General features: G+C 44.3%; 4 protein-coding genes and 1 long non-coding RNA gene across 8 annotated transcripts; 2 read left to right on the forward strand and 3 right to left on the reverse strand.

Annotated features, from left to right (window-relative positions):
- Positions 1–25676: 25676 nt before the first annotated feature.
- Positions 25677–287012, reverse strand: MGAT4D (MGAT4 family member D). The gene is made up of 15 exons (XM_077279227.1): positions 286662–287012; positions 206990–207151; positions 206416–206559; positions 179821–179954; positions 170226–170272; positions 167921–168034; positions 138664–138739; positions 119934–120048; positions 86432–86562; positions 62645–62752; positions 61706–61899; positions 50167–50245; positions 44812–44866; positions 35703–35815; positions 25677–28416 (listed from the first exon to the last, which is right to left on the reverse strand). The coding sequence occupies exons 1-15, from the start codon at positions 286750–286752 to the stop codon at positions 28393–28395; spliced, it is 1587 nt and encodes a 528-aa protein (XP_077135342.1). The 5' UTR covers positions 286753–287012; the 3' UTR covers positions 25677–28392.
- Positions 123088–134062, forward strand: LOC143779315 (uncharacterized). The gene is made up of 3 exons (XR_013216498.1): positions 123088–123122; positions 124153–124366; positions 133927–134062. It is a non-coding gene; the product is annotated as an uncharacterized LOC143779315 (long non-coding RNA).
- A 51784-nt stretch (positions 287013–338796) lies between the features above and the next one.
- On the reverse strand, positions 338797–343730 carry LOC143791353 (uncharacterized). 3 transcript variants are annotated; one of them, XM_077279228.1, is made up of 5 exons: positions 343487–343730; positions 343324–343398; positions 343130–343216; positions 342562–343028; positions 338797–342450 (listed from the first exon to the last, which is right to left on the reverse strand). In XM_077279228.1, the coding sequence occupies exons 4-5, from the start codon at positions 342654–342656 to the stop codon at positions 341454–341456; spliced, it is 1092 nt and encodes a 363-aa protein (XP_077135343.1). In that variant the 5' UTR covers positions 342657–343028; positions 343130–343216; positions 343324–343398; positions 343487–343730; the 3' UTR covers positions 338797–341453. The 3 variants fall into 3 exon arrangements, with proteins under 3 accessions (XP_077135343.1, XP_077135344.1, XP_077135345.1); XM_077279230.1 differs by having other exon boundaries at positions 338983–343028; positions 343487–343667; XM_077279229.1 differs by lacking the exons at positions 343324–343398; positions 343487–343730 and having other exon boundaries at positions 343130–343234.
- Positions 343731–413433: 69703 nt separating this feature from the next.
- On the forward strand, positions 413434–460331 carry ELMOD2 (ELMO domain containing 2). Of its 2 annotated transcripts, none has more exons than XM_077279232.1 (9): positions 413434–413546; positions 423382–423527; positions 425654–425682; positions 428103–428200; positions 428308–428437; positions 430918–431051; positions 448418–448486; positions 449938–450071; positions 458810–460331. In XM_077279232.1, the coding sequence occupies exons 2-9, from the start codon at positions 423383–423385 to the stop codon at positions 458947–458949; spliced, it is 879 nt and encodes a 292-aa protein (XP_077135347.1). In that variant the 5' UTR covers positions 413434–413546; position 423382; the 3' UTR covers positions 458950–460331. The 2 variants fall into 2 exon arrangements, with proteins under 2 accessions (XP_077135347.1, XP_077135346.1); XM_077279231.1 differs by lacking the exon at positions 413434–413546 and adding an exon at positions 413576–413760.
- A 7319-nt stretch (positions 460332–467650) lies between these two features.
- Positions 467651–471912, reverse strand: UCP1 (uncoupling protein 1). The gene is made up of 7 exons (XM_077279233.1): positions 471815–471912; positions 471402–471548; positions 470724–470931; positions 470423–470620; positions 470171–470272; positions 468761–468941; positions 467651–468587 (listed from the first exon to the last, which is right to left on the reverse strand). The coding sequence occupies exons 2-7, from the start codon at positions 471525–471527 to the stop codon at positions 468473–468475; spliced, it is 930 nt and encodes a 309-aa protein (XP_077135348.1). The 5' UTR covers positions 471528–471548; positions 471815–471912; the 3' UTR covers positions 467651–468472.
- Positions 471913–489631: the final 17719 nt, after the last annotated feature.

Consider the following 489631-nt stretch of genomic DNA (forward strand, 5'->3'; position numbering starts at 1 on the left):
AACTGCCAACAATTCCTTGTTGCCGACATCATAATTTTTCTCGGCCGAAGAGAATTTTTTTGAGAAAAAAGGCACAGGGTTTAAGGTTAGAAAGGGTGGATGGACCCTGGGACAACAGGGCTCCCACCCCCACCTCCGAAGCGTCGACCTGCACGATAAAAGGTCTTGACGGATCGGGTTGTACCAACATGGGTGCTGAAGTAAAACATTTCTTCAGTGTCTGGAAGGAATTTTTTGCGGCCACTGACCAATTTTTTACATCCGCCCCTTTGAGAGTGAGATCCGTCAAGAGTTTTACCACCTGCAAAAACCCTTTAATGAACTTCCTATAGTAATTAGCAAAGCCCAGGAATCGTTTCAACCCCTTCAAATCATGAGATTGCACCCAATCTTGAATGACCTGAACCTTCCCCAGATTCCATGCAGAATCCCTCCCCTGATATAATTAAACCCAGAAAAGACAGTTCTTGCATAAAGAACAAACACTTCTCCTGCTTATCGTATAAATTGTTCTCCCCGAGTCTCACAAGAACCGAACGTAGATGGTGTAAGTGTGATTGACTGTCCTCTGAGTATATCAAGATGTCATCCAGGTAACTGACCACATAGCGCCCAATCAAGTCAGAAAAACAACATTAATGAAACTCTGGAAAACAGCAGGGGCGTTAGTGAGACCGAAGGGCATAACCAAATTTTCAAACAACCCCTCAGTCGTCACAAATGCTGTTTTCTATTCATCTCCCTCTTGGATCCTTATAAGGTTATAAACCCCTCGTAAGTCAAGTTTAGAAAACCATTTGGCCCCCGTAAGTTGATTACATAAATCGTGAATCAGAGGAAGAGGGTATGTGTTCTTCACAGTAATCTTATCCAGTCCCCGAAGGTCGAGGCACGGTCGCAAACCACCATCTTTTTTCTTCACAAAGAAAAACCCTGCTGCCACGGGTGAGACAAAGGGCCGAATATGCCCTTTGCGGAGGCACTCTGTGATGTACTCTTTCATGGCCTGGTACAAGGTACAGCTGATTTTCAATAGAAAATTGAACCTTTATGTACACACTGAGTAATTCAAATCGACCCATATAGTATATAGTTAATTGTCACGGGTGCCCCATTTATTATAAGTTGCATTCTGATTCAGCAAGGTAAAGCAAGTATATATGAATGGATGAACAATCAGCCTAACAGCATAAGTGTGTATACAATAGATCAATGGCCAAACTTATCTGTGCTAAAAAACAAGGAAATGTGAAATATGTGAAATATGAATAGCATACTGGCTTATGAACTTTATGAACAAACACATGAGATTTTTAGCACAAGATTTGCAAACGTTGTGAGCCCATTCACCAAAACGTCAAGGTAATCTCAGATCGAATGGGTAACTACACTGACTGTCTGGTGTGAACACTTACCTATGGTATCTGAGCTGAATGCCTAATGTGAACACTTGCTTATGGCTAATGACAGGATAAAGCCTACTTATATAGGAGGCTCAGAACCAATTGTGTTGAGATGTAATTAAAACATGGAGAAGGGCAGGGCGTTCAAGTCAGAAAATAATATATAGTAAATAGATCAACTGACCGAACAATATATATATATATATATATATATATATATATATATATATATATAAATAGTTTGTAGCCAAAAAAAAGTCAAATATACAATAGATCTTAGGCTTTATCCTGTCATTAGCCATAAGCAAGTGTTCACATTAGGCATTCAGCTCAGATACCATAGGTAAGTGTTCACACCAGACAGTCAGTGTAGTTACCCATTCGATCTGAGATTACCTTGACGTTTTGGTGAATGGGCTCACAACGTTTGCAAATCTTGTGCTAAAAATCTCATGTGTTTGTTCATAAAGTTCATAAGCCAGTATGCTATTCATATTTCACATTTCCTTGTTTTTTTAGCACAGATAAGTTTGGCCATTGATCTATTGTATATTTGACTTTTTTTGGCTACAAACTATTTTTATATATATATATATATATATATATATATATATATATATATATATATATATTGTTCGGTCAGTTGATCTATTTACTATATATTATTTTCTGACTTGAACGCCCTGCCCTTCTCCATGTTTTAATTACATCTCAACACAATTGGTTCTGAGCCTCCTATATAAGTAGGCTTTACCCTGTCATTAGCCATAAGCAAGTGTTCACATTAGGCAGTCAGCTCAGATACCATAGGTAAGTGTTCACACCAGACAGTCAGTGTAGTTACCCATTCGATCTGAGATTACCTTGACGTTTTGGTGAATGGGCTCACAACGTTTGCAAATCTTGTGCTAAAAATCTCATGTGTTTGTTCATAAAGTTCATAAGCCAGTATGCTATTCATATTTCACATATTTCACATTTCCTTGTTTTTTAGCACAGATAAGTTTGGCCATTGATCTATTGTATATTTGACTTTTTTTGGCTACAAACTATTTTTATATATATATATATATATATATATATATATATATATATATATATATATATATATATATATATATATATATATATATATATATATATATATATATATTGTTCGGTCAGTTGATCTATTTACTAGCATAAGTGTGTAGCCATAATGATAATTAATCATAATGGAAATAACTTATTTTAGGGAGTTAGTCCCATCCCGACGCATTTCCCCCCAATAGGCAATCCAGATGGGTTTATCAGGGGAATGCCGGTAATAGGCAATAGGTCTTGTAATAATGGGTCAATTTTTATATAGTTCTAGCAGCGAGCACCCAATAATATCGCACGTGTAGGAAGGTCGCCCGATCGTTTCAGGGATTGATGCGTTGTGCCAAAATGTAAGCATCTAGTTGGACCACATTTTTCGTCCATTTGTAACAGCATTGCCCTCGTATATAAGGGATACTACCGATTTATTGAATAAACTTAAGGATATACACATCGAACCTGGGACTATCATTGCATCAATTGATGTGGAGTCCCTGTACAGTAGCATTCCACATTCTAAGGTTGTTCAGGCAGTGGAATATTTCCTTAGGACAAGGGGAACTTCCTTCATATATATCCCATTCATATATACTTGCTTTACCTTGATGAATCAGTATGCAACTTATAATATGTGGGGCACCTGTGACAATTAACTATATACTACACTGTGTTCCAAATTATTATGCAAATTGGATTTAAGTGTGATAAAGATTTAATTGTTTTGTTTTTCAAATAAATTTGTGAATGGTATTGTGTCTCAGGGCTCAATGGATCACTGAAATCAATCTTAACCCCTTCACCCCCGGAGCTTTTTCCGTTTTTCCGTTTTCGTTTTTCGCTCCCCTCCTTCCCAGAGCCATAACTTTTTTATTTTTCTGTCAATTTGGCTATGTGAGGGCTTATTTTTTTGCGGGACGAGTTGTACTTTTGAACGACATCATTGGTTTTAGCATGTCGTGTACTAGAAAACGGGAAAAAAATTCCAAGTGCAGTGAAATTGCAAAAAAAGTGCAATCCCACACTTTTTTTTTGCTTGCCTATTTTGCTAGGTTCACTAAATGCTAAAAATGACCTGCCATTATGATTCTCCAGGTCACTACGAGTTCATAGACACCTAACATGACTAGGTTATTTTTCACCTAAGTGGTGAAAAAAAATTCCAAACTTTGCAAAAAACAAAACAAAACAAAATTGCGCCATTTTCCGATACTCGTAGCGTCTCCATTTTTCGTGATCTGGGGTCAGGTGAGGGCTTATTTTTTGCGTGCCGAGCTGGCGTTTTTAATGATAGCATTTTGGTGCAGATACGTTCTTTTGATCGCCCGTTATTGCATTTTAATGCAATGTCGTGGCGACCAAAAAAACGTAAATCTGGCGTTTCAAATTTTTTTCTCATTACGCCATTTAGCGATCAGGTTAATGCTTTTTTTTTATTGATAGATCGGACGATTCTGAACGCGGCGATACCAAATATGTGTAGGTTGGGGGTTTTTTTTAATTGATTTATTTTGATTGGGGCGAAAGGGGGGTGATTTAAACTTTTATATATTTTTTATTTTTTTCACATTTTTAAAAACTTTTTTTTTTTTTACTTTTGCCATGCTTCTATAGCCTCCATGGGAGGCTAGAAGCAGGCACAGCCCGATCGGCTCTGCTATGCAGCAGTGATCATAAGATCGCTGCTACACAGCAGATTTGCAGGTGTGCTGTGAGCGCCGACCACAGGGGGGGCGCTCACAGCCACCGGCAATCAGTAACCATAGAGGTCTCAAGGACCTCTATGGTTACAATGGAAGGCATCGCCGACCCCCGATCATGTGACGGGGGTCGGCGATGCGCTCATATCCGGCCGCACGGCCGGATGCGGTAGTTAAATGCCGCTGTCTGCGTTTGACAGCGGCATTTAACTAGTTAATAGGCGCGCGCAGATCGCGATTCTGCTCGCGCCTATTGCGGGCACATGTCAGCTGTTCAAAACAGCTGACATGTCCCGGCTTTGATGTGCGATCACCGCCGGAGCGCACATCAAAGCAGGGGTCCCGACATGTGACGTACTATACCGTCACATGTCGGGAAGGGGTTAAACACGTGGGATAATTAGTTTTCCAGGTGATTCTAATTAAAGGAAAACTACTTAAAAATGATGTTCCACATTATTAAGCAGGTCACAGTTTTCAAGTAACATGGGAAAGAAAAAGGATCTCTCTGCTGCTGAAAAGCATCAAATAGTGCAATGCCTTGGTGAAGGGATGAATACATTAGAAATTTCCCAAAAACTTAAGCGTGATCATTGTACTGTTAAGAGATTTGTGGCTGTATCTGAGCACAGATGTGTTTGTGCTGATAAAGGCAGAATGAGGAAGGTTTCTGCCAGGCAAGGTCATCGGATTAAGAGAGCAGCTGCTAAAAAGCCATTACAAAGCAGCAAACAGATATTTGAAGCTGCTGGTGCCTCTGGAGTCCCTCGAACCTCAAGGTGTAGGCTCCTTCAAAGGCTTGCTGTGGTGCATAAACCTACTATTCGGCCACCCCTAAACAGTGTTCACAAGCAGAAATGGTTGCATTGGGCCCACACATACATGAAGACTAATTTCCAAACATTCTTGTTTACTGATAAGTGTTGAGCAACCCTGGATGGTCCAGATGGATGGAGTAGTGGATGGTTGGTGTATGGCCACCATGTCCCAACAAGGCTGCAACAACAGCAAGGAGGTGGAGGAGTCATGTTTTGGGCCGGAATCATGGAGAAACAGCTGGTAGGGCCCTTTAAGGTTCCTGAAGGTGTGAAAATGACCTCTGCAAAGTATATAGAGTTTCTGACTGACAACTTTCCTCCATGGTATAAAAAGCAGAAATGTGCCTTCAGGAGCAAAATCATCTTCATGCATGACAATGCCCCATCTCATGCTGCAAAGAATACCTCTGAGTTATTGGCTGCTATGGGCAGATAAACTCATGGTGTGGCCACCATCTTCCCTGACCTCAACCCTATACTGTAGAGAACCTTTGGAGAATCATCAAGCAAAAGATCTATGAGGGTGGGAGGCAGTTCACATCCAAACAGCAGCTCTGGGAGGCTATTCTGACTTCATGCAAAGAAATACAAGCAGAACCTCTCCAAAAACTCACAAGTTCAATGGATGCAAGAATTGTGAAGGTGATATCAAAGAAAGGTTCCTATGGTAACATGTAACTTGGCCTGTTAGGATGTTTTGGAGTTAAATAGCTTTTTTGTTCAGTGAATGTGACCTCCTAATGCTGCAAATTCCACAAATGAGCATTTTCAGTTCTTTAAAACATAAAATGTCTAGAAATTCTACTGTGCCTAATAATTTGGAAAAGTGCATTTTGAGGTTTTATTCATTTTTGAGATTATACAGTTATCATTAGGAGGTTTCTTCAATAAAATTCGATGTATACTCTAACGGGTGATGACTTTTATTAGACTGACTGTCATTTGCACCGACCATTTAGGAAAATCCAAGAAAAAAGTCATTTGCATAATAATTTGGAACATAGTGTATGTGGGTCTATTTGAAGGACTCCGTGTGCATAAGGGTTCAATTTTCTATTGACCATCAGCTGTACCTTGAACCTTGTAAATGACACCTCTACTTGAATCTATTTCAGCACAGTATACCATTTTGTGCCTAGAAAAGAAGCAGTATTGAATGTGTTATGAACTGGAATATATCCTGGTGATTTATCGGCATGATAGAACAGAATATCTATATTCATAATCACTATATACTTTATGTAATACTGTTCGGCAGTTGATCTGTATTATTTGTTACTCTTTTCCACTCTACACCATTATAAGAGATCTTGTTGGATAATAGCTATGTCTCGGTTATTTCCAAATATGATGGAGTCTCTATCATAGTGGCTCAATAGGAATTCTAAGAGCACATACAGATCAACATTAGCACTAACAGCACTTTATTAAATTTGTGTGTTTGGTGGTGGTTTTGACAGGGATTCCTTTGGAGTGTCTCTTAGGGTCAGTCTACGTTGAGCGGGGGCGACATATCGTTTCCCAGGGTGCCAACCTCCGCTGCAAGGAAGGGACATTGATGGGGGAAGGCACTGTCTATCCTCCCTAGCCCATTTTCCTTATATTGTGCAATATATTATGTCTGACCATTATTTTGCGTAAACAGGCATTTGTCCAAACAAAACTATATGTAAAGTACATACATCTTAGCTGCTCACCCCTGCTCCTCCAAAACCAGCTTCTCCACCATGACAGAAGATCAGCTCTCCACCCTCCTGTCGAGATCACACCTCACCACCTGCACGCTCGACCCGCTCCCATCTCACCTCATCCCTAACTTTTCCACGGTCTTCATCCCAACCCTAACGCACCTCTTCAACCTCTCACTCACAGCAGGTGTCTTCCCCTCATCCTTCAAACATGCCAAGATCACACCCATCCTCAAAAAGCCCTCCCTCGACCCATCCTCTGTGTCTAGCTATCGCCCGATATCTCTTCTTCCTTATGCTTCCAAATTGCTGGAGCAACACATCCATCTTGAACTGTCCTCTCACCTCTCCTCCTGCTCCCTCTTTGATCGATTACAATCTGGCTTCCGTTCCCATCACTCAACTGAAACTGCCCTAACTAAAGTCACCAATGACCTACTAACTGCCAGGAACAAGCGACACTACTCTGTCCTCCTTCTCCTGGACCTGTCTTCTGCCTTTGACACTGTGGACCACTCCCTTCTGCTACAAATCCTCTCATCTCTTGGCATCACAGACTTGGCCCTTTCCTGGATCTCATCATATCTGGCAGATCGGACATTCAGTGTCTCCCTCCGCCACACCACCTCCTCACCTCGCCCCTTGTCAGTCGGTGTTCCTCAAGGCTCTGTTCTAGGACCCCTACTCTTCTCCATCTACACCTTTGGTCTGGGACAGCTCATAGAATCCCACGGTATGCAGTACCACCTCTATGCTGATGACACGCAGATCTACCTATCCGGACCTGACCTCACCTCCTTACTTACCAAAATCCCGCACTGTCTGTCTGCTATTTCAGCCTTCTTTTCTGCTCGCTTTCTACAACTGAACATGGACAAAACAGAATTCATCATCTTTCCCCCATCTCACTCTACCCCTCCACCAGACCTATCCATCAATGTCAATGGCTGCTCACTTTCCCCAGTCCCACACGCCCGATGCCTCGGGGTGATCCTCCACTCTGCCCTCTCTTTCAAGCCACATATCCAAGCCCTTGCCTCCTCCTGCCGCCTCAAACTCAAAAACATTTCCCGGATCCGCGCATTCCTTGACCGTGACACCACAAAAACACTAGTGCATGCCCTTATCATCTCCCGCCTCGACTACAGCAACCTCCTACTCTCTGGACTCCCCTCTAGCACTCTGGCACCACTCCAATCCATCCTACACTCTGCTGCTCGACTAATCTACCTGTCTCCCCGCTATTCCCCAGCCTCTCCCCTATGCCAAGCCCTTCACTGGCTTCCTATTGCCCAGAGACTCCAGTTCAAAACCCACACAATGACCTACAAAGCCATCCACAACCTATCTCCTCCATACATCTGTGACATGATCAACCGGTACCTACCAACACGCAACCTCCGATCCTCTCAAGACCTCCTTCTCTACTCCCCTCTCATCTCTTCTTCCCACAACCGCATCCAAGACTTCTCCCGTGCTTCCCCCATACTCTGGAACTCTCTACCCCAGCACATCAGACTCTCGCCTACCATAGAAACTTTCAAAAAGAACCTGAAGACTCACCTCTTCCAACAAGCCTACAGCCTGCAGTGATCCTGAACCTACTGAACCGCCGCACAACCAGCTCTGCCCTCTCCTAGTGTATCATCACCCATCCCCTGCAGATTGTGAGCCCTCGCGGGCAGGGTCCTCCCTCCTTATGTACCCGTGTGCCTTGTTTTTTGCTCATGTTTAATGTATTTGTCTATATTTGCCCCGTATTTCACATGTAAAGCGTCATGGAATAAATGGCGCTATAAAAATGAATAATAATAATAATAATAATAAAGTTTCTAATGCTTAGCATTTCATTGGACCCTTCAATTTTTCCCTGTAAATTTTGTTTCCTTTGGTTTTTTTGTTGTTGTACTTTTTAAAAAATACGTCAATAAATACCGGTAATATTTTTTCGGGCCAGTTACAGATGATGACTTACCGCTGACATTCTTTCTGATGGAATCGTTCACTTTTCCCGTCTTTTCCATCTGGCCCAGATCGACATGACAACTTCTCCAGCCAGAACACGTCTGCAGACATTACAACAAAGACACATTTCACTTCTCATATTCCAGCCCCATCACCATCTATTCCCAACCTGCACAAACTCCTCATCCTGCTGATACCCCAATACTGAGCCACTGCTGCCATATGTGTCCTTATTAATGCACCTGCTGTGTGGTTCTCTGTGCCCTCTAAATTCTAAAGCACCCCTCTAGAATATAATAATGCCGTGTGCAAGTGCCCTAGAAAATAGTGCCAACATTTTGTCCCCTAAAAAGTAATAATTCCCTGTGTGCCCCTTTGACAGTCACAGTAACATAGCTCCCCTATAACAATAAGTGCCCACTTTACATTTAATAATGTCCCGAGTCTCCCCCCATACACAATATAATGCCCCCTCACTGTATATGTACTGACCCCTTAATATCCCCCAAACTATATAATGGATCCAAAACTGTATGATGGCCCCATCACTATAATCCCCACACTGTATGATGCCCCCCTAGATAGCCCCCATATAGCATAATACACCAGATAGTCCTCTATATAGTATAATGCACTCCTCATAGGCAGAGTCTATAGTATAATGCATTCCCCATAGGCCTCCATATAGTATAATGCACTCCCTATAGGCCTCCATATAGTATAATGCACTCTCCATAGGCCTATATATAGTATAATGCACTCCCCATAGGCCTCTATATAGTATAATGCACTCCCCATAGGCCTATATATAGTATAATGCACTCTCCATAGTCCTCCATATAGTATAATGCACTCCCCATAGACAGAGTCTATAGTATAATGCACTCATCATAGGCAGCCTCTATATTATAATGCACTCCCCACAGGCAGATTCTATATTATAATGCACCCCTATAGGCAGCCTCTGTATTACAATGCACTCCCATAGGCAGCCTCTGTATTTTAATGCACTCCCATAGGCAGCCTATATATTATAATGCACCCCCATAGGCAGCCTCTATAATATAATGCATCCCCAGAGGCAGCCTATATATTATAATGCACCCCCATAGGCACTGTAATGTAATGCAGCCCCCCTCTCATAGGCGGCCTCTGTAATATAATGGCCCCCCTCTCACAGGCAGCCTGTGTAATATAATGCAGCTCCCCTCTCATAGGCAGCCTGTCTAATATAATGCAGCCCCCCTCTCATAGGCAGCCTTTGTAATATAATGCAGCTCCCCTCTCATAGTAAATATAGGAAAACTGACTGAATAGCAATCTAGTCTGAACTGGTGCATAACCAAAAAAAAGTCATATAGCAAATAGATCAATGGCTGCACTCAAAATTTTCTGTGCTAAAGCAAGGAAATGTGCGATACATGAAATGTGAATAGCATAATGGCTTGTGAAATTTATGAAAAAACACATGAGATTCTTAGCACAACATTAGGCCAAAAGTTGTGAGCCCATCCACCAAACGTCAAGGTAATCTCAGAACGGATGGATACCTGAGCTGACTGCCTAGTGTGAACACTTACCTATGGCTAATAACATGGTAAAGCCTGCTTTTATAGGAAGCTCAGAACCAACTGTGTTTGGATGTAAATAAAATCACAGCATGGTGAAGGGCGAGCGTTCAAGTCAGAAAAAATAGTACATAGTAAATATAGGAAAACTGTCTGAACAGCAATCTAGTCTGAACTGGTGCATAACCAAAAAAAGTCATATAGCAAATAGATCAATGGCTGCACTCAAAATTTACTGTGCTAAAGCAAGGAAATGTGCGATACATGAAATGTGAATAGCATAATGGCTTGTGATTGCTGTGCTGTGATTTTAATTACATCCAAACACAGTTGGTTCTGAGCTTCCTATAAAAGCAGACTTTACCATCTTAGCTTTACCATCTTATTAGCCATAGGTAAGTGTTCACACTAGGCAGTCAGCTCAGGTACCCATCCGTTCTGAGATTACCTTGACGTTTGGTGGATGGGCTCACAACTTTTGGCCAAATCTTGTGCTAAGAATCTCATGTGTTTTTTCTTAAATTTCACAAGCCATTATGCTATTGACATTTCATGTATCGCACATTTCCTTGCTTTAGCACAGTAAATTTTGAGTGCAGCCATTGATCTATTTGCTCCCCTCTCATAGGCAGCCTGTGTAATATAATGCAGCTCCCCTCTCATAGGCAGCCTGTATAATATAATGCAGCCCCCCTCTCATAGGCAGCCTGTGTAATATAATACAGCCCCCCTCTCATAGGCAGCCTGTGTAATATAATACAGCCCCCCTCTCATAGGCAGCCTGTGTAATATAATGCAGCCCCCCTCTCATAGGCAGCTTGTACAGTATAATACACCCCCATTAAAAAATAATAAATACTCATCTCTTCCTCCTGGTTCCTGCGCTGCTCCGAGCTCCCGCTCATCTCCTGACAGCGGATGCCGGGTAGTCACATCAACGCACCCGCTGTCAGTGTCGCCGTGGAGAGGGGCTGATGGGAGAGGGAGCATAACGCTCCCTCTCTCATCAATGCAGTCAGCTCTATCGGCATGTAGCCTATAGCTGACCCTGCGATGATGGGCGGGGGGCCCCCCACTGCCTGCTCAGGGGCCCTGTGCACGCCCATACAGTTACAGTAGCGTAGCTCCCGGTGGGCACCCTGAGAATGTGGGGTCCTGGGCGACCGCCCCCTCTGCCCCCCAGTAGCTATGCTACAGTGCATCTTACAGTTCCAGCAAAGTGGATGGGCATTATAGACATTTCACGCTCACTGTGCTTCTTTTTAATGCTGCCTAAACTGACCTGCATTGTGTTTCTCAAATGTGCAACGTGTCAATTTTTCATGCAGGTACACTGAGTCTTCTGTGCGGATTTTCCCCATAGAATTACATTAGATGCGGAAAATCTGCAGCAAAAAGACGCACGTGTTTTTAGTGTGTTTCTGAGGTGGAAATGCATCAAAAACGCATGTAATCCACACCTAAGTACATCGATAAAGTTTTGTCAAAGCAAAAAACCAGGAAGTATAAAAAGCAATCAGCAGTATTTAAAGCATGACATGCCAAATAGAGCCAAAAAAGCTACGTCAAAAACTCAAGTTACTTAACCCCTTAACGACCGGAGCTTTTTTCGGTTTTGCGTTTTCATTTTTCACTCCCCTCCTTCCCAGAGCCATAACTTTTTTATTTTTCCGTCAATATGGCCATGTGGGGGCTTATTTTTTGTGGGACGAGTTGTACTTTTGAACGACACCATTGGTTTTACCATGTCATGTACTAGAAAATGGGAAAAAAATTCCAAGTGTGGTGAAATTGCAAAAAAAGTGCAATCACAAACTTGTTTTTTTGTTTGGCTTTCTTGCTAGGTTCACTAAATGCTAAAACTGACCTGCCATTATGATTCTCCAGGTCATTATGAGTTCAAAGACAGGTTTTTTTTTTATCTAAGTGGGGAAAAAAATTCTAAATTTTGTTAAAAAAAACCCCCAAAAAACTAAAATTGCACAATTTTCCGTTACCCATAGCGTCTGTTTTTCGTGATCTCTGGTTGGGTGGGGGCTTATTTTTTGAGTGCCGAGCTGACGTTTTTAATGATACAATTTTGATGCAGCTATGTTCTTTTGATCGCTCGTTATTGCATTTTAATGCAATGTCATGGCGACCAAAAAAAGTAATTCTGACGTTTTTACTTTTTTTTTCACTACGCCGTTTAGCGATCAGGTTAATCCTTTTTTTTTTATTGATAGATCGGGCGATTCTGAGCACGGCAATACCAAATATGTGTAGGTTTGATTTTTTTTTTTTATTGTTTTATTTTGAATGGGGCAAAAGGGGGGTGATTTAAACTTTTATATTTTTTTTTATTTTTTTCATATTTTTAAAAACATTTGTGTTTTAAATTTTGGCATGCTTCAATAGTTTCCATGGGAGGCTAGAAGCTGCCATAACTCGATCAGCTCTGCTACATAGAGGCGATGCTCAGATGCTTCAGATGTGAATGAAAGCTCAACTGAACAAACACAGTCTCATCCTATGCAAAGAGCACTGACATTTGTTACTGGCCGGGCTACTCCACTCCCTTTCTTTGGCGGCGGCACAGCGGTACACCATGTAGATGAAGCTCAGAAAGAGCATGTGCATGTGGCCTCTCATCCTCTTCCTCCACCTTAACATCACACACAGTACAATCCTCCGATGTGGCACCCCAATCACCTTTGTTTTCCCCTGCATCAAAAATTTCCAAACAACCAACTGACTGTGGGGAACCTCAGATGGGCCATTCTGCAGAGCTACTCACATATTCTATTTCATATGCATCAGAGGTCTGATCCGAAGAATCACAGAATCCAAAGGAGGAAAGCATCTGTACCAAAGCCAAAAATGTTTTGATGTTGGATCTGGGGCTGGACGAAGTAAGGTTAAAGCAGCATCCAGACCCTTGTCACCAGACATTAACCACCAAGGGTGGAGGTGATCCTGGTGAGACTCAGATACCAGAGGTGCACGCGGTCTGTTCTGTGGTGTCATGGCAGGAAAAGGAGGAGGGTGACTGAGGGTGAGGAGTGTGAGAACAGATAGGATGAAGATGAAGTTGTAGATCCCACTTGGTGTGAACTCAGAGGTATGCAGCTGAGCAGCTCAGCAGAGGAAGTGGAGGGAAGGAAGATGAGGTTACCTGTTATGACCCCAATGGCAGAGGGTCTCAAAAGTACATACCAAGTCTGCAAACACAAAAAAACAGCTCATAGGGCAGTGGTAACTGGGCTGACCATATATCTAATCCTAGCACCACAAATAGCAGCAGCCGGGGAACGTGCCTACGTTGGTTCTAGACGTCTCGCGCCAGCCGGAGAACTAACTAACCCTAGAAGGGAAATGATAGACCTTTCTTGCCTCCAGAGAAAAGACCCCAAAAGTTGGATACAAGCCCCCAACAAATAATAACGGTGAGGTAAGGAGAAAAGACAAACGTAAGAATGAACTAGATATTTAGCAAAGAGAGGCCCACTGACTAATAGCAGAATATAGTAAGATGACTTATACGGTCAGCAAAAACCCTATCAAAATTTCCACGCTGGATATTCAAGAACCCCCGAACCGTCTAACGGCCCGGGGGGAGAACGCCAGCCCCCTAGAGCTTCCAGCAAAATCAGGAATCACATTTAGTACAAGCTGGACAAAAAATAATAGCAATGCAAATAACCAAAAAACAAGGAAGCAGGACTTAGCTTAATTTTGCAAGATCCAGGACCAGCAGACAGGAGCAAACAGAAAGGACTGATTACAACGATGCCGGGCACAGGACTGAGAATCCAGGAAGTTTATATAGCAACACCCCTGGACTAACGACCCAGGTGGGTGCCAAACTGAGAAAAGACAATCCCAGAGTCATATCACTAGTGACCACAAGAGGGAGCCAAAAAAGTCTAATTCACAACAGTACCCCCCCTTTAAGGAGGGGTCACCGAACCCTCACCAAGACCACCAGGGCGATCAGGATGAGCAGCGTGAAAGGCACGAACTAAATCGGCCGCATGCACATCAGAGGCAACCACCCAGGAATTATCCTCCTGACCATAGCCCTTCCACTTGACCAGATACTGAAGCCTCCGCCTGGAGAGACGAGAATCCAAGATCTTCTCCACCACGTACTCCAACTCGCCCTGAACCAACACCGGAGCAGGAGGCTCAACAGAAGGAACCACAGGTACAACGTACCGCCGCAACAAAGACCTATGGAACACGTTGTGAATGGCAAACGACACCGGAAGATCCAAGCGAAAGGACACAGGATTAAGGATTTCCAATATCTTGTAAGGACCGATGAAGCGAGGCTTAAATTTAGGAGAGGAGACCTTCATAGGAACAAATCGAGAAGACAGCCATACCAAATCCCCAACACGAAGTCGGGGACCCACACCGCGGCGGCGGTTGGCAAAACGCTGAGCCTTCTCCTGTGACAACTTTAAGTTGTCCACCACATGATTCCAGATCTGCTGCAACCTATCCACCATGGAATCTACCCCAGGACAGTCAGAAGACTCCACATGTCCCGAGGAAAAACGAGGATGGAAACCAGAGTTGCAAAAAAATGGCGAAACCAAGGTAGCGGAACTAGCCCGATTATTAAGGGCAAACTCAGCCAACGGCAAGAAGGTCACCCAATCATCCTGATCTGCAGAAACAAAACACCTCAAATAAGCCTCCAGAGTCTGATTAGTTCGCTCCGTTTGTCCATTAGTTTGAGGATGAAAGGCAGACGAAAACGACAAATCAATGCCCATCTTAGCACAAAAGGATCGCCAGAACCTGGAAACAAACTGGGATCCTCTGTCAGACACGATATTCTCAGGAAACGAACCACATTCTGAAAGAACAAGGGAACCAGATCGGAAGAGGAAGGCAGTTTAGGCAAAGATACCAAATGGACCATCTTGGAAAAGCGATCACATACCACCCAGATGACAGACATTCCTTGAGACACCGGAAGATCTGAAATGAAATCCATGGAAATGTGTGTCCAAGGCCTCTTCGGGACAGGCAAGGGCAAGAGCAAGCCGCTGGCACGAGAACAGCAAGGCTTAGCCTGAGCACAAGTCCCACAGGACTGCACAAATGACCGCACATCCCGTGACAAGGAAGGCCACCAAAAGGACCTAGCCACCAGATCTCTGGTGCCAAAAATTCCCGGATGCCCTGCCAACACCGAGGAATGAACCTTGGAAATGACTCTGCTGGTCCACTTATCAGGAACAAACAGTCTGTCAGGTGGACAAGAGTCAGGTCTACCAGCCTGAAATCTCTGCAACACACGTTGCAAATCCGGAGAAATGGCTGACAAGTTTACTCCCTCTTTAAGAATACCAACTGGTTCTGCGACTCCAGGAGACTCAGGCACAAAGCTCCTTGAAAGAGCATCAGCCTTCACATTCTTTGAACCTGGTAAATACGAGACCACAAAGTCAAAACGGGAGAAAAACAATGACCAACGGGCCTGTCTAGGATTCAGGCGTTTAGCAGACTCGAGATACATCAGATTCTTTCTTGGTCATATCCGTCAAAGGTTTAACAACGCTAGAAAAATTAGCGATAAAACGACGGTAGAAGTTAGCAAAACCCAAGAACTTCTGAAGACTCTTAACTGACGTGGGTTGAGTCCAATCATGAATAGCTCGGACCTTGACTGGGTCCATCTCCACTGCAGAAGGGGAAAAAATAAAACGCAAAAAGGGAACCTTTTGAACTCCAAAGAGACACTTTGAGCCCTTAACAAACAAAGCATTCTCACGCAAAACCTGAAACACCATCCTGACCTGCTCTACATGTGAGTCCCAATCATCAGAGAAAACCAGAATATCATCCAGATAAACAATCATAAATTTATCCAGATACTTCCGGAAAATATCATGCATAAAGGACTGAAACACTGAGGGAGCATTAGAGAGCCCAAAAGGCATCACCAAGTACTCAAAATGACCTTCGGGCGTATTAAATGCAGTCTTCCATTCATCTCCTTGCTTAATGCGCACAAGGTTGTACGCACCACGAAGATCTATCTTGGTGAACCACTTGGCACCTTTAATCCGGGCAAACAAGTCCGACAACAGAGGCAAAGGATACTGAAATTTAACAGTGATTTTATTCAGAAGCCGATAGTCAATACAAGGTCGCAAAGATCCGTCCTTCTTGGCCACAAAAAAGAATCCCGCACCAAGAGGGGAAGAGGATGGACGGATATGCCCCTTCTCCAGAGACTCCTTGATATACGAACGCATTGCGGTATGCTCAGGTACAGACAGATTAAATAGTCTTCCCTTAGGAAATTTACTACCTGGAATCAAATCTATGGCGCAGTCACAGTCCCTATGAGGAGGCAAAGCACTGGAGCTGGACTCGCTGAATACATCCTGGTAATCAGACAAATACTCAGGAACTTCCGAAGGAGTAGAGGAAGCAATAGACACTGGCGGGGAATCACCATGAATTCCCTGACAGCCCCAACTTGACACAGACATTGCCTTCCAATCCAAGACTGGATTATGGGTCTGTAACCATGGCAGACCCAAAACGACCAAATCATGCATTTTATGCAGAACAAGAAAACGAATCACCTCCCGATGTTCAGGAGTCATGCACATGGTTACCTGTGTCCAAAACTGCGGTTTATTTTCCGCCAATGGCGTAGCATCAATACCTCTAAGAGGGATAGGATTTACCAACGGCTCAAGAACAAAACCACAGCGCTTGGCAAACGACAGATCCATAAGGCTCAGGGCAGCACCTGAATCCACAAACGCCATAACAGGGTAGGAGGACAATGAGCAAATTAAAGTCACAGACAAAATAAATTTAGGTTGCAAATTACCAATGGCGACAGGACTAACAACCCTAGTTAGGCGTTTAGAGCATGCTGATATAACATGTGTAGAATCACCACAGTAAAAACACAACCCATTCTGACGTCTATGATTTTTCCGTTCATTTCTAGTCTGAATTCTACCACATTGCATTAAATCAGGTGTTTGTTCAGACAACACCACCAGAGGATTCGCGGCTTTGCGCTCCCGCAAACGCCGGTCAATTTGAATAGCCAGCGCCATGGAATCATTCAGACCTGTAGGAATGGAGAAACCCACCATCACATTCTTAATGACTTCAGAAAGGCCATTTCTGAAATTTGCGGCCAGAGCACATTCATTCCACTGAGTAAGCACGGACCATTTCCGAAATTTTGGGCAATACACTTCAGCTTCATCCTGCCCCTGAGAAATAGCCAACAAGGCTTTTTCTGCCTGAATTTCAAGATTGGGTTCCTCGTAAAGCAATCCGAGTGCCAGAAAAAACGCATCAATATTTGCCAATGCCGGATCTCCTGGCGCTAGCGAGAAGGCCCAATCCTGAGGGTCGCCCAGTAAGAAAGAGATAACAATTTTTACTTGCTGAGCTGAGTCTCCAGATGAACGGGGTCTCAGAGATAGAAACAATTTACAATTATTCCTGAAATTCCTAAACTTAAATCAGTCCCCAGAGAACAGCTCAGGAATAGGTATTTTAGGTTCAGACATAGGACTACTGGTAACAAAATCTTGTATGCCCTGCACACAAGCAGCAAGCTGGTCCACACTTGTAATTAAGGTCTGGACATTCATGTCTGCAGCAAGCACAAGCCACTCAGAGGTAAAGGGGAGGAACAAAGAGGAAAAAAAAAAAAAAAAACCTCAGAATTTCCTTTCTTATAATCCCACTTCTGCAATGCATTAAACATTCAATGTGGGCCCGGCATACTGTTATGACCCCAATGGCAGAGGGTCTCAAAAGTACATACCAAGTCTGCAAACACAAAAAACCAGCTCATAGGGCAGTGGTAACTGGGCTGACCATATATCTAATCCTAGCATCACAAATAGCAGCAGCCGGGGAACGTGCCTACGTTGGTTCTAGACGTCTCGCGCCAGCCGGAGAACTAACTAACCCTAGAAGGGAAATGATAGACCTTTCTTGCCTCCAGAGAAAAGACCCCAAAAGTTGGATACAAGCCCCCAACAAATAATAACGGTGAGGTAAGGAGAAAAGACAAACGTAAGAATGAACTAGATATTTAGCAAAGAGAGGCCCACTGACTAATAGCAGAATATAGTAAGATGACTTATACGGTCAGCAAAAACCCTATCAAAATTTCCATGCTGGATATTCAAGAACCCCCGAACCGTCTAACGGCCTGGGGGGAGAACGCCAGCCCCCTAGAGCTTCCAGCAAAATCAGGAATCACATTTAGTACAAGCTGGACAAAAAATAATAGCAATGCAAATAACCAAAAAACAAGGAAGCAGGACTTAGCTTAATTTTGCAAGATCCAGGACCAGCAGACAGGAGCAAACAGAAAGGACTGATTACAACGATGCCGGGCACAGGACTGAGAATCCAGGAAGTTTATATAGCAACACCCCTGGACTAACGAACCAGGTGGGTGCCAAACTGAGAAAAGACAATCCCAGAGTCATATCACTAGTGACAAGAGGGAGCCAAAAAAGTCTAATTCACAACAGTTACCTTACAGCTTCCCACACAGACACGAAGTGATGAAATCACGACAAGCGTTGCATCCTCAGTCCCAACTCTGGCCAGCACCAGTAGGCAGTGTGCAGTTTGCAGGGGCATCAAGGGTTGTCTAGCCTGGACCTTTTTTGACACCGCAAAGGATGACGCAACACACTTCTGTCAAATTTGCAATAAAAACTCAGTTGAGGCAAAAATTGAAATAATTTGACAACTACATGCATGAAGCGTCACATGTGCGATCAACATGCCTTAGTGTGGGAATCTCACTGTGCTAAAATGCATACTAGCGGGTGTCACAAACCACAGGCCGTCCCATCAACCCCATCTGCTGCTTCTTCCTCCTCCGTCACCATTCCACATCTTGTCACACAGATCTCTGGCCGCAAAAAATGACTGCTGCTTTTGTGTCACCTAGCACAACACATCTTTCTCAAACCATAATATCTCTGCCTGCACCTCACTCACAGTCCAGCAGTTTGTCCTGTTCTCTGTACTTGGTCCTCTCTCAGCACAGCAGCCAGCACTTGGTGCCGCAGTTGTGGTCAAGTAAAAGAATGTTTCCTCCTACACAAGACAAAGCTTAGAGCTTGAACTCCATCATCTCCATTCGGTTGGCCACGGAAATGCTGTCTTTTCGACCTGGAAGATAAACGGTTTCAGAAAGTTGATAGCCCTCACAGTACCCCAGTACCAGTTGCCCAGTCACCATTACGTCTCTAAGAAAGCTGTGACCAGCGCTATACCAGTATGTTGCCGACAACATCACCCGTTCCCAGAAAAAATCTGCCTGCCAGGGTGCATTTCACCACTGACACCTGGACGAGCAAACATGGGCAGGGCCACTACATCTCGCTGACTGGGGACTGGTTGACTATGGTTGCTGTGGGGACAAGCGGTTAAGTGGCTACTCCACAAGTCTTGGAATCCCCAAGGCTTGTGGGACAAACCTCTGAATCTAACAGTTCCTCCTCTGCTTCTGTCCCCTCCACCTATTCTAGGGCCTCCACCTGTACCCTAAAACTCTCCCTTAATCAGACACGCGTTTCAACAGTGCAGATAGAATCTCCCCCACCTCGGTAATACGCAGTAGCGATGAGCCCTGGTGCAGAATGTCCTTTTGCAAAGCCTGGGCCAATGCAGTCTGGACATGGTGCACATCACGCTTGCGGAGTGGGAACAGGTGAAGGTCCTCTGCACCATTTTGCACAGTTTTAAAATAGCTACTAAGATAGCAATGACAATGCCGTCATCAGCATCACTATTTCAGTCATCTATATGCTGGAGCACACTGTGAATAGTCTGCATGAGGAGGTAATAGTCATAGTGGAAGAGGTGGAAGTAGAGAAGGTTGCAGAAGGGATAACAATATCTCAAATTTCCAGACTGTTGTTACACAGGCGGGTGCCATGGGAGGGTGGCTTACAGCAATCAAGGGGGCTCATGGTACCAGACAAACTGTTAGCTAAGATCCAGGAGCCAAAGAACAAATGTAGGAGGATGAGGTGATGGACGTGCAACAATCAGGCAATGAAGAGGATAATGATCCACTCTCTATTGTTCGTGGTTGGCAGGAGGAGATGGAAGAAGCAACCTTGAGTGTTATCCCGCCACCAACACACCATGGACTTGGACCTCATGGAAGCGCCTGAAACATGAGTACCTTTTTGCTTCACTATCTTCAACACTATGCCCGTATTCTTAGGGTTTGAAGTAGTGCTAGCTACTGGATTGCCACTCTGTACAAGTGTAAATTTAGCCAGATGCTTCCCCTCCTGGAAAGGGATGCGTGCATGATGGAGTATCGAAACACGCTTGTAGACAATCTTAAAAGTGTTTTCCCCAAGACAGCAGTGAGTCACATAGTGTGCATCACAGTTCTAGACCTCCAACCTCGGTAACGTCAAGGCATCATTGCAAAATCATTAGCAGCAGCAGTGTATGTGGCATAAGCAATTTCTGTGAGTCAATTCTTGCATTTTTTAGACCAGCCCGCGCACCAGCAGAACAGAGTACAAGTCTGACATGTTATGAATGACTGGAGAGGATGGTGCAGGAGTATCTTGAGTGGATTATCAATGTCATCAGGGGGAATGTGGACCCTTTTGCATTTTGGTCTTTAAAAATGGAAGAGTGGCCTGAGTTCGCCTGTCACGCCTTGGAGGTTTTGTCATGCCTGACAGCCAGTGTTCTCTCAGAACGTGTCTTCAGCGCTGCTGGTGGTGTCCTGACACATGAACAATTATATAATGCAAGATACGAAAATAAAAAAATATATATATGGCATGCTGTTCATCCAGTGGGCTATTTTTTTAGTCTTATTGATGAAGATATGTCTTTTCACCACATGAACATTATCCTGTGGGCAAAAGGATTCTCTGTTCCCCTGTATGAATGGAGCGCCATATTTTTTAGTTTTATTTTTGTATCTTACATTATATAATTGTTCATCTGTATTTATTCATGTTGATGCAAGCTTCACCTTTTCACATTGTTTTCCTTCCCCTTCCATTCTTTTTTCCTCTACATTTACTATGATCACCATTTCACAAGCATTTATAAGTAACATAGACATACTTATAGCTGTAGTCCATTTAGTGTTATCCACAATGCAGTCTTTGATTAAGACTGCATTGTGGATTATATACAACATATTACTTTTGACTTGTCTTATAATCAGTGACCCTGCAAATTATTTAATATTTACAAATATGTGATTTGTATACCTCTGACCAGACGTGGACGGCCTCGCTCAATTAATTTTCAAATAGCGAAGCCTCGCATGTCTATTCGTCATGTGACCGCATGTATGCAAATCGCAGTGCGCACTGTGAGAATTCACAAACATGTTGCCTTCGGTGGGCATGGCAAAACGATGCACGGAGACGCATCCGCATACAATGCATGTCCCTGTGTACACAATGTTAAATATAAGTACGCAAGACGTATGTGGATGTATGCACAGGCCTACGCTTCACACAGAAACGCTAATGTGAAACCGGCCTAATAATGGGATGGTGCTGGACATAACAGAGGACAATATATAATAAGGGTTGGTGACATAACTAGAGAGGATGCTACATAATAAGGGACATTGCTACATATAACAAAAGACTATGTAATTGAGAATGACATAATATATTACAAGACAGTACACTACATACTAAGGGTCTGTGCTATACATACTAAGTCTACACTCCTCTATATGTGTGAAGTATTGGTGTGCTGCCCAATTTTTTTCCTCAGTTAACACTATACCCAGGGCCATCGTTACCACCCGACGCACAAGCAAGTGCCGGGGCCCAGGCGGGGAGGGGCCCACTTGCCATAAGGGATACTGGCACACTATGGGGCCAGTGAGTCGGGGGAGCCTGGTGTCAGCGCCCACGGGTGTGCCCCCAGCTTGCTCAGGGCATCGGCTCTTGCAATACTTACCTCTCCCTGTTTTTCTGCAGATCAGGTGTCTTCCATGCTTTCTGACTCTGTGACGTCTCAGGACTGTGCACCCTCTGCTCCGTGCAGTCACAGTGCAGAGAGCTGGAAGACGACAGCACTGAGAAGTCCGGGCCTGTGGCCAGCGAGGAGAGAGGAGTGTGACTTTTTCTTATGTATGGAGCATTATATGGGGCCCACACTGTATGGATCAATATATAAGGTCCATTCTGTATGGTGCTTCATATGAGGCCCGTTATTTTGTATGGAGCATTATATGGGGCCCATTCTGTTTAGAGCCTTATATGGGGCCCATACCATATGGAGCAATTATGAGGCCTAGTATTCTGTATGGAGTAAAATATGGGGCCCAATCTGTATGGAGCATTATATGGGGCCTGTTATTGTGTATGAAGCATTATATGGGGCCCATTTTGTTTAGAGCCTTACATGGGGGGCCCATTCTCTGTATGGAGCGTTATATGGGGTCCATTCTATATGGAGAATTATTTTGGACCTATTCTATATGGAGCATTAGATGGGGCCCATTATCCTCTATGGACCATTATATGAGGCCCATTATACTGTGTGGAGCATTATATAGGGTCCATTATTTTGTATGGCGCATTATATGAGGTCCATTATTCTGTATGGAGCATTATATGGGGCTCATTCTGCATGGAGCATTATATGGGGTCCATTATTCTGTGTAGAGTAATATATGGGACTCATTATACAGTATGGAAGACTATACTGCCCAATCTAAAATGAAAACTTTTGAATACCCCCAAGGGCTCACACTGCACTGCGAGAATTTGCCAGTTTCTGAGCTAATGTAGAATTTGTAAATGGATATATGAATAATGAAAGTCTGTGTGCCATGCGATAAAAAAACAAAAATCTGGCAGCACATGGACATTTCACATGAATGTGAAAATATAGGGAAGTTGTTTTGCAAATAACAGTATTACTGCAAGTCATACAGTATAAGTAGAGAATAATACATCGATCCAATGACGTCTCATCTGATTAGCCGTTTTCTGCTGCTGCTTCTCCATCTGGTCAGACCTTCATGTCGAAATCTTCCAGCCACGACTCATCTTCTATATAAACATTTGTCTCCTGAGTGAAAAAAAAAATAAGTTGCCGGCACTGCATCCCTGAACACAAATCTGTACCCCACCATTAATACACTATTAGCCATGCACTATTCCAAATATAAACTGATAAGCAGCACTGTGCCCCCCCCATTAACGATAATCTCAGTTGCCCACTAAATATAAATTCCCCATCCTATTCTTTGGAAGGCAATGTGGACACGTTGCATTTTTTCTGCATGTCTCTCTACCGGGCCTCCTTCTTGGTATATCATCTCCCATTCTGGACCCCTTCCTGGCATAATGTGCCCCACCTTGGTCTCGTTCGTGGTATAATGTTCCCATCTTAGTCCCCTTAATTGTATAATGTGCCCCATCCTGGTGTAAGGTTCCCTGTTCTTTTCTTCTCCAATACATTAAAAAGAAACAATTCTTCTTACCTTCCCCTGCTCCCACGCTGCAAGGCATCCTCTTATATAGCCTGCGTGGGAGCCAGCAGTTGACTTAGGTGTGCCCGCCAAGGTACATGATATCACTGCCATGCACAACCAGTCATCGGACGCAGCAATCATCTGCCAGCCTCTGAATGGCAGGAGGTGTATATTGCAGCACAAGGATCTGGTGGGGTCCCCTGCACCACAATACATTTCAGCTGAATGTGCGTTCTTCGGACGAACATCCAGCTGAAATAGTTACTGCTGGCAGCGGGCCCCGATACTGCTGCACTGGTGATATGTCCGCCACTGAACTAGTGATATCCCTTCGAATGAAGTATACAAAAACCTTTAAATATCACAAAGTCCTCTAAACAGAAAAACTATGGTAAAAAACATTTAAATAAATGACTAAGCCTGAACTTTCAAACAGCAGGAATACAAGAGCAGACACAACAGCACCCTGGCAAAGACCGAATCCAAGTACACTAATCCAAAGCAGATCAGAGCACAACATTTAAGCACGTTTGTGTGCAGAAGTCGGTCTCAGAAGGCCCAGTTATTTTTCTTGATCTCTCAAGCTCTTCTTGAATGGAGGTTTCCTTGCTCTATTTTGCGGCCATCTCTCTTTGATGGAGGCCAGGTGGGAGACATGGTGAAGGCCAACCTGGTAGGGCTACCATCGGTAATTAGAATGTGCCCAGGAAACCAGGTAGAACCCACAAGGACCAGAATGTGGCAGATTTTCTAATTAAGGTGGCATAAAGTTGGAATTGGGAAGCCACAGCAACATAAGGCACCCTTTTTTTGTAAGAGGGGGTCTATCACAGTGATCAAACGGATCCAATAGGAAAAATTTCCTATTGTTGCCGAGTGCTGGCTGGCAGATCTCGGTGGGCGCACTGCGCATGTGCCTGCCATTTTCTTCCAGGAAAAAGACGCCGGGGTACAGAGCCAGAGGCACCGGGGTTGCTGGAGGTACCAGGGGCTCGGGGGACCTCATTTCTCTCGCCTCTGGTATGCTAGACAATATCAGAGGAGAGAGAAATAAATGGCAAAGTGGACTTTGTTTACAGTCGCTGTTATTCGATGAATAAGGGCAATCACAACACTGCGGACGGTAAAAAAGGACCCGGGGTCTCCGCTACACCCGGTAGCCGAGAATCTAGAGATTTTCCGAAGCTGGGGGGCGCTATACCCTTATTTCTCAGCGCCGTTCAAAAGCAGCACTGAGGAATAAGGCCCCTTAACTGCCGACGTGATACGGTGTATCAGCAGTCATTAAGTGGGTTAACACTGCTAATCTGACAGTGTAGGTTACTTAGCAAAATCCTGCTGACAAATCTGGTTTAAGCAGTTTCTAATTTGAAAATCGTTCCAACGTGTCCATAGACATCTTGAGTATATGCTGTGCAAAACAAATTCATAAAAGGAATGTACATTGTGGCTGTTTTATGTGACTGATGTCAAGGGAAATATCATAAGGGTGCAGATGTTATCTAAAGGTCAAGCTTAGCCTCATGCATTACATATACTGCTTTCATTGAATACACAACATCACATAAAACCTTTACCAGTCCTTCTCCCATGGGGGGGTCTAGGTTCGGGACCTGTATCAAGTAACCACGATGTTACAGATGGTCATCTTTACATAGAATTACAAAGCAGTTTGGTTTTGCAGCAAGTTTGTACAGTAATTGCGCAGATCGCATGCAAAACCCCAATACGGTACAATGTCCATGGGGTGGCGTATTTATTTTGCATTGTTACCTCCTTGGCACATGAAAGGTTCAGTTCTAACCATTCCCATAGTTCGTCCTAGATATGGAAAAATAATCATGTGTCCCAACACCCCATTTTTCAGCACAGGCTGTTGTAATAGCAGCACAGAATCTCACTGTTATTTTCTAACTATGAGAATGAACTCTGGTAGGAGACAAATTTAATATGGTGACCACATACTCAAAACATACTTTATTTAAGGCTTACAGGGCTCATCCTGAGCAAAAGAGTCATTCAATATTGTAGTAATCATATTATAAAGTGCAACAAATCAGAATGGGAAAATCAAGAAGAAACAATCAATCAAATAATTAAATGTAACAAGTTATAACGTTTAACCCTTGTGTGCTACCACAGTAGTGTGTCATATAGAGACAGTAATCCCAAGAGTGGAAAGGTACAAGTTCTCATCATCCACTGAAAGCAACATTGCAATCTACACTTGAAGGACATTTGCAAAGAATTTCCAAACTGGGAGACAGCTTGGTGTCCACAGGTTACACAGCTTTATGCACCTCCTTTATTCCACGTAATGCCTGAATATTTTCCACATTTATCTCAGTAGTACACAATAGATGAGTTATGAAGGAATCCAGTGTTTATGGAAAAATATTTAAAATCAAGATCAAAGATTATCCTACACAACGAAGGCACAAAAAACTGCTAAAAAGTAAAATGGCAAAGACAGGATACAACCTTACACTGTGTATGCCTGTCATCACACAGTGTAACACATGAAAAGCCCCAATATGACGATACAACCCATGCAAACTATTGTGTAAACATTTTCTGTGATACAAGGCACAATTTTCCCAGTTCACGCAGTATAGTTCTGACATTTTGTGCAGCCAAAACTAGGATTGGATTAATAAAAAAGGTATTCACTTTTATATATGTTTAGGTTCCTTGGCTGATTTTAGCTAAATTAAAAACCCTTTCATAAAAACTGTGCTGTGTGAATAACGCCTAAAACACAGAAAAGATAAATAAAATTATCTAGAAATAAAAACAACATTCTCATAAGCAGCACTGGCACTAGGGGACTAGCATTAAGGACTTACATAGATTTCTGATTTATAGAACTGCTTTCCATTCACTAAAGAGGTAGTTGTGCAATCCAGTCCTCATGGTATAGCACAAAATGACAGGGATCAGGCTCTACGTGGGCAGCTTAGCCCTAATAATCATACCTTTAATGTCCAGTTCCATTGCTGAATATATCAGAAATAAGTCCTGACTCCAATATGCCAATGAGGCGCCTGGTGCACCACTGGAGTACAGCGCACCTTCCCATCCACTCATTTTCCACGTTCTCTGCCTTTATCCCTTATTAACTGTCAATCAACGAAAAGGAGCCAGAGGATTGGTGGAAAACAAGTAGGTGAGAAGGTGCACCGAAATGAACGGCCAATGGTGCCCCCCAAACACTTTATTAGCATACCTGAATGAGAAACTATTTCAGATAAACACAGCTATAGATTCTACACGGAAAAGGCTCCATTTATCGGCGTTGTTCACACTGGTCTTGACGAGGAGGTGTGTGCTCCCGATTCAGGATACGCCTCTTTATGAATCAGGAGCTTCAGACAAGTAGCCTACACCTCTGTGTGCTCCTCACCACAAATCCTACTCCAGTCCCTGCTGGAGCAAGATTTGTTGGGCATAGCTACACTTCCGCCTACTTTGTTGAAGCTGGGTAAAAATGGCGTGAGTTGCACCAAAATTATGCGACTTTTCAAAGCTTTTTACGAAGCTTTGATGAATCGGGCCCTAAATGTATGATTTTCATTATGGCTATACTTGGTTTTTAACAGTCATTTTGGGTATTTTATCCTGCCTGTGGTTTTGGCAGCACTAATCATCAGTTTTTACATAAATAGCCATTTTGCTCTGCAGTTTACAATTAGGAATGACATTTACATATAAAAATGTTGTTTTACAGTTTTTTACTATTTGTGTACGGTTATGACTATGGTACCGATAAGTTCTAACCCATTGGTCACAACATATGTAAATACAAATTCTATTATCTCTAGATTGTTAGCTACAAATGTTAGAACCAGAAGCGACATGTCCTAATTCTCATCCACACACCGATATCTAGGGAAGAAGGATTGGGCATGTTCAATTTCAATATGTCCGATCTGTTGCGACTATAAAGGATAAGCTGCCACCAAAAGTGCACGATTTCAGCTTATTCCTTTCCTTTCTCCTTATAGAGACCAAATATTTTTTTCATGAATTCTCCTTTCCTGAGAAGTTTTACAATAGGGAAAAAAATATCAAAATTTTTTTGGTTGGGATAGTAGGACAGTAAAGGAAAAAGTCAATTTTAATCTATCTAACACCTTGGCATTTGAGTCTCCTGGAAGCTTAGTCTGAGATAAAAATCTCCAGAATGGCCAGTTCGAATTTCTACAGAACGTACCTCTGTCATCCTCCTTTTTATTCTAGAGACATTCAGCATTACTAAACATTTCGCAGTGATACAGAACATCAGCTCCAGGAATGTTCTTGAGTGTCCAGTACCTTTGGATTTTTTTTCCGCAATTCTAGAATTATAAACTAAGAAAAAAGAATGTAGACAGCTTCAACATTATTAAAGTCCTTTGCTTGCATCCTTTGGTTTGTGCATAAGGCTTGTTGGTATTGATACCAGCATTGAACTAAAAAGTCATTCAAACTTGAAACTACGGTATTTAAAACTTGTCCTTAACAACAACAAAAAAAAAGAACAATATTAAATATAAATTATCTTCAGCATAAAAAATAGAAGGACATCTGTCTCATTTTCTTCATCGGTCCCGTGATGCAATAATCTCCGTAGACTCACTCTCCACCAGCAGAGGGCAGGCTTTCCAAGACTTTAAGGCATCCGACACAATTAAAATGACTATTTTTTCAGCTTGATGAAAATCTAAAATGAAAAAAGGCAAGTATGAAAAAAATACTGCTAGTTACTTTTTTTAATTTACAAAATATAATATTTTCGAAAATATGAGCCAGCATTGCATTTTTTTGTAAGGGTATATGCACATGTTTAGTATTTGCAAGTGATTTTTCTGCTGCAAAAACCTGAGTAATGGCAGGAAAAAATAGTAACAAAAAAGCGTTCATGGAGCTTTTTTTTTTTTTTTTGCATTCATTAGAAGGGTGAAAAACGCTGAAAAAAATGGACATTGTGCAGATTTGATAAAATGCTTTGAAGGTTCAATATTGCACGGAAAAATTAAGTAGCAAATCTCATTCACTTTGCTGGTACTGGAAAATGCTGCATTGTTTTCTGCAAAAAAAAAAACTTGGCAAAAACATGTGGAAACATGAAGTCCATTGTATCAATTCCAGCTCCAAAGAAAAATAAAATTATATTTTTTTTTTCTATCTACAAAGACCCGATTAGTTGATATCCAGAATTCCACACACATTTATTAGTGCAAGTAGCTTCTTTAACCCCTTCACCCCCGGAGCTTTTTCCGTTTTTTGCTCCCCTCCTTCCCAGAGCCATAACTTTTTTATTTTTCCGTCAATATGGCCATGTGAGGGCTTACTTTTTGCAGGACGAGATGTACTTTTGAACGATACCATTGGTTTTACCATACCGTGTAACAGAAAACGGGAAAAAAATTCCAAATGTGATGAAATTGCAAAAAAAGTGCAATCTCACACTTGTTTTTTGTTTGGCTTTTTTGCTAGGTTCATCAAATGCTAAAACTGACCTGCTATTATGATTCACCAGGTCATTACGAGTTCATAGACACCTAACATGACTATGTTATTTTTTATCTAAGTGGTGAAAAAAAAATCCAAAATTTGCTAAAAAAAAAAAGAAAATTGCGCGATTTTCCGATACCAGTAGCGTCTCCAATTTTCATGATCTGGGGTCAGGTGAGGGCTTATTTTTTGCGTGCCGAGCTGGCGTTTTTAATGATACCATATTGGTGTAGATACGTTCTTTTGATCGCCCGTTATTGCATTTTAATGCAATGTCGCGGCGACCAAAAAAATGTAATTTTAGCGTTTTGATTTTTTTTCTCGCTACGCCATTTAGCGGTCAGGTTAATCTTTTGTTTTTATTGATAGATCGGGTGATTCTGAACGCGGCGATACCAAATATGTGTATGTTTGATTTTTTTTTTATTGTTTTATTTCGATTGGGGCGAAAGGGGGGTGATTTGAACTTTTATATATTTTTTATATTTTTAAACAACAAATTTGGTGAAAATTTTGAAAATTGGGCATTTTTTCAACTTTGAATTTTCATGCCCTTAAATCACAGAGATAAGTTACACAAAATACTTAAGTAACATTTCCCACATGTCTACTTTACATCAGCACAATTTTGGAACCAACATTTTTTTTTTTGTTAGGCAGTTATAAGGGTTAAAAGTTGGCCAGCGATTTCTTTTACAACACTATTTTGTTTTAGAGACCACATCACATGTGAAGTCACCTTGAGTGGTCTATATGATAGAAAAAAGTAAATAGGGACACCATTCTAAAAACTGCACCCCTCAAGGTGCTCAAAACCACATTTAAGAAGTTTATTAACCCTTCAGGTGCTTCACGGGAATTTTTGGAATGTTTTAAAAACAAATGAACATTTAACTTTTTTCACAAAAAAAATTACTTCAGATCCAATTTGTTTTATTTTACCAAGGGTAACAGAAGAAATTGGACCCAAAAAGTTGTACAATTTGTCCTGAGTACGCTGATAACCCATATGTGGGGGTAAACCACTGTTTGTGCGCATGGCAGAGTTCGGAAGGGAAGGAGCGCCATTTGACTTTTTCACGCAGAATTGGCTGGAATTGAGATCAGACGCCATGTTGCATTTGCAGAGCCCCTGATGTACCTAAACAGTGGAAACCCCCACACAAGTGACCCCAGTTTGGAAACTAGACCACCCAAGGAACTTATCTAGATGTGTGGTGAGCACTTTGAACCCCCAATTGTTTCACTAAAGTTTATAATATAGAGCCGTGAAAATTAAAAAATCATTTTTTTCCCACAAAAATTATCTTGTCACTCCTAATTTTTTATTTTCCCAAGGGTATCTGGAGAAATTGGACCCCAAAAGTTGTTGTGCCATTTGTCCTGAGTACACTGATACCCCATATGTGGGGGGACTACCGTTTGGGTGCATGGCAGAGCTCGGAAGGGAAAGAGCGCTGTTTTGGAATGCAGACTTTGATGGAATGGTCTGCGGGCATTACGTTGCGTTTGCAGAGCCCCTGATGTACATAAACAGCAGAAACCCTCCACAAGTGACCCCGTATTGGAAACTAGACCCCCAAAGGAACTTATCTAGATGTGTTGTGAGAACTTTGAGCTACCAAGTGTTTCACTAAAGTTTATGACGCAGAGCTGTGAAAATAAAAAATCATTTTTTCCCACAAAAATGATGTTTTAGCCCCCAAATTTTTATTTTCCCAAGGGTAAAAGGAAAATTGGACAGCAAAAGTTGTTGTCCAATTTGTCCTGAGTACGCAGATACCCCATATGTGGGAGTAAACCACTGTTTGCGCACACGTCGTGGCTCGGAAAGGAAGTAGTGACGTTTTGGAATGCAGACTTTGATGGAATGGTCTGCGGGCGTCATGTTGCATTTGCAGAGCCCCTGATGTGCCTAAACAGTGGAAACCCCCATTTCTAACTCCAACCCTAACCCCAACACACCCCTAACCCCAACCATAACCCTAACCACACCTCTAACCCTAATCCCAACCCCACCACACACCTAACACCAAAACACCCCTAACCCTAATCACAACCCTAACCATAACCCTAACCACACCCCTAACCCAACCGTAAATGTAATCCAAACCCTAACCCCAACTCTAGCCCCAACCCTAAAGGGAAAATGGAAATAAATACATTTTTGTATTTTATTATTTTTCTCTAACTAACGGGGGGGGGGGATTAAGGGGGGTTTGATTTACTATTTATAGCGGGTTTTTATGTTTGGCAGCTGTCACACACTAAAAGACGATTTTTATTGCAAAAAATAGTTTTTGCGTCACCACATTTTGAGAGCTATAATTTTTCTATATTTTGGTCCACAGAGTCATATGAGGTCTAGCTTTTCGTGGGACGAGTTGACGTTTTTATTGGGACCATTTTCGGGCACATGATATTTTTTGATCGCTTTTTATTCCGATTTTTGTTAGGCACAATGAACAAAAACCAGCAATGCATGAATTTCTTTTGGGGGAGCGGTTATACCGTTCCGCATTTGGTAAAATTGATAAAGCCGTTTTATTCTTCGGGTTAGTATGTTTACAGCGATACCTCATTTATATAATTTTTTTATGTTTTGGCGCTTTTAAACAATAAAAGCTATTTTATATAAAAAATAATTATTTTTGCATTACTTTATTCTTAGGGCTATAACTTTTTTTTTTTGCTCATTATGCTGTATGGCGGCTTGTTTTTTGCAGGACAAGATGACGTTTTCAGCGGTACCATATTTATTTATATCCGTCTTTTTGATTGCATGTTATTCCACTTTTTGTTCGGCGGTATGATGATAAAGCATTGTTTTTTGCCTCGCTTTTTTTTTTTTTTACGGTGTTCACTGAAGGGGTTAACTAGTGGGACTGTTTTATAGGTCAGGTCTTTACAGATGCGGCGATACTAAATATGTGTACTTTTATTGTTTTTTTATTTACATAAAGAAATGTATTTATTGGAACAATATTTTTTTTTCTTTATTTAGGAATTTTATATTTTTTACACAGTGTAATTTTATTTTATTTAAAATTTTTTTACTTTGTTCCAGGGTGGGACATCACTATGTAGTGTCAGATCGCTGATCTGACACTTTGCATAGCACTGTGTCAGAGGCTTGCCGGAGCCTGCTCTCAGCAGGCGCTCGCAAGCCACCTCCCTGCTGGACCCGGAAGGACCCCCACGGCCATCTTGGATCCGGGGCCTGCAGAGACAACGGAGGAGACCCTCGGAACAACGCAATCACATCATGTTCGGAGGGTCTCAGGGAAGCACGCAGGGAGCCCCCTCACTGTGCGATGCTTCCCTATGCCACCGGAACGCTGCGATCATGTTTGATCGCAGTGTTCCGGGGGTTAATGTGCCGGGAGCGGTCCGTGACTGCTCCTGGCATATAGTGCCAGATGTCAGTTGTGATAATCAGCCGACACACGGCCGCGCGGCTGATCGCATATGACGTACTATCCCGTCGGTGGTCATACGGGCCCAGGCCACCTCGACAGGATAGTACGTCAGATGTCAGAAAGGGGTTAATGTCGTGGCGGAGGGAAGGAGGTTGTCACTCAGGATTTTACGGTACATGGCTCCATCCATTCTCCCACTGATGCGGTGAAGTAGTCCTGTGCCCCTAGAAGAGAAACACCCCGAAAACATAATGTTTCCACCTCCATGCTTGACAGTGGGGATGGTGTTCTTTGGGTCATAGGCAGCATTTCCCTTCTTCCAAACACGGCGAGTTGAGTTATTGCCAAGGAGCTCAATTTTTGTCTTATCTGACCACAGCACCTTCTCCTAATCACTCACAGAATCATCCAGGTGTTCATTGGCAAACTTCAGATGGGTCTGCACATGTGTGTTCTTGAGCAGGGGGACCTTACGGGCACTGCGTGATTTTAAACCTTTACGGCGTAATGTGTTACCAATGGTTTTCTTGGTGACTGTGGTCCCAGCTGCCTTGATATAATTAACAAGTTTTCCAGTGTAGTGCACTATTACTACTAGGAGCTTATCCTTTACCACGCGCTGCTCACAGTTGATTCTTGTCACCTGTCAGCAATCAGTCTGAGGAAGGTCTAAGTTACTGACCGAAACGTTATGAATTTGGGATTGCATTGAAATAAATCTAAATTGCAGATATTTTTGAGTACCGGATCTTTTTTGATTTATACGTGGAAAGGGAGTGGTATCTCTCTCCGAGCACCCCCCGGTTACAGAGTGACGTGCATTATATTTTTATAAGATTTTGCATGGTGCCCCAGATCAATGTCAATTCACGGTCATTTTGTATTCTTTTCTTACTATTGCACCAACAGTTGTCTACTCCTCACCCAGCGTCTTACTTATGGTTTTATAACCCATTCCAGCTTTGTGCAGGTCTATGATCTTATCCCCAACATCCTTAGAAAGCTCTTTGCTCTTGCCCATGTTGTAGAGGTTAGAGTCTGACTGAATAATTGAGTCTGCGGACAGGAGTCTTTTATAAAGGTGACTATGTAACACAGCTGTCTTTAACGCAGGTAACGAGTTGACTAGGAGCGTCTAACTGATCTGTAAGAGCCAGAATTCTTAATGGTTTGTAGGGGGTCAAATACATCTGCAAAATGCAAATTAATTTATATAATTTATACAATGTGATTTTCTGCATTTTATTTTTGATATTCTAGCTCTCAATGTTAGGGTATGTATCCACGGTCAGGAATCTCTGCGCTTTGGACGCAGCGGATACCCCGCTCCGCCCAAAGCACCACCCCTGTTGTACATGGGGTGATTCCACATGTGCTCATTGAACACATCCGGAATCACCGCATCGTATTCATAGACTCTGTTATTTATCTTGTGGAGACAGAGCATCTCCGCAAGATAAACAGACATGCTGCAGCTGGAAAGACGCGACGCATGTCCAGTTACACAGGGCCGCCGGATGCATCCCTGCATGCAGAGTGGAGACGGGATTTCATAAAATCCCCTCCACTATGCTGTAATATCTGGACGCTAAGGATGTACGCAGCGTCCAATCCGCAACGAATACTTAAGGTTTCCTGACCGCGGAAACATACCCTTAAAATTATAGACTGTTCATGTCTTTATCAGTGGGCAAACTTACAAAATCAGCATGGAATCAAATACTTATTTTCCCCACTGTATGTGTCTGTGACCTTCACAATAACCTCTATGGTACATTCCCTCCTTTCCAGCTAGTTGCTCTCATCAGTCAGGAGAGGTTGTATAACCCCATCTAAGGCCACCACCAGCTTTGCCTTCCTCACAAACACGTGGATGAGACTTCTACTGTCTACCGTATAGCTGCAAACACCTAGAAAACCCCTAGAAACATTGGCAGAATGTATTTCCTTGCGTCAGAGGCTGGCTCTGCAGGGCACTCACTTAAACATTGTTGGCAAGGAAAAGGTTTTATTTCCTAAGAACCTGCATAAAAGAGTCTGTATGTTGCTACAGGAAACTGGCAACATATTCGGGGTGTGGAAGGGCACAGTTAATTCATTTTTACTGTAAACAAAGACTAGTTACATTACTTGTGAAAACAGACACCAAAATTCCACACTTTACAGATCACTTACATTTTAACTCTTGTATGTACCAAGAAGCTGATTCACAGTAAGGCTGGGAACACACACAAAGTTTTTGGTGCAGAAGTGGAAAAAAAATGTGAAATGTAAAACAGAATGCACAATGAAGCCGGGTGTACACCTCTGGCTTCATCAGGGGCTCTGCATGCAAACAGCAGTAAATTTATTTTAATGCACATTTAGTTATCATTGGTGGTATGTATGGGGTGCAGTAAGACCGGCCTTACATCTTCAGCTGATCTATGTGGAGCACTTCCATATCGGTCAGAGTCCAGCATCGCTGCGGCCTCTCTGGGGTTGTGCAGCGCACCGATGAAGCCAGAGATGTGCACCTGCCTCCATTGTGCATTCTCAGTGGGGGAAAATGTGGGACGCACATTCAAGATTTGCCAAGAGCCGGCAGTGACATTACTCTTGCACATCATGTCGCTCACCACCCACAGGGGCAGAGGGGGGATTAGTCTGGGGAACTCCACACCCCCAACCACCCCCTTGACTAGTCAACCACTAGTTGCGTAGCACAAGGGTAGCTTTTACATTGATTATATATTAACTGAGCAATCGATACATAAACGGTCTTGTTATAATGCAGGAGCAGGCTGTTTCACATACATGAAGGTGGGTTATGGGGGCTACAATTTCTATTTAACGATGAGCATAAATGTTTTGAAGCATATTATAAAGCTTGACATAAACAATATGATACTACAAGTTGTAGCAGGCACAGAAATGTTCCGGTACGCCTCTGAATCCCTCCTAGGCAATGTGTATTTCTGTGGCTGTTTTCTAAGCTCAGCCGTCTAATTTTCCATCAAAGGAGCCACAGTCAATAATTCTACTCCACGTTACAAAACTGCAGCAAGCAGAGCAGGCGGCAGTGAGAACCCACCTCACTTAGCAGTGCCCAGACAGGGGACTCGGTGAGGATCTTTAGACGGAGGGCTTTGATTTTTCCTAGAGCGTTGTTGATTTGTCCTTCAGCAACGCCATTCTGAAATTTGCCTGTGTAAAACAAAACACAAACATAGGAATGCAGCAAACACAGGGTAAGCTTCGGAAATATCACACGGCCTCTATTCTGCATGAAATAGAAATTATGAGAAAGTTGTAAAATCATTCCCCAAACATTTGACATAGCATATTCTACTAAATACAAGCTGTCACAATGATTGTGAATGCCCTAACATTGTAAGAGGAGTTTCATCTCTATTACATCTCGTCTTACGTAACTGCTGTACTCACATGTGCATCATTTTACAAAGAGGTATTAAGTGAGAACTCGACTTTCAACCAACTCTGCATAAATCAATAGTGCAACAAAATTTGTAACATATCTTGCAAGAGAACTCTGCATCTTACTTCACTTATGAGCCACTTTTTTCTCATCTTCTTGCCTCCTTAATATATCATCACTCTGATAACAGTTCAATTCCTCACACTGAGGAGCCAGGTTACACCTCCTACTGTTTTCTATGGAGAAGGGGGATGAGTGAGGAGCAAAACAGGCTGAGGGAGAAAGATTGTGCTGAATTTTCTAACAAATCTTTTACCTCACCCCAGAGCTGAACTCACATCCACCCTGCTCAGTACAGCTGCGTATTGTCCTCCATGCTGCTACTAAGGAATGAAGAGCAGGAAATACCACTTTGTGGGCTATGCTGTTTGTGGGAGACATCATAGCAGCTAGTCAACTCATGGCTGATTGCAAACTAAGAGAAAGCCCGCAGAGGGGAAAACTAGTGTAAAATGCAGAATACAAAACATATATTGGTCAGAAATAGTGTTATTCTTCATGTATACACACAGGACGGCTTAGTCTAAAAAGTTACAGTAAAGTACAGATACCCTTGTCAGTAGAAACTATCTGACAAGGATGACCATCCTGGGATTGTTGGCCACATCTGTCGGACAGTAATCTCCTCACTATGACATGTGGTGTGGTGGTATCATGTTCTGGTCTATATAAAAGTATGCAGGCGTTATACACCATGCTATATTTAGGCATTACACAGTTCCCATGCATGGAAAAATAACAATATTCAGCACAATTAGTTGGAAAGGAGTCCATAATTAGTTGGAAAACCCCATCATAAATCTCCTAACACAAATCTTTATCAAAATGTCCGTGGTTATCAGATTTATGAAAGTACAAAAAGATGTGACTGTCCCTGAAGCTATTCTAACAGGAAGGCTACTGGCTGTGCATGAGACTATCAAATATAAGCTTTATTTAGTAGCCAAAGAGGACCTTTCACCAGTTTGAGCATGCTAAACAGGCCATGTCATGGAACAGTCGTTGCAGAGCTGAGTACCGTAGTTTCTCTTTTATAATTTCTTATCTCCACTGCAGATATATCAGCTTACGATACGTCCATGAGGGCATTACCAGATATTCCTTTCTGGGATGTGGACTTCTTCCCCTACATGAACAATCATAAGCAGGAGGCGTCACACCCTCCCAGACGAACATGCCTCCTCCAGTGAGCTGTGATGGTTGACAGCCCTGCTCTCCACATCTGCTATGTAGTATAGAGCAGAGCAGGTTTTTTACATGTTACCATTTATTTACTTACTGCAGTGTGCCTATGCATTATATTTTTATTCTAGTTTATAGTCTCCTAATCTGTCAGCAGAGTAATGTAGGGACAGAGACCGTGATGCCAGTGATGTGTCACTTATTTAACTGCTTACTGTAGTATTTATAAAATCATTGTTATATCAGCAGGGGATTATCATTAGAGGACTAGTAACCCTGTTGTCCTTTAGGCCTTCATATTTATGAGCACTGTATAATCCCACCCTCACCACTGATTGGCAGCTTTCTACCTATGCACAGTGTACACAGAAAGCAGCCATTCAGTGGTGGCGGTGGAGTTATACAGAGCTCAGCATTCGGAGATCTAGAAGATCTGCAGCTGATAAAACAGGGATTGCAAAAAATGCAACCCTGCAAAAGGATATATAATTGGAATCAGAGTCTCTGCCCCTACATTATGCTGCTCCAAGATATGGTAACAAACACTTGGTGACAGTATATTTTCATTTCAGTGGGTAATAATTGTAACCTGATCCATCATTGAAGGTTATAACCTGCACTCATCTGTCTCTCATATTTTAATAGTGAATTAATGATAAGTTAGCAATGCAGGAGGAAGGCGAAGAAAAGTCTGATATGTTACGAAGCTATTTTGTAAACGTACATTACGTCTATTTCACAAAGTTTCTTCATTTGTACTATTGATTTATGGTACAAAATTGTAATGATAATTTCTATTTCATCCAATTTCAACCATGTGTGCCATGGTTTTTATGCAATGACTGGAGAAGGGAAATTCTGTACAGATTCACCACATAAAGAACCACGGGCGGTATAACAGGGTGGTGGAGTCAGAGTCGGAGTTCATTTTGGTGCAGTCAATATAAAATAGACAGACTGACTCCTAATATATCTAATATATAAAGCTGAATGTGTGTGTGTATGTATGTGTATGTGTGTATGTCCGGGATTGGCATCTGAACCGTCGCAGCTACAGGCACAAAATTTTGCACAGTCACACGTCTGGACCCCAAGAGCGTCAAAGCTATGTTGTGAGGTGAAATTTTAACCCCGCGCTTTCCAATTCACCAAACAATTTTGCCCCTATCTACATAATGGGGAAAAAATGAAAGGAAAAGTGTTGGAGGCAAATTAACAGCTGCCAGATGTGAACAAGGGTGACTTAAAGAATGACAGCGATGGCGCCAAAGAGTATATACTGTACAGTTGCTAAGGAGGGGCCCCGACATGGGATAATCACCACACCACCACGGGGATATGAACACACACACACAAAATGCGCCACACACTACCACGTGCTCGAACACATATACCACCCTCAGCGCACATTTCACCACACATACACCAACCTCGCCACATAAAAGTCGAAACACAAAAGTCGCCGCTCAAAACTCGCCACGCGCAAAACTCTCCACATGCAAAACTCACCTCATGGAAAACTCGCCACACGCAAAACTTGCACACGCGGAAAAATTGCCACATGCACAAAAGTTGCAACACATGCAAAAGTTGCCTCACACAAAACTTGCACATACTCAAAAGGCACCACACATAAAACTCGCCACGCGCAAAACTCGCCATGCGCAAAACTGGCTGCACACAACTTGCTACACTAACCTGTCACATGCAACTCGACACACAAAAAGTAGCTACACGCATGTCGCCACACAAAACTCATCTCACAAAAGTCGCTACATGCATGTCGCCACACGCAACTCAACACACACAACTTGACACACGAAACTCGCCCTAAAACACACACAAGTCTGGTATTATCCTTCAAAAATAAAAATCTGATTAATAAGCAGACAAACTACAAGAGCAACAAATGTACCATATAGGAAATACGGCAGCTGTCAGTCACATGACCTGTCTATTATGTGTATGTGTGAGCTAATATATACTGCCAGGGGGAGGGCTTCCTGTTGGCTGGGGATTTATCAGGCTGCCAATTTAGCTTACAAATACTGAGGTAAAAATACTGACCAAATAACATGTGAACGAGGTCTAATACAGGAGGAGATGACATACAGGTACATCCTATATACAGGGGAGATGACACACAGGTATATACTATATACAGGAAAAGATGACACACAGATATATACTATATACAGGAGAGATGACACACAGGTATATACTATATAGAGGAGGAGATGACATACAGGTATATACTACATACAGGAGGAGATGACATACAGGTATATACTATATACAGGAGGAGATGACACACAGGTATATACTATATACAGGAGCAGATTACCTACAGGCAGGGGTGGGATTCAGCCGGTACGACCCGGTACGGGGCAGCCGTTTACTAAAATTTCTAGCTGCCAGCGTTCCGGTAATCAGGGCCGTATTTCCCACGTGCCTAGGGGCGGCGCCTGAGCAAGGTGTGGTTTTTTGTTTTTTTTTATAATGCGGGGTAGCGCCCACCCAAACCCACCCGCCCTCCCTATCTCCCTCTTCCCCATCTCCCTCTTCTGGCTCCTGTACTGCGCTATCACGTATGCTGCAGTGGACGGAGGCCGGGAGCTGGAAGGGGAACACGTCACACTGCAGGCCCCGCCCCCTCCTCGCTGTGGCGCCAAGTTCAGTTTCTGTCTGACCAGCTGCGGGGGAGGATGGTGTGAGGATTGTTGTGTCCAGGTCAGTTGTGCGGTGCTTGGGGTGTAACTGCTGGTCCCAGCATATCCGACAGCTTCAGCGCTAGCAGGAGAGGCCGGCCCGCTCAGCTACAGACTGCACAACATTATGCTGACAGCAGGGGCCCTGTTCTTGTTGATGCTGCCCTCTGCGGTGAGGGAAGGAGCATCACACTGAGCCTCACGCTGTGATTCCCTCTGCTGCTGCCTGTGCCCTGCTGCTGACATGAGGCTGTGAACAGAGGGGGAGGTGCTGAGAGGAACATCACAGTGATCAGGACATGGTTAATGTCCTGCTTCAATTAGGGGGCCTCTGCAGTATGTGGCCGCCCTGCCCCATGTACACCTTCCAGCAAGGCTTGTTTTTATTATTCTGGAGCTGCTGTAGAACCATAAATTCCAGCATTCCCAGCCTTTGTGTAAGGGGGACTTGTACCTTCACGCCCTGACTTTTTTATTCTGTAGCTGCAGAATAACTACAGGTTTAGGTTACATGTCCTGTCGTTCTAATTATGGAGATGTAGGACTGCAAATCCCAGCATGCCCTGTGGTTGGTACTGTAGGGACTGCAAATCCCAGCATGCCCTGTGGTTGGTACTGTAGAAACTGCAAATCCCCAGCATGCCCTGTGGTTGGTACTGTAGGGACTGCAAATCCCAGCATGCCCTGTGGTTGATTCACTAGGGACAGGTAGTGATGGCTACTAGCCAACATGTGCGGCACTTGCGGTGAGACAAAAAAACACTGCTAGCAGTGTTTTTTTTTCCGTTGCTGCAAGTGCCGCACATGTCCGCAAGTCCCATAGGGAATGAATGAGGCCGTGTGATCTTACTGTACACCGGACATGAATTACCGGCTTTTCAAAGGACGCCAGTGCATAAAAATCGGACAGCACTCGCATGGTGCGAGTGCTGTAGGATTTTTTTTCTTTGCACCCATTGACTTGCATTGGCGATTCTCAGCTGATATACGAGTGAATTGTCCTGTGCAGTACATTTGCTTTAGTCGTTTGTTTCTTTGAATGACTTTAATACCGTATGTCACAACGTATTCTTGTCATTAAGGGAGACAAACTGCTTCAAAAAATATGAATCGTGCCACTGGGCGTGGCTTATTAGTATGGGCGGGGTTATTGAAAATGGGCGTGGCCAAAATTCCGGCTGCCGCGACTTAGAGGACCTGTTGTTAAAAATTTGAATCCCACCCCTGCCTACAGGTATATAGTATATACAGGAGGAGATGACATACAGGTATATGCTATGTATAGGAGGAGATGACATACAGGTATATACTATATACAGGAGGAGATGACACACAGATATATACTATATATAGGTGACATGACACACAAGTATATACTATATACAGGAGGAGATTACATACAGGTATATACTATATATAGGAGGAGATGACATACAGGTATATACTATATACAGGAGATGACATACAGGTGTATACTATATATAAGGGAGATGACAAACATGTATATACTGAGGTGAAAATGAGAGGTGTGAGTGCAAAATGAGAGGAGTGAGGGAAAATAGTGGAGTGATCGGAAAATGACAGATGTGAGGTCGAAATGACAAGTGTTAGGGGGGAATGAGAGGAGTGAGGGGGAAAATAAGAGGAGTGAGGGGGAAAATGAGAGGTGTGAGGGAGAAAATGAGAGATGTGAGGGGGAAAATGAAAGATGTGATGGGGAAAATGAGAGGCGTGATGGGAAAATAAGAGAAGTGAGGTGCTATAACTAACCACAGATATTTACTAAGCCCAGGCAACGCCGGGCTCTTCAGCTAGTATATAATAAAATGGGTACAATAGTACAATACAGGATGTGCTGTAAATGTTTTCATAAGTATTTCGGAAAGTTATGAAATCTATATATATATAATCGTCTAAGGTCCACTTCCGTCTGTTTGTCTGTCTGTTTCTCTGTCACGGAAATCCTTCGTCGCTGATTGGTCGCGGCCGGCTGGGCGCGACCAAACAGCGACAGGCACAGTCCAGCCGCGAATTGGCCCCCCTACTCCCCTCTAGTCAGTGGCCCCTCCATACTCCCCTACAGTTAGCGCCCCCTCCATACTCCCCTACAGTCAGCGCCCCCTCCATACTCCCCTACAGTCAGCGCCCCCTCCATACTCCCCTCCAGTCTGTGCCCCCTCCCTACTCCCCTCCAGCCAGTGCCCCCTCCCTAATCACCTACAGTCAGCGCCCCCTCCATACTCCCCTCCAGTCTGTGCCCCCTCCCTACTCCCCTCCAGTCTGTGTCCCCTCCCTACTCCCCTCCAGCCAGTGCCCCCTCCCTACTCCCCTCCAGCCAGTGCCCCCTCCCTAATCACCTACAGTCAGCGCCCCCTCCATACTCCCCTCCAGTCTGTGCCCCCTCCCTACTCCCCTCCAGTCTGTGTCCCCTCCCTACTCCCCTCCAGTCTGTGCCCCCTCCCTACTCCCCTCCAGCCAGTGCCCCCTCCCTAATCACCTACAGTCAGCGCCCCTTCCATACTCCCCTCCAGTCTGTGCCCCCTCCCTACTCCCCTCCAGTCTGTGTCCCCTCCCTACTCCCCTCCAGCCAGTGCCCCCTCCCTACTCACCTCCAGTCAGTGCCCCCTCCATAATCCCCTCCAGTCAGTGCCCCCTCCATACTCCCCTACAGTCAGTGCCCCCTCCATACTCCCCTACAGTCAGTGCCCCCTCCATACTCCCCTACAGTCGGTGCACCCACCATACTCCCCTACAGTCAGTGCCCCCTCCATACTCCCCTACAGTCAGTGCACCCACCATACTCCCCTACAGTGCCCCCTCCATACTCTCCTCCAGTCAGTGCCCCCTCCCCACTCCCCTCCAGTCAGTGCCCCTCCCTACTCCCCTCCAGTCAGTGCCCCCTCCCTACTCCCCTCCAGTCAGTGCCCCCTCCATAATCCCCTCCAGTCAGTGCCCCCTCCCTACTCCCCTCCAGTCAGTGCCTCCTCCATACTCCCCTCGTCAGTGCCCCCTCCATACTCCCCTCCAGTCAGTGCCCCCTCCATACTCTCCTCCAGTCAGTGCCCCCCCTACTTCCCTCCAGTCAGTGCCCCCTCCATAATCTCCTCCAGTCAGTGCCCCCTCCCTACTCCCCTCCAGTCAGTGCCCCCTCCCTACTCCCCTCCAGTCAGTGCCTCCTCCATACTCCCCTCCAGTCAGTGCCCCCTCCATACTCCCCTCCAGTCAGTGTCCCCTCCATACTCCCCTACAGTCAGTGCCCTCTCCATACTCCCCTACAGTCAGTGCCCCCACCATACTCCCCTCCAGTCAGTGCCCCCTCAATACTCCCCTCCAGTCAGCGCCCACATAGCGTTTTAGCAGTCCATTAAACAGACTGCGTTGCACTGCGGCATAACGTGGTGTAACGCAGTCCGTTAACGCTGCCATTAACCCTGTAAGTGTGACCAACTAATATAACGCTAATATAATGTTAAAAATAATTTAAAAAAAATAAAAATCATTATATTCTCACCTTCCGGCGTCCGTGGCAGCCTTTCCCGCTCCTCGCGATGCTCCGGACCCAAGAATGCATTGCGGCAATGAGCCCAGATGACGTAGCGGTCTCGCGAGACTGCTACATCAGCACGAGTTATTGCCGCAAGGCATTACTGGGAACGGAGCGTCGCGAGGAGCATCGCTAAATGCCTGGGCTGGATCCGGGAGCCGCCGCAAAGTGAGTATATAACTATTTTTTATTTTAATTATTTTTTTTTAACAGGGATATAGTGCCCACATTGCTATATACTATGTGGGCTGTGTTATATACAGCGTAGGCGGTGTTATATACTGCATGGGCTGTGTTATATATTACGTCGCTGTGCTATATACTATGTGGCTGTGCAATACACTATGTGGCTGTGCTATATACTACGTGGGCTGTGCTATATACTATATGGCTGTGCTATATACTACGTGGCTGTGCGATATACTACGTGGCTGTGCGATTTACTACGTGGCTGTGCGATTTACTACGTGGCTGTGCAATATACTACGTAGCTGTGCAATACACTACGTGGCTGTGGTATATACTACGTGGCTGTGCTATATACTATGTGGGCTGTGTTATATGCTACGTGGGCTGTGAGACTCTTTCGCCCGGGGCCCTCAAAACCCTGGAGCTCGCCCTGGCTTCACTGATTGTTCACGGCCGGCCGGGCGCGACCAATCAGCGACAGACGCAGTCCAGCCGAGAATTGGCGTGGGATTTGAACCACGCTTCGCTAATTATTCGCGCCTGGTCGGCCGAATCCTGTGTATTCATTGCATTATTCTGAAATCTTCATAAATTGAGGAGTCGGAGGTTTGTCTTACAGACTCCAAAAGCCCCAATAATAATGTATGTAAATGGGAACAATTAGAAAATAAGATTTAGAAAACAAAACTAATCCACAATATATACTGCACAGTAATCATTAAGAAATACTTTAAACCAGCCTCCATCAACTATGTGCTTCAAACCCATCCAAAAGAATGCCCGAATTTGACCTACACACATAGACACCTGTTACATGCAAACATATAATTTACCAGAAACACCGGATTATGGTACTATTCACCTTCAGAATTAGAATTTGTACAAAAGAGACTTTATGCAAAAAATATACAAGAAATATTGACGTTATAAATGAGTTAATATTATCCTATAGGGAAACGATGGTGATCAGATGTGGATAGACACAAGCTAACGGTGAAGCAAAAATCAGATCAAAGGAAAATGCAAAGAGCGGAGACAGTTCTGTGTTCAGGCATTTGTCAGACAAAACAATAGAGTTTACCTATTTGTATGAATCCGTCTTCATCTATCTGGTCCTGTGGCACACTGTAAACTTTCTAAGACAAAAAACAACAAAAAACAATGTAATATAAATAACTGCAGCTGCATTTGTAATCTATTATTGTGAGATGTAACGAGTACTATTTGTGCTCTCATGCTATAATGCAGCTAATGGACCAGTCATCTACACGGAGGGCATGCTGGATCATATGGTTCTACCACACCTGGAGAACCACAAGCTACATAAGAATTGCTCCACAATATAGAAATGGGAACAGCTCGAAAATAAGGTTAAGAAAACAAAGCTAGGGCACATTATGTGCTACACAGCGGTTAATCAGGCAGGCTGCATCAGTAAATGAATTGCTACAATGTCACAGGCAGCATGAAAGGTCATTGGATAAATGTGAAAATTAACAATGTGGCTTATTTAGGGAACCTGCCATGTCTCCAAACAATATTAACCTGCAGATTAATAACGTCACAAAGCTGTCCAGCCGCCAAACTGAAAGTGCCGCTACCTGAAGAATAGGATCCTTAATCCGTCAGCTTTCTGTCAGAGTCGTGCCTGGAGCATGTACGGTCACCATTTAGCTGGCATTGTGCACCACCCCATCAGGCCGGGGTCACACTTGTGAGTGCAATGCGAGAAAGTTGCGCGAGTCTGTGGCATCAATACCTGGCACTGCCGCCGGCGGTTCGGACCGGTGCGTTCAGATGCATAGAAATACATACAGCCGCACACTCCGGCCCTGAGTGCCGGCGGCAGAGCCGGGTATTGATGCGTGAGTTTCTCGCATTGCACCCCACCCTTAAGCTCCTTATCGGGCCTAAAAAAAAAAAAGTGCATCCATTTTGCCTGAAATCTTCTTTATAGGGAATCTGACGTCAGACTTTGCCCCCATAATAAGAGTGCTGTCTCAGCCTCCTAAAATGCTGGTAATCAGGTCTTCATTATAGATAGATGATGATGTAGTTATCGGCATGCTGTTACCGGACTATTCCAGGAGCACTGTTCCTCATTCCAGCACATTGCTGATTTCATGCCCACATGGGTGTGATCAAAAGCCATCATGTGCAGGGAGGAGGAGAACAGAGATGACATGCTGGGACATCAGTCACACCTCAGTGGTCATGATAACAGCGAAGTGCTGGGATTAGTGATGGGCACCCAGACTAATCCGGGTGCACACGCGCAGAGATTAAACTTTATATAAACATTTATATATAATAACGGTATGATCACAAACATTAAAGGGAGTTTTCCAGGTTTGGCACAAAAGTCTGCAGTGATGCTATGTGACTGCAGACTTGTGATTCCTCACAGCGTGTGATGTCAGGATTCTCCAGTGCCAGTGGTGAGACATGGCGGTTATGTGATATGCCTACTTCCAGCCATGTTCCTACAAGACGTGCGCAAACTCACTCAATTCACTTGAATTTGGAATGTGATCAAGAGTATGCATATCATACACTTCCAGTCACATGGCCGCCCACTCCCTGCACCGGAGCAAAATATTCTATTGCACCAATGTGTGAGTAGGATTTCATTTTTCAGATTCTTAAAAGGTGTTTTCCTATCAGAACAGGGCGAATGGGGCATACGGACATCACAGAAGGAGGATGCTTGGCAACTCTTTCCTAATGGTATCTGCACATGGTGGTGGTATAGAGGAAGACGCCGGCGGTGCTTTTCCTGAAACATCTTTTTAGACATCCTTTGCGGCGTCTGATGCTGGAGGGGTTTATTTCTGAGTGTTAAGAGTCAGTGTCTTCCAAGACTAAGACACCACAAGAAAAGTGCTGACATTTTTTAACCTTTTCACTCCTTTGAAATCTGGAAATCGTTAAAAGAAATGTAAAACGATTGAAAATATGCACAGCAAGTCCTTTATACTTTGCTGTGCATTTGCAAATTTCGTTTTCCAATTTTTAACGCTTTTCAGGCGTGTTCCAGGCATAATACACCCGTAAAAGATATTGTGTGCATATACCCTGAGAGGCAAATCTGAGAATTGCTGACAAGCAGCAGCCTTCTTTCTGGCAGATTTAAAGGGGTTGTGCCACAAAGTATATTTTAATCAATAGATCTTGGAAAACTAATACGCTCCACAATTTGATGTGTTAAATAAATGTTCCTAATCTATGATAATCTGACAAATGAGCCCGTTATGTACTGCTATGTATATTTGCTGGGTACAACCATGCAGAGCTTCTCTAGCTCATGTTCGGCACATAGCACACTTCCTGGCCAGGGGAGGAAGCATGAGAGTACACAGATGAGACAGCAGCGGCTCTTAGCTGCTTCCTTCTGTAAGGTAACACCTTTCTCTGCCTGTTTCATCACCGTAGCGACTCCTGAGCTCATATGCCACTGACTTAATTTATGATTACCTTAGAAACACTGGCTCTTGTGATAAAACAGACAGACAGGTTATCTGTGGGCAGAGTTATTGATCTCTGCATTCCTGTCTTGTTTCTTTCAGTGATGGATGCAGTTTCCTATGTGATAATTCAGCAGCCACACTGTCTCCCATGTGATTTATGCGGCAGTCGCAATGTCTCCTATATGATGTATGCAGCAGTCACATTGTCTCCTATGTGATTTATGCAGCAGTCGCAATGTCTCCTATATGATGTATGCAGCAGTCACATTGTCTCCCATGTGATTTATGCGGCAGTCACATTGTCTCCTATATGATGTATGCAGCAGTCACATTGTCTCCTATGTGATTTATGCAGCAGTCACATTGTCTCCTATGTGATGTATGCAGCAGTCACATTGTCTCCTATATGATGTATGCAGCAGTCACATTGTCTCCCATGTGATTTATGCAGCAGTCGCAATGTCTCCTATATGATGTATGCGGCAGTCGCAATGTCTCCTATATGATGTATGCAGCAGTCACATTGTCTCCTATGTGATTTATGCAGCAGTCACATTGTCTCCCATGTCATTTATGCAGCAGTCATATTATCTCCTATGTGATTTATGCAGCAGTCGCAATGTCTCCTATATGATGTATGCAGCAGTCACAATGTCTCCTATATGATGTATGCAGCAGTCACATTGTCTCCCATGTGATTTATGCGGCAGTCACAATGTCTCCTATATGATGTATGCAGCAGTCACATTGTCTCCTATGTGATTTATGCAGCAGTCGCAATGTCTCCTATATGATGTATGCAGCAGTCACAATGTCTCCTATATGATGTATGCAGCAGTCACATTGTCTCCCATGTGATTTATGCGGCAGTCACAATGTCTCCTATATGATGTATGCAGCAGTCACATTGTCTCCTATGTGATTTTTGCAGCAGTCTGATTGTCTCCTATGTGATTTATGCAGCAGTCGCAATGTCTCCTATATGATGTATGCAGCAGTCACAATGTCTCCTATATGATGTATGCAGCAGTCACATTGTCTCCCATGTGATTTATGCAGCAGTCGCAATGTCTCCTATATGATGTATGCGGCAGTCGCAATGTCTCCTATATGATGTATGCAGCAGTCACATTGTCTCCCATGTCATTTATGCAGCAGTCATATTGTCTCCTATGTGATTTATGCAGCAGTCGCAATGTCTCCTATATGATGTATGCAGCAGTCACATTGTCTCCTATGTGATTTATGCAGCAGTCGCAATGTCTCCTATATGATGTATGCAGCAGTCACATTGTCTCCCATGTGATTTATGCGGCAGTCACAATGTCTCCTATATGATGTATGCAGCAGTCACATTGTCTCCTATGTGATTTATGCAGCAGTCGCAATGTCTCCTATATGATGTATGCAGCAGTCACATTGTCTCCCATGTGATTTATGCGGCAGTCACAATGTCTCCTATATGATGTATGCAGCAGTCACATTGTCTCCCATGTGATTTATGCGGCAGTCACAATGTCTCCTATATGATGTATGCAGCAGTCACATTGTCTCCTATGTGATTTATGCAGCAGTCACATTGTCTACTATATGATGTATGCAGCAGTCACATTGTCTCCTATGTGATTTATGCAGCAGTCACATTGTCTCCTATGTGATGTATGCAGCAGTCACATTGTCTCTTATATGATGTATGCAGCAGTCACATTGTCTCCTATGTGATTTATGCAGCAGTCACATTGTCTCCTATATGATGTATGCAGCAGTCACATTGTCTCCTATGTGATTTATGCAGCAGTCACATTGTCTCCTATGTGATGTATGCATCAGTCACATTGTCTCCTATATGATGTATGCAGCAGTCACATTGTCTCCTATGTGATTTATGCAGCAGTCGAAATGTCTCCTATATGATTTATGCAGCAGTCACATTGTCTCCTATGTGATTTATGCAGCAGTCAGTTGCAATGTCTCCTATATGATTTATGCAGCAGTCACATAGTCTCTCATGTGATTTATGCATCAGTCACATTGTCTCCTATATGATGTATGTAGCAGTCACACTGTCTCCCATGTGATTTATGCAGCATTCGCAATGTCTCCCATGTGATTTATGCAGCAGTCGCAAAGTCTCCTATATGATGTATGCAGCAGTCACATTGTCTCTCATGTGATTTATGCATCAGTCACATTGTCTCCTATATGATATATGCAGCAGTCACATTGTCTCCCATGTGATTTATGCAGCAGTCGCATGGTCTCCTTTGAGATGTATAAAGCTTTTGCAGTGCATCCTTTGTGAGGAGTGCAGCAGCAGCAGTGTCTTCTATGTGAGGTAAACAGCAGTCCTAGTATATTGTGTAATGTATACTGCAATTTCAATGCATCCTGTGATGTATACAGCAGTCTAGGTGCATCCTATGTGATACACTGTATATACTGCAGTGTGTTTCCTATGTGATGTATACAGCAGTCTGAGTATATTCTATGTGATGACTACAGCAGTCTCAATGTAGCCTTTGTGATGTATACAGCAGACTCAGAGTATGTTATGCGATATATATACAGCAGAGTAACAGGGCATCCTATGTGATGTACACAGCAGAGTCTCAGTATATCCTATGCGACTATTGCAATACTGCTGAGAGAAAGCAGCCTCATATAGCAGCATTGGAAGGTGGCAGCCTTCAAGCCAGCAGCGCAAAGATGCTGCTTGGTTTTAACGGCCAAACAGGAGCGTTCACTCTTCAGCAAGCTGGAGGCTGGAGATAGGCGAGCCTCTACTTTAGGCCATGGGACAAACCCTTTAATATATAGAATTCCATAACAGATAACATTCATACTAAATATTATGGTTCTCTTTGCCTTTGTTCAAGTATAAGGAAGGTTGACCTTTATGGAAATGTATCTTTTTTCAATTCTATGTGTATCCTGTCTAGTAATCTGTGTATGTAATAAGTTCTACTAACCTCTGCTGGTAATACCTGTACAGTAGTGTTAAAGAGCTTGTCCCCCGGGTGCTCAATATTTCCACTCCTGAAAAGGTAACTGACAAGACACATTACATGTTAAAACTTTTTTTACAGGCATAAATTTATCCTAGCATTTACAATGATGAAGCAATGACTATACACAACATGTATGTAGATAAGTAGCAGGAAATCGGTGAAACAGTGTGACATGTTCTGATTTACTATGCAATAAAACAATATTACACTCCACTGCAAATGAAAAGATAGTTACAAAAGGTCAATACAGAAATATACATTTATAGCAGGAGCTCATTAGTTAAACAAGGGGTGTCAAATTCATTTTCACATAGGGCAACGTTCACATTTTGGTTGCCTTCAAAGGGTGGCTTGCCATTGTAAGGGCTCATGCAGACGCACATGCTACATGGTACAAGCACGGACTGCAATGCACAGACTGGTCAGGGTCGATAAAACAACTGTTCCTGGGTAGCAGGGCTATAAGACAGTTGTCCCCAGGTAGCAGGGCTATAAGACAGCTGTCCCTAGGCAGCAGGGCTATGACAGCTGCCCCTGGGTTATAGGGCTAAGAAAGCTGCCACTGGTTATTAGGGCTAAGAAAGCAGCCCCTGGGTAATAGGGTTAAGAAAGCGGCCCCAGGGTAATAGGGCTAAGAGAGTTGTCCCTGGGTAATAGGGCTAAGAGAGCTGCTCCTGGGTAATAGGGCTAAGAGAGCTGTCCCTGGGTAACAGGGCTAAGAGAGCTGTCCCTGGGTAATAGAGCTAAGAACGCTGTCCCTGAGTAATAGGCCTAAGAAAGCTGTCCCTGGGTAATAGGGCTAGGAGAGCAGTCCCTGGGTAGTAGGGCTAAGGGCGCTGTGCCTGGGTAATAGAGCTAAGAACGCTGTCCCTGAGTAATAGGCCTAAGAAAGCTGTCCCTGGGTAATAGGGCTAAGAGCGCTGTCCCTGGGTAATAGGGCTAAGAATGCTGTCCCTGGGTAATAGGGCTAAGAGCGCTATCCCTGGGTAATAGGGCTAAGAGCGCTGTCCCTGGGTAATAGAGCTAAGAGTGCTGTCCCTGGGTAATAGGGCTAAGAGCGTTGTCCCTGAGTAATAGAGCTAAGAGCGCTGTCCCTGGGTAATAGGGCTAAGAGTGCTGTCCCTGGGTAATAGAGCTAAGAGAGATGTGCCTGGGTAATAGGGCTAAGAGAGATGTGCCTGGGTAATAAGGCTAAGAGTGTTGTCCCTGGGTAATAGGGCTAAGAGCGCTGTCCCTGGGTAATAGGGCTAAGAGCGCTGTCCCTGGGTAATAGAGCTAAGAACGCTGTCCCTGAGTAATAGGCCTAAGAAAGCTGTCCCTGGGTAATAGGGCTAAGAGCGCTGTCCCTGGGTAATAGGGCTAAGAGCGCTATCCCTGGGTAATAGGGCTAAGAGCGCTGTCCCTGGGTAATAGGGCTAAGAGAGCTGTCCCTGGGTAATAGGGCTAAGAGAGATGTGCCTGGATAATAGGGCTAAGAGCGCTGTCCCTGGGTAATAGGGCTAAGAGCGCTGTCCCTGGGTAATAGAGCTAAGAGTGCTGTCCCTGGGTAATAGGGCTAAGAGCGTTGTCCCTGGGTAATAGAGCTAAGAGCGCTGTCCCTGGGTAATAGGGCTAAGAGTGCTGTCCCTGGGTAATAGAGCTAAGAGAGATGTGCCTGGGTAATAGGGCTAAGAGAGATGTGCCTGGGTAATAAGGCTAAGAGTGTTGTCCCTGGGTAATAGGGCTAAGAGCGCTGTCCCTGGGTAATAGGGCTAAGAGCGCTGTCCCTGGGTAATAGGGCTAAGAGCGCTGTCCCTGGGTAATAGGGCTAAGAACGCTGTCCCTGGGTAATAAGGCTTAGGCCGGTTTCACATTAGCTTTTTTTGCGCAGCGTAGGCCTGCGTACTGTCTGCATGCATCTTGAGTACCTATCTTTAACATTGTGTACGCAAGTACATGCGTTGGCATCAGTTTGCATGCAGATGTATGTGGATGCGTGTTGTGAATTCTGCTCTTGGGCTCCCTCCGGTGGTTATAAGTGGTAGCGCTGCTGTCTCTGCAGCATTCATCAGGTGTGTCCACTTTTTGCAAATTCTGACTGGGCTATTTAGTCTTGCTTGACCCTTTAGTCAGTGCCAGTTGTCCATTGTTCCTGGAGGATTCACATCCCTGCCTGGTCTCTCCTGCTTTGCTGTTCATTTCAACAAAGATAAGTTCTGGCCTTGATTTTTGCCGTCCACATGCTGTGGGCCTTATTGTTCAGTTCTTTTCCATGTTTTTGTCTTGTCCAGCTTGGTCAGTATAAGGATTTGTTTAGCCAAGCTGGTATCTCTGGAGATGCAGATATACCCTCCATATCTTTAGTTAGATGTGGAGATTTTGTATTTTCTGTGGTGGATATTTTCTAGTGTTTTAATACTGACCGCATAGTACTCTGTCCTATCCTTTCTATTTAGCTAGAAGTGGCTTCCTTTGCTAAATTCTGATTTCAGTCTGTGTATGTTTTTTCCCTCTCCTCTCACAGTCAATATTTGTGGGGGGCTGTGTATCCTTTGGGGATTTTCTCTGAGGCAAGATAGTTTTCCCTTTTCTATCTCTTGGGGTAATTAGTCCTCCGGCTGTGTCGAGATGTCTAGGGAGTGATAGGTACATTCCACGGCTACTTCTAGTTGCGGTGTTAAGTTCAAGGTCTGCGGTCAGTACAGGTAGCACCTTCTCCAGAGTACGTCCCATGCTGCTCCTAGGCCACCAGATCATAACAGATGCGTCCCTGTGCGTCGTTTTGCGGTGTCTGGCGAACGCAACATGTTGCATTTTTTGAAGCGTCAAACATGCGCAGGCATACACATGCGGATGAGTGTGTATAAAACAATTCATTACTGTCTCTGGGAACGCACAGGTATGCATGGATATGCACATGGATGAGTTCGATGCGCATGCGTACTTCAGACTGAACATGTCCAGGAACAGGTTTCAACCACTCAAAAAACGAAGCTGTATAAAAAGGGGGTGTGGACACAAATTACAGTACTCTCAAGACTCTTGAAGTCATCACAACAATCTGGATGTGCTACCAAGACTCTGGATTTCATCTGAAGACTCTGGATGTGAGTTTAGAAGCTATAAAAATGTATGTCTGTCTCTTTCACTGCAGTCTGTACTCTGTCTCTTTGTGTTTGTAATGTTATGCAGTGTATACTCTGTCTCTCTTGCAGCCTTCTATTCCAAAATGTCCTCGAGTAAAGACCTGAACACTTCCCAGAGTGGACAAGAGACAGATGAAGTGAGTACATTTGCTATACTGATTGGTATGTGTTGACTGTCAATGTGACACATAAATCATATATCAAAATCATGTATTTTCTTTATAGGACACTTCCGGTGCTCAACAGCCAGAGCAGTTGAGTGATGATTTTTCCCAGGGTCGTCGGGCCCGAGTTCCTGAGGTGGAAAGACGGCATGTAAGTAGTCTTGATTGTTTTTGGTTTAAGTGTTTCATCTTTGAAACTATGACTTAATTTTTTTTGTGTTTCTTTGATGTCTAGGTTTTTATCTCCCTGGATAAAGACAGGTATTTTGGATAAGTTTCAAAATGCTTTATTTTGGGAATACTTGAACCAAAAACTAAAAGAGCCACCTTGTTAGAATGCAGCATTACTGCTGCAAAAGGTGGCTCTTTTAGTTAAAAACGCCTGGGGGGGGGGGGGTGACAGTGGCCCTTTAAGTATTGCAATGTGGTCTGACGCGGCAGTGGACCTGTAAATGTAGGTGCATTGTTTCACAATTTATTTTTTTCCCCCTTCACAGTGAAGAGAGTAAAAGTCCGTTGGCGTTTGATGAAGCATTGCTTCAATAAAGATATGAGAGAGGAGATTCAGGATTGAAGTGGTGCTGCTCCAAAAATATTGAAATACAAATACCATCGCATGCTGGATTTCCTGAGGCCTGAGGTTGCTCATCGAACGTGAGTATCTTTGTGTTGTATTCAATTATCTAACATCTGAATTGTTCAGTTTTACAGGATATGTTGATGCTTCCTAAAATGTTTTTTTTAGTAATATTTTTCATTTATTTTCCACACAGAACCTGGCGCAGCACCACTCACAGTCATCTGCCAGCGATGCAACAACTGGCAGGCTTCACAGGCTGGGGAACAGGCAGCCGGTCCATCAGGTTTTCCCCTCTCCCAGTCCTCTGCCACTGCCTTTGTTGAGTCTTCTCGCCAGCGACAGAGGGCCTGGGAGAGGTCAGTCATGCCCGAGTTTATTCACTTAAGCTCGATCTTCCAGGATGGGAAGAAGGTGATTGGAGATTGACTGGACAGTGGGTTCATTCAGGTTAACACACTTTTCCAGGATGTCCACAGACGCCTTGACCACCTGGAAGCCGACCTTCAGAGAATGGCACATTTTTTTTCTGCAATAGAGCGGGGCATGTTGGAAAACCTTACGCCTAAACTCCAGTTGAACGTCATGCAGGCCTGTCAGGCTGCTTACAGCCAGGCATTTTTTGAAAACCTGAAACTAATGAAAAATAATTAAAAGACCAAACAATTGAACAGCAAGTTGTTTTTCGATAAAATGGAAGGGTCTTTTAAACATTTTAGGAGTGATTTTCAAGGAGTTTATTTTGTTTGATTTTATTCAGAAGAACAACAAACTATCTTTTAATTGTGCACTCTGGAATCCAGGGTCTGTATGCAATAAGATTCCTTTCCTGCACAACTACTTTCTCAACAACTCACAATCTGTTGGCCCTCACTGAAACCTGGATTCAGGATTCTGACAATGTCTCCCCTGCTGACATTTCCCATGGTGGCTTACAATTCTCTCATTCCCCGAGACCCGCAAAAAGACTTGGTGGTGGAGTAGGCATAGACCTGTCCACACAATACACTTTCCAGTTCGTCCCCCCAGTTCCATCAATCTCTTTCCCTTCTTCTGAGGTCCACACTATCAGGCTCTTCCATAGCCTCTCCCTCAGAGTAGCAGTCATATACCGTTCCCAAGGTTCACTTACCCACTTCCTTGACCATTTCTCTGCCTGGCAGCCACACTTTATGTCCTCAGAACTACCAACCCTTATCTTGGGAGACTTCAACATCCCCATCTACAGCCCCACTTCTCCATCTGCATCCCAGCTTCTATCACTAACCACTTCTCTAGGCCACTCACAGCTCTCAACCTCTGAGACACACAAAGATGGTAACACCCTTGACCTGGGTCTTTGTCTCGCTCTGTTAAATCTCCTACCTAGATAACTCACCACTTCCCCTCTCTGACTACAATATTCTCTCCTTCATGCTCACAAATCCTCGCCCACCCCAGCACACTTCTACCTACCGCACTTGCAGAAATTTACAAGCTGTTAACACTCATTCACTTACAGGCTCCCTACACTCATCACCATCCCCAATCTCCTCTTTTTCATGTACTGATTTGGCTGTACTGGTGTACAATGACACTTTCAGAAGTACCTTGGACAAAGTAGCACCCCTCACCCTCGGAACCTCCAAACACAGCAAAAAAACAGCCCTGACTCACATCACAAACTCGATTTCTCCAGCGAAGCTCTAGAAGCGCTGAACGCCTATGGTTGAAAACTTGCACATCAGAAGACTTCATCCACTACAAATTTATGTTAAGGACCTATAACTCTGCCCTTCACCTCGCCAAACAGACCTACTACCTCACTCTGATCTCCTCACTATCTAATAACCCAAAAAAAGTTTTTGACACCTTTCACCCTCTCCTCAGTCTGAAAGTGCAGGCCCCTATCAAAATCATTTGTGCTGATGACTTGACCTCCCACTTTACAGAGAAAATAGATTATATCCATCAGGAAATCCACTCCCAGCCACCAAGTGCTGTGACTCCAATTCCTTCCAAAATCTCCTTTGGCTCACTCTCGTGATCCCATCACAAGACGAAGTCTCCAGGCTCCTCTCCTTTTCTCCTCCTATTACATGCGCTACAGACCCCAATCCCTCACATCTACTCTCCAGTCTCTTTCTCCTGTCGTCACAACTCACCTAACTACAATCTTTAATCTCTCCATCTCCTCTGGCATTTTCCACTCCTCTTTCAAACACTCCATCATTAAAAAAAATCTCTCTCGATCCATCCTGCACAAATAACTACAGACCAGTCTCCAATCTCCACTTCATCTTTAAACTCTTGGAGCGACTGGTCTACTCCCGCCTTACCTGTTACCTCATCACTTACCCCCTCCTAGATCCTTCACAGTCCGGCTTCCGCCCACCTCATTTGACAGAAACTACACTCATCTAGGTGACCAATGACCTTCTGACAGCAAATTGTAACGGTGACCACTCTCTGCAGCTCTTGACACGGTTGACCACCATCTCCTACTCTCTATGCTCCAGTCAATAGGCATAAAGGACACTGCCCTTTCCTGGTTCTCTTTCTACGTTTCTGACCGCTCCTTCAGTGTAACGTTTGCTGGCTCCACTTCATCTCCTCTTCCTCTCACTGTTGGGGTCCCTCAGGGCTTAGTCCTTGGCCCTCTTCTCTCTCTACACGGCCCAATTGGACAGACCAGCAGCAGATTTTGCCATCTTTATGCTGATGACTCACAACTATACACGTTATCCCCTGACCTTACCCCCGCTGTATTACAGAATGCCAGTGACTGTCTGTTCGCAGTCACCAACATCATGTCCGCTCTATCTGAAACGCAACCTTTCAAAAACTGAACTTCTTCTGCTCCCGCCGTCTACAGACCTCCCTAAATCGGACATCTCTCTCTCCATGGGTTGCACCATAATAACGCCCCGGCAGCAGGCGTGCTGTCTGAGTGTTATGTTTGACATCAATCTTTCCTTCACCTCCCATATACAATCTCTTGCCCGCTCTTGCCACTTACACTTATAGTTGTATGGTAAAGACACAGCCTCACTGACTGGCGGTAACGACAATGAAGTCACCGCTAGTCACTGATACTGTGCTCGCAGCAGCTCATTCATTAGTGGTTCTCAGTCTGGATGGTCGCATCTAGGCACCGTCCAGGTTGAAAACTATTTATCCCCAGACATGGATTACGGCATGGCACAGAACGACGGAGAGGTGAGGGATATTGTTGTTTTTTATTTAAGTTTAATTACAGGAGACAAGGTCTTCGGTAGAATAGGCATTAGGTGAGAATAACTGTGTTGGTTATTTTTAAATAAAAATGGAAAACTGTGTTGTTTTATTTATAATAAAGGACTTTATTCTGGCTGTGTCTTTCTTTACAATACAGCTATAGGATTAGTAATGGATAGGTTATAGACACCTCTCAATTACTAAGCCCTGGGCTTGATGCCACTAGACAATACAAAGGGGACATCAACCCCACAAATATAAACCCCACTTGCCAAGTGCAAGTAGGAAGAGGCAGGCAAAGAGCCAGAATTGGCGAATATAATAGATGCGCCTTTTCTGGGTAGCTGCGGGCTGCTATTTTTAGGCTGGAGGGGGGGTCAATATCCATGGCCCCTTACCAGCCTGAGAATACCAGTCCCCAGCTGTCAGATTTAGCAAGGCTGGTTGTCAAAAATGGGGGTAACCCCACACCGTTTTTTCAAATTATTTATTTAAACAATTAAAAAAACAGCATGGGGACCCGTCTATTCTTGATAACCACATTTGTGGAAGCTGATAGCTGAGGGTAGTTTTACCTGGCTGCTTAAAGAAAATAGAAGTTAACCCACGCCGGGTTTTTTTCACTTATTTATTTATATTGCAGGCAGCCGGTGATGAATACTCCCATCAGCTGCTCCTGCTGTCACTGTTATTAGCGGCAGCGGGTGTAGGCTGATGGGAGTAAAAGTCCCATCAGCCGCCGCCTGCTGTCATTGTTATCACTGTTCCAAAAATGAACACCCCCCGATGAAAGTCTTAGTGCCCACGTTGCGGATATCTGTGCGGATTTTTCCGCTCAGTTTTTGAAAAATCCACAGGTAAAATGCACTGCGTTTTACCTGCGGATTACCAGCGAATTTCCAGCATTTTTTGTGTGGATTTAACCTGCATTTTAACACCTGCAGATTCCTATTGAGGAGCAGGTGTAAAACGCTGCGGAATCCGAACAAAATTGCCATGCTGCAGAAAATAAACTGCAGCGTTTCCGTCCGAGCTGTATTTTCCGCAGCATGTGCACTGCGGATTTTGTTTTCCATAGGTTTACATGGTACTGTAAACCGGATGGAAAACTGCTGCGCATCCGCAGTGTCTAATCCGCTGCGGATCCGCAGGCAAATCCGTAATGTGTGCACATACCCTTAGGATCTAAGGTTTACACTACAAAACTCTAATTGACAAGAATTCAACCACAGATTCATTTATTCATTAAACAGATGTCCAGCAGACAGTTGACTAAAAAAGGCATTACTTAAAGAAAACCCCTCAGCATTTCATGCTGGCAGCAATGGAACCACACAGGGGAGAGAAATGTCACAAGACCAGATACAAAAATAATTTCTTTACACAACAAAGGTGTGGATTACAAAAAGATCAGCAAACCTTTACTTACCGTATTTTCCGGCGTATAAGACGACTTTTTAACCCCTGAAAATCTTCTTAAAAGTCGGGGGTCGTCTTATACGCCGGGTATCGCCTTGCCGGGTGTATATGGTGGGTGGGGGGGGGAGTGGGCCTGATGACGACGAGGGGGCGTCTCACAGGAAAGTGAGTATCCCCCATTACCTCATTGTATCACTGCAGCGTGGGGTCTCTGCTGGGAGCGGCGGCGGCTGTGCTGTGGGGCGGCGGCTCCTCTTCTTCAGTGTGGGGCCTCTGTGCTGCTGGGCGGCGGCTTATCTTCAGGCAGTCGGGGCTCCTCCGGTATCTCCTTAAAGCCCGGAGGCCCTGCCGGCAACTCCATCGGTGCAATGCAGTGGCCTCCGGGAACATGGCCGCTGCTCAGATTCAGAGATCTGAATCTGAGCATGCGCCGCCCCCAGCGGCCATTTTCCCGGAGGCCACCGCATAGCAGCAATGGAGCTGTCTCCGGGAAAATGGCCGCTGCTCAGATTCAGATCTCGTCTCCCGAGATCTCGGGACGAGATCTGAATCTGAGCAGCGGCCATGTTCCCGGAGGCCACTGCATTGCACCGATGGAGTTGCCGGCAGGGCCTCCGGGCTTTAAGGAGATACCGGAGGAGCCCCGACTGCCTGAAGATAAGCCGCCGCCCAGCAGCACAGAGGCCCCACACTGAAGAAGAGGAGCCGCCGCCCCACAGCACCCACGCGGCACAATGAGGATCAGCAGCCGCCGCTCCCAGCAGAGACCCCACGCTGCAGCGATACAATGAGGTAATGGGGGATACTCACTTTCCTGTGAGACGCCCCCTCGTCGTCATCAGGCCCACTCCTCCCCCCCAAAAGGCACAAAAGTCACCGGCCCTATAAGACGACATACGGTTTATAAGAAGACCCCCGACTTTTAAGAAGATTTTACATTTTAACTGGAAAAGTTGGGGGGTCGTCTTATACGCCCAGTCGTCTTATACGCCGGAAAATACGGTAAGTCAGATTACTGAATGCAAAAATTTAACAAAGATGGAATTGCCACCATCTCACAGATATGTTCTGTCTGACCATGGAAGTTAACACCTAAACAGGAGCGTCTTCTAATGACATGACATGCAAGTTCACTGCAATTAGCTAAAGAAGAGGAAAACCCAACCAGGGGAGTGTTTCCCCAGACACAATACAGTGTACACTGCAGAGGAATAGCATGCATGGGTGTTGTCCACGAAGGAAGCCTCTTCTAAAGTCTATTCACCTACAATTTACAAGGGTCGATGGTTAAAAATATGAAGACTATTGGGACTCTATACTCTGGAATGATGAGACCAATATAAATGTTTTTGAAACTAATGGCTTCAATACTGTATGGTGTCACAAAGGTGAGGAGTGCAAAGAAAAATGCATGATTCGTACAGTGTAACATGGTGGTGGCAGTGTCCTTATGTGGCGAAACTTCTGTCATTCTCCTTCCTTCCCCTGAGTACGAATAAAGTCCTTTATTTGAAATAAAACTCCTCACCCTCTTTTACCCATTCATTTTAAAAAATGAAAAATAAAAAAGCTGGCCGAAGAGAAGATAATCCACCTGTGTCCCATATAAAAGATAAAATATAATAAAACACCATATTCCTCACCTGTACAAGGAGAAAATCATAAATATCTTTCCCACAACGATACGTATGGTTTGGAGAACAGTTACATCAGGGATGCGACTGCTCTCCATGATAGCTGGAACACACTGAGCAGTGTGTGAGAGAAAGCTCTGACAAGAAAGACCACTGCACCCAATAGTCACTCACAAGCCATTGTTCACATGAAACTACAGCTTAGTGCGACTGGAGTCTCCTTCGCCCTATCATTGACCACTATACAAATTTTGGCTGCCGTTTTCCCTGTACAGTCTTTTCACTTGCCACAGTGCCACTGAGAGAATTACAACGAAAATGCCAAAATCTTCTGGAAGACTTTCATACAACCTTATGGCTATCCAGAAAAGATCCTAACTGATAGATGTGCTGCATTTGAATCTGAAATGTTACAAGAACTGTGCACCCTCTGTAAGAAAGTGAGAACGACTGCATATCATCCTCAGCGTAATGGTCTGTGTGATCAAATGAACCAGACTCTTATTGACATGCTACACTCAATACCTGCTCAGCAAAGAACTGATTGGTCAAATCTACAGCCAAAATTGGTCTCTCTCTACAATAACAATGTCCATTGTTCCACTGGGTATATGCCTTATTACCTGATGCTTGGTAGACAAGGAAGACTACCAGCAGATGTTGACTTCAAAGTGCGAGTTCCAGAAACAGTCAACCCTCTACTACACAGTGATTGTAGTCATCGCAGATCCTCTGTGACCCAATAAGCTAATGCCATTGTGGAAGAGAGAATGAAAGTCGTTTGTCAGAGGCAAGAAGAGAATCACAACTTGATCTGTGACTGTAAGGCGTTTTGCTTTGTCATTCGAGTTTGGCTTAAGAAGAGTCATCGCTGTCAATTTTTGAAAGGTGATTTTTTTTTCCTTTATAAATGTGTATTACATAGGTTTTAGATTTTACTCTTTTACTCAGATATGCATTACACAGTTAAATGGACTATTCTTTTTGTAGTAAGTATCCAAATGTGAAAACCAACAGGTATTCTGATATTTTGCAGACAACTCAACACACCAGATCATTTTTCTGATATGTTTCTGTGTGCCATTTGTCCTAGGCTTCATTTAGACAATATTATAGTGGAGTCTTTGCAATAAACAGAACTCACCTATTCTCTCCATAGCATTACCTGTATGGCCTATATACAGGTCAACAAAGCCTCCTTTTCCACAGGGCATGGGTAATGCACTTTTTGCATAGAGAACACATGACTCCTTATTACCTATGGTAATTATTTTAGCTATGTATACAAGAGAAAATGTAAAAAATATTCACAAAAATGATTGTAGGTAAGTGAATTCCAGATATGAATGGTAACAGCCAACTTACCCCTCTAGTTGCAAAGGATCTTCAAACTCTAAAAGGATGTAATCCCCAGCCACAGGAGAGAAGGACCAGAAATATTCATCCCCCCTGTAGGCTTTCTCCAGGCTGTAATGCTGGTACGCTTTCAGGCTAGTGCTGAGTTTAGCATTAGGATTCAGATGAGGCTTGTGTAACACTTTCTTGTCAAAGTCTTTATCCTACCGGTAAAGACATACGTTATACTACAAACTAGCAAATTATTGCAAGTAGCTAAATATTACAATACACGGCACATTTAAATAATACTCATCCACTACTGGCATTTTTTTTAAATGGAAATAACATAAGTAAAGAAAACATTTCTTGCATTTCTAATTTGTAACTATGCAAATTGTCTCTTCCGAGAGGAAGAGGACTCGAACTCTTGTGCCATCTATAGGAAGTAGCCATCCTAGTAGTCATTATCGACCCTTTAATGAGCTTTGTCACATGACTTAGGATAAACGCCAAACCAGAATCTCAATTTGCAGACATTGTTTCGGGGTACTACCTCTCGTCAATGCAAACTGTGAGATCTGGTTTGGCTGTGTGAGAGGCGTCTGACCGGGATCCACGGGGTAAGGTTTTTCCTTGTGGAGAGTGACATGTCAAGTATGCTCATCTCGGCATGCTTGTGATGTCACTCTCTGCAAGGAGAAATGATACCCTTGAGATCCTAATCTGTAACTAGTATAACAAATATTATACTGGGAAAATATAGCACTATTATGACATTTGATTCAGTCATAAACTTATAATACTACTGCACTTAAGGTCATGCAAAAGTTGGGTCAAGTAAAGTATATCAGAGTGGCCACAGTACTGTATGACTGGTTACATATTTACAGGGGCAGTCCAGTTTTATAAATGAGCACATGTTCTGTGTAAGGGGAATAGTGAAACTGAAACACAAAATAAACATACCTTTAAATTCTGTATTTTTCCAACCAATGAGGAATGTGTCCCAACATGCTGGAACAATGATGGGCGATACCGAATGCGCAAGTTGGACTTTTGACGGTCACAGTGTTTCTAAAAAGAACAACAAATCTGATTGTACTTAATACTATAGGATCTGAGCATTTAATAATGTCATAAGAATATTAGCCTAAGGCAGTTTTCACTCAGGGTAAATATAAAAGTTAATTGTCCTATGCCTATATGACATTATCCAGACCAATGCAGAGTGGCTTGTAGGTGCCCATCTTGTACCCAACACTGGGGAAAATGCACCACTGTCCCTTCCTCAAATGTGTAACACACCGCTATCCCCTCCTTAACTGCGTCTGCACACAAAACAAAGTTTATCTGGAGGTGGTATAACATTAATTGCAGTAGGCTAATAAAGCTGCAGAGAAAGCAAAAGGCTACTACAAGAGGGTAGCATACAAAAGGTATCAAGAATGATCTTGTTTCCTTGCAAATTGTTTTTAATGGAAAAAAGTCACCACTTTAGTACCATCAAGTGTGTCCACATACATTAAACTTACACACATACAGTTTTGGACTGGGGTGCCAAAGGTCCATCAATAACATTGACTCTGAGGTTACACTGTTCAGCTACACCCAAATATTATATTACCCTCATTCACAAGTGTATGTTTTTTCTATATAATAATCCACTGGTTACTTTGTTAAATATGTGATTAGATGCTGCGGTGTCTCTATATAGTGTATTGTGCCAGCCACTGCTCATATATAAGGGTATGTGCACATGTTGAAGATTTGCCTGTGGAATTTTCTGTGCAGATTCGGCATCTCTTGGTAGAAAAAGCAGGTAAAAATCCGTGCGGATTTTATATGTTTTTGATCCGGATTTTCATGCTTTTTTTTTCCATGCATATTTGTATGCGTTTTTGTAAGCTAAAGAAAGATCTATTATTTAACAAAAAAAAAGAATTGTGATGTAATTTCTTGTCCAACCTCTTCATTTACATACTCCATCGAGGAATAAATGTTTACACACACAGATTATTATACTGTATATAGATAGATGATAGATAGATAGATATGAGCTAGATAGATGGTAGATAGATAGATAGATAGATATGGGATAGATAGATCGATCTATGTATCCATCTATTGATATATCTATCGAAATATCTAACTATCGATATATCCAACTATCTATATATCCAACTATCTATCTATAGATATATCTATCTATCTATAGATAGATATATCTACAGATAGATGGATAGATAATACCAAGCGCGATGTTTAGTAATAAACATAATAAAATGGTACATAGAGAGTTAAATAAAGACACACTCACACAAAACCTGTTTTAGGCCAGGTCACACTTGCGAGTAACTCGCACGAGACTTGCACCGCAATACCCAGCATTGCAAATCCGCGCGTTTTTTTAAGCAGCATGTACACAACAATTCTCAATTTCCCATTCACTAACATTGTTTGTGCACTACACTGCGGATTTGATACAATTTCGAGCGTCCAAACGCATCAAAATCCGCAACGTCTGAATATGGCCAAAAGGATTGGGGCCCACTCCTGCACAGAGGCCAACTGGGGGATTCACCCATTCCACTGTGTGCCTGTCCAAGTCTGCTCATATGTCACCATTTCATCAATACTTGGTGGCCAAAACCAAGAGGGTCTCCAAAACAAAGAACATGATTTTTTTATTTGTTGGGGGAATCGGTTGAGGGAGAAGAAGAAAAAAAACAACAACAAAAAATTCCACTAATAGTTTTTTGAATTTTAAAATGACTTCTTTCAACTTGTGGCACACAGTAATTAATGCAGCGCCCCAGGGTCCTGGTCGTTGCAGTAATGTCATTTTCCTCTAGGGGGGAGTGATGTTACATTTAGAAGCATTAAAGGAGATCTCTTTACCAGGTACCACAAACATACAACACATTTCATACTCCAATCCACCAGGGGGGAGCTATGCTCCTATTTATTAGGACACTCCTCACACTTAGGTAAAACTGGTGGCCTGGAGAGGAAGTTAGGCAGTTGCTGGCTGAGCTTTGCTCAGGTAGTTGGTCCCTGACAGGGGTGGGAGCCTGTCAGAGGCCTAGACAGAGGGTCACGGAGCTGCGCCTGCCCTAAGTGCGGCAGTTCCTAAAAAAGGACAGGAAAAGAGAATTGTATTGTAGAGAGTGAGAAGAAGTCATAGCAAAGGAGTGGATACCAGAAGGACTTCTGCCCTGCACAGGCTGCCTCCTTCTGAGGCGCAGAATCCCGGTAGCCAGAACACCGAGGGAGGAACAGTCCTTTATGCCTTGCTCCAGAGACCGGCAGGACAGCTAACAGCAAGTTACTGATCTACCCCTATACCCAGGAGGCAAGGTGGCACCCACGAGAGGCCGGGGCATGATAGAGTCCTTGTAAAAAGCCTCAAGCCACCAGTCATATGGGTTTGTCCTATCCATCTGGGGGACAGAGAGAGAGATAACATCGATAACATCTACAACATCTGTGAGGACCTTATGAGACGCTTCGCAGTAAGGTACTACAACACCAAGAAGCTAGAGGAAGGCTACCGATTTTGGAAGTGCATTTGAACAGCAAGGTGGCTTGTTGTTGAAGGGAAATAGAGAAGAAAAAAAAAATCTATAAATCTTCAGCATAGCGAGTGTGAGCGAGCTGAGTGTGACCTGAGCGCAAGTGTGGATGGTGGTAAGTGTGACTTGTGATTCAGTGAGGAGGTAATTGGAAGGCCTTTAACAAATACCTGTGTGAATTTGTGTGAGTTGCTGAATTGGGAGTAGCTATATTCACAAGGGGTTAACTTAGGGTGGGGGCTCATAATCAAGGGTTTATAAGGGGCAGCTGTTTTGGGCTCAAGTCCTTTTTGGAAGTGCATTTGAACAGCAAGGTGGCTTGTTGTTGAAGGGAAATAGAGGAAAAAAAAAATCTATAAATCTTCAGCATAGCGAGTGTGAGCGAGCTGAGTGTGACCGGAGTGTAAGTGTGGACGGCGGTAAGTGTGACTTGTGATTCAGTGACTTAGGAATCAGGGAGTTTCCAAGGGAGGAATTGCTGTCTGTTTTTAATTAATACTTGTATTTATTTTTTATTTAACGTTTCTGTGTGGTGCAATCCCCATTAGGAAATGTGCTCCACTATTGTTAATGCCATCCAGTGCACATCTTGCCACATGTATGCAGTCCTTGATCATCCGGTCGAGGGTGCATACTGCTGTGCGAGATGTGAGCACGTTGTGCATTTGGAATCCTAGATTCTGGATCTAAATGTGCAGCTGGCAACACTGAGATCCATAGACAATATGGAGAGGAGTCTTCTGCTCACAGAGCAGACGCTCAATGGGATAGATGAGGAGGGGGATGGTAGGATGGAGCTGCAGGACAGTGAAGTAGGTAGCTGGATGACATTCAGAAAGCGGGGTAGAGGGAAGAGTGCCAGGGAGGCTAGTCCTGATCTGGCTCACCCCAATAAGTTTGCTAAGTTGGCAGATGAGGGGGGTGCCAGTACAGGGGTAGCACTGCTGCCGCCAGGCATGTCCTCTGAAAGCCGGAGGAGTGACTGCTCCAGTAAGGGGGGAAATAGGAGAGCAGGGCAGGCCAGACAGGTGCTGGTAGAGGGGGACTCATCTGGAAGGTCCTTAAAGATGATTTCAGGGAATTAGGCTGCAAGCTGAAAGCAAGGACCTCCAACGTGGTATTTTCCGAAATACTGCCTGTACCACGTGCCACGTCAGAGAGGCAACGGGAGATTAGGGAGGTTAATAAGTGGCTCAAGAATTGGTGTAGGAAGGAGGGGTTTGGGTTCCTGCAGAACTGGGCTGACTTCTCAGTTGGCTACAGGCTCTACGCTAGGGACGGGCTGCACCTCAATGGGGAAGGTGCAGCTGTGCTGGGGGAGAAAATGGCTAGAAGGTTGGAGGAGTGTTTAAACTAGGGATGGGGGGAGGGTATTCATTTTATAGGAGGGGAAGATAGTGCAGATAGACACCTGGGCACAAATAAGGAAGTTGGGGGTGGCGGTGGCATGGGGGGTGGGGTTAGAACAGTTAGTAATTTAAGAAAGAATAGAGGTACAGAGAGGAACATCAAGTGCATGTATACTAATGCCAGAAGCCTCGCCAACAAAATGGATGAATTAGAACTAATGTTGTTGGAACATAATTATGATATGGTGGGGATATCTGAAACATGGCTGGATGAGAGCCAAGACTGGGCTGTTAACTTGCAGGGCTATAGCCTTTTCAGAAATGACCGTACAGATAAGCGAGGGGGTGGGGTGTGTCTGTATGTAAAATCGACCTTAAAACCCATCCTGCGTGATAATATAGGTGAATCTAATGAAAATGTAGAGTCCCTGTGGGTGGAGATAAGGGGAGGGGGAAAAATAATAAATTACTAATAGGGGTTTGTTATAAATCTCCAAAAATAATAGAAGCAATGGAGAATATCCTCGTAAAGCAAATAGATGAAGCTGCGACTCAAGGAGAAGTCATTATTATGGGGGACTTCAACTACCCTGAAATAGATTGGGGAACAGAAACCTGCAGTTCCAGTAAAGGTAATCGGTTTTTGACAACTATGAGAGACAATTACCTTTCACAACTGGTTCAGGACCCAACAAGAAGGGGGGCACTGCTAGACCTAATATTAACCAACAGGCCAGACCGCATATCAAATATAAGGGTTGGGGGTCACTTGGGGAATAGTGATCACAAAATAATAAGTTTTCATGTCTCCTTTAATAAGATGTGTAGTAGAGGGGTGACAAGGACACTAAACTTCAGGAGGGCAAATTTCCAACGGATGAGAGAGGATCTTGGTGCAATTGACTGGGACGATATCCTGAGACATAAAAGTACACAAAGAAAATGGGAGACGTTTATTAGCATCCTGGATAGGACCTGTGCACAGTATATACCGTATGGGAATAAACATACTAGAAATAGGAGGAAACCAATATGGCTAAATAAAGCTGTAAGGGGTGTAATAAGTGACAAAAAGAAAGCATTTAGAGAATTAAAGGAAGTAGGTAGTGAGGAGGCATTAAATAAATACAAAAAATTAAATAAATTCTGTAAAAAGCAAATCAAGACAGCAAAGATTGAGACAGAGAGACTCATTGCTAGAGAGAGCAAAAATAACCCCAAAATATTCTTTAACTACATAAATAGTAAGAAACTAACAAATGATAGTGTTGGCCCCCTTAAAAATAGTCTGGGTGAAATGGTGGATGAGGATGAGGAAAAACCCAATATGCTAAATGACTTTTTTCATCAGTATTTACAAAAGAAAATCCCATGGCAGCCAATATGACTAGTGATAAAAATTCCCAATTAAATGTTACCTGCTTAACCCAGCAGGAAGTACGGCGGCGTCTAAAAATCACAAAAATTGACAATTCTCCGGGCCCGGATGGGATACACCCCCGAGTACTGCAGGAACTAAGTACAGTCATTGATAGACCATTATTTTTCATCTTTAAAGAGTCCATAATAACAGGGTCTGTACCACAGGACTGGCGTATAGCAAATGTGGTGCCAATATTCAAAAAAGGGGACAAAAACTGAACTCGGAAATTATAGGCCAGTAAGCTTAACCTCTACTGTGGGTAAAATCCTGGAGGGCATTCTAAGGGATGCTATACTGGAGTATCTGAAGAGGAATATCGTCATGACCCAGTATCAGCACGGGTTGACTAGGGACCGATCATGTCAGACTAATTTGATCAGCTTCTATGAAGAGGTAAGTTCCGGACTGGACCAAGGGAACCCAGTAGATGTAGTGTATATGGACTTTTCAAAAGCTTTTGATACGGTGCCACACAAAAGGTTGATACATAAAATGAGAATAATGGGGATAGGGGAAAATATGTGCAAGTGGGTTGAGAGCTGGCTCAGGGATAGGAAACAAAGGGTGGTTATTAATGGAGCACACTCGGACTGGGTCGCGGTTAGTAGTGGGGTACCACAGGGGTCAGTATTGGGCCCTCTTCTTTTTAACATATTTATTAATGACCTTGTAGGGGGCATTCAGAGTAGAATTTCAATCTTTGCAGATGACACTAAACTCTGCAGGGTAATCAATACAGAGGAGGACAATTTTATATTACAGGATGATTTATGTAAACTAGAAGCTTGGGCTGATAAATGGCAAATGAGCTTTAATGGGGATAAATGTAAGGTCATGCACTTGGGTAGAAGTAATAAGATGTATAACTATGTGCTTAATTCTAAAACTCTGGGCAAAACCGTCAATGAAAAAGACCTGGGTGTATGGGTGGATGACAAACTCCTTCAGTGGCCAGTGTTAGGCAGCTGCTACAAAGGCAAATAAAATAATGGGATGCATTAAAAGAGGCATAGATGCTCAAGAGGAGAACATAATTTTACCTCTATACAAGTCACTAGTTCGACCACACTTAGAATACTGTGCACAGTTCTGGTCTCCGATGTATAAGAAAGACATAGCTGAACTGGAGCGGGTGCAGAGAAGAGCGACCAAGGTTATTAGAGGACTGGGGGGTCTGCAATACCAAGATAGGTTATTACACTTGGGGCTATTTAGTTTGGAAAAAGGCTAAGGGGTGATCTTATGTTAATGTATAAATATATGAGGGGACAGTACAAAGACCTTTCTGATGATCTTTTTAATCATAGACCGGTGACAGGGACAAGAGGGCATCCTCTACGTCTGGAGGAAAAAAGGTTTAAGCATAATAACAGACGCAGATTCTTTACTGTAAGAGCAGTGAGACTATGGAACTCTCTGCCGTATGATGTTGTAATGAGTGATTCATTACTTAAATTTAAGAGGGGACTGGATACCTTTCTGGAAAAGTATAATGTTACAGGGTATATATATTAGATTCCTTGATAAGGTGTTGATCCAGGGAACTAGTCTGATTGCCGTATGTGGGGTCGGGAAGGAATTTTTTTCCCCATGGTGGAGCTTACTCTTACCACATGGGGGTTTTTTTTGCCTTCCCCTGGATCAACATGTTAGGGCATGTTAGGCTATGGGTTGAACTAGATGGACTTAAAGTCTTCCTTCAACCTTAATAACTATGTAACTATGATTTCCACCTGGATAAGGGGATTCTGGATTTGCCTCCAGACCGACCGGACTCTGCCTGCCCTGTGATCTGGTGCTCTGGACTGTGGATGCTAAAGCCTTCAGTAAAAGGTAAAGAGACTGCAATCCTGTGTCCTCGTTCTTCACTGCGCCTCACACCATCCACCATCTACACACTGGGAAGCCCTGGGGACACACTTCACCTGTGGGAAGGTATACCATCTAGCTGCCATAACATCACCCCAGCGGACCTCTAAGCAGCGTCGGTCACCCTGACCGAATACCACAGGTGGCGTCACGAACATATCCCTTTAAAGACCTTTCCCTTTTACACAGAACGGGTCAGCCACCGTGACATCCCCCTTGAGAACCCGAAGGACCCGGTTCCGAGTACCCCTAGCCCTTGGGGGTGCTCCATTAATGTGATGCCTTTATTTTAAGTGTTGGTACAATTATGGCAATTTCAAATATGTATAGTTGTTTATGTGGTGCCCCTCTTTTCACAGGGACCTTATAGGAAAGATTTTAGTTATTTGCACTTTTTAACCATCCAGGAGGTTAGACCAGGAGATGAAGGCTTTCTGCTAGACATTTTATCAAGGGAATGTGCTATGTCAATTTCTATAATGCGTTAGCAAACCAATTTATTAGCCCATGTCTTTGGCATGTCCAGATTAGCCTGTGATAGGTCCTCATCTGCAACAGCAATTCATCAGAACCGTCAATTGCGTCTGAGCGAATTGATGGGTTGACAGGGGTACACATACCCTTAAGCCTACAGGTATCTCTCACAAAATTAGAATATCATCAAAAAGTTAATTTATTTCAATTCTTCAATACAAAAAGTGAATTTCATATATTATAGTGAGTCATTAGAAACAGAGTGATCTATTTCAAGTGTTTATTTCTGTTAATGTTGATTATGGCTTACAGCCAATGAAAACCCAAAAGTCATTATCTCGGTAAATTAGAATAATTAACAAAACACACCTGCAAAGGCTTCCTAAGCATTTAAAAAGGTCCCTTAGTCTGTTTCAGTAGGAAACATAATCATGGGGAAGACTGCTGACTTGACAGATGTCCAGAAGGCAGTCATTGACACACTCCACAAGGAGGGTAAGCCACAAAAGGTCATTGCTAAAGAAGCTGGCTGTTCACAGAGTGCTGTATCCAAGCATATTAATGGAAAGTTGAGTGGAAGGAAAATGTGCGGTACAAAAAGGTGCACAAGCAACCGGAATAACCGCAGCCTTGAAAGAATTGTTAAGAAAAGGCCATTCAAAAAATTGGGGGAGATTCACAAGGAGTGGACTGCTGCTGGAGTCATTGCTTCAAGAGCCACCACACACTGATGTATCCAGGACATGGGCTACGAGTGTCGCATTCCTTGTGCCAAGCCACTCATGACCAATAGACAATGCCAGAAGCATCTTACCTGGGCCAAGGAGAAAAAGAACTGGACTGTTGCTTAGTTGTCCAAGGTGTTGTTTTCAGATGAAAGTAAATTTTGCATTTCTTTGGTAATCAAGGTCCCAGAGTCTGGAGGAATATTGGAGAGGCACACAATCCAAGCTGCTTGAGGTCTAGTGTGAATTTTCAACAATAAATCAGTGATGGTTTGGGGAGCCATGTCATCTCCTGGTGTAGGTCCACTGTGTTTTATCAAGACCAAAGTCAGCTCAGTCGTCTACCAAGACATTTTTAGAGCACTTCATGCTTGCTACTGCCAACAAGCATTTTGGAGATGGAAATTTCATTCTCCAGCAGGACTTGGCACCTGTCCACACTGCCAATACCTGGTTTAAAAACAACAGTATCACTGTGCTTGATTTACCAGAAGACTCGCCTAACCTTAACCCCATAGAAACCTCATAGAAACCCCATAGAGAATCTATGGAGTATTGTCAAGAGGTAGATGAGAGACACCAAACCCAACAATGCAGACGAGCTGAAGGCTGCTATCAAAGGAACCTGGGCTTCCATAACACCTCAGCAGTGTCACAGGCTGATCGCCTCCATGCCACACTGCACTGATGCAGTAATTGATGCAAAAGGAGCCCCCCGACAAAGTATTGAGTGCAATTACTGAACATACATTTCAGTATTCCAACATTTCGGATTTTAAAATCATTTTTCAAGCCGGTGTTATAAACTATTCTAATTTACTGAGATAATGACTTTTGGATTTATAAGCCATAATCATCAACATTAACAGAAATAAACATGAAATAGATCACTCTGTAATGACTCTATATAATATGAGTTTCACTTTTTGTATTGGAAAACTGAAATAAATTAACTTTTTGTTGATAGTCTAATTTTTTGAGAAGCACCTGTATGTACAGTGGGGGAAATAAGTATTTGAATCTTTGCTGATTTTGTAAGTTTGCCCACTAACAAAGACATGAACAGTCTATAACTTTAAGGCTGGGTTCACAGTGCGTTGCTGGCGAACGTTAGACGGACTACGTTACACAGCGGCATAACGAGGTGTAACGTAGTCTGTTTAACGCCGCCATTGACTCCAATGTCGGACGCATCACTAGCGCCCGCCCACCCACAATGGGCGTGCGCTAGGGATGTGCCGTCATTGAGTGACGGACCCTGAGACGCGGGCTGCAGCAATTCCGGGTCCATCACTGCTAGCGCAGATAGAGCTAGCAGATGCTCTATCTGCTCTAAGGTGCTGCCATACCGGAACTTACGTTTACAGCAGCCCGTTACCGTATGTGTCGAACGGGCTGCTGTAAATGTAATGTGAACCCAGCCTAAGGGTAGGTTAATTTTAAAATTAACCCCTTCATGACCGTGGGATTTTCCGTTTTTCCGTATTCGTTTTTCACTCCCCTCCTTCCCAGAGCCATAACTTTTTTATTTTTCCGTCAATTTGGCCATGTGAGGGCTTATTTTTTGCGGGACGAGTTGTACTTTTGAACGACATCCTTGGTTTTACCATGTCGTGTACTAGAAAACGGGAAAAAAATTCCAAGTGCGGTGAAATTGCAAAAAAAGTGCAATCCCACACTTGTTTTTTGCTTGGCTTTTTTGCTAGGTTCACTAAATGCTAAAATTGACCTGCCATTATGATTCTCCAGGTCATTACGAGTTCATAGACACCTAACATGACTAGGTTATTTTTTACCTAAGTGGTGAAAAAAAATTCCAAACTTTGCTAAAAAACAAAAAAAAATTGCGCCATTTTCCGATACTCGTAGCGTCTCCATTTTCCATGATCTGGGGTCGGTTGAGGGCTTATTTTTTGCGTACCGAGCTGGCGTTTTTAATGATACCATTTTGGTGCAGATACGTTCTTTTGATCGCCCGTTATTGCATTTTAATGCAATGTCACGGCAACCAAAAAAACGTAATTCTGGCGTTTCGGATTTTTTTCTCATTACGCCGTTTAGCGATCAGGTTAATGCTTTTTTTTATTGATAGATCAGGCGATTCTGAACACGGCGATACCAAATATGTGTAGGTTTGATTTTTTTTTATTGATTTATTTTGATTGGGGCGAAAGGGGGGTGATTTAAACTTTTATGCTTTTTTTTATTTTTTTCACATTTTTTTTAACTTTTTTTTTTACTTTTGCCATGCTTCAATAGCCTTCATGGGAGGCTAGAAGCAGGCACAACGCGATCGCCTCTGCTACATAACAGCGATCATCAGATCGCTGCTATGCAGCAGAAAATCAGGTGTGCTGTGAGCGCCGACCACAGGGTGGCGCTCACAGCTATCCGGGATCAGTAACCATAGAGGTCTCAAGGACCTCTATGGTTACAATACTGAAGCATCGCCGACCCCCGATCATGTGACGGGGGTCGGCGATGACGTCATTTCCGGCCGCCCGGCCGGATGCGGTAGTTAAATGCCGCTGTCTGCGTTTGACAGCGGCATTTAACTAGTTAATAGCGGCGGGTGAATCGCGATTTCACCCGCCGCTATTGCGGCCACATGTCAGCTGTTCAAAACAGCTGACATGTCCCGGCTTTGATGCGGGCTCACCGCAGAGCCCTGCAGCAAAGCAGGGGACCTGACGTCGGACGTACTATCCCGTCCGACGTCAGGAAGGGGTTAAGAGATAAATATCAAAAATAAAATACAGAAAATCACACCGCATAAATTACATAAATTTATTAGCATTTTGCAGTGAGTAATAAGTATTTGATCTCTCTTTCAAACAAGACTTAATACTTGGTGGCAAAACCCTTGTTGGCAAGCACAGCAGTCAGACGGTTATTGTAGTTGATGATGAGGTTTGCGCACATGTCAGGAGGAATTTTGTCCACTCCTCTTTGCAGATCATCTCTAAATCATTAAGATTTTGAGGCTGCCACTTGGCAACTCGGAGTTTCAACTCCCTGCATAAGTTTTCTATGGGATTAAGGTCTGGAGACTGGCTAGGCCACTCCATGACCTTAAGGTGCTTTATTTTGAGCCACTCCTTTGTTGCCTTGGCTGTATGTTTTGGGTCATTGTCTTGCTGGAAGACCCAGCTACGATTCATTTTTAATGTCCTGGCGGAGGGAAAGAGGTTGTCACTCAGGATTTTACGGTACATGGCTCCATCCATTCTCCCATTGATGCGGTGTAGTCCTGTGCCCTTAGCAGAAAAACACCCCCAAAGCAATGTTTCCACCTCCATGCTTGACAGCGGGGACGGTGTTCTTTGGGTCATAGGCAGCATTTCTATTCCTCCAAACAAAGCGAGTTGAGTTAATACCAAAGAGCTCAATTTTTGTCTCATCTGACCACAGCACCTTCTCCCAATCACTCACAGAATCACCCAGGTGTTCATTGTCAAACTGCAGACGGGCCTGCACATGTGCCTTCTTGAGCAGGGGGACCTTGCAGGCACTGCAGGATTTTAAACCTTTACGGCATAATGTGATACCAATAGTTTTCTTGGTGACACTGGTCCCTGCTGCCTTGAGATCATTAACAAGTTCCCCCCGTGCAGTTTTAGGCTTATTTCTCACCTTCCTCATGATCAAGGATACCCCACGAGGTGAGATTTTGCAGGGTGCCTAAGATTTATGTCGATTGACAGTCATTTTGTATTTCTTCCATTTTCTTACTATTGCACCAACAGTTGTCTTCATCTCACCCAGCATCTTATGTATGGTCTTGTAGCCCATTCTAGCTTTGTGCAGGTCTATGATCTTGTCCCCGACATCCTTATAAAGCTCTTTGATCTTGCCCATATTGTAAAGGTTAGTGTCTAACTTATTATTTGAGTCTGTGGACAGGAGTCTTTTATAAAGGTGACTATGTAAGACAGCTGTCTTAAATGCAGGCAATGAGTTGATTAGGAGCGTCTAGCTGGTCTGTAGGAGCCAGAACCCTTAATGGTTGGTAGGGGATCAAATACTTATTTCTCACTGCAAAATGCAAATAAATTTAATATAATTTATACAATGTGATTTTCTGGATTTTATTTTTGATATTCTATCTCTCAATGTTAAAATTAACCTACCCCTAAAATTATAGACAGTTCATGTCTTTTTCAGTGGGCAAACGTACAAAATCAGCAAGGGATCAAATACTTCTTTTCCCCTTGTATGTGCCAGTAATTTGGAGACATTTTAGTAGCAACAAAAAACAGCTGACAGTTGTAAAGCTTGCCAAATTAATCACAGAATTTTGTGCATGAAAAGACATGGTAATAAGTGGTTGTTAACTTAAAAAGCGCTGTCCACTAGTATAAATGAAAACCATAATGAGCCCAGGACATCATGTAAATTTTATGTACTAATATTATATATACCTATATATTTCATATTATATACAGTGCCTTGTGAAAGTATTCTGCTCCCTGGTACTTTTCAACCTTTTCCCACATATCATTCTTCAAACATACAGATACCAAAATGTAAATTTTTGGTAAAGAATAAACAAGTGGAACACAATTGTGAAGTTGAACGAAATTTATTGGTTATTTTAAATTTTTATGGAAATTCAAAAACTGAAAAGTGGGGCGTGCAATATTATTCGGCCCCTTTACTTTCAGTGCAGCAAACTCACTCCAGAAGTTCATTGTGGATCTCTGAATGATCCAATGTTGTCCTAAATGCCTAATGATGATAAATATAATCCACCTGTGTGTAATCAAGTCTCTGTATAAATGCACCTGCTCTGTGATAGTCTCAGGGTTCTGTTTGAAGCACAGAGAGCATCATGAAGACCAAGGAACACAACAGGCAGGTCCGTGATACTGTTGTGGAGAAGTTTAAAGCCGGATTTGGATACAAAATGATTTCCAAAACTTTAAACATCCCAAGGAGCACTGTGCAAGAGATCATATTGAAAAGGAAGGATTATCATACCACTGCATATCTACCAAGACCCGGCCGTCCCTCTAAACTTTCATCTCAAACAAGGAGAAGACTGGTCAGAGACACAGCCAAGAGGCCCATGATCACTCTGGATGAACTGCAGATATATACAGCTGAGGTGGGACAGTCTGTCCATAGGACAACAATCAGTCGTACACTGCACAAATCTGGCCTTTATGGAAGAGTGGCAAGAAGAAAGTCATTTCTCAAAGATATCCATAAAAAGTGTAGTTTAAAGTTTGCAACAAGCCACCTGGGAGACTCACCACACATGTGGAAGAAGGTGCTCTGGTCAGATGAAACCAAAATCAAACTTTTTGGCAATAATGCTAAACGATATGTTTGGCGTCAAGGCAACACAGCTCATCACCCTGAACACACCACCCCCACTGTCAAACATGGTGGTGGCAGCATCATTGTTTGGGCCTGCTTTTTTTTCAGCAGGGAAAGGGAAGATGGTTAAAATTGATGGGAAGATGGATGGAGCCAAACACAGGACCATTCTTGAAGAAAACCTGTTGGGAGTCTGCAAAAAACCTGAGACTGGGACGGAGATTTGTCTTCCAACAAGACGATGATCCCAAACATAAAGCAAAATCTACAATGGAATGGTTCACAAATAAACGTATCCAGGTGTTAGAATGGCCAAGTCAAAGTCCAGACCTCAATCCAATTGAGAATCTGTGCAAAGAGCTGAAAACTGCTGTTCACAAATGATCCCCATCAAGCCTCACTGAGCTCAAGCTGTTTGCCAAGGAAGAATGGGCAAGAATTTCAGTCTCTCGATGTAAAAAACTGATAGAGACATACCCCAAGCGACTTGCAGCTGTAATTGCAGCAAAAGGTGGCGCAACAAAGTATTAAGTTAAAGGGGCAGAATAATATTGCACGCCCCACTTTTCAGTTTTTGAATTTCCCCAAAAATGTAAAATAACCAATAAATTTCATTCAACTTCACAATTGTGTTCCATACTTCACCAAAAATTTACATCTTTATGCCTGAAGCATGATATGTGGGAAAAGGTTGAAAAGTTCCAGGGAGCCGAACACTTTCGGAAGGCACTGTATATACATATATATACATATACATACATATACAGTACAGACATTTTAAAGATTTTTTTGTATTTTCACGAGTAAGAAAATTGTACATTCACACTGAAGGCATCAAAACTATGAATTAACACATGTGGAATTATATACTTAACAAAAAAGTGTGAAACAACTGAAAATATGTCTTATATTCTAGGTTCTTCAAAGTAGCCACCTTTTGCTTTGATGACTGCTTTGCACACTCTTGGCATTCTCTTGATGAGCTTCAAGAGGTAGTCACTGGTAATTGCAGGTTCACACTGAGCACATGTGACAGACGTGACAGAGTCTGGAGACGCCGTGGAGAGCGATCTGCTGCCTGCAACATCCTTCAGCATGACCAGTTTGGCAGTGGGTCAGTAATGGTGTGGGGAGGCCTTTCTTTGGAGAGCCGCACAGCCCTCCATGTGCTAGCCTGAGGTACCCTGACTGCCATTAGGTACCGAGATGAGATCCTCAGACCCCTTATGAGACCATATGCTGGTGCGGTTGGCCCTGGGTTCCTCCTAATCCAGGCCTCATGTGGCTGGAGTGTGTCAGCAGTTCCTGCAAGATGAAGGCATTGAAGCTATGGACTGGCCCGCTCGTTCCCCAGACCTGAATCCGACTGAACACATCTGGGACATCATGTCTCGCACCATCCACCAACGTCATGTTGCACCACAGACTGTCCAGGACTTGGCGGATGCTTTAATCCAGGTCTGGGAGGAGATCCCTCAGGAGACCATCAGCTGCCTCATCAGGAGCATGCCCAGGCATTGTAGGGAGGTCATACAGGCACATGGAGGCAACACACCCACAACTGAACATAATTTCCTTGTCTTGAGGCATTTCCACAAAAGTTGGCTCAGCCTGTAATTTGATTTTCCACTTTGATTTTGAGTATCATTCCAAATCCAGACCTCCATGGGATATTCATTTTCATTTACAGTACATTGATCATTTTTATGTTTTATTGCGCTCAAAACATTCCACTATGTAATGAATAAAGATTTGCAACTGAAATATTTCATTCAGTGATATCTAGGATGTGGTTTTTTAGTGTTCCCTTTATTTTTTGGAGCAGTGTATATACACACACATATACATAGAGAGAGAGAGAGACAGAGACACATATCTCGACTAGTCATTGAACCGAGATCAAAATCTGAGCATGCGCCGCCTTCGTCGGCCTTCTTCTTGAAGCCCACCACCGGGAGAGCAAAGTGTAGAGAAGAGTTTAGGCTCCTGCCCACACCGCCAACATTTTCTTGAAGCATTTCTCTCTGAAAATTATTGCACATTTTATATATCTTTATTTCCTTTGTGTATATTGGAACAATAGTATAAAAATAAGAAAAAAGGCAACTCAAAAGGAATTTTGGACCACTCTTTTGCAAAGGGTGCCATCTCCCAAAAGCAATTTTAAGATCTCTCCACAGGTGTTCAATGCTGGCCACTTCAGAACTCTCCAGTGCTTTGTTTCCATTCATTTCTCGGTGCTTCTTGAACTATGTTTGGTGTCACTGTCAAGCTCTTAGACCCATTAACTAGGATGCAAACCCAACTTTCTGACACTGGGCACTACATTGAAGCCCAAAATCCTTTGGTAATTTTCACATTACATAATAGCTTGCACATAGTCAAGGCAACCAGTGCCAGAGGCAGCAAAACAACCCCAAAACATCTTTGAACCTCCACCATATTTTCTGTAGGTGCTATAATCTTTTCTTTGTAGGCCTCATTACGTTTTTGGTAAACAGTAGAATGATGTGCTTTACAAACAAAGCTCATTCTTGGTCTCATCTCAAGACTGTTTCCCAGAAGGATTTTGGCTCTCTCGTATGTTTTGGCACACTGCAGTATAGCTTTTTATGTCTTTGTCTCAGCAGTGGGGTACTCCTGGATCTCCTGCCATAGCTTTTCATTTAATTTAAATAAATATCGACAGATAGTTTGCACTCACAATGAAGCACTCTCAGCCTGCAGAGCAGCTTAAATTTCTTTGTAATTTGATTGGGGATTCTCATCCACCACCTGGACTATCCTGTGTTGCAACCTTTTATCAATTTTTCTCTGCTGTCCACGTCCAGGGATATTAGCTACAGTGCCATGGGTTGTAAACTTCTTGATTATATTGAGCACAGTGGACAAATGAACATCAAGATCTCTGCAGACGGATTTGTAACTTGAGATTGTTGATATTGTTCAACAATTTTGGTTCTCAAGTCCGCAGACAGTTCTCTTCTCCCCTTTCTGTTCTCCATGATTAGTGTGGCTCACACAGACACACAGTGCAAAGATTGAGTTAACTCCTCCCTTTTTTTTCTCTGGTTTCAGGCGTGATATTCATATTGCCCAGACCAGTTACTTGACACAGGTGAGTTTGAACAAGTTTTACATGCTTGTTGGAAAGGTGCCAAGAATTTTGTCCAGCCCATTTTTGGGGTTGTGTGTGAAATTACCATATGTAGAATTTGCATTTTTTTTCTCTTTGTGTTGTTCCAATACACACAAGAGAAATAAACATGTATAACAAAACATGTGTAATTGCAATCATTTTCTGGGAGTAATACTTAATTTTCTGGAACTATTTCAAGGGAGCCAACACTTATATATATATATTATTGGCAGAAACGCATCAAAAACACTTGTAATATGCACATAAGTAGATTAATAAAGTTGTCAAAGAAAAATCATTTAACCCCTTCCCGACATGCGCCGTACTAGTACTGCGCTGCCGGCACTGCGTTACTGACAGCCGCAGTACTAGTACGGCGCCCCGATCACCGCGGTCTCACGCTGAGCGCCGCGGTGATCGGGTGCGGGTGTCAGCTGTATATGACAGCTGACACCCCGCAGCAATGCCCACGATCGGCGCTATCGCCGATCGCGGGCATTTAACCCCTCTGATGCCGCTGTCAATAGTGACAGCGGCATAGAGGGGGATCGCGCAGGGACGGGGGCTCCCTGCGCTCTCCCACCGGAGCAGCGCGATGAGATCGCGCTGCTCCGGTGACCTGGAAGGAGTCCCCGGATCCAAGATGGCCGGGGGACTCCTTCCGGGTCATAAGATGACCCTGTTTGCCGGCGTCTGCTGAGAATCCTCATAGCAGGCGCCGGCAAGCCCCTGCAATGTGCCTGGCACATCGGTGATCAGACCGAGTGCTATGCACACGGTCTGATCACCGATCTGTGATGTCCCCTCCTGGGACAAAGTAAAAAAGTAAAAAAAAAATTTTTCCACATGTGTAAAAAAAAAAAAAAAAAAAATTCCTAAATAAAGAAAAAAAAAATAAATATATTCCCATAAATACATTTCTTTATCTAAATAAAAAAAACACCACACAATAAAAGTACACATATTTAGTATCGCCGCGTCCGTAACAACCCCACCTATAAAACTATATCACTAGTTAACCCCTTCAGTGAACACCGTAAAAAAAAAAAAAAAAAAACGAGGCAAAAAACAACGCTTTATTCTCATACCGCCAAACAAAAAGTGGAATAACACGCGATCAAAAAGACGGATATAAATAACCATGGTACCGCTGAAAACGTCATCTTGTCCCGCAAAAAAAAAGCCGCCATACAGCATCATCAGCAGAAAAATAAAAAAGTTATAGCTCTCAGAATAAAGCGATGCAAAAACAATTATTTTTTATATAAAATAGTTTTTATTGTGTAAAAGCGCCAAAACATAAAAAAATTACATAAATGAGGTATCGCTGTAATCGTACTGACCCGAAGAATAAAACTGCTTTATCCTTTTTACCAAACGCGGAACGGTATAAACGCACCCCCTAAAAGAATTTCAGGAATTGCTGGTTTTTGTTCATTCCGCCTCCCAAAAATCAGAATAAAAAGCGATCAAAAAATGTCATGTACCCAAAAATGGTACCAGCAAAAACGTCAACTCGTCCTGCAAAAAACAAGATCTCACATGACTCTGTGGACCAAAATATGGAAAAATTATAGCTCTCAAAATGTGGTGATGCAAAAACTATTGTTTGCAATAAAAAGCGTCTTTTAGTGTGTGATGGCTGCCAACCATAAAAATCCGCCCAAAAACGCTATAAAAGTAAATCAAATCCCCCTTCATCACCCCCTTAGTTAGGAAAAATAATAAAATTTTAAAAAATATATTTATTTCCATTTTCCCGTTAGGCTACTTTCACACTAGCGTCGGTACGGGGCCGTCGCGCTGCGTCGGCCCGACATACCGACGCATACTGTGCAAGCGCCGCACAACGGGGGCAGCGGATGCTGTTTTTCCACGCATCCGCTGCCCCATTGTGAGGTGCGGGGAGGTGGGGGCGGAGTTCCAGCCGCGCATGCGCGGTCGGAAATGGTGGACCGTCAGCACAAAAAAAGTTACATGTAACGTTTTTTGCTGCCGGCGGTCCGCCACAACACGACGCAACCGTCGCACGACGCTTGCGACGTGTGTCAATACGTCGCTAATGTTAGTCTATGGGGAAAAAACGCATCCTGCAGATGACTTTGCAGGATGCGTTTTTTCGCCAAAACGACGCATTGCGACGTATGCAAAAAAACGCTAGTGTGAAAGTAGCGCTAGGGTTAGGACTAGGGTTAGGGTTGGGGTTAGGGTTTCAGTTAGAATTGGGGAGTTTTCACTGTTTAGGCACATCAGGGGCACTCCAAACGCGACATGGCGTCCGATCTCAACGCGTTTGTTTGCGTTAAAAACGCATGCGTTTTTATAGAAAAAAAACAGAACACACACTGAAAAGTCACCCACCACCATCAAGGTGATAAAGGGATCCAAACCCTAACCCTAACCCTACCCCTAAACTCATCCCTAACCGTTTAATGAACATTTTCTGACAGTCATAGTGCCACGTATTTCAGTGCCACGTATTTCAGTGCCACGTATTTCAGTGCCACGTATTTCAGTGCCACGTATTTCAGTGCCACGATATTTCAGTGCCACGTATTTAAGTGCCACGGTATTTCAGTGAAATACGTGGCACTGAAATATCGTGGCATTTACGTGAAATACGTGGCACTTAAATACGTGGCACTTAAATACGTGGCACTTATATACGTGGCCACTGAAATATCGTGGCACTTATATACGTATATACACGTATTTCAGTGCCACGTATTTCAGTGCCACGTATTTCAGGTTAGGGGTAGGGGTAGGGTTAGGGGTAGGGTTAGGGTTTTTTGGTTTTTTCTTGTTTTCTTGTGTTTTTCTATAAAAACGCATGCGTCTAAAAAAACGCATGCGTTTTACCGCGATTACATGCGTTTTTTCACACATGCGTTTTTAAAAAAAACGCAAGTGTGAAACCAGCCTTACCCTTGGGAAAATAAAAACATGGGGGCTAAAATATAATTTTCGTGGAAAAAAATATATTTTTTATTTTCGCGGCTCTGCGTTATAAACTGTAGTGAAGCACTTGGGGGTTCAAAGTTCTCACAACACATCTAGATAAGTTCCGTGGGGGGTCTAGTTTCCAATATGGGGTCACTTGTGGGGGGTTTCTACTGTTTAGGTACATCAGGGGCTCTGCAAATGCAACATGACACTGCAGACCAATCCATCTAAGTCTGCATTTCAAACGGCGCTCCTTCCCTTCCGAGCTCTGCCGTGCGCCCAAACAGTGGTTTATCCCCATATATGAAGTATCAGCGTACTCAGGACAAATTGGACAACAACTTTTGTTGTCCAATTTCTCCTGTTACCCTTGGGAAAATAAAAATGTGGGGGCTAAAATATAATTTTCGTGGAAAAAAAAATATTTTTTATTTTCATGGCTCTGCGTGATAAACTGTAGTGAAACACTTGTTGGTTCAAAGTTCTCACAACACATCTAGACAAGTTCCGTGGGGGGTCTAGTTTCCAATATGGGGTCACTTGTGGGGGGTTTCTACTGTTTAGGTACATCAGGGGCTCTGCAAATGCAACATGACACCTGCAGACCAATCCATCTAAGTCTGCATTTCAAACGGCGCTCCTTCCCTTCCGAGCTCTGCCGTGCGCCCAAACAGTGGTTTATCCCCATATATGAAGTATCAGCGTACTCAGGACAAATTGGACAACAACTTTTGTTGTCCAATTTCTCCTGTTACCCTTGGGAAAATAAAAATGTGGGGGCTAAAATATAATTTTCGTGGAAAAAAAAATATTTTTTATTTTCATGGCTCTGCGTGATAAACTGTAGTGAAACACTTGTTGGTTCAAAGTTCTCACAACACATCTAGACAAGTTCCGTGGGGGGTCTAGTTTCCAATATGGGGTCACTTGTGGGGGGTTTCTACTGTTTAGGTACATCAGGGGCTCTGCAAATGCAACATGACACCTGCAGACCAATCCATCTAAGTCTGCATTTCAAACGGCGCTCCTTCCCTTCCGAGCTCTGCCGTGCGCCCAAACAGTGGTTCCCCCCAATGTATGGGGTATCAGCGTACTCAGGACAAATTGGACAATAACTTTTGTGGTCCAATTTCTCCTGTTACCCTTGGGGGAAAAAAAATTGCGGGCTAAAACATCATTTTGTGGAAAGAAAAAATTATTTTTTGATTTTCACAGCGCTACATTCTAAACTTTAGTGAAACAACTGGGGGTTAAAAGTGCTCACCACACATCTAAATAAGTTCCTTAGGGGGTCTTCTTTCCAAAATGGTGTCACTTGTGGGGGTTTCCACTGTTTAGGCACGTCAGGGGCTCTCCAAACACGACATGGGTTCCGATCTCAATTCCAGCCAATTTTGCATTGAAAAGTCAAATGGCGCTCCTTCCCTTCCGAGCTCTGCCATGCGCCCAAACAGTGGTTTATCCCCATATATGAAGTATCAGCTTACTCAGGACAAATTGCACAACAACTTTTGGGGTCCAATTTATCCTGCTACCCTTGGGAAAATAAAAAATTTGGGGCAAAAATATCATTTTTTGTGAAAATTAATATTAATTTTTTTTACGGCTCCACATTATAAACTTCTGTGAAGCACTTGGAGGTTCAAAGTGCTCACCACACATCTAGATTAGTTCCTTAGAGGGTCTACTTTCCAAAATGGTGTCACTTGTGGGGGTTTCCACTGTTTAGGCACGTCAGGGGCTCTCCAAACACGACATGGGTTCCGATCTCAATTCCAGCCAATTTTGCATTGAAAAGTCAAATGGCGCTCCTTCCCTTCCGAGCTCTGCCATGCGCCCAAACAGTGGTTTATCCCCATATATGAAGTATCAGCTTACTCAGGACAAATTGCACAACAACTTTTGGGGTCCAATTTATCCTGCTACCCTTGGGAAAATAAAAAATTTGGGGCAAAAATATAATTTTTTGTGAAAATTAATATTAATTTTTTTTACGGCTCCACATTATAAACTTCTGTGAAGCACTTGGAGGTTCAAAGTGCTCACCACACATCTAGATTAGTTCCTTAGAGGGTCTACTTTCCAAAATGGTGTCACTTGTGGGGGTTTCCACTGTTTAGGCACGTCAGGGGCTCTCCAAACACGACATGGGTTCCGATCTCAATTCCAGCCAATTTTGCATTGAAAAGTCAAATGGCGCTCCTTCCCTTCCGAGCTCTGCCATGCGCCCAAACAGTGGTTTATCCCCATATATGAAGTATCAGCGTACTCAGGACAAATTGCACAACAACTTTTGGGGTCCAATTTATCCTGCTACCCTTGGGAAAATAAAAAATTTGGGGCAAAAAGATCATTTTTTGTGAAAATTAATATTAATTTTTTTTACGGCTCCACATTATAAACTTCTGTGAAGCACTTGGAGGTTCAAAGTGCTCACCACACATCTAGATTAGTTCCTTAGAGGGTCTACTTTCCAAAATGGTGTCACTTGTGGGGGTTTCCACTGCTTAGGCACGTCAGGGGCTCTCCAAACACGACATGGGTTCCGATCTCAATTCCAGCCAATTTTGCATTGAAAAGTCAAATGGCGCTCCTTCCCTTCCGAGCTCTGCCATGTGCCCAATCAATGGTTTACCCCAACATGTGGGGTATCGGCGTACTCAGGACAAATTGTACAACAACTTTTTTGGTCCAATTTCTCCTGTTACCCTTGGTAAAATAAAACAAATTGGATCTGAAGTAAAAATTTTGTGAAAAAAAAGTTAAATGTTCAATTTTTTTTAAACATTCCAAAAATTCCTGTGAAGCACCTGAAGGGTTAATAAACTTTTTGAATGTGGTTTAGAGTACCTTGAGGGGTGCAGTTTTTAGAATGGTGTCACTTTTGGACATTTTCTGTCATATAGACCCCTCAAAGTCACTTCAAGTGTGAGGTGGTCCGTAAAAAAAATGGTTTTGCAAATTTTGTTGCAAAAATGAGAAATCGCTGGTCAACTTTTAACCCTTATAACTCCCTAACAAAAAAAAATTATGTTTCCAAAATTGTGCTGATGTAAAGCAGACATGTGGGAAATGTTGTTTATTAACTATATTATGTGATATAACTCTCTAATTTAAGGGCATAAAAACGAAAAATTTGAAAATTGCTAAATTTTCATAATTTTCGACAAATTTCTGTTTTTTTCACAAATAAATGCAAGTCATATCGAAGAAGTTTTACCACTATCATAAAGTACAATATGTCACGAGAAAACAATCTCAGAATCACCAGGATCCGTTGAAGCGTTTCAGAGTTATGACCTCATAAAGTGACAGTGGTCAGAATTGTAAAAATTGGCCGTGTCAGTTAGGTGAAAACAGGCTTCGGGGTGAAGGGGTTAAACAAAACCGCTTTATTTACAGTTTGATACACCAAACAAAAACAAAAAAAAATCCAGAGTCAAAATGCAATAAAAACGCATGTTAAAAATGCAATAAAAACGCATGTTAAAAAAAGCAAACAAAAACACTATGAAACAATGCAAGTAACCTAATTTAAATAATAGGTGCAGAAATTATGCAACATCAAAAACACAGCAAAAGCTCATCATGGGAACTTAGCCTTAGTGAAAATTCCTCATGTGACTAATCAAAACACTGCAGAATTGGGATTTAACCACGTCTTTCCCAACAATGCTACAATATCTGGTGGGGGGCAATGAGCGGTCGCTGATTAGTTGGAGGCTTCACATTCCATATAGTTTCTGCCCAAACGGAGGGAAGGTAAAGGCTTTGGGCCCACCAAGATGAGTTTATATACTAATGGAGAACCGTATTAAGTAATACACTGCAATGCAGCAGTTAGTTCATACAATTTGCATTAAAGCTACAGCTTTCAATTATTTGAACTAAAGCACTTGTCAGCTATAAGCAGAATATAATAAAAATCAACACTCACTGCGTCTTTTTCAGGGTTGCACACTTTTACCCAGAGATAATGATCAAGGAGCCAGTCTATGGGTTTATCTTTGTAGAACATCAAAAAAAATTCTGCTACATACGGTAGATCTTTACACTTGAACAGCTTTCCTAAAAAATACACAAATATATTAAATGACAACTGTAATGGATAAAAAGCAGTATTACAGGTTTTCCATGAACAGGATACAAATGCCTGAAGTTGTCTGGACTGAAAAATTAATTCTTTGGCGTGTTAAGGGCATACATTCATCCAGGTTGTTCATAGGATTAAATCAGTTCCATGCAAAATCAACAGCAGCAGTTTGTGGAAATGTTACCTTTATATGTTGCACCACTCTCAATGGAGTTAAATAACAGATAAAATGAAGCAGTTCTCAATTCACAGAAAATAAACCTTTGTACGGTCAACCCTCCATTTCATAATCTGGGTGTATGGGCATGGGAGTTTGGCTGCTGGTAAAATGCAAAGTTCCGGCTGTGCTTATCTCTTCATTTAGATAATCAAGAAAACAACACAAAGAACACAACATGACCCTCAATGTAGACAGAAGGATAGATAAAATTATAAGGTGCCTTAGGGTACCGTCACACAGTGCAATTTTGATCGCTACGACGGTACGATTCGTGACGTTCTAGCGATATCGTTACGATATCGCAGTGTCTGACACGCAGCAGCGATCAGGGATCCTGCTGAGAATCGTACGTCGTAGCAGATCGTTTGGAACTTTCTTTCGTCGCTTGATCACCCGCTGACATCGCTGGATCGTTGTGTGTGACAGCGATCCAGCGATGCGTTCGCTGGTAACCAGGGTAAACATCGGGTAACTAAGCGCAGGGCCGCGCTTAGTAACCCGATGTTTACCGTGGTTACCAGCGTAAAAGTAAAAAAAAAAAAACCGTACATGCTCACCATCTGATGTCCGTCCGGTCCCTTGCCGTCCGCTTCCCGCTCTGACTGTCTGCCGGCCGGAAAGTGAGAGCAGATCACAGCGGTGACGTCACCGCTGCACTCTGCTCTCACCGTACGGCCGGATCTGTCAGAGCAGGAAGCGGACGGCAAGGGACCGGACGGACATCAGATGGTGAGCATGTACGGTTTTTTTTTTTTTACTTTTACGCTGGTAACCACGGTAAACATCGGGTTACTAAGCGCGGCCCTGCGCTTAGTTACCCGATGTTTACCCTGGTTACCCGGGGACTTCGGCATCGCTCCAGCGCCGTGATTGCAACGTGTGACCGCAGTCTACGACGCTGGAGCGATAATCATACGATCGCTGCGACGTCACGGATCGTGGCGTCGTAGCGATCAAAATTGCACTGTGTGACGGTACCCTTACAGTTTTCTCAGTCATATCTCCTTAGCCAACTGGTCTAGAAAGGATTTTGCAAAGTCAGTCAATTTACAGGCCATTACTATTGTAAGTGTGTAATATTCATAAGCTGCACAGTATGTTGTTTGGTATTTAAATTCTGGTCAAAATATAGCTTTTCACAAAAGAAATACATGGAGCCATCAGGGTCAGTGGGTGCTCTAGTCCACTGGACCGGCTGTCATAACAAAGACGGCATGGACCAGGGCTTATGCCACTGAACGTTCGCACTCCTTTCCCGGGGGCAGAATACCACTCAGACAACACAGGGTGAGAGTAAAACAGTGTGCAATAATTTATTGAATCACCCATAGACAACATATAGAACAGTCCCAGCAAATACCCAATATGATGCAAATTACAGAGTCTCACCCTTCCAATGACTCCCCGAGATTAGAGCATCTGCGACTTCAGGGCTTTCAGGGCCAAGTACCCCAACAGTGGTACCCCGCTTTTGCAGGGCATCCACAAAGAGGAGGTAACGACAAGATTAGGAAGCCGACTGAGTACAGTGAGATACGTGGCCAAGTGACCCGACTGTCCCAACCTGGCTTCTCTGAATGTCTCCATGGGACCAGGAAAATGGAGAGTCCCATCCTGGCTTCTCCAAACATCTCCATGGGGCCAGGTGACCGAAGGGTTCCAACCTGGTTTCTCTGAACGTCTCCAAGGGTTTAGAGATGGTCAATGGAGCAGATCTGTATTCCTGCAGCAAGGGTCATGGTCCCTTAGGCTGGCATCATGTAGAATGTCAAATGTGTGTTAGGCTGCTGTCACACTAGCAGTATTTTGTCAGTATTTTACATCAGTATTTGAAAGCCAAAACCAGGAGTGGAACAACTAGAGGAAAAGTATAATAGAAACATATGCACCACTTCTGCATTTATCACCCACTCCTGGTTTTGGCTTGCAAATACTGATGTAAAATACTGACCAAATACTGCTAGTGTGACGGCAGCCTTACTCTTGATGGAGCCATGGTGTCTTGGCTTTTGTTCTGCATTGTCTCTACTGCAACAGAGGGACATCCCCCTTTTTCAGTTCACAGCTGTCCTTAAAGCCACCATCCACAGGTCTGGGGGAAGGTGGGAGGAGATCAGCTCTAATTGTTTGAGTAGCCAAGCAATCGGCATAGTTTGTCCTTCAGTGTTTGCAGGTCAACAAGCTACATGGACTTATACAATGGGTAATCAACACCAATTGTGCAACCATCCTGTGTCCTGTCCGACAAAGGGTACCGTCTCACAGTGGCACTTTGGTCGCTACGACGGCACGATCCGTGATAATTTCATGACGTATTTGCGATGTAGAAGCCGTTGGTTACTGTGCGCACATCGTATACAACCTTTGTTACACGATGCGATCATGCCGCCACAGCGGGATACTTGACGACGAAAGAAAGTTTCAAACGATCTGCTACGACGTACGATTCTCAGCGAGGTCCCTGATCGCAGTAGCGTGTGACACACTGCGATATCGTATGGATATCGCTGGAACGTCAAGGATCGTGCCGTCGTAGCGACCAAAGTGCCACTGTGAGACAGTACCCAAAGAGTGTAACAAACTGTAAGAGCTGATATAATAGGCAAACAGCAGCCATTCAACAATTCACAAACATCAAATCAATATAATTCAAGAGTCAACCTTCAGACTCAAACGAACAACAGTCCATGTCTCCAGGCCCATTGACCCATTGAAAAAATGAGTCTGGCGTAACTAAGCATCAGATTTGAGTAAATGAACATACCCAAGTCATTTATCAGCCAGTGCTCATTTCCTAGAGATGTTAGGATAGTATTGTAAGCTCCAATTAACAGAAGCTGCCACACAATTCATGGTTGGGACGTCAGTGCTCTGCAACTGACCCGTAGAAGCGCTACACTCAGCGTGAAACGGCCGTCGTCGATCCCTGCACACCCTCGTAACTGTGCATACCCCCGAGCAGTGAAGATTTTGTCTTTCATGCTTGAATAAAGGATTACAATCACTCCAAGATCGGTGAGTGCTGCCAAATTTTTCTGTGACACGTGTGCCAAAAATATCTTATGGCCTAACATCCCTACAAATGACCATGAAGGGTGCAATCACTAACCAATAAAGACTGGAGTATGATTAGTGACCCCACTGAGGTTGTAAAAAGTTGTAACCTGCAAAGAGTTTCTTGGTTGGCTTTATAAAAAAAAAAACAGGAAAAATTGAGAGGATAATGGCACACCACTGATGAAAAAATGAAAAAAAACTTAATTCAGGCATAGCGAGCCATATTAAAAACATGAAAAGCCTATGTTTTTAATATGGCTTGCTATGCCTGAATAAAGTTTTTTTTTTTTTCATTTTTTCATCAGTGGTGTGTCGCTATCCACTCAATTTTTCCTGTTTGGCTGTGCTCACTAGCCTTGTGAGCACCCACCTGTGTTCTGATTTGGCTCTACCCATTTGGTGTTGCATGTGGATCCCGTTAAAGCTCCCAGACCTCCTTCTCCTATAAAAAAACAAAACCTCAATCTTCATGACCTATTAGTGAATACAGACCAGTTACCCACACGGCGGGCTCGGGTGTATTACATTGTTCCACATTTATTTGAAAGACTGGCAATCTTCGTGCAAAAGCTGATGCAGGGAAAATACATGGTTTAGCTTCAGAAGCAATACTTCTGTCTTATATTGTCTTATATAAAGCATGAAAATAATTTAATTCCTCCATATATAATGTTTTTAAAGTAAAGATGATTGTTATTACTATTATTATTACAACATATATACAAATTGGGAGGCCCACCTATATTGATAATAAATTATTATGACACTGTGTACACACGATTCAAATCTGGCACCCTTCCACATAAATATTTTTAAATAAAGCGGGGGTGGGCTGGCTTTCTAAATGTCAAACTTTTTTTTATTATTATTCTTAAGAAACAGTCAACAATAGACAGTTTTTAATAGGAAAAAGTTGAAATGGCACTTACAAATGCAATAAAAATGTGTATATTCTTTCTTTTTAGTACAAATCCACAAAAAAACATTTGTGAATACACATGGGTTCACATAGTAAAACAGACTAATACTTGTAATAAAGGATAATTTACACATTTGTACTGCATTTGGAAGTGCGGTTTCAACTTTTTCCATTTAACCCATTCACCGACCATCCAGACATTATTTTGAATGAGGATAGCCCTGTTTTGTTATCTTTGCCATTTGGATTACACCGTAGCTATTGTCTTATCTTAATGGCATGTGCATACAAAAATAAATAAATACAATATACAATGGGGAAGAAGAGTATTTGATACATTGCTGATTTTGCAAATTTTCCCACGTACAAAGAATGGAAAGGTCTGTAATTTATATTGTAGGTACACTTCAGCTGTGAGAAACAGAATTTAAAAATAAAAACCAGAAAATCACATTGTATGATGATTTAAATAATGACACTGCATTTTATTGCATGAAATAAGTATTTGATCACCTATCAACGGTCAAGAATTCCGGCTCTCACAGACATGTTAAAGAAAAACTAAGACTACCTCGTACACTGCACTCATTACCTGTATAAAAGACACCTGTCCACACAATAAATCAATCACACTACAACCTCTCCACCATGGCCAAGACTAAAGAGCTATGGACACCAGGGACAAAATTGTAAACCTACACAAAGATGGGATGGGCTACAGGACAATAGGCGAGCAGCTTGATGAGAAGGTAACAACTTATGGCACAATTGTTAGAAAATGAAAGAAACACAAGATGACTTTCAATCTTTCTTGGCCTGGGGCTCCATGTAAGATCTCACTTCGTGGAGTAATGATGGTTCTGAGAAAGGTCAGGAATCAGCCCAGAACTACACTGGAGGACCTGACCAATGTCCTGAATGAAGAGAGCTGGGACCACAGTCTCAAACATTATCATTAGGAACACACTATGCCATCATGGATAATCCTGCAGGGCACACTGTCACGCCAGCACATGTCCAGACCCGTTTAAAGTTTGCCAATGACCATCTGGATGATCCAGAGGAGGAATGGGACAAGGTCATGTGGTCAGAGGAGATCAAAACAGAACCTTTTGTAATCAACTCCACTTGTGTTGGAAGAATAAGGAGGAGTACAATCCCAAGAACATCATGCCAACCGTGAAGCATGGTTGAGGAAACATCATACTTTGGGGGTGCTTTTCTGAAAATGGGACAGGACGACTGCACCATATTGAAGAGAGGGTGGATGGAGTCATGTATTGTGAGATTTTGGGCAACAACCTCATTCCTTCAGTAAGAGCATTAAATATGGGTCGTGGCTGAGTCTTCCCGCATGACAATGACCAAAAACACGCAGCCAGAGGAAATAAGGATTGGCTCCATAAGAAGCATTTCAAGGTCCTGGAGTGGTATAGCCAGTCTCCAGACCTGAGCCCAATAGAAAATCTTTGGAGGGAGCTTAAACTCAATGTCACCCAGCAACAACCCTGAAATCCGAAAAATCTGGAGAAGATCTGTATGGAGGAGTGGGCAAACTTTGTCAAGAACTACAGGAAGCATCTGACCTATGTAATTGCAATCAAAGGTTTCTGTACCAAACATTAAGTTCTGTTTTTATGTTGTATCAAATACTGTATTTCATGCAATAAAATGCTATTTGTTCAAAAATCATACAATGTGATTTTCTGGCTTTTCTTTTTAGATTCTGTCTCTAAGACCTCTCCATTCTTTGCAGGTGGAAAAACTTGCAAAATTGGCAGTCAAATGGTTTCTCACGCGTGCGAAGTATGCTTTGCCCAACTGTGGGCAAAGCTGAAAAGCATAAGTGCGCATGCACGAGAAACCTTTTGACTACGCAGGCGTGATATCTCACAGTAATCTGAGTCATTCACGTCAAGTACTGCGTGCAGCAGCTGTGGAGATGGGTGGAGTGAGTGAACCGCAGCCACGCCTATCGGACCAGGCGAACCCTATTAGAATACATCGCAAGAGAATTATAAAAGGTTTTTATGGGTGATACATGGGGAGCGGGGTTGTATAAGTATTTAGGAAATGCATAGCTGACACTGAAAAGTAGTGACAGGTTCTCTTTAATGTCAGGACTTTGACTAGGCCGCTCCAAAGTTTTAATTTTGTTTTTCTTAAGCCATTCAAAAATGAACTTGCTGGTGTGTTTTTGGATGATTGTCCTGCTGCATAACCCAAGATAGCTTGAGATCACGAACAGGTGGCCAGACATTCTTCTTCAAGATTTTTTGGTAGACAGCAGAATTCATGGTTCCATTACCACAGGTCCAGGTCCAGAAGCAGCAAAACAGCCCCAGACCATCGCACTACAACCACCATATTTTACTGTTGGTCTGATGTTCAGTTTTTGAAATGCTGAGTTACTTCTACAGCAGATGTAATGGGACATGCACATTCCAAAAATTTCAACTTTTGTCTTGACAGTCCACAAAGTATTCTCCCAAAAGTCTTGGGGATCATCAAGATGTTTTCTGGCACAAACTAAGATGAGCCTTTATGTTCTTATTGCTCAGCAGTGGCTTTCATCTCGGAACTCTGCCATCCTGGCCATTTTTTGCCCAGTCTCTTTCTTATGGTGGAGTCATGAACCTTAACTTGGGCAAGTGAGGCCTGCAGTTCTTTTGATGTTGTTGTGGGGTCATTTGTGACCTCTTGGATGATTCATCACTGTGCTCTTGGGATAATTTTGGTTGGCCAGCCATTTCTGGCATGGTTCACCACTGTTCCACATTTTCGCCATATGTGGATAATGGCTCTCACTGTGGTTTGCTGGCGTTCCAAAGCTTGACAAATGGCTTTATAACCTTTTCCAGACTGATAAATCTCAATTATTTAGTTTAATAATTTCTTTGAATTGCGACATGATGTCTAGGTTTTGAAAAGCATTTGGTCTATGCAAATTTGTCAGGCAGGTCCTATTTAAGTGATTTCTTGATTGAAAACAGGTGTGACAGTAATCAGGCCTGGGTGTGGCTAGGGAATTTGAACTCAGATTCCCAAAGATGTGATAAACCACAATTAATTTATGTTTTAATGGGGGTGGCAATCACTTTTTTACACAGGACCCGGTAGATTTGGATTTCTTTTCCCCTTAATAAAGACATTAATTTACAAACTGCATTTTATTTACGTTATCTTTGTTCAATATTTAAAATTTGTTTGGTAATTTGAAACATTTAAGTGTGACAAACATGCAAAAGAATGGGAAATCAGAAAGGGGGCAAACACTTTCACACCATAGTATGCGCCGAATACAAATAACAAAACATTCTTTCTAGATCTGGAAAACGGGTACTTGGGAATGAGGAAAAGATTATTATAAGAGAGGGATTTAAATACCGTATTATATGTATCGAAAGATAAATCTCGGTCAAAAGGAAAACTAGAAACAGAGAGAACCCATGATAAAATACTAGCTCCTTTTATTGTAAATACCAATATGGTAGATATGTGGTGTAGTATGTTTCCGATGGGTAGTAAGTATAAACCAATTTTCCCATGTTCACAATACTTGGTCTAGGGTAGATTATATTTTAATATCATAATCTGCTTAACAGAGTCAATAGCGTAGAGATACAACACAAACATAGATCATGCGCCGGTATTACAATCTTTTTATGACTGAAAGGCACAGATATAATTATGGAGATTCCTTGTATATCCAACACAAGATGAAAATTTTCAGAAGATACTTAAAACTTGGTTGTTTGAGTTTGGCTTAGATAATAAGGAGCGTGAGGAGGATTATCATTTATACTGGGATTTATACTTAGAGGAAGAACAACAAGAAATGTAAAATCTTTAAAAAATTAAGCATTAACGGCTTACAAGAAAGCAAGCAAAATAACAACATGTATGCAACCCCACCACAACTAACTAAGATAAGTGGAGCAGATAAAGGGCCAACAGAAATCAGCAGAATTTTTTTAATATCAGTAATAAAGGCTAGGACACTTCTAGCACAATTGACAAATGGAAAAAATCCTATGGCATTCATAAATAATTTAAGACTTGATAAAATTAAAAAATACAAAATGATCCAAAATAATAAATTACCATATTTTTCGGACTATAAGATGCACTTTTTCACAAAAAAATATGGGCGGAAAATGGGAGGTGCGTCTTATAGTGCGAATGCAGGCTCACTGGGGGGGTTGCGGATTACCTATACACCACAGCAATGTAGGGAGCAGTACACCACAGCAGTGTAGGGAGCAGTACACCACAACAGTGTAGGGAGCAGTACACCACAACAGTGTAGGGAGCAGTACACCACAACAGTGTAGGGAGCAGTACACCACAACAGTGTAGGGAGCAGTACACCACAACAGTGTAGGGAACAGGACACCACAACAGTGTAGGGAGCAGTACACCACAACAGTGTAGGGAACAGGACACCACAACAGTGTAGGGAGCAGTAAACCACAACAGTGTAGGGAGCAGTACACCACAACAGTGTAGGGAACAGGACACCACAACAGTGTAGGGAGCAGTACACCACAACAGTGTAGGGAACAGGACACCACAACAGTGTAGGGAGCAGTACACCACAACAGTGTAGGGAACAGTACACCACAACAGTGTAGGGAACAGTACACCACAACAGTGTAGGGAACAGGACACCACAACAGTGTAGGGAACAGGACACCACAACAGTGTAGGGAACAGGACACCATAACAGTGTAGGGAACAGTACACCAGAACAGTGTAGGGAACAGTACACCACAACAGTGTAGAGAGCAGTACATCACTGCTGCATCAGTTTACTGGCCGCTGCCAGGTACAGCAGGTCAGCTCCTATCCATTGGGGTGGACATATTTAGGGTAAGTTCACACTATGCACTTTTACAGCATTTTTTTTTCTGCAGCAAAAGCTGATCTCTTGGCAAGAAAGAAGCAGCAGGAAAAAAGGCAGGTTTTCCTTGTTTTTTTCTTGCACTTTTTGCAGCGGTTTTGGCATGCTAGATTTGTCTCTTGTGCATGCTGATAAAGTTAAGTATTGCAAAAAAAAAGGCCTATTCTGTAGAATCAGGTTTTGAAACAAAAAAAGCAGCAAAACCTAAGACCTGCATTTTTGGTGTGTTTTTTCACCACTCCATTCATGTCAATAGGTGAAAAACGCTGAAAGAAGTGACATGCTCTATTGTGCAAAATAACATGCAAAGCACAAAATCCTGACGACAAAAAAAAAAAAACAAGCTGTGTGCATGAGATATCTGAAAGCTAAGACTTTGCTCATAATGTAAAATGAAGCTGAGAATTTGCACAAAAACACGCAACCAAAAAAATACGCTGCAAAAAACGCCTAGTGTGAAATCAGCCTTAACACAGAAAACAATATTTTCTTTCTCACGCTCGTGGTGATGTCAGTCAGGTCATACGAGTTCACCGTGAGACACTGAGCAGTGCTAGCAGATGTGTTAACCAATAAAGAAAAAAGCACCAGAAAAACCTGATTGTATAAAAGTAACAATTTTTATTTGACATACAAAGTACATAAACAATAAATGAGAGATAACAGGGAGACGACAAAGACCTCAACAATTAGAGTGGCAGAGCAGTACCCACCAGGCAAATACTATTTAACATAAGTTAATAGTTATAGAAAAGGTGCCAGTGCTTTGTGCAAAAATTTCATAAGGAAATGTAAACAAAACCCATTTGTAAGGGATACACAAAACGTTAGCCCATCATGGCATCAGATTACAGTAACAAAAGCTCATCCACAGTGAAAGAGCATAGCCTGAAGTGGGAAAGGATAAATAATAGCTGCATTTACCTGGGGGACCACGATGCCACTCACCCCAACGCGCGTTTCGGCGCCGTGCCTTCTTCCGGGGGTATATGCAGCAGATGCTGCTCAGTGTCTCTGATAAGTGTCTCATAAGAATGAGCGCTTTAAAGTCCTTAGATGACGTCGCGGCCTGTGATTGGTCGCGGAGCGGTCACGTGACCGCCACGCGACCAATCACAAGCCGTGACGTCATCTAAGGTCTTTCAAGCGCTCATTCTTAGGAACGAAGGCTGGCGGTTACAACCAGGGCGCGTCAGAGGGTGAGTATATCAATATTTTTTATTTTTATTCTTTATTTTACACATTAATATGGATCCCAGGGCCTGAAGGGGAGTTTCCTCTCCTTCAGACCCTGGGAACCATCAGGATACCTTCCGATACTTGGTGTCCCATTGACTTGTATTGGTATCGGGTATCGGCGATATCCAATACGTTTCGGGTATCGGCCGATACTATCCGATACCGATACTTTCAAGTATCGGACGGTATCGCTCAACACTATTCCTGAGTGCTCACAATGCACCCCTTACGCATCCAGTTCTGAAGATGTTTACAATTCTTAAAGCATATTTATTTATATATATATATATATATATATATATATATATATATATATATATATACACATACATACACACACATACATACACACACACACACACAGTACAGACAAAAAGTTTGGACACATCTCATTTAATAATTTTTCTGTATTTTCATGACTATGAAAATTGTACATTCACACTGAAGGCATCGAAACTATGAATTAACACATGAGGAATTATGTACTAAACAAAAAAGTGTGAAACATCTGAAATTATGTCTTATATTCTAAGTTCTTCAAAGTAGCCACCTTTTGCTTTGATAACTGCTTTGCACACTCTTGGCATTCTCTTGATGAGCTTCAAGAGGTAGTCACCGGGAATGGTTTTCACTTCACAAGTGTGCGCTGTCAGGTTTAATAAGTGGGATTTCTTGCCTTATAAATGGGGTTGGAAACATCAGTTGTGTTGTGCAGAAGTCTGGTGGATACACAGCCGATAGTCCTACTGAACAGACTGTTAGAATTTGTATTATGACAAAAAAAAGCAGCTAAGTAAAGAAAAACGAGTGGTCATCATTGCTTTAAGAAATGAAAGTCAGTCAGTCTCAAACATTGGGAAAACTTTGTAAGTGTCCCCAAGTGCAGTGGCAAAAACCATCAAGCACTACAAAGAAACTGGCTCACATGAGGACCGCCCCAGGAAAGGAAAACCAAGAGTCTCCTCTGCTTCTGAGGATAAGTTTATCCGAGTCAGAAATCGCAGGTTAAAAGCAGCTCAGATTAGAGACCAGGTCAATGCCACACAGAGTTCTAGCAGCAGACACACACATCTCTACAACAACTATTAAGAGGAGACTTTGTGCAGCAGGCCTTCATGGTAAAATAGCTGCTAGGAAACCACTGCTAAGGGCAGGCAACAAGCAGAAGAGACTGGGCTAAAGAACACAAGGAATGTACATTAGACCAGTGGAAATCTGTGCTTTGGTCTGATGAGTCCAAATTTGAGATCTTTGGTTCCAACCACCGTGTCTTTGTGCGACACAGAAAAGGTGAACGGATGGACTCCACATGCCTGGTTACCACAGTGAAGCATGGAGGAGGAGGTGTGATGGTGGGGGTGCTTTGCTGGTGACACTAGGAGATTTATTCAAAATTGAAGGCATACTGAACCAGCATTGATACCACAGCATCTTGCAGCGGTATGCTATTCCATCCGGTTTGCTTTTAGTTGGACCATCATTTATTTTTCAACAGGACAATGACCCCAATGTGTACAAACTTTTGGTCTGTACTATATATAGATATATATACTGCTCAAAAAACTAAAGGGAACACTTAAACAACAGAATGTAACTCCAAGTAAATCAAACTTCTGTGAAATCAATCTGTCCACTTAGGAAGCAACACTCTTTGACAATCAATTTCACATGCTGTTGTGCAAATGGATGAACTATTGGCAATTATCAAGACACACTCAATAAAGGAGTGGTTCTGCAGGTGGGGACCACAGATCACATCTCAGTACCAATGCTTTCAGGCTGATGTTTTGGTCACTTTTGAATGTTGGTTGTGCTTTCACACTCGTGGTAGCATGAGACAGACTCTACAACCCACACAAGTGGCTCAGGTAGTGCAGCTCATCCAGGATGGCACATCAGTGCGAGCTGTGGCAAGAAAGTTTGCCGTGTGTCACCGTAGTGTCCAGCGGCTGGAGGCGCTACCAGGATACAAGCCAGTACACCAGGAGAATTGGAGGGGGCCGTAGGAGGGCAACAACCCAGCAGCAGGACCGCTATCTCAGCCCTTGTGCAAGGAGGAACAGGAGGAGTACTGCCAGAGCCCTGCAAAATGACCTCCAGCAGGCCACAAATGTGCATGTGTCTGCAGAAACGTTAGAAGCCGACTCCATGAGGATGGTCTGAGTGCACGACGTCCACATATGGGGGTTGTGCTCAGAGCCCAACACTGTGCAGGACTCTTGGCATTTGCCACAGAACACCAGGATTGGCAAATTTGCCACTGGCACCCTGTGCTCTTCACAGATGAAAGCAGGTTCACACTGAGTGAATACTCAGGAAGAGTTCAAAAATCAATATATTGTGGAATAACCATGATTTTTCATCACAGTTTTCATGCGTCTTGGCATGCTTGCCACCAGTCTTTCACACTGCTTCTGGCGCAAAAATGGAAGCAGTTCTTCTTTGTTTGATGGCTTGTGACTATCCATCATCCTCTTGATTACATTCCAGAGGTTTTCAATGAGGTTCAGGTGTGGAGATTGGGCTGCCCATGACAGGGTTTTGATGTGGTGGTCTGTTAATTTTTGCCAGAGCTGTGTATATTTATAGGGGCACTTCCGTCTGTCTGTCTGCCACGGAAATCGCGCGTCGCTGATTGGTCGCGGCTGGCAGGTCACGACCATTCAGCGACGGGCACAGTCCGGCCGCGAATTCGCCCCTTCCTACTCTGTCAGTGCCCCCTCCAGTCAGCGCTCACACAGGGTTAATGGCTGCGTTACACCGCGTTATGCCGCAGTGTAACGCAGTAAGTTAACGCTGCTATTAACCCTGTGTGACCAACTTTTTACTATTGATGCTGCCTATGCAGCATCAATAGTAAAAAGATCTAATGTTAAAAATAATACACAAAATAAAATCATTATATTCTCACCTTCCGACGCCTTTCCCGCTGCTCCTCGCGACGCTCCGGGCCATGCATTGCGGTCTCGCGAGATGGTGATGTAGCGGTCTCGCGAGACCGCTACGTCATCATCTCGCGAGACCGAAATGCATTCTTGGGACCGGAGCATCACGAGGAGCATCGGTAAATGCCTGGGCTGGATCCGGGGGCCGCCGGAAGGTAAGCATATAACTGTTTTTTATTTTAATTCATTTTTTTAACAGGGATATGGTGCCCACATTGCTATATACAACGTGGGCTGTGTTAGATACTACGTGGGCTGTGTTATATGCTGCATGGGCTGTGTGGGTGTCCCTTATTTTTTATGGGATATGTTATTACTTTAGTTTTGTGTATTCTTTATATTTATATAGCGATGAGTATATTTTACTGATTTCTTTTTTTCTCATTTTAGGCAGCAAATTGATCGCTCTTCTCCCTTCCATTACTTCACCTAATCTGCACGTTCCAGCGCTGAATAATTCTCACTATACCGCTTCGGTACGGACACCGCACTTCCGCGTTCCACTGCTGTGTTCCATTGAGGCCTATTCACCTTGGACACGATGGGGTGACGTACTTCCGGTCGCGCCGATTCTTTGTGCGTTTCACAGCGATCCAGGCGCCTTTTTCCAGTAGTCACTTCCGGGCGGGTAGCTTATAATGGGAGCGCGGTCCGGCAGCAAGCATGTAGGAGATTTCTCAGTGCTCCACATGCGGTTAGCTGTTTTAGTTACCACCGGATTCTTTAACGGTAAGCCCACACTATGGATAGTGGTTGTTTTTTCCTTATGGATATGTAACACATTCTGGTCTAATTTTCGATCTTTTGTCTTAAGGTACCTTCACACGAAACGACTTTACAACGAGAACGACAACGATCCGTGACGTTGCAGCGTCCTGGATAGCGATATCGTTGTGTTTGACACACAGCAGCGATCTGGATCCTGCTGTGATATCGCTGGTCGTTGATTAAAGTTCAGAACTTTATTTGGTCGTCAGATCGGCGTGTATCGTCGTGTTTGACAGCAAAAGCAACGATGCCAGCAATGTTAAACATGGAGCTAACGACCTGTGAGAACGATAAGTGCGTCACCGCTACGTCACAGGATCGCTCCTGCGTCGTTCTGGAGCTGCTGTGTTTGACATCTCTACAGCGATGTAAACTGCGACGCTGCAGCGATCGGATCATTGTCGTTCTCGTTGTAAAGTCGTTTCGTGTGAAGGTACCTTTAGTACTCCTATTTGGAGTCAGTCTCTATATAGGTGGGTTTGTCACAGCTGGGCCATTCAATAACGCATATCGTAGCGGTAAGCTTTAGTTTATTATGGAAGGGAGTCACTTCAGTAGTTCCTTTGGGCTGCCTATATTATACTATTTTCACTTTGGCTCTTTATTTCAGTATCTTTATGGAGTTCTGCACCTGAGTAAGGGGCTTACTCCAACTATATTCACAACGTTATTCTCAATTCCCATAATCATTTGGTAAGCAAGTTTTTTCCTATCTGCTACAATAATTATGAAAGTATATTCATAATTGAATATTTTATACAATATTTCTATATAACATGGGACTCTGTCCTTGGTATATCTGGTATTGGGAGTATTTATACATTAATCGGAAACTCCAATTATCATTTTATTTTTTTCTGGGTTTTTTCTTTTTATTATTTTTCTTATATTACTTTCAGATTTTTGCTGAGTTTTTCTGTTTTTTTTTCTATTAAAACTAATATATATGAAAAAGCTCTCATGCGACATGGGGTCCATAAGGAAATGAATAAAGATAAAGATAATTCTTGTTGATAAGGTGGATTTCTTTTGATCAGAAGGTATACATGTATCAGTGATTATATTGAGACAAAGACTGTGTATATATGCTTGTTAATATGTACTGGATTATATGTCAGTATTTAGTTTTCTTTTTCCTTTTCTGTTTGTACCCTAGTCTGATGAAGGTCAAAATGACCGAAACGTTACATTGAAATGTACTGGGATATGAAATAAATATATACATTAAGAAATTCTTCTTTGAGTGCCGGATTTTTTTCATATTTTTCATATTGGGCTGTGTTATATACTGCGTGGGCTGTGTTATATACTACGTCTCTGTGCTATATACTACGTGGCTGTGGTATATATTACGTGTCTGGGCAATATATTACGTGGCTGGGCAATATATTACGTGGCTGGGCAATATATTACGTGGCTGGGCAATATATTACGTGTCTGTGCTACATACTACGGGGGCTGTGCTTTATACTACGTGGCTGGGCAATATATTACGTGACTTTATGCAATATATTATGTGGCTGTGCAATATATTACGTGGCTGGGCAATATACTACGTGTCTGTGCTATATACTACGGGGGCTGTGCTATATACTACGTGGCTGGGCAATATACTACGTGGCTGGGCAATATACTACGTGGGCTGTGCTATATACTACGGGGGCTGTGCTATATACTACGTGGCTGGGCAATATACTACGTGGCTGGGCAATATACTACGTGGGCTGTGCTATATACTACGTGGGCTGTGTTATATACTACGTGGGCTGTGTTATATACTACGTGGGCTGTGTTATATACTACGTGGGCTGTATGCGACTTGGCTGTGTTATATTTCTCTGCTGTATCTGTGCATCATGAATCGTGGTATGTGTTAAAGAGGGGGTTCCACAGAGACTCTTTCGCCCGGGGCTCTCAAAAACCTGGAGCAGGCCCTGGCTTCACTGATTGTTCGCGGCCGGGCATGACCAATCAGCGACAGGCGCAGTCTGGCCGCGAATTGGCGCGGAATTTGAACCACGCTTTGCTAATTGGTCGCGCCCGGCCGGCCGAATCCTGTGTATAAATTGCATTATTCTGAAAACTTAATAAATAAACTACATACATATTCTAAAATACCGTTATATATATTACTAGATGGTGGCCCGATTCTAACGCATCGGGTATTCTAGAATATGCATGTCCATGTAGTATATTGCACAGCCCACGTAGTATATTGCCCAGCCACGTAGCATATTGCCCAACCACGTAGTATATTACCCAGCCACGTAGTATATTGCCCAGTTACGTAGTATATTGCCCAGTGACGTAGTATATTGCCCAGCCACGTAGTATATTGCCCAGTTACGTAGTATATTGCCCAGTGACATAGTATACAGCACAGAGCCACATAGTATATTGCACAGCGACGTAGTATACAGCACAGAGCCAAGTAGTATATTGCACAGCGATGTAGTATACAGCACAGAGCCACGTAGTATATTGCACAGCGACGTAGTATATTGGCCAGTCAAGTAGTATATTGCCCAGCCACGTAGTATATTGCCCAGTTATGTAGTATATTGTCCAGTGACATAGTATACAGCACAGAGCCACGTAGTATATTGCACAGCGACGTAGTATACAGCACAGAGCCACGTAGTATATTGCACAGCGACTTAGTATACCTCACAGAGCCACGTAGTATATTGCCCAGCCACGTAGTATATTGGCCAGTCAAGTAGTATATTGCCCAGCTACGTAGTATATTGCCCAGCCACGTATGTCACAGGTTAAAAAATAAAAAATAAACATATACTCACCTTCCGAGGGTACCCTTGTAGTTCTGTCGCCTGTGTTCGGTGCAGGCGGCAGCTTCCGGTCCCAGGGTGTGATGACGTCGCGGTCACATGACCGTGACGTCACGGCAGGTCCTTCTCGTGCAGGACATGTGATGACGTCGCGGTCACATGACCGTGACGTCATGGAAGGTCCTTCTCGCATACCATCCTTGCCACCGGAACGTGCCGCTTGCATGGAGGGGTCACCGGAGCGTCGCGAAGAGCGGGAAAGGCGGCGGAAGGGGAGTATATAATGATTTTTTTTATTATTATTATTATTTTTAACCTTAGATGTTTTTACTATTGACGCTGCATAGGCAGCATCAATAGTAAAAACTTGGTGACATAGGGTTAATAGCGGCGGTAACAGAGTGAGTTACCCGCGGCATAACGCGGTCCGTTACCGCAGGCATTAACCCTGTGTGAGCGGTAACTGCGGGGAGTATGGAGCGGGCGCCGGGCACTGACTGCAGGGGAGTAGGGAGGGACTAATCGGACTGTGGCCGTCGCTGATTGGTCGCGGCAGCCATGACAGGCAGCTGGCGAGACCAAGCAGCGACTTGGATTCCATGACAGACAGAGGCCGCGACCAATGAATATCCGTGACAGACAAAAGGACAGACAGATAGACGGAACTATCCCTTAGACAATTATATAGTAGATAAATAGTGATGAGCGAATATACTCGTTACTTGGAGATTTTGTTTTTCTTGCCGCAGCTGAATGATTTACATCTGTTAGCCAGCGTAAGTACATGTGGGGATTCCCTAGCAACCAGGCAACCCCCACATGTACTTATGCTGGCTAACAGATGTATGTGCACACGCTGCGGAGTGGTGTGCGGATTTTTCCGCATGGATTTTGATAAATCCGCAGGGCAAAAACACTGCGTTTTTCCTGTGGATTTATCGCGGATTTACTGCGGATTTACCACGGTTTTTGTGCGGATTCTACTGCGGTTTTAAACCTGCAGTTTTCTAATATGGAGCAGGTGTAAAACCGTTGCGGAATCCGCACAAAGAATTGACATGCTGCGGAAAATAAACCGCTGCATTTCCGCGTGATTTTTTCCGCAGCATGTGCACAGCGGTTTTTATTTTCCATAGGTTAACATGGTACTGTACACCGCATGGAAAACTGCTGCGGATCTGCAGCGTCAAAAACGTTGCGGATCCGCAGTAAAAACCGCAACGTGTGCACATAGCCTAAATCATTCAGCTGCGGCAAGAAAAACTAAATCTCCGAGCACTAAAAAATACTCGGAGCACACAGAGCATGTTCGAGAAATCTAGAGTAACGAGTATATTCGCTCATCACTAATTATAAACTAACAGCATAAAAGTAGTAAATCAAAAAGTACGTGTATATTATGTATACATACATTATGACCACAAATATGCATTTTTTAGGATTCACATATATTGCCCTCGCAGATGTAAGACAGTTCATTCATTGTCAATACTGGCCCTCTGAGTAAATACATGCTGACAGAGGCTTATGTTTTTATATAAACATTTATAAATGGAGGAAACCACAAACTGAAGCACCAGTAGATTGGCTTTGGACGTCTAATATCCTGCCTTTCCTCGATCAATAAATAAAATGGTTACTTGGATGGCATTACTGCTAAGAGTTCTTCTCAGAAGCACTTACATGAAACACAAGGTCAGATGTAATATTCTAGCTGGTTGTCAGTAAGGAGATTGATGCTGGAGTCTGAACAGTGAACTGAATACATATACCACACGCAACGTGAACTATTCACAGTATTCCCATTTAGTACAGTAAGCTCACTAATGCCACTATTAAGGGACCACCGCAATCATTTTTCCCCCAAAAAGATAATCACAATAGGTCAAAAAGGTCTCCAAAATGCAAATCTCACTTCCAAGATCCTCACGTAGTTAAATAAAGTAGTTAAACAACTTTATTTGGATGTATTCACACATGACTGTTTTGTGGCTTTATTCTTGAAATTTTATTAACAGCCCACAAAACTGATGTGTGTGAATACATTCTAAAGACTCAAGAAACAACCATTCATTAAAGGGAATCTGTAACCCCATTTTTGGTCTAGAAGCTAAGGCCACCGGCATCAGGGGCTTAAGTACAGCATTCTGTAATGCTGTACATAAGCCCTCGGTGTATCCTGAAAGATGAGAAAAAGAGGTTAGATTATACTCACCCAGGGGCGGTCCCGCTGCGGTCTGGTCCGATGGGTGTTGCGGTCCGGTGCCTCCCATCTTCTTACGATGACGTCCTCTTCTTTTCTTCCTGCCGCGGCTCCGGCGCAGGCGTACTTTGTCTGCCCTGTTGAGGGCAGAACAAAGTACTGCAGTGCGCAGGTGTCGGGCCTCTCTGACCTTTCCCAGTGCCTGTGACAGTGAGTCTGTTAGCAGGATTTCACACCTCATAATATTTACAGTTGTGTCAGAGCGTTTGCCCCTTCCCTTTTTCTTATTCTTTAGTATTTTTGTCACACTAAGGGTACTGTCACACTCTGCAACTTTTCAACGATCACGACCAGCGATACGACCTGGCCGTGATCGTTGGAAAGTCGCTGTTTGGTCGCTGGAGAGCTGTCACACAGACAGCTCTCCAGCGACCAACGATGCCGAAGGCCCCGGGTAACCAGGGTAAACATCGGGTTACTAAGCGCAGGGCCGTGCTTAGTAACCCGATGTTTACCCTGGTTACCATCGTAAAAGTAAAAAAAAAAAAACCGTACATACTCACATTCCGGTGTCCGTCAGGTCCCTTGCAGTCTGCTTCCCGCTCTGACTGAGTGCCGCCGTAAAGTGAAAGCAGATCACAGCGGTGACATCACCGCTGTGCTCTGCTCTTACTTTCCGGCCGGCAGTCAGTCAGAGCGGGAAGCAGACTGCAAGGGACCTGACGGACACCGGAATGTGAGTATGTACTGTTTGTTTTTTTTTACTTTTACGATGGAAACCAGGGTAAACATAAGGTTACTAAGCGCGGCCCTGCGCTTAGTAACCCGATGTTTACCCTGGTTACAAGCGAACGCATCGTTGGATCGGTGTCACACACACCAATCCAACGATGACAGCGGGAGATCCAGCGACGAAAGAAAGTTCCAAACGATCTGCTACGACGTACGATTCTCAGCAGGGTCCCTGATCGCTGCTGCGTGTCAGACACAGCGATATCGTATGGATATCGCTGGAACGTCACGGATCGTACCGTCATAGCGACAAAAGTGCCACTGTGAGACAGTACCCTTAAATGTTTCACATCACCAAACACAAAACCCAGCTTTCAAATGAAGGTCATTCTTAAGGGAAAAAGAAATCCAAGTTCAACCCAAGCTCAGTTCAAATTCCCTAGCCACACAGAGGCCTAATTACTACCACACCTGTTTTCAATCAAGAAATTACTTAAATAGGACCTGCCTGTCAAAGTGAAGTAGACCAAAAACAAGACATAATGCTGCGATCCAAAAATTCTGGAACATATGAGAAAAAGTAATTGAGATCTATCAGTCTGGAAAAGGTTATAAAACCACTAGATGGTGGCCCGATTCTAACGCATCGGGTATTCTAGAATATGTATGTAGTTTATTTATAAAGTTTTCATAATAATGCAATTTATACGCAGGGTCCGGACTGCGCCTGACGCTAATTGGTCACGCCCGGCCGCGAACAATCAGTGAAGCCAGGGCCTGCTCCAGGTTTTTGAGGGTCCCGGGCAAAAGTCTCAATGGGCCCCCCTCTTTAACAGATACCACGATTCATGATGCACAGATACAGCAGAGAAATATAGCAGAGCCAAGTAGCATACAGCCCACGTAGCATATAACACAGCCCATTGAGCATATAATACAGCCCACGTAGTATATAATACAGCCCACGTAGTATATAGTACAGCCCACGTAGTATATTGCCCAGCCAAGTAGTATATAGCACAGCCCCGTAGTATATAGCACAGCCCACGTAGTGTATAACACAGCCCACAAGAGTACTGTATATAGCACAGACATGTATTATATTGCCCAGCCACATAATATATAGCACAGCCACGTAGTATATAGCACAGCCACGTAGTATATAGCAGAAACGCAGTATATAACACAGCCCATGCAGTATATAACACAGGCCACGTAGTATAGAGCACAGCCACATAATATATACCACAGCCACGTAGTATATAGCACAGAGACGTAGTATATAACACAGCCCACGCAATATATAACACATCTCACGCAGTATATAACACAGCCCACGTAGTATATTGCCCAGCCACGTAATATATTGCCCAGCCACGTAATATATTGCACAGCCACGTAATATATTGCACAGCCACGTAGTACATAGCACAGCCACATAGTATATAACACAGCCACGTAGTATATAACACAGCACATGCAGTATATAACACAGGCCACGTAGTATAGAGCACAGCGATGTAGTATATTGTCCAGCCACGTAATATATACCACAGCCAACTAGTATATAGCACAGAGATGTAGTATATAACACAGCCCATGCAGTATCTAACACAACCCACGTAGTATATAGCAATGTGGGCACCATATCCCTGTTAAAAAAAAGAATTAAAATAAAAAATAGTTATATACTCATCTTTCGTCGGCCCCCGGATACAGCCCAAGCGTTTATCGATGCTCCTCGCGACGCTCCGGTCCCAAGAATGCATTGCGGTCTCGCGAGATGATGACGCAGCGGTCTCGCGAGTACGCTACGTCATCATCTCGCATGACCGCAATGCATGGACCGGAGCATCGCGAGGAGCAGCGTGAAAGGCGTCGGAAGGTGACAATATAATGATTTTTAATTTTTTTTATTATTATTTTTAACATTAGATCTTTTTACTATTGATGCTGCATAGGCAGCATCAATAGTAAAAAGTTTGTCACATAGGGTTAATAGAAGCGTTAACAGACTACTTTATACCACGTTATGCCGCGGTGTAACGCAGTCGGTTTAACAGACTGCTACAATGCTATGTGGGTGGCGGGCGCTGATTGGGGGGGGGGATGGGGAGTATAGAGGGGACACTGAGTGCAGGGGAGTAGGGAGCGGCCATTTCACGGCCGGACTGTGCCCATCGCTGACTGGTCGCGACCAATCAGCGACTTGGGATTTCCGTGACAGACAGACAGAAAGATGGAAGTGACCCTTAGACAATTATATAGTAGATTTTTAAAGCTGTGAGACTCTAGCGAAACACAGTGACAGTCATTATCAATAAATAGCAAAAACATGGAACAGTGGTGAACCCTCCCAGGAGTTTTGCTGCTTCAGGACCTGGAAGACCTGCTGTGGTAAATGGAACCATGAATTCTGTTGTATACCAAAAAATTCTGAAAGAGAATGTCCGGCCATCTGTCCATGACATCAAGCTGAAGCGCACTTGAGTTAGGCTACTTTCACACTAGCGTTAACTGCAATACTTTAAAATGCGTCGTTTTGCAGAAAAAACGCATCTTGCAAAAGTGCTTGCAGGATGCGTTTTTTCCCCATAGACTTGTATTGGCGACGCATTGCGACGGATTGTCATACGTCGTGTCCGTCGTACGATGTATGCGTCGAAATTTGGCGACACGTCGTCGGCAAAAACCGTTGATTTTAACGTTTTTTGTCTCCGCCTAAAAAACGTGTCGCGACGCATCCTGCGGCATGCGTCGTTGGCTAGAATGGAAGCCTATGAGCGACGGATGCGACGGGACACGTCGTACGACGCAATGCAGCGCTGCAATACGTTTTTTTACACGGAGCATGCTCAGAAGCAGGATTTTGTTGCCAATTGGCCAGACGCCCCCAAATCTATATAAACCTGGCCTGGGCCTTCAACCCCACATATGCCAGCAAGAAGACAAAGAGAGGAGAAGCCTGCCAGCAAGACTCCAGACTGCCACAAGACTCCAGCCAGCCTGCCACAAGACTCCAGCCAGCCTGCCACAAGACTCCAGCCACCATAGAGCCAGTGTGAGTATTGCAATTTTTGTGTGCGTCTGTGTGCCTGTGCATTTGTGTGTGTATGAGGTACTGACTACAGCAAGAGCTTAAAACCTGAAGAGAACCAGAGGCCTGCCATCGTCCTGCAACAGCCAGTGCCATGCTAGAGTCCAGATCCACCCTGATGACAGCCACTGTGAAGACATGCAGCTCCAGCCGGAGGACTGTCAGCCTTTTTTACGTGTGTGAGTATGTGTGTGCGTATGCGTCTTCTGTTTGGGTCCGCCTTTGTACATATGTGTATTTGCATAAAGCTTATGTGCTTTTGTGTGTGTGTGTGTGTGTGTGTGTGTGTGTGTGTGTATATGTGTATTTTCGTACGGCTGTGTGCTTTTGTATGTATGTCTTCATGTGCCTGCACCTTATTATGCCTTTGCCAATCTTATGCCTGTTCATGTGTCATGCTTGTGTTATGACTGCGCCTGTGTGCTTGCAGGCATGTTTGTGTGCGTCTTGTTGATTGCATGTGCATTTGTCCATGCCTTAATTGGTTAATTGCCTTTTTCTGATGTATTTACTAAGTATAGTGGTCTGTGCAGCATGTGGTTTAAATGTGTTTTTTTTTTCTCTTCAATTTTTTTTTTTTTTTTTTTAAATCGGATGTATTTTTGCAAAGTCTAGTGGTCTGCAGCTTGTGGTTTGAATGTGTGAGCGTGCGTTTTTTTTTTTCTATTTAAAAGTGTTGATTTTTTTATTACTGTTGAAACCATTCCCAGTTGATGCACTTGTATTTAAAATAAAGAGCATTTCAGCTCCTAATTGTGATGTAAAAAAAAAAAAAAGAAAAAAAAAAAGAAAATAATAAAATGTTTATTAAAAAAATGTCCGTAGTATCATTTCAGAAAGGTAAATTTAAAACTCGTGTATGTACCAATGGTTATACATGCAATACAGAGTTGGTTGAGGGCTCATTTTTTAATAAAGGTTATACTCTAAAGGTTTTTTGGGGGAGGTGATTTTTGAAAATAAAATGTGGTAAATATATTTTTACATGGTGGGTTCACATTTCAAAATATTTTTTTTTGGACATGGAAATGAATGGTATAACGTGCACCTGTTTTTGGGTTTTGGTGTTCACATTTAATGAACTTTTCTCACATCATTTTACCAAGGTGTTTATTAAAACATTACCTAGTTCGGGGGGTGGTCTAACTATAAATCCATTATACTTATTACAGATACACCAGGGACCACATCCACTGACCAGCCCACCAGGACCACATCCTCACATCTTTAAAAGTTTTGAAGACCCCAAATCTGCTACTTCAATGTGTAGAGCAGATTGCAAGTGTCTTTAAACTTACAGAGACACCAGGACCACAGCCGCCGGCCTTCATACCAGGACCAGCCCACCAGGACCACATCCTCACATCTTTAAAAGTAAGTTTTGAAGACCCCAAATCTGCTACTTCAATGTGTAGAGCAGATTGCAAGTGTCTTTAAACTTACAGAGACACCAGGACCACAGCCGCCGGCCTTCCTACCGCCACAATGCCCTCTTCTGACAGCCCTCCTCCACAGCAACAGCGTGTATCGGTAAGTTAACACAAAAAATTGTTGTTTTTTTTTTTTTTTTTTTTTAATTTACATTTTTGTTGATCACTACATGCATAAATTATGTTTAAACAGGAAGCTGAATCAGATGAGGAGCTGTCAGAAGGGGGCGAGACGGGTGGAGAGATGCAAGTGGAGGAGGAATCAAGTGTAAGTAGTGGTGAAACAGTTGCTTCACACATCACACTGCACCATACACAAAACAGATTTTCATTCATAACTAAACACAGAAAACATATGCCTACATTAAAGAGAATTTTTTTCCTTTATTTCAGTCTCCTGCTGCTCCTGCTGCTGAACATTCAGCAAACCGTGAAGGTTCTCCCAGCCGCTCCCAGAGTCGGCGGAATCGTCGCCGCGGTCGGCCATCAGTGAGTTGTTTTTTTGGGGGGGGATTCTATTGGTACTTTTGTGTTTCAGTGTACTAATTTTTTTGTTTTTCTTCTTCTTTTTTTTGCACAGGCTTCACAGCGTGCTCCCGCCGAAGACTTTGATGACGACATTGATATCGACTGTCTCATTGAGGAGGTTCGCGAGCGGGAGCCGCTGTGGAACATGGCTGACCGCAGCCATGCCGATAGCAGTGTAACCCATCGGCTCTGGGACGAAGTGTGCCAGAATATCTTTCCGAGGTGGGAGGACCTTCTTCCACAGCAGCAGAGTAAACTATGGAAGTATAAACTTTTCAGTGATGTTTTGAGCTGAATGTAATGTATTGTATTTAACAATTTTTTTTTCTTTTCATTCTTGTCTTCACAGGTGGAAAGGTTAGGAAGCGGTGGCGGTCACTGAGGGATCGCTTTAAGAGGGAATTTAACGAGGAGATGGAGGCCCCGAGTGGCTCAGCAGGAAGGAAGAGGAGCAAATATAAACACGGCCCTGCCCTCTCCTTCCTGAGGCGAACCATGCTGAGTAGAGTGTAAGTATTCTACAGCCCACTAATAACCATGTTAACCTGTCTAACTTAGTTTGGTTTCAGTCAGGGCTTTTTCATATCAATATATTAATTGTTTTTGTTTTTTCTTTCACAGCACCTTCTCCAGCCACCGGGCGCCTGCATCTTCCTCTGCGCCCTCTGGAGCGATCCCTCCTGAGTCCGCCACCGAGGGCCACGTCGGTAGGCCCCACACCTCTGACCCCTCTGTCCCCTCCACTTCATCCGCCCCAAGCACTGGAGCATTATTGCAGCCTTCCTTACTCGAATCTGATGCTCAACAGATAGCGTTCCCTTTACCCCACCCCTCTGATCCTAACACCTCTAGACCACCATTAGGTTCATGGCGGCAGCAACAGAGGGGTCAGGAAAGGAGCTATGCTCCTGAGTTCTTACATCTGAATGCATCCTTCCAAAGCTCTTTCAAAATTTTGGGAGAGCAAGTGACTGCTGGTTTCAACATGGTGCAATCACGCATCAGTGAAACAAGCCATGAAACCAGCAGTCGCTTGGATAGGCTGCATTCAGATGTAAGTCAATCTCCGGCCAATCTTTTTTTTCCAATCCATGCTCAGGAGCATGGAGAAGCTTTCTTTTGACCAACAGATGCGGGTAATGAATACCTGCCATAATGCTCTACTTAAGGCCCTTCACGAACCCCAATCTACCCCCACTCCTCCCCACACATCCACTACATTTCCACCCCAGGCCCCACCCCAGGCTCCATTTCCACACCATGCCCCACCCCAGGCCCCATTTCCACACCATGCCCTACCCCAGGCCCCATTTCCACACCATGCCCCCCATTACCCAACCCAGTCCCAATACCCACGCCAGCCCCAATACCCAACCCAGCCCCAATACCCAACCCAGTCCCAATACCCATCCCGGCCCCCAAACCAAATTTCTTCCCCAATGTTTTCTTCCTTGCCCAGCTTTTCTTCCCCATTAAGTATTCCCCCTACCCCAACACCACCCCTCTCTGGTCAGCCCCCTGCTTTTACCCCCCCTTCCACTGCACCCCAACCAAGTAGGGTTTCCCCACCTATCAACGTGGTCCAACCTTCCAGCCCCTCCTCCCCTCGTATCTCCACCCCACACTTTGAAGATTTATAACATTGTGTACAAATGTTAAATTTTGTAAATTTTATAAAAATAATTTGAAAAGTAAAAAAAAAAAAAAAAAATTGAAAATAACAAATATATATGTTTTTTGCAAAGAAAAAAAAAATTAAAAAAAAAAAGAGTTCAAATAAAATTCTGTCCGATTTAAATTCTACTCTTTGTGTGTGTGGATTTATTAAGGTAATATGGGAACTAATAAAAAAGGTAAAATAAAAATAAACACCAGACGTTTGAAAGGTAAAACATATTGGTTTTATTACCAAGAAAACCACGCTTTTGGAACTTTTTTTTCTGACAAACACAATTTTTACATAAACAAAACCCATGAAAAACATGTCACACAATGATGTCTTGCCATGGAATCCGCCCAACAGGTGACACAAAATAATCCGCAAACTGGTCCCTCATCCTGGTAACAGAACCTGTGGAGCGAACAGAGCTGCTGCGGTAGTCCCACAAGGTTGTCTCCAATTCTTCGTCATCCAAGGAATTGGGCTCCTTTGAAAGGACAAAGTTATGGAGCACCACACATGCCTTAACAACCTCGTCTACAGTTTTGGTTTGCAGTTTGATTGCCGTCAGCAGAACTCTCCACTTTGCCGTCAATATACCAAAAGAACACTCTACTACTCTTCTTGCTCTAGTAAGGCGGTAATTAAATACCCGTTTGGTACGGGTTAAGTCACGGCTACTATATGGTTTCAGTAGGTGCGGCGAGAGTTGAAACGCTTCATCACCTACACAAACATATTCCATGGCTGGTTCACTTGTTCCTGGGAGTGGTCTGGCTGGCGGGAAATCGTATGTCTCTCCATACAGGCAACGGCCCATTGGAGAGTTTTTAAAAACTTGAGAATCGTTGGACCGGCCATAGGATCCTATGTCCACAGCAAGGAACTTGCAGTTGGCGTCTGCTATAGCCATGAGTACGATGGAGAAGTATTTCTTGTAATTGTAGTACTCAGAGCCTGTTCCTGCCGGTTTAGCAATCCTTATGTGTTTCCCGTCAACAGCACCAACATAATTTGGGAAATGGCAAATTTGCTCAAACTGTTCTGCACTTCTCAACCAGATGTCCATTGATGGTTGGGGGATATACTCCGGCTGTAAAGTGTCCCAAATAGCCCGACATGTCTCCTTCACTATTCCGGAAATAGTGGAAATGCCCAGCCGGAATTGGTAATGGAGAGAAGTCAGAGATTCACCCGTAGCTAGGAAGCTGTAGAAAAAAAAAATAAATGTTAGAAAAAATTGCACAGACCAACAACATTTCGTTTTTTTTGGTTTCCTGGTAAAGTTTAAATAAATGGCACTGTGAAAAATTTTTTTAGGACGGGACACACAATAAAACCTGCATGAAACCAGTGTAAAATAGTGGAATGGCCTCAAACAATACAAAAATTACATGCTGCAGAAAATAGTGCACAATATGTCAGCGCAGTATTGTCTGCAGCATGTAATATAACATTAAATATGAGCAATGACATAAAAAAAAGGCTGTGGAATGTCCACAAACAAAAAAAAAACCAAAACATTCTGCAGAAAATGCAACGCAATGTTTCAGCGCAGTATTTTCTGCAGTCTGTTATAGGACATTCAATATGAGCAATGACATTAAAAAAAAGCAGTGGAATGTCCGCAAAAAATACAAAAATTACATGCTGCAGAAAATAGTGCGCAATATGTCAGCGCAGTATTGTCTGCAGCATGTAATATAACATTAAAAATGACCAATGATATAAAAAAAAGCAGTGGAATGGCCGCAAACAATACAAAAATTACATGCTGCAGAAAATGGTACGCAATGTGTCAGCACAGTATTGTCTGCAGCATGTAATATAACATTCAATATGAGCAATGACATAAAAAAAAGAGGCTTACCGCAGGGTCACCATCAGCCGCTCCGCCGGTGTGATGGCAAGCCTCATCCTTGTGTCCTGCCTTCGGATGACATCCCCTAGTTTTTCAAGCAAATAGTCAAAATGTTCCATCCTCATCCGTACGTAATTGTAGAATTTGTCTGGGTTGTGCCGCAACTCCAGGTAGAAAGTGGACTGGACACCCCGGGTCATCCGCAGTTCATTTATCGGATGGATCCATAGTCTTCTCCGTCCCTGCAGAAGCATCCTCCGTCTTTCTGCTGCCGCCTCCTTCTCCCGCACTATAATATCCAGGCGATTCGTCTCAAATATAACGTCGGTAACCAAACTCGCAATCCTACCAAGTACACCTTCCATCTCTGCCACTAAACTAAAACCCTCAAAGATGGGCTGTAAAAACAGTCACTATATAGTTTTCCATATTTTCCAGTAGCCAATCAAATTTGGGAGCCTCCCATTTTAAAAACGGATCCGTCGTAAAAACGGATGCAACGGATGGTAAAAACGGATGCAACGGATGCAACGCATCCAGTATTTCGACGGAACCGTTTAGCGGATTTGCGACGGATCCGTCGAAATGCTGTATGCGTTGCATACGTTTTTCACTTTTTGACGCATCCGTTTTTTCTGAAAAAAGACGATTTGTGACGGTTTGCAGTTAACGCTAGTGTGAAAGTAGCCTTATGCAGCAGAACAATCATGCAAAACACACCAGCAAGTTAATTTGAATTTCTTAAGAATAACAAAATTAAGACTTTGGGGAGTGGCCTAGTCCAATCCAATTGAGATGCTGTAAAATGACCTTAGAAAGGTGGTTCATGCTTGGAAACCCTCCAAATGTGGCTGAATTACAATTCTGGAATGATGAGTGGGCCAAAATTCCTCCAGAGCGCTATAAAAGACTCATTCCCAGTTATCGCAAACACTTGATTGCAGTTGTTGCTGCTCAGGGTGGCCCAACCAGTTATTATGTTTAGGGGACAATCGCTTATTCAAACAGGGCCCTGTAGATTTGGATTTCTTTTTCCCTTAATAATAAAGACCTTAAGTTAAAAACTGCATTTTGTGTTTGTGTTATCTTTGTATAATATTTTAATTTGTTTGGTGATCTGAAACATTTAAGTGTGACCAACATGCAAAAGTATAGGAAATCAGGAAGGGAGAAAACACTTTTTCACACAACTGAATATGCATGTAGCTTTCCAGAGCCACTCCATTCCTCTATTGCAGAGAAATCAGTGGTGGAACTAACATACTGTGAACCTGAAGCCTCTGTTATTCCAGCTCTTTTACCCGCCCAGTGCTTTCACATCCTGAGTGACTTATGGATCCTTCGTCTTAAGTCACACAACACAGAGACTGTCAGTTAACCCCTTTCTGACATTAGACGTACTATCCCGTCGAGGTGGGGTGGGCCCGTATGACCACCGACGGGATAGTACGTCATATGCGATCGCGGCCGGGTGTCAGCTGACTATCACAGCCGACATCCGTCACTATGTGCCAGGAGCAGTCACAGACTGCTCCTGGCACATTAATCCCTGGAACACTGTGATCAAATATGATCGCAGCGTTCCGGCGGCATAGGGAAGCATCGCGCAGGGAGGGGGCTCCCTGCGTGCTTCCCTGAGACCCTCGGAGCAACGCGATGTGATCGCGTTGCTCCGAGGGTCTCCTACCTCCTTCTCCCTGCAGGCCCTGGATCCAAAATGGCCATGGGGCTGCTTCCGGGTCCTGCAGGGAGGTGGCTTACGAGCGCCTGCTCAGAGCAGGCGCTGGTAAGCCTGCAGTACTGCCTGTTAGATCGCTGACCTGACACAGTGCTGTGCAAAGTGTGAGATCAGCGATCTGACACTATAGTGTGATGTCCCCCCCTGGGGGAATGTAAAAAAAATATATATATATATTTACATGTGTAAAAAAAAAAATTAAAAAAAATTCCTAAATAAAGAAAAAAAAAATATATATATATTGTTCCAATAAATACATTTCTTTATCTAAATTTAAAAAAAAAAGCAGTAAAAGTACACATATTTAGTATCGCCGCGTCGGTAATGACCTGACCTATAAAACTGTCCCACTAGTTAACCCCTTCAGTGAACCCCGTCACAAAAAAAAAGAGGCAAAAAACAACGCTTTATTATCATACAATTCAGAACAAAAAGTGGAATAACACGCGATCAAGAAAAAGGATATAAATATTCATGGTACCGCTGAAAACGTCATCTTCTCCCACAAAAAACTAGCCGCCATAAAGCGTCATCAGCGAAAAAATAAAAAAATTATAGTCCTCAGAATAAAGCGATGCAAAAATAATTATTTTTTATATAAAATTGTTTTTATCGTACAAAAGCGCCAAAACATAAAAAAAATGATATAAATAAGGTATAGCTGTAATCGTACTGACCCGAAGAATAAAACTGCTTTATCAATTTTACCAAACGCGGAACGGTATAAACGCCCCGCCCAAAAGAAATTTATGAATAGCTGGATTTTGGTCATTCTGCCTCACAGAATAAAAAGCGATCAAAAAATGTCACGTGCCCGAAAATGGTTCCAATAAAAACATCAACTCGTCCCACCAAAAACAAGGCCTCACATGACTCTGTGGACCAAAATATGGAAAAATTATAGCTCTCAAAATGTGGAGACGCAAAAATTATTTTTTGCAATAAAAAGCGTCTTTTAGTGTGTGACAGCTGCCAATCATAAAAATCCGCTTAAAAACCCACTATAAAAGTTAATCAAACCCCCCTTCATCACCACCTTAGTTAGGGAAAAATAATAAAATTAAAAAAATGTATTTATTTCCATTTTCCCTTTAGGGTTAGGGCTAGGGTTGGGGCTAAAATTAGGGTTGGGGCTAGGGTTAGGGTTGGAGCTAGGGTTAGGGTTGGGGCTAGGTTTGGGGCTAGGGTTAGGGTTGGGACTAGGGTTAGGGTTGAGACTAGGGTTAGGGTTGGGACTAGGGTTAGGGTTGGGACTAGGGTTAGGGTTGGGGCTAGTTGGGGTGTGGTTAGGGTTACCATTGGGATTAGGGTCAGGGGTGTGTTTGGATTAGGGTTTCAGTTAGAATTGGGGGGTTTCCACAGTTAAGGCACATCAGGGGCTCTCCAAACGCCACATGGCGACCGATCTCAATTCCAGCCAATTCTGCGTTGAAAAAGTAAAACAGTGCTCCTTCCCTTCCGAGCTCTCCCGTGCGCCCAAACAGTAGTTTACCCCAACATATGGGGTAACAGCGTACTCAGGACACATTGGACAACAACTTTTGAGGTACAATTTCTCCTGTTACCCTTGGGAAAATACAAAACTGGGGTCTAACATACAAGTTTTGTGAAAAAAAAGGATTTTTTATTTTCACGGCTCTGCGTTATTAACTGTTGTGAAACATTTGGGGGTTCAAAGTTCTCACAGCACATCTAGATAAGCTCCTTGGGGGGTCTAGTTTCCAATATGGGGTCACTTGTTGGGGGGTTTCTACTGTTTAGGTACATCAGGGGCTCTGCAGACCAATCCATCTAAGTCTGCATTCCAAACAACGCTCCTTCCCTTCCGAGCTCTGTTATGCACCCAAACAGTGGTTCCCCCCACATATGGGGTATCAGCGTACTCAGGACAAATTGCACAACAACTTTTGGGGTCCAATTTCTTCTGTTACCCTTGGGAAAATAAAATATTGAGGGCGAAAAAATCAATTTTGTGAAAAAATATGATTTTTTATTTTTACGGCTCTGCGTTATAAACTTCTGTGAAGCACTTGGTGGGTCAAAGTGCTCACCACACATCTAGATAAGTTCCTTAGGGGGTCTACTTTCCAAAATGGTGTCACTTGTGGGGGGTTTCAATGCTTAGGCACATCAGGGGCTCTCCAAACGCGACATGGCGTCCTATCTCAATTCCAGTCAATATTGCATTGAAAAGTCAAATGGCGCTCCTTCCCTTCCGAGCTCTGCTGCGCGCACAAACAGTGGTTTACCCCCACATATGGGGTATCAGCGTACTCAGGATAAATTGCACAACAACTTTTGGGGTCCAATTTCTCCTGTTACTCTTGGTAAAATAAAACAAATTGGAGCTGAAGTAAAGTATTTGTGAAAAAAAAATGAAATGTTCAATTTTTTTTTAAACATTCCAAAAATTCCTGTGAAATACCTGAAGGGTTAATAATCTTCTTGAATGTGGTTTTGAGCACCTTGAGGGGTGCAGTTTTTAGAATGGTGTCACACTTGGGTATTTTATATCATATAGACCCCTCAAAGTGACTTCAAATGTGATGTAGTCCCTAAAAAAAATGGTGTTGTAAAAATGAGAAATTGCTGGTCAACTTTTAACCCTTATAACTCCCTAACAAAAAATATTTTGGTTCCAAAATTGTGAGGATGTAAAGTAGACATGTGGGAAATGTTACTTAAGTATTTTGTGTGACATATCTCTGTGATTTAAGGGCATAAAAATTCAAAGTTGGAAAATTGAGAAATTTTCAAAATTTTCGCCTAAATTCCGTTTTTTCACAAATAAACGAAGGTAATATCAAAGAAATTTTACCGCTATCATGAAGTACAATATGTCACGAGAATACAGTGTTAGAATCATCAGGATGCGTTGAAGATTTCCAGAGTTATAACCTCATAAAGGGAAAGTGGCCAGAATTGTAAAAATTGGCCCGGTCACTAACGTGCATACCACCCTTGGGTGTAAAGGGGTTAAGCAGGGGGAGGTGGCGCTGGGCAGGGAATAGAGTTGGAATGACAGAGGCTTCAGCTCTTCAGCCTCATTTGCATATCATATGCTGATTTCTAAGTGAGGAATAGACTGGCTTTGTAAAGGCATTTGTTGGACATGTGTTTAAAAGAGCTACACTAGATGCACATATAAATGCACATCATAAACAAAGTGAACAGAGCCAATAAAGTGTACGCTAGCAGTAGATTTCATAAATGTTAATAATAAAAGTAATTTCAATAGTTACATAATGCAAACTCACCAATAAATCCTAGTTGTGAAAACTCAAGTATGAGCCACTCATCGGAAGCTTGTTGGGTGGCAAAGTCCTTGATGGATTGGAAATAATCTGGCTTGGCAACAATGTCATCTTCTAACTGTTAAAATATAAAAAAAATCTTTCAGAAGTACATAACTTTGGACAGAACTAAGAAAAAAGTTCTCTCCATACCGGAGTTCCATTTTAGGAATTCATATGAAAAAACGGATCTGTTAGAAAACCGATAGAAACAGGAGCAGATTTTAACTTCTGATTATAATGGTGTACATCTGGTTTCTGTTCATTTTTTAATGGAACAAAGTGCTGATCGTGATAGCTTTGTTCGGACGGATGCTATTATAGTCAATGATAATCTTTTGCTTCCATTTACATCTGTTTTGTAATGTAATGGAGAAACAGAACTCAAAAAACAATTGTTACTACAGCCTAATATGCACAAGGATTATTACAACACAACAATATAATGTGATATCTAGCCAGTCTATTGGATGCAATACACTTTAAACAAACCAAAAAAATAAAATAAAAAGAGGCTCACCCTTCTAAAAAGATGAAACATAGAAACCAAAATGTCCTTGGTAGATCAAAACTACATCACAACTTGAGCTCTTACTACTATCATTACTATCATACAGTATATAGTCAGAACACAGATGAAACAAGTTTTCTTTGTGGTTGTATGTCTGCAAGGGGCGAATAGTTTCTGTGATGCAAAACAAATACGAATAACTTTTTTATTAACAAAATTTGATAAAATAAAATATTAGCTCAAACTTTGTTTTATTTTCTGACTGTACATTTTGCATTCACTTTTCTTTATATCATCATTGGGGTAGCCATCTTCCTGAGAAATTGTTACAACAGCATTTTCATAAATTTGCTTTGTCGCATGCACCTGGACAAAAGAAAACTCAGCTAAAAAATGCCTCATGGATTTCTAGAGGAGATAGTTGTGGGCATGATCACTTAAATGTGCAGAGGTCACTGTGCAGAGAGGTGAAAGTGATGATCTGTTCCCAATGATTAATAATAATCTTAATAATAATCTTTATTTTTATATAGCGCTAACATATTACGCAGCGCTTTACAGTTTGCACACATTATCATCGCTGTCCCCGATGGGGCTCACAATCTAAATTCCCTATCAGTATGTCTTTGGAATGTGGGAGGAAACCGGAGTACCCGGAGGAAACCCACACAAACACGGAGAGAACATTCAAACTCTTTGCAGATGTTGTCCAAGGTGGGACTTTCACCAAGGTGATTGACCTTTGTTATTCACCTCCAGCTTTATAACAGAGTTGTTACTTTCATTATTTTTAACCTGTAATGAGATCTAGATGTCTGCTATCCTGCCTTCAACACATAACCTGAAAGTTGACAAGAATATTAGGCTTTTGTGATGGTTTATGCAGTTTATTGTAACGTACTAAATTTTGCACAAATCACAGCTGACCATAGGACAAATAAAGCATTTTTACTAGTTGTGTCACCACACCTATCCCTTTTTAGATGGTAACCACTTATACGCAGTGCTGTGACTGGTTTCAATCATTATTATCTATTACTCTGTAAGATGTACCTGAGGCGTAGCTAGGATTTTTGGCAATGGACAGACCTGTGTATATAAGAGATACTTGGATAAATTGACACACTGTTGAAGCCTTCACATAAAAGCAAGTCTATAATTAACCCATAGAGAGCTAAACAATGTTATTGAACAGCTAAAAAAAAATCACACCCTATATGTATACACACAAAATGTTTCTGGATAATACCCTACAAAACCAACATACTGTACAGAGGGTACACATGGCAAGCACAAACACCACTCACACAGAGGACACAGGGGTTAACACATGAAAAAACATGCAACCTATCTAAACTGAATATGGGCATACAGGTTATAGATTGTGGAGAACAGTCCTCCCAATGTGTATCATATCAGATGTGTTGTTGCTGAGAAATCCTCTTTTATAACTTTATATAAGTGACCTCTTCCTGGCTCCGGGGCGAATGGTGCCTGGAGATAACGCTCCTTATAAATGTAAGTTGGAGTTGCCAGTGTGATGTAACATAGTAATCACTATTACCATTGTGATGTGTAATGGCCGCTCTCTGCTCACCTGACAACTGCTTCCATCTCACAGACAGGGCTGCAATATTGTTGCAATACAGCAGAGCTGAGAGAGAAGCAAAAATGTGTTTGAAATCAAATTTAATTTCTCCTGTTCTGTGTTAGTTACTTGTCTTACACTGGTAACTCCTCCTTCATGTAAAATAAGCTCTGGAGGCAGAGTTATCTCCAGGCACCATCACCCCCTCCTCCCGGAGCCTGGAAGAGGTCACTTATGTAAAGTAAACTGATAAAAGATAATTTCTCAGCAACACCACAGCTGATATGAAGCACACTGGTAGGACTATTCTCAACAGTCTATAACCTGTTTGTCCATATTAATAGTTTAGTTTTTTAATTTGTCAGAGATACCTTGTCTTCAGTCCTGGAGGCAGGCCTTTCCCCCCCTGCTGCAGACGCCACACAGCCGTCACTCAAGTCTTCTTGGCGCCGGGCGCCACCTCCTCGGGTGGCGCCGGATCATTTCAAAACAGCGCCGAGGAGGTGGCGCCCGGCGCCAAGAAGATTTGAGTGACGGCTGTGTGGAGTCTGCAGCAGGGGGGAAAGGCCTGCCTCCTTGACTGAAGACAAGGTATCTCTGACAAATTAAAAAATGGATTATTTCTCTAGTTACAGCAACCAGAACTAAAAGAGCCACCTTGTCAGAATGCAGCATTACTGCTGCACAAGGTGGCTTTTAGTTAAAAACGCCTGGGGGGGTGACAGGTTCCCTTTAAAAGGCTAGCAGACAGAAGGATACAACCAGGTAAAGCTTACAGTAAAGCCTGTTCAATCCAGTGATTGAGGTGGACCCATGTTAGCTTAAATAAGGTAATATTCATGTTTTTATTTTTGGGTTTTTGGAGAAGTCTGATAGTGACATTTGATGTTACCATATATTGAAATTTCCTATTTGCTTTATACAAAAATAAATAATGGTTGCATTTTTCTTTCAGGACTCTTGTTGGACTGGTAGGGCAAGTGTAAGAGGGAGGGATATGAAATATAAGCAGGTGAGCAGTGGAGTACAGCTAATAGCGGCAGACCACATGACCGTGAGTTGGGGGGATACTAGCCTGACATCACGCTTCCAACTGCATCTACAGTTGGAAGTAATGATCGAACAATGAGCAGTCCACGCCCTCCTCCATCATCTCCCTGTGCGTCTGAGCTCTGACGTTTCAGCGCAGTGGGCGCAATGACATTACTAACTTGCACCCACTGTGCAGAGATTCAGACCACACCCTGCAGTGACCGAAAACAGTGGGGGAACAGGGAGAGGCGGGTATTTACTTTAAATTAATGATCACATTGTGGGGGCCATTCTACTATTTGGAGGGCTTTGTGGGGGGGACCATTATAGTGGTTGGTGGGCTATTGGGGCCATTATAATGTGTGCTGGCTATTATACAGTGTGGAGGATTGTGTGGGATCCATATTGTATGGAGGGTTGTGTTGGGGCTATCATACTGTGTTGGAGTCACTGAGGGCATCATACTGTGGAAAAATTCACTGTGGACGTACTATACTGTGTTTAGGTGGCACACTTGTTGGCATAATGCTTTATGGTGATACTAAAGTGGTATCTTAGAGAGTGGGAACACTAAGGGGCTTCATTAAGAGCAAAAGGATTACTAAGCTGGGAGATATACTAATGCTGGAAAAGTTCTTTCCCTGCTACATTTTACATTGTAGTTTGCTTGTTCTCATCTTACACTCAGTTTTCTGGCTGATTCCAATGCTAGTGTACTATTGCTTTCCTGTGCTGTAGGAGGGGTTAGATTACTACTATGAAATTTTATTTTATACTAGTAAGTACAATATTGATCATATAGCGAGAGCCCTGTATATTTTAAAGAGAGTCAAATATTTTTCCCAGGTTACAATTTTTAGTTACATATAACAATCAGTTTATACTATAATGTTAGTTTTTAGCGTCAAACATCTATAATAATATGGCTTCTTTCACAGCCCATCGTAGCATCAATAGTCGTCCTTCGTTATCTCCAGGTCTGAAAGTCTAAATGCGTATTTTGCTCCTGTCTATGGTGGATTGAATTGCTAGCTTTTATTCTTATCTTTCAGCTGTGGCATTATTCAACTCCTTGGCTGGAGTCCTGGTAGACGCCCAAAGTCTCTTGGGGACATGGTCGATTGTCTGAGCCAAAAACTTAAGAACTGACACTGCGATCTCTAAATCCTTTCAAATCCCATGTTGATAAAGCCAGACAGAAGCCAAACGGGGAAAGTGATTCCACTCATGAACGAATATGATAAATCTTCCCATTTAACAGCGAGGGTAAGGTCTTTTGTGTCATCTTTGCCTAGTATGGGATTTATGGCTTTCAATTAAAACAGACTATCACAGAGAATGACAATTTCAATCAGGTTTTTATTCTAAACATATTTCAGTGTTCAATGTGATTATCCATTGAAAAAAATAAATAAATATTCCAAGTTTCACTAAAACTAAAGATTAGAAAATAGGGTAATATTTTACGCTTTCAGCTTTGCTGTATTGATTTGGGGGGCATGGTCATTAGTGACATCACATTTTCATTAGAAGGCAAAAAAACTGAATAACTGAGTAAAGTCCCCCATACATGCATGGTCATTAGTGACATCACATTTTCATTAGAAGGCAAAAAAACTGAATAACTGAGTAAAGTCCCCCATACATGTAAGGCTAACATCAACCGAGCCCTCTGATATCAATGTGCTCAGCTGTCTAATGATGGACCCTTACGGCTCTCCCCCAACAGATGATTCTTTTGTTGTCTGTGAGATAAGATGTTCCCAGAGGAGTCTGGCAGCGGTTCTCTCAAACACAAACACAAAAGTGCTCAGTAATGCGAGTGCATTAGAGGAGGAGGAGGCAGGAGAGATAGCCAAAAAGCAAACACACTGCTAAACTGTCTATAAGCAGAAAAAAAAGGAAAAATGATAATTACTTACCGGTAATTTGATTTTCCAGATCCATGACAGCACCGTTACATGAGAGATGGCTCCCGCCCCCAAGAACAGGAAACCTGCAGCGGAGATAAAAGATGGGGGCGGCACCTCTCTCCTGAGTTTCTTTACAGAGTATGCAAGGTAACCACTTTGTTAGTTCGGGTTTATGTACATTACATTTATTTCCAAGGGTTGTTACTTGGTGTAAATTACATATTTAAATGCAAATATTATCCCCATCAGTTTTTTAATATTATAGAATTCCTCTACTTTTTTTTTGTGTGAATCACATAACCATCACCAAGATAGGGTGGGAATTAGTGCGGTGCTTTCATGGATCTGGGAAATCAAATTACCAGTAAGTAATTATCATTATTTCCCTTCCCCATGACAGCACCATTACATGAGAGGAAGAAATAGAAAAGACTCCTAGGGTGGGACAATAGCAGATAAAACTTTTCTCCCAAAGGCAAGACTTGAAAGCCCCAGGTTTAGCCTATAGTGTCAGAAGAAAGTAGAGGGTGAAGACCATACTGCAGCATTGCAAATTTTTTCTACAGATGCATTTACCCTTTCCGCCCAGGATGTGGCGATAGCTCTTGTAGAATGGGCCGTTACACCCAGTGGAGGGACTTGCCCCGAAGAGGAATAGGAAAGTGAGATAGCCATGCAGAGCCACCGTGCGATAGTAGATTTTGTGGCCTTTTTTCCCATTTGCCCCTGGAGACAAAAAGGGCTGAAGACTGTCGCCATGGTTTTGATACTTCTAGATACTGAAGTAGGCAACGTCTGACATCAAGGCAATGGAAGGTTTCTTCTCCTTGGGATTTTGGGTTGGGACAAAACAAGGGCAAAACCATCTCCTGGTCCCTGTGGAATTTTGAATTGACCTTTGACAAGAAGGCCGGGTCAGTTTTAATTATTACTCTGTCATCCAAAAAGGTAGTGTATGGGGGATCTACAGAGATAGCTTGGAGTTCAATAATACGTCAGGCTGACGTAAGGGCAACCAGGAGAACAGTTTTTAAGGTTAGCACTTTCACTGAGATGGAAGTAAGAGGCTCAAAGGGAGGTGAGGTTAAGGCCTTAAGCACTAAATTTAGATCCCAGGGAGCTACCTTTGGCTGAGGTTTAAATGGTCTGGCCGTGAAGGAGGCTCGGATGAACCTATACACCCAGGGGTGATCAGCCAATTTTTGGTCAAACAAGATGCTAAGCACCCAAACTTGCACATTTGTGGCGTTGGTAGACAATCCTCTTTCCAAACCTTTTTGGAGGAACTCTAGAACCTCGGTTTTTGGGACTTTTTGGGTGGTATTTGACAGGTGTCGTCCTGAAAATTCTAGACATTTTTCCCACACTTTCTGATATTTATCAGTTGTGATTTTCTTTCTGCTAGATAGAGCGGCAACTAACGGATCTGAGAATCCCTTTGCTAGCAGAAGTCCCCTCTCAAGTTCCAGGCAGTGAGATGTAGGCTGTGCACTTGAGGATGTTGTACTGGACCCTGGTGTAGGAGATTTGGAACATCTGAAAGGATCCATGGGTCCGAGATGGACATACGTCTGAGCCAGGTGAACCATGCCCTCTTCGGCCAGAAGGGTGCGACCAGAATTATTCGCGTCCCATCCTCTCGGATTTTTTTCAGGACTGTTGGGATTAGCGGAATCAGGGGAAACGCGTAGGCAAGTTGGAATTTCCATTGGTGCAATAGCGCATCCACTTCTTCTGGGTTTTCCCTCGGGTTTAGGGAATAGAATCTCTTACCTTCTGATTTTGTTTTGTGGCAAAGAGATCTACTTATGGAGTACCCCAGATGGCGCAGATTTCTCCAAAAACTTGCTGATTTAAGGACCACTCGCCCTGGTGCAGCACGTGCCGGCTTAAAGAGTCTGTGACAAGGTTGTCCGTCCCCTTTAGGTGTGTGTTTGTCAAGGATAAGAGATGGATTTCCACCCAAGAAAACAGTCTTTTGGCCTCTTCCATCAGAGACCTCGATCTTGTTCCCCCTTGTCGATTTATGTATAAGACTGCTGAGCTGTTGTCGGACAATACTACTAAGTGCCTTCCCTTGATGCTTTCTTCTGTTTGAAGAATTGCCTGCCTCACCGCTGTTAGTTTTTTCAGGTTGGAGGATGCTGCCTCCATTTGAGGATCCCACAGGCCTTGTAGAACTTGATCTGTTAAATGCGCCCCTCAGCCTAATGGGCTCACATCCGTGGTTAGTACTAATGGATTTTGGACCGACCATGGCACCCCCTTTTTTAAATTTTCGGATTTTAGCCACCAATTTAAAGAGTCCCGAACTGGTGGTGATAGAACGATTTTCAGATTTAGATTCTAGGGGCTTTTTGCTTGTTCGGACAGGATCTGCCACTGTAGCTCCCTTTAATGCATTTGTGTCCACTGGAATTGTTGCCGTTAACATCCCTAGAACGGACATGGCCTCCCTTACCGAGATGGACCGGGCCGTCTGTGTTTGTTTTATCTTTTCTTTTATGACTTCGATTTTCCTGTCTGGAAGGACACAAACTTGTCTGATCGAGTTTAACTGAATCCCAAGGAATTCTTGTATCTGGAATGGAACCATTCTCGATTTTTTTAAGTTAATTATACTCTTGTAACTGCCTTTACGCAGTCTCCCTGGTTGTCTGCTATAAGGAGAAAATCTTCTAGATAGGGTACTGGTAGGATATTTTCCTTCCTCACAAAAGGATGCTATCTCGGAAATTATCTTCATAAAGATTCGAGGGGCCACTGATACCCCAAAGGGGAGACACTGGTACTGTAGAGGAGTGGGAATTTGATCTAGCTGTACTACCAACCTCAAATATTGTTGATGTTCTACGCAAATTGGAACATGGTAGTAAGCATCTGTGAGATCTATCACTGCCATGTAACAGCCCGGATATAGTAGTTTTACCGTTGTTTTTAATGTTTCCATTTTGAACTTTTCTACTCGGATGTATTGGTTCAGTGATTTTAAATTGAAAATAGTTCTTAGTGAACCATCCGGTTTGGTGTGAGGAACAGGGTGCTGTAAAACTCCTTTCCTATCTCTTGTGCTGGTACTTTTACGAGAACTTCTTTTTCCATAAGGAGATGAACTTCACTCTCTAATATTATTTGGTTTCTTTTGGCCACATGGGTGATTTTTACTCATTGAGGAGGGGGGGGGTGATGAAGTTTAACCGTAGGCCTTCGGATAATAGACTGATTATCCCTTGTGAGGTTTGTAATTTCACCCACTGATGAACAAAGAACCTAAGCATTCTCCCCACCTGCAACTCGGCGTCATTGTTGTTTGGGGTCTGGTTTTTGAGGGGGCTTATTGAAGAGGAATCCTCTCTCTCTCTTCCCTCGTTCCAAGACTTCCCTCGCATGGACTTATCAACTGGCCAGCCCCAGCCTGCGTTCCATGAAGGGGGAGGAAAGTGTTTTTTCTTATCCGCCGCTTTCTCTAAAATTTCGTCTAAGGCCGGCGTCACACTGGCGTGTTTTACGGACGTATGAGAGGCGCAGAAAATACGGATTGCATACGGTACAATGATTCTCTATGGCACAGCTCCTATCTGCCGTATTTTACGGATCCGTATTATACTGTCTTGTACGGCCGTAGAAAATCGCAGCATGCTGCGTTTGTCAGCGTATTGCGCAAAAAATACGCCAATGAAAGTCTATGGTGGCGAGAAAATTACGGATTACACACGGACCATGCGTGTGACTTGCAAGAAATACGCAGCGGTGTTCTCTAGAAAAGCCGGCAATTCAGTGCGATGTACAGTAAAATCACACTGACAGAATAGAATAGAATAGGTAGAATAAATGTTTACACATAGAATAGGTAGAATAAATGTTTACATATATATAAATATATAAATATATATATATATATATATATATGTCAGTGAGACTCATATATATATATATATATATATATATATATATATATATATATATATATATATATATATATATATATATATATATATTTAATTCAGCGCTAGATAGCAGAAAAGCCGGTAATACAACACAAACCCGACAGGATATGAGACATGGTTTACATACAGTAAACCATCTCATATCCCTTCTTTTATTACATATTCCTCTTTACTAATGTAAGAAGTAAGAAGTGTCTCTGTGTAAAATTTGGGGGCTCTAGCTATTAAATTAAAGGGTTAAATCCCAGAAAAAATTGGCGTGGGTTCCGCGTAATTTTCTCCGCCAGAGTGGGAAAGCCAGTGACTGAGGGCAGATATTAATAGCCGAGAGAGGAACCATGGCTATAGGACCCCTCCTGGCTAAAAAAAACTGCACCCAGCCACCCCAGAAAAGGCACATCTGGAAGAAGCCCCCAAATTTGACTCCAAGACACTTCTTACATTAGTAAAGAGGAAATATGTAATAAAAGAAGGGATATGAGACGGGTTACTGTATGTAAACCATGTCTCATATCATATCATGTCGGGTTTGTGAAGGAGATAGGAAAAGCCGGCAATTGAATTACCGGCTTTTCTGCTATCTGCTATCTAGCGCTGAATTAAATATAAATACAGGATATATATATATATATATATATATATATATATATATATATATATATATATATATATATATATATATATATATATATGTCTCACTATATACACCCTGCCTACGGATGACATACGGATCTCTATTTGGGGAACATTTCTGCGTATTACGGCCGTTTTCATACGCCTAGTGTGACGCCGGCCTAATGCTTTCCCAAACAAATATTGCCCTTCGCAAGGGACTGCGCAGAGTTTAACTTTTGACTGAAAGTCAGCAGTCCAATTTTTTAACCATAATGCTCTTCTGCCAGAGTTGGAGAGGGCACATGAATGGGCAGCAAAACGTACCGAGTCAATGGCGGCGTCCGCTAGGAATCCCGCAGCATTCTGTTTTGAGGGTATTACTTCCAAGAGTCTATATTTTGGACACTTGTCTCTTATTTGCTCGCTCAATTCTTCTAACCATTTAACCATGGCCCGAGCCGTACAAGTGACGGCTACCCCCAGTTTAAATGCCCATGTTGATGCTACCCATGCAGATTTGTGGACGGCATAAGCCTTTTTGTCAAGGGGATCTTTTAAGGCTCCCATGTCCTCGAAAGGAAGCGCTATGCCCCTGGAGGTACTCGCAATTGCAGCATCTAGTTTAGGTGCTTTTTCCCCATTTCTTCGTCAAATGGATATTTATGCTTAAGGGCCTAAGGGACTGAATTTGGCTTTCTCCATTATCTTTTAATTAAGTTTAATACATTATCATGGAAAGGAAAAACTCCATTTTTTTCCCTCCAGATTGCTAAACAGAGTCCTGGATTGATTTTTGTTCTTTTGGTGTTTCAACCCAGATAGTACATACGGGTGACCACACTCTTCATCTGAAGAGTCTAAAGGCCCCGTCTCACATAGCGATTTACCAACGATCACGACCAGCGATATGACCTGGCCGTGATCGTTGGTAAGTCGCTGTGTGGTCGCTGGGGAGCTGTCACACAGACAGCTCTCTCCAGCGACCAACGATCAGGGGAACGACTTCGGCATCGTTGAAACTGTCTTCAACGATGCCGAAGTCCCCCTGCAGCACCCGGGTAACCAGGGTAAACATCGGGTTACTAAGCGCAGGGCCGCGCTTAGTAACCCGATGTTTACCCTGGTTACCAAAAAAAACAAACACTACATACTCGCCTTTCGGTGTCCAGGTCCCTTGCCGTCTGCTTCCTGCTCTGACTGAGCCGCCGTACACTGAGAGCAGAGCGCAGCGGTGACGTCACTGCTGTGCTCTCACTTCTCACTGTACGGCCGGGAGTCAGTGAGAGCAGGAAGCAGACGGCAAGGGACCTGACGGACATCAGAAGGCGAGTATGTACTGTTTGTTTTTTTTTACATTTACGCTGGTAACCAGGGTAAACATCGGGTTACTAAGCGCGGCCCTGCGCTTAGTAACCCGATGTTTACCCTGGTTACCAGTGAAGACATCGCTGGATCGGTGTCACACACACCGATTCAGCAATGTCAGCGGGGCCTCAACGACCAAAAAAAGGTCCAGGCCATTCCGACACGACCAGCGATCTCGCAGCAGGGGCCTGATCGCTGGTACGTGTCACACATAGCGAGATCGCTATGGAGGTCGCTGTTGCGTCACAAAACTTGTGACTCAGCAGCGATCTCGCTAGCGATCTCGCTATGTGAGACGGGGCCTTAAGTCTGAGTCATCACCGGGTGGTAATTCCCCCGGTTCACCTTCAGATTCCATGTCAGAGATTTGGGCAGGCGTAGAAAGTGGATTTTCAGAGCTATGTAAACCAAGCTGTTTCATTTGCTCTTTTACTGTGATTTTAACTTCATCCCTAACAATAGCCTTTATGTTTTGGAGTAAGGATGATGACAACTCGGCCAAAGTTTTATCTATACATGATCGGCAAATCCACTTCTCATATATTTAAGGGAAAGCTATATCACAGAATGCACACACTTTATTTTTCTGTTTGGCTGTAGCTTTCTTTCCCTGCATAATATGACACAGAAAGACACTATTACTGACGTATTTTTGCCTTACAAAGGCACTCAACCCACCAGAACCTCAGTACCACGGCAGCCAGTGGGTTGCTTTCCACTGGAACCGGCGATTCCGCGGTCGGGTCCGCCATTCTGCCAGAGAGGCTATTGCCACCATTGCTTCTGCTCTGCTTCTTTAAATAATATAGGGTGAGAGCGGTGTGAGCGTCCCTGAACTCTCTCCCCCCCGGGAGTGTCAGCACACCGCTCCCCTTCGGCATGCGACATAACTTCTGGGTAAACCGGAAGTCGTCCCATTCACTTAGCGCCAGCTTTGTGATGGGCATGCCTCTTACCCCGGCTCAGACAAGGAGCGGTCACCGGGGAGTCCGACTGCGGTAAGGACGCATCACAAGGCAGCTTGCAGATCGGTAAGTGGCACGCACCCTGCCGCACCCAGCTGCCCCCATCACAGACCTTGGTCTCCGGACCAGCATCGACAGAGGGGTATCCCTCTGGCACAGAGCCGCAGGCTCCCCACAGTAACAGGAAACCAAACTGAGGAGAGAGGTGCCGCCCCCATCTTTTATCTCCGCTGCAGGTTTCCTGTTCCTGGGGGCGGGAGCCTTCTCTCATGTAATGGTGCTGTCATGGGGAACGGAAAAAATCTTTGACATTCCAATATGTCAAACCATAAAAAAAAAATTTAAAAGAGCATTTCTATAATTTTTTTCCTATATAATTTCTTTTCTATATACATTTACCGTATATACTCGAGTATAAGCCGACCCCCCTAATTTTGCCACAAAAAACTGGGAAAACTTAATGACTTGAGTATAAGCCTAGGGTTGGAAATGCAGCAGCTACCGGTAAATGTCAAAAGTAAAAATAGATACCAATAAAAGTAAAATTAATTGAGACATCAGTAGGCTAAGTGTTTTTGAATATCCATATTGAATCAGGAGCCCCATATAATGCTCCATAAAGTTTATGATGGCCCCATAAGATGCTCCTTATTAAAATATGCCCCATATAATCCTGCACAAAGGTTAATAATGGCCCCATAAGATGCTCCATAGACACATTTGCCCCAGATAGTACTGCACAAACGTTGATTATGGCCCCATTAGATGCTCCATAAAGATATTTGCCCCATATAATGCTGCACAAACGTTATGGCCCCATAAGATACTCCATACAGACATATAATGCTGCACAAACGTTAATTATGGCCCCATAAGATGCTCCATAAAGATATTTGCCCCATATAGTGTTGCACAAACGTCGATTATGGCCCCATACAGACATCTGCCCCATATAGTGCTGCACAAACATTGATTATGGCCCCATAAGATGCTCCACAAAGGTGTTTGCACCATATAGTGCTGAACAAACGCTATGGCCCCAATAAGATGCTCCATACTGACACTTGCCCCATTTGCTGCTGCTGCCATAAAAAAAAAAAAATCACATACTCACCTCTCCGTCGCTCAGGCCCCCGGCACTTTCAATATTCACCTGCTCCTCGTTCCGGCGCCGCTCCATCTTCAGCGTCTTCTGCACTGACATTCAGGCAGAGGGCGCGCACTAACCACGTCATCGCGCCCTCTGACCTGAGCGTCACTGCAGAAGACACTGAAGATGGAGCGTAGCCCAGAACGGGGAGAGGTGAATATCGCGCAGCGCTCCCCTCCCCATTATACTCACCTGCTCTTGGCGCGGTGCAGTCCCTGCTTCCCCGGCGCTGCTGCTTCTTCCTGTACTGAGCGGTCACCGTTACCGCTCATTACAGTAATGAATATGTGGCTCCACCCCTATGGAGCAGCAGCATATTCATTACTGTAATGAGCGGTACCATGTGACCGCTCAGTAGAGGAAGAAGCAGCAGCGCCGGGGAACCATGGATGTGCAGGGACCGCGCCAGGAGCAGGTGAGTATAATTAGACAGCCCCCGCTACCCCTCCCCTGCCGACCCCTGGGTATGACTCGAGTATAAGCCGAGAGGGGGACTTTCAGCCCCCCAAAAATGGGCTGGAAATCTCAGCTTATACTCGAGTATATACAGTAATTAATTTTAGGTTCATTCATTGTGTTAAGGATTACTTTTAACTAGATTAGCCAAGGTAAGACTGAAGTGGCTACAACATGTCTCATAGGCTTCTAATAAAAGCTCTTGAAAATACTCACAATCATCACTGGAAATTGTAATAAAAGGTATGTTAATTGCTCAAAGCAAATGAAGTGACGTATATTGAGAAATGCTTAGGTATGTAGATCTCAACAAGGCCATGCTATTGCAAATGAGTCATGAAATGCCATACATTAATATTTAACATTCTAAAGGGATTTTCCTACAATAGACATTTATCAACTCTTCACTCCACAGGAAAAGGCAGTCGAGCATGTGCCAGAAGTTGGTGATGTCTACTCGCTGGTTACCCCATTGATCACTAGAATGGGTATCCCAAGACCCTGTTTCTCCTAACTGCACAAACCTATGTGAGGAAGAGTTTGAATGTAGTGGGGGGGGGGGGGTCCAGTATGTGATGTGTCCTGCAGCTTACTGATAATGTGTGCAACCTGTAAAGCGCTGTAGAAAATGTTAGCGCTATATAAAAATAAAGATTATTATTATTACTGTCAATCATAGGGAGGCTACCTGTTAATCAAGCCAAGTAGGAAGAATCTGGAGAGGTGGTGCTCAGAGGGTGCTTTGCCTGGCTTGTTTCAAAACAGTTTTATCTGAAAAGCTTTGATGTTGTATAGACAGTGGTTAAAATGTGATGCCATGACCATAGTAATTATATGTTTTATTGTAAGTTAACTGGTTCATAGAAATAATCCATCAATATAATTTTAATTTCTATTCCTCAAGTAAATCTGCTCAGTGCAGAGCATGTATTTAAGAGTGTCCAGGGAATTAGGTTTCTGGTCTGAAAATCCACTCCAATGTTCTATCCACTAGGGGTTTCACTTCCTAGGCTACTTTCTCACTTCCGTCTTTTGCTCTCCGTCGCAATCCGTCGTTATGGGCAAAAAACGTATCCTGCAAATGTGCTTGCAGGATGAGTTTTTTGCCCATAGACTTGAATAAGCGACGGATAGCGAAGGATGGGCACACGTCGCATCCGTCTGGCGACGGATGCGTCGTATTTTGGTGGACGCGACGCACAAAAAAGTTCAATGTAACTTTTTTTGTGCGACGTGTCCACCATTTCCGACCGCGCATGCGCGGCCAGAACTCCGCCCCCACCTCCCCGCTCATCACACTGGGCAGCGGATGCGTTGCAAAACTGCATCCGCTGCCCACGTTGTGCTAAATTTAGCACAACATCCGTCGGTACGTCGGGCCAACGGTTTGCGATGGCCCCGTACCGACGGAAGTTTGAAAGTAGCCTTACTTGCATTCAATTGCCTGTTGTCATGAGATGGATTACAAGAGGGAGGTCATGTCTTTGTTACTGCTCCTGGTCGTCTATTAGTCCAACTCCAGACAGGCATAGTAGAGAGGTGGGGCAAGTATCTGATTGGAGGACAAGTAAGGTTGGATTGCCACATCAGTGTGTCACGTTCCCAATATGAACTGAATGGACCCTAGGTCAATCAATGGGGCATATCTACTTCTATTTGCATAACTGATGTCTGTTCCTAAAATATCATAGGCAAATGAAATATCCGAACGGACATATAAATATTAAGTGTTTCATTATTATTATTATTTATTTATATAGCACCATTGATTCCATGGTGCTGTACATGAGAAGGGGTTACATACAAATTACAGATATCACTTACAGTAAGCAAACTAACAATTACAGACTGATACAGAGGGACGAGGACCCTGCCCTTGCGGGCTTACATTCTACAATTATGAATTGTAACCATATTTATAGGCAATATTAATATGTATTTGATGAAGCTGAAAGGTAAAACTAGTCAGGTCTAGCTCGCTATCCTGTGTTTCTAACCGATGTACTGTCCGCAAACTTGCAAAGCATTTAGGCCATGTGCACACGTTCAGGATTTTTCGCGTTTTTTCGCTATAAAAATGTGAAAAAACGCGAAAACAACGCTAACAAATGCCTCCTATTATTTACAGGGTATTCCGCATTTTTTGTGCAAATGTTGCATTTTTTTCCGCAAAAAAATCGCATCGCGGAAAAAAAAACAACATGTTCATTAAATTTGCGGAATTGCGGGGATTCTGCACACCTAGGAGTGCATTGATCTGCTTACTTCCCGCACGGGGCTGTGCACACCATGCGGGAAGTAAGCAGATTATGCGCGGTTGGTACCCAGGTTGGAGGAAAGGAGATTCTCCTCCACGGACTGAGCACCATATAATTTAAAAAAAAAAAAAAGAATTAAAATAAAAATAGTGATATACTCACCTTCGATGGCCCCGGAGGCATGCTGCCGCTTCCGTTCCTTTAGATGGTCTGTGTGAAGGACCTGCGATGACATCGCGGTCTTGTGATTGGTCTCGTGACCGCTCATGTGACCGCTCACGTGACCAATCACAAGCCGCGACGTCATCGAAGGTCATGCACACACACAGCATCTATAGGAACGGACGCCGCTGAGGAGATTGGCTGTCTGCAGGTGAGTATAACCTTTTTTTTTATTTTTTTTTTATTATTTTTAAACATTCTATCTTTTACTATTGATGCTGCATAGGCAGCATCTATAGTAAAAAGTTGGTCACACTTGTCAAACACTATGTTTGACAAGTGTGACCAACCTGTCAATCAGTTTTCCAAGTGATGCTACAGATCGCTTGGAAAACTTTAGCATTCTGCAAGCTAATTACGCTTGCAAAATGCTAAAAAAAAGGCGAAAAAAAATGGGAAAAAAAACGCAAAAAAAAAAATGCGGATTTCTTGCAGAAAATTTCCGGTTTTCTTCAGGAAATTTCTGCAAGAAATCCTGACGTGTGCACATACCCTTATCCTGCAAGTGAAATAAAATAGTGGGGGATATCCGCTTTAATCTGGTCTCATGCCGTTCAAGAGTACATTGTGTCAAGATAAGAGGTATACATAAAGCAGTTAGGGTCTTGCAGCAAGAAAACTAAATTGAGACACTGATGGATGTCATCGTTACCCTCCATTCAAAAACAGAGGTTGTTCAACCACCTCCTCAAACCTAATTGTTAAATCGCCACTCCAGTTTTTTTTCAGTGCTGGAATGGTGCTATTAATATAACTTTCCTGTCCCTAATCCTATACTTACCAGCCGCGATCTTCAGCTGTTCCTAGAGCCACTCTTGTTGGTCTACAGCAGCTTGTTACCTGCTGAATCGCTCCAGAAGTCACAACTCAATGTAAGCCTATGAGAGGCAGAACGAGACTCTCAGACTTAAGCCGGGGTCACACTTGTGAGTTCAATGCGAGAAACTCGCACGAGTCTCTCACATCAAGCCCCGGCACTGCCGCTGGCACTCGGGACTGGCGCGTGCGGCTGCATAGAATTACAAATTTCGATCCCGAGTGCCGGGACTTGATGCGAGAGACTCGTGCGAGTTTCTGGCATTGAACTCACAAGCGCGACCCCGGCCTTACATTTGGGATCTTGTGACGGTTACATCTTACTTCCGGTCAGAAGTTGCGGTAGCAACAAGGCGGCATGTGACCGGAACAGTACTGGGAAGAGTTGAAGATAGAGGCTGGTGAGTATAAGACTAGGCTTAGGGAACTTAGATTAGTAGCAGCACTCTAGCACTGAAAAAAGTAAAAATAAAAATGCTGGTGTGATGCTTTAATATTTTCAAGCCTGTCCCGAGCAGGTTCACCAAATATGGATGCCTTCTGAGCTTGGCCCCCTGTTTCATGGTCTCCGTAGCAGCCTCTATTGCAAGATGCATTTTCAATACATTTGATAAAAGGATGATGGCTTCTGAGAAGCCGATTTCCATCTAGTAACATGTAGTTTTAGGCATTAACTGTAACCCGGAAAGCAATGTTTAGCAATTCAGCTTCTAATATCTACAGCAAGGAGTCTCTGCAGTAAGGAGAAATCCAGATCCACGTATATACATTACAATATACACTCACCGGCCACTTTATTAGGTACACCATGCTAGTAACGGGTTGGACCCCCTTTTGCCTTCAGAACTGCCTCAATTCTTCGTGGCATAGATTCAACAAGGTGCTGGAAGCATTCCTCAGAGATTTTGGTCCATATTGACATGATGGCATCACACAGTTGCCGCAGATTTGTCGGCTGCACATCCCAAAGATGCTCCATACAAGGCAGGATGGATCCATGCTTTCATGTTGTTTACGCCAAATTCTGACCCTACCATCCGAATGTCGCAGCAGAAATCGAGACTCATCAGACCAAGCAACGTTTTTCCAATCTTCTACTGTCCAATTTCGATGAGCTTGTACAAATTGTAGCCTCAGTTTCCTGTTCTTAGCTGAAAGGAGTGGTACCCGGTGTGGTCTTCTGCTGCTGTAGCCCATCTGCCTCAAAGTTCGACGCACTGTGCGTTCAGAGATGCTCTTAGGCCTACCTTGGTTGTAACGGGTGGCGATTTGAGTCACTGTTGCCTTTCTATCAGCTCGAACCAGTCTGCCCATTCTCCTCTGACCTCTGGCATCAACAAGGCATTTCCGCCCACAGAACTGCCGCTCACTGGATTTTTTTTCTTTTTCGGACCATTCTCTGTAAACCCTAGAGATGGTTGTGCGTGAAAATCCCAGTAGATCAGCAGTTTCTGAAATACTCAGACCAGCCCTTCTGGCACCAACAACCATGCCACGTTCAAAGGCACTCAAATCACCTTTCTTCCCCATACTGATGCTCGGTTTGAACTGCAGGAGATTGTCTTGACCATGTCTACATGCCTAAATGCACTGAGTTGCCGCCATGTGATTGGCTGATTAGAAATTAAGTGTTAACAAGAAGTTGGACAGGTGTACCTAATAAAGTGGCCAGTGAGTGTATATTATACAAACACACACAGTGTATAATATAACAAACGTGTAAGTCATTGCTGGACATTTAGGCAAGCTATAAGAAATAACATTAAATAAGATGAAATAAAAGCTGACAGCACAGAGGGGACGCCATGACATGTAAAAAAATTCTAGCAGGAAGATACGGAAAAGTTAAATGTTACCTGCAAATAATATGTGCCCTTTGGCTGTGTATATAACATAAGGAAGCTGTAGTCTAGGTTTTGTTTTGTTCTCCACCTAGAAAAGGAAAAGAAATATTATTTTAACCGTTTCTGCAACCTTCCTAACTTGACTAATTTGCTACAAACTAAATTTCAACTCCATGGCTTGAGTAATAAGTTAGATGAAAGCTGGGGAAATGTATACTGTGGATAAAGGAAAGATCTGAGAACCATCAAAATAAAAAAAACTTGGTGTGCATTGGCACCGCCATAGTTACTGACAGCGGTCAATCACAGGCTGAGAAGGATCATTCATTTTTGTTCCTGGCTTGATTGAATATGTGATCAGGCAGGTAGTGATACAATGACCCTTTATAATGTGTGAATATCGACTTATATTGCATGCGACTTATTGGGAAGACCAGTTATTGTCTGGTGACATCATTTAAGTCTGTCACCACCAAAATTCAAAATTAACCACATAATGCATACATTTATATTAGGGACTTAGCCCCTATAAAAATCATACCTACTGTAGATTTCACTACTTTTATTTTATATATATATAAAAAGTTTTATTATATGTGTGAATGAGAGGTCTTCAGTGCACCCTTGATGTGGCCTAGGGTTCAGTGCATTGTTTGGCTGCCTCAATTAGCATCCTCCCCACTTTCCCTTAAGGTACCGTCACACTAGGCGATATCGCCAGCAATCCGTGACGTTGCAGCGACCTGGATGGCGATATCGCTGTATTTGACACGCAGCAGCGATCTGGATCCCGCTGTGAAATTGCTGGTCGCTGCTAGAAGGTCTGCACATTATTTGGTCGCTAGGTCGCCGTGTATCGCCGTGTTTGACAGCAAAAGCGACGATACCAGCGATATTTTACACTGGTAACCAGGGTAAACATCGGGTTACTAAGCGCAGGGCCGCGCTTAGTAACCCGATGTTTACCCTGGTTACCAGCGTAAAAGTTAAAAAAACAAACAGTACATACTCACCAGCGCGTCCCCCAGCCTCTGCTTCCTGACACTGACTGAGCGCCGGCCCTAAACTGAAAGTGAAAGCAACAGCGGTGACGTCACCGCTGTGCTGTTAGGGCCGGAGCTCAGTCAGCGTCAGGATGCAGAGGCTGGGGGACGCGCAGGTGAGCATGTACTGTTTGTTTTTTTAACTTTTACGCTGGTAACCAGGGTAAACATCGGGTTACTAAGCGCGGCCCTGCGCTTAGCAACCCGATGTTTACCCTGGTTACCCGGGGACCTCGGCATCGCTGGTCGCTGGAGAGCCGTCTGTGTGACAGCTCTCCAGCGACCACACAGCGACGCTGCAGCGATCGGCATTGCTGTCGCTATCGCTGCAGCGTCGCTTAGTGTGACGGTACCTTTAGTGCGACTGACATGGCTCAATGCCTGAATTGAATCCTCAGCCCTGAACGCACTGACACTGCAGAAGCGGAGAGCACACATATTGTTGGTGCGGTTACACTCTCATCCCTCTCTCCTGTCTGCAGTGGCCACTCACTGCAAACAGGTTCACACAGTAGCATGAGGGAAATGAAAACGTGTGCACACTAGTGATGAGCGAATATACTCGTTGCTCGGGTGATCTCCGAGTATTTGTTAGTGCTCGGAGATTTAGTTTTCTTAGCCGCAGCTGCGTGATTTATGGCTGATAGACAGGCTGAATACATGTGAGGAACGCTTGTTTGCTAGGGAATTCCCACATGTATTCAGGCTGTCCAGCAGTCATAAATCATGCAGCTGAGGCCAACGACTTGAAATCGACAACGTGGTAAGCTTTCTACACTTCCCCTCCCCTCCTCCCTTCTACGCTATACTCACTCATCACTAGTGCACACCTCGTGTGTGTGATCAGCTCCTGAGCTAGCACTGCAGGTCCATTCTCATCCCCTTGAATGATAAAGTAAAGCCTTTTGCTTGGATCTGGTACTTTACTAGCTTCACCATTTTGTGGTCTCACTGGTCCACAAAATACAATGGGGATTTTTCTCATAAATTTCCCAAATATAATTCAAAATGCAAGTCATGCATAAATGTTTTGTAAGAGGCAGGGCTGTGGAGTCTGAGTCGATGTTCATTTTGGTGGAGTCGGTATAAAATGGACCAAATCTGACTTCTAAAATATACAATAAACTGACTACAGTAGAGCAAAGCAGGATGTGCTGTAAATGTTTTCATAAGAGCTTGATAAAATTATGAAATGTCCTATAAATGTCTGTTCTGTTCCTGATCTAAGGATCTCGGCCTTTAGTTGAGATGCATCTGTGCTGCACTATATGTACAATACAGATCCAAAGTTTGGACACACCTTCTCATTTAAAGATTTTTCTGTATTTTCATGACTGAAAATTGTACATTCACACTGAAGGCATCAAAACTATGAATTAACACATGTGGAATTATATACTTAACAAAAAAGTGTGAAACAACTGAAATTATGTCTTATATTCTAGGTTCTTCAAAGTAGCCACCTTTTGCTTTGATGACTGCTTTGCACACTTGGCATTCTCTTGATGAGCTTCAAGAGGTAGTCTGTGCAGGGTGCTGTTGGGGACATTATATTTTATATAAATGGCTGTGGGGGCCATTACACTGTATCAGTGATTGGGGGCCATAATACTGTATGGGGTTCTGTGGGGGCCGTTATACTATATATGGGGGGCTGTGGTGGTGATGACACTATATGGGTGTCTGTGGTGGACATCATCTTGCATGGAGGACTGTTGTGAACATCATGTTGAATGGGTGATAGTGGTGGACATCAGTGTATATTGGGGGGCTATTGTGGATATCACACTGTATGAGCGGTTGTGGTGACCATCATACAGTGTAGGGGATAGTATGAGGAGGGGTACAGTCTGGAGAGGCCAACTGTGTGAAGAGGGGACATAAAACTGATTTGGAGAGGAAGCAGCATTAAATGGGGACACAATATGGAGAGAGGTTAGCATGGGGGGGCAGGGTGGAGATATAGAGAGTAATGGAAAACAGCAGAGAGAGAACAGCTATGGCATGGACAGTTAAGTGCGGAAATAGATGATTAGTGTGGTGGTTATAGCTCATAAGGCGAACCATATACCACAGAAAGCTTATTTATGGCATAGTTTGGACAGATATTTTTATATAGGGGGCATTTTAATAACACTTATTTTTAAGGGCACTGTGTTAGGATGTGTTGCAGAAGAACGGAGAAGAGGGAAGTCTGCAGAGATGAGATGTGGATGTGAAAAGTCATCAAGGAGTCTGGACAAGATGGAGAAAAAAAAAAGAAAGAACAACTCTAATCAGGGAAGAATGCACCTATAAAAAGGTATCTGGTTGTAAATGTTTACTTACTAATCCAGGATGGAGGACATTAGTACTTGATGGGGAACATTAGTACTTGATGGGGAAAAATACCACAAAATGGAGGAGGGGGCAACAGATATGTCCTTATAGGATTTAAGATGCTAAAAGGGCCCATACATCTGACCAACATGCGTGGGGAAGGCAGTTCCAAATTTTGCACCAGGGCTCATCGGACAATAGTTACACACCACTGCAGGTAGATAAATTATTGGACACCCCTCACATTTCATTGGCTGAGCAGGAAATCAAAGAGTAACAGGATAGAATAGCACTCATTATGGTAGATCTGTTTTGTCTGCAAACAAAAAAAGCAGTTACAGCACAACTCTTCCCCTGACCGTAAAGGGGCACTTAGTCAGCTGTAAATTTTGGTAATGTCAGACAGAATTATTACACCTATAAACCACACCTAAATCATTATTATGCCAGGCAAGTAGTCATAAATACACCAAAGAAAAAGCACCAAGCGAAAAAGTAATAAAATATATAAATTGTATTATAACACCAATAAAATCAATCAAGTAAATACCATATATAACCAAGGGGAACCAAAAAATACAGAAAAACCACAAGGTATGGCTGAAAAAAGTGGTAACAGTCAATATGGAGTAACCTTCACAATATCAGCAGAAAATACTTGGCACTCTGGAGAGTTTTTTTGCAAGTTTAAGAAATAGATTTTTATTCGGTGCATCCAGCTCAATATTAAACGTTTTCGGTCTATACAATCAGACCTTCATCAGAAATAGTTGTGAGAACTGGAGACCACAGTATGTGTGTGTGTGGATATACACACAACGGTCAGAAGACAGCAGGGAGGCAGGAGCACTGGGCGTCTTACTGCTGCTCCTGGGACGCGTCTATCCTCGCGGCACGGCGTCCTTAACACTGGCGGTCTCAGCGCTTTTGTCCCTGCCAGTCTCTCGCCTTCCTCAGCGCTTTTTTCACTGATCGCCACCAGCAGTAAGACGCCCAGTGCTCCTGCCTCCCTGCTGTCTTTTGACCGTTGTGTGTATATCCACACACACACATACTGTGGTCTCCAGTTCTCACAACTATTTCTGATGAAGGTCTGATTGTATAAACCGAAAACGTTTAATATTGAGCTGGATGCACCGAATAAAAATCTATTTCTTAAACTTGCAAAAAAACTCTCCAGAGTGCCAAGTATTTTCTACTTATGTTTGACGGGTTGGATACCTAACTTGGGCACCTCCAAGAAGCCCTGAGTGCCGTGGTTCATATCTCTTCACAATATCAGCATCATCATAATGACAGCAAAGTAATCACATATTCAAAGGACTTATATATAAAACATTAATAATACACCTGATACCACAGCCGTCAATGACAATGAACCCAAAGCCAGTGCATATATATGATAAAATAATAGTTTATATAAAGATAAAGTGCAAAGTACCAGCTAGGAATAAATATAAGTATCAACAAATGGTAACGTTTTTAAGGGTTCAGAATCATTGTAAGCCGAAGCATCAGAGGATATAATAACAGCATTAGAAAAAAGCAAGTAAAGGGAACATATTTACCCAGTATAGACCACCAGCCAGGGACCCACGACACCCGACGCACGTTTCGCTCAGGAAAGCTTCGTCGAATTTTTAGCCCTATTATAAGCCGTTTTAACTGAACGGCGGCTATAGCCGCGATTCAAAAATATCAATTTGAGATCTTCAGCCTGTTTTTTGAAATCTTCATTATCCGAGCAAATTCTACGAAGATGCAGAAATTGGCCAATAGGAATCGACCGTATCATTGCTGCTGGGTGTGCAGAAGAAGGGTGTAGAAAGGAATTGACTGCTGTAGGTTTGCGGAACAAATCTGTTTTTAAACAGCCATCATTACCCCTGCGGACATTAACATCCAGGAATTCGATCTGATCTATACTGAAATAATATATCAGGTGTATATTGTATACATTTCGGTTTAACTCACAAATAAACTCCTTTAATGTTTCCATGGGTCCCTGCCAGATCAAGAAGATGTCGTCAATGTAAAGCGCCCAAAAGAGGACGCGGCCCATTGACGGCACATGATCTGACAGGAACAGGTCCCTCTCCCACAGCCCCAGGAACAATCCAGCATAGGCGGGCGTAAAGGAAGCACCCATGGCTGTTCCTTGGAGCTGTAGGTAGAAGGACCCTTTGAAGATAAAGAAAGTATGGGATAAGGCAAAAGATAATAGTTGTTCAACAAATGAGCCCATATGATTAGATGCGGTAGATGACTGTAAAAAGAATTTAGCAGCTCGTATACCATCAGCATGGCGTATATTTGTATACAATGATTCCACGTCGCACGTCACTAAAAAAGTGTCCGTGCCGACTTATAAACCATCAACTTTTTTCAAAAAGTCATTAGTATCCTTAATGAAGGATGGTAATGTTTCCACAAGGGGTTGTAACTCAGAGTCCAAAAACCTATTTACACTCTCTAAGTAGTTTCCACAACCAGAAATTATTGGTCTTCCTGGGGGTGTCATTTGATTTTTATGAATTTTAGGCAGCAGATAAAGGGTGGGGAATGGATGGTTTACAAATTTGTAATGCAGTGAACAAGTCCCTGCTAATAATTCCTGTGTCTCTAGCTTCTTGTAACAGAGACAATAATTCAAAAACTGTAGAAATGTCACATCTGCACCACCGTAATTAGTTAGACCCTTGTACCTCATGTACTTTTTAGTGATATACCGTATATGCCTTTTTGTCAAACAAAACCTTTGTTATCACCATAAACGTTCCACCTGGGTGCCGCTTTTGAGAAAAAAACAGTTCATATGAAAGTCCCAATAGAAAAAAGTAAAAGCGCACTCACCGGTGATGAACAATGCAGTTTATTCACACATATTTATGTGGTGCAGGGAGGGTGGTGAACACACACGGACGACAGCTGTTTCGTGCTATCAAGCACTTCAACAGGTCCAATGACGGGGGGAGGTGAGCTGGGCCTCTTAACCTGTAAGATCTTCTGACCCCTCCCACCTCCCTACACGTCTTAGTGGACAATTGACCACTATCCGGAAACAGGTGAATACAAAAAGTGAAATAACTTTTAAAAGGTTAATAACAATTACAAGTAGCGACAAAATAACCATAAGGAATACAAATCACACCCAATCAAGACCTTTTACAAAAAAACAGACATATCAATTTTTTCGTTGAACCCGATTGGTCCAGATGCATTTGCACGCAAGATCCACCTAGCTTCATTGCGCAGCAACATACGATGTAAGTTACCTCCATCTTGCGGCAAAGAGACTTTTTCTAATCCTGCGAAACGCAGTACCTCAGCATTACCACCATGGTGCTCTTTTATATGTTTTATTAAACGGGGAACCCCTTTTCCTGTGCGTATTGAGTTTAAATGAGCCTTACACTATGGCTGGTCCAAATAACTAAAGCAATTGTTACCATCCACCTCTTGTGTCTCCCCTTTTCCTCATAGATTGTAAGCTTGCGAGCAGCAGGGCCCTCATTCCTCCTGGTATCTGTTTTGAACTGTGATTTCTGTTATGCTGTAATGTCTGTTGTCTGTATAAGTCCCCTCTATAAGTTGTAAAGCGCTGCGGAATATGTTGGCGCTATATAAATAAAATTATTATTATTATTATTATTATTATTAAATGTTCTCTGAAGCGCACAAACAGTGGACGAATTGTCTTACCAATGTAAAAAAATCCACATGGGCAATACAAAATATATACCACATGTGTTGTTCTGCACAAGATACAATCTCGCACTGTGTGCACTATAGGGCCAATTTTTAAAGAGGTACCCGTTAAATGATAGCAACAAAAGTTGCAATGTCCGCATCTGAAATTACCTTTTGGGACTCCAGCTTGTAACCAATTACCTTGTGAGGAAACCACTCTATTACGCACTAAGGAATCCCCTATATTTTTACTCCGGCGGCAGGCAAATAGCGGACCTCTTTCTGTCATTTCTTTCAAGTCAGGATCCTGACAAAGAATCTGCCAATTTTTTCTAATTGCAGTTCTAATTTGTGTGTCCATTGGCCCGTACTTAAAACAAAAAACAAATTTTTTTATCTTTTTTTGTCCCTTTTTTTGTTTTGTTCACATTCTCTTTTGTTGCCTGTTCTAATGCCGCATTTAAAATAGATTGAGGATAGCCCCTATTTTCGAACCTCTTATATAATTCTTGAGATTGTTTTTTAAAACCTTCAACGCTGTTGTTTATTCTTTTAACCCTCAAAAATTGGCTATAGGGTAGAACTTTTTTTGTGTAAGGTGGATGGGCGCTATTGAAGTGTAGCAGGGAATTTGAGGAAGATGGCTTACGATATGCTTCTGTGTATAAACCTCCTGTGGCTACTTTTAAGCCCACATCGAGGGCATTGAAAGAAATGACAGAAAGAGGTCCGCTATTTGCCTGCCGCCGGAGTAAAAATATAGGGGATTCCTTAGTGTAGGGAGGTGGGAGGGGTCAGAAGATCTTACAGGTTAAGAGGCCCAGCTCACCTCCCCCCGTCATTGGACCCGTTGAAGTGCTTGATAGCACGAAACGGCTGTCGTCCGTGTGTGTTCACCACCCTCCCTGCACCACATAAATATGTGTGAATAAACTGCATTGTTCATCACCGGTGAGTGCGCTTTTACTTTTTTCTAGCGAGACAATCATTCAGTTTGGAACTTAATTTGAGGATTATATGTAGGCTTTTTATAAAAGTGCCATCCTTTAATTGGCGAAATGCCTCTGTTTCGTACATGGATTTCGGCCAGATCACCATATTCCCACCCTTATCTGCTGGTTTAAACATCTTGTAATCATTGAAGTCTCTTAAGGGCCATATTTTCTTCATTAGATAGATTACTGGAATTAGGATATCGGGGTGTTTTTTCAAATTCCTGACTCACTGTTTTAACGAAGACATCAATAGTACTATTGACATTTCGCCAATTAAAGGATGGCACTTGTTATAAAAAAAACTAACATATAATCCTCTAATTAAGTTCCAAACTGAATTATTGTCTCTGTTACAAGAAGCTAGAGACACAGGAATTATTAGCAGGGACTTGTTCACTGCATTACAAATTTGTGAACCATCCATTCCCACCCTTTATCTGCTGCCTAAAATTCATATAAATCAAACGACACCCCCAGGAAGACCAATAATTTCTGGTTGTGGAAACTACTTAGAGAGTGTAAATAGGTTTTTGGACTCTGAGTTACAACCCCTTTTGGAAACATTACCATCCTACCATCCTTCATTAAGGATACTAATGACTTTTTGAAAAAAGTTGATGGTTTATAAGTCTGGTTTGTTCCTGGGGCTGTGGGAGAGGGACCTGTTCCTGTCAGATCATGTGCCGTCAATGGGCCGCGTCCTCTTTTGGGCGCTTTACATTGACGACATCTTCTTGATCTGGCAGGGACTCGTGGAAATATTAAAGGAGTTTATTTGTGAGTTAAACCGAAATGTATACAATATACACCTGACATATCATTTCAGTAAAGATCAGATCAAATTCCTGGATGTTAATGTCCGCAGGGGTAATGATGGCTGTTTAAAAACAGATTTGTTCCGTAAACCTAGAGCAGTCAATTCCTTTCTACACCCTTCTTCTGCACACCCACCAGCAATGATACGGTCGATTCCTATTGGCCAATTTCTGCATCTTCGTAGAATTTGCTCGGATAATGAAGATTTCGAAAAACAGGCTGAAGATCTCAAATTGAGATTTTTGAATCGCGGCTATAGCTGCCGTTCAGTTAAAAGGGCTTATAATAGGGCTAAAAATACTTCGAGACACCATGCACTTTATTCTTCGAAACCAACAAATACCAACCAATTTGTGAGATATATCACTCAGTTTAATGGCCAAACTGACTTGATGAGGTTTTATTTGGAAAAATCATGGCCTATTCTACAAGCAGATCCTGTAATCTCACAATATTTTGATAACAAGCCTAGTATAACATTTAGAAGATCCGCTAATTTAGGTGATAAACTGGTGGAAAGCCATTATACCAATGAACCCACTTCCTTCCTAACATCTCAGAAACCTCCCGTGGGCTGTCGCCCATGCGGCAGATGCGTGGCATGTCCTAACGTTACAAGGGCTAAAACCTTTTCGAGCTCGGATGGTCGAAATACATATGGGATAAAACACCTAATAACATGTAGTACCAAGGCTGTAGTATATTACGCTACATGCCCTTGCTCTCTGATTTATGTGGGTCTTACTACTCGACAATTAAAAGTTCGAGTCAGGGAACATGTATTGGGCATTATTGCAGCCAAGAAAGTTGAGGATATAACTACATTGAAGACCCTTCCCAAACACTTTAAGAGCTTCCATAACTCTGATGCTTCTCTTCTGCGAGTCATTGGGATTGATATGATCAATCCTACCATCAGAGCTGGTAAAGTAAGTACCCCCTTGGCCATGATGGAGGCCAAATGGATTTGGACCCTTAAGACTGTCACACCACTGGGCCTTAATGAAAATTTGAGTTTCGGTCCCTTCTTGTGAACTAAGTATTTGATCTACCGATCAGAACCCCCCTTGTCTAATGTATATGTAAGTGTATGTGTATGTACATATATGTATGTATATGTGTGTGTATATATATATACATATATATATATATACTAGCTATTGAACCCGTTCTACGCCCGGGTGGTGAGCATTTATATTGGTATATGGTCTCCATCCTGTCATGTGCTGCTCCCATCTTGCTCTCCCATCCTGTCATGTGCTGCTCCATCCTGCGCCCCCATCCTGTCATGTGCTGCTCCATCCTGCGCCCCCATCCTGTCATGTGCTGCTCCACCCTGTCATGTGCTGCTCCATCCTGTATCCCCATCCTGTCATGTGCTCCCATCCTGCGCCCCCATCCTATCATGTGCTGCTCCATCCTGCGCCCCCAGGCGGGTGGGCGGCTGTGCTGAGTGCGGGCGGCTGTGCTGAGTGCGGGCGGCTGTGCTTGAGTGCGGGCGGCTGTGCTGAGTGCGGGCGGCTGTGCTGAGTGCGGGCGGCTGTGCTGAGTGCGGGCGGCTGTGCTGAGTGCGGGCGGCTGTGCTGAGTGCGGGCGGCTGTGCTGAGTGCGGGCGGCTGTGCTGAGTGCGGGCGGCTGTATGTGGCTGTGCTGTGCGTGGGCGGCTGTGCGTGGCGGTGCTGAGTGCGGGTGGCTGTGCGTGGCGGTTGTATGTGGCTGTGCGGGCGGCTGTGCTGGGTGCGGGCGGCTGTGCTGGGTGCGGGCGGCTGTGCTGGGTGCGGGCGGCTGTGCGTGGCGGTGCTGAGTGTGGGCCACTGTGCGTGGTGGTGGGCGGCTGTGCGTGGCTGTGTTGGGTGCGGGCGGCTGTGCGTGGCGGTGCTGAGTGTGGGCGGCTGTGCGTGGCTGTGGGCGGCTGTGCTGGGTGCGGGCGGCTGTGCTGGGTGCGGGCGGCTGTGCTGAGTGCGGGCGGCTGTGCTGAGTGCGGGCGGCTGTATGTGGCTGTGCTGTGCGTGGGCGGCTGTGCGTGGCGGTGCTGAGTGCGGGTGGCTGTGCGTGGCGGTTGTATGTGGCTGTGCGGGCGGCTGTGCTGGGTGCGGGCGGCTGTGCTGGGTGCGGGCGGCTGTGCTGGGTGCGGGCGGCTGTGCGTGGCGGTGCTGAGTGTGGGCCACTGTGCGTGGTGGTGGGCGGCTGTGCGTGGCTGTGTTGGGTGCGGGCGGCTGTGCGTGGCGGTGCTGAGTGTGGGCGGCTGTGCGTGGCTGTGGGCGGCTGTGCTGGGTGTGGGCGGCTGTGCTGGGTGCGGGCGGCTGTGCTGGGTGCGGCGGCTGTGCGTGGCTGTGCTGGGTTCGGGTGGCTGTGCTAGGTGCGGGCGGCTGTGCGTGGCTGTGCTGGGTGCGGGCGGCTGCGCGTGGCTGTGCTGGGTGCGGGCGGCTGTGCGTGGCTGTGCTGGGTGCGGGCGGCTGTGCTGGGTGCGGCGGCTGTGCTGGGTTCGGGCGGCTGTGCTGGGTTCGGGCGGCTGTGCTGGGTTCGGGCGGCTGTGCTGGGTTCGGGCGGCTGTGCGTGGCTGTGCTGAGTGCGGGTGGCTGTGCGTGGCTGTGGGCGGCTGTGCTGGGTTCGGGCGGCTGTGCGTGGCTGTGCTGGGTGCGGGCGGCTGTGCTGGGTGCGGGCGGCTGTGCTGAGTGCGGTGGCTGTGCTGGGTGCGGGCGGCTGTGCTGGGTGCGGGCGGCTGTGCTGGGTGCGGGCGGCTGTGCTGGGTTCGGGCGGCTGTGCTGGGTTCGGGCGGCTGTGCGTGGCTGTGCTGGGTGCGGGCGGCTGTGCACGGCTGTGCTGGGTTCGGGCGGCTGTGCTGGGTGCGGCGGCTGTGCTGGGTGCGGCGGCTGTGCGTGGCTTTGCTGGGTGCGGTGGCTGTGGGCGGCTGTGCTGGGTGCGGGCGGCTGTGCGTGGCTGTGTTGGGTGCGGCGGCTGTGCGTGGCTGTGCTGGGTGTGGCGGCTGTGCTGGGTGCGGCGGCTGTGGGCGGCTGTGGTGGGTGCGGTGGCTGTGGTGGGTGCGGCGGCTGTGGTGGGTGGCTCTGGGCGGCTGTGCGTGGCTGTGGGCAGCTGTGCTGGGTGCAGGCGGCTGTGGGTGGCTATGCTGGGTGCGGGCGGCTGTGCGTGGCTGTGCTGAGTGTGGACAGCTGTGCGTGGCTGTGCTGGGTGCGGCGGCTGTGCGTGGCTGTGCTGGGTGCGGCGGCTGTGCGTGGCTGTGCTGGGTGTGGCGGCTGTGCTGGGTGCGGCGGCTGTGGGTGGCTGTGGTGGGTGCGGCGGCTGTGCGTGGCTGTGCTGGGTGTGGCGGCTGTGCTGGGTGCGGCGGCTGTGGGTGGCTGTGGTGGGTGCGGTGGCTGTGGTGGGTGCGGCGGCTGTGCGTGGCTCTGGGCGGCTGTGCGTGGCTGTGCTGGGTGCGGCGGCTGTGGGCGGCTGTGCTGGGTGCGGTGGCTGTGCTGGGTGCGGCGGCTGTGCGTGGCTGTGGGCGGCTGTACTGGGTGCGGTGGCTGTACTGGGTGCGGCGGCTGTGCTGGGTGCGGTGGCTGTGCTGGGTGCGGCGGCTGTGCGTGGCTGTGGGCGGCTGTACTGGGTGCGGTGGCTGTACTGGGTGCGGTGGCTATGGGTGGCTGTGCGCGGCAGTGCTGGGGGCCTGAGCAGGCGAGAGAAGGGAGACATTCATTGGCCGGAGTCAGGGGGCCTAAAAGTAAGAAATCGCTGTGGCATGAAGTGCCACAGCGTAATGAGGGCGGGATCATGTGAAGATGCTACCTGACTCTGTGTTCCGCCACCATTTCCTTTCTCCTCCTGGTGCCGGAATCGGCGCCTGCGCAGTCCGCGCTTTCCGGCGCCATTTTCTTGAAGACACACTGCAGTGTGTCTTCAAGAAAATGGCGCCGGAAAGCGCGGACTGCGCAGGCGCCGATTCCGGCACCAGGAGGAGAAAGAAAATGGTGGCGGAAATGAATCAGGTGGCGTAAGTAAGAAATAGCTGTGGCATGAAGTGCCACAGCCTCATGGCACAGCAATGTGTTACTTGCGCTACACCTGATTCATTTCCGCCGCCAATTTTCTGTGTCCTCCTGGTGCCGGAATCGGCGCCTGCGCAGTCCGCGCTTTCCGGCGCCATTTTCTTGAAGACACACTGCAATGTGTCTTCAAGAAAATGGCGCCGGAAAGCGCGGACTGCGCAGGCGCCGATTCCGGCACCAGGAGGAGCGAGACAATGGCGCCGGAAAGGAATGGCGTACGTAATAAATTGCTGTGGCATTAAGTGCCACAGCATAATCAGGGCGGAAATATGTGGACGATGTCCCCCAGCTCCCGGCAGTCCGCGCCTTCCGGCGCCATTTTTTTTTCCTGACACTATAATGTAACGCTAGGAGCATCGCGCCTGCGCAGTCTATAAAGGCTTCGGACAGAGTGACGCTCCCAGCGTTATATTATAGATATATATATATATATATATATATATAAATTTAGATACTTACCCATTTTTATCCTTTCTATTTATGTTTTATTATTTTTTATTTATTTTTTATTATGTGGTATGATAATATATATATGTGTGTTTTTATTTTAACATATCTTATAAATACTTTGTAATTAATATATTTCCTTTTTACGCTGAATATGAAAAATGGATGTGTTCCATTCTATTACAGTACTTTTATTGGTTACATCCTATAATATTACTATTATATGTTTTATAAGTGTTATTATCAAACTGCCCCTTCCCCTTCTGGGTTCCTCCTGACAGCGCGTGCGCCGCAATAGTCAGCGTCCACTCCTATCGGCGGTTTTGGTAAGTATATATACTGCTCTGGTTCTGCTCGTACATCACCCCCTGACGAAGGAATCTCCGAAACGCGCGTCGGGGTGCTCTGTACTTGGGTACGCAGGACTGACAGGTATATATATTATCTATCCCTGAATCCATCTCTAACATTGGTGTGCATATGCAATTTTGAGTTACACGTGAGGACACGTCTATGTATGGCGTGATTCTTCTGTGTTCATATATTTTGGCACATTTTTTGGCATTACTTTGAGCATTTTATATTTACAGCACAGGCACTTTAAGTTTATTTCTTGGATTTGATTTTTGCACCTTTCATACCCACCCTTTCCTCACTATTTATCTCATTTACACATATATAAATTTCCATGAAATGCACACCATTATGAGTTTTTTATAGGATCATGGGATTGTCTATTGTATTTTTATTATATTGTATTTTATCCTGTCTATTCCTCATGCATTTTAATTTATAAATTCCCAAGTACGTGCACTGTTGTGCCGTTATTGCCATCTAAATACAATAAAGGCTGATTTTTTATCATTCCTAAATCTTGGCTATTGTGGCTTCTTATATATTTGCTAACCTTGAGTGTCCAGGTGACGGCTTTTGGTTATTATACAGATAAAAGCAGGTTCACACTGAGCACATGTGACAGACGTGACAGAGACTGTATACACCGTGGAGAGAAATCTGCTGCTTGCAACATCCTTCATCATGACTGGTTTGGCAGTGGGTCAGTAATGGTGTGGAGTGGCATTTCTTTGGAGGGAAGCACAGCCCTCCATGTGCTCGCTAGAGGTAGCCCGACTGCCATTAGGTACCGTGATGAGATACTCAGACCCCTTCTGAGACCATATGCTGGATGAAGATGAAAGAATTGAAGCTATGGACTGGCCCGCCCATTCCCCAGACCTGAATCCGATTGAACACATGTGGGACATCATGTCTCGCACCATTCACCAAAGCCACGTTGCACCACAGACTGTCCAGGAGTTGGCGGATGCTTTAGTCCAGGTCTGGGAGGAGATCCTTGAGGAGACCATCCGCCGCCTCATCAGGAGCATGCCCAGGCATTGTAGGGAGGTCATACAGGCACGTGGAGGTCACACACACTACTGAGCATCATTTCTTTGTCTTGAGGCATTTCCACTGAAGTTGGTTCAGCCTGTAACTTCATTTTCCACTTTGATTTTGAGCATCATTCCAACTCCAGACCTCCGTGGGATACTACACTGCGTTCCAAATTATTATGCAAATTGGATTTAAGTGTCATAAAGATTTAATTGTTTTGTTTTTCAAATAAACTCGTGGATGGTATTGTGTCTCAGGGCTCAATGAATCACTGAAATCAATCTTAAACACATGTGATAATTAGTTTTTCAGGTGATTCTAATTAAAGGAAAACTACTTAAAAATGATGTTCCACATTATTAAGCAGGTCACAGGTTTCAAGCAATATGAGAAATAAAAAGGATCTCTCTGCTGCTGAAAAGCGTTAAATAGTGCAATGCCTTGGACAAGGTATGAAAAAATTAGGTATTTCACGAAAACTTAAGAGTGATCATCATACTCTGATGAGATTTGTGACTGAAACAGAGCACAGACAGAGTTCATGCAAATAAAGGCATAATGAGGAAGGTTTCTGCCAGACAAATTCATTGGATTAAGAGAGCAGCTGCCAAAATACCATTACAAAGCAGCAAACAGTTATTTGAAGCTGCTGGTGCGTCTAGAGTCCCTCGACCCTCAAGGTGTAGGATCATTCAAAGGCTTGCTGTGGTGCATAAACCTACTATTCGGCCACTCCTAAACAGTGTTCACAAGCAGAAACGGTTGCAGTGGACCCAGACATACATGAAGACTAATTTTCAAACAGTCTTGTTTACTGATGAGTGTCGAGCAACTCTGGACGGTCCAGATGGATGGAGTAGTGGATGGTTGGTGGATGGCCACCATGTCCCAACAAGGCTGCGACGTCAGCAAGGAGGTGGAGGAGTCATGTTTTGGGCTGGAATCATGGGGAACCAGCTGGTAGGGCCCTTTAAGGTTCCTGAAGGTGTGAAAATGACCTCAGCAAAGTAAATAGAGTTTCTGACTGACAACTTTCTTCCATGGTCTAAAAAGCAGAAACGTGCCTTCAGGAGCAAAATCATCTTCATGCATGACAATGAATACCTCTGAGTAATTGGCTGCTATGGGCATAAAAGGAGATAAACTCATGGTGTGGCCACCATCTTCCCCTGACTCAACCCTATAGAGAACCTTTGGAGTATCATCAAGCAAAAGATCTATGAGGGTGGGAGGCAGTTCACATCAAAACAGCAGCTCTGGGAAGCTATTCTGACTTCATGCAAAGAAATACAAGCAGAAACTCTCCAAAAACTCACAAGTTCAATGGATGCAAGAATTGTGAAGGTGATATCAAAGAAGGGCTCCAATGTTAACATGTAACTTGGCCTGTTAGGAGGTTTTGGAGTTAAATAGCTTTTTAGTTCAGTGAATGTGAACTCCTAATGCTGCAAATTCCACAAATGAGCATTTTCAGTTCTTTAAAACATATCAAATGTTTAGAAATTCTACTGTGCATAATAATTTGGAACAGTGCATTTTGAGTTTTTATTCATTTTGGAGATTATACTGTTATCATTGGGAGGTTTCTTCAATAAAATTCGATGTATACTCTAACGGGTGATGACTTTTATTAGACTGACTGTCATTTGCACCGACCATTTAGGAAAATCCGAGAAAAATGTCATTTGCATAATAATTTGGAACATAGTGTAGTTGTGATTTACATTGATAATTTTTAGGTTTTATTGCTCTCAACACATTTCACTATGCAATGAATAAAGATTTACAACTGGAATATTTCATTCAGTGATATCTAGGATGTGCGACTTTAGTGTGCAGCACAGTAAAAATAGATTTGCAGTCCAACATATGGAACTACATACACTATGTGCAGAATTATTAGGCTATCTGCACACGTTGCAGATTATTTGCGTTTTTTTTTAGCGTTTTTGCGCTATAAAAACGCTATAAAACCGCAAATAATCTGCATACATTAAGCATCCCATCATTTTTAATGGAATAAGCAAGTTTTGTGCACATGATGTGCGTTTTTCCGCACCAAAAACGCATTGCGGAAAAATAATGAACATGTTCATTAATTTTGCGGTTTTTTTGCGGATTTCCCACTGTGTAATGCATTGGGAAATGTCCGGAAAAAAACACCGTGCAAAAACCGCGTCAAACCGCGCAAAAAAATGCGCAAAAAACGCATGCGGATTTCTTGCGGAAATCCGGCAGAAATGTCCGGATTTTCACAGGAATTTTCTGCATGAATTCCTGAACGTGTGCACCTAGCCTTAGGCAAGTTGTATTTTAGAGGATTATTTTTATTATTGATCGACAACTATGTTCTCAATCAACCTAAAAGACTCATAAATAAAGCTTAAAAGGAACCTGTCACCCCCCCAGGCGGCTTTAACTAAAAGAGCCACCTTGTGCAGCAGTAATGCTGCATTCTGACAAGGTGGCTCTTTTAGTTCTGGGTGCTGTAACTGCCGAAATAATCAGTTTTGTAATTTGTCCAAATTACCTTTTCTTCAGTCAAGGAGGCAGGCCTTTCCCCCCTGCTACAGACGCCACACAGCCGTTACTCGAATCTTCTTGGCGCCGGGCGCCGCCTCCTCATCTCTGTTTTAAAATGAGCAGACGCCTGCGCTCTTTTCTCCTGCCTTGGGCAGGCGCAGTGAGCGCTGCCCGTCTGTCCTCATATGCAGTCTAGCTGACTGCGCCTGTGCGGCCGCCCTGCCTGTGAATCCCAGTCCCGCAATGTGAATCTATATATATAAGAGGCATCGTGATTACTCGCTAATCCCGCCCCCTGCACAGTAGCTCCGCCCCACCACATTACCACACATAATCCCACCCCCCACCACATTACCACACAATCCCGCCCCCACATTACCACACATAATCCCGCCCCCCACCACATTACCACACACAATCCCCCACAACATTACCACAGACAATCCCGCCCCCCCACAATACCACAGACAATCCCGCCCCCCACCATATTACCACACAATCCCGCCCCCCCACATTACCACACACAATCCCGCCCCCACCACATTACCACACATAATCCCGCCCCCCACCACATTACCACACACAATCCCCACCACATTACCACAGACAATCCCGCCCCCACACCACATTACCACAGACAATCCCGCCCCCCACCATATTACCACACAATCCCGCCCCCACCACATTACCACACAAAATCCCGCCCCCTCCACATTACCAGACAATCGCGCCCCCCACATTACCACACAATCCCGCCCCCCACCACATTACCACACATAATCCCGCCCCCCACCACATTACCACACACAATCCCCCACAACATTACCAGACAATCCCGCCCCCCCACATTACCACAGACAATCCCGCCCCCCACCATATTACCACACAATCCCGCCCCCCACCACATTACCACACAATCCCGCCCCCCACCACATTACCACACACAATCCCGCCCCCACATTACCACACATAACCCCACCCCCCACCACATTACCACACATAATCCCGCCCCCCACCACATTACCACACACAATCCCCACCACCACATTACCACAGACAATCCCGCCCCCACACCACATTACCACAGACAATCCCGCCCCCCACCATATTACCACACAGTCCCGCCCCCCACCACATTACCACACAAAATCCCGCCCCCTCCACATTGCCAGACAATTGCGCGCCCCACATTACCACACAATCCCGCCCCCCACCACATTACCACACATAATCCCGCCCCCCCACCACATTACCACACAAAATCCCACCCCCCACCACATTACCACATATAATCCTGCCCCCACCAGATTACCACACAAAATCCCACCCCCCACATTACCACACACAATCCCGCCCCCCACATTACCACACAATCCCGCCCCCCACCAAATTACCACACAATCCCACCCCCCACCACATTACTACACAAAATCCCGCCCCCCACCACATTACCACACAAAATCCCGCCCCCACCACATTACCAGATAATCCTGCCCCCACCACATTACCACACAATCCCACCCCCCCACATTACCACAGACAATCCCGCCCCTACATTACCACACACAATCCCGCCCCCCCACCACATCACCACACTTAACCCCGCCCCCCCACCACATCACCACACATAATCCCGTCCCCCACCACATTACCACAGATAATACAGCCCCCTGCAGAGTAGCTCCGCCCACCACACATCACCACACATAACCCTGCCACCCCACCACATTACCACAGATAATCCCGCCCCCACATTACCACACATAATCCCGCCCCCACCACATTACCATAGACAATTCTGCCCCCCACATTACCACACACAATCCCACCCCCACCACATTACCACAGACAATCCCGCCCCCCACATTACCACACACAATCCCGCCCCCCCACATTACCACACACAATCCCACCCCCCCACCACATTACCACACACAATCCCACCCCCCACCACATTACCACACACAATCCCGCCCCCACCACATTACCACACACAATCCCGCCCCCCACCACATTACCACACACAATCCCGCCCCCCACCACATTACCACACACAATCCCGCCCCCCACCACATTACCACACACAATCCTGCCCCCTCACATTACCACACACAATCCCGCCCCCCACCACATCACCACACACAATCCCGCCCCCCACATCACCACACAACCCCGCACCCCCCACCACATCACCACACATAATCCCACCCTCCACCACATTACCACAGATAATACAGCCCCCTGCAGAGTAGCTCCGCCCACCACACATTACCACACATAACCCTGCCACCCCACCACATTACCACAGATAATCCCTCCCCCACATTACCACACACAATCCCGCGACCCCACCACATTAACACACACAATCCCGCCCCCCCACATTACCACACACAATCCCACCCCCCCACCACATTACCACACACAATCCCACCCCCCACCACATTACCACACACAATCCCACCCCCCACCACATTACCACACACAATCCCGCCCCCACCACATTACCACACACAATCCCGCCCCCCACCACATTACCACACACAATCCCGCCCCCCACCACATTACCACACACAATCCTGCCCCCCACCACATTACCACACACAATCCTGCCCCCTCACATTACCACACACAATCCCGCCCCCCACCACATCACCACACACAATCCCGCCCCCCACATCACCACACAATCCCGCCCCCCCACCACATCACCACACATAATCCCGCCCCCCACCACATTACCACAGATAATACAGCCCCCTGCAGAGTAGCTCCGCCCACCACACATCACCACACAACCCTGCCACCCCACCACATTACCACAGATAATCCCGCCCCACCACATTACCATAGACAATTCTGCCCCCCACCACATTACCACACACAATCCCACCCCCCACCACATTACTACACAAAATCCCGCCCCCCACCACATTACCACACAAAATCCCGCCCCCACCACATTACCAGATAATCCTGCCCCCACCACATTACCACACAATCCCACCCCCCCACATTACCACAGACAATCCCGCCCCTACATTACCACACACAATCCCGCCCCCCCACCACATCACCACACTTAACCCCGCCCCCCCACCACATCACCACACATAATCCCGTCCCCCACCACATTACCACAGATAATACAGCCCCCTGCAGAGTAGCTCCGCCCACCACACATCACCACACAACCCTGCCACCCCACCACATTACCACAGATAATCCCGCCCCACCACATTACCATAGACAATTCTGCCCCCCACCACATTACCACACACAATCCCACCCCCCACCACATTACCACACACAATCCCGCCCCCCACCACATTACCACAGACAATCCCGCCCCCCACCACATTACCACACACAATCCTGCCCCTCCACCACATTACCACACATAATCCCGCCCTCCCACCACACACAATCCCGCAACCCCCACCACATTACCACACACAATCCCCCCACCACATTACCACACATAACTCCGCCCCACCACATTACCACACACAATCCCGCGCCCCACCACATTACCACACATAATCCCACCCCCCACCAATTATCACACATAATCCTGCCCCCCCACCACATTACCACACATAATCCCGCCCCCCACCACATTACCACACAATCCCGCCCCCCCACATTACCACACGAGGCTCCGTCCCCACACATTACCACACGAGGCTCTGTCCCCACACATTACCAAACGAGGCTCCGTCCCCACACATTACCACATGAGGCTCTGTACCCACACATTACCACACAAGGCTCTGTCCTCACACATTACCACACGAGGCTCTGTCCCCACACATTACCATACGAGGCTCCGTCCCTCCACATTACCACACGAGGCTCCGTCCCCACACATTACCACACGAATCCAGTTTGCTTTTGATTTTACACTGTGAATAAAATGTTTTAGTATTATTCTGATTTTTAATTATTATTATTGTTATTAACTTCATTTTAAGTTAATTTACCACCTGCGTAAGCGTTATTGAATGTTGTCATTATTTACTTTAGTTTAATCACTAGCAGCGTTAATTAGATAGCAATGAGCATGACGAGCGTTAGCAGGATGGAAACAGCTGGTAAATCAGAAGACACTGCGGGGCTGGGATTCACAGGCAGGGCGGCCGCACAGGCGCAGTCAGCTACACTGCATAGGCGCACAGAGGACGGGCAGCGCTCACTGCGCCTGCCCAAGGCAGGAGAAAAGAGCTGTGTGGCGTCTGCAGCAGGGGGGAAAGGCCTGCCTCCTTGACTGAAGAAAAGGTATTTTGGACAAATTGCAAAATTGATTATTTCGGCAGTTACAGCACCCAGAACTAAAACAGCCACCTTGTCAGAATGCAGCATTGCTGCTGCACAAGGTGGCTCTTTTAGTTAAAAACGCCTGGGGGGGGCAGGTTCCCTTTAACCCCTTCATGACCTTGGGATTATCCGTTTTTCCGTGTTCGTTTTTCGCTCCCCTCCTTCCCAGAGCCGTAACTTTTTATTTTTCCATCAATATGGCCATGTGATGGCTTATTTTTTGCAAAACGAGATGTACTTTTGAACGACATCATTGCTTTTGCCATGTCATGTACTAGAAAACGGGAAAAAAATTCCAAGTGGGGTGAAATTGCAAAAAAAAGTGCAATCCCACACTTGTTTTTTGTTTGGCTTTTTTGCTAGGTTCACTAAATGCTAAAACTGACCTGCCACTATAATTCTCCAGGTCATTACGAGTTCATAGACACCAAACATGTCTAGGTTCTCTTTTATCTAAGTGGTGAAAAAAAATTCCAAACTTTTCTTTAAAAAAAATAATAAAATTGTGCCATTTTCCAATACCCGTAACGTCTCCATTTTTCGTGATCTGGGGTCGGGTGAGGGCTTATTTTTTGCGTTCCAAGCTGACGTTTTTATTGATACCACTTTTGTGCAGATATGTTCTTTTGATCGCCCGTTATTGCATTTTAATGCAATGTCGCAGCGACCAAAAAAAACGTAATTCTGGCGTTTCAAATTTTTTTCTCGCTACGCGGTTTAGCGATCAGGATAATGCTTTTTTTATTGATAGATCAATATAGATTTTATTTTGAATGGGGCGAAAGGGGGGTTGATTAAAACTTTTATATTTTTTTTATTTTTTTCACATTTTTTTTTACTTTTTCTTTTTACTTTTGCCATGCTTCAATAGCCTCCATGGGAGGCTAGAATCTGGCACAACTCGATCGGCTCAGCTACATAGCAGCGATCATCAGATCGCTGCTGTGTAGCTGAATTGCAGGCTTTCTATGAGCGCCGACCACAGGGTGGCGCTCACAGCAAACCGGCATCAGTAACCATAGAGGTCTCAAGGACCTCTATGGTTACTATGCAGATGCATCGCTGACCCCCGATCATGTGTTGGGGGTCGGCGATGTTCTCATTTCCGGCCCGATGGCCGGATGCGCCGGTTAAATGCCGCTGTCAGCGCTTGACAGCGGCATTTAACTAGTTAATAGCGGTGGGTGAATCGCGATTTCACCCGCCGCTATTGCGGGCACATGTCAGCTGTTCAAAACAGCTGACATGTCTCGGCTTTGATGCGGGCTCACCACCGGAGCCCTGCATCAAAGAGAGGTATCTGACCTCGGACGTACTATCCCGTCCGAGGTCAGAAAGGTGTTAACATTTTTGGAAGGAGTGGGGTTTTTTTAGATTTGGCTATCTTAGGATGATATATGTGCAGGTAACTATTACTGTGCAGAATTATTAGGCAACTTAATAAAAACCAAATATATTCCCATGTCACTTGTTTATTTTCACCAGGTAAACCAATATAACTGCACAAAATTTAGAAATATCGTATATACTCGAGTATAAGCCGAGATTTTCAGCCAAAATTTTTGGGCTGAAAGTGCCCCTCTCGGCTTATACTCGAGTCACGGTCGGCGGTGGGGTCGGCGGGTGAGGCGGAGAGAGCGTGTCGCATACTCACCTAGTCCAGGCGCTCCCCCTGCCTGTCACACTGTCTTCGGTGCCGCAGCTCTTCCCCTGTTCAGCGGTCACGTGGGACCGCTCATTAGAGAAATGAATATGGACTGCACTCCCATAGGGGCGGAGCTGCAAATTCATTTCTCTAATCAGCGGTGCCAGTGACCGCTGACAGAGGAAGAGCTGCGGCACCGAAGACAGTGTGACAGGCAGGGGGAGCGCCGGGACTAGGTGAGTATTTTATATTCACCTGTCCACGTTCCACCCGCCGGGCGCTGCTCAGTCTTCCCGTCCTCTGGCTCTGACTGTTCAGGTCAGAGGGCGCGATGACGCATATAGTGTGCGCGCCGCCCTCTGCCGGATCAGTCAGTGCGGAGAGACGCCGGGACGGGACGCTGAGGAGCTGCAAGCAAGAGAGGTGAGTATGTGTTTTTTTTTTATTGCAGCAGCAGCGTTATATATGGCACAGATTTATATGGCACATCTATGGGGCAACGGTGCAGAGCATTATATATGGCACCGATTTATATGGCACATCTATGGGGCAACAATGAACAGTGCAGAGCATATATGGCACTGCTTTATAAGGAGCATCTATGGGGCCATAATGAACAGTGCAGAGCATTGTATATGGGGCATCTATGGGGCCATAATGAATGGTGCAGAGCAATGGCACAGCTTTATAAGGAGCATCTATGGGGCCATAATGAACGGTGCAGAGCATTGTATATGGGGCATCTATGGGGCCATAATGAATGGTGCAGAGCAATGGCACAGCTTTATAAGGAGCATCTATGGGGCCATAATGAACGGTGCAGAGCATATATGGCACTGCTTTATATGGAGCCTCTATGGGGCCATAATGAACGGTGCAGAGCATTCTATATGGCACAGCTATATATGGAGCATCTATGGGGCAATAATCAACGGTATGGAGCATTATATATGGCACAGCTTTATATGGAACCTCCTTTGGGGCAATAATGAACGGTATGGAGCATCTATTTTTATAGTGCTTTGGAACAAAGCACTATATTGTTATTCCATCGTGGTAAACTTCTTCTTCTTATTATTCAGTCCGCAGTTAATGCGGCCCGAACCGCTTCACTCACAGACTCCAGTGAGGTGTCATTTCGAAGCCAGCGTCCCCAAGAGGTGTGCTAAGTATTTTTCGTGTTGATCGGATTTGTAGTTTTGGAGCAATTTGCGTTTGAAAAAAGTGTTTCAATGCATTTCAATAGGGAAATTTCCCCATACGTTTATAATGGGCCTGATTTCTGAGGCAATTTCTAAAAATAACTGCCAAATGCCACCTGGCTGATTAGCTCATTGATATGCGCAGTCAGACACAGTTACTATGCCAACGCCTGCTAACTGTACCAAGACACAGTTTTGTCAGATAATATCAGCTCTTAAAGTGACAGCACAATTCCAAAGCACTCTCTGTAGTCTTATTATTATTACTAGATGGTGGCCCGATTCTAACTCATCGGGTATTCTAGAATATGCATGTCCACGTAGTATATTGCACAGCCACATAGTATACAGCACGGAGCCACGCAGCATACAGCGCAGAGCTGCGCTACAGCGCAGAGCCGCGTAGCATACAGCGCAGAGCCGCGCAGCATACAGCGCAGAGCCGCGCAGCATACAGCGCAGAGCCGCGCAGCATACAGCGCAGAGCCGCACAGCATACAGCGCAGAGCCGCGCAGCTTACAGCGCAGAGCCACGCATTATACAGCGCAGAACTGCGCATTATACAGCGCAGAGCCGCGTAGCATACAGCGCAGAGCCGCGCAGCATACAGCGCAGAGCCGCGCATTATACAGCGCAGAGCCGCCCAGTATACATCGCAGAGCCGCCCAGTATACAGCGCAGAGCCGCAGAGTATACAGCGCAGAGCCGCAGAGTATACAGCGCAGAGCCGCGCAGCATACAGCGCAGAGCCGCGCAGTATACAGCGCAGAGCCGCGCATTATACAGCGCAGAGCCACGCAGTATACAGCGCAGAGCCACGCAGTATACAGCGCAGAGCCACGCAGTATACAGCGCAGAGCCACGCAGTATTCAGCGCAGAGCCACGCAGTATACAGCGCAGAGCCACGCAGTATACAGCGCAGAGCCACGCAGTATACAGCGCAGAGCCACATAGTTATACTGCCCAGTCACGTAGTATATTGTCCAGTCACATAGTATACTGTATATCCCTGTTAAAAAAAAAAAGAATTAAAATAAAAAATAGTTACATACTCACCTCCTGGAGCGGCCGGTACCTGATGCTTGTTGCACCTCCTAGAGCGGCCGGTACACGATGCTTGTTGAACCTCCTGGAGCGGCCGGTACCCGATGTTTGTTGCTCGCTCTGGTCCCAAGAGTGCATTGCGGTCTCACGAGATGATGATGATGTAGCGGTGTCGTGAGACCACACGTCATCATCTCACGAGACCGCAATGCATGCAGCGGTGACCGGGGCGTCGCGCGGAGCGGGAAAAGCCGGTTCCTGATCCGGAGGGTCCACCGGAGGATGAGTATGTAACTATTTTTTATTTTTTAAATTATTTTTAACATTAGATATTTTTACTATGCATGCTGCATAAGCAGCATCAATAGTAAAAAGGTGGTCACACAGGGTTAATAGCAGCGTTAACTGAGTGCGTTACACCGCGGTCAACGCTGCCATTAACTCTGTGTGAGCGCTGACCGGGGGGGAGTACGCGGGCGCCGGGCAGTGAGTGCGGGGAGTAAGGAGCGGCCATTTTCTTCCGTACTGTGTGCGTCGCTGATTGGTCGCGGCAGCTATGACAGGCAGCTGCCGAGACCAATCAGCGAACGAATAACGGTGACAGAAAGACGGAAGTACCCTTAGGCAATTATATAGTAGATTACCCCGCTCACCAATTCGGACCCCGAGTGGCCCCACCCACCAAATCGGACCCCGAGTGGCCCCACCCACCAAATCGGACCCTGAGGTGCCCAGCCCACCAAATCGGTCCCTGAGGTGCCCCGCCCACCGAATCGGACCCAGAGTGACCCCGCCCACAAAATCAGACCCAGATTGACCCAACCCACCAAATCAGACCGCCTGAGGGGCACCCAAGTGTGATAGTCTTGCAGGGGCAGCCCGTGCACCATTCCAAAGCACTATCTGTAGTTCCTTCAGGAAATACCCATCTAGTTATAGTGCTTTGGAACAAAGCACTATACTGTTATTCCATCGTGGTAAACTTCTTATTATTATTATTCAGTCCGCAGTTAATGCGGCCCGAACCGCTTCACTCACAGACTCCAGTGAGGTGTCATTTCGAAGCCAGCGTCCCCAAGAGGTGTGCTAAGTATTTTTCGTGTCGATCGGATTTGTAGTTTTGGCGCAATTTGCGTTTGAAAAAAGTGTTTCAATGCATTTCAATAGGGAAATTTTCCCATACGTTTATAATGGGTCTGATTTCTGAGGCAATTTCTAAAAATAACTGCCACCTGGCTGATTAGCTCATTGATATGCGCAGTCAGACACAGTTACTATGCCAACACCTACGAACTCTACCAAGACACAGTTTTGCCAGATAGTATCAACTCTTAAAGTGACCCGCCCACAAAATCGGATCCCGAGGTGCGCAGCCCACCAAATCGGAGCCAGAGTGGCCCCGCCCACCAAATCGGACCCGAAGTGACTCCGCCCACCAAATCGGACCCAGAGTGACTCCGCACGCCAAATCGGACCCAGAGTGGCGCCGCCCGCCGAATCGGACCCGGAGTGGCGCCGCCCGCCGAATCGGACCCGGAGTGGCGCCGCCCGCCGAATCGGACCCGGAGTGGCGCCGCCCGCCAACTCGGACCCGGAGTGGCGCCGCCCGCCAACTCGGACCCGGAGTGGCGCCGCCCGCCAACTCGGACCCGGAGTGGCGCCGCCCGCCAACTCAGACCCGGAGTGGCGCCGCCCGCCAACTCGGACCCGGAGTGGCTCCGCCCGCCAAATCGGACCCGGAGTGGCGCCGCCCGCCAAATCGGACCCAGAGTGGCTCCGCCCGCCAAATCGGACCCAGAGTGGCTACAACTACCAAACCAGCACCTGAGGGGCACCCAAGTGTGAAAGTCTTGCTGGGGCAACCCAGGCACCATTCCAAAGCACTATCTGTAGTTCCTTCAGGAAATACCCATCTATTTCTCTCTGTTATCAGCCATTCCCCGTACTGCTGTCAGTCTATTTCTCTCTGTTATCAGCCATTCCCCTGTCCTGCTGTCTATTCTCTCTGTTATCAGCCATTCCCCGTCCTGCTGTCAGTCTATTCTCTGTTATCAGCCATTCCCTTGTCCTGCTGTCAGTCTATTCTCTGTTATCAGCCATTCCCTTATCCTGCTGTCAGTCAGAGTGACCCGGCCCACCAAATCGGACCCAGAGTGACCCGGCCCACCAAATCGGCCCCAGAGTATCCCCGCCCAGCAAATCGGACCGAGAGGTCCCGCCCACAAAATCGGCCCCTGAGGGGCCCCGCCCACAAAATCCTCAACCCTGAGGGGCACCCAAGTGTGAAAGTCTTGCAGGGGCAGCCGGGCACCATTCCAAAGCACTATCTGTAGTTCCTTCAGGAAATACCCATCTAGTTATTTTTGAAATTCACCGGTAGCTGCTGTATTTTCCACCCTAGGCTTATACTCAAGTCAATAAGTTTTCCCAGTTTTTTGTGGCAAAATTAGGGGGGTCGGCTTATACTCGAGTATATACGGTAAACATTTCTGACATGCAAAAACAAAACTCCCAGAAATGAGTGATCAATATAGCTACCTTTCTTTATAATGACACTCAACAGCCTTCCATCCATAGATTCTGCCAGTTGCTTGATCTGTTTACGATCAACATTGCATGCAGCAGCCATTACAGACTCCCAGACACTGTTCCGAGAGCTGTACTGTTTTCCCTCCCTGTAGATCCCACATTTTATGAGGGACCACAGGTTCTCTATGGGGTTCAGATCAGGTGAACAAGGGGGCCATGTCATTATTTTTTCTTCTTTGAGACCTTTACTGGCCAGCCAGGCTGTGGAGTAGTTGGAGACATGTGATGGAGCATTGTCCTGCATGAAAATCATGTTTTTCCTGAACTATACCGACTTCTTCCTGTACCACTGCTTGAAGAAGTTGTCTTCCAGAAACTGGCAGTAGGTCTGGGAGTTGAGTTTCACTCTATCCTCAACCTGAAAAGGTCCCACAAGTTCATCTTTGATGATACCAGCCCATACCAGTACCCCACCTCCATCTTGCTGGTCCCTTTACTGATCCAGCCTCTGGCCCATCCATCTGGCCCATCAAGAGTCACTCTCATTTTATCAGTCCATAAAACCTTTGAAAAGTCAGTCTTAAGATATTTCTTGGCCCAGTCTTGACGTTTTATCCTATGTTTCTTGTTCAAATGTGGTCGTTTTTCAGCCTTCCTTACCTTGGCCATGTCCCTGAGTATCGCACACCTTGTGCTTTTTGTTACTCCAGTAACGGTGCAGCTCTGAAATATGGCAAAACTGGTCGCAAATGGCATCTTGTCAGCTTCACGCTTGATTTTCCTCAATTCATGGGCAGTTATTTTGCGCCTTTTTTGCCCAACACGCTTTTTGCGACCCTGTTGGCTATTTGCCATGAAACACTTGATTGTTCGGTGATCACGTTTCAAAAGTTTGGCAATTTCAAGACTGCTGCATCCCTCTGCAAGACATCTCACAATTTTGGACTTTTCAGAACCCGTCAAATCTCTCTTCTGACCCATTTTGCCAAAGAAAAGGAAGTTGCCCAATAATTAAGCCCACCTTATATAGGGTTTTGATGTCATTAGACAACATCCCTCCTGATTACAGAGATGCACATCACCTGATTTACGTAACTGGTAGTTGGCTCTCAAGCCTGAACAGCTTGGAGTAGGACAACACGTATAAAAAGTATCATGTGATCAAAATACAACTTGGCTAATAATTCTGCACACAGTGTATATAAATACTATACTCATTTTTTTCATAATTGCTTTGTGTGTGGAATTCTACATACTTCACTCTGTCTTTGGAATCTCCAAAAGTCTCTTTCATATTTGAGAAATCTGGGTAAAATGATGATGGTGGAGATATGATTTCAAGCACACCAGACTGTATTTCAAGTGGAAAACTGCAAGAGAAAAAAAACAATTTATATTTGTAAGTTCAAGTGTAGGTCATATGGTAAACCAGATAATGGATAGTCTTGTTGGCATAGAATAGTAATAGCATTTTAGTATGAGTAATAATGTCGGAGACACACGTTCTGGCATGATGTGAAAACCTTTCAATGGACTAATGAACACTGTTCTAGAGCTTCATGATGCATTACAAGAAATGGTTTGCTTTCATTACATACCCAAAAGCAACACTGCAACTTCTGCCTTTGAGTGCTGCTTTTCTCAGGAAATAAGTGACTGATCTAGAAATTCTCAGAAAACTGATCATATGACTGGACAGCTTTGCATTGTGAAACATTGTTCTAAAATAAGTTGAGGAACAGGCTAAAGGGAGCTCATTCACAAAGTGGATACATTGCATTACTGATATAACTGCAACCAGATGGATCCCATTGATTATTATAGTGTCCGTCTGTGTCACATTTTATCAGTTCTTAGAAGGGAAGAAAGATCTGCATGCTGTGCTTTTTATTGCGTTCTGAAACTGAACCAAGTTGGACATCATAATATTTAATGGGATCACTATAAAAGGAACAGAATGTGGAAAAGGAAATGTAACATTAGTTTAAGGTCTGCCCACTCCCCACAACATTGCAATGTATCAACAGACTGTTACTTTTTAGGGACCAAGTGTTGGTGGCTCTCCTGGTGGTATCTGGCTAATGTTGGTGCTGTTGATGGAAGAACATGAATCACCCCCTCAGTGTCTGATCACACTGTGAAAGGGTAGGTGCTGTGAGGTATATGGTATTTTTGTGTATACATCACCGCTTCTCCCAAGGATGGGTCAGTACTGGTTAAACATTGATCGGGTGCCTGGGGGACCCCTTCTCTTTCCACTTTGGACGGAGGTACATTGACATATGGAGGGTAGCAAACAGGCATTCACAAAGTACATAATAGTAGTCCCAAAAAATTCTGAGTGCATAGTAATTTACAGTAAAAATTCTAAGAAAATTGCAAAACGTGTATAACATTGTATAGAAATGACTGTTCGGTGTTTATCTAGTGATTTTGAACTGTGACCATAAAAAAAGATAGAACTTTTCACGTATCCATCACTCCACATTGTTAAAACAGAAAATCTGCAGCAGTATTTGGTTGCAAACATCAACTGCGTATGGCAATGGAAAGGTTAGTGGGCATTTAATTGGTTGTCTACGGAATTACCTCCAATATTGGGGCCTTGCAAATGGTTATGCCATGATTCTGTGTTGCATAGACTGGTAGAACAGAGTATGGTTTCATACTACACTTCTGTGTGGCTCTGATTCTGAACAGATTCATTCAGAGGTATTCTCAGCTCGACAAAGCCTGGTGGAGGCACAATATGGTGGAAGAAAGTGTTTCTACAATTTTCTATCCTCAAGTGGTAACATTTAGCATTACTTATGTCTCACCTGCTACTGTAGACGTTAACAAGGCTTACTAGGAATCAACAATTACATTACTCATAATTTAAAGGGTTTATCAGGGACTCGGTTTTTCTTATTGGGCTAAGAACTTACAGGCAGATAGTTGCTAACTACCTGCCTGTTCTGCACTGCAATGTTCTCTCCCAGCTCAGGCGGAGACTCCTCCTGCTTCTCGTGACGTCACATCAACAAATCAGCTCTTCATCTTCTGCTCTATCAACAGTGCATCACTCCAGTTAAGCAGTGGGAAGCTGTCAATCACATGACATTCTGCTCTGCTCACTTGAAAGAGCAGAAGGAAAGAAGCTACTCTGTCTACTTGAAGTTCACCAGAAGGGGGATCGCCAGCAGGAGCGGTCTGTTAGCACTGTGAACCGGAACAGATCATTGCAGGGCAGAACAGCCAGTTAGATAGCAACTACCTGCCTGTATGTTCTTAGTCTAAGGGCAGAGACAGACTGCCGTATTTCTTGGGCGAGTATTGCATCGTAAACCTCGTACTGGTTGTCGGCTCTCCTGACATGAGCTTGACAGCTGCATAGAAATTCATCATACTGTCTTGCTCAGGTCAGGAGAGGAGCCAGGCCAGTCCATGCAGTGTGATGAGAACCTCGCACGAGTTATACGGCAGTCTGACTCAGCCCTAACAGGAAAAATACTTTAAGTCCAAGATAACCTCTTTAAGAAGCAAGAAGTATTAGGGGAATAAACAAATGAAAATACTCACTTATCTTTAATGTTGTCTGCAAGTTCATTTACATACTGGGCATTCACCTTGAAAAAAAATAGAAATAGCATGTCATAGGCTTTCATTTTTAATGCAATTTGTTGGTTAAGTGCATATGTCCAAACAGAGCAATGTAACACAAAAATATAGATGTGCCACCTCTGGGGTGGACATATCATTGGTGCAACCTATGCAGACACACAAGGGTGCAAGAGGAAATGGGGCCCATTATTGCCTCTAAAGCAGGTGGAATTGTGCATTACAAGGCGTTATTGGACTACAAAGGGAACATGTACTGTTCTGGCACAGCAGTCATCTTCTGTGTGTGTTCACGAGTGTCCCATCTACTGAAATACATCACTAATCCCATCAAGCATCGATGATGGCAAATATTTGCTTTACTTATATGAAAAGTAATACTCAAACATTTACTGTGATGCAATAACATTCCTTTATGGTTAGTGCCAGTAAACCTGCAAAAATAGCAACATATACACTACCGTTCCAAATGTTGGGGTCACCCAGACAATTTTGTGTTTTCCATGAAAACTCATACTTTTATTAATCAAATGAGTTGCCAAATGAATTTAAAATCTAGTCCAGACATTGACAAGGTTCGAAAAAAAGATTTTTTTATTTGAAATAATTTTCTCCTTCAAACTTTGCTTTTGTCAAAGAATGCTCCTTTTGCAGCAATTACAGCACAGCAGACCTTTGGCATTCTAGCAGTTAATTTGCTGAGGTAATCTGGATAAATTTCACCCCATGCTTCCAGGACCCCCTCCCACAAGTTGTTTTGGCTTGATGGGCACTTTTTGCGTACCATACGGTCAATATGCCCCCACAACAGCTCAATGGGGTTGAGATCTGGTGACTGCGCTGGCCACTCCATTACAGATAGAATACCAGCTGCCTGCTTCTTTCCTAAATAGTTCTTGCATAAATTGAGGGTGTGCTTTGGGTCATTGTCCTGTTGTAGGATGAAATTGGCTTCAAACAAGCGCTGTCCACAGGGTATGGCATGACGTTGCAAAATGGAGTGATAGCCTTCCTTATTCAAAATCCCTTTTACCTTGTACAAATCTCCCACTTTACCAGCACCAAAGCAACCCCAGATAATCACATTACCTCCACCATGCTTGACAGATGGCATCAGGCACTCTTCCAGCATCTTTTCAGTTGTTCTGCATCACACAAATGTTCTACTGTGTGGTCCAAACACCTCAAGCTTGGATTCGTCTGTCCATAACACTTTTTTTCCAATCTTCCTCTGTCCAATGTCTGTGTTGTTTTGCCCATATTAACCTTCTCCTTTTATTAGCCAGTCTCAGATATGGCTTTTTCTTTGCCACTCTGAACCTGAAGGCCAGAATCCCGGAGTCGCCTCTTCACTGTGGACGTTGACACTGGCATTTTGCGTGTACTATTTAATGAAGCTGCCAGTTGAGGACCTGTGAGGCGTCGATTTCTACTCTGGTTAGAGCCTGTTTGTGCTCTTCTTTGAAGGGAGTAGTACACACCGTTGTAGGAAATCTTCAGTTTCTTGGCAATTTCTTGCATGGAATAGCATTCATTTCTAAGAACAAGAATAGACTGTCGAGTTTCACATGAAAGTTCTTTTTGTCTGGCCATTTTGAGAGTTTAATGGAACCAACAAATGTAATGCTCCAGATTCTCAACTAGCTCAAAGGAAGGTCAGATTTATAGCTTCTCTAATCAGCCAAACTGCTTTCAGCTGTGCTAACATACTTGAACAAGTGTTTTCAAGGATATTCTAACCATCCATTAGCCTTCTAACACAGCAAACACAAAGTACCATAAGAACACTGAAGTGATGGTTGTTGGAAATGGGCCTCTATACACCTATGAAGATATTGCATTACAAACCAGACATTTGCAGCTAGAATAGTCATTTACCACATTAGTTAACAGAGTGTATTTCTGAATCATTTAATGTTCGCTTCATTGGAAAAAAAAGTGCTTTTCTTTCAAAAATAAGGACATTTCTAAGTGATCCTAAACTTTTACACTGTAGTGTATACATAAAGTTTGTACAGATCATGTCCTCCAGCAGGTCAAAAGAGAGCTCTGGTTGACAATCCACTTTAGACTCCGCAGTTTTTTATTTCACCTGTGGCAAGTGTAGGAGGGAAAAACAGCAGTGAAATAGGTCACTTTCAGAACTGACCTTTCCAAAAGATGCTTCAATGACATAGAGCTCATTGGACTGACAAGCGGCAAGTTCAGCAGACATTAATCTGATGTATCTAGTGACTTATACATGTTATTGCATCTCTTGTTCTTAATGGTTTTATCGCACAGAAGTGGTGGAGATTGTGAGCAAGGAGAGTGCATTGCAGGGTTGGCAGCAGACATTTAGGGATACCATTTACTGCTGGAGTTGAAGAGTGCAGGAGAGTCTTAAGGTACCTTCACACTAAGCGACGCTGCAGCGATACAGACAACGATGCCGATCGCTGCAGCGTCGCTGTTTAGTCGCTGTGTGGTCGCTGGAGAGCTGTCACACAGACAGCTCTCCAGCGACCAACGATGCCGAAGTCCCCTGGTAACCAGGGTAAACATCGGGTTACTAAGCGCAGGGCCGCGCTTAGTAACCCGATGTTTACCCTGGTTACCAGCGTAAATGTAAAAAAAAACAACCACATACTCACATTCCGGTGCCCGGCGTCCGCTTCCCTGCACTCCTCCTGCATCCTGTGTCAGCGCCGAACATCTCCGGCATCTCCCACAGAGCACAGCGGTGACGTCACCGCTCTGCTTTATGGCCGGCACTTACACAGGATGCAGGAGGAGTGCAGGGAAGCGGACGCCGGGCACCGGAATGTGAGTATGTTTTTTTTTTTACGTTTACGCTGGTAACCAGGGTAAACATCGGGTTACTAAGCGCGGCCCTGCGCTTAGTAACCCGATGTTTACCCTGATTACCAGTGAAGACATCGCTGGATCGGTGTCACACACACCAATCCAGCGATGTCTACGGGAGATCCAGCGACGAAATAAAGTTCTGGACTTTCTTCTCCGACCAACGATGTCACAGCAGGATCCTGATCGCTGCTGCCTGTCAAACACAACGATATCGCTAGCCAGGACGCTGCAACGTCACGGATCGCTAGCGATATCGTTTAGTGTGAAGGTACCTTTAGCTGTACATGCTCAAGAAAGTGTGCTAAGTGCATCAAGTGCCGGATTTATCTTGGCGATCTGTAGACTGTCTAACATCATACTGATAGTGAGGGCACAGCTACTGAAGGTCAGAGAAATTTCTATTGTCAGACCCATTTATAAGTAACAATAGATGCGGACTGTGGAGTCTGCAGAGGGGTAAAGGTACCGTTACACTAAACGACTTACCAACTATCACGACCAGCAATACGACCTGGCCGTGATCGTTGGTAAGTCGTTGTGTGGTCGCTGGGGAGCTGTCACACAGACAGCTCTCTCCAGCGACCAACGATCAGGGGAACGACTTCGGCATCGTTGAAACTGTCTTCAACGATGCCGAAGTCCCCCTGCAGCACCCGGGTAACCAGGGTAAACATCGGGTTACTAAGTGCAGGACCGCGCTTAGTAACCCGATATTTACCCTGGTTACCATTGTAAAAAGGCCCCGTCTCACTTAGCGACGCTAAAGCGATCCCGACAACGATACGACCTGTCAGGGATCGTTGCTGCGTCGCTATGTGGTCGCTGGTGAGATGTCAAACAGTGAGATCTTCCAACGATCGCTGCTGCGATCTCACTGTTTGACATCTCACCAGCGACCTGTAGCGACCTGTACAACGATGTCACATGGGAGCTATTATGACGATTCAGTGTCTGAGTCGTCAACGAGGTCGTTGTTAAGGTGTCAAACACAGCAATGTGTGCTACCCAGCGGGACCTCAACGATCAAAAAAAGGTCCATGCCATTCCGACACGACCAGCGATCTCACAGCAGGGGCCTGGTCGCTGCTACGTGTCACACATAGCGAGATCGCTACTGAGGTCGCTATTGCGTCACAAAACTTGTGACTCAGCAGCGATCTCGCTAGCGATCTCGCTTAGTGAGACGGGGGCTAAAGTAAAAAAAAAACACTACATACTCACATTCTGATGTCTGTCACGTCCCCCGCCGGCGTCCACAGGGTTAAAACTGCTTTCGGCAAGAGCGTTGCTAATGCACGCGCTGCTGCCGAGAGCTTCCCTGCACTGAATGTGTCAGCGCCGGCAGTAACAGCGGTGACGTCACAGCTGTGCTCTGCTTTACGGCCGGCGCTGACAGTCAGTGCAGGGAAGCTCTGGGCTGGAGCACGTGCATATTAGCAGCGCTCTTGCCGAAAGCAGTTTTAACCCTGTGGACGCCGGGGGACGTGACAGACATCAGAATGTGAGTATGTACTGTTTTTTTTTTTTTTTACTTTTACAATGGTAACCAGGGTAAATATCGGGTTACTAAGCGCGGCCCTGCGCTTAGTAACCCGATATTTACCCTGGTTACAAGTGAACACATTGCTGGATCGGCGTCACACACGCCGATCCAGCGATGACAGCGGGTCATCAGCGACGAAATAAAGTTCTGGACTTCTAGCTCCGACCAGCGATATCACAGCGGGATCCAGATCGCTGCTGCATGTCAAACACAACGAGATCGCTATCCAGGACGCTGCAACGTCACGGATCGTTGTCGTTCTCGTTGTAAAGTTGCTGAGTGTGAAGGTACCTTAAGCCTCAGAACATGTCAGAGGGAAAACCTGGGACGTAAAGTAGGGGCCCATACTGTAAATGGCAGAGCACCAGGGTATATTAAAAGGACCTCTGGGTAATCCGATTATATTTCCTGCTGAGTAACAGTGGACTACGGTATTGTCTTTTCACTTTCCCTGGAACTATGTGACTCTTGTTAAACAACTGTAAATTCAGCTACCATTTATAGAGGTGTACTTATTTTTCCTGCTTTATTCATTCTTTTTTTATTTTGATTTTCTACATTATCACTGCTAATGCAGTGCCATGAACTGTAACAACCCTTCTGCTTAGAAGAAAACATGCCTTGCCATACATACCATATAGAAGACAGTTACACTGGGTTGTAGGGATCATGGATATCATTGCCCATACTGAATTCTTCACACCAACAGGGAATATTCTGGTACACACATTATACTGGGGCAATGGTATAGAGGACTCTGCATGCAGCTGGACCTATTGTATGCAATGCATTGCAAATCATTTTTTGTTAACAGCATTTGGTCCATTTAGATATGCCGTAATCAATTATGGTGAAATGGCCAACAACAGGGCCGGATTTAGACAACGTGAGGACCTAGGCAAAAGTTTAAAGTGAGGCCCCAAATGCTAACATATTGCATCATTACAAAGAAACAGAAAATCACAATGTATGATTTTTATATAATTAATTTGCATTTTATTGCATGAAATAAGTATTTGATACAATAGAAAAACAGAATGTAATATTTGGTACAGATGCCTTTGTTTAAAATTAAAGAGGTCAGAGGTTTCCTATAGTTCTTGATGAAGTTTGCACACACTGCAGCAGGGATATTGGCACACTCCCCTCTATAAAGATCTTCTCCAGATCTTTCAGGTTTCAGGGTGGTCGCTGATCAACATTGAGTTTCAGCTCCCTCCAAAGATTCTCTATTGATTTCAGGTCTGCAGACTGGCTAGGCCACTCCAGGACCTTGAAAAGCTTCTTACAGAGCCACTGCTTAGTTGCGAGTTTGAGGCTGTGGTCCCAGCTCTCTTCAGGTCATTGACCAGGTACTCCCGTGTAGTTATGGGCAGATTCTTGACATTTCTCAATAACATCCTTACCCCTCAAGGCAAGATCTTGCATGGAGCCCCAGATTGAGGAAAAAAATTACATTATGTCCCAAGAACGATGACACCTGTAGCTATGATAACATTGTCACCTTCAGAATACCCTTCAGGCTTACAACTTAATTATGTCAAACCTATTTCCAGATACATTCCTGTGTTATATCAGGATGATATATATCAGATTTTATCGGAGGGGCATAGATGCGTGGCTAGAAGGGGTTGATCTTTAGGCAACATGCAGTCACCAAATATGCATAAACCTCTCAATACTCACAGTTGGTTATCGGTCGAAGGCTTCTATAAATGCACAGGAAATAAATGCAACTTGTGTAAATATTTGATCAACAGTACCATCACCAGAACTTCACACTTGTGAAGGTAGAGACACACATGACAATTAGACAGATTAAAATCTCCCCTTTTATTTAGAAAAATGATTTAAAATAAATGGGGTCTAAGGGGTAACGTTTCTCCTTATGGAGAGTGACATGCCATCTCTGGCTTGTCAAGGTAAGGAGGCTTATTCGCCGTGCAATGCTCCTCTGGGAAATTAAATATGCAAATTGCTTCTTCTCAGAAAAAGAGGACTTAACTCTATAGCGCCACCTGTTGGAAGTAGCGATCCTACAAGTCACAATCAACCCTTTAACGAGTCGTGCAATATGACTTAGGATAAAAGCCAAATCAGTATCTCAATACCCCTTAGACCCCAGTCCAGAGCCTCTCACCTAGCCAAATCAGTTCTCATGCTTCGCACTGACGAGGGCCAACAGCCCAAAACACTGTGTCTGCGAATTAAGATACTGATTTGGCTTTTATCCTAAGTCATATTGCACGACTCGTTAAAGGGTTGATTGTGACTTGTAGGATCGCTACTTTCAACAGGTGGCACTATAGAGTTAAGTCCTCTTTTTCTGAGAAGAGGCAATTTGCATTTTTTAAATAAATGCACATAGATTAACAGAGTGCCACAGAATGTGGGGAACGTCTGACAGACAACAGTAATGGGCCAGCCATACACAGTGAACATAAATACAGTTCTAATAGTGCAAAGAAATTCTGTTGTCAATATTTAAATCTACTGGTATCCTAAAATAGTTATAACAGAAGATGCAGAGTCAAGATCTCATAAAAACGTAAGTGAAACACGGTACATCAATACAACTAGAAAGTGTCTGCAGACTGCCAAAAGTGTATAGCAAAATTGCTAGTGAATGTGTGCAAAAAGTATCTCTAGTAGAGTGTCAGTATCATGAAAGGAATAATAGATCAGATGTTGTGGAAGTGGAAAGTACCTGTAATGTTGATAAATGCTAGGCTATGGCTGCTGCTGTCAGACGTCACTCTACCCCGATGAACGTTTCAAATATCCTTCTTCAGGGGTGATTCGTTGTCTCTGTCAGACATTCCCCACATTCTGAGGCACCTTGTTAATATATGCGTATTTATTTTAAATAATTTTTCTAAATAAAATATAGAGATTTTAATCTAATTGTCACGTGCATCTCAACCTTGACAAGTGTGAATTGCTGGAGGTGGCACTGTTGATTAAATGTTGCACTAGTGACATTAGCTATTGTCCCTGTGGACCTATCTTTTATAATAACGTGTAAATATGCAAAAAAAAACCCCACACACATTCGATAAATACTGGAATATTAACATCTTCACAACTTGGGAGTGGAGAGAAGTGGATATTCATTTCTCTTAAGTAGCGGGCACACATAACCGCATGGCGGCTGACACTCTGCATGCAAATTAATAGCAATGAATACTCACTGCCCTCCACACACATAGTCCCTCTCGGTGTGGAGAGGAGTGAGTATTCCAGCAGCTGTGCTCTGCTTGTAAGAAGCGCATGACTTCCCTGCCATGCGCTGCTTACAAGCATAAAGCAGCTGCTGGCACCAAAACAAGAAGTTGCGAGGGAGCGCAGGAAGGCAAGTAGGATGTTTTCGGGGTTTTTTAAATGTTTTTTGATGAGGGCCATGCATACAATGATAGGGATAAGGAGCCATGCAGACCAGTATAGGGATGAGGAGCCATGCACACCAGGATAGGGATGAGGAGCCATGCAGACCAGGATAGGGATGAGGAGCCATGCAGACCAGGATAGGGATGAGGAGCCATGCAGACCAGGATAGCGATGAGGAGCCATGCAGACCAGGATGGAGATGAGGAACCGTGCAGACCAGGATAGGGATGAGGAGCCATGCAGACCAGGATAGGGATGAGGAGCCATGCAGACCAGGATGGGGATGAGGAGCCATGCACATCAGGATAGGGATGAGGAGCCATGCACATCAGGAAAGAGATGAGGAGCGATGCAGACCAGGATAGGGATGAGGAGCCATGCAGACCAGGATAGGGATGAGGAGCCGTGCAGACCAGGATAGGGATGAGGAGCCATGCACATCAGGATAGGGATGAGGAGCCATGCACATCAGGATAGAGATGAGGAGCCATGCAGACCAGGATAGAAATGAGGAGCCATGCACATCAGGATAGGGATGAGGAGCCATGCACATCCGGATAGAGATGAGGAGCCATGCAGACCAGGGTAGGGATGAGGAGCCATGCAGACCAGGATGGGGAGGGGGGGGGGGGGGGAGGCCGTGCATACCAGGACAGGGATGAAGGGGCAATCCATACCCGAGTTATACTCGAATCAATAAGTTTCCCAGTTTTTTTTTGTGGTAAAATTAGGTGCCTTGGCTTATACTCAGGTCTGCTTATACTTGAGTATATACAGTATACATATTTATGTATGTTGTTTCTCTGTACTTAAAGGGAATCTGTCACCTAATATTGGCCCTATACACTGCGGCCACCGCCATCAGGGGCTTATCTACAGTATTCAGGAATGCTGTAGATAAGCCCCCGATGTATCCTGAAAAATAAGAAAAACAAGTTAGATTATACTCACCTAGGGGCAGTCCCGGTTCGGGCCGTTTTGTGCGTCGCAGGTACGGGTCCCGCGCCTCCCATCTTCATACGATGTCGTCATCCTCCTTGCTTCTGTTGCGGCTCCTGAGCAGGCGTACTGATTTGTCCTGTTGAGGGCAGCATAAAGTACTGCAGTGCGCAGGTGCCGGGCCTCTCTGACCTTTCCCGGCGCCTGCGCACTGCAGTACTTTGCTCTGCCCTCAACAGGACAAATCAGTACGCCTGCGCAGGAGCCGCGACAGGAAGGAAAGAAGAGGACGTCATCGTATGAAGATGGGAGGCGCCGGACTTGCGACGCCCATTGGACCGGACCGCACTTGGGTGAGTATAACCTAACTTTTTTTCCTATCTTTCAGGTTACATCGGGGGCTTATCTACAGCATTACAGAATGCTGTAGATAAGCACTGATGGCGGTGGCCGCAGTTTATAGGGCCAAAATTAGGTGACAGATTCCCTTTAAATCATTATTGTCACATGACTAGGGGTGTAACCTTTAAATATGATTTCCCATGATGCTTAGATATATTTTATGACTAAGGGCTTAATGCCAGCAAGGCATCAGATGAACATAATTTTGATTTAGTTTTCCTGGATATCCTATTTTAAACTGATGGAATAAAGATTCGGACATTTTATTCTTTCATATGCCAATCCAATTCTCCTTTTTCAGAGCTATTATCAATCTAAATTTTGCTGTAGATGCTAGGGCACATGGGGGAGTGGGGCCCTGGGCAATAGCCCATTTGGTCTCCGTCTGTGGCCACCACCAATAACTGTATGCCAGGTATGTTACATGCAGTCACTTACCTCAGCTATGAAAACAACCACAACACAATCCTGTTTTTCTGCTGCAGACAACTCTGAGAAAAGGGACCTCAAAGTATCCATCAAGTAGCTCTGTTTGTCTCTCTTTACAGTAGGGATGCCAATAACTATAGACACTGCGGAGAATAGATAACATGTAATCATGTAACATAGCTACCAGATTACTAATCATTTCCGTCATGTTACGGTGTGGGCTTAAAAGGGACACTTGAATCAGTAACAGGGTATTTTCGTTTAATGCAAGTATCATTTAAATCTATTTTTTCTATGTTATAGTGGCTGCACTGTGCTGTTAGCCAGTAGGGGTTCAGGTCCAGAGTCGCCAAAGCACTACTCTGCAGTGTGCCGCTCCTGCATAGGCTGCGTGCACACATCAGTGTATACGATCAACAGTAAGTCTAGGAGTCACTATATAGGTGCTTCTCACAAAATTAGAATATCATCAAAAAGTTATTTTATTTCAGTTCAATACAAAAAGTGAAACGCATATATTAGATATAGGTCACTCTGTTTATAATGACTCTTTCAAGTGTTTATTTCTGTTAATGTTGATAATTATGGCTTACAGCCAAAAACCCCCAAAAGTGGTTACTTCAGTAAATTAGAATACTTTATAACACCAGCTTCAAAAATGATCTTAAAATCCGAAATGTTGGCCTACTGAAAGGTATCTTCAGTAAATGCACTCAACACTTGGTCGGGGCTCCTTTTGCATCAATTACTGCATCAATGCAGCGTGGCATGGAGGCGATCAGCCTGTGACACTGCTGAGGTGTTATGGAAGCCCTGGTTGCTTTGATAGCAGCCTTCAGCTCATCTGCTTTGTTGGGTCTGGTGTCGCTCATCTTCCTCTTGACAATACCCCATAGAGTCTCTATGGGGTTAATGTCAGGCAATTTTGCCAGCCGATCAAGCACAGTGATACTGTTGTTTTTAAACCAGGTATTGGTACTTTTGGTAATTTTGGCAGTGTGGACAGGTGCCAAGTTCTGCTGCAGAATTAAATTTCCATCTCCAAAAAGCTTGTCTGCAGAGGGAAGTGTGGAGATCAGACTAAACCAAAGAATCCATCTTGTCTTCCTCCTGAGAAATCTGGTTTACAACAGGAAACTTGAGCAAACTTGACATTTCCTTTTATGGAAGTAATCACGCGCGCATTTCTCCTTGATATTGTAGCCTTTCATCCACATACCAGATGTTGTAACTTTTCACTAATATAGATTTGCTTTGTAAGTGATTGTGAAATATGAGCGCTTGTGCGCATGTCTGTAAATGCCTAACTTTTTACTATATAAAGAAGGGGCAGCGCCCAGTGAGGCAGGCGTGTTTCAGGGCTGCCCCTGTTTATGAACACACAACCTTTGTGCTGCGTGTCATTTACTTGGATCCCTACATCCAGGAAGCCAGGGACGGAGAAGGACTCAACATTTCTTGGCGCCCGAACAGGGACCCGAGGCGAGAGTATTTGCTCGAGATTCACCTGCGGATACGGACAACGGAGATCTGGGATAATGGACGGCAAATGAACTGAAAAACCTGGCCAGGTAAGAGACATTATTAGTTCTCTTTCATCTGCCCTGTATTATCCGAAAGATCTCTACGAGCCGTGTCACGCTGGGTTAGTCTAGTAGTGAGTAGATACCTATAAAACTCGGGTTACCATATTGTATAGATTTATGAGTCTTGTCCCTGGCAGTGTGTGAACAGTGTGAAGGTTGTAGCATGTGGTGAAAGAAGAATAAAAGTACGTAGAAAATAAGCCGAAATAGTTGGGATAAAAGCCTTATACACAAAAGTCAGCCTAACTGGGTCATGTGGTTGCGTCCTTTCGGGGAGACCTCCGCCCATGCTTGACTTTTTCTAAGTGCTTAACCCCTTCATTTCTGGATAAGGTTTGATAGAATGAGCCCAGGACGCGGGTCCATGAGCCTGGGACAAGTATGATAACAGAGACTGAGAGTTTTGTGATCTGTATGGTGTTGCTGGGTCTGTTTGCGTGCATAATAGCACTTAAGTACGTTCTACATGTTAGGAAGAACGGAGCAGACAAGCCTTTCAATATTTTAGCTCCCTAGGAGAGAAGGCAACGAGACATCACCACAGAGTAAGTGATTGTCCAAACATCACCTGGGGTAGGAATAGCTAATATTGAAAAGAAAAATGGGAAATAAACAGACAAAAACCGTCTTAGGACAAGTGGAAGCAGCAGATATCATACAGGAAAGATGTGGAAAGACAGTCAGAAGGCAGATTAGAAGGGTAAGAGAAAAATTGGGAATTTCAGAAGCACTTATGTTCAGTACAGAATGGGAAAGACTGAGTAAAGAACGAGGTGGAATTATCAAAGACAATGGGTGGGAAGAAATCATACACTGTATGATAAAGGTCTCAAAAACAGCTAAAGAGGAGAATTGGAAGTACGATCCAGACACTTCCAAATGGACCATGGGGAAGGGAAAATGTTGTGACATAATCCCGCCACCTTACCTAGATCCGAATGTCCAACCATTTGTACCATCAGGGGGAGCAGAAAAAGGAAATCCAGTTCCAGCCTTGTATCCTAGACTTAATGGGGTAGAAGGATGGATATGTCAGAATTGTGGTCAGCAGAATCCTGATTGGAGAATTAATTGTTTGACATGTGGAGCACCCAGGGAGCACCAACTCTTAGCACCTGTGAGAATAGTGACAAAAGGAGTTAGGGAAACTGACCCTGCAAATCCAGCTGGTCCTAGAGTTACCAGGAACGTTGAATCACAACAGTATTTTCCATGGTCACCCGCTGAGGGAATGTCTCTATTAATGAATGCCCCAGATCCATCTCAATTTCCTGTCAGGTTTGCTGCATATATTGCACAAATAATACAAATGCATAATGGATCATGGACAGATGGGGTAGAATTATGCAGGCTGAAAATGTCATCAGGACTATTCCATGAATTAACAGCTGCAATACATGACCAAAGACCCCAAGGGGATAACATCCGTGCCCCTTACACAATAGCGTCAGGAGAAAATTTTGTGACAGCACTAAATCTTTTTATGCAAAGAAAACAAAGAGAAAGAGGGTCAACAGGCATTGTAATGCAGAAAACCGGACAATCAGTAGATGACTATGCTCGAGATTTAGAAAACAGCTTTAGAGATGAGGGATTAGATATGGCAGATCCAGGTGTCATACGCCTCTTCACTAAACAACTAATAGAAGGATTAGAGCCTGTACTAAAGGGAAAATTCAAAGCTGCTACTCCAGATTGGAGAACATTAGATCAACCAAACGTTGTAAAGCAAAGATGCTTGGGAATAGCGATGGATATGAGAGAAAATCGCAAACCTGTTAGAATAGCTCAAGCAAATACAGGAGGGAGAGCAAGACACAATTTTCCTTGTCATTACTGCAAGAAGCCAGGACATTTTCAGAGAGAATGTAGAAAGAAGCAGGCAGACATAAAATCAGGAAAATTTGTACCAAAGAATAAACCCTCAGACACCCAACAGACATCCATAGTGGATGGTCCCATACCAGATTCAGATTGACTCAATGTGTTACAAACTTCCCTACCAGCTAGAAGACCTATGATACAGGTGAATGTAGGGGGGAGAGAGATTCCATTTCTGATAGATACAGGTGCAACTTCCTCAATTTTGAATCAAGATTTTCTTCCGAACCCGGAAGATATTTCACAACAAACAACTTTTGCTGAGGGTTATGATGGGGTAATTCGAACACTGCCATATACTGTGCCCCTAGAGGTCTCATTAGGACCTAAATGTTTTGCATCCAGATTTTTGTATGCCAGAGGTGCCCCAACATGTTTGTTGGGAACTGATGTCCTAAAGAAATTAGAAGCTAACATCAATTTTAGGGAAGATGGCACAGTTATGCTGACTATCCCTGATGATGCAGAAACATTAGAACAATATGTCAGAATTCAGGCTTTTGAGGATTATACTGAAGAAAAAGAGTACACCACAGATCTAGACCTCTCAATGGTCCCAGAAACACTGTGGGCACAGGGTGACACTGATGTGGGATTATTGCATATCTCTCCTGTAAAATTATCTGTGCAACCAGGAACTGTTCTCCCACAGCTCAGACAATACCCTGTGAGTGCCCAGCAGGAACTAGCGATCACAAAACAGATAGAGGAATATAGAGAGAAAGGAGTTTTGGTAGAGATACAATCACCTGCTAACACTCCTCTGTATCCAGTCAAGAAGAGAACTCTTGATAAGAGTTCTATGCCCAAATATCATATGGTACATGATCTAAGAGAAATAAACAAAGTTCTAGATCCAATCACCCCAGTTGTACCCAATCCTCATACGTTACTATCACAGATACCAGCCAGTTCTCAAGTGTTTACTGTAATAGATCTTTCAAATGCATTTTTCTCGGTTCCTTTACACCAAGACAGTTGGCATTTGTTTGCATTTACATTTAAGGGCAAACAGTTGGCGTGGACACGCCTTCCACAGGGAATGATACACTCCCCTACTCTTTATTCAAATGCCCTACAAACAGTCCTCCAGAGGTTTGAACCCGAACCACAGGTAGTAATTTTGCAGTATGTGGATGACCTACTACTTTGCTGCCCAGATCTAGAAGCCGCAGAAAGGTCCACTGTGAGTTTACAATGTTTTCTAGAAAAAGAAGGGTGTAAAGTGAATAGACAAAAGCTACAAGTTTGTCAGACCAAAGTGGTCTTTCTAGGTCATTGCATTTCTCAAGGTAAAAAGCATCTTACACCTCAAAGAACTGAAGCAATAAGACAGATGAATGAGCCTAGAAATCATAAACAGCTACGAGCATTTTTAGGAATAGTGTCTCATTGTAGACAATGGATTATACATGCCAGTCAACTAATGCAACCACTGTATGACTGTGTAAAAAGTGAACCTTACCTGTTGACAAAAGAAGGTCAGATTTCGTTCCAACAATTAAAAGATGCCCTTGTTTCAGCTCCAGCGTTAGGGCTACCAGACTACACCAAACCGTTTCAGCTTATGGCTGCAGAAGTTGATTCTCATGCTACAGGAGTTCTTACCCAGAAGCATGCAGGGAAACAAAGACCAATTGCATATCTTTCAGCAAGGTTAGATCCCGTAGCTAGAGCAGCGCCAACCTGTGTACGTGTAGTTGTTGCTGTCTCACTATTGTTGGACAAAGCATCAGAAATTGTCCTAGAGCATCCACTCACAGTTCAAACTACACATGATGTTTATGGGATATTAAACCAGGTCCAACCAAAACACATTTCCATGGCCAGACATTTGCGGCTGCAGTGTTCTTTGCTGCTCCCCTCTACTATCACATTTGCAAGGCTTCAGACTCTCAATTTAGCTACACTGCTACCTCTCGAGTCTGAAGGGGGGAATAAGGACACTGATCCACACGCAAATTTTTTCCCTACAGACACACATGATTGTACAGAGCTCATTTTACAAGAAACGGTAGGCTTACCCAATGTATCCGAAACACCACTTCAAAATCCAGATTTAGAGCTGTTTATAGATGGTAGTAGGTTTGCAGATGACACAGGTAACTTTCATACAGGGTATGCAGTTGTGTCAGAATCTGAAACTCTCAAAGCAGAACCACTTCCACCGAAACAGTCTGCACAAGAAGCAGAACTAACAGCATTGATTGAAGCGCTAAAAATAGCTGAGAATCAGACAGCTAATATATACACTGATTCTAGGTATGCACATGGTATTGTGTTTGATTTTGGAGTAATCTGGAGAGCTAGAGGTTACATGACAGCGTCAGGACAACCTGTAAAACATGCTTCTCTGATCAAACAGATCTTAGAGGCTGCACAAGAAACAAAAGAAGTAGCAGTAATCAAGGTAGCTGCACATGTGAGACTCGACACTAGGGAATCTAGGGGAAATGATAGGGCTGATAAAGCAGCCAAAGCAGCAGCAGTCAAACCCTTACAACAGGTCCATACTGTAAACCCCACGGAAAATACTGAAGATAGACTGAGACAAGCACAGGAAGATGCAGGAGAAGAGGAGAGGGACAGGTGGAAAAAGGAAGGGGCAGAAGAACAAGCGGGAATTTGGAAGAAAGATGGACTAATATGTCTACCTAGAGCCTGGTACCCGATTGTAGTTGGTGGATTGCACCACCCTACGCATGTGTCTGCAAATGCAATGACACTACTGGCAAAGCAAGTCTGGTTGGCTCCAGGTTTTGGCAACTACGCAAGAGACTATTGTGCTGCATGCGCTATATGCCTGGCACATAATCCCGGACAGACAACAAAGACCCCTATGAAGCACCATGTCCGACCTCTCTACCCGTTTCAGCGATTACAGATAGACTTTATCCAGCTGCCAAAAAGTAATGGGTATGAGTATGTGTTGGTGTGTGTGGACATGTTCTCGGGGTGGCCAGAGGCCTATCCAGTTCGGAAGGCTTCAGCTAAAAACACTGCTGTAAAGCTAGTTGCCGAACTGGTGCCCCGTTACGGTCTCCCTGAAGTGATCGAGTCAGATAGGGGTACTCATTTCACTGGAGAAATATTTCAAAATGTACTAAAAATGTTGGGTGTTGAAAGTCAGTTACACACTCCGTATCATCCTCAAAGTTCTGGTAAGGTGGAACGCATGAATGGAACTTTAAAATTAAAAATACAGAAAGCCATGGCTGAAACAGGAAAGCCTTGGACAGAATGCCTTCCACTGGCCCTTTACTCAATACGCAATACCCCAAGGGGTAAGACTAAACTGTCTCCATATGAAATTTTGTTTGGCAGGACTGCCAATTTAGGATGTTATTTTCCACAGCAACTTGTATTAAATATTGAGTCATTGACTTCTTATGTGCAAAATCTTCAGAAACAATTAACTAAGGTGCATGCACAAGTTTTTGCTTCCCTTCCAGATCCTGACAACACTGAAGGAAGTCACAAGTTGGAACCAGGTGATCAAGTCTATGTAAAAAGACACACCAGAAAGGCTCTTGAACCAAGATTTGACGGACCCTTCCAAGTCCTGTTGACAACACCTACATCAGTCAAGCTTGAAGGAAAGGCATCATGGATACATGCAAGCCATTGCAAAAAAGCAGTACAAAACTCATGATATTGATGTTAATAATGTTAACCTCAACGGAGGCGTGGGATAGACTGAATTCTCTAGCCCCTTTGAACAATAGATTCGTACAACATCATAGAAAATTAGTGCATGACTTGTTAAATAATACGCAACCCCTGGCAGATTGTTGGATCTGTACCCATTCACCAGTATCAGCCACAAGTATACCTTTTCTAGCAGTTCCCGTGTCAGTTGAAGAAATATTCGCTTGGCCTAATTGTTCAGACAACCTGGCCAACAACCAAACTGGTAATACTAGGCTGTGGAATACTACAATCGCCATACCAATTGTGGGATGGGTAGAATTTCCTTGGTGGCAGGGTAATCTCTCAGGGACTAGTACACATCTACAATATTTGGCCTATAAGGGTGGGGCCTGGGTACCTAGGAATAAGACTGGATTAACTAATTTAGGACAGGTCCCCACAGAAAATCTACAGCTCAGTTTCAGTACAACCGCCCCTCCCTCTGATGCTTTCAAACCTGTAGTATTGGAAAGATACATACATAATAGAAAATGGGAACATTCTGAGTTGTTCCCCCAAGGTAATGCAAGCGATTGTACAAGCAAACCGGGGAACCTAGTTTGTAATGAATCTGATGAGTATGTCAACGGAATGCATGTGTGTGGGAATCCCGCAGCCGGGTACTGTAGCCCCTTGGGACAAAAACCCTCTTGGTGTATGCTTCAGAATGTATCTAGTTTTGTGGATTTGGCCCACAGATTGGTATTGCAGCACTCAGCTCTATGGGATCTGCCTGAGGGTACATTTTGGATATGCGGAGAAGGAGCATATAAATGGCTTCCCGTAGGTATAAAGGGTACTTGTACATTAGGACGCCTAACCCCGGCTACTTTCATAATTTCAAATAAACAAGTGAATATGCAAGCCGTGCCCAAGCACACACTGTATAAAAGAGCTGCAGATAACTCACCACGCCCCTCGGGGAGGCCACATATAGTACAAATGGGAATTCCCAACAAAATTGCTAGTACCATTTTTATTTATCCTATGTTAACACAAATGTGGGATAAATTAGTTAGAGCCACGGATTATCTAGATGATCAGATCTGGGATATATTGGATATACTAAATACTAGTATAGCCGTACAGAATCAGCTTATAATAGTCGTCAATCAACATACCCTGGTATTGGATTACCTAACTGCCTCACAAGGGGGTATGTGTCAAATCATTGGACCCACCTGCTGTCATTATATAGACCCGAATAGTACTATGAGTATGACATTTAAATTAAAGGACGTACAACGACTCAGAGATCAGTATGACAAAGACAATGACCAGAATAAGGATAGTTGGTGGTCTGATACCTTCTCTTTTCTTAACCCAGCCAACTGGTTCAGAGGGATCGGTGGGTGGGTTGCTGGGATTATGCAGAGCATAATACATATAGTTATGATTATTGTAATCATATATGTATTATTCAAGATTGTGCTCAAGGGTATCTCAGTATGCACCGATAAATTTTGTGTAATAGATGCAAGAGTATAAAGTTTTGTTTTTTTTAATTATTGCCGTACTAATTTTTGTTTTTATATTTTAGTATACTGCCGTATAAAGAAGAGAATGCACAAATTTTTATGCAAGAATTTGTGATAGATTATAAAAGAATATGTCAAAGGGGGGAATTGTGGAGATCAGACTAAACCAAAGAATCCATCTTGTCTTCCTCCTGAGAAATCTGGTTTACAACAGGAAACTTGAGCAAACTTGACATTTCCTTTTATGGAAGTAATCACGCGCGCATTTCTCCTTGATATTGTAGCCTTTCATCCACATACCAGATGTTGTAACTTTTCACTAATATAGATTTGCTTTGTAAGTGATTGTGAAATATGAGCGCTTGTGCGCATGTCTGTAAATGCCTAACTTTTTACTATATAAAGAAGGGGCAGTGCCCAGTGAGGCAGGCGTGTTTCAGGGCTGCCCCTGTTTATGAACACACAACCTTTGTGCTGCGTGTCATTTACTTGGATCCCTACATCCAGGAAGCCAGGGACGGAGAAGGACTCAACAGAAGCATGAAGTGTTCTAAAATTTCCTGGTAGATGGCTGTGCTGACTTTGGTCTTGATAAAACACAGTGGACCTACACCAGCAGATGACATGGCTCCCCAAACCATCATCTGACTGTGGAAACTTCACACTAGACCTCAAGCAGCTTGGATTGTGTCTCTCCACTCTTCCTCCAGACTCTCGGACCTTGATTTGGAAAATGAAATGCAAAATTTACTTTCATCTGAAAACACCACCTTGGACCACTGAGCAACAGTCCAGTTCTTTTTCTCCTTGGGCCAAGAAAGACACTTCTGGTGTTGTCTATTGGTCATGAGTGGCTTGACACAAGGAATGTGACACTTGTAGCCCATGTCCTGGATGCGTCTGTGTGTGGTGGCTCTTGAAGCAATGACTCCAGCACCAGTCCACTCCTTGTGAATCTCCCCCAAATTTGTGAATGGCCTTTTCTTAACAATCCTTTCAAGGCTTCAAGGCTGTGGTTCTCTCAGTTGCCTGTGCACCTTTTTCTACCACACTTTTTCCTTCCACTCAACTCTCCATTAATATGCTTGGATGCACCACTCTGTGAACAGCCAGCTTCTTTAGCAATGACCTTTTGTGGCTTACCGTCCTTGTGGAATGTGTCAATGACTGCCTTCTGGACACCTGTCAAGTCAGCAGTCTTCCCCATGATTGTGGACCCTACTGAAACAGACTAAGAGACCTTTTAAAACGCTTAAGAAGCCTTTGCAGGTGCGTTTTTGTTAATTATTCTAATTTACTGAGATAATGACTTTTAGGTTTTCATTGGCTGTAAGCCATAATCATCAACATTAACAGAAATAAACACTTAAAATAGATCACCCTGTTTGTAATGACTCTATATAATATACGAGTTTCACTTTTTGTATTGAAGTGAAATAAATTAACTTTTTGATGATATTCTAATTTTGTGAGAAGCACCTGTAGCTCTGTGGCAAGAGAGGTTTATGGACCAATAAATGCATACAAGTGCATTTCACAGTCCACAAAGCCAGGTCTGGCAGTGGGTCTCCCAACCCAAACTTACAGCTTCACATACCAATGAGGCTGTATGTTTGGGTCGGGAGTCTGGGAACTGCGTTTCGTATACAGAGGGTGAAATACCCTGATATCGACAACCCAGACATACTATGGAGGCTTTACCTCACTCTGTGTGTAGCTCGTACAGAAGCTGCACACTTCAGAGTGGTGTATTTATGGATGAGGATATAATGATGGTCACCCTTTATACTTCATATTCAGGTTAAGGTCTCACCCAGTGCTTGCTGAGCATGGCACGCATCCAGAAAGTGTCTGCTGAGCAGCCGTTTTCTAAAATGTCGCAGTGGCTGCATCAATAGATATTTGCCTATAGTTAATGGCTGTACAGTTTTACAAAACATAATATTTACATCGATATATATGAAAAAATACGACACTATTCAATGCTATATTCTTTAGTGGCTATTTGCTCTGAATACCTATACTATTTCTGACATTTATTGCTACAATCCTCTTTTAATATGACAACCCTTTATTAACCAGTCGGCAACACAATTTATTAAGGCATCAGTTTCAGGAACAGTAGGTGATGACGATGTAATGAAATGTACCACTGTATAAAGAGGAATGGATGACTTTTAGGACTCCATGAAAGTTGAAAAACACAGAGGGTGCTGTAATTTTACCTACATTTGTTGCCAATCACCTTTCCGATAACAGATAACTAAGAAACTAGTGAGGAGCGTTTAAATTCCTTCACACAAGCCCAGTCCTCTGCATGCCGTCATATGATGCACATTGGGGTTGATTTACGCAAACTGTTCAGCAAAAATTGAAGTGATATTCATTGTCTCACGGTGCCTGGTTACACTGGTCTGTCAACAGTAGGAGTGCAGGTATATTGTATTCCCTGTGGTCACCCTCCCCCTCTCCCCCAGTGATCAGGAGAAAAGCATGATCTACACGGGAGCGTACTGTATGTTCTCCCCATGTCCACATAGGTTTTCTTAGGATACTAAGAAACATCTCAGTACCTTACTTCTCAGAAAGTCGCTCTGTGTAATAGGGAAATTATACTGTGAACACCACTGGGCACAGAGCGCTGAAGAATAAGTTGGTGCTATACAAGGAACAAATACCATTTTTCCATTTTCCTTCTGTCCCTGTATAGGACTTTCTGTAAGATTCTGAAACACATACCAGAGGCAGTTGTTTTTTTCTGTTTACTTGCATGATTATCTTATAAGGATATGTTCACACGCGGAGAAGACAGATTCTAACGCACCACTCGGATAATACTTTAATTCTTTTTTTTTCAGCAGAATTGTATAACTTAACTACTAACACATCATGATAACAAAACACCATGCATGCTATCTCAGGCTTACGCAATAAAATGAGCCGTTTGTTGTGGTTTATTGACTGTGTGTTTCCAGCAGATAACTGAAAACCAGGATCATCTAAATCCTGACTCAAAGCCTCGTGACCACAATGCCATCATCATGGTGTGTCTCATCTGCACTCGGCAGTAATGTACATAGTGAAGATGGAACCTTCCTCTGACATATAGCACCACCCTGAGTACTCAAGATGTAGCTCTCTTCAAGTACTAGGTTATAGAGTTAATTTTTTTTTTCCTTGTGAGACATTATTAAAAGGTGTTAACTGGGTAAATATTATCATTTTGACGTATTTTCTCCACCTGACAAGTGTTTTTCTTTACACTAGTGTAAGGACAAGCCTGCATAAATGAATGAGCAGCAGCAGAAGGCGTCAAATATTTGTGAAGCTAACATTACTCCGAGGCCATGATTAATGGAAGCAGGACCAATGGTATGGTGGCATTATGTTACAGGGTTCATAAGTTTTAAATTAACCACAGTCACCCTGTTTGTGAACTGCCATAAATTGAGATAATACCAATGTATTATCTAGGAGTCATTGTTCTCAGGCTAGAATTACACAAGCAGTCCTTGGGACAAACACAAAAGTGAGTCCAAGCAAAATGTTATCAGTGGAATGCCATGAAGGACAAAATCGGATGCCAGACCAGCAAATCTTATTCCTCAGCCCTAATTATTAGGCTACTTACTTTTCCTTTCTATTGGATTCACTTCTGGCCTCAAAAACTGCAATTCTAAATCCGGTTTTAAAGCGGATTTGTCACCAAAAGCATACACGTGTAAGTACACAGAGACTGTACCTGGAAACTGCGAATGGCTCACTAAATCAATGTGATATACTAGCCTCATCAGTTCTAAGTTATCTACTCAAAGTCTGTGCAGAATGGCTGTATGATCCTTAAATAAATGATTATTTTAGGAGTCCAGCTAATAAGTACAAGAGCTCAGGAGTCCAATAGATACAATCTCCATGTTCTCAGCCAGGCTCCTAGCTTCTCTTCAAAGGACTGAATATACTGACATTCACACTCTGATACAGATTTTCAAAGTAAGTACACCAAGCTCACCAGGCCTAAGATCTATTTAACAAGTAATGCAGGTGCAGTGCGTGTTGTAAATCAGGTTACTGATCTTGTTTTAACAATTGGTAAGAGGCTAGGAGTAGCAGTCTGTGCTCATGTACTAGATTAAAAAAATCTGCTTCAAGATTGAACCAACTTCTTTATCTGGAGAACCACAAGTGTTCTCCTAAAAAAAATTTAGTTTAACTTTGAAACGCATTGAGAATAAACCACATGGTCTAATCCATCATCACATCCTCTGAATTTCTTGAATGTAGCACATCAGTGCAGACTATTATTTCTACTCTCCTACCAATTGCTCTACATGGCAGGGTCTCCCAACCTGAGGGTACCTTGATTCCTCAGTTGTGGGTTAAACACCACCAAAAGGTGTGCAATTCCTATACCTCTCATCCAAGAGAAACTTCTACAACGGATAAAACCCCTATGTGCTTCACGTCCTCCCTCTTCCTACAGATCTGGTTTTGACATACCAGTAATCCCAACTTTTCAAATTATTTAATATATTGTAGAATGAGAGCTGCCAGGCATTTCATTGTTGCTGCCTAAAGAAGCATTTTTCTAGTAATGTAATTAAGTCCACAAATACAGGACTCCATGTCCTCGAACCTCTTTGTACAATATTTACCTTTGCTATCACATCTTAATTACATTAAGTAATGGATGCAAATTAAACATAAGGATGAGGTTGAGACAGATTCATACAAATATGTGTGGAGCCGCGTAGGCTATATAATGCACGATCATAACTTACAAGAAACTTTGGAAGGAAACTAAACCTTTATTGGGGTTGTCCAGTACTTCAGGTCTTTCAGTGTTTGTGAGACATTATGTCATGTGGACGCTGAAGACAAATCAGCAGCAACTAATGGGATGCTATACTGGAGTATCTGAAGAGGAATAACCTCATGACCCAGTATCAGCACGGGTTTACTAGGGACCGATCATGTCAGACTAATTTGATCAGCTTCTATGAAGAGGTAAGTTCCGGACTGGACCAAGGGAGCCCAGTGGATGTAGTGTATATGGACTTTTCAAAAGCTTTTGATACGGTGCCACACAAAAGGTTGATACATAAAATGAGAATAATGGGGATAGGGGAAAATATGTGTATGTAAGTGGGTTGAGAGCTGGCTCGGGGATAGGAAACAAAGGGTGGTTATTAATGGAGCACACTCGGAATGGGTAGCGGTTAGCAGTGGGGTACCACAGGGGTCAGTATTGGGCCCTCTTTTGTTTAACATATTTATTAATGACCTTGTAGGGGGCATTCAGAGTAGAATTTCAATATTTGCAGATGACACTAAACTCTGCAGGGTAATCAATACAGGGGAGGACAATTTTATATTACAGGATGATTTATGTAAACTAGAAGCTTGGGCAAATAAATAAATGGCAAATGAGGTTTAACCCCTTCATGACCGTGGGATTTTTCGTTTTTCCGTGTTCGTTTTTCACTCCTCTCCTTCCCAGAGCCATAAATTTTTTATTTTTCCGTCAATTTGGCCATGTGAGGGCTTATTTTTTGCAGGACGAGTTGTACTTTTGAACGACATCATTGGTTTTACCAAAAAATTCCAAGTGCGGTGAAATTGCAAAAAAAGTGCAATCCCACACTTGTTTTTTGCTTGGCTTTTTTGCTAGGTTCACTAAATGCTAAAACTGACCTGCCATTATGATTCTCCAGGTCATTACGAGTTCATAGACACCTAACATGACTAGGTTATTTTTTACCTAAGTGGTGAAAAAAAATTCCAAACTTTGCTAAAAAAAAATAAAAAAAAATTGCGCCATTTTCCGATACGCTTGGCGTCTCCATTTTTCATGATCTGGCGTCGGTTGAGGGCTTATTTTTTGCGTGCCGAGCTGGCGTTTTTAATGATTCCAATTCGGTGCAGATACGTTCTTTTGATCGCCCGTTATTGCATTTTAATGCAATGTCGCGGCGACCTAAAAAACGTAATTCTGGCGTTTCGATTTTTTTTCTTGTTACGCCGTGTAGCAATCAGGTAAATGCTTTTTTTATTGATAGATCGGGCGAATCTGAACGTGGCGATACCAAATATGTGTAGATTTGATTTTTTTTAATTGATTTATTTTGATTGGGGCGAAAGGGGTGTGATTTAAACTTTTATATATATTTTTATTTTTTTTTTACTTTTTTTTTTTTTTTTTTTACTTTTGCCATGAAGGTCCTTAAAGATGATTTCAGGGAATTAGGCTGCAAGCTGAAAGCAAGGACCTCCAACGTGGTATTTTTCGAAATACTGCCTGTACCACGTGCCACGCCAGAGAGGCAACGGGAGATTAGGGAGGTTAATAAGTGGCTCAAGAATTGGTGTAGGAAGGAGGGGTTTGGGTTCCTGCAGAACTGGGCCGACTTCTCAGTTGGCTACAGGCTGTACGCTAGGGACGGGCTGCACCTCAATGGGGAAGGGGCAGCTGTGCTGGGGGAGAAAATGGTTAGAAGGTTGGAGGAGTGTTTAAACTAGGGATTGGGGGGGAGGGTATTCATTTTATAGGAGGGGAAGATAGTGCAGATAGAGACATGGGCACAAATAAGGAAGTTGGGGGTGGTGGTGGCATGGGGGGTGGGGTTAGAACAGTTAGTAATTTAAGAAAGAATAGAGGTACAGAGAGTAACATCAAGTGCATGTATACTAATGCCAGAAGCCTCGCCAACAAAATGGATGAATTAGAACTAATGTTGTTGGAGCATAATTATGATATGGTGGGGATATCTGAAACATGGCTGGATGAGAGCCATGACTGGGCTGTTAACTTGCAGGGCTATAGCCTGTTCAGAAATGACCGTATAGATAAGCGAGGGGGAGGGGTGTGTCTATATGTAAAATCTTCCTTAAAACCCATCCTGCGTGATAATATAGGTGAATTTAATGAAAATGTAGAGTCCCTGTGGGTGGAGATAAGGGGAGGGGGAAAAAATAATAAATTACTGATAGGGATTTGTTATAAATCTCCAAAAATAATGGAAGCAATGGAGAATATCCTCGTAAAGCAAATAGATGAAGCTGCGACTCAAGGAGAAGTCATTATTATGGGGGACTTCAACTACCCTGAAATAGATTGGGGAACAGAAACCTGCAGTTCCAGCAAAGGTAATCGGTTTTTGACAACTATGAGAGACAATTACCTTTCACAACTGGTTCAGGACCCAACAAGGAGGGGGGCACTGCTAGACCTAATATTAACCAACAGGCCAGACCGCATATCAAATATAAGGGTTGGGGGTCACTTGGGGAATAGTGATCACAAAATAATAAGTTTTCATGTAACCTTTAATAAGATGGGTAGTAGGGGGGTGACAAGGACACTAAACTTCAGGAGGGCAAATTTCCAACGGATGAGAGAGGATCTTGGTGCAATTAACTGGGACGATATCCTGAGACACAAAAATACACTAAGAAAATGGGAGACGTTTATTAGCATCCTGGATAGGACCTGTGCACAGTATATACCGTATGGGAATAAACATACTAGAAATAGGAGGAAACCAATATGGCTAAATAGAGCTGTAAGGGGCGCAATAAGGGACAAAAAGAAAGCATTTAGAGAATTAAAGGAAGTAGGTAGTGAGGAGGCATTAAATAAATACAGAAAATTAAATAAATTTTGTAAAAAGCAAATCAAGGCAGCAAAGATTGAGACAGAGAGACTCATTGCCAGAGAGAGTAAAAATACTCCCAAAATATTCTTTAACTATATAAATAGTAAGAAACTAAAAAATGACAGTGTTGGCCCCCTTAAAAATAATCTGGGGGAAATGGTGGATGAGGATGAGGAAAAAGCCAATATGCTAAATGACTTTTTTTCATCAGTATTTACAAAAGAAAATCCCATGGCAGACAAAATGACTAGTGATAAAAATTCCCCATTAATTGTCACCTGCTTAACCCAGCAGGAAGTACAGCGGCGTCTAAAAATAACTAAAATTGACAAATCTCCGGGCCCGGGTGGGATACACCCCCGAGTACTGCAGGAACTAAGTACAGTCATTGATAGACCATTATTTTTAATCTTTAAAGACTCCATAATCAAAAAAGGGGCAAAAACTGAACTCGGTAATTATAGGCCAGTAAGCTTAACCTCTACTGTGGGTAAAATCCTGGAGGGCATTCTAAGGGATGCTATACTGGAGTATCTGAAGAGGAATAACCTTATGACCCAGTATCAGCACGGGTTTACTAGGGACCGTTCATGTCAGACTAATTTGATTAGCTTCTATGAAAGAGGTAAGTTCCGGACTGGACCAAGGGAACCCAGTAGATGTAGTGTATATGGACTTTTCCAAAGCTTTTGATACGGTGCCACACAAAAGGTTGTTACATAAAATGAGAGTAATGGGGATAGGGGAAAATATGTGTAAGTGGGTTGAGAGCTGGCTCAGGGATAGGAAACAAAGGGTGGTTATTAATGGAGCACACTCGGACTGGGTTGCGGTTAGCAGTGGGGTACCACAGGGGTCAGTATTGGGCCCTCTTCTTTTTAACATATTTATTAATGACCTTGTAGGGGGTATTCAGAGTAGAATTTCAATATTTGCAGATGACACTAAACTCTGCAGGGTAATCAATACAGGGGAGGACAATTTTATATTACAGGATGATTTATGTAAACTAGAAGCTTGGGCTGATAAATGGCAAATGAGCTTTAATGGGGATAAATGTAAGGTCATGCACTTGGGTAGAAGTAATAAGATGTATAACTATGTGCTTAATTCTAAAACTCTGGGCAAAACCGTCAATGAAAAAGACCTGGGTATATGGGTGGATGACAAACTCATATTCAGTGGCCAGTGTCAGGCAGCTGCTACAAAGGCAAATAAAATAATGGGATGTATTAAAGAGGCATAGATGCTCATGAGGAGAACATAATTTTACCTCTATACAAGTCACTAGTTCGACCACACTTAGAATACTGTGTACAGTTCTGGTCTCTGGTGTATAAGAAAGACATAGCTGAACTGGAGCGGGTGCAGAGAAGAGCGACCAAGGTTATTAGAGGACTGGGGGGGTCTGCAATACCAAGATAGGTTATTACACTTGGGGCTATTTAGTTTGGAAAAACGAAGACTAAGGGGTGATCTTATTTTAATGTATAAATATATGAGGGGACAGTACAAAGACCTTTCTGATGATCTTTTTAATCATAGACCTGAGACAGGGACAAGGGGGCATCCTCTACGTCTGGAGGAAAGAAGGTTTAAGCATAATAACAGACGCGGATTCTTTCTGTAAGAGCAGTGAGACTATGGAACTCTCTGCCGTATGATGTTGTAATGAGTGATTCATTAATTAAATTTAAGAGGGGACTGGATACCTTTCTGGAAAAGTATAATGTTACAGGGTATATACACTAGATTCCTTGATAAGGCGTTGATCCAGGGAACTAGTCTGATTGCCGTATGTGGAGTCGGGAAGGAATTTTTTTCCCCATGGTGGAGTTACTCTTTGCCACATGGGTTTTTTTTGCCTTCCTCTGGATCAACATGTTAGGGCATGTTAGGTTAGGCTATGGGTTGAACTAGATGGACTTACAGTCTTCCTTCAACCTTAATAACTATGTAACTATGTAACTATGCTTCAGTAGCCTCCATGGGAGGCTAGAAGCAGGCACATCACGATCGGCTCTGCTACAGAGCAGCGATCTGCTGTTCGCTGCTATGTAGTAGAAAATCAGGTGTGCTGTGAGCGCCGACCACAGGGTGGCGCTCACAGCTACCGGCGATCAGTAACCATAGAGGTCTCAAGGACCTCTATGGTTACTGTCCTGACACATCGCCGACCCCGATCATGTGACGGGGTCGGCGATGACTACATTTCCGGCCGCCCGGCCGGATGCGGTAGTTAAATGCCGCTGTCTGCGTTTGACAGCGGCATTTAACTAGTTAATAGCGGCGGGTGAATCGCGATTTCACCCGCCGCTATTGCGGGCACATGTCAGCTGTTCAAAACAGCTGACATGTCCCGGCTTTGATGCGGGCTCACCGCGGAGCCCTGCATCAAAGCAGAGGAGCCGACATCGGACAGGATAGTACGTCCGATGTCGGTAAGGGGTTAATGGGGATAAATGTAAGGTCATGCACTTGGGTAGAAGTAATAAGATGTATAACTATGTGCTTAATTCTAAAACTCTGGGCAAAACCGTCAATGAAAAAGACCTGGGTGTATGGGTGGATGACAAACTCATTCAGTGGCCAGTGTCAGGCAGCTGCTACAAAGGCAAATAAAATAATGGGATGCATTAAAAGAGGCATAGATGCTCATGAGGAGAACATAATTTTACCTCTATACAAGTCACTAGTTCGACCACACTTAGAATACTGTGCACAGTTCTGGTCTCCGGTGTATAAGAAAGACGTAGCTGAACTGGAGCGGGTGCAGAGAAGAGCAACCAAGGTTATTAGAGGACTGGGGGGTCTGCAATACCAAGATAGGTTATTACACTTGGGGCTATTTAGTTTGGAAAATCGAAGGCTAAGGGGTGATCTTATGTTAATGTATAAATGTATGAGGGGACAGTACAAAGACCTTTCTGCTGATCTTTTTAATCATAGACCGGTGACAGGGACAAGGGGGCATCCTCTACGTCTGGAGGAAAGAGGGTTTAAGCATAATAACAGACGCGGATTCTTTACTGTAAGAGCAGTGAGACTATGGAACGCTCTGCCGTATGATATTGTAATGAGTGATTCATTACTTAAATTTAAGAGGGGACTGGATACCTTTCTGGAAAAGTATAATGTTACAGGGTATATACACTAGATTCTTTGATAGGGCGTTGATCCAGGGAACTAGTCTGACAGCCGTATGTGGAGTTGGGAAGGAATTTTCTTCCCCATGGTGGAGCTTACTCTTACCACATGGGTTTTTTTTGCCTTCCTCTGGATCAACATGTTAGGGCATGTTAGGTTAGGCTATGGGTTGAACTAGATGGACTTAAAGTCTTCCTTCAACCTTAATAACTATGTAACTATGTAATGGACAGCAGTACTCACACCTCTCCGAAATGTAGGAGTTCCTTTCAAGAGATGTGTAAAAGAATCAGCCCATTAGTGACTGCTGACTGGCTGCAGCGCTATGAGACCCGGCACACACTTCACTGGTACGATGTCGTGAAGGAGGTGAATATAAAAGGTTTTGGATTTTACTCATGGGACTACAGCATTTAAGAAGAGGTTGACCAAGTAGTAGCCAACCCGTTTAAGTATGAACCCCAGCTTGCTTTCTAGGGTTACAGCGATTATTTTATTTTTTTCTAGCTCCACATTTCAGAAGCTATAATTTTTTTTTTAATTGACCAAACCGTATGAAGGATTTTTTTTTTTTGTGGGGCGAGCACTAGCGAAGAACACTGCCCCAACATGAAGGTTGCTGGAACAGGCCCTAATTGTAATATTACAGTTCTATATGAGAATGAGTAAAAACATATATAAAACTTGCTAAAAAATATATTTAAAAATTATCTAACCAGATTTTCCTTATTCGCCATGTAGAAGCTTAATCAGAAGTGAGCTCCTTTAAAAACCATTCTGCATGGTAACCAACTATAAACCCTGGTCTTGTCCCCAGCACCGCCAGCAAACAGCTGACATTACCAGTGATGCGACCAACCAGGAATTTTTCCCATAGCAGCAGCTGCAGGTAAAAAGGAAGTTTAAATGGTGGCCAAGTACATGAATGGTTGTTTGTACATTACAATAACGACTTAAGTTCACAGAACAGAACTTTACTGGACAGAGTGGGAGACCAAGTCTACGATATCGAACAGAGCATATTATCATTGTTTTTTAATTATAACCGTCTTTACATCTACTGTATGACAAGCAGGGGTGGAACAATCGCGGTCGCAGAAGGCGAGACCACTACTGGGTCCATGCTTGCTAACCCCAGAGCCTACTTCAACTTGATGTATCTCAGAGGACTCACAATCAGATGAAGTGTATTGCAGCACATGGACCCTCCATCTCCCTGTGCTGCAATATGTGCCACCGGCCAACCAGGAGCTGGCAGCTGACATAGGCATAGCAGGCATTGGCGTCTCATGGTAGTGATGTCATGTGTCCCCATAACAGATATGCCAATGTCTGTTGCTGACCTCGGATTGGCCGGATGTGTGCATTACAGTCCCATGAGTAAGACCTGAATGGTCGAAATGCGTCGGTTTCAGACCACCAGGGACCCCATTTGTCATCATGTCTTTCAATTTTTAATGCTGGATTTTTATGTTTGTTATCAATACAATTTTGGACTTTTTTCTATAATGGGAGTTTCACGCTAGAGATTTTATTTCCTGCATTTGCTACAGACAACATCCTTAATCAAGGTGGCTCCGTGCGTGGACCAACAGAGGATTATTCAGAGACCGGTGAGCTGACTTGGTTCCCTATTTTCCCTTTTTCCTCCACATATAGTGCAGGGAGCTGGAATGTCCCTGCGTTGCATTACACTTCAGCTGACCGAGTCCTCAGGTGCACATCCAGCTGTAATAGACGTTGGGGTCAGAAGAGAACAATGAAGAGAACGCTATATATCGAAGGAGCTGAGGAAGGCGAGAACATTGTTTTTTTTCCTTTATGCAGACCGGGGAACATATATACCAGAAAGGGTAATAGGATGGGAGACATATATACCAGAACGGAGGACAAATATATCAAGACGGGTCCCAGGATGGGAGACATGTATACCAGGATGGGGGACATATATAACAGGAATAGGCCCATGATTGGGGACTGTGGTTTATCATCTCGGCTGCTTAAAGAGGTAGTCACAGGAATGGTTTCCGCTTAAATTTTCAACAGGTTTATTAAAACAGGCTTCATAAACCAGTGCAAAAAAATAAATAGACATATTCCGTCTTCTTGACATAAACAAAAAGAATAGCACTCACTATAGCCCTTGTAACTGTGGGGATCCGCCCACACAGGAAAACAGGTTTCAGATCTGTTTACCAAGAGCCCAGCTCTGGAGGTCAGCTCCCCTAGAGTACACCGAGCATTGAATGAGCCTAAAGGCTCCACATTTAGCTTCTGGACTACACCCTGGGGTGGAGATATGGTGAACAGCCTCCTACTCACTCTTCACTAAACCCCAGCTCTTAACATGGCCAATTAACCCCTCTTAGCGCTTAGTATGCTGAAGCATTTTTCCAGGTTCATATTACTGAGGCCAACATCATGAGTGACACATGCAGTCATGGCCAAAAGTATTGACACCCCTGCAATTCTGTCAGATAATACTCAGTTTCTTCCTGAAAATGATTGCAAACACAAATTCTTTGGTATTATTATCTTTATTTAATTTGTCTTAAATGAAAAAACACAAAAGAGAATGAAGCAAAAAGCAAAACATTGATCATTTCACAGAAAACTCCAAAAATGGGCCAGACAAAAGTATTGGCACCCTCAGCCTAATACCTGGTTGCACAACCTTTAGCCAAAATAACTGCGACCAACCGCTTCCGGTAACCATCAATGAGTTTCTTACAATGCTCTGCTGGAATTTTAGACCATTCTTCTTTGGCAAACTGCTCCAGGTCCCTGATATTTGAAGGGTGCCTTCTCCAAACTGCCATTTTTAGATCTCTCCACAGGTGTTCTATGGGATTGAGGTCTGGACTCATTGCTGGCCACCTTAGAAGTCTCCAGTGCTTTCTCTCAAACCATTTTCTAGTGCTTTTTGAAGTGTGGTTTGGGTCATTGTCCTGCTGGAAGACCCATGACCTCTGAGGGAGACCCAGCTTTCTCATACTGGGCCCTACATTATGCTGCAAAATTTGTTGGTAGTCTTCAGACTTCATATTGCCATGCACACGGTCAAGCAGTGCAATGCCAGAGGCAGCAAAGCAACCCCAAAACATCAGGGAACCTCCACCATGTTTGACTGTAGGGACCGTGTTCTTTTCTTTGAATGCCTCTTTTTTTCTCCTGTAAACTCTATGTTGATGCCTTTGCCCAAAAAGCTCTACTTTTGTCTCATCTGACCAGAGAACATTCTTCCAAAACATTTTAGGCTTTTTCAGGTAAGTTTTGGCAAACTCCAGCCTGGCTTTTTTATGTCGCGGGGTAAGAAGTGGGGTCTTCCTGGGTCTCCTACCATATAGTCCCTTTTCATTCAGATGCCTACGGATAGTACGGGTTGACACTGTTGTACCCTCGGACTGCAGGGCAGCTTGAACTTGTTTGGATGTTAGTCGAGGTTCTTTATCCAACATCCACACAATCTTGCATTGAAATCTCTTGTCAATTTTTCTTTTCCGCCCACAGTTAAGGAGGTTAGCCACAGTGCCATGGGCTTTAAACTTCTTGATGACACTGCGCACGGTAGACACAGGAACATTCAGGTCTTTGGAGATGGACTTGTAGCCTTGAGATTGCTCATGCTTCCTCACAATTTGGTTTCTCAAGTCCTCAGACAGTTCTTTGGTCTTCTTTCTTTTCTCCATGCTCAATGTGGTACACACAAGGACACAGGACAGAGGTTGAGTCAACTTTAATCCATTTCAACTGGCTGCAAGTGTGATTTACTTATTGCCAACACCTGTTAGGTGCCACAGGTAAGTTACAGGTGCTGTTAATTACACAAATTACAGAAGCATCACATGATTTTTCAAACAGTGCCAATACTTTTGTCCACCCCCTTTTTTATGTTTGGTGTGGCATTATATCCAATTTGGCTTTAGGCCAATTCTTTTTGTGTTTTTCCATTTAAGACAAATTAAATGAAGATTATAATACCAAAGAATTTGTGTTTGCAATCATTTTCAGGAAGAAACTGAGTATTATCTGACAGAATTGCAGGGGTGTCAATACTTTTGGCCATGACTGTATGTCCCCAAAAGTATTTTACCAGTGACCTTTTTTTACAGGACATATATACTAGGAGGGGGCCCTGGATGGGGGACATAAATACCTGGAAGGAGCCCAGGATGGGGGACATATATACCTGGAAGAGACCCAGGATGAACTGACATATATACCTGGAAGGGGCCCAGGACGGGGGACATATACACCAGGATGGGGGACATACACACCAGGATGGGGGACATACACACCAGGATGGGAGACATATACACCAGGATGGGGGACATATACACCAGGATGGGGGACATATACACCAGGATGGGGGACATATATACCAGGAAGGAGCCCAGGATGGGGAGTTTACTACTAGTAATAAGCGAACATGCTAGAATAACGTGCAGCTGTTAGACAGCCACAACACATGCATTGTTTGACTAACAGGCAGGGCCGGCGTTAGGGGCAGGCAGACTAGGCAGCTGCCTAGGGCCCCTGCTGCCCTAGGGGCCCCCAGCCAGTGGTGGACATACTGCTGATGGCACTGCTCTGGGGCCCAGAGGTGGAGGGGGGCCCCTGCAGGCAGGCCCGGTATCATGCAGGATCGGGTCCCTCTCAATCCCTCCTGTAATCATGGAACACCGAGTGCAGGAGAGAGAGCGGGGCGCGAAGTGCAGAAGATCAAAAAGGGGGTGTGTCATGCAGGGAGAGACGCTGGCCAATTAACGCTTTCCTCACTAGACTGAGGAGAGCGCTCACTGGCTGCCGTCTGTCCCCCTGCATGGAGCGTCCCAATGATGAGTACTCGCCTACAGTCAGGGGCCCCCACAGCACATAGAGACATCAGTGGAGGAAGAGCAGGACTTACAGGGGGTCTTCTGCTCCCTCCACTGTTCTAATCAGAGCAGGCTGCAGCGTCTCCTCACAGAGATGGGGGAGGAGGCTCACTGCAGGGGACAACACGGCAGCACCAGGGGGCTGATATCAGTCCTGCCTGCTCTGTGCCCCATCCCCCACAGTAGTGGGTTCTGCAGCCCTCTCCAGCTGAGCTATGTGACCTCATCCAGGGCTCATCTGATCACCTGTGAGCTGATATCACAGATTAGTATGCGTGTATGTATATGCTTGTATGTGTGTGTGTATGTATGTGTGTGTGTATCTATGTGTATGTTTCTATCTGTGTGTGTATCTGTGTGTATATGTACGGTATATGTGTGCATGTGTGGTATATTTGTATGGCTGTGTGTATGCATGTACAGTATGTGTATGTATGTACAGTATATGTATGTGTATCTGTGTATGTGCAATAAATTTGTATGTATATGATATATATGTATGTTTATGTGCATGTACATACAGTATGTGTATATGTGTGTGCGGTATGTTTATACTATATGTGTATATACTGTGTGTATGTACGGTACATGTATGTGTATCTGTATGTACGGTATATGTGTGTATGCACGGTATATCTATGTACGGTATGTGTATGTATGTACAGTATACTGTATTTATGTGTATTTATGTGTATGTATGGTATATGTATGTACGGTATGTGTATACAATATGTGTATACAACTGTATGTGTGTATGTACAGTACGTGTGTGTGTATGTACAGTACGTGTAGTGTAAGTGTATGTGTGTATGTATGTAAGGTATATGCATGTATATGTATGTACAGTATATGTATGTGTATCTGTGTGTGTACGGTATGTGTGTGAATGTACGGTATATGCATGTGTGTATGTATGGTATGTGTATGTATGACGGTATATGTATGTGTATCTGTGTGTATGTATGGTATATGTACGCGTTTGCATATACTGTATTTATATGTGTATCTGTATGTATGTACGGTATATGTGTGTATGTTTGTACAGTATATGTAGAGCAGATACCAGACATATCGTGGTTATGTAATCTACTAAATGGTGGCTCGATTCTAACGCATCGGGTATTCTAGAATATGTATGTATGTGCGTATATAGCAGCCACATAGTATATAGAAGACACGCAGTATATAATACAGGCCACGCAGTATATAATACAGGCCACGCAGTATTTAACAGTGGCCACGCAGTGTATAACACAGCCCACGCAGTATATAACACAGCCCACGCAGTATATAACACTGGCCACGTAGTATATAGCAGCGACGCAGTATATAACATAGCCCACGTAGTATATAGCAGTGTGGGCACCATATCCATGTTAAAAAAATTAAAATAAAAAATAGTTATATACTCACCTCCGGCGTCCAGCGAAGCTGTCCCAATGCACGTGCTGCTGCCGCTAGCTTCCGTTCCCAGAGATGCATTGCGAAATTACCCAGATGACTTAGCGGTCTTGCGAGACCGCTAAGTCTTCTGGGTAATTTCGCAATGCATCTCTGGGAACGGAAGCTGGCGGCAGCCGCGCGTGCATAGGCGGATGACGGAAGGTGAGAATAGCAGGTTTTTTGTTTTTTAATTATTTTTAACATTAGATCTTTTTACTATTTCTGTGTGATGTGCAATATGTTAGTATTTGGGGCCCCATTTTAAACTTTTGCCTAGGGCACTTTGCCTAAAACCGGTCCTGCTAACAGGCAGGCAATCCCCACATGAGCTCAGGCTGTCTAACAGCCGGAAGGACTTGAACATATTATTCGAGCACGCCCAAGATGCTCGGATATCACATTCGCTCATCACTAATAACTAAATAATGAAAGGGAATGGCAAACATGCATGTCTTTATAGGATTTAGAATGCTACAAGGGCTCATACAGCTAACCAACATGCAGGTGGAACCCAGGTCCAAATTTGGCCCAAGGCCCATCAGATTCCCAATGATGACAAGCATAAGCAACATCTATCCAATTAAATTCCTTTTATACAATTATATGGCAAAGATAATGCTCCTCAGAAGATTTCATTGAGCCATTTATTATTTATATGGAATCTGAACGGCTCATGCAGTTTCAATATAAACCTTTTCAGAAACCAATTAAAATACCTACAAAACTGACATGAAAAGCATAGAATTACACTTTTCAAAAGCTGGGTAATTTGTTCTATAAGCACTAATATGTCATCTAGACAAATCCATAGATTAGTTGAAACTGTTCATTTGCTAAAAGATTTTCTTACCTCCTGTCCTTCCATGCCCATAATGCACAATGGGCTGCAGGCTGTCTTCATGTCCCAACAAATGAGGCAGAAACATGTATATATTTGTAAACTGAATGGGGAGTTTGCTGGTCATATTCAAAACCCTCCATTTTATCTCCTCAACTGTTAGAATGAGAAAAAAAAAGTTTGACAAATAGTACATGGATATCTTCATCTGAGAAAGAATGACAAAAAGATAGACATACTGACAGATATATATATATAATTTTTCTTCATTCTTCCATTCTTTACATGATTAAGCAGCAGATATTTATTCAAGGAGAGACACACAAGCATTAGAAACCGCAGTCTGATTTATAGGATTATTTTAGGAGTAAGCTTTATTTCGTGTGCAGTCCCCATTACCCACGAGGAATTTTCACAATCTGAACCTTCTCTTAGGCTTCTGGCATAAATATTAAGAGATAAACTAACTTGTTAAGAGATTTGAGACTCTTAATAAATTAAAACATAACCAACATACTTTAGTGTATTTTATCGGATATTGTTTAGGAGGAAAATCACCATTTCAGAGTCATCACTGTATCAATACCTGTATGATTTTCAAATGCGTTTCTTTTCTCTACCACTGCCCGTTTAAGCTCATCTAGAACTGCGCTTAGATCTCGAGATCGCTTCTGATTTTCTTGTTCTGCGAGGAAGAGTCTTTGTTGTAAATCTAAAAACTGCTTTTCATATGAATCCATTCCATATTCTGTAAAAGAAGAGGAGGAATCTCAATATACAAATCAAATGTTCCAGAAATGTTACTACTAGGTCTTTTTTTGTTAATGTAGCAAAGAATTTACTTGTTCTCAATTAGTCAAAGAATAAGAAAAAAAAGTACTGTTATTAAAATACACACACACATCTGCCAGGTAGGTTAGGGTTAATTCCTATTGTTACAGGTCCACCTGGACAGAAATGACTAGAACCAGCCCAAGTGCTCACTGGTCAGTCAGCTGGGTAAGATGGGCAGAGTGGGTTGTGTTGGAGCTGGAGAGAAACAAGTCAGAATCTCTCTCTGACTGCTCAGGCCGTGTTCGCCAAGCTGAAAGAATCAGTAGACGATAGCTGTTTCGGTACTTTGAAACCAGTGGAAATAAACAGTATTTCGCTTATGATATAAAAAGTTTGTGCACCATGTGGCTACCTGAGAGAGTTATATCTATCAACATCAAGAGGAAAAGTGTTGTGGACTATGGAATTCACATGAATGATAGACATGATAATGATATAAAAATGATGAAAAAAATGGAAAAACATTTTTCAAAACATCAGGATGTGTCCAGGTCAACTATGAGCACCACACGCAGTAATTGCAACACCAAAAAGGAAAAGTCAGGGAATTAATAAAATCGCAGGATCGTGGTCAGAATATGAAAATGATAAAAAATACACAGAAGATTTTCAAAAACATCTTGATTAATTTAGCACAGAGTATGAGCTCCACATGCAGAAATATATGTACTTCCATGCTTTGGAATGCCATAAATGAGGTTATTAATGGTTGTCTGAGGAATGTTCTGCCACGCTAAATGCACTTGGGCATACAAGTTACCAAGATCCGCTGCTGGCAGCTCCCTTTGCAATTGCAGACCAATGACATTGTAGATGTGCTCGCTGGGAGGCAAATCTGGAGATATGAGACTTAGTGTTGAGAAACAGCTTCTAGGACACTTTCACGTGAGGTCAATGTAACACTTCTAGATGCACGTCTGGCATGCAGCTCAATGTAATGTAAATGTGATGGTTTATGTAGACAGGCTTTAGGCTTTTGAGGCTTTAGGTTTGGGATGTGACTTTTGTATAATTTAACTTACAGTACAGAATGGATCATTACACACCAAGACTATGTTGGCAATGCAATGAACATGCCTTCATAAGGGAATGTTACACCGGTATTGTTTTTTAGGATGGCATAATGTACTGTAGCCACACCCTTCTATTATTCGCTCCAGGTACACTAACAGCTCAGTGTTACAATGACTTGGTCATAGAACTAGTGGTACGGCCCTTTAGCCAAAGTGTCCCAGGAGCCATTTTTACAACATAAGATTTCCAAAGAATGTTGCTTGTTCTACTGCGAGCAGACAGCATGGCCTAACTGAGCTACCACGGCCTGCAAAGCCTCCAGACTTGTCTCCCATAAAGCACACCTGAAATGTCATTGATCAGCAATTATTAAGGGATCTGCCAGCAGCGTAGCCGAATATTCCTCAGACAACCATTAATACCAGCACTGACTGCAACCGAGGCATGTATGTGCTTGTATGGTGCTTACAATTTATATTGAATAAGTTAAGATGTTTTGAGTGCTTTGTTTCTATTTTTGTATCATTTTCATACCATTAACATGTCTATCAATCCTGTGAATTCTGGAAATCCATGCCTTTTCCTTCCTACTGTTGCCGTTTCAATGTTGAGGCGTATATCTATCTATCAATCCATTTTAAGTAATTTATCCCAATGTTTCCTCTACGTGCCTTAAAGAACACTGCACACAAATTATGGAGCACGTTCTTCTTAATGACCCATTTAGTTGAGCCAATAAGCTGGTAATGAGTGATTATAGGAACACTTGTTACTAGTAGGTAGTCTGAACAGGCGAGTAAACACCCAACAAATGGGCAGAATGCTCGTTCGCTGCATGTAATGATTTTTAAGCTGGCATAACAAATCAGATTTACAGGCACATCATCCTGTTTAAGGGGGATGAGGTGCAGCAAATAACAAGGCATTGTATGGGAACAGAAAGATTGCTCTGTCCATATGGAATGCTTGTTGGCCAGTCTATCAGGCCAGTACATGAGTGACAATTGATTTTCATGTAGTCTATCAGCAGTTGTTGAACGGCTTGGATCAATCAATTTACAGAGACCATAACACCTGAGAAGAGTAAACATCACACATTTTTGGTTGCGTTTCGTGCATCATGCATTCTCCACAGAGGGCCAGCCATTTATATAACAACGTATGTTTTGATTAGAATGTGGAGGTTACAGCATTGTATATTTACAAGAAGAAAAATTAAAAAAAGCTTTAGGATTGGGAATTTATCATTCTGGTTTATGCTAAAAATGGTACACAAAAGTAGAACATTTGCGTGTTTAAAATGTAACTTTTGACACCGACACCAGCACAGACATGTTTCTGAACGTAGGCAGAGCGTGCGGATAGGAGAGTAGCACCACAAACAGTAGTGTAAGTCAGGGGCAGACATTCAATTGGTGAAACTTGTGCAGCCACATAGGAGGCCAACTCCACCTCCAAAGCAGGTGAAGTTGTGCATTAAGATGAGCTATTGGGCTGGGAAGGGCTCGTATAATGTTCTTGCACAGCGACCCTTTCCTATGTGCGTCCACCAGTGGTCTAAGTAATAGCCAAAATGTACTAAAGCCCATTACTGGAGTATATTTCCTGACACTGGATCATGGGTGGCCCAAAAGATTAGCAAAATTGTAAGCAAAGTTCTCAGCTTTTTGTTTTAGATCATGTAGAAGGCGAGTTTGGTGTGACCCAAAGCCGGAGAAAGGCTTTGCTTGGCAGCATGGGTGATGTGTTTTACCTGGGTCACTCCCCATGCTGGTGGGATGTTGCAGTGGTGGTAGTCACCAAACAGGGCTATGCCTAACCACTGAGAGGTTTGCTAAACTGATCAAAATGTTAACTAAAAACCTTGTGTTCAGTTTTAGAAATTTTGCTTAGTAAATGAGTGTATAATATTTGGATGTGCGGTGGCTCAGTGGTTAGCACTACAGTCTCGCAGCGCTGGGGTCCTGGGTTCAAATCCCACCAAGGACAACATCTGCAAGGAGTTTGTATGTTCTCCCTGTGTTTGTGTGGGTTTCCTCCGGGTTCTTCGGTTTCCTCCCGCACTCCAAAGACATACTGATAGGGAATCTAGATTGTGAGCCCCAATAGTGATAGTGATGATGTCTGTAAAGTGCTGTGGAATAAATGGCGTCATATAAGAGAGTAAAGGTACCTTCACACATAACGATTTCGTTAACGATATCGTTGCAACGTCACGTTTTGTGACGTAGCAACGATCCCGCTAACGATCTCGTTATGTGTGACAGCGACCAACGATCAGGCCCCTGCTAGGAGATCGTTTGTCGTAGGGAATGATCAGGACCTTTATTTGGTCGCTGATCACCCGCTGTCATCGCTGGATCGGCGTGTGTGACGCCGATCCAGCGATGTGTTCACTTGTAACCAGGGTAAACATCGGGTTACTAAGCGCAGGGCCGAGCTTAGTAACCCGATATTTACCCTGTTTACCATTGTAAAAGTAAAAAAAAACAAAACACTACATACTCACATTCCGATGTCTGTCACGTCCCCCGCCGTCAGCTTCCCGCACTGACTGTCAGTGCCGGCCGTAAAGAAGAGCACAGCGGTGACGTCACCGCTGTGCTCTGCTTTACGGCCGGCGCTGACACAGTCAGTGCGGGAAGCTGACGGCGGGGGACGTGACAGACATCGGAATGTGAGTATGTATGTAGTGGTTTTTTTTGTTTTGTTTTTTTTAACTTTTACAATGGTAACCAGTGTAAATATCGGGTTACTAAGCGCAGCCCTGCACTTAGTAACCCGATATTTACCCTGGTTACCCGGGTGCTGCAGGGGGACTTCGGCATAGTTGAAGAGTTTCAACGATGCCGAAGTCGTTCCCCTGATCGTTGGTCGCTGGAGAGAGCTGTCTGTGTGACAGCTCCCCAGCGACCACACAACGACTTACCAATGATCACGGCCAGGTCGTATCGCTGGTCGTGATCGTTGGTAAGTCGTTTAGTGTAACGGTACCTTTAACCCCTTAGTGACAGAGCCAATTTGGTACTTAATGACCAGGCCAATTTTTACAATTCTGACCACTGTCACTTTATGAGGTTATAACTCTGGAACGCTTCAACGGATCCTGCTGATTCTGAGACTGTTTTTTCGTGACATATTGTACTTCATGTTAGTGGTAACATTTCTTCGATATTACTTGCAATTATTTATGAAAAAAATTGAAATATGGAAAAAAAAATTAAAATTTTGCAATTTTTAAACTTTGTATTTTTATGCCCTTAAATCAGAGAGATATGTCACAAAAAATAGTTAATAAATAACATTTCCCACATGTCTACTTTACATCAGCACAATTTTGGAAACAAAACTTTTTTTTTTTTAGGGAGTTATAAGGGTTAAAAGTTGACCAGCAATTTCTCATTTTTACAACACCATTTTTTTTTAGGGACCACATCACATTTGAAGTCATTTTGAGGGGTCTATATGATAGAAAATAACCAAGTGTGACACCATTCTAAAAACTGCACCCCTCAAGGTGCTCAAAACCACATTCAAGAAGTTTATTAACCCTTTACGTGCTTCACAGGAACTGAAACAATGTGGAAGGCAAAAATGAACATTTAACTTTTTTTTGCAAACATTTTACTTCAGAACCATTTTTTTTTTATTTTCACAAGTGTAAAAACAGAAATTTAACCATAAATGTTGTTGTGCAATTTCTCCTGAATATGCCGATACCCCATATGTGGGGGTAAACTACTGTTTGGGCGCACCGCAGAGCTTGGAAGAGGAGCGCCGTTTGACTTTTTCAATGCAGAATTGGCTGGAATTGAGATCGGATGCCATGTCACGTTTAGAGAGCCCCTGATGTGCCTAAACAGTGGAAACCCCCCACAAGTGACACCATTTTGGAAACTAGACCCCTTAAGGAACTTAACTAGATGTGTGGTGAGCACTTTGAGCCCCCAAGTGCTTCACAGAAGTTTATAAAGTAGAGCCGTGAAAATAAAAAATCGCATTTGTTTACACAAAAATGATCTTTTCGCCCACAAATTCTTATTTTCACAAGGGTAACAGGAGAAATTAGACCACAAAAGTTGTTGTGCAATTTCTCCTGAGTATGTTGATACCCCATATGTGGGGGTAAACCACTGTTTGGGCGCACCGCAGAGCTTGGAAGAGAAGGAGTGCCGTTTTACTTTTTCAATGTAGAATTGGCTGGAATTGAGATTGGACGCCATGTCGCGTTTGGAGAGCCCCTGATGTGCCTAAAGAGTGGAAACCCCCCACAAGTGACCCCATTTTGGAAACTAGACCCCTTAAGGAACTTATCTAGATGTGTGGTGAGCACTTTAAACCCCCAGGTGCTTCTCAGAAGTTTATAGCGTAGAGCCGTGAAAATAAAAAGTCGCATTTTTTCTACAGAAATGATCTTTTTGCCCCCAAATTTTTATTTCGACAAGGGTAACAGGAGAAATTAGACCACAAAAGTTGTTGTGCAATTTCTCCTGAGTATGTTGATACCCCATATGTGGGGGTAAACCACTGTTTGGGCGCACCGCAGAGCTTGGAAGAGAAGGAGTGCCGTTTTACTTTTTCAATGTAGAATTGGCTGGAATTGAGATTGGACACCATGTCGCGTTTGGACAGGCCCTGATGTGCCTAAACAGTAGAAACCCCCACAAGTGACCCCATTTTGGAAACTAGACCCATTAAGGAACTTATCTAGATGTGTGGTGAGCACTTTGAACCCCCAAGTGCTTCACAGAAATTTATAACGTAGAGCCGTGAAAATAAAAAAATCCTTTTTTATCCTCAAAAATGATTTTTTTAGCTCGCAATTTTTTATTTTCTCAAGGGTAACAGGAGAAATTGGACCCCAAAATGTGTTGCCCAGTTTGTCCTGAGTACGCTGATACCCCATATATGGGGAGTGGGGGACAACTGTTTGGGCACGCATTGGGGCTTTTTAAAATGCAGACTGTGATGGAATGGTCTGCGGGCGTCATGTTGCATTTGCAGAGCTCCTGATGTACCTAAACAGTAGAAACCCCCCACAAGTGACCCCATTTTGGAAACTAGACCCCCAAAGAGCTTATCTAGATGTGTGGTGAGCACTATGAACCCCCTACTGCTTCACAGAAGTTTATAATGTGGAGCAATGAAAATAAAAAATTATATTTTTTCCACAAAAATGATCTTTTCAACCCCAAGTTTTTACTTTCACAAGGGTAACAGAAGAAACTGGACCCCAAAATGTATTGTGCAATTTATGCTGAGTACGCTGATACCCCATATGTGGGGGGGGGGCACTGTTTGGGCGCATGGCAGAGCTCTGAAGCGAAGGAGCGCCGTTTTGGAATGCAGACTTTGATAGAATGGTCTGCAGGCGTTATGTTGTGTTTGCAGAGCCCCTGATATACCTAAACAGTAGAAACCCCCCACAAGTGACCCCAGTTTGGAAACTAGACCACCCAAGGAACTTATCTGGATATGTGGTGAGCATTTTGAACGCCCAAGTGCTTCACAGAAGTTTATAAAATAGAGCTGTGAAAATAAAAAATCTTTTTTTTCCTCAAAAATGATTTTTTAGCCTGCAATTTTTTATTTTCTCAATGGTAACAGGAGAAATTGGACCCCAAAATGTATTGTGCAATTTATGCTGAGTAGGCTGATACCCCATATGTTGGGGTAAACCACTGTTTGGGAGCATGGCAGAGCTCGGAAGGGAAGGAGCGCCGTTTTGGAATGCAGACTTTGATAGAATGGTCTGCGGGCGTTATGTTGCGTTTGCAGAGCCCCTGATGTACCTAAACAGTAGAAACCCCCCACAAGTGACCTCATTTTGGAAACTAGAGCCCCCAAGGAACTTATCTAGATGTGTGGTGAGAACTTTGCATTATAAACGTCTGTGAAGCACTTGGGCATTCAGAGTCGTGAAAATAAAAAATATTTTTTTTTTCCACAAAAAATATTTTTTAGCCCCCAAGTTTTTATTTTTACAAGGGTAACAGGAGAAATTGGACCCCAAAAGTTGTTGTCCAATTTATCCCGAGTACGCTGATGCCCCAAATGTGGGGGTAAACCACTGTTTGGGTGAACGGCAGAGCTCGGAAGGGAGGGAGCACCATTTGACTTTTTGAGCGCAAAATTGGCTGTGGCGTTTAGAGACCCCCTGATGTACCTAAACAGTGGAAACCCCCCAAATCTAACTCCAACCCTAACCCCAACACACCCCTAAGGCTTCTTTCACACTTCAGTTGTTTGGCGTCAGTCAGCTCCGACATAGTGACGGATCCGTCACGATTGTTGAGAAAACGGTTCTAACGGATCCGTTTTTTTGACGGATCCGTTAACTTGGGGGTTGTCTGGGAAAAGTATCTACTTTTTGGAGCACGCGCAATTGAGCGGATTGGGGTGACGGATCCGCCGAAATGACGGTAACGACGGATCCGTCGCCCATAGGCAGCCATTCTATGGAATGACGAACGTGACGGATCCGTCGCGAACCGCAATTTCGGCGCAGACAAAAAACATTACAATGGCCGTCAATGTCTAGATGACGTCCGCCAAATCTCGACGGATCCATCGCATGGAACGGACGACCATCCGCCACAATCCGTCGCTAATGCATGTCTATGGGAAAATAGCGGATCCGCCCAAAAAAAATGGCGGATCCGCTATTTGACGAAAATAGCGATTTCAGACTGACGCCAAAAGACTGAAGTGTGAAATCCTAATCACAACCCTAAGGATAATCGCAACCCTAACCCCAAAACAACCATAACCCTAATCAGAACCCTAAATCCAACACACCCCTAATCCTAATCTCAACCCTAACCTCAAACCTAACCCTAATCCCAATACACTCCTAATCCCAACCCTAACCTTAACCCTAATCCCAAACCTAACCCTAATCCCAAACGTAACCCTAATGCCAACCCTAATCCAAACCCTAATCCCAACTCTAACCCTAACTTTAGCCGCAACCCTAGTCCTAACTTTAGCCCCAACCCTAACCCTAACTTTAGCCCCAACTTTAACTCTAGCCCTAACTTTAGCTCCAACCCTAACCCTAAATTTAGCCCCAACCCTAACCCTAACTTTAGCCCCAACTAACTCTAGCCCTAACTTTAGCCCCAACCCTAACCCTAGCCCTAACCCTAAATTTAGCCCCAACCCTAACCCTAAATTTAACCCCAACCCTAACCCTAGCCCTAACCCTTGCCCTAATTTTAGCCCCAACTCCTCTCTCCTGCCGGCCGGCAGATGGCAGCAGAGAGCGGGCGCACTGCGCATGCGCCCACCATTTTCTTTCCATAGGAAGAAGCCGGCCGGCAGGAGAGGACGCAGGAGGACCCAGGGACACCGGTAAGTATGATAGGGTCCCCGAATCCCCCTATTTCTCTGTCCTCTGATGTACGATCACATCAGAGGACAGAGAATTACACATCGCTTTTTTTTTTTGCGGTCGCCGGTAAACAGTTAATTACCGGCGATCGCAAAACAGGGGTCGGTAAAAACCGACGCCGATCATGTTCTTTGGGGTCTCGGCTACCCCCAGCAGCCGAGACCCCAAAGATCTCCCGGGTGCCGGCTGGCGGGCGCACTGTGCATGCGCCCGCCATTTTTTTGCCGGAAGAAGATGGCGGCGCCCATCAGGAGCCACGAGGAGCACCGGGGGAGACAGGTGAGTATCGGGGGGCCATCGAGGACACCATTTCTCTGTCCTCTGATGTGCGATCACAGCGGAGGACAGAGAAATTAAATGGGAAATTGGGTTTTTTTGCGACCGCCGGCAAACGGTTAATTACCGGCGATTGCAACTCGGGGGTCGGTAAAAAAACCCCGAATCATGTTCTCTGGGGTCTCGGCTACCCGCGGTAACCGAGGCCCCAGAGAAAATCCGACTCTGGGGGGCGCTATTCACTTTTTCCACAGCGCCGTTAATTAAGTACCCTTAGCGGCTGCCGTTAAAAGGCGTATCGGCGGTCGTTAAGGGGTTAAATAAATAAATTATATCCTGTTCAAGAGATCTGGCATTATCTACAGTGACAACGACTGTTCAAACAAGTAGGATAAGGGCTATAGTTTAGAAATGTAGGGCTGTAGAAAAATATTAGGCCTTGCATATCACAAAAAAAGCTGCACAAACTGTTTGAATACCCAAATGAGAAAAAAACGGATGTTTTTAAACTATTAAAAAAAGAAAAGGAAAATGAGCCTAGTTAGGAATGGGGGAAAATATCCTTGTCTTGAACTGGTTAAACATTTTAAAACAAAGTACAATGCGGATCACAGATAACAAAACTAAATTTCTTAAATGGTAGGTCATTGTCTGATTACTCATTCCCTTTAATATGCCTTTTACAGGAGGGAATGATCGATTGTATGACTGTTTACACCGGGCAATAATCAGAAACGAACAGCCCTTGGATCTAACAATAGACAATGAAATCGTAAAAATTTGTCGGCAGCTTATCCTCTTGTATAAAGAGAGGACGTGCTGCCCACATCAATGTAGACCAGTGATTTTCAACCAGTGTTCCGCGGCACACTAGTGTGCCGCGACACATGGTCGGGTGTGCCGCGGGGAAAGTTCCCCAAACTATGGTGCCCCCTTTGTTTTGTTCCCCGGCAATGCGCAGCGATGCGCAGTCACGGAATAGCACATGCGCGAGCTTTGAACGCTCGCGCGACTTAATGACGTCACCGAGGCCGGCGCGTCATCCTGAGAGCGGAGAGACTCTCGCATTTGCCCGCCGCCAAGGTAATGCCCGCCAATAATGCTGTGTATAATCATTAAGTCAGCAACAGCTCATTAACAGTTAATCAGCTGTTGCTGAATATATGAGCTTTTGCCTGAGTATATGAACTGTTAGCAGAATACTCAGCATATGAGCTGGTACTTTTAGTACCTGGCAGAGGTCCCTTAAGTGTGGCAGATAATGTAATACTCTTCTATTTTAGTGTGTGGCTGCGCACACTATCTCAGCAGTGATGGAGAAGTATTTGAGAATAGAAAAGGCAAATGCCGAACAGGACCCTGGACACAATTTTAACCCAGATGAAGGCCCTAGTATGAGAGGTCGACAAAAGAAAAAAGACAAGACGGTGAGCTCAAGGCAATACAGTGAAAGCTATCTTTCACTTGGATTTACTTTCACTGGGGATGCGACAGCACCAACACCACTGTGCTTGGTGTGTGGTGAGAAGCTATCCAATAGCGCCATGGTGCCAAGCAAGCTTAAACGCCATCTCCAAACGAAACACCCTTCCGTTCAAAACAAGCCGATGGAGTATTTTGTACGCTTACGTACAAACAATGAGAAAGGGGCAACTTTTTTGAGAAAAAGCACAAAGGTAAATGAGAGAGCCCTCAAAGCTAGCTACATTGTTGCTGAACTCATAGCTAAATCAAAAAAGTCACACACTGTGGCAGAAACATTAATACTGCCAGCTTGTAAAGCTATTGTAAATGAGATGCTTGGCCCTGAGGCCATGTGCACACGTTCAGTATTTTTCGCGTTTTTTTCGCTATAAAAACGCGAAAAAAACGCTAACATATGCCTCCCATTATTTTCAGTGTATTCCGCATTTTTTGTGCAAATGTAGCCTTTTTTTCCACGAAAAAAATCGCATCGCGGAAAAAAAAGCAACATGTTCATTAAAATGCGGAATTGCAGGGGATTCCGCACACCTAGGAGTGCATTGATCTGCTTACTTCCCGCACGGGGCTGTGCACACCATGCGGGAAGTAAGCAGATTATGTGCGGTTGGTACCCAGGGTGGAGGAGAGGAGACTCTCCTCCACGGACTGGGAACCATATAATTGGTAAAAAAAAAAGAATTAAAATAAAAAATAGTCCTATACTCACCTTCGATGTCTTCCCGCCTCTCCGCTGCATGCTGCCGCTTCGGTTTCTATAGCTGGTGTGCGGTGAAGGACCTGCGATGACGTCACGGTCTTGTGATTGGTCGAGACCGGTCATGTGACCGCTCACGTGACCGCGACGTCATGGAAGGTCCTGAACCACACCGGCATCTATAGGAACGGACGCCTGCAGGTGAGTATAACCATTTTTTTTATTATTTTTAAACATTCTTTTACTATAGATGCTGCATAGGCAGCATCTATAGTAAAAAGATGGTCACACTTGTCAAACGCTATGTTTGACAAGTGTGACCAACCTGCTACAGATCGCTTGGAAAACTTTAGCATTCTGCAAGCTAATTACGCTTGCAGAATGCTAAAAAAACGCGAAAAAAAACGGAAAAAAACGCAAAAAAAAAAAATGCGGATTTCATGCAGAAAATTTCTGGTTTTCTTCAGGAAATTTCTGCAAGAAATCCGGACGTGTGCACATACCCTGACGCAGCCAAAGAGATAGCTAAAGTGCCTCTCTCTGATAACACAATTGCCAGACGGATTGATGACATGTCTGCGGACATTGAAACAGTTGTTTTGGAAAAGGTGCGGATCAGTAAGAAATTTGCCTTGCAACTTGATGAGTCGACGGATATCAGTGGACATTGTCAGCTGTTGGCCAATGTGCGTTTTGTGGATGGAGAAGCCATTAGAGAAAACTTCCTATTTTGCAAGGCACTGCCAGAAAAATCAACAGGAGAGGTAATATTCCAGGTCACATCGGAATATCTTGATAAAAGTGGGCTTACATGGGAAAACTGCACAGGTGTCTGCACTGATGGAGCCGCAGCCATGGTCGGGCGCATCAAAGGCTTTGTAAGTAGGGTTAAAGAAAGAAACCCAGATGTTCTTGTTACCCACTGTTTCTTGCACCGTGAGGCCCTCGTTGCAAAGACCTTACCAGCAGATCTAGCTCCCGTGTTGGATGATGTTGTGCGCATAGTGAACTTTGTGAAGACGCGACCTTTGAGATGCGTCTTTGTGTACAGAAATGGGAGCGGAACATAAAATCTTATTGCTCCACACGGAGGTCAGGTGGCTGTCACGCAGCAAAGTGCTGGCCCGTGTGTGAGTTGCGAGAGGAACTTAAAATATTTCTGACAAACGAGAGGTCCGATTATTCAAAGCTGCTTGTAAGTGATGAGTGGTATGCAAAGCTGGCATACCTGGCTGATATATTTCAATATCTGAATGAACTAAAGACACGGATGCAAGGCCGAAATGAAAACCTGCTTACAAGCACTGATAAAATGAACGGATTCCGTTTAAAGTTGCAGCTCTGGCAGCAACATGTGCAGGGTGGCAACCTTCAGATGTTCCCGCTCACCGAGAAACTGCATGATGACAACACTGCTGCAATGTGCGAGGTGATTGGCAGACATTTGAAAACTCTTGAGGAGAAGTTATCGTTTTATTTCTCTTCAACCTTCACAGAATGCCTTGACTGGGTTAGGGACCCATACAGCTCATTATCCGTTGCTGGAAAGGACATGACTTTAAAGGAGCAAGAAGAACTCATTGAACTGAAGCAAGATCGCGGTTTAAAGCTAAAGTTTGCTGATCTTCCTTTGGAGAGTTTTTGGTTATCTGTTGCCAAGGAGTTCCCCATTCTGGCCAACAAAGCTATTTTGACATTGCTCCCATTTTCGACCACATATCTATGTGAGCTGGGCTTCTCAAGCTTGACTGCGATAAAAACTAAAAACAGGGAAAGACTGAGAACTGTTGAGGAAGAGCTTCGTGTGTGTCTTTCCACCATTCCTGCCAGGATATCCCTTTTGTGTTTATCGAAACAGGCCCAGGTTTCACACTGAGTGAGTATAAATACATTTAGAATCTATATTATTAACTATATGTAGAATATGTACTGTTTTAGTGTCATTTTGTGCCATTTTGGTTGGTGGTGTGCCCCGGGATTTTTTAAGTATAAAAAGTGTGCCGCGGCTCAAAAAAGGTTGAAAATCACTGATGTAGACGATTACGTGCGATTAACTATTAATACAAACCGCTCACAATGATTGAAAGCTGTAAATTCTAAGCAACCATTCAGTTTCACACTCTCTTGCATGTGTATAGTGCACATTCTTACAGATACTAAACATCTGACCTCATGACGGTAATTTTAGGCAATTTCTTTTTAATAGATTTTAAAGGAACCAAACAATTGCAATTGATAAATCTGACTTCCGAATAAGAAAGGAACGGTGGGACACACATAGTGTTAAGTGCCTTCCAGTTTCCCATTACAGCAATCCATAAACATAATGGTTTCAATGTAATCCTCTGTGGGAAGAGCTCATTAGTGACCAGCTAATGTTTTCTGCGTGGCCGTATATAGTACTCTAGAGATATCCTCCCAACCAGAAATGCTTCACACACTGCATTAGGTTTATCTGAAATTGGAGGTCCAATTCCATAAATAAGGGGAATGCAATGTGAGCAATTACCGTAACTACTTTACCTGGATCTTACCTTTTACAAGCGATTTAATTTAGGTAGAGCCCCTTTGACAATGTCTTTACAAATGTTTCCTTTATTCTTAAAACAAATGTATCCTTAGTTACATATAGCCTATAATGGATGACAAAGGTAGTAGTACTAGAGTGGACTGTAGTGTCGTACATGGTGAGCCTATAGATTGCAGATATACACATACCCGTGCATGACAGCTGTGTTGGTTCACCAAATCACATCCTGCTAGGAAAGGAAAGTAATGCCAGGACTGGCATAAAGAGAAGCAAAAGTCGCAAAATCGTTGCTAATTTTTTTGTTGTGCAAAAATTTTAGAAAAGGTGTTTTACATCAGAATTCTGTCGAAAACACCTTAACGAATCGGGCCCATAGTATTTCAATCAGCCAGTTTTTCACAATATAAAAAGATCCACATGTTCCCATTTTGGACTTGAGGATGTAGACTTTCAGAATACTACATCTTAATAATAATAATATTAGGTGCTTTTATTAGAGGTGAGCAAAAAGATTTGTGGTAGCCAGCTCAGACTTCTGGTCTAGTCCCTTGTTGAATGCGAACTTCACTTCTGTGGCCGATATCCTCGTCTCAGTATCTTCTGGGCTTCGCTGTAACTTTCTTGGCCCTGTGATGCACAACATTATGTTGGGATTAAATTGGGTATTGTGAATCTTTTTACTCATCTCTAATTATTTTGCTTACATATAGAGCCAACATATTCCGCGGCGCTTTAAAGATACTGACATCACTTTGTTGTCACTGGGTTTCACAATATAAATTCCCTAACAGAATGTCTTTGGAGTTTGTGAAGAAACCCGAGTACCTGGAGGAAACCCACGCAAACTCGGGGAGAACATACCATCTTTGAAGGATTGGATATCAGTTATAGAGTTAGGTTTTCCTTGCTTGCCTACAATGTGTTTTAGAGTTATCGCATCAGAAACTTTGTTTATATGCCCTGGCAGGTCATACAAATGTCATCATGGTTGTTACCTAGTTAACAACATTCCGCTTTTAGCCAGGATGGATTGAAATTGCAAAAAGTATCTCACACTCTGGTTATCATTAAAGGTGTGACCACTACTCAAAAAATTCCTTCTTAATCCCTGTTCCCCCAGTAAAACAATAACACCTCCCACTCCCCCCTCAGGTGCCAGCTCTGTATCCAGTAGCGGTGTCAATGACTCTCCCGGGGCTAGTGTGACATTTCTATGTCACGCAATCCCTGCAGCCAATCAGTACTCACTTCACTCTCCTATGGATGAAATTGACATCCGGAGGAAATGAGAGCAGCTACAGCTCCGACTATCTCCAGGAGTCCGATTTGAGGGGAGAGTGAAGCCAGCCCTGATTAGCCACAGGGATCGTATGACAATGTCACGCGAATCCCGGGAGAGCCAGTGCCAACACCACAAGAATGATGCTGGAGATGAGTAGAAGGCATTGCTATTTTATAAGGGGGAACATAGTCATTGAGAACGGGTTGCTCACATAATGGATGATCCCTTTCATTTAATCTGTTTCATATAATACAATGCTTCATGTAAAACCAGCCCCTCTGCAGCCCCCGTAACATTGACAAGTAATTCCTGGGACAACTTTAGCCTATGAAGAGGATTTTCAATTGCGGTGTTTACCAAAGATACAGTTTTGGTTTGGTCTCCCCCAATTATATCTTTTATATACCATCTTCCGATACCAAACAGTTTGGAACCGACAATGGTCCACCCGTGGATTTCGGCAGAATTATTTAGATTTGCAGATTTGGTGGATGGAAACACCTCGGAAGTTCTCTCGTTTGAGGTTATAAAATCTAAATTTGCTATAACTAATAGAGAGTTTTGTCAGTTCAAGTAGATTAAGCACCTGGCATCTTCACTATATGGCTCACCCAACCAACATAATTTGAGAGGCTTTGTAAGAAAGGCACGTTAACTAAAAGATTAATATCAGATATTTACAGGATCTAGGGTTCTCCTTGGACTGAACCCCCCCCTTGAAACATCCGTATATGATTAGATGGGAGTCTCTCCTGGGAAAGACGCTGGCTCCCCATTGCTGGCAGAATATATGGTAAAAGGCGGCCAAATCCTCTACCTGCACCATTTATAAGGAAATCTAATATAAATTTTTGATGTTTTGGTATCACACTCCGAGCACCTTCATAGACTGAACCACCAGCTCCCAAATATTTGCTGGCATTGTTGCTCAGCACCGGGTTCTCAGTTCCACATTTTCTGTTCTTGCCCTGGGCTGGCTGGATTTTGGGAAAAGGTGAAAACCTGAACACTAAAAGGTTCTATATATGGAGGTTGAGCTGGATACCTACTAAATGTTTCCCCTAGAGGGATGGGGAGGAATTCGACCAGACTGCTGTTACATCTGTTGACGGCAGCTAGATGCTTGATTGCCCTTCATTGGAGACAGACTACTCCCCCCTCTTATCAGAAGGTTTTGCATAGAACAGCAGACATCCGAAGGATAGAGCATATGACAACCTTATTGAATGCAAGTTTGGACAGATCTGAGACCGTCTGGGCTCCCTGGGACTATTTTAGGGCCCAAAACAACAGTTAGGAGCATGTTGGTTTTTGAACAGGTTTCTTCTTCCCTTCCTTTCCCTAGGTGTATGCCTTGTCTTATTTAGTATTGCAGTTTTATAAGAATTGTAATAGGTGTATGGGGATGGAGTCATCTTAACTTGACATCATTTAGAACTGCTGTTGGACTTAGTCTTTTTCTGTTCTATTGCACAATATGTTTTGAGCTTATTCTAATTGTACCCCATTCTTTCGGATTCCTCTAATTTGTGATTGTTTTGTTTTATTTCTGATTGTAAAATTTTATAAAATTTAATAAAAATTAGTTATTAAAAGAAAATGTTAAACAAGTCTCAGCACCATCTAATGATAACTGCAGGTGGAAATAATTTTGTCAGTTATCTCTTTGGTTTTATCAAGAATTTGGGGCTTTAATGTTGCTATATAAGAATTATATTTTGTCCACATTTTTTTTCTATTGCGTCTTTGACATGGATTGTGAATGCTATAGTCTGGTCAGTACTTGTAGGATTGATAGTATGAGAAGATTTTATCTACCTTCAGTCATATCGGCCCAATGCCAAACACAAGACACAATGTGCACTTGTAGGGTATTGCCATTCATTTATTATTTGGAGATATGAATAAAATGCTCTATTATTCGGCTGATCAGATTACATCAGCACGACTGTTTCTACCAAGCTACTCGTAAAAGGCTGCATTCCCTGCCAACAAAGTCAGAACGTCTTCATCAGAATGGGAAATCTGCAGAAAGAAGTAAGAGTTATGAAAGAAATGTGTTCGGTGTAATCTTTAACCAATAAATATGATTTGTTTTGACACCTGCCTTGAATTCTAAATTCTGTTTTCAAGTAAAGAAAGAAATAAAAAGCAGAGTCATGTGCTACCCGCAGACATTCTAAAGAACCTGTGGCTATATTCATCATATTAGGTACATTGAAAGGTCAGCTGCATTATATGTTGCATGCTAATCAGGATTGCTGACCCCACAAAACTAGCTACATGAATCTTTAGTCATATGTAGTTAGTTTTGTGGGGTCAGAAATCCTGATTAGCATGCAGCGTTTAATGTAGGTGACCGGATGGGAAACATTGGACGGTTTTATATTTTAATATTTACTAAAGCTGAAGTCACATATATCGATTGAACTGCACTGAAAGCCACATCTGAGAATCGCTGAAAATGTACAGGCTAGTGATTGGCTGTGCAGCATTAACAGGTAAAACCTTTATTTTACGCGTTTCACCTGAAATTACCACATAGTCAATCACCTTACCTCAAAATTACAGCAAATCATGGTAGTTTTAATATACCTGCAGTTTTAATACAGCTTAACACACCACAACATACAACTACACCGGAAAAAGAAATACATTTAAATTATGGACTTGTTAAAGGTCATTACAAAGAGGCCACTGATGACACAATCTTACATCACAAGACAACTGCGAAGTGAATTCCCAACATAGGTTTTTTCACACATCAGTGATTTTTTTTCATCAGTCAGTTTAGTTTCTCATGCGGTTTCCGGGAGATTTCTCAGTCTCTTGTGGTAACCAGTCAGTGAAAACAGCACATGGACGCAATCAGTGTGATGTCTTTTCCCCACTGACCCATTCACATGAATGGGCTAGTTGTGTCAGAAAAAAAAACACACCAAAGTAGCAGGTGACCAATTTTTTTATGCAGACTGTCAGAAAAGTGACAGGCATGGAGATGACTATAGCCCCACAGAAAAATGGACAGCACACGGATGACGCGGACAGTGAAGAAATATTAAAGGGTTTGTCGTGTCTTCTATCTTCGGGAGTACGCCACTCCACTGCCTCCTGGCTTCCCGCTTGCCAGGGTCGGTGCACTCCTACTGATTGACAGATTGCACTAGCGGCCTTACTGAGCCACAGATCTGAACTCTGCACTCTTCTGTATACAGAGGCACCATTGCCTCTACAGTTTTGGAGGAGTACAGGGTGCTGAAACCTGCCAGGTCCAGTAATCTGGCCAGCTTCAGAGTAGCGTTTATAAACACCATAGAAAAGTGTAAACGTTGCACTCATTACCCATGATACAGGCCACCACTGATGGACTGCAAAGGTGGCAGGTAACCTAGGCAATGAGAAGTAGGCAATAGAATAAAAAAAAATCTCAGTTACTTAGAATGGAGCAGATGTTTAATAAGCGGTAAATTGCTAAGTTGTTTGCTTTTACAAGAACTTTGTCGTTTTACCAATTTAAAAAGATGAGACAACTAGTGATGAGCGAGCTTGCGCCACTTGAGTGAGCATCGGGGTGCTTGGATATGTATGGAGTATCGCAGTTCTGAGATGGAGTTGAAACTTGCGTAAAGGATTGTACAGCCATTCTCACACGGATTTGCAAAGTAAACAGCAGCTTTATGAAGAGCTCTACATAGTAATGTATGAAGTTTATGGTGTGAAATCTGGGGGTGACGGTTTAAAATTCAAAAACTCTCAGCATATACACTCACTGGCCACTTTATTAGGTACACCTGTCCAACTTCTTGTTAACACTTAATTTCTAATCAGCCAATCACATGGCGGCAACTCAGTGCATTTAGGCATGTAGACATGGTCAAGACAATCTCCTGCAGTTCAAACCGAGCATCAGTATGGGGAAGAAAGGTGATTTGAGTGCCTTTGAATGTGGCATGGTTGTTGGTGCCAGAAGGGCTGGTCTGAGTATTTCAGAAACTGCTGATCTACTGGGATTTTCACGCACAACCATCTCTAGGGTTTACAGAGAATGGTCCGAAAAAGAAAAAAAATCCAGTGAGCGGCAGTTCTGTGGGCGGAAATGCCTTGTTGATGCCAGAGGTCAGAGGAGAATGGGCAGACTGGTTCGAGCTGATAGAAAGGCAACAGTGACTCAAATCGCCACCCGTTACAACCAAGGTAGGCCTAAGAGCATCTCTGAACGCACAGTGCGTCGAACTTTGAGGCAGATGGGCTACAGCAGCAGAAGACCACACCGGGTACCACTCCTTTCAGCTAAGAACAGGAAACTGAGGCTACAATTTGTACAAGCTCATCGAAATTGGACAGTAGAAGATTGGAAAAACGTTGCTTGGTCTGATGAGTCTCTATTTCTGCTGCGACATTCGGATGGTAGGGTCAGAATTTGGCGTAAACAACATGAAAGCATGGATCCATCCTGCCTTGTATGGAGCATCTTTGGGATGTGCAGCCGACAAATCTGCGGCAACTGTGTGATGCCATCATGTCAATATGGACCAAAATCTCTGAGGAATGCTTCCAGCACCTTGTTGAATCTATGCCACGAAGAATTGAGGCAGTTCTGAAGGCAAAAGGGGGTCCAACCCGTTACTAGCATGGTGTACCTAATAAAGTGGCCGTTGAGTGTATTCATTTGTTAACGTGAAGGACTGCTTCCTTCGTGGACAGTTTTAAAAGCTGGGAATTGATGTCCACCAATGACAGCAGGTCACAACGAAGGTCTTTAATATGATTGATAGGAGTGTGAATGCACGCACTGTGGACTTCTATTTGCCATGTGATGATAGAAGCATGAGAAGAGGTTTAAGAGTAAGGTCAGATGACTGGGTTTGTGTGTTTACTGTCCACGTTATCCTACATATTACTCTGAACACCCACATGTTAGAAGGTAGGTAATCTGACCCTTCAGTAAGGTGCGTTGTGAGTCATTCTCTGCTTTACGTCATGGCTACTGTGAATAACTATAGAGTACACACTGAAAAGTGACACAGGGCTGTATTGTATTATTCAGGTGTTCCTATATGTCAGCGCTGCAGGCAAAGTTTAAGAACAAAATGCAGAACAAAGCATTTATAGGACACAAGACAGTTTTCAAACTTTTGTAGATCCGATTAAATGTGTAATTTCAATCCAGAGGTGTGTAAGCCCTAAGCACTTTTCTGGTCATATACTATTGTTCTCTATTAGCATAGTATAGAATTATGATGCCAAGCTTAACATTGACTAGTGCTTGCTACACAACCAGCAGTGCTTACACAAAGCAGTCAATTGGGTCACTGCTTCCAATTTTTGGTCACAATGGAGTTTTGATAAATTTCCCACTATATGCTGACACGTTATTGTGGTTCCCTGGTGTTGCAAGCCTAAATATTGTGGTTGCTGATTTGAGTCTATGTTCCATTTTAATGGAAATGACGAGAAAAAAGGGATACCACTGAATTATGCACACCACCGCAATTATAATAATCCCCTTTATTGATACACAACATTAAAACATAATTAAAAATGTCCACACAACTGTCGCCATCCCAAGTGCATAGCATAGACCTCAATATATAACCCAGTATAGAATAATACTTATATATAAATACATATGCAAAAGTGTATTGGCTATGTCCCTCCCTAAATGGCTCATGGGGCACCTACAATATCCTGTCTAGATGAAAGAGGGGCAAAAACATAATAAAGTTTACCCAGTAAGTGCCAAGACTAAGGCAAAAGCTCAAAATAACCTATGCAATGACTAATGAGCCAATCCCCCTAAACATTTACATGGACCGTCTGTCCATGTTCTAGACTTAAAATGAAAGGAGAAGAGAGTATTACCCGATATGATCAAATTGCCTGTAAGGAAACAGGATTCAGAGGTCCCAGGATGGGAGACAGGACATTGTAGGTGCCCCATGAGCCATTTAGGGAGGGACATGTCCAATACACTTTTTCTTGAAAGAAGGAGCATGTCACTTCTTTTGTGCGGATCTGCAGCGTTTATGCACCCTTCCATTATAGAAATCCGCAGGGGTAAAAAAACGCATGAAATCCCCACAAAATCCGCAAGAAAAACAAAACAAATCTGCACCTGCGTTTTCTGCCAGGAGATGCAGATTTTGTGCAGAAAATTCTGCACCCAAATCTGCAATGTGTGCACATAGCCTATCACCCAGCAGAAATAATCTTTCAGCCCTGTTTAAGAGGGTGCCTGTTAACACCCTGGCTTCCCTCAGCAGTGTATCTCAGATATTTTTATTCTTTTTTTTTTTATGTTGAGCAGACTAGCCCAGAAAAGTTTTGACCCTGGCCTTAGGATGCAGTTACACTATGTACTCAATTCCACCCCACCACCCTCCATTATACCAGTTATTCTAGTTACAATTATTTTACAACTTAGCTGCTCATACGCACAGCAGTATATACGTCTGTGCGCTACTTGAACTCCCTAGGCTCTTTCTCACCTTTCACACGATGATGGCAGCAGTGGCAATTACTTTCTTGCTCAGACTGGAAGCTGTATTTTCATTGTCAATTGCACTTCTTTACAAGACACCATAATTCTACCAGTGTCACCGTATCATTATTAGGTCAAGTTCAGGTGACTGTATTTATAGTTAGTGAGTGTAATGGACCTACATTAGTGTATGTGCAAGTCCACATGAGCACAGCATGAACTATTCTGTTTTGCAGGAAAAACGGCAAGCAGCTCATGATACCATCCAAAATGTGGAGGAGACGCAGAGATGAACAAGTCTGAAGCTTGCCTGAATGTGTCCAAAGAGGTCAACATTGGTCTGAACTTTGCCTTACTGAGCAGCTACAATCTCGCACCTAATCAACTACATATCAGACTATTCATCAAGAGTATCTAATGAAGAAAGTAGTGTGGGAAAAACAGCAAGTGTCACGGGGCAGCCTGACCGTCAGAACTGGATTACATTCAGAAACTAGTGGGGGGAAAAACATCACACACCTGACATTTGCAAATTAGGTGGGAATTCACAGTTGAGTTGCAGAAAAATCTGGGGGGGGGAGGGGGGCTTTACACTTACCATTAAATCATTTATTTACAGCCTTGATGCCCATTCTCTTTAACAGTCCGGATACTAATAACAGCCATTCATGGAAGAGTTTGACAACATCAGCATGCCTGTGTTTTTTTTTTGTTTTTTTAGATTTTCAACGTCCATATCACAGCAGAACTACTAATGGCAGCCCATCTATTGATTAATAATTAGTGATGAGCGAGTATACTAGTTCCTTGGGTTTTCCCGAGCATGCTCGGGTGGTCTCCGAGTATTTTAGTGTAGGAGATTTAATTTTTGTCAGTGATTTACAGCTACTAGCCAGCCTGAGTACATGTGGGGGTTTGCCTGGTTGCTAGGGAATACCCACATGTATTCAAGCTGTCTAGCAGCTGCAGCGACGAAAACTAAATCTCCGAGCACTAAAAAATACTTGGAGATCACCCAAGTGTGCTCCGGAAAACCCGAGCAACAAGTACACTCACTCATCACTATTAATAATCACTAGATTAGTGTGGATGAAGGCTCCAAGTTACCTAACTTTCCCCTCAAAGATATGAGGGTAGTGGAGAGTAGAATCAGGAAGTTGATTTGAAACACTCAATCCTTTTCTTCTCCAGCTAGATAAGACGCTGCCATGACAGCTTGGCAGTGGCTATCCTCCCTCTCCCATGGGAGAGCAATCACGTATATGGGCGAGTCAGGAGAGGGAGGCGATTGAGCTATCGAAGGTGTATGGGCTCCTCTGTTACACAGCCATACAAGGTACATATGGTACAAGGAATGAATATTTTATTTTAGATCTAATTTATTTCTTCACCATTTCAGTATTCTATGACTTAGACCCGACTTAATGAATGAACTCTAAAACTGGGACTATATATTTAACAATTTTAGTACCAGATTTTTATATTATCAACTTGCATACAGAATTTTCTTCTTTTTTTTTTAATCATCATCTTCGAGCTACAAGAAGACTATATATAGGAGTTTGCTGAGGATGATGATAAATGTTTTTGACAGAAATACACCTTTAAAGGGAACTTGTCAGCAGGATTGTGCACAGTAACCTACAGACAGTGTTAGGTCAGCGCCGTTATACTGGTTACAATTATACCTTGGCTGATGAAATCTGTTGTGTGGTTGTTTAATCTTTAAATTTTCAGTTTTGAGTTGGGCCCCTTTTACACATTATTTTTTTGCCGTCAGTCACAATCCGTTGGCTTGACGGATCGACGGATCCATCGCAGGTTATGAAAAACTGATGCAACTGCTTTGTTTTTTCGACGGATCAGACTAGCGAATCCGGATAAATAAATCGGAGCATGCTCTGTTAAAAAAAAAAAAAGGAATCTGTCGCCGCATTCCATCATTTGATGGATCCAGCGCCATAGGCTTCCAGTCGAGCAAACGACGAACGGAGATGGATCTGTCGCTGTCCGTTTTTCGACGTACACAAAAACGTTACTTGGTCCGTTGTCTCTGGCCGCCAGACAAACAATTTTCGATGGATCCGGAGAATGACGGATGAAACGTGAGGCCATCCATCACTAATACAAGTCTATGAGAAAAAAACGGATTCGGCGGCATCAGTCGCCGGATTCGTTTTTTTTCAATATACGAAGGATTGCGACTGATGGCAAAAAACTGATGTGTGAAAGGGATCTTAATGATATGCCCGTGCTTCGCAGCAGCCTGTGGGGGGGGGGGATGGCTTCATGTGGTGCTCTGATTAGCTATTCATAATTCAGCCCGCTCTTAGGTCACTGATCCCTCACTGACCTGTCCCCTAGTTTACATAATGAATATCTGTACATACTGAAGAAAATAAAAAAACTCTTCTGCAGGCAGAAGGGCAGAAGCATGAATGGTATATATAGTGGAACACCGATAGGAATTAACTGATTCGCATCAAAATGCGCGTGGCTCTCGTACCATTCAAAACTGTTTTCAGTGCAATTTTTCCAGTAAACTTACATTTTGATGCGAATCAGTTAATTCCTATTGGGGTTCCACTATATATACCATTCATGCTACATTTAGCACACTGATGAAGGTCCATTGCAGACCGAAACGTTTGTGGTTACTGTATGTATATTAAATACCCCTTTTTTGCATCACATTGGAGTGTGCTAGTTGTAAATATTCCACATATTAAGGTTTGGGAACCTATATCTATGCACCTCCTCCTTTAGGCTGTGCTGAACATTTTCTATATCATCTTAAGATATTTCTTGGCCCAGTCTTGACATTTTATCTTATGTTTCTTGTTCAAAGGTGGTCGTTTTTCAGCCTTCCTTACCTTGGCCATGTCCCAGAGTATCGCACACCTTGTGCTTTTTGATACTCCAGTAACGTTGCAGCTCTGAAATATGGCAAAACTGGTGGCAAATGGCATCTTGGCAGCTTCACGCTTGATTTTCCTCAACTCATGGGCAGTTATTTTGCGCCTTTTTTGCCCAACACGCTTCTTGCGACCCTGTTGGCTATTTGCCATGAATCACTTGATTGTTCGGTGATCACGCTTCAAAAGTTTGGCAATTTCAACACTGCTGCATCCCTCTGCAAGACATCTCACAATTTTGGACTTTTCAGAGCCCGTCAAATCTCTCTTCTGACCCATTTTGCCAAAGGAAAGAAAGTTGCCTAATACTCAAGCACACCTTATATAGGGTTTTGATGTCATTAGACAACACCCCTCCTCATTACAGAGATGCACATCACCTGATTTACTTAATTGGTAGTTGGCTCTCAAGCATGAACAGCTTGGAGTAGGACAACATGTATAAAAAGTATCATGTGATGAAAATACAACTTGCCTAATAATTCTGCACACAGTGTAAAAGAGCCTTTTGTGCAGCACTAATGCTGCATTCTGTGAAGGTGGCTCTTCTTTTTGTGGTCCTTCCCAATGCTGCAATATTACTTTTTATTATTTGCGCGCCATACCTTTAGTCTGTCCAGGGGCACGTCTTTACCCCCGGACACAACCGCCTCCCTGCCATCACTCAGCTCCTCTGTGCACCAGGCACCGCCTCCTCTGCCCTCAGTAACGTACCTGGCGCCTGCGCATGCCCAAAAAAGGAAAGCACAGCGCAGGCGCCGGGTACGTTACTGAAGGCAGAGGAGGCGGCGCACAAATTATAAAAAGTAATATTGCAGCTTTGGAAGGGACCACAAAAAGAAGCACCACCTTCACAGAATGCAGCATTAGTGCTGCACAAGGTGGCTCTTTTAGTTAAAAACGCCAGGGGGTGACAGGTTCCCTTTAAGTAAAATGTGTCATATTATGCTAGTCAAATGTAATAAATAACTTATTGCTTGCTGTGCAAAGCGCATTGCAATAATTCTAAAGAAAATAGTGGCATAATAATAATATTAATAATATTTCTACAGCACCAACATATTCCGCAGCACTTTACATTTTAGAGGGGACTTGTACAGAAAAAAGACATTACAGCATAACAATAATCACATAAATCAACGGATACCAAAATGAGGGCCCTGCTCGCAAGTTTATAATCTATGAGGAAAAAGGGGAGACACGAAAGGTGGATGGTAACAATTGTTTTCATTGTTTGGACCAGCCATAACGTAAGAAATGGTGTGTCAAGTAAAGCTGCATGAACCGGTTATCAGCTTGAATACGTAACAGTACAGACACAGAGGGCTATTAACTGCATAAAGCGTATGAGAACATGATACAAGGAACCTGGTTATGGTGAAAATGTTGACTGGGCAACACAGGGATAGTTAGATTGATGTGTTGAGGCGGTAGGCCAGTCTGAAGAAATGCATTTTTAGGGCACACTTAAAACTGTGGGTATTGGGGATTAATCGAATTATCCTGGGTAATGCATTCCAAAAAATTGGCGCAGCACGTGAGAAATCTTGGAGACGGGAGTGGGAGGCTCTGATTATTGAGGATGTTAATCTCAGGTCATTAGCAGAATGAAGGAAACGGCTAGGGACACGGGTAGGGTGGTAGACAGACGAGGGAGGAGATGTAGGGTGGTGCTGAACCGTGGAGTGTTTTGTGAGTGAGAGTAATAAGTTTATATTGAATTCTGGAGTGGATGGGTAAACAGTGCAATGACTGGCACAGGGTAGAGGCATTGATGTAACGCTTGGTGAGGAATATGATCCTGGCTGCAGCATTCAAGACAGATTGGACAGGGGGGAGTTTGGTAAGGAGGAGACCGACTAGTAGAGAGTTACAATAGTCCAGACGAGAATGCATAAGAGAAACAGTCAAGAGTTTTTGCTGAGACTCGAAAGTAAGAAAAGGTCGAATTCTAGAAATGTTTTTGAGGTAAAGATAAGAGTGAGCGAGTGATCGGATGTGAGGATTGAATGAAAGCTCTGAATCAAGTATGACCCCAAGACAATGGGCATGTTGCTGGGGAGTAATGGTAGAACCACACACATGGAAATGGCAATGTTGGGCATAGGTACATTAGTAGACGGAGGAAACACAAGGAGTTCAGTTTTTTACAGGTTCAGTTTCAGACAGAAGGAGGACATGATGTTGGAGACAACGGTAAGACAATCACTGGTGCTTTCTAATAATGAAAAACGTGATGTCAGGAGTAAAGGTGTATAATTGGGTGCCATTAGCATAGAGATGGTACTGGAAACCAAATCTACTGATTGTTTGTCCAATAGGGGCAGTATGCAAAGAGAAGAGGAGGGGACCTAGGACTGATCCTTGAGGAGCTCCAACGGTAAGGGGAAGACCAGAGGAGGAGGATCCAGCAAAAGATATAGTGAAGGAGCGGTCAGAGAGGAAAGAGGAGAACAAGGAGACAATGGTGTCCTTGAGGCCAATGGAGCAGAGCATATTGAGGAGGAGGTGATGATGCACAGTGTCGAATGCTGCAGAGAGATCCAGGAGAATTAGCATGGAGTAGTGTCCATTAGATTTAGCTGTTAGTAGATTTTAGAGACTTTAGTGAGGGCAGTTTCAGAAGAGTGTAAAGAGCGGAAACCGTATTGAAGAGGGTCGAGAAGAGAGTTATCTGAGCGATAGCGCATAAGACGGCAGTGGACCAAGCGTTCCAGGAGTTTAGAGATGAAGGGAAAATTAAATACAGGTCTATAGTTAGCAGCACAGTTTTGGTCGAGGGATGCTTTTTAAGTAATGGATGTATGATGGCATGCTTAAATGAGGGAAAGATATCAGAAGAGAGGGAGAGTGGTTGAATATTTTTGGTAGGCGAGTGGTGACAGCAGGGGAAAGGGACTGGAGGAGATGTGAGGGAATAGGGCCACTGGTGCAGGTAGTAGGGAGAGAAGATAAAAGGAGCCTGATCACTACTTCTTCTGTGACTGGTTCAAAATCGGAGAGTGAGCTAGAAGCAGTGGGAGAGGGAGGACAGTACATGGTATGAGGGGATTGGGAGAAAATGTTCTGTTGGAAAGGGTCAATTTTTTCTTTGAAATAATTGGCCAGATCATCAGCGCGGAGATCCGTGGTTGAGGCCTGCACTCTTTGGTTGAGTAGGGAATGAAAAATGTCAAAGAGACGTTTAGGGTTATTGGATAGTGAGGTGATGAGGGTGTTGGAACAGGTTTTTTTTGAGAGGTGAAGGGCAGTGTTGTATGTTTTAAGCATAAACTTAATAATAATAATGGATGAAATCTTCGGGGAGATTGGAATTTCTCCACAGACGTTCGACTCACCTGGAGCTCCGCTGTAGGAAACGCGTTTGCAGCGTGTGCCAGGGTTGTCGCCGTCTGTGCCGAGTTGTTCTATGTATAGGAGGTGCAGCTTCATCCAGGGCACTTTGCAGTGTTTCGTTATAATGCTGCAGTGCAGAATCGGGACATGAGAGGGAGGAGGTTGGGGCCAATGATGACAGCAAATTCTTCGTAAGTTTCTGGGTGTTAATGGCCCGTATATTTCTATAAGTGTGGAATGAGGGGGTGTCTTGAGTGGGATGGCAGTACTAAGTGTAGAGACTAAAGAAAACAGTCTTCAGAAATCAGCAAGACCGCTAATTCTGTAAAAAAAATTACAGTAGGCTATAAAAATATCAGATGCTTATATCAAGTTAAAAAATAACATCCAATTGTGGCCATTTAACTCTGACATATTAAGAAAGGACCTTTGCATGGTCAAAAAGGGCCTTTGCCCCTTTCATTTGGCTTCCAGGTAACACCACTAAGGAGGACGGAAGCCCCACAGACAGCCCTTGTGACCTAGAAGAACCCCACAGCTGTATGTACATGCCAAACATTACAGCAGACTATTATGTTGTATGCCATTAAGACAAAGAAAAATGTGTAAAAAATGTTTGGTTTGTTTTTGCTGCATTTTTTTATGTTAATTTTCAGCTGCTTTTTACACTACCAGCAAAGCCTATGAGATTTCAGAAATCTCATGTACACACTTTTTTTTGTTATTAGTATTTTGCGCTGTGCATGTTTTTTTGGACATAGAGCATGTCACTTCTTTCAGCGTCTTTTTCAGTGTTTTTCACCCATTGACTTGAATGGGTGGTGAAAAAACGCAGCAAAAACGCAAATATTTCTTGCTGTGTTTTTGCTACAAAAATGTCTGCTTCCGCTGCATCTAGATAGCAGGCTGCATGATGTGAAAATACAGCCGGTCATCCAACCGGTCATCTCCCAGTGAACTCCTATAACATGTCTGACCTGGGAGTTCACAGCCAACCGAACGTGAGCGCGAGGGCCGTGGGAAAATTTCTAAAGGCCCTAGAGTGGACATCAGTTGAATGTGAAGTGAGTTGATTGGCTGTGAACTCCCAGGACCTTTCTGATGACGTCAGACAGGTTATAGTTCACGGCGAGACACTGGGCAGTGGTAGAAGATGCTGCTCAGTTTCTCTGCTGGGTGGCAGGCTGTATGGTCACATCATGGAACCTGCCATCTAGATGTAGCAGAGCTAGACCAGTCGTGGGACAAATAGACCATCATCTGCTCTGTGGAAAAGTGAGGAATATTGTTGTTTATTATTTTAATTCTTTTGCAGGGGACAATGGCGTCGGTGGAATGGGCGAGGTCATAAGCATGGTTTAATTAAGAATTATTAAAGCAGCAAGTGTCATTCTTTCAACTAAAAGACTTTATTCTGGGTGTGTTTTTATACAGTATGAATATGGGGTTAGTAATGGGGGCATCTTATAGACACCTCTCCATTGCTAATGTCTAGGTTTGATGTCACCTAACAATATAAAGGTAACATCAACCCCCCCAATTATTACCCCGCTTGTCACTGCTACAGGGCAAGTGGGAAGAGCGAGGCTAAGTGTCAGAATTGGCACATCTTATAGATGTGCCTTTTCTGGGGCGACTGAGTGATGAGGTTTTTAGCCTGGGGGAGGGGAGAGGGCAATATTTATGGCCCTTTTCTAGGCTATTAATATCAGCCAACACTTGTCTGCTTAGCCTTTGCTCGTTATTAATTATAGAGGGACCCTACATCATTTTTTTTGGGAGACTTCCATTTTAATAGCCAGTAAAGGCCAAGTATGCAGTTGTGAGCTGATATTAATAGACTGGGAAGCTCCATAGGTATTACCCCCTTCCCAGGCTATAAACATCTGCCCCCAGCCGTAGACTTTCCCTCTGCTGGTTAAGAAAGCCCACATAATTTTTCTCTGGAAAAGAAACTTATTACATACATGTACAGCAAGCTGCACAAACACTGTACTAATTGTATAAGTCACTGGCTATATACAGTCACGGCCAAAATTATTCACACCCCTGCAATTCTGTCAGATAATACTCAGTTTCTTCCTGAAAATGATTGCAAACACAAATTCTTTGGTATTATTATCTTCATTTAATTTGTCTTAAATGAAAAAACACAAAAGAGAATGACGCAAAAAGCAAAACATTGATCATTTCACACAAAACTCCAAAAATGGGCCAGACAAAAGTATTGGCACCCTCAGTCTAATACTTGGTTGCACAATCTTTAGCCAAAACAACTGCGACCAACCGCTTCTGGTAACCATCAATGAGTTTCTTACAATGCTCTGCTGGAATTTTAGGCCATTCTTCTTTGGCAAACTGCTCCAGGTCCCTGATATTTGAAGGGTGCCTTCTCCAAACTGCCATTTTTAGATCTCTCCACAGGTGTTCTATGGCATTCAGGTCTGGACTCATTGCTGGCCACCTTAGAAGTATCCAGTGCTTTCTCTCAAACCATTTTCTAGTGCTTTTTGAAGTGTGTTTTGGGTCATTGTCCAGCTGGAAGACCCATGACCTCTGAGGGAGACCCAGCTTTCTCACACTGAGCCCTACATTATGCTGCAAAATTTGTTGGTAGTCTTCAGACTTCATAATGCCATGCACACGGTCAAGCAATCCAGTCCCAGAGGCAGCAAAGCAACCCCAAAACATCAGGGAACCTCCGCCATGTTTGACTGTAGGGACCGTGTTCTTTTCTTTGAATGCCTCTTTTTTTCTCCTGTAAACTCTATGTTGATGCCTTTGCCCAAAAAGCTCTACTTTTGTCTCATCTGACCAAAGAACATTCTTCCAAAACGTTTTAGGCTTTTTCAGGTAAGTTTTGGCAAAGTTCAGCCTGGCTTTTTTATGTCTCGGGGTAAGAAGTGGGGTCTTCCTGGGTCTCCTACCATACAGTCCCTTTTCATTCAGATGCCGATGGATAGTAAGGGTTGACACTGTTGTACCCTCGGACTGCAGGGCAGCTTGAACTTGTTTGGATGTTAGTCGAGGTTCTTTATCCAATATCAGCACAATCTTGCGTTGAAATCTCTTGTCAATTTTTCTTTTCCGTCCACATCTAGGGAGGTTAGCCACAGTGCCATGGGCTTTAAACTTCTTGATGACACTGCGCACGGTAGACACAGGAACATTCAGGTCTTTGGAGATGGACTTGTAGCCTTGAGATTGCTCATGCTTCCTCACAATTTGGTTTCTCAAGTCCTCAGACAGTTCTTTGGTCTTCTTTCTTTTCTCCATGCTCAATGTGGTACACACAAGGACACAGGACAGAGGTTGAGTCAACTTTAATCCATGTCAACTGGCTGCAAGTGTGATTTAAAGTACCGTCACATTAAGCGACGCTGCAGCGATATCGACAACGATGCCGATCGCTGGAGCGTCGCTGTGTGGTCGCTGGAGAACTGTCACACAGACAGCTCTCCAGCGACCAACGATGCCGAAGTCCCCGGGTAAACAGGGTAAACATCGGGTTACTAAGCGCAGGGCCGCGCTTAGTAACCCGATGTTTACCCTGGTTACCATTGTAAATGTAAAAAAAAAAAAAACACTACATACTTACATTGCCGTGTCTGTCGCGTCCCTCGCCTTCAGCTTCCCTGCACTGTGTAAGCGCCGGCCCTAAGCACAGCGGAGATGTCACCGCTGTGCTTTGCTTTACGGCCGGCACTGACACATTCAGTGCAGGAAGCTCTGAGCAGCAGCGCGGACGCCGGGGGACGTGACAGACATCAGAATGTGAGTATGTAGTGTTTTTTTTTTTACTTTTACAATGGTAACCAGGGTAAATATCGGGTTACTAAGCGCGGCCCTGCACTTAGTAACCCAATATTTACTCTGGTTACCATTGTAAAACATTGCTGGCATCGTTGCTTTTGCTGTCAAACACGACGATACACGCCGATCTGACGACCAAATAAAGTTCTGGACTTTCAGCAACGACCAGCGATATCACAGCAGGATCCAGATCGCTGCTGCGTGTCAAACACAATGATATCGCTATCCAGGACGCTGCAACGTCACGGATCGCTGTCGTTCTCGTTGCAAAGTCGTTTAGTGTGAAGGTACCTTTAGTTATTGCCAACACCTGTTAGGTGCCACAGGTAAGTTACAGGTGCTGTTAATTACACAAATTAGAGAAGCATCACATGATTTTTCAAACGGTGCCAATACTTTTGTCCACCCCTTTTTTATGTTTGGTGTGGAATTATATCCAATTTAGCTTTAGAACAATTCTTTGTGTTTTTTCATTTAAGACAAATTAAATTAAGATAATAATAACAAAGAATTTGTGTTTGCAATCATTTTCAGGAAGAAACTGAGTATTATCTGACAGAATTATCTACATATATATATATATATATACATATATATATATATACACACACACATATATATATATATATATATATATATATATATATATATATATATATATATATATATATATATATATATATACATATAGATAGATAGATATACACACACACGCACACACATACAGTGGGTACGGAACGTCTTCAGACCCCTTTCAATTTTTCACTGTTTCATTGCAGCCATTTGGTAAATTCAAAAAAGTTCATTTGTTTTCTCATTAATGTATACTCTGCACTCAATTTGTGCACTCAAGCTGCACAATTTTTGCAAATTTATTAAAAAAGGAAAAACTGAAATATCACATGGTCATAAGTATTCAGACCCTTTGCTCGGTATTGAGTAGAAGCACCCGTTTGAGCTAGTACAGCAATGACCTTCTTGGGAATGATGCAACAAGTTTTTCACACCAGGATTTGGGGATCCTCTGCCATTCTTCTGTCATGCCAGCGCCCGTTGCCGCCGCTACCTCCACTCCCGGGTCCATTTCCCTGCTCCCCGCTCCAGGCGCCGCATTGATTCTCCGTCTTGTCGTCCTGCCGCCAGGGGGATCCAGCATGGTGTCCTCTCTCCTTCTGGTCTGTTTCAGCTCTGTGCATGCACCTTAGGTCGCGGGCGCGCGCTCCTCTGCCCTCTTAAACCTCTACGCGCCTTCCCAGAGGCATAAGCGCTCCAATCAGGTGTCGGCACAGGGTATATCAGGCGGCTCCTCCATATTGGCGGTGCCCGATTACCGTGTGCTTACTGTACGCTGCTCTAGCCCTTTTCCTATCTACCTGTTGGGTACTGACTACCTGTCCGGTCCTGTCTACCTGCCCTGTCCTACCTCTCTGTTTCACCCTGTTACCTAAGCCTGCACTTCCATCCGAGTATTCCGTCTTGGTGGCCCTGTCTCCCTAGCTACTGGTCTGGTCCAGTCTACCTTCTCTCCTTGGTCCGGCTTGTGGTGCTCCTGTCCCCTCGAGCCACCTCTCTTGGTGCCAGCTGTCGCGGTACTTGACTCCCTCGGGTCTGCCCCTAACGATCCCTGTATAGGGGTCGGCTCTCCCTGGTCCGCTCGCTTGTGGGAGCTTCAGTGCCGCGACCCAGAGGGTCCACTCTTGTAGCAAGTCGCTCCTTAGATGTCACATCTTCCATGCAGATCATCTCCAGTTCCGTCAGGTTGGATGGTGAACAGCCATTTTCAGGTCTCTCCAGAGATACTCAATTGAGTTTAGGTCAGGGCATTGGCTGGGCCACTCAAGATTGGTCACAGAGTTGATCTAAAGACACTCCTTTGTTATTTTAGCTGTGAGCTTATGGTCATTGTCTTGTTGGAAGGTGATCCTTTGGCCAAGTCTGAGGTCCAGAGCAGTCAAAGAGGTTTTCACCCAGGATATCTCTGTACTTGGCCGCATTCATGTTTCCTTCAATGACAACCAGTCGTCCTGTCCCTGCACCTGAAAAACACCCCCATAGCATGATGCTGCCACCACCATGTTTCACTGTTGGGATTGTATTAGGCAGGTGATGAGCAGTGCCTGGTTTTCTCCACAAATACTGCTTAGGATTATCACCAAAAAGGTCTATCTTCATCTCACTAGATCAGAGAATCTTATTTCTCATAGTCTTGGAGTCTTTGATGTGTTTTTAGCAAACTATGCAGGCTTTCATAGTATCATACCGCTGCTGCCACCTCCTCGCTTGCTCCCGGCCTCTGCTTCTCATGCGCGCGCGCATACCAGGTTCAGTGCTGCGCGTGTGCACTTCTGATCTTCTGTCAGCGCTCCTCTTCGTCTCCTCTATCGTCCTGGAGGACTAGTATAGGAAGTCGGTCATCCTTATTGTCCTCTCTATGGTTCTGGAGGTCTGTTACCCGGAAGTGCTACCCTGCCTTTAGGTATTTAAACTGCTTCCTGCCATCCCTCTGTGCCTGGTTATCATTTGTTCCTTCAGGTGTTCCTGGCCTCTCTTAGTCTCTGTGAAGTTCGTTTTCCCTCTGACTTTGGGTTTATCCTGTCTTTCCTGTATCCTGCAAGCCTCTGCGTTCCCTCAGTTCCTCCGCCAGTCCCTGCACTGCTGTAGTTTACCCACCAGTCCGGTGTCTCTGCAGTACTCGCCTATCCTGTGGTCCTACTATCTCCGCCTCTTCTTGGTCTTCTCCCGTCCTGGTCCTCCAGCTTCCATGGCGATAGTCCCTCACGGGCCTGCCCCTAACTCTCCCTGTATAGGGGGAGGTCTATCTGGTCAGCTCGTCCGTGAGGGGTTTGTTGTCGTTGTCTAGAGGGTCCACTTTCCGTTTTCCCTCTTTGAATCGTCACACTCACAATAGGACTGCACTCGGATGACATCTGAGTGCAGCCTGATTCTTACAGCATAACAGTATAACCAGGCCATGGACCCCGCTGGTGTCTCTGCCACTCAAAAGGAGTTACTTTTTTTGCGGGAGAACCAGACTAGAATCATGTCCTTTCTCAAGAACATGGAGTCTCGTCTCGCGACGTTACAGTCTACCGAGCTTGGTAACGCTACTCAGTTGGCGGCTCTTCAGCAAGAGTTAAGTCAACAACGTGACACTCTGTCCCATTTTGAATTTTATGGCCTCTGTCGATAATCGACTTCTGTCTCTTCAGACTGCCGCTTCTGCTCCTGTACAGGCGTCCGCTCCACAGCCCTCGCCCCGTCTTGCCAGACCACCTCGGTATGGTGGGGATCCTAAATTATGTCGCGGGTTTCTCAACCAGTGTCAACTACACTTTGAATTATCCCCGCTACTGTACCCAACCGAGCTAAGGTGGCTTTTGTGATGTCCCATTTGGAGGGTGAGGCTTTGGCTTGGGTGAACCCTCTTTGGGAGCGAGATGATTTCTCAACTTGCTCTCTTTTTAGACACCTTCAACAAGGTGTTTGATGAACCTGGTCGTCTGGTATCGACTACGGAGTCCCTTTTCAACCTTAGTCAGGGGACCCTTTCTGTAGCTCAATATGCCATCCGTTTCCGGACGCTGTCCTCTGATTTAGGTTGGAATAATGAGGCTTTGGTGGGAGCATTTTGGCGAGGTTTGTCTTCTCGCATTAAGGATGAGCTGGCAGGGCGGGATACTCCTTATCTCTTTGGCGACTCGCATTGATTTGCGGTTCCAGGAGCGTTCGTGAGGTTGTCAGAGAAAGGAGATCTCCTCGTTTATCCTCCGTTACACGTGGTACTTCTCTTTCCCAAACCACTGCAGCTTCTTCCTCTTCTTCCCCTGAGCCTATGCAGGTTGATCGCCTCAAGCCTGCCGAACAACGCCGAAAGGAGAGACTCGCACAGGGCTTATGCTTTTATTGTGGCAGCGCTTCTCATCTTCAGCGTTCTTGTCCCCAGAAGCCGGGAAACGCCTCCGCCTAGGTCAGGTAGGAGAGGCCTCCCTAGGTAGCCATGATTCCTGTCCACCTTTGATTTTGTCTGTTATTTTACACATGGGTTCCAGTCGCTTCTCTCTTGAGGCTTATGTAGATTCTGGTGCGGCTGGGAATTTTGTTGAACTTGAGCTGGTCGAGAGGCTTGGGATTCCTGTCAGATCCTTGGAGGTTCCTAGGCAAATAGCTTCTGTCGACGGTCAGCCTTTGCGGGAGGTCGTTTCTTCTGTCACAGAGGAGATTGAGATTCAAATTGGAGCTTTACATCGAGAAAAGTTGGCATTTTATGTTTTACCGTCTTTATCCCATGCATTTCTTTTAGGACTCCCCTGGCTAAGAAACCATGAACCTACTCTGAATTGGCGTACTGGGGACGTCCTATCCTGGGGACAGTTTTGTCAAAACAGATGCCTGCTTCCCGTCAAGCCTGCTAGTTTCTCTCCCTCGGCTCCGGAACTAGCGAATCTACCCATAGCTTACCACTCTTTTTCGGACGTTTTCAACAAGGAGGAAGCAGAGGTCTTACTTCCGCATCGCCCATACGACTGTCCGCTAGATCTTGTATCCGGCTCTACTCCTCCTAGAGGTCGTATTTATCCTCTGTCACCCTCCGAGACTCAAGCCATGTCTGAATACGTTCAAGAGAATCTGGCCAGAGGCTTTATACGAAAGTCCTTCTCACCTGTAGGCGCTGGTTTTTTCTTCGTCAAGAAGAAGGACGGTTCCCTTCGTCCCTGCATTGATTACCGTGGCCTCAAAAACATCACCATTAAAAACAAGTATCCACTTCCTCTCATCCCAGAACTTTTTGATTGTCTGCGTGGAGCACGAATCTTCACTAAACTGGATCTCAGAGGAGCTTACAACTTGATCCGAATTCGTTCAGGAGATGAATGGAAGACTGCATTTAACACCAGAGACGGTGAATTATGAGTATTTGGTGATGCCTTTCGGCTTATGTAATGCTCCTGCAGTTTTTCAAGAGTTGGTGAATGATGTTTTTCGGGACCTACTTTACACCTGTGTAGTCGTGTACTTGGACGACATCCTTGTGTTTTCACTGGATCTGCTTTTTCACAGGAGACATGTGCAGCAAGTTCTTCTCCGTCTGAGGGAGAATCGTCTGTATGCTAAACTTGAGAAGTGTGCCTTCGAACAGTCGTCCCTGCCGTTCCTGGGCTTCATCATCTCTGATTCTGGTCTGTGTATGGATCCAGCTAAAGTTTCTGCCGTACTCAACTGGCCACGTCCCCTTGGGGTTAAGGCGATTCAGCGTTTTCTAGGATTCGTGAATTACTATTGGCAATTTATTCCTCATTTCTCCTCCTTGTCAGCTTCCATCTCTTCTTTGATAAAGAAGGGTGCCAATCCTCGTCTTTGGCCAGCAGAGGCTGAAAAGGCTTTTCATTCTCTCAAAGAAGCATTAGTCTCCGCTCCTTTACTCCATCGCCCTCAAGCTAATAAACACTTCTTCCTAGAGGTTGACGCCTCTGCTGTCGGTGCCGGAGCTGTGCTTTCTCAGAAGTCTTCTACTGGTCGTCTTGTGCCCTGTGGTTTCTTCTCCAAGAGTTTCTCTTCTTCTGAAAGAAATTATTCCATTGGCGACAGGGAACTTTTGGCCATTAAATTGGCCTTAGAGGAGTGGAGATATCTGTTGGAAGGAGCCTTACATCCCTTTGTCATCTTTACGGATCATAAGAATTTGGCATACATCCATTCAGCGCACCGACTGAATCCACGACAGGCCAGGTGGGCCTTGTTCCTTGCCCGATTTGACTTTGAACTTCGCTTCCTGCCTGGAGAAAAGAACTTCAAAGCTGACGTTCTATCCAGGTCCTTCTTGTCGGTGGACACTGAGGAGGAGTCCTCGCACATCATTGACCCCGCTAAAATCATCACACTTGCTCCAGTATCTATGACCTCTTTACCTCCGGGTAAGACTTTCGTTTCTGAGAGAAACAGGAGACGTGTGTTACTCTGGGGACATGCTTCCAAGTTAGCAGGACATGTCGGTTTCAAGAAAACTCTTGATCTAATATCTCGTTACTACTGGTGGCCGACTCTTCCGTCGGGCCACTCGCCATAAAGGCCTGACTGGTGGAGGGTTGCAGTGATAGTTGACTTTGTGGAACTTTCTCCCATCTCCCTACTGCATCTCTGCATCTCAGACACAGTGATCTTGGGGTTCTTCTTTTCCTCTCTCACCAAGGCTCTTCTCCCATGATTGCTCAGTTTGGCTGAACAGCCAGGTCTAGGAAGACTTCTGGTGGTCCCAAACTTACTTCCATTTAAGGATTATGGAGGCCACTGTGCTCTTAGGAACCTTGAGTACTGCAGAAATTGTGTTGTAATCTTGGCCAGATCTGTGCCTTGCCACAATTCTGTCTCTGAGATTTGACATTTGACATGCACTGTGATCTGTGACGTCTTAAGGTACCTTCACACTCAGCAACTTTACAACGAGAACGACAACGATCCGTGACGTTGCAGAGTCCTGGATAGGGATCTCGTTGTGTTTGACACGCAGCAGCGATCTGGATCCCGCTGTGATATCGCTGGTCGGAGCTAGAAGTCCAGAACTTTATTTGGTCGTCAGGTCGGCGTGTATCGTCGTGTTTGACAGCAAAAGCAACGATGCCAGCAATGTTTTACATGGAGCTAACGACCTGTGAGAACGATAAGTGAGTCATCGTTACGTCACAGGATCGCTCCTGCATCGTTCTGGAGCTGCTGTGTTTGACGTCTCTACAGCGACCTAAACAGCGACGCTGAAGCGATCGGCTCGTTGTCTATATCGCTGCAGCATCGCTAAGTGTGACGGTACCTTTACATAGACAGGTGTGTGCCTTTCCAATCAAGTCCTATCAGTTTAATTAAACACAGCTGGACTCCAATGAAGGAGTAGAATCATCTCAAGGAGGATCACAAGGAAATGGACAGCATGTGACTTAAATATGACTATACTTATGACCATGTGATATTTTAGTCTTTCTTTTTTAATAAATTTGCAAAAATTACTACATTTATGTTTTTTTCAGTCAAGAAGGGGTGCAGAGTGTACATTAATGAAGAAAAAAAATAACTTTTTTTAATTTACCAAATGGCTGCAATGAGACAGAATGAAACATTTAACAGGGTCTGAATACTTTCCGTACCCACTGTATCAATCTATTCTATGTACATATACTGTACGTAATCTATCTATTCTATGCTGTCGGTTCCTTCTGTGATTATACTGTACGTGGCTGCTGAATTGCCAGATTGTCATCTATCTATAATCTATGCTGCAATTTTTTTCCAGTCCGATCTTGATCTATAGGTATGGTTTTACAGGAAGTATTTTTTTATTTACTCTGGGGGCACTAAACTTTATTAGAATGCACAGAGACAAAAGTTAGCCAAAAATGCACCAAAACATGTGTTTTTGCAGCAGCTTCTTTCCTGCCAAGAAAACAGATTTTGCAGTAGAAAAAAAAAACAGCAAAAACACCTTGAACTTAGCCTAAATGTGATTGCTTACAAGTATTAGGGATCCACATGACTATTATAACCGAATTATGGCAATTTAACAGGTTATTCAGTGAGAAATCAACAAAATACACCATGTGCACAAATATTAGGCAAATGAGTATTTTGACAGTAGCATCATTTTTATGCATATTTTCCAACTCCAAGCTGTATATACTTAAATGCTTATTGGATAAAGCAAATCTGATGATGTGCATTTGTGCAATGTGGACAGCTGTGGCCTAAGGATATCACCACCCTTTATCAAGGTGTGCAGAATTATTGGACAGCTTGTCAAAAATTGCTAAAAGTTTTAAAGAGGGAGGCAGCACTCTTGAAGTTGCTAAGATATTGGGGCGTAATCATAGAGCCATGAAAAGTTTTGTTGGAAATAGTCACGAAAAATATGTTGACAAAAAAAAAAACCTGCATATTTACTGTCAAAGATTTCAGAAAAATAAAATGTGAAGCGACCAGGAAGCCATTATCCACCAGTGCAGGGCTGGCATCAGAACCTGGGCAAGTGAACACTCATACTCGGGGACACCGGCTATGGCCTCTTGCTCAGGGCCCCGATACTTGCCATACTTACCTCTCCCCGTTCCTGCGCTGCGGCGTCTTCCATGTCTTCTGACTGAAGTTTCAGCTGTGATGGAGCGATGAGTTCACGTCTGTGCGCCCTTTGCCTGAACAGTCCGAAGCATCTCTACACTGAGGAGTCCTGAAAAACGACGCAGCCAGCGAAGAGAGGTGAGTATTTCATTTTTCTTTAACCCCTTTCTGTCATTGGACGTACTATTCCGTCCATGTGGGGTGGGCCCTACTTCCCAAGGACGGAATAGTACGTCCAGCACGATCGGCCGCGCTCACGGGGGGAGCGCGGCTGATCGCGGCCGGGTGTCAGCTGACTATCGCAGCTGACATCCGGCACTATGTGCCAGGAGCGGTCACGGACCGCCCCAGGCGCATTAACCCCCGGCACACCGAGATCAAACATGATCGCGGTGTACCGGCGGTATAGGGAAGCATCGCGCAGGGAGGGGGCTCCCTGCGTGCTTCCCTGAGACCCCCGGAGCAACGCGATGTGATCGCGTTGCTCCGAGGGTCTCCTACCTCCTTCCTCGCTGCAGGTCCCGGATCCAAGATGGCCGCGGCATCCGGGTCCTGCAGGGAGGGAGGTGGCTTACCGAGTGCCTGCTCAATGCAGGCGCTGGTAAGCCTGCTGCACTCTAAGTGAGATCGGTGATCTGACAGAGTGCTGTGCACACTGTCAAATCACCGATCTGTGATGTCCCCCCCTGGGACAAAGTAAAAAAGTTTAAAAAAAATGTCCACATGTGTAAAAAAAAAAAAAAAAAATTCCTAAATAAATAATAAAAAAAAATTATTCCCATAAATACATTTCTTTATCTAAATAAAAAAAATCAAACAATAAAAGTACACATATTTAGTATCACCGCGTCCGTAACGACCCCACCTATAAAACTACATAACTAGTTAACCCCTTCAGTGAACACCGTAAAAAAAAAAAAAAAAAAAAAAACGAGGCAAAAAACAACTCTTTATTCTCATACCGCCAAACAAAAAGTGGAATAACACGCGATCAAAAAGACGGATATAAATAACCATGGTACCGCTGAAAACGTCATCTTGTCCCGCAAAAAACGAGCCACCATACACCATCATCAGCGAAAAAATAAAAAAGTTATAGTCCTCAGAATAAAGCGATGCCAAAATAATTATTTTTTCTATAAAATAGCTTTTATCGTATAAAAGCGCCAAAACATAAAAAAATGATATAAATGAGATATCGCTGTAGTCGTACTGACCCGAAGAATAAAACTGCTTTATCAATTTTACCAAATGCGGAACGGTATAAACGCCTCCCCCAAAAGAAATTAATGAATAGCTGGTTTTTGGTCATTCTGCCTCACAAAAATCGGAATAAAAAGCGATCAAAAAATCTCCTGTGCCCGAACATGTTACCAATAAAAACGTCAACTCGTCCCGCAAAAAACAAGACCTCACATGACTCTGTGGACTCAAATATGGAAAAATTATAGCTCTCAAAATGTGGTAACGCAAAAAATATTTTTTGCAATAAAAAGCGTCTTTCAGTGTGTGACGGCTGCCAATCATAAAAATCCGCTAAATAACCCGCTATGAAAGTAAATCAAACCCCCCTTCATCACCCGCTTAGGCTACGTTCACATTTGCGTTGTGCGCTGCAGCGTCGGCGACGAAACGCACAACGCAGGAACAACGCATGCACAACGCTGCGTTTTGCGACGCATGCGTCCTTTTTTTGCTTGATTTTGGACGCACAAAAAATGCAACTTGCTGCGTCCTCTGCGCCATGACGCGTGCACCGCAGTGACGCATGCGTCGCAAAACGCAAGTGCAACGCATGTCCATGCGCCCCCATGTTAAATATAGGGGCGCATGACGCATGCGGCGACGCTGCGGCGCCCGACGCTGCGGCGCAGAACGCTAATGTGAACGTAGCCTTAGTTAGGGAAAAATTAAAAAAATTTAAAAAATGTATTTATTTCCATTTTCCCATTAGGGTTAGGGCTAGGGTTAGGGCTAGGGTTATGGTTATGGTTAGGGTTATGGTTGGGGCTAGGGTTGGGGCTAGGGTTAAGGCTACATTTAGGGTTGGGGCTAAAGTTAGGGTTAGGGTTGGGGCTAAAGTTAGGGTTAGGGTTTGGATTACATTTACGGTTGGGAATAGGGTTTGGGATTAGGGGTGTGTCTGGGTTAGAGGTGTGGTTAGGGTTACCGTTGGGATTAGGGTTAGGGGTGTGTGTGGATTAGGGTTTCAGTTATAATTGGGGGGTTTCCACTGTTTAGGCACATCAGGGGCTCTCCAAACGTGACATGGCGTCCGATTTCAATTCCAGCCAATTCTGCGTTGAAAAAGTAAAACAGTGCTCCTTCCCTTCCAAGCTCTCCCGTGCGCCCAAACAGGGGTTTACCCCAACATATGGGGTATCAGCGTACTCAGAACACATTGGAGAACAACTTTTGGGGTTCAATTTCTCCTGTTACCCTTGGGAAAATACAAAACTAGGGGCTAAAAAATAATTTTTGTGGAAAAAAAAAATATTTTTTATTTGCATGGCTCTGCGTTATAAACTGTAGTGAAACACTTGGGGGTTCAAAGCTCTCACAACACATCTAGATGAGTTCCTTAGGGGGTCTACTTTCCAAAATGGTGTCACTTGTGGGGGGTTTCTACTGTTTAGGTACATTAGGGGCTCTGCAAACGCAATGTGATGCCTGCAGACCATTCCATCTAAGTCTGCATTCCAAATGGCGCTCCTTCCCTTCCGAGCCCTCCCATGTGCCCAAACGGTGGTTCCCCCCACATATGGGGTATCAGCGTACTCAAGACAAATTGGACAACAACTTTTGGGGTCCAATTTCTCCTGTTACCATTGGGAAAATACAAAACTGGGGGCTAAAAAATAATTTTGGGGGGAATTTTTTTATTTTCACGGCTCTGCGTTATAAACTGTAGTGAAACAATTGGGGGTTCAAAGTTCTCACAACACAACTAGATAAGTTCCTTGGGGGGTCTAGTTTCCAATATTGGGTCACTTGTGGGGGGTTTCTACTGTTTAGGTACATTAGGGGCTCTGCAAACGCAATGTGACGCCTGCAGACCAATCCATCTAAGTCTGCATTGCAAATGATGCTCCTTCCTTTCCGAGCTCTGCCATGCGCTCAAACGGTGGTTCCCCCCCAGATATCAGGTATCAGCGTACTCAGGACAAATTGGACAACAATATATAGGGTCTAATTTCTCCTGTTACCTTTGGAAAAATACAAAACTGGGGGCTAAAATATAATTTTTGTGGGAAAAAAATTTTGTTTTATTTTTACGGCTCTGCATTATAAACTTCTGTGAAGCACTTGGTGGGTCAAAGTGCTCAACACACCTCTAGATAAGTTCCTTAGGGGGTCTGCTTTCCAAAATGGTGTCACTTGTGGGGGGGGGTTTCAATGTTTAGGCACATCAGTGGCTCTCCAAACGCAACATGGCGTCCCATCTCAATTCCAGTCAATTTTGCATTGAAAAGTCAAATGGCGCTCCTTCGCTTCCGAGCCCTCCCATGCGCCCAAACGGTGGTTCCCCCCCACATATGGGGTATCAGCGTACTCAGGACAAAATGGACAACAACTTTTGGGGTCCAATTTCTCCTGTTACCCTCGGGAAAATACAAAACTGGGGGCTAAAATATAATTTTTGTGGGAAAAAATTTTTGTTTTATTTTTACGGCTCTGCATTATAAACTTCTGTGAAGCACTTGGTGGGTCAAAGTGCTCAACACACCTCTAGATAAGTTCCTTAGGGGGTCTACTTTCCAAAATGGTGTCACTTGTGGGGGGGGTTTCAATGTTTAGGCACATCAGTGGCTCTCCAAACGCAACATGGCGTCCCATCTCAATTCCTGTCAATTTTGCAGTGAAAAGTCAAACGGCGCTCCTTCCCTTCCAAGCTCTCCCATGCGCCCAAACAGTGGTTTACCCCCACATATGGGGTATCAGCGTACTCAGGACAAATTGAACAACAACTTTTGTGGTCCAATTTTTTCTCTTACCCTTGGGAAAATAAAAAATTGGGGGCGAAAAGATCATTTTTGTGAAAAAATATGATTTTTTATTTTTACGGTCCTGCATTATAAACTTCTGTGAAGCACTTGGTGGGTCAAAGTGCTCACCACACATCTAGATAAGTTCCTTAGGGGGTCTACTTTCCAAAATGGTGTCACTTGTGGGGGGTTTCAATGTTTAGGCACATCAGTGGCTCTCCAAACGCAACATGGCGTCCCATCTCAATTCCAGTCAATTTTGCATTGAAAAGTCAAATGGCGCTCCTTCGCTTCCGAGCTCTGCTGCGCGCCCAAACAGTGGTTTACCCCCACATATGGGGTATCGGCGTACTCAGGACAAATTGTATAACATCTTTTGGGGTCCATTTTCTCCTGTTACCCTTGGTAAAATAAAACAAATTGGAGCTGAAGTAAATTTTGTGTGAAAAAAAGTTAAATGTTCATTTTTATTTAAACATTCCAAAAATTCCTGTGAAACACCTGAAGGGTTAATAAACTTTTTGAATGTGGTTTTGAGCACCTTGAAGGGTGCAGTTTTTAGAATGGTGTCACACTTGGGTATTTTCTATCATATAGACCCCTCAAAATGACTTCAAATGAGATGTGGTCCCTAAAAAAAAATGGTTTTGTAAAAATGAGAAATTGCTGGTCAACTTTTAACCCTTATAACTCCCTAACAAAAAAAAATTTTGGTTCCAAAATGGTGCTGATGTAAAGTAGACATGTGGGAAATGTTACTTATTAAGTATTTTGTGTGACATATCACTGTGATTTAATTGCATAAAAATTCAAATTTGGAAAATTGCGAAATTTTCAAAATTTTCACCAAATTTCCATTTTTTTCACAAATAAACGCAGGTAATATCAAAGAAATTTTACCACTATCATGAAGTACAATATGTCACGAGAAAACAATGTCAGAATCACCAGGATCCGTTGAAGCGTTCCAGAGTTATAACCTCATAAAGGGACAGTGGTCAGAATTGTAAAAATTGGCCCGGTCCATAACGTGCAAACCACCCTTGGGGGTGAAGGGGTTAAAGGGAACCTGTCACCAGGTTAGGCCAATATGAGATGTGGCCACCGCCTTTCAGGGCTGATATACAGCATTCTATAAATGCTGTAAATAAATAATCTAATAAATTACTGCCCTATTTATTATGATTTAATGTATTTTACCAATAGCAAATATGTACAGCAGCCTCCATAATTGTGTTTCTCACCATGGATGTTTCATTAATATAAAGGATTTGTAAATTGCCAATTCAGTTGACATATCCTGCCCCCTGCATACATTATTCTTTTATATTTTGCTTTTTTAAAACCCCTCGTGTAATTATGTTTTATTATTTAACTTGTGTAATCATGTTTTAATATTTATATTAATTAATTAATTATATCTTGTATATATTATATCTTATATCTTGTGTATATTGGTTTATATAAGCTTGGGGTTGTCGACTTTTTATGCTCATCAGGGGCTCTCCAAATGCAACATGACACCTGCAGACCATTTTATCAAAGTCTGCGTTACAAAACATCACTCGTTTTCTGAGCCCTGTTGTGTGCCCAAATAGTTTACTCCCCCCATGGGGCATCAGCATACTCAGGAGAAATTGCAGAACAAATTTTGGGTTCCATTTTCTGCTGTTACTTTTGTGAAAATAAAACATTTGGAGATTAACATTTTTGTGGGAAAAAAATATTTTATTTTTTCTAAGTTATAAACTTCTGTAAAGCACCTGGAGGTTCAAGGTGCTCACCACACATGTAGATAAGTTCCCTGAGGGGTCTAGTTTCCAAAATGGTTTCACTTGTGGAGTAGCTCTCCAAAGACGACATTGAATTTTGCATTCAAGAAGTCAACTGGCGCTCCTTCCCTTCCGAGCCCGGCTGTGCACCCAAACAATTTTCCTCCCACATACGGGGTATCAGCATGCTCAGGACAAATTGAACAACATATTTTGGGGTCCTTTTTTCGGGTTACCCATGTGAAAATTAAGAAAAAAAAATTTAGTCTAAAGTTAATTTTTTTTATTTTTTCCTTCCACATTCCATTAATTCCTGTGAAGCACCTGAAGAGTTAATAAACTTCTTGATTGTGGTTTTGAGCACCTTGAGGGGTGCAGTTTTTAGAATGGTGTCACTTCTGGGTATTTTCTGTCCTATAGGCCCCTCAAAGTCACTTCAAATGTGAGAAGATCCCTAAAAAAAATGGGTTTCTAAATTTTATTGGAAAAATGAAAAATCGTTGGTCAACTTTAAACCCTTAACTTCCTAACAAAAAAAAAATATTTTTCAAAAATTGTCCTGATGTAAAGTATAAATGGGGAAAATGTTAATTGTTAATAATTTTGTGTGACATAACTCTGATTTAAGGGCATAAAAATAAAAAAACTTGCTACATTTTTACCGAATTTCCGTTTTTTTTCCCACAAATAAACGCAAGTCATGTCAAATAAATTTTAACACCATCATGAAGTACAATAGGTCATGAGATAAAAACAACTCAGAATCAGTGGGATCCGTTGAAGCGTTCCAGAGTTATTGCCTCATAAAGGTATGTGCACACGTTGCGGATTTCCTGCGGATCCGCAGCGTTTTTTGTGGTGCAGAAACGCTGCAGATCCGCAATTGATTTACAGTACAATGTAAATCAATGAGAAAAAAAAAATGCTGTGCAGATCGTGTGGAAAATGCCGTGTGGAAACGCTGCGGATTAAAAGAAGTAGCATGTCACTTCTTTTTTGCGGATCTGCAGAGTTTTTGTACCCATTCCATTATAGAAATCCGCAGGGGTAAAAAAACGCTGAAAATCCTCAAAAAATCCGGTGACCAGAAAAATGCCCATAGGAAAATTGCCCACAGGAAAACTCCCCACACGGAAAACTCCCCACACGGAAAATTGCCAATTACAGCATCACAAAAGTTTCAGATCTATGATATTTCAGGTGCAAGGTGAGGATGTTCACATAATATGTGATCAACTTGTGATTTACAGTTGACCTAGTGCAAAACTGCAAAAATGATGATCTGTGGTTTGTAGCAGTCTGTCATTATCAGCAATAGATAGATCTAGTCTGCTCTCATCTCTCACTGATTCTGCCTTACTCCTCCCACCAGCCCAGAGCAGCAGCACATGCAGAACCAGCAGCAGAGGAGCCATCACTGCTATCAGTGCTCACAAAAACGCACCTGCGGATTCTGCCAGGAGATGCAGATTTGGTGCAGAAAATTCTGCACCACATTTCCTACGTGTGCACATAGCCTAGGATTCGGGACCATGTAAACCAGGATAGGGACATATACCAGAAAGGGGGCATAAATACCAGGATGGAGATCATGTGGACCATACATACTAGGATGGGGACCATATATACCAGCATTAGGACATATATCAGGATGCAGACATATTCACCAGGATGATGGGCATATATACCAGTATGGGGGACATTACTACATAATGAAGGGGGAGGGGGGCAATTCATACGTCTTTATAGAATTTAGAACACTACAGGGGCCCATACATCTGACCAACGTGTGTGTGGGGGGGGGGGGGGGAGGGCCAAATTTCGCACTGGGGCCCATCGGACTCCACTGCAAAAGCATATCATACATTCTCAGCAAGAACACAAAGTGGTACAAGTGACAGAATCTCACCTTTCTGCGGTGCCTTCTGGGCTTCCAGGACCAACTATCTCTGCCAGCAGCAGTGATACTTTTGTGAGCACTGATAGCAGTGATGGCTCCTCTGAATCACACTGCTGCTGGTTCTGCATGTGCTGCTGCTCTGGGCTGGTGGGAGGAGTAAGGCAGAATCAGTGAGAGATGAGAGCAGACTAGATCTATCTATTGCTGATAATGACAGACTGCTACAAACCACAGATCATCATTTTTGCAGTTTTGCACTAGGTCAACTGTAAATCACAAGTTGATCACATATTATGTGAACATCCTCACCTTGCACCTGAAATATCATAGATCTGAAACTTTTGTGATGCTGTAATTGGGAATTTTCCGTGTGGGGAATTTTCCGTGTGGGGAATTTTCCTGTGGGCATTTTTCATGTGGGCAATTTTCCTGTGGGCATTTTTCAGGGAACCGTGACGTGTGGCAATGCGTCGCACTGCGTCGCTAATGCAAGTCAATGGAGAAAAAACGCATCCTGCAAGCACTTTTGCAGGATGCGTTTTTTCTACAAAACGACGCATAGCAACGTGCAGTGCATGACGCTAGTGTGAAAGTAGCCTTAAATGGACCTTTTCAGGTTGAAGATGATTTTATGTAGGACAATGTTCCATCGCATGCATTGAAGTACTCCAGTACTTGGGTGCCTGTTGTGAATTTGGATTCTGGGCTCCCCCGGTGGCCGCTTGTGGAATTGGACTTGTCATCCTCTTTCCTGTTTCACCTGGTTCCATCAGTAGTGGGTGTCGCTATTTAAGCTCATTTCTCTGGTGGTTTCTTGCCGGTCAACAATGTTATCTGATGCCTCTCAGTGCTTGTTCCTGCTTCTAGACAACTACTAGATAAGTTGGACTTTTGTCCATGTTTTGTTTTGCCTATTTGTTCCAGTTCACAGCTGAAGTTTTGTTACTGTGTCTGGAAAGCTCTCGTTGATCAGGGATTGCTACTCTGGCGTTATGAGTTAATGCCAGAGTTTAAGGTAATCTCTGGATGGTGTTTTGTTAGTGTTTTTCTGCTGACCATGAAAGTATACTATCTGTCTTCTGCTATCTAGTAAGCGGACCTCAAATTTGCTAAGACTATTTTCCTGCTGCGTTTGTAGTTTCATCTGAACTCACCGTCATTATATGTGGGGGGCTACTGTCTTCTTTGGAATATTTCTCTAGAGGTGAGCCAGGTCTTATATTTCCCTCTGCTAGCTATTTAGGTCTTAGGCCAGAGCTGGGCATCTAGCGATAAATAGGAAATGCTACCTGGCTATTTCTAGTTGCGCGGCAGGCTTAGTTCATGGTCAGTATAGTTCCATCTTCCGAGAGCTTGTCCCTCTATAGGCTTGCTATGATCTCTGCCTGCAGAGATCATGACAGTTTGACCGGCCAATAAAGTGTTAAAGACCCAGGTTGAGAAAGGAGAGTTTTAAGAAGTCTGCTGGAATTTTTTTTTTTTTTTTTCCTCCAGTCTGCCTTGCTGCAGTCTTTTTTCTCTCTCTCCTCCTAATCTCTGTATGCTCTGTGTGCACCTGACAATAATGGATCTCCAGAGTGTAACTGCGGGTTTGAATAATCTCATCACGAAAGTACAAAATTTACAAGATTTTGTGGTACATGCTCCGGTATCTGAGCCGAGAATTCCTTTGCCGGAGTTCTTCACAGGGAATAGAGCTAGCTTCCAGAATTTCCGAAATAATTGTAAGCTTTATTTGTCCCTGAAGTCTCGTTCAGCTGGAGACCCTGCTCAGCAGGTTTGGATTGTGTTTCTATTGTGGGGATTCTACTCATGTTATATCAGCATGCTCTAGGCGTACAAAGAAGCTTGATAAGTCTGTTTCCATTGGCACCATTCAGTCTAAGTTTATTTTGTCTGTAACCCTGATTTGCTCTTTGTCATCCATTGCCACGGACGCCTATGTTGACTCTGGCGCCGCTCTGAGTCTTATGGATTGGTCCTTTGCCAATCGTTGTGGTTTTAATTTAGAGCCTTTGGAGACTCTTATTCCTCTGAAGGGGATTGACTCCACCCCATTGGCTAATAATAAACCACAATACTGGACACAAGTAACCATGCGTATCAATCCGGATCACCAGGAGATTATTCGTTTCCTGGTGCTGTATAATTTACATGACGATTTGGTACTGGGATTGCCATGGTTGCAGTCTCACAACCCAGTCTTGGACTGGAGAGCAATGTCTGTGTTGAGCTGGGGATGTAAGGGTATTCATGGGGACGTACCTTTGGTTTCTATTTCGTCGTCCATTCCCTCTGAAGTCCCTGAGTTCCTCTCTGATTATCAAGACGTCTTTGACGAACCCAAGCTTGGGTCGTTACCTCCGCACCGTGAGTGCGATTGTGCCATAGATTTGATACCGGGTTGTAAATATCCAAAGGGTCGTTTGTTTAATTTGTCTGTGCCGGAACATGCTGCTATGCGGGAATATATAAAGGAGTCTTTGGAAAAGGGACATATTCGTCCATCTTCTTCTCCCTTGGGAGCTGGGTTTTTCTTTGTCTCAAAAAAAAACGGCTCTTTGAGACCATGTATTGATTATCGGCTTCTGAATAAGATCACTGTTAAGTATCAATACCCATTGCCATTGCTTACTGATTTGTTTGCTCGTATAGAGGGTGCTAAGTGGTTCTCTAAAATTGATCTTCGTGGGGCGTATAATTTGGTGCGGATCAGGCAGGGGGATGAGTGGAAGACCGCATTTAATACGCCCGAGGGCCACTTTGAGTATTTGGTCATGCCTTTTGGTCTTTCTAATGCCCCTTCAGTTTTCCAGTCTTTTATGCATGATATTTTCCGCGATTTTCTGGATAAATTTATGATAATATATCTGGATGATATTCTGATTTTTTCTGATGACTGGGACTCTCATGTCCAGCAGGTCAGGAGAGTTTTTCAGGTTCTGCGGTCTAATTCTTTATGTGTGAAGGGGTCTAAGTGCGTTTTTGGGGTCCAGAAAATTTCCTTTTTGGGGTATATTTTTTCTCCCTCTTCCATTGAGATGGATCCCGTCAAGGTGCAAGCTATTTGTGACTGGACTCAGCCCTCCTCTCTTAAGGGTCTTCAGAGATTTTTGGGCTTTGCCAACTTTTACCGCCGATTTATTGCTGGTTTTTCGGATGTCGTTAAACCACTGACTGATTTGACCAGACAAGGCGCTGATGTTGCTAATTGGTCCCCTCATGCTGTAGAGGCCTTTCAGGAGCTTAAGCGCCGTTTTGCCTCTGCCCCTGTGTTGCGTCAGCCTGATGTGAATCTGCCTTTTCAGGTTGAGGTTGACGCTTCGGAGATCGGAGCTGGGGCAGTGTTGTCGCAGAAAGGTTCCGACTGCTCCGTCATTAGGCCTTGTGCCTTCTTTTCTCGCAAATTTTCGCCCGCAGAGCGGAATTATGATGTTGGGAATCGGGAGCTTTTGGCCATGAAGTGGGCGTTTGAGGAGTGGCGCCATTGGCTCGAGGGGGCTAGGCATCAGGTGGTGGTATTGACTGACCACAAAAATTTGATTTATCTTGAGACTGCCAGACGCCTGAATCCTAGACAGGCGCGCTGGTCTTTATTTTTTTCTCGCTTTAATTTTGTGGTGTCATACCTACCGGGTTCTAAGAATGTTAAGGCAGATGCCCTTTCTAGGAGTTTTGACCCGGACTCTCCTGGTAATTCTGAACCCACAGGTATCCTTAGGGAGGGAGTAATTTTGTCGGCCGTTTCTCCTGATCTGCGGCGGTCCTTGCAAGAGTTTCAGGCGGATAGACCGGATCGTTGTCCGCCTGATAGACTGTTTGTTCCGGATGATTGGACTAGCAGAGTCATCTCTGAGGTACATTCTTCTGCATTGGCAGGTCATCCCGGAATTTTTGGTACCAGGGATTTGGTGGCAAGATCCTTCTGGTGGCCTTCCCTGTCACGAGATGTGCGAGTCTTTGTGCAGTCGTGTGACGTTTGTGCTCGGGCCAAGTCTTGTAGTTCTCGGGCTAGCGGACTGCTGTTGCCCTTGCCTATTCCTAAGAGGCCTTGGACACACATCTCGATGGATTTTATTTCAGATCTGCCTGTTTCCCAGAAGATGTCTGTCATCTGGGTGGTCTGTGACCGTTTCTCTAAAATGGTCCATTTGGTTCCTCTGCCCAAGTTGCCTTCTTCTTCTGAGTTGGTTCCTCTGTTTTTTCAGAATGTTGTCCGATTGCACGGTATTCCTGAGAATATTGTTTCTGACAGAGGTACCCAATTTGTGTCTAGATTTTGGCGGGCATTCTGTGCTAGGATGGGCATAGATTTGTCTTTTTCATCTGCTTTTCACCCTCAGACTAATGGCCAGACCGAGCGGACTAATCAGACCCTTGAGACATATCTGAGGTGTTTTGTCTCTGCTGACCAGGATGATTGGGTTGCTTTTTTGCCATTGGCAGAGTTCGCCCTCAATAATCGGGCCAGTTCTTCCACCTTGGTGTCCCCGTTTTTCTGTAATTCGGGGTTTCACCCTCGATTTTCCTCCGGTCAGGTGGAATCCTCGGATTGTCCTGGAGTGGATGCGGTGGTGGAGAGATTGCATCACATCTGGGGGCAGGTTATGGACAATTTGAAGTTGTCCCAGGAGAAGACTCAGCGTTTTGCCAACCGTCATCGTCGTGTTGGTTCTCGGCTTTGTGTTGGAGATTTAGTGTGGTTGTCTTCTCGTTTTGTCCCTATGAGGGTCTCTTCTCCTAAGTTTAAACCTCGGTTCATCGGCCCTTATAGAATATTGGAGATTCTTAATCCTGTTTCTTTCCGTTTGGACCTCCCTGCGTCCTTTTCCATTCATAACGTTTTTCATCGGTCGTTATTGCGCAGGTATGAGGTACCTGTTGTACCTTCAGTTGAGCCTCCTGCTCCGGTGTTGGTTGAGGGGGAGTTGGAGTACGTTGTGGAGAAAATTTTGGACTCTCGTGTTTCCAGACGGAAACTCCAGTATCTGGTCAACTGGAAGGGTTACGGCCAGGAGGATAATTCTTGGGTCAATGCATCTGATGTTCATGCTTCTGATCTTGTTCGTGCCTTCCATAGGGCTCATCCTGGTCGCCCTGGTGGATCTGGTGAGGGTTCGGTGCCCCCTCCTTGAGGGGGGGGTACTGTTGTGAATTTGGATTCTGGGCTCCCCCGGTGGCCGCTTGTGGAATTGGACTTGTCATCCTCTTTCCTGTTTCACCTGGTTCCATCAGTAGTGGGTGTCGCTATTTAAGCTCATTTCTCTGGTGGTTTCTTGCCGGTCAACAATGTTATCTGATGCCTCTCAGTGCTTGTTCCTGCTTCTAGACAACTACTAGATAAGTTGGACTTTTGTCCATGTTTTGTTTTGCCTATTTGTTCCAGTTCACAGCTGAAGTTTTGTTACTGTGTCTGGAAAGCTCTCGTTGATCAGGGATTGCTACTCTGGCGTTATGAGTTAATGCCAGAGTTTAAGGTAATCTCTGGATGGTGTTTTGTTAGTGTTTTTCTGCTGACCATGAAAGTATACTATCTGTCTTCTGCTATCTAGTAAGCGGACCTCAAATTTGCTAAGACTATTTTCCTGCTGCGTTTGTAGTTTCATCTGAACTCACCGTCATTATATGTGGGGGGCTACTGTCTTCTTTGGAATATTTCTCTAGAGGTGAGCCAGGTCTTATATTTCCCTCTGCTAGCTATTTAGGTCTTAGGCCAGAGCTGGGCATCTAGCGATAAATAGGAAATGCTACCTGGCTATTTCTAGTTGCGCGGCAGGCTTAGTTCATGGTCAGTATAGTTCCATCTTCCGAGAGCTTGTCCCTCTATAGGCTTGCTATGATCTCTGCCTGCAGAGATCATGACAGGTGCCATTAAAGGCCTTAAACATGGAAGAATAATGACGTAGCCCTTACCTCACATGACCCTATTGAGAACTTGTGGACCCTTCTTAAAAGTGAGATTAAGGGTAAGCATACCTCCCAACCGTCCCGGATCCCGCGGGACTGTCCTGATTTTGACAGTCAGCCCCGCGATCCCGGGCGGGACATTAGTTGTCCCGCACTACGTGCCTAGGGCGGGGACAATGCAGGGGGCGGCACCTGAGCAAGGTTTGTGGCTGTTTTTTTTTTTTTTTTTTTTTTTTATAAAAGTTGGGTCACCTCCCGCCCGCCGCCCACCTGACCACCCTCCTTGAAGACAATACTCGCCTTGCTCCAGCGATGCCTGGTCTCGGCTTCTGCAGCGCTCCTGAATGAGCGGTCACGTTGTACCGCTCATTTAAGGTCATGAATATGCGCATATTCATAACCTAATGAGCGGTATCACATGACCGCTCACCCAGGAAGAAGGTGCTGAGCCGGGAGTCGGGACACAGAGCGAGAGGGATGACCGCGCGGTGAGGAACACAGGTAAGTATGAGGGACGGGGGACAGGGTAGGGGGGATGAAGGAGGACGGCAAGCCGCGCCGTCACCATTCAAGATGGGAGCGGGGGAGGGGGGCTGAGAGATGAGCCATGCATACAGGAGGGGGAAATATGAGCCATGCATACAGGAGGGGGAAATATGAGCCATGCGTACAGGAGGGGGGGGAAATATGAGCCATGCATACAGGAGGGGGAAATATGAGCCATGCATACAGGAGGGGGAAATATGAGCCATGCATACAGGAGGGGGAAATATGAGCCATGCATACAGGAGGGGGAAATATGAGCCATGCATACAGGAGGGGGAAATATGAGCCATGCATACAGGAGGGGGAAATATGAGCCATGCATACAGGAAAGGGGGGGGGGAATATGAGCCATGCTTACAGGAGGGGGAAATATGAGCCATGCATACAGGAGGGGGGGGGAGATGAGCCATGCATACAGGAGGGGGGGCATATGAGCCATGCATACAGGGGGGAATATGAGCCATGCATACAGGAGGGGGGTCAGTATACAGTATTAAGCATCATGTGGGATCATTATACAGTATGGAGAACTGTGTAGCCATTATACAGTATGGAGCATCATGTGCGGTCATTATACAGTATGGAGCATCATGTGCGGTCATTATACAGTATGGAGCATCATGTGCGGTCATTATACAGTATGGAGCATCATGTGCGGTCATTATACAGTATGGAGCATCATGTGCGGTCATTATACAGTATGGAGCATCATGTGCGGTCATTATACAGTATGGAGCACTGTGTGGTCATTATACAGTATGGAGCACTGTGTGGCCATTATACAGTATGGAGCATCATGTGCGGTCATTATACAGTATGGAGGATCATGTGCGGTCATTATACAGTATGGAGCATCATGTGTGTTCATTATAAAGTATGGAGCGTCATGTGTGTTCATTATACAGTATGGAGCATCATGTGTGGCCATTATACAGTATGGGGCACTGTGTGGCCATATTTTTTTGTTTATAATTATTGTATATGAAACGGTGATCAGCAGTGCTAAATGGGTGTGGTTGGGACGTGGATATGGGTGTGACTAATTATGAATGGGTGTGGTCAGAGGCGTGGCCTAAAATTTACCGCTTCGCGCGCCTCAAACTTTGTCCCTCTTTCCCATCTTCACATGTTGGGAGGTATGGGTAAGTTTACACAGAGCATTTTTGCTGCGTTTTTTGCTGCTTTTTTTTATGGTAATTTTCAGCTGCTTTTTACAGTACCAGCAAAGCCTATGAGATGTCAGAAATCTCATGCACACACATTGTTTTTTTGTATGATCAGTATTTTGTGCTTTGCTGCATTTTTGGACATATAGCATGTCACTTCTTTCAGCGTTTTTGCTGCGTTTTTTCAGCTTTTTTCACCCATTGACTTGAGGGGGTCTTGAAAAACCGCAGCAAAAACGCAGGTATCATAATTTGCTGCGTTTTTGCTGCTGAAAATCCAAGGACATTAGTCTGGACAAAGAGAAAAAATAAACACCAAAAACTCACCTAAACCTGCGTTTTTGATGCAGCTTCTTTCCTGCCAAGAAGATCAGGTTTTGCTGCAGAAAAAAAGCAGGAAAAACGCCCTGTGTGAACATGCCCTTACAGTGAAAGAAAACAGTCACGTTTCAATGGATTTGGTTGGTGCTGGCCAAAAAAGTTGATTGTCAACAGATTAAAGGGAACCTGTCACCAGTTTTGGCATGTGTCAACTAAAACTATCACCTTTTTCAGCGCCTGTGCTGTATTCCATAAATGGTTATATAACCCCCGACTCCCTTTATATCAAAGTGTCTTTGGCTTGCTCAAATAATATCTTCGTATCCCCACGGTTGCATGATTCGTGGCTGTTACAGAGCCGCAACACATGTGGGGATTGCCTGTTTGCTAGAGTATCCCCGCATGTGTTGCATCTGTCTAGCAGCCGCAAAACATGCAGCCGTGGGGACACAAACATATTATCCGAAAACGTCGAATATACTCTGATAACACCCAAGCGGGATCAGATAATTTATCTGAGCACGTTCGCTCATCACTATCAAAATCCCTTTGCCATCTCTTCAGATTAAGGTTTTGTTTTGACAATCAAAGTCAAGATTCTGCATTAACAAGCACAAAAAAGCATACAGTACAATCTGTCTATACTATTAAACCAAACTGATGAGGCAAGGACACTTACTATGAAAATTCAAGGCAGAATGGCAGCATGAACCATTTTTGAAAGTTTTGCAGATCTGCGAATCTCTAGCTGGACATTCATTGGAATAATTCAATAAACTATCAAAAGGAAATATGTTTTAAAAAAAACTATATATATATATATATATATATATATATATATATATATATATATATATATATATATAATATATACAGCCTGATAGGGATTTTCATAGTAAGTAGACCAGCCCCATCCGCTGTAATAGGTACCGTATATTTGAAAATGTATTCAATCTTTAAAAAAAAAAAACAAGAGCAGATAATGAGGTTATATTTAAAACTGGTAGGTTTTAATAATGGTAAGTGTCAAGCAAAGAGATTTCTCTGTTCTTCCTCACAGAAATCTCACAGATCACCTTATAAATACATCTCCAAAATTTAATTGAGAGACTACAACAAAATTAAATACAATCAGATCCTTAAAGTATCTTCTGTAACCTTATAGTTGTGTATAAAGTGCACAAACTCACCAAGGTCATGCAAGAAACAAAATGACTGGAAAAAAGGAAACCTTGAATTGGCCAGATATCCAACCGGTAAATTATTCATTCTTAAGGGAGAACAATCCAGGTCTGACAAAAGTTTCCTATGGGGATACAGTAACGTATAAGGGGGATATGCATTGTAGAAGACCGCCTTACGTTACATGAGCTTCAGCCTGAAACAGAGAGAAAGATTCTCCAGATAAGTGTCAATGGATGAATACTCAAAACTCTCTTGTGACAAATCTCTATCTCCCAAAGCAATCTACTCCCTACTGGGAAGATAGAAAAAGAACTAAAATTGGTTTCAGCAACAAAAAGGTTTTGTTTGGAAAAAATGATTCTCAGTTTCCAAAAGAAGAAGAAAAAAAAAAAAAAAACTAAAAACTGAAGTGGCGGCGGCAATGCTCCAATAGCAAATTTTACAGCGTATTAACGACAAACCCAACACAAAATGATAAAAAGTACTCTGCCAGATGATGTTCACCCCAGCTAGATTAAAACAATGGTTGTGCTTCTGAAAGAAACCATTGATTTTAACATATAGTGTACTTGAAAACGGGGAAAAAAATTCAAGTGCAATTCCACAATTGTTGTTTTTATTTACCATGTTCACCATATGGTAAAACTGGCCTGGCAATATGATTCTTCAGGTCAGTACGAGCACGCAGATACCAAAAATGTATAATTTTTTTTTTATTTAAGTGGTGAAAGAAATTTGTATGAAAAAAAGTTTTGGTTTTTTTTTCGTTTGTCACCATTTTCCGAGACCTGTAATACTTTAATTTTTTTGTGATTTGGGTGAGGGCTTATTTTTTGCACTCTAAGCTGATGTTTTTATTCATATCATTTTGGGGTAGATACAATGTCTTGATCGCCTCTTATTGCTATGTTGCAGTAATAAAACAAAACATAGTTCTGGTGTTTTTATTTTTTTATTGTTACGCTGGTGACTAATTGGATTAATTTATTTTATATTTTGATACATAGGATATTTCTGAATGCAGTGATACTAAATAGGTGGGCATATTTAACCCCTTAACGACCGCCGATCTGAAGGCCGGGAGAGGAAGATTCTTCCTCATTTCATTTTGGTCACTGTGATAGATCCTATCATATTGATCAAAATAAAAAAAATAGTAAAATAACCCCCCCTTTATCACCCCCTTAGTTAGGAAAAAATAATAAAATAAAAATGAATATATTTCCAATTAGGGTTGGGGTTACGGTTGGGGCTAGGGTTAGGGTTGGGGCTAAAGTTAGGGTTAGGACTAGGGTTGGGGGCTAAAGATAGGGTTAGAGTTGGGATTAGGGATGGAGTTAGAATTGGGGGGTTTCCACTGTTTAGGTACATCAGGGAGTCTCCAAATACGACAGCCAATTTTGAGCTCAAAAAGTCAAATGGTGCTCCCTCCCTTCTGAGCTCTGCCGTGCGCCCAAACAGTGGTTTACCCCCGCATATGGGGTATCAGCGACTCAGGACTAATTGGACAACAACTTTTGGGGTCCAGTTGCTCCTGTTACCCTTGCAACAAAAAAAAAATTGGGGTCTGAAAAATGATTTTTGTGGAAAAAAAATGATCTTTTATTTTCACGGCTCTGCGTCAAACTTCTGTGAAGCACTTGGGCGTTCAAAACGCTCACCACATATCCAGATAAGTTCCTTGGGTGGTCTAGTTTCCAAACTGGGGTCACTTGTGGGGGGTTTCTACTGTTTAGGTATATCAGGGGCTCTGCAAACGCAACATAACGCCTGCAGACCATTCTATCAAAGTCTGCATTCCAAAACGGCGCTCCTTCGCTTCAGAGCTCTGCCATGCGCCCAAACAGTGCCCCCCCCCCACATATGGGGTATCAGCGTACTCAGCATAAATTGCACAATAAGCTTTGGGGTCCAGTTTCTTCTGTTACCCTTGTGAAAGTAAAAACTTGGGGGTGAAAAGATCATTTTTGTGGAAAAAATATAATTTTTTTATTTTCATTGCTCCACATTATAAACTTCTGTGAAGCAGTAGGGGGTTCATAGTGCTCACCACACATCTAGATAAGCTCTTTGGGGGTCTAGTTTCCAAAATGGGGTCACTTGTGGGGGTTTTCTACTGTTTAGGTACATCAGGAGCTCTGCAAATGCAACATGACGCCCGCAGACCATTCCATCACAGTCTGCATTTTAAAAAGCCCCAATGCGTGCCCAAACAGTTGTCCCCCACTCCCCATATATGGGGTATCAGCGTACTCAGGACAAACTGGGCAAAAAATTTTGGGGTCCAATTTCTCCTGTTACCCTTGAGAAAATAAAAAATTGCGAGCTAAAAAAATCATTTTTGAGGATAAAAAAGGATTTTTTTATTTTCACGGCTCTACGTTATTAATTTCTGTGAAGCACTTGGGGGTTCAAAGTGCTCACCACACATCTAGATAAGTTCCTTAATGGGTCTAGTTTCCAAAATGGGGTAACTTGTGGGGGGTTTCCACTGTTTAGGCACATCAGGGGCTCTCCAAACGCGACATGGCGTACGATCTCAATTCCAGCTAATTCTGCATTGAAAAAGTCAAATGGAACTCCTTCTCTTCCAAGCTCTGCGGTGCGCCCAAACTGTGGTTTACCCCCAAATATGGGTTAACGGCGTACTCAGGAGAAATTGCACAACAAATTTTGTGGTTCATTTCCTCTTTTTACACTTGTGAAAATAAAATAAAAAATTGGTTCTGAAGTAAAATGTTTGCAAAAAAAAATTAAATGTTCATTTTTTCCTTCCACATTGTTTCAGTTCCTGTGAAGCACACAAAGGGTTAATAAACTTCTTGAATGTGGTTTTGAGCACCTTGAGGGGTGTAGTTTTTAGAATGTTGTCAAGTTTGGGTATTTTCTGTCATGTACACCCCTCAAAGTGACTTTAAATGCGAGATGGTCCCTAAAAAAAATGGTTTTGTAAATTTTATTGTAAAAATGAGAAATCGCTGGTCAACTTTTAACTCGTGTAACTTCCTAAGAAAAAAACAAAACTTTTGTTTCCAAAATTGTGCTGATGTAAAGTAGACATGTGGAAAATGTTACTTATTAACTATTTTGTGTGACATATCCCTCTGATTTAAGGACATAAAAATTCAAAGTTTGAAAATAGCTAAATTTAAAAAAAAATTTCACCATATTTGTTTTTTTCATAAATAATCGCAAGTAATATCGAAGAAATTTTACCACTAACATGAAGGACAATATGTCACGAAAAAACAAACTCAGAATCAGCGGAATCCAGTTGTAACCTCAAAGTGACAGTGGTCAGAATTGTAAAAATTGGCTCGGTCATTAAGTACCAAATTGGCTCCGTCACTAGGGAGTTAAAAAACTGTTTTGTTTTGTACTTTACTTAATAGTCCCCTTAGGAAACCTGAAGCAGCGATTCTCCGATCGCTCCTACTGTACATTGCAGGGCTTTAGCCCTGCTGTGTATAACAAAAATTGCGATCTCCTAGGAACACTGGCTAGGAGTCGGCGTTCACAGAAGTATCGTAGTGACAGGAAGAGGGGTCTTCTGCAGAACCCCGGCTGTCATGACAACCAGCCACACCTCCCGATAACGTGACAGGGGTGCGCCTCTCCAATCCACCCTTGGCTGTTAAAGGCACACGACAGCTGTCATGTGCGGAGAAAGATGGGGGTTCAGCACTGGAGCCGCATCAAAGTCAAGTACACATACAGCTCTGGAAAAAATTTAAAGAGACCACTGCAAAATGTTCAGTTTTTCTGATTTTTCTCTTTATAGGTATATTTTTGAGTAAAATGTAAATTGTTCTTTTATTCTATAAACTACTGACAACACGTCTCCAAAGTTCCAAGCAATAAATTTTGTATTTATTTTCTGAAAATGAGAAATGGTCAAAATGACAAAAAAATGCATTGCTTGCAGACCTCAAATAATGCAGAAAAAAAACCAAGTTCATAATCATTATTTAGAAACAACAATACTAATGTTTTAACTCAGGAAGAATTCAGAAATCAATATTTTGTGGAATAACCATGATTTTAAATCACAGCTTTCATGCGTCTTGGCATGCTTTCCACCAGTCTTTCACACTGCTTTTGGGTGACCTTCTGCCGCTCCTGGTACAAAAATTTAAGCAGTTCTTCTTTATTTGATGGCTTGTGACTATCCATCTTCCTCTTGATTACATTACAGAGGTTTTCAATGGGGTTCAGGTCTGGAGATTTGGCTGGCCATGCCAAGGATCTGATGTGGTGATCCTTCATCCACACATTGATTGACCTAGCTGTGTGGCATGGCGCATTGTCCTGCTGGAGAACACAGTCCTCAGAGTTGGGGAACAATGCCTGAGCAGAAGTAATCAACTGTTTTTCCAGGATGACCTAGTAGTATGCTGCTTGATTCATACGTCCTTCGCCAAGATTAACCTGCCCAAATCCAATCTTGTTGAAGCATCCCATATTCCCGGAGGCCACCAAATGTCAGCAATGGATGTGCAGAGGCTTCCATAAAATGTTGACAGACCCCCCGCATCACCAATCACCGCTGAAACTGCCACACCAGCCTGGGATGGATGTGCGGGGGCTCCAGGCTTCCACAAAATGTCGACGGAGCACCTGCACCACTGAGCACTGCCGAACCAGCCCGGGATGAGAGTCAGATCATCACCAGGACAACAAACACCCCCTGTGACCTGGCTCCACCAGCACTCTTAAGGCCCCGTCACACATAGCGATTTACCAACGATCACGACCAGCGATACGACCTGGCCGTGATCGTTGGTAAGTCGCTGTGTGGTCGCTGGGGAGCTGTCACACAGACAGCTCTCTCCAGCGACCAACGATCAGGGGAACGACTTCGGCATCGTTGAAACTGTCTTCAACGATGCCGAAGTCCCCCTGCAGCACCCGGGTAACCAGGGTAAACATCTGGTTACTAAGCGCAGGGCCGCGCTTAGTAACCCGATGTTTACCCTGGTTACCAAAAAAAACAAACAGTACATACTCACCATCTGATGTCCGTCAGGTCCCTTGCCGTTTGCTTCCTGCTCTGACTGAGCCGCCGTACAGTGAGAGCAGAGCGCAGCGGTGACGTCACTGCTGTGCTGTGCTCTCACTGTACGGCCGGATCTCAGTCAGAGCAGGAAGCAGACGGCAAGGGACCTGACGGACATCAGATGGTGAGTATGTACTGTTTGGTTTTTTTTACATTTATGCTGGTAACCAGGGTAAACATCGGGTTACTAAGCGCGGCCCTGCGCTTAGTAACCCGATGTTTACCCTGGTTACCAGTGAAGACATTGCTGGATCGGTGTCACACACACCGATTCAGCGATGTCAGCGGGACCTCAACGACCAAAAAAAGGTCCAGGCCATTCCGACACGACCAGCGATCTCGCAGCAGGGGCCGGGTCGCTGGTACGTGTCACACATAGCGAGATCGCTACTGAGGTCGCTGTTGCGTCACAAAACTTGTGACTCAGCAGCGATCTCGCTAGCGATCTCGCTATGTGTGACGGGGCTTTAATCATCCCCCACCCCGGTAAGCTGAATTCGGACTGTAAGACGGACCCCCATTTGACGCATGAAGTTTTAATTTGCATGAAACCGCTAATTTCAGGAAATTCCACTTTTACCATATCCTCCGCAGATCGATTCTTTCAGCTATAGTGCTATTTCAACACATGGAATACAAGAGCTAACTAGATAGGACTAAAGATTTTTATTTTATTGCGACAGCTACCTGTGCATGCATCTATAGCGCAGCTGCCAATGTTACGCAGTGCCACTTGGCACTGGCTTTGTTAGAATTTCACTGTTAAAAAAAACCACAGCTTGTCTATGGATGAAGTTGGGAATAGTCAGGGGTTCATTAAATTTAGTGACAATCTGCAGTGTATGGCAACCTTTACAGCCTGTAGTGTTATAAACTAGGCATCAATTAGCGTACCCAAAATTAATAATGCCATTTATGTTCATGGACGTACCAATTTACCAACAACTGTATTTCAATGGTAACTCCAAGTATTATCTCTCCCATCTCAATTAGAATGACAAGAATCAGACAAGTCACATTTTAAACCTATCAAAACCCATACACAGGAATGGAGCCATACGGAAGACATGTTCTTCTAATCTCTCCTTCAAGGATCTCAGAGGCAATAGATACATCATTACCATGGATTATATGCGCTTTTCAGTGAAGAACTCTGATGAGATTTGGCATGGCATCAATCTGTAACAGGATTTCAGCAGACTTAATTTCCTTATAAGATTATAGCTTTCCCTTGTATATCTGTTGTGCGTACACAGATTTTCCACAGCACTAAACCTCCTCGATGGTTTCATCACAGTTCTCTTGCTATCTTCTGACATGCTTCATGTTCACGTTCCACTGGGACACAAACCTACATGACAAATACTCCACGGAAATGGCTCCACGATGATGCAATGGTCACAATGACCACCAAGGCATTTACTGTTCTACAGCTACTTTGCAAGACAGATTATTTGTAGATTATGAAAAGTGAAAACTGTGACATTAAATTAACTGCTCATATCTGTCCTGACGTCTGCATTCCCCACTGATGTTTAAGTTCATCATATAATAAAGCTTACAACTGGTTTTTAGGAAAACTTACACACTGTGCTCTGCTAGTGCATCAGGGCAGGCTCGGACTGGCTGACAGGGGAACAGGAGAATCATCGGGAGGCCACCCCTGTGATGGAGTGCTAATGAGCAGTGCTATTACACTTGATTCACTATTTGCAGAAAAAGGTATCAGTTAATCATTGATTAAACAAGCTAGCCAAGTTACGGTAATATGCATAAAAGCAAATGTAAATTTGTGTACTAGATTCAGATTCATTTGCATATAGCTGAATAATTAATGTTATTGGTGGGCCTTTGCCAGCCCAGTCCGACACTGCTTCAGGGAGTTTAGCTCGACAAGTATTACTCCATCACTAAACCGCATTGGGCAAGTCGTTGTGAAATAAGACAAGAGCCTGTGTGCTTCCTGACAAGCTAATAATGGCAGATAATGACAGTGCCATGCTACACAGCATGTGGCAACACGTGAGATCAGAACAGAAAGTCACAAATGTAATGCCAGTTTGCTGAAATAATAAGTTTGGATTACAATGCACACGATTAATGGATACATTGTTGGTTTCTTTATTTTACACTTGCTTCATAACCAGGTGTATTTAGAAATGTTACATTATAAAAGGGTTATTTTTATCTTTACGTTATAAGCAACACAAAGTGTAGAAAATACACATTTCAGCACTCCCTTTACTTCCCATATCACCTTGTATTACAAAACTGGTCGTACACCTTAAATAGCTGTAGCCTGAAAACTCGTTGGACCAGCAGCTATTGCTCCCGACTCACCCTATCAGACGAACGCTTGTATGTCAGAACAGAATGCAATATTATATTGTAAGTATCCAAGCATCAAAGAAGAAAATGATGAGGTGTTAGGATCACCTACTGGGTCTATCAGTATAGATGCCCCTTATGGGTCCAATGTGAAATGAATCACATAGTGACCCAAGGACTGTGATAAGAACTGGGGTAAAACAAAATGTTGGCAGAATAGTGGCTCAGTGGTTAGCAATGTGGCTTTGCAGATTCGGGGTTGTGGGTTCAAATCCCACCAAGGACAACATCTGCAAGGAGTTTGTATGTTCTCCCCGTGTTGGCGTGGGTTTCCTCCGGGAACTCCGGTTTCCTCCCACATTCCAAAGATATACTGATAGGGAATCTAGATTGTGAGCCCTGATGGGGACAGTGATGAGGATGTCTATAAAGTGCTGCTGTATTTATGACGCTCTAGTATAAGTGAGTATAAATAAAATGCAAATCATGTCATAAACATGGCTCACTAGAAGAAAAAAAAAACATGGCAGACCAGTAATAAACAGCTGCTCTATTTTCCCAAAGTCAGGATAAGTACAATTACATGAGGGAGGTGGAAAAATCCATAAATTAGTGTCACATGAGCGATGGTTCTCTTATGCTAGTGGCACGGCTCAAACTCCATCAGAGATTGATCGATTATCATCTTAGTGTGATCGGATTCTCTCGCATGAGAAAATCACAGCACAGGCGCGGAGAAGATGGAGAACTTCATTTCTTTTCCATTGTCTGTGTCCACGTAAATTGCAGAGCGACACTGCCCCATAGTATAACATTGGTCCAAGTGCTATCCAATAGAACACCATTATATTTAGCACTTTAGGAATTTAGTTCCATGGTAATGGAGCATGTGTAATACACTCTTTTACTAGTCATTGAACTTTATATTGTGGATTGTTTGCTGCTATTAGATAGGACTGCTAGGAATAGTACCTTAGGAATGGAGTTCCATGGTAACGGAATATGTGCAATACACTCTTTTACTAGTCAGAGTTATATGTCATTGAACTTTACAGTGCTGATTGTTTGCTGCTATTAGATAAGACTGCTATTAATATTGTGGCTCCATTTGGTTTGGATTTTTGTTCCCAGCTGTATGTACTATGAGTATTCCCCTGTTGTACACGTTATATTTTAATTGATTTATTAAAGAGATATTTTTAATGAATTTGAACCTATAGCTTATGCCTCTTTCATTTCCCTGTATATATACTGGGGATTTTTTGGTGTATACAGACATAAAAAAGCTAGACTGCAGTTTGCCAAAAGGTAAGCGAGTAAGCCAAAATCCTTTTGGGTAAGCATCTTGTGGAAAGATGAATGAGGCCTACAAAGAAAAGAACACAGAACCTACAGATAAGTATGGTTAAGGTTCAAAGATGTTTTGGGGTAGTTTTGGTGTCTCTGGCCCTGGGTGTCTTGACTGCGTGCAAGGCATCATAAAATCTGAAAATTACCGGAGGATTTTGAGTCGCAATGTAGTGCAAAGTGTCAGAAACCTGGGTTTGCATCCTAGGTCATGGGTCTTTCAGCAGGACAATGACCCCAAACATATTTCAAGAAGCACCCAGAAATTGATAGAAACAAAGTGCTGGAGAGTTCTGAAGTGGCCCGCAATGAGCCCGGATCTAAATCCCATTGAACACCTATGGAGAGATCTTAAAATTGCTGTTGGGAGAAGGCACCCTTCCAATATGAGAGATCGGGAGGAGTGCTCCAAAATTCCAGATGAGAGGTTTAAGAAGCTTGTTGATGGTTATAGGAAGCAATTGATTGCAGTTATTTATTCCATAGGGTGTGCAACCAAAAATTAATTTGAGGATGTCAACAATTTTGTCCTGCTCATTTTTGGGGTTGTGTGTAAAATTATTTCCAATTTGCCTTTTTTTCCTCTTTTTTTTTCTGTCCTGTTCCAATACACACAAAGGAAATAAACACGTGTATAACAAAACGTGTAATTGCAATAGTTTTCCTGAAGAAATACTTCAATTTCTGGAACAATTTAAAATGGTGGCAGCACTTATGGCCATCACTGTAAAATTTACATAATATTTGTTATCTTTACAGCGCAGTCAGAGCACAGAAGGAGAATGTCTATCGCGTTGGGTACATTAGTATCTGCTGCAAAACCTGTCAAGTAAAATTTCAGCACTGCTACCTAGATTATAAATAAAGACAGGAACTGCTGAGAGTTTCCGTGGACATTTTCTCCACTTCTAGATGGAAAACAAACAAATTAGAAACAAAGCAGGTTTCATATTCGCCTGCTGTTTTAATAACATCCTACTATTGTTTAGCGCCTTATATTGGACAAGGCACAATAGAAAATTCAGAAGCCACACAGGCAAAAGAAAGGGGGTAACAGCAGAGGTGTGCCAAATCACTGGAATAATTTCATACATAATGTAGGAGAAATTCAAGCACTGGAGGCAGAAGTAAAGGGCCAATTCATCACTGCATGTCTTACAGTTTTTGGCATGAAGACCGCACAGTTAGTAACTTTATGACATGCAAAAATTCACACACAATTTTCAGCTTTTTTCTAGTTGTCTTTTGTGGTCTAGTCAGTAAGTTTACTCAAATTTCGGTGAAATGCTGACATAAAAAATAAATACGGTAAATAAATTTGGACTTTGTTTCTCGTACTGAGCAAAAAAAGAAAAAAAAACAAGCAAGAGACATCCATTTTCCATCCAAGCCACAGATCAAACCTGCACATTCACACCAATGGGTCCATGAAAATTATATAATTATCCATACCCTGATAGTATCATATGTAATCCATGGACTGCAGCCATGGTTTAGGCAAGACAGCATAGCCTCAGCAATGTGTAGAGGTTATTAGTTGGTAGGGTCACCTAATTATAGGAACCCCTTGTAATATAAGAATAATAAAGGACCATTTAGTATTTTTATACACAATAGAGACCACGTTGTATTAAAGTTAAATAAAAGTGAAGCTTTAATTACATTCCTTAAATTTGGTTTATTTACCCCTCCTCGGTAATTTGTTAATGCTTTTTTAAGAATATAGAATGGATGAAAACTGGATCCAGCAAACAAATGAAAAACATCGCTTTTTGCTTGGAAACAAAGAAAAGCAGACAACTAAAGGTACCGTCACACATAACGATTTTGTTAATGATATCGTTGCAACATCACGCTTTTGGTGACGTAGCAACGATCCCGCTTAACGATCTCGTTATGTTTGACAGCGACCAACGATCAGGCCCCTGCTGGGAGATCGTTGGTCGTAGGGAATGATCAGGACCTTTTTTTGGTCGCTGATCACCCGCTGTCATCCCTGGATCGGCGTATGTGACGCCGATCCAGCGATGTGTTCACTTGTAACCAGGGTAAATATCGGGTTACCTAGTGCAGGGCAGCGCTTAGTAACCCGATATTTACCCTGGTTACCATTGTAAAAGTAAAAAAAAACAACAGTACATACTCACATTCCAATGTCTGTCACGTCCCCCGCCGTCAGCTTCCCTGCACTGACTGTCAGCGTCGGCCGTAAAGCAGAGCACAGCAGTGACGTCACCGCTGTGCTCTGCTTTACGGCCGGCGCTGACACAGTCAGTGCGGGAAGCGGGGGACAGGGGACGTGACAGACATCGGAATGTGAGTATGTAGTGTTTTTTTTTTTTTACTTTTACAATGGTAACCAGGGTAAATTATCGGGTTACTAAGCGCGGCCCTGCACTTAGTAACCCGATGTTTACCCTGGTTACCCGGGGACTTCGGCATCGTTGAAGACAGTTTCAACGATGCCGAAGTCGTTCCCCTGATCGTTGGTCGCTGGAGAGAGCTGTCTGTGTGACAGCTCCCCAGCGACCACACAACGACTTACCAACGATCACGGCCAGGTCGTATCGCTGGTCGTGATCGTTGGTAAGTCGTTTAGTGTAACGGTACCCTAAGGCTTCATTCAGACACGTGTGAAGAGCTGTTATCAGTGTTGGCAGGAAATGCTCGATCACAAAGCTGCTTCTTCTTCTGATAATGGGCGCCTCCTATTTAAACCAATAGGAGGAAGACATGCAGTACCAAGCCTTGGCCGCTATCAGAAGACAGCAGCTCCACAATCAAGCAGTACTGGCCGGCGGCAGCCAATACTGAGAAAAGCTGGGAGTGCCCGACCCTGACTGATCAGATATTGATGACCCATCCTGAGGGTAGGTCCTCATTAAAAAAGTAGTGGACAACCTCTTTAAATCTCTCGTACTCGTATGTAAAATTATGGACAGTTGTTCAGATTTTTATTTTTTATCACGGTGTCAATTCTTAACCTCAGTGACTTATCACACATGAAAAAGAAAAAAATAAACTGCAAAGCGACACTTACCCATTACAATGTTTAGCACAGACTGTACACAGATGCCATCTGTGGAATGCGAATTTTGAAATTCAGAATCATAGCAAACTACACTCATACTGTGAAAATGTGGGGAAAGGCCTAAAATAGCAAAAAGACTATTTTGCACAAAAGGGATGCTTAAAAAAAATAAAAAAAAGCCTTGATTACATAATTCCCCATACCGTCTATCTGCAGCAGCAGACATTTATTTTATCAAACTGTAAACATACGTCTATTGGACTGGACAGATTTTAATCACCTTCGAAGACAACTTTACATACAGATAATTAAAAATATAAATCACCATTCTACTTACAATCTTAAGTAGAAATATGAAGAGATCCACAGTGTGTAAAATATATAATTATTAATAATCCATTAAAAATAACAACAATAGAAAAAATAAAAAAGGAAAAAAGGAGAAAATGTCTCACAAAAGGAGATGCCACCAAAATCCATAAAGAGAAAAAAAAAATGGTTCCAGCTTCTTGTAAAATGTAAAACTTTAATCCAACATGGTAAAATCCGAGTAACTCCTGGGACAACACCATAGCACTGTATGAGGCAAGCGACGCGTTTCGACCGATACAGCGGTCTTTGTCACAGCTATCAATAGTCCAATCTATTTGCATAATTAATAATAATTTATAATAAATAGTATCTTCGTATACCAGTTTATAAGTACAATTTAAGCAAACAGCAAAAACCAACGCGCGTTTCACTGTCCCCGGAAGAAACGCGCGTTGGGGTGGGGAGACGCCACTCATGATTTCCAGGAAGCTATATCACATATACCCTATCATCTTGGATGTACCTATATTCCCCCTCCAACGTTGAGTTTTCCTATGCATTTATTGTCTTAAGGGGATTGCTGATGACAACTAGGTTTTTGCTGTTTGCTTAAGTTGTACTTAAGAGACCGATATACCAAGGTACTATTTATTATAAATTATTATAAATTATGCAAATGGTTTCACTGTTGATATACACTCCCTGACAGAAGTTATGTCGCTTATCCATGTTATGTAAATAAAAGCTTATAACCTGACATTAAATTCATCCATTGGTTGTATAAATTATTCTTTTTAAAGCTGAATCCCTCCAAAATGTGGTTTAGGTTAAGAAAATTGGCATAAATACAGGTGTGTGTGTGTGTGTGTGTGTGTGTGTGTGTGTGTGTGTGTGTGTGTGTGTGTGTATATAAAAAGAAACCCAGCACCCCAGACCTTCACTTGAACTGCAACTTGAGCCCTGACAACATGCCAAAAATCCACCCTGCGACCAAAGCCTGGATTATCAAGAGGCTGAAGACCAGATCCACTGCAGAGGTGGCTGGCACCTTTAACCCCTTCCCGACCTCCGCCGTACTATTACAGCGGAGGTCGGGTTCCCTGCTTTGATGTGGGCTCCGGCGCTGAGCCCACCTCAAAGCCGGGACATGTCAGCTGTTTTGAACAGCTGACATGTGCCCGCAATAGCGTCAGGTGAAGTCGCGATTCACCCGCCGCTATTAACCAGTTAAATGCCGCTGTTAAACGCTAACAGCGGCATTTAACCGGCGCCTCCGGCCGGGCGGCCGGAAATGATCGCATCGCCAACCCCCGTCACATGATCGGGGGTCGGCCTTGAGTCAGGATGGTAACCATAGAGGTCCTTGATACCTCTATGGTTACTGATGCCGGCCTGCTGTGAGCGCCACCCTGTGGTCGGCGCTCATAGCAAGCCTGCAATTCAACTACATAGCAGCGATCTGATGATCGCTGCTAAGTAGCGGAGCTGATCCAGTTGTGCCAGCTTCTAGCCTCCCATGGAGGCTATTGAAGCATGGCAAAAGTAAAAAGAAAAAATGTTTTAAAAAATAAAAAATATATAAAAGTTTAAATCACCCCCCTTTCGCCCCATTCAAAATAAAACAATAATAAAAAAATAAAAAAATCAAACCTACACATATTTGGTATCACCGGGTTCAGAATCGCCCGATCTATCAATAAAAAAAAGGATTAACCTGATCGCTAAACGGCGTAGCGAGAAAAAAATTAGAAATGCCAGAATTACGTTTTTTTTGTTGCCACGACATTGCATTAAAATGTAATAACGGGCAATCAAAAGACCGTAACTGCACCAAAATGGTATCATTAAAAATGCCAGCTCGGCACGCAAAAAATAAGCCCTCACCTGACCCCAGATCACGAAAAATGGAGACGCTACGGGTAACGGAAAATTGCGCAATTTTTTTTTTATTTTTTTTTTTTTTTAAGCAAAGTTTGGAAAAAATTTTTACCACTTAGATAAAACGTAACCTAGACATGTTTGGTATCTATGAACTCGTAATGACCTGGAGAATCAAAATGGCAGGTCATTTTTAGCATTTAGTGAACCTAGCAAAAAAGCCAAACAAAAAAACAAGTGTGGGATTGCACTTTTTTTGCAATTTTACCGCACTTGGAATTTTTTTTTCCCGTTTTCTAGTACACGACATGCTAAAACCAATGATGTCGTTGAAAAGTGCAACTTGTCCTGCAAAAAACAAGCCCTCACATGGCTATATTGACGGATAGGAGGGAAGGAGGGGAGCGAAAAACGAGAACGCAAAAACGGAAAAGGGCAAGGTCATGAAGGGGTTAATGTGTCTCAGCGTCAAGCACAAATAATTAAAAAAAGATTTGAAGAGACTGGAGATGTGTTTGACAAGCCCAGGTCCGGCAGACCCTGCAAGACAACTGCTCATGAGGAACGTTTGTTGGTTAGAAAATCCAAAGCTAGCCCCTCTTCCACTGCAGCAGAGCTCCAACAGGCCTGGTCACCTCACGTCCCTGTGTCATCTAGAACAGTTTGTAGGATTCTGTCTCGAAATGGCCTCCATGGTCGAATCAGTACCCAGAAGCCAGCACTAAACAAAAGGCAAATAAAAATCCGTGTGGCATTTGCAAAGTTCCACAGTCTGCTAAACAGATGCACACTGGAAAAGTGGCAGAAGGTGGATTTCTCTGATGAATCTTCAGTAGAATTACACCACAGCCACCGCAAATACTGCAGGAGACCTACTGGAGCCCGTATGGATCCAAAATACATTCAGAAAACAGTTAAATTTGGTGGTGGAAAGATCATGGTCTGGGGTTACATTCAGTATGGGGGTGTGCAAAACATTTGCAAGGTGGAAGGCAATATCAATAGCCTAAAATATCAAGAAGTATTAGCTACCTCTTATATTCCAAATCATAAAAGGGGTCAAATTCTGCAGCAGGATAGTGCTCCATCTCATACATCCATCTCTACAACAAAGTTCCTCCAGGCAAAGAAGATCAAGGTGCTCAAGGACTGGCCAGCCCAGTCACCAGACATGAACATCATTAAGCGTGTTTGGGGTAGGATGAAAGAGGAAGCTTGGAAGACAAAACCAAAGAATCTAGATGAACTCTGGGCGGCATGTAAGATGGCATTCTTTGCTATTCCTGATTACTTCATTAATAAATTGTATGAACCATTGTTGAACCGCATGGATGCAGTACTTCAAGCTCATGGAAGTCACACAAAATATTAAATATGACTCTAATAGCACCACAACTTAATTCACCAATGTTATGCAACATATATTAGTATTTTAAGTTAATTATTTGTTTGAATATCACATTACTTTCTGTGGGTGACAAAACTTTTGTCTTGCCAAAATCTGACCATTCTGTGTCCATTAACTGATCAATATTTCTGCATTGATGCCAATTTATTTTCTTAACCTAAACCACATTTCGAAGGGTTTCAGCTTTCAAAAGAATAATTTATACAACCAATGGATGAATTTAACGTCAGGTTATAAGCTTATATTTACATAACATAGATAAGCGACATAACTTCTGTCAGGGAGTGTACCTTGTTATAATTTATGATGTATTATGTTTATGAATTTTTGTGGCGTCTCCTTTTGTGAGACATTTTCTGCTTGTTTTTTTTCTATTGTTGTTATTTTTAATGGATTATTAATAATTATATATTTTACACACTCTGGATCTCTTCAAACTTCTACTGAAGATTGTCAGTAGAATGGTGATTATATGATTGTGTTTGAAGTGCCAGTTCTACAGGAATTTGACATTTTTTTGCTAATTTTAGATAATTAAAAATCCTGAGAGAACATACTGCAGGCTAGAACAAGAGTCGCAGTTCCTCTGGCTTCAGCACCTTCCAGCATTTTTTCTGGCATAGTGCCTCACCTCTGCTTGCTAAAATCATTTGCATTCTTAAAAGTATAGTTTGTTTGTGTACTCAGGTAACAAGTTTGTTGACTGTTACCAATGACGACCAGCAAAACTGGGAATTAAGCTCTGGACCACAATGCAGGTTTACAACCCAGAATCAGTACAGTGCAATCTTTTCACAAGGTTAGTTTATACTTATCCGTGGTTTTTATACACTATGTAACAACTATTTATATATAATATATTTACTGTACAAACAAGATATTGTGTTCAAAGGTGAACCTTCACCTTAACAAGAGATAATGTATACAAAAGTGTTACCTGTATGCGCATGGTTCAACGATAAGGATTTAGAAATGGGTTTCAAATGGAGCATTTTTCGCAGTGTTTTTGGAGACCGTTGCATTCACATCAAAACGATGCATGCCAACAGGTACATTGTTTTTATGGACATTTTTTTCTTCAATGGCTTCCAATAGAACTTCTGAAATTCATGGAAAACCACTTTTTGAAAATGCCAAATAAAAAGTCACTAAAAGTGCGTGCAAGAGACAAACTAAGTACTTTAGTAATATTTTGATCTTCTAGGTTTTTTACATGTATTTTAAAAGGTGACTAAATAAAATTAAGAAGCCTAAGGGCTCATGCAGGCGTCCACGAAATTCGGTCCGAGCACGGACCACAATGCATGACCTGTCCAAGGGTTACCCGTCTTGAACTGGACAGCCTTAACGGTAACGCGGTGGACGCCCTCCACCTGGACTTTTCAAATGCATTTGATAAAGTACAACATAAAAGGTTGGTACATAAAAGGAGAGCAATGTGACTAGAGGAACATATGTGTGACCAAGTTAACAAATGGCTCAGTGCTAGGAAACAAAGGGTGGGTATTAATGGAACACACTGACTGGGTCACAGTAAGCAGTGGGGTACCACAGGGGTCAGTATTGAGCCCTCTTCATTTTAACATATTTATTAATAACCCATGGCATACACAGTACAATTTCAATATTTGCAGATGGTACTACTAAACACTGCAAGGTAATGAACACAGGATTATAATAATATTACAGATAATTTACATAAGCTGGAGGTTTGGGCTGAAAAATGGAAATTGAAGTTTATTGTAAATAAATGTAAGGTCATGCACTTGGGCTGAGGAAATAATAAGGTGCTAAACTGTAAAACACTGGGTGAAATAGTCACTGAAAAATTCTTGGGTGTGTGGGTGGATGGCAAATTAAACTTTACTGTTCAGTGCCAGGCAGCTGCTGCCAAGGCAAATAAACAAATAATTGGATGCATTAAAAGAGGCATAGATGCTCATAACAAGAACATAGATTTGCCTCTATACAAGTCACTAATGCAGTCACACTTAGAATACTGTGTACAAAAGAAAAACATAGCTGAACTATAGCAGGTGCAGAGAAAAGCAACTGAGGTTATTAAGGGAATGTGTGGACAGAAATGCAAGAAAGGTTATCAAACTTGGGATTATTCAATTTGTAAAAATGAAGGCTTAGGGGCAATCTTATTACAATGTACAAATATATGAAGGGACTGTACAGACATCTTTCTAATGATCTTTTTACAATGAAGTTTGCCACAGTGACAAGCGTGCATCATCTACAGTGGAATGTAAAAGTTTGGGCACCCCTGGTCAAAATGAAAATGGGCCAATGCAAAAGTTTGGGCACCCTGCATGGTTAGTACCTAGCAGCACCCCTTTTGCATGTATCACCGCTTGTAAAAGCTTTTGTAGCCAGCCAAGAGTCTTTCAGTTCTTATTTGAGGGATTTACATCTATTCTTCCTTGGAAAATTCTTCCAGTTCTTTGAGATTCCTGGGTGGTTTTGCATGCACTGCTATTTTCAGGTCTAGCCACAGATTTTTCAGTGATTTTGAGATCAGGCGGCTGTGAGAGTCATTGTAAAACCTTTAGCTTGCGCCTTTTCAGGTAGTCTCTTGTGGATTTTGACGTGTTTAGGATCATTATGCATTCGTAGAAGCCATTCTGTTTTCAACATCAGCGTTTTTACAGATGGTGTTATGTTTCCGTCAAGAATTTGTTGAAATTACATTGATTCCATTCTTCCCTTTACCTGTGAAATATTCGTGCCATTGGCTGCGATGAAACTCTAAAGCATGATTAATCCACCCTCATGCTTAATGGTCGGCGAGATTCTTTTCCTGAAATTCTGTGCCCTTTTTTCTCCACATACGCTTTTGATCATTGTGGCCAAAAGAGTTCTATTTTAACCTTATCACCCAGAGGACTTGTTTCCAACATGCATCAGGCTTGTTTAGATGTCCTTTTGCATACTTCTGGCACTGAATTTTCTGGTGAGGAAGGAGGAGAGGTTTTCTTCTGATGACTCTTCCATGAAGGCCATATTTGTGCAGGTGTCTCTGAACAGTAGAACAATGTGCCACAACTCGAGAGTCTGTTAAATTTTGCTGAAGGTATTTTGCAGTCAAGCGGGAGTTCCGATTTGCCTGTCTAGCAGTCCAACCAGCAGCTCTCATTGAAATGTTGCTTGGTCTTCCAGACCTTATCTTGACCTCCACTGTTCCTGTTAACTGCCATTTCATAATTACATTTCAAACTGAGGAAAGGGCAACTTGAAAACGCTTTGCTATCATCTTATGGCATTCTCCTTTTTTGTGGGCCTCCACCATTTTCAAAAAGCTAAGCAGCTGCTTAGAAGAACCCATGGCTGCAGTTTTATTGGCACAAGGTTAGAGGAGGATGGGTTTTCATAAAGCTGGGAAATTTGCATCACCTGGCCTTGCCTAAAGATGATAGTGAAAAAACAAACTAATTAAGGTTTGGTACTTTGTTCAAAGTTTTCTGAGCACACAAATCTGAATGGGTGCCCAAACTTTTGCATTGGCCCATTGTCCTTTCTGTAATTTTTAAAACGTAAAAAAAATAATATTTTTCTAAAATACAAAAGGAAATGTGTCATCTTTAGCTTTAGGCCTTTTAGAGAGTATTTAATCTTCAACTTGCTTAACTGTTCACAATGACAGCAATTTTGACCAGGGAGCCCGAACTTTTACATCCTAGTGTATTTCTAGAGAACACTTGTAAAACTCTGGCAAGCAGGCCAAATTTGGCCCTCAGGGTGATTATATTTGGACCGTTACACTGATGTCTATGTGGGGCCCAATATTCTGTATGGAGGACTATGTAGTGTCCATTATTCGTAGGGTCATAATTCGTTAGGTTCATCACACCATCTGTGTCTAGGGTACTGTGGAGGAATTCACTGTGGGGGTATCAATGCTGCGTTTAAGTGGGGGCACTTTTGCTGGCATCATACTTTATTCTCTGTATCAGTTATTAATTCAAGGTTTTTTGTTATTACATTTAAATTAGGCCACTGGGTCATATGCTTATTAGTACTTTTACATAACAGATTATATTATTCTAGTATGCCCCAATTATGATTGTGTGCCAATTTTATTCTAAAATCTATTAGCTATAATGTACTTTGTTCGTGGGACAACCCCTTTAAGTTTATTTCCATCTTCCATATATGTTTCCTCATTACGGTATAATTGATAAGGAAAAGCTTCCTTAATTGTAGACTTTTTTTTTTAATAAATAAAAAGGTTAGCCAGTGACCTTATCCAAGTTTTTAATTTTGTCCCTTTGTGTATTTGAGTTTGACATCCCTGCTCTAGAGGAAAGTTTAATCAAATCACAGATGCAAATCCTTTACTGTAAAACGTGAGACTATGGGACGCTCTGCCACATGATGTTGTAATGGTTGATTCACTACATAAGTACCTGGAGGGCCTGGATGCCTTTCACAAAATAAATATTCATGCAGGTTATGGGCACTAGATTCTTTGATGGGACGTTGATCCTGGAAACTTGTCTAATTGCCATATGTGAAGTAGGGAAGGAATTTTGTCCCTAATAAGGGGCAATTAGCAACTCCTTTCTTCTGGATCAACATGTTAGATTATAGGTTGATCGAGATCAACTTTGTCTACCTTCAACCTTAAAAACTATGAAACTATATATGCCCAGAAGGCTCTCGCGTTCGATTTGGAAGACCCAATGACAGTCCATGCATTGTTCTGTGCTCAGACTGAATTTCACGGATATCTTCAAGAGTCCTAAGTATGTACAACTGAGAAAGCAAGACTGTTTTCTAACATGTGTCATCCATTTTTTATCCATTTATTTCTCATCCGTTTTTAAATACTGAAGGAGGTAAACTTTTTTGAGCAATTGACTTTTAGCAATGGATCCATTAATAATGGAACACTGAAGTAAAAAGAGTGTCTTCTGTTTTTCATCCATTTTTAACTGATCCCCATAGACTTTAATGGAGAAGTCTAATCTGCAACATGAAGGCATAAGGAATATGCTCTTGTATCGGGCACATAGACCAGTTTTTAAAACAGAAGCGTGTATGGATCAGTGAAACTTTATGCTTCCATATGTATAGATGTACAGCACAAGGAAGTGTACAACTGATGGGGTAGCAGTCTAAGGGGAAATTCCCACACTGTAAGTTTGGTGGTTTTTCCGAGAAATTTCTGCAACTTAAAAATGATTCCATTCATCTGAATGAAGTATTTCTTAGATCAATGAGATTAGATTCAAAACTTTCCACAACACAAGCTGCATACCCGCAGTACTGATTCTTGGAACCTTCCTGAATATGAGAACGACTTGATGTGCATCATGCATTCAGACTTTATGAGCATCTTTTCACCCCTTTAGGATTCGAAGGTGAAGTAGCGAAATGTAATCTGACCATTCTGCTCACTAGCTAAGATATAGTTAAAGAGGACCTGAAAAACACCAAGAAAAACACCGCCAGCATTTTCCTTAAGCATCATTTTTTGGGGGGTCCCCATACACTCACCAGGAAAGGCTAAGAAAACAGCTGTGACCTGTTAATAGCCTGGGAACCTTTGGGGATATTGCCCCTTTTCTCATTAACATCAGTCTCCAGCTGTGGGCTTTCCTTCTGCTGGTTATGAAAATTGCACTGGAGCCTGCACCATTTTTCTAATTTAATTCTTCATTTTACACAGGGGTTGCTGAATACAACTCCCATCAGTGGCACTTGGTCACGCTGATCTCAAGGAGAACAAGCAACAATGACTGCTTGTTGGCTTCAGTATCCGGGGCCTGGGATCAGCGCAAACTTTACTGCTTTTCCCAGGCACTGGTACGTGTCACAAGGATGGTAAACACAGACAGCAAAGGACACGCAGATCTCACTAGTACGTGTGAAGGGGTCCTAATAATGGAACAGGCTGCCACGATAGGTGGCGAGCTCTCCTTCAATGGAAGTCTTGATACAGAGGCTGAACAGACATCTGTCGGAGATGGTTTAGTGAATCCTGCATCTAGCGGGGGGTTGGACACGATGACAAGGAGGTCCCTTCCAACATTCTATGAAAAGCCTTCATTGGCATTAGTTTTATTAGTTGTGAGTTTCTGCACATCCCAACAACTAGTCTGGCGAGGAAAATATGAAAACATTTACACTATTTAAGAGTTGCTAAAACTATTGTATCTGCAATCTTTTTATATGCCAACAACAAGAGACGCCTTGTTACTGACTTGTATACCAGTGAGGACCAAAGCCAAAAGACTTCTCTACCAACACTAATGACCCTTCTAAATATAAAGTCACAACAACCAAGAACCATACAGCAGGAGTCAGTAAGCCAAAACTCCGACTCCAACCCCACAGCACTGATCCCTGCTGAGCATGTGCATAAAGTGCAGCACAGATTCATCTCAACTAATGGCCGAGATCCTTAGATCAGGAACAGAACAGACATTTATAGGACAAGTTCTTATGAAAACATTTACAGCACATCCTGCATGAGGACTAATGCCCTGTACAGCGGCAGTGCCCAGGCTGAGGACTAATGCTCTGTAGAGCGGCAGTGCCCAGGCTGAGGACTAATGCTCTGTAGAGTGGCAGTGCCCAGGCTGAGGACTAATGCCCTGTAGAGCGGCAGTGCCCAGTCTGAGGACTAATGCCCTGTAGAGCGCAAGTGCCCAGGCTGAGGACTAATGCCCTGTAGAGCGCAAGTGCCCAGGCTGAGGACTAATGCCCTGTACAGCGGCAGTGCCCAGGCTGAGGACTAATGCCCTGTACAGCGGCAGTGCCCACGCTGAGGACTAATGCCCTGTACAGCGGCAGTGCCCACGCTGAGGACTAATGCCCTGTGCAGAGGACTAATGCCCTGTAGAGTGGCAGTGCCCAGGCTGAGGACTAATGCCCTGTAGAGCGGAAGTGCCCAGGCTGAGGACTAATGCCCTGTAGAGCGGCAGTGCCCAGGCTGAGGACTAATGCCCTGTAGAGTGGCAGTGCCCAGGCTGAGGACTAATGCCCTGAGGAACGGAAGTGCCCAGGCTGAGGACTAATGCCCTGTAGAGCGGCAGTGCCCAGGCTGAGGACTAATGCCCTGTAGAGTGGCAGTGCCCAGGCTGAGGACTAATGCCCTGTACAGCGGCAGTGCCCAGGCTGAGGACTAATGCCCTGTACAGCGGCAGTGCCCACGCTGAGGACTAATGCCCTGTACAGCGGCAGTGCCCACGCTGAGGACTAATGCCCTGTGCAGAGGACTAATGCCCTGTAGAGTGGCAGTGCCCAGGCTGAGGACTAATGCCCTGTAGAGTGGCAGTGCCCAGGCTGAGGGCTAATGCCCTGTAGAGTGGCAGTGCCCAGGCTGAGGACTAATGCCCTGTAGAGCGGCAGTGCCCAGGCTGAGGACTAATGCCCTGTAGAGCGGCAGTGCCCAGGCTGAGGACTAATGCCCTGTAGAGCGGCAGTGCCCAGGCTGAGGACTAATGCCCTGTAGAGTGGCAGTGCCCAGGCTGAGGACTAATGCCCTGTAGAGCGGAAGTGCCCAGGCTGAGGACTAATGCCCTGTAGAGCGGCAGTGCCCAGGCTGAGGACTAATGCCCTGTAGAGCGGAAGTGCCCAGGCTGAGGACTAATGCCCTGTAGAGTGGCAGTGCCCAGGCTGAGGACTAATGCCCTGAGGAGCGGAAGTGCCCAGGCTGAGGACTAATGCCCTGTAGAGCGGAAGTGCCCAGGCTGAGGACTAATGCCCTGTAGAGCGGAAGTGCCCAGGCTGAGGACTAATGCCCTGTAGAGTGGCAGTGCCCAGGCTGAGGACTAATGCCCTGTAGAGCGGCAATGCCCATGCCCTGTGAGAGCACACATCACACCATCTCCATGCTCACTTCCATCTAGCAGGCAGAGAGCAGCTGGGAAGCAGCAGGTGCAGACAGTATCCGCCGACATGACAAGACATGAGGGCGCTGAGGAGCCGCGCTCCCTGCCCCGCAGACCTTACCTTTGTCTCTGTACCAGGCTGTGTACCATGACAGGGAGAAGAAAGCGGCCAAGCAGCATATTGTCAGCAGACTGCCATTCCTGCACCTCATCTCACATAGCAGCCGGTCCTCTGCACGGAGCTCCTTGGTCGCACCTGCACGGCGGCGCTGTGTGTACCGGAGGAAGCCCCCTCCGCAGTCACAGGTGGGCGGGCAGTGATCAGCCGGTGTCACAGTGTGCCGGCTTCTCTTCCCGATGGGTGTGCTCCTCTGAGCGGACTCCGTCCCCGGCCGCTGCCTCAGTGTAATGGTCTCCCGCAGACACTGGCTGCCGGCCCCTCCCTGACTTCCTCTCAGTGCTCGGAGGTAATGCAATCCTGCGGCTTGGGCTCCATTCACACATTAGCGGCGGCGGCAGCTCAGGTGACGGCTGTTCCCGGAGCACTGCTGACACCAGGGACACCGTCACCAGACGTGTGAGGACCGCGCTCAGGACCACCTGCAGGGACCGTGCTCTCTGACTCCATGATCCAGGCTCTCAGCTTCTGCTCAGGGAATGGGGCAAAGCTTACAAGTGCCGTCATAAAATTGCCTACAAATGGTGCCTGATTTTTTATTTCTATTTACTTTGGCTTCGTGCACACTTTGCGGTTTTTGCTGCGGATCCGCAGCAGTTTTCCATGCAGGGTACAGTACAATGTTACCCTATGGAAAACAAAAACCGCTGTGCCCACGATGCGGAAAATTCATTGCGGAACCGCTGCGGAAAAAAAGAAGGAGCATGTCACTTCTTTCTGCGGATTCCAACATGCACCAATAGGAAAGTGCAGTTGAAAACCCGCAGAAGAAACCGCAGGAAAATCCGCAGTGAAAACCGCAGCGGTTTTTCACTGCGGATTATGAAAAACCGTTGCGAAAAAATCCGCAGAAGAATCCGCAAAGTGTGCACATATAAGCTATGTTCACACTCTGCGGATTTTGCTGCGTATCCGCAGCTGCGGTTCTGCAGCAGTTTCCCATGCGTTTACAGTACAATGTAAACCTATGGGAAACGCAATCCGCAGTGCACATACTGCGGAAAAAAACGCAGCGGTTTTAGGCTATGTGTACACGTAGGAAGGGTCCTCTGTGGGTTCTCCCGCAGCGGATTTGATAAATCTGCAGGGCAAAACCGCTGCGGTTATCCCTGCAGATTTATCGCGGTTTGTTTTGCGGTTTCCGCTGCGGGTTTACTCCTATACTATTGATGCTGCATATGCAGCAATATGCAGCATCAATAGTAATGGTAAAAATAATAAAAATTGGTTAAATACTCACCCTCTGATGTCCGGATCTCCTCGGCGCTGCACGCGGCGCTCTGGTTCCAAAGATGCTGTGCGAGAAGGACCTTCGTGACGTCACGGTCATGTGACCGCGACGTCATCTCAGGCCCTGCTCGCACAGCAACCCAGACCGGACGGCCGCGTGCAGCGCTGAGAGGTGAGTATATCATTATTTTTTATTTTAATTCTTTTTTTTACACAAATATGGTTCCCAGGGCCTGGAGGAGAGTCTCCTCTCCTCCACCCCGGGCATAGCCCCATGCGGGAAGTAAGCGGATCAATGCATTCCTATGGGTGCAGAATCGCAGCGATTCTGCACAAAGAAGTGACATGCTGCGGATTGTAAACCGCTGCGTTCCCGCTCGGTTTTTCCCGCAGCATGTGCACAGTGTTTTCTGTTTCCATAGGTTTACATTGAACTGTAAACTCCTGGGAAACTGCTGGGGACCCACAGCTGCAGAAACGTTGCGGATCCGCAGCAAAATCCGCAACGTGTGCACATAGCCTTAGGCTATGTGCACACGCTGCGGACAGTTGTGCGTTTTTTTCCGCACTGATTTTGATAAATCTGCAGGGCAAAAACACTGCCTTTTTCCTGCAAATTTATCATAGATTTACTGCGGATTTATCGCGGTTTTTGTGCAGATTCTACTGCGGTTTTCTAATATGGAGCAGGTGTAAAACCGCTGTGGAATCCGCACACAGAATTGACATGCTGCGGAATGTAAACCGCTGCGATTCCGCGCATTTTTTTCCGCAGCATGTGCACAGCGGTTTTTATTTTCCATAGGTTAACATGGTACTGTACACCGCATGGAAAACTGCTGCGGATCCGCAGCGTCAAATACGCGGATCCGCAGTAAAAACCGCAACGTGTGCACACAGCCTTACATTCCGCAGCATGTCAATTCTTTGTGCAGAATCCGCAGCGGTTTTACACCTGCTCCATAATAGAAATCCGCAGGTGTAAAACTGCAGTGGAATCCGCACAAAAACCGCAGTAATTCCGCAGGTAAAACGCAATGCCTTTTACTTGAGGTTTTCACAAATCCGCTGCGGAAAAATCTGCAGACCTCAAGAATACGTGTGCACATACCCTAAGGCTATGTGCACAAGTTGCGGATTCCCTGCGGATCTGAAGCGTTTTTTGCGGCGCAGAAACGCTGCAGATCCGCAATTGATTTACAGTACAATGTAAATCAATGAGAAAAAAACACTGTGCACATGGTGCGGAAAATTCCGTGCGGAAACGCTGCGGATTTAAAAAAATTAGCATGTCACTTTTTTTTTGCGGATCTGCAGCGTTTTTGTACCCATTCCATTATAGAAATCCGCAGGGGTAAAAAACTATGAAAATCCGCACAAAATCCGCAGCAAATATGCACCAAAAACGCTGCGGATCCGCACAAAAAACGCGACAAATCTGCAGCTGCATTTTCTGCCAAGAGATTCAGAATCCACACCAGAAATTCCTAAGGCTAATCCGCAACATGTGCACATAGCCTTATTGCTTTTGTTGGGGATGAGCTGAAAACAAAACAATCTGACACACTTTTCTTGTCTTTCACCATGTGCGATAATGTCTTCATTTTGCACAACATATTTCATGATTCTAGGCAGATCTGTTCTCAGCAGTGTGACTAGTATATAAAATACCACAATCGTATGTAGCGGATCCTACCAGGGTTTAGGTACTGAATCTGCCCCTAGAGAGTCCTCAGGATTCTGGTAGGAAAAAGTAATTATCACCTATGAACAGGACGGGTGATAACTTATACAACGGTGAGGCTGGGACCCCACAGACCACCAGAGCAGGGCACTATTATCCCAACTAGAATGGAGTGGCAGTGCACATAGTCCTTCGCTGCTCCATTCAGTCCCTATGGAAGTGCGCATAGTCCTCTGCCGCTCCATTCAGTCCCTATGGAAGTGCGCATAGTCCTCCGCCGCTCCATTCAGACCCTATGGAAGTGCACATAGCCCTCCGCCGCTCCATTCAGTCCCTATGGAAGTGCACATAGTCCTCCGCTGCTCCATTCAGTCCCTATGGAAATGCACATAGTCCTCCGCCGTTCCATTCAGTCCCTATGGAAGTGCACATAGTCCTCCGCTGCTCCATTCAGTCCCTATGGAAATGCACATAGTCCTCCGCCGTTCCATTCAGTCCCTATGGAAGTGCACATAGTCCTCCGCCACTCTATTCAGTCCCTATGGAAGTGCACTTAGTCCTCCGCCGCTCCATTCAGTCCCTATGGAAGTGCACATAGTCCTCCGCCACTCCATTCAGTCCTTATGGAAGTGCACATAGTCCTCCGCCGCTCCAGTCAGTCCCTATGGAAGTGCACATAGTCCTCCGCAGCTCCATTCAGTCCCTATGGAAGTGCACATAGTCCTCCGCCGCTCTATTCAGTCCCTAAGGAAGTGCCGGAGTGCCATCTGCACTCTGTTCTGGTGATCTATTGGGGTCCCAGCAGTCAGACCCCCACCAGTCCATAACATATACTTTCTTCAAACTAGAATACTCATTTTTAATGTTTTTTTAACAGGATTTTTGGTACATTTTTAATGATAAAAGATGATATATCAATATGCTGTTTATTTACACATTTCTGCTACAGAAACCTAGACAGAAACCCGCTATAAAAACTCGCATAGAAACAGTGAATTTACGGAATGTACGAGACCTTATTTAAATATGCGTTAAGAAAAGATTGCGACATGCACTATAGTCCCGTTTTCTCACTGAAATGAATAGGAGGCTTTGTTACAGGCAGATTTATCTGAGCCAGACACCACGTGCATAAACTCCGCATGATTATACTCTTAGGCTATGTTCACACGTTGCACTTTTGTAGTATTTTTTTTGCTGCTTTTTTAATGCAAATTTTCAGCTGCGTTTTACAGTACAAGCAAAGTCTATGAGATTTCAGAAATGTCATACACGCATTTTTGCAAAATGCAGCATGTCACTTCTTTATGCGTTATTGCAGCTTTTTTCACCCATTAATCCATGTGGAAAATCCGCATTCTTTACACACAATATTTATAGGCTCTTAAAGTCTGTCTGGACCACCCATAGACTGTAAATGTCCAGGCAGGGTCCTGAGCAGTGGGAATCTTATGGTCCACTAATTATGGGGTGTGCTGGGTATTATGGTCTTTTTGAGTTTTGGTGTTTACGACAATTGTGTTACTAATGTGTTGACCCCTTTTGGAGCAGCTGTTTATTAGTGAGTCTATTTAATATTATTGTTTGGTGTCTTTACTCGAGCTACGCATGTGTTTGTTTTCTAATATTTGATCTCTATGAAAATTGTTGCATTACGTTTAGTGCGCACTCAGACGGCCGTAAAAATCGGACTGAGATTGGAACGCACTGCATAGACTGGCCGGCGGCTCTCCCGACCCGAGTGTGACAGGTCCATGTATTACTATGCAGCTTTACGCTCGGGTCGGGAGGGCCGCCGGCCCGTCCATGCACAGCCTTCTGATTTATATAGCCATCTGACTGCACCCTTAAGGTACCTTCACACTAAACGACTTTGCAACGATAGCGATCCGTGACGTTGCAGCGTCCTGGATAGCGATATCGTTGTGTTTGACACGCAGCAGCGATCTGGATCGTGCTGTGATATCGCTGGTCGTTGCTGAAAGTCCAGAACTTTATTTGGTCGTCAGATCGGCGTGTATCGTCGTGCTTGACAGCAAAAGCAACGATGCCAGCAATGTTTTACAATGGTAACCAGGGTAAATATCGGGTTACTAAGCACAGGGCCGCGCTTAGTAACCCGATATTTACCCTGGTTACCATTGTAAATGTAAAAAAAAAACAGTACATACTCACCTTCTGATGTCCGTCAGGTCCCTGGCCGTCTGCTTCCCGCACTGACTGTGAGCGCCGGCCGGCCGTAAAGCACAGCACAGCGGTGACGTCACCGCTGTGCTCTGCTTTTACTTTACGGCCGGCCGGCGCTCACAGTCAGTGCGGGAAGCAGACGGCCAGGGACCTGACGGACATCAGAAGGTGAGTATGTACTGTTTTTTTTTTACATTTACAATGGTAACCAGGGTAGGTTAGTATGTACTGTTTTTTTTTACACTTACAATGGTAACCAGGGTAAACATCGGGTTACTAAGCGCGGCCCTGCGCTTAGTAACCCGATGTTTACCCTGGTTACCCGGGGACTTCGGCATCGTTGGTCGCTGGAGAGCTGTCTGTGTGACAGCTCTCCAGCGACCACACAGCGACGCTGCAGCGATCGGCATCGTTGTTGATATCGCTGCAGCGTCGCTTAATGTGACGGTACCTTTAGGCTAGGACCGATTTTCTCTCATGCAACAAAATCAGGCTTATCGTGCTAATCACACAATGAGCAGAGTTTGTCAAGTTTGATCATCGTGTGATCTGATTTTTCTTGTCTGTTTAGAATTTTTAAAAACTCTCCATCTTCTCCATTCTGTCAGTCAATGAAAATGGGACCAAGCGAATTCAGATTTTTTTTCCACGGACCCATAGACATGAGATTACTACCGATTTCCCCCCAAAAAAAATTTGAGTGTGTGTAGAAGGAGAGCTATACAATTTACACAAAGAAATACTACACTTAAACAGGATATTAAAATAACTTATTTATTAAATAGTTTCAATGATGCACGTTGATAATTTCATATAATAACTATACAAAAAATTCCAAGTTTGTAGTGAGGATATATGGAGAATGGGTATATGAAGAAAAATAATAATAATAATAATAATAAACCTAATAATGATATTAATAAACACAATGAAAAAGTTTCTGAATGCAAAAATAATTCCTAAATCATGCTGATAATCATTAAATAACTATAAACAGGTAGGAAAAGTTTATATAAGTAAAAGAGCAAGTGCACACACGTGCCAATTTTTTAATGCTAAGTACTACACAATAAAAAATATTGATGTGAACCGTAATATGTCAGATGGATGTATCCTATCAAAATCACATCATATTCAATACATTATAACATCATTGTAGTTAGTCAATCAATTATGAATAAATAATTACACAAGTCAATCACTAAGTATCTGTGCCAAATAAAAGATCGCACTTGTCTGATTTTTACAGTCATCTGCACAAGCTCTTAGGCCGGTTTTACACTTCCGTTTATATCCGGTACCAGAAAAAAAACGGTACCAGAGATATCCATGTCCATGTGTGTTCTACTTGTGCCGCATCAGTACCAACCGGACGGCCGCCAGGGAAGATGCACTACAGTAAGCGCTGATCCCCGGCGGCTGGTGCTGAAGCCGGCTCTCATCATTCTCTCCTGCTCTGCCGGCGATCAGAGAATGATGAGCGTTATATTAAAGTCCGAATGACAGCAGGTGGGGGCTTTTGGGACTCTTACCCCCATCAACCGACACCTGCTGCCGCTAATAACAGTGACAGTAGGTGCGGAGGATTGGGGTATTCCACAACCGCCGGTTGCAATCATTCGGAAATAAATGAATGAAAAACCCGACGTGAGTTCCCCCTATTTTATTGAACAACCAGACAAAACTCACAGCTGGGGGCTCCGCTGCCTACAAGAGAAAATGGCACCGGTGCGGAGCTACAGGGATCCGTCCAGCTTCCTGCCCGTGCCCCCTGTCTCACACAGCAGCACGGCTGAATGACATTATCATTCAGCACCACGGCTGTGCGAGACAGGAGGCTGACGGCGATGGTGCGGCTTCAGGATACCGTGAGGTGAGGTGTGTGTGTATGTGTATGCAGAGAGGTGAATGGTGCTGTGTGTGTGTAGGTCGAGGAGAGGGCAATGATGTGGGTGATGGGGCAAAAGGCAACGATTGGGTTGACAGAGTGGGCAATGATGGGGGTGACGGGGCAGAAGGCAATGATTGGGTTGACGGAGCAGGCAATTATGGGGGTGATGCGGCAGAAGGCGATGACTGGGTTGACGGAGAGGGCAATGATGGGGTGATGGGGCAGAAGGCAATGATTGGGTTGACATAGAGAGGGCAATGATAGGGGTGGTGGGGAGAAAGCAATGATGGGGTGGTGGAAAGGGAAATGATGGGGGTGGTGGGGGAGGAGGAAATGATGGAGGTGGTGGAATGGGTAATGATGGGGTGGTGGGGAGAAGGCAATGATGATGGTGGTGGAAAGTACAATGCTGAGGGTGGTGGGGAGGCAGAAATGATGGAGGTGGCGGAATGGGTAATGATGGGGTGGGGGGGAGAAAGCAATGATGGTGGCAGTGGAAAGGATGATGGGGGTGGGGAGGAAGCAATGATGGAGGTGGTGGAATGGGCAATAATGGGGTGGCGGGGAGAAAGAAATGATGGAGGTGGTGAAGATGGCAATCATGGGGGTGGGAGAGAGGGCAATAATGGGATGCGGGGGGAGGACAATGAGGGGTGTGGGGGATTGGGATGGGAGAAAGTGGATTTATAATGGATTTAGGAACAGGAAGGTGGAGGAAGACGTTACTATCGATTATTAAGTCTAATACAGTCCCTTAGTATAAAGTGTACTCACTTATTATGAATAGCACAGTCCCTTAGTATATAGTGTACTCACTTATTATGTATAACCCCCTCCTTAGATACATAGTTTCCTCTTTTGTTATGTATAACACTGTCCCTTATTACATACCATCTTCTTTAGTTATATATGATGCCCTCCCTTGTTATATAGCTTCCTCTGCTGTTATGTACGGTGCTGTCTCTTACATAGTGTATTCTTGTTATTTTTGTTATTCACAGCGCCCCCTTTTATTACATAGTCCCTCTTGTTAGATATAAAATGACTACTGATGGAGGAGCTGGTGACCAGACTACCAGTCCATCAGCTCCTCCTTTAGAAAAGAAGCTTTCCCATGCTCCATCAGTCATCATTGCATTATACAGCTAACAAGACATTTATGTAATAAAAAACAGGGCTCTATAAAATCCAATATGTAAGGGACTGTATACTAAGTAACGGCAATATACTTAATAAAGGTGACTATGTAATATATACATGTATGTGTGTGTGGCTATATATATATATATATATATATATACATACACTGCTCAAAAAAATAAAGGGAACACTAAAATCCCATATCCTAGATATCACTGAATAAAATATTCCAGTTGTAAATCTTTATTCATTACATAGTGGAATGTGTTGAGAACAATAAAACCTAAAAATGATCAACGTAAATCACAACTAATATCCCACGGAGGTCTGGAGTTTTAATGATGCTCAAAATCAAAGTGGAAAATGAAGTTACAGGCTGATCCAACTTCAGTGGAAATGCCTCAAGACATGGAAATGATGCTCAGCGGTGTGTGTGGCCTCCACGTGCCTGTATGATCTCCCTACAATGCCTGGGCATGCTCCTGATGATGCGGCGGATGGTCTCCTGAGGGATCTCCCAGATCTGGACTAAAGCATTCGCCAACTCCTGGACAGTCTGTGGTGCAACGTGACGTTGGTGGATGGTGCGAGACATGATGTCCCAGATGTGTTCAATTGGATTCAGGTCTGGGGAACAGGAGGGCCAGTCCATAGCTTCAATGCCTTCATCTTGCAGGAACTGCTGACACACTCCAGCCACATGAGGTCTGGCATTGTCCTGCATTAGGAGAAACCCAGGGCCAACCGCACCAGCATATAGTCTCACAAGGGGTCTGAGGATCTCATCTCAGTATCTACTGGCAGTTAGGCTACCTCTGGCGAGCTCATGGAGGGCTGTATGGCCCTCCAAAGGAATGCCACCCCACACCATTACTGACACACTGCCAAACCAATCATGCCGAAGGATGTTGCAGGCAGCAGATCGCTCTCCACAGCATCTCTAGACTCTGTCACGTCTGTCACATGTGCTCAGTGTGAACCCGCTTTCATCTGTGAAGAGCAAAGGGCGCCAGTGGTGAATTTGCCAATTCTGGTGTTCTGTGGCAAATGCCAAGCGTCCTGCACGGTGTTGAGCTGTGAGCACAAACCCCATTTGTGGACGTCGGACACTCAGACCATCCTCATGGAGTCGGTTTCTAACCTTTTGTGTAAACGCATGCACATTTGTGGCCTACTGGAGGTCATTTTACAGGGCTTTGGCAGTGCTTCTCCTGTTCCTCCTTGCACAAAGGCTGATGTAGCGGTCCTGCTGCTGGGTTGTTGCCCTCCTACCGCCCCCTCCACGTCTCCTGGTGTACTGGCCTGTCTCCTGGTAGCGCCTCCAGCCTCTGGACACTACACTGACAGACACAGCAAACCTTATTGCCACAGTTTGCACTGATGTGCCATCCTGGATGACCTGCACTACCTGAGCCACTTGTGTGGGTTGTAGAGTCCGTCTCATGCTACCATGAGTGTGAAAGCACAACCAACATTCAAAAGTGACCAAAACAGCCAGAAAGCATTGGTACTGAGATGTGGTCTGTGGTCCCCACCTGCAGAACCATTCCTTTATTGAGTGTGTCTTGATAATTGCCAATAATTTCCATCTGTTGTCTATTCCATTTGCACAACAGCATGTGAAATTGATTGTTAAACAGTGTTGCTTCGTAAGTGGACAGTTTGATGTCACAGAAGTTTGATTTACTTGGAGTTATATTCTGTTGTTTAAGTGTTCCCTTTATTTTTTTTGAGCAGTTTATATAGCCACACACACATACATGTACAGTGCCTTGCGAAAGTATTCGGCCCCTGGAACTTTTCAACCTTTTCACACATATCATGCTTCAACCATAAAGATACCAAATGTAAATGTATGGTGAAGAATCAACACCAAGTTGAACACAATTGTGAAGTTGAACTAAATTTATTGGTTATTTTAAATTTTTGTGGAAATTCAAAAACTGAAAAGTGGGGTGTGCAATATTATTCGGCCCCTTTAACTTAATAATTTGTTGCGCCAACTTTTGCTGCAATTACAGCTGTGGGAAAAGGGTGAAAAGTTCCAGGGGGGCGAATACTTTTGCAAGGCACTATATATATTACATAGTCTCCTTTATTATGTACTACATGGTGGCCCGATTCTAACACATCGGGTATTCTAGAATACGTATGTAGTTTATTTATGAAGATTTAAGAATAATGCAATGAATACACAGGATTTTCCGGGTAAAATATATACATTATCAGTGAAGCAGTGTTTAAATCCCGCACCAATATCGCTGATTGGTCGCGTCCGGCTAGGCGCGACGAATCAGCGAAGTGTGGTTCAAATCCCGGGCCATTTCACGGCCGGACTGCGCCTGTCGCTAATTGGTTGCGGGCAGCTGGCGAGACCAATCAGCGACGCAGGATTTCCATTACAGACAAACAGACAGAATTAGACGATTATATAGTAGACTAGATGGTGGCCCGATTCTAACGCATCGGGTATTCTAGAATATGTATGTAGTTTATTTATGAAGTTTTCAGAATAATGCAATTTACACACAGGATTCGGCCGGCCGGCTGCGACCAATTAGCGAAGCGTGGTTCAAATTCCGCGCCAATTCGCAGGCGGACTGCGACTGTCGCTGATTGTTCGTGGCCGGGCGTGACCAATCAGTGAAGCCAGGGCCGCCTCCAGGTTTTTGAGGGCCCCAAGTGAAAGAGTCTCAGTGGGCCCCCCTCTTTAACACATACCACGATTCATGATGCACAGATACAGCAGAGAAATATAGCACAGCCAAGTAGCGTATAACACAGCCCACGTAGTATATAACACAGCCAACATAGTATATAACACAGCCACGTAGTATATAGCACAGCCACGTAGTATATAACAGAGCCCACGTAGTATATAACACAGCCACGTAGTATATAGCAGAGCCACGTAGTATATAGCACAGCCACGTAGTATATTGCCCAGCCACATAGTATATAGCACAGCCATGTAGTATATAGCACAGCCACGTAGTATATAGCACAGGCACGTAGTATAATGCACAGCCACGTAGTATATTGCACAGCCATGTAGTATATAGCACAGGCCACGTAGTATATAACACAGCCCACATAGTATATAACAGCCACGTAGTATATAGCAGATATTGCCTTGCGCTGGCGTGTACTCCGGAGGACAGAGAATGAACTTCAATCCAATATTGCGGCCAGCATGCAGCCAGCGGGTAAGGAAAGGGTGAATCAAACACCCGAAAACCAAGCCCATATGACCCAAAACTGGTCCCGCCAAATTCAGGTGACAGGTTCCCTTTAAAGTGGCCACTTACAAGTTGTTCTCCTGTTTGAATCTCCTCTGAAGAGTGGCATCATGGGCTCCTCAAAACAACTGTCAAATGATCTGAAAACAAAGATTATTCAACATAGTTGTTCAGGGGAAGGATACAAAAAGCTGTCTAAGAGATTTAACCTGTCAATTTCCACTGTGAGGAACATAGTAAGGAAATGGAAGAAAACAGGTACAGTTCTTGTTAAGGCCAGAAGTGGCAGGCCAAGAAAAACATCAGAAAGGCAGAGAAGAAGAATGGTGAGATCAGTCAAGGACAATCCTCAGACCACCTCCAGAGAGCTGCAGCATCAACTTGCTGCAGATGGTGTCACTGTGCATCGGTCAACTATACAACGCACTTTGCACAAGGAGAAGCTGTATGGGAGAGTGATGCGAAAGAAGCCGTTTCTGCAAGCACGCCACAAACAGAGTAGGCTGAGGTATGCAAAAGCACATTTGGAGAAGCCAATTTCTTTTTGGAAGAAGGTCCTGTGGACTGATGAAACCAAGATTGAGTTGTTTGGTCATACAAAAAGGCGTTATGCATGGCGGCAAAAAAACACAGCATTCCAAGAAAAACACTTGCTTCCCACAGTAAAATCATGCTTTGGGGCTGTGTGGCCGGGAATCTTGTTAAAGTTGAGGGACGCATGGATTCCTCTCAGTATCAGCAGATTCTTAACAATAATGTTCATGAATCAGTGACAAAGTTGAAGTTACGCAGGGGATGGATCTTTCAGCAAGACAATGATCCAAAACACCGCTCCAAATCTACTCAGGCATTCATGCAGAGGAACAATTACACTGTTCTGGAATGGCCATCCCAGTCCCCAGACCTGAATATCATTGAACATCTGTGGGATCATTTGAAGAGGGCTGTCCATGCTCGGCGACCATCAAACTTAACCCCTTCACCCCCGGAGCTTTTTTTCGTTTTCGTTTTTCGCTCCCCTCCTTCCCAGAGCCATAACTTTTTTATTTTTCTGTCCATATGGCCATGTGAGAGCTTATTTTTTGCGGGACGAGATGTACTTTTGAACGATACCATTGGTTTTACCATGCCGTGTAACAGAAAACGGGAAAAAAATTCCAAGTGTGATGAAATTGCAAAAAAAGTGCAATCTCACACTTGTTTTTTGTTTGGCTTTTTTGCTAGGTTCACCAAATGCTAAAACTGACCTGCGATTATGATTCTCCAGGTCATTACGAGTTCTTAGACACCTAACATGTCTAGGTTATTTTTATCTAAGTGGTGAAAAAAATTCCAAAGTTTGCAAAAAAAAATAAAAAATTGCGCGATTTTCCGATACCCGTAGCGTCTCCAATTTTCATGATCTGGGGTCGTGTGAGGGCTTATTTTTTGCGTGCCAAGCTGGCGTTTTTAATGATACCATTTTGGTGTAGATACGTTCTTTTGATCGCCCGTTATTGCATTTTAATGCAATGTCGCGGCAACCAAAAAAACGTAATTTTGGCGTTTTTATTTTTTTTCTCGCTACGACATTTAGCGGTCAGGTTAATCCTTTGTTTTTATTGATAGATCGGGCGATTCTGAACGCGGCGATACCAAATATGTGTAGGTTTGATTTTTTTTTAATAGTTTTATTTTGATTGGGGCGAAAGGGGGGTGATTTGAACTTTTATATATTTTTAATTTTTTTATATTTTTAACCACTTTTTTTTTTAATTTTGGCATGCTTCAATAGCCTCCATAGGAGGCTAGAACCATGCACAACTCGATCGGCTCTGCTACATAGAGGTGACATACAGATCACCTCTATGTAGCAGAAAGGCAGGTGTACTTTGAGCGCCGACCACTGGGTGGCGCTCAAAGCAATCGGCCATCAACAACCATAGAGGTCTCAAGGAGACCTCTGGTTGTTATGGCGCTGCACTACTGACCCCCTATCATGTGACGGGGGTCAGCAGTGCGAGCACTTCCGGCCGCGCGGCCGGGAGCGCTAGTTAAATGCCGCTGTCAGCGCTTGACGGCGGCATTTAACTAGTTAATGGGCGCGGGCAGATCGGGATTCCGCTCGCGCTCATTGCGCGCACATGTCAGCTGTACAAAACAGCTGACATGTCGCGGCTTTAAGGTGGGCTCGCCGCCGGAGCCCACCTTAAAGCAGGGGATCTGCCAACTGACGTACTATTCCGTCAGCTGGCAGAAAGGGGTTAAAGGGCCACTGTCACCCCCTCCAGCCGTTATAAACTAAAAGAGCCACCTTGTGCAGCAGTAATGCTGCATTCTAACAAGGTGGCTCTTTTAGTTTTTGCTTCTGTTATTCCCTCAATAAAGCGTTTTATAATTTTCCCTAAATACCTGTCTTTGTACCTGGAGGCAGGTCTGAAGCCTCCTCTGTGAAGCGCCCAACTGCCGTCACTCATCTCTTCTGGGGCGATGGTTGCCGCCCCCTGCACGCTGTTCTTCTTAAATCCGGCGCCTGCGCTGTGCGTGCCTGCCTGGGGCAGGCGCAGTGTTCATTGGCCGTCATAGCTCAGATGCAGGGTGCCTGACTGCGCCTGTGCGGGCAGTGCGGCCACCCTGTTACTGAATCCCCACCCCGCACTGTGTTATGCATTATGCACAGTGCGGGGCTGGGACTCCTGGGCATGCGCACTGCGCTTGTCAGACGCTCCCCCAGGTTCCCCGCCTTCCAGCGTCGGTCTGTGCAGGAATCTGCCCAGGAATCCCAACCCGCACTGTGCATAATGCATAACACAGTGCGGGGCGGGGATTCAGTAACAGGGTGGCCGCACTGCCCGCACAGGCGCAGTCAGGCACCCGGCATCTGAGCTATGACGGCCAATGAACACTGCGCCTGCCCCAGGCAGGCACGCACAGCGCATGTGCCGGATTTAAGAAGAACAGCGAGCAGGAGGCGGCGACCATCGCACCAGAAGAGATGAGTGACGGCAGTTGGGCGCTTCACAGAGGAGGCTTCAGACTGCCTCCAGGTACAAAGACAGGTATTTGGGGAAAATTATAAAATGCTTTATTGAGGGAATAACAGAAGCAAAAACTAAAAGAGCCACCTTGTTAGACTGCAGCATTACTGCTGCACAAGTGGCTCTTTTAGTTTATAACGGCTGGAGGGGGTGACAGTAGCCCTTTAACTGAACTGGAATTGTTTTGTAAAGAGGAATGGTCAAAAATACCTTCATCCAGGATCCAGGAACTCATTAAAAGCTACAGGAAGCGACTAGAGGCTGTTATTATCTACGAAATATTAATGTTTATTTTCTGGTGAGGTGCCCATACTTATGCACCTGTCAAATTTTGTTTGAATGCAGAACGGACATTTTCTGTTAGTACAATAAACCTCATTTCAAGGCAGAAAAATTACTGTGTCCAACAGTTATTAGATATATGAAACTGAAATAGCTGTTGCAAAAAAAACAATTTTTAGAAAACATTAAGCTTAAGATTAATAGGGGTGCCCAAACTATTGCTCAGCCACATAGTATATAGCACAGAGATGTAGTATATAACACAGCCCACGCAGTATCTAACACAGCTCACGTAGTATATAGCAATGTGGGCACCATATCTCTGTTAAAAAAATAATTAAAATAAAAAATAGTCACCTTCCGTCGGCTCCCGGATCCAGCCGAGGCGTTTACCGATGCTCCTCGCGACGCTCCGGTCCCAAGAGTTCATTGCGGTCTCGCGAGATGATGACGTAGCGGTCTCATGAGACAACTACGTCATCATCTCACGAGACCGCAATGCATGGACAGGTCACCGGAGCGTCGCGAGGAGCGGGAAAGGCCTGGGCTGGATCCGGAAGGTGAGTATATAATGATTTTTTATTTTTTTTTTATTATTTTTAACATTAGATCCCGTGCCAATGTCGCTGATTGGTCATTCAGCGAAGCGGGATTTAAATCCCGCGCCAATGGCACTGTTTCTTCGCGCTGGCTGGGCGCGAGCAATCAGCGAAGCGGGATTTAAATCCCACGCCAATGTCGCTGATTGGTTGCGCCGGCATCCTGCGGCAATGTCGCTGATTGGTCGCGCCAATTCGCGGCCGGACTGCGCCTGTCGCTGATTGTTTGCGGCCGGCCACGTAGTATATAGCACAGCCACATAGTATATAACAGCCCACATAGTAAATAGCACAGCCACGTAGTATATAGCACAGCCCACAGAGTATATAGCACAGCCCACGTAGTATATAACAGCCCACAGGGGTTTATAGCACAGCCCACGGAGTGTATAACAGCCTACATAGCATATAATACAGCCACGTAGTTTATAACAGCCCACGTAGCATATAACACAGCTCACGTAGTATATAACAGCCCACGCACACAGTATATAACACAGCCCTCGTAGTATATAACAGCCCACGTAGCATATAACAGCTCACGTAGTATATAACAGCCCATGCACGCAGTATATAACACAAAATGACAAAATTTACTATATTCATATAACTGTGTAAAATTAATTTTTTTATTCTCTTATAATCTACAATTTTGTAAGTAATATTGTGTATTCCCATCAAGCCACATTATTTGTCTGTGTTTTCTGTTCTGTCTTATATCTTGCCTTGTATGCACTCATATGTGTTTCTCTTTCTTTTTTAACAACTGTGTTAAATTTGCTAATCAACTGCAGCACCGGTGTGTTCACCGGATCTTGGTATAAAGGTATGAGACGGATCTCATAACAGATATCATGACTAAGGGTGCTCTGTCACCAGAAACGCGTTGATACTGTTTTTATTTCTGTTGTTGCTGATGTTTTATCCTCCACATATATTGAAGTGAATAAAGGAACGACACGTTTTTTCACTATCTCGTTGAGCTGGATGTTTCCTTCTTCAGTATATAACACAGCCCACGTAGTGTATAACACAGGCCATGTAGTACAACAGCCCACGTAGTATATAGCACAGCCATGTAGTATATTGAACAGCCACATAGTATATTGCACAGCCACGCAGTATATTGCACAGCCCACACAGTATATTGCACAGCCCACGCAGTATATTGCACAGCCCACGTAGTATATTGCACAGCCCACGTAGTGTATTGCACAGCCCACGTAGTATACTGCACAGCCCACGTAGTATACTGCACAGCCCACATAGTATACTGCACAGCCCACGAAGTATATTGCATGGCCCAAATAGTATATAGCAATGTGGGCATCATATCCCTGATAAAAAGAGAATTAAAATAAAAAATAGTTATATACTCACCTTCCGTTGGCTCCCGGATCCATGCGAAGCATTTACCGATGCTCCTCGTGCGCTCCGGTCCCAAGAGTGCATTGTGGTCTCGCGAGATGATGACGTAGCGGTCTCGCGAAACCGCTACGTCATCTGTTGTGAATTTGCTTTTTGCTCCCTCTGGTGGTTACTGGTTTTTTGACTCTGGTTTTTCTGTCATTCCTTTTATCCGCACCTGGGTCGTTGGTTAGGGGTGTTGCTATGTGGGCTCCCTGGACCTTCAGTTCTATGCCTGGCAGCGTAGTTATCAGAGCTAGTCTGCTGTGCTCTTGTCTACTGATCCTGGTTCCAGTAATATCAGCTAAGTCTGCCTTTTGCTTTTTGCTATTTGTTTTGGTTTTGTATTTTTGTCCAGCTTGTTCCAAATCTATATCCTGACCTTTGCTGGAAGCTCTAGGGGGCTGGTGTTCTCCCCCCGGACCGTTAGACGGTTCGGGGGTTCTTGAATTTCCAGTGTGGATTTTGATAGGGTTTTTGTTGACCATATAAGTTACCTTTCTTTATTCTGCTATCAGTAAGCGGGCCTCTCTGTGCTAAACCTGGTTCATTTCTGTGTTTGTCATTTCCTCTTACCTAACCGTCATTATTTGTGGGGGGCTTCTATCCAGCTTTGGGGTCCCCTTCTCTGGAGGCAAGAAAGGTCTTTGTTTTCCTCTACTAGGGGTAGCTAGATTCTCCGGCTGGCGCGTGTCATCTAGAATCAACGTAGGAATGATTCCCGGCTACTTCTAGTGTTGGCGTTAGGAGTAGATATATGGTCAACCCAGTTACCACTGCCCTATGAGCTGGATTTTTGTATTCTGCAGACTTCCACGTTCCTCTGAGACCCTCGCCATTGGGGTCATAACAGTTTGCCAGGCCAGTATTAAATGTTTAATGCATTGCAGAAGAGGGATTATAAGAAAGAAGATTCTGAGTTTTTTTTTTCTTCTTCCCCTTTACCTCAGAGTGGCTATGCTTGCTGCAGACATGAATGTCCAGACCTTGATTACAAGTGTGGACCAGCTGGCTACTCGTGTGCAGGGCATACAAGACTATGTTATCAGAAATCCTAGGTCAGAACCTAAAATACTGATTCCTGAACTGTTTTCCGGAGACAGGTTTAAGTTTAGGAATTTCGTGAATAATTGTAAATTGTTTTTGTCCCTGAGACCCTGTTCATCTGGAGATTCTGCTCAGCAAGTAAAAATTGTTATTTCGTTCTTACGGGGCGACCCTCAGGATTGGGCTTTTTCGCTGGCGCCAGGAGATCCGGCATTGGCTGATCTTGATGCGTTTTTTCTGGCGCTCGGTTTACTTTATGAGGAACCCAATCTTGAGATTCAGGCAGAAAAGGCCTTGCTGGCTATGTCTCAGGGGCAGGACGAGGCTGAAGTGTATTGCCAAAAATTTCGGAAATGGTCCGTGCTGACACATTGGAACGAGTGTGCACTGGCCGCTAATTTTAGAAATGGCCTTTCTGAAGCCATTAAGAATGTTATGGTGGGTTTTCCCATTCCCACAGGTCTGAATGATACTATGGCACTGGCTATTCAAATTGACCGGCGGTTGCGGGAGCGCAAAACCGCAAATTCCCTCATGGTGTTGTCTGAACAGACACCTGATTTAATGCAATGTGATAGAATCCTGACTAGAAATGAGCGGAAAATTCATAGACGCCGGAATGGCTTGTGCTACTACTGTGGTGATTCTACACATGTTATCTCAGCATGCTCTAAACGTATAGCTAAGGTTGTTAGTCCTGTCACCGTTGGTAATTTGCAACCTAAATTTATTCTGTCTGTAACTTTGATTTGCTCACTGTCATCTTATCCTGTCATGGCGTTTGTAGATTCAGGTGCTGCCCTGAGTCTCATGGATCTCTCATTTGCTAAGCGCTGTGGTTTTACTCTTGAACCATTAGAAAATCCTATTCCTCTTAGGGGTATTGATGCTACACCATTGGCAGCAAATAAACCGCAGTATTGGACACAGGTTACCATGTGCATGACTCCTGAACACCGCGAGGTGATACGTTTCCTGGTTTTACATAAAATGCATGATTTGGTTGTTTTAGGGCTGCCATGGTTACAGACCCATAATCCAGTCCTGGACTGGAAGGCTATGTCAGTCTCAAGTTGGGGCTGTCGTGGTATTCATGGGGATTCCCTGCCTGTGTCTATTGCTTCTTCTACGCCTTCGGAAGTTCCGGAGTATTTGTCTGATTATCAGGATGTCTTCAGTGAGTCTGAGTCCAGTGCACTGCCTCCTCATAGGGACTGTGACTGTGCTATAGATTTGATCCCAGGCAGTAAATTTCCTAAGGGAAGACTGTTTAATCTGTCGGTACCTGAACATACCGCTATGCGTTCATATATCAAGGAGTCTCTGGAGAAAGGACATATTCGTCCGTCTTCTTCCCCTCTTGGTGCGGGATTCTTTTTTGTGGCAAAAAAGGACGGATCTTTGAGACCTTGTATTGATTATCGGCTTTTAAATAAGATCACTGTCAAATTTCAGTATCCTTTACCGCTGTTGTCTGACTTGTTTGCCCGGATTAAGGGTGCCAAGTGGTTCACCAAGATAGACCTTCGTGGTGCGTACAACCTTGTGCGCATTAAGCAAGGTGATGAATGGAAAACCGCATTCAATACGCCCGAAGGTCATTTTGAGTACTTGGTGATGCCTTTTGGGCTCTCCAATGCGCCTTCAGTTTTTCAGTCCTTTATGCATGACATTTTCCGGAAGTATCTGGATAAATTTTTGATTGTTTATCTGGATGATATTTTGTTTTTTTCTGATAATTGGGATTCGCATGTGGAGCAGGTCAGGTTGGTCTTTAAAATTTTGCGTGAAAATTCTTTGTTTGTCAAGGGCTCAAAGTGTCTCTTTGGTGTACAGAAGGTTCCCTTTTTGGGGTTCATTTTTTCCCCTTCTGCTGTGGAGATGGACCCAGTCAAGGTCCGAGCTATTCTTGATTGGACTCAGCCCTCGTCAGTTAAGAGTCTTCAGAAGTTCTTGGGCTTCGCTAACTTCTACCGTCGTTTTATCGCTAATTTTTCTAGCATTGTGAAACCTTTGACGGATATGACCAAGAAGGGCTCCGATGTAGCTAACTGGGCTCCTGCTGCCGTGGAGGCTTTCCAGGAGTTGAAACGCCGGTTTACTTCGGCGCCGGTTTTGTGCCAGCCTGACGTCTCACTTCCCTTTCAGGTTGAGGTGGATGCTTCGGAGATTGGGGCAGGGGCCGTTTTGTCGCAGAGAGGCCCTGGTTGCTCTGTTATGAAACCTTGTGCCTTTTTCTCTAGGAAGTTTTCGCCTGCCGAGCGAAATTATGATGTGGGCAATCGGGAGTTGTTGGCCATGAAATGGGCATTTGAGGAGTGGCGTCATTGGCTCGAGGGTGCTAAGCATCGTGTGGTGGTCTTGACTGATCACAAAAATCTGATGTATCTCGAGTCTGCTAAACGCCTTAATCCGAGACAGGCCCGCTGGTCATTGTTTTTCTCCCGCTTTGATTTTGTTGTCTCGTATTTACCAGGTTCAAAGAATGTGAAGGCCGATGCTCTTTCTAGGAGCTTTGTGCCTGATGCTCCTGGAGTCGCTGATCCTGTTGGTATTCTTAAAGATGGAGTTATCTTGTCAGCTATTTCTCCGGATCTGCGACGTGTGTTGCAGAGATTTCAGGCTGATAGGCCTGAGTCTTGTCCACCTGACAGACTGTTTGTCCCTGATAAGTGGACCAGCAGAGTCATTTCCGAGGTTCATTCCTCGGTGTTGGCAGGTCACCCGGGAATTTTTGGCACCAGAGATCTGGTGGCCAGGTCCTTTTGGTGGCCTTCCTTGTCAAGGGATGTGCGGTCTTTTGTGCAGTCCTGTGGGACTTGTGCTCGAGCTAAGCCTTGCTGTTCTCGTGCCAGCGGTTTGCTCTTGCCCTTGCCTGTCCCGAAGAGACCTTGGACACATATCTCCATGGATTTCATTTCTGATCTTCCGCTATCTCAGGGCATGTCCGTTATCTGGGTGATATGTGATCGCTTCTCCAAGATGGTCCATTTGGTTCCTTTGCCTAAGCTGCCTTCCTCTTCCGATCTGGTTCCTGTGTTTTTCCAGAACGTGGTTCGTTTGCACGGCATCCCTGAGAATATTGTGTCAGACAGAGGATCCCAGTTCGTTTCCAGGTTCTGGCGATCCTTTTGTAGTAGGATGGGCATTGACTTGTCGTTTTCGTCTGCTTTCCATCCTCAGACTAATGGACAGACGGAGCGAACCAATCAGACTTTGGAGGCTTATTTGAGGTGTTTTGTCTCTGCTGATCAGGACGATTGGGTGACATTCTTGCCGTTGGCTGAGTTTGCCCTTAATAATCGGGCTAGTTCCGCCACCTTGGTTTCGCCTTTTTTCTGCAACTCTGGTTTCCATCCTCGCTTTTCTTCGGGTCATGTGGAGCCTTCTGACTGTCCTGGGGTGGATTCTGTGGTGGATAGGTTGCAGCAGATCTGGAATCATGTGGTGGACAACTTGAAGTTGTCACAGGAGAAGGCTCAGCGCTTTGCCAACCGCCGCCGCGGTGTGGGTCCCCGACTGCGCGTTGGGGATTTGGTGTGGCTTTCTTCCCGCTTTGTTCCTATGAAGGTCTCCTCTCCCAAATTTAAACCTCGTTTTATTGGGCCTTACAAGATATTGGAAATCCTTAATCCTGTATCTTTTCGTCTGGATCTTCCTGTGTCGTTTGCTATTCACAATGTATTTCATAGGTCCTTGTTGCGGCGGTACATTGTGCCTGTAGTTCCTTCTGCTGAGCCTCCTGCTCCGGTGTTGGTTGAGGGCGAGTTGGAGTACGTGGTGGAGAAGATCTTGGATTCTCGCCTCTCCAGGCGGAGGCTTCAGTACCTGGTCAAGTGGAAGGGCTATGGTCAGGAGGATAATTCCTGGGTGGTCGCCTCTGATGTTCATGCGGCCGATTTAGTTCGTGCCTTTCATGCCGCTCATCCTGATCGCCCTGGTGGTCGTGGTGAGGGTTCGGTGACCCCTCACTAAGGGGGGGGTACTGTTGTGAATTTGCTTTTTGCTCCCTCTGGTGGTTACTGGTTTTTTGACTCTGGTTTTTCTGTCATTCCTTTTATCCGCACCTGGGTCGTTGGTTAGGGGTGTTGCTATGTGGGCTCCCTGGACCTTCAGTTCTATGCCTGGCAGCGTAGTTATCAGAGCTAGTCTGCTGTGCTCTTGTCTACTGATCCTGGTTCCAGTAATATCAGCTAAGTCTGCCTTTTGCTTTTTGCTATTTGTTTTGGTTTTGTATTTTTGTCCAGCTTGTTCCAAATCTATATCCTGACCTTTGCTGGAAGCTCTAGGGGGCTGGTGTTCTCCCCCCGGACCGTTAGACGGTTCGGGGGTTCTTGAATTTCCAGTGTGGATTTTGATAGGGTTTTTGTTGACCATATAAGTTACCTTTCTTTATTCTGCTATCAGTAAGCGGGCCTCTCTGTGCTAAACCTGGTTCATTTCTGTGTTTGTCATTTCCTCTTACCTAACCGTCATTATTTGTGGGGGGCTTCTATCCAGCTTTGGGGTCCCCTTCTCTGGAGGCAAGAAAGGTCTTTGTTTTCCTCTACTAGGGGTAGCTAGATTCTCCGGCTGGCGCGTGTCATCTAGAATCAACGTAGGAATGATCCCCGGCTACTTCTAGTGTTGGCGTTAGGAGTAGATATATGGTCAACCCAGTTACCACTGCCCTATGAGCTGGATTTTTGTATTCTGCAGACTTCCACGTTCCTCTGAGACCCTCGCCATTGGGGTCATAACAGTCATCATCTCGCGAGATCGCAATGCATGGAGTGGTCATCGGAGCGTCGCGAGGAGTGGGAAAGGCCTGTTCTGGATCTGAGGGGCCGACGGACGGTGAGTATATAACTATTTTTTTATTATTTTTAACATTAGATCTTTTTTACTATTGATGCTGCATAGGCAGCATCAATAGTAAAAAGTTGGTCACACAGGGTTATTAGCAGCGTTAACGGAGTGCGTTACACCGCGGCATAACGTAGTCCGTTAACGCTGCCATTAACCCTGTGTGAGCGCTGACTGGAGCGGAGTATGGAGCGGGCACTGACTGCGGGGAGTAAGGAGTGGCCATTTTGCCACCGGACTGTGCTCGTCGCTGATTGGTCGTGGCTGTTTTGCCGCGACCAATCAGCGACTTGGGATTTCCGTGACAGATAGACAGAGGGACAGACAGAAAGACGGAAGTGACCCTTAGACAATTATATAGTAGATACCCGATGCGTTAGAATCGGGCCACCATCTACAGTAGTATTCATATAAACATTGGTGCTTACATTTATGTTTTAACCCATTGGACACACTGCCATTGTTTTTTGTTTTTCTCCTGTCTTTATTTTAAGAGTCAAAACTTTATTAGCCATCTATCGCTGTATGACAGCTTGTTACAGGATGACATGTTTTTCAAAGACACCATTTATTTTACCATATGATAAACTTAAAAACGGGGAAACTTGTATTCTCTCCCTTACATACTGTCCTCCATGTTGTTCTCTCCCTCACAGACTGTCCTCCATGTTATTCTCTCCCTCACAGACTGTTCTCCATGTTATTCTCTCCTTCACAGACTGTCTTCCATGTTATTCTCTCCCTCACAGACTGTCCTCCGTGTTGTTCTCTCCCTCACAGACTGTCCTCCATGTTATTCTCTCTCTCACAGACTGTCCTCCATGTTATTCTCTCCCTCACAGACTGTCCTCCATGTTATTCTCTCCCTCACAGACTGTCCTCCATGTTATTCTCTCCCTCACAGACTGTCCTTCATGTTATTCTCGCCCTCACAGACTATCCTCCATGTTATTCTCTTCCTCGCAGACTGTCCTCCATGTTATTCTCTCCCTCACAGACTGTCCTTCATGTTATTCTCGCCCTCACAGACTATCCTCCATGTTATTCTCTTCCTCGCAGACTGTCCTCCATGTTAGGCTGCCGTCACACTAGCAGTATTTGGTCAGTATTTTACATCGGTATTTGTAAGCTAAAACCAGGAGTGGAACAAATAGAGGAAAAGTATAATAGAAACATATGCACCACTTCAGCTTTTATCACCCACTCCTGGTTTTGGCTTACAAATACTGATGTAAAATACTGACCAAATACTGCTAGTGTGACGGCAGCCTTATTCTCTCCCTCAGAGACTGTCCTCCATGTTATTCTCTCCCTCACAGACTGTTCTTCATGTTATTCTCGTTCTAGTATATGTATGTAGTTTATTTATGAACGCAGATCTGTCGAGGCCGGCCGGGTGCGACCAATCAGCGACACGGGATTTCGGTTACAGACAAACAGACCCTTAGACATTAAGACATTATATATAGACTAGATGGTGGCCCGATTCTAACGCATCGGGTATTCTAGAATATGCATGCATGTATGTATATAACAGCCACATAGTATATAGCACAGCCCACGTAACACAGACAGCCACATAGTATATAGCACAGCCACGTAGTATATAACACAGCCCACGTAGTATATAGCACAGCCACGTAGTATATAGCACAGCCACGTAGTATATAACACAGCCCACGTAGTATATAGCACAGCCACATAGTATATAGCACAGCCACGTAGTATATAGCAGCCACGTAGTATATAACACAGCCACGTAGTATATAACACAGCCCACGTAATATATAGCAGCCACGTAGTATATAACACAGCCATGTAGTATATAGGAGCCACGTAGTACATAGCACAGCCACGTAGTATATAACACAGCCCACGCAGTATATAGCACAGCCCACGCAGTATATAACACAGCCCACGAAACACAGACAGCAACGTAGTATATTGTACAGCCAAGTAGTATATAGCAGCCACTTAGTATATAGCAGCCACTTAGTATATAACACTGCCCACATAGTATATAGCACAGCCACACAGTATATAACACAGCCCACGTAATATAAAGCACAGCCCACGTAATATATAACAGCCCACGCTCATGCTGCTACCATCTTGCACCCCCTTGCAATAACCATTCAGCCTCCTCACCACCACCTGAGCTGCCGCCTCACCACCACCAGAGCTGCCGCACCCCTGATCTTCTGTCTCTTCCCCATTATCCCATAGAATGTAAGTCCACAAGGACAGAGTCCTCTCCCCTCTGTACCAGTCTGTCATTGTAAATTTGTTTACTGTAAATGATATCTATAACTCTGTACATAACCCCTTTTCCATGTACAGCACCATGGAATTAATGATTTCTCATATTGCAGATATTGATTAATCATTTTGCAGATATCAAGGTTTAAATTTTATTCAACTTTCAGTGACCTACATGCACATTTAGACGGCTTAGGAGGGTTGTTTCAACTGACAGATTCTCTTTAATCACAAGATTTAATTACCCAAAAAACAGTGTGATTTATTCTGCTGATAGTACCTTTAAAAATTCCCATGTAGTGATTAGTCATTCATTTATCATATTTATTGGCTGAAATTCTCATCCTTTCATATGATTAATCACTTTTTTTTCTTGAATACTAAACACAGGAAGTACACAAAAAATACAAAATACCCCAGTAATTCCTTCCATAATCTCAGGAATTGCATCAGAGTACAATTAGAACTGAGAAATAAGTAAAGAGGTGTCTCACAAGCTCAACCATTTCTCATCATTGCCTGGGTGTCTGGCTGCAAGGCAACTGGCTACAGCAAAAGCCTCTCTATTGTGTCCTGTCTGCAGTAGGACAAAAAGACCAAACCATGTTCAAGCACAGGCAGGGCCGTATTTGCCACTAGGCACTCGAGGGCACGTGCCTAGGGCGGCGACATTGCGGGGGGGCGGCACCTGAGCAAGGGGTGTTTGTTTTTGTTTTTTTTAAGTCCCAGGTCACAAGCGACCGACCGCCCCGCCCCCCCACCTCCCGCCCCCCACCTCCGAGTCCCACCCGCCCTCCTTGAAAACAATACTCACAACTCACACCGGGCGGGTAGGAGGGGGGCGCGGAGAGCAGGTGCACTATCCAGCCAGGAAGTGTCTTCTCGCGCCGCAGCTCGGAGCAGTCGCGGGTGGCCGTCTCCCCCTAAGGAGGAAGCCGACGCTCGCATCTTCATGGACGAGTTCAACGGCTCCTCTGCCCCGATGCTGACGCCGGAGAAATCGTATGACAGTCAGCCGGACCGGGACCCGCACGACCTGAAGGTGAGTGCTGCGCAGATATAGCAGAGCCGAGCGGGTCCCGGTCCGGCTGACTGGCAAACTCCCCGCACGCCATCCAAGTCCTGCTCTGCCACCCCTGTGTATGCCAGGGCACGGTATATACCTGGTCCTACGGGGGAATATATGAGCCATATGCATGACTCATATTCCACCCCCCCTGTATGGGCCATCAGCCATGCATACAGGGGGGTGGAATATGAGCCATGCATACAGAGGGAGGGGTGGAGAGATGACCCATGCATACAGGGGGGGGGGGGGTGTATATGAGCCATGCATACAGGGGGGGTGAATATGAGCCATGCATACAGGGGGGGTGAATGAGCCATGCATACGGGGGGGGTGAATATGAGCCATGCATACGGGGGGGGGGGGTGAATATGAGCCATGCATACAGAGGGGGGGGGTGAATATGAGCCATGCATACAGGGGGGGTGTATATGAGCCATGCACACGGGGGGGATGAATATGAGCCATGCATACAGGGGGTGTGAATATGAGCCATGCATACGGGGGGGGGGGTGAATGAGCCATGCATACAGGGGGGGGGTGAATATGAGCCATGCATACAGAGGGGGGGGTGAATATGAGCCATGCATACAGGGGGGGTGTATATGAGCCATGCACACGGGGGGGATGAATATGAGCCATGCATACAGGGGGGGTGAATATGAGCCATGCATACGGGGGGGGTGAATATGAGCCATGCATACGGGGGGTGGGGGTGAATATGAGCCAAGCATACAGAGGGGGGGGTGAATATGAGCCATGCATACAGGGGGGGTGTATATGAGCCATGCACACGGGGGGGGGATGAATATGAGCCATGCATACAGAGGGGGGGGTGAATATGAGCCATGCATACAGGGGGGGTGTATATGAGCCATGCACACGGGGGGGGATGAATATGAGCCATGCATACATGGGGGGGTGAATATGAGCCATGCATACATGGGGGGGTGAATATGAGCCATGCATACAGGGGGGGGTGAATATGAGCCATGCATACAGAGGGGGGGGGTGTATATGAGCCATGCATACAGGGGGGTGAATATGAGCCATGTATACGGGGGTGGGGTGAATGTGAGCCATGCACACGGGGGGGGGGGAGTGTGAGCCATGCATACAGGGGGGGAGTGTGAGCCATGCATACAGGGGGGGAGTATGAGCCATGCATACAGGAGGGGGGGTCATTATACAGTACCATGGAGAACTGTGTGGCCGTTGTACAGTATTGAGCATCATGTGTGGCCGTTGTACAGTATTGAGCATCATGTGTGGCCATTATACAATATGGAGCATCATGTATGGCCGTTATACAGTATGGAGCACTGTGGCCATTATACAGTATCATGGAGAACTGTGTGTGGCCGTTATACAGTATGGAGCATCATGTGGTCATTATACAGTATGGAGCATCATGTGTGGCCATTATACAGTATGGAGCATCATGTGTGGCCATTATACAGTATGGAGCATCATGTGTGGCCATTATACAGTATGGAGCATCATGTGTGGCCATTATACAGTATGGAGCACTGTGGCCATATTTTTTCGTTTATAATTATTGTATATAAAACAGTGTGATCAGCAGTGCTAAATGGCTGTGGTTGGGACGTGGATATGGGTGTGACTAGTTGTGAAATGGGTGTGGTCAGAGGCGTGGCCTAAAATTTGCCGCTACGCGCACCGCACACTTTGTACCTCCTTCCCTTCTTCAAAAGTTGGGAGGTATGGTACCGCATTTGCCAGATCATGGCAAGTGCCGCAAATACCATAAGGAATGAATGAGGCCAAACGCGGTGTTGGCGTAAGTGATCCGTTACGCGGCACATGCAGAAAAACTTCCCGATCTGCTGCAAAAGGCGACTTTCACATCAGCGATTCTTGCTAAAGTCACTGCCGATAGTGTCATACTCACCAATGGGGGGGGGGGGGCAGCACTAAAAGTGCCTAGGGCAGCAGAAACTCTAAATACGGCCCTGGGCACAGGAGGTAGAGCTTAAATCAGACACCAGACAAAGATGCAACTCAAAAGCAGATTAATCCATGTTTTCTGCAGGTTTTCTACAAAACTGTTTCAGAATCGTGCAGAAAATCCTACATACTAAGATCTCAGTCAGATGTCACTTTTTTTACTTATTGAAACACACTGATTTGTTGCACAGTGTACTAGATCTGATTTTCATCCATTTTTGGTCTGTGTGACAGTTCATACTATGAGTGAGGCATCTGTTTTACTCGTATGTAAATAGAAATTCCAGGTTTGTCCTACACATTGAACAGTAAAAAGCGGACAGCAATTGGATCCAAATTCTTCACGGCCCCCTTTATCTTGCATTATTAATCAATAGACCAATCATACCATTCACATCTAGTAAAATGCATTGGTGCAAAATGGAAAATGATTGGACAATTGACCAATCATGATGCACACATCTAGTTTCAGCTGACAGAAGTTCGGCTAAAATGTATAAACAATAGTCTGTTGAAATAGTCAAAATTGACCAACTCTTATTCTATGTGTTTGGGCACTTTTCCACAGTCAAAAAAGGACACTTTTGGTTTTTGATGGGCGGACAGGTGCCTACAGCAACCTGTGGAATGTCAGATATGATGAAAACCTCACATGGGCTCCTAAGGCTGAATTCAGACGGTCATGAATTCCATTCGGTGTAGGGTCCATGACGTGAGTCTCCAGAGTAGACAGCTGCCTTATATGCTGTGAGGGGTTGATACTCTTAGCTGCTCCTCAAAGTAGACACAGGACCACGTTTGGTTGAAGACTCTGGGTGGTTTATTGCCTCATAAACCAGAAACCCAAAATTGTAACAGAAAAAACTGCCTTTCTGGCTCAAAAGAAAGTAAAAAGTTCATACACAGTACTGTCCAGTACTTCTTGGACAACAACTATGGCCGCTCTCACAGGAGCTTCAGTAAGGAGACTTCCTTTGTCCACACAACACAGACAGAGAAAATAAAACTGGCTGGACATTTAACTCCCTCAAGCCACACCCTGGAGGTGGAGATATGGTGGGTAGGTGTTCCACCCATCTCTGACCTACCCACCATAAAAGGCATACCCATATAGCGACAGGATTGCACTCAGCACGTATCGTAAACACTTATGGCTTTCACATCATGCAGAATAGCAATCTTTGTGACACATATCTCCCCTCATCTACGACACCAGTGACCCTGTCACAATACGTATGTCTTTTGTACTTCAAAAAGATGCCTGTGAGTGTAAAAACGCCTTGTGCTAGGTATTCAACATTAAAGCAATATCTGTCACTGATATCCTTGCCTTCATAGTGTCTTCTTGCACAGTGCTCCATTTGAGTACAAAAATGTTTATGAGGCTGTTGTTCTCCGGTTGGGAGGTTGGGAGACCCGCGGTCAGTCCATATGTCACAGTCCATACACGGACCATGTTTAACTGATGTCTAAATTTGGCCTAAGGCTATTATATGATTCCCATAAATAAATCTTTGGAAATTGTTTCTTTGATTTGTTCTGTACAAATTGAGTCCTATTTTAGTGTTACTATATGCCTCTCTTATGGAGCCATACTGCAGCCCACCTCCTATGAACAAAAACAGGTCATAGTCGCAAGTATGTGACATCAGGTGCCTGCCATTCATGAGCCGGGCTGACATATGAGCCTGCTTTTGTTAGTTCTACCTATGTTATATTTGCAGAACAGGTTTTTGCAATAGAATAAGGGTTAAACAGTTAGGAGCAGGTATTTATACCATGCTTGACCACTTTCTGAATCAACAGGTGCTATTTATGTGCTTCAAGTAGTCCTGCTGCTCCTTAAAGGGACTCTGTCACCTGAATTTGGAGGGAACAATTTTCAGCCATAGGGGCGGGGTTTTCGGGTGTTCGATTCACCCTTTCCTTACCCGCTGGCTGCATGCTGGCTGCAATATTGGATTGAAGTTCATTCTCTGTCCTCCATAGTACACGCCTGCGTAAGGCAAGATTGCCTTGTGCAGGCATGTACTACGGAGGACAGAGAATGAACTTCAATCCAATATTGCAGCCAGCATGCAGCCAGCGGGTAAGGAAAGGGTGAATCAAACACCCGAAACCCCCCCCCCCCCCCCCCCCCCTATGGCTGAAAATTGTTCCCTCCAAATTCAGGTGACAGAGTCCCTTTAAATATGCACACACCCTTCGGAAGCCATCAATATAGCTTTCCCATTATGCAAAACCTCTTCCATTACTTGAAAACATCCTGAATTTCCATACTTATATCACTCTTGTCATTTGTACTTTAGATAGATGATGATCCTTTACATGTTCTCAGCCATTGCTTTGTTTAAACCACAACAAAAAAAGCTAGATCAGACTTTATAACGCTGAGCTCCTATGTGAAAAAACATTAAATATGCATCAACCTATCCTAATATATGTATCAGGATAATTGCTTCCAATTGTCTCATATACTGATGCCAAATAACAGGTAAATATGACAGGCATTTACAATCATGTAAATGAATGCCATAGCAGAAACAATCACAGATCACAAAGTATACCTCATCGAAATAAATCTCAAATGCATGACTCAGGCGGTTTTTGTTCATTTTTTACCGCTGGAGTGGTGCTTCAAATCTAAGTCCACTGCCCCCTGTCATACTCACCTTCTGGCGCCTTCATCTGTTATCACCGCTGCTCCCATCTGTCTCCTACAGTTTGTGACCTGCCGTCTGCTTCAATGTGTCATAGAGCAAGCTAGTGGTCACAACTCAATACCAGTCTATGAGAGCCTTGTTCTTGGTCTCAAAGCCTTGCACTGAGCTTGTGACCTAACTTTTAAAGGGAACCTGTCACCCCGTTTTTTCAGTATGAGATAAAAATACCGTTAAATAGGGCCTGAGCTGTGCTTTACAATAGTGTATTTTTTGTCCCCTGATTCCCCACCTATGCTGCCAAAATACCTTACAAAAGTTGCGTTGGCGTAGTGGTTCGCGCATGTGCAGCAGCCGAATGCACTGCGCAACGGCCGAAAAAGAGCGAACTCGGCTTCAGGAAAATGGCCGCCAAGATCTCCATCTGCGCATGCGCGGCATCCCGCGGCCATTTTCCTGAAGCCCCGTGAAGCAGAGCACTCCATCTGCGCACGCGCGGCCTCAGGAAGATGGCCGCCCCCACCGATAACCAGGGGAATAACACAGATCGCGCTCTTTTTCGGCCATTGCGCAGTGCATTCGGCTGCTGCGCATGCGCGAACCACTACGCCAACGCCGGGAAGATAAGGAAGAGGTGGGGGAGAAACAGCCATTTCACCACACCTTTTTGACCAAACCAGCGTGATTGACAGGCGAAAACAGTGACTTTTGTAAGGTATTTCGGCAGCATAGGTGGGGAATCAGGGGACAAAAAATACACTATTGTAAAGCACAGCTCAGGCCCTATTTAACGGTATTTTTATCTCATACTGAAAAAACGGGGTGACAGGTTCCCTTTAACTTCCAGCCAGTTACAAGTTGTGGTAACAAGATGGCATCGCAGGAGCACAGCGGGACAGAAAAGAGGTGGAGACACTTGAGGGTGCGTATAAAAGTAGGGGCAGGGACCTTAGGTATAAAGCACCACTCCATCACTGAAAAAAATGCTGGAGTCGTGCTTAAAAGGGAACCTTACAGCAGATACATGCTAACCAAACCACAAGCATCATGTATCAGGCAGTGACTGTGTGATGTCAGCTATGTATGTTGACTCTGCAATGCTGTGACATTTCAGAGTAAAACAGTCTTTAAAAGCTGCAGTAGACTGAGCAGCAACGAAGACTAGTCTGACAGGCGAGTTTCCATTAGGTTCTCTCCCCTTTCTGCTCCCCTTGAGTAATAAGTATCTCCCTAAATGTGTGTATAGAGAATGACCAGTCACTGTAGAATAGTGGGGAGAAGCCACTGGGGATACACCAGTCCAACTAGTGTACTATGTGGCTAGGTCCCTGGCAATTTTAAAGTGTGCTGCACAGTTTCAAAGTCAAACATACGTAGTGTGACGGGACTGTGGGCACCTACCCGATCCCTCAAACTAGGCAGCGTGCCCTTGTCTATCCCTGTCCCCCTGATTACCCTGGATGTTTGAGACGCCGGGGTCTCATACCTAGCTATGATCCTAAGGGTACCGTCACACAGTACCATTTACATCGCTACGACGGCACGATCCGTGACGTCGCAGCGATCGTATGATTATCGCTCCAGCGTCGTAGACTGCGGTCACACTGTGCAATCACGGCGCTGGAGCGATGCCGAAGTCCCCGGGTAACCAGGGTAAACATCGGGTAACTAAGCGCAGGGCCGCGCTTAGTAACCCGATGTTTACCATGGTTACCAGCGTAAAAGTAAAAAAAAAAAAAACCGTACATACTCACTATCTGATGTCCGTCCGATCCCTTGCCGTCTGCTTTCCTCTCTGACTGTCTGCCGGCCGGAAAGTGAGAGCAGATCACAGCGGTGACGTCGCCGCTGTGATCTGCTCTCACTGTACGGCCGGATTCAGTCAGAGCAGGAAGCAGACGGCAAGGGACCTGACGGGCATCAGATGGTGAGTATGTACGGTTTGTTTTTTTTTACTTTTACGCTGGTAACCACGGTAAACATCGGGTTACTAAGCGCGGCCCTGCGCTTAGTTACCCGATGTTTACCCTGGTTACCAGCGAACACATCGCTGGATCGCTGTCACACACAACGATCCAGCGATGTCAGCGGGTGATCAAGCGACGAAAGAAAGTTTGAAACGATGTGCTACGACGTACGATTCTCAGCAGGGTGCCTGATCGCAGTAGCGTGTCAGACACTGCGAGATCGTAACGATATCGCTACAACGTCACGAATCGTGCCGTCGTAGCGATAAAAATGCCACTGTGTGACGGTACCCTAACTTAACTCTTATCTGATCCCTTTCCTATCCAGGGAGGTGAGGAGCCAAAGTGTATAGGAAAACACTAACCAAACAGACAAGGATAAAATAAAACTACAATCATACAAATACAGTCACAAAACAACAGAGTGAGAAACGGGAGTTATAGGAAGGGGAAATCAAATGTGAGAAAATAAGGATAAACACGCAAACCAACTACACTCGGCAATCTCTAGAAAAACTCCCCAACTGCCAACTCCAAGCACTGAACTTTCTCCTTCAATACCAAACTAGGAAGTAGAGCTATCACTGACAGCTCCCAAGTCCCAGTGGCAAGCATATATACCAGAGGGGAGTGGCCAACACAGAACAGCTGAGATAATTCAGGATGGATAGCGCCAGGAGATCAACTGAGCTTATTAACTATTGCCATGACAGAGCAAGGAAACCCTGCAGTGTTTAATAGGATCAGGGACGGACTGGGACTGATATTCAGCCCTGACATATGAGATCACACAGACCCAAGCTGTCCTCGCCCGAGAGCACCAGGTGGGGATATATTACTAATATTACCCTGCCTGGAGGAAAGAATTACTACAAGACCAATATTTCTAATATTACTTATAATATCGCTAAATTAGATTCAATAATTATAATATCAAAATAATAACATTGCAATATTACAGAACTACAGACAAATACCAGCAAATCACAACCCAATATCAGCAGCATATACACTGTTAATAATACCACCATACTGATCGTTAAAGGTGTTGAGGTTAAAGTGTTTAACTTCAGACTTCTGAGTCCGAACACGTCTAGTGAAATGAAAATCTCATATTTGCAGTCACATAGTCAAGGGCGCAACTGCAGTAGGTGAGAGGGTTGTAATTGCACCCGGCCCTGGAGCCTTGGGGGCCCCAAAAGTCACAGTCAAAGAGTAGATCTCCCAATATTTTAAGAAATGGAGAAGGAAATGTATTGCAGCACTAAGGCCTCTTTCACATTTCCGTCGGTACGGGGCCGTTGCAAAGCGTCGGCCCGACGTACCAACGGATGTTGTGCAAATTTGGCACAACGTAGGCAGCGGATGCAGTTTCCAACACATCCGCTGCCCATTCTAATGTGCGGGGAGGAGGGGGTGGAGTTCCGGCCGCGCATGCGCGGTCAGAAATGGTGGATCCGACATACGAAAAAACATTCCCTTGAACGTTTTTTCGTGTAAACGGACCGCCAAAACACGGTGGATCCAGTGCACAACGGACGCGACGTATGTCCATATGTCGCGATCCGTCGGCAATACAAGTCTATGGGGAAAAAAAGGTATCCTGCGGGCACATTTGCAGGATGCGTTTTTTTCCCAAAACGACGCATTGCGACGGACGCCCCATGACGGAAATGTGAAAGAGGCCTAAGACAGTTATTTTGCAGCTAATGAAGCACCTAAGTGGTTTCACTCAATATGATACCACTCTCCATAGAGTATTATGCCCCTGCAAAGTATGATTACCCCACAGCACCCCACACAGTAAGATTGTCATCACAGCCTCCCAGACGGTATGGTATCCACCACAGCCCCCAATATACAGTATGAGAGGCACCACAGACCCACACACAGTATGATGTCCACCACAGGCCTCTATATAAAGTGTGATGTCCACCAAAGCCCCATATGAGGACCCCACAGCCTCCATGCAGAATGATGTCCTCCATAACCATCCCATATAGTATGATGGTCACCACAACCCCCAACACAGTATAACATAACCCATAGACCTCCAGACAGTATAATGTCCACCACAGCCACCCCACACAATATGATAGATCTTCCATACACTGTGAAGATCACCTAAAGCCCCAATACTGAATGATGATCTCCCACACAGTCCCCTATATAGTTAGATGGTCCACATCACAGCCCCCTGTATACTATGATGGTCCACCTGACAGCCCCCATATAGTATGACGCTCCCTCCAACAGTCCCCTATATAGTGTGATGGTACACCTCTAGCTATATTTTATGATGGTACCCCTGAAAACCCCCATTTGGCATCATGTTTCACCTCAGCCCCCTATATAGTATGATGGTCCACCTTACAGCCCCCATATAGTATGATGATCCCTCCAATAGCTCCTTATATAGTAGGCTAGTGCACCTTATAGCCCGTGTATATAGCATGCTGGTCCACCTCACAGCCCCCCCATATACTGTAGTGATCCTCCAATATCTACTTATATAGTATGATGGTCCCCCCAAAATCCCCCAACACTCCCCCATATAGTATGATGGTACACCCCACAGTTCTTTATATATTATGATGGCACACCTCACAGCTCTTATTTAGCATGATGGTCCACCTCACAGCTCCTATGTAGTATGATAGTACTGCCAACAACCCCCCATATAGTATGATGGTCCCCCCAGCAGTATAATATATAGTGCTGGCCTCTGACAGGTCGCAGACAGAGGGGACACCTGCAACTTTGTGCTCCATCACAACTGTTAACAATATGGACTTTTTGAGGATGCAGATTCTGATAACAATGTAGCAGAAATGGTGGCCCATGACCAGACAGGCCCTTCTGGCATTTGCCAGAATTGCCAGATGGCTAGTCCGGCCCTGAATAGGATGGTGTAGCAGTTCCAATAAGTGCAGGAGTTCGTGTAACCAGATGCCGCAATCTTTTTAGATCTTCTCTGTTACAGTATAACCGTGACAGTACCCCATCCTAAGAGGGAGGCAGAACATCAAAACTAGGTTTATCTGGGTGTGCAGAGTGAAAAGACCAGACCAACATAATCGTATGTACATCAGACACTGGCACTTATATTCTCTCCTCAAGACCGTAACAATGCGGGGGTGGGTTACCGGGCCGCGGCCGGCGCTGCAGGCTGCAGCTGTTTAACGCTATTGACGTGCGGGCCCGCGCCCGCACGTCAATAGTTAACAGCCGCCAGCCAATCTGAGGCTGGCAGCTGACGTCAGCCGCAGCATGCATGTCGCCGGCGTCTGACATCATTGTCAGTCGCCGGCGAATGCACGCTTCAGCTGCGTGGAGAGAGCAGGAGCGCGGCAGGTAAGCAGAACTTGTTTTTTTGGTTTTTTTTGAGCGGCGATCCGGGGGGCCCAGGGCAGAACGCTGGACACACTGGGGCAGAACGCTGGACACACTGGGGCAGAACGCTGGACACACTGGGGCAGAACGCTGGAGACACGGGGGCATGACTGGAGACACGGGGGCATGACTGGAGACACGGGGGCATGACTGGAGACACGGGGGCATGACTGGAGACGATGGGGCATGACTGGAGACAGATGGGGCATGACTGGAGACAGATGGGGCATGACTGGAGACAGATGGGGCATGACTGGAGACACAGGGGGCATGATTGGAGATGGGGAAGAATGGTGATACGGGCATGATTGGAGATACTGGAGGCAGGATTGGAGATGGATGGGGCAGGATGCATACGATGGAGACAGATGGGGTAGGATAGGGAGATCATATGGGGCAGGATGGATACTCATTAGGGCAGGATGGGAGAACATATGGCTGACGCCAGGAAAGAGACACACGGGGGCTAGGATGGCGAATATTATTACCATAGGGGCTAATTAAGGGATATTATTACTGCAGTGATGTATTTATTTTATTTTTTGAGTACACTGTTTTAAATGGAGGGGCGGTCCTGTTATTGTGTAGAGTGATACTATGTCGCCTTCTTCATGTGGTGTAATGTAGAAGTTGGGAAAATTAAGTAATGTGTTCTGCAAGTGGAACTCGAGATAACTGTGTTATTTCCTGCAGAGACGAGTCCTGGCTGGATGAAGTGATGGCGGTCTGTGCGGGATGAAAGATGAAGGACTTCACCTAGAGACGTCACTGGTGAGTCAATGTGTTACCTATACACTGACAATATACACTGTATACTATATACAGAGGTCCTGTGTATGTCACCGGTGATCACTGGATTACCTATACACTATATACAGAGCTCCTGTGTATAATGTCACTGGTTATCACTGTATTACCTGTACACAGACACTGCATACTAAGTACAGATCTCCTGTGTATAATGGCACTTATGGTGATAGTATTGTGTTTTTTTTTATTATTGATCAGTATTGTAGTATTCAGTCACTATGTGGTGGTAACATGTGGTCTGGTCATGATGTTGTGGTATTTGTTCCTTGTATTTGATATTATTCGATCACTGTGGTGGTAATATTGCATCTGGTCATGGTGTGGCGGTATTTGTGCCTTGTAGATAGTATTATAGGTCACTGTGGTGATAATATGGTGTCTGGTCATGGTGCTGTGGTATTTGCTCCTTGTATGTGGTATTATAGGTCATTTTAAAAATTGAAAAATAAATAAAAATATACCTAAATTGTATTGCATATTTTAACAAATATTTAATAGGTTACAGTAGAGTAGGGCCCGGCCAAAAGTGTCTACCTTGTCATTTTGGTGGCTTAAAAAATCTTTTGGCCAAAACAAAAGCAAAAGGCTATATGTGTGATCTGGTGATGGGAACTGTCGATGTGTGATAGGTGAGAAGTGGAGATTTTCCAAGAGAGAGCGGTGGGACTGTGGACAGTTTGAGGGGTGGAGCGTGGAGGCGGGGCTGGGGTGGAGCCTGGGCGGAGTCTCAAGGGGGCCCCGGAAATTTTGCCAGTATGGGGCCTTGAAATTTCTAGTGGCAGCCCTGTGCATGGAGAGAGCAGGAGCGCGGTCAGGTAAGCAGAACTTGTTTTTTTTTTGCAGTCCTGATCATGTGATGGTAACATTCACCGGCGAAATAATTTAACTTATCCATCTGAGGTCTTATTCCTGCTGCATTGTTTTTTATACTAAAAAATGCATCATAGAGAATTCAAATTCAGCGTACAGGCTTTAACAAGTACTTTTGCAAACAGAAAGGCAAGAAAGGTAAAATTCTACAACATTTGAAATCAACTTTACTCCCAAAGTGACAATTTAAAGTTTCAATTAAACAATAAAGAGTTTTGTTTCTGTGCGTGTTGTCCTGACTATTTTTGTTAACCTTTGTGTGTATTGAGCCGGGGGGGGGGGCGCCAAACTCGGGAACAGCCCCGGGCGGCAAAAGCTCTAGCTACGCCCCTGGATTATTACCATGACTGGATAGACTGCCCCTTCCAAAAAATGATGACACTCCTCATAGGCCTACTTTATTGCGAAGAGTTTCCTATTACCAATGTAATTCTCTCAGTGGATGACAGTTTCTTGGAGAAGTATACACAAGGACGCCATTTACCCGGATATGCGACAATACAACCCCTACACCCACCTCTGATGCGTTAACCCCTTCCCGACATCTGACGGTATAGTACGTCACATGTCGGGACCCCCGCTTTGATGTGCGCTCCGGCGGTGAGCGCACATCAAAGCCGGGACATGTCAGCTGTTTTGAACAGCTGACATGTGCCCGCAATAGGCGCGAGCAGAATCGCGATCTGCGCGCGCCTATTAACTAGTTAAATGCCGCTGTCAAACGCAGACAGCGGCATTTAACTACCGCATCCGGCCGTGCGGCCGGATATGAGCGCATCGCCGACCCCCGTCACATGATCGGGGGTCGGCGATGCTCCTCCATTGTAACCATAGAGGGCCTTGAGACCTCTATGGTTACTGATTGCCGGTGGCTGTGAGCGCCCCCTTGTGGTCGGCGCTCACAGCACACCTGCAAATCTGCTGTGTAGCAGCGATCTTATGATCACTGCTGCATAGCAGAGCTGATCGGGCTGTGCCTGCTTCTAGCCTCCCATGGAGGCTATAGAAGCATGGCAAAAGTAAAAAAAAAAAAGTTTTTAAAAATGTGAAAAAAATAAAAAAAATATAAAAGTTTAAATCACCCCCCTTTCGCCCAAATCAAAATAAATCAATAAAAAAAAAACCCAACCTACACATATTTGGTATCGCCGCGTTCAGAATCGCCCGATCTATCAATAAAAAAAAAGCATTAACCTGATCGCTAAATGGCGTAATGAGAAAAAAATTCGAAACGCCAGATTTACGTTGTTTTGGTCGCCACGACATTGCATTAAAATGCAATAACGGGCGATCAAAAGAACGTATCTGCACCAAAATGCTATCATTAAAAACGCCAGCTCGGCACGCAAAAAATAAGCCCTCACCTGACCCCAGATCACGAAAAATGGAGACGCTACGAGTATCGGAAAATGGCGCAATTTTGTTTTGTTTTTTTGCAAAGTTTGGAATTTTTTTTCACCACTTAGGTGAAAAATAACCTAGTCATGTTAGGTGTCTATGAACTCGTAGTGACCTGGAGAATCATAATGGCAGGTCAGTTTTAGCATTTAGTGAACCTAGCAAAATAGGCAAGCAAAAAACAAGTGTGGGATTGCACTTGTTTTGCAATTTCACTGCACTTGGAATTTTTTTCCCGTTTTCTAGTACACGACATGCTAAAACCAATTATGTCGTTCAATAGTACAACTCGTCCCGCAAAAAATAAGCCCTCACATGGCCAAATTGACGGAAAAATAAAAAAGTTATGGCTCTGGGAAGGAGGGGAGCGAAAAACGAAAACGGAAAAAGCTCCGGGGGTGAAGGGGTGAAGTTGTCCACTACAAAAAAATATTTTTTTTCATAAATCTTGCTATTATGTGCCACTGAAAACATCCACTGTGTTTATTTTAACAATATTACCTTTTATCATGCTGTAGCAGCACATCTTCAGTGCTGGATCCAGCTCTCATGGGGTTAATCGAAAACTTCCTTTCTCCTGCGCTATTGTGCTCTAATACTACAAGTTCCATGATGCATTGCACTGGTCACTAAGCTCGAACCTACCACACCCACTCCAAAACACACCCAAACCCCTCCCTCCTCTATCTTCAAAAAGATTTGTGAGATCATTTCTGTCCAACCTCCTCTTTTACATTTGACCAACCCACACTCCATTACACATAGATAGATAGATAGATAGTTGTGTATCTATATATCTATGTCTATTTCCATAGATATGTCCATATCCATGTTTCTAAACCCCTTCACCCCTGGAGCATTTTTCGTTTATCGCTCCCCTTGTTTCCAGAGCCATAATTTTTCCATCAATATGGCCATGTGAGGGCTTATCTTTTGTGGGACAAGTTCTACTTTTGAACGACATCATTGGTTTTAGCATGTTATGTAACAGAAAAGGTGAAAAAAATTCAAAGTGCGATGAAATTGCAAAAAAGTGCAATCCCACACTTGTTTTTTGCTTGGCTTTTTTGCTAGGTTCACTAAAGTCAAGAGCCAAGTCCTTGGCTGATCTTATCCCTCCCTGCTCTTGACTTTTTATTATGTCCCAATAAAGTGATGTAAAGCTCCTTCAGGGTAAGTGCGCTCCTTTCTTTCTTTTTTTGAAATATAACAATTTCTATTATTTAGCAGTATGAGGGCTTGAAAAAAAAAAAAGTTCCAGCTCTTCTTCATAAAATACTTGACTTTATTTCATGCATTTAAAATACAAACAGCAACACGGACAACGCACAGGAGGACATGAGCATAGCATAGATCATGTCCTCCTGTACGTTGTCTGAGTTGCTGTTTGTATTTTAAACGCATGAAATAAATTCAAGTATTTTATCAAGAAGAGCTGGAACATGGTTGTTACCTGTGTCCTTTTTCACTGTTTTTGTCCGCCATTATGTTGTTCTTTTCCCCCATCTTTGTGAGATGTTTTTATGCTGATCTTTAAAAAAAAAAAACACATTGAAACAAATGCTGGAAAATCAATCTAAAAGACGCTGTCTTCCATGCATCATATGAGACTTCCGATTGACTGAAGAATGATAAGCTCATTTCTTTTGGTGTCTGGAAACCTGCAGTCAAGACGCACAAAAAATAAAACATATGAACAGCAAGTTGTTTTTACATAGAAATGTATAAGTTCATTCTTTTAAGTGTTTTCTAGGTGCTTTTTCAGCGTAGTTTTGGAGCACCCGCCTGAAAAAGACATTGTGTGTACATAAACCTAGTGCGGACAGGCAGCATATCGCTAGTATATGCTATCAATGGCCAATTGTATCACTGGGTTAGGATCTCTATAATAATATCACATCACCAATAACAAAGTGCTATCTCCTGTAGTGCAGAGGTAGCACCCTGTGCAGTGATGAGGCAGTGACCTAGCAAATTTGAAAGCAAAACATCTCTTTAATGTTCAACTCACAGCAATACACAGTACAGGATATCCTCCGGATCACAGCCGGGAACCATATCCTCAAGTTTGCAGCCAATAAACATGCCAGTCCACCTCCTGAGACCAGTTACCATGGGCAACTGCACCGTTGTGTACACTGTGGGTGCCAGGCCTTTCAGCTGCCTTGGCTGTTTGGCTCCGCTTGCCTGTGCTACCTCATACAGGTGGAGTTCTGGAGAGCCTCTTGCTCTGCACTCCTGCAAACAGGTAAAGGCAAGGAAAACAAAACAAACACAGTCTAGTAAACCCTATTATCATGATGACCCAGTACAATATAGATAGGGGATAACTAGTGCCTGTATAAAGGATGTCAAAGGACACACCAAATAATGCAACAGCAACAAACTACAAAAGAATAAGTGCAAGAAAACGTCCAAAATAAGCAAAAAATCTTTATTAAATATATTAAAAATATCACAACAAGGGATACAGAAATAGTGGGAGAACAAGTGCAGATAACATGTACCGTACACCTGGAGACAGATCACACCTCACCGCAAATCAGCAGCCAAGCAGAACAATAAATGCACAGGATATTCCCAATTTACTGGCTGCTCCATTATAAAGATCACTTAGTGCACCATATACCAGACTCACAAGCATATACCGGTCAGTGCATGAAACATAATGTGAATACACAATGTAAAAGATGTCCTACCAGCTGCTGACGTGGGGAGAGCGTCCACTCCAGACCCACCCCAACGCACGTTTCGGCGATGTCCTTCCTCAGGGGGCGCCCCCTGAGGAAGGACATCGCCGAAACGCGCGTTGGGGTGGGTCTGGAGTGGACGCTCTCCCCACGTCAGCAGCTGGTAGGACATCTTTTACATTGTGTATTCACATTATGTTTCATGCACTGATCGGTATATGCTTGTGAGTCTGGTATATGGTGCACTAAGTGATCTTTATAATGGAGCAGCCAGTAAATTGGGAATATCCTGTGCATTTATTGTTCTGCTTGGCTGCTGATTTGCGGTGAGGTGTGATCTGTCTCCAGGCGTACGGTACATGTTATCTGCACTTGTTCTCCCACTATTTCTGTATCCCTTGTTGTGATATTTTTAATATATTTAATAAAGATTTTTTGCTTATTTTGGACGTTTTCTTGCACTTATTCTTTTGTAGTTTGTTACTCCTGCAAACACCAGACTGACACTGACATTGAACCTGTCACAGTCAAACCCTTTACTGCAGGGATTTCAACTGGAATCTGTGGCCATGGGCCACATGGAAAGCCCGGGCCGGGAATCAAATGGACTGCACCACTACCATCCTGTAGTCCGTTTCAAAACACAAAAGCCCAGAGCAGGTTTCTTAAATCTGCCTTGGACAAATAGTTTGCCCAAAACTAACACTTACTTTTAATCCGCATTGCAATCACAGCTACGCCTGTGACTGCAATGCACTCCCATGGCCTCAATACAAGCCCCATATAGACAAGTATTTCTTCAAGGCCCATACAGACAAGTATTTCAGCATGACACATACAGACAAGTATTTCTGCAAGGCCCATACAGACAAGTATTTCAGCAAGGCCCATACAGACAAGTATTTCTGCAAGCCCCATACAGACAAGTATTTCAGTATACCACATACAAATAAGTATTTCTGCAAGCCCCATACATACAAGTATTTCTGCAAGCCCCATACAGACTAGTATTTCTGCAAGCTACATAAAGATACATGCTGTCATGCTCGGGTCAAGAGAGTCGCTGGCCAGTCCGAGCATTGTGATGCGATCTTCGTCCATGTTATATGGCCATCTGACTGCGCCATAAGGTAAATCGAGTAATGGAGCTGATAGGGAGAAAGCTATACTGGAAAGAGTTCAACCGTCTCCATGTTTTGGCTTCACTCTTTGCTATGGATTAAATATATTGATGCAAATTATTGGGGTAGGTTGCACAATCTAGCAGTCAGAAGACCTGCTTTGTTGAATGACAGCATACATTTGCAATGACACCGAGATGCCACTGGCAACCTTGTGCACACAACCCAAAATATATTCTCAAATATATCAAAAAGAAACTTACAAAAGTAATATGCAGAACCTACAGTCATGGTAGAAAGTGTATTTTCTCCCTTAAAATTATTTCAATTACACATGCTTTGTACACATTTATTTCCTTTGTGTGTAATGGAACTATTTAGATCCGGACCCATTTCTGGCCAGTTCAGAACTCTCTAGCACTTTGTTTCCATCCATCTCTGGGTGCTTCTTGAAGTATGTTTGGAGCCTTTGTCCTGCTGGACCCATGACCTAGGACACAAACCCATCTTTATAAACATAAGGATGAATGACCTCGGGGAAATCAAAACATCCAACACCACGGAGACACCATCACGTGTTTCTCAACACAGTGATCCAGAACACTGGCCCCATCCCTAAAGGGAAATATGCAAATGCATGTAGAAAAGCCACGGAGACACCATCACGTGTTTCTCAATGCAAGCAATGAATAGCCAGGTCTTTCACCGGGAAGGAAAAACCACGGGAAGGGCAGCATCCAATAAAGGAAAACCACCTATGCCAAAACATGGTATCCATCCGCAGACAGCTGTTTCGGGGTATTTGCCCCTCATCAGTGTGGAGTAGGAAACTGGCTATTAGGAGCAGTGCCTAGTGAAAAGACTATAAACATAAGGATGAATGACCTCGGGGAGATCAAAACATCCAACACTGTGGAGACACCATCACGTGTTTCTCAACACAGTGATCCAGAACACTGCCCCATCCCTAAAGGGAAATATTCAAATGCATGTAGAAAAGCCACGGAGACACCATAACTTGTTTCTCAACGCAAGCAATGAATAGCCAGGTCTTTCACCGGGAAGGAACAACCACGGGAAGGGCAGCATCCAATAAAGGAAAACCACCTATGCCAAAACATGGTATCCATCCACAGACAGCTGTTTCGGGGTATTTGCCCCTCATCAGTGTGGAGTAGGAAACTGGCTATTAGGAGCAGTGCCTAGTGAAAAGACTATGAACATAAGGATGAATGACCTCGGGGAGATCAAAACATCCAACACCGCGGAGACACCATCACGTGTTTCTCAACGCAATGATCCAGAACACTGCCCCATCCCTAAAGGGAAATATTCAAATGCATGTAGAAAAGCCGCGGAGACACCATCACGTGTTTCTCAACACAAGCAATGAATAGCCAGGTCTTTCACCGGGAAGGAACAACCACGGGAAGGGCAGCATCCAATAAAGGAAAACCACCTATGCCAAAACATGGTATCCATCCACAGACAGCTGTTTCGGGGTATTTGCCCCTCATCAGTGTGGAGTAGGAAACTGGCTATTAGGAGCAGTGCCTAGTGAGAAGACTATAAACATAAGGATGAATGACCTCGGGGAGATCAAAACATCCAACACCGCGGAGACACCATCACGTGTTTCTCAATGCAGTGATCCAGAACACTGCCCCCATCCCTAAAGGGAAATATTCAAATGCATGTAGAAAAGCCGCGGAGACACCATCACGTGTTTCTCAACACAAGCAATGAATAGCCAGGTCTTTCACCGGGAAGGAACAACCACGGGAAGGGCAGCATCCAATAAAGGAAAACCACCTATGCCAAAACATGGTATCCATCCACAGACAGCTGTTTCGAGGTATTTGCCCCTCATCAGTGTGGAGTAGGAAACTGGCTATTAGGAGCAGTGCCTAGTGAAAAGACTATAAACATAAGGATGAATGACCTCGGGGAGATCAAAACATCCAACACCGCGGAGACACCATCACGTGTTTCTCAACGCAATGATCCAGAACACTGCCCCATCCCTAAAGGGAAATATTCAAATGCATGTAGAAAAGCCGCAGAGACACCATCACGTGTTTCTCAACACAAGCAATGAATAGCCAGGTCTTTCACCGGGAAGGAACAACCACGGGACGGGCAGCATCCAATAAAGGAAAACCACCTATGCCAAAACATGGTATCCATCCACAGACAGCTGTTTCGGGGTATTTGCCCCTCATCAGTGTGGAGTAGGAAACTGGCTATTAGGAGCAGTGCCTAGTGAAAAGACTATGAACATAAGGATGAATGACCTCGGGGAGATCAAAACATCCAACACCGCGGAGACACCATCACGTGTTTCTCAACGCAATGATCCAGAACACTGCCCCATCCCTAAAGGGAAATATTCAAATGCATGTAGAAAAGCCGCGGAGACACCATCACGTGTTTCTCAACACAAGCAATGAATAGCCAGGTCTTTCACCGGGAAGGAACAACCACGGGAAGGGCAGCATCCAATAAAGGAAAACCACCTATGCCAAAACATGGTATCCATCCACAGACAGCTGTTTCGGGGTATTTGCCCCTCATCAGTGTGGAGTAGGAAACTGGCTATTAGGAGCAGTGCCTAGTGAGAAGACTATAAACATAAGGATGAATGACCTCGGGGAGATCAAAACATCCAACACCGCGGAGACACCATCACGTGTTTCTCAATGCAGTGATCCAGAACACTGCCCCCATCCCTAAAGGGAAATATTCAAATGCATGTAGAAAAGCCGCGGAGACACCATCACGTGTTTCTCAACACAAGCAATGAATAGCCAGGTCTTTCACCGGGAAGGAACAACCACGGGAAGGGCAGCATCCAATAAAGGAAAACCACCTATGCCAAAACATGGTATCCATCCACAGACAGCTGTTTCGAGGTATTTGCCCCTCATCAGTGTGGAGTAGGAAACTGGCTATTAGGAGCAGTGCCTAGTGAAAAGACTATAAACATAAGGATGAATGACCTCGGGGAGATCAAAACATCCAACACCGCGGAGACACCATCACGTGTTTCTCAACGCAATGATCCAGAACACTGCCCCATCCCTAAAGGGAAATATTCAAATGCATGTAGAAAAGCCGCAGAGACACCATCACGTGTTTCTCAACACAAGCAATGAATAGCCAGGTCTTTCACCGGGAAGGAACAACCACGGGACGGGCAGCATCCAATAAAGGAAAACCACCTATGCCAAAACATGGTATCCATCCACAGACAGCTGTTTCGGGGTATTTGCCCCTCATCAGTGTGGAGTAGGAAACTGGCTATTAGGAGCAGTGCCTAGTGAAAAGACTATAAACATAAGGATGAATGACCTCGGGGAGATCAAAACATCCAACACCGCGGAGACACCATCACGTGTTTCTCAATGCAGTGATCCAGAACACTGCCCCCATCCCTAAAGGGAAATATGCAAATGCATGTAGAAAAGCCGCGGAGACACCATCACGTGTTTCTCAACGCAAGCAATGAATAGCCAGGTCTTTCACCAGGAAGGAACAACATCCAATAAAGAAAAACCACCTATGCCAAACACGTGATGGTGTCTCCGCGGTGTTGGATGTTTTGATCTCCCCGAGGGAAGGGATGCTTCCCTTCCCGTGGTTGTTCCTTTCCGGTGAAAGACTTGGCTATTCATTGCTTGCATTGAGAAACACATAATGGTGTCTCCGCGGCTTTTCTACATGCACAAACCCATCTTTGTGACAATCATTACATTGTGGCCCAAAATCCTCCAGCCGAACGCTGTAATGGAGAATAAAGTTCATTTTTTCCCCGCAGCGTTCGGCTAAGTGCAGGCATTGGTTAGTAACGCTATTAAATCTGCAGAGTAACCCCATATCTGCAGGTTAATTGTGTATTTATGGTGACAGGATCCCTTTAAACCTCAAAATGCAATGGAGAATTTCAGATTGTATACCCTATATCCTGTGAAAATGAGGCCATCATCTATTATGCTACATGCTCATGTAAGGCCTCTTTCACATGTCCCAGTATTTCAGTACGATCATTGTCTGTGTGTACAAGCCCTGTGCTTTACATGTACCATCCGTGTGGAATCCGTGTGCACCATCAGTGTGACACATACTGGAATAGATTGCAAAATAGAAATGACAGATGTTTAGGTGTTAGATTTGCAAAGACAGAAAATAGATAGATAAATAGGTAGATTTAAAGCTATCCATGAGATATATAATTAGTGAAAAAAAAAAAGAGTTGCCAGCTCACTGCATAGGGTCCAGTATGCACGGAACACCACAATCCAACTGCTCGTGAAATATGTAAAGAAAAAGTATGATTTCCAGCTCCTGGTTAAAATCAGAAGAAAATACTTTTATTTCATCCAAAGATCCAATAAGAGTACATCTCCCAAGACAGACAGCAAGGGAAACAAGACCGTTATTTGTCCAAATTTTTTTTTTATAACCAGCTAAGGGAAAGCAGACAGCTGTGAGCTAGTCTTATGCTGGGAAGGTCCAATATCCATATCCATGGAGCTTCCCAGCCTATTAATATCAGCTCACAGCACTCTGCTTAGCCTTAACTGGTTATTAAATGGGGGTCCCTAACAAAAAATGATGTGAGGTCCCCCCTATTTTTAATAACCAGCAAAGGCTAAGAAGACAGCTGCAAATTGAGATTAATAAGCTGGGAAGGTCCATGGATATTGGCCCCTTCGCAGCGTAATAAAACCACCCCTCAGTCGCCTTGGAATTGGCACATCCATTAAATGTGCCAATTCTGGCACTCAGTCTCGGCTCTTCCCTATTTCCCTGGTGCGGTGGCACTCAGGGTAATGGGATTGTGGGTTTGATATCAGCAGCTGACGCTGATATCAAGCCCTGGGGTTAGTAATGAAGAGGTGTCTGTCAGATACCCCATTACTAACCCCATAGTCAAAAAAATAAACCCACTCAGAAAAGTCCTTTATTTGTAAAAAATCACTCCCTGACAATTTCCCTCTTTGACCTATTTATTTAAAAAAATATCCACACCGGTCTACCATAGTCCAAATGGAGGTCCCTCGATGCTCTGTCTTCTTCATACAATGTATGGAGCCTTATTCAGAGAGCGAAGCTCTATAGACTGGAGCAGCAGGCACTGCTGGTTCTCACGCTGTGCTCCGCGAGAAGCCGACTGCTGTGACAAGCTGAACATCAGTAAGGCTACTTTTACATATCAGGTTTAAGCCGTCAGGCTCAATCCGGCGATTTGTAAAAAAAAACGGAATCGGCGAAAGCTGCCGCTGGATCAGTTTTTTTCTCATAGACTTGTATTAGTGCCGGATGGCCTCACGTTGTGTCCGGTGAAAACTGTTTTTCCGGCAACTGGAAAAAACGCAGACAGTAACGTTTTTTGTCTGAGGCGAAAAAATGGAAAGCGCCTCATTCGGCGTTTCCGTTTTTTTGCTATAATGGAAGCCTATGGACACCGGAATGCGCCAGATCCGGAAATTGATGGATCCGGCCACCGGATCCAGTTTTTTAAACTGTGCATGCTCAGATATATTTGCCCAGCCCCCAGGAAACAGATATAAACACTGCCAGTGATGCCTCCTCTCATCCATTTACCAGCCAGCCAAGACAAAACACCTGCCACCAGAGCTGAACCTGCCACCAGAGCTGAACCAGCCAGCCAGCCAGCAGCCACCCAGCCCGCAGCCATCCAGCCAGCAGCCATCCAGCCGCAGCCAGGCAGCCAGAGTGTGCCAGCCAGGCAGCCACAGTGTGCCAGCAACCAGCAAGCCAGCCAGAGTGTGCCAGCAGCCAGCCAGCCACAGCTTGACAGCAGCCAGTTGTAGCCATGTCTTCTTCTGGGAGCCCTTCCCCGCGTCGTCAGCGCTGTGAGGTAAAAGACACTTTTTTTTTCTTTTTCGTGATGTTCACGTAATATATAATATATATATATATATATATATATATATATATATATATATATATATATATATATTAATATCTACTTTTTGAACAGGAAGCTGCAGCATCAGAGGTGCTTCCAGAAGGAGACGAACGGGGCAAAGAGATACCCAGAGCGGGCTCGCAATTGGTAAGTTTCTTACATGCATCACAGAACCACATCATCACACACATCACCGTACACACAACACATACAAATAGATCATTACAGACATCACCGTACACACAACACATAAGCCTACATCCAAGCACATAATGTTTTTTCTTTTTTTATAGTCTTCTGATTCTGGGGTTCGATCCAGAGGTCCTCAAAGCGCCTCCCAGGGCCGTCGGCGTGAGCATCAGGGCGGTCGGCATCGAGTAGGTACCTTTTTTGTTTTTCAACTTTATGTTGTTTTTTTGAGTCTAATGTTTTTTTTTTTTGTCATTTTTAACAGGCTTCACAGCGTGCTCCTGACTCGGACGGTGAGGAGGCCGGCCTAAATATCGACCGCCTCATTGATCTAATTTGAGAGCGGGAGCCGCTGTGGAACATGGGGGACCGCCACCACGCAGATGTTGTTGTGACCCGTCGACTCTGGGAGCAAGTATGCCACGAACTGGTGGACAACTGGGAGGACCTCGATGTTTGGGCCCAGAATCAAACACTTAAGTATACACAGTTCAGTTATGTTACTGGATGTAATGTGTTAGATACTAACCAATTTGTGCTTTCACTTTTGAGCCGAGAGAGTTGTCAAGCGGTGGCGGTCAATCAGGGATCGCTTCAAGAAGGAATTCAACAAAGATGCGTGCCCCGAGTGGATCTGGAGGACGCAGGAGCAAATATAAATATGCTCGAGCCCTAACGTTCCTCTGGTCGACGATGGTGAGCAGAAGGTAAATATTACCCACCACATTTAATAAAAAATGTTTACATGTCTAACACTCTTTTTGGGTTTCAGCCAGGGCCAAGCAATATCAATATATTAATTATATGTTTTTTTCTTTTTCACAGCACCGTCAGCAGCACTCGGGAGCCTGCAGAGTTGAACTCTTCTAGGGCGATCCCTCAGGTGTCCGCCACCGAGGGACATTTCGACAGTCCCGGTCCATCTGCACCTTCCCAGCCTTCCCTCACATCTGATCCCTCGGTCCCATCCACCAGCGCTGGAGCATCGCGGCCGACTTTGTTACATGAAGCAGCTGGTGAGGATATAGCTTTTCATTTACCCCACCCCTCTGATGCTGCCACCTCTAGAACACCTGTGGGTTCTGGGCATCAGCGCCAGAGGGGTCAGGAAAAGAGCTATGCGCCCGAGTTCTTGCATCTGAATGCAGCCTTCAAGAACTGTCTCAAACTGTTGTCTGAGCAAATGGCTGCAGGATTTTATTTGCTCAGCAACAGTATTCTTGTGTTGCACACACGCCTGGATAGGATGCATCCAGATGCAAGTAAATCTCCAAACCACACCTTTTTTCAGTCAGTACTCGAGCGCATGGACAAGCTATCTCCTGATCAGCAGATGCATGTAATGCAAGCGTGCCAGTTTGCTCTAGTGCATGTTAGCTCCCAAGACCCTCCACCCACCCCGGTAGTTCCTCCTGCACCTGCCCCCTTCTCCAGCCACTGTCCCTCCTCCCCCTCCTATACCATACCAGCATCCTGCCCTGTACCAGCTTCCTGCCCCGTACCAGCATCAAGCCCTATTTCAGTTCCCAACATCATTCGTGCCTCCACTCCCTGCCCAACCTCAACTCCCTGCCAACCACCACCAGTCTCCTTCAACACTCATCATGCTCCAAACACAACCCTCTTCTCCACCCACCACCTCTTCTGCTTCCCAATCCCACCATTCCACCCCTCAAATCTTACAAATTTCCAACACTACTCCCGGTTTCATGTCCACCCATTCTCTTTCTTTATCCGCCCCTTCACCTGTTTTACCTACTGATCCATCACCACCACATTCCTCTCTCCACACTCCCACTGTCGGTGTCCTAATCTGACAGCCCCTCCAGTATTATCTCCACCCCACACTATCTAAATTTATAAATATTTTTTGTTCAAAATTTGTCAATAAAAAAACATTTTTTTGGTTTAAAAATGTTGTCTTTCATTCACACATACATGGCACACACGTATACACACACACACACACACACGGCACACACTTATACACACACACGTACAAGGCACACACATGCTGCACAACAAATGCTCATTTGATACATGTGATTCATATAAACACATACACATAGCTCACAGACAGCACACACCTCAACTACACACACTACACACACCTCAAGTACACGCACTGCTTTATGCTGGAGGGAATGAGATGTTCCACACTATGAGCTGCAGCTTCTCCTGCTCCCAGCAGACATCTCCCTGCCCTCTCCTCTACTGTGACTGCCGACAAGAGCAGGAGTTGCTGACAGCAGGCCAGGAACCATTTTCACCAGGAGCGTGCTGCACTACTTATCTCACAGCTCAGGTTGGTAGGTGCCGGGTCTCTAGTTCTCCCTTTCCCTCAGAGGCTCCGTGCAGGAGGACAGGTGCACTGGCCAATGAATACATGGCCTGTAGTGACTTCACGGTCACCTGGCAGGTCACATGATCATGATGTCAATACAGGTCCTCAACCAGCTTTTACATCGGAAGCATCACTGATTAGAAGTGGAGCTACTGATGTAGACACTGGGGGCCCCCAAAGGAGTAGGGGCCCTAGGCAGTTGCCTATTCTGCCTTGCCCTAATGCCGGCCCTGGTCATCTACTGAGGTTCTAATATACCTACAATTAGGGTATGCCACCATAGTTGTAATCAGGGTTACCTGGTTAGGGGCCCACTCTGAAGTTTTGCCTCCACTGAACCAAAATCCTAGCTACACCTCTGACCCAGAGTGAAGCATGGTGGACACAACATTATGCTTTAGGGCTACTTTTTCACAGCTGGAACTGGGGCTTTAGTCACAGTGGAGGGAATTATGAACAGTTCCAAATATCAGTCAATTCCATGATGATTAATAGAATTATAACCTTCAGGCCTCTGCTATAAAGAAGATGAATTTCAATGTTCAGCACAACAAAAGAATGGCTTCACCAGAAGAAGATCAAAGTTTTAGAACGATTCAGCTAGAGCCCGAACGTGAATCCAAATGATAACCTGTGGGTGACCTGGAGAGGACTGTATACAGAAGAATCCCTCACAATCTGGTAGATTAGGAGCGGTACTTCATGGAAGAGTGGGCAAAGATTGCCATTTCTAGATGTGCCATGCTGATCGACTCCTACCCAAAAAGACTAAATACTGTCATAAATTCCAAGGGTATTAGTTTAAGGCTAGTTTCACACTAGCGTTTACTGCATTACGTCGCAAATCCGTTTTTTTGCCGAAAAAACGGATGCGTCAAAAAATTGAAAAACGGTGACAAACGTATGCCACGCATCCAGCATTTCGACGGATCCGTCGCAAATCCGCTAAACGTTTCCGTCGAAAATACTGGATGCGTTGCATACGTTGTATCCGTTTTACCATCCGTTGTATCCGTTTTTCCGACGGATCCGTTTTTAAAAGGGGAGGCTCCCAAAATTTGATTGGCTACTGGAAAATTTGAAAAACTATATAGTACTGTATTTACAGCCCATCTTTGTGGGTTTTAGTTTTGTGGCAGCGATGGAAGGTGTTCTTGGGAGGATTGCTAGTTTGGTTACCGACGTTATCTTTGAGACAAATCGCCTGGATATCATAGTGCGGGAGAAGGAGGCGGCAGCGGAAAGGCGTAGGATGCTTCTGCAGCAACGGAGACGAAGACGAATGTGGATTCATCCGATTAATCAACTACGGATGACCCGGGGTGTCCAGTCCACTCTGTACCTGGAGTTGCGGCACAATCCACACAAATTCCACAACTACGTGCGGATGAGGATTGAACATTTTGATTTTTTGCTTGCAAAACTGGAGGATGTCATCCGAAGACAGGATACAAGGATGAGGCTTGCCATCACACCGGCGGAGCGGCTGATGGTGACCCTGCGGTAAGCCTCTTTTTTTTATTTCATTGCTGATATTGAATGTTATATTACATGCTGCAGAAAATACTGCGCTGGCATATTGCGCACTATTTTCTGCAGCATGTAGTTTTGGTTTTCTTGGCGGACATTCAACTGCTTTATTTAAATGTCATTGCTGATATTGAATGTTAACAGACTGCAGAAAATACTGTGCTGAAATATTGCGTTGCATTTTCTGCAGTTTTTTTTTTTTTGGGTTTTTTTGGGTTTGATGACATGCAACTGCTTTTTTCCTGTCATTGGTCATTTTGAATGTTATATTACATGCTGCAGACAATACTGCGCTGACATATTGCGCACTATTTTCTGCAGCATGTAGTTTGTGTTTTCTTGGCGGACATTCAACTGCTTTATTTAAATGTCATTGCTCATATTGAATGTTAGATAACAGACTGCAGAAAATACTGCGCTGAAATATTGCGTTGCATTTTCTGCAGTTTTTTTTTTGGGGGGTTTTTTGGGTTTGATGACATGCAACTGCTTTTTTCCTGTCATTGGTCATTTTGAATGTTATATTACATGCTGCAGACAATACTGCGCTGACATATTGCGCACTATTTTCTGCAGCATGTAATTTGGGTTTTCTTGGCGGACATTCCACTGTTTTTTTACACCGGATTCATGCTGGTTTTATTGGGTCTCCTGTCATTTTAAAAAAAATTAACAGTGCCATATTATAAAAAATTGCACAGACAAACAATTTTTAACATTTTTTTTTTTTTTTTTTTTATAAAGTTTCCTAGCTACGGGTGAATCTATGACTTCGCTCCATTATCAGTTCAGGCTGGGCATTTCAACTATCTCTGGAATAGTGAAGGACACATGTCGGGCTGTTTGGACCACTTTGCAACCAGAGTATATCCCCCAACCATCCACGGAAATCTGGTTGCGAAGTGCTGAAGAGTTTCAGCAAATTTGCAATTTCCCTAATTGTGTGGGTGCAGTTGACGGGAAACACATAAGGATTGCGAAACCGGCAGGAACAGGATCGGAGTATTATAATTATAAGAAGTATTTCTCCATCGTCCTTATGGCTATTGCAGACGCCAACTGCAGGTTCCTTGCCGTGGACATTGGAGCGTATGGACGGTCCAATGATTCGCAAGTGTTTAAAAACTCTCCGATGGGTCGTTGCCTTTATGGAGAGAGCTACGATTTCCCGCCAGCCAGACCACTGCCAGGAACAAATGACCCAGCCCTGGAATATGTCTTTGTAGGTGATGAAGCCTTTCAACTGTCGCTGCACCTACTGAAACCGTACAGTAGCCGGAACTTAAACCATACCAAGCGGGTCTTTAATTACCGGCTTACTAGAGCACGAAGAGTAGTGGAGTGTTCCTTTGGCATATTGACGGCGAAGTGGCGAGTTCTGCTGACGGCTATCAAGCTGAAAACAACAACTATAGACGAGGTAGTTAAAGCCTGTGTGGTGCTCCACAACTTTGTCCTGTCAAAGGAGCCCGTTTCTTTGGATGATGAAGAGTTGGAGACCACCTTGTGGGACTACCGCAGCAGCTCGGTTCGCTCTACAAGTTCAGTTACAAGGATGAGGGACCAGTTTGCCGATTATTTTGTCTCACCTGTCGGGCGGATCCCGTGGCAAGACATGATTGTGTAACCTGTTTCCCATGTGTAACCTGTTTCCCATGTGTTTTGGTTATGTAAAAAAAGTGTTTCTGCCCCCCCCCCCAAAAAAAAGGCCCAAAAGCGTGGTTTTCTTGCTAGTAAAACCATTATGTTATACCCTTTACATGTCTGGTGTTTGTTTTTATTAAACCTTTTTTTATTATATTACCTTAATAAATCCACACACACACAAAGAGTAGAATTGTAATCCGAATTTTATTTTAACTCTTTTTTTTTTTTTTTTTTTTTTGTTTTGCAAAAAAAATATATATATATTTTCCAACATTTTTATAGAAAAATTAGAACATTTTTTAGAATCTTATTTACACACTTTACAAATTTTCAAAGTGTTGGGTGGAGATATGAGAGGAGGATGTGCCGGAAGGTTGGACCACGTCGATAGGTGGGGAAACCCTACTTGTTTGGGGTGCAGTGGAAGTGGGGGTTAAACCAAGAGGCTGACCAGAGGGGGGTGGTGTTGGAGTAGGTGGAAGAGAAAAGTTCAGTAAGGAAAACATTGGGGAAGTAATTTGGTCTAGGGGCCGGGATTGTTGTGGGGACTGGGTCGGGTATTGTGACTGGGTAGGGTAGTGGGAGTGGCGTGGGGTTTGGTAATGGTGCTGGTGTGGGGATTGGAGCTGGGTTTGGTAATGCTGCTGGTGTGGGTATTGGGGCTGGGTTTGGTAATGGGGGGTATGGTGTGGAAATGGGGCCTGGTGTGGAATTGGAGTGGAGGTGTGGTGAGGTGTGTGGGTCGATTCATTAATGGCCTGCAGTGCAGCATTATGGCAGGTATTCATTACCCGCATCTGTTGCTCAAAAGAAAGCTTCTCCATGCTCATGAGCATGGATTGGAAAAAAAGGTTGGCCGGATCGGGACTTACAGCTGAATGCAGCCTATCCAAGCGACTGCTGGTTTCCTGGCTTGTTTCACTGATGCGTGATTGCACCATGTTGAAACCAGCAGTCACTTGCTCTCCCAAAATTTTGAAAGAGCCTTGGAAGGATGCATTCAGGTGTAAGAACTCAGGAGCATAGCTCCTTTCCTGACCCCTCTGGCGCTGCCGCCACGAACCTAATGGTGGTGTCGAGGTGGCAGGATCAGAGGGGTGGGGTAAAGGGAACGCTAACTGTTCAGCATCAGATGCGAGCAATGAAGCCTGCAATAATGCTCCACTGCTTGGGGCGGATGAAGTGGAGGGGACAGAGGGGTCAGAGGAGGGGACAGAGGTGTGGGGCCTACCGACGTGGCCCTCAGTGGCGGACTCAGGAGGGATCGCTTCAGAGGGCGCAGAGGAAGATGCAGGCGCCCGGTGGCTGGAGAAGGTGCTGTGAAAGAAAAAACAAAAGAAATTAATACATTGGAATGAAAAAGCCCTGACTGAAAGCAAACTAAGTAGACAGGTTAACATGGTTATAATTGGGCTGTAGAATACTTACACTCTGCTTAGCATGGTTCGCCTCAGGAAGGAGAGGGCCTGGCCATATTTATATCTGCTCCTCTTCCTTCCTGCAGAGCCACTCGGGGCCTTCATCTCATCATTGAATTCCCTCTTAAAGCGATCCCTCAGTGACCGCCACCGCTTCCTAACCTTTCCAACTGTGAAGACAAGAATCAAAAGAAAATACAAAAAATTGGTAAATGCAATACATTACAGTCAGCTCAAAACATCACTGGAAAGTGAATACTTACCTAGTTTGCTCTGCTGCTGAGGATGAAGGCTCTCCCGCCTTGGAAACAGGTTGCGACACACTTCGTCCCAGAGCCGACGGGTGACACCGGTATCAGCATGCCTGCGGTCAGCCATGTTCCACAGCGGCTCCCGCTCGCGAACCTCCTCGATGAGACAATCGATGTCAATGTCATCATCATCATCCTCCTCTTCTGCGGGAGCACGCTGTGAAGCCTGTGTCAAAAAAAAAAAAAAAAAAGGAAAACAAACAAATTAGTACACTGAAATACTAAAGTACCAATAGAATCCCCCTCCCCCCCAAAAAAAAAACTCACTGATGGCCGACCGTGGCGACGAGTCCGCCGACTCTGGGACTGTCTGGGAGAGCCTTCAGCGGCAGCAGCAGGAGCAGCAGCAGCAGCCTGAAATGAAGGAAACAAATTCTCAGTTAAGGTAGGCAGGTGTTTAGTAATCTGTTTTGTGTATGGTGCAGTGTGATGTGCGAAGCAACTGTTTCACCACTACTTACACTTGGTTCCTCCTCCACTTGCATCTCTCCACCCGTCTCGCCCCCTTCTGACAGCTCCTCATCTGATTCAGCTTCCTGTTGAAACATAATGTATGCATGTAGTTATCCATAAAAATTTAATTTAAAGAAATTTAAAAAAAAAAAAAATTTTGTGTTAACTTACCGATACACGCTGTTGCTGTGGAGGAGGGCTGTCAGAAGAGGACATCGTTTTGTGGTCCTGGTGGGCAGCGGCTGTGTCCTGGTGGGCAGCGGCTGTGTCCTGGTGGGCAGCGGCTGTGTCCTGGTGGGCAGCGGCTGTGTCCTGGTGGTTCTGTAAGTTAAAGACACACTTGCAATCTGCTCGACACATTGAAGTAGCAGATTGGGGTCTTCAAAACTTACTTCTAGCTCTTTAGCTGTGGTCCTGGTGGGCAGCGGCTGTGTCCTGGTGGGCAGTGGCTGTGTCCTGGTGGGCAGTGGCTGTGTCCTGGTGGGCAGCGGCTGTGTCCTGGTGGTTCTGTAAGTTAAAGACACACTTGCAATCTGCTCGACACATTGAAGTAGCAGATTGGGGTCTTCAAAACTTACTTCTAGCTCTTTAGCTGTGGTCCTGGTGGGCAGCGGCTGTGTCCTGGTGGGCAGTGGCTGTGTCCTGGTGGGCAGCGGCTGTGTCCTGGTGGGCAGCGGCTGTGTCCTGGTGGTTCTGTAAGTTAAAGACACACTTGCAATCTGCTCGACACATTGAAGTAGCAGATTGGGGTCTTCAAAACTTACTTCTAGCTCTTTAGCTGTGGTCCTGGTGGGCAGCGGCTGTGTCCTGGTGGGCAGTGGCTGTGTCCTGGTGGGCAGCGGCTGTGTCCTGGTGGGCAGCGGCTGTGTCCTGGTGGTTCTGTAAGTTAAAGACACACTTGCAATCTGCTCGACACATTGAAGTAGCAGATTGGGGTCTTCAAAACTTACTTCTAGCTCTTTAGCTGTGGTCCTGGTGGGCAGCGGCTGTGTCCTGGTGGGCAGCGGCTGCGGTCCTGGTTTATCTGTTATATGTATAATGGATCTATAGTTAGACCACCCCCTGAACTAGGTAATGTTCAATGATAAACACCCTACTAAAATGATGTCAGAAATGTTCATACAGGTGAACACCAAAACCCCCCCAAAAAGTTGCACGTTATACCATTCATTTCCATGTCCCAAAAAACAAAATTTTTTAATGTTAACACCATGAAAAAATATATTTGACACATTTTATTTAAAATAAATAACCTCTCCCCCCCCCAAAAAAAAAAAAAAATACTTTACAGGTTAACCTTTATTAAAAAAAATGAGCCCTCAACCAACCCTGTATTGCATGTGTAACCATTGGTACATACACCAGTTTTAAATTTACCTTTATGAAATAATACTACGGACATTTTTTTAATAAACATTTTATTATAATTTTTTTTTTGCACTTTTTTTTTTAAAAATCACAAGGAGCTGACATGCTCTTTATTTTAAATACAAGTACTTCAACTGCAAATGGTTATAACTGTAATAAAAAAAAATTCAACACTTTTATTAAATAGAAAAACCCCACACTCACACATTCAAACCACAAGCTGCACACCGCTAGACTTTTTTAAAAAACACATCAGATTTAAAAAAAAAAAAAAAAAAAAAAAAAAAAAAAATTTAAACCACATGCTGCACAGACCACTATACAGTCAATACATCAGAAAAAGGCAAATAACCAATTATACAGCATGGACAAATGCACATGCCATCAACAAGACGTACCCAAAAAACATGCATGGTATGTGTCCACATTCAGGATCGCATCAGAATTTGGGCAGGATTTCCCATCAGTATTTGTAAGCCAAAACCAGGAGTGTAAAAATTAGGTAAAGTATAATACGAAAACAGGCACACTTTTGCTTTTATCACCCACTCCTGGTTTTGGCGTACAAATACTGATGGAAAATCCTGACCACATCCTGATGCAATCCTGCACATGGACACATACCCTCCCACATGAACAGGCATAAAATTGGCAAAGGCATAATATGGTGCAGGCACATGGTACAAAAGCACACAGCCGTCCAAAAATGCACACATACACATGCACGCACATAGCTTTATGCAAATACACATATGTACAACAAAGGCAGAAAGGTGAAACCAATCAGAAGACGCATACACACACACACATACAAAAGGCTGACAATCCTTTGGCTGAAGCAGCAGGTCTTCACAGTGGCTGGCATCATGGTGGATCTGGACTCTAGCATGGCACTGGCTGTTGCAGGACGATGGCAGGCCTCAGGTTCTCTTCAGGTTTTAAGCTCTTGCTGTAGTCAGTAGTACCTCATACACACAGAAATGCACAGGCACACAGATGCACACTAAAATTGCAATACTCACACTGGCTATGGTGGCTGGAGTCTTGTAGCAGGATGTCTGGAGTCTTGTGGCAGGATGGCTGGAGTCTTGTGGCAGGATGGCTGGAGTCTTGTGGCAGGCTGGCTGCAGTCTTGTGACAGGCTGGCTGGGGTCTTGTGCTTGGCTGGGGTCTTGTGGCAGGCTGGCTCTTGCTGGCAGGCTTCTTTGCTTCTCTGTGTCTTGCTGGCATATGTGGGGTTCAAGGCCCAGGCCAGGTTTATATAGATTTGGGGGTGTCTGACCAATTGGCAACAAAATACTTCTTCTGAGCATGCTCAGTGTAAAAAAAACGTATTGCAGCGCTGCATTGCGTCGTACGACGTGTCCCGACGCATCCGTCGCTCATAGGCTTCCATTGCAGCCAACGACGTATGCCGCAGGATGCGTCGCGACACGTTTTTTAGGCGGAGACAAAAAACGTTACAATCTACGTTTTTTTGAGACGACGTGTCGCCAAATTTCGACGCATCCGTCGTAAAACGTACACGACGTATGCCAATCCGTCGCCATACGTCGCCAATACAAGTCTATGGGAAAAAAACGCATCCAGCAAAAAGTTTTGCTGGATGCGTTTTTTCTGAAAAAAGACGTTTTGAAACGTAATGCAGTTAACGCTAGTGTGAAAGTAGCCTAAGTGTGTGCATATTTATGTAACCATATTATTTTGGTTTGTTATGTTTCTTTTTCCACCTGAAAAGATTTATGTTTATTTTTCAATTGATTTGTGGAGAATTTGGGAGACATAAAAGGTAGAAAAAGTTCTGAAATGATTCTACTTGGCATGTTAACTATGTGGACTTTTTATAACCACTATACCTATGCCTAATATTTAGCAACATGCTTCCTTACTGCCATCTGCTGTTATAAAGCAATATTCTACTTGTCTATTTGCTACCATTTTTCTAGCAAAAGGGATATTTCCTCTTTTCCCATAATTCTCCAGTATGTTTTGGAAGAGTTGAGAAGTATGAGTAATCCATAGCAAAAAGCATTCTGTAATGTGCACATTCATGAACACAGGAGTAACACTGCCAAAAGGACTTAGATGGAACTGGTATCTACGGACTTGGTATGAGAGTGGTGGAAAAAGTAAGAAAGCAATTCTACAGGCCAACGCTGCACCTATGTGTGCTGAAGTGTTTTTTTCCCATATACTTTGCATTTAGCAAAAATAGTAGTCATATCCTTGGAATGTGACATTTACTCCAACATGGAATATAACCATCCAAATCTAGTATGTGCTGTTTTATGTCCCTGCCTTAGAACACAGGCCATGCAATTCCAGTTAATCTACTATATCAAAACTTAGCCATTGTAATCCTTGATAAATCAGTGATTATGTATGTTTGGCTTGGAGCAATAAAGAGTATACATAAAGTACAATGTGGGATAAGAAAATAACCTGTTAATCAAGCCACGAAACAGTTCAGTTTTCACTGTGCTTACTTTACACATAAAGTTAAAAATGTATTATAACCTTTAAAAATAAATGATTGTAAAAACAAGCACTGATTAATAAAATAACAATTCATTCTGAAGACATAGAGTATATTTATATGTAACTGTAGCGCCCCCACTGCCGCAGGGCCGAGGGGTACCTGGTACCGGGCCTCTGAGTCTCTGCTTCTGGGGTTGTCACGGCGGCTAGGCCCCGGCCCGTGACCCTGCCGTGGGGCGCACAGTGAATGATAGGTGTGGATGTTGGTGGTGCAGTTGTGGGGAGCAGGTCGCGGTAAATAACGAGGACACCAGGTTGCAGTCTCTTTACCTCTTTACTGGAGATCTCTGAGTCCTCAGTCCAGAATACGGTTCACCAGGCTGCGCAAGTCCGGCCGGTCCAATGGCACCTCCAGAGTTCACTTCACAGGTGGAAATCGGTGCCTTCCTTCTTAGCGCTATGTGTTGTAGTCCTTCCCTGCTGTGCTTACGGAAAGTACCCCACAACCGTTGTGTCTGTTTCTTAAGTTCCCTCACAACTCGATTAAATGATGTTCTTCTAATCTTCCGTCCCTTCCTGATGTTACAGTTAGAACGGCACCCGTTTGTCGGATAGGCCTGGAGTTCTTCCGGGACCCTAGAGACGCCCCTCTCCCGCAATTGCCTCCCAAGACTTCATAGGTGATTTAGGTGAGACAGCCCGCCTTAAACTGACTGTCCTGCCGCTGTTTAGAGTATTGCTTGAAGCTGGTTATTGTAATACTCCCTCGGCGTTCCGGTAGTGCGCCTCAGTAGGATGTTGCTCCGGTCTTACAGCACGACCCCTACTGGTATTCTCCTATCGCTTGATCTCGTTTCTCACTCAGCACAATCTATCTCGCTTCTTATCATTTCTTGGGTCCCGCCGCTTCCCGGAGCTGGCGCGGACCCGTTACGTTCTTTTCAATGCCAAGCCTCTGTCAGGATCCCACCCCTGACAGAGACCCTACTGTCTCTTCCTCCACAACACCCTCTGCCACTAGGTGTTGCTTCGTCCAATCCAGTCAGCTTTCTGCTCTAACTTCCTGCCTGACCCCCAGTTTACCCACTATGGTGGGGAGTGGCCTAATGAATAGAACCCTTAGCTCCCCCCGGAGGCCCAGCTGTGAAATGTATTGGTGTCTGTGATACCTGATCAAATGAACTCCTTCAGTGCCATCGGACGCACCATGGCTCCCCATAGTGGCGGAGCCACAGTACTGCAACGACCAGGACTCTGGGGCGCTGCATAACAATCATTCTATATTTTATCCGTAATTGTGATTGCTTTTGAGATCACTTGCCTTTCCTCCTGGTTCGGCTAATATCTATTCTGCTATAGTGGTCAGTGATTTTAATGTCATGGCTGATCAGCGCAATGCCTTCATCCAGGGAAAATGTGTATGTCCCTCACACTAAGGCTGCCGTCACACTAGCAGTATTTGGTCAGTATTTTACATCAGTATTTGTAAGCCAAAACCAGGAGTGGGTGATAAATACAGAAGTGGTGATATGTTTCTATTATACCTTTCCTCTGATTGTTCCACTCCTGGCTTTGGCTTAGGCTGGCGTCACACTAGCGAGTTTTACGGACGTATGAGCGCCGAAAATACGTCCGTAAAAAACGCATTACACACGGCCCAATTATTCTCTATGGGGCTGCTCCTATCAGCCGTATATTACGTATCCGTAATTTACGGTCTTGTACGGCCGTAGAAAATCGCAGCATGCTGCGTTTGTCACCGTATTGCGCAAAAAAATGCAGATGGCGCCTCACTGCGACTCAATGTAAGTACAGATCACCCAGCTTTCCTTTCAGCACCCGGGGTTTACAGGCACGAGCGAGTGCTTTAGCGCAGCTCCTGCCTGTAAAATGATTTAACCCCTTCAGATGGATTTACTTCGTGGGAAGAGACAGACCATCTGAAGGTATGTATATTGTTGGTTTATTATTTTGCTGAGCGAGGGTCTACAGGTGGATTGAGAGAGCAATAAAATATTAAAACAACCTGTGTGTTTATTTCATTAAAATACTTTTTAATAATGTGTGTGTGTTTTTTTAACCCTTTCATACAATTGGATTAATAATGGATAGGTGTCATAATTGACGCCTCTCCATTATTAATCTGGCTTAATGTCACCTTACAATAGCAAGGTGGCATTAACCCTTCATTACCCCATATCCCACCACTACACGCAGGGCCGTATTTGCCACTAGGCACTCGAGGGCACGTGCCTAGGGCGGCACCTGAGCAAGGTTTTTTGTTTTGTTTTTTTAAGTCCCAGGTCACAAACGCCAATGGCCATTATACAGTATGGAGCATCATGTGTGGCCATTATACAGTATGGAGCATCATGTGTGGCCATTATACAGTATGGAGCATCATGTGTGGCCATTATACAGTATGGAGCACTGTGTGGCCATTATACAGTATGGAACATCATGTAGGGCCATTATACAGTATGTGGAGCCCTGCGTAGCCATTATACAGTATGGAGCACTGCGTAGCCATATTTTGGGGGGGTTTTAATTATTGTATAGGAAACAGTGTGATCAGAAGTGCTAAATGGCTGTGGTTGGGACTTGGATATGGGTGTGATTAGTTGTGAAATGGGCGTGGTCAGAGGCGTGGCCTAAAATTTGCCGCGGCGCACTACGTGCGCCGCAACCTTTAGACCTTTTTCTCTTCTTCAAAAGTTGGGAGGTATGGTACCGCATTTACAAGATCACAGCAAGTGCTGCAAATCCCATAGGGAATGAACGAAACCAAACACAGTCTTGCCGTAAGTGATCCATTACACAGCAGATGCAGAAAAACTGCCCGATCTGCTGCAAAAGGCGACTTTCACAACAGCGATTCTCGCCAAAAGTCTATGCAGATAGTGTCATACTCACCAATGGGGGAGGCAGCACTAAAAGTGCCTAGGGCAGCAGAAACTCCAAATACGGCCCTGGCTACACGGGAGTGGGAAGAGAGAGGCCAAGTGCCAGAATAGGCGCATCTTCCAGATGTGCCTTTTCTGGGGTGGCTGGGGGCAGATGTTTGTAGCCAGGGGGGGGCCAATAACCATGGACCCTCTCTAGGCTATTAATATCTGCCCTCAGTCACTGGCTTTACCACTCTGGTGGAGAAAATTGGGCGGGAGACCACGCCAATTTTTTCCGCCATTTAACCCTTTATTTTAGCAGCTACAGCGCCCAAATTTTGCACATACACACTACTACTAACATTAGTAGTGTGGAATATGCAAAAAAAAAGGGATATGAGATGGTTTACTGTATGTAACTGTCGGGACCACACTCAGTCGGAGAAGCCTTTGGAAGTGGGGAATCACCAGAAATAATACACAAGACACGTCTCGTATAGTATATCACTGGGAAGCCTCTGAAGCACGCCTGCCTTCAAGGTGCTATCCCCTCTTTATATAGTTGTACAGGTAGTTTCAGTGGTTATACAAGTTTTGCTTGTTTAAACAAAGAGAGAAAAAAGAAGACAAAAAAAACAGTTTCGGCTATGTGATAGTTTCACAACAAACAAAACAGTACAGTTTCGCCTAAGTGGCAGTTTCACAAACAAAAAATAGGATTTCACACTATAGCTAAAATGTCCTTGAATGGACAGGTCAATATTGATCACAAATTCTTTTTGGTTCATTGAGGTAACCATTTTTGTTCCGCTCTTCACAATCCCCCCTTTGACATATTCCATTCAAAACCTTGTCATATAGACGATTATTTTAGTCATTCTTTTCGTGATATTACAAAAAAAAACTTTATATTCTCGCATCCATTACACAAAATTTATTTGTGCATACCGAGATACCCTTGAGTACAACCTTGAATAATACATATATAATTACAATAACTATAACTGTATGTATTAGGCTTTGCATAATCCCGGTAACCCACCCACCGATCCCCCTGAACCAATTGGCCGGGTTAAGAAAAGAAAAGGTATCTGACCACCAGCTATCCTTATTTTGGTCATTGTCTTTGTCATACTGATCCCTGAGTCGTTGTACATCTTCTAATTTAAATCTCATACTCATAGTACTATTCGGGTCTATATAATGACAGCAGGTGGGTCCGATGATTTGACACATACCCCCTTGTGAGGCAGTTAGGTAATCCAATACCAGGGTATGTTGGTTAGTGACTATTATAAGCTGATTCTGTACAGCTATACTAGTATTTAATATGTCCAATATATCCCAAATCTGGTCATCTAGATAATCCGTGGCTCTAACTAATTTATCCCACATCTGTGTTAACATAGGATAAATAAAAATGGTACTAGCAATTTTGTTGGGAATTCCCATTTGTACTATATGTGGCCTCCCCGAGGGACGTGGTGAGTTATCTGCAGCTCTTTTATACAGTGTGTGCTTGGGCACGGCTTGCATATTCACTTGTTTGTTCGAAATTATGAAAGTAGCCGGGGTTAGGCGTCCTAATGTACAAGTACCCTTTATACCTACGGGAAGCCATTTATATGCTCCTTCTCCGCATATCCAAAATGTACCCTCAGGCAGATCCCACAAAGCTGAGTGCTGCAATACCAATCTGTGAGCCAAATCCACAAAACTAGATACATTCTGAAGCATACACCAAGAGGGTTTTTGTCCCAAGGGGCTACAGTACCCGGCTGCGGGATTCCCACATACATGCATTCCGTTGAGGTTAACATTATTAACATCAATATCATGAGTCTTATACTGCTTTTTTGCAATGGCTTGCATGTATCCATGATGCCTTTCCTTCAAGCTTGACTGCTGTTGGAGTTGTTAACAGGACTTGGAAAGGTCCGTCAAATCTCGGTTCCAGAGTCTTTCTGGTGTGTCTTTTCACGTAGATTTGATCACCAGGTTCCAACTTGTGGCCTCCTTCGAGATTTTCTGGATCTGGAAGGGAAGCAAAAACTTGCGAATGCACTTTAGTTAAACGTTTTTGTAATTCTTGTACATAAGCAGTTAAAGTCTCAGTATTCAACATCAGTTGTTGTGGAAAATAACAACCCAAATTTGCTGCTCTACCAAAAAGAATCTCATGTGGTGACAGCTTAGCCTTCCCCCTTGGGGCGTTTCGGATGGAATACAGGGCAAGTGGTAGACACTCGGTCCAAGGCTTTCCTGTTTCTGCCATGGCCTTCTGGATTTTTAATTTTATTGTTCCATTTAATCTTTCCACTTTACCTGAACTCTGTGGGTGATACGGAGTGTGAAACTGGTTTTCTACTCCCAACATTTTCATAACATTCTGGAATATTTCTCCAGTAAAATGGGTACCCCTATCTGACTCGATCACCTCAGGCATGCCGTAACGGGGTATCAGTTCATGTGCTATTTTAATGGCAGTAGTTTTTGCTGAGGCTTTACGAACTGGATAAGCCTCTGGCCACCCTGAGAACATGTCCACACACACAAGCACATATTCGTATCCATTGTACCTAGGAAGCTGGATGTAGTCGATCTGGAGTCTTTGAAAGGGATACAGTGGTCTTACATGATGCTTGGTTGGGGTTTTAATGGTCTGACCTGGATTGTGTGCCAGGCATATAGCGCATGCAGCACACATGTTCCGAGCGAAATTACCAAAGCCTGGAGCCAACCACCTTTCTTTTACCTTGAGCGTCATACCGTTTGCCGATACATGCGTAGGTAGGTGGTGGTCACTCGCCACTGCGGGGTACCAGGCTCTGGGTAAACACAACAAAGTTCCTTTTTTCCATAATCCTTGCTGATCTTCTGCCCCTTTTTTCTGCCACTGCCCTTGTTCTTCGTCGTCTACCTGTTTCTGAGCTTCCTTCAATCTCTCCTCATCATCTTCAGAGCTATCTAGTGTGTGGGCATGATGTAAGGGTTTACGTGCTGCCTGTTTTGCTGCTTTGTCGGCTTTATCGTTACCCCTGGTTTCCTCGGTGTCGAGTCTCACATGTGCAGCTACCTTTATCACCGCTATTTCTTTAGTTTCTTGTGCTGCCTCCAGAATCTGTCTAATGAGGGAGGCATGTTTAACAGGTTGGCCTGAAGCAGTCATATAACCTCTGGCTCTCCATATTACGCCAAAATCGAAAATAATGCCATGTGCATATCTAGAATCAGTGTATATGTTTGCTGTCTGATCTTTGGCTATTTTTAGAGCTTCAAATAATGCCGTAAGTTCTGCTTCTTGTGCAGACTGATTAGCAGGGAGAGGTTCTGCTTTCAGCACTTCATGCTGAGTTACTACCGCATAACCTGTATGAAATTGTCCATTCATATCTGCATATCTACTGCCATCTATGAAAAGTTCAAATGTAGCATTACAGAGTGGCTTGTCACGTACATTACGTAAGCCCTGAGTCTCTTGTTCCATTAATTGTACACAATCATGCATTGACTCTGATGGGTCAAAGGAGTTGGAGAGTGCAGTTTCCTCAGGTATGGTACCCCCCTCAGACTCTAAAGGGAGCAAAGACGCGAGATTAAGAGTCTGAACCCTGGCAAAGGAAATGTTGGGCGGCAGTAGTAGGGAACATTGGAGACGGAGGTGTCTGGCCATTGAAATATGTTTAGGTTGGACCTGGTTAAGAATGCCATGTACATCATGAGTGGTCTGAACTAGAAGTGGGTGATCAAGAACAATCTCAGAAGCTTTATCTAATAACAGTGAAATTGCGGCTACTACTCTTACACAAGAAGGTGCGGCTCTAGCTACAGGGTCCAGATGAGCTGATATGTATGCCACAGGTCTCTGTTTGTTTCCATGTTTTTGTGTGAGCACCCCTGTAGCATGTGAGGATATCTCAGCTGCCATCAATTGAAAAGGTTTAGTGTAGTCTGGGAGTCCCAAAGCCGGAGCTGATACCAGTGCTGTTTTCAAAGAGGAAAATGACTGTTTAGCCTCTTCACTGAGTGAATATGGCGTGTTGGCAATACAGTCATATAAAGACTGCATGAGTTGACTTGCATGTATGATCCACTGTCTACAGTGTGAAACAATACCTAGGAAAGCACGCAGCTGTTTGTGATTCCTGGGTTCAAGCATGTTACGTATGGCTTCCGTACGTTGAGGTGTGAGGTGTCTGATGCCCTGTGATATGCAGTGACCTAAGAACACGACTGTTTGTTGACAAGCCTGGAGTTTCTGTCTATTTACTTTACAGCCTTCTTGCGCTAGGAAAATTAAGAAATTAACAGTTGAGGTAACTGCCGTCTGCTCATCAGGGCAACAAATAAGTAAGTCATCTACATACTGTAGAATGACTACTCCTGGTTCTGGGGTGAAATTTTTCAGCACGGTCTGCATTGCTTCAGAGTACAAAGTTGGTGAGTGTACCATACCTTGTGGCAATCTTGTCCATGCTAATTGTTTACCCTTGAATGTAAAGGCAAACAAATGCCATCAGTTCTTATGTAGTGGCACAGAAAAAAATGCGTTTGATAAGTCAATTACCGTAAAATATGCAGCAGTGCTGGGAATTTGAGACAGTAAGGTATGAGGATTCGGTACCACAGGGGTGACCGGTGCCAAAACCTTATTGATTTCCCGTAGGTCGTGCACCATGCGATATTTCACCATAGTTTCTTTGGAGGAAACTTTCTTTTTAACAGGATATAAGGGTGTATTGGCGGGTGACCTGATTTCTACCAAAACACCTTGTAACACATAATCCTGAATTTGTTGAGAAATCGCCAGTTCTTGCTGGGCGCTGATGGGGTATTGCCTAAGCTGAGGTAAAATGGTTCCCGGGGCAGTTTCTAACAGTATAGGAGCTACTGATAAGAATCCTACATCAGTGTCTCCTTTTGCCCATAGGCTGTCAGGAACCCGAGACAAGTCAATTTTTGCTTGTTGAGTGTAAATTTCGGGAAAATCCTCCATTTCCTGTATTCTAACATATTGTTCCAGAGTTTCTGCATCTTCAGGGATGGTCAGCATAACTGTGCCATTTTCTCTAAAATGGATGTTTGCGTGCATTTTACTTAAGACATCAGTACCCAGCAAGCAGGTAGGTGCACCTTTAGCAAATAAAAATTTGGATACAAAGGTTTTAGGGCCAAAGCTCACATTTAAAGGTTTTGTAAAGGGCAACGCCTGAATTTTACCATCATACCCTTCTGCATATGTTACCTTTGAGGATATATTGTCAGGATATGGTAAAAAGTCTTGATTTAAAATGGAGGATGTTGCTCCCGTATCTATCAGAAAAGGTACATTTTTACCCTCAACCTCAACTTGTATTATTGGTCTTCTAGAAGGAAGAGAGACCTGCATAACCTTCAGTCATTCTGAGCTGTCTGTTTGATCAGGCGCTGGGTTATTTATCCTATTTTTGGGTACAAAGGTTCCTGAATCTATATCTGCTTTTCTCTTCCTACATTCCCTTTGGAAATGTCCTGGCTTCTTACAGTAATGACAAGTAAACTTTTGATTAGCAGAGCCAGTATTAGCCTGTGCAATTCTTACTGGCTTAGAATTTTCTCTTAAGTCCATTTCTATCCCTACAGCTTTCTGTCTAGCCAGGTGTGGGTCTTCCAAGGTTCTCCAATCAGGGGTTGCGGCCTTAAGCTTTTCCTTCACTTTTGGAGACAATCCATCTATAAAGGTTTTTGTAACTAACCTCATCATTCCTGAAGCGGTTAGATCCATGCCTTCATCTCTGAAATAATTTTCTACACTTAGATAATATTCGTCTACTGATTGTCCAGATTTCTGAGCCACCACTCCCGTTGTTCCTCTCTGCCTCTGTTTTTCCCTCATAAAAACCATTAAGTGATCTACAAATTGCGTACCTGATTCTATCGTTTGTAAGGCACCATCTCCTGCCTGGGGCCTATGTACCTGTAGATTTGCTAATAGCTCCTGGAAGAGTCCAGGAGTCATTTTCATTCTACATAATTCTTCTCCATCTGCCCAAACTCCAGCGTGAGTCTGCATAATTTGCTGTATATATTGTGCAAATCTAACTGGACACTGGGTGGGATCTGGTGCGTTATGCAAGAGAGACATGCCTTCAGCGGGGGACCAAGGGAAATATTGTCGAGTTTGGTGATATCTAGTTCCCATTACTCCGTCAGCACCAGGTTCCCTAAAGGGTCTTGGTACTACCCTAACAGGGGCAAGTACAGCGCCATGTCTAGGTGTACCACAGGCTAGGCAATCATTTCTCCAGTCTGGATTTTGTTGTCCACAGTGCGGACATACCCATCCTCCTGGTCCGGCTAAACTTTGAGGTGGTGTTTGGAGAAAAGATGGGGCATGTGGGTTAAGGTATGGGGGTGGGGTGTTCTTATATTCCACATTTTGTTTTTCTCCATAGCCTGCGGGTCTAATACACCACTTTTTATTCTGTTGATTATATGTCCATCCCTCTTTTTCTGCTACCCTAGAGACATCAATCAACGCTTGGATCTGATCTATCCATTTCTTGTCTCTGATTATGCCTTTTTTTTTTTCCTGAATTCCTTCCCATTTTTTTCTACTAAAGGCTTCTGCCTTAGTAACTCCAAACTTACTAAAAATCTTTCTCAGCCCCTTAGTGGCATCTTCACCACTTCTCTCCTTTATGATAGTATAGATATCTAATTCTTCTGGTTCCGACTTTGTTTGCTTATTCCCCATTTTCTTATCCTGAGCTTTTTTCTTTTCTTGCCCTAGGTGGCGTTTGGGTATGAGAATACCTCGTTACCTTCTTCCTAAGGAGCTAGGATGTTTAACGGCTTCTGCGTACCGTGTTGATGTAAGAAAATCCTGATTCCTACACCTATAGCAAACAACACAAATGCAACCAGACAGAGGATCAAAATACAACGTATCTTGTCCCAGGCTAATTTATCTGTCCTGGGCTCATACTATCATACACTTATCCGTCACCAGGTTTTCGTCAAAGACAGGATCAGAGATTGAACATAGGCGCGGAGGTCTCCCCGAAAGGACGCAACCACGTTGCCCAGTGGGACAGTCACTTCTTCTGTTTCAACACCCTGGGCGGCTTATAGGGCTATTCCCAACTTCCACACACCTTCTATTCACATTCACTCTCATTCAATGCCGTACTCCGTGAGGTGGTCAATTCCTAAGTAGTTCAAGAACCCGAGCTATAGGTATCCTCCTCTACTAGAACTACCCGCTAAAGGACACGACACAGAAAATGTTACGGACAGTGCAGGGCAGATATAAGAGATCTAACAGTGTCTCTTACCTGGCCAGGTTTTTATTCATCTGCCGTCCATTATCCCAGATTCTCTTTTCGTTCGTATTCTGCCGGTGTTCTTGAAGGAGTACACAGACCTCGGGTCCCTGTTCAGGCGCCAGGAAATGTCGGGACCACACTCAGTCGGAGAAGCCTTTGGAAGTGGGGAATCACCAGAAATAATACACAAGACACGTCTCGTATAGTATATCACTGGGAAGCCTCTGAAGCACGCCTGCCTTCAAGGTGCTATCCCCTCTTTATATAGTTGTACAGGTAGTTTCAGTGGTTATACAAGTTTTGCTTGTTTAAACAAAGAGAGAAAAAAGAAGACAAAAAAAACAGTTTCGGCTATGTGATAGTTTCACAACAAACAAAACAGTACAGTTTCGCCTAAGTGGCAGTTTCACAAACAAAAAATAGGATTTCACACTATAGCTAAAATGTCCTTGAATGGACAGGTCAATATTGATCACAAATTCTTTTTGGTTCATTGAGGTAACCATTTTTGTTCCGCTCTTCACATAACCATGTCTCATAACCTGTCGGGTTTGGGAAGGAGAAATGAGAAGCCGGCAATTGAATTACCGGCTTTTAACATATCTCGTGCTGAATTAAATATAAATACAGAATATATATATATATGTGTCTCAATGACATAGATATATATATATATATACTGTATATATGTTTTAACGAACATTTGAGCACATAAATCCATTAGATGTCGGTTTTGCAAGCCTGCGAGAAAATATCGCAGTACGGATGCCATACGGATTACATACAGAGAATGCCATGTGCAAAATACGCTGACACACCCTGCCTACGGATGACATACGGACCACTATTTTGGGGACTTTTCTGCGTATTACGGCGGTAAAAAACGGACCGTAATTACATACGCTGAGTGTGAGGCCGGCCTAAACGGTTGAGCCCGTATCTACTACTGTATGCTAACTGTTTTGTTTATTTTGTCATAACTTTGTGCCAAGAAAAATCTGTTTTGATTTGTGAGCTGTGATCGTTTATTGACTTTTGATAAACCGCTCACTGTTTCAACTGTGTACTCTACCAGCTGCCAAAGAGCATGAATCCACATTATATATGTAATAGAAAAAGGGGTTAGTTGGAACATGTAAGATTAGTGTCCATGGGAGGGAAACCGATGGGTGCCATGTCTCCAGCTGGTGCAGCTCAACAACAATAGAAGGAAAAAATAAAGAGGGAGAGTGGCACTTCCAGAGGCTCAATAAAACAAGGATTTTATCTAACACTTTAAAAGAGACCCTCCTACTATTTACAAAATATTTATTCAAAATTACCATAAAAAGGGGACTTAGGGTAAAGGTACCTTCACACTAAGCGACTTTACAACGATATCGCTAGCGATCCGTGACGTTGCAGCGTCCTGGCTAGCGATATCATTGTGTTTGACACACAGCAGCGATCAGGATCTCGCTGTGAGATCGCTGGTCGTTGCTGAAAGTCCAGAACTTTATTTCGTCGCTGGATCTCCCGCTGACATCGCTGAATCGGTGTGTGTGACACCGATCCAGCGATGTCTTCACTGGTAACCAGGGTAAACATCGGGTTACTAAGCGCAGGGCCGCGCTTAGTAACCCGATGTTTACCCTGGTTACCATTGTAAATGTAAAAAAAAAAACCACATACTCACATTCTGGTGCCCGGCGTCCGCTTCCCTGCACTCCTCCTGCATCCTGTGTAAGTGCCGGCCGTAAAGCAGAGCGGTGACGTCACCGCTGTGCTCTGTGGGAGATGCCGGAGATGTTCGGCGCTGACACAGGATGCAGGAGGAGTGCAGGGAAGCGGACGCCGGGCACCGGAATGTGAGTATATGTTTTTTTTTTTACTTTTACAATGGTAACCAGGGTAAACATCGGGTTACTAAGCGTGGCCCTGCGCTTAGTAACCCAATGTTTACCCTGGTTACCTGGGGACTTCGGCATCGTTGGTCGCTGGAGAGCCGTCTGTGTGACAGCTCTCCAGCGACCACACAACGACTAAACAGCGACGCTGCAGCGATCGGCATCATTGTCTGTATCGCTTCAGCGTCGCTTAGTGTGAAGGTACCTTAAGTTCACACAGGGCATTTTTGCTGCTTGTTTATGCTAATTTTCAGCTGCTTTTTACAGTACCAAAAGCCTAGATTTCAGAAATCTCATGCACACACATTGGGTTTTTGTTTGATCAGTATTTTGTGCTTTGCAGCGTTTTTTTGACATAGGGCATGTCACTTCTTTCAGCATTTTTCCAGCGTTTTCCACCCATTGACTTGAATGGATGGTGAAAAAAACGCTGCAAATACGCAGGTTGACTTTTCTTGCAGCGTATTTGCTGTAGAAAAGTCAAGGAGAGCCGGTTGTGACGTCACACTTGGCTCTGCTACATCTAGATGGCAGAATGCATGATGCGTCCATACAGCCTGTCATCCAGCAGAGCAGACCCGAATCCCATTCACTTGAATGGGGGCTCCGATATTACAGTCTTTGCCATGCTGTCATATGCATGACGGCATGAGAAACACCGCTTCTGATCGGCGGGGAAATCATCCCGCGCGAGTCAGAGAGCCGCTGCTCCCACGCTGTCAGAAGACAGCGGGAGCGATCAGCTGTGATCGGAGGTGTAAAGTTCACCTCCGGTCACTGGTGCCAGCTTATGGGACTACTGATCCCATCATCTGCCACCTACAGCCGCTAATTACAGTGACAGCAGGAGCGGCGGATGGGAGTTTTCATCTGCTGCTCCTGCGCTATAAATAAATAATTAAAAAAACGGCGTGGGTTCCCCCCTAATTTTGATAACCAGTCAGACAAAACTCACAGCTGGGGGCTGCAACCCCCAGCTGTCAGCTTCAGCAGGGCTAGTTATCAAGAATAGAGGGGTCCTCACGCTTTTTTTTAACTATTTAAATAAATAATTTAAAAAAACGGCGTGGGGTCCTCCCCATTTTTGACAACCAGCCTTGCTAAAGCTCACAGCTGGGGCTGGTATTCTCAGGCTGGTAAGTGGCCATAGATATGGGCCCCCAGCCTAAAAATAGCAGCCCGCAGCTGCCCAGAAAAGGCGCATCTATTAGATGTGCCAATTCTGGCGCTTTGCCCGTCTCTTCCCACTTGCGCTGTAGCGGTGGCAGGGTAATGAGGGGTTAATGTCACCTTGCTATTGTAAGGTGGCATTAAGCCGGCTTAGTAATGGAGAGGCTTCAATAAGATACCTATCCATTACTAATCCTATAGTAATTAAAGGGTTAAATAAACACATACACATGCAGATAAGTCTTTTAATGAAATAAAACACCACACACTTTTGCAATCTTTTTATTGCTCTGCCATTCCAAAGCGAAGCCATCGATCTTCTGTAATAAAAATAAAATAAAAAAGCAAAAGTATACTCCCTGATAAGTCGCAGTCCAATATAACGAGTGTCCCACGCAGTATCTGGGGGAGATAAAGCTTACAAACAGGAGCGATGCTAATGAGACCGCTCCCGGCTGTAAGTGACTGGGGAATGAATGAGACGGAGCAGGCGCAGGCTCAGTAACTAGCGGTGACATCACCGAGCCTGCGCTCCCTCACTGTCTGACCTGAGGTTACCCCTGGATCCTGGGAAAATGCCAGGGAAGAGAATACCGCAAGTAATGTATCTATTCTATTCTATCTATTCTATCTATCTATTCTATCTGTTCTATCTATTCATTGTATCTATTCTATCAATCTATCTATTCTAGCTATTCATTCTATCTATCTACAAGAAGTTGTTTTTTCTGTCTATGTGCACTGAACTTTATTGGCATGCACAAAGAGAAAAAAAAAGCATGAAAAAAACCGCACCAAAAACTCACCTAAACCTGCATTTTTGGCACAGCTTCTTTCCTGTCAAGATGATCAGTTTTTGCTGCAGAAAAAAAAACGCAGCAAAAACGCCCTGTGTGAACTTAGGCTACTTTCACACTAGCGTTGTGCACTGCACGTCGCTATGCGTCGTTTTGTAGAAAAAACGCATCCTGCAAAAGTGCTTGCAGGATGCGGTTTTTCTCCATATTGCCTTGCACAGGTGTGTACTCCGGAGGACAGAGAATGAACTTCAATCCAATATTGCGGCCAGCATGCAGCCAGCGGGTAAGGAAAGGGTGAATCAAACACCCGAAAACCCCGCCCATATGACCCAAAACTGGTCCCGCCAAATTCAGGTGACAGAGTCCCTTTAAGGGCATCCGGACGCCAGAAACACGTCAATTTTTTAACCCTGTTTGTCTTTTTTATGGTTTGCCAAATAAAATCCTGAGCAGCTAGAAGTGCCTCTCGCCTTCTTTTTTTTCTTTTTCCCTATCTATTTATATACCGTATATACTTGAGTATAAGCTGAGATTTTCAGCCTCTCGGCTTATACTCGAGTCATACCCAGGGGTCGGCAGGGGAGGGGGAGCGGGGGCTGTCTAATTATACTCACCTGCTCCTGGTGCGGTCCCTGCAGGTCCCTGGCTCCCTGGCGCCCCAGCTTTTTCCTGTACTGAGCGGTCACATGGTACCGCTCATTACTGTAATGAATATGCTGCTCCACCTCCCATAGGGGTGGAGCCGCATATTCATTACTGTAATGAGCGGTAATAGTGACCGCTCAGTACAGGAAGAAGCTGCGGTGCCGGGGAAGCAGGGACTGCACAGCACCAGGAGCAGGTGAGTATAACGGGAGGGGAGCACAGTGCTGCGCGATATTCACCTGCGCCTCGTTCCGGCGCCGCTCCATCTTCAGCGTCTTCTGCAGTGACGCTCAGGTCAGAGGGCGCGATGACGTGGTTAGTGCGCCCTCTGCCTGAACGTCAGTGCAGAAGACGCTGAAGATTAAGCGGCGCCGGAACAAAGTCAGGTGAATATTGAAAGTGCCGGGTACTTGAGCGACGGAGAGTTGAGTATGTGATTTATTTTTTATTGCAGCAACAGCAAATGGGGCAAGTGTCTGTATGGAGCATCTTATGGGGCTATAACGTTTGTGCAGCACTTTATGGGACAAGTGTCTGTATGGGGCCATAATCAACGTTTGTGCAGCACTATATGGGGGAAGTGTCTGTATGGAGCATCTCATGGGGCCATAATCAATGTTTGTGCAGCATTGTACGGGGCAAATGTCTGTATGGAGCATCTTATGGGGCCATAACGTTTGTGCAGCACTATATGGGGCAAATATCTTTATGGAGCATCTTATGGGGCCATAATTAACGTTTGTGCAGCATTATATGGGGCAAATGTCTGTATGGAGTATCTTATGGGGCCATAACGTTTGTGCAGCACTATATGGGACAAATATCTTTATGGAGCATCTTATGGGGCCATAATTAACGTTTGTGGAGCATTATATGGGGCAAGTGTCTGTATGGAGCATCTTATAGGGCCATAATCAAGGTTTGTGCAGCACTATATGGGGCAAATATCTTTATGGAGCATCTTATGGGGCCATAATCAACATTTGTGCAGCATTATATTGGGCAAATGTGTCTATGGAGCATCTTATGGGACCATAATTAACCTTTATGCAGGATTATATGGGGCATATTTTAATATGGAGCATCTTATGGGACCATCATAAACTTTATGGAGCATTATATGGGGCTCCTGATTCAATATGGATATTCAAAAACACTTAGCCTACTGATGTCTCAATTAATTTTACTTTTATTGGTATCTATTTTTACTTTTGACATTTACCGGTAGCTGCTGCATTTCCCACCCTAAGCTTATACTCGAGTCATTAAGTTTTCCCAGTTTTTTGTGGCAAAATTAGGGAGTCGGCTTATACTCTGGTCGGCTTATACTCGAGTATATACGGTAATTGCCTTGTAATGTTTTCATTTCCTGTTCTGTCCAGATGTCACCATATCCCAGAATTCCAAGCGGAGGAAGTTCACCAACCGCCATATTGGGACACCCAAGTGATGGGTGTCTCAATATGGAAACCGCTGCTGGTACCAACCTATTCTGCGGTACCACCAGCGGAACACCGTCGCACCACACACACACACTATACGCCGTACGCACCACACACACTCACACACACTCACATTCACACTCACACTTTCACACACACACTCACTTTCACACTCACACTTTCACACTCACATTCACACACACTCACGCAGCCTCTTGCACGGTACCACCAGCGGAACACCGTCGTGAACACGCCGCCAGTGGGATCAGCTGAATGATTCACTGACTGCAGCCATCTTTGTACAGCAGGAGTGCATACGCAGTTTTAATGTGACCGCAGCTATCTGTCTGCAGAAAGATGGCGGCAGTCTGATTTACTGTGCCTGTGCAAATTACGCACAGGTGCAGTGAATCACTGGGCTGATCACGGAGGCAGATGCACGACTTGTCTACAGGCAGAGGAGGCCGGTCACATTAAAGGGGTTTTCCCACAAACGACAGTTCATTTTAAAAATTGTGTGAGCATACCACATCTCCTGGGCAGGGGAGGAAGCAAAAGATAATGCTGACATTACAGCAGGGGATCACAGTGGATTCATTTTGTCAAGTAAAATATTTCACTGACTGTTGATAAAAAATATTTTGCCTCACAAAATGTATCCTCTGCGATCTCCTGCCATAATGTCAGTATTGTCTTTTGCTTCCTCCCCTGCCCAGGAGCTCTGGTATGTTCGGTACACGGTCAGACACAGACAATTTTTTAAATGAATTTTTGTTCGTGGGAAAACCCCTTTAAAAAGCAAATATCAACGCCAACATAGCTCCTCCTAAAAAGTACGCCAATGACAATGAAAGGAAAACAAACAGCAAAGGAACAACGTCGAAGACAACAAAGGGCAAATGAGACTCTTGAAGAGCAACAGCATCGCTGATACAAAAACAATGCATATAAGCGTAGGCGTCAAGCACATTAGTCCCCTGATGCAAAAGTCATTAGATTATCACAGTATGCCATTAGGCAACAACAGCGCCGCATGCCTGCCTCCATCGTGACATTACCACCCTCCTGATGCGATAGCATCGGGCCTCCATCTAGTATATGTAATAACCGACTTTACCACACCATATGGCTTTATGACACTGTAAGTTTGGTTCATAAGAATAATGAGGGGTTCCTGAACTACTTCCAAAAGATATTATATGGGTACAATACACACATCTGAATAATGCCTTATACATTTATAAAGGCTGATTTCCTTCGTAACTGTTCTCCCCATGAGATATGCAGGGAGGCTCAGCTGTAAAGTTTGCCTATTTTTAGCGAGAATATCCCAAGCGAGCGCTCAGGCAGCTAGTTTTCTTGTGGGAAAATATAAGGCCCTGAAGTAATAGTTTTATTTAAAGAAGATATAACGCTTTTTTCAATATCTTGCAGCATCTTATTATTAGTAATCATAAAATGTTAATCTGTAAGAAATCAGATATTTTCCCAGAAGAAGAATTAAAATAAACCTTGTAACAGCTTAGTTTTAAAATATTCCATGTGGCTCATCTCAGGTCCGTGTATACACTAAGAGGCCAATTTATTAAGACTGGTACATTGCATGGCAATATTGATGGTGAGTGCACTGGAGAAAGAATAGGCAAATTAATTACTAGGCTTGGGTCTTTGAATGAATTTGGCACATGTTTTGGAAGTCATGCACTAGTGTAAGATAGGCACTCTGGTAGTGTTCTGGAGAACATAAAAGTAAGGTCGAGCTAGACCATAAGCTCCTTCCATTAGACCTCCCAGTAAGCTCTGCACACTTCTCAAAAAAAAAAATAATATTTTTACATAACTACATGTTGCACAAAAATCTGGCAATATTTTCACCAGTATTATGCCAAATTTCTGTCGAAAAACGATTTGATGAATCAGGGTCTAAGAGTCTGTGATATTGTATAAAATAAATGGGAACATAAAAGGAAAGCCCCTCGTGTTATCTGTTTAACAGTTGAAACCATTTTGTAACATGTCCACTTGAGGGGGAGCTCACAATTTTCAGACAGTAACAGTTCTTTCATAGATCAATATTTTTTGGTAAGTTCGGTAGCCAATATTTTTACAGATAGATAACGGACCCATTACAATGAATGTATGTCTCACATGTCCTTTTCTTACAGAACATTTCCTGTAAGAAAAAATTCAAAAGCGGAGACGTCCTACTTTGATTCGTATTGTGGATTAAACTTGCCAATGCAATTCAATGGCAGGGGGAAAACACAGATAACACAAGTATGTTAACCATGTGGAGCCAGTATTTTATTGTTTAATGGGTAGAAGAGTCTGTCTTTTGTTCTTATGAGAAAAACAGATGCAACAAGGATTATGAAAACTGACACATAGAGCAAAAATGGCTCCAACACACTGGAAAGAAAACATGGCCAGTTAGTAAACTTTGTATGGTAAATGAGAGGAGTGACTGGGTAAGGCAGGCCTGCATAACATACGATCTGTGTAGTCACGTCTTTCAGACTGCCACTGTTGCCACCTGTTGCCAAGGGAATGCAACTCCCCTGCTTCCAATCGTCAGGACAATTACGTCATTGGCTGACGAGTGGTGGGCTAGGCCGCGGCTGCTTCCAATACTAGGTCGGTTATTGGGGAACTCACAGTGAGCAAATGGTATATACTATACACCTTTAATTCCAACACATAGAATATATGTATATACCTCCCATACGGTCACTGCCAGCTCTGCAATAACAAAAGAACTATTAGCTGCCACCACCAATCATTTACAAGCCGATTGGACACCCGGTACAGGTAGCATATGACTTCAGAGCAAGAGAAGTAGTGCTATTAAATTTTATATATTTAATCCGGAAAAATAGGCAGTGTTTATAAAAAAAATATACAAGATGGGAACAAAACAATACGGTGTCTACAATTAAATTACATAAAAAGGAATAACGAAAGAAAACTACTAAATCTGGTCACGGAAACAGCTCAGAGCTTAGCAAAGGGAAGTACTCCAACCGGGAAACAAACAAAAAATTGTCTTCCAAGGACTGACAAATGACTCAGACCCATATACTACTTTTTACTAGCTCAGGGTTAAGCCGACACACCTGCACTTGATGAGCTCATGTGGGGGCGGATTGTGGGATGTGCTGGGTCTGTTAGAATTTTATGAGATCCCCAACTTACAGAATATCTTCGTCCCTGATCCCTGCTGTTTCAATGAGATAGATATTGACGTCACAGTTCTTAAAATTATTTTACTGTTACATAGAGATCAAACATGGCCTGGTTCGCATGATCTATTGGAGCGGTATTAAGTTTGAGGGGTTCTAGTGGCCGTTCCCTATAACGCCAAAAATCTATATCCCATAAATATCAGATTGATACAAAACCCCAATACTCATATCTGGACAATGGATAAACAAAGTCTGGTACATGCTCAGAAAAATCCTTTGAACCCAGGATGTTTCTTCCTTGGGACAGAAGCAGCCCCCTGAAGTTCTCCTCTGTACAACTGATGTCAGCTGACTGTCTTTTTCCCCAGCAGATATCCTGTTTTAATCACCTGTCCACGGCAGAAGCTCTCTGCTTCAAAAAGGAGATGAGGTGTTAGCTCTCTCTAGCTATAAGTTTTCTCTGTTTAATATAAGGAGGCATGTCCCCTCCCTAGAGATGTCTTATAGATTTTATTTTTCCTTTATGACACAGGCGCGAATACATTTAAACACTGTGGCGCCGGGCCAGGCAAAGAAAGCGTGACGTCATTACACTGCTGTCGGGTCCGCACGTGCAGAGGTGACGTTGGGCACTGCTAAGTGCTCCATGAAGGAGCTGAAGATTAATTAAATGTCATGTCATTTTAGATTTTTAGATGAGGGGCCAGGGAAGGAAAGGGTAATGTTACTATGAGGGCACAGAATGTGGCAATTGGGACATTTCGAAACATTATGGGGCAATTAGGGACATTATGGGGTAACGTGGGACATTATGAAGCAATTTGGGACATTATGAGGGACATTATGGATCAATTTGGGACATTATGGGGCAATTAGGGAGGTTGTGAAAGAGGGTATAGTATAGCAAGGGGCATTGGGGACTTGGAAAGGGGTAGTATGTGGGGGACACTATGGAGAGGGCTTGTGTGTGGGATATTATGTGGAGTAGATATTATATAGAGAGGCAGTGTGAGGGATATTTTGGAGAAGGGTAGTATGGGGGGGATATTATACAGAGGTGCAGTGCGGGGGTATATTTTGGAGAAACAGGAGTGGGGGATAGTATTCAAATGGCAGAGTGGGGGATAATTTGGAGAAGGCAGTGTGTGTTTGTATTTTATAGACGGGCAGTGTGGGGGAGTATTTTAGAGAGGGGCAATGTGGTGGAGTATTTTGAAGAAGGGCAGTGTGTACGGGGAGGTTATTTTGTGCAGGAAGCAGAGAATGGAAATTATTTATTCGGGGAAGAGCATGGGAGATATTTTTATGTATAGAGCAGCATAATGATGCTTATATTTCTAAGGGCATCATGTCAGTAAATGCTGCTGAAGACGAAGAAGAGGCAGGTCTGGAGAAAGAAGCTCTGGCATGAAATCTCATCATGGAGTCTGTTCTACATGCAGACAAAATGGATGGGAATTACTTCAATCAGAAAATATGTCACTTATAAGGTACCTGGATGAAAATGTTTATTTGTGATATTGCCTGCGTTTTATCAGTACTGTAGCTCCTGTAATCTCTGCAGTCTGATAATGGTTGGTAACAACTCACAGCATCTCCTTCCATTGTTAAGGACATACTGGGAATTGTAGGTTCACACAATACAAATGTATATGGGCCTGATCTAACATTACAATTGATCATTGTACTAAGCTTGGCGCTGCCTTCATGGACTGATGGAAATTCTTTTGCAGCATTCATGTACTGATGGTATTTCTGGCACTGCATCCATGTTTTGATGGTGTTTCTGAAACTGCATTCATGCACTAACAGAGTTTATAGCGCTGCATTCATGTAGTTGCGACGCCCCCACTGCCGCAGGGCCGAGGGGTACCCGGTACCGGGCCTCTGAGTCTCTGCTCTGGGGTTGTCACGGTGGCTAGGCCCGATCCGTGACCCTGCCGAGGGGCGCACAGTGAATGATGTGACGGGTGTAGATGGTGGTGGTGAGGCTGTAGTGGTGCGGTGCAGTAAATAACGAGGACACCAGGTTGCAGTCTCTTTATCTCTTTACTGAAGATCTCTGGGTCCTCAGTCCAGAACACGGTTCACCAGGCTGTGCAAGTCCGGCCGGTCCAATGGCACCTCCAGAGTTCTCTTCACAGGTGGAAATCGGTGCCTTCCTTCTAGCGCTATGAGTTGCGGTCCTTCCCTGCTGTGCTTACGGAAAGTCCCCACAACTGTTGTGTCTGTTTCTTAAGTTCCCTCACAACTCGATTAGATGATGTTCTGCTAATCCTCCGTCCCTCCCTGTTGTTCTGGTTGGGACGGCACCCGTTTGACGGGTAGGCTCGGAGCTCTTCCGGGACCCTAGAGTCGCCCCTCTCCACAAGTTGCCCCCCAAGACTGCATAGGTGATTTAAGTTAGACAGCCCGCCTTAAACTGACTGTCCTGCCGCTGTTTGGAGTATTGCTTGAAGCTGAATGTTATGATACTCCCTCGGCGTTCCGGCCACCGGTAGTGCGCCTCAGTAGGATGTTGCTTCGGTCTTACAGCACGACTCCTACTGGTATTTCTCATTTTACGTGATCTCGTTTCTCACTCAGCACAATCTATCTCGCTTCTGATCCTTCCTTGGGCACCGCCGCTATCCTGAGCAGGCACGGTCCCGTTACGTTCGTTCAAGTTGCCAAGCCTCTGTCAGGATCCCACCCCTGACAGAGACCCTACTGTATCTTCCCCTACAACACCCTCTGCCACAAGGTGTTGCCTGGTTCCAACCCAGTCAGCTTTCTCATCTAACTTCCTGCCTGACCCCCAGTTTACCCACTATGGTGGGGAGTGGCCTAGTGAATAGAACCCTTAGCTCCCCCCGGAGGCCCGACTGTGAAATGTATTGGTGTCTGTGATACCTGATCAGATGAACTCCTTCAGTGCCATCAGACGCACCATAGCTCCCCATAGTGGCGGAGCCACAGTACTGCAACGACCAGGACTCTGGGGCGCTGCATACTGATGGTAGTTCTGGTACTATATTCATGTTATGATGGTTTGATGCTGCATCTATGGAATGATGGTGGCTCTGATGCTGCTTTTATATACTCATGGTGGTTCTGGTGCTGCACTCATGTGCTGATAGTGGTTCTGATCTTTTAAACATGTACTAATCCATAACGTGTTTCACAGCTATGTTAAAACTTAAAAAGTGTCAAAAGCTAGAGATTTCATTTGAGATTATAAGGAGGATTTGGCTAGTTTCTGCTGTACAAAACTCAGTTTAAGCTAGTGTGTGTTCACACTGCTTTTTTTTTTAGCAGAAACTCTCCAAATCCTTCTAAAAAACTCAAAATATGGTTCTGGTCATGTATTAATGTACTGATGGTGGTTCTCATAATGCTTCCATGTAAGTACCCTTTTAAAAAATGTGCAGCCCTTGGGATTGGTTCAGTATGGCAATGTGGTCCTTGGACCACAACATGTTATGCACCCCTGGTGTAAGGGAATGTTGGTGATTCTTTTTATAAAGCCTACAGGTATATGCATTCAGGTCTTATAAAATGTACAAGTGAGGAGACTTTCTCATGAAAGTACTGTATGTCAGAATTCTGCCAAAAGGCTCCATACACATTAGACCAGGGGTCCTTTTTAAACAGGAAGCCAGTTCATGGTCCCTCAGACAAATGAGGGACTGAATATAGTTTTAAAAAAACACTATGAACAAATTCCTTTGCACACTGCACATATCTTACTTTAAAGTAAAAAACAAAACAAAACAAAACAGGAACAAATACAATATTTAAATTGAAGAACAAGTAAAGTAACAAACTTACTGGTATTTCAGTGGGAACTATGGGCCTGCTTTTGGCTAATGAGATGGTCAATGTCCGGTTCCATATTTGTCACTGCTAGCTGTAACAAGTGAAGCAATTGTTCTCTTTCTTGATATCATGATCTCCTAGGGATTCCAAATTGCTATTAGTAAAATACCAATATATACAGCACTACAAAAACAATATACCAGCAATAAAATTGCCCAAACAGAGACATACAGACTGCCCATCAATGCAGTCTGATCAGTGCCTATCAATGCAGCCTTGCCAGTCAATATCCTTTCAGCCTCACCAGTGCTCATACTAGTGGAACTCTGCTTTTACATGAGACTCAGATTGGTGTGGTGCGAGAGTCCACAATAGGCAGGTAAATGTCCCCAATAGGCAGTTAAATGTCCCCAATAAGCAGCACAGATCCCCAATAGGCTGCATAGGTCCCCAATAGGCTGCATAGGTCCTCAATAGGCAGCATAGGTTCCCAATAGGCAGCATAGGTCCCCAATAGGCAGCACAGGTCCCCAATAGGCAGCACAGGTCCCAAAAGGCAGGATAGTCCCCAATAGGCAGCACAGGTCCCCAAAAGGCAGCACAGATCCCCAATAGGCAGCAGAGGTCCCCAATAGGCAGCGTAGGTCCCCAATAGGCAGCGTAAGTCCCCAATAGGCAGCGTAGGTCCCCAATAGACAGCATAGGTCCCCAATAGGCAGCATAGGTCCCCAATAGGCAGCACAGGTCCCCAAAAGGCAGCACAGTCCCCAATAGGCAGCACAGGTTACCAATAGGCAGCGTAGGTCCCCAGTAGGCAGCATAGTCACCAATAGGTAGCACAGGTCCCCAATAGGCAGCATAGTCCCCAATAGGCAGCACAGGTCCCCAATAGGCAGCACAGGTCCCCAATAGGCAGCATAGTACCCAATAGGTGGGCTGCATGTGGCCCGTGGGCCGTAGTTTGAGGATCCCTGCATTAGACTAACATTGGCAAAACTCGCCGATATTGATGTCGGTCAACAATCGAATGTGTATAGGGAGCCTTCAGACCGATGGTCAGGAGAGATGTCAATTGTGCATGTCTGTTTTTGGACTGCTGATTGTATTGTTCTCCCTTAGATAAGCATACAATGGCTTTTTCATAAAGAACACGAACGCTTGGCCAACTTAGCGTTGAGACCTGTGTGAGAGTCAGCTAAGATGTCTGTTGGCCAAATGAGCAGCTGAAAATTCTGCTGCAGATCCCGATGTGTTGGCAGCAAAAACACTGCGTAAAAGACACAAGTTTATGTTGAGGGTTATTTTTACATGTTTTTGTAGTGAATATTTTCTCATTCATTAGTATAGGTGAAATCTACGGCAAAAACACTGAAAGAATTCATATGCTGCATGTTTGAATCTGCAAATAAAAAATAAGCAACGTCAGGAATCTCATTCAGTTAGCTGGCACTAACTGTGCAAAAAAAAAAAGCAACAAAAATGCGATGTATGCACATATCCTTAGAGTGCTTTTATTGATTATAATGAAGAAGCATTTGTAGGTTTGTTTGCACCTTGACAAATTGGCCAATGTTAGAAATGTTAATAAGCTGACGAACATGTAGCTGATCAGAGGTTGTTTAACAGCCACCATTAGCCACTATAAACAAGCCCTTAGCCTCAGGCATGAGTTGAGGAAAACAGTTGATTTCTACAGTGGGAAGAAACCAGATTGTATATTAATTTCCCACACAACCATGTTTTTGCAAAACAAGAAGAATTTACTTTTTATCTGTATGTTGGCTTGTGGATTTAAGTGTTTATGTCTGGTGGGTCAAGAAGACAGACTAGCAAACTGATATACCATTTATCATACTGTGTTAGGGTATGTGCACACGTCCGGATTTCTTGCAGAAATATCCTGAAGAAAACCGGAAATTTTCTGCAAGAAATCCGCATTTTTTTTTTCCGTTTTTTTTCCGTTTTTTTCGCCTTTTTTTTAGCATTCTGCAAGCGTAATTAGCTTGCAGAATGCTAAAGTTTTCCAAGCGATCTGTAGCATCGCTTGGAAAACTGACTGACAGGTTGGTCACACTTGTCAAACATACTGTTTGACAAGTGTGACCAACTTTTTACTATAGATGCAGCTTATGCAGCATCTATAGTAAAAGATAGAATGTTTAAAAATAATTAAAAAAATTAAAAAAATGGTTATACTCACCCAGACATCTCATCAGCGGCGTCCGTTCCTCTTCCTATAGCTGGTGTGTGCGCGCAGGACCTTCCATGACGTCGCGGTCATGTGAGCGGTCACGTGAGCGGTCACATGACCGCTCACGACCAATCACAAGACAGTGACGTCATCACAGGTCCTTCACCGCACAGCAGCTATAGGAACCAAAGCGGCAGCATGCAGCGGTGAGGCGGGAAGACATCGAGGGTGAGTATAGGACTATTTTTTATTTTAATTCTTTTTTTTTGACCAATTATACGGTGCCCAGTGCGTGGAGGAGAGTCTCCTCTCCTCCACCCTGGGTACCAACCGCACATAATCTGCTTACTTCCCGCATGGTGTGCACAGCCCCGTGCGGGAAGTAAGCAGATCAATGGACTCCTAGGTGTGCGGAATCCCCGTAATTCCGCATTTTTAATGAACATGTTGCTTTTTTTTCCGCGATGCGATTTTTTTCGCGGAAAAAATCGCAACATTTGCACAAAAAATGCGGAATACACTGTAAATAATAGGAGGCATATGTTAGCGTTTTTTTCGCGTTTTTATCACGTTTTTATAGCGAAAAAACGCTAAAAAAACGCTAAAAATCCTGAACGTGTGCACATGGCCTAAGTCTGTAGTAGTGACTTGTACATAGTGTGTGTTTATCTTTGTTTATTGTGTTCTGATATGCTAATTGTGTATTTTATTCTGTAACCAGTTTGCTGACTTCAAAGGTAGATAGGGAAAGGCTGTGAGGGTGGATTGAAGGACACTGAGTAAATCTATAAATAGATCACATGCATTGGGTATAAAAGAGACTTCTTTTCTTCTGGTTGGTATCACTCTTCAGGATATGAGCGGAGGGTACATTGGACCCGGCTGAAAGAACACAGGACTGCTCTCGGTTATCTCCCTATGCTTGTCATTACCTCCGAGTCAGCGGAAGGGTGAGACCCTGTAATGTGCACCATCTTGGGGTAATTGCTGGGATTGTTTTGTTTGCTATTGGGTGTTGTGGTTCAATAAAGTACTGCCACACTGTTTTACGCTAACCCTGTGTTATCTGTGTAGTGTATCGCCCACTGGGAGATAGAGCGGGCGTTCACTGGTATGAGCCCTGATCCATGCAGTCTTGCTAAAGGAAGCCGGGCCAGCGGATGAGAGCACCCACTGACCCCGTTGTGAAGAAACCAGATTGTATCTTAATTTTCCAGACAACCATGTTTTGCATAAACAAAAGAACTGGCTTTTTATCTGTATATTGGCTTGTGAATTTAAGTGTTTATGTCTGGTGGGTCAAGAAGACAGACTTGCCCACTGATATACTATCTAACATACTGTGTAAGTGATTTAGTGCTTGAGGTTGTACACACCTTGCAATCCTGCCTTGCCTGCTGATATTGATATTACTTATATCTTTGCACTTTTTGATATACTCTATCCTGTAGGTGGATGTTCCCCTCCGACGTGGGGTTATTGTTTGTGTTCTAATATTGTTAGTGGTCATGTGGATCTTTTATGGATTATTAATAAATGTTAAATTTTAAATTATCTTATGATTGGTGGGCTTCATTTGAGTTGACCACTGAATAGTGGCTGCTCTGGTGTTATATGTTTAGCGAAGTACCAATGTCTTTGCAGTGCGGGACGCTTTTGTGATTTATGTGATTGATGTTGGACTGAAAGACCCTGGGTAATTCTAAAAATAGCTTACATGCCTTGGGTATAAAAAAGACTCTGAGATCACATCCTGAGAGTCTGAAGTTATACAGAGCTAGTAACATAGTAACATAGTTAGTAAGGCCGAAAAAAGACATTTGTCCATCCAGTTCAGCCTATATTCCATCATAATAAATCCCCAGATCTACGTCCTTCTACAGAACCTAATAATTGTATGATACAATATTGTTCTGCTCCAGGAAGACATCCAGGCCTCTCTTGAACCCCTCGACTGAGTTCGCCATCACCACCTCCTCAGGCAAGCAATTCCAGATTCTCACTGCCCTAACAGTAAAGAATCCTCTTCTATGTTGGTGGAAAAACCTTCTCTCCTCCAGATGCAAAGAATGCCCCGTGGTGCCCGTCACCTTCCTTGGTATAAAAAGATCCTCAGTGAGATATTTGTATTGTCCCCTTATATACTTATACATGGTTATTAGATCGCCCCTCAGTCGTCTTTTTTCTAGACTAAATAGTCCTAATTTCGCTAATCTATCTGGGTATTGTAGTTCTCCCATCCCCTTTATTAATTTTGTTGCCCTCCTTTGTACTCTCTCTAGTTCCATTATATCCTTCCTGAGCACCGGTGCCCAAAACTGGACACAGTACTCCATGTGCGGTCTAACTAGGGATTTGTACAGAGGCAGTATAATGCTCTCATCATGTGTATCCAGACCTCTTTTAATGCACCCCATGATCCTGTTTGCCTTGGCAGCTGCTGCCTGGCACTGGCTGCTCCAGGTAAGTTTATCATTAACTAGGATCCCCAAGTCCTTCTCCCTGTCAGATTTACCCAGTGGTTTCCCTTTCAGTGTGTAATGGTGATATTGATTCCTTCTTCCCATGTGTATAACCTTACATTTATCATTGTTAAACCTCATCTGCCACCTTTCAGCCCAAGTTTCCAACTTATCCAGATCCATCTTTAGCAGAATACTATCTTCTCTTGTATTAACTGCTTTACATAGTTTTGTATCATCTGCAAATATCAATATTTTACTGTGTAAACCTTCTACCAGAACATTAATGAATGTTGAAGAGAACAGGTCCCAATACCGACCCCTGCGGTACCCCACTGGTCACAGCGACCCAGTTAGAGACTATACCTATACTATAACCACCCTCTGCTTTCTATCACTAAGCCAGTTACTAACCCATTTACACACATTTTCCCCCAGACCAAGCATTCTCATTTTGTGTACCAACCTCTTGTGCGGCACGGTATCAAACGCTTTGGAAAAATTGAGATATACCACGTCCAATGACTCACCGTGGTCCAGTCTATAGCTTACCTCTTCATAAAAACTGATTAGATTCGTTTGACAGGAGCGATTTCTCATAAACCCATGCTGATATGGAGTTAAACAGTTATTCTCATTGAGATAATCCAGAATAACATAATTCAGAAACCCTTCAAATATTTTACCAACAGTAGAGGTTAGACTTACTGGCCTATAATTTCCAGGTTCACTTTTAGAGCCCTTTTTGAATATTGGCACCACATTTGCTATGCGCCAGTCCTGCGGAACAGACCCCGTTGCTATAGAGTCCCTAAAAATAAGAAATAATGGTTTATCTATTACATTACTTAGTTCTCTTAGTACTCGTGGGTGTATGCTATCCGGACGCGGAGATTTATCTATTTTAATCTTATTTAGCCGGTTTCGCACCTCTTCTTGGGTTAGATTGGTGACCCTAAATACCAGGTACCAGCCAGACATTCTGAAAACCACCCAACAGACAAGAGAAAGGACTGCAGCCAATTCATCATGGCACCATCACGAGGGACACTGATCTAGGATTCTATGGTATACAACCTAGGGGTTTTCGGCTCCGGTTGGAAGGACACAGATCTGATCCAGTGACCATCTCTGCACCATGGATATGTTTGGAGAAAGCCAGGGTTGGGATCCGCTGGTCGCGTGTTTCCATGGAGATGGTCAGATAAGCCAGGTGGTGACTCGTGTCAACTGGCTTTGGACCTTGTATGGACTCTATGGACAGTTCTTGGTCATCTCCCTATGCTTGTTATTACCCTTTCTCTGTGCGTTCATCCACAGATGGAGTAGTGACTAGGGTTGAGCGAAACGGATCGTTCATTTTCAAAAGTCGCCGACTTTTGGCAAAGTCGGGTTTCGTGAAACCCGACCCGACTCCAGCGTGGGATCGGCCACGTGGTCGGCGATCTTGGCGCCAAAGTCGCGTTTTGTATGACGCCTTCCCCGCCATTTTTTCAGCCAATTAAGGAGTGTGGGCAGCGTGATGACATAGGTTCCGGCCTGGTTTCTGCGGCGTCATAGAGCCATATTACCGTTTGGGCTGCAGTGATTTCCGCAGTCAAACACAACATATGCTTTGCACGGAGGAGAGAGAGAGAGAGAGAGAGTGATTAAGTAAACGTAAAAAATAATCCACATTGACTTGCATTGGGTTTCGTGTTCCGGTCCGGAACCCGACTTTACAGTAGAATCGGCCGATTTCACGCGATCCGACTTTCGAGAAGGTCGGGTTTCACAAAACCCAACTCGATCCTAAAAAAGCAAAAGTCGCTCAACCCTAGTAGTGACCCTGGGAGCTCTGACATCATGTCATACTGGAAATATGTGGAGACGCAGTGATATTTTATATGCGCCCATGTAACCAAACAATTCCAGCCATGGTGAGATTGTTCTGTTTGCTATTGTGTGTTGTGGTTCAATAAAGTATTGCCACACTGTTTTACTTTAACCCTGTGTTGTCTGTGTAGTGTATTGCCCACGGGGAGATAGAGCGGGCGTTCAGTGGTATGAGCTGTGGTCCATGCAGTCTTGCTAAAGACAGCCGGGCCAGCGGACGAGAGCACCCACTGACCCCGTTTCTCCACATACAGCAACTCCCAACATGCAAATCTCTGTTATCAGTAATTAGCTTTTATTTATTTGTCTGAAACACTTTGTTGCATTGGATCTGTTCTCTTTTTTTATGTCAGACCATCCCTGGGCATTAAGGTTAATAGAAATGTGTCTCGATTTTTATTTTTGTATTTATAATTACACATTATGTAGTCATTTGCAATGCAAAATTAAATCATGTCTGACATTTTTTTTTCTGCAGCCAATGGAGGGCTGCGACTTTTATTTGCTGAAGTGTAAGTGTCTGAGCATGACACTTAGGGTACTGTCACACAGTGGCACTTTGATCGCTCCGACGGCACGATCCGTGACATTGCAGCGTCGCTTGATTATCGCTCCAGCGTCGTAGACTGCGGTCACACTTTGCAATGCACGGCGCTGGAGCGATAATTTCATGACGTAGTTGCGATGTAGAAGTCATACGGGACATTGGGAATATCGTGCACACCTTTGTTACACGCTGCGATCATGCCGCCACAGCGGGACACTTGACGACGAAATAAAGTTTCAAACGATCTGCTACGACGTACGATTCTCAGCGGGGTCCCTGATCGCAGTAGCGTGTCAGACACAGCGATATCGTAACTATATCGCTGGAACGTCACGGATCGTGCCGTTGTAGCGACCAAAGTGCCACTGTGTGACAGTACCCTTACACACCCAAATACGACAGCCACAGGGCACAGGAGACTGGGGTCGGTATTTGACAGCATCTCCTACACTGTGGCTGCCTCCGATGTGAACTGGGCACGCCCCCTACTGTCCAGTTCACAGCTGCTGTGAGCGTAGGTCAGCAGCCTGACATTGCTACTACTAATTACTAATACTGTCTACGGCTCTGAGCGGTGAGAGCAGTGCTGTGGAGGTGACTTCTTCTTGTGGTGAGAAGAGGTCGTCATCCTGTGATTAGTAATACAATACCAGGATGCCTGACCTGCACTCACCACTGCTGTTGGTGCTGCAGAATTCAGAGCACAGCAGTGTAATATTCATGCTGCTGTGCCCTGAATACGGATTCAGCTCTGCTATGTCAGCATAAAGCCTCATTTAGATGTCTGTAATGAAAGTTTTACAATGACATAGCAGAGCCATGTATCTAATACCATAATGTGTCAGTGTCTGCTGAACCCTGTATCTAATCTCATCATTTGAGATAGTCTGCTGAGCCTGGTATCTAATCCCATCATGTGTCATACAGTCCACTGAACTGTGTCTCTACTCCCATTATGTATGATACAGTCTGCTGAGCCCTGAATCTAATCCCATCATATGCGAATCACTCTGCAGAGAGGTTTATGTAATCTCTTCCTGTGTGATACACTCTGCAGAGCTATGTATCTAATCCCATCATGTGTTATACACTCTGCAGAGGCATGTACAGTGAAGGGAATCATTATTTGATCCCTTGCTGATTTTGTAAGTTTGCAAAATGCAAATAAATTTATGTAATTTCTACAATGTTATTTTCTGGATTTTATTTTTCATATTCTATCTCTCAATGTTAAAATTAACCTACCCTTAAAATTATAGAATGTTCATGTCTTTGTCATTGGGCAAACTTACAAAATCAGCAAGGGATCAAATAATTATTTCCCTCACTGTATATAATCACATCCCACGTGATACAGTCCGTTGATCCTTGTATCTAATCATATCATGTGTGATACGGTCTGCTAAGGCCTACATGTAATCCCATCATGTGTGATATACTCATTAGGTAATCCCAGTGTGATATATTCTGCATATCTAACCCAGTGTGGGATACACTCCACATATCTAATCCCAGTGCATGCTACACTTCGCATATCTAACCCTAGCGTGTGATACTCAGAGCATTTAATCCCAGCACGATACCCTCTGCTTATCTAATCACAACGCATGATACACTTTACCGATCTAATCCCAGTGTCACAGGGTTACCTCGACAGTGTGGAGCAAGAAGACCGCAGCGTCTCATTGTTCCTACTCCGCTGCTGAGAAGAAGCACTTCTTTTTTTAAATATGTTTATTTCTTCTGGCAGAACAGGGGTTAATTTGCCATGTTGGAAATCCTTGTTCTCACAGATAAGCTCGGTTAGCCACTCCTTTCCCCTTTATAATCTGGGCTCTTTTACAAATCCTTGTCAGAGCTAGCATTTGCTGCATGGGTAATGGTGGGACAGGAGTTGGTATGAGAAGGAAAGTTGAAGGACTTTTTAGTGACTGTTGCTTAGTTTGTATGTGTGGTAACTCTCTATCCTTCTCTGTTTTGGTTTATCTCCTACCTCCACACCTCAGTGCATTCCTCTGTTACATGTGAGTGAATATTTTGGATGCCTGGAGTTTTCTGTTAACCCTTGTTTGTGTTGCCTTGTTTGTCAGGTTCGTGTACTACGGTGCACAGTACTGCCCCTTCTTCCATGGGTGGGGGAAGAGTATAGATGGAGGGCTAAGTCAGGAGATAAGGCAAGGTCGGAGGCTCTGGCATCTTCGCCATCTGAAGTATCCCAGGGAGCAGGGCGCCCCCTAGTGTTAGGGACAGGGAAGGAGCCCCTGGTCCCTCGACAGCTGTGTCGTGACACCCAGTTTGTGAAATAACTCCAGTGTGTGATACACTTTGCATATCTAATCCCAGTGTGCTACTGTCCGTGTATCTAATCCCAGCATGTGATACAGCGAGCAGCACCAACAGGATGAGCACTGCCAGCTGTCCTCAGAGACACTGCATCTCAGTATCACTTTGCAGTCACCAAAAGTATGTCTGCACTGTGATCCTGAGCATTCTAGTGTGCTTCCGCTATGTTTTACGCACTTAAAACGCATGTAATCCTCACATGAGCATATCAATAAAGTTTTGTCAAAGACCCGGAATTATCAAAAACAAAACAGCTTTATTTAAAACATGTCCTGCTAACAAGAGACAAAAAGCGCAGTGTCAAAAATATGATAAAAACTCAATGAAAAAATGCAAATAAACAAATTAACCTAATAAGTGCAGAAAACCTGCAAAGTCAAAAACTCATCAAATACTCATTGTGGGAACAGGGCCTAGATGGTGGACATCCGGCTGCTGCCATTTGCCATACAGGCCATCTAGCCCTTCCAAGATGCACCTCTGTCACCTAAATAAGACATCAGACACCTACTCAGAGTTATGCTTTGGAGTCAGTGTGCTGCCACAAGAATCAGGGCTGTGGTGTGAAGCTGCTGCTGCCTTTCTCTTCTTGCATGTGAGCCAGACACTGTGGCCCCGAATCATGGAGGTATTTTTCACAGTTTTCTGGTGTAAAACACCTTCACGTGTTGCAATATTTTTTGAACAACACAAAAGTTACATAAAAACATTGCTACTTCTGTAATTTCAAGTCGATTTTGGCTAACTACACCAAAAAGGGCAGAGCACAGATGGGATAAGGCATGGCTAAGCCTGCTCATCTGATTCACGGAAATGTACACCATTTGGCTACAGACAGCCGTCGATTTTCTCATCCGAGAGAATCAGGTCCATCAATCTGTAATGAGATTGTGACCCAAGTGTCGGCATAGTGGGGGCAGATTCTATGGGATGCGAGAATCGGAGCTCACTGTGTGAAGATGGAGAACGAAATTTCAGTCTGCGAAAATTAGACTGCACTCATATGTCATCCAAGCCCAATCCATTGTTTTCCATGCACCCAAAGACCTGAATGATTGAGTGACATTGAACTTCGGAGTGAAATCACAGCATGCAAGCAGATTCTATCACTGAAATAATCGGTCATCAGCACTGCCTCACTGAATAACATTGGTCCGAGTGCTAGCCAATAAAACATCCGATAGCACTCACCCGATGTATACACACTGGTGTGAACAAGTCTTTTTAATGGTAATTTTGCCAGAAATGGTTATATAAGATGCACCTAATACATTAACTGGAGCGCAACTGTTAGGCTATGTGCCCTCGTTGCAGAAATGCTGCGGAAATGTCCGTGGGTAATACGCACTCGAAATTCGCATGCATTTTCCCGCAAAACACAAGCGTTTTTAGCTTGCAGAATACTTGAAGCATCGCTTGGAAAAGTGATTGACAGGTTAGTCACACATAGCGCTTGACAAGTGTGACCAACTTTTTACTATTGATGCTGCCTATGCAGCATCAAAAGTAAAAGATAGAATGATAAAAATAATAAAAAAAATTAAAAATATGGTTATTCTCACCTTCCGACGGCCCCCCGATCTCCTCAGCGGTGCTCCTGGTGCGTTCCGTTCCCAGAGATGCTTTGCGCGAAGGACCTTTGTGACGTCACGGTCGCATGACCGCGACGTCATCTCATGTGAGTCGCGCAATGCATCTCTGGGACTGGAAGCCGCCACGTGCACCACTGAGAGGCGGGAGGACTCCGAGGGCCATCAGAAGGTAAGTATATCCGTATTTTTTATTTTAATTCTTTTCTTATACAGGAATATTGAACCCAGGGCCTGGAGGAGAGTATCCTCTCCTCCAAACCCTGGGTACCATACGCACATGAAGCGCTCACTTTACGCATGGTGGGCATAGCCACATGCGTGAAGTGAGTGTTTTAATGCAATCCTATGGCGGCGGAATCGCCGTGATTCCGCAGAAATAGTGAACGTGCTGCGGATTTTAAAGCTATGGGATTCCGCAGCGGGAAAATACACAGCATGGGCACAGCAACTGCAGAATCCCATAGGATTGCATGGGAATGTGGTTTTTATGCATTTCCACTGCGACAAAAAAAAAGCAGCAGAAACGCATAAAAGACGCAACTTGATAACACAGCCTTAATGAACTAGGGGCACTCTACTGCAGCAGCCCCTTTCATTAAGATTGCAGTGCACAACGCCAGTGTTCATGAATCAGGACATTTGAATATATCCCCTTGCTCTCCCTGGTAATTGCACCTGCAAGAGTGGTTATCCTATTATTGTTTATAATTTCTATCAGACGGGGATGTGTGCAGGATATTCACTGGAGTCAGACGGCACGGCATATAGTGGTTACTCATCAACCCCAATTTCAGAGTGGGAGGGAAACTACTATGATAATGATGACCTCGTGTTAGGATAGTTATCCAATATCAGATTGATGGGGGTCTGACACTCAGCAACACCACATATCAGCTGTCTGTTGAAGCCGTGGCAGCTGGAGCATGAGATTCATGCAAAACAGGTCTCTGAGCCATGTCACTGTCCCGAGAGAACGGAGGTATGTCCCGACTTCACCTGTTTGTGTCCTGAGGTTTGTGATGCAGTGACCCCTGTTACAGGTAGGGGGCGCTGCATGGTCTGCTCAGAATATGCACGGAGGCGTATTGAGGCCATAGGAATGCATGGCAGTCACAGGCATAACTGTGGTGATGGGACAAAGTCCGGCATTATTGTAAATGGTTGGTATGTGTGTCGCAGAGGAAGATACTCTGTGCTGTAAGCCTGAAGTAATGTTGTTCTGGGACCTGTAGTCCCACAAGTGTTTGTGTAGTTTTAAAGGGAGGCTTGCAGGGTTAGCTGGAGAGCTGGGCGGGTCTGGCTAACCACACACACCTCCCACCTATGGGAGTGGTTACAAGTATGTAATGTGACCAGGGTGTGGATCACATGGTTCTGAGTCTATGGACCTGAATGGTTCTTGGCTGTAAGGCCCTGTGAGAGGAAAGGCCTGGGTGTTGGGAGGTCCAGAGTGGGGACCGGATCCCTGAAGAGCACCTGGTGAGGCCGTGATCCTGAGTGGCCTCTGAGTTGGGAGGTCCTATGTGTGGACCGGATCCCTGAATAGCACGAGGTGAGGATGTGATCCTGAGTGGCCTGTGTTGGGAGGTCCTGTGTGTGGACAGGATCCCTGAAAAGCACGAGGTGAGGCCATGGATCTGCAGAGTCGATGATGGCTACTGTGTTGGGGAAGCTACCATCCTTCGGTGGGTCTGGAACCAACTGGTATGTGTCTGTCAGGCAAGTTGGTGATCCCCGTAAGACAGCTTCTCCGGGGAATATAATGAACTGTTCGGCGTACGGTCACCCATAATAACTGGATGAAGTGAAAAGTCTGGCATGTTTCGTCTCTGTGAGATGAAGCCGTATGTGAAGTGATGTATTGAACTGTTCGTGGTTGCAGTTTATGATACCTGAATAAACCATATAGGCTGTTTATGTGCAAAAGGTGTTCCTGTGTGTATTTATCCCATTGCCAAGCGAGTATTCCCCAACCCCTTAGTGATCGCTGCATCAGATATGGTGGAGAATGCAGGCAACGGTCCAGGAGGCACGTTTGGAGGTGATTGCTGTAACTTGGCGGAGTTATGAAGTTTGCTGTGGATCGGTGGGTCCACGAAGCCTAGAAGCAGGTACGGAAATTCAGCCCTGGCATTTAAAATCACACAGGCCCATGCCGTCCCCGCCCCCAAGCACCAGATGTTGATATATTACCATAGCTCCCAACCGTCCCTCATTGTGCGGGATTGCCCCGGATTTCATTCTTTGTCCTGCTGTCCAGCGCAGGACGCTGTGATCCCGGGAGACAGCAGGAGACCTCCCGTCACGCCCCCTTTTGTTAGGCCACGCCCCTTCCCCTGTATGTTCCTGAGTCTCCCAGCGTCACTGTTCAGAGAGGGAGAGAGGGGAGTGACTCACGTCTAGTTTAAGTTTGAGGTACGTAATTAGTAACACAGCCGAACACAGCCTGGTTGCCAGCGGCAATGTAAGCAGCAGACCAGAGTGTGAGTGGACTGCTGGAGCTGCTAATTATAATGCCTGGCTAATAATAATCGTGCGGAATGAGAGTGGGGCTGAGCAGGGAGGGACGGACACACTCACAGCCTCCCTCTGTTTGCCTCGGCTGCTCAGTGCTCACTGCTGTGTTCTTATTGCAGAGTGCCCAGTGTGAGTGAGTAGTCGATGTCACAGATCAATGGCTCACTGACATGTCTGTCTCCAGTCAGTGGCATTTGAGGAGGAGCAGCTGCAGCTCCCACGGAGAGGGTGACGACACAACGCTATTGTGGCTGCTATTTCCCCACGCATAAAAGGGCTACCAAAGCACCGGATTCAAGTTAGTCTGCAGTTAGCTATTAGATATTAGTTAGTTATTCAATTTTCATGTCTGGCAGTTATGTTGTGAATTAGACTTTTTTGGCTCCCTCTTGTGGTCACTAGTGATATGACTCTGGGATTGTCTTTCCTCAGTTTGGCACCCACCTGGGTCGTTAGTCCAGGGGTGTTGCTATATAAACTTCCTGAATTCTCAGTCTGGTGCCTGGCATCGTTGTAATCAGTTCCTTTCTGTTTGCTCCTGTCTGCTGGTCCTGGATCTTGCAAAATTAAGCTAAGTCCTGCTTCTTTGTTTTTTGGTTTTTGCTTTGCTCTTATTTTTTGTCCAGCTTGTACTAAATGTGATTCCTGATTTTGCTGGAAGCTCTAGGGGGCTGGTATTCTCCCCCCGGGCCGTTAGACGGTTCGGGGGTTCTTGAATATCCAGCGTGGAAATTTTGATAGGGTTTTTGCTGACCGTATAAGTCATCTTACTATATTCTGCTATTAGTCAGTGGGCCTCTCTTTGCTAAATATCTAGTTCATTCTTACGTTTGTCTTTTCTTCTTACCTCACCGTTATTATTTGTTGGGGGCTTGTATCCAACTTTTGGGGTCTTTTCTCTGGAGGCAAGAAAGGTCTATCTTTTCCCTTCTAGGGTTAGTTAGTTCTCCGGCTGGCGCGAGACGTCTAGAACCAACGTAGGCACGTTCCCCGGCTGCTGCTATTTGTGGTGCTAGGATTAGATATACGGTCAGCCCAGTTACCACTGCCCTATGAGCTGGTTTTTTGTGTTTGCAGACTTGGTATTTACTTTTGAGACCCTCTGCCATTGGGGTCATAACAGTATGCCAGGCCAAAGTTGAATGTTTAATGCATTGCAGAAGTGGGATAATAAGAAAGGAAATTCTGAGTTTTTGTTTTTGTTTTTTTTCCTCTCTTTCTTCCTCCCCTTTACCTCTGAGTGGCTTGAGCTTGCTGCAGACATGAATGTCCAGACCTTGATTACAAGTGTAGATCAGCTTGCTGCTCGTGTGCAGGGCATACAAGATTTTGTTACCAGTAGTCCTATGTCTGAACCTAAAATACCTATTCCTGAACTGTTCTCTGGAGATCGATTTAAGTTTAGGAATTTCAGGAATAATTGTAAATTGTTTCTATCTCTGAGACCCCGTTCATCTGGAGACTCAGCTCAGCAAGTTAAAATTGTTATCTCTTTCTTACGGGGCGACCCTCAGGATTGGGCTTTCTCGCTAGCGCCAGGAGATCCGGCATTGGCAAATATTGATGCGTTTTTTCTGGCGCTCGGATTGCTTTACGAGGAACCCAATCTTGAAATTCAGGCAGAAAAAGCCTTGCTGGCTATTTCTCAGGGCCAGGATGAAGCTGAAGTGTACTGCCAAAGATTTCGGAAATGGTCCGTGCTTACTCAGTGGAATGAGTGTGCTCTGGCCGCAAATTTCAGAAATGGCCTTTCTGAAGCCATTAAGAATGTGATGGTGGGTTTCTCCATTCCTACAAGTCTGAATGATTCCATGGCGCTGGCTATTCAAATTGACCGGCGTTTGCGGGAGCGCAAAGCCGCTAATCCTCTGGTGGTGTTTGAACAAACACCTGATTTAATGCAATGTGGTAAAATTCAGACTAGAAATGAACGGAAAAATCATAGACGTCAGAATGGGTTGTGTTTTTACTGTGGTGATTCTACACATGTTATATCAGCATGCTCTAAACGCCTAACAAGGGTTGTTAGTCCTGTCGCCATTGGTAATTTGCAACCTAAATTTATTTTGTCTGTGACTTTAATTTGCTCATTGTCCTCCTACCCTGTTATGGCGTTTGTGGATTCAGGTGCTGCCCTGAGTCTTATGGATCTGTCATTTGCCAAGCGCTGTGGTTTTGTTCTTGAGCCGTTGGTAAATCCTATCCCTCTTAGAGGTATCGATGCTACGCCATTGGCGGAAAATAAACCGCAGTTTTGGACACAGGTAACCATGTGCATGACTCCTGAACATCGGGAGGTGATTCGTTTTCTTGTTCTGCATAAAATGCATGATTTGGTCATTTTGGGTCTGCCATGGTTACAGACCCATAATCCAGTCTTGGATTGGAAGGCAATGTCTGTGTCAAGTTGGGGCTGTCAGGGAATTCATGGTGATTCCCCGCCGGTGTCTATTGCTTCCTCTACTCCTTCGGAAGTTCCTGAGTATTTGTCTGATTATCAGGATGTATTCAGCGAGTCCAGGTCCAGTGCTCTGCCTCCTCATAGGGACTGTGACTGCGCTATAGATTTGATTCCAGGTAGTAAATTTCCTAAGGGAAGATTATTTAATCTGTCTGTACCTGAGCATACCACAATGCGTTCGTATATCAAGGAATCTCTGGAGAAGGGGTATATCCGTCCATCCTCTTCCCCTCTTGGTGCGGGATTCTTTTTTTGTGGCCAAGAAGGACGGATCTTTGAGACCTTGTATTGACTATCGGCTTCTGAATAAAATCACTGTTAAATTTCAGTATCCTTTGCCTCTGTTGTCGGACTTGTTTGCCCGGATTAAAGGTGCCAAGTGGTTCACCAAGATAGATCTTCGTGGTGCGTACAACCTTGTGCGCATTAAGCAAGGAGATGAATGGAAAACTGCATTTAATACGCCCGAAGGTCATTTTGAGTACTTGGTGATGCCTTTTGGGCTCTCTAATGCTCCTTCAGTGTTTCAGTCCTTTATGCATAATATTTTCCGGAAGTATCTGGATAAATTTATGATTGTTTATCTGGATGATATTCTGTTTTTTTCTGATGATTGGGACTCGCATGTGGAGCAGGTCAGGATGGTGTTTCAGGTTTTGCGTGAGAATGCTTTGTTTGTTAAGGGCTCAAAGTGTCTCTTTGGAGTACAGAAGGTTCCCTTTTTGGGTTTTATTTTTTCCCCTTCTGCGGTGGAGATGGACCCAGTCAAGGTCTGAGCTATTCATGATTGGACTCAACCCACGTCAGTTAAGAGTCTTCAGAAGTTCTTGGGTTTTGCTAACTTCTACCGTCGTTTTATCGCTAACTTTTCTAGCGTTGTTAAAACTTTGACGGATATGACCAAGAAAGGTTCAGATGTTTCTAACTGGGCTCCTGCAGCCGTGGAAGCTTTCCAAGAGTTGAAGCGCCGGTTTACTTCGGCGCCTGTTTTGTGCCAGCCTGATGTCTCACTTCCCTTTCAGGTTGAAGTGGATGCTTCTGAGATTGGGGCAGGGGCCGTTTTGTTGCAGAGAGGCCCTGGTTGCTCTGTAATGAGACCATGTGCTTTTTTCTCTAGGAAGTTTTCGCCTGCTGAGCGGAATTATGATGTTGGCAATCGGGAGTTGTTGGCCATGAAGTGGGCATTTGAGGAGTGGCGTCATTGGCTCGAGGGTGCTAAGCATCGTGTGGTGGTCTTGACTGATCACAAAAATCTGATGTATCTCGAGTCTGCTAAACGCCTGAATCCTAGACAGGCCCGTTGGTCATTGTTTTTCTCCCGTTTTGACTTTGTGGTCTCGTATTTACCAGGTTCAAAGAATGTGAAGGCTGATGCTCTTTCAAGGAGCTTTGTGCCTGACTCTCCTGGAGTCGCAGAACCAGTTGGTATTCTTAAAGAGGGAGTTATTTTGTCAGCCATTTCTCCGGATTTGCGACGTGTGTTGCAGAGATTTCAGGCTGGTAGACCTGACTCTTGTCCACCTGACAGACTGTTTGTTCCTGATAAGTGGACCAGCAGAGTCATTTCCGAGGTTCATTCCTCGGTGTTGGCAGGGCATCCGGGAATTTTTGGCACCAGAGATTTGGTGGCTAGGTCCTTTTGGTGGCCTTCCTTGTCACGGGATGTGCGGTCTTTTGTGCAGTCCTGTGGGACTTGTGCTCGAGCTAAGCCTTGCTGTTCTCGTGCCAGCGGGTTGCTCTTGCCCTTGCCTGTCCCGAAGAGGCCTTGGACACACATTTCCATGGATTTCATTTCAGATCTTCCGGTGTCTCAGGGCATGTCTGTCATCTGGGTGGTATGTGATCGCTTTTCCAAGATGGTCCATTTGGTATCTTTGCCTAAGCTGCCTTCCTCTTCCGATCTGGTTCCTTTGTTCTTTCAGAATGTGGTTCGTTTACGCGGCATTCCTGAGAATATTGTGTCTGACAGGGGATCCCAGTTTGTTTCCAGGTTCTGGCGATCCTTTTGTGCTAAGATGGGCATTGATTTGTCGTTTTCGTCTGCCTTTCATCCTCAGACTAATGGACAAACGGAGCGAACTAATCAGACTCTGGAGGCTTATTTGAGGTGTTTTGTTTCTGCTGATCAGGACGATTGGGTGACCTTCTTGCCGTTGGCTGAGTTTGCCCTTAATAATCGGGCTAGTTCCGCTACTTTGGTTTCGCCATTTTTCTGCAACTCTGGTTTCCATCCTCGTTTTTCCTCGGGACATTTGGAGCCTTCTGACTGTCCTGGGGTAGATTCCGTGGTGGATAGGTTGCAGCAGATTTGGAATCATGTGGTGGACAACTTAAAGTTGTCACAGGAGAAGGCTCAGCGTTTTGCCAACCGCCGCCGCGGTGTGGGTCCCCGACTTCGTGTTGGGGATTTGGTATGGCTGTCTTCTTGATTTGTTCCTATGAAGGTCTCCTCTCCTAAATTTAAGCCTCGCTTCATCGGTCCTTACAAGATATTGGAAATCCTTAATCCTGTGTCCTTTCGCTTGGATCTTCCGGTGTCGTTTGCCATTCACAACGTGTTCCATAGGTCTTTGTTGCGGCGGTACGTTGTACCTGTGGTTCCTTCTGTTGAGCCTCCTGCTCCGGTCTTGGTTGAGGGCGAGTTGGAGTATGTGGTGGAGAAGATCTTGGATTCTCGTCTCTCCAGGCGGAGGCTTCAGTATCTGGTCAAGTGGAAGGGCTATGGTCAGGAGGATAATTCCTGGGTGGTTGCCTCTGATGTGCATGCGGCCGATTTAGTTCGTGCCTTTCACGCTGCTCATCCTGATCGCCCTGGTGGTCTTGGTGAGGGTTCGGTGACCCCTCCTTAAAGGGGGGGTACTGTTGTGAATTAGACTTTTTTGGCTCCCTCTTGTGGTCACTAGTGATATGACTCTGGGATTGTCTTTCCTCAGTTTGGCACCCACCTGGGTCGTTAGTCCAGGGGTGTTGCTATATAAACTTCCTGAATTCTCAGTCTGGTGCCTGGCATCGTTGTAATCAGTTCCTTTCTGTTTGCTCCTGTCTGCTGGTCCTGGATCTTGCAAAATTAAGCTAAGTCCTGCTTCTTTGTTTTTTGGTTTTTGCTTTGCTCTTATTTTTTGTCCAGCTTGTACTAAATGTGATTCCTGATTTTGCTGGAAGCTCTAGGGGGCTGGTATTCTCCCCCCGGGCTGTTAGACGGTTCGGGGGTTCTTGAATATCCAGCGTGGAAATTTTGATAGGGTTTTTGCTGACCGTATAAGTCATCTTACTATATTCTGCTATTAGTCAGTGGGCCTCTCTTTGCTAAATATCTAGTTCATTCTTACGTTTGCCTTTTCTTCTTACCTCACCGTTATTATTTGTTGGGGGCTTGTATCCAACTTTTGGGGTCTTTTCTCTGGAGGCAAGAAAGGTCTATCTTTTCCCTTCTAGGGTTAGTTAGTTCTCCGGCTGGCGCGAGACGTCTAGAACCAACGTAGGCACGTTCCCCGGCTGCTGCTATTTGTGGTGCTAGGATTAGATATACGGTCAGCCCAGTTACCACTGCCCTATGAGCTGGTTTTTTGTGTTTGCAGACTTGGTATTTACTTTTGAGACCCTCTGCCATTGGGGTCATAACACAGTTAGCTATTAGTTATTAGTTAGCTATTCGATTTTCCATGCATGGCGGTACACCTCGCTCACACACACACACGCGGCTTCGCTCGGTTCACCTCGTACACACATGCGGCTCCGCTCGGTACACCTTGTACACACGCAGCTCCGCTTGGTACACCTCGTACACACACACGCGGCTCCGCTCGGTACACCTCATACACACATGCGCGGCTTCGCTCGGTTCACCTCGTACACACACGCGGCTCCGCTTGGTACACCTCGTACACACACACACACGCGGCTCCGCTCGGTACACCTCGTACACACACACACACGGCTTCGCTCGGTTCACCTCGTACACACACGCGGCTCCGCTCAGTACACCTCGTACACACACGCGGCTCCGCTCGGTACACCTCGTACACACACACGCGGCTTCGCTCGGTTCACCTCGTACACACACGCGGTTCCGCTCAGTACACCTCATACACACACACGCGGCTCCGCTGGGTACACCTCGTACACACACACACACGCGGCTTCGCTCGGTTCACCTCGTACACACACGCGGCTCCGCTCAGTACACCTCGTACACACACGCGGCTCCGCTGTATAGATCAGCTGAGATGCTCAGTTCAGAGTGGGCTCAGCGCCGGAGCCCGCGCTGAAACAGGGTTTATTACCTATGTCGTACTATTACGGCATAGGTAATAAAGCAGTTAAAGAACAGCACCAGAATGGGGGGGGGCATATACCAAGATAAGGGATATATATTACCAGGATGGGGATATATATACCAAGATGAGGCCCAGTATAAGGGACATATACCAGTGTGTGTATATAGATAGACTAGCTATTGAACCCGTTCTACGCCCGGGTGGCGAGCATTTATATTGGTATATGGTCTCCATCCTGATATGAACTGCTTCCATCCTGCGACCCAATCCTGTCATTTGCTCCCATCCTGCGCCCCTATTCTGTCATGTGCTGCTCCTATCCTGCGCCCCCATTCTGTCATGTGCTGCTCCCATCCTGCGCCCCCATCCTGTCATGTGCTGCGCCCCCATCCTGTCATTTGCTCTCATCCTGTTCCCCTATTCTGTCATGTGCTGCTCCTATCCTGCGCCCCCATTCTGTCATGTGCTGCTCCCATCCTGCGCCCCCATCCTGTCATGTGCTGCTCCCATCCTGCGCCCCCATCCTGTCATGTGCTGCTCCCATCCTGCGCCCCCATTCTGTCATGTGCTGCTCCCATCCATATGCCCCGTATGCTGCTCCATGAAGGTTGATGGCCCCCATAAGATGATCCATAGCATAATATGCCCCGTATGCTGCTGCGATAAAAAAAAAATGGCTCAGGCCCCCGACACTTGCGAAATTCACCTGTCCCCGTTCCACCGCTGTGCTCCAGTCTGTCTTCCGGGTCTCTGGCTGTGACTGTTCAGTCAGATGGCGCGCACTAAGCACGTCATCGTGCCCTCTGACCTGAACGTCACAGCCAGAGGACACGGAAGCCGTAGCCCAGTGGTTGAACGGGGACAGGGGAATATCGCATACTTGCCCTCCTGGCACATCCGTGCTTCTCCGTCAGAGATCTCAGTATGCGTTCAGTGCTTACGCATACTGCGATCTCCTGGGCCACAATTCTCATCCCCGGATGCATAACTCTGTGGAGTCCAGACTGCGCAGGCGCTTGCTCAGTTTATAAAGGCTTCGGACACAGTGATGCTCCCAGTGTTATATTATAGATAGATATGATGCGGGGGTCCGGTTCAAATCTTGCACCACAACCCATCACACTCTATTTATGCCGCTGTTCTCGGTTGCGTTATGTGACTGTAGACATTTGAATCTTCACAGCGTTCACATCGCACGCTGTGAGGATTCTCCAGACACGGCAGCAGGCGGTTATATGACTTTGAGTATGTGACTTGCATACTCCTTTAAACATTCTCATACCTCCCAACCGTCCCGGATCCCGCGGGACTGTCCTGATTTTGGCAGTCAGCCCCGGGATCCCGGACGGGACATTAGTTGCCCCGCATTACGTGCCTAGGGCGGGGACAATGCAGCAGGGGGCGGCATCTGAATAAGGTTTGTGTCTGTTTTTTTTTTTTTTTTATAAAAGCTAGGTCTCACCTCCTGACCGACCCCGCCCCCCCCACCCCCTGTGCGGCGCTGCCACGCTGAGGGAGAGAGCCAGCAGCAATCAAGATGAAAGGTCAGCGACTCACTACCTCCTGTGTGTGCACGGAGCTCCGGCTTCTCCTGCTCTTATCTGCTATCCCGGCAGAGAAGGAGAGACGGGGGAGGTGCAGGGACAGTGCAGAGCTGTGAGCAGGAAAAACTGAAGAGCTGCACATGGACATCAGCCGCCCCTGCACTACAGAGGAGATTGTGTGATGTGTGTGTGTGTGAGCTGTGTGATGCTGCATGTGTGTGTGTGTGTGTGTATGAGGTATCTGGTGTGTATGTGATGGCTGCGTGTGTGTGTGTGTGATGGCTGCGTGTGTCTGTGATGGCTGCGTGTGTCTGTGATGGCTGCGTGTGTGTCTGTGATGGCTGCGTGTGTGTCTGTGATGGCTGCGTGTGTGTCTGTGATGGCTGCGTGTGTGTCTGTGATGGCTGCGTGTGTGTCTGTGATGGCTGCGTGTGTGTGATGGCTGCGTGTGTGTGATGGCTGCGTGTGTGTGTGTGATGGCTGCGTGTGTGTGTGTGATGGCTGCGTGTGTGTGATGGCTGCGTGCGTGTGTGTGTGATGGCTGCGTGTGTGTGATGGCTGCATGTGTATGTGATGGCTGCGTGTGTGTGTGATGGCTGCGTGTGTGTGTGTGATGGCTGCGTGTGTGTGTGTGATGGCTGCGTGTGTGATGCATTTGTGTCAAAGCTGCATGTGATTGTGAGCTGCGTTTGTGATGCTGCATGTGTATGTGTGATACTGCGTGTGTGTGATGGCTGCGTGTGTGTGTGTGATGGCTGCGTGTGTGTGTGTGATGGCTGCGTGTGTGTGTCATGGCTGCGTGTGTGATGCATTTGTGTCAAAGCTGCATGTGTTTGTGAGCTGCGTTTGTGATGCTGCATGTGTATGTGTGATACTGCGTGTGTGTGTGATGCTGCATGTGTGTGAGCTGCGTGCGTCTGTGAGCTGTGTGTGAGCTGTGGGTGTGAGCTGGTGCCTGTGTGTGCTGTGTGTGTGTGAGCCGTGTGTGTGAGCTGTGTGCGTGTGTGTGAGCGTGGGTGTGAGCTGCGTGCCTGTATGTCATTATACAGTATGGAGAACTGTGGCCATTATACAGTATGGAGCATCATGTGCAGCTAGTATACAGTATGGAGCATCATGTGCAGTCATTATACAGTATGGAGCATCATGTGCAGCCAGTATACAGTATGGAGCATCATGTGCAGTCATTATACAGTATGGAGCATCATGTGCAGCCAGTATACAGTATGGAGCATCATGTGCAGTCATTATACAGTATGCAGCATCATGTGCGGTCATTATACAGTATGCAGCATCATGTGCGGTCATTATACAGTATGGAGCATCATGTGCGGTCATTATACAGTATGGAGCATCATGTGCGGTCATCATACAGTATGGAGCATCATGTGTGGTCATTATACAGTATGGAGCATCATGTGCAGTCATTATACAGTATGGAGCATCATGTGCGGTCATTATACAGTATGGAGCACCATGTGTGGCCATTATACAGTATGCAGCATCATGTGCAGTCATTATACAGTATGCAGCATCATGTGCGGACATTATACAGTATGGAGCATCATGTGCAGTCATTATACAGTATGGAGCATCATGTGCAGTCATTATACAGTATGGAGAATCATGTGCGGCCATTATACAGTATGGAGCATCATGTGTGGTCATTATACAGTATGGAGCATCATGTGCGGCCATTATACAGTATGGAGCATCATGTGCGGCCATTATACAGTATGCAGCATCATGTGCGGTCATTATACAGTATGGAGCGTCATGTGCAGCCAGTATACAGTATGGAGCGTCATGTGTGGTCATCGTACAGTATGGAGCGTCATGTGTGGTCATCGTACAGTATGGAGCATCATGTGTGGCCATTATACAGCATGGGGCACTGTGTGGCCATATTTTTTTGTTTATAATTATTGTATATGAAACAGTGTGATCGGCAGTGCTAAATGGGTGTGGTTGGGACGTGGATATGGGTGTGACTAATTATGAATGGGTGTGGTCAGAGGCGTGGCCTAAAATTTGCCGCAAACTTTGTCCCTCTTTCCCATCTTCAAAAGTTGGGAGGTATGATATTACTAATATTACCCAGGATTGGAGAAAGCAAGATTTACTACAAGGCCAACATTTCTAATGATACCCGTGGCCTGCTGGGATAAGTGACGGAGTCAGCGACTTTGTGCTCTATCACAACTTTTAACAGTATGGGTGTCTTGAGAACACCAATTCTGTTACCAACAAAGCAGACAAGGCAGCCCACAACCAGACAGGCCCTTCTGGCATTTGCCAGAATTGCCAGATGGCCAGTCCGGCCCTGCCTAGAAGCGTCTGGCTGTAACTCGGCGGGGTTACAAAGATTTGCTGTGTGGATCAGCGGGTCCACGAAGTCTGCAGTGCGGAGCTGTGCAGAGCCTTGTGGAGAGGAGCTGCAGTTGCAGCAAGAGGTTCTGCAAGAGCTGGAGCTGCAGTGGCAGCAGCAGCGGCTTGTGATCGGCAGCCGCAGGTGCCAGCGGTTTGTAACTGCAGCAGGAGCTGTGGTAGTGCCAGCAGGAACTGGTGAGGTGTCGAGAAGACATTGTTGGTCCAGGTCGTACAAACTCTTAAAGGGCCAGTGCCGGCCCAAAGAGACATATTGGTGGACTGTGCGAACTAGGGCCTAAGAGTACCATGTGGAGTCCATGGGGTGTACCCTAGGGAAGGGGTGGTGTCCCTAAAAGGGGTGGTGTCCCTTAAAGTGGGCGGTGACCCAAACAGGGATGGTTGCCCAAAAAGGGGTGGATACCCAAAAGGGGCGGTAACCCAAACAGGGATAGTTACCCAAAAGGGGGTGGAGTCCCAAAAGGGGGTGGTGTCCAAAAATGGAGCAGTTGCCAAAAAGAGGGCAGAGTCCAAAAAAGGGGCTGACTAGTGATGAGCGAATATACTCGTTACTCGAGATTTCTCGAGCATGCTCGGGGTCCTCCGAGTATTTTTTAGTGCTTGGAGTTTGTTTTTCTTGCTGCAGCTGAATTATTTACATCTGATAGCCAGCATAAGTACATGTCGGGGTTGTCTGGTTGCTAGGGAATCCCCACATGTACTTATGCTGGCTATCAGATGTAAATCATTCAGCTGCGGCAAGAAAAACTAAAACTCCGAGCACTAAAAAATACTCGGAGGACTCCCGAGCATGCTCGAGAAATCTCGAGTAACGAGTATATTCGCTCATCACTAGCTGTGACCCAAATTGGGGTAGTGGCAAAAAAAGAGGCGGCGATGAATGTGCCATTGGACTTTAGCCAGGAGCAGCGAAGTTCCTGCTATGACCATGCTATATAGTGGATAGCTCGGTAGGTGAACTGACACTACAGTGTCCCCTCTGGTTGAATGGAGAATGTGTGATGGGACTGATAGACCCAGGGAGGGAAGCGTCTTTGCTGAAGACCCCTCCTGAAAGTTCTGTATCACCTGGGTCGGGGCTGAGAGTGAATGGCTCCAGTAGGGACGATAAAGGACCTATGACAGCCTGCCTCTACATTGAAGTGACTGAAGAACCCACGTACCACGAAGTGACGGTAGTCCCGGATTTACTGTCTAATATGGTAATCGGTCTTGGAGACCCTGTGGGATGGGTGGCAAAAGGGAAAGGTGTTTGTAGAAGTAATGTGTATTGGAGGCAGTAATGTGGACAATGCACCCCCTAGAGTTGACAGTCTTAAGGTGGGCATGACCAAGGAAAATGGTGGACGGGCCCAACTTAGTGACACGACGGTGGCAGTACCTCCTCCCAAAGTTGACGGGTCAGATGTCAGGAAAGGATGCGTCTGCCCAAATTACTGACCTGATGTCACTTAAAGGGTACCACAATGTGACTGATAAGGATGTGGTTGTTTAACAGAGAGGAGCTGACACCGAGATAGAGAGTGACTTGGGGGTTCACCATACTGTGGGGTGTGACAAAGACTCCAGGAATAACTGTGACTCTGAGAAAGTAAGGGAGTAAAGTAGAGCCCCAAAAGAAGGGCAAGTCCTCCCATCGCTGGAGGAGCAAGGGCCACAAAGAAGTTGCTCAAGTGACTCTTCCTGATAATAGAAGGCCGTGAACTTCCACCTCCCATGTTAGTTCTCTTTCAGACGCTGAAGAGATCGGGAAGGAAGGTGATGTGTCACTGCCCGTAACAACCACCAGGGTCAAGTATGGTGAAGGCTCCAAAGGACCTGATGAGGAGGAGCTGGGGTACTCAGATACCCAAGAGAGGGCTGACAATGACAGTGCCGAGTCAGAGGGTGCAGAAGTGGAGGAGGACACCAAAGAAGTGGGGCCTGAAATAAATACCTCTTCGATTGATGGATGCTCCCCGAATCCAGAGGAAGGGAGAAGCGAGATAGAGCTGCATAAAGAGACAGTCGAACAAGAAAGAGTCCTGAGACAAGCGGTTGAGCACAGAGTGGACGAGCTGGAGAAGGAAGTCTCTGAGCTCAGATGTCACTTGTCAGAATGTGAAACCATGAATAAGGCCATATTGAAAGATATGGAGGTGCTCAGAATGTCCCAAGAGAAGCATCAGCAGGAGATTCTCCAGAGAGAGGAGGAGCATTGGTGCCTGGCAGAAGAGCAGGATAAAGTTCTCCGAGAGCTCAAGGTAGAGAAGGTGGCTAATGCCCAGCTCCAGAGACACATGGATGACCGGGAAATCAAACGGTCGCGCTCTCCTGATCTGATCGCAATAAAGGAGAGTGAGCTGGAGAGGCTGACCAAAAAAGGCCTCCACGGAGGAAGAAATCCATCAAGGGAAGTACCACGCAGACGGCCATTCAAGGCAGAGCTGCCAATGCCCATCTTGGCGAAGGCTCAAGCAGAAGGAAAAGCTGAGGAAGAGTTCACGCTAGGAGTGGAACAGCACAATCACCCGGTCAGGGCAGATGTCTTGAAGGAAAGGTCCGTGGTAAGGCGGGAGTTGTCCGTCCATAAAAAGAATGGGAATTCACTCTTCAAATGCATGATAGATGTACCTGAAGACCTGAGAGAGGCATGTGCCAGGGATTGTATGAATGTAGAGTTAAAAAATGCTGTGGGGGCATGTAAGGTGAACTGGATCCCAGAATCTAGTCAGTTAATGATATTTTCCACAACTGATGTCACAGTGAAGAGAGTAGCTACCCTGACTGACATGCACTTGAGATATGTGCGTACAGACTGGATGATCCAATTGAGGAATGAAGACACTGCTAGGCGGCTGGAGCATGTGAGGAAAACACGGAATCTTCTGGAAGCTGTAATACTGGTGGCTATTCCTATGCTGGAAACAGTCATTGGAAGGAATGGTCAAGCGATGCAAGAGAAGGTGGATAAGTCTGGAGTGGTGAGGTTGAGAATTCCAGGTGTCCATGAAGACCAGTTACCCCGGGAAAAGGGTATGGTTCCCTTCTTCATTGTGGAAACAGTGGAGAGTCTTAGTGAAATACGGACCCTGCTGGAGTACCGTGTGGTGTATCTAAGGGAGATAGAGCAGTTAAGGCTTGAAAGACTGCACCTTACAGGACTGCTACGCACAATTGATGGAAGAGGGCAGCCGCCTTCAACCCAAGGAATAGTGAACAGAAGGGGCCCTCAAAATAATGGAATGGCTGACAGCCGAAGATGCTCAACAAGACTAAGAGGCCAAGAATCTGCAAGTGGCAGTTCTATTCCCAGTAAGAGGCTGAGAGACCTGGACAGTAGCCCTTGACAGCCGAAGATGCTCAGCAAGACTAAGAGGCCAAGAATCTGCAAGTGGCAGTTCTATTCCCAGTAAGAGGCTGAGAGACCTGGACAGTAGCCCTTGTCAAGTGTTAGATGGGCCAGACTCAGACCCAGACCAGACAGCAGGCTCGACTGTAAGTGGGTCTCATGACCGCACCAACCGTATGTGGCGGCCATGGGGAGAAAGGTCGGGTAAAGCGGTGTACTGGAAAAATGTGGTGTGTAAAAAGGGTCTGACGACACAGACGGTGACTTGAAAACTAAAATTCAAGACTTACATACTGACCGCTGGGGGCGGGGAAGGCCTAACAAAAGGTATGATGATGAGGGATGCTCAAACCAGACTGAGAGGGCCTCTTGACTGAGAGGGCCTCTTGACTGGTAGGGCAAGGTGACTTGGATACCCAGTCTCGAGACCCCACGTGTGTGACAGATGTTCAACCCCACAGGTTGGAACAGAGGGGGGGATATGTGATGCAGTGACCCGTTACAGGTAGGGGGCGCTGCATGGTCTCCTCAGAATACGCACTGAGGTGTATTGAGGCCATAGGAATGCATGGCAGTTGGAGGCATAGATGTGGTGATGAGACAAAGTCCGGCATTATTGTAAATGGTCGGTATGTGTGTCGCAGAGGAAGATACTCTGTGCTGTAAGCCTGAAGTAATGTTGCTCTGGGACCTGTAGTCCCACAAGTGTTTGTGTAGTTTTAAAGGGAGGCTTGCGGGGTTAGCTGGAGAGCTGGGCGGGTCTGGCTAACCACACACACCTCCCACCTATGGGAGTGGAAACAAGTATGTAATGTGACCAGGGTGTGGGTTACATGGTTCTGAGTGTATGGACCTGAATGGTTCTTGGCTGTAAGGTCCTGTGAGAGGAAAGGCTTGGGTGTTGGGAGGTCCTGTGTGTGAACCGGATCCCTGAAGAGCACGAGGTGAGGCCATGGATCTGCAGAGCCAGTGACGGCTACTGTGATAGGGAAGCTACCATCCTTCGGTGGGTCTGGAACCAACTGGTATGTGTCTGTCAGGCAAGTTGGTGATCCCCGTAAGGCAGCTTCTTTGGGGGATATAAAGAACTGTTCGGCGTACAGTCACCCATGATAACTGGACGAAGTGAGAAGTCCGGCATGTTTCGTGTCTGTGAGATGAAGCCGTATATGAAGTGATGTACTGAACTGTTCGTGGTTGCGGTTTATGATACCTGAATAAACCGGATAGACTGTTTATGTGCAAAAAGTGTTCCTGTATGCATTTATCCCGTTGCCAAGCGAGTATTCCTCAATCCATTAGTGATCGCTGCATCACAGGTTACAGATAAATACAACGGTCGAGCAGGAAACTGTCAGATCTCTAAGCCACCTTTCAGGCTGGTCAGAGACTGAAGGACCTACAAGTAACGCGATATTCTCAGGTCACTTAGTTTACAGCAGAGACACAAGACACACAGTTGGGATTCTTGTGTGGAGGCATCACATTGTGTGTAGGAGTTATAGGGGCATCCTACTGTGTGGTAGTTGTGGGGAATGCACCATGGGGGCCATGACAGAGGTATGGTACTGTTTGTGATCGGTAATGGGCTGCACTAGAAGCATGTGTCTGTGTGGGCACATATTAAGTACTGGGCAAGGTCAGGGACTGGTAGTGGTTCTGATTAAACGAATATTTTCCGCAGCAGGTTACATGTACTGCATTATTTGTCCCTCTATTAGGCCCCCTTCACACGCCCGCTTAAAAAAACGTCTGCATGAGACGGTCTGTTTTTACTATCCATGTGGTTTTTTGTTGGCCTTCTGTGTGAATGTGTGTACAAAGAACCAGAATAAAATGCAGCATAGAAATGAAATATTTTTAGGTGTTAAAGATGTGCAAATATAGAGATAGGTATGGGGTAAATACATGATAGATAAAAAGATATCCATGAAATATATAAAATCAGTGTGCAGCTTTACTGTACATGGATTAACCTAATAAATGAGAAAAATTACGTATGGTCCCCCCTAATTTTAGAAACCAGCAAAAGTAAAGCAGACAGTCGTGGGCAGACATTAGGACCGTGAATGTTAGGCCCTTCCCAGAATAAAAAATACCAGCCCGCAGCTGCGCCAGAAGTAGCGCATCATGGATTATCCTAATAAATTAGAAAAATTATGTGTGGTCCCCCCTGATTTTAGAAACCAGCAAAAGCAGACAGCTGTGGGCTGATATTATCAGGCTGGAAAGGTCCATGAATTTTGGGCCCTTCCCAGAATAAAAATACCAGCCCGCAGCTGTGCCAGAAGAGGCGCATGACATTAGATGCGCCAATTCTGATGCATCACCTTCACTCTTCCCGACTGCCCTGGTATGTTCACAATCGGAAAAATGGAGCTTGCGGTTGATGTCAGCTGTGATTTGTCAAAAAAACACAGCTGACATCAAGGCCTGGTGTTAGTAATGGAGAGGTGTTAAAACACCAATTTATTCTGAAAAAAAGTTCCCACGCAGATCCCATGTGTCTTGTTTTTATTTCTCCCTTTTTGGATTTTCAGATTTCCATTTGTGGACTACATCGGATTTGCCGGACTACGAAGGACCTCCGTGGCATTTTTTTTTAATAAAGTGGTGACCTAGGGAAAGTGTTTGGGAGTGTTTTTTTAAATAAAGTATTTTTGTGTGTGTTATTAATTTTTTTTTATTGGATTACTATCAACAGAGCTTTATGTCAGCTGTGTTTTTGGACACTACACAGCTGGCCTCAACCCCAACTACCATTACTCTGATTGCCACTACACCAGGCAATTGGGAAGAGCCGAGCAAATCGCCAGAATTGGCACATCTAATGTGAGGCGTCCCTTTTGGGGCGGCTGTAGACTGGTATTTTTAGGCTGAGAAGGGCCAATAACCATGGACCTTCCCAGCCTCATATCAGATCGCAGCTGTCTGCTTTACCTTTGCTGGTTATCAAAAATAAGGAGGAGCCCAAGGCGTTTTTTTTTTTCATTTAGTTAGCTTAATACTTTGTACAGCAAACTACACACGCACGGAACTAATTGTATGGATATATTTTTATCACCTATTTACCTCATATCTAGCTCTATATTTGCACTTCTATATATATATAACTAGATGGTGGCCCGATTCTAATGCATCGGGTATTCTAGAATATGTATGTATGTACGTCGCGCTTAGCACAGTCATGTAGTATATAGCACAGCCACATAATATATAACACAGCCACGTAGTATATAACACAGCCACGTAGTATATAGCACAGCCACATAATACATAACACAGCCACGTAGTATATAACAGACAGCCACATAGTATATAGCACAGCCATGTAGTATATAGCACAGCCACGTAGTAATAGGACAGCCACGTAGTATATAGCAGCCACATAGTATATAACACAGCCCACGTAACACAGCCACGTAGTATATAGCAGCCAGGTAGTATATAGCAGCCATGTAGTATATAACACGTAATATATAGCACAGCCCACGTAATATATAGCACAGTCTACACAGTATATAACACTGGCCACGTAGTATATAACACAGGCCATGCAGTATATAACACTGGCCACATAGTATATAGCAGCCAGGCAGTATATAACACAGCCCACGTAATATACAGCACAGCCCACGTAGTATATAACACAGCCCACGTAGTATATAACACAGCCCATGCAGTATATAACACAGCCCACGTAGTATATAACAGTGTGGGCACCATATCCGTTAAAAAAAAAATTGAAATAAAAAATAGTTATATACTCACTCTCTGGCATCCACCGAAGCTGTCCCGATGTGTGTGATCCTGCCGCCAGCTTCCGTTCCCAGTGATGCATTGCGAAATTACCCAGATGACATTACCCAGATGACATAGGCAGCATCAATAGTAAAAAGTTGGTCCGGGATGGGGCAACACACTGGCACTGACTGGAGGGGAGTAGGGAGGGGGCACTGACTTGAGGAGAGTAGGGAGGGGCCAATTCGCGGCCGGACTAAGCCTGTCACTGATTGGTCACGCCGGCCGGCCGCGACCAATCAGCGACGCGGGATTTCCGCTACGGAAGTTAGTTACAGACAAACAGACGGAAGTACCCCTTAGACAATTATATATATAGATTGCCTAAGGGGTACTTCCATCTGTTTCAAACTTCCGTCTGTCTGTAACGGAAATCCTGGGTTACTGATTGGTCGCGGCCAGCCAGCCGCAACCAATCAGCGAGATTGGGGCGGGATTTAAACACCGCTTCACTTTTTACTATTGATGCTGCCTATGCAGCATCAATAGTAAAAACATAGAATGTTAAAAATAAAAAAAAATAAAAAAATAATATTCTCGCCTTCCAAAGTCCGCCGTCGTCCGCGCCAGCCTTTCCCGCTCCTGTCCCAAGAATGCATTGCAGCAATGACCCTAGATCACGTGGCGGTCTTGCAAGACCGCCACGTGATCACGGGTTATTGCCGCTAGGCATTGCTGAGAAAGGAGCGTCGCGACGAGCATCGGTAAAGGCCTCAGCTGCATCTCTGGGCTGACGAAAGGTGAGTATATACTGTAACTATTTTTTATTTTGTTTTTTTAACAGGGATATGGTGCCCGCATTGCTATATACTACGTGGGCTGTGTTATATACTGCGTGGGCTGTGCTATATACTACGTGCCTGTGCAATATACTACGTGGCTGTGTTATATACTGTGTGAGCTGTGCTATATACTATGTGTATGTGCTATATACTATGTGGGCTGTGCAATATACTATGTGGCTGTGTTATATACTGTGGGTATATAACACTACGTGGGCTGTTATATACTACGTGGCCTGATGTAATAATTATAGGGGATAACTCAGGAGACTCTTTGCGTGGAACAAGACAACTACAGGACACAGTTTTATAAGTGGTAAAGTCTATATTATCACACGGTGATTCAAACAGGTGCAGAGAGAAACTCAAGTCCACAACACTTGGTGTAAATAATAAACGCAGCTTAGCAGTCTATAGGGAACTTCAGAGGAAAATGCAATGAAGCAGAAAGTCTATGAAGCACAGTTATTCTTGAGGATACTTGACACGAATAAATCCTTGTCTTACTCCAGGCACAGATAGATATGCTTATTAGGCAGTTCAAATCATATCTTAGCTCAACCAGGGAGGCCTGGTTAATAGTCTCAGGTTATTGCAAAGCAGAAACAGCTTACATGACCAGCAAATGCAGATGGAAGTAAACACGAACAGCAGATGAAGGAGGATTACTGGAAACTTGTGTATGCAGCAGGAACTCAGAGCAGAGTAGCAGGATCACCACACAGGTTCACAGGAGCAGGTGTATAGCCAGGGAGTAATCAGAGGTCAGGAGCTGGATGCAAGGCAGAATACTCTAGCACAGACTGAAGGCTGGGGTGGAGTTTTATAGCAGGAGACACAGTGCACATGAGACCAAAGACGCCATCTTGAAAAAGGGCAGTAATGCACAAAAGGTAAAAAATGTTCAGAGTCCTGACATTACTCCCTCCTTAGAAGCGGCCTCAGGACGATCCTGGACCTGGTTTCTCAGGGAATCTCTGATGAAAACGAGAAATCTTCTGTTGGGCATTGATGTTTTCCACAGGTTCCCAAGAGTCTTCCTCAAGGGGATATCCCTGCCATCTTATCAGATACTGGAGCCGATTCCTGCGAATCAACAATTTCCTCCACCACAAATTGTTCTTGCCCATCAATCACCACAGGCTGCGGAGGTGGCACAACACGTCCCTGGAAGGTATTAGGAGATACAGGCTTTAGTAAAGATACATGAAAAACTGGGTGTACCTTCATTGTCCTAGGCAGCTTCAGCCGGCAGGCCACAGAGCTCACAATACCGTTGATCTTGAAAGGGCCAATGAATTTCTGTCCAAGTTTTTGTGAAGGAACGTTTAACTTCAGATTCTTAGTTGCTAACCACACGGAATCTCCTACCTTGAACATGGGTGCAGGTTTATGGAATCTATCAGCCGATCTCTTATAACGTTCTTGAGCTGTGGTCAGGGATTCCTTCAGAACCTCCAGATTCTGTCTCATCGCAGTCAGCCTTTCCTCCACTGCCGGAACCGGAGAATTAATTGGAGACCTAGGTAAAATACACGGATGATAACCCAGATTGGCAAAGAAAGGTGTAAATTTAGTGGAGGCGCTCTGAGAATTATTATATGAAAATTCGGCTAATGGCAATAACTCCAACCAATTATCCTGGAGATGGCTGACATAACATCTTAGATATTGTTCCAGCGTCTGGTTGGTACGCTCAGTCTGACCATTTGTCTGGGGATGGTAAGCAGAAGAGAGACAGACATTAATATTGAGTGCAGAGCAAAACCCCTTACAGAATCTTGAAGTGAACTGTACTCCACGGTCAGAGATGATCTCATCCGGAACCCCGTGCAACCGAAAGACATTCTGTATAACCAAGTTCACTGTATCTTTAGCTGAGGGGAGGCAGGTGCACGGAACAAAATGAGCAGCTTTAATCAGGCGATCAACTACCACCATGATTGTATTCATGCCCCCCGATGTAGGCAGCTCCACAATAAAGTCCATTGATATAGACCCCCAAGGGCGGGACGGAACAGGTAATGGTTGTAGAAGACCCGTAGGTGCCACATGAGGAGTCTTGTAACGGGCACATACCTCGCAAGAGAGAACATAGTCCTTGGTATCCTTCAGGCAAGTTGGCCACCAGAAGAATCGGCTCAGGAACTTTTGTGTCTTCTGTACCCCCCTGTGACCAGCCAACTTGGAGTCATGTACCAACTTGAGGATCTGCAGACGGACAACCTCCAGGACGTAGATACGTCGATCTCTGAACCACATGCCACCCTTAAAGACAAGATTAATATCCACAGGTGGGTTGGCCAGAAATCACCTTCATAGGCCTCCCTGCACTCCTTCCACAAGTCCTGATCGTGGATAACTCCGATGAAATTGGCATCAGATAGAATGGTCTTGGATGGGGCTCCAGGTACGGAATCCGCAGCATGGATTCGGGATAAAGCATCAGCCTTCCCGTTACGAGAACCTGGACGGTACGAGATAACAAAATTAAATTGATTTAAAAACAAGTTCCAACTAGCCTGACGAGGAGAAAGACATCTAGCGGATCTAAGGAACTCTAGATTGCGATGGTCAGTTAGCACTATGATCTGTTGTGCAGCTCCTTGCAGATGATGCCTCCATTCTTTGAAAGCCGCAATAATAGCCAGCAATTCCTTGTCTCCCACGTCGTAATTCTTCTCTGCTGAGGTTAGTCTACGCGAAAAGAAAGCACAAGGATGTAGCAGACCCTTCTCTCCAGTTCTTTGGGAGAGAATAGCCCCCAAAGCATTATCAGAAGCATCCACCTCCACAATGAAAGGAAGTGTTGATTTTGCTGCCATCAGTCTGAATTTATAATGTGCACATTCCAAAAAGAACAAGAAAAACCACTGCATGAACAGGTTTGTCCAAAACTTTGACTGCTACTGTCAGGGGCGTACATAGATTTCACAGGGCCCCATAGCAAAATTGAGCAAAGGGCCCCCCCCCCTGAAGAAGGGAGGGGAGTAGGTGGCGCGCGTAGCGCGCCGAAAATTTGCATGTTAAGCCACGCCCCCTCCACAGCCACACCCCCTCCACAGCCACACCCTCTCCACAGCCACACCCCCCAATTACTAATTTATATGGCGAAGGCAATAAAAAATAGACTTACCAGAAAGCAGCATTGCAGGAGAAAGCAGCATTGCATTGCAGTAATAGATAAAATGAATTCAACCTAAAAAAGTGAAACTATTATTATTTGCCATCCCCAATACAGTGTGATCCTAAACATTTATTCACTTTAGTATGATACATTTGTGTATATTTGAGGATACACCAGAATAAGCAGCGTACATTATATGTGTACATGTGAGGACACACCAGTATACACCAGTATAAGCAGTGTACATTATATGTGTACATGTGAGGACACACCAGTAGACACCAGTATAAGCAGCGTACATTATATGTGTACATGTGAGGACACACCAGTAGACACCAGTATAAGCAGCGTACATTATATGTGTACATGTGAGGACACACCAGTAGACACCAGTATAAGCAGTGTACATTATATGTGTACATGTGAGGACACCCCAGTAGACACCAGTATAAGCAGCGTACATTATATGTGAATGTAAAGTGCTGTGCCTGTTTGACATGTGAGGACACCCCAGTATACACCAGTATAAGCAGCGTACATTATATGTGAGGACACCCCAGTATACACCAGTATAAGCAGCGTACATTATATGTGAGGACACCCCAGTAGACACCAGTATAAGCAGCGTACATTATACCGTGTTTCCCCGAAAGTAAGACCCTGTCTTACATTAATTTTACCCCAATAAGTGCCACCCTGTCTTACTTTCGGGGGAGGTCTTACATTAGCCGAAGGTAACTGCAGCGGCTTCGTCAGGGGAAGTGAGTGTAGTGGTGGTAAGAACCTACATACCATATATACGGACCAATCATCATCCGGAGTGTATACAGCTGGGTTGCCGCCATGCAGGAGGCGGAAGTGAGGAAATGCGCGCTGATCGCATAGAGGGAGGAATAGACGCCGGAAGTATAAGAAGTCTCCATGGAGATACCCAGACCCAAGGAAATGGGCCGACCGGAACGAGGACGGGGGAGAAGGGAAAGAAAGGGGAGGAAGAAAAAACACACTGAGCTGTGCTGGGGCTTGTAGTCTGCCTGCAGGAGATCACTGCTCCCATATGGGTCTGCAGGCATTGGTGCACTGTGCCCCTCTCTCTGCTCCTGGCATGGCTGCACTATGGGGCCCCACATGGGAAAAGTGCCTGCACCACACAGCTGTGGCCCCTGGTGCACGTGGCCTGTATGGAGCGGCCGTACTTGTCTCCATCGCCCTAAGATGCTGATCCTCAGTGAGGTAAAGACCCCACTAGTGCGACACTGGCTGCTCCGTATTAGGGAAGCGCTCCTTCCTGGCTCCACACTCCCCCATCATGGTATATTTATTAGGGAAGACCTCCAGGCCTCCTTGTATACATTGTTGGTGCTCGCTCTCTAGAGGGGCCGGATGTGGAGTCAGGGTCTCGCACGGTAGAGGGGCTGGCTGCGGTGTAGGGGGCTTGCACAGTAGATGGGCCGGCTGCAGAGTCAGGGTCTCTCACAGTAGATGGGCCGGCTGTGGTGTCGGGGGCTCTCACTGTAGAGGGGCCGGCTGCAGAGTCGGGGGCTCGCACAGACAGCTCTCTCCATGTAAAAAAAAAAACGCTACATACGCACCTTCTGTCGTCCTTCATGTCCCTCGGCCAGAGGCGTAGCTAGGGGTTTAGCTCAGGGGGGGCGAAACATCTGAGTGGGCCCCTAGCCACGTAACCCTGATTACAACTATAGTGGCACACCCTAATTGTCGGCATAGGGGAACTTCTGCTGATGACCATGGTATTACTGAAAATAAGTATGGGGAGAAGCTACCAGGCACCTGTCTCTAGGACTCGTGCACAGCACCGCACGGTCCTGCAGGTAGGGAGAAGCCACCAGGGACCTGTCTGTAGGAATAATGCACAGCACCACACTGGGTCTCTAGGACTCGTGCACAGCACCGCACTGTCAGCGGGTGGAGAGAAGCCGACGGACCTGTCTGTAGGAATAGTGCACAGCGCCACACTGTCAGCAGGTGGAGAGAAGCCGCCGGGGACCTGTCTGTAGGACTAGTGCACAGCGCCACACTGTCAGCGGATGGGGAGAAGCCACCAGGGACCTGTCTGTAGGACTAGTGCACAGCACCGCACTGTCAGCGGGTGGAGAGAAGCCGCCGGGGACCTGTCTGTAGGACTAGTGCACAGCACCGCACTGTCAGCAGGTGGGGAGAAGCCACCAGGGACCTGTCTGTAGGACTAGTGCACAGCGCCGCTCGCTCCCTAGCAGCTATTAGTATGTTTTTCTACGAAACACTGCAGCTTTAGGGTATGTGCAGACGTTACAGTAATTGGCAGCGCTTTGGACGCAGCACATGTCCGATGTATCCCAAGTGCTGCCGGCATTGAGTGCAGGTGATTTCGCATTTGTTCACTGAACCATGCCGAATCATTGCATCCAATACATTGTACAGGTGACTTTTATCTTGGATAAATAGACATGGTGTGCTCTGGAAAGACGTGCCGGATATCTGTCTCCACAGGTAAACCGCGAGCGTCGCAGGCATCTATGGACGCATAGTGGACATGGGATTTCTTGAAATCCCATCCACTATGCTGTAACATCTGCACGAGGCACCAGTACACAGCGTCCAACCGCAGCGTTTACCGACCGTGTGCACCTACCCTTATAGAGACAAACATGTCCGCCTGGTACACTACAGACGGTGCTGATAGACGCTGTACAAACCATGAGCGGCCTGTAACACCGCTCAGGCTCCCTTTAATAACTTTATAACAATAATAAGTCACTTACTATGACAGCATTACATATAATGCAGCTCACAACATGGTTACTGTATGGGGGCTTGTTATACTAACAGGCTGGGGCTTATAAGACCCCGGCTGTAAGAATAATAAGCCCATTACCCCATCAGCCCCCCAAACAGCACGTATTACATGTGATGTGGTGCAGAGCACTAAACACTATTATAGTAACTCTAATACTAAGGCCCCTGTCCTCCCTCCACCACCCCTTCAGTGCCCACCAGGCCCCCAGGCTCTCACATTCTCCCCACAGTGACCTTTACCTGAATTTAATTAGCTTACATTCTGGCAGCCCTCAGATGGAGTTTGCAGGCACTGCAGCAAGTTTATGGATGGCGCTGCAATGTCCCACCAAGTGCTGCAGGCAGAGAGCATGAGGTGAGGTGTCAGACATCATAGACATGGCCAGCAGTGTCTGAGGTAAACCAGCGGTGAGCACTAGGACCCAGGGGAGATCCAGCGTGCATGAAGGAGAGCACACAGGAGCGGAGCCTGGGAGAATCTTATCATGAGGTGAGCTCAGGCCATAGACTAGTACACTGCACTACTGCACTGAGGACTCTGCCACTGTGCCAGTCAGTGTGCAGCCGCGTCTCAGGAAGACAGGGGAGCAGGCAAGGTGCCGTGCTCTCCCTCAGTGCTGCCTGATACAGAAGTGGCTGTGGGTGGGCCCCTTCATGACACTGGGCCCGGGGCAACGGCCCCCTCTGCCCCCCCAGTAGCTACGCTACTGCGGCCTCGGCGCTTGCCGCACTGACTGTCTCAGCGCCGGCCGGCCGTAACAGCGGTGCCCAGCGGTGAACCGCTGTTACTGCAGGTTCACCGCTGGACTCTGCTTTACGGCCGGACGTCGCTGAGACAGTCACTACGGCAAGCTCCAGGGGACGTGACGGACAACAGACGGTGAGTATGTAGTGTTTTTTTTTTTTACTTTTACCATGGTATCCATGGTAAATATCGGGTTACTAAGCGCGGCCCTGCGCTTAGTAACCCGATGTTTACCATGGATACCAGTGAAGACATCACATTTCACAGCGGCCCCCCAACCCTGCCTTACATTCGGGGGAGGCCTTACATTGAAGGACCCCCCCGTAACCCCCACCCTGTCTTACTTTCGGGGGGGTCCTACTTTCGGGGAAACACGGTATGTGAGGAGTCCAGGAGCGAGCAGCCGTCGGTCGCAAAGGGTGCACGGTGACGTCACTTCCGGTCGCTCGGAAATGAGATCACCGCGCCCCCTATGTGACCTTCCCCCTCCAACTGCAGCGCAGCACCGTGGGGAAGCTTCCTGCTTCCCCACACGCTCATCTCCGACAGGGCCCGACAGCAAAGCCCTGTCGCCTCGCCGCGCGCGCGCCCCCCCCCCGGGACGACTGGTCCCCGACCCGAGCAAAAAAAAATTAACACAAAAAAAAAAAAAAATAGGTGGCGTACACACCATGGGGCCGGGCAGCACCGGGCCCCCCCGGCCGTGGGGCCCGGATGCGGCGGCACCCGTCGCATACATGGTGTGTACGCCACTGGCTACTGTATATGTATGCAAAATACCTGTACATGTGGTTCCGTAGGCGTGGACTCAGGGACAGCTTCTGTTAACGCTGAGTTGCTCCTTGTTGGGAAGATAATCTCCTTGGTCTCCCAGTTGATAATTGGGTTCTGAGAACGCAACCAAGGAATGCCTAGAATCACAGGAAAATGAGAAGAAATTAGCAAGAAAGAAAGTTGCTCCTGATGCTTAGGCGCCAACAAAATTTCAAGGGGTACGGTCTCCTGATCCACAGGCCCAGAGATTAAAGGTGACCCATCCACTGTTTCCATGGTAATTGGAGAGGCTCTTTGCTGAATTTTAATACCATGTTCCTTGGCAAATGCGATATCCATGAAATTGCCACCTACACCAGAGTCAATCATAGCTGAACTGGAAATCCACTGTCCTGAACACAGGATCTTAATAGGGAGAGAACAGTGAGAGTTCTTTTCCTTCAGCTCCGTGGGGGGTGAAGTCATAGAAAGTGAATGGAATACAGCTTTTAAAGGCAGGCTACATTCAGAGATGTCAGATTCATCATCACAGTTGTCATACTCCCCTATTGCTGCTAGCACCTTGTTAGGCCGTCTAGGACACTTAGGACAATTGATCAAGAAGTGGTCATACTGGCTGCAGTAGAAACATAGACTTTCACGCAGGCGATGCTCCCGGCGCTCATTGGACTGAATCAATTTGCATGGGCACCTCCTCCACCTCCCGAGAGGTTTTACCTGCAGGCTCTTTGGAAGGAAGGGAAAAGTTAGAAACACGGTTATATGCAGCAAATTTCTCCTGCCTACGCTCAGTAAGGCGAATGTCTATGCACACACAATGCTGTATAAATGTCTCTAGCTCTCGTGGTGACTCAGAGCGGGCTAGTTCATCTTTTACAATACTAGACAGACCCCTTTTAAAAATAGGCAATTGTGCATAACTGTCCCAATTGGTATCTACCACCAATCTCCTGAATTCAGTGGCATACTCAATAACAGAACGTTTAGCCTGGCGTAAAGACAACAAAGCAGATTCAGCGGTTGCACGGCGATTAGGGTCATCAAACATTAATGCCATAGCGGCCAAGAAATCATCCAAGCCATTTAACCGTGGGTCACGAGACTCAATCATCGGATTCGCCCAGGCGAGCGCTCTTGAGGTCAGTAGCATTATTACACACAATACTTTGGATCTATCAGTAGGAAAACGGTCAGCATGCACATCAAAATATAGCATACATTGATTCACAAAGCCACGAAATTTGTCGCGATCACCATTAAATCTGAATGGGGGCAACTTAGGTGGGCCAGCTGGTGGCGGTTGCCCAGAGGGTAAAGTCACTTGTGCAGCTACTTGCGTGCTTATGTCCTGAAAAGCCCGTCCATACTGGGACTCTATGCCAGCAAGTTTGTTCTCCTGGGCTGCCATGCGGTTGCTCAAGTCCTGCAAAGTTTGTCCAAACACTTGTTGATTGTGTTCAAAGCTTCCAGACTTCTTTTGCAGACCTTCCACATCTTTCTGCAGTGATCTAATTATGGAAAACACCTGCTCTAATTTGCTTTCTGCAGTCATTGTTCCAGCAGTCTCCTTTTTTTTTTTAGGCTAGAGTATCCTGTAATAATTATAGGGGATAACTCAGGAGACTCTTTGCGTGGAACAAGACAACTACAGGACACAGTTTTATAAGTGGTAAAGTCTATATTATCACACGGTGATTCAAACAGGTGCAGAGAGAAACTCAAGTCCACAGCACTTGGTCCAAATAATAAACGCAGTTTAGCAGTCTATAGGAAACTTCAGAGGAAAATGCAATGAAGCAGAAAGTCTATGAAGCACAGTTATTCTTGAGGATAATTGACACAAATAAATCCTTGTCTTAGTCCAGGCACAGATAGATATGCTTATTAGGCAGTTCAAATCATAGCTTAACCAGGGAGGCCTGGTTAATAGTCTCAGGTTATTGCAAAGCAGAAACAGCTTACATGACCAGCAAATGCAGATGGAAGTAAACACGAACAACAGATGAAGGAGGATTACTGGAAACTTGTGTATGCAGCAGGAACTCAGAGCAGAGTAGCAGGATCACCACACAGGTTCACAGGAGCAGGTATATAGCCAGGGAGTAATCAGAGGTCAGGAGGTGGATGCAAGGCAGAATACTCTAGCACAGACTGAAGGCTGGGGTGGAGTTTTATAGCAGGAGACACAGTGCACGAGACCAAAGACGCCATCTTGAAAAAGGGCAGTAATGCGCAAAAGGTAAAAAATGTTCAGAGTCCTGACACCTGTGCTATATGCTACGTGGCTGTTATATACTATGTGGCCTGTGCTATATGCTACGTGGCTGTTATATACTACGTGGGCTGTTATATACTACGTGGCTGTGCTATATACTACATGGCTATGCTATATACTACGTGGGCTGTATTATATGCTACGTGCCTGTGCTATATGCTACGTGGGCTGTTATATACTATGTGGGCTGTGTTATATACTACGTGAGCTGTGCTATATACTACGTGGGCTGTGTTATATACTATGTGAGGTGTGCTATATACTATGTGGGCTGTGTTATATACTACGTGGCTGTGCATTCTGGAATACCCAATGCGTTACAATCGGGCCACTATCTAGTCTTTAACCATACAAATCTTTCAATACTATTCTGCTTTCCATTCTGGTACTTGCCACACAGATGTCACACTAATGTCATACGTGCTGCCTGTACATGTGCACAGCCCCATAGATTAGGATGGGTGTGCGGACACGTGGCGGGGCCTTAGGGTATGTGCACACGATGCAGATTTAGTGCAGAATTGGTGCAGAACTGCAGCAGATTTTTCTGCTGCAGAAACGCTGCAGAACTGTACTGTGATTTACAGTACAATGTAAATCAATGGGAAAAAAAAAAGCTGTGCACATGGTGCAGAAAAATCTGCGCAGAAATGCTGCAGATTTCAAAGAAGTGCACGTCGCTTATTTTGTGCAGTTCTGCAGCGTTTCTGCTGCAGATTTTTCTGCACCATGTGCACAGCTTTTTTTTTTCCCCATTGATTTACATTGTACTGCACAGAAACTGCATAGAAACTGCATAGAATCTGCGCAGAAACTGCATAGAATCTGCATAGAAACTGCATAGAAACTGCATAGAAACTGCACAGAAACTGCACAGAAACTGCATAGAATCTGCACAGAAACTGCATAGAAACTGCACAGAAACTGCGCAGAAACTGCATCAAATCTGCAGATGCAGATTTAGTGCAGAAAATTCTGCACCACATTTCCTACGTGTGCACATAGCCTTACAGGTGGCAGCTTGGTAATGCCGCTGTTCTGAGGGAAGGGCTGACACCGACATTGATGAAGCCAGTCATCTCATTATGGGCCGCAATGACTTGTCCCGGGATTAGGGCTTTGGGTCCCTGGTTTTGACTATGCCAGCGCCACACCGCAATGTGAGCTACGACAGAGCACCAATGGCAGATGTGAACACAGGGCAACCTCAGGCTTAGTAGTGTGGACTGTAGCGTCGCCCATGCGCTACTGGTGACACGGGCACAGGACACTAGGACAGGCTGTGTCCGGGGCTCTAGCACGTGGGTAAGGTCAAGCAGTGTGAAGAGCCGCATATAACAGCTTCCCTCGGCGCCACTGCGGAATTCTGGGGTCTCCATAGTGACGGGTTCTAGTCGCTCTGTTATCTGCGTCATGCAACACTAGAGGCCGCGCGACAGGAGGTAAATAGGTCTCCAACAGCAGCCATTATGGCGGAGGCAGCGCTGCTCTGGGCTCTATAGGATGGGCGCCAACAACATGGCTGCTCCTGACTTACCTCCAATGTAACAGCTCGCTTGTGCTGTGACGTGTCCTGACAGCTTTCCTGTGTAACGATACACATCTGCTCGTATACGTGCGGTGCTGCGACCAACACTGAGGCTGCTCCTCCACCAGGTGAGGGCTGTGGAGTTCCCCATTATAAAAACACATACAGGAACACAGTACATGGCAGGCAGAGCTACACATACAGGAACACAGTACATGGCAGGCACTACTACACATACAGGAACACAGTACATGGCAGGCAGAGCTACACATACAGGAACACAGTACATGGCAGGCAGAACACATACAGGAACACAGTACATGGCAGGCAGAGCTACACATACAGGAACACAGTACATGGCAGGCAGAGCTACACATACAGGAACACAGTACATGGCAGGCAGAACTACACATACAGGAACACAGTACATGGCAGGCAGAACTACACATACAGGAACACAGTACACGGCAGGCAGAGCTACACATACAGGAACACAGTACACGGCAGGCAGAACTACACATACAGGAACACAGTACACGGCAGGCAGAACTACACATACAGGAACACAGTACATGGCAGGCAGAACTACACATACAGGAACACAGTACATGGCAGGCAGAACTACACATACAGGAACACAGTACACGGCAGGCAGAGCTACACATACAGGAACACAGTACACGGCAGGCAGAGCTACACATACAGGAACACAGTACACGGCAGGCAGAACTACACATACAGGAACACAGTACACGGCAGGCAGAGCTACACATACAGGAACACAGTACATGGCAGGCAGAACTACACATACAGGAACACAGTACACGGCAGGCAGAACTACACATACAGGAACACAGTACACGGCAGGCAGAGCTACACATACAGGAACACAGTACATGGCAGGCAGAACTACACATACAGGAACACAACATGGCAGGCAGAACTACACATACAGGAACACAGTACATGGCAGGCAGAACTACACATACAGGAACACAGTACATGGCAGGCAGAACTACACATACAGGAACACAGTACATGGCAGGCAGAACTACACATACAGGAACACAGTACATGGCAGGCAGAACTACACATACAGGAACAGTACATGGCAGGCAGAACTACACATACAGGAACACAGTACACGGCAGGCAGAACTACACATACAGGAACACAGTACATGGCAGGCAGAACTACACATACAGGAACATAGTACATGGCAGGCACTACTACACATACAGGAACATAGAACATGGCAGGCAGAACTACACATACAGGAACAGTACATGGCAGGCAGAGCTACACATACAGGAACATAGTACACAGCAGGCAGAACTACACATACAGGAACATAGTACACAGCAGGCAGAACTACACATACAGGAACACAGTACATGGCAGGCAGAGCTACACATACAGGAACACAGTACATGGCAGGCAGAGCTACACATACAGGAACAGTACATGGCAGGCACTGCTACACATACAGGAACACAGTACATGGCAGGCAGAACTACACATACAGGAACACAGTACATGGCAGGCAGAGCTACACATACAGGAACAGTACATGGCAGGCACTGCTACACATACAGGAACACAGTACATGGCAGGCAGAACTACACATACAGGAACACAGTACATGGCAGGCAGAACTACACATACAGGAACAGTACATGGCAGGCAGAGCTACACATACAGGAACACAGTACATGGCAGGCAGAACTACACATACAGGAACACAGTACATGGCAGGCAGAACTACACATACAGGAACAGTACATGGCAGGCAGAGCTACACATACAGGAACACAGTACATGGCAGGCAGAACTACACATACAGGAACACAGTACATGGCAGGCACTACTACACATACAGGAACATAGTACACAGCAGGCAGAACTACACATACAGGAACACAGTACATGGCAGGCAGAACTACACATACAGGAACACAGTACATGGCAGGCAGAACTACACATACAGGAACAGTACATGGCAGGCAGAACTACACATACAGGAACACAGTACATGGCAGGCAGAACTACACATACAGGAACACAGTACATGGCAGGCAGAGCTACACATACAGGAACACAGTACATGGCAGGCAGAGTTACACATACAGGAACAGTACATGGCAGGCAGAACTACACATACAGGAACACAGTACACGGCAGGCAGAGCTACACATACAGGAACACAACATGGCAGGCAGAGCTACACATACAGGAACACAGTACATGGCAGGCAGAGCTACACATACAGGAACACAACATGGCAGGCAGAGTTACACATACAGGAACACATGGCAGGCAGAACTACACATACAGGAACACAGTACATGGCAGGCACTACTACACATAAAGGAACACAACATGGCAGGCGCTACTACACATACAGGAACACAGTACATGGCAGGCAGAGCTACACATACAGGAACACAGTATATGGCAGGCACCACTACACATACAGGAACACAGTACATGGCAGGCAGAGCTACATATACAGGAACACAGTACATGGCAGGCAGAACTACACATACAGGAACACAGTACATGGCAGGCAGAGCTACACATACAGGAACACAGTACATGGCAGGCACTACTACACATACAGGAACAGTACATGGCAGGCAGAACATATACAGGAACATAGTACACGGCAGGCAGAACTACACATACAGGAACACAGTACATGGCAGGCAGAGTTACACATACAGGAACACCGTACATGGCAGGCAGAACTACACATACAGGAACACATCACATGGCAGGCAGAGCTACACATACAGGAACACAGTACATGGCAGGCAGAACTACACATACAGGAACATAGTACATGGCAGGCACTACTACACATACAGGAATACAGTACATGGCAGGCAGAACTACACATACAGGAACACACTACGTGGCAGGCAGAACTACACATACAGGAACACAGTACATGGCAGGCAGAACTACACATACAGGAACACAGTACATGGCAGGCACTACTACACATACAGGAACACAGTACATGGCAGGCAGAACTACACATACAGGAACACAGTACATGGCAGGCAGAACTACACATACAGGAACACAGTACATGGCAGGCAGAACTACACATACAGGAACATAGTACATGGCAGGCACTACTACACATACAGGAACACAGTACATGGCAGGCAGAACTACACATACAGGAACACAGTACATGGCAGGCAGAACTACACATACAGGAACACAGTACATGGCAGGCAGAACTACACATACAGGAACATAGTACATGGCAGGCACTACTACACATACAGGAACACCGTACATGGCAGGCAGAACTACACATACAGGAACACAGTACATGGCAGGCACCACTACACATACAGGAACACAGTACATGGCAGGCAGAGCTACACATACAGGAACACAGTACATGGCAGACAGAACTACACATACAGGAACACAGTACACGACAGGCACTGCTACACATACAGGGACGCGGTACACGGCAGGCGCTGCTACACATACAGGGATGCGGTACATGGCAGGCGCTGCTACACATACAGGGATGCGGTACACGGCAGGTGTTGCTACACATACAGGGACGCGATACACGGCAGGTGCTGCTACACATACAGGGACGCGGAACACGGCAGGCGCTGCTACACATACAGGGATGCGGTACATGGCAGGCGCTGCTACACATACAGGGACGCGGTACACGGCAGGCGCTGCTACACATACAGGGATGCTGTACACGGCAGGCGCTGCTACACATACAGGGACGCGTACACGACAGGTGCTGCTACACATACAGGGACGCGGTACACGGCAGGTGCTGCTACACATACAGGGACGCGGTACACGGCAGGTGCTGCTACACATACAGGGACGCGGTACACGGCAGGTGCTGCTACACATACAGGGACGCGGTACACGGCAGGTGCTGCTACACATACAGGGACGCGGTACACGGCAGGTGCTGCTACACATACAGGGATGCGGTACACGGCAGGCGCTGCTACACATACAGGGATGCGGTACACGGCAGGCGCTGCTACACATACAGGGACGCGGTACACGGCAGGCGCTGCTACACATACAGGGATGCGGTACACGGCAGGCGCTGCTACACATACAGGGACGCGGTACACGGCAGGCGCTGCTACACATACAGGGACGCGGTACATGGCAGGTGCTGCTACACATACAGGGACGCGGTACATGGCAGGTGCTGCTACACATACAGGGACGCGGTACACGGCAGGTGCTGCTACACATACAGGGATGCGGTACACGGCAGGCGCTGCTACACATACAGGGATGCGGTACACGGCAGGCGCTGCTACACATACAGGGACGCGGTACACGGCAGGCGCTGCTACACATACAGGGACGCGGTACATGGCAGGTGCTGCTACACATACAGGGACGCGGTACATGGCAGGTGCTGCTACACATACAGGGACGCGGTACACGGCAGGCGCTGCTACACATACAGGGACGCGGTACACGGCAGGCGCTGCTACACACACAGGGACGCGGTACACGGCAGGCGCTGCTACACATACAGGGACGCGGTACATGGCAGGTGCTGCTACACATACAGGGACGCGGTACACGGCAGGCGCTGCTACACATACAGGGACGCGGTACACGGCAGACGCTGCTACACATACAGGGACGCGGTACATGGCAGGTGCTGCTACACATACAGAGACGCTGTACACGGCAGGCGCTGCTACACATACAGGGACGCTGTACGCGGCAGGCGCTGCTACACATACAGGGACGCGGCAGGCGCTGCTACACATACAGGGACGCGGTACACGGCAAGCGCTGCTACACATACAGGGACGCAGTACATGGCAGGTGCTGCTACACATACAGGGACGCTGTATGCGGCAGGCGCTGCTACACATATGGGGTCATGTGTACCATTGTGTAGAACTTGCTCTTCTTTGTACAACAGTCTATAAATGTCTGAGAAGTGAAATCATTACACTCCCAAAACTCCAGAAGTTGTCCCATTTTGGAATGTTGTAGGATTTTAGCTGCTCAACAGTCCTCGGTGTTTGCTGTATTTTTCGTTTCATAATGCTCCAAATGTTTTCTATTCGTGAAAGCTCTGGGCTTCACCGGACCAGTTCATTACCCAAACTTTTCTATTGTGCTGGATGCAGGATGTGGTTTATCATTGTATGGCTGAAATATCCAAGGCCTTCCCTGAAATAGACATTGCCGGGACGGGAGCATATGTTTTAAAACCTCTGTATAATGCTCAGCATTGATTGTGTTTTCCAAGACGTGTTAGCTTTCCAAAACATAGACACTAATGCAATCCCATGCCATCAGAGATGCAGGCTATTAAATTGTATGCTGTGTGAGGCAGTAACCGGTGTTATATGCGAGGGTCGCTCTGTCTCCCTCAGATGTGCAGAGAAGCAAATGGAGGCTGTGAGAGTGCATTGCAGTCACAGGCATAGCTGTGGTTGCAATGTAGAATAGAAGTAAGTGTTTATCTATGGCAAGTTATTTGTCCAAGGCAGATTTAAGAAAACTTGCTCTGGGCTTTTATTTTTGAAACGGACTACAGGATGGTAGTGGGGCAGACTGTTTCTTCTCCGGCCCCGGGTTTTCCATGAGGCTGACAGCCACAGGTTCTTTTGTAAAAAAGAAAAGAAATAAAGAAGCCCCTGCGGCAGAGGGTGGGGTGTGTCAGTTTTGGTCTTGCAAGCAGGCAGAGCAGAAGGCTCTGCAGATCTCATCCTGTGTGAGGCAACAGAGGGCCAAACGGAGCCAAAAGGCCTGGCACCCTCAGTGTACACGGCAGTGCAGTCGCCCACGGCAACCAGTCACGGACTGTCTTGTTTCCTGGCTGCGATCCGGAGGATACTGCGTGCTGTGCACTGTGTGAGTTTGGACATTAAACACGTTTTGCTGTGAACTTTCCTGTTGTCACTGCATGTCACACTGCACCAACCCCGCTGCATTACAGCTGAAAACTGGTCCCACTCCTCTTGAGTGTGCAGGACACGGCATCCGTGGTTTCCATACACAATTTTGATTCATCTGACCCCAGAAGTTTTCCATTTTGCCTCAGTCCATTTTGGATGAGATCTGGCCCAGAGAAGATAACCGCGTGTCTGGATTGTGTTGATAGATGGCTTCTTTTCTGTATGATAGAGCTTTTCAGCTGCATTTGTGGATAGTACAGTGAGCTGTATTCATAGGGTACATGTCCACCTTCAGGATGGCCGGCGGTTTGGATGGAGCGGCAAACCCGCTCCGCCCTAAGCTCCGCCCCCTTCTGTGACGCGATGATGCCGGATGTGCTCATTGCACACATCCGGAATCTCCGCACCCCACACATAGGGCCCTGTGATATACCTTGCGGTGGCACAGCGTCGCCGCAAGGTACACGGACATGCTGCGATCTTAAAAGACGCGCCACATGTCCGTAATCGCAGGGCTGCCGGATGCGTGTTACCACGCATAGTGGACACAGGATTTCATAAAATCCCCTCCACTATGCTGTAACATCTGGACGCTGCGTGTTTGACGCTGCGGTTCTGCGCAGTGTCAAACGCGCAGCGTTTCCTGAATGTGGAAACATACCCTTATAGGAAACCTGTCAGGTCCTCCGAGCTCCCAGAAACACCAGCAATCGTGTCTGTATATATAAACACCCTGCCGAATAGTCCCTGTATTACAGTACACACATAAACAGATCTTTAGAAAAGTATTTTTTAAGTGCTCCAGATTTTGTGCTGGTTTTGTTTTAATGTTTCTTCTAATGAGATTGTTTTGGTCATTGAGCAGGATAAGTTGCTGGTTTGTACACATACATATACTGGCTCTCTCCATGATGGTGGGCAATGCCTACTGAACCTTTACCCCCATGTGGGGGGTGGTGAAGATTTGGTATTTTAGATGTCTGAATGCCTGATCCGCCTTTGTCCTGTTGGAGTATAATCCGCTGTCACGTGGGGCACCTACTTTTCTTCTTTTTCTTGGCTGAGTGTGCAGATTTATGTGAATTTCAGAGGACATGGCTTTCAGACTCTTGGTCTGACTTCAGACTTTTCACTAGGTGAAACTTTGGCCACTGCAGAGTACACATATTATGACAGGACGGCCACTCAAATTAATGGTCCTTCATGTATTGTATGAAAAGGCTACGTCCTCCAGAGTGAGTGGCACCTTCTATCTCATCTCATGTCTTAATAGTGCATAATTCAAGTTTCAAGACTTTCTGTAAGGCTTCTTTCACACTTCCGTCTTCTGTGGGCTGTCGCAATCCGTCGTTATGGCAAAAAAACGGATCCTGCAAATGTGCCCGCAGGATCCGTTTTTTTGCCATTGACTTGAACTAACGACGGATTGCGATGGATGGACACACGTTGCATCCGTCGTGCGACGGATGCGTCGTGTTTTTGCGGTCCGTCGAGACGAAAAAACGTTCAATGTAACGTTTTTTCGTCCGTCGAATCCGCCAGTTCCGACCGCGCATGCGTGGCTGGAACTCCGCCCCCTCCTCCGGAACTCACAATGGGCAGCGGATGCGTCGTAAGACTGCATCCGCTGCCCACGTTGTGCACAGGGTACGTCGGGCCGACTGTTTGTGACGGCCCAGTACTGACGGAAATGTGAAAGAAGCCTAAGGCAAAACAAATAGCGCATATATTATACTCACCTAGGTGGCGGTTTGGTATGATGGGGCTCGCTGGTCTTGGTCCAGCACCTCCTCTCCTTACATTGCTATCATACTTCTCTGCTTCGTGTGGATGACGTGCCCTATGTCATCCACACAGTGTTCGTCATTGCGCACTTCTCTCTGTCCTGCTGAAGGCAGAGCAATGTACTATAGCACGCATGCACCGGCGCTCTTTGGCTTTTCTCCGTGCGTGATGGGGAATACTGTGTGGATGACAAAGGATGCGTCATCCACACAAAGCAGAGAAGGAGGACGGCATCGCGAGAAGAGAGGAGGTGCCAGACCAAGAAGAACGATGCCCATCGGACCAGACCGCCCTGTATGTGAGTATAATAAAAGCTCTTTTCTTTGTTTTGCATGGTGGCTTGGAGACTTATATACAGCATTCCAGAACACTGGGCTGAAAGGTGGTGGTCCTTGATTATATGGGAAAAACCTGGTGACAGGTTCCCTTTAAAAATGTAAGGTACTTCATTAGCATTTGTTGATCAGGGAGCACTTTTAATATGGAACGTCCCTAACTACTATATGTCCTACCTCTCCGTGTGCCAAACAAGGCCTCATCTGGATGGGGAGTGAAAAGGAAACCAGGGGTAGCTAGCACTTAAAACCCTGTGTGGGAAGGATGTGTGGATAAGGGTGCTGAGCAGTGATGAGCGAACGTGCTGGGATAAGGTATTATCTGAGCACGCTCGGGTGGTAAACGAGTATTTTCGATGTGCTCGACTAATATGTTCAGGTTCCTGCGGCTGTTCAACAGCCGAAACACATGCTGGGATTGCCTAACAAACAGGTAATCCAATCCCTGCATGTGTTGCGGCTGTCGACCAGCTGAGAGACACTCCGCCACGGGGACTCATATCATATTATTCGAGCACGTAGAAGACACCCGGTTACCACCGGAGCATGCTGTGATAACACCTTATCCGAGCACGTTCACTTATCACTGGTGCTGAGGCCCGGACTGGGCCGCACTCCCAAATATGTACTACAAAAAAAGAAAAAACATCCTAGAGGCCACACACCTATATTATTAACATAATGTACAAGTACACAAATACGCTATGTGGCCAGTATACGAACATATACAAACATCAGCACACTGCCACTAATGAATACATGAACCCCACATAAAATACTAAAGGTGACCGATCCCTATTTTTCTTCTTTTTTTCCCTTTTGTTGTACTGTGGCGCACCCAATGAGTGTAAACAGTGTACTGCACAGAGCAGCATAGCTGCCGGGTACTGCAGATCCGTTCTCATTCTCTTTTGTAGGATCCCATCTGCAGCAGCCGGTAAACACTGTACAGACCCGAGCGCTTTACACTATATACATCCATTCCAGCTCAACAGTTGGGGTGCCGGGTCCCACCGATCCAAGTATAGATCATCAATATAAAAACCTTTTAGGGTATGTGCAGATTATCAGTAAATGCTGCTGGTTGGATGCTGCGTACTTGTGCCGTGTCCAACCCGCAGCGGCCAGATTTCAAGTAATCCCATGCCCACTGTGTGTCCAGAGATGCCCGCGGCTCACCCGCAGAGATGGACATGCGGCGCGTCTTTCCAGACCGCAGCATGTCTAGTTATCTTGTGCAGACCCTAGTCTCTGCAAGATAAATTTCACCCATACAATCTATTGGATGCAGTGAATCCACACGGTTTAGTGAACACATGCGGAATCACCTGTGGACATGTGCTGCGTCCAAAGCGCTGCCAATTCCTGATCATGTGCACATGCCCTTAAAGAGTTGATAAATAAGCCCTGTTGTGGTAACCTTTAGCACTCCAGCTCTTGTGAACCATCCCTTCAAGCATTCCCTCACAGCTACAGGCAGTCAGACCATGTTGGGAGTTTTAGTTTCACAACACTTGGCATGCCACAGATTAATTAACCCTATAGTTACATTGTAATCAAATTTTATTATTTTATGATTACAGTCTGTTACACCATCTTATTGTGTAATTGCGGGTTGCATTTTCACAATGATAGTTCTCTATCTGAAGATATGTTTGCAAACGTTAATTATTTCTTCCTTTTTTAGGATGCTTCTCTATATCTGGCAGTATGTCTACAGCAATTACTTTAGATTTTGGTTGAAATGGTTCCTAAGACGAATAGATGGAAAGTGTGAGCTGCAGAGGATTTGTAATGGCTCCAAGGATGGTGCACGAAGGACACATAGGATAGGTATAGTCTCTTATGTTGTTTTTTTAGTCTTGTGCCAAACATACATTAGTATCCTTAGCTTAAGTCTAAAACTTATATGCACAGCAAAATCTAGAAATACGGTGCTTATGCAAAAAATGTGCAAAGGTCAAAAAATCTAATATAATATATTTATTGTTGACAATGATTGAAAACAATTGATCAACATACATAATCAGACATAAAATAAAACAACAACTAGGTGAGCAATGACCCCACAGTCTTGAATGTTTGAGCAAAACAATAAAAAGTATGAATAATTAATATCTAAGCATTGAAGACGGATACTCACACATAAACAAATAAAAAAAACCAAGGTAATCAATGCTTTAAGACAATATTAGTAAAACAGGAGGAGGGTGTCACTTATACTAAAGTACATAGATAGTGTACTATAACCTATAAGAAGCACCCTTGACGGTCATTTCGCATCAAGCTCCTGGCCCCCATAATGTCCCCCATTCTGGCCTAAATACTGTATAATGTCCCCCATTCTGGCCTAAATACTGTATAATGTCCCTCATTCTGGCTCCTATAGTATATTGTCCCCCATTCTTGCCTCCATGTTATGCATTATACCACCTACTGTATACTGCTTAGGGGCCAAAGAAGGCGACATTATACAGTATGGAGGCCAGAGAGTCATTTGCAAAGTGTGTCTCATTCTGTGGTATAATGTTGTTCTCTTTACATGCTAATTTAACCCCTTAGTGACAGAGCCAATTTTCTGCTTAATGACCAAGCCAATTTTTACAATTCTGATCACTGTCACTTTATGTGGTTATAACTCTGGAACGCTTCAACGGATCCCACTGATTCTGAGATTGTTTTTTTGTGTCATATTGCACTTCATGTTAGTGGTAAAATTTCTTCGCTATGACTTGCGTTTATTTAGCCCAACTCTAACCCTAATGGAAAAATGGAAATAAATATATTAATTTTATTTTATTATTTTTCCCTAACTAATGGGGTTATTTACAATTTTGTTTTTATTTTGATCACTGTGATAGAAAAATTGAACCAATAGGAAAAATCTCCTATTGTTGCCGGGTGCTGGCTGGCAGATCTCAGCGGGTGCATGCCATTTTCTCCCAGAAGAAGACGCCGGCGGCCCAGGGGATATCACGGGAGGATGCTGAAGGATCCAGGGACAATGGAGGGATCCTGGTACCCTATTTCTCTCCTCTGATGTGCGATCACATCAGAGGAGAGAGAAATTAAATGGAAAATCAGCTCTTTTTTTGCGGTCACTGTTAAACCGTTAATAACTGCGATCGCAACACCGGGGTCTGTAAAAAACGACCCGAATCATGTTCTCCAGGGTCTCCGCTACCCCCGGAGAAATTCCGACCCTGGGGGGGGGGGGGGGGTCAGCGCTACACCCTTAAACTTCAGCTTAAGTTGGTTTACGTATCCTTAACTGCCACTGTTAAAAGGCATATCGGAGGTCGTTAAGGGGTTAAAAAAACCACAAACCCGATTCTGCTGACCTGTTCTCTCTCCCATTTGCTTCTTGCATGTAAGCTCGCACATCGCAGGCAGCACAATGCAGTCATTACACTGGTTACGATGTCACTCGCTGTCTTCTGATGGGCCGGCGTGTAGAGGTATTGTGGGGTGGGAACAAATGGCTCTGTGCTCTGCAATATTTTCAGCTGGTTGTGCATCCGAGGATGTACATTCAGCGGAAACTAGCAGTTTTACCGGCGGGCCCCCTCTGCTTTGGTCATGGTAACACCATCTGTGACTGTGATGGGTATGGCCCAGCTCAGGGTCTTAGCATGGACCCGGGGCCCATTGCAGAATTTGCCGGCGGGCCAGTTTGAGCCTGGTAATTGCATAGACTGTTTAACAAGAAGCACTAGCAATTATAGCAAGCGAGTGAAACTTGCATACATTAACAGGCTGCCTTGTATGTGTAAAAGACCAATGCAACTCCGCAGCACCGATATGTTAGTAACCCATCCATACAAAATGGATTATGCTGAAGTTTAGTACCTGGGACATCCTCACAAGTTCGAGTAAAGTTCTTTTTGAATATTGACTCCTTCAGTTCTGCAATGTATAATATGATTATGCAGCTAAACCGCTTTCTGTTTCTATTTTAGAATATTCATTGGAACACTCAAAAAGTAAGGTAAGAGCAATATTCATCTGTAAGCATTGTCAGAAATAGATATCACATCATATATTCATTATTCAGTGCAGAAAACCTCTTCAGTGAGTTGTGAGATAAGAGGGGGTCCTGTGTTCAGGATCCTTGTACTTTGGGCGCCTTCGAAGATCATCTCTTGCTGTAGAGGAATTGTCCTGTCCTGCGTTACACAGAAAACCCATCAAATTAAATGAATACTATGTAATACTTAAAGGGGTTGTCCAGCCTTGTGATACTGATGTCCTATCCTTAGGCTAGATCATCTATATCAGATTGATGGGATGTCTGGTGTCAGTCCTTGCCAATCTGATGATGTAAATTAATGTAATGGAATTGCTGGAAATATGTGTAGATCATTAGCTGGAGTTATGGAGTAGATGGGTACTAGTGACTACTTATCCTCTTTTCTAGTATCCCATGAATGAGTAGTTCCTAGAGAGCTGGTGGCCAAGATTGAGGATGAAGCAAAATTGCCACCAAAGGTTCTCCTAAGAAATAGGGGCGCTATCCTATCATGTTCTTCATTATATACAAGTGAGCCGACACATGATACTTGATCTGTGCCAGTCCTCAGACGTAAATATTGCCCCTTTTTCAATCCTCACATTTGAAAACAGGGCAGTATGATAGTAACTTCTTGTTGCCTCGCTCATGAAATACAGGTCCTTCTCAAAAAATTAGCATATAGTGTTAAATTTCATTATTTACCATAATGTAATGATTACAATTAAACTTTCATATATTATAGATTCATTATCCACCAACTGAAATTTGTCAGGTCTTTTATTGTTTCAATACTGATGATTTTGGCATACAACTCCTGATAACCCAAAAAACCTGTCTCAATAAATTAGCATATCAAGAAAAGGTTCTCTAAACGACCTATTACCCTAATCTTCTGAATCAACTAATTAACTCTAAACACATGCAAAAGATACCTGAGGCTTTTAAAAACTCCCTGCCTGGTTCATTACTCAAAACCCCCATCATGGGTAAGACTAGCGACCTGACAGATGTCAAGAAGGCCATCATTGACACCCTCAAGCAAGAGGGTAAGACCCAGAAAGAAATTTCTCAACAAATAGGCTGTTCCCAGAGTGCTGTATCAAGGCACCTCAATGGTAAGTCTGTTGGAAGGAAACAATGTGGCAGAAAACGCTGTACAACGAGAAGAGGTGACCGGACCCTGAGGAAGATTGTGGAGAAGGACCGATTCCAGACCTTGGGGAACCTGAGGAAGCAGTGGACTGAGTCTGGTGTGGAAACATCCAGAGCCACCGTGCACAGGCGTGTGCAGGAAATGGGCTACAGGTGCCGCATTCCCCAGGTAAAGCCACTTTTGAACCATAAACAGCGGCAGAAGCTTGTACTTTTTTCTGATGAAAGCAAATTTTGCATGTCATTCGGAAATCAAGGTGCCAGAGTCTGGAGGAAGACTGGGGAGAAGGAAATGCCAAAATGCCTGAAGTCCAGTGTCAAGTACCCACAGTCAGTGATGGTGTGGGGTGCCATGTCAGCTGCTGGTGTTGGCCCACTGTGTTTCATCAAGGGCAGGGTCAATGCAGCTAGCTATCAGGAGATTTTGGAGCACTTCATGCTTCCATCGGCTGAAATGCTTTATGGAGATGAAGATTTCATTTTTCAGCACGACCTGGCACCTGCTCACAGTGCCAAAACCACTGGTAAATGGATTACTGACCATGGTATTACTGTGCTCAATTGGCCTGCCAACTCTCCTGACCTGAACCCCATAGAGAATCTGTGGGATATTGTGAAGAGAAAGTTGAGAGACGCAAGACCCAACACTCTGGATGAGCTTAAGGCCGCTATTGAAGCATCCTGGGCCTCCATAACATCTCAGCAGTGTCACAGGCTGATTGCCTCCATGCCACGCCGCATTGAAGCAGTCATTTCTGCCAAAGGATTCCCGACCAAGTATTGAGTGCATAACTGAACATTATTATTTGATGGTTTTTTTGTTTGTTATTAAAAAACACTTTTATTTGATTGGTCGGGTGAAATATGCTAATTTATTGAGACAGGTTTTTTGGGTTATCAGGAGTTGTATGCCAAAATCATCAGTATTAAAACAATAAAAGACCTGACAAATTTCAGTTGGTGGATAATGAATCTATAATATATGAAAGTTTAATTGTAATCATTACATTATGGTAAATAATGAAATTTAACACTATATGCTAATTTTTTGAGAAGGACCTGTACATACAAGGCTCCATCTGCCATATTAACAGTGCCAGATGTTGGGGAGTGTATGGGGTGGGTTAGCTGGGCCATGATACTGGCATCAACCCTTTTAACATTTTACCACAGGGCGAATACCATAAAAAGGACATCCTAAGCATAATGAATGCGTTACATGTTCTGACCTTTCATTTTAACAGATGCTGAGATGCGCTATTAATATTGTTGAAAATGAAGTTGACAGATATGTGGCGGATATTGTAGAAGAAAAGAAAATGAACGTGGAAAAAGATAAAAGGTTTGTAGCCTGTACAGACCGCACAGACTTATATGACATTGACTCTACTATATTAGATACCGTGAAAATAAATCCTCGGCTTTAATAATGTTTGCCTTTTCTTTCAGGATTCAGATAAACCTAAGGATATGCTTGTTACAGATCTCTGGTTATAAGAAGCTGTATTTGGATGTGGAGAGTGTAAGGAAACAGCCATATGACGCTGACAATCCTCAGCATGAGCAGCAGCTGCTGGAAGTGAGTAGCTTCTCATAGTCCTTTTCTTAGGAAAAACCAGCACTTTAGTGATTCAGTGCTCGCCATATATACAGATATACGTTTCAGAATAGCTTGTGATCACTCCTGTTACCAAATGTCTCATGTGAACACTGGACACACAATGTAATGGCAGCTGCAGAGCAGAATAAAACCTTGTTTGTTTTTTCTTTTTTTATTTCACCTTTCTGTTGCAGAAATTTTACCAATCAACGTATTTGGACCCTAATGAGTTAATTTTCATTAAGTACGAGTGGGCATTATCTGACGGCTTTCACTGAGGACGTGTTCTTCTTCTTTTTTTTTTTTTAAGTGTTGTCTATGTTTGATTGCTCAGCATCATACAGGGGAAAGAAGTACACCCCCCAGTGAAATCTATGTAACATGCACTTGGACTTGACGAAAATTAACTCACTAGGAGCCAAAAACTTTGCTGATATCTCTGCAATGGAGAGGCGAACCGTGTCTAGTTCATTGTAAAAGTGTAAAATCCTCTTTAACCCCTTAACGACTTTTTAACGGTGGCCGTTAAGGGGCCTTATTCCTCAGCGCCGCTTCTTAACGATGCTGAGGAACAAGTGTATAGTGCTGCCCAGCGGAGGAAATTCCCGCGGGTGTCAGCTGTACATGCCGCCCCACCCCCTCAAATAAAATCCAGTGAATTCTGCACTCCCAAATCCAAATGCCCCCCTCCTGAGCCCCACTGTGCCTAAACCACAGTAAGCGGCCACATGGTTGGCATTACTGGTTTGAGGGGTGCAGCTTTTAGAATGGTGTGACTTTTGGGTATTTTCTGTCATTTAGGCCCCTCCAAAGTCACTTGTGATGTGGTCCCTAAAAAAAAATTGGTTTTGTAAATTTTGTTGGAAAAATGAGAAACTGCTGATCAACTTGTAACCCTTCTACCTTCCTAACAAAAAAATTGTGTTTATAAATTGATGCAGATGTAAAGTAGAGATGTGGGAGATGTTATTTATTACCGTATTTTTCGAACTATAAGACGCACTTTTTTCCCCAAGAACTTTGGGGGAAATTGGAAGTACGTCTTATAGTCGGAATATACTTACAAATGCTGTGGCGGCAGCAGGAATTGACCTACATTTCCTTCAGTCGCGGTGATGCGCCCCCTGGTGGATGTCCTCATATGACCTGGAGCGTGGCAAAAAGTTCCCAGGCTGCAGTTCATGAGAACATCCAGCAGGGGCGCATCACCGCGACTGAATGTAAGTACAGATCCAGCTTTCCTTTCAGCACCCGGGGATTACAGGCACGAGCGAGTGGTTTATCGCAGCTCGTGCCTGTAATATTAGTTAACCCCTTCAGATGGATTACTTCATGGGACATGACAGTTCATCAGAGAGGGTATGTATCTTGTGTGTTTATTGTTTTGCCAAGCGAGGGTCTGAAAATGGAATGAGAGAGCAATAAATTATTAAAACAACCGCTGTGTTTATTTCATTAAAATACTTTTTAATCGTGTGTGTGTGTTTTTTAACCCTTTCCTACAATTGGATTAATAATGGATAGGTGTCATAATTGACGCCTCTCCATTATTAATCTGGCTTAATGTCACCTTACAATAGCAAGGTGGCATTAACCCTTCATTACCCCATATCCCACCGCTACAGGGAGTGGGAAGAGAGTGGCCAAGTGCCAGAATAGGCGCATCTTCCAGATGTGCCTTTTCTGGGGTGGCTGGGGGCAGATGTTTTTAGCCACGTGGGGGCCAATAACCATGGACCCTCTCTTGGCTATTAATATCTGCCCTCAGTCACTGGCTTTACCATTCTGGCGGAGAAAATTGCGCGGGAGCCCACGCCAATTTTTTCTGCCATTTAACCCTTTATTTTAGCAGCTACAGCGGCCAAATTTTGCACATACACACTACTAACATTAGTAGTGTGGAATATGCAAAAAAAAGGGGGATATGAGATGGTTTACTGTATGTAAACCATGTCTCATATCCTGTCGGGTTTGTGCAGGAGAATTGCAAAGCCGGCAATTGAATTACCGGCTTTTCACAGATATCGCGCTGAATGAAATATAAATACAGAATATATATATAGGTGTCTCAATTATATATATATATATATATATATATATATATATATATATATATATATATATATATATATATATATATATATATATATATATATATATATATATATATATATATATATATATATATGTTTTCCCGAACATTTGAGCACATAAATCCATTAGATGTCGGTTTTGCAAGCTTGCGAGAAACTCTCGGCATACGGATGCCATACGGATGTCACACGGATCATTTGATGCGAGGAAATCGCATCCTCGCACTGCACACGGATCACTGTTTTTGAAACATTTGTGCGATTCTCGGCCGTGAAAAACGGACCGTTTTTTTATACGTTAAGTGTGTCCCCGGCCTTAGACAAACCCTTTAATTACCATGGTCACTTTGTTTTATGTTGTTTCAGCTCTGGGACTTGCTAATGCCGCACGAGAAGCTGAAGTCGAGAATCACTAAGCAGTGGGGTGATATTGGCTTTCAAGGTGATGATCCCAAGACAGATTTCCGTGGCATGGGCTTTCTGGGACTGGCCAATTTATTGTAGGTTCATCATTTTTCTGATATTGTTGTTTAATATTTAGGGTGATGATGGGCAATTTAAACCTCTAATTACATAGGAAAACCATTACAGAAGTGAGTACAGGATAACAAAAAAATGCAATTATGCAGAAAACTAGTTTGTCATACTGTATATGACTTACACTGAAGATTAAGCTTGTAAAGTACCTGCAATAACACAATCCAGTAGGTTTGGATTTTTCACAACTGTCAAGTCAGTAGATCTGGGGTTGTAATGCAACATTGTGATCTTCATGTGATGTGTCCAAAGTCACAACGGTAGCCTAAAACAAAGCAATCTTGTAGAAGTATTTTGCAGTCTACATACAGGAGAAGTTAGTAAAGAACTCTTCAGGGCGGGCACTATTTTTAATTGACTTTTAATGTGACAATGTGGGTCATTTGACCAGATTTCCTTTACTCCCTTCACAGCCAAGATCACAGCAAATACATAAAACAAGTGATTCTGATCCTGGCTGCCGGACTAGCTGCTCTGATCACTAAGCATGCTCAGCATTTACACTGTGCGCATGCACTAAGAGGATGGGGACCCTGGCAGTGGTGTACATGATGTCCTACGTGACCAAGCCCATGTGCTTGTCAAATACAGTGGGGAAAATATGTATTTGATACACTGCCAATTTTGCAAGTTTTCCCACCAACAAAGAATGGGGAGGTCTGTAATTTTTATCGTAGGTACACTTCAACAGTGAGACAGAATCTAGAAATAAACACCAGAAAATCACATTGTATGATTTCTAAATAATTAAATTGCATTTTATTGCATAAAATTAGTATTTGTTCATCTACCAACAAAATCTGGCTCTCACAGACCTGTTAGTTTTTCTTTAAGAAGCTTGCTTACTCTGCACTCATTACCTGTATTAATTGCACCTGTTTTATACAGGTAAAGAGTTAAAACCCACCTGTCCACACACTCAATCAATCAATCAATCACACTCCAACCTCTCCACCATTGCTAAGACCAAAGAGCTGTCTAAGGACACCAGGGCCAAAATTGTAGGCCTGCATAAGGCTGAGATGGGCCACAGGATAACAAGCAAGCAGCTTGGTGAGAAGGCAACAACTGTTGGCACAATTATTAGAAAATTAAAGAAACATGAGGGCTGTCAATTTTCTTTGATCTGGGCCTCCATACAAGATATCACCTCGTGGGGTAAGGATGATTCTGAGAAAGGTCAGAACTCAGCCCGGAACTACATGCGAGGACCTGGTCAATGACCTGAAGAGAGCTGGGACCAAAACTTCAAACACTACCGTTGGTAACACACTACGCCATCGTGGATTATAATCCTGCAGGGCACGCAAGGCCCTTTGCTCACATACTGTCCAGGCCAGTTTGAAGCTCCACAATGACCATCTGGATTATTGAGAGGAGGCATGGGAGAAGGTCATGTGGTCAGATGAGACCAAAATAAAACTTTTTGGCATCAACTCCTCTTGACGTGTTTGGAGCAAGAAGGATGAGTACAACCCCAAGAACACTGTCCCAACCGTGAAGCATGGTGGGAGAAATGTCGTACTTTGGGGGTGCTTTTCTGCAAAGAGTACAGGATGATTGTACCACTTTGAAGAGAGGATGGGGTCATTTATTGCGCGATTTTGGCCAACAACCTCTTTCCCTCAGTAAGAGCAATGAAGATGGGTCGTGTGTTGTGAATTCCGCTCTTGGGCTCCCTCCGGTGGTTATAAGTAGCATTTTTGTGAGTTCTGCTCTTGGGCTCCCTCCTGTGCTTTTGAGTGGTATGGCTGCTTCTTGGATTTAGCATCAGCAGCTGTTTTCACTGATCGTCTTTCTGGCTCTGCTATATTAGTCTGGCCTTTTCCCTAATTCAATGCCAGTTGTCAATTGTTGAGCTTGGAGTCATGGCTCTCTGAGGATTTCCCTGTCACTCTGACCATTTCAGCAAAGCTAAGTTCTTGCTTGTCTTTTTGCAGTTCACTTGTTGTGGACTTTGTTGTTTAGCACTTTCTATGTTTTGCTCATTTGTCCAGCTTATCAGTATGTATCTAGTCAGCTAAGCTGGAAGCTCTGGGCAGCAGAGTTTGCCCTCCACACCTTTAGTCAGGTGTGGAGATTTTTGCATTTCTCTGCGGTGGACTTTTTCTAGTTTTTATTACTGACCGTACAGTGTTCTGTCCTGTACTAATTCTTTCTAATTAGTAGTGGCCTCCTTTGCTAAATCTTGTTTCATACTACGTATGTCATTTCCTTCTCCTCTCACAGTCATTATTTGTGGGGGGCTGTCCTATCCTTTGGAGATTTTCTCTGAGGTAAGATAGCTTTCCTGCTTCTACCTTTAGGGGTAGCTAGATCTCCGGCTGTGACGAGGTGTCCAGGGAGTGACAGGAACATCCCTAGGCTACTGCTAGTGTCTGTGTTAAGATTAGGAACTGCGGTCGGTATAGTTACCACCTGCTCAGAGCTAGTCGCATGTCGCTCCTTAATCACCAGACCATAACAGTACAACTGGCCAAAAATGAGCTGAATGCATCTCAAAAGAAGGAAAAGAAAAAGAGTTCTGAGCTATTTTTTTTTTTCTTTAGTCTGTTTTGTCTTTTTCCTTCCTCTTAATCTCTGGGTGATTCAGGATTTGGATGCGGACATGGATGTTCAGGGGTTGTTTTCTCGTGTGGATCAGCTTGCTGCAAGAGTACAGAGTATTCAAGATTATGTTGTTCAGACTCCGGCCTTAGAGCCTAGAATTCCTACTCCAGATTTGTTTTTCGGGGATAGATCTAAGTTTTTGAACTTTAAAAATAACTGCAAATTGTTTTTTGCTCTGAAATCCCGTTCCTCTGGTGACCCCATTCAGCAAGTAAAAATAGTTACCAGTATTTCTCTGCTGCGTGGTGACCCTCAGGACTAGGCATTCTCCCTTGAGTCAGGGGATCCGGCATTGCTTAATGTAGATGTATTTTTTCAATCGCTTGGATTATTGTATGACGAACCTAACTCTGTAGAGCATGCTGAGAAAACACTGTTGGCCCTGTGTCAGGGTCAGGAAGCGGCAGAATTATACTGCCAGAAATTTAGAAAATGGTCTGTGCTCACTAAATGGAATGAGTACGCTCTGGCAGCAATTTTCAGAAAGGGTCTTTCTGAAGCCCTTAACCCCTTCCTGACATCTGACGTACTATCCCGTCGAGGTGGGGTGGGCCCGTATGACCACCGACGGGATAGTACGTCATACGCGATCGGACGCGCTCACAGGGGGAGCGCGGCCGGGTGTCGGCTGCATATCGCAGCTGACATCCGGTACTATGTGCCAGGAGCGGTCACGGACCGCCCCCGGCACATTAACCCCCGGCACACCGCGATCAAACATGATCGCATTGTACTGGCGGTATAGGGAAGCATCGCGCAGGGAGGGGGCTCCCTGCGGGCTTCCCTGAGACCCCCGGAGCAACGCGATGTGATCGCGTTGCTCCGAGGGTCTCCTACCTCCTTCCTCGCTGCAGGTCCCGGATCCAAGATGGCCGCGGCATCCGGGTCCTGCAGGGAGAAAGGTGGCTTACCGAGCGCCTGCTCAGAGCAGACGCTGGTAAGCCTGCACCGATGTAAGTGAGATCGGTGATCTGACAGAGTGCTGTGCACACTATCAGATCATCGATCTGTAATGTCCCCCCCTTGGACAAAGTAAAAAAGTTTAAAAAATTTTTTCCACATGTGTAAAAAAAGAAAAAAAAAATTCCTAAATAAATAATAATAATAAAAAAAAATATTATTCCCATAAATACATTTCTTTATCTAAATAAAAAAAACAAAACAATAAAAGTACACATATTTAGTATCGCCGCGTCCGTAACGACCCAACCTATAAAACTGCCCCACTAGTTAACCCCTTCAGTAAACACCGTAAGAAAAAAAAAAAGAGGCAAAAAACAACGCTTTATTACCATACCGCCGAACAAAAAGTGGAATAACACGCGATCAAAAAGACGGATATAAATAACCATGGTACCGCTGAAAACGTCATCTTGTCCCGCAAAAAACAAGCCGCCATACAGCATCATCAGCAAAAAAATAAAAAAGTTATAGTCCTGAGAATAAAGCGATACCAAAATAATTATTTTTTCTATAAAGTAGTTTTTATCGTATAAGAGCGCCAAAACATAAAAAAATGATATAAATGAGGTATCGCTGTAATCGTACTGACCCGAAGAATAAAACTGCTTTATCAATTTTACCAAACGCAGAACGGTATAAACGCCTCTCCCAAAAGAAATTCATGAATAGCTGGTTTTTGGTCATTCTGCCTCACAAAAATCGGAATAAAAAGTGATCAAAAATGGTCACATGTCCGAAAATGTTACCAATAAAAACGTCAACTCGTCCTGCAAAAAACAAGACCTCACATGACTCTGTGGACCAAAATGTGGAAAAATTATAGGTCTCAAAAGTGGAGACGCAAAAACTTTTTTGCTATAAAAAGCGTCTTTTATTGTGTGACAGCTGCCAATCATAAAAATCCGATATAAAAAACGCTATAAAAGTAAATCAAACCCCCCTTCATCACCCCCTTAGTTAGGGAAAAATAATAAAATTAAAAAAATGTATTTATTTCCATTTTCCCATTAGGGCTAGGGTTAGGGCTAGGGTTAGGGTTTGGGCTAAAGTTAGGGTTAGGGTTAGGGCTAGGGTTAGGGTTGGAGGTAAAGTTAGGGTTAGGATTACATTTACGGTTGGGATTAGGGTTGGGATTAGAATTATGGGTGTGTCAGGGTTAGGGGTGTGGTTAGGGTTACCGTTGGGATTAGGGTTAGGGGTAGAATTGGGGAGTTTCCACTGTTCAGGCACATCAGGGGCTCTCCAAATGCGACATGGCGTCCAATCTCAATTCCAGCCAATTCTGCGTTGAAAAAGTAAAACAGTGCTCCTTCCCTTCCGAGCTCTCCCGTGCGTCCAAAAAGGGGTTTACCCCAACATATGGGGTATCAGCGTACTCGGGACAAATTGAACAACAACTTCTGGGGTCCAAGTTCTCTTGTTATCCTTGGGAAAATAAAAATTTGGGGGGCTAAAAATCATTTTTGTGGGAAAAAAATATGTTTTATTTTCACAGCTCTGCGTTGTAAACTCTAGTGAAACACTTGGGGGTTCAAAGTTCTCACAACACATCTAGATAAGTTCCTTGGGAGGTCTAGTTTCCAATATGGGGTCACTTGTGTGGGGTTTGTACTGTTTGGGTACATCAGGGGCTCTGCAAATGCAACGTGACGCCTGCAGACCAATCCATTTAAGTCTGCATTCCAAATGGCGCTCCTTCCCTTCCGAGCTCTGTCATGCGCCCAAACAGTGGTTCCCCCCCACATAGGGGGTATCAGCGTACTCAGGACAAATTGGACCACAACTTTTGGGGTCTATTTTATCCTGTTACCCTTGTGAAAATACAAAACTGGGGGCTAAAAAATCATTTTTGTGAAAAAAAAAAAGACTTTTTATTTTCACGGCTCTGCGTTATAATCTGTAGTGAAACACTTGGGGGTTCAAAGCTCTCAAAACACATCTAGATAAGTTCCTTAGGGGGTCTAATTTCCAAAATGGTGTCACTTGTTTTGGGGTTTCAATGTTTAGGCACATCAGGGGCTCTCCAAACGCAACATGGCGTCCCATCTCAATTCCAGTCAATTTTGCATTGAAAAGTCAAATGGCGCTCCTTCCCTTCCAAGCTCTGCCATGCGCCCAAACAATGGTTTACACCCACATATGGGGTATCAGCGTACTCAGGACAAATTGCACAACATTTTTTGAGGTCCAATTTCTTCTCTTACCCTTGGGAAAATAAAAAATTGGGGGCGAAAAGATCATTTTTGTGAAAAAATATGATTTTTTATTTTTACGGCTCTGCATTATAAACTTCTGTGAAGCACTTGGTGGGTCAAAGTGCTCACCACACATCTAGATAAGTTCCTTAGGGGGTCTACTTTCCAAAATGGTGTCACTTGTAGGGGGTTTCAATGTTTAGGCACATCAGGGGCTCTCCAAACGCAACATGGCGTCCCATGTCAATTCCAGTCAATTTTGCATTGAAAAGTCAAATGGCGCTCCTTTCCTTCCGAGCTCTGCCATGCGCCCAAACAGTGGTTTACCCCCACATATTGGGTATCAGTGTACTCAGGACAAATTGTACAACAACTTTGGGGGTCCATTTTCTCCTGTTACCCTTGGTAAAATAAAACAAATTGGAGCTGAAATAAATTTTGTGTGAAAAAAAATTAAATGTTAATTTTTATTTAAACATTCCAAAAATTCCTGTGAAACACCTGAAGGGTTAATAAACTTCTTGAATGTGGTTTTGAGCACCTTGAGGGGTGCAGTTTTTAGAATGGTGTCACACTTGGGTATTTTCTATCATATAGACCCCTCAAAATGACTTCAAATGAGATGTGGTCCCTAAAAAAAAATGGTGTTGTAAAAATGAGAAATTTCTGGTCAAATTTTAACCCTTGTAACTCCCTAACAAAAAAAAATTTTGGTTCCAAAATTGTGCTGATGTAAAGTAGACATGTGGGAAATGTTACTTATTAAGTATTTTGCATGACATATGTCTGTGATTTAAGGGCATAAAAATTCAAAGTTGAAAAATGGCAAAATTTTACAAATTTTCGCCAAATTTCCGTTTTTTTCACAAATAAACGCAAGTTATATCAAATAAATTTTACCACTAACATGAAGTACAATATGTCACGAGAAAACAGTGTCAGAATCGCCAAGATCCGTTGAACCGTTCCAGAGTTATAACCTCATAAAGGGACAGTGGTCAGAATTGTAAAAATTGGCCCGGTCATTAACGTGCAAACCACCCTTGGGGGTGAAGGGGTTAAAGATGTTATGGTGGGGTTCCCCACGCCTGTTGGTTTGAGCGAATCTATGTCTCTGGCCATTCAGATTAATCGGCGCCTGCGCGAACGCAAAGTGGTGCACCATATGGCAGCGTCCTCGGAGCAGAGTCCTGAGCCCATGCAATGTGATAGGATTTTGACTAGAGCGGAACAGAGGGGATACAGACATCAGAATGGGCTGTGTTTTTACTGTGGGGATTCTGCTCATGCTATTTTTGATTGCCCTAAGCGTATTAAGAGGGTCGCTAGATCTGTTACCATTAGTACTGTGCAGCCTAAGTTTCTCCTGTCTGTGACCCTGATTTGCTCATTGTCATCTTTTTCTGTCATGGCATTTGTGGATTCGGGCGCTGCTCTGAACTTAATGGACTTAGAATTCACTAGGCGCTGTGGTTTTTCTTTGCAGCCTTTGCAGAGTCCCATACCCTTAAGGGGTATTGATGCTACACCATTGGCCAAGAATAAACCTCAGTATTGGACTCAGCTGACTATGTGCATGGCTCCAGCACATAAGGAAGATTGCCGTTTTCTGGTGTTGCATAATTTACATGATGTTGTTGTACTGGGTTTTCCATGGTTACAAGTACACAATCCAGTGCTGGATTGGAAATCAATGTCTGTGACTAGTTGGGGTTGTCAAGGGGTACATAGTGACGTTCCTTTAATGTCAATTTCCTCTTCCCCCTCTTCTGATGTTCCTGAATTTTTGGCAGATTTCCAGGATGTATTTGATGAGCCCAAGTCCAGTTCCCTTCCTCCACATAGGGACTGTGATTGTGCTATTGACTTGATTCCTGGCTGTAAGTTCCCTAAGGGCCAACTTTTCAACCTGTCTGTGCCTGAACATACCGCCATGCGGAGCTATGTAAAGGAGTCTTTAGAGAAGGGGCATATTCGGCCGTCTTCGTCACCATTGGGAGCGGGATTCTTTTTTGTTGCCAAGAAGGATGGCTCCTTGAGACCCTGTATTGATTATCGCCTTCTTAATAAGATCACGGTCAAATTCCAATACCCTTTACCTTTGCTCTCTGATTTGTTTGCTCGGATTAAGGGGGCTAGTTGGTTTACCAAGATTGACCTTCGAGGGGCATATAATCTTGTTCGTATTAAACAGGGTGACGAATGGAAAACTGCATTTAATACGCCCGAAGGCCATTTTGAATACCTGGTGATGCCTTTCGGGCTTTCTAATGCTCCTTCTGTATTTCAGTCCTTTATGCATGATATTTTCCGCAATTATCTTGACAAATTCTTGATTGTGTATTTGGATGATATTTTGATTTTTTTTCAAATGATTGGGAGTCTCATGTGAAGCAGGTCAGGATGGTATTCCAGATCCTTCGTGATAGTGCTTTATTTGTGAAGGGGTCTAAGTGCCTATTTAGAGTTCAGAATGTCTCTTTTTTGGGGTTTATTTTTTCTCCTTCGTCTATAAAAATGGATCCTGTTAAGGTCCAAGCCATTCATGACTGGATTCAACCCACATCTGTGAAGAGCCTTCAGAAATTTTTGGGCTTTGCTAATTTTTATCGCCATTTCATTGCCAACTTCTCTAGTGTGGTTAAACCCCTGACCGATTTGACGAAGAAAGGCGCTGATGTGACTAATTGGTCCTCTGAGGCTGTTGAGGCCTTTCAGGAGCTTAAACGCCGATTTACTTCTGCCCCTGTCTTGCGTCAGCCGGATGTTTCTCTTCCTTTTCAGGTTGAGGTTGACGCTTCTGAGATTGGGGCAGGGGCCGTTTTGTCACAGAGGAATTCTGATGGTTTCTTGATGAAGCCATGTGCCTTCTTTTCCCGAAGTTTTCGCCTGCGGAACGCAATTATGATGTCGGCAATCGGGAGTTGTTGGCTATGAAGTGGGCATTTGAGGAGTGGCGACATTGGCTTGAGGGAGCCAAGCACCGCATTGTGGTCTTGACCGATCATAAGAATCTGATTTACCTCGAGTCGGCCAAGCGGCTGAACCCTAGACAGGCTCGGTGGTCCCTGTTTTTCTCCCGTTTTGATTTTGTGGTCTCATATCTTCCGGGATCTAAGAATGTTAAAGCGGATGCCCTCTCTAGGAGTTTTTTGCCTGATTCTCCTGGAGTCCTTGAGCCGGTTGGCATTCTTAGGGAAGGGGTGATTCTGTCTGCCATCTCCCCTGATTTGCGGCGGGCGCTTCAGGAATTTCAGGCTGATAAACCTGACCGCTGTCCTGTGGGGAAGCTGTTTGTTCCTGATAGATGGACAAGTAAGGTAATTTCTGAGGTCCATTGTTCTGTGTTGGCCGGTCATCCTGGGATTTTTGGTACCAGAGATTTGGTTGCTAGGTCCTTTTGGTGGCCTTCCTTGTCGCGGGATGTGCGTTCTTTTGTGCAGTCCTGTGGGACTAGTGCCCGGGCTAAGCCTTGCTGTTCCCGCGCTAGTGGGTTGCTTTTGCCTTTGCCTGTCCCGGAGAGGCCTTGGACGCATATTTCCATGGATTTTATTCCGGATCTTCCTGTGTCCCAGAGGATGTCTGTTATCTGAGTGGTTTGTGACCGGTTCTCTAAAATGGTCCATTTGGTACCTTTGCCTAAATTGCCTTCCTCCTCTGATTTGGTTCCATTATTTTTTCAGCATGTGGTTCGTTTGCATGGCATTCCAGAGAATATTGTGTCTGACAGAGGTTCCCAGTTTGTTTCCAGGTTTTGGCGGGCCTTTTGTGCTAAGATGGGCATTAATTTGTCTTTTTCTTCGGCGTTCCATCCTCAGACAAATGGCCAAACTGAGCGAGCGAACTAACCAAACCTTGGAAACCTATTTGAGATGCTTTGTGTCTGCTGATCAGGATGATTGGGTGGCTTTCTTGGCGTTGGCTGAGTTTGCCCTTAATAATCGGGCCAGTTCGGCTACTTTGGTTTCGCCTTTCTTTTGTAATTTTGGTTTCCATCCTCGTTTTTCTTCAGGGCAGGTTGAGCCTTCTGATTGTCCTGGTGTGGATTCTGTGATGGACAGGTTGCAGCAGATTTGGACTCATGTGGTAGACAATTTGACGTTGTCTCAGGAAAAGGCTCAGCGTTTTGCTAACCGCCGTCGGTGTGTTGGTCCTCGGCTTCGTGTGGGGGATTTGGTCTGGTTATCCTCTCGTCATGTTCCTATGAAGGTTTCTTCCCCTAAGTTCAAGGCTCGGTTTATTGGTCCTTATAAGATTTCTGAGATTATCAATCCAGTGTCTTTTCGTTTGGCCCTTCCAGCCTCTTTTGCCATCCACAATGTTTTCCATAGATCTTTGTTGCGGAGATATGTGGTACCCGTTGTTCCATCTGTTGATCCTCCTGCCCCGGTGTTGGTTGAGGGGGAGTTGGAATATGTGGTTGAGAAAATTTTGGATTCTCGTTTTTCGAGGCGGAGGCTTCAGTATCTTGTCAAGTGGAAGGGTTATGGCCAGGAGGATAATTCTTGGGTGGTTGCCTCCGATGTCCATGCCGCCGATTTGGTTCGTGCTTTTCATTTGGCTCGTCCTGATCGGCCTGGGGGCTCTGGTGAGGGTTCGGTGACCCCTCCTCAAGGGGGGGGTACTGTTGTGAATTCCACTCTTGGGCTCCCTCCGGTGGTTATAAGTAGCATTTTTGTGAGTTCTGCTCTTGGGCTTCCTCCTGTGGTTTTGAGTGGTATGGCTGCTTCTTGGATTTAGCATCAGCAGCTGTTTTCACTGATCGTCTTTCTGGCTCTGCTATATTAGTCTGGCCTTTTCCGTAATTCAATGCCAGTTGTCAATTGTTGAGCTTGGAGTCATGGCTCTCTGAGGATTTCCCTGTCACTCTGACCATTTCAGCAAAGCTAAGTCCTTGCTTGTCTCTTTGCAGTTCACTTGTTGTGGACTTTGTTGTTTAGCACTTTCTATGTTTTGCTCATTTGTCCAGCTTATCAGTATGTATCTAATCAGCTAAGCTGGAAGCTCTGGGCAGCAGAGTTTGCCCTCCACACTTTTAGTCAGGTGTGGAGATTTTTGCATTTCTCTGCTGTGGACTTTTTCTAGTTTTTATTACTGACCGCACAGTGTTCTGTCCTGTACTAATTCTTTCTAGCTAGTAGTGGCTTCCTTTGCTAAATCTTGTTTCATACTATGTATGTCATTTCCTTCTCCTCTCACAGTCATTATTTGTGGGGGGCTGTCCTATCCTTTGGGGATTTTCTCTGAGGTAAGATAGCTTTCCTGCTTCTACCGCTGTGACGAGGTGTCCAGGGAGTGACAGGAACATCCCACGGCTACTGCTGGTGTCTGTGTTAAGATTAGGAACTGCGGTCGGTATAGTTACCACCAGCTCAGAGCTAGTCGCATGTCGCTCCTTAATCACCAGACCATAACAGTCGTGGGTCTTCCAGCATGACAATGACCCAAAACACACAGCCAGGGCAACTAGAAGTGGCTCTGTAAGAAACATTTCAAGGTCCTGGAGTGTACTAGCTTGTCTCCAGGCCTGAGTCCAATAAAAAATCTTTGGAAGGAACTGAAACTCAATGTTGCCCAGCGACAGCCCCGAAACCTGAAAGATCTGTATGGAGGAGTGGGCCAAAATTGCATGAATTACGTTAACCCCTTCCCGACATTTGACGTACTATCCCGTCGAGGTGGGGTGGGCCCGTATGACCGCCGACGGGATAGTACGTCATCACCGATCAGCGGCGCTCACGGGGGGAGCGCGGCCGATCGCGGCCGGGTGTCAGCTGCATATCGCAGCTGACATCCGGCACTATGTGCCAGGAGCGGTCACGGACCGCCCCCGGCACATTAACCCCCGGCACACCGCGATCAAACATGATCGCAGTGTACCGGCGGTATAGGGAAGCATCGCGCAGGGAGGGGGCTCCCTGCGGGCTTCCCTGAGACCCCCGGAGCAACGCGATGTGATCGCGTTGCTGCGAGGGTCTCCTACCTCCTTCCTGGCTGCAGGTCCCGGATCCAAGATGGCCGCGGCATCCGGGTCCTGCAGGGAAGGAGGTGGCTTACCGAGTGTCTGCTCAGAGCAGACACTTGGTAAGCCTGCAGCCCTGCACAGCAGATCGTCGATCTGGCAGAGTGCTGTGCACACTGCCAGATCAATGATCTGTGATGTCCCCCCCTGGGACAAAGTAAAAAAGTTAAAAAAAAATTTTTCCACATGTGTAAAAAAAAAAAAAAAAAAAATCCTAAATAAATAATAAAAAAAAAAAATATATTATTCCCATAAATACATTTCTTTATCTAAATAAAAAAAACAAAACAATAAAAGTACACATATTTAGTATCGCCGCGTCCGTAACGACCCAACCTATAAAACTGCCCCACTAGTTAACCCCTTCAGTAAACACCGTAAGAAAAAAAAAAAAAAAACGAGGCAAAAAACAACGCTTTATTACCATACCGCCGAACAAAAAGTGGAATAACACGCGATCAAAAAGACGGATATAAATATCCATGGTACCGCTGAAAACGTCATCTTGTCCCGCAAAAAACAAGCCGCCATACAACATTATCAGCAAAAAAATAAAAAAGTTATAGTCCTGAGAATAAAGCGATACGAAAATAATTATTTTTTCTATATTTTAGTTTTTATCGTATAAAAGCGCCAAAACATAAAAAAATGATATAAATGAGATATCGCTGTAATCGTACTGACCCGAAGAATAAAACTGCTTTATCAATTTTACCAAACGCGGAACGGTATAAACGCCTCCCCCAAAAGAAATTCATGAATAGCTGGTTTTTGGTCATTCTGCCTCACAAAAATCGGAATAAAAAGCGATCAAAAACGGTCACGTGTCCGAAAATGTTACCAATAAAAACGTCAACTCGTCCCGCAAAAAACAAGACCTCACATGACTCTGTGGAGCAAAATGTGGAAAAATTATAGGTCTCAAAATGTGGAGACGCAAAAACTTTTTTGCTATAAAAAGCGTCGCTGGTTTCACACTTGCGTTTTTGTCTGCAGCGTTTTTTGCACAAAAAAACGCATGCGTTTTTTCCCTATATTTAACATTGAAAACGCATGCGGTTTTTTTGTACGCGTTTGGTCGCGTTTTCAAACGCATGCGTTTTTTTTCTGCATGCGTTCATTTTCAGAAATACAACCTGCAGTATTTTCTTGCGTTTTTAAGCACATGCGTTTGTTTGCGTTAAAAACGCATGCATTTAAACACACTGAAAAGCCACCCACCACCATCAAGGTGATAAAGGGATCCAAACCCTAACCCTAACTCTACCCCTAACCTCACCCCTAACCGTTTAATGAACATTTTCTGACAGTCATAGTGCCACGTATTTCAGTGCCACGTATTTCAGTGCCACGTATTTCAGTGCCACGTGTTTCAGTGCCACGTATTTCAGTGCCACGTATCACATATTTCAGTGCCACGTATCACGTATTTCAGTGCCACGTATCACGTATTTCAGTGCCACATATTTTAGTACCACGTATTTCAGTGCCACGTATTTCAGTGCCACGTATTTCAGTGCCACGTATTTCAGTGCCACGTATTTCAGTGCCACGTATCACGTATTTCAGTGCCACGTATTTCAGTGCCACGTATTTCAGTGCCACGTATTTCAGTGCCACGTATTTCAGTGCCACGTATTTCAGTGCCACGTATTTCAGTGCCACGTATCACGTATTTCAGTGCCACGTGTTTCAGTGCCACGTATTTAAGTGCCACGTATCACGTATTTCAGTGCCACGTATTTCAGTGCCACGTATCACGTATTTCAGTGCCACGTATTTCAGTGCCACGTATTTCAGTGCCACGTATTTCAGTGCCACGTATTTCAGTGCCACGTATTTCAGTGCCACGTATCACATATTTCAGTGCCACGTATTTCAGTGCCACGTATTTCAGTGCCACGTATTTCAGTGCCACGTATTTCAGTGCCACGTATTTCAGTGCCACGTATTTCAGTGCCACGTATCACGTATTTCAGTGCCACGTGTTTCAGTGCCACGTATTTAAGTGCCACGTATCACGTATTTCAGTGCCACGTATTTCAGTGCCACGTATTTCAGTGCCACGTATTTCAGTGCCACGTATTTCAGTCACGTTTAGGGTTAGGGTTAGGGGTAGGGTTAGGGTTAGGGTTAGGGCTAGGGTTGGAGGTAAAGTTAGGGTTGGGGCTAAAGTTAGGGTTGGGGCTAAAGTTAGGGTTAGGGTTTGGATTACATTTACGTTTGGATTAGGGTTGGGATTAGAATTATGGGTGTGTCAGGGCTAGGGGTGTGGTTAGGGTTACCGTTGGGATTAGGGTTAGGGGTGTGTTTGGGTTAGGGTTTCAGGTAGAATTGGGGAGTTTCCACTGTCCAGGCACATCAGGGGCTCTACAAGCGCGACATGGCGTCCAATCTCAATTCCAGCCAATTCTGCGTTGAAAAAGTAAAACAGTGCTCCTTCCCTTCCGAGCTCTCCCGTGCGCCCAAAAAGGGGTTTACCCCAACATATGTGTTATCAGCGTACTCGGGACAAATTGAACAACAACTTCTGGGGTCCAAGTTCTCTTGTTATCCTTAGGAAAATAAAAATTTGGGGGGCTAAAAATCATTTTTGTGGGAAAAAAAAGATGTTTTATTTTCACGGCTCTGCGTTATAATCTGTAGTGAAACACTTGGGGGTTCAAAGCTCTCAAAACACATCTAGATAAGTTCCTTAGGGGGTCTACTTTCCAAAATGGTGTCACTTGTAGGGAGTTTCAATGTTTAGGCACATCAGGGGCTCTCCAAACGCAACATGGCGTCCCATCTCAATTCCAGTCAATTTTGCATTGAAAAGTCAAATGGCGCTCCTTCCCTTCCAAGCTCTGCCATGCGCCCAAACAATGGTTTACACCCACATATGGGGTATCATCGTACTCAGGACAAATTGCACAACATTTTTTGGGGTCCAATTTCTTCTCTTACCCTTGGGAAAATAAAAAATTGGGGGCGAAAAGATCATTTTTGTGAAAAAATATGATTTTTTATTTTTACGGCTCTGCATTATAAACTTCTGTGAAGCACTTGGTGGGTCAAAGTGCTCACCACACATCTAGATAAGTTCCTTAGGGGGTCTACTTTCCAAAATGGTGTCACTTGTAGGGAGTTTCAATGTTTAGGCACATCAGGGGCTCTCCAAACGCAACATGGCGTCCCATCTCAATTCCAGTCAATTTTGCATTGAAAAGTCAAATGGCGCTCCTTCCCTTCCAAGCTCTGCCATGCGCCCAAACAATGGTTTACACCCACATATGGGGTATCATCGTACTCAGGACAAATTGCACAACATTTTTTGGGGTCCAATTTCTTCTCTTACCCTTGGGAAAATAAAAAATTGGGGGCAAAAAGATCATTTTTGTGAAAAAATATGATTTTTTATTTTTACGGCTCTGCATTATAAACTTCTGTGAAGCACTTGGTGGGTCAAAGTGCTCACCACACATCAAGATAAGTTCCTTAGGGGGTCTACTTTCCAAAATGGTGTCACTTGTAGGGGGTTTCAGTGTTTAGGCACATCAGGGGCTCTCCAAACGCAACATGGCGTCCCATCTCAATTCCAGTCAATTTTGCATTGAAAAGTCAAATGGCGCTCCTTTCCTTCCGAGCTCTGCCATACGCCCAAACAGTGGTTTACCCTCACATATGGGGTATCAGCGTACTCAGGACAAATTGTACAACAACTTTGGGGGTCCATTTTCTCCTGTTACCCTTGGTAAAATAAAACAAATTGGAGCTGAAATAAATTGTGTGTGAAAAAAAGTTAAATGCTCATTTTTATTTAAACATTCAAAAAATTCCTGTGAAACACCTGAAGGGTTAATAAACTTCTTGAATGTGGTTTTGAGCACCTTGAGGGGTGCAGTTTTTAGAATGGTGTCACACTTGAGTATTTTCTATCATATAGACCCCTCAAAATGACTTCAAATGAGATGTGGTCCCTAAAAAAAAATGGTGTTGTAAAAATGAGAAATTGCTGGTCAACTTTTAACCCTTATAACTCCGTCACAAAAAAAAATTTTGGTTCCAAAATTGTACTGATGTAAAGTAGACATGTGGGAAATGTTACTTATTAAGTATTTTGCGTGACATATGTCTGTGATTTAAGGGCATAAAAATTCAAAGTTGGAAAATTGCGAAATTTTCAAAATTTTCGCCAAATATTCGTTTTTTTCACAAATAAATGCAAGTTATATCGAATAAATTTTACCACTAACATGAAGTACAATATGTCACGAGAAAACAATGTCAGAATCGCCAAGATCCGTCAAAGCGTTCCAGAGTTATAGCCTCATAAAGGGACAGTGGTCAGAATTGTAAAAATTGGCCCGGTCATTAACGTGCAAACCACCCTTGGGGGTGAAGGGGTTAAAATCATACAATGTGATTTCTGGTCTTTATTTTTAGATTCTGTCTCACAGGTGAAGTGTACCTACGATAAAAATTACACACCTCTCCATTCTTTGTATTTGGGAAAACTTGAAAAAATCGTTAGTGTATCAAATACTTATTTTCCCCACTGTGTGACTCTTCAAAAACTGTACTGGTCAGGGGCTAAATATTAGCAGAGAGCAGGTGCAAGTCACTATAGGACATGTAGTTTTGGACTCACTGCTGGTGCTCTGACAAGTTTGAAAATAAATCATGCATTGTGCGCACGATTCCCATTTTAAATAGTATATATTATTGTATTCTTTGTCTCCATCCATTCATGTATATTGATGCTGGCCCAGTGACAGACTCGGATACTATGACCTTTGAAAGTGATGAGAAATCTTTTCTGGTTGGATTCGCATAGATTTTTTTTATCTGTGTCTTTTGGGGGCTTCTTTGTACACACATAACATTTTGGTTGCAGGCCTTTTGTGAAAGTGCATGTCATAGGTTTAGCATGTTTCTCCATAGACTTTAATAGGAATTGTTTTCCACGGAATATAAATTATTGTAGGAGTTGCTGAGACTGCCTTTAAGAAATTACATCCTCAGCGATCCCCCTGCAGATCCTTATTTGGCAATCTCCTTTTCCTAACTGGTCTCTGTTTCCTGATCCTCTTTTAGCCAAAACATAACTGGAAATGCCAACTCAGCTAATCACTGGCCACACTGGTGATCCTCCTCAGCTGATCATAGACAGAGCAGGCATTTCAATTTCTGACTTAACAGACCCAGTACACCTCTGAAATGTCTGTCTCTTGGGGTGAAATGGAAGCCCCAGTTACAGTTGAAATCAACAATTAAAAGAATAATGCACAGATAAAATACCTTCAAAAGTCTTTAAGACTCAATGTGTAGAGTATTAAACACATTGTAATCCTCACCCATGAGGACTTAAAACAAGATATCTCGTATACATTATTTGGGACGTATTGTTTTCTGTCTTCAAGTACTATAAATAGCAGAGCCTTATTCAGATAAAAGTTTTTGTGTATTTTTGAACATTGAACCCTAAATACAAATAGACCCTTGTACTTTTAGCATGTAATAACTTCCTGATTTTGTTTCTACTTTTATATTCTTGTAGGTATTTTAGTAGAAATTACACAGAGGAATCTCGTTTATTACTGTCTCATTCCAATCATCCAAAAATTGGGTAAGAATATTAAAAAGTAACCTCTTTTCATATATTTGTATATATTGTTGTTTGTTTATATAGCACTATTGGTTCCATTGTGCTGTACATGGGAAGGGGTTGCATAAAAAATACAGATATCATTTACAGAAAACAAGCTAACAATCATAGGCTATTACAGAGGGCAGAGGACCCGGCACCTGCGGGCTTAGTGTCTACAGGATGGTGGATTTGGACACAGTAGATTGGGGTGTTGCAGCAGCTCCGGTGGTGGTGAGGCGGCAGCTCCAGTGGGGGTGAGGCGGCAGCACCGGTGGTGGTGAGGCGGCAGCTCCGGTGGTGGTGAGGCGGCAGCTCCAGTGGGGGTGAGGCGGCAGCTCCAGTGGGGGTGAGGCGGCAGCACCGGTGGTGGTGAGGCGGCAGATCCTGTGGTGGTGACGTGGTAGCAGGGTTATTGCAGTCTGTAAGCTTTCTTGAAGAGATGGGTTTTCTGGCTCCATCTGACGGATCCAAATGTGGTGGATAATCGGACGTTTTGGGGCATAGAATTCCAGTCACCTGTAGTAAAAAATTACTACAGACTATGGTTAATATGTGTGTCAATGGGGTAGCCAGGGAAATTCTGTTCATTTGGTCAGCTGACTAGTATGTTATATCACTGCTCAGCTTCAAATGGTTTAATTAGGACCTCAATATTGATGGTTTAGGATAGCCCCTCAATATTTGATCAGTGAGTGCTAAACTTCTGAGATCTGTTAATTAGTGATGAGCGAGTATACTCGTTGCTCGAGTGATCTCCGAGTATTTGTTAGTGCTCGGAGATTTAGTTTTTGTCCACGCATCTGCATGATTTACAGCTGCTAGCCAGCCTGAGTACATGTGGGGGTTGCCTGGTTGCTAGGGAATCCCCACATGTATTCAACCTGTCTAGTAGCCTCAAATCATGCAGCTGAGGCAAGGAAAACTAAATCTCCGAGCAGTCACAAATACTCAGAGACCATCCGTGCGTGCTCGGGAAAAGTCGAGCAACGAGTGTACTCGCTCATCACTACTGTTAATCTTCATATTGAAGAGGCATTGGGTCGTTTATACAGGCAGTGCTGCTTCTCCATACAGGGGGTGCCTAGTATACAAGCAAAATGGGTCTTCATGTGTAAAGAAAGAGGGGCACAATGTTGTCCTAAAGCATGGATTCTGGGCATTAAACACAGATCATCAGTTTAGTCGGAGAAGACCCCTTAAATTGGTTATATAGGATTATGAAATATCAATTTATGCTTTTGAGATATTATGACTAAAAAGGATGTTGGGTAAATTATATAATTTTTTTTCCCGCAGTAGACATTTTCCTTGATTGTGACTAAATGCATCTTCTGAACTAACTCCTTGGTGCTATCGATAGTCTGCTGGCATCTAATAGTTCTTTTTGCAGCTATTAATAAAGTGATAATTAATGAGGCTATGTTTTACAGGTATTCCTATGCTATTGTTGGCATCAATCTGACAGAAATGGCGTACAGTTTACTAAAGAGTGGTGCTCTGAAGTCTCACTTTTATAACATGGTTCCTGGATTCCCGGAGATGAAATGCTTTCATCAGTTTTTTTGTAAGCTGTTCTTTTTTTTGTATAATATTATTTATCTCCTAAACATTGTGTACAATCTATTAGTATATTGTGTGTATATGTATGTATATTTATTTGTACACACACACTTGAAGCAACATAAAAAATGTGCTGGCGGTGTAGAGGAAGAGCTCATTGAGATGAGTGATTGGCTGCAGCTGGCATATGTGTAGGTGGCATATGGTTGCTACAGCCATGTAAACAAGCACCAGGTAGGGGCACAGACATAGCGATGCTGAAGTAGTGAGGGATCTAACCGGTGTAACAAGAATATTTTCATTTTGTTATTTTAGAACATTGCCTTACTTTGGCCCAAATTGTATAATCTCGGAAAACATTGCTTTCCTCAAATAGTTACCGTAAATAAAAAGCAGACAAGAAGTCGTCTGTACTCCAAAATTATACCAATAACGGCTAAATCCCACATTGGAGAAAAAAAGCTCTCATACAGTCAAGAGATAAAGTCATTTTTATTTTTTTACCATTAACATGAATGTGGTGTAATTCAAAACCGCAACTAGTCTCACAAGCCTTTATATGGCTTTGTTGATGGGAAAAAAGTTATAGTTCTTGTAGGAGCATGTTCGCACAATTTTTTATTTTTTTTTTTCAAGTATTTTCAGAGCAGGTTGAAGCTGAAAAAAACCCCAAACGCTTGACTCTTCTTAATAATTTTATAAGAAAACAACTTCTTATTCGATCTTTTGATCATTTAATATTAGCTTCACTTTTCAGAAAACACTAAGCGTTTCAAAGAATTGACTGGAGCATTTTTCTGGCTTTTTCTGCTATGATGCTGTTTCATACTTTACAATAGAAGTGAATAAAACACTCCACAAAAAGCTTGGGACATCTTTTTAAGCATTTTGTAAGTATTTTTAGGCGTTTTCGTAGTTCTGTATGAAGTCCGCTCTGCTGGTGCTGCATCTAACATTGTGGTACAGTGAGTTAGAGGTTCAGGATCGTCCATGTACGTGGGACATTGTAGCAGCGAATCTCTGTCCATTTTGGAGCTGAGCTGACAGGGGATTGACAATTATAGAAGGAGCCTGAATACGGGAAACTTCTGAAAATTCCATATACAAGACATATAATGGCCATTTTGTCCAAATTGTCTAAAGAGAATTTAAAGCAGACTCCATACTTCAGGTAAAGGTTGATTTATTTGTCCAGACGTGTTAGGGTACCGTCACACAGTGCCATTTTCATCGCTACGAAGGTACGATTCGTGACGTTCTAGCGATATCGTTACGATATCGCAGTGTCTGACACGCAGCAGCGATCAGGGACCCTGCTGAGAATCGTACGTCGTAGCAGATCGTTTGGAACTTTCTTTCGTCGCTTGATCACCCGCTGACATCGCTGGATCGTTGTGTGTGACACCGATCCAGCGATGTGTTCGCTTGTAACCAGGGTAAACATCGGGTAACTAAGCGCAGGGCCGCGCTTAGTAACCCGATGTTTACCCTGGTTACCAGCGTAAACGTAAAAAAAACAAACAGTACATACTCACATTCCGGTGTCTGTCCTCCGGCGTCTCAGCTTCTCTGCACTGTGAGCGCCTGCCGGCCGGAAAGCGAACACAGCGGTGACGTCACCGCTCTGCTTTCCGGCTATGGTGCTTACACAGGGCAGAGAAGCTGAGACGCCGGAGGACAGACACCGGAATGTGAGTATGTACTGTTTGTTTTTTTTACGTTTACGCTGGTAACCAGGGTAAACATCGGGTTACTAAGCGCGGCCCTGCGCTTAGTAACCCGATGTTTACCCTGGTTACCCGGGGACTTCGGCATCGCTCCAGCGCCGTGATTGCAAAGTGTGACCGCAGTCTACGACGCTGGAGCGATAATCATACGACGCTGCGACGTCACGGATCGTGCCGTCGTAGCGATGAAAATGGTACTGTGTGACGGTACCCTTACAGTTCAGGTCTTCTGTGGAGCGATTATCCAGCACAAGCAGTTGTCAATGGCATTTATACCCACAATTCCACTACCAGTTGAGATATCAGTTTTACAAAAGATACAATTATATGCACATTATTTACATTTCATGAATGCATATGAATAAGGTGAGTCCCGAGTACACAATGTCAATTTCTCCTATAAAAAATGTACATGTGCACAGCAACCACTCCCCTTTGTCACTCAATGCTTAGGTGCCAGTAATAGCTAGATTACTATGGGCAGCAGAGCAAATTTTTGAATAAATCTCCCATTGCCCACCTCTCCCCTCACTGATGATAGCATCAGTCCACGGCACGGTTTCCTTCCCCCTCTACCCCTTCCCCACTCATCATTCTGTGGCACCCCTACCCCCGCTCATTAGCTCTTCATTCTGTGCTAAGTGCTCTGCATTACACATGTGGACACAAGCACACTGAAGTCCACTTTTACTGTACATTAGAACTTTTTTTCACACATGCACAGGAAGGCTTTTACATACCGTACGTACATATCAAAGTATGATATATACACACAAATGATTTTCTACAAACATATAATTTTATGTATACACACACATTTTACACACACACACACACACACACACACACACACACACACACACACACACACACACACACACACACACACACACACACACACACTATTATATACAGTTACCCACAGTTGGGCCCAGCAGCCCCCTATCCACAATATCCTTAGTCACTAGGTGCAGTTTCCTTTCCCAAAGTCGCAGCCGCCAATATAATTCCCCCATAGTGGTTACAAGCAGCCTCCTACCTATAATTGTCACAATACCCGCCAAAGAGTAACAACCGTGCAGTTGTCAGCTTAAAGGGAACCTGTCACCCCGTTTTTTGAAGATGAGCTAAAAATAGCGTTAAATAGGGCTGAGCTGGGCGTTACATTAGTGTCTCTTGTGTGCCTTTATTACCCACCTATGCTGCCGAAATACCTTTGTAAAGTCGCCGTTTTCTGCTGTCACTCACGCTGGTCTGGTCCTATGGGCGTGGTGACAGTGCTGTTTCTCCCCCAGAATCCTGCTCATCATTACGTTGGTGGCGTAGTGGTGTGCGCATGTCCAAAAGGCGAATCCACTGCCCAGGTGATGAAAAACAGCGCGATCTGCGCTATTCAGCCGTTTACCGGTGGGCGCGGCCATCTTTCCTGTGGCCGCGCGTGCGCAGATGGAGCGCTCTCCTGCCCAGGGCTTCAGGAAAATGGCTGCCGCGATCTCCAGCTATGCACGCGCGGTATTCCGCGGCCATTTTCCTGAAGCCCTGGGCAGCAGAGCGCTCCATCTGCGCACGCGCGGCCACCGGAAAGATGGCCGCGCCCACCGGTAAACGGCTGAATAGCGCAGATCGCGCTGTTTTTCATCACCTGGGCAGTGGATTCGCCTTTTGGACATGCGCACACCACTACGCCACCAACGTAATGATGAGCAGGATTCTGGGGGAGAAACAGCACTGTCACCACGCCCATAGGACCAGACCAGCGTGAGTGACAGCACAAAACGGCGACTTTACAAAGGTATTTCGGCAGCATAGGTGGGTAATAAAGGCACACAAAGACACTAATGTAACGCCCAGCTCTGCCCCTATTTAACGCTATTTTTAGCTCATCTTCAAAAAACGAGGTGACAGGTTCCCTTTAATATACACACATACTTCCTCCCTCCATCTCTACTCACCTCCATCCTGTGCTGCACCCTGTGTACCCCACCTCAGCATGCAGGTCACACAAGCTTGGAGCAGAGACACTTGTGTGAGAGAGATGTCGGCAGCCAATCAGCACTGAGCTTCCTGGCTGCTAAACGCTGATAGGCTGAACAAAGAAGCATCTGCCCCCGAGCAGCAGGGACTGAAGCTGCCTGAGGTCAGTGATTAGTTTGGCCATCTGTGCTGCTGCCGGTACAGCCCTAAACATCGGAAAGAAGGCGGCCAGTGTGGGGGGAAACATGTCCTTCCCACCACAGCCCAGCACTGTGAATTGATTATCTTAGTGACGCTCAGTAACCAAGGTATAGATGGTCTCCGGGGCTGCAGTGCTGGAGGGAGGCACGCTTTCTGCTTCTCTGGTAACTACAGGAGTAGCTGCGCTTCTTCCTCACTCAATGGACCCTGCTGGTTCTGTGTGAGTCTCCCAGCCCCTACTAGGCCCGGTCACCATCCCACTTATTCCAACTGCAATCTTTATGCTCCTGATGGTTTCCAACATTTCTGGAGATTTTTTAGTTCAGCTTACAAAAAAATAACCATCTAAAACGTAATCTTTATTGTAAATACTATAAAAGAAAAAAATAATCTATGCCAAACTAACGATGACTAGATACTCAGATATATCTTAGACAAATATATAAAACTAGATGGTAGCCCGATTCTAACGCATCGGGTAATCTAGAATATGTATGTAGTTTATTTATGAAGATCTTAGAATAATGCAATTTATACACAGGATTCGGCCGGACTGCGCCTGTCGCTGATTGTTCGCGGCCAGCCATGTAGTATACAACAGCCCACGTAGTGTATTGCACAGCCACGTAGTATATAGCACAGGCCGCGGAGTGTATAGCACAGGCCGCGCAGTGTATAGCACAAGCCGCGCAGTGTATAGCACAGGCCGCGCAGTGTATAGCACAGGCCGCGCAGTGTATAGCACAGGCCGCGCAGTACATTGCAATGTGGACATCATATCCCTGTTAAAAAAAAAAAAGAATTAAAATAAAAAATGGTTCTATACTCACCTTCCGTTGGCCCCGGATCCAGGCGAAGCATTTACCGATGCTCCTCGCGCGCTCCGGTCCCAAGAGTGCATTGCGGTCTCACGAGATGATGTAGCGGTCTCTCGAGACCGCAGTGCATGGAGCAGTCACCGGGGCGTCGCGAGGAGCAGGAAAGGCCGGTTCTGGATCCGAGGGGCCGACGGACGGTGAGTATATAACTAGTTTTTATTTTTTTAATTATTTTTAACATTAGATCTTTTTACTATTGATGCTGCATAGGCAGCATCAATAGTAAAAAGTTGGTCACACAGGGTTAATAGCAGCGGTAACGGAGTGCGTTACCCGCGGCATAACGCTGCCATTAACCCTGTGTGAGCGCTGACTGGAGGGGAGTATGGAGCGGGCCCTGACTGCGGGGAGGAAGGAGTGGCCATTTTGCCGCCTGACTGTGCCCATCGCTGATTGGTCATGGCCGTTTTGCCGCGACCAATCAGCGACTTGGATTTACATGACAGACAGAGGCTGCGACCATTAAATATCCGTGACAGACAGACAAACGGAAGTGACCCATAGACAATTATATAGTAGATAAAAGCTTATTACCACAAAAGTTACAGGTTATATTTTTGGGCATAATTTAGTATCTTTCCCTAGATGGCCGTAGCGCCCTACCTACCCGCGGAGGGTGGCACCATATTAATCATGCAGATGGCGTTCAGCGACTGCTGTCCCTGTCAAGTCCTATTAATTGCTAACCCTAAATGATACTAATTTTGCAGAATAATATAGAGCAATAGATTATTATTATTATTTATTGTTATAGCGCCATTTATTCCATGGCGCTTTACATGTGAGGAGGGGTATACATAAAAACAAGTACAATAATCTTAAACAATACAAGTCATGACTGGTACAGGAGGAGAGAGGACCCTGCCCGCGAAGGCTCACAATCTACAAGGGATAAGGGCTTTTCATATGGTGCTCATGTCCGATGACTTATAAGGTTTAAAAGGGCATAAATGAAATAGCAAGAAATTTAAACAAGTTTACTCCTTTTCATCTCTTCCTATATATCGCCTCGAATGTTTAGCTCGCCCTGCTTGTCCTGGAAATACCCCTGGTCCTCCTGAGATTGTTCACTTTTGGGCAGATTTTCGCTAACCCTCCACCTTTAAGTCTTGGGAAATCTTATTCTGTATTTGTCTAGGTCAGGGGTCCCCAACTCCAGTCCTCAAGGCCCACCAACAGGTCATGTTTTCAGGATTTCCTTAGTATTGCCCAGGTGATAATTGCATTACCTGTGCAAAACAAAGGAAAACCTGAAAACATGATCTGTTGGTGGGCCTTGAGGACTGGAGTTGAGGAACACTGGTCTAGGTGACCAGAGAACCAGAATGCTCCCGTCAGAGGTGATCCACTGTGGTCATACCGATCTGGGCCCATACCGATCTGGGCCCTTGGCTGTAATACATTAGCAGGAGCTATATATAAAGCCATTAAAGGAAAGTAACCCCATGATTGCCATGTTAGAGATTAGACAGGATTGGCACGGCGTAAATCTAAGTATACATATATATTGGACGCTTGGATGCTTTGCACCCATACGTGAATGACATGTTTACAGTGCTGCTCCCTCCTCTTTGTTCCAGTAGCCAGAAATAGTTCTGCTCCTTATGTACATATATGACGGCTTTTTCTGAAAAGGCACTTAATATAGATGGGTGTGTTTTAGAGTATATAACCTAAATAAACACATGGCAGTTGCTGACTTCTTACAGCACCGATGGAAGCTAGAACCGATTGATGATGTTTTACCACCTAAATGTCTGCAGACTTTTCATATCTAATGCAGTTCTGTGGGGAAAATCTGTACTTAAAACTCAGCGTACCCACATAAGAAGTTGATATTTTACATATTTGAAACGCCGCACCGCAGATCAGTTCAATCTGCTTGTGGAAAAAAAAAAGCACATCGGACATGACATTTCTATAAATACCATCCACTTTTCTGGAACTATAAGATGTTGCGTTTTTGCTGCATCAAAAACTCACTAAAAACTCATCATACGCACACAGCCCAATTGTTTTGATGTACGTGGGTGTAGGGGAACCCTTGGCTGTCATCCACCTAAAAGAATATGGAAAAAAACTTAGTTCAAATTGCCACTTTTTTCCTAAATAAAAAAGCACATTTGGTAGCTCCATCTTTCAAAATGCAAAATTATTCAACCCATAATTTAAATGCCATAAAGAAAAAGAATGAAAACTCCAGAATTTTGTTTTTCAACTGTCCAAGGAAACAACAGAATAAGAAGCGCTCAAAAAGACAAATGGAACCCAAAATAGTAATAATAAAATAGACAACTAAAAAACGATGGCGTTAAATTTTCACCATATCAATTCACTTGGAATTTTTTTCCCATTTTAAAGAACATCTTTAGGTAAAGTAAATGGTGTCTTTAAGAACTAGAACCCATCCTATGAATAACAAGCCCTCATATGGCTATGTATATGGAAAGAGGAAGTTGGGAAGTTTTCTTAGTAGGGGGTGCGTGAAAGTACAGAAAGGAAAACCGGCTTAGTCAGGAAGGGGTTAAACAATATTTTATTTAATCATTCTGCCTCCATCAACCTAAGGATATTTTTAATTAGTGCTGTATTTTATCTGCCCCTTTAAAGGGAAGCTGTCACCCCCAAAATCGAAGGTGAGCTAAGCCCACCGGCATCAGGGGCTTATCTACAGCATTCTGTAATGCATTCTGTAATGCTGTAGATAAGCCCCGATGTATCCTGAAAGATGAGAAAAAGAGGTTAGATTATACTCACCCAAGGGCGGACCCGATTCTGTTCTGGTCCGATGGGCGTCTAGTCCGATGGGCGTCTGGTCCGGTCCGGGGCCTCCCATCTTACGATCACGTCCTCTTCTTGTCTTCACGCTGTGGCTCCGGCGCAGGCGTACTTTGTCTGTCCTGTTGAGGGCAGAGCAATGTACTGCAGTGCGCAGGCACCGGGAAAGGTCAGAGAGGCCCAGCACCTGTGCACTGCAGTACTTTGCTCTGCCCTCAACAGGACAGACAAAGTACGCCGGAGCCGCAGCGTGAAGACAAGAAGAGGACGTCATGGAATGAAGATAAGAGGCCCCGGACCAGACCGCGATGCCCAACGGACCAGAACCGGACCAAGACCGCCCCTGGGTGAGTATAATCTAACGTCATTTTCTCATCTTTCAGGTTACATCGGGGGCTTATCTACAGCATTCCAGAATGCTGTAGATAAGCCCCTGATGCCGGTGGGCTTAGCTCACCTTCGATTTTGGGGGTGACAGGTTCCCTTTAAATTTGTAGGTTTTTTAGCCCAGGGGAGGTATGTTTCAGGAATATTAGGTTTAGGGTCTCTTCAGAGAAAGGTAAACCTTGTTATGGTTTTTGGTCTTTCTTTTCCTGCACCAAATTCATGGTTTCCATTTGCGCCTTTGTAAGTCTATTTTGTATATGTTGGCCTTGTTTTTCTTTGTATATATTAAGTTCTTCACTGTGGTCATGATTTAGGGTTTGCACAAAATTTGACGCAAATGTACTACAGAACCCCTCCCACCACTGGAGTGTTTTTTATAAGCCATAAAGATTTTGAACAATTTCTGCAACATTTTGAAAAAAGATGTAAGTTTTTGTTCTAAAAGTCCCAAAAATGGTTAAAGACAGAAAAAAAAATTTTTTGTACTAAATTCATGAAATGTGTGCACCCTTTAGACACCTTAAACTTCGGTGAATACCAAAAGATAAAAAGAGAAGCGACTGTAAAGAAAAAAAAAAAAAACATGAAAAATCGGGCCCTAAGTGCCTTCATTTTATAAGATTATTCTACACGGCAGTAATGTAGATTGCATATGTCGTGGCATATACAGGGTGCTGCCATATTCCTTGGTTTGCATATAGTGCGATCATTGCAGCATGCACCTTCCAGGTATTTTATTTTCTTATAGCACACCTCTTTTAAAGTGTATCTGACATTCTTTCTGATTTTGGTTTTAGGCTATCTTCTGTATGAATTTGACAAGTTCTGGTTTAAAGAAGAACCTGAGAGTATTATGCATTTCAACCAGTACAGAGAAAAGTTCCATGATCAGATCAAGCATCTCCTCAGCGACCCTGATGTCATACTGACTCTTTAACAGCACTACCATAATCATAATTTATGTATTCGAAGGCTCTGTCTATCTTGAATTATTTAATGAAAATGTCCTTTATGTATTGTTTTCATCATTGTGTATACTTGTTTTACTAAGGCTGACTGACAATCAGATTCTATGTATGTTTGTATGAAAATTGGGAAAAGTCATTGTCACCGGAATGGGTTTGCCACCACTCCCGAGTTAACCTACTCTTCATCTCCCACGTAGTCTGATGCTATAAACGAATATTATTTTTGGAGTGCTAATAGGGACGTCATTCATGTGTATGGTTTCAGAGTCTACCACAGCAAACTGTACATTTTTCCCTAGTAATATATAGAAGTTTGTCAACCCATCACATTTGTCCCAATTGACTCTGATCCTTCATCATGTAGGAAACCTGTCATGTACGATACTGCTATTATTCTGCAGATATATGGTTAATCTGCAGGTGAATGGTGTTAGAAAAGTGCATGACCGCCGTATTGAAAGTGCGGCACCTGGGAGAAAGTTTTTATTCCTCCTGGTAGCCGCCGGCTTTCAGTCATACAGGCATGCTAGTGCGTTTTCAGTCACTCCTCAGTACACAGTGATAAATAACTGTAAGCACACCCTGGCACTTACACTGCAGATCCAACTGTCAATTAATCACTGTAGAGTCAGCAGTCAATCAAGGTGCCAGGGCGTGCTTATAACAGTCACTTTTAGTGCTGTGAATGATGACTGTAACGGTGGCGGCAAGCCTGTAAAACTAAAAACCGGCATCTCCCGGCAGGAATAAATGTCATTTACTCCTGGGAACCACACTTTCAGTAACACAATAAACCCGCACATGAACCTAATCTCGGCAGGCTAATAGTGTTATCTGACCGCACATGTTCCCTTTCACCCCAGTAATCTCATCAGTCCATTAACATTCTGGATTCAGGCGTTATATTAATAGGTTTGTATGTTTACCACGGGTTATGTCTATTTTCCATGTTAGTAGTGGTCTCCAAGCTGTTTTGCAGTACCTGTTGCAGTTTTATCTGAATGAAATGAAATCTCACCAAGACGTTTCATCTGGTGTTGGTGGGCTCCATCCTATGAAAGAGTGGATGAGGTCTGGATAGCGTACCTGCAATAAAAGGACTAGGGTGCGCTCTAGGACAAGCAGCTCACTACATTTTAACTCGGTCAGAAGATCTGTTTATGTGACATACACATTTCAAAGAGTTTTATTTTTCCTGAATTTGCTGTATGTGTTAACTAATTTCTATCCTTTATATTTCCATTCATGGGCACATACCTCAAACTACTCTTATGGTTATGATGTAGTTAAATGCTGATGCTGTCTTTGAGTAAGCACTCTTAAGAAAAATAATAACATACAAGCATTTGAATATGTTTTTGTCTTTGGTTTATGTCTTTAGTTTAAAAATGGCTTGTTAGCTCCTGGAAAACCTCATGAAATAGTATGGAAAGCATTGGTCATTTGATAAAAAAAAAGGGAGACTGGAGTGTCAGGCTTGCTCCAGGCATCAAATTCTAGATTTACCATTTGCTCCATAACTGGGTGATACCGTTGTGAGGAGTGAGGCTGTGAGAGGGCAGCATGTGAACACAATAGCCATCGGTGCTGCTGCCTCACTTTATACTCAATGTAGTTACATATGCAGCAATGAAAGATGGGTTCCTGTGTATTCTGGAGCAGCAGAAGGCTAGAAGCAGCAGCATGAGCCATAGCGCTGGCAAAACATTAAAGCAACCCTCCAGCAGTTTTTATTTCACTGCTGGAGTGGTGCTTAAATTCCATGTCCCCTGTCCCTTGTCTGATACTCATCTTCCAGCATTTTCATGTTTTCACTACCACTTCGGTCCATCTCCTGCCTGCAGTTCATGACCTGCTGGCAGCTCCAGTGTTTAATGGGGCGAGCCAGAGGTCCCTCTTGAATGCAGGGCTACCAGAGCTTCGTTCCGGCTCTCATAGACTTACAGTGCCTTGCGAAAGTATTAAAATTTTCAACCTTTTCCCACATATCATGCTTCAAACATAAAGATACCAAATGTAAAATTTTGGTGAAGAATCAACAACAAGTGGAACACAATTGTGAAGTTGAACAAAATTTATTGGTTATTTTAAATTTTTGTGGACCATCAAAAACTGGAAAGCGGGGCGTGCAATATTATTCAGCCCCTTTAACTTAATACTTTGTTGCGCCACCTTTTGCTGCGATTACAGCTGCAAGTCGCTTGGGGTATGTCTCTATCAGTTTTGTACATCAAGAGACTGAAATTCTTGCCCATTCTTCCTTGGCAAACAGCTCGAGCTCAGAGCGGTTTGATGGAGATCGTTTGTGAACAGCAGTTTTCAGCTCTTTCCACAGATTCTCGATTGGATTGAGGTCTGGATTTTGACTTGGCCATTGTAACACCTGGATACGTTTATTTGTGAACCATTTCATTGTAGATTTTGCTTTATGTTTGGGATCATTGTCTTGTTGGAAGACAAATCTCCGTCCCAGTCTCAGGTCTTTTGCAGACTCCCAACAGGTTTTCTTCAAGAATGGTCCTGTATTTGGCTCCATCTATCTTCCCATCAATTTTAACCAACTTCCCTGTCCCTGCTGAAGAAAAGCAGGCCCAAACCATGATGCTGCCACCACGTTTGACAGTGGGGATGGTGTGTTCAGGGTGATGAGCTGTGTTGCCTTTACGCCAAACATATTGTTTGGCATTGTTGCCAAAAAGTTTTGGTTTCATCTGACCAGAGCACCTTCTTCCACATGTTTGGTGTGTCTCTCAGGTGGCTTGTTGCAAACTTTAAACAACACTTTTTATGGATATCTTTGAGAAACGGCTTTCTTCTTGCCACTCTTCCATAAAGGCCAGATTTGTGTAGTGTACGACTGATTTTTGTCCTATGGACTGACTGTCCCACCTCAGCTGTAGATCTCTGCAGTTCATCCAGAGTGATCATGGGCCTCTTGGCTGCATCTCTGATCAGTCTTCTCCTTGCTTGAGATGAAACTTTAGAGGGACAGCTGGGTCTTGGTAGATTTGCAGTGGTATGATACTCCTTCCATTTCATTATGATCGCTTGCACGGTGCTCCTTGGGCTGTTTAAAGTTTTGGAAATCATTTTGTATCCAAATCCGGCTTTAAACTTCTCCACAACAGTATCACGGACCTGCCTGTTGTGTTCCTTGGTCTTCATGATGCTTTCTGTGCTTCAAACATAACCCTGAGACTATCACAGAGCAGGTGCATTTATATGGAGACTTGATTACACACAGGTGGATTATATTTATCATCATTAGGGTATGTCTCCACGCTCAGGATGGCCGGCGGTATCGCCGCAGCGGCGAAGCCGCTTGGCGCTAAGCCCCGCCCCCTTTCTGGGACGCGATGGTGCCGGATGTGTACAGTACACATCCGGGATCATCGCACCCCTCGCCATAGGGCCCTGTGATATGCCTTGCGGGGACGCTGCGTCCCCGCAAGGTGTACGGACATGCTGCAATCTGAAAAGACGCGCAGCATGTCCGGAGTCGCAGGGCCGCCGCGTGCGGGTTTCCACGCATAGTGGAGACGGGATTTCATTAAATCCCCTCCACTATGCAGGAACATCTGGACGCTGCTTGTTTGACGCTGCAGCGTCAAACAAGCAGCGTTTACTTACCGTGGAAACATACCCTCAGGCATTTAGGACAACATTGGATCATTCAGAGATCCACAATGAACTTCTGGAGTGAGTTTGCTGCACTGAAAGTAAAGGGGCCGAATAATATTGCACCCCCCACTTTTCAGTTTTTGAATTTCCACAAAAATTTTGAATAACCAATAAATTTCGTTCAACTTTACAATTGTGTTCCACTTGTTGATCACTAAAAATTTACATTTGGTATATTTATGTTTGAAGCATGATATGCGGGAAATGGTTGAAAAGTTCCAGGGGGCTGAGAATACCTTCGCAAGGCACTGTACATTGGGAGCTTGTGATTTAGCTTAAAGTCAGCTAAGCTTAAAATAGATAGTCACCCCGAATCCTGCAAAATCTGTGCACAAAGCTCCACTTACCGTCAAATGTTGTAAAGAATCAGCCCCTTCACAGCTGGCATCTCACAACTAAGGAGACAATTTCACTGGATTTTGATCTCCTTCTGCTGAAATGAAAATAAAATCCGTGTCCCTGTATTACTAAGAAAAATCATTTGAACTGTTATGAATAAAGTTTGTGTCACTTTTTTTTTTTTCTTCCCAAAATCAATGGGCTTTCTTAAAGTCAGTCTGTTCTTTAATTGTTGAGTGCTGTCCATTGCTGGCAGTGGGTTCAGATGTGTAACCTTACTACACTACTAGTTCCTTGTACTATTACTAGCGGTTGTGTGCATTTCCCATATTTTCTCATAATGTTGTAGGTGAACTGTAATTATTGCCTCCAAAACATGGCATAGTCTATTGTTTTCCATCTGACAGCTATTGCCCCGCACGGTTTTCAGTGGGGAGAGGAGGAAGAACCACTAAAAGATCTGTCTGGCAGCACTTATCATCCCTGAAAACAAAAAGATCAGGCATTTAAAATTCCATCATCTGTCGGGCGAGAGTCGGGTGCTCCCCGTACACATCAGATGGTCGGCTGAAATCTGCAGATTTGGACGACTTATTCCAGGAGGCCATTGCTCACTTATTCTTTAAAGATTAAAGATCACACGATATTGGGCTAGCTTAATGTTTACACCCTGAAATCGGATCTCGGCACTATTTGGTGCTGGATCTGGTAATAAAGATCTAGCCTAGAGACAGCCTCCTGAGGTCTTTGCAGGGTGCCATAGACCCTTCTCCCCTAATGACTAAAAAGCGTAAATCCAAAATTGCTTTGATATTTTTCACAATTTACAATCCATACTTTTAGTGAAATAATCACGTCTTCCTCAATATTTCTTGACGTTCAGAACTCTATTCCGTCTCCTGTTATTAAAGGCCTTGTTCTGCTGTCTTAGTTTGTGTTCCAGATCTAGAAATGTAGAATTTACTAATCTAATTTCCTGAGACACCTGAATTTCAGCCATCAGGCTGCCCGTGGGTCCTGGACACTGCAGCGGAGAATGTTCCTGTGTCACCACCTCATTGATGTGTATTCTGTAGGCATAGATGGAGAAGAGGGCTGACTTCGCTACTAAAATGAAGCAATAAGCTCGTTCCCTTCTTATATATCACTGGTTATACGCCAAACCCAAGCTGGACGTTCAGCTCCCAGGACCACGGCTGATGGCTGGGGAGCCTTCTGATAGGACCGTATATTACTAAGTTCTATCAATTTAAATTAGGAACACAACTAAAGACCTTTTTTCAACCAGACAGCCTCTTTATTAGATGTCTAGATTTTTTAGAACAATATCCGTGGTGAAGCAGTCTGACGAACGGTCAGTTTCCATGGACGGTCAGCTAGTGTGTAGAAATCTTAGTTTCTATCCCGTAGGTTTTACTCCCTATGTATGGAGCCGATGCAGGTAATACAGAGACTTGTAGAGATAGTTACCAGTACTCGATGATTGAGGGCTCAGCGCTACCCTGCTATTGGGCTTTCATATGAACCTAATTGTACAAATATATTTTCATAGTTGTGGACCGTTAGTCCACCCTACCTGGATTGTATTTTCTCTAAAATATTTTGTCAATAAATGTAAAAAAATGAATAAAATTAAAATATATACATAAAGTGTGGCCAAGACTGACGGATATTTTACCTACGAGACATTACCAGTTTACACTTGACAGCCAATGCAACAATATGTGCAAGGAGACAAGATCACACATTGAGATGAAGGGTTCTTGAAGTATCGTAACATCTCAAACAGAATTTTCATTGAACAGAAGGACCGCATTATAAAACAATATGTTTATTCTCTTCACTCCTCTGTGTAGAGCCGTTTTGTTTGCATTTACACTGCATTTCTTCTAGTTTCTGCTGGTCACTATGTATCTTGTGCTTGAACTATATACCCACATAGACAATTGTTTTATTCACTACCAGAATGCTTTTATACTCATAATAAACTTTTTTTTTTCTCCAAACTGCTGTGTATTTTTTTGTTTCTTCTTCTTATTAGCAGAGGATAATTCATCTCAATGTGTATTTTACCCAATGTTCAAATTGCTGAGGAGGGATTACGCCTCTTATGGTTAGAGTTGTCATGTATGAATGTGGCCACCAGAGGGCACACCATGTGCATTTCACCTAGTGTAGATGGATACCGGCTGGGTCCACATTGCAGAACTGCAATAGATGGAATGTAACAATCAAGAAGCTACATTCTATTAAACATTTGATATTATTGTTTTGTAAGTGTGGTGGTGGGGCCTGACAATTTCATATACTTTTGTAGTTTTTCTGGGTTTTGTTGGTCATTACGTTGAAATCTGATTGAAGCACCACTCGGGGTGTTTTTTTCTTCTTTTCTTGCAGTGCTGGAGTGGCACAACTAATCTAAATTCCCTGCCCCTGGCTTTGCTGGGCGACCCGGAAGCCACAACTGAACGTAAGTATATGACAGCCAGAGCCAGACTCTCATAGACTTACATTAAGAGCTGGTGACCGTTACCTTTGACTTCCAGGTAGTCAGAAGCTGCGGTCACAAGATGGTGGTTCGGTACCTGAGCAACGCCGGGAACAGCTGAAGACAGACTTAACAAGTTTCTCCACCTTCTCCGTTTTGTCAGTACATGAACATCGGACTGAGTGTGTTACGATTTTTACCATGGACCCATAGACATGAATGGGCGAGTGTCATCTAATTGTCAGACGCCAATCATGCATCATGGGTATAAGTGCTATGTCAAAACCACGGATAGCACTAATCTAACAAATGGTCATCTGCAAGAGCCCTAAGTGTCACTTCTGACATCATAAAGGCAGATTTAAATCCACATCAAGGAAAGATTGCATTTATTTGACCTAGACCCTGAGACGAGATCAGACAGAATGTTCAAAAATGATGTAGACTTTTAGAATTCCATTCAGCATTATACCCCATGCCTGCATTAAAACATAGTGACACTTCTGCTGAAATGAAATTGTGGTGTGCTCCATATTGAATAAATTGATTGTCCAGTACTTCTATATTTATTTTTAGGATAGGTCATTAATAACAAATCAGCAGGGATGCAACACCTGGCACCCTTACCATTTAACTGTTCATGGCGCAGAACTCCGTTATTTGCCTAGTGGCTGCAATGGCAACGGCAGATCCACCCCTATTCCCTCAAATGGGTAAATGTGCAGTACCCATCCATGGCCACTATAAGTTGATGGCGCTGTGCAGCTCCTCCACTGATTACATGTCACTAAACTGATGTTGACCAATGTTAAGGATAGACCGCAATGTAGACATACTGGACAACCCCTTTAATCTTCCTTGGTATTGTTACTTTTCGGGGATAATGTAATCCATATAGGGCCACATTTAGGCTCTGTTATAGAAAACTTTCACTGTAGAGACTGTGCACACCACTTTGGTTAGTAAGCTACATCTAACCGCTTTTGCTTCAGCCTGTTAAACCTTGCTCTTCTCTCTCCATCTGAAACAGCAGTGTGTAGATGATATGAATAGTCATGTTACAAGGCTTGAGAACGCTAGCAAGTCCGTGTCTTTTATAGGTTCACATTGCGTTAGGGCAATCCGTTTAGCGCTAGCGCTAGTGGATTGCGCTAACGCAATGTTTATTTAGGGGCCGTGTTTGGGGTCGCGTTAACGTCCCCACTCTCGCAGATCCCCGATCTGCGAGAGCGGGGAACGGACCTCGGGCGCGCCGCGGACGCTGCAAGCAGCGTCCGAGGCGCGTCACAGAAGAACGGCACATCACTAGCGCGAGCCGAAAAAGGCACGCGCTAGTGATGCGCTGCAGGAGAAATTTACATTGCTGTCAATGGGCACGCTAACGGACCCGTTGCACGGCGTTAATTGCGTCATTTTCGCCGTGCAACGCTGTCCGTTAGCGATCACCCACTAACGCAATGTGAACCTAGCCTACACTATCTCTGCTCTCGCACTAGCGAGCTAGCTTTGTTCTAGGAGAGAGCTGATGTGTGTATTTGGAATAAGGACCCCATACTTTTCTGGTATTCCTAATGCAAGTCAGACTTGAAGAGTAGCTATCTTCCAGAGGTGGCACTAGTAAGAGTTTTCTCTCCTTCCAGGAGAGGGTTAATTTGTATTAATACCCCCATCCCCAAGTTACACATGAGAATAGATGTTAGTATAATCAGAGTTTTCCTGCATTAACTGATCTGATACCAGAAAAAGTAGGAACTGAGACCCTGAGTTCAGCACTGGGTGACTTACTGGGCTGCTTGCTCTAGTTTTGCTAAATCTGCTGCGGCTCTGCTAGCCCTCTTGATGAGCCCTGTATAACCCCACCATTGATTGACAGCTTTCTGAATACATTAAGTATAGACACAAAACTACAAGTCAGTGGTGGGGTGTGAGATTATTCAGTGCTCATTAATAAGGAGGACTATATGGCAAGATTGTATCACTGAGAAAACTAGCAGATCTGCAGCTGATAAATCAGTGTTTTATCAAAACTACAGCAAGAAGTCCAGTAAATGACACCGCGCTGGACTCATGGTCTCTGCTCTGCTAACGCAGCAAGAACCTGGTGACAGATTGCCTTTCTGTATTCCATCTTCATATATTTGTAATAAATAGTAAACACATGGTTTTATTAAAAATATAGTCATTTATTCTGCTTATTTTCCAATTTGAAATAAATATAAAGGTACAGAAAAAACATATGAAATCTGGATTCCTGAAGATTGCATACAAATTAAAGTGCATCTGACAGTTTATCAAATTGTGCTGTTTCTGGGGCTCCCCTGGCTGGGAATAGGGCCAAACAGCAGCTGGACTAGCTATATACCGATTGGCCATGCAGTATTGGGGTATGTTCCTCCGCCATTTATCTGCACATCTTATATCCAGACCCGACACTGATCGCACTCTTTGAATTGCATTTAAATTCTACTCCGCTTGTCAATTTCCATATATAAATCTCCAACGACGACTGGTTGAGATTTGTTGGTATCTCATCTACTTAGCTGGTATTGTGTACAATGCAAAATTTACCCTCATAAATCTGCATGGAAAATCCACAACATGTGAACATGCCGTTAAAAAGTATTACAGGGCTCAACAAATATATAATGTAATTAGAAGAACCAGCTTCTGCCAGAATGATATGGCTTCCTTCTAGGACCATATCTTCACCTTCCCTCCTTTATAGAACTGTATTCTGGTGTTACAAGACCGATGTGCGCACTGTATACTGTATGGCACCAATATACCGGACACAGGAACACTAGATTTAGGCGTTTGCACACATAAGGGCACATTTTCCTTATCCGCCTGTGTTTGCCTGATTACAGTCATCTTTTCCCACTCCTTCAGTATATACACGTGTAATGTATTAGGGTGGATCTGCTCGGTTATATTAGTATAAATCTTCGAAGTCTGTCCGGTCCATAGTCTGGTCCTTAGGTTTTTCATACTGCGTATTCGACCCCTTGTCTGGACATCATCATTGCTCTCTTCAGTTGCTCGTAAGACACAAACATGACGACATTCCAGGATCCCAACCTCAAGAAAGATGGGACAAACCTGGAAAGAGATGAAAGAGAAATATCAGAAGATTACGAAAAATCTTGTGTTTGCGCCTTCTGTGATCTCTGTTATGTAGAAGCTTCTTATACATAAATATATTTTTTTTTTTTTACAGTGCCATTTATTCCATATTGCTTTACATGCGAGGAGGGGTATACATGGATAATTACCCTTTATAAAAGGCGGTAGGTCCCTCCTTGGTTAGCATGGTCCATGCACAGTTTATCGCTGACTTGTACTGTCCGGGTGGAGAATTCATGTATCTGGTCTTTACCACATCCACTGGGGAAGCAATAACGGTAGTACAAAACCCGGCTCCAAAGGCAGATACAAAATGGCAAGGGAGGTTATCTACGAAACACCAAGGCGATCACATCAACATCTATTATTATCTAGCCCTTACAATATGTCCCCAAAAACATTGTATATGAGGTCAACGCAAAACTATATGAACTAGCCTTACCATCCAGCAGCAACTAATATACAATACTAATATTACATGTATCTCCACTATAGAATAATATTCTGCCTGTTGCATTAAAGGAGACGGGCAGAACAATATGGAGTGTACTTTATACATATTGCATATTTAGAACTGGGATTAATGTTATACTAAAGGGCTCCTGACAGCTGACTCAGGCTGCCCGAACCATGGGCTGTATGAATCGGAAACCGGCTCTGTTATTGCAGCCATGTGTGGTTTATGCAATGGTTCAAAGGAAATCTTTAAGAGCTGGCCAGGAAAGATGCGGCTTTGATGAATAGTCCAAGAAGTCTCCTGCAGACTCTTCCTGCCTCGCTTCTCTAGACTGACCGGTCTCTCCATATGCGTGTACAGAGACCTGTCAGTCTAGGCGAACGGGGTGGAGAGAAACAGGGACATGCCTCTAAGGCAACGTTCACATGTTCAGTACTTTACCTCAGTATTTGTAAGCCAAAACCAGAAGTTGGTCAAAAACACAGAAGTGGTGACATGTTTCTATTATACTTTTCTTCTGACTGTTCCACTCCTGATTTTGGCTTACAGATACTGAGGTAAAAAACTGAACATATGAATGTGGCCTTAGACTAGACATCTTCGTTGAACTATCCCCAGCTGCAGCTTTTCAGAGTGAAACACGCATTGTCTGCAGTTATGAATAGTTCAAGAAATGTCTCCTGCAGACTTTCCTTGCCCCGCATCTCTGCATATGTGTGTGTACAGAGACCTATCGGTCTAGGTGAGGGGGGCGGTTAGAAACCGTCAGGGACGTGCCTCTTAGACCAGACTAGTTGAACTGTCCCCGGCTGTAGCTCTTCAGAGTGAAACTTACATGGTTGCGATAACGGACAAGGTCATTGATTCCTGCTGTCCGTGTATGGGGCAGAATGAATCAGTTGCCAGGTTCCCTTTAATTATGAACATTTCTGTACCGCGCTGCAGAATACATTGGCATCATTTAGGCAAAGAGAAATTAAGATAATAGTGTGAAATATGAGCATCTCCTACTTCAGAACTATTTCCTGCCCCTGCTGCGGACACTATGCCTTACTTATAACCAGTGATACTAGTAGTGAGGCCTCCGGATGCCGGCGGTTACCTGTCAATAGTTTGTACTGCAGCAGTGATTCCTTTATTAAGTCGTAGGTCACCAGTTCAGTGCAGTTGACTATTGCATTTCTTGTCACATTTGGAAATGTTCCTGTTTAAAAAGAAAAGGATTAAAAAATGTAATATTTTGTTAACATTATAAAAGACTTATTATATTATACACTTTCTAATGTCTATTGGAAAACTTTTATAGATTCCATTCTTCTTAGGAATATAAACCACATCACTGTATATCATGTACCTTTCCAAAGGCCTTTCATTCCTTCTTGTCTTGCAATGGTTCTGTACGCATCCATAGTACCATTGTATCTCCGCTTTATCCCGCGGAGATTGGCCTGGGCTTGGAAGCGGACTTTTACCACATCCGTTGGCTGGGCGACTGTTACAGCCAGGGCTCCTGTCGTGCATCCAGCAAGGATTCTGCTCACAATCCCAGCTTCTACAACAAAAATGCACCAACATAATGGCGGAAACGTAACAGCAGTCTGACCGCTTCCTATTTCACGTGTGTCCACTTATAGACGTGATGTGCACAGACTTACTCTCTTTTCCATTGGTGTAGAACACCTTAACCGTATCATAAAGCCCAATTCTAATGGAAGCAAAACTCATTTGTCTTTGCAGTCCGGCCACTAGTCCATTGTAGAGGCTCTTGGGTCCCTCGGTCTTCACAATTGTACTTATGGTGCCAAAAACGCCTTTGTAACGGATTCCATTGATTGCCCCCAATGCTGTTGATTCTCCTTGTATCTGATTAAAAAATACAGATTTTTTTTTTAGTTTTTATTTTCTGTGTGATGGCTACACAGAACTTTGGTGGCACCTACATTACGTGATCTTTAGGGTAAGTGAATATTTTAGAAGTAGTACAAATAATAGTATTTTAGCATCTAGCCTAAAGGATAAAAACTAAGAAGATAAATGGAAGATATGGAAAAAATAACCAGAAGTTATAGAATGGCATTTTGGGATATCTAGGTTGTCAATCTATGTTCCAAGAATAGAATATGAGTAAAATATTAAAATTGAGTGTTTCGGTTCACAGATTAAACAATGCCATATGTTAGAGTATGTAGAGCTTTTGTGATGGGTTTCTTCTGGTTATCTCACCGACTTCATACCTGGGTGCTGATCATAAATCTGTAAAGTCTGTGACTTAGATTGGGTATTATGATATCAGTTTATCTCTGATTTGACCCAAAACTAAATCGTGCTCTTACCTGTAGTCTGACTTTTGCAGTATCCAGGGGGAATGTGAAGAGGTCAGCTATGCATGCCGCAGTGCCAGCACCGATGAACTTTACAGCTGGTGTAGGGGGGATGTCAGAGGGTCTCAGTCCAACCATTTTGATTAGATGAATTTGAAGCTGTGATTAAAAAAAGTAAAAACTATTAAAAATTAACATTATCATTGAGATGTAATCGTGATGACATTTCTTCCCCCAAAATGCGCAAACTGAAAAATGTTTCATTACTGCAAAAATATCACTTGCATTGAGAAAACAAAATCAATTCCAGCAACACTAAGTTATTCACTAGACGTCTACATGGCAGGCTTACAAGAGGTAATGATTTACAAGATAATGACATTTTCCCTTCCAGTGTCTTAGGGTAATGAAATGCTCATACTTACTGGTCGCACTGGAGAGAGATGGGCTTCTCTTGTTCTTTCGTGATCTCACTGGGAGATTTCCCTCTGCGCCGACCCATTCATCAGCGCTCCTTATATATAGTCAGCCAGATGTGACGTCGCACAGGTGAGATGCTGAGGAGGAGGAGGCTTTACCTGTGACAGGTCCGGATGGCGCACACCCCTAACCGGGACTCCTCCCCGCCATGATCGGAAGGAGGATAAAGATCGTATAAGGAAGGCAGAGAATATTATTAATTGGAGGTACATCATCTTCATGGAAAGGTTTTTTATCGATTAGTTTGGGGCAGAAAGTTGGTGTCTGTGGTTTCATGTCCCCACTACCATGTGCTGTACACTAGATCTGCTATGGGTGATAATAAATGATTGTGCTATCATAACCATGTAATAGAAATGTTGTCCTTTTTGGTAAGTCACTTCTATTTCTGCGTTTGTTCTAGGCGATTTTGAACTTGTGTTTATACTGTTTGTATCTCATTTGTGCAACTGAGATAAAGCTGGCAAAAAAGCGTTCAGGACTGGAGGCGACTTTTTAAAGATTACAGCTGAATATAGTTATAAGAATATTAGACTCTGAGACACTGCCCCTCTCTGCTAGTTGGCCTTATAAGCAAATACTGTTTACACCATGGCAAATGAAATGGAATATTTGGTGCATCTTTTACCTACTCGCTGATATAGCGCCATTAATTCCACAGCCCTTTACAGACATCATCATCGCTGTCCCCATCGGGGTTCACAATCTATATTCGCTGAGTTTGTCTTTGGAGAGTGAGTGTAAAGTGGATGAATCTCACATAACAAGGGGGAAAACATACAGGTGCATCTCACAAAATTAGAATATTATCAAAAAGTTTATTTATTTCAGTTCTTCAATACAAAAAGAGAAACTCCTATATTATATAGAGTCATTCTATTTCAAATGATTATTTCTGTTAATGTTGATGATTATGGCTTGCAGCCAATGAAAACCCAAAAGTCATTATCTCAGTAAAGTAGAATACTTTATAACACTAATAATAACAGATTCAGGCAACATATTAGATACAAACGGAAGGGGGAAATGAGACCACCCGCACTAAGTAGTGCTGTGTAACCCCCCACCGATAAAGAGAACCAACTCCATGGAAATTGAATGAAAAAAGGAGAAAACTAGGAGTATATAGGATATTTAGGTAATACAAAATGCTTTATTTAAATAACATATAATTAACAAGCTTTATAGCAAAATACAAGAAAGCACAAAAAGTACATAGCAAGTATATTCAGACAAGGATGATAAAAAGGAGTGGATGACCCCCAGTGTGCACCCACAAGAATACCATCACACAGGGCTACATATTGTGAAGATAGCTGCTCCAAAGCATCTCTATTGTTAGAGTAGCATCAGGCACACCATGTGGTGTGTCATGAATAGTTAAAGATATAATACTTTATAACACTAGCTTGAAAAATCATTTTAAAATCCAAAATGTTGGCCAGTAGGCACTCAATACTTGGTCGGGGCTCCTTTTGCATCAATTACTGCATCAATGCAGCGTGGCATGGAGGCGATCAGCCTGCGGCAATGCTGAGGTGTTATGAAAGCCCTGGTGTCTCATCTTCCTCTTGACAATACCCCATAGATGCTCTATAGGGTTAAGGTCAGGCGAGTTTGCTGGCCAATCAAGCACAGTGATACTATTGGTTTTAAACCAGGTATTGGTACTTTTGGCAGTGTGGACAGCTGCCAAGTCCTGCTGGAGAATGAAATTTCCATCTCCAATAAGCTTGTCGGCAGAGGGAAGCATGAAGTGCTCTAAAATTTCCTGGTAGATGGCTGCGCTAACTTTGGTCTTGATAAAACACAGTGGACCAACCCCAGCAGATGACATGGTTCCCCAAACCATCACTGATTGTGGAAACTTCACACTAGACCTCAAGCAGCTTGGATTGTGGCCTCCCCACTCTTCTTCCAGACTCTGGGACCTTGATTTCCAAGTTCTAGTGTGAAATATCCACATCACATGGGGGCAGGATGGAAGAACATATGGCTGGAGCCAGGAATGAGACAAAAGGGGGCCAGGATGGGGATATTATTACCATATGGGCTAATTAAGGGATATTATTACTGCACTGATGTGTTATTTTATTTTTTGAGGATACTGTTTTAAATGGTGGAAGGCAGTCCTGTTACTGTGCAGAGCGACACTGTCGCCTTTTCTTCATCTGATGTAGTTTAGAGTTGTCAGCCCGAGCACGATGTGATATATATATATATATAATACAGCAATCTCAGTGTCTCCTATATGATGTATATACAGTAATCTCAGTGTATCCTATATCATGTATACACAGCAGTCTCAGTGTATCCTACAGCTCTGGCAAAAATTAAGAGACCGCTGCAAAATGTTCAGTTTGTCTGATTTTTCTCTTTATAGGTATATTTTTGAGTAAAATGTAAATTGTTCTTTTATTCTATAAACTACTGACAACATGTCTCTGAATTTCCAAACAATACATTTTGTATTTTTTTCTGAAAAAGAAAAATATATAAAAAAAAAAAAACCGTGCTTTCACACCTCAAATAATGCAAAGAAAACAAGTTCATAATCATTTAGAAACAACAATACTAATGTTTTAACTCAAATCCATATTTTGTGGAATAACCATGATTTTTAATCACAGTTTTCATGCGTCTTGGCATGCTTTCCACCAGTCATTCACACTGCTTCTGGTGCAAAAATGTAAGCAGTTCTTCTTTGTTTGATGGCTTGTGGCTATCCATCATCCTCTCGATTACATTCCAGAGGTTTTCAATGGGGTTCAGGTCTGGAGATTGGGCTGCCCATGACAGGGTTTTGATGTGGTGGTCTCTTAGTTTTTGCCAGAACTGTATATACAGAGCTCCTGTGTATAATGTCATTGATCACTGTATAACCTGTACAATATATACAGTCCTCGTGTGTATAATGTCACTGGTGATCACTGTATTACCTCTACACTGACATTATATACAGAACTCCAGTGCATCATTTCACTGGTAATCACTGCATTACCTGTACACAGACACTGCATACCAAGTACAGATCTCCTGTGTATAAAGGCACTTATAGTGATATTAGTATTGTGTTTTTTTTTTAAATTATTTTATCAATGATCAGTATTGTTGTATTCAGTCACTATGTGGTGGTAGTATGTTGTCCGGCCATGGTGTGGCAATATATTTTTCTTGTATGTGCTTTTATTTTGTCACTATGTGGTGTTAATATTTGGTCTGGTCATGGTGTGGTGGTATTTGTTCCTTGTATGTGGTATTATTGGTCACCATGTCGTGGTAATATGTGGTCTGGACATGATGCAGTGGTATTTGTTCCTTGTATGTAGTATTATTCAGTCACTGTGGTGTTAATATGTGGTCTGGACATGATGTGGTGTCTTTGTTCCTTGTATGTGGTATTATAGGTCTCTACGTGGTGGTAATATGGTGTCTGGTCATGGTGTATTTGTCCCTTGTATGTGATATTATTGGTCATTTTAAAAATTGAAAAATAAATAAAAATATACCTAAATTGTATTGGATATTTTAACATGTTTAATAGGTTAGAGTCGGGCCCGGCCAAAAGAGTCTACTTCGTCGTTTTGGCGGCTTAAAAAATCTTTTGACTAAAACAAAAGCTGCTGGCTACAGTATATGTGTGATCTGGTGATGGGAACTGTGAATGTATTATGGTGAGAAGTGGAGTTTTTCCAAAAGAAAGCGATGGGACTGTGGACAGTTAGAGGGATGGGGCTGGGGTGGAGCCTCAAGGGGGCCAGTATGGTATGGGGCCCTGAAATTCATAGTGGCACCCCTGGGTACGCAGGACGCATGCAGAAGTATGTGAAGCTTAATAGAGGAAGTACGCAGCCCTCCGCAAAGACCCCGAATGCAAATGTGAAACCAGCCTAAATTAGGTTCTTTTTAGGACCAATATGTTCTTTCCAACAAATACTTTAGAAAGCACTTTTAACACTACTCAACATTGAAATTGCAACACCAAGAAGGAAAAGTCATGGGATTATAGATATCAAAAGATAGATATGCTAATGACATATAAATGATGAAATAGGGGAAACATTTTAAAAACAACTTGATTTATTCAGTATCAAGTATGAGCAACACATGCAGAAATATATGCTGTTTCACACATTGTCTATCAATGAGGTTATTAATGGTTGTCAGAGGAATGTTCTGTTACACTGAATGCACTTGGTCATGGAAATCATCAAGATCCGCTGCTGGCAGCTCCCCTTGCAAGTGCCTACTGATGAAGTGTCAGATGTGGTCGATGGTAGACAAGTCCAGAGATACTGTAACATATATAAAACCATACATAGCAAGAAAAGGAAAATCCAGCTTCCCAAAAAATTCTAAATTTATTATGAATAAAACATGAAGCCCAGTAGGATGAATTCACTTGATGAGTAACAGGTTGCGCGTTTCGAACAATAGCTTGTTCTTTCTCAGCTTTGAGAAAGAACAAGCTATTGTTCGAAACGTGTAACCTGTTACTCATTATCACGTGAATTCATCCTACTGGACTTCATGTTTTATTCACAATAAATTTGGAATTTTTTTGGAAGCTGGATTTTCCTTTTCTTGCTACATTTGTTCCATGTGATGACTACATGATATCCTTGCTTCCCCACAACACATGCCTAACAGGTGAGCTGGGTTTTCTATTTCTGTCTATAAAACCATCAAGGCTACTCACAGCAACACGAGCAACATGTGGACTGGAGATGACATGCTGAAAAATGGCTTCTGGGACACTGAAGAAATGGCCATACTACTAGTTCCATGACCAAATCAATGTTACACCAATCTGTTAGTATACCGGGAATGAAGACTAGAGGGGTGGGTCTTCTGTACATTATGCCCCCCAACACCACAATACCAGGAGTAAACCTAGTGTGACATTCCCTCATAAAGGCCTCTTTATAGTATTATTTACATGGTGATCAATCTCCAGTTACCATGGTGTCCAAAACAAAACCCGGTAGTAATCAATGTAGAGGATAAACCTCCATTCCAGCCTCCCCTGCCTTCTTGTACTGCACCATGATAGCTTTTGAGAACAGTGGCATGTAGTCAATGGAAGACCTGCAACTGGACATCTGGTTCGTAACCCAATGTCGTGCAAATGCTTTCAGATGATTTGTGTAGACCAGAGGTGTCAAACTGCATTCCTCGAGGGCCGCCAACAGGTCATGTTTTCAGGATTTCCTTGTATTGCACAGGTGATAATTTAATCACCTGCACAGAATGATTCCAGCACCTTGTGCAATGCTAAGGAAATCCTGAAAACATGACCTGTTGGCGGCCCTCGAGGAATGCAGTTTGACACCTCTGGTGTAAACACTGATTGGTGCCTTAGAGTTGGTATGTGACGTACAACTACACAGCAGTGCCGAATGATTCAATAATGGAAACAGTGGTATGGAAATTTCTCCAAAAAGTCCCAGAAGCAATTTTTTAACATAACACAAAGCCACATGTTGCTCATGCTACTGTGAAAACTTGTAATGGCCTAAACATCCTACCATGGCCTGCAGCATCTCTAGATTTGTCTCCCATCAAGCACATCTGGGAAATCATTGTTTGGCAGTTGTAAAGGGAGCTGCCAGCAGCGGATCGTGATGATTTGTGTGCCCAAGTGCATTCAGCATGGCAGAACAGTCCTCAGACAACCATCAGTAACATATTAAGGTGTATAAATACGTGTATTTCTGCATGTTGTGCTCATACTCAAAGCGGAATAAATCAGGATGTTTTGATGAAGTTCTGACTATTTTTCATTATTTGCATGTCATTAACATGATCCTGTGATTTCCATAATTCCCAAACTTTTCCTTTTTTTGGTGTCACAATATCAATGTTGAGGAGTGTATATAATGTGCAGGGGCGTAACTACCGTGGTCGCAGGGGTCGCAATTGCGACGGGGCCCGCAGTGCTTAGGGGCCCACCCAGTCCAGCAGACTGTGTGTATGAGCCGTGTGTGTATGAGGTGTACGGAGCGGAGCCGTGTGTGTATGAGGTGTACGGAGCGGAGCCGTGTGTGTATGAGGTGTACGGAGCGGAGCCGTGTGTGTATGAGGTGTACAAGGCGGAGCTGGGTGTGTATGAGGTGTACGGAGCGGAGCTGGGTGTGTACGAGGTGTACAGAGCGGAGCTGGGTGTGTATGAGGTGTACGGAGCGAAGCCGTGTGTGTACGAGGTGTACGGAGCGAAGCCGTGTGTGTACGAGGTGCACGGTGCGGAGCCGTGTGTGTATGAGGTCTATGGAGCGGAGCCAAGTGTGTACGAGGTGTACGGAGCGGAGCCGTGTGTGTACGAGGTGTACGGAGCGGAGCCGTGTGTGTACGAGGTGTACGGAGCGTAGCCGTGTGTGTACGAGGTGTACGGAGCGGAGCCGGGTGTGTACGAGGTGTACGGAGGGGAGCCGCATGTGCAATGTGTACGAAGCTCAGAAGCGTGTGTAGGAGTAACAGAGACAATATCATGTGTGGCCATTGTACAGTATGGAGCATCATGTGTGGCCATTGTACAGTATGGACAGGGTCGTAACTACCGCAGTTGCAGCGGTCACCATTGCGACCGGGCCCAGCAGGTCAGGGGCCTGGGGCTGGCAGGTCAGAGCAGGGCCGGACTGGCCATCGGGCACTTCTGGCAAATGCCAGAAGAGCCGGTGCCAGTCATGGGCCGCTCAATCCGCCTCCCCCCATCGCTGCCGACTCACCCCCCCTGCCGTCGCATTCAACTATACCGGCGTCTATGACGGCATATGCCATATGTAGTATAAATGATGGTTGCAAGGTATTCTCTTAGCACACAGAGGCGAGTGTATCGACAAGTGTCGGCAGAGGCTCGCCCTTCGAGACCAATGAAAGAAGAGGCTTGCGTGTTTGCTCCAATAAACTGTTGTCCTGCAGAGATTCCTCGTTGTAAGGGAGGCAGAGCAGAGGTGTGCGATGGGCACATAGGCCAGAAAAACACTTTATATAATCAGTAACCAGACCAGTACAGAGATCATTTCTTTAAAGGCTTAATGGCTGATAGCAGGAAAGAAAACATCTTGTTTTCTGAGTCGCGATGTCAAATATTCCTTAACGAGATTAGCATTATAACAAAGATTAGCATTTAGGTAACAGCCATAGCCTCCTCGATCAGAATTTGTTGTCATAATAGAAACCTACATTGGAACAATTCCCAGGCAAAACATTTTATATAAAGCAAGTGATATAATTTACTAATATTCTGCAATTATAAATCAATCCAAGTGGTCTGATCTTTAGATATGCCCTCTGGTAGTGGGCTCCTGCATGTACCCCATTGTCTTGTGGTCGACACGGGATAGGATTTCATGGGTTGACATTTCATCAGTGCTGTGTATAAAGGGAGCTGGCAGACTGGCTCATTTTAAGATCGAAACCAGAACCAGCCCAATTCTGTATTGTATCTGATGCATAAACAGATATATAAAACTCATTGTAAACATATTTATGCATTATTTATGACAGGGGTAGAGAACCTTTTTTCTGCCAAGGGCCATTTGGATATTTATACCATCTTTTAGGGCCGTACAAAATAATCAAATTGAAAATTATCCTGCTATATTTGGCCAAACAATTATTTAACTCACCCCTAATGTGATGGCTGGAACTGCTTCTCTATTGAGACATAATGTTAGGTGGTAATGAGATGTTGCTGCTCGCAACTGCATTTCCAGGTTTACATCAGTCTGGAGCACAGTCGACTCTTTGTGCTAACTTTTGTAGAGAACGTGCAGCATTAAGTTGTACCAACAACACTTATATTACACTGCCGGTCTCCTCACAGTGCAAAATTCATCACTGTTCAAGTCATATTTATAGAACTCAAGAAGTTGGAGATCTGCAGTATACATCACATAGGCGACACCAAGACTGCAGCATATAACTCACATAAAAGACACTGAGACTGCTGTGTACAATGCAAGGCTGCAGTGCTAACCACTGAGCCACCATGCTGCGTGGGTTTCCTATGGGTACACCGCTTTCCTCCCACATTCCAAAGACATACTGATAGGGAATCTAGATTGTGAGCCCCATCGGGGACAGCGATGAGAATGTGTGCAAATTGCGGAATATGTTAGGGAGTCGCCGACCAGGGCAATACTCGGTACCAGGTCCAGTAGCTCTTAAGGGGGATGTCACGGTGGCTGCCACCCTGACAGTGGCCCTGGGCACTCAATAAAAGGGGAAAGGTTTTTAACCCCTTCATGACCTTGGGATTTTTCGTTTTTCCGTTTTCATTTTTCACTCCCCTCCTTCCCAGAGCCATAACTTTTTTATTTTTCTGTCAATTTGGCCATGTGAGGGCTTATTTTTTGCGGGACAAGTTGTACTTTTGAACGGCATTATTGGTTTTATCATGTCGTGTACTAGAAAATGGGAAAACAATTCCAAGTGCGGTGAAATTGCAAAAAAAGTGCAATCCCACACTTGTTTTTTGCTTGGCTATTTTGCTAGGTTCACTAAATGCTAAAACTGACCTGCCATTATGATTCTCTAGGTCATTATGAGTTCATAGACACCTAACATGACTAGGTTATTTTTTACCTAAGTGGTGAAAAAAAATTCCAAACTTTGCTAAAAAAAAAAAAAAAAAATGCGCCATTTTCCGATACTCGTAGCGTCTCCATTTTTCATGATCTGGGGTCGGTTGATGGCTTATTTTTTGCGTGCCGAGCTGACATTTTTAATGATACCATTTCGGTGCAGATACGTTCTTTTGATCGCCCGTTATTGCATTTTAATGCAATGTCGCGGCGACCAAAAAAACGTAATTCTGGCGTTTCGATTTTTTTTCTCGTTACGCCATTTAGCGATCAGGTTAATGCTTTTTTTTATTGATAGATCGGGCGATTCTTAACGCGGCGATACCAAATATGTGTAGGTTTGATTTTTTTTTTATTGATTTATTTTGATTGGGGCGAAAGGGGGGTGATTTAAACTTTTATGTTTTTTTTATTTTTTTTACATTTTTTTTTTACTTTTTTTTTACACTTTTGCCATGCTTCAGTAGCCTCCATGGGAGGCTAGAAGCAGGCAGAACTCGATCGGCTCTGCTATGAAGCAGCGATCATAAGATCGCTGCTACACAGAATTGCAGGTGTGCTGTGAGCGCCGACCACAGGATGGCGCTCACAGCTACCTGCGATCAGTAACCATAGAGGTCTCAAGGACCTCTATGGTTACCTTCCTGATGCATCGCCGACCCCCGATCATGTGACGGGGTCGGTGATGACGTCATATCCGGCCGCACGGCCGGATGCGGTAGTTAAATGCCGCTGTCTGCGTTTGACAGCGGCATTTAACAGGTTAATAGCGGCGGGTGAATAGCGATTTCACCCGCCGCTATTGCGGGCACATGTCAGCTGTTCAAAACAGCTGACATGTCCCGGCTTTGATGCGGGCTCAACGCGGAGCCCTGCATCAAAGCAGGGGAGCTGACATCGGACGTACTATCCCGTCCGAGGTCAGTAAGGGGTTAAAGGGAATTTGGTACTAAAGTCTATTTGTGATGCCACCTGTGGTTTTCAGTCAGTGGGACCGACGCTGCTTAAAGGGGTCCTCTGGGGCAATGTTGTTGCAGCAAGATGGTGACGCTTCTCACAGGTGAAGCGGGGTCCCCAGGGCTCCCAAAGTATATGGCAAAGATGGTGTATGCCAGCAAATAAGTGGGGGACACAGAGTTTTAAGTCTTTACCTGGTTTACTGGTAGGAGCAGTCCACAGTCCAGGATACCAGGCATGGGTGGTGATGTGGTCCGGCCGGCTTGGAGGCAAAGGTGATCCCTCGCCTAGGTGAGGTCCGAAAGCCTTCCTACTGCGCTAATATGCGAGGTCCCTGCTGCCTATAGCTTGCTGGCAAGTCCTCTCACTCCCGTCCTATAACAGGTACCCGTATGATGGGCAGCTTGAGCCGTTTTACAGGGTCTCTATCACGGGCTCTTCAGGTGCTGCTTCACCTCCAGGTGTCGTGTGGGCAAATCCCATACAGTTCTAAGCCCTCCGGTTCTGCTAAGTGTCCTAGAATACCACAAAAGCCTCGGGCTCCCGGCAACATCATAGTAACAACCGGTTACCTGGGGTGTTACATTAGCGTTATATAAAAATAAAGATTATTATTACTACACTAAAGGTACCTTCACACTGAACGATATCGCTAGCGATCCGTGACGTTGCAGCGTTCTGGCTAGTGATATCGTTGAGTTTGACAGGCAGCAGCGATCAGGATCCTGCTGTGCCATCGTTGGTCGGAGCAGAAAGGCCAGAACTTTATTTCGTCGCTGGATCTCCCGTAGACATCGCTGAATCGGTGTGTGTGACGCCGATTCAGCGATGTCTTCACTGGTAACTAAGCAGGGCCGCGCTTAGTAACCCGATGTTTACCCTGGTTACCAGCATAAACGTAAAAAAAACCAAACAGTACATACTTACATTCCGGTGTCTGTCCCCCGGCGCTGTGCTTCTCTGCACTGTGTAAGCGCCGGCCGGCCGGAAAGCAGAGCACAGCGGTGACGTCACCGCTGTGCTTTCCGGCTGGTGCTTACACAGTGCAGAGAAGCACAGCGCCGGGGGACAGACACCGGAATGTAAGTATGTTTTTGGGTTTTTTTACGTTTACGCTGGTAACCAGGGTAAACATCGGGTTACTAAGTGCGGCCCTGCGCTTAGTAACCCGATGTTTACCCTGGTTACCAGGGGACTTCGCATAGTTGGTCGCTGGAAAGCTGTCTGTGTGACAGCTCTCCAGCGACCACACAGCGACGCTGCAGCGATCGGGATCGTTGTCTAGATCGCTGCAGCGTCGCTAAATGTGACGGTACCTTAAGACTGCTGTATATACATGTTATAGAATAGACTGAGACTGCTGTCTATATATGATACACAGCTCTGGCAAAAATTAAGAGACCACCACATCAAAACCCTGTCATGGGCAGCCCAATCTCCGGACATGAACCCCATTGAAAAATTCCTGAATGTAATCAAGAGGATGATGGATAGTCACAAGCCATCAAACAAAGAAGAACTGCTTACATTTTTGCGCCAGAAGCAGTGTAAAAGACTGGTGGAAAGCATGCCAAGACGCATGAAAGCTGTGATTAAAAATCATAGTTATTCCACAAAATATTGATTTCAGAACTCTACCTGAGTTAAAACATTAGTATTGTTGTTTCTAAATGATTATGAACTTGTTTTCTTTGCATTATTTGAGGTCTGAAAGCACAGGTTTTTTTTTAATTTGGCCATTTTTCTTTTTCAGAAAAAAATACAAAATGTATTGCTTGGAAATTCGGAGACATGTTGTCAGTAGTTTATAGACTAAAAGAACAATTTACATTTTACTCAAAAATATACCTATAAAGAGAAAAATCAGACAAACTGAACATTTTGCAGCGGTCTCAATTTTTGCCAGAGCTGTAGGATACACTGAGACTGCTGTGTATACATGATATAGGATACACTGAGATTGCTGTATATACATCATATAGGAGACACGGAGATTGCTGTATTAAATATATACAGGTCCTTCTCAAAAAATTAGCATATAGTGTTAAATTTCATTATTTACCATAATGTAATGATTACAATTAAACTTTCATATACTATAGATTCATTATCCACCAACCGAAATTTGTCAGGTCTTTTATTGTTTTAATACTGATGATTTTGGCATACAACTCCTGATAACCCAAAAAACCTGTCTCAATAAATTAGCATATCAAGAAAAGGTTCTCTAAATGACCTATTACCCTAATCTTCTGAATCAACTAATTAACTCTAAACACATGCAAAAGATACCTGAGGCTTTTAAAAACTCCCTGCTTGGTTCATTACTCAAAACCCCCATCATGGGTAAGACTAGCGACCTGACAGATGTCAAGAAGGCCATCATTGACACCCTCAAGCAAGAGGGCAAGACCCAGAAAGAAATTTCTCAACAAATAGGCTGTTCCCAGAGTGCTGTATCAAGGCACCTCAATGGTAAGTCTGTTGGAAGGAAACAATGTGGCAGAAAACGCTGTACAATGGGAAGAGGTGACCGGAACCTGAGGAAGCAGTGGACTGAGTCTGGTGTGGAAACATCCAGAGCCACCGTGCACAGGCGTGTGCAGGAAATGGGCTACAGGTGCCGCATTCCCCAGGTAAAGCCACTTTTGAACCATAAACAGCGGCAGAAGCGCCTGACCTGGGCTACAGAGAAGCAGCACTGGACTGTTGCTAAGTGGTCCCAAGTACTTTTTTCTGATGAAAGCAAATTTTGCATGTCATTCGGAAATCAAGGTGCCAGAGTCTGGAGGAAGACTGGGGAGAAGGAAATGCCAAAATGCCTGAAGTCCAGTGTCAAGTACCCACAGTCAGTGATGGTGTGGGGTGCCATGTCAGCTGCTGGTGTTGGTCCACTGTGTTTCATCAAGGGCAGGGTCAATGCAGCTAGCTATCAGGAGATTTTGGAGCACTTCATGCTTCCATCGGCTGAAATGCTTTATGGAGATGAAGATTTCATTTTTCAGCACGACCTGGCACCTGCTCACAGTGCCAAAACCACTGGTAAATGGTTTACTGACCATGGTATTACTGTGCTCAATTGGCCTGCCAACTCTCCTGACTTGAACCCCATAGAGAATCTGTGGGATATTGTGAAGAGAAAGTTGAGAGACGCAAGACCCAACACTCTGGATGAGCTTAAGGCCGCTATTGAAGCATCCTGGGCCTCCATAACATCTCAGCAGTGTCACAGGCTGATTGCCTCCATGCCACGCCGCATTGAAGCAGTCATTTCTGCCAAAGGATTCCCGACCAAGTATTGAGTGCATAACTGAACATTATTATTTGATGGTTTTTTTGTTTGGTATTAAAAAACACTTTTATTTGATTGGTCGGGTGAAATATGCTAATTTATTGAGACAGGTTTTTTGGGTTATCAGGAGTTGTATGCCAAAATCATCAGTATTAAAACAATAAAAGACCTGACAAATTTCAGTTGGTGGATAATGAATCTATAGTATATGAAAGTTTAATTGTAATCATTACATTATGGTAAATAATGAAATTTAACACTATATGCTAATTTTTTGAGAAGGACCTGTATATCACATGGTGCTCGGGCTGGCAAAATGGGACCATGGCCCGTGCACTGCAGTCACCAGAAATTTTCCCAGGGGCCAGAGGTTCACCACCTCTGCTTTAAATTGTGCCTAACTTGACAAGGTGTATGACTTTCCATTGTGGGGGTGGTGCACTAGTATGTCCAAAAAGCTTACCCCAAAAAAATTTGTCATGTTTGCCATCTGTCAAAACTCACCAACATTGCGTTTGTCAGCGTATTGCCAATGAAAGTCTATGGGGGCGAGAAAAATACGGATTCCACACGGACCTGCAGTGTGACTTGCGAGAAATACGCAGCGCTGTTAGTGAAAAGTCGGTAATTCAATTGCCGGCTTTTCATTTCTCCTGCACAAACCCGACAGGATATGAGACATGGGTTACATACAGTAAACCATCTCATATCCCCTTTTTTTGCATATTCCACACTACTAATGTTAGTAGTGTGTATGTGCAAAATTTCAGCGCTGTAGCTGCTAAAATAAAGGGTTAAATGGCGGAAAAAATTGGCGTGGGCTCCCGCGCAATTTTCTCCGCCAGAATGGTAAAGCCAGTGACTGAGGGCAGATATTAATAGCCAGGAGAGGGTCCATGGTTATTGGCCCCCCCGTGGCTACAAACATCTGCCCCCAGCCACCCCAGAAAAGGCACATCTGGAAGATGCGCCTATTCTGGCACTTGGCCACTCTCTTCCCACTCCCTGTAGCGGTGGGATATGGGGTAATGAAGGGTTAATGCCACCTTGCTATTGTAAGGTGACATTAAGCCAGATTAATAATGGAGAGGCGTCAATTATGACACCTATCCATTATTAATCCAATTGTTTGAAAGGGTTAAAAAACACACACACACGATTTAAAAGTATTTTAATGAAATAAACACAGCGGTTGTTGTAATAATTTATTGCTCTCTCAATCCATTTCCAGGCCCTCGCTTGGCAAAATAATAAACGCACAAGATACATACCTTCTGATGTCAGATCACTTCCCACGATGTAATCCATCTGAAGGGGTTAATTATTTTACAAGCACGAGCCCTGCTAATGCACTCGCTCGTGCCTGTAATTCCCCGGCGAATGAATGAAATGTAGGTCATTGACCTACATTTCCTTCAGTCGCGGTGATGCGCCCCCTGGTGGATGTCCTCATATGACCTGGAGCGTGGGAAAAAGTTCCCAGGCTGCAGTTCATGAGAACATCCAGCAGGGGCGCATCACCGCGACTCAATGTAAGTACAGATCTAGCTTTCCTTTCAGCACCCGGGGATTACAGGTACGAGCGAGTGGTTTATCGCAGCTCGTGCCTGTAATATTAGTTAACCCCTTCAGATGGATTACATCGTTGGACGTGATCTGACATCAGAAGGTATGTATCTTGTGCGTTTATTATTTTGCCAAGCGAGGGCCTGGAAATAGATTGAGAGAGCAATAAATTATTACAACAACCGCTGTGTTTATTTCATTAAAATACTTTGTAATCATGTGTGTGTGTGTTTTATTAACCATTTCGTACTATTGGATTAATAATGGATAGGTGTCATAATTGACGCCTCTCCATTATTAATCTGGCTTAATGTCACCTTACAATAGCAAGGTGGCATTAACCCTTCATTACCCCATATCCCACCGCTACAGGGAGTGGGAAGAGAGTGGCCAAGTGCCAGAATAGGCGCATCTTCCAGATGTGCCTTTTCTGGGGTGGCTGGGGGCAGATGTTTTTAGCCACGGGGGGGAGCCAATAACCATGGACCCTCTCCTGGCTAGTAATATCTGCCCTCAGTCACTGGCTTTACCATTCTGGCGGAGAAAATTGCGCGGGAGCCCACGCCAATTTTTTTCCGCCATTTAACCCTTTATTTCAGCAGCTACAGCGCTGAAATTTTGCACATACACACTACTAACATTAGTAGTGTGGAATATGCAACAAAAAAGGGGATATGAGATGGTTTACTGTATGTAAACCATGTCTCATATCATGTCGGGTTTAGGCAGGAGAAATGAAAAGCCGGCAATTGAATTACCGGCTTTTCACAGATATCGCGCTGAATGAAATCTAAATACAGAATATATATATATGTGTCTCAATGACATATATATATATATATATATATATACTGTATATATGTTTTCCCGAACATTTGAGCACATAAATCCATTAGATGTCGGTTTTGCAAGCCTGCGCGAAAATCTCGCAGTACGGATGCCATACGGATTACATACGGAGGATGCCATGCGCAAAATACGCTGAAACACCCTGACTACGGATCAATATTTTGGGAACATTTCTCCGTATTACGGACGTATAATACGTGGCGTATTGTCTTACGCCAAGTGTGACTCCAGCCTAAATCTTATACACACTCTGCAAAAAAGATCTGCACTTTAGATTTGCAATATCTGTGGATGTGAGTTCTGCAGCATGTCCATTTATGCTGATGTCAGTGTGAATGTCACCATTTGCAATGCAAAGGTTGGAATGAGCAGTTCCTCTGATCTGCTAGTGCAATTACCGTATATGGTTTTTACCATTGCAGATATCACTGCGGTATTTCAGCCGAGGGAAGAGAGCAATAAATATGTTCCATTTGTATGTACCAGTAACTTTCTTAGGCTATGTGCACACGCTGCGGATTGCTCTGCAAATTTTTCCGGACTGATTTTGGTAAATCTGCAGGTAATCCGCACTGCGGATTTCCTGCGGAATTACCGCTTTTTTTTTGTGGATTTTGTGCGAATTCCACCTGCGAGTTCCTATTATGGAGCAGGTGTAAACCGCTGCTGAATCCGCACAAAGAATTTACATCCTGCGGAATAAACAATGCTAAGTTTCCGCTCGTTTTTTTCCGCAGCATGTGCACTGCGGATTTTTGTTTTCCATAGGTTTACATGGTACTGTAAATGCTGCGGATCCGCAGCGTGTGCACATACCCTTTGCTCTTCAGTTTGTCACATAAATTCTGCTGCGGTTTGACATGTCCTTTACCTTTTAAATTTGTTACCCATTATATTTAACAAAAATCTGATTTACCCAAGGTCTCAGTGTGCATTGGCCTGTTCAAGCAAGAGTGACACGAAGGCTTTTTCAGGTAAATGCACATACCGTAAATATCTTATATCTCTTAATTATCACTGGCCAGAATCCGTTTGTTCAATTTCTTGTGCAAAGGTTGTACAATATAGTAGTGCCATAAACATATATCTGTCCAAAGAACAGGAAGAACAGGAAACAGTTCAGAAGTTCAGCACAGATAAATAATCTGCATTCAATTTAAAGTGAACCTGTCACCCCCAAAATCGAAGGTGAGCTAAGCCCACCAGCATCAGGGGCTTATCTACAGCATTCTGTAATGCTGTAGATAAGCCCCGATGTATCCTGAAAGATAAGAAAAGGAGGTTAGATTATACTCACCCAGGGGCGGTCCCGCTGCGGTTGAGGGCAGAGCAAAGTACTGCAGTGCGCAGGCGCTGGGCCTCTCTGACCTTTCCCGGCGCCTGCGCACTGCAGTACTTTGCTCTGCCCTCAACAGGACAGACAAAGTACGCCTGCGCCGAAGCATGAAGACAAGAAGACGACCGGACCGGGACCGCCCCCCCAGGTGAGTATAATCTAACCTCTTTTTCTCATCTTACAGGATACATCGGGGGCTTATCTACAGCATTCCTGAAAGCTGTAGATAAGCCCCTGATGCTGGTGGGCTTAGATCACCTTCGATTTTGGGGGTGACAGGTTCCCTTTAATACAGTACATCGCTTTATGCTATTGCTGCATACATATACAGTAGCAGTCAAAATTTTGGACAAACCTGTTCATGCAGTGGTTTTCCTTGTTCTTTTTGGAATGTGCACATTATAAATTCAGACTGATGGCAGCAAAATCACAAAGAAGATATGTGAAACATACCAGAACATATGTTAAAACTTAGATTTCTCAAAGTACTCCCCTTTTACTCTAATGACAGCTTTACCCCCTATTTGCATGATCTCAAACAACTTCATCAACTAATCACATGAAAATGCTTTCCCTCAATCTTGAAACAGTTCCCTGAGGTGCTGAGCACTTGTAGCTGCTTCGCCTTCACTATTCAGTTCAATTTATCTTAAACCATCTCACTTGGGTTGAGGTTGGGTGACTGTGACAGCCATGTCATCTGATTCAGCACTCCATACCTCTCCTTCTTGGTCCCTTAGCACTTGCATAGCCTAGAGGTGTGTTCTCGGTTATTGTCCTGTTGCAACACAAATCATGGCAAACCAAAAGAGGTGGAATGTCACTGCAGAATGCTGTGGTAGTCATGCTGGGTAAGAGTTGTAAATCAGAAACAATATCACCAGCAAATCATCTATCATTACACCCCCAACTCTATGTTTTAAGGTCAACAGAATGCATCTTGGCCCAAACAAGTCTCTTCTTGTTTGTGGTCCTTAGTGACTTTTTTTGCAGAAATTTAGCCATAAAGACCTGCTTCTTGTAGACACCTCTTGACAGTTGATGTTGAGCTGTCTCTGCTACATGATTCTTGTGGATCATTTATGAGGGCTGTAATCTGAGGGGCTGTCTATTTGTGGTTTCTGAGGCTAGTAACGCTAATGAACTTATCCTCTGCAGCAGATGTAGTTCTTGGTTT

This window comes from Ranitomeya variabilis, chromosome 1, assembly GCF_051348905.1.
Source record: "Ranitomeya variabilis isolate aRanVar5 chromosome 1, aRanVar5.hap1, whole genome shotgun sequence".
NCBI lineage: Eukaryota > Metazoa > Chordata > Amphibia > Anura > Dendrobatidae > Ranitomeya > Ranitomeya variabilis.

Coding starts and splice junctions, on each gene's coding strand:
- MGAT4D (XM_077279227.1), bottom strand. CDS start 286,752: ATGAGGTGCAGGAATGGCAGTCTGCTGACAATATGCTGCTTGGCCGCT. Junction 168,035..170,225: donor GCAGACAACATTAAAGATAA/GTGAGTATTTTC, acceptor TTTCTCTTGCAG/TTTTCCACTTGAAATACAGT. Junction 61,900..62,644: donor GAAAAATACAGAATTTAAAG/GTATGTTTATTT, acceptor CTTTACCGGTAG/GATAAAGACTTTGACAAGAA.
- LOC143791353 (XM_077279228.1), bottom strand. CDS start 342,656: ATGAAGGCCCCGAGTGGCTCTGCAGGAAGGAAGAGGAGCAGATATAAA. Junction 342,451..342,561: donor CGAACCATGCTAAGCAGAGT/GTAAGTATTCTA, acceptor TTTCTTTCACAG/CACCTTCTCCAGCCACCGGG.
- ELMOD2 (XM_077279232.1), top strand. CDS start 423,383: ATGCTTCTCTATATCTGGCAGTATGTCTACAGCAATTACTTTAGATTT. Junction 431,052..448,417: donor CTGGGACTGGCCAATTTATT/GTAGGTTCATCA, acceptor ATATTCTTGTAG/GTATTTTAGTAGAAATTACA. Junction 448,487..449,937: donor TCCAATCATCCAAAAATTGG/GTAAGAATATTA, acceptor TATGTTTTACAG/GTATTCCTATGCTATTGTTG.
- UCP1 (XM_077279233.1), bottom strand. CDS start 471,527: ATGGTTGGACTGAGACCCTCTGACATCCCCCCTACACCAGCTGTAAAG. Junction 470,621..470,723: donor CTACACCAATGGAAAAGAGA/GTAAGTCTGTGC, acceptor TTTTTGTTGTAG/AAGCTGGGATTGTGAGCAGA. Junction 468,588..468,760: donor CCTACCGCCTTTTATAAAGG/GTAATTATCCAT, acceptor ATCTCTTTCCAG/GTTTGTCCCATCTTTCTTGA.